General features: G+C 40.4%; 2 protein-coding genes, 1 long non-coding RNA gene and 1 pseudogene across 8 annotated transcripts; 2 read left to right on the top strand and 2 right to left on the bottom strand.

Moving 5' to 3' along the window:
• Positions 1-10,016: 10,016 nt before the first annotated feature.
• Positions 10,017-11,517, bottom strand: TMEM212 (transmembrane protein 212). The gene is given in 4 exon segments (XM_053573289.1): positions 10,017-10,186; positions 10,189-10,365; positions 11,268-11,325; positions 11,512-11,517. Coding segments are annotated over 4 exon segments (411 nt in total).
• Positions 11,518-107,764: 96,247 nt separating this feature from the next.
• PLD1 (phospholipase D1) lies at positions 107,765-462,700 on the top strand. 6 transcript variants are annotated; one of them, XM_053572730.1, is made up of 27 exons: positions 107,856-107,885; positions 159,405-159,483; positions 218,493-218,683; positions 218,917-219,044; positions 220,910-221,055; positions 221,217-221,325; positions 222,782-222,847; positions 239,747-239,805; positions 241,108-241,200; positions 259,752-259,904; positions 262,413-262,562; positions 263,178-263,261; positions 267,162-267,243; positions 283,313-283,423; positions 286,858-287,058; positions 288,054-288,258; positions 306,745-306,873; positions 307,756-307,874; positions 309,944-310,057; positions 347,338-347,448; positions 349,554-349,642; positions 381,172-381,285; positions 383,502-383,551; positions 419,879-420,013; positions 432,876-433,029; positions 446,004-446,121; positions 462,531-462,700. In XM_053572730.1, the coding sequence occupies exons 3-27, from the start codon at positions 218,524-218,526 to the stop codon at positions 462,582-462,584; spliced, it is 2,934 nt and encodes a 977-aa protein (XP_053428705.1). In that variant the 5' UTR covers positions 107,856-107,885; positions 159,405-159,483; positions 218,493-218,523; the 3' UTR covers positions 462,585-462,700. The 6 variants fall into 6 exon arrangements, with proteins under 6 accessions (XP_053428702.1, XP_053428705.1, XP_053428704.1 ...); XM_053572726.1 differs by lacking the exon at positions 462,531-462,700 and adding an exon at positions 448,558-450,925 and having other exon boundaries at positions 107,858-107,885; XM_053572727.1 differs by lacking the exons at positions 159,405-159,483; positions 462,531-462,700 and adding an exon at positions 448,558-450,925 and having other exon boundaries at positions 107,765-107,885.
• On the bottom strand, positions 216,167-261,468 carry LOC128572687 (uncharacterized). Its single transcript, XR_008376232.1, has 4 exons — positions 261,353-261,468; positions 218,556-218,698; positions 217,632-217,699; positions 216,167-216,393 (listed from the first exon to the last, which is right to left on the bottom strand). It is a non-coding gene; the product is annotated as an uncharacterized LOC128572687 (long non-coding RNA).
• A 34,250-nt stretch (positions 462,701-496,950) lies between the features above and the next one.
• LOC128573091 (olfactory receptor 7C1-like) lies at positions 496,951-500,242 on the top strand (annotated as a pseudogene).
• Positions 500,243-576,716: the final 76,474 nt, after the last annotated feature.

The raw sequence follows: 576,716 nt of genomic DNA, 5'->3' as shown, positions 1-576,716 counted from the left end.
GGTGCCCCGGGTGCATGGTGAAGGTTTGATTTTTCTTCTCCAATTGTTTGCCGGTGGGGGCGGGGTGACTTAATTGCTGATATTTCTCCCCAGCTGAGACTTCAATCCAAAGTATCTGTTTCACTAGGGTGGAACAGAAACCAGCTGAAAACAAGACAGAACCACTTAGCCCCACACACCAGACAGGGCCCCAGTTTCTCAGGCCACAACACTGTATGGGCCCTCGACAAAGCCCCAGGGGAAAAAAATCAGAGGGAGTAAAACAACCATGGGGCGGAATCAGTGGAAAAACTCTGGTAACATGAATAACCAGAATAGATCAACCCCCGCAATTAAAGATATGGCAGATGCAATTGAAGATACCATTCATAAACAACTGGCTGAGATGTCAGAAATCGAATTCAGAATTTGGATTGCAGACAAGATTAACAAAGTGGAATTAGGAATTCAAGGAGAAATTCAAACGTTGTCACAGAATTTAACGAATTTAAAGACAAAACCACCAATGACTTAGACACACTGAAGCAAGAATTTGCAGCCCTCAAAGATATGAAAAATACAGTAGAATCCCTGAGCAACAGAATGGAGCAAGCAGAAGAAAGGATTTCTGACATTGAAGATAAAAGCTTTGAATGCTCCCAAACTCTCAAAGAGGAAGAGAAATGGAGAGCAAAAACAGATCATTCTCTCAGAGAGCTCTAGGATAATTCAAAGAAGGTGAATATCCGAATCATAGGAGGTCCAGAAACAGATGAAGTGGCCTTGCTGGGCACAGAAGCCCTTCTGCATGAAATTATGAAAGAGAATTTTCCAGACATGCCTAGAGATTCTGAAATTCAGATAACGGACAGCTTCAGAACTCCAGCACGACTCAACCCCAATAAGACATCCCCCAGGCATATCATAATTAACTTCACTAAAGTTAATATGAAGAAGAAAATCCTCAAAGCTGCCAGGAGAAAGAAAACCATTACCTTCAAAGGGAAGAATATTATAATGACTGTAGTTCTCTCTGTGGAAACTTTTCAAGCCAGAAGAGGGTGGGCACCGACTTTTAATCTCCTAAAGCAAAATAACTTTCAACCCCGGATCTTGTATCCAGCTAAACTGAGTTTCATTTATGATGGAGAAATTAAATACTTTAATAACATTCATATGTTGAAGAAATTTGCCATAAAAAAACCAGCTCTTCAGGATATTCTCAGACCTATCCTCCATAATGACCAACACAATCCTATACCACAAAAGTAAACTCACTCAGAAACTTTGGATCAAACTCCAATTTCCACACTGGCGAAAGGATTAAAAATGGCCACTGGACTTTTGAAAAACTCAATATCCAAAACTTCACCACACTTATCAATATTCTCCATTAATGTGAACGGCTTAAACTGTCCTCTAAAGAGGCATAGGTTAGCTGATTGGATACAAAAACTCAGGCCAGATATTTGTTGCATACAAGAGTCACATCTTAACTTAAAAGACAAATACAGACTCAAGGTGAAAGGATGGTCATCCATATTTCAGGCAAATGGTAATCAGAAAAAAGCAGGTGTTGCAATTTTATTTGCAGATACAATAGGCTTTAAACCAACAAAAGTAAGAAAGGACAAGAATGGTCACTTCATATTTGTTAAGGGTAATACTCAATATGATGAGATCTCAGTTATTAATATCTATGCACCCAACCAGAATGCACCTTAATTTATAAGAGAAACTCTAACAGACATGAGGAACTTGATTTCCTCCAGCTCCATAACCGTCGGAGATTTCAACACTCCCCTGGCAGTCCTCTTGTTCTCCTCCTCCAACAAGAAGCTGAGCAAAGAAATCTTAGATTTAAACTTAACCATCCAACATTTGGATTTAGCAGACATCTACAGAACATTTCATCCCAACAAAACTGAATACACATACTTCTCATCAGCCCATGGAACTTACTCCAAAATCGGTCACATCTTAGGTCACAAGTCTAACCTTAGTAAATTTAAAGGAATAGAAATTATTCCATGCATCTTCTCGGACCACCATGGAATAAAGCTTGAGCTGAGTAACAACAGGAATCTGCATACTCATACAAAAACATGGAAGTTAAATAACCTTATGCTGAATGATAGCTGGCTCAGAGATGAGATTAAGAAAAGAATCGCCAATTTTTTGGAACAAAACAACAATGAAGACACGAACTATCAGAACCTATGGGACACCGCAAAGGCAGTTCTAAGAGGGAAATTTATTGCACTACAAGCCTTCCTCAAGAGAACGGAAAGAGAGGAAGTTAACAACTTAATGGGACATCTCAAACAACTGGAAAAGGAAGAACATTCCAACCCCAAACCCAGTAGAAGAAAAGAAATAACCAAAATTAGAGCAGAATTAAATGAAATTGAAAACAAAAGAATAATACAACAGATCAATAAATCAAAAAGCTGGTTTTTTGAAAAGCTCAATAAAATAGATAAACCTTTGGCCAACCTAATCAGGAAAAAAAAGAGTAAAATCTCTAATCTCATCAATCAGAAACAACAAAGATGAAATAGCAACAGACTCCTCAGAAATAAAAAAAATCCTTAATGAATATTACAAGAAACTTTATTCTCAGAAATATAAAAATCTGAAGGAAATTGACCAATACTTGGAAGCACGTCACCTTCCAAGACTTAGCCAGAATCAAGTGGAAATGTTGAACAGGCCCATATCAAGTTCGTAAATAGCATCGACCATACAAAACCTCCCTAAAAAAAAAGCCCGGGACTAGATGGTTTCACGTCTGAATTCTACCAAATCTTTAAAGAGGAATTAGTACCTATATTACTCAACCTGTTTCAAAAGGTAGCAAAAGAAGGAAGACTACCCAACATGTTCTATGAAGCAAACATCACCCTGATCCCCAAACCAGGAAAAGACCCAACAAGAAAAGAAAATTATAGACCCATATCACTAATGAATATAGATGCAAAAATATTCAACAAGATCCTAACAAACAGAATCCAGCAACACTTCAAACAAATTATACATCATGACCAAGTCGGTTTTATCCCAGGATCTCAAGGCTGGTTCAATATACATAAATCTATAAATGTAATCCAGCACATAAACAAATTAAAAAACAAAGACCATATGATTCTCTCAATATATGCAGAAAAAGTTTTTGATAATATCCAGCATCCCTTCATGATCAGAACACTTAAGAAAATCGGTATAGAAGGGACATTTCTTAAACTGATAGACGCCATCTACAGCAAACCCACAGCCAATATCATATTGAATGGAGTTAAATTGGAATCATTTCCACTCAGATCAGGAACCAGACAAGGCTGCCCATTGTCTCCATTGCTTTTTAACATTGTAATGGAAGTTTTAGCCACTGCAATTTGGGAAGAAAAGGCGATCAAGGGTATTGACCCATATAGGGTCAGAATAGATCAAACTTTCGCTCTTCGCAGATGATATGATAGTATATCTGGAAAACACTAGGGACTCTACTACAAAACTTTTAGAAGTGATCAAGGAATACAGCAGTGTCTCAGGTTACAAAATCATTCATAAATCGGTAGCCTTTATATATACCAACAACAGTCAAGTTGAAAAAACAGTTAAGGAGTCTATCCCATTCACAGTAGTGCCAAAGAAGATGAAATATTTGGGAATTTATCTAACAAAGGACGTGAAAGATCTCTATAAAGAGAACTATGAAACTCTAAGAAAAGAAATAGCTGAAAATATTAACAAATGGAAAAACATACCATGCTCATGCCTGGGAAGAATCAATATTGTTAAAATGTCTATAGTACCCAAAGCAATATATAATTTCAATGGAATCCCTATTAAAGCTCCACTGTCATACTTTAAATATCTTGAAAAAACAATACTTCGTTTTATATGGAATCAGAAGAAACCTTGAATAGCCAAGACATTACTCAGAAATAAAAACAAAGCAGGAGGAATTACGCTACCAGACCTCAGACTATACTACTAATCAATAGTGATCAAAACAGCATGGTATTGGCACAAAAACAGAGAAGTAGATGTCTGGAACAGAATAGAGAACCAAGAGATGAATCCAGCTACTTACCGGTATTTAATCTTTGACAAGCCAATTATAAACATTCAGTGGGGAAAAGATTCCCTATTTAACAAATGGAGCTGGGTAAACTGGCTGGCAACCTGTAGAAGACTGAAAGTGGACCCACACCTTTCACCATTAACTGAGATAGACTCTCACTGATCAAAGATTTGAACTTAAGACATGAAACTATAAAAATACTAGAAGAGAGTGCAGGGAAAACCCTTGAAGAAATTGGGCTGGGCGAGTATTTTATGAGGAGGACCCCCCGGGCAAATGAAGCAGCTTCAAAAATACACTACTGGGACTTGATCAAACTAAAAAGCTTCTGCACAGCCAAGAACACAGTAAGTAAAGCAAGCAAACAGCCCTCAGAATGGGAGAAGATATTTGCAGGTTATGTCTCTGACAAAGGTTTAATAACCAGAATCCACAGAGAACTCAAACGCATTAGCAAGAATAGAACAAGGGATCCCATCGCAGGCTGGGCAAGGGATTTGAAGAGAAACTTCTCTGAAGAAGACAGGTGCACGGCCTTCAGACATACGAAAAAATGCTCATCATCTTTAATCATCAGAGAAATGCAAATCAAAACTACTTTGAGATATCATCTAACTCCAGTGAGACTAGCCTATATCACAAAATCCCAAGAGCAGAGATGTTGGCGCGGATGTGGAGAAAAGGGAACACTTCTGCACTGCTGGTGGGAATGCAAATTAATACATTCCTTTTGGAAAGAGATATGGAGAACACTTAGTGATCTAAAAATAGATCTGCCATTCAATCCTGTAATCCCTCTACTGGGCATATACCCAGAAGACCAAAAAGCACATCATAACAAAGATATTTGTACCAGAATGTTTATTGCAGCTCAATTCATAATTGCTAAGTCATGGAGGAAGCCCAAGTGCCCATCGATCCATGAATGGATTAATAAATCGTGGTACATGTACACCATGGAATATTATGCAGCCTTAAAGAAAGATGGAGACTTTACCTCTTTCATGTTTACATGGATGGAGCTGGAACATATTCTTCTTAGTAAAGTATCTCAAGAATGGAAGAAAAAATACCCAATGTACTCAGCCCTACTGTGAAACTAATTTAGGGTTTGCACATGAAAGCTATAACCCAGTTACAACCTAAGAATAGGGGTAAGGGGGAAAGGGAGGGGAGGGAGAGGGGAGGTGGGTAGAGGGAAGGGGATTGGTGGGATTACACCAGTGGTGCATCTTACAAGGGTATATGTGAAACTTGGTAAACGGTTTGTAAAGCTAATGAATGATGCCCCATGATCATATCAATGTACACAACTATGATTTAATAAAAAAAATAAATAAAAGATAAAAAATAAAAAAGAGAATAAAAAAATAAAAGCATTGTCAGTACTCTGTTTATATAGAGATATGAATCAGTAGTATAAATGTAATATTATGTTTTTTAATAGAATTTTAAAAACATTGTTCATCACTCTTAACATGTGGGGAACCTAACGACATAACTGTATGTGGACGCCTGCATTAAATATAGAATCACTGTAGAATTCTGTGTCTGGACAAATGATCCACTTTTCCTTCTAGTAGAATTGTGAATTTCTTGAAATTTTGATAAATGCTACAGTCATTTCCCTGCTGGAAATTGTGGCTAATGCAGCCGAGATTTCTACATGGCAGTACAGTTGGTCAGGCTACAGTGTGCCTCCCAGGCTGGGCGCAGTGGTCTAGTGTCGTGACAGAATGCCAAACACTCACCCTGCTCACAGAACACAGCCTGCTGCCATTGTGGGTTACACAGTGTCAAGTCATCCAAAAATGCTAACCAAGGAAATGCTGCTTATTAATGTTATCTAGCGTTCTCATCCAAATTAGTTCTACATTTTATGCAGATGGGGAAACTGAGGCTCTCCTGTGGTGACATTAAGAGTGTCTTGTGCTAGGAAGAGAATTTTTTTAAAAAGTAAATTATAATTCTCGAACTTCATTAGTTACCAGAATTTCTTGGGATGTGTGCTAAAAATGCACACTGTGCATGCAACCCAGGGTTTCTGAAATAGCAGGGCACCCAGAAATTTGCTTTAACAAGTACCTTGGGTGATTCTGAAATCATCAGTTTACTTTGAGAAATGCTTTATAGTTGTGTTGGTCCTGAACACCTGGCTGAGAACTCCACACCAAAAAGCTGTGTCCTGAGCAAGATAGGAATGGCAAAATTCTGAAGTTGGAGAATGTCGCTTTTGAGCTCAGTTTGTCTTGTTTTCCTTTCATTTTCTCCCTCCCCAGGCCTCACTGCTGAGTCTCCACGGAGTTGTGTCACCCAGCTCTGCATGAGTCTGCTTCCCTCCTTCTCCCTGCCTACCCTCTCACATTAAGCCTTGGTATTCTGAGTGTAATGCCCAAAGTGATGGTTGATGTTTGATGAACTGTCCGTGGTGAGGGTTTGTCAGTACCTAACATTCAGAGTGGGGCAGTCCTAGGCACATGTTCCTTTTAACAAAGGGCTTTAAAATGTGTGGGATGTTCATCACAAGAGAGAAATCTCAACTACTAAACTTCTAGATGCCCCCAAGTCTTGGCAGGCCCCCTTGTAAAATGAACTCTTGTTCCTAAAAATGCACAGGATTTCCTTTGTGGACTTGTGTAGAAGTTGAAGAGGACAGAATGGACCACAAAAGGCGTCGAGAGTGCCAAATTCTTGTATTCCAACTTTGCTGGTTGGGTGGATAGGATCAACCTGAAAAATAACTACCTAACATTGCCCACATTCACTTGACCTTAATATGATACTAACCTAAATCATAAAGGCAGCATGAGAGTTTGCAGTGGGAAAGATCTCTTTCCCAAGGAAGGCTGTTCATCAGCCAGACGAATTTGGAATCAGCTCACTCGTGCTCTTTTCTCAGAGACCCTGTGGCAATCCTCCCAGAGGCCAGAGACATGTACCTTAAGGAACTGGTAAGAGGCAGAGGCCGCACAGCTGGTCATGGGAAGGGCCAGGAGGAATCTGGACTGATTTGGAGAAACAGCTCTGGGGCTTGACTTTGGCCCTACTACTCCTTAGCTGTGTTACGTTGTGTAAGTTATAAAAATTCTGTAGTCTCAGTCTTCTACCTGTAAAATGGGAAAGTGCCCTATTATTTGCATATCATTGGTATTATTATTAGCCCCTCATGTAAAACATTAGAAAGCTAAGCTTGATGTAGGCATACATCTGTTGGGGTAGGAACAGAAATCGTGGGGGAAATTCTTCTATGTAGTATTCAAGGCACAGAGCATCTATACCTTTCTGATTTCATGGGGTAGAAGCCAAATTAAGATGTCTGTCTTTAACTAGCATTTAAAATATTAAGGATGTTACATCATCAATTTCTGCAAGAAGTTCTTAGTGTCTGTCTTGATTAGTTAATTTTTTATTTTATAAAATTTAATTGATAAATTTAACAAACCCTCAACTTCAAACCAAAACTGCAAAGCATCACACCAAAGTTTAGTTTTGAAATTCACAGTTGATTCATCTTAACATGCTTTCCCCTGGGGAAAAAATACTATATTCTTACAACCTCTTAAACTTAGAACAAGATAAAATGATGCATAGTCACCCTTCATGAAACATCAGTGTTTCTTATCACTTTATGTAAAAAAAAAAATATTTTTTATTGAGGTATAACTCACAAATAATTTGGTATAAGTTTAAGGAACATAATGTGATGATTGGATGTATGGATATAAGGTGAAATGTCTACCACAATCAAGTCAGTTAACACCCACCACCTTGCAGATTTACCTTTGCTGTGTGTGGGGGGAGAATATTCAAGATCTACTGTATAAGCACTGTTCAAGTACAGTATTGTTAGCTACAGTCACCGTGTTGTACATTAGATCCCCAGAACTTATTTATCTTAATAACTGTAACTTTGTGCTTTGGACCAGTAACTCCATTTGCACCACCCCTGCAGCCCTCAGCAGCAACCATACTTCTCTCTGTTTCTGTGAGTTTGACCTTTTCAGGCTCCACATACAAGTGGGATCATGCAGTGTTTGTCTTTCTCTTTCTGACTTATTTCACTTAGCATGGTGCTCTCAAATTCCATCCATATTGCAAATGACATGATTTCCTTTTTGTCAAAAGTTGAGTAATATTTCCTTGTGTGTGCACACACACACTACGTTTTCTTTATCCATTTACTTGTTGATTGCCACTGTTTGCATGTCTTGTCTATTGTGGATAACAGTGCAGTGAATGTGGGGGTGCAGGTATCTTTTTTGAAATATGTTCCTATTTCCTTTGGATATATACCCAGAAACAGAATTCCTTGCATGGTAGTTCTATTTTTAAGTTTTTGAGGAACCACCATACTAGTCTCAATAATGGCTCTACCAGTTTATATTTAAAAGGTGTGAAGTGAGATTTCATAGTGATTTTGATTTGCATTTCCCTCATGATCAGTAAGGTTGAATACCTTTTTATATGCCTGTTGACCACGTGAATGTTTTCTATGGGAAATTTTCTATTCAAGTTCTTTGCCCATCTTAAATCTTTTTTTTTTTTTTTTTGCTATTAAGTTGTAGGAGTTCTGTATATATTTTAGATGTTAATTCCTTGTCAGGTATGTGATTTGCAAATATTTTCCCCATTTCTCAGGCTACCTTTTCATTTCCGATTGTTTTCTTCATTATGCAGAAGCGTTTCCATTTGATGTAAGCTTATTGTTTAATTTGCTGTTGTGGCATATGCTTTTAGTGTCATATTCCAGATATCATTGTCAACACACGCATTTAGGAATTTTCTGTTATGCTTTCTTCTGATAATTTTAATGCTTAAGATCTTCATTTTAAGTTTTTAATCCATTTTAAGTTAATTTTTTGAGTGGTGTAAAATCAGGGTCCAGGTTTATTCTTTTGCATGTAGATACTCAGTTTTCCCAACACCATTTATTGAAGAGATTATTCTTTCCCCAGTATGTATTTCTGACACCCTTGTCAAATTTATTGACCATATATATATAGGTTTATTTCTGGGTTTTCTGTTCTGTTCTTTTGGTCTATTGTCTATTTTTATGCCAGTACAATATTGTTTTTATTATGACAGCTTTGTAATATAGTTTGAAATCAGGAAATGTGATGTCTTCAGGATTGTTCTTTCTCAAGATTGCTTTGGCTTTTCCTGGTCTTTGTCAATCCATACACACATTTTGAAATTGTGTTTCCTATTTCTGTGAAAAATGCTATTGGAATTGATAGGAATTGCACTGAGACAAGAATTGCTTTGGTAGAATGGAAATTTTAATAACACTAATTCTTTGGATCTATGAATATGGGATAATTTCTATTATTTGTGTCTTCAATTTCTTTCACCAATATTTTATAGGTTTTAGTGTATAGACCTTTCACATCCTTGGTTATTTATTTTTTCTTTTTGATGCAATTGTAAATGGGATTGTTTTCTTAGTTTCTTTTTCAGATTCTTGTTAGTGTTTAGGAGCACAACTGATTTTTGTATGTAGACTATGTATCCTGCAACTTTATTCAATTTAGTTATTAGTTCTATCAATTTTGGGGAGGTGGAGTCATTACATATTTTTATTATATACATATATGATCATGTTCTCTACACAGAGAGTTGATTTTAGTCCTTGCTTTTTCATTTGAATGCACTTTCCTCTTTTTTATGTTTAATTACTTTGACTAGCACTTCAGTACTGTGTTGAATAGAAGTGGTGAGAGTGGCCACCTTATCTTGTTTCCATGAATAATTGTAAAAATTGAGATAATAATTGGCTGGTGCTACCTACAGCTGTACCTTAAGTTATAACATCAACATTTTTCCATTTATTCATTTAGAAGCAATTATTGAGCACCTATTATGTACCAGGCCCTGGATAGCATGGGCATACAGGATACAGTGGCAAATAACAGAGACAGGTTAAGTATCCACATATCATCCATTTTAGCACTCAAAATGCAATGAGGACTTTCTCCCCTCTGCTGAAACTTACGTTTATATGTCCATTCTGGATGAGTCTTGAAGAAAGCTTGACAAACACAGTTGTGGATGTACAGAGCAGGGCCCAGCCTAGGCACAGGTCAAGGGCTTGTCAGGTATACAAGTACACCAAGTGGGTCCACACATGGATGGGAATTTTGCATACAAAAAAGAAAAGGAAACTGCATATCCCAGGCAACTGGTCCTTGAAATCCCTGGAAATGAGTAAAAGCAATATGAGTCTAGGAGTGCAGATTCTAAGGCTACTGCAAAGTGAAGTGGACATCCCATAATGCTCTGAATCACAAAGGTAAAACTAGCTTACCACTAAAAATAGAACAGAAGAAAATCGTTAACTTTCTGAACAAGGTATTCAAAAGCTTTTTAGCAATATGAAGAGAAAAATAGAAATGCCAGGTATTCATTTCTCCCACTGGGAGGTGTAGGAGAGAGGGGTCATAGCTCTCTCTTTAGGCCCTTGTATGTTCATCTCCAGTACACAATGGAAGAACAACATAACAACTGGGGCAAAACTGAAATCACTTTAACAAACATCTACTATTAATTTATTTCTTATGTGTAGAAAGCCAGTCTGGGTAAGGAAAATGAAAAGCAAACAGACTCCCTACTCAAAGACAAAGACCTTGTCACTCAGGGTGTGGCCCATGATGCAATGGCACTGACATCCCTGGGGGCTGGGCAGAGCTACAGCATCTCAGGCCTCCTCAACTCTGCCATGTCAGAATCAGCACCTCAACCAAATCACACACATGCAACCTCGGCCACGAAATAAGGTCCTTTCAAAGCATGGCATAATCTGGCTCATTACTTTTGAAATACGAGATATCGTAGACTTTTTATCTTTTATTAGAGGGAGAGGTAACAGTGAGATTGGAAGGAGACCTCTGGGTGGGAATTCAAGACTTAAAAATACGTTATTAAAAGTAGAGGAGCTTGCAGGCCATTCCTTCAAAATGAAATTCAGGAGAGCTGACTCTGTCCTCCCCAAATACAGTAATAATCACAGGAACCTGTAGAAAATGTTTAGAGTAGGAATCAAATAAATATTATTAATTTAAAATATAATTAGTGCAATCCATTATAGTAAGGCATCAATTAAACTTAATTCCATTATAATGAGAAATCTTATTTTCTATGTTCTATTCTGAACTATTTGTAATTGGACTCCCAAGCCCACCCTACTTTACATCTGTGTACTTACCAGGTATATCTGGGTCCCTGTTTGTGAGCCCAGTGTAGAAGTACACCAGCAGGACAACCTGTGAAGAGAAAGTGGAAAATAAGACCCACCATAGAAGGTGCCTCTGGGAAGAGTTCAACCCTGTCTCAGGGTCTGACAGCTTTATCTGAACTAGAAGGAACAGCAAATGGCTAAATGGATTTATGACTCTGAATTCCTCCTCATCTGCAGAAGCAGCTGTGACAATAATGAGGAAAGCCATTACCGTCATAAAGACATGATTCACGCCAGCTCTCTTTTGATTCCCTGTATTGCCTTTGCCATCACAATCATAACCTCTGCTACTGTAAGGTGGCACCAGAGTAGAAGCTTGGCTTTATAACCCTTGCTATACATTTTATTTTGATGAATCGTCTATTATTCATCTTGTCACAATTGCTAAAATTGCAGATGGGAGGAACTAAAATGGAAACTTGTCATAGAACACTGAAAACCCTCCCAGTGGTAGCATTATTTTTTGCTGTTTGCTTTCTTGTGAGATTCTGCAGCCTCAGCCTGCTGGCGGAACACAGACACATGACCCTGTCTGTCAGATAACACAGATGCTTGCTAGAATGTGTGTGTGTGTGTGACATGTACTGCTCTGGGCCCAGTACTGTGTCCAGTCCTCCAGAATGGAGTTTTCCTTTATGGTCTCTGTTGAAAGAGAAAGGCCTAAATGCAGAATGAAAATAGTTAAACAGAAGAGGGAATGGTGTCACTAGAACTAAGCAATAGAGAATGAAAAGGAAAAAAAATCTCTGGGCCCGTGGACTCAGCTGCAGTTCTCACGGAGACCTGTGTGGCCACTGAAACCGGAAACTCCTTATTTCTAGCCCATATAACTCATTTGTTTTGGGTAAGGACTGTTTTGAGGTTGAAGGAACTTTGTGGAGTGATGTGCCTAAAATAAAGATATAGAAGAGGACAGGCCTAAAAATAGTACAATTCAGGTTTCTGACAGAGGGATAAACCTGGCTATATGTACCTAATCAACAAATTTAGGGGAAAGATCAGCATTTTCGCGTTCTGCGGTGTGCTTCTGTAGCTCTGGGTCTGGCATACTTACAGTTTTGAGATCTGGCTTTTCATTTCCCAGGCGTGTTTTATTGTGAATGTTGGACTTAGAGAATTTGACAGAGGGAAGCATGTGTGCACGCCCTTATTTCCACACACACGTGCACACAGATGCACACACAATGTTCCTGCGTAGCTGGGCCTAAAACTTCAGACTTGGCATCATGATACCATAAACTCCCACGGATAAAAACAGAACCATCTGTTGTCAAAAGAGGTTGTGGCTTTATTCTGCAGGTGGAGAGTTTCCCAGGGAGCCTATGAGGCCAAGCACATCCACGGCGCAGGGGGACTGGATCGTTACCCAGAGCAGCTAGGCTGAGGGCCGGGCCTGGGAGGTCAGCCTGCAGAGAGACCCTGAAGCAAGGTGGAAGTGGAGATGACACACGTCTCTTCGCTGCTTTCACTCTGAGGAGACAGTGGGCATTATCAGACTGGTAATGCCAGTTGGATTTCTGGTTTCCTTAACTACTTTGGCACGAGCTGTTTCTTTCCTTCCAAAAGTCAAAAAATGCTACAGAATTCCAGTTGCCTGTTATTTCTGTTGTAGCTGCCAGCTTAAATTTTGCTTTGTTTACACAAAACTTAAAAAAAGAACTTTCATGGGGGAGGAGCAAGATGGTGGCTAACAGTTTCTCTGCAACTGGGCACCGTGAGTCTGGGGAGATAAGACTCCAGGCATTTCTGGCTGGTGAAATCTGCCTGTAATCATCCCAGGGAGTCAGCGAGAGACTTCTGGACCCAAGAGGTCAACAAAAACAGTGGAAAACTGGCAAGTGGTTGCGTGTGTTTGATTGGTTCTAATCCCGCTGGCAGCTGTAAGTACAGCAGCAGCGAGACCGCAAACCGGAAAGACCTTACCTATGAACTGTTTTGGTGTTGTTGGACTTGGCACTCAGTTGAACTGCCGTGGGGAGAGCTTGAACAGGAGTGCAGAGAACTCTGGGCACTGTCTACAGCCGCAAACTGAGCCACTGAGCTGGACAGAGCTAACAGTGTTCAGCTGTGGGCTGCAGGGAGCTATTGTGAGAGAACTGCCCTGGCAAGCTCCGCCCTCAGGGTCACAGAGCAAGGATGGGGGGGAGCTGGTAACCTAGTGACTGAGCAACCTAAAGGCGGGGATTGAGCCGCCTTACAGCGTTAACCCTCAGGGGCAGAGTGAGACCGATTTTGGCACACTGGGTAAGTAGATAGCCACTTCAGCAGTGATCCCAGTGACAAGCACATTCCTGGGAAAGCTTCTGTTTAGCCAAGTTTACAAGTTAAAGTGCCTTTTAAAAGGACTGAGGAGAGATTTAGGGTCTCCAACCTATGAGGTTTGAGAAATCAGTGGAAGCCTCCAGTCATATCAGCATTGCAATTAATATCTCATACCTCAGAAGACCACTTGTTGCCCAGACAATATTCAATGAGATATATATACTGCTTTGTTTTTGTTTGTTTGTTTATTTATTTGTTTTTTGTTTATTTTGTTGTTGTTTTGTTTTTTAATTTCAACCTTTTCTGTACAGATTTTTTCTTTTTCTTTATTTCTCTATTTTTCTAGTTTAATTTTATTTATTTATTTATTTATTTTTATTAAATCATAGCTGTGTACATTACTATGATAATGGGGCACCATACACTTGGTTCATAGACTGTTTGACACATTTTCATCACACTAGTTAACATAGCTTTCGTGGCATTTTCCTAGTTATTTTGCTAAGACCTTTACATTCCACATTTACTAGGATTCACATATACCCTTGTAAGATGCACCACAGGTGTAATCCCATTAATCCCCCTCCCTCTACCTACCTCCCCCCTGCCTCCCCTCCCTTTCCCCCTTCTCCCTATTCTTAGGTTGTAACTGGGTTATAGCTTTCATGTGAAGGTCCTACATTAATTTCATAATAAGGGTGAGTACACTGGGTACTTTTTCTTCCATTCTTGAGACACTTTACTAAGAAGAATATATTCCAGCTCCATCCATGTAAACATGAAAGAGGTAAAGTCTCCATCTTTTTTTAAGGCTGCATAATATTCCATGGTGTACATATACCACAATTTATTAATCCATTCGTGGATCAATGGGCACTTGGGCTTCTTCCATGACTTGGCAATTATGAATTGGGCTGCAATAAACATTCTGATACAAATATCTTTGTTATGATGTGCTTTTTGGTCTTCTGGGTATATGCCCAGTAGAGGGATTACAGGATTGAATGGCAGATCTATTTTTAGATCTCTAAGTGTTCTCCATATCTCTTTCCAAAATGAATGTATTTTTTTTTTTTTTTTTTTTAGAGACAGAGTTTCACTTTATGACCCTTGGTAGAGTGCCATGGCATCATACAGCTCACAGCAACCTCCAACTCCTGGGCTCAAGCGAGTCTCCTGTCTCCGCCTCCCAAGTAGATGGGACTACAGGCGCCCACCACAATGCCCGGCTATTTTGTGGTTGCAGTTCAGCCGGGGCCGGGTTTGAACCCGCCAACCTCGGTATATGGGGTTGGGGCCTTACCATGTGAGCCACAGGCGCCGCCCCAAAAGGAATGTATTAATTTGCATTCCCACCAGCAGTGCAAAAGTGTTCCCTTTTCTCCACATCCGCGCCAACATCTCTGCTCTTGGGATTTTGTGATGTAGGCTAGTCTCACTGGAGTTAGATGGTATCTCAAAGTAGTTTTGATTTGCATTTCTCTGATGATTAAAGATGATGAGCATTTTTTCGTATGTCTGAAGGCCGTGCACCTGTCTTCTTCAGAGAAGTTTCTCTTCAAATCCCTTGCCCAGCCTGCGATGGGATCCCTTGTTCTATTCTTGCTAATGCGTTTGAGTTCTCTGTGGATTCTGGTTATTAAACCTTTGTCAGAGACATAACCTGCAAATATCTTCTCCCATTCTGAGGGCTGTTTGCTTGCTTTACTTACTGTGTTCTTGGCTGTGCAGAAGCTTTTTAGTTTGATCAAGTCCCAATAGTGTATTTTTGAAGCAGCTTTGATTGCCCATGGGGTCCTTCTCATAAAAAACTCTCCCAACCCAATTTGTTCAAGAATTTTCCCTGCACTCTCTTCTAGTATTTTTATAGTTTCATGTCTTAGGTCTAAATCTTTAATCCAGTGAGAGTCTATCTTGGTTAATGGTGAAAGGTGTGGGTCCAGTTTCAGTCTTCTACAGGTTGCCAGCCAGTTTACCCAGCTCCATTTGTTAAATAGGGAATCTTTTCTCCATTGAATGTTTTTAATTGGCTTGTCAAAGATTAAATAACGGTAAGTAGCTGGATTCATCTCTTGGTTCTCTATTCTGTTCCAGACATCTACTTCTCTGTTTTTGTGCCAGTACCACGCTGTTTTGATCACTATTGATTTGTAGTATAGTCTGAGGTCTGGTAGCGTGATTCCTCCTGTTTTGTTTTTATTTTTGAGTAATGTCTTGGCTATTCGAGGTTTTTTCTGATTCCATATAAAACAAAGTATTGTTTTTTCAAGATCTTTAAAGTATGACAGTGGAGCTTTAATGGGGATTGCATTGAAATTATATATTGCTTTGGGTAGTATGGACATTTTAACAGTGTTGATTCTTCCCAACCATGAGCATGGTATATTTTTCCATTTGTTAACATTCTCAGCTATCTCTTTTCTTAGAGTTTCATAGTTCTCTTTATAGAGATTTTTCACGTCCTTTGTTAGATAAACTCCCAAGTATTTCATCTTCTTTGGCACTACTGTGAATGGGATAGAGTCCTTAATTGTTTTTTCAACTTGACTATTGTTGGTATATATAAAGGCTACCAATTTATGAATGTTGATTTTGTAACCTGAGACACTGCTGTATTCCTTGATCACTTCTAAAAGTTTTGTAGAAGAGTCCCTTGTGTTTTCCATGTATACAATCATATCATCAGCGAAGAGCGAAAGTTTGATCTCTTCTGACCCTATGCGGATACCCTTGATGGCCTTTTCTTCCCTAATTGTGGTGGCTAAAACTTCCATTACAATGTTAAAGAGCAATGAAGACAATGGGCAGCCTTGTCTGGTTCCAGATTTGAGTGGAAATGATTCCAATTTAACTCCATTCAATATGATATTGGCTGTGGGTTTGATGTAGATGGCCTCTATCAGTTTAAGAAATGTCCTTTGTATACCAATTTTCTTAAGTGTTCTGATCATGAAGGGATGCTGGATATTATCAAAAGCTTTTTCTGCATCGATTGAGAGAATCATATGGTCTTTGTTTTTTAATTTGTTTATGTGCTGAATTACATTTATAGATTTATGTATATTGAACCAGCCTTGAGACCCTGGGATAAAACCGACTTGGTCATGATGTATGATTTGTTCGATATGTTGCTGGATTCCGTTTGTTAGAATCTTGTTGAATATTTTTGCATCTATATTCATTAGTGATATTGGTCTATAATTTTCTTTTCTTGTTGGGTCTTTTCCTGGTTTCGGGATCAGGGTGATGTTTGCTTCATAGAACGTGTTGGGTAGTCTTCCTTCTTTTTCTACCTTTTGGAACAGGTTGAGTAATATAGGTACTAATTCCTGTTTAAAGGTTTGGTGGAATTCTGTTGTAAAACCATCTGGTCCTGGGCTTTTCTTTTTGGGGAGATTTTGTATGGCTGATGTTATTTCCGAACTTGATATGGGCCTGTTCAACATTTTGACTTGACTTTGGTTAAGTCTTGGAAGGTGACGTGCTTCCAAGTAACAGTCAATTTCCTTTAGATTTTCATATTTCTGAGAGTAAAGTTTCTTGTAATATTCATTCAGGATTTTTTGGATTTCTGAGGAGTCTGTTGTTATTTCATCTTTGTTATTTCTGATTGATGAGATTAGAGATTTTACTCTTTTTTTCCTGGTTAGGTTGGCCAAAGGTTTATCTATTTTGTTGACCTTTTCAAAAAAACAGCTTTTTGATTTATTGAGTTGTTGTATTATTCTTTTGTTTTCAATTTCATTTAGTTCTACTCTGATTTTGATTATTTCTTTTCTTCTACTGGATTTGGGGTTGGTGTGTTCTTCCATTTCCAGTCTCTTGAGATGTCCCATTAAGTTTCTTACTTCCTCTCTTTCCGTTCTCCTGAGGAAGGCTTGCAGTGCTATAAATTTCCCTCTTAGAACTGCCTTTGCGGTGTCCCAGAGGTTCTCTTAGTTCGTGTCTTCATTATCGTTTTGTTCCAAAAATTTGGCAATTTCCTTCTTCATCTCATCTCTGATCCAGCTATCATTCAGCATAAGGTTATTTAACTTCCATGTTTTTGTATGAATATGCAGATTCCTCTTGTTATTCATCTCAAGTTTTATTCCATGATGGTCTGAAAAGATGCATGGAATAATTTCTATTCCTTTAAATTTACTGAGGTTAGACTTGTGACCTAAGATGTGATCTATTTTGGAGTAAGTTCTGTGGGCTGATGAGAAGTATGTATAATTAGTTTTCTTGGGATGAAATGTTCTGTAGATGTCTGTTAAATCTAAATGCTGGATGGTTAGATTTAAATCTAGAATTTCTTTACTCCGCTTTTTGTTGGAGGATCGATCCATCACTGCCAAAGAAGTGTTAAAATCTCTGACTATTATAGAGTTGGAGGAAATCAAGTTGCTCATGTCTGTTAGAGTGTCTCTTATAAATTGAGGTGCATTCTGGTTGGGTGCATAGATATTAATAATTGAAATCTCATCATATTGAGATTAACAAATATGAAGTGACCATTTTTGTCCTTCCTTACTTTTGTTGGTTTAAAACCTATTGTATCTGCAAATAAAATTGCAACACCTGCTTTTTTCTGGTTACCATTTGCCTGAAATATGCTTGACCATCCTTTCACCCTGAGTCTGTATTTGTCTTTTAAGTTAAGATGTGACTCTTGTATGCAAAGGTATGTGGCCTGAGTTTTTGTATCCAGTCAGCTAACCTATGTCTCTTTAGAGGGCAGTTTAAGCCATTCACATTAATGGAAAGTATTGATAAGTTTGGTGAAATTTTGGGTATTGAGTTTTTCGAAAGTCTAGTGGGCATTTTTAATCCTTTTGCCAGTGTGGAAGTTGGAGTTTGATCAGAAGTTTCTGAGTGAGTTTACTTTTGTAGTAGAGGATTGGGTTGGTTATTATGGAGGATAGGTCTGAGAATATCCTGAAGAGCTGGTTTGGTTATGGCAAATTTCTTTAGCATATGAATGTCATTAAAGTATTTATTTTCTCCATCATAAATGAAACTCAGTTTAGCTGGGTACAAGATCCGGGGTTGAAAGTTATTTTGCTTGAGGAGATTAAATGTTGATCACCACACTCTTCTGGCTTGAAAAGTTTCAGCAGAGAGATCTGCAGTCATTCTAATGTTCTTCCCTTTGAAGGTAATAGATTTCTTTCGCCTGGCTGCTCTGAGAATTTTCTCCTTCATATTAACTTTAGTGAAGTTAATTATGATATGCCTGGGGGATGTCTTATTGGGTTTGAGTCGTGCTGGGGTTCTGAAGCTATCCGCTATCTAAATTTCAGGTTCTCTAGCATGTCTGGAAAATTCTCTTTCATAAGTTCATGCAGAAGGGCCTCTGTGCCCAGTGAGGCCACTTCATCTGTTTCAGGAATTCCTATGAGTTGGATATTTGCCTTTTTTGAGTTATCCCAGAGTTCTCTGAGAGAATGATCCATTTTTGCTCTCCATTTCTCTTCCTCTTTGAGAGTTTGGGAGCGTTCAAAGGCTTTATCTTCAATGTCGGAAATCATTTCTTCTGCTTGGTCCATTCTGTTCTAAGGGATTCTACTGTATTTTTCATATCTTTGAGGGCTGCAAATTCTTGCTTCAGTGTGTCTAAGTCTTTGGTGGTTTTGTCTTTAAATTAATTAAATTCTTGAGACAGCTTTTGAATTTCTCCATGAATTCCTAGTTCCATTTTAGTAATCTTGTTTGCTATCCAAATTCTGAATTCGATTTTGGACATCTCTGCCAGCTATTTGTGAATGGGATCTTCGATTACATCTGCCGTATCTTTCCTTGGGGAGGGGTTGATCTATTCTGGTTATTTATGTTACCAGAGTTTTTCCACTGATTCTGCCCCATGATTGTTTTACTCCCTTTGATTTCTCCCCTGGTGTTTTGTTGAGGACCCATACAGTGGTGTGGCCTGAGAAACTGGGGCCCTGTTTGGTGTAGAGGGGCTAAGTGATTCTGTCTTGTTTTCAGCTGGTTTCTATTTGACCCTAGTGAAACAGTTACTCTGGGTTGAAGTCTCAGCTGTGGGGAAATACCAGCAATTAAGTCACCCCACCCACCACAGGCACAAAATGGAAAAGAAAAATCAAACCTTCCTACAACCACACACCCAGGGCACCATCTGGATAGTCCCTAGGTGAGTGGCTCAGTTCAAAAGGTCCAAATCAATTGTCTCAGTAAGCAGCTGCCTCGGGTGGGAGAGTTCAAGAGGTCCCTGGGAAGTGGATCACAGGGGTCTGGTGACTGCTCTAATATGGCTTGCTCCAGTGCTGCCTGGAGACAGGAGGAGCCACCCAGTAAATAGATCAGTCTGGGAAGATTGATGCCTCCTTCCCCCCCTTGCAGCTCTGTCACACCCAGTCGCTGCTAGCCCCACAGGGCTGTGACCCAGTCAGTTGTCTGCAGTAAGCAGATACTCCAGGGGTTTGCACCTCCCTAAGTCACTGGGTAGTCTGTGTCTGCTAGTCTAGTCTGCTACTCTCTGTCTTTATCCAGCAAGAGGTGGTATGGCCTGTCAACCTCTGGCACTTGATGGAGGCTGGAGGTGTTCACTCAGTTCCAGCCCCACCCTTAGTTTATGTTACTGGGTGAAGGGAACAACCCTGTGGGAGTTTGTGTCTGACCCTGCTAGATTCCTCTCCATAGGAGAGGCTGATTTGAGTTACCAGAACCTGTGCCTCAGGCCCTGTCTTTACTCCTGTGGGTTAGTATTCACAGCACGGTCAGTTGTCAGCTGTAGCCTCTTGGCCTCCTTGTGTATAGGCTGTTGATCCCCTGAGGGCCAGGTGCATCCTAGGCTCAGTAAAGTGGTCCTCTTGATCAGCCCCTCCCTGCGAATTTCCCAGCTCTGCGGGTGTGTTTTCTAGTCCCCGTGTTCCACCCAGGTCAGTGCTGCCTCAGGCAAACCCTTTACCCTCAGGACCTGTGTTTCAGTCCCAGGTCTATTCCATAGTGGTTGCCATCTGAGAAGATGCTCGGCCTCATCTGGTTGCCCAGGAAGACAGGAGGAGAGGCTATGGGATATCTGGGGGTGGGCCTTGTTATTGCTGAAGATGGCTGTTGCTCTGCACCTTGGGGCACCACTGCTCCAGTGTGATTCCCTCTTAGCCAAGTGTCATCTTCTCGCTCCTTTGCTGCAGAGTCAGCACTGGCCAGCTGCAGTCCAGGTCCTGTCTACACCTCTTGAGAGTTCACCCAAGAATCTTGACTCCTGGGGAGGCAGGTCTCCAGATCACGGAGTGAGAGTGGAGGGGAGTGCTAGGAGCTCAGAGTTGCAGGTCATAACTCCAAGCTCATTGAGACCAAATGAACAAATAAACAGATACAAAGGTTACCAGGCACACGGGCCCATAGATACAGAGACAGACGGAAACACATAGACATACAGGCAACAGCCACGACAACAGCAATATAAGAACAACTGCAATAAAAATAGTGATAATCGTCAAATAATTGAAAGAAAGGAAAAAAAAGAGAGAAAAAAGTGCTGTTAGTAGAAATGTTAAAAGAGAAGAAAGAAGAAATGAAAATTAGAAAACATAGAAATAAATAATATATCTATATTAAAAGTAATAATAAAAAATTATCGAAATCTCCTCCAGGAAAATGGTGAGGAAAAAACAGACAAAACCAAACCAAAACAAAACAAAACAAAAACAAGAAACCAAACCAAACCAAACCAAACAAAACAAAACAAAAACAAGAAACCAAATCAAACCAAACAAAACAAAACAAAAGGCACCAACTACAAAAATATTCTTGTGTGTAGAAATATACCTATATATATCTATATGTCTGCTCTAGGGATCAACTTTTGTAGGAATATATTCATACTGTAATATACTTTCTGTACACCAGGTGGCGCTGTGTGTGGTTCTGAGGCTTATACCTGATTTACAGTTTATTCTGTTACCATGGTAACCACCTTCCATGGCCAATCGCTATTTTGGAATTTCTGTAAAAGTTTGTTGCCTAAGAATTGTGTAACCTCGGCTATTCTTTTCCAGACAGCCCTTGCGACCGACATTCCCACTCAGTGCAGGTGTCCACGCTTCTTAAGTCTTTTCACTCTGTTCCCAGGTTCTTCTGCAAACTGGTGACTGTAATTGGCTGTAGGGGGAGTGGTTCTGAGTTCACGTGGTCGTTGGCAGGTTTGCGGTTTTAGCTGCTGTAGCTGGTTCCCGGGGCTGAAGCCAAGTTTGTGGCTTTAGCAGCCGAAGCTGGGTCCACGGCTTCAGTAGCTGTAGCCGGATCCCGTGGTTGGAGCGTTCGGGGAACTTATTCTGAGTTTTATGGTTTAGAGTTTCCCTTTTGGATCGGTGCCCGCCAGTTCGCCATGTATCCTGAACCGCCAGCCACCTCCAACACCTGGGGGAAAGGTACCCGCCCTTTTGGGTAGTTCAAAATGTCTGTTTCCCGGGCAGGATCCCTTTCCTTCAATTGTCCAACAGTTTGCCCAGTTCCCTGTGGTTTTGAGTGGCTCTCCTTTTGGATGCCTCCCTCAGTTCAGGAGCCCTCTTTGCTAGCAATACGGCTTACTACCGAATATTCTGAAGCCATACCCCCTAGCTCCCTGGGCAACCAGAGACTCTGAGTATAGGATTTGCCTGAGGCTACTCCAACTTGCAAACCAGGGAAACTCCCAGGGCAGGGCTGACCCAGAGGTCCGCTTTACTAAATCGAAGATGCACCTGGCCCTCAGGGGATCGTCAGCCTATAGACAATACAAGAGCAAAGACAAGCTGATTTGGAACTCAATTCAGCTTCTCTTCTGCAGGGGAACCGCAGAGTTGTTCTGTTTTGTTCTGTCAGTAACATTAATCAGGGGCGAGACTGGACCTGAGTGAAAACACCCCAACCTTCATCAAGCGCCTGAGGTTGTCAGGCCTCACCTCCTCCTCCTAGACAGGGGCAGAGTGCAGCAGCCTGGCAGACTTCCTTGTGATTCAGGCAGGTGCAAATTCCTGGAGTACCGATTCACTACAGGCAACTGGGTCAGCCAACTGCAGGGCTATCAGTGACTGGGTGCGACAGTGGTGCAAGGTGGGGAAGGAGGCAGCAACCTTCCCAGACTGATCTATTGGCTGGGTCGCTCCTCCTGACTCCACGCAGCACTGGAGCAAGCCACACCAGAGTAGTCACCAGAACCCTGTGATCCAGTTCCCAGAGACGTCTTAAACTCTCTCACCCGAGACAGGTGCAGACTGAGACAACTGATTTGGACTTTTTGAACTGAACCAATCGCCTGAGGACAAATCAGGTGGTGCCCCGGGTGCACGGTGGTAGGAAGGTTTGATTTTTCATTCCCAATTGTTTGCCAGTGGGGGGTGGGGTAGCTTAATTACTGATATTTCTCCACAGATGAGACTTCAATCCAGAGTATCTGTTTCACTAGGGTGGAACAGAAACCAGCTAAAAACAAGACAGAACCACTTAGCCCCACCACACCAGACATGACCCCAGTTTCTAAGGCCACAACACTGTACAGGCCCTCGACAAACCCGCAATGGAAAAAATCAGAGGGAACAAAACAACCATGGGCAGAATCAGTGGAAAAACTCTGGTAACATGAATAATCAGAATAGATCAACCCCCGCAATTAAAGATATGGCAGATGCAATTGAGATACCATTCATAAACAACTGGCTGAGATGTCAGAAACAGAATTCAGAATTTGGATTGCAGACAAGATTAACAAAGTGGAATTAGGAATTCGAGGAGAAATTCAAAAGCCGTCTCAAGAATTTAATGAATTTAAAGACAAAACCACCAAAGACTTAGACACACTGAAGCAAGAATTTGCAGCCCTCAAAGATATGAAAAATACAGTAGAATCCCTGAGCAACAGAATGGAGCAAGCAGAAGAAAGGATTCCTGACATCGAAGATAAAACCTTTGAATGCTCCCAAACTCTCAAAGAGGAAGAGAAATGGAGAGCAAAAACAGATCATTCTCTCAGAGAGCTCTAGGATAATTCAAAGAAGGTGAATATCCGAATCATAGGAGGTCCAGAAACAGATGAAGTGGCCTTGCTGGGCACAGAAGCCCTTCTGCATGAAATTATGAAAGAGAATTTTCCAGACATGCCTAGAGATTCTGAAATTCAGATAACGGACAGCTTCAGAACCCCAGCACGACTCAACCCCAATAAGACATCCCCCAGGCATATCATAATTAACTTCACTAAAGTTAATATGAAGAAGAAAATCCTCAAAGCTGCCAGGAGAAAGAAAACCATTACCTTCAAAGGGAAGAATATTAGAATGACTGTAGATCTCTCTGCTGAAACTTTTCAAGCCAGAAGAGGGTAGTCACTGACTTTTAATCTCCAAAAGCAAAATAACTTTCAACCCCGGATCTTGTATGCAGCTACACTGAGTATCATTTATGATGGAGAAATTAAATACTTTAAAGACATTCATATGTTGAAGAAATTTGCCATAACAAAACCAGCTCTTCAGGATATTCTCAGACCTATCCTCCATAATGACCAACCCAATCCTATACCACAAAAGTAAACTCACTCAGAAACTTTGGATCAAACTCCAATTTCCACACTGGTGAAAGGATTAAAAATGCCCACTGGACTTTTGAAAAACTCGACACCCAAAACTTCACCAGACTTATCAATATTCTCCATTAATGTGAATGGCTTAAACTGTCCTCTAAAGAGGCATAAATAGCTGACTGGATATAGAAACTCAGGGCAAATATCTGTTGCATACAAGAGTCACATCTTAACTTAAAAGACAAATACAGACTCAAGGTGAAAGGATGGTCATCCATATTTCAGGCAAATGGTAATCAGAAAAAAGCAGGTGTTGCAATTTTATTTGCAGATACGATAGGCTTTAAACCAAGAAAAGTAAGGAAGGACAAGAATGCTCACTTCATATTTGTCAAGGGTAATACTCAATATGATGAGATCTCAATTATTAATATCTATGCACCCAACCAGAATGCACCTCAATTTATAAGAGAAAGTCTAACAGACATGAGTAACTTGATTTCCTCCAGCTCCATAATAGTCGGAGATTTCAACACTCCTTTGGCAGTGTTGGATCAATCCTCCAAGAAGAAGCTGAGCAAAGAAATCTTAGATTTAAACCTAACCATCCAACATTTGGATTTAGCAGACATCTACAGAACATTTAATCCCAACAAAACTGAATATACATACTTCTCGTCAGTCCATGGAACATACTCCAAAATCGATCACATTTTAGGTCACAACTCTAACCTCAGTAAGTTTAAAGGAATAGAAATTATTCCATGCATCTTCTCGGACCACCATGGAATAAAACTTAAGCTGAGTAACAACAGGAATCTGCATACTCATACAAAAACATGGAAGTTAAATAACCTTATGCTGAATGATAGCTGGGTCAGAGATGAGATTAAGAAAGAAATCGCCAACTTTTTGGAACAAAACAACAATGAAGACACGAACTATCAGAACCTCTGGGACACCGCAAAGGCAGTTCTAAGAGGGAAATTTATTGCACTACAAGCCTTGCTCAAGAGAACGGAAAGAGAGGAAGTTAACAACTTAATGGGACATCTCAAGCAACTGGAAAAGGAAGAACATTCCAACCCCAAACCCAGTAGAAGAAAAGAAATCACCAAAATTAGAGCAGAATTAAATGAAATTGAAAACAAAAGAATAATACAACAGATCAATAAAACAAAAAGCTGGTTTTCAGAAAAGGTCAATAAAATAGATAAATCTTTGGCCAACCTAATCAGGAAAAAAAGAATAAAATCTCTAATCTCATCAATCAGAAACAACAAAGACGAAATAACAACAGACTCCTCAGAAATAAAAATATCCTTAATGAATACTACCAGAAACTGTATTCTCAGTAATATGAAAATCTGAAGGAAATTGACCGATACTTGGAAGCACGTCACCTTCCAAGACTTAGCCGAATCAAGTGGAAATGTTGAACAGGCCCATATCAAGTTCGGAAATAGCATCAACCATACAAAACCTCCCTAAAAAGAAAAGCCCAGGACCAGATGATTTCACGTCAGAATTCTACCAAACTTTTAAAGAGGAATTAGTACCTATATTACTCAACCTGTTCCAAAAGGTAGAAAAAGAAGGAAGACTACCTAACATGTTCTATGAAGAAAACATCACCCTGATAGCAAAACCAGGAAAAGACCCAACAAGAAAAGAAAATTATAGACCAATATCACTAATGAATATAGATGTAAATATATTCAACAAGATCCTAACAAACAGAATCCAGCAACACATCAAACAAATTATACATCATGACCAAGTCGGTTTTATCCCAGGGTCTCAAAGCTGGTTCAATATACATAAATCTATAAATGTAATCCAGCACAAAAACAAATTAAAAAACAAAGACCATAAGATTCTCTCAATCGATGCAGAAAAACCTTTGATAATATCCAGCGTCCCTTCATGATGAGAACACTTAAGAAAATCAGTATAGAAGGGACATTTCTTAAACTGATAGAGACCATCTACAGCAAACCCACAGCCAACATCACATTGAATGGAGTTAAATTGGAAGAATTTCCAATCAGATCAGGAATCAGAGAAGGCTGCCCATTGTCTCCATTGCTTTTTAACATTGTAATGGAAGTTTTAACCACCGCAGTTAGGGAAGAAAAGGCCATCAAGGGTATTCATATAGGGTCAGAAGAGATCAAACTTTCGCTCTTCGCTGATGATATGATTGTATACATGGAAAACACTAGGGACTCTACTACAAAACTCTTAGAAGTGATCAAGGAATACAGCAGCATCTCATGTTACAAAATCAACATTCATAAATTGGTAGCCTTTATATATACCAACAACAATCAAGTTGAAAAAACAATTAAGGACTCTATCCCATTCACAGTAGTGCCAAAGAAGATGAAATATTTGGGAGTTTATCTAACAAAAGATGTGAAAGATCTCTATAAAGAGAGCTATGAAACTCTAAGAAAAGAAATAGTTGAAAATATTAACAAATGGAAAAACATACCATGCTCATGGCTGGGAAGAAGCAACATCGTTAAAATGTCCATACTACCCAAAGCAATATATAATTTCAATGCCATCCCTATTAAAGCTCCACTGTTACACTTTAAAGATCTTGAAAAAACAATAATTCGTTTTATATGGAATCAGAAAAAACCTCAAATAGCCAAGACATTACTCAAAAATAAAAACAAAGCAGGAGGAATTATGCTACCAGACCTCAGACTATACTACAAATCGATAGTGATCAAAACAGCATTGTATTGGCACAAAAACAGAGAAGTAGTTGTCTGGAACAGAATAGAGAACCAAGAGATGAACCCAGCTACTTACCGTTATTTAATCTTTGACAAGCCAATTAAAAACATTCAGTGGGGAAAAGATTCCCTATTTAACAAATGGTGCCGGGTGAACTGGCTGGCAACCTGTAGAAGACTGAAACTGGACCAACACCTTTCACCATTAACTAAGATAGACTCTCAGTGATACAAAGATTTCAATTTAAGACATGAAACTATAAAGATACTAGAGGAGAGTGCAGGGAAAACCCTTGAAGAAATCGGTCTGGGTGAGTATTTTATGAGGAGGACCCCCCGGGCAATTGAAACAGCTTCAAAAATACACTACTGGGACTTGATCAAACTAAAAAACTTCTGCACAGCCAAGTACACAGTAAGTAAAGCAAGCAAACAGCCCTCAGAATGGGAGAAGATATTTGCAGGTTATGTCTCTGACAAAGGTTTAATAACCAGAATCCACAGAGAACTCAAATGCATTAGCAAGAATAGAACAAGGGATCCCATCGCAGGCTGGGCAAGGGATTTGAAGAGAAACTTCTCTGAAGAAAACAGGTGCGTGGCCTTCAGACATATGAAAAAATGCTCATCATCTTTAATCATCAGAGAAATGCAAATCAAAACTACTTTGAGATACCATCTAACTCCAGTGAGACTAGCCTATATCACAAAATCCCAAGACCAGAGATGTTGGTGCAGATGTGGAGAATAGGGAACACTTTTGCACTGCTGGTGGGAATGCAAATTAATACATTCCTTTTGGAAAGAGATATGGAGAACACTTAGAGATCTAAAAATAGATCAGCCATTCAATCCTGTAATCCCTCTACTGGGCATATACCCAGAAGACCAAAAATCACATCATAACAAAGATATTTGTACCAGAATGTTTATTGCAGCCCAATTCATAATTGCTAACTCATGGAAGAAGCCCAAGTGCCCATCGATCCACAAATGGATTAATAAATTGTGGTATATGTACACCATGGAATATTATGCAGCCTTAAAGAAAGATGGAGACTTTACCTCTTTCATGTTTACTTGGATGGAGCTGGAACATATTCTTCTTAGTAAAGTGTCTCAAGAATGGAAGAAAAAGTACCCAATGTACTCACCCTTATTATGAAACTAATGTAGGATCTTCACATGAAAGCTATAACCGAGTTACAACCTAAGAATAGGGTGAAGGGGGAAAGGGAGGGGAGGGAGGAGGGAGGTGGGTAGAGGGAAGGGGATTGGTGGGATTACACCAACGGTGCATCTTACACCACCCCCCTCCCTCTGTCCCTCTTTCTCCTTCCCCCACCATAACCTTAATTGTCATTAATTGTCCTCATATCAAAATTGAGTACATAGGATTCATGCTTCTCCGTTCTTGTGATGCTTTACTAAGAATAAATATGTGAAACTTGGTAAATAGTCTGTGAAGCTTTGAATGATGCCCCATGAATATATCAATGTACACAGCTATGATTTAATAAGAAAAAAAATATTCACCCAGGCCAATTCCTTCAAGAGTTTTCCCTATACTTTCTTCAAGTATTTTTATAGTTTCATGTCTTAAGTTTAAATATTTTACTCAGTGAGAGTCTATGTTAGTTAATGGTGAAAGGTGTGGGTCTAGTTTCAATCTTCCACAGGTTGCCAGCCTGTTTACCCAGCACCATTTGTTAAATAGGAAATATTTTCCCCACTGAATGTTTTTAATTGGCTTGTCAAAGATCAAATAACGATAAGTAGCTGGATTCATCTCTTGGTTCTCTATTCTGTTCCAGTCATCTACTTCTCTGTTTCTGTGCCAATACCATGCTGTTTTGATCACTATCGATTTATAGTACAGTCTCAGGTCTGGTAGCGTGATTCCTCATGCTGTGTTTTTATTGCTGAGTAATGTTTTGGCTATTTGACATTGTCCTGATTCCATATAAAATGAAGTAGTATTTTTTTCAGGATCTTTAAAATATGACAAAGGAGCTTTAATAGGAATCACATTAAAATTATGTATTGCTTTGGGTAGTATAGACATTTTAACAATGTTGATTCTTCCCATCCATATGTATGGTAAGTTTTTCCATTTGTTAACTTCTTCAGCTATTTCTTTTTCTTTTTTTTTTTCCAGCCATTTCTTTTCTCAAAGTTTCATAGTTCTCTTTGTAGAGATCTTTCACATCCTTTGTTAGGTATACTCCCAAATATTTCATTTTCTTTGGCACTACTGTGAAAGGAATAGAGTCCTTGACTGTTTTTTACAGCTTGGTTATTGTTGGTATACATAAAGGCTACAGATTTATGGGTGTTGATTTTGTAGCCTGAGACATTGCTGTATTCCTTGGTCACTTCTAAAAGTTTTGTAGTAGAATCCCTAGTGTTTTCCAAGATATGCGATCATATCATCTGCAAAGAGTGAAAGTTTGATCTCTTCTGACCCTACGTATATACCCTTGATCGCCTTTTCTTCCCTAATTGCAATGGCTAAAACTTCCATTACAATGTTAAAGAGCAATGGAGACAATGGGCAACCTTGCCTGGTTCCTGATCTAAGTGGAAATGATTTCAATTTAACTCCATTCAATAGGATATTGGCTGTGGGTTTGCTGTAGATGGCCTCTATTAGTTTAAGAAATGTCCCTACTATACCAATTTTCTTAAGTGTTCTTATCACGAAGGGATGCTGGATATTAACAGAAGCTTTTTCTGCATGAATTGAAAGAATCATATGGTCCTTATTTTGGTTTGTTTGTGTGCTGAATTACATTTCTAGATTTACATACGTTGAACCAGCCTTGACCCTGGGATAAATCCCACTTGGTCATGGTGTAGAATTTTTTTGATAAGTTGTTTGATTCTGTTTGTTAGGATCTTATTGAGTATTTTAACATCAATACTCATGAGTGATATTGGTCTATAATTTTCTTTTCGTGTTGGGTCTTCCCCTGGTTTGAGGATAAAGGTCACGTTTGTTTCATAGAATGTGTTGGGTAATATTCCTTCTTTTTCTTTTTTCTTTCTTTTTTTTTTTATTGTTGGGGATTCATTGAGAGTACAATAAGCCAGGTTACACTGATTGCAATTGTTAGGTAACGTCCCTCTTGCAATCATGTCTTGCCCCCAGAAAGTGTGACACACACCAAGGCCCCACCCCCCTCCCTCCATCCCTCTTTCTCCTTCCCCCCATAACCTTAATTGTCATTAATTGTCCTCATATCAAAATTGAGTACATAGGATTCATGCTTCTCCATTCTTGTGATGCTTTACTAAGAATAATGTCTTCCACGTCCATCCAGGTTAATACGAAGGATGTAAAGTCTCCATTTTTTTTAATGGCTGAATAGTATTCCATGGTATACATATACCACAGCTTGTTAATCCATTCCTGGGTTGGTGGGCATTTAGGCTGTTTCCACATTTTGGCGATTGTAAATTGAGCTGCAATAAACAGTCTAGTACAAGTGTCCTTATGATAAAAGGATTTTTTTCCTTCTGGGTAGATGCCCAGTAATGGGATTGCAGGATCAAATGGGAGGTCTAGCTTCAGTGCTTTGAGGTTTCTCCATACTTCCTTCCAGACAGGTTGTACTAGTTTGCAGTCCCACCAGCAGTGTAAAAGTGTTCCCTTCTCTCCATATCCACGCCAGCATCTGCAGTTTTGAGATTTTGTGATGTGGGCCATTCTCACCGGGGTTAGATGATATCTCAGGGTTGTTTTGATTTGCATTTCTCTAGTATATAGGGATGATGAACATTTTTTCATGTGTTTGTTAGCCATTCGTCTGTCATCTTTAGAGAAAGTTTTATTCATGTCTCTTGCCCATTGATATATGGGATTGTTGGCTTTTTTCATGTGCATTAATTTGAGTACTCTATAGATCCTAGTTATCAAGCTTTTGTCTGATTGAAAATATGCAAATATCCTTTCCATTGTGTAGGTTGTCTCTTTGCTTTGGTTGTTGTCTTCTTAGCTGTACAGAAGATTTTCAGTTTAATGAAGTCCCATTTGTTTATTTTTGTTGTTGTTGCAATTGCCATGGCAGTCTTCTTCATGAAGTCTTTCCCCAGGCCAATATCCTCCAGTGTTTTTCCCATGCTTTTTTAGAGGATTTCTATTGTTTCATGCCTTAAATTTAAGTCCTTTATCCATCTTGAATGAATTTTTGTAAGTGGGGAAAGATGTGGGTCCAGTTTCAGTCTTTTACATGTAGACATCCAGTTCTCTCAACACCATTTATTGAATAGGGAGTCTATCCCCCAAGGTATGTTCTTGTTTGGTTTATCGAAGATTAGGTCGTTGTAAGATGTTACATTCATTTCTTGGTTTTCAATTCGATTGCAAGTGTCTATGTCTCTGTTTTTGTGCCAGTACCATGCTGTCTTGACCACTATGGCTTTGTAGTACAGACTAAAATATTGTATGCTGATGGCGCAGCTTTATTTTTATTACTAAGAACGGCCTTAGATATACGGGTTTTTTTCCGGTTCCATACAAAATGCAGAATCATTTTTTCCAAATCTTCAAAGTACGATGTTGGTATTTTGATAGGAATGGCATTGAATAGGTAGATTGCTTTGGGAAGTATAGACATTTTAACAATGTTGATTCTTCTTGTCCATGAGCATGGAATGTTCTTCCATTTGTTAATATCCTCTGCTATTTCCTTTCTGAGGATTTCATAATTTTCTTTATAGAGGTCCTTCACCTCCTTTGTTAGGTATATTCCTAGGTATTTCATTTTCTTTGAAACTATGGTGAAGGGAGTTGTGTCCTTAATTAGCTTCTCATCTTGACTGTTATTGGTGTATACAAAGGGTACTGACTTGTGGACATTGATTTATATTTTGAAACATTACTGTATTTTTTGATGACTTCTAGGAGTCTTGTGGTTGAGTCTTTGGGGTTCTCTAAGTATAAGATCATGTCGTCAGCAAAGAGGGAGAGTTTGACCTCCTCTGCTCCCATTTGGATTCCCTTTATTTCCTTATCTTCCCTAATTGTATTGGCTAGAACTTCCAGCACTATGTTGAATAGTAAAGGTGACAGATGAGAACCTTGTCTGGTTGCAGTTTTAAAAGGAAAAGCTTTCAGTTTTACTCCATTCAGTAAAATATTGGCTGTGGGTTTGTTATAGATAGCTTCAATCAGTTTTAGAAATGTGCCACCTATGCCTATACTGTTCAGTGTTCTAATTAGAAAAGGATGCTGGATTTTATCAAATGCTTTTTCTGCAATCTATTGAGAGGATCAATAGATCCTTATTTTTGTGACTTTATTTTTGCCTCTGTTATTATGGTGGATAACATTTATGGACTTGCGTATGTAAACCAGCCTTGCATCCCTGGGATGAAGCCTACTTCATCATAATGAATGACTTTTTTGATGATAAGCTGTAATCTATTGGCTAGGATTTTGTTGAGAATTTTTGCATCTGTATTTATGAGTGAGATTGGTCTGAAATTCTCCTTTTTGTTTGGATATTTTCCTGGTTTTGGTATCAGGGTGATGTTTGCTTCATAGAATGTGTTGGGGAAGATTCCTTCTTCCTCAATTTTTTGGAATAATTTCTGCAGTACAGGAATAAGCTCTTCCTTGAAGGTTTGATAGAATTCTGGAGTGAAGCCATCTGGACCAGGGCATTTTTTGGTTGGAAGATTTTTTTTTTTTTTTTTTGAGGTAGAGCCTCAAGTTGTCGCCCTGGGTGGAGTGCTGTAGCATTACAGCTCACAGCAACCTCCAACTCCTGGGCTTAAGTGATTCTCTTGCCTCAGCCTCCCAAGTAGCTGGGACTATAAGCGTCCGCCACAACACCCAGCTACTTTTTTTTTTTTTTTTTTTTTGTAGAGACAGAGTCTCACTTTATGGCCCTCGGTAGAGTGCCATGGCATCACACAGCTCACAGCAACCTCCAACTTCTGGGCTTAAGCGATTTTCTTGCCTCAGCCTCCCAAGTAGCTGGGACTACAGGCGCCCGCCACAACGCCCAGCTATTTTTTTTTTGCAGTTCAGCTAGGGCTGGGTTTGAACCCGCTACCCTCGGTATATGGGGCCGGCGCCCTACCGACTGAGCCACAGGCGCCGCCCTAAATGAAATGTTTTTTTTTTTTTTTTTTGTAGAGACAGAGTCTCACTTTATGGCCCTCGGTAGAGTGCTGTGGCCTCACACAGCTCACAGCAACCTCCAACTCCTGGGCTTAAGCGATTCTCTTGCCTCAGCCTCCTGAGTAGCTGGGACTACAGGCGCCCGCCACAACGCCCAGCTATTTTTTGGTTTGCAGTTTGGCCGGGGCTGGGTTTGACCCGCCACCCTCGGTATATGGGGCCGGCGCCTTACTGACTGAGCCACAGGCGCCGCCTGGTTGGAAGATTTTTTATCGTTTCTTTGATCGCAGTGCTTGAAATTGGTCTGTTCAGGAGCTCTATTTCTTCCTGGCTGAGTCTAGGGAGAGGGTGTGATTCCAAATATTGATCCATTTCCTTCACATTGTCAAATATCTGGGCATAGAGTTTCTGGTAGTATTCAGAGATGATCTCTTGTATCTCTGTGGGATCAGTTGTTATTTCCCCTTTATCATTTCTGATTGAAGTTACTAGAGATTTTACTTTTCTATTTTTCGTTAGTCTGGCCAATGGTTTATCTATTTTATTAAAAAACCAACTCCTTGTTTCATTAATTTTCTGAATGATTCTTTTGTTTTCAATTTCATTGATCTCTGATTTGATTTTGGATATTTCTTTTCTTCTACTGAATTTAGGCTTAGATTGTTCTTCTTTTTCCAATTCCATAAAATCTCTTGTGAGATTGCTGACGTGCTCTCTTTCTGTTTTTTGAATGTAGGCAATAAAGCGATGAATTTTCCTCTCAAAATTGCTTTTTCAGTATCCCACAGGTTTTGGTAGCTTGTGTATTCGTTGTTGTTATGCTCAAGAAAGTTAATGATTTCCTGTTTTATTTCTTCCTTCACCCATCTGTTATTCAACAGAAGATTGTTTAATTTCCATGCCTTTGGGTGGAGTCAAGCATTTTTGTTAGAGTTGAGTTCCACCTTTAGTGCCTTATGGTCTGAGAAGATACAAGGTAAAATTTCAATTCTGTTGATTCTGTTGAGATTTGTTTTGTGTCCCAGGATATGATCAATTTTGGAGAATGTTCCATGGGGTGATGAGAAGAATGTATATTCTTTATCTTTGGGATGGAGTGTTCTATATGCGTCTATCAAGCACAGTTGTTCTAGGCTCTCATTTAAATCTCTTATATCTTTGTTTAATTTCTGTTTAGAGGATCTGTCCAGCTCTGTAAGAGGAGTGTTAAAGTCCCCTGTTATTATGGTATTACCAGATATCATATTGCTCAGACTGAGTAAGGTCTGTTTCAAGAATCTGGGAGCATTTAAATTGGGTGCATAAATATTTAGAATTGAAATGTCTTCTTGTTGTATTTTTCCCTTGACCAATATACAATGACCACCTTTGTCTTTTTTGACTTTAGTTGCTTTAAACCCACATGTATCTGAAAATAAGATTGCAACTCCTCTTTTTTTCTGAATTCCATTTGCCTGAAAAATTGTCTTCCAACCCTTGACTTGGAGCTTTAATTTGTCTTTTGAAGCCAGGTGTGTTTCTTGCAGACAGCAAATGGATGGCTTGTGTTTTTTAATCCAGTCAGCCAATCTATGTCTCTTCAGTGGGGAATTCAAGCCATTAACATTTATTGAGATAATTGATAAGTGTGGTAGTATTCTATTCGTCTTATTTGGTGAGAGTCCATTTCTTAGTTTTATCTTTTGCATCAGTGTGGAGGTTAGGGTCTGTCCTTTAATTTCTGAGTTCTTACTTTGCTGCTGATCCATTGTGGTGGTCAGTGTGCAGAACAGGTTGATGTATTTCCTGTAGAGCTGGTCTTGTTGTGGCGAATTTCCTCAAGGTTTGTATATCTGTAAATGATTTGATTTCTCCGTCAATTTTTATGCTTAGCTTAGCAGGGCACAGAATTCTGGGCTGGAAATTGTTCTGTTTAAGTAGATTAAAGGTAGATGACCATTGTCTTCTTGCTTGGAAAGTTTCATTAGAGAAGTCTGCTGTCACTCTGATGGATTTGCCCCTGTAGGTGAACTGGTGCTTACTCCTGGCAGCTTGCAGAATCGTTTCTTTTGTCTTGACTTTGGAGAAGTTCATCAGAATGTGTGGGGAGAAGCTCGGTTAGAGTTGAGGCGACCTGGGGTCTGATATCCCTCTGAAAGCAGTGTGTCAGAATTTTTGTTGATATTTGGGAAATTTTCTTTGATAATATTCTCTAGTATGGCTTCCATTCCTCTGAGGCATTTTTCTTCCCCTTTTGGAATTCCTATAACTCATATGTTGGAATGCTTGATAAAGTCCCATAATCCGGACGGTGAACGTTCTGCTTTCTCTCTCTTCTTTTCTGCCTCTTTTACTATCTGAGTTTTCTCAAGAACTTTGTCTTCTACCTCTGAAATTCTTTCTTCTGCATGGTCTAACCTGTTGCTGATACTTTCCATTGCATCTTTAAGTTCCCTAATTGACTGTTTCAGTTCCTTCAGCTCTGCTATATCCTTTTTATATTCTTCATATCGTTCATCTCTTATTTGAGTCTGTTTTTGGATTTCCTTTTGGTTATTTTCCACTTTATTAGCAGTTTCCTTCATTGTTTCCATCATTTCTTTCATTGTTTTCATCATGTGTATTCTAAATTCCCTTTCTGTCATTCCTAACATGTCTTTGTAGGTGGAATCATCTACAGTAGCTACCTCATAGTCCCTTGGTGGGGTTGTTCTGGACTGGTTCTTCATGTTGCCTGGAATTTTCTGCTGATTCTTCCTCATGAGTGATTTCTTTTATCTGTTTCCTTGCCCTAATTTTCCTTTCGCTTCCTCTTGCTCTTTAAGTTCTCGTGCCTGTGGACTAAGGGTTACAGGAACAGAAGGGTGAGAATGTTGAAGAGCAAGAAAGGGATGAAAGAAAGGAGGACCAAGTGATAAGAAAAAGAAAGAAAAACAGAGAAAGGAGAGGGGGTGGGTAAAAGGAATATTGACAAAAAGAAGAGAGGCACAGAAAGAGGGAGACTGAGTAATATATGTGTACAGTAGGGTACTTTGACACAACCTTAAATAACCCCCACCTTCTGGGGGTGCCCAGTTGGGTGGTTCCCTTGAGGTCAGCAGCTCTTTGCTAACCTGATCAGACAAAGTACCCCACCTCCACCAAGTAGAGAGGAAAGACAAAAATGCTATAAAAATAAACCAAAACAAGCAAAGAGAAAACTTTACGGGATAAAATTGGGTGAAAAACCAAATAATAGCGGTAGAAACACTTGCAAAAATGAAGTTCTAGTTATTGAAAAAGGCAGCAATGGGAAATTATCATTAAACTAGAAAAATTGAGAAAGAAAAAGGATCTGTATGGTAAAGGTTGAAATTAAAAAACAAAACAACACCAAGAACATCAAAATAAACAAACAATAAAAACAACCAAACCAAAAAGTAAAAAAAAAAACAACACAACCAAAAACAAAGCAGTATGTATATGTTATTTAATATTGTCTGGGAAACATGTGGTCTTCTGGGGTATGAGATGTTAATCACAGTTCTGATACGACTGGAGGCTTCTGATTTCTCAGACCCCAGCAGGTAAACACCCTAAATCTCTCTTCAGCCCACTTAAAAGGCACTTTGAACTTGTAAACTGCTGAGCAGAAGCTTTCCCAGGAAAGTGCTTGTCACTGGAATCACTGCTGAAGTGGCTATCCACTTACCCAGTGTGCCAAAACCGGTCTCACTCTGCCCCTGAGGGTTAGGGCTGCAAGGCGGCTCAGATCCCACCCTTAGGCTACTTGGTTGCTCAGTTACCAGCTCCCACCCGATTCTAGCTCTGCGACCCTGAGGGCGGAACTTGCCAGCGCAGATCGCTGACAATGGCTCCCTGTGACACACAGCCAAACACTATTAGCTCCGTCTGGCTCAGCGGCTCAGACTGGGGCCCTAGACAACGGCCAAATTTCTCTGCACTCCCGCTCAGGCTCTCCCCAAGGTAGTTCAACTGAGTGCCAAGTCCAAAGACACCAAAACAGTTCACAGGTAAGGCCTTTCCGGTTTGCAGTCTTGCTGCTACTGAAGTTACAGTTACGGGCGGGTTTAGACAGATTGAACACATGCGACCACTTGCTGGTTTTCCACTGTTTTAGTCCTTCTCTTGGGGTCCAGAAGTCTCTCGCTGACTCCCTGTGTCCTCACAGGAGTGATGATAGGCAGATCCCACCAGCCAGAGATGCCTGGAGTCCTATCTCCCCAGACTCACGGTGCCCAGATGCAAGGAAACTGTTACTCGGCTGCCATCTTGCTCCACCTCTCTCTATTCCTTCTTTTTCTATATTTTGGAAGAGGTTTAGAAGTATAGGTACTAGTTTTTCTTTAAAGGTTTGGTAGAATTCTGACGTAAAGCTATCTGGTCATGGGCTTTTTTTTGTAGGGAGATTTTGTTTAGTTTATGCTATTTCAGAACTTCATATAGGCTTGTTCTACATTTCCACTTCATTCTGTCTAAGTCTTGGTAGTTGGCGTACTTGCAGGTATTGGTTGATTTCTTTCAGATTTTCATATTTGTGAGAGTAGAGTTTCTTGTAGTATTCGTTAAGGATTTTTTTAATTTTTGAGGGGTCTGTTGTTATTTCATCGTTACCATTTCTGATTGATGAAATTGGAAATTATATTCTTTTTTTTCTTCCTGGTTAGGTTGGCCAAAGGTTTATTTTATTGATCTTTTCAAAAAACCAACTTTTGGATTTATTGACCTGTTGTATAATTCTTTTGTTTTCAATTTTGTTTAGTTCTGCTGTAATTTTGGTTATTTCTTTTCTTCTGCTGGGTTTGGGGTTGGAGTGTTCTTCCTTGTCCAGTTGCTTGAGATGTCCCATTAAGTTATTAACTTCCTCTCTTTCCATTTTCTTTAGGAAGGCTTGCAGTGCTATAAATTTCCCTCTTAGGACTGCCTTTGCAGTATCCCAGAAGTTCTGGTAATTTGTGTCTTGATTGTTGTTTTGTTCCAAAAATTTGGTGTTTTCCTTCTTAATCTCATCTATAATCCATCTATCCTTCAGCATAAGGTTGTTTAGCTTCCATGTTTTTGTATGGGTATGCAGGTTCCTGTTGTTATTGAGTTCAACTTCTATTCCATGATGGTCTGAGAAGATGCAAGGAATAATTTCTATTTTTTAAAATTTGCTGAGGTTAGATTTGTGGCCTAGGATGTGGTCGATTTTGGAGTATGTTCCATGGGCTGATGAGAAGAATGTGCATTCAGTTTTGTTGAGATGAAATGTTCTGTAGATGTCTTTTAAGTCCAGATGTTGAATGGCTGCCTTGAAATCTCAAATTTCTTTGCTCAGCTTCTTTTTGGAGGATCTATCCAGCACTGCTAAAGGGGTGGTAAAAATCTCCAACAACTATGGAACTAGAGGAAACCAAGTTGCTCATGTCTGTTAGAGTTTCTCTTATAAATTTAGGTGCATTCTGGTTGGGTGCATAAATATTAATAATTGAGATCTCATCATATTGAGTATTACCTTTAACAAATATAAAGTGTCCATCCTTATCCTTCCTTATTTTGGTTGGTTTAAAGCCTATTGCGTCTTTGAACAGGATTGCAACACCTGCTTTTTTCTGCTTTCCATTTGCCTGGAATATAGATGACCATCCCTTCATCTTGAGTCTATAGTTTTCTTTTAATGTAAGATGCGATTCTTGTATACAGCAAATATCTGGCTTGAGTTTTTGTATCCAGTCAGCCAACCTGTGCCTCTGTAGAGGACAGTTTAAACCATTCACATTAATTGAGAATATTGATAAGCCTTTCGAGAGTCTGGTGGACATTTTTAATCCTTTTGCGACTGTGGAAGTTGAAATTTGATTAAAAATTTCTGGGTGGGTTTACTTTTGTGGTGTAGGATTTCACTGGTCTTTGTGGAGGATAGGTCTGAGAATATAGTGGAGAGCTGGTTTAGTTATGGCAAATTTCTTCAACATGTGAACATTGAAGTATTGAAATTCTCCGTCATAAATAAAACTCAGTTTATCTGGGTACAGGATCCTGGGTTGAAAGTTATTTTGTTTTATGAGATTAAAAGTCGATGGCCATCCTCTTCTAGCTTGAAAGGTTTCATCAGAGAGATCTGCAGTTATTCTAATATTCTTCCCCTTGTAGGTGATGGTTTTCTTTTGTCTGGCAGCTTTCAGAATTTTCTCCTTCATATTAACTTCTGTGATATTGATTATGATGTGTCTGGGGGATGTCTTATTTGGGTTGAGTTGTGCTGGAGTTGTAAAACTGTCTGATATCTGAATTTCAGAATCTCTTGACATGTCTGGAAAATTCTCCTTCATAATCTCATGGAGAAGAGACTCCGTGCCTTTTGAAGCCACTTCGTCGCTTTTGGGGATCCCCATAAGACAAATATTTATTTTCTTCAAATTATCCCAGAGCTCTCTGAGAGAGTGATCTGTTTTTGCCCTCCATTTCTCTTCATGTTTGAGAGTTTGGGAGTGTTTGAAAGCTTTGTCTTCAATGTCAGAAATCCTTTCTTCTGCTTGCTCCATTCTGTTACTGAGGGATTCTACTGTGTTTCTCAGATCTTTGAGGGATGCAACTTCTTGTCTCAATGTGTCAAAATCTTTGGTCATTTGGTGTTTGAATTTGTTGAATTCTTGAGATATCTTTTGGGTTACTGCTTGGAATTCTAATCCGATCTCATTTGCTATCCAGATTCTGAATTTGATTTCTGACATCTAGCTATTTGTTTGTGCATGGGATCTTGTGCTGTGTCTGCCCCATTGATCCTTGAGGGAGTTGATCTACTCTGATTATTCATATTGCCAGAGTTTTTTTGTTGATTTCTCCTCATGATTGTTTTTCCCCATTGCCTCTGGCCATCCTCAGAGTTGGGGAGGTGTCGCTCCAATATTAGACCCCAGTGGGATCACTCTATTGTTGCTGGATCTTTGTAGGGAGTGACCCTGTGTAGTTCCTCTGGGGCTGATCCAGCTAGGGAGTTCTGATTGTGGGAGCAGCTCCGGCGTGTAACACACCCAGATCCAGCAACAGGGCAGGAGGTGGTGCCCATGATTCTGGGATTATCTGGCACTCAGTGACTTTGGCACAGAGTGCCCAAGGCTCCAGCAGTCTCTGGCCAGGAGAAAGGCTCTGCGCAGAGGCAGGCAGGGCTCCAGAGGGCACGCGGCTACCAGAATCCCTGGCCAGATGAGCGGGCCTGTGTGGAGGCAGGGAAGATACAGGAGGGAGGACATGGGGTTGTGCGGCTCCTGCAGTTTTTGGCCTGGGCCTGTGGAAGCCCGGTGGGTGCAGGTCACAGGTCATGGGTTGCGGTGCAGCTCTTATGGAGGTCCGGGCAGCGCCAAGCCCAGGAGTTTGAGGTTGCTATGAGCTGTGATGTCATGGCCCTCCACCCAGAGCAACAGCCCGAGTCTCCAGTGTGCCAAAACTAGTCTCACTCTGACCCTAAGTGTTAAGGCTGTAAGGCAGCTCAGTCCCTGCCTTAAGGCTGCTCAGTCACTAGGTTACTAGCTCCTGCCTGATCCTTGCTTTGGAACCCTGAGGGCAGAGCTTGCCGGGGCAGTTCTCTCACAATGGCTCCCTGCAACCCAGCTCAGCGGCTCAGTCTGGCACCCTAGACAATGCCCAGAGTTCTCCGCACTCCTATTCAAGCTCTCCCCAAGGCAGTTCAACTTAGTGCCAAGTCCAAAAACACCGAAACAGTTCACAGGTAAGGCCTTTCTGGTTTGCAGTCTCACTGTGGCTTGTACTTATGGTTGCCAGCAGAATTAGGTCGATCAAACACATGTAACCACTCGCCAGTTTTCCACTGTTTTTGCCCTCCTCTTGGGGTCAGAGTCCCTTGCTGACTCCCTGTATCCTGAAAGGGATGATTATAGGCAGATCCCACCAGCCAGAGATGCCTGGAGTCTTATGTCCCCAGACTCAGCATGCCCAGTTGCAGTGAAGCTGTTACTTGGCCGCCATCTTGCTCCATCCTCTCCTCTGTCACCTTTACTATTCAACATAGTGTTGGAAGTTCTAGCCAATACAATTAGGCAAGACAAGGAAATAAAGGGAATCCAAATGGGAGCACAGGAGGTCAAACTCTCACTCTTTGCTGATGACATGATCTTATACTTAGAGAATCCCAAAGACTCAACCACAAGACTCCTAGAAGTCACCAAAAAATACAGTAATGTTTCAGGGTATAAAATCAATGTCCACAAGTCAATAGCCTTTGTATATGCTAATAACAGTGAAGATGAGAAGCTAATTAAGGACACAACTCCCTTCACCATAGTTTCAAAGAAAATGAAATACCTAGGAATATACCTAACAAAGGAGGTGAAGGACCTCTATAAAGAAAATTATGAAATCCTCAGAAAGGAAATAGCAGAGGATTTTAACAAATGGAAGAACACACCATGTTCATGGATGGGAAGAATCAACATTGTTAAAATGTCTATACTTCCCAAAGCAATCTATCTATTCCATGCCATTCCTATTAAAATACCAACATTGTACTTTCAAGATTTGGAAAAAGATTTGGAAAAAATGATTCTGCATTTTGAATGGAACCAGAAAAAAACCTGTATAGCTAAGGAAGTTCTTAGTAACAAAAATAAAGCTGGGGACATCACCATACCAGATTTTGGCTGTACTACAAAGACATAGTGGTTAAGACAGCATGGTACTAGCACAAAAATAGAGACGTAACACTTGGAATTGAATAGAAAACCAGGAAATGAAAGTAACATTTTACAACCACCTAATCTTTGATAAACCAAACAAGAACATACCTTGGGGAAAGACTCCCTATTCACTAAATGGTGTTGGGAGAACTGGATATCCACATGTAAAAGACTGAAACTGGACCCACACCTTTCCCCACTCACAAAAAATTGATTCAAGATGGATAAAGGACTTAAATTTAAGGCAAGAAACAATAAAAGTCCTCAAATAAAGCATAGGAAAAACCCTGGCAGATATTAGCCTGTAGAAAGACTCCATGAAGAAGACTGCCGTGGCAACTGCAACAGCAACAGAAATAAACAAATGGGACTTCATTAAACTGAAAAGCTTCTGTACAGCTAAGGAGACAATAACCAAAGCAAACAGACAATGTACACAATGGGAAAGGATATTTGTATATTTTGAATCAGACAAAAGCTTGATAACTAGGATCTATAGAGAACTCAAATTAATCCACATGAAAAAAACCCAACAATTCCATATATCAATGGGCAAGAGACATGAATAGAACCCTCTCTAAAGAAGACAGAAGACTGGCTAACAAACATGAAAAAATGCTCATCATCCCTAATTATTAGAGAAATGAAAATCAAAACCACACTGAGATACCATTTAACCCCAGCGAGAATGGCCCACATCAATAAAATCTCAAAACTGCAGATGCTGGCATAGATGTGGAGAGAAGGGAACGCTTTTACACTGCTGGTGGGTCTGCAAACTAGTACAACCTTTTTGGAAGGAAGTATGGAGAAACCTCAAAGCACTCAAGCTAGACCTCCCATTTGATCCTGCAATCCCATTACTGGGCATCTACCCAGAAGGAAAAAAATCCTTTTATCATAAGGACACTTGTACTAGACTGTTTATTGCAGCTCAATTTACAATCACCAAAATGTGGAAACAGCCTAAATGCCCACCAACCCAGGAATGGATTAACAAGCTGTGGTATATGTATACCATGGAATACTATTCAGCTATTAAAGAAAATGGAGACTTTACATCCTTTGTATTAACCTGGATGGAAATGGAAGACATTGTTCTTAGTAAAGCATCACAAGAATGGAGAAGCATGATTCCTATGTACTCAATTTTGATAAGGACAATTAACGGCAATTAAGGTCACGGTGGGGGTGGGGGAAGGGGCGAGCAGAGAGAGAAAGAAGGAGTGAGGGGTGGGGCAAGGAAGTAGGGAAGTAGGGAGTGGGTGGGTCCTCGGTGTGTGCCACACCTTTTGGGGGCAAGACATAATTGCAAGAGGAACTTCACCTAACAAATGCAATCAGTGTAACCTGGCTTATTGTACCCTCAATGAATCCCCAACAAAAAAAAAAAAAAAAAAAAAAAAAAAGAAAAGAAAAAAAAAAAGACCTTTCATGGAGCAGACAGAGTAGGAAAGCCACCCAGAAGCCCGTACCCTGGTCCTGGAAGCTGTGGGCCCGCGGAGCTTGTGCCATCCCCCCTGCGACCCCAGCCCCATGCACCATGGGAGTGGGGGCCATTTTCCCTCAAGAGGCACAGCCTTCCCCTTTTCTTTTTTCCATTTCTTTTTTTAAATTTTATTTTCAGATAGGAGAAGATAATTTAAAAAGAGAGAGATGTGAGGGTAGGGAGAACAGGCCAAGAGGGGAAAGGAAAAGTGAGGCTGCTGAGAGGTGGACTGCCAGGCTGTGAGGGGCTGGCCCACCGCACTTGGCCCCAGCTGATTTTCTTGCAGTGCTGCTGACCTGCTGGCCAGGGACTCCTAGAGACATTACTTGGGTTTTCCAACAATTGCAGCTAATACTTTGCGTGATAATTGTGAGCTCTCCCACCCAGTCTTAAATTGCCTAAATAAAGGATGCAGTTCCCAGTTCCCAGAAGCAGATGAATTGACGGAAGCAAGGAGCCCTCCTATAGAAATAGAACCTTTCAGAGACCTCACATTAATGTGGGATAATTTATTCACTTGCATGCATGTATTATATGTACTACAAATTACATTTTATGTACTACAAATAAGGGATGTGCTAAGCACTGTGCAGACAAAATAAAACTAGCTGTTGACCTGAGCTGGGCACTTAATGTCTGCCGGACACATGCCAAACACTTTTCATGTGTTAACTCATTTAATCTTCACAGTGACCCTGTCATGTAAATATTCCCCACGTTTTAGATGAGGCAAAGAAAGGCTAAATAAGATGAGCAAGATCGCTAAATAATAATTGTATAAATAATGATTCCCACAGTCATTAGAACTTACAGCTTAGGAGTGAAAATAATGGACATGTAAGAATAGCCATGACATTAGGCAACAAGGACTTTCTACATAATGAGAGCTTGCCTAGGGTGTAATGCTGCTGCCAGCAGAAAGTTGGTTGTGAAGGCATTGTGGAAATGGGGACTGCAGTGGGCTTGAAGATGGATGTGGCCACCACCCTTGAAGAGCAGTAAGTGAGGAGCCCGCCCAGAAAGAGAAGAGCAGAAATTCAGATGGAAACCACGTGGCACAGGGTCAAGGGAGCAGGTCTTAGAGTGGGGCTGGTATAAGGCACTTTGGGGACGGTAAAGTAGCACTAACATATTTGAATAAGGAGCCAGCCTGACAGCCCAAGAAGTTTAGACAGATGAATTGGTTGCTGAGTGCAAGTTGAGCTGGAACAGAGTGAGGCCTACAAGTCTCTGAAGGACCTAAGGATTGAGACTTTTTATTTTATTTTATTTTATTTATTTATTTATTTATTTTGGCTTTTAAAATATTATTATTACTATTATTTTTAATTGTTGGGGATTCATTGAGGGTACAATAAGCCAGGTTACACTGATTGCAATTGTTAAGTAAAGTCCCTCTTGCAAATCATGTCTTGCCCCCATAAAGTGTGACACACACCAAGGCCCCACCCCCCTCCCTCCATCCCTCTTTCTGCTTTTCCTCCCCCCACATAACCTTAATTGTCATTAATTGTCCTCATATCAAAATTGAGTACATAGGATTCATGCTTCTCCATTCTTGTGATGCTTTACTAAGAATAATGTCTTCCACTTCCATCCAGGTTAATATGAAGGATGTAAAGTCTCCATTTTTTTTAATAGCTGAATAGTATTCCATGGTATACATATACCACAGCTTGTTAATCCATTCCTGGGTTGGTGGGCATTTAGGCTGTTTCCACATTTTGGCGATTGTAAATTGAGCTGCAATAAACAGTCTAGTACAAGTGTCCTTATGATAAAAGGATTTTTTTCCTTCTGGGTAGATGCCCAGTAATGGGATTGCAGGATCAAATGGGAGGTCTAGCTTGAGTGCTTTGAGGTTTCTCCATACTTCCTTCCAGACAGGTTGTACTAGTTTGCAGTCCCACCAGCAGTGTAAAAGTGTTCCCTTCTCTCCACATCCACGCCAGCATCTGCAGTTTTGAGATTTTGTGATGTGGGCCATTCTCACTGGGTTTAGATGATATCTCAGGGTTGTTTTGATTTGCATTTCTCTAATATATAGAGATGATGAACATTTTCTCATGTGTTTATTAGCCATTCGTCTGTCATCTTTAGAGAAAGTTCTATTCAAGTTCTTGCCCATTGATATATGGGATTGTTGGCTTTTTTCATGTGGATTAATTTGAGTTCTCTATAGATCCTAGTTATCAAGCTTTTGTCTGATTGAAAATATGCAAATATCCTTTCCCATTGTGTAGGTTGTCTCTTTGCTTTGGTTATTGTCTCCTTAGCTGTACAGAAGATTTTCAGTTTAATGAAGTCCCATTTGTTTATTTTTGTTGTTGTTGCAATTGCCATGGTAGTCTTCTTCATGAAGTCTTTCCCCAAGCCAATATCTTCCAGTGTTTTTCCTATGCTTTCTTGGAGTATTTTTATTGTTTCTTGCCTTAAATGTAAGTCCTTTATCCATCTTGAATCAATTTTTGTGAGTGGGGAAAGGTGTGGGTCCAGTTTCAGTCTTTTACATGTAGACATCCAGTTCTCCCAACACCATTTATTGAATAGGGAGTCTTTCCCCCAAGGTATGTTCTTGTTTGGTTTATCGAATATTAGGTGGTTGTAAGATGTTAGTTTCTTTTCATGGTTTTCAATTCGATTCCAAGTGTCTATGTCTCTGTTTTTGTGCCAGTACCTTGCTGTCTTGACCACTATGGCTTTGTAGTACAGACTAAAATCTGGTATGCTGATGCCCCCAGCTTTATTTTTATTACTAAGAACTGCCTTAGCTATACCGGGTTTTTTCCAGTTCCATACAAAACGCAGAATCAAAAAACTTTAACCACGTAAGTCCCACATTTCATATCGTGGCCTAGCTTGAATATTTTTACATTTGATCAACACAATACTTAACCCTTCCCATGTGCGATGCACTCTGATATTCTCTGTCCTGTTCCATTGTTGTATAATAAATGCTACTGGCCACCCAATCGATTGATTGTATAATCCATTAACAGATAAATTTCCACAGTTTGGCTGTTGAAGTTACCTAGGCATGAAATCTGAGCAGGGGTGCAAAGGAGAAATGGATGGGAGGGATGAAGAAAGAACGCACAGGAAAGTGTCTTGTAGACAATGACTTAGAGTGTGGCTGGTGTAGGGCACTGCTGCCTCAGGGCAGGCTGAGGGTCAGCAGCCTGGTTGTCCTCTGAGAACTTGTTAAACACAGAGACCCTCAGGACTCACCCCAGATGGCCTCAGTGAGCACCTACATCTCAGCATGCAGGCCACTGTGTGAGAAGGGCTAGCTTAGCAGAATTGAGTCAGAATTCAGTCCAGGATTTGAAATTGAGTTTCCATGACAATGACAGAGAAGTTGGAGAAGGTGGCAAGGTGATTATTCTGTTTGCAGACAAGCTGACTTTAAAGAAGCTTAGGATATCTAAGAAAATTGGCCACTGAAAAAGATTCTTTGCTCAACCATGCTTTAGTCAGGTTCCTGAGCTTGCTTCTAGGTCCATCTATGCACTTCCTTGTAAAATTCAGTTTTAGTAAAAACCTCTCCCCTTTGATGTCTAACCACCTTCACTGTCTACTTTGTTCCGTATCTGTCACCACTCCCCAGGTGATGATCACCCTGGCCTGTCTTCAGGAAGAATCCCCCTTACCCTGAAGTTTCCTCTTAGTAACTTTCCATCCACTGAACCCCATGCTCCTTAGCTGTGAACTCTTACTCGCCCATGCTGCCTTTGGACTTGAACTCAGTTCTATGCTGAGGTCTCTTTTTTTCTACTGCAACACCCCCAAATAAACCTGTTTTTATTGCTTTAACTGCTGCCTAGCTCTGGTTTTCTTTGACCAGAGGCAAAGAAAGTTGAAAGTCATGCTTGCTGACTTCCTGTAAAGGCCTCTGATGGTTGAGGCGCACGAGTCCCCTGTGGCTAAGTCTTCCCTGACCTTTTCCCAAACTCCTGTCTGCAGCAGGGCTGTGGGTATCATGCTGCCACTGGCTGCTGGCTGAGGCTCTGGGCCCTCCAAGTCTCAAGCCTGGTGTCTGCAGTCACTGTATCTCAGCCTCTTTGTCAGAGCTTGATCTACAAGCTGCGGTTCCAGGATTAAAAGAGCGTAAGGTCCTATGATCTTCTCACTGCATACTTTATTGCAGCTGATACCTTTTGATAACCTAGGTCTGAAATTCCAGTGAAACTGCTTGTTGTCAAAATGGGGCTAGCAGAGTCCGAAAACCAATACTTGTGAAGTACTAAGGAAACCTGAAATAAAATGCATCGAACAAATTACAAAAATCAATCTTCTTACAAGTCTTTAAAGAAATATGGATTCATTTGCAAAAGGAAATGTCAATATGATTGAAATGTACAAATTATCTTTACACTGGGAGAAGACATACTTTGGAGGCAAGTTAAGAAGTGATTGGCAAAGGAGATGTGGAAGGAGTCAGAGACTTTTTGAAGTTAACCCCAATCAGTTAGAACCTTGGTTCAGTACCAAACTCCCTAGGAAAAATGATGTTCCAAATTTAAACATTACTTAAAAAGTGAGTATTCTTATTGCTTTCCTTATCATGAGAATTTTTTTCTGCTTTAGTGTAAATATCAGCTTGACCTTTAGTCCTTGCAACCTAATCAGAGTTCAACTGCATAAGAAATTATCTGTCTCTAGAATAGACCTTGTGAGTTCATTCACTTGTTTAGCAATATTTTTTGAACAGTACTTATTGAATGCCTACTATGTGACTCTCTCTGTTCCAAGTTCTAAAGATGTACCAGTAAACAAAATAAAGAAAATCCCTGCCCTTGTACAAAATACATTTTGTTGGGAAGAGAGAAAGAAACAAACAATAAGTAAATTACATGACATCTTATATGGGGATAAGGACTATAGAGAAAAGTAGGGCAGGGTGTGAAATTTGGAATGCCAGTTGGGGGAATGGAAATTGCAATTTTCAATAGGGTAATAAGAGCTAACCTCAGTAAGACAGTGACATTTGGTCATGGAAAAAGCCCAAGTGCCCATCGATCCATGAATGGATTAATAAATTATAGTATATGTACACCATGGAATATTACGCAGCCTTAAAGAAAGATGGAGACTTTACCTCTTTCATGTTTACATGGATGGAGCTGGAACATATTCTTCTTAGTAAAGTATCTCAAGAATGGAAGAAAAAGTATCCAATGTACTCAGCCCTACTATGAAACTAATTTATGGCTGTCATATGAAAGCTATAACCCGGTTATAACCTAAGAATATGGGGAAGGGGGAGAGGGAAGGGAGAGATGGGGGAGGATGGGCAGAGGGGGGTGATTGGTGGGATTACACCTACGGTGCATCTTACAAGGGTACATGTGAAACTTAGTAAATGTAGAATATAAATGTCTTAACACAATAACTAAGAAAATGCCAGGAGGGCTATGTTAACCAGTGTGATGAAAATATGTCAAATGGTCTATAAAACCAGTGCCCCATGATCTCATTAATGTACACAGCTATGATTTAATAATAAAATATATTTTAAAAAAAGAATTGAAGGAGATTAAAAAGTGAGCCAAATTCAGGAAGAGACTCTAGACAGAGAGCAGGTCCTGCAAATGCCCTGGGCAGAAACATGCTATGCTGTGTTTGCAAACAGGAAGGAGCCAATGGAATGGAAGTGGGAAGAGATGAGGTCCAGGAGGAATTAGGATGGGAAACTCAGCAGGCAACAGGACAGAAGAGTGAGGTGGTTGGCAAGGGATTAAGGACAAAGGGTTTAGACAGAGAGGAGGGCACAAGTGAAAGCCATGGTATTAACTAGGGTTTGAGTAGGACTGTAAAATTGGCAAAGTTCTTTATTATACAGTTCTTTGTTTAAATTGTCTTCACTCTCACTGAGAACCACTTTTCATGGGTAAACTCCCCCATTTTACAGATTAAAGTAATGGGGAGCTGGCTGACTGAGGCTCCTGCTTTTGATAAAGTACCAAGAACACTGAGGTCAGGACTTAAACGCAGGTCCACCTCCCCAACTCCTTTACTTTGCATTCTACATCCCTGGGCTGCCATCTCTGAAATCAAATAGCCACCAACAAACTATGCCCAGATACATCATATCCTTTCTCTGGGCCTAATTCCCAAAATAGATGTTTGGCCTACAACAAGCCTATACTCTATAATCTGTAATCTTAATCAGAACCACCAATATTGGTTGAATTAGTTATGATAGACTCTCCAGGGACAGGAAAAATCAGTGAGAAAAGGATACAGGACTGGAAAGAAATTAGAATTTTAAAAATTTCAATGGAATAGTAAGCATTAGAATACATTTTACTCAGAGGATTAAACATTATTTTGTGAAACTTTTGTTTTATGTATATAAACACCTATCTATTTATCTAGAGAGAAATATGTAAACCTATTTATGGACATTCCAGGTCCTATTGTAAAATATTTTTCTTACTCTAAGTCACCAAAAAGAAGTTTGCAAACTGCTTGAGAATATGTAGCTTCCATCTCTGTATTTTAGTAGAAATCTAGTAAATATTTCTTTGAATGAATGGAGGGTTTCAGATATGTGTTAGAGAAAAGAAGGGAAGGTCTGGAACAGGCTGGCAGATGTGAAGGAACACACTACATATTAAAAAGAGGAAATGACAAGGAAGGGAGCATCGTCCACAGCCTCCTTGCCTGGTCTGCCTGGTCTTCCTGGCCCAGCCTGCATCCCCCCTCTGCACACCAGCATTGAAAACTACTTGACTGGGCCCCTTTGGGATTAAGGCTTTCTCCTCCACTGTAACCCAGACATAGTAGGGTAAATATTTATCTAATAGATTAAAAATTGTATTTCCTGGGATCTTGTTTTAGGTGATATCCAGTTAAAGTGTTAATTATTTAAAGGTTTAAAGCCAGGTTGGTGATTCACATCTGTAATACTAGCACTTTGGAAGGCCAAGGCAGCAGGACAGTTTGAGGCCAGAAGTCTAAGACCAGCCTGGGCAACATAGCAAGATCCTGTCTCTACAAAATAAATTTTTGAAAAATTAGCTGGGTGTGGTGGCACACACTTGTAGTCCTAGCTACTCAGGAGGCTGAGGGATGAGCATTACTTGAGCCCAAGACTTCAAGGATGCAGTGAGATATGATCACACCACTGCATTTCAGCCTAGGAGCAAGATCCTATCTTTAAAGAAAAAAAAGGGGGGAGGGTTTAAGGTGTTATCTCACTCAAGAGTGGCTACATTTTAGAAAAATTTCTTAAGATCAAAAGCTTCAAAACTCAATTTTGTAGTTTCCAATGGTGAGTGATAGGCATCACAGGAAACAAAGAGAGAAAGATTCCTTGGGGGAAGTAGGCCTTTGTGGCCCCTCTTAAACCACACCGCCCCAGAAGCCATGCACTCCAGGGCTAGATGTACTCATGTCTTTGGCTCATGGTCCTGAGGTATCAGACTAGTCATGCATCTGCACAAGCATTCAATGAGCACTCAGTGAGCACCTACTTGGTGCCAGACATTGTGAATTGTGAAGTGGTGAACTCCATTGCCTCACTTCTTGAATTATTTTCAGTTCAAACAGATCCATGCAAAGAAAAAAAAATAGAATAACCAAAGATTTTGGACTTACATATTCTGAGGTCACACAGACCAATGAAAGTGTTGTTTAAAAGTTATTCTGCTTTGTTCTCCACTGTTATGTTTCATGGTTAATTTTTTCAAAAAATTCAAAATTAAATGTGACTTTATATTGTTAGAAAATTTTAAAAAGTATATGCTATTCTAGTTATTCTATTTCCCCTTTCCCTATACCTTTATTTTCTCAATATATTTAACAGATTACTTTCCTACCAAAGCTCCATTCCAGATGATACAATCTGAACACTCGGTCCTGTGAATAGAAGCTTGGAAGAAACACAAACTGAAACCCCCCAAAGTGATGAGACTACAGCCAGCAACTGAGGGTAGGCTCTTCCTTTCCTTCTGTGACTTGAGTCCTTGGGCTCAAAGACGTTTTGTTACCAAAACATGAGAGTATGACAGGCCCCTCTAAACAGAAGTTTCTTAGAGACAGTAGACATGACACATGTTAACTGCTGATCTAACTGGAAATAAGATTCTATTTATTTCACCAAAGGTGGAATGTAATGAAATAATCCTTGACATAAATTTGACACAACAAATTCTAATACTAGTTTATTTCAGAGAGAGAAAGAAAAAGAAAAATCATTCCTTGTCTTAGAGTTTCTGCCTTGACCCCCTTCATTCTGCCCTGTCCTGGGGTGACCACTTCTAGGCCTAGTCAGAGTGAAGGCTTGCTGATTGAGCTGTTTCTTAACTCAACCTGCCTGATAGTCCCAGCATAGCACCAACATCCTTTGTGTACAATAGGTCCACATTCCCAGCATTATTTTCCACTAAACAAAGTAAAAATAAGTAGTCTGATTACTTTCCATTACATTTAACTTACATGATTTTAAGCAACAAGACCTTGACTTTCCTCCAAAGTTTAAATCCAATGCAATTATTCTTGATAATGATTTGGACTCATCCTTCAATAGGCATAAACTTCATGATGGAGTTCTGCATTGCTTTCACTAAAGCAGCTTCACATTAACTATTTTATTATTAATTCAATTTTCAGGTAAAATGTAAAGATGGAAATGTATGCAGTTGTAAAAAAAACTTTGACGGGTAATTTATAAGTTAAATAAAATTTCTATTTATTCTTGAGTCATAAATGTAATTAATATATTGAACTTACATATGTTTAACCAGTTACAAAAGTCATTCCTTAATGTCTGTGTGCATTTAAGAAGGAGATGTATGTTTGCTTCTGACTGAGAGGGTATGTTTTAATGTTTATTTCAAGATAATACCTTGAAAACATGGACTACTTTCTGAAGCTATCTGAATGATTATCTTATTCAATATTAATGCCTTTTTCCTTTTTCCTTAAATGAAATGATAAAAATAATTTTATAAGTGGTACTATAATGGTTTAGGACATGGATTTTGAGTCAGATGGAGCTGGGATTTGACTGTGGTTCCACTCTCTATCAGGTTTGTGTACACGGTCAAGGACAAGTTACCCACCTTTTGGTCTTTTTCTTTTTCTTTTTTCTTTTTTTTGAGGCAGAGTCTCACTATCTCACCCTTGGTAGAGTGCCATGGTAGCACAGCTCCCAGCAAACTCAAACTCTTGGGCTCAAGCAATTCTCTCGCGTTAGCCTCTCAAGTAGCTAGGACTACAGGTGCCTGCCACAACACCTGGATATTTTTTGTTGCAGTTGTCATTGCTGGTTAGCTGGCCTGGGCCCGATTCGAACCCACCAACTTCGTTGTATGTAGCTGGCCCTGTAACCACAGGATGCCAAGTATTTACCTGACTGAGTGTTTGGTTAAGAGGATTAAATGAGCTAATAATGCTTAATACTGAGCTCAGCATAGCAGAACTGTTTAGAAAGTTACCTGTTATTATGTGGGGACATTCCATCTTTGAAGTTCTTTCCAGATAAGAAAAAGTATAGTCTTTATTGCTCCTTTTGTCCGTTATTTTATAAACATTAGGCTTACCTGTTCCTAATCCATCTGGTAAAGACTAAATGACACCCCTATATATGGTGGGGACATACGTTCTTCGCTAATTCTGTGTTTTTCTCTTTCTTTCTATCTTTAAAGGTCATTCCACAGGCTGACCCCTACTATGAAACATTTGCACTCCTGGATATCCATGGTCCAGGAGCCCAGCCCAGGCTTTCTGGTATAGCTGTTATTTCCCATCTCATCTCAACTCTGTGGGCTGTAGTGTCTGATTTTTTTTCAAATGCCACTAGATAAATTTTATAAGAGCAGAGACCCTTGAAAATCTTACATGTCCCCTGAACATACAAGACATCTCCAATACCTGGAATACCTGGTATGAAGTTGAGGTACACAGTAGCAACATCTGTGTAATCAATACATTAGACTTTCCAGCTATGAGTTAGAGTCCAGGGGAACTGTACCAGCCTGGATCCACGTGCTTTAAAGCCAGTTTGTTCCCTGGGTCCAGGGGAGGAGGTCTGGAGTAAAGAAAGACTTGTTTGAGTTAGTGTTTGGTTTGACTTTTTCCTTTACTTTTTATCTCAAGCTTGCAGCGACATGGTCTGTCAATATACTGTGGGTCAGATCTCTCTCCTGTTTCCATGTTTGGAAAATAAAGACTGTTGAAATACTCATGTTAAACAGTACAAAGATAGTAAACAGGGTATTTTTCGTTTTAATTTGGGGGCTGGCTTTCAAGTGCTCCTAACACTCACAGAACACTCATAGCCTGACCCTAACACTGTCATTCTCACTTGTAAACCTGAATTTATTAGTGACGAGAAGAGTTGTTGCCACTTAAGGTAACAAAGAAAAGGGACAGAAGTAGAACACGAGCTTCTTCTCTAATTTCATTAAGGCAAAACGCTTTCAGCGAGAGCAGCTGGTCGCAGAGAAGTGTGACTGCGGGGTGCAGGCCAGGCACTCCGGCTGGTGCTCACTTCCTTCCGGTTGGTCCTTGCGCTCTCGGAGGCTGGCACAAAGTCTATCAGGCTGCTCTATAGACGGCACTTCCTCCCAGCTGAGGGGTCCTCAGCTCCAGGAAGAAAGGGGAAAGTGCCACCAAAGCCTCCATTTCAGCTTTGCCACCAAACACAAAGCACACAAAAAGCCCAAATTAACACTTTATTTGACACCCCCCCCCCCACACACACATGCACATAGACACGTGATTACCGAGCAAGCAAACTCAGAGCCCGGAAGAGGTGGAGGGTGTCAGCGAAGCTGAAGAGGGACCCTGATCTGGACACCTTCTATCCCTTTGCATTTCTCTACATGTGAGCCCTAAACATAAATGGCTCTGGGGGTCCTCTAGTCTTGGTTTTCTGTTTTTTGCTTTTTTTTTGTTTGTTTGTTTTTATTTATTTATTTTACAGCCACCAGAAGAAGAGAATGTCTTCAGTTTTTAAAAGTAAGTTCCAAAGCCACAGAAACAGTTCATTTTTGCCAAGGTAAAATAAAATGGAACTCCAAACGAGAGATGAGATTAAAATATTTTCCTGGCAGCTACAGGTGACCAGGTTCATGTGTTTAAATAGTAGGGAAATAGGTCAAGTATTTAAAAAAAGCTTTGGATTTCATACCAAAGATTCCATCTGATATATACAAAATAAACAAAAAATCATAAAAATTAGCGCTCTGTTGACACTAATTGATTCAGGACAATGGACAGTTAAACCATTGGATGAAAGGAGAGAAAGAAATTATAGTGTAAAAAGGCACCTCTGCAATGCAGAAATGTGGCAATTACCACCTTAACTAAGTGATCGAAGTTTTCATCACCAATAACAGAACAAACTGAGTTCATTGTCTCCAAATATGGTACAATGCAAAATTCCTGTGTATTTTTAGCCAAAATATTTGGCCTGAATCTCATCTTAAAGAAATAGATACATTTAGATTATAGGGACACTGTACAAAGCACTGGCTTGGAGTCTTCAGAATTGTCTAAATCATAAAACAATAAAAATGTGACTGGTACACTTGAGGAAATGTAAGTATGGAGTATACTTTAGATAATATTAGTGTGTCAACATTAAGTGCATTGGGGCACAAACGGCACTGTTGGTGAATCAGGGTGATGGCAGTGGTCTTGATGCTTTTCTCCATCTTTTCTGTAGGTTTGGAAATGTCAAGGTAAAAATTGAGAGAAGGAAAAGAAAGATTTAGATTTGTTAACCACATAAAATGAAAGGCCTAAGTTTTACTCAGGCCTGAGACCATGCAGGCTCAATAACCCTGAGGATAGTGGTGAAGATGGGTCACAGTGCAGGGAATGCCAGGCAGAGAACTGCCCTAAACCTTCAGTACCAAGCAGGGCCTGTCTTCTAGGACAGGAGAGCTGCAGCAGGTGTGTTAGGTTATACCATGAGGGTGCGCCAACCATGTAGACATGATGACAAGTATTTTTAAATATACTTTGTGTCTTTCTAAATAGTCCAGTTTCTTAACTGGATTTAAAATTGTTACCTTGTTCATCCATAATGGTTTTTGCTAGCCATCTGACTTCAACTTTGAGTGAACTCTCTCTTCTTGCAATGCCTTGAGGTTTAAAGAGAACAAAGTTCAATTTTTATCATCCCTGACTAGGAATTGTCTAATTTAAAGCTTTCCAATCTGCAAGATGTTTGGACCTAAATAGAGATTTGTGCATCAGCTTCTACTTACCTAATTCAGATTTTATCTGCATTTTGTATATCTGACCTTCAAATGTATTTTGAAAGCATCTGGAATTTATGAGAATTTTCCCATTTATTTATTTATTTATTTTTGAAACAAAACACTTAACGGTGTCACTGGCAAACTTGTGCAGCTAGCTGTCATTGTGCTTTCCCCGGCTCTGCGGCTGTAGGAAAAGCTCCTACTGACTTGTCTATGAAGGGTGGCCTTCCAGGCTACTGTGGGGATAGTCTGTCACGTGGAAAGCCGCTCCTATCTTGTTTTATCCTGGAGCCAGAGGAGCCAGAGATAGAACTGTGATTGTGACAGTGGCGTGACTGATTGGTTCTTTGGCCAGCTGGGAGGGAGGAAGAATCTAAGAAAACAGGAAGAGAGATACGGGGGGGGGGGGTGTCTGGGGAGAGAGGTGGAGAAATGATGGAAAGGAAAGAAGGGCAACGAGAGAGGAGTCAGAACACAGAGGAAAACATTCCTGAAGCCAAAAACAGCTTCTTGGCGTCACTCATAGATCCAAAGCCTGGCTCTGGACTGAGTTGATACGGGGACAGGGGACGATGAAAGCCCTGGGCTGTTCATGTACATTTTACAAAAAATGTTTGGGGTGGGGGGAGAAGGGAAATAAGTAGAAGAAAAGGGCAAAAAAGCAGAATGAGAACAGAGAACCTCTCAGTATCCTGAAACATCCCCTTCACGCTTGTTTTAAAAATTGCTTTTAGGGAGAAATTCCACTTATTTAAGTCCCTTAAGCAGGAAATGTATATTCAGTTTCTTCTCGGGGCATTTTTGAAAAAGGAAAGAACCAAATTGTGTTATTGTTGAGAAACTAAGTGCTCTTTCAGGTCCAGTTACACTCGCGTAAAAGGCAGGCAAGCAGGACGGCGAGGCCGCTGCCCAGCTCCTGGCGCCCTCAGCCCGGCTGGCCACGCTGCAGGTGAACGTGCTGTTCTGAGACTGCAGAGAAGGAAGGCCACACAGGAAGTGTCAAATCCTGGTTTCGAATCTGCGAATGGTTTGACTCTGAATTTTGTAATTAAAAAAATTTTTTTCCATTAGATCAGTATTTAGGTCTGTGTTTGTAGAAAGTGTGTGATAATACGTGAAGATTTATCACGGAGGGCGTCCCAGCACGCAGGGCGGAGCTCCGAGCCAGAGCGCAGCGGGGGTGGGGTGGGGGTGGGGGACCTTTGTTTCTATCCCCAGTTATATATGATAAAAGAACTGAATAAAGAGAGTCTCTGCTTTTTAAAATTAGAAAAAGGGAGAGAGCGAAGGCCAATGTTTTGTTTCTGTGCATTGATACAAACCCCAGAACATCTGTCCACAGCACTGCTGTGAACGGCCTCTGTCTTCTCAGGCTCGGTGCATGGCCCTGGCCCTGGTTGAGGAATGTACTAAAAGGGTTTTCGTATTCGAGACTTCTGAATAAGACCGGGAGCCGCCTGGTACAACAGGAAGAAATGAGGGCTGTAATGACCTGGAATAAATTTAAACCTCTTAGAATCTTGGTGTCCTTTTGGTAAAATGTGGAGGCTGGACTGGTTAATTTCCAAGACTCCTTCTGTCTCTATGATTTTATAACTTAATATAAATCCGAAGGAGTAAAGATACCTGTGTGTCCAGGTTGAGGTCCCTAAGAAGACTTTACTTAGTAGGAAGTGGTCGCGGCAGCTGGCGTCGCCCTCTGCCTGCCAGGCACACAATCAGCGCTGCCCTGGGATGTGGCTGGCTGACTTCTGACTTGAGAGACATCAGCCCAGGTTCCGCTAAGGAGGCCTCACTCCGACCCTAGAAGAACACAGAAAGGCAGGAACTGGGAGCCAGCATCCACCAGCTAATAAATCAGGGGTCTGTGAGGAACAGATTGGTGGTCTTGATCCAGCTCCTGTTGTCTGTGTAGTAAAATAATTAAAACTTGTCAACACAGCAGACACCAAAATGGCCAAGGGATAAAGGAACACAAGACAAAATCATTCTTCTTTTTCATCTTCTTGTAAAGGGATGAAAAGTTCAGGAGGAACTGGTAACATTTACAGGTATTGAGCTCATGGTGTAGATCAAATGGAGAGCTGTGAACCCAATAAGGACTGGGTGTGGGAGAGAGCTGAAGGCAAATCCCCACCTACTGGCCATAACTCTGAGAGTGAACCTCTCTAAAGCAGTTGCTAGTTGATCACAAAACAGAGTCCTTTCTCTGTGTTTTCCATGTAATGTTAAAGATGTCAGAAGCCCAAATTTTCTACATGTTTTGAGACATATGAGAAAGCAAAGTGAGATAAAGTGGTACAAGTAATTTGGTTCATTCCCTCAGCTTCACCTATGTCTCTGCTCAAAGGGTGCCTCCTCACAAACCTTCTCTCATTAATCTTTGTCTTTCCGTCCCATTGTCTAGCTATTCTTCTTGGCTCTTGGCTTATTATTTTGCCGTGTGTCTTCCTAATTAAAATAGCAGAAAGATGTAGACAAGGATTTTGCTTTGTTCACTGCTGCATCCCAGAGCCAAAAAGAAATCCTGGCCTATACCAGGCACAGTTGCTTATGCCTATAATCCTAGCACCATGGGAGGCTGAGGCAGGAAGATCACTTGAGGTCAGGAGTTTGTGATCAGCCTGAGCAAGACCTGTCTCTACTAAAAATAGAAAAATAGCTGCTTGTTGGGGGTGGGGCACCTCTAGTCACAGCTACTCAGAAAGCTGAAGCAGGAGGCCCAGGAATGTGAGGTTGTTGTGAGGTAGGCTGATGCCATAACACTCTACCCAAGGTGACAGGGTAAGACTCTGTCTCAAAAAAAGAAAAAGGAAAAAGAAATCCTGGCCTATAATAGATGCTTATGAAGTATTGTTGAGTGAATAAACTAATGGATGAATGAATGAATAAGTTCACAAGGCCACTGCTTATCACCACTGCTAGGTTACACAGACCATGTTGATGTTACCACGTAGCTCCTTTGGTCTTCCCTTAGACACTTGTGATAGTTTGGCACCTTAAACTTCTCCAGCCCTCCTCTCCAGGAAAATCCACACCAAAGCACAGGATGATCTCTCAGGTTCGCACACCCTGCCATAGACTGCACTGTATATGTGCATGTGTTCTCTGTGCTTCTGTGGGAGAAATGCACTGAAATGACCACAGCTAGGATTGTTCTGGCCTTGCTACATCAGCACATGCCACATGCCACATGCTTCTGCTGAACAGAGGAAGACACAAGGTCACCAGCAGACCTCCTGGGAGCCCAGCAAGAACTTCCACCTCTGAGGGAATGCTCTGATGGGCAGCTTCCTCCCCACTGATGAGGCCTACTTTTAAAGTAGTTCATGTTCATAGTGATTGATCAAATGTGATGGATCTTTCACTTGGCCTGTAGTTTCATATATCTGTACATATTGGAAGGTTTTATCTTTTTCATCTGATCTTTCCGCCTAGACAATATTTCCCATAAATTCTATAGGAAAGTAAAATGTAGATGTTAAAATTTTTACTTGGTGGGATTTGGCTATGCAAACTCATGCAAACCCATACAGATGGTATGGGAATCTTTTCTGAAATAGAAAAATAGATAACCTAAGTACACCCTTATAAGGAGCTGGGTAACATACTGTAAATCTCACCTATGGATGGCAGATTGGTATCACCAGTTTTACATGCAAAGGCCCACACTTACTCTTCTCTTTTCAACACCCCAGATGTCCTGCCCTTGTTATTATTTTTATTTTTTTAGAGAGGTACAATAGGATGTCTGGAAGAATTTGTGTCACATTGACCCAGAACATAAGCCTCTACATTTCTTTCTCACAAAACTAATTGACATAAAAGATAAAGCCAGTGCTGAGTAAGGCTCTTGGGCCAAAATAATGAAAAGCACATAGTAGGGAGCCATGGCAAGATGGCTGACTGAAGCCAGCTTTCCACAGAGGCTGCCATCCATAAGGAGAGTTAAAGGACAGAAATTTAGCAAGTAACCTGGTGGATTAGAGCTGCACCAAGAGAGAAGGTTGAAGAACGTTTATCAACCCCGCTGAGGCGAGCTGCGACCCCAAGGATACAAACAAAAGGTACAAAGTACATCACCAAGCGGACAGGAGTCCCCCCCCATGAGAATGGCTTGGAATGCCCCACAAATAAACAAGCAGAGTTCAAAGGTCCTCCCACTACACTCCATGGGAGAGACCCTCTAAAAACTGGACCTACCTCCCCTACTAGGGTGCCACGGCGTTCTCCTGCCAGGCATAAAGCAGTATAAAACTGTATATATTATCTACCTGCAGTTCTGAGCTCCCAGCACTCCCCTCCACTCTCACGCTGAGGTCTGGAGGCCTGTCCACCAGGAGTCCAGATTCTTGGGTGTTTTCTTGAGAGCTGTGGACAGGGCTTGAACTGCTGCTGGTCGGTGCTGATTCTGTGGCATGGGAGTGAGGAGGGGATGGTCAGCTGAGAGGGAACCACGCCAGAGGGGCAGTGCCCTGAGGCACAGAGCAGCAGCCATTTTTTGGCAACAATAGGGCTCACTCCTAGATATTTCAAAGCCACACCCCCTGTCTCCCTGGGCAACTAGAGGAAGCCGGGCATCTTCCCAGGTGGCAACCACCATGGAACAGATCTGGGATGGAAACGCAGGCCCTGTGAGTAAAGGGTTTACCTGAGGCAGTACGGGCCTGGGCGGAGTGCGAGGACTAGAAAACAGATGCATAGAGACGGGAAATTCCCAGGGCGGGGCTGACCCAGAGGACCGATTTATTGAGCCTGAAACACACCCGGCCCTCAGGGGATATTCAGCCTATACACAAAGGAAAGCAGGAGGCTAGAACTGAAAGCAAAACGAATACAAACCTGCAGGAGCAAAGACAGGGCCTGAGGCCCAGGCTCTGGGAACTCAAAACAGCTTCTCTTCTGCAGGGACAGAAACAAATTCCTGCAAAGTTGTTCTGTTCTGTTCTGTCAGTAACATCAATCAGGGGTGGGGCTGTAACTGAGTGAACACCCCCAGACTCCATCAAGCACCCGAGGTTGTCAGGCCTCACCTCCTCCCTGCTGGATAGAGGCAGAGCACAGTGCCTGGCTGAGCAGAAATAGATTTCCTTGTGATTCAGGCAGGGGCAAACCCCTGGAGTATCTGTTCACTAGAGGCAACTGGGTCACAGCCCTGTGGGGCTATCAGTGACTGGGTGTGACAGAGGTGCAAGATGGAGAAAAAGGCATCAACCTTCCCAGACTGATCTATTTGCTGGGGGGCTCCTCCTGATTTCACAGAGCACCAGAGCAAGTCATATCTGAGTTGTCACTAGACACCTGCGATTCAGCTGCCAGAGAACTTTTAAACTCTCCCACCTGAGACAGGTGCTGACTGAGACAATTGATTTGGACCTTTTGAACTGAGCCAATTTCCCAAGGACTATTCAGGTGGTGCCCTGGGTGTGTGGTTGTAGGAAGGTTTGATTTTCCTCTTCCAATTGTTGCCTGTGGGGGGCAGGGTGACTTAATTGCTGGTATTTCTCCACAGCTGAGACTTCAACCCAGAGTAACTGTTTCACTAGGGTCGACCAGAGACCAGCTGAAAACAAGACAGAACCACTTAGCCCCATCACACCAAACAGGTCCCCAGTTTCTCAGGCCTTAGCACTGTACGGGTCCTCGACAAAGCTCCAGGGGAAAAATTAAATGGTGTAAAACAATTGTGGGGTGGAATCAGTGGAAAAACTCTGGTAACATGAATAACCAGAATAGATCAACCCCCACCAAGGAAAGATATGGCAGATGTAACTGAAGATCCCATTTATAAACAGCTGGTCGAGATGTCAGAAATCGAATTCAGAATTTGGATTGCAAACAAGATAAATAAACAGAGGAAAATTTGGTATTAAAATTTGAGGAGCAATTCAAAGGTCAGAATTAGAAATTCGAGGAGATGGAGGCGGAGCAAGATGGCAGACAAGTAACAGCTTCCTTGCATCTGGGCAAGTCTGCGGAGATAGGACTCCAGGCATCTCTGGCTGGTGGAATCTGCCTATCATCACCCCTGCGAGGATACAGGGAGTCAGCGAGAAACTTCTGGATCCCAAGAGGAGGACTAAAACAGTGGAAAACTGGCAAGTGGTAGCATGTGTTCAATCCGTCTAAACCCGCCTGCAACTGTAAGTTCAGCAGCAGTGAGACTGCAAACCAGAAAGGCCTTACCTGTGAAATGTTTTGGTGTCTTTGGACTTGGCACTCAGTTGAACTGCCTTGGGGAGAGCCTGAGTGGGAGTGTGGAGAACTTTGGCCATTGTCTAGGGCCTCAGTCTGAGCCGCTGAGCCAATAGTGTTTGGCTGTGGGTCACAGGGAGCCATTGTGAGCGATCTGCCCCGGCAAGCTCCGCCCCTAGGGTTGCAGAGCTAGAATCGTGTGGAAGCCGGTAACCCAGCGACCGAGTAGCCTAAGGGTGGGGTCTGAGCCACCTTGCAGCCCTAACCCTCAGGGGCAGAGTGAGACCGGTTTTGGCACACTGGGTAAGTGGATAGCCACTTCAGCAGTGATTCCAGTGACAAGCACTTTCCTGGGAAAGCTTCTGCTCAGCAGTTTACAAGTTCAAAGTGCCTTTTAAGTGGGCTGCAGAGAGATTTAGGGTGTCTACCTGCTGGGGTTTGAGAAATCAGCAGCCTCCAGTCGTATCAGAACTGTGAATAACATCTCATACACCAGAGACCACGTGTTGCCCAGACAATATTCAATAACATATACATACTGCTTTGTTTTTGGTTATGTTTTTTTGTTTGTTTTTTATTTTTTGGTTCGGTTGTTTTTTTTTTTGTTTATTTTGATGTTGTTGATGTTGTTTTGTTTTTTAATTTCAACCTTTTCCATATAGATCTTTTTTCTTTCTCAATTTTTCTACTTTAATTATAATTTCCCATTGCTGCCTTTTTCAATAACTAGAACTTCATTTTTGCTAGTGTTTTTACCGCTATTATTTGGTTTTTCACCAAATTTTATCTCATAAAGTTTTCTGTTTGCTTATTTTGGTTTGATTTATAGCATTTTTCTCTTTCCTCTCTACTTGGTGGAGGTGGGGTACTGCGTCTGATCAGGTTAGCAAAAAGCTGCTGACCTCAAGGGAACCACCCAACTCAGCATCCCCAGAAGGTGGGTTTTTTTTAAGGTTGTGTCAAAGTACCCTACTGTACACCTATATTGCTCTCCCTCCCTCTTTCTGTGCCTCTCTTCTTTTTGTCAATATTCCTTTTACCCACCCTCTCTCCTTTCTCTATTTTTCTTATCACTCGGTCCTCCTTTCTTTCATCCCTTTTTTGCTCTACAACCTTCTCACCCTTCTGGTCCTGTAACCCTTAGTCCACAGGCACGAGAACTTAAAGAGCAAGAGGAAGTGAAAGGAAAATTAGGGCTAGGAAACAGATAAAAGAAATCACTCATGAAGAAGAATCACCAGAAAACTCCAGGCAACATGAAGAACCAGTCCAGAACAACCCCGCCAAGGGACCATGAGGTAGCTACTGCAGATGATTCCACCTATAAAGAAATGTTAGGAGAGACAGAAAGGGAATTTAGAATACACGTGATGAAAACAATGAAAGAAATGATGGAAACAATGAAGGAAACTGCTAATAAAGTGGAAAATAACCAAAAGGAAATCCAAAAACAGAATCAAACAAGAGAAGAACGATTTGAAGAATATAAAAAGGATATAGCAGAGCTGAAGGAACTGAAACAGTCAATTAGGGAACTTAAAGATGCAATGGAAAGTATCAGCAACAGGTTAGACCATGCAGAAGAAAGAATTTCAGAGGTAGAAGACAAAGTTCTTGAGATAACTCAGATAGTAAAAGAGGCAGAAAAGAAGAGAGAGAAAGCAGAACATTCACTGTCAGAATTATGGGACTTTATGAAGCATTCCAACATACGAGTTACAGGAATTCCAGAAGGGGAAGAAGAATGCCCCACAGGAATGGAAGCCATACTAGAGAATATTATCAAAGAAAAATTTCCAAATATCACCAAAGATTCTGACACAAGGCTTTCAGAGGGATATAGGACCACAGGTCGCCTCAACTCTAACCGAGCTTCTCCAAGACACATTGTGATGAACCTGTCCAAAGTCAAGACAAAAGAAAAGATTCTGCCAGCTGCCAGGAGTAAGTGCCACTTGACCTACAGGGGCAAATCCATCAGAGTGTCCGCAGACTTCTCTAATGAAACTTTCCAAGCAAGAAGACAATGATCATCTACCTTTAATCTACTTAAACAGAACAATTTCCAGCCCAGAATTCGGTAACCTACTAAGCTAAGCTTAAAAATTGACGGAGAAATCAAATCATTTATGCATATACAAACCTTGAGGAAATTCGACCAGCTCTACAGGAAATACTTCAACCTGTTCTGCACACTGACCACCACAATGGATCAGCAGCAAAGTAAGAACTCAGAAATTAAAGGACAGAACCTAACCTCCACACTGATGCAAAAGATAAAACTAAGCAATGGACTCTCACAAAATAAGATGAATAGAACACTACCACACTTATCAATTATCTCAATAAATGTTAATGGCTTGAATTCCCAACTGAAGAGACATAGATTGGCTGACTGGATTAAAAAACACAAGCCATCCATTTGCTGTCTGCAAGAAACACACCTGGCTTCAAAAGACAAATTAAAGCTCCGAGTCAAGGGTTGGAAGACAATTTTTCAGGCAAATGGAATTCAGAAGAAAAGAGGAGTTGCAATCTTATTTTCAGATACATGTGGATTTAAAGCAACTAAAGTCAAAAAAGACAAAGATGGTCACTTTATATTGGTCAAGGGAAAAATACAACAAGAAGACATTTCAATTCTAAATATCTATGCACCCAATTTAAATGCTCCCAGATTCTTGAAACAGACCTTACTCAGTCTGAGCAATGTGATATCTGATAATACCGTAATAACAGGGGACTTTAACACTCCTCTTACAGAGTTGGACAGATCCTCTGAACAGAAATTAAACAAAGATATAAGAGATTTAAATGAGAGCCTAGAACAACTGTGCTTGATAGACGCATATAGAATACTCCACCCCAAAGATAAAGAATATACATTCTTCTCATCAGCCCATGGAACATTCTCCAAAATTGATCATAACCTGGGACACAAAACAAATCTCAACAGAATCAAAAGAATTGAAATTTTACCTTGTATCTTCTCAGACCATAAGGCACTAAAGGTGGAACTCAACTCTTACAAAAATGCTCGACCCCACCCAAAGGCATGGAAATTAAACAATCTTCTGTTGAATAACAGATGGGTGCAGGAAGAAATAAAACAGGAAATCATTAACTTCCTTGAGCATAACAACAATGAAGACACAAGCTACCAAAACCTGTGGGATACTGCAAAAGCATTTTTGAGAGGAAAATTCATCATTTTAGATGCCTACATTCAGAAAACAGAAAGAGAGCGCATCAACAATCTCACAAGTGATCTTATGGAATTGGAAAAAGAACAATCTAAGCCTAAACTCAGTAGAAGAAAAGAAATATCCAAAATCAAATCAGAGATCAATGCAATTGAAAACAAAAGAATCATTCAGAAAATTAATGAAACGAGGAGTTGGTTTTTTGAAAAAATAAATAAAATAGATAAACCATTGGCCAGACTAATGAGGAATAGAAAAGTAAAATCTCTAGTAATCTCAATCAGAAATGATAAAAGGGAAATAACAACTGATCCCACAGAGATACAAGAGATCATCTCTGAATACTACCAGAAACTCTATGCCCAGAAATTTGACAATGTGAAGGAAATGGATCAATATTTGGAATCACACCCTCTCCCTAGACTCAGCCAGGAAGAAATAGAGCTCCTGAACAGACCAATTTCAAGCACTGAGATCAAAGAAACAATAAAAAATCTTCCAACCAAAAAATGCACTGGTCCATATGGTTACACTCCAGAATTCTATCAAACCTTCAAGGAAGATCTTACTCCTGTACTGCAGAAATTATTCCAAAAAATAGAGGAAGAAAGAATCTTCCCCAACACATTCTATGAAGCAAACATCAACCTGATACACAAACCAGGAAAAGACCCAAACAAAAAGGAGGATTTCAGACCAACCTCACTCATAAATATAGATGCAAAAATTCTCAACAAAATCCTAGCCAATAGATTACAGCTTATCATCAAAAAAGTCATTCATCATGACCAAGTAGGCTTCATCCCAGGGATGCAAGGCTGGTTTAAAATACACAAGTCCATAAACGTTACCACCATTTTAACAGAGGCAAAAATAAAGATCATATGATCCTCTCAATGGATGCAGAAAAAGCATTTGATAAAATCCAGCATCCTTTTCTAATTAGAACACTGAAGAGTATAGGCATAGGTGGCACATTTCTAAAACTGATTGAAGCTATCTATGACAAACCCACAGCCAATATTTTACTGAATGGAGTAAAATTGAAAGCTTTTTCTCTTAGAACTGGAACCAGACAAGGTTGTCCTCTGTCACCTTTACTATTCAACATAGTGCTGGAAGTTCTAGCCAATACAATTAGGCAAGACAAGGAAATAAAGGGAATCCAAATGGGAGCAGAGGAGGTCAAACTCTCCCTCTGTGCTGACGACATGATCTTATACTTAGAGAACCCCAAAGACTCAATCACAAGACTCCTAGAAGTCATCAAAAAATACAGTAATGTTTCAGGATTTAAAATCAATGTCCACAAGTCAGTAGCCTTTGTATACACCAAAAACAGTCAAGATGAGAAGCTAATTAAGGACACAACTCCCTTCACCATAGTTTCAAAGAAAATGAAATACCTAGGAATATACCTAACGAAGGAGGTGAAGGACCTCTAGAGACAAAAGCATGAAAACCTCAGAAAGGAAATAGCAGAGGATATTAACAAATGGAAGAACATACCATGCTCATGGATGGGAAGAATCAACATTGTTAAAATATCTATACTTCCCAAAGCAATCTACCTATTCAATGCCATTCCTATCAAAATACCAACATCGTACTTTGAAGATTTGGAGAAAATGATTCTGCATTTTGTATGGAACTGGAAAAAACCCCATATAGCTAAGGCAGTTCTTAGTAATAAAAATAAAGCTGGGGGCATCAGCATACCAGATTTTAGTCTGTACTACAAAGCCATAGTGGTCAAGACGGCATGGTACTGGCACAGAAACAGAGACATAGACACTTGGAATTGAATTGAAAACCAAGAAATGAAACTAACATCTTACAACCACCTAATTTTCGATAAACCAAACAAGTTCATGCCTTGGGGGAAAGACTCCCTATTCAATAAATGGTGTTGGGAGAAGTGGATGTCTACATGTAAAAGACTGAAACTGGACCCACACCTTTCCCCACTCACAAAAATTGATTCAAGATGGATAAAGGACTTAAATTTAAGACATGAAATGATAAAAATCCTCAAAGAAAGCATAGGAAAAACACTGGAAGATATTGGCTTGGGGAAAGACTTCATGAAGAAGACTGCCATGGCAATTGCAACAACAACAAAAATAAACAAATGGGACTTCATTAAACTGAAAATCTTCTGTACAGCTAAGGAGACAACAACCAAAGGAAAGAGACAACCTACGCAATGGGAAAGGATATTTGCATATTTTCAATCAGACAAAAGCCTGATAACTAGGATCTATAGAAAACTCAAATTAATCCACATGAAAAAAGCCAACAATCCCATATATCAATGGGCAAGAGACATGAATAGAACTTTCTCTAAAGATGACAGACGAATGGCTAACAAACACATGAAAAAATGTTCATCATCTCTATATATTAGAGAAATGCAAATCAAAACAACCCTGAGATATCATCTAACCCCAGTGAGAATGGCCCACATCACAAAATCTCAAAACTGCAGATGCTGGTGTGGATGTGGAGAGAAGGGAACACTTTTACACTGCGGTGGGACTGCAAACTAGTACAACCTTTCTGGAAGGAAGTATGGAGAAACCTCAAAGCACTCCAGCTAGACTTCCCATTTGGTCCTGCAATCCCATTACTAGGCATGTACCCAGAAGGAAAAAAATCCTTTTATTATAAGGACACTTGTACTAGACTGTTTATTGCAGCTCAATTTACAATCGCCAAAATGTGGAAACAGCTTAAATGCCCACCAACCCAGGAATGGTTTTACAAGCTGTGGTATATGTATACCATGGAATACTATTCAGCCATTAAAAAAAATGGAGACTTTACATCCTTCGTATTAACCTGGATGGAAGTGGAAGACATTACTCTTAGTAAAGCATCACAAGAATGGAGAAGCATGAATCCTATGTACTCAATTTTGATATTAGGACAATTAATGACAATTAAGATTATTGGGGGGAAGCAGAAAGAGGGACGGAGGGAGGGGGGTGGTGCCTTGGTGTGTGTCACACTTTATGTGGGCAAGACATGATTGCAAGAGGGACTTTACCTAACAATTGCAATGAGTGTAACCTGGCTTATTGTACCCTCAATGAATCCCCAACAATAAAAAAAGAAAAAAAAAAAAGGAAATTGGAGGAGACATTCAAAAGTTGTCTCAAAAATTTAACAAATTTAAAGACAAAACCACCAAAGATTTTGACACACTGAAGCAACAATTTGCAGCCCTCAAATATCTGAAAAATACAGTAGAATCCCTCAGTAACAGAGTGGAGCAAACGAAAGAAATGATTTCTGACATTGAAGAGAAAGCCTTTGAGCATTCTCAAACTCTCAAAGAGGAAGAGAAATGGAGAACAAAAATGGATCATTTCTCAGAAATCTCTGTGATAATTCGAAGAAGGCTAATATCCGCCTCATTGGAATCCCTGAAAGTGATGAAGTGGCCTTGCAAGGCACAGAGGCCCTTCTCCATGAAATTATGAAAGAGAATTTTCCAGACATGCCAAGAGATTCTGAACTTCGGATAGCAGACAGTTTCAGAACCCCAGCATGACTCAATCCGAATAAGACATCCCCCAGGCATATCATAATTAACTTCACTAAAGTTAATATGAAGGAGAAAACTCTGAAAGCAGCCAGACATAAGAAATCCATTACCTACAAAGGGAAGAATACTAGAATGACTGCAGATCTCTCAGCAGATCTCTCTGCTGAAACTTTTCAAGCCAGAAGAGGGTGGTCATCGACCGTTAGTCTCTTAAAGCAAAATAACTTTCAAACCCGGATCCTGTATCAAGCTAAACTGAGTTTCATTTATGATGGGGAAATTAAATACTTTAATGACATTGATATGTTGAAGAAATTTGCCATAACCAAATCAGCTCTTCAGGGTATTCTCAGACCTATCCTCCATAATGACCAGCCCAATCCTCTACCCTAAAAGTAAACTCACTCAGAAACTTTTGATCAAATTCCAACTTCCACACTGGTGAAAGGATTAAAAATGTCCACTGGACTTTCAAAAAACTCGATACCCAAAATTTTACCAGATTTATCAATATTCCCCATTAATATGAACGGTTTAAACTGTCCTCTAAAGAGGCACAGGTTAGCTGACTTGATATAAAAACTCAGGCCAGATATTTTGTGCATGCAAGAGTCACATCTTACCTTAAAAGATAAATATAGACTCAGAGTGAAAGGATGGTCATCGATATTTCAGGCAAATGGTAATCAGAAAAAAGCGGGTGTTGCAATTCTTTTTGCAGACACAATAGGCTTTAAACCAACAAAAATAAGGAAGGATAAGAATGGTCACTTCATATTTGTTAAGGGTAATACTCAATATGATGAGATTTCAATTATTAATATTTATGCACCCAACCAGAATGCACATCAATTTATAAGCGAAACTCTAACAGACATGAGCAACTTGATTTCCCCAGCTCCGTAAAGGTCAGAGATTTCAACACTCCTTTAGCAGTGTTGGAAGATCTTCCAATAAGAAGCTGAGCAAAGAAATCTTAGATTTAAACCTAACCATCCAACATTTGGATTTAGCAGACATACACAGAACATTTCATCCCAACAAAACTGAATACACATACTTCTCATCAGCCCACGGAACATACTCCAAAATTGATCACATCTTAGGTCACAAGTCTAACCTCAGTAAATTTAAAGGAATAGAAATTATTCCTTGCATCTTCTTGGACTACCATGGAATACAAGTTGAACTCAGTAACAACAGGAATCTGCATACTCATACAAAAACATGGAAGTTAAATAACCTTATGATGAATGATAGCTGGGTCACAGATGAGATTAAGAAGGAAATTGCCAAATTTTTGGAACAAAACAACAACGAAGACACGAATTATCAGAACCTCTGGAATACTGCAAAGGCAGTCCTAAGAGGGAAATTTATAGCACTGCAAGCCTTCCTCAAGAGAACAGAAAGAGAGGAAGTTAACAACTTAATGGAACATCTCAAGCAACTGGAAAAGGAAGAACATGCCAACCCCAAACCCAGTAGAAGAAAAGAAATAACCAAAATTAGAGCAGAATTAAATGAAATTGAAAACAAAAGAATTATAGAACAGATCAATAAATCAAAAAAATGGTTTTTTGGAAAGATCAATAAAATAGATAAACCTTTGGAGAACCTAACCAGGAAAACAAGAGTAAAATCTCTAATCTTGTCAATCAGAAATGACTAAGATGAAATAACAACAGACTCCTCAGAAATGCAAAAAATCCTTAATGAATATTATAAGAAACTTTATTCTCAGAAATATGAAAATCTGAAGGAAATTAACCAATACTTGGAAGCACGTCACCTTCCAAGACTTAGCCAGAATCAAGTGGAAATGTTGAACAGGCCCATATCAAGTTCTGAAATAGCATCATCCATACAAAATCTCCCAAAAAAGAAAAGCCCAGGACCAGATGATTTCACGTCAGAATTCTACCAAACCTTTAAAGAGGAACTAGTACCCATATTACTCAACCTGTTTACAAATGTAGAAAAAGAAGGAAGACTACCCAACATGTTCTATGAAGCAAATGTCACCCAGACCCCCAAACCAGGAAAAGATCCAACAAGAAAACAAAATTATAGACCAATATCACTAATGAATATAGATTCAAAAATATTCAACAAGATCCGAACAAACAGAATCCAGCAACACATCAAACAAATTATACATCATGACTAAGTCGGTTTTATCCCAGGGTCCCAAGGCTGGTTCAATATACATAAATCTGTAAGTATAATTCAGCACGTAAACCAATTAAAAAACAAAGACCATATGATTCTCTCAATTGATGCAGAAAAAGCTTTTTTTTTTTTTTTTTAACCCAAGGGCTTTATTTATTTATTTATTTTTTATGCCTAAGAATCACTTTTTTTTTTATTGTTGGGGATTCATTGAGGGTATAATAAGCCCGGTTACACTGATTGCAATTGTTAGGTAAAGTCCCTCTTGCAATCATGTCTTGCCCCCATAAAGTGTGGCACACACCAAGGCCCCACCCCCCACCCTCCATCCCTCAGAAAAAGCTTTTGATAATATCCAGCATCCCTTCATGATCAGAACAGTTAAGAAAATTGGTATAGAAGGACATTTCTTAAACTGATAGAGGCCATTTACAGCAAACCCACAGCCAATACTGTATTGAATGGAGGTAAATTGAAATCCTTTCCACTCAGATCAGGAACCAGACAAGGCTGCCCATTGTCTCCACTGATCTTTAACATTGTAATGGAAGTTTTAGCCACTGCAATTAGGGAAGAAAAGGCGATCAAGGGTATCCATATAGGGTCAGAAGAGATCAAACTTGTGCTGTTCACAGATGATACAATTATATATCTGGAAAACACAAGGGATTCTACTACAAAACTCTTAGAAGTGATGAAGGAATACAGCAGCGTCTCAGGTTACAAAATCAACATTCATAAATCGGTAGCCTTTATATATACTAACAATAGTCAAGCTGAAAAAACAGTTAAGGACTCTATTCCATTCTCACTAGTGCTAAAGAAGATGAAATATTTGGGAGTTTATCTAACAAAGGATGTGAAAGATCTCTATAAAGAGAACTATGAAACTCTAAGAAAAGAAATAGCTGAAAATGTTAACAAATGGAAAAACATACCATGCTCATGGCTGGGAAGAATCAACATTGTTAAAATGTCCATACTCCCCAAAGCAATATACAATTTTAATGCAATCCCTATTAAAGCTCCACTGTCATACTTTAAAGATATTGAAAAAATAATACTTTGTTTTATAAGGAATCAGAAAAAACCTCAAATAGCCAAGACATTACTCAGAAATAAAAACACAGCAGGAGGAATCACACTACCACACCTCAGACTATACTATAAATCGATAGTGATCAAAACCCCATGGTACTGGCACAAAAACAGAGATGTAGACGTCTGGAACAGAATAGAGAACCAAGAGATGAATCCAGCTACTTACTGATATTTGATCTTTCACAAGCCAATTAAAAACATTCAGTATGGAAAAGATTCCCTATTTAACAAATGGTCTGGGTGAACTGGCTGGCAACCTGTAGAAGACTGACACTGGACCCACACCTTTCACCATAAACTAAGATAGACTCTCACTAGATTAAAGATTTAAACTTAAGACATGAAACTATAAAAATACTAGAAGAGAGTGCAGGGAAAACCCTTGAAAAATTTGGTCTTGGCGAGTATTTCATGAAGAGGATCCCCTGGGCATATGAAGCAGCTTCAAAAATACACTACTGGGACCTGATCAAACAAGCTTCTGCACAGCCAAGAACACAGTAAGTAAAGCAAGCAAACAGCCCTCAGAATGGGAGAAGATATTTGCAGGTTATGTCTCCGACAAAGGTTTAATAACCAGAATCCACAGAGAACTCAAACGTATAAGCAAGAAAAGAACAAGTGATCCCATCGCAGGCTGGGCAAGGGACTTGAAGAGAAACTTCTCTGAAGAAGACAGGCTCACGGCCTACAGACATATGAAAACATGTTCATCATCTTTAATCATCATAGAAATGCAAATCAAAACTATTTGGAGATATCATCTAACTCCAGTAAGATTAGTCCATACTACAAAATCCCAAGACCAGAGATGTTGGCGTGGATGTGGAGAAAAGGGAACACTTCTACACTGCTGTTGGGAATGCAAATTAATACATTCCTTTTGGAAAGATGTTTGGAGAACACTTAGAGATCTAAAAATAGATCTCCCATTCAATCCTGTAATTCTTCTACTAGGTATATACCCAGAAGACCAAAAATCACATTATAACAAAGATATTTGTACCAGAATGTTTATTGCAGCCCAATTCATAATTGCTAAGTCATGAAAAAAGCCCAAGTGCCCATCGATCCATGAATGGATTAATAAATTGTGGTATATGTACACCATAGAATATTATGCAGCCTTAAAGAAAAATGGCGAGTTTACCTCTTTCATGCTTACATGGATGGAGCTGGAACATATTGTTCTTAGTAAAGTATCTCAAGAATGGAAGAAAAAGTATCAATGTACTCAGCCCTACTATGAAACTAATTTATGGCTTTCACATGAAGGGTATAACCCAGTTACAACCTAAGAATAGGGGGAAGGGGGAAAGGTAGTGGAGGGAGGGTGATTTTTGGGATTACAGCTACGGTGCATCTTACAAGGGTATATGTGAAACTTAGTAAATGTAGAATGTAAATGTCTTAACACAATAACTAAGAAAATGCCAGGAAGGCTATGTTAACCAGTATGATGAAAACCAGTGTTAACCACTCTATAAAACCAGTGTATGGTGCCCCATGATTGCATTAATGTACACAGCTATGATTTAATAATAAAAAAATGAGAATAATAAAAAAATGACAAATGATGGGAAGAGACCTTTAACAATTAAAGACATTGAATTCATCTGTCTGAGTAAGAGTTACACCCTTAGGTGCACTTTGTATTAGGAGATGGGCTGATGTTTATACGTATGTATCATTATATGAAACTTCAAAATGAAGATTAATATCATTTACTTTCTCCTGGAAAAAAAAGAAAAGATAATGTGTCAAATGGTCTCTAAAACCAGTGTATGGTGCCTCATGATTGTATTAATGTACACAGCTATGATTTAATAAAAAAAAGAAAAGAAAAGAAACTTTCTGCAGTGTAAAAAAAAAAAAAAAGAAAGAAAGAAAAGCACATAGTAATAACCCAAATGGAGAATCCCAGATGGAAAGACCAGAAATGATCTTAGAGGTGAGCTGGTCCAAGCCATGTCTTTTCATAGAATAATTCCAGTTAAAATACCAAGAAAAAGAGTCATCCCAGTGCAACATCACCCTGACATTCAGTGATGCTGCCTCCCTGCTATACCTGTGCTCAGCTCTAGGTGCCACTCTGCTGCTGTTTATAGACCAGCTTCTCTTTGCTGTGCAAGAGGAACTGAAAATGAACCTCCTAATTCGAGTTCCATTCTGCAAATGCTGAGTTTCTAAAACCATGCTCTGCTAATATATTGTAGTTACATGGAGCCAGCTTCATTTCAATGAGACAGGTGTGACCTGTCTCACCACTGACAGCCACCCTGGAAAGAAGCCATCTATACATGCATGCTAGGGAAAGGCTACTCCAAAGTTAAATTTTTTCAAATTGTCCTAATCCAAATATTTGCTTAAACTCTGTTTTTATAGTATGCACAATACAAGGGGAATGACATTGTTAACTGTGTGTTTCCTGGAACTGCCTGCCTGCTACAAGGCCATAGGAAAAGTTTTTTTAGAGAACAAAGTATGAAAAAAAAGTTTAGCACTGTCCTATTTGGTGTTTAACAGTCCCACACACACTGAGTAGGAGAAAGGACAGCCTTTGAGAACATTTCTTTCCCCAGTATAACAGAGGACAGAAATGCTTTCACCCCATCTAGTGACAGATAAGTCATTGCTTAGATTAGTTCAGTTGTTCAAAGTTTGAGTGATGATACAAAAGGGAGAAACAGGCCATGCCTGAAGAAGTTTAGAGTTTAGGAAGAGGGCAAGTTTCCAATTACTTTTAAGTCTTAAAGGATAAAAATTGAAGTATGAGTCCTCAATATCATTATTTTGTTCTTTAAATTTGGACAAATTTGGTATAAGCTAAGCATGAACATTCAAATTCTACAAATGTCGTAATTATCTAATGCTGAATTGAAAGTCTGCAGGATATATGTTAACAAAACAAAGTCTAGTGTATTCTTGCCAAACGTGTTTTCAGTTTGGGTTATTTAATAGTAGCTGTTTATAATAAGAAGAATCAGATAATGATGCTAATAACAGTTTTAGGTTTTTAGCAGAAGGACAAGGGGAAGACTGAAGCCCAGAGTGGCAGCATCTTCATCACCCTTGGAGCTTAGAGTAATGTTGCAGAGTTATCTGCTCAAATCCATAGCATGGTCCCTTCATTTCAGCGCTTAAAAGGAGGGTTTCTTCTAATTTTCATAGTTTTGACCTTGGGTTGAAAAAACAAAGTACTTGGCTGAAGTTTGACTTTCTTACAAAATGTTCTCTCGGTGCTTTCCCTGGCATGAATACAGCCCTTCTTTTCCAGAGATTTAAGCTCCTTTATATCTTTTAAAGATAAAAGTATGCTTTGTAGTTTTGATGCCATATTCACTGAAGATACACACACACACGTATATACATACACACATATATACATGCATACTCCATATACACACATACATATATAAGTATTTATATATTTTTTTAATTTTTAAATTTATTTTAGAGACAAAGTCTCATTCTGCACTCCCAGGCTAGAGTGCAGTGTGATCACAGCTCACTATAATCTCAAATTCCTGCACTCAGGTGATCCTCCTGCTTCAGCCTTCTGAGTACACACCAACACAGAAAGGCAGCTAATAAAAATTTTTTTTTTTGTTAAGATGGAATCTTGTTATGTTCCCTAGGGTGGTCTCAAACTCTTGGCCTTAAAGGATCCTCTGCCCTCTGCTCCCAAAGTGCTAGGCATGAGCCAGGTCCCAATTAGGAGATTCAAAAACAGAGGGAACTGTACTTTTCCCCCTAATTCTCTCTTTACGGAAGGTCCTTTTTCTGTCCCTCGGAGCCTCAGCAATAATGTTATTGATGTGGTCTCTGCTAGTATTTTTGTGCTTCTTTGTTATGGCTCATGTCAAAGCTGGGCAACTTTTCAAAAGTGATAGCTCAAAATCCTGTTCTTGTAGAGTTGAGGTCAGAGGCAGTTCAGTTATGTGTTAAGTGAATTGTCTATTTTTAGAGTGGAGAGGGGAATAATTTTTGTAAGTGTTCCTTTTGGGGATAGTGAAAGTCAGGAAGGAGAGAAAGATTGTAGCCAACACTGAAGGCCTTCCTGACTTCTCAGTCAAGCCCACTTCTGTGTGAGGGCGTCTGCAGCAGGTGCTGGGGAGTGAGAGAGAATAAGAGCTATGAAAATGCACTTACCCTTCACACACAGATATGCATTCATCAGCTGCCAAATACTTCCCTTTTGTTTTTCTTAATACTCAAATTACCAAAATTTTAAAACATACTTTCTAACATAACCCCCTAATCTTTTCCATTCCTTTCTATCCTCCAAGCAGGTTTAATTTCCATAAATCTAAAGAGGTGAATATAGGTTCTGCTCTTGCTTAAAGGTCACTTCCAGTGTAACTCAGCAGCTCTTACTTTTCAAGTTTGTTCCTGGAGTAAGCCAAGAATCTCTACCAAGAGCAAAATAAAAGCCAAACTCCTATCCTTTTGCCTCATTTCATGTTTTATTATTCTGTTTCTTAATAACACATTTTGTAAATACTGAAATGGGAGCATGTTCTACGTACAGAGACAAGCTATGCGTATCTTACACAGTGGCCATCCCCAGAAGACAGCCATTTCAGGCCACATACAATTCACCTTTCCAACTAGAAAACATGATAAAACCCTACTATATGTCACTTTAGGGCCAATAACAAACCTTGGGCTTTTAAGACCCACACCAGCTCAGAGCTGGGCCAGCTGAAGCCTGGTGCAATGTCCAGAGGACATGGCTTGAGAGCAGACCTTGTCACCATAGGCACTTCTACCAAGCATATGACAGTTCAGCAGTATCAAAGTTCTAGAAAATTTTTTTTTTTTTTATTCTTGGGGATTCATTGAAGGTACAATAAGCCAGGTTACACTGATTGCAATCGTTAGGTAAAGTCCCACTTGCAATCATGTCTTGCCCCCATAAAGTGTGACACACACCAAGGCCCCACCCACCTCTCTCCGTCCCTCTTTCTGCTTCCCCCCCCCATAACCTTAATTGTCATTAATTGTTCTCATATCAAAATTGAGTACACAGGATTCATGCTTCTCCATTCTTGTGATGCTTTACTAAGAATAATGTCTTCCATGTCCATCCAGGTTAACACGAAGGATGTAAAGTCTCCATTTTTTTTAATGGCTGAATAGTATTCCATGGTATACATATACCACAGCTTGTTAAACCATTCCTGGGTTGGTGGGCATTTAGGCTGTTTCCACATTTTGGCGATTGTAAATTGAGCTGCACTAAACAGTCTAGTACAAGTGTCCTTATAAAGGATAAAAGGATTTTTTTCCTTCTGGGTAGATGCCCAGTAATGGGATTGCAGGATCAAATGGGAGGTCTAGCTTGAGTGCTTTGAGGTTTCTCCATACTTCCTTCCAGACAGGTTGTACTAGTTTGCAGTCCCACCAGCAGTGTAAAAGTGTTCCCTTCTCTCCACACCCACGCCAGCATCTGCAGTTTTGAGATTTTGTGATGTGGGCCATTCTCACTGGGGTTGGATGATATCTCAGGGTTGTTTTGATTTGCATTTCTCTAATATATAGAGATGATGAACATTTTTTCATGTGTTTGTTAGCCATTCGTCTGTCATCTTTAGAGAAAGTTCTATTCATGTCTCTTGCCCATTGATATATGGGATTGTTGGCTTTTTTCATGTGGATTAATTTGAGTTCTCTATAGATCCTAGTTATCAAGCTTTTGTCTGATTGAAAATATGCAAATATCCTTTCCCATTGTGTAGGTTGTCTCTTTGCTTTGGTTATTGTCTCCTTAGCTGTACAGAAGCTTTTCAGTTTAATGAGTCCCATTTGTTTATTTTTGTTGTTGTTGCAATTGCCATGGCAGTCTTCTTCATGAAGTCTTTCCCCAGGCCAATATCTTCCAGTGTTTTTCCTATGCTTTCTTGGAGGATTTTTATTGTTTCATGCCTTAAATTTAAGTCCTTTATCCATCTTGAATCAATTTTTGTGAGTGGGGAAAGGTGTGGGTCCAGTTTCAGTCTTTTACATGTAGACATCCAGTTCTCCCAACACCATTTATTGAATAGGGAGTCTTTCTCCCAAGGTATGTTCTTGTTTGGTTTATCAAAGATTAGGTGGTTGTAAGATGTTAGTTACATTTCTTGGTTTTCAATTCGATTGCAAGTGTCTATGTCTCTGTTTTTGTGCCAGTACCATGCTGTCTTGACCACTATGGCTTTGTAGTACAGACTAAAATCTGGTATGCTGATACCCCCAGCTTTATTTTTGTTACAAAGAACTGCCTTAGCTATACGGGTTTTTTTCCGGTTCCATACAAAACGCAGAATCATTTTTTCCAAATCTTGAAAGTACGATGTTGGTGTTTTGATAGGAATGGCATTGAATAGGGAGATTGCTTTGGGAAGTATAGACATTTTAACAATGTTGATTCTTCTCTTCCATGAGCATGGTATGTTCTTCCATTTGTTAATATCCTCGGCTATTTCCTTTCTGAGGATTTCATAGTTTTCTTTATAGAGGTCCTTCACCTCCTTCGTTAGGTATATTCCTAGGTATTTCATTTTCTTTGAAACTATGGTGAAGGGAGTTGTGTCCTTAATTAGCTTCTCATCTTGACTGTTATTGGTGTATACAAAGGCTACTGACTTGTGGACATTGATTATATATCCTGAAACATGACTGTATTTTTTGATGACTTCTAGGAGTCTTGTGGTTGAGTCTTTGGGGTTCTCTAAGTATAAGATCATGTCGTCAGCACAGAGGGAGAGTTTGACTTCCTCTGTTCCCATTTGGATTCCCTTTATTTCCTTGTCTTGCCTAATTGTATTGGCTAGAACTTCCAGCACTATGTTGAATAGTAAAGGTGACAGAGGACAACCTTGTCTGGTTCCAGTTCTAAGAGAAAAAGCTTTCAATTTTACTCCATTCAGTAAAATATTGGCTGTGGGTTTGTCATAGATAGCTTCAATCAGTTTTAGAAATGTGCCACCTATGCCTATACTCTTCAGTGTTCTAATTAGAAAAGGATGCTGGATTTTATCAAATGCTTTTTCTGCATCTATTGAGAGGATCATGTAATCTTTATTTTTGCCTCTGTTAATATGGTGGATAACGTTTATGGACTTGCGTATGTTAAACCAGCCTTGCATCCCTGGGATGAAACCTACTTGATCATGATGAATGACTTTTTGATGATAAGCTGTAATCTATTGGCTAGGATTTTGTTGAGAATTTTTGCATCTATATTTATGAGTGAGATTGGTCTGAAATTCTCCTTTTTGTTTGGGTCTTTTCCTGGTTTTGGTATCAGGATGATGTTTGCTTCATAGAAGGTGTTGGGGAAGATTCCTTCTTCCTCAATTTTTTGGAATAATTTCTCAAGTACAGGAATAAGCTCTTCCTTGAAGGTTTGATAGAATTCTGGAGGGAAGCCATCTGGACCAGGGCATTTTTTGGTTCGAAGATTTTTTATCATTTCTTTGATCTGAGTGCTTGAAATTGGTCTGTTCAGGAGCTCTATTTCTTCCTGGCTGAGTCTAGGGAGAGGGTGTGATTCCAAATATTGATCCATTTCCTTCACATTGTCAAATTTCTGGGCATAGAGTTTCTGGTAGTATTCAGAGATGATCTCTTGTATCTCTGTGGGATCAGTTGTTATTTCCCTTTTATCATTTCTGATTGAGGTTACTAGAGATTTTACTTTTCTATTCCTCATTAGTCTGGCCAATGGTTTATCTATTTTATTTATTTTTTCAAAAAAACAACTCCTTGTTTCATTAATTTTTTGAATGATTCGTTTTCAATTTTATTGATCTCTGATTTGATTTTGGATATTTCTTTTCTTCTACTGAGTTTAGGCTTAGATTGTTCTTCTTTTTCCAATTCCATAAGATCTCTTGTGAGATTGTTGATGCGCTCTCTTTCTGTTTTTTGAATGTAGGCATCTAAAATGATGAATTTTCCTCTCAAAACTGCTTTTGCAGTATCCCACCAGTTTTGGTAGCTTGTGTCTTCATTGTTGTTATGCTCAAGGAAGTTAATGATTTCCTGTTTTATTTCTTCCTGCACCCATCTGTTATTCAACAGAAGATTGTTTAATTTCCATGCCTTTGGGTGGGGTCGAGCATTTTTGTTAGAGTTGAGTTCCACCTTTAGTGCCTTATGGTCTGAGAAGATACAAGGTAAAATTTCAATTCTTTTGATTCTGTTGAGATTTGTTTTGTGTCCCAGGATATGATCAATTTTGGAGAATGTTCCATGGGCTGATGAGAAGAATGTATATTCTTTATCTTTGGGGTGGAGTATTCTATATGCGTCTATCAAGCACAGTTGTTCTAGGCTCTCATTTAAATCTCTTATATCTTTGTTTAATTTCTGTTCAGAGGATCTGTCCAACTCTGTAAGAGGAGTGTTAAAGTCCCCTGTTATTACGGTATTATCAGATATCATATTGCTCAGACTGAGTAAGGTCTGTTTCAAGAATCTGGGAGCATTTAAATTGGGTGCATAAATATTTAGAATTGAAACTTCTTCTTGTATTTTTCCCTTGACCAATATAAAGTGACCATCTTTGTCTTTTTTGGCTTTAGTTGCTTTAAATCTACATGTATCTGAAAATAAGATTGCAACTCCTCTTTTCTTCTGAATTCCATTTGCCTGAAAAATTGTCTTCCAACCCTTGACTCGGAGCTTTAATTTGTCTTTTGAAGCCAGGTGTGTTTCTTGCAGACAGCAAATGGATGGCTTGTGTTTTTTAATCCAGTCAGGCAATCTATGTCTCTTCAGTGGGGAATTCAAGCCATTAACATTTATTGAGATAATTGATAAGTGTGGTAGTATTCTATTCATCTTATTTTGTGAGAGTCCATTGCTTAGTTTTGTCTTTTGCATCAGTGTGGCGGTTAGGTTCTGTCCTTTAATTTCTGAGTTCTTACTTTGCTGCTGATCCATTGTGGTGGTCAGTGTGCAGAACAGGTTGAAGTATTTCCTGTAGAGCTGGTCTTGTTGTGGCGAATTTCCTCAAGGTTTGTGTATGCGTAAATGATTTGATTTCTCCGTCAATTTTGAAGCTTAGCTTAGCAGGGTACAGAATTCTGGGCTGGAAATTGTTCTGTTTAAGTAGATTAAAGGTAGATGACCATTGTCTTCTTGCTTGGAAGTTTCATTAGAGAAGTCTGTGGTCACTCTGATGGATTTTCCCCTGTAGGTCAACTGGTGCTTACTCCTGGCAGCTTTCAGAGTCTTTTCTTTTGTCTTCACTTTGGACAGGTTCATCACAATGTGTCTTGGAGAAGCTCGGTTAGAGTTGAGGCGACCTGGGATCTGATATCCCTCTGAAACGAGTATGTCAGGATCTTTGGTGATATTTGGGAAATTTTCTTTTATAATATTCTCTAGTATGGCTTCCATTCCTCTGGGGCATTCTTCTTCCCCTTCTGGAATTCCTGTAACTCGTATGTTGGAACACTTCATAAAGTCCCATAATTCTGACGGTGAACGTTCTGCTTTCTCTCTCTTCTTTTCTGCCTCTTTTTCTATCTGAGTTTTCTCAAGAACTTTGTCTTCTACCTCTGAAATTCTTTCTTCTGCATGGTCTAACCTGTTGCTGATACTTTCCATTGCATCTTTAAGTTCCCTAATTGACTGTTTCAGTTCCTTCAGCTCTGCTATATCCTTTTTATATTCTTCATATAGTTCATCTCTTAATTGAGTCTGTTTTTGGATTTCCTTTTGGTTATTTTCCACTTTATTAGCAGTTTCCTTCATTGTTTCCATCATTTCTTTCATTGTTTTCATCATGTGTATTCTAAATTCCCTTTCTGTCATTCCTAACATGTCTTTATAGGTGGAATCATCTACAGTAGCTACCTCATAGTCCCTTGGTGGGGTTGTTCTGGACTGGTTCTTCATGTTGCCTGGAGTTTTCTGGTGATTCTTCCTCATGAGTGATTTCTTTTATCTGTTTCCTTGCCCTAATTTTCCTTTCACTTCCTCTTGCTCTTTAAGTTCTCGTGCCTGTGGACTAAGGGTGACAGGACCAGAGGTTGAGAAGGTTGAAGAGCAAAAAAGGGATGAAGGAAAGGATGACCAAGTGATAAGAAAAACAAAAAAAATATAGAGAAAGGAGAGGGGGTGGGTAAAAGGAATATTGACAAAAAGAAGAGAGGCACAGAAAGAGGGAGACAGAGGAATATAGGTGTACAGTAGAGTACTTTGACACAACCTTAAATAACCCCCACCTTCTGGGGGTGCCCAGTTGGGTGGTTCCCTTGAGGTCAGCAGCTCTTTGCTAACCTGATCAGACACAGTACCCCACCTCCACCAAGTAGAGAGGAATGACAAAAATGGTATAAATCAAACCAAAACAAGCAAACAGAAAACTTTACGGGATAAAATTGCGTGGAAAACCAAATAATAGCGGTAAAAACACTAGCAAAAATGAAGTTCTAATTATTGAAAAAGGCAGCAATGGGAAATTGTAATTAAACTAGAAAAAATTGAGAAAGTAAAAGGATCTGTATGGAAAAGGTTGAACTTAAAAAACAAAACAACATCAAAATAAACTAAAAAAACAACCAAACCAAAAAAAAAAAAAAAACACAACCAAAAACAAAGCAGTATGTATATGTTATTGAATATTGTCTGGGCAACACATGGTCTTCTGGGGTATGAGATGTTAATCACAGTTCTGATACGACTGGAGGCTGCTGATTTCTCAAACCCTAGCAGGTAGACACCCTAAATCTTTCTTCAGCCCACTTAAAACTTGTAACCTTGTAACCTTGAACTTGTAACCTTGCTGAGCAGAAGCTTTCCCGGGAAAGTGCTTGTCGCTGGAATCACTGCTGAAGTGGCTATCCACTTACCCAGTGTGCCAAAGCTGGTCTCACTCTGCCCCTGAGGGTTAGGGCTGCAAGGCGGCTCAGACCCCACCCTTAGGCTACTCGGTCACTGGGTTACCAGCTCCCACCCAATTTTAGCTCTGCGACCCTGAGGGCAGAGCTTGCCGGGGCAGATTGCTCACAATGGCTCCCTGTGACCCACAGCAAACACTATTACCTCCGTCTGGCTCAGCGGCTCAGACTGGGGCCCTAGACAATGGCCAAAGTTCTCCGCACTCCTGCTCAGGCTCTCCCCAAGGCAGTTCAACTGAGTGCCAAGTCCAAAGACACCAAAACAGTTCACAGGTAAGGCCTTTCTTGTTTGCAGTCTCGCTGCTACTGAACTTACAGTTGCAGCCGGGTTTAGATGGATTGAACACACGCGACCACTTGCCAGTTTTCCACTGTTTTAGTCCTCCTCTTGGGGTCCAGAAGTCTCTCGCTGACTCCCTGTATCCTTGCAGGGGTGATGATAGGCAGATCCCACCAGGCAGAGATGCCTGGAGTCCTATCTCCGCATACTCACGGTGCCCAGATGCAAGGAAGCTGTTACTCGGCCGCCATCTTGCTCCGCCTACCCAGTTCTAGAAATTTTTGCTAAGCCCACACACACTGTGAAGAATTAAATTTATGCATCAATAATAATGATAATGATAATAGAACATTTGCCAAAAGTCTGTTTAAGTTTTCCTTGTTGATCTCAGGCTGGAGAAGACAATAGAGTGTGTGTATTTAAGATAGTTCAGAAAGCATATACAGGTTTGTCAAATTAAAGAAGTATTTACAACAGACATTTAATCACATTTTTTGAAAAACATAATTATTTCAGTTGGGTAAATCTTGTGCTCCATTTTCTTAGAAGGAAGATTTGCAAAATTGTTTTGGTGTACTTGTAGTGAGCAAAACCTTCTTTTTTAATACCCACATTACAGTGACTTAGGAAGGAAAGCAGGGCAGTTTCTCTGTAGCTGAACACAGTGTTTGTACATAGTAGATACTCCTAAAGCACAAGGGAGGCATTCCATGAAAACTCTGGTTCTTTAAGCTATACCATTTTCTCTCACTTTATTCTGCCTGCAGGATTGCAGCCCGTATTAAGGAGAATGGCCCAGTGTCCCTTGAGTCTGCCCAGTGTCCCATTTCCTCCAGCTGTCTCTGGGCAGCCCTGTGCCCTGGTGGTGGAGGTGTTTCCTGCTAGAGCTCATTTGTGGTCACAGTGTGGTGTAGCCTGTTATCTTTGGACCAAGCCACTGGCCTTGACAGACATTTTCCCCAAGGGACCCTTAGCCTCATACAGATTCAGCTGGCTTGTCTGAATTTGTAATAGCACAGGCTGGCCGGGGGCCTTCAGTCACACAGGGTGAAGGCGTCACTCTTAGCGCCCAACCCCTGTTCAATATCACAGAAATGCAGGGAGGAGGCAGCTGGGGAAGGAGTGAAAGAGAAAAGAAAGGAAGAAAAAAGTGAGTGAGAAAAGGATTAGAAATAAAACCCCTAAAGGGCATGCTTCCTGCCAATAAGGAGTTTATTATCTACTTGATTATAATAACGCATAGCTGACTACTCTGCAAACTTCATGATGAGATGACTGAATCAGAGGGCAGGTGTGGAGGGCATCTTAACACTTCTGGCAAGCAGTCAACCCCCAGTAATCAATCCAACTGGCAAGCTCCTTATAGATGTCATTGTAAGAGATGCTTTCTCCTTCCAGGACCAAATCTAAGCTAATGGTTTAGTAAAAGGAAGTAGAAAATCTCTTCTATCCATCAACCTCAAATTTTATTGTGGCCTAGACTTCAGAAGAAAAAAAAAACTTAGCTCTAATAATATTTTAAGGTCTTTATAAAATATTTTCCCACTAATACTCTTATAAAGGAGGAAATTACAAGTTTAGGGAAATTGCACAAGGCTTCACCTTGTTAACAGATCTAAGCGTTGGATTCAGAGAAGTGCATGAGCTCCAAGTACCATCAGCCACAGTGCTGCTTCACTGGCATTGAGGGTGTCTCCAAAATTCCCTGGGATGAGAATCCCTCCCCACTTACCCACACTACATACCCAATGCATTTGGGCCAGTAAAGGCACATGTATACAGGTAATATGTCTTGCCACTTGATTAGAGACTTGGGATATTACTACTCCGTCCCAGGTGTTGATACAGGACAAGTGGCGTCCCAACCAGCTTGTGGAACTGGGGGTGGGGGGTAGGGTGGGGGGGCGTGGACCCCTTGGTGCCTCTGCCTTGGTGGTGTTGATACAGTGGCAGTGAGCAGAGGAAACAGTGGGCTGGAGGGTAGGCAGGGGGGCCCTGCAGGAGGCTCTAATAGCCAGAGGGGCCAGACAACTGCTGGGGAGACACCAGCACTTTAGGTTTCCCTCACCTTGCACTTACGGCTGAACAGAGAACCCCTGTTTTCTAGGCCTGGTCAATTTCATGCAAGTTTCCTAGGCCTGAGAACAAAGGCCTTATATGTAGCCATTCATTCACATCCCAAACATGTTCTAGACATGCTGTCCCAGACACATTGTCCCAGACACTCTAAATGTAACTACTGAGTGTCCCAGATACATCCCAGAGGGTCCCAGACACCCTAAATGTAACTACAAACATGCTAAATGTAACTACTGAGCCCCGCTAAATCTAACTCCAGAGGGCCCCATGTGACTATATATACTCCTAGACAAAGAGCCCGGGGACAGACAGATGGAGAGAGAGTACTTTTCTCTCCTGACTTGAGTTTTCCCGCTCTGCCAAGAGCTCTGGTGGTTTTGTATTCTTTTCTGTAAATAAATCCTGTCTTACCACTGATCTGTGGTCTGCGGATTCATTCTTCAAATCCCAAGACCAAGAACCTACTGAAGATGAAATTCCTGTATCAGTGTGACAGCCTTGGTGGCAGTGTCTACCCTCACAGCAGCAGGCCATGCTCTTGGACACCACTGAGCTCACAGTCACGAAGGCTCTCGGGTCTTTTATCGTAATTAATATCAAATCATGTTAAAACAGTTATCTTGCATTTTGTATGTGTGGGGCTGATTTGTCAAACTTTACACTGTTACTGCTTATGTTCTTGGTAATTTTAACCCACTCTCCAGTACAATTGAAATCACTGTAATAGATTCCCTTGCTTTTCATTTGCAAATTTAATAAACATGCATTTTTAATTTCCATCTAAGTTATTAGATGAAGGTGCATAGAGTCCCACGCCATTCACTAAAGGTTGATATTCACGCATCATTTGGACATATTTACTCAATTGATTTATGTTCCACATAATAAAATAACCAAAAATACCATGTATATGTATCATCTTGATTTTCCAGTGCAGTAGGTCTCTACAAACATTGCATCTGGTTTGTGTATGATAATTAATTACCAAGGAACTTTTTGTTGGGTCATTGTGATTCTTCATCTTAGAAAAATAATAGCATTCATGAATAGTTTTCTGTTTGTAAAAGTAACATGTCTCTTTGTAGACAAGTTTGTTAGATGTCAAAATGTAGCAAGATGGCTGAGTAGTTAATAGCAGAGATTTATTAAGAGTACCTGCAAGAAGATGGGCTGTCATCGAAAATGGAAAATACCCATAACCCCGAGTTAGGGTGAGGAGCCTCTCTTACAGCAGTGTGGCACACCTGCACTTATAGCTCAGGAGCTGGCCGTGTGTCAGTCACAGCTCAGAAATTCAGAGTAGAGTGTGAGAGAGCAACAGGTCATCTGCTGGAGGCCTTGTGAAAGGCAGGAGGGTTATTTACTAGAAATGTTCTGTACCTGAAAGGCCTGTTTTAACAGAACCAGAAAAGCAAGGAGGGTTCTAGTTGTTGCTTACACAATGTCCAGACCCACTGTAGACAGAGAAAGACTGACATAGTCCTTTAAATAAATACATAAAGAAGACAACAAAAGCCACATGATGCTCACTTCCTGCCACTGTGGACATTTTGGCTCATTTCTGCTCAGCTTCCTCCCCATCTTAGATCTCCCCTGCTCCACTCTCACCACCTTACAGAGTCCCCCAACTGTTCACTCTGTGCCTTCCCTTGCCCTAGCTCAAACACTGAGAGAATATGGATATGACAAACCAGAAAATTAGGTGACAAAATCTTGAGCTTGAATGTCAAAAGCTGTGACACTGATTTTGAAATAGAAACGTTCACACACATACTTGTATGGTGTCTGTCTTTGAACATGTCAGAGGAAGTCAAGGAAGTATGGGGTGTGTTGCTGGAAGTGTTTGGGCTGGGGTCACAGAGATAAGACCAGCAGTCAGAAAGTACAGAGAAGCAGAGGACTGCAGCTCGCTCAGGCATGCTGCAACCTCAGTTTATTTCTTATAAGCTTATATACTTTAATAACGCAAGGTTTTGCACATATACACATATATACATTCTAATAATAAACCCAGCTGGCTACAAAGGGTCTTTATGATAAAAGTACGAAGAAACCACAAAGGTTATTGAACTATTCAGCTGCAGGGAGCAAGTGTGACCTTTAACAGAGTTGCACAATAATTTATCTCGATTCACTCCTCAGGTCCCTTCCAAGAAATTCCAGAGACAGCCAGGTTCTGCTTTCGGTGCCTGTCTCCTACATGATCAGCTTTCTAATCCTTTGGAGGGTCTTCAAAGGAACATCTCTTCATATCAACTCTGAGAAAGTTTCTTCAAGCATAAATCAATGGCACTCGAAGTTACATTGAGGTTACAGGGGTGCAGACCAAGGTCAGAACACAGCCACAGCCACTTCAAGTACTGTCCATCATCTCTACCAGGAAGCCACATGGAGGTCCAGCCAGGGCCCAGGTGTCACAGCACTGTCAGTAGAGGTCACCAGACAATAATGTCAATAAATTGTCTTGTGTTATTACTCTCCTATGACTAAGGCTTTGACGCACTTGAAAGCCCTCACTTCAATATTCCCAGATACTACCATAGCAAGAGATAACTCAACTTTTGCTCAAAGTCCTACCTGCACTGAATGAATCCGAGGCCCAAGTAAAATCACTGTCATCTCCCTCCCAAACCTATGCCATGTATGTTGAGGAGTCTCTGTGTGCTTGTTGATCTGAGGCTCCAGCAACGTAAGTGCCTTTCTCTGCCAAAGTGAGGTGCTGCCACCACCTCCAGGGACTGGAGACCTCCCAAAGCCCTCTCACCCCTCTGTCAAGGTCCCATGCCCAGAGATGAACCTCTCTCACCCTCCTTTCTGATGCCCTAAGGTCTCCTGGGGCCTGATGCTCATTAGTAGACTGCTCTGTCAATTCCCAAACAGCTTTTCCTTCTCAGGCACGCACAAAACCTGGATAGATCCCCCCATGGCCTTCCTTAAACTAGACACTTGTGGTCCTGATGGCATGTAATGATGCCCCAGAGGGATGTCCTGCCCCAGGATGCATCTTTTGGATGCATAAATTTCATGTAAGGACAAGAGAAGAGGCACATTAACTTCGTATTAAAAGAACGGAGGCTGCACTGCAGACTAGAATGCAAAGTATAAATTAGAAATGAAGATGAAATATTTGGTTTAAAAGTGACTTGACTGCACCACATCCCCAAGCCACACACTCCCACCTTCCATGCCACTTTGCTATCCTTAGTGCTCCAGAGCACTTGGGATAACAGGGTGAGATCTTTCTCCTGCCAAGCCTGCAACTATTGTTGAATTCAGCCCTACTCCACTCTTCTCCTCACTTTGGGATGTTGTCTCTCACAGAGCCCCTTACGTCCCACCTACCTGGTCCCCTGTGGGTTTGCTGAGCACGTCTGTGGTGACAGAACCCCAAAGGTGGATGTGGTGCAAATATTTTTCTTCAAAGCCTATTTTTGTCCATCTAACACAGTGGACACAGAGATTATTACAAAGAAAAGTTTTGCTTAATTTTATATAACAATTCTCATCCTTAGGCCAATCAGGTGTTGTATCCTAATTTTTACTTATTTACTTATTTATTGTTTTTCTGAGACAAGGTCTCCCTCTGTCACCCAGGCTGGAATGCGGAAGCATCTTCATGGCTCACAGCAACCTCCAATGCCTGGGCTCTTGTCATCCTCCTGCCTCAGCCTTTCCAGTAGCTGGGACTACAGGTGCCCTCCACAATGCCCAGCTAGTTTTTCTTTATTTTAGTAGAGATAGGGGTTTGTCTTTTGCTCAGGGACTTGCACTACACCCTTGGCTAATTTTTAAATTTTGGGGGCAGACAATGTCTTGCTATGTTGTCCAGGCTGGTCTCAAACTCCTGTACTTAAGTGATCCTCCTCCCTCAGACTCCCAAAGTGCTGGGATTATAGATGTGAGCCACCATGCCTGGGCTGTGTCCTAGTTTTTAAATTCAGGTTAAATTTTTATTTTATTCACATTAGGTAAATATCATTCAAAACATTATTTTAATAACTTCACAGCATTTTATCATTCAGTTGTATCATAATCTATATAAAATGATTATAAGATTTTTATATGTGTGAGACCATACCTATGGAAAATATTGCAAGGGTACAAGTCAAATCTATCAAGTATAGAACACAAGTATCTTAACACTGTGATTAAGTAAATGAGGTGAAAGCTATGTTAATTAGTAGGATGTAAGCACTCCAATTTGTGCAAATAATCAACACATTGAATCCCACAAAGGCATAAATGTATTCATGATCTATGTTATGCCTTAAAAAAATGATTTTTATACGGTTTCAATTTTTTTATTATAAATATTATAATTAATTTTTATTCTTAATTTATTTATAAATTACAGTTGTTACCATCAGATAAAAAAAATCCTACAATTGGGATTTCCAGATCAAAGGGCAAGAAAATATTTGAATATATGGATGTATATTGCCAAAGTATCCTGAGGAAAGCTTAAACCCTTCTTGACAATAAACATTCTGGCCCACTCTCCCCCATCCATGCTTGCTAATATAGGTACTATCACTAAAAGCGAAAAAACATGTTTAGATTTAATACATAAAAATTTTTATTATGCTTCATTCTTTTATGTTTTTAAACTTCCAGGGAGATACTCTTTTTTTTTTTTTAGAAGTAAGTCTTTATGTCCTTGTTTTGCAGATAAAGTTGGCTGAGTTTACTCTTTTTGGTCATTAGTCAAAGAGACCAAATCCCACACCCTTGTCCAACTCCTGTGACTCTTCTTGGTTTCACCCTTGGCTGGGGCTGTGGCCGCCACAGGGGCAGCAGCCTTAGCAGTAGAGATGTACCAGCCAAGAAGGACTTGACATTTCAGCAAGCAGGAGGTGTGAGCAGTCTCCACGGACAAAGCTACTTTTGGTAGAAGGAGCTGCTGATGAAACAGCTGCGTGACCAGTCTGCAGGCAAATGCTGGCAACCTTTTGACACCCCAGGAAGTGAGAATGCAGTGTCCCTGTGACGTCCCGAGATTCAGGGTGGTAGACCCTGCCATTGTTGAAACCTATGGGAGGGCCATCCCAGAGGGGCAGTGGGAACCTCAGCACGCTCAGCATGCTCAGCCCATGTGGCTTTGCTGGCTCCCACTTTGTTGAGAGCTCAATTTGCTGCACATCACTCAGGATTTCAGTGGTGCTTCTGGAGATTTCAGGGCCTGGAAGAAGGATGTCTTCTCTGGCCCCAGACCAGTGCTCTGTGCTGGCATGGTACTTCACACGGGACAATGGCACCGGCATGGTGGAGCTGGCACCTTATTGGCCAGCATTATGTCCCTGACCTGTTGAGGTCTTCCTTGATGAACACAAAGCCCACATCCCTCTAAGTATGAGGACCAAGGCAACAGTTTCTCCAGATGCTCTCGAAAGGCCTTGCATGTCCTGCTGTTCTCTATCATCAGCATTACAGCCTTCTTTTGAAGGGATGTGAGGGTCAGCTGCCTCTGCGTGGAGCCTGCTTTTTGCTCCCACCTTGAAGCATTTTTTAAAAATTGTTGGGCATTCATTGAGGGTACAAGAAACCAGGTTAAAATAATTGCATTTGTTAGATAAAGTCCCTCTTACAATCGTGTCTTGCCACCAAAAGGTGTGGCACACACCAAGACCCCACCCTCTCTCCTTCCCTCTCTCTGCTCTTCCTTTCTCCACCTCTCCCTCCTTCTTTCTCTCTCTTCTCTACCCTTCTCCCACCCCCACTGTGTCCTTAATTGTCATTAATTGTCCTCATATCAAAATTGAGTACATAGGATTCATGCTTTTCCATTCTTGTGATGCTTTACTAAGAATAATGTCTTCCACTTCCATCCAGGTTAATGCAAAGGCTGTAAAGTCTCCATTTTTTTTAATGGCTGAATAGTATTCCATGGTGGACATATACCACAGCTTGTTAATCCATTCCTGGGTTGGTGGGCATTTAGGCTGTTTCCACATTTTGACAATTGTAAATTGAGCTGCAATAACAGTCTAGTGCAAGTGTCCTTATGATAAAAGGATATTTTTCTGAGGTGGCGCCTGTGGCTCAACAGAGTAAGGCACCGGCCCCATATGCCAGAGGTGGCGGGTTCAAACGCAGCCCAGGCCAAAAACTTAAAAAAAAAAAGGATTTTTTTCCTTCTGGGTAGATGCCCAGTAATGGGATTGCAGAATCAAATGGGAGATCTAGCTTGAGTTCTTTGAGGATTCTCCATACTTCCATCCAAAAATGTTGTATTAGTTTGCAGTTGCACCAGCAGTGTAAAAGTGTTCCCTTCTCTCCACATCCACACGAGCATCTGCAGTTTTGAGAATTTGTGATGTGGGCCATTCTTGCTGGGGTTAGATGGTATCTCAGTGTGGGTTTGATTTGCATTTCTCTAATAATTAGGGATGATGAGCTTTTTTTCATGTTTGTTAGCCATTCCTCTTGTCTTCTTTAGAGAAGGTTCTATTCATGTCTCTTGCCCATTGATATATGAAATTGTTGGCTTTTTTCATGTGGAATAATTTGAGTTCTCTATAGATTCTGGTTATTAAGCTTTTGTCTGATTCAAAATATGCAAATGTGCTTTCCCATTATGTAGGTTGTCTATTCGCCTTGGTTGTTGTCTCCTTAGCTGTACAGAAGCTTTTTAGTTTAATGAAGTCCCATTTGTTTATTTTTGTTATTGCAATTGCCATGGCAGTCTTCTTCATGAAGATTTCCCCAGGCCAATATCTTCCAGTGTTTTTCCTATGCTTTCTTTGAGGATTTTTATTGTTTCTTGCCTTAAATTTAAGTCCTTTATCCATCTTGAATCAATTTTTGTGAATAGAGAAAGGGGGTGGATATCCAATTCTCCCAATACCTTTTATTGAATAGGAAGTCTTTCCCCCAAGGTGTTTTCTGGTTTGGTTTATGAAAGATTAGGTGGTTGTAAGATGTTAGTTTCATTTCCTGGTTTTCTATTTGATTCCAAATATCTATGTCTCTATTTTTGTGCCAGTACCATGCTGTCTTGACCACTATGGCTTTGTAGTACAGACTAAAATCTGGTATGGTGATGCCCCCAGTTTTATTTTTATGATTAAGAACTGCCTTACAGAGACAGAACCTCACAAAGTTGTCTGTTCTGTTCTGTTCTGTTAGCAGCATCCATCAGGGACGAGGCCAAGCCTGAGTGAACACCTCCTTCCCATCACCTGCATCAAACACGCAAAGATGTCAGGCCCCATCTCCTCCTGCTAGATAGTGGCAGTCTGCGGGGGCCTGGCAGACTTCCTTGCGATTCAGGCAGGTGCAAACCCCTGGAGTGTCTGTTCATTGCAGGCAACTGGGTTAGCCATCTGCAGAGATACCAGTGACTGGGTCCGATGGAGGGGCAAAGTGGGGAAGGAGACGTCAACCTTCCCAGACTGCTCTGTTTGCTGGGTGGCTCCTCCTGACTCCACACTGCACTGGGGTGAGCTGTGTCAGAGGAGTCACCAGGCCCCTGTGATCCAGTTCCCAGAGACCTCTTGAACCCTTCCACCCGAGACAAGTGCCGATTGAGACAGTTGATTCGGACCTTTTGAACTGGGCTAATAGATTGAGGACTTTTCAGGCGGTGCCCTGGATGTGCGATTGTAGGAAGGCTTGATTCTCCTTTTCCAACTGGGGCCAGAGGTGGGCAGGCGGGGTGACTTCATTGCTGATTTTTCCACACAGCTGAGACTTCAAGCCAGAGTAGAAGTTGCAATAGGATCGAACAGAAACCAGCTGAAAACAAGACAGAACCACTTTGCTCCACCACACCAGACAGGGCCCCAGTTTCTCAGGCCACAACACTGTACGGGCCCCCCTCGATAAAACCTCAGGGGAAAAACCAAAGGGAGTAAACCATGGGGTGGAATCAGCGGAAAAACTCTGGTAACATGAATAACCAGAATAGATCAACCCCCCCAAGAAAAGATACGGCAGATGTGATTGAAGATCCCATTCATAAACAACTGGCTGAGATGTCAGAAGTCGAATTCAGAATTTGCTTTGCAGACAAGATTAATAAAATGGAATTAGGAATTCGAGGAGAAATTCAAAAATTGTCTCAAGAATTTAACGAATTTAAAGACAAAACCACCAAAGACTTAGACACACTGAAACAAGAACTTACAGCCCTCAAAGATATGAAAAATACAGTAGAATCCCTCAATAACAGAATGGAGCAAGCAGAAGAAAGGATTTCTGACATTGAAGATAAAGTCTTCGAACGCTCCCAATCTCTCAAAGAGGAAGAGAAATGGAGAGCAAAAACGGATCACTCACTCAGAGAACTCTCAGATAATTCGAAAAAAAACAACATAAGGTTATAGGAATTTCAGAGAATGATGAAGTAGCTGCCAAGGGCACAGAGGCCCTTCTACATGAAATTATGAAAGAAAATTTTCCAGACATGCCTAGAGAATCTGAAATTCAGGTAGCAGACAGCTTCAGAACCCCAGCACGATTCAACCCCAATAAGCCATCTCCCAGACATATCATAATTAGCTTCACTAAAGTTAACATGAAAGAGAAGATTCTCAAAGCAGCCCGGCAAAAGAAAACTATAACGTACAAAGGTAAGAATATTAGAATAACTGCAGATCTCTCTGCTGAAACTTTTCAAGCCAGAAGAGGCTGGTCATCAACTTTTAATCTCCTAAAGCAAAAAAACTTTCAACCCAGGATCTTGTATCCAGCTAAACTGAGTTTCATCTATGATGGAGAAATTAAATACTTCAATGACATTCATATGTTGAAAAAATTTGCCATAAGTAAACCAGCTCTTCAGGATGTTCTCAGACCTATCCTCCACAATGACCAACCCAATCCTATACCAAAAAAGTAAACTCACTCAGAAACTTCGGATCAAACTCCAACTTCCACACTGGCGAAAGGATTAAAAATGTCCACTGGACCTTTGAAAAACTCGATACCCAAAATTCCACCAGACTTATCAATACTCTCCATCAATGTGAATGGCTTAAACTGTCCTCTAAAGAGGCATAGGTTAGCTGACTGGATACAAAAACTCAAGCCAGATATTTGTTGCATACAAGAGTCACATCTCAACTTAAAAGACAAATACAGCCTCAGGGTGAAAGGATGGTCATCCATATTTCAGGCAAATGGTAATCAGAAAAAAGCAGGTGTTGCAATTTTATTTGCAGATACAGTAGGCTTTAAACCATCAAAAGTAAGGAAGGACAAGAATGGTCACTTCATATTTGTTAAGGGTAATACTCAATATGACGAGATCTCAATTATTAATATCTATGCACCCAACCAGAATGCACCTCAATTTATAAGAGAAACTCTAACAGACATGAGTAACTTGATTTCCTCTAGCTCCATAATCGTTGGAGATTTCAACACTCCCTTGGCAGTGTTGGATCGATCCTCCAGAAAGAAGCTGAGCAAAGAAATCTTAGATTTAAACCTAACCATCCAATATTTAGATTTAGCAGACATCTACAGAACATTTCATCCCAACAAAACTGAATACACATACTTCTCATCAGCCCACGGAACTTACTCCAAAATTGACCACATTTTAGGTCACAAGTCTAACCTCAGTAAATTTAAAGGAATAGAAATTATTCCATGCATCTTCTCGGACCATCATGGAATAAAACTTGAATTGAGTAACAACAGGAATCTGCATACCCATACAAAAACATGGAAGTTAAATAACCTTATGCTGAATGATAGCTGGGTCAGAGATGAGATTAAGAAAGAAATCGCCAATTTTTTGGAACAAAATGATAATGAAGACACAAACTATCAGAACCTCTGGGACACTGCAAAGGCAGTTCTAAGAGGGAAATTTATAGCACTGCAAGCCTTCCTCAAGAGAACGGAAAGAGAGGAAGTTAACAACTTAATGGGACATCTCACGCAACTGGAAAAGGAAGAACATTCCAACCCCAAACCCAGTAGAAGAAAAGAAATAACCAAAATTAGAGCAGAATTAAATGAAATTGAAAACAAAAGAATAATACAACAGATCAATAAATCAAAAAGCTGGTTTTTTGAAAAGGTCAATAAATAGATAAACCTCTGGCCAACCTAATCAGGAAAAAAAGAGTAAAATCTCTAATATCAATCAGAAACAACAAAGACGAAATAACCACAGACTCATCAGAAATCCAAAAAATCCTTAATGAATATTACAAGAAACTTTATTCTCAGAAATATGAAAATCTGAAGGAAATAGACCGATACTTGGAAGCACGCCACCTTCCAAGACTTAACCAGAATCAAGTGGAAATGTTGAACAGACCCATATCAAGTTCAGAAATAGCATCAACTATACAAAACCTCCCTAAAAAGAAAAGCCCAGGACCAGATGGTTTCGCGTCAGAATTCTACCAAACCTTTAAAGAGGAATTAGTACCTATATTACTCAACCTGTTCCAAAATGTAGAAAAAGAAGGAAGACTACCCAACACGTTTTATGAAGCAAACATCACCCTTATCCCCAAACCAGGAAAAGAGCCAACAAGAAAAGAAAATTATAGACCGATGTCACTAATGAATATAGATGCAAAAATATTCAACAAGATCCTAACAAACAGAATCCAGCAACACATCAAACAAATTATACATCATGACCAAGTTGGTTTTATCCCAGGGTCTCAAGGCTGGTTCAATATACGTAAATCTATAAATGTAATTCAGCACATAAACAAATTAAAAAACAAAGACCATATGATTCTCTCAATTGATGCAGAAAAAGCTTTTGATAATATCCAGCATCCCTTCATGATCAGAACACTCAAGAAAATTGGTCTAGAAGGGACTTTTCTTAAACTGATAGAGGCTATCTACAGCAAACCCACAGCCAATATCATATTGAATGGAGTTAAATTGGAATCATTTCCACTCAGATCAGGAACCAGACAAGGCTGCCCATTGTCTCCATTGCTTTTCAACATTGTAATGGAAGTTTTAGCCACCGCAATTAGGGAAGAAAAGGCGATCAAGGGTATCCGTATAGGGTCAGAAGAGATCAAACTCTCGCTCTTCGCAGATGATATGATTGTGTATCTGGAAAACACTAGGGACTCTACTACAAAACTCCTAGAAGTGATCAAGGAATACAGCAGCGTCTCAGGTTACAAAATCAACATTCATAAATCGGTAGCCTTTATATACACCAACAACAGTCAAATTGAAAAAGCAGTTAAGGACTCTATCCCATTCACAGTAGTGCCAAAGAAGATGAAATATTTGGGAATTTACCTAACAAAAGATGTGAAAGATCTCTATAAAGAGAACTATGAAACTCTAAGAAAAGAAATAGCTGAAAATGTTAACAAATGGAAAAACATACCATGCTCATGGCTAGGAAGAATCAACATTATCAAAATGTCCATACTACCCAAAGCAATATATAATTTCAACGCACTCCCTATTAAAGCTCCACTGTCATATTTTAAAGATCTTGAAAAAACATTACTTAGTTTTATATGGAATCAGAAAAAACCTCGAATAGCCAAGACATTACTCAGAAATAAAAACAAAACAGGAGGAATCACACTACCAGACCTCAGACTTTACTACAAATCGATAGTGATCAAAACAGCATGGTATTGGCACAAAAACAGAGAAGTAGATATCTGGAATAGAATAGAGAACCAAGAGATGAATCCAGCTACTTACCGCTATTTGATTTTTGACAAGCCAATTAAAAACATTCAGTGGGGAAAAGATTCCCTATTTAACAAGTGGTGCTGGGTGAACTGGCTGGCAACCTGCAGAAGACTGAAATTGGACCCACACCTTTCACCATTAACTAAGATAGACTCTCATTGGATTAAAGATTTAAACTTAAGACATGAAACTATAAAAATACTAGAGGAGAATGCAGGGAAAACCCTTGAAGAAATTGGTCTGGGTGAGTATTTCATGAGGAGAACCCCCCGGGCAATTGAAGCAGCTTCAAAAATACACTACTGGGACTTGATCAAACTAAAAAGCTTCTGCACAGCTAAGAACACAGTAAGCAGAGCAAGCAGACAGCCCTCAGAATGAGAGAAGATATTTGCAGGGTATAACTCTGACAAAGGGTTAATAACCAGAATCCACAGATAACTCAAACGCATCAGCAAGAAAAAAACAAGGGATCCCATCGCAGGCTGGGCAAGGGATTTGAAGAGAAACTTCTCTGAAGAAGTCAGGCGCAAGGCCTTCAGACATATGAAAAAATGCTCATCATCTTTAATCATCAGAGAAATGCAAATCAAAACTACTTTGAGATATCATCTAACTCCAATGAGACTAGCCTCTATCACAAAATCGCAAGACCAGAGATGTTGGCGTGGATGCGGAGAAAAGGGAACACTTCTGCACTGCTGGTGGGAATGCAAATTAATACATTCCTTTTGGAAAGATATATGCAGAACACTCAGAGATCTAAAAATAGATCTGCCATTCAATCCTGTAATTCCTCTGCTGGGCATATACCCAGAAGACCAAAAATCACAACATAACAAAGATATTTGTACCAGAATGTTTATTGCAGCCCAATTCATAATAGCTAAGTCATGGAAAAAGCCCAAGTGCCCATCGATCCATGAATGGATTAATAAATTGTGGTATATGTATACCATGGAATACTATGCAGCCTTAAAGAAAGATGGAGACTTTACCTCTTTCATGTTTACATGGATGGAGCTGGAACATATTCTTCTTAGTAAAGTATCCCAAGAATGGAAGAAAAAGTACCCAATGTACACAGCCCTACTATGAAACTAATTTGGGACTCTCACTTGAAAGCTATAACCCAGCTACAACTTAACAATAGGGGGAAGTGGGAAAGGTGGGGGGTGGGTAGAGGGAGGGGAATCGGTGGGATCACACCTGTTGTGCATATTACAGGGATATTTGCGAAACTTGGTAAATGTAGAATGTAAATGTTTTGGCACAGTAACTGAGATAACGCCGGAAAGGCTATGTTAACCACTGTGATAAAAATGTGTCAAATGGTTTATGAAGTGAGTGTATGATGCCCCATAATCATTTCATTGTATACAGTTATGATTTAATAAAAAAAAAAAAAAAAGAACTGCCTTAGCTTACCTAACAATTGCAATCAGTGTAACCTGGCTTATTGTACTCTCAATGAATCCCCAACAATAAAAAAAAAAAAAAAAAAAAAAAAAGAAGTGCCTTAGCTATACGTGTTTTTTTCTGGTTCCATACAAAATGCAGAATCATTTTTTCCAAATCTTGAAAGTATGATGTTGGTATTTTAATAGGGATGGCAGTGAATAGGTACATTGCTTTGGGAAGTATAGACATTTTAACAGTGTTGATTCTTCCCAGAGATGAGCATGGTATGTTCTTCCATTTGTTAATATCCTCAGCTATTTCCTTTCTGAGGATTTCATAATATTCTTTATAGAGGTCCTTCACCTCCTTTGTTAGGTATGTTCCTAGGTATTTCATTTTCTTTGAGACTATGGTGAAGGGAGTTGTGTCCTTAATTAGCCTCTCATCTTGACTGTTATTGGTGCATACAAAGGCAACTGACTTGTGGACATTGATTATATATTCTAGACTTCCAGACGTCTTGTGGTTGACTCTTTGGGGTTCTCTAAGTATAAGATTACATCATCAGCAAAGAGGGAGAGTTTGATCTCCTCTGCTCCCATTTGGATTCCCTTTATTTCCTTCTCTGAACCAGGGCATTTTTTTTGTTGGAAGTTTTTTTTTGTTGTTGGAAGTTTTTTTTATTGTTTTTTTTTAATCTCCATGCATGAAATTGATCTTTTCAGGACCTCTATTTCTTCCTGGCTAAGTCTAGGGAGAGGGTGTGATTCCAAACAATTATCCATTTGCTTCACATGGTCAAATTCCTGGGCACAGAGTTTCTGGTAGTATTCAGAAATTATCTCCTGTATATCTGTGGCATCAGTTATTTCCCCTTTATCATTTCTGATTGAAGTTACTAGAGATTTTACTTTTCTATTTCTAGTTAGTCTGGCCAAAGGTTCATCCATTTTATTTATTTTTTCAAAAAACCAACCCCTACTTTCATTAATTTTCTGAGTGATTCTTTTATTTTGAATTTCACTGATCTCTGCTTTAATTTGGGTATTTCTTTTCTTTTACTGGGTTTAGGCTTAGATTGTTGTTCTTTTTCCAATTCCAAAAGATGACTTATGAGTTTGTTGATGTGCTCTCTTTCTGTTTTTCAAATGTAGGCATCTAAAGCAATAAATTTTCCTCTCAAAACTGCTTTTGCAGTATCCCACAGGTTTTGGTAGCTTGTGTCTTCATTGTTGGCATTCTTAAGGAAGTTGATGATTTCCTCTTTTATTTCTTCCTGCACCCAACTATCATGCAGGGAAGGTTGTTCAGTTTTATTTCTTCTTTCCTCTTTTATTTATTCCTGCACCCAAATATCATCCAACAGAAGGTTGTTTAATTTCCATGCCTTTGTGTGGGGTTGAATGTTTTTGTTAGAGTTGAGTTCCATATTTAGTGCCTTGTGGTCTGACAAGATACAAGGTAAAATTTCAATTCTTTTGATTCCATTGAGCTTTGTTTTGTGTCCTAGAATATGATCATTTTTGGAGAATGTTCCATGGGGCAATGAGAAGAATGTATATTCTTTATCTTTGGGATGGAGTGTACTATATGCGTCTATCAAGCACAGTTGTTCTAGGGTCTCATTTAAGTCCCTTATATCTTTGTTCAATTTCTGTTTTGAGGATCTGTCCAGTTCTGTAAGAGGAGTGTTAAAGTCCCCTGTTATTATAGTATTATTAGATATCATATTGCTCAGTCTGAGTAAGGTCTGTTTCAAGAATCTGGGAACATTTAAATTGGGTGCATAATTATTTAGAATTGAAACATCTTCTTGTTGTATTTTTCCTTTGACCAATATAAAGTGACCATCTTTGTCCTTTTTGACTTTGGTTACTTTAGATCCACATGTATCTGAAAATAAGATTGCAACTCTTCTTTTCTTCTGAATTCCATTTGCCTGAAAATTTGTCTTCCAGCCCTTGACTTGGAGTTTTAATTTGTCTCTTGAAGCTAGGTGTGTTTCCTGCAGACAGCAAGTGCATGGCTTGTGTTTTTTAATCCAGTCAGCCAATCTATGCCTCTTCAATGGGGAATTCAAGCCATTAACATTTATTGAGATAATTGATAAGTGTGGTAGTGTTCTATTCATATTATTTTGTGAGAGTCCATTGCTTGCTTTTATCTTTTGCATCAGTGTGGAAGTTAGGTTCTGTCTGTTAATTGCTAAGTTCTTACTTTGCTGCTGATCCATTGTGATGGTCAGTGTGTAGAACAGGTTGAAGTATTTCCTGTAGAGCAGGTCTTGTCATGGTAAATTTCCTCAATGTTTGTATATCAGTAAATGATTTGATTTCTCCATCAATTTTGAAGCTTTGCTTAGCGGGATATAGAATTCTGGGCTGGAAATTGTTCTGTTTAAGTAGATTAAAGGTAGATGACCATTGTCTTCTTGCTTGGAAAGTTTCATTAGAGAAGTCTGCAGTCACCCTGATGGATTTGTCCCTGTAGGTCAACTGGCACTTACTCCTGGCAGCTTGAAGAATCTTTTCTTTTATCTTGACTTTGGACAGGTTTATCACAATGTGTCTTGGAGAAGCTCGGTTAGAGTTGAGGTGACCTGAGTTCCGATATCCCTCTGAAAGGAGTATGTCAGAATCTTTGGTGATATTTGGGAAAATTTTCATTTATAATGTCTTCTAGTATGGCTTCCATTACCCTGGAGCATTCTTCTTCCCCCCTCTGGGATATCTATAACTCATATGTTTCAATGCTTCATAATGTCCCACAATTCTGTCAGTGAATGTTCTGCTTTCTCTCTCTTCTTTTCTGCCTCTTTAACTACCTGAGTTATCTCAAGAGCTTTGTCCTCTACCTCTGAGATTCTTTCTTCTGCATGGTCTAATCTGTTGTTGATACTTTCTATTGCATCTTTAAATTCCCTAATTGGCTGCTTCAGTTCCTTCAGCTCTGCTATATCCTTTCTATATTCTTCATATCGTTTATATCTTATTTGATTCTATTTTTGGATTTCTTTTTGGTTATTTTTCACTTTATCAGCAGTTTCCTTCATTGTTTTCATCATGTGTATTTTAAATTCCCTTTCTGTCATTTCAAACATTTCCTTATAGGTGGAATCCTCTGCAGTAGCTACCTCATGGTGCCTTGGAAGGGTTGCTCTGGACTGATTCTTCATGTTGCCAGGAGTTTTCTGCTGATTCTTCCTCACGAGTGATTTCTTTTATCTGTTTCCTTGCCCTAATTTTCCTTTCACTTCCTTTTTCTGTTTAAATTCCTGTGCCTCTGGACTAGGGTTTCGATGAGTCCTTTTGGTACAGGACCAGAAGAATGAGAAAGTTCAAGAGCAAGAAAGGAAAAAAAAGAAAGAAAGAAAGAAAAAAGAGAAAGAAGAAGGGTTGGGTAAAAGGGAATATTGACAAAAATAAGAGAGGCACAGAAAGAGGGAGACAGAGCAATATAGGTGTATAGTAGGGTACTTTGACCCAACCTTAAAGACCCCCAACCTCTGGGGGTACTGGCTTGGGTGGTTCCCTTGAGGTCAGTAGCTCTTTGCTAGCCTGTTTGGACACAGTACTCCACCTTCACCAAGTAGAGAGGAAAGACAAAAATGCTATAAATCAAACCAAGACAAGGAAACAGAAAACTTAATGGGATAAATTTGGGGGGGAAACCAAATAATAGGGGTAGACACTAGGAAAATTGAAGTTCTAATTGTTGAAAAAGGCAACAATGGGAATTATATTCAAACTAGAAAAATGAAGAAAGAAAAAAAAGAAAAGAAAGATCTATAGGGAAAATGTTGAAATTGAGAAACAAAACAACAACAACAACAAAATAAAAACAAACAGTCCCCCCCGCCATAAAGCACTATATATATCTTGCTGAATGTTGTCTGGGCACAGGTGAACTTCTCGGGTATGAGATATTAATCACAACAGTTATACGGTTGTATGAGATGGAGACCAGAGGCCTCTGCTGATTTCTCAGACTCTGCAGGATGGGGAGCCTAAATCTCTCCTCAGCCCTCTTAAAACACACTTTAAACTGCTATACTTGGCTAAGCAGAAGCTTTCTCAGGAAAGCGCTTGTCGCTGGGATCACTCCTAAAGTGGCTATCCACTTACCCAGTGTGCCAAAATCGTCTCACCCTATGCCCCTGAGGGCTAAGGGTGTAAGGTGTCTCAGTCCCCACCTTTAGGCTGCTCAGTCACTAGATTACTCACTCCCACATAATCCTTGCTCTGCCACCCTGAGGGTGGAGTTTGCCAGGGCACTTCTCCCACAATGGCTCCTTGCAGCCCACAGTGGAACACTATTAGCTCTGATTGGCTCAGCGGCTCAGTCTGGGGCCCTAGACAATGCTTGAAATTCTCTGCACTCTTGCCCAAGTTCTCCCAAGGTAGTTCAACTGAGTGCCAAGTACAAAAAAACCAAAACAGCTCACAGGTAAGGCCTTTCCAGTTTGCAATCTCACTGCTGCTATACTTATAGCTGCCAGTGGGATTAGACCAAATGAACACAGGCAACCACTTGCCAGTTTTCCACTGCTTTTGTCCTTCTCATGGGGTCCAGAAGTCTCTCAATGACTCCCTGTGTCCTCAAAGGGATGTTTATGGGCAGATCCCACCGCCAAAGATGCCTGGAGTCCGTCTCCCCAGACTTACCATGCCCAGTTGCAAGGAAGCTGTTATTTGGCCACCATCTTGCTCCACCCCCAAGCCGTGAAGCATTTTGGATAATCATCCAAAAGTTGGATGATCTAAGGAAGCAGCTGAACTTGCAGGTCACCCTGTCTTCCCTGGGCATTATAGCAGTATGCCAGGGATTACAGCACAGGGTTTAAAGACAATGTCACTCACACCAGGACACCTGGCCAGAAAAGGCCCAGTGAGATACTTTTAAAATGTATTTACCATTTTCAAATGTGCAAATCCATGAAAATGAATACAATTCTAAAAGCTATGTAAACATTGAGAATACAGAGATACATTAAATGTCATTTTATGGGAAGAATTGAATCTCTTTGGGATTGTTGGATATGAAAAAACTTCACAGAAACTGGCCCTGGGTGCTCGAGAAGACTCATCCCTGTTGCAGCTGGGGCCGTAGGTGGCAGTGTGGGCCCTTTTAGTCACATGACAGACTGCCCACAGATGACCGTTGCTGGGAGAAATGATGAAATGTGAATTGTCCACAGGAAGTGAAAATGAAGATATGGAGACACAAGGCTTCTGTGTGCTTTAGCAATATCCACTGTTACCCTTTTTTTTTTTTTTTTTTGACATTTTGTTCTTAGCCACTAAGAACAAAATTTGTTTTTTTGTGTGTTTTAATTTTGAGCCTCACTAACTAAACTGCCCTCATCTTTCACTCTGTCACTGTTATGGTGGCTGAAGAGATTCATGCCACCAGGCAATTAAAGATAAAAAAAAAATCCTACTATATACATCATGTCTCCCGAGAAATGTGTTCAGTGGTTAATTACTCAACATTAATAAGTAGATGTTTGTGAATGGATGAATGAAACAAATAGTTACCTATAAGGGGACTGTCAGGTGGACTGAAGGACACAGGAGTCATGATGAGGGTTAGTGGGGACAAACAATGAATGCAGACTCTTGTTCCCTAAAGAAAAAGTATGCTAGGGCTAACAGAATCAAGGAGAGGTGGGGGCACAGCAGGAACCAAGGAGGTCCAAAGAGTTTTAAAAAGTCAAGAAGTAGGAAACAGTCAGGGAGAAGCTGCCTATGTCTCTGCTCACTGGCACAACCCCAAACATCATGAGCTCTGTCACTCCTAGAGATGCAGTCTGCCTGGCCCATAGTGTGAATAGGATGGTAAGGGGAACACAGAGGAAAGATATGCCCTTCACACTAAAAGCTGCTGCCCCAGATTGCCTCCTGCTAGGACTATGCCCATTTGGGGAGAGACAATGTTCTACAACAAAACACAACTGTCAGAAAAGGTGATAGATGCTGACATCCCAAATGACCTAGGTGGTCTGGAAAGCAGTATACACATAAAATGTACCATAATGGAAATCTGGTGGAGTACCATTGGTATATAAATTTTATAGAAGAGTGCTATTTCTGTTGAAAAACATTATTGCAAATTAACATGAAGAGTAATAATTCACCATAGGGGAAAAAATGGGCAATGGACATAAATATTCTCTGTAAATGATACAAATAATCAATGAAAAAATACATTACTGAGTATCAAAGAAATGCTTAATAAAATAAGATAATATCTTATTCCTTGACATTTCCAAGTTATCAGAAATATAATACTTAATATTGGAAGATATTTCTCAGCACCTCACAGAGCCTTAAAAATATTAATAAATGTTGGTGCAGTATTTCTACTTTTAGGACTCTATCCCAAGTATTTAGAGATCTCAATACAGATGATACATACACAGTGTTCATTTCAGCATGATTTGTAAACTGCAAAAAAGTCTGGAAATATCCTAAAAGCCACCAACAGATAAATTGATAGATGACTGCCATATTCTTCAACCACTAAAATTTGTATTTTATGCAAAATTTAATGACAGTAAAAGCGACTTAGTTTATAAATATTTGGTGAGGTAAGTGGGATTCTAAACTGTTCATCTAGGATGGTGTTAATTTTTCAGTGAATATTTATGCATAGAAAAAAGGAAATATACCATACTGTTAATAATGGGTATGTATGTGGTAGTTAGAGGTGATTTTACTTAGAATTTTTTGTGTGTTCTCTAAAATTTTACATTTCTGTAAGATATAAATGTAAAAATTATAAAATGAACATATACTGCTTGTATACTCAGAAGAAAATTAAAAGGATTTAGAATACCATTCTGATAAAAAGTCAAATGCATATTGAGATGAATATATATAGCAGAAATTCTTAGTTATTTTTTCCTGACATCTTTGAAGATATGAAAGAATGGAAAAATTATCACAAAATCTCTCAGGAAAATAGAAATAATTACATACAGAACCCTTGGCGGTACGTATCTTAAATTTGTCTCTTAAGAACTTAAGGCATGCCCGGCCCGGTGGCTCACGCCTGTAATCCCAGCACTGTGGGAGGCTGAGGAGGGAGAATCGCTTGAGCTCAGGAGTTCAAGAGTCGCCTGAGCGACAGTGAGACCCCGACTCATGAAAAAAATGGAAAAACCCAGCCGGGCGCCGCAGGGAGTGCCTGTAATCCCAGCGGCTTCTGGAGGCTGAGGCAGCGGGGTGCCCACTCCCCGAGTCTGAGTCTGAGGTTGCGGTGAGCTACCACGCCCACTGCACTCTGCTCAGGGGCATAGGGTGGGACCCTGTCTCAAAAAAAAAAAAAAAGTAAAGAAATAAAAAATAAGTTGTCTCTTTGCTTTGGTTATTGTCTCCTTAGCTGTACACAATGGGAAAGGATATTTGCATATTTTCAATCAGACAAAAGCTTGATAACTAGGATCTATAGAGAACTCAAATTAATCCACATGAAAAAAGCCAACAATCCCATATATCAATGGGCAAGAGACATGAATAGAACTTTCTCTAAAGATGACAGACGAATGGCTAACAAACACATGAAAAAATGTTCATCATCTCTATATATTAGAGAAATGCAAATCAAAACAACCCTGAGATATCATCTAACCCCAGTGAGAATGGCCCACATCACAAAATCTCAAAACTGCAGATGCTGGCGTGGATGTGGAGAGAAGGGAACACTTTCACACTGCTGGTGGGACTGCAAACTAGTACAACCTGTCTGGAAGGAAGTATGGAGAAACCTCAAAGCACTCAAGCTAGACCTCCCATTTGATCCTGCAATCCCATTACTGGGCATCTACCCAGAAGGAAAAAAATCCTTTTATCATAAGGACGCTTGTACTAGACTGTTTATTGTAGCTCAATTTACAATCGCCAAAATGTGGAAACAGCCTAAATGCCCACCAACCCAGGAATGGATTAACAAGCTGTGGTATATGTATACCATGGAATACTATTCAGCCATTAAAAAAAATGGAGACTTTACAGCCTTTGTATCAACCTGCATGGAAGTGGAAGACATTATTCTCAGTAAAGCATCACAAGAATGGAGAAGGATGAATCCTATGTACTCAATTTTGATATGAGGACAATTAATGATAATTAAGGTTATGGGGGGGAGCAGAAAGAGGGATGGAGGGAGGGGGGTGGGGCCTTGGTGTGTGTCACACTTTATGGGGCAAGACATGATTGCAAGAGGGACTTTACCTAACAATTGCAATCAGTGTAACCTGGCTTATTGTACCCTCAATGAATCCCCAACAATAAAAAAAAAAAAAGAAAGAAAGAAAAAATAAGCAACAAAATAAAATAAAAAAGCCAAATAAATAAATAAAAAACCAAAAAAAAAAAAAAAGAACTTGAGGCATTTTCTATTTTATTTCTTTATCTTGGAGAAGCAGAAATCAAGTTATTGTGAGGGAACTTAGGTACTTTTATTTCTAATTATAGTCAACAGAAAGATCCATTGTTGTGGGCTAGTGCCAAATATTTCAATAATGACATTCAAGAGTTAAGGATGCAATTTTATAGCCTGATGCATCTCAACCAAAAGCGTCATAATTTCTTTTTCTTTTTTTTTTTTTTGGCCGGGGCTGGGTTTGAACCCACCACCTCAGGCATATGGGACCAGCGCCCTACTCCTTGAGCCACAGGCGCCGCCCAAAAGCTTCATAATTTCTAAAGACAATCCTGTAAGAGTAGAGTTACTTGTGTGCATAATACTCATCAAATCATCTGTGACTAATGAAACTTGAGAAAGAGGGGAGGAGAGAGGGTATTCAGCCTTTCAGTAACATGCTTGTCTTAAACGTGCCAACCTCCTTTTAGGCAATACTGTGTTTGCTCAGAGGGCCATGTGTTTGTAAAAATCTGTCAGTGTGACAGCAATCTAAAGACATCAATCATTTCTGTGGACAGAGTGATGGTTGTGAGACTGTTTTGTCATTAGGAAAAGATGTGCCCAAGAGAGAAGAATGTAGTCTACGGAGGGCTGAGCAACTATAGATCACAGGAAAACTGAGTTCCAGACTACAGTTTCACTCCCTCCCTATTTTGGGCTGGAGTATTATATTTTTCATGTCCTGTAATGCCATGTTTTGCTGTAAGACATCACCTAACTCAGTCAGTCTCCGCTGTGTAATGTCCACCAAATGCTTTAGAGGGCTGACGGTACTAGCAGTTTGCTGTATGGGGGGGCCCTTGCTGCCTTTGGCTTCAGCAGGACGCGAGACTTGGTTGAAATTGGCCTGTATTCAAAATTATATTCCAGAAGGGCTGCTCTTCAAGCTGCATAACCACTAGTTCTCTTTTTCTTAAGACTTTATCCTAAGTGGAATAAAAATGGCAAGAGTGCTGTTTGGACAGTTCCATGGGTAGAACAGAAATTTTCCATGTTTTATTCTCTATTTTATGTTAAAATTTCTGATTTATACCCAATTTTAGAGAGGTCACGACACAGATTCCCGTGTCTTGCAAGTTAAGCCGGTGACCTCACTATTCTGAGCCTCAGTTTCCCCATCTATAAGTTGGTAAGAACACCATCCTAAGGGGGTGGAAGAAGGCTTATCGACGGCGTCAACAATTCTTCTCTTTCTTAATTATGTCACCTTGGGCGAGTTATTTCACCTTTCCATTTGTTGTTTCCTTCCTTGTTTATTGGCCCAGTGGTGGCTACCGTCCTGGATGAGAACTGGATGCTACAGGCAGAGTTCCCGGAATGGTGCTGGGCACTTGTGGCTCCAGAGATAATGACAAAACTCGCGAACCTCCCCTAGGTCCACGCGGCTGAATTAGGAAACTCTGGGAAAAGGGAGAGGCCGCCAGCCCGCGCCGGGACGCGCCGGCCTTGGCACTGCCTCGCCCCACCCCTGCCAGCCCGGGCGGGTCCGGGCGTCGAGTTCCGGCGGCCGCGCGGCGCAGAGTCCCCTCGGACTCCCTCTCCCTTCCTCCTCCGGAGCCGCCAGCTGCGCCCGAGCCCCGAGAGTCCGCCGGGACTGCGCAGGCGCTAGCGCCCGTCGCCCTGCAGGTAGGCGCCGCGCCCAAAGCCGGGCTCCCGGGCTCCCGGGCTCCCGCGCGGGCCGCTTTCCGCGGCTCTCCCGCGTCCCTCCTCCCGCTCCCTGAGGCTGTCCGCCCCCGCCCAGCTTGGACAGGGCTGTGGCAGCTGAGCCGGCGGCCGCTTCGCTGGCGACCCTTGAGGCGCTAGTCCGTAGGACCCTCTGCAGAGCGCGCTCCGGAACATGGCGCGACCCGACCGGCACCCGCACCAACCAGGAAGTGCGGGTTCCAGGTCGGCGCCCCGCCCGCCCGAGCGCGGCCCTGGGCGCGTGGCCACACAGCTGCCCGGCCAGGCCCCCGGGAGATGATTCCGAGACGCTGTGGTGGGGCGAGAGGGCCCGGGGGCCAGGAAGGCGGCGCGCGTCAAGGCGCTTGTTCTCCCCCCCTTCAGCGTATTGGTGACCCAGGAGCGCAGTCGCAGGACTGTGCGGTGCCCCTTGGACCGCCCTTGTAGACTGAGTTCCGAGCTACCGCCACGCCTGTATTTGCTCCTCCTAATCTCAAGGTTGTTGCGTTCTTTACTCCCTCTACGAAGCGCTGGTGCTAGGAGATTTTTAAGATAACGTCTGCTGCGTTTGGTCATCACTAGTTCTCTACTCAGGAGAGGGAGTTTTGTTAAATTTACCTGTCAGGACTGCCAATTTTGGTTAGGGTTAAGATAAGCCTTTGTGGACCTCCAAGGGCCTGGGGGAACCAGCAACTGGAGACTTGAGCGTATGTTAAGTGGGTTTGTTAATGGTAGTGCCAAGAAAACTTGAATGAAAACCCGCAGTTTGAACTGTTAGCAAATACCACTTGTACACGCTGCCTGTCCAATTAGAATCTGTTTCGGTAATAAATGTTTTGTGATACTGGTGTAAGTGAATTTGTGCACAGCTTTTAAGTATTGTTTGAGGATCTTTTAACTAATTGTATAAGCTCTTAGTCTGTTTTCTAAAGAACCGGTACAGTTAATCAACAATCCATATAAAAAGTGTGAGTACTAAGGCTTTTGAGGAAAATATGTCCTTTCCCCAGTTGGTCTCTGACTTGGAGTATTTGTGAGCCGCGGTGAGGACTGTCCAGCACTTCCTTAGGTTTGTTGTTTGATTCATAACTAGGTAGTAGAGAACCTGCTTCTTAGAAGTTGTCTGATTACTTAGTATGTGTTTCTTAGTTAATAATTATAGTTACAAAATTCAGTTGCCTTTAGCTCTTACACAATTTGATTAAAAATCCTTTTTAAAATTTTATTTATTTATTTCTTATTATTAAATCATAGATGTGTACATTAATGCGATCACGGAACACCATACACTGGTTTTATAGACCGTTTGACACATTTTCATCACACTGGTTAACATAGCCTTCCTGGCATCTTCTTAGTTATAGTGTTAAGACATTTATATTCTACATTTACTAAGTTTCACATATACCCTTGTAAGATGCACCGCAGGTGTAATCCCACCAATCACCCGCCCTCTGCCCATCCTCCCCCCTCCCTCCCCTCCCTCTCTCCCTTCCCCCTATTCTTAGGTTATAACTGGGTTATAGCTTTCATGTGAAAGCCATAAATTAGTTTCATAGTAGGGCTGAGTACATTGGATACTTTTTCTTCCATTCTTGAGATACTTTACTAAGAAGAACATGTTCCAGCTCCATCCATGTAAATATGAAAGAGGTAAAGTCTCCATCTTTCTTTAAGGCTGCATAATATTCCATGGTGTACATATACCACAATTTATTAATCCATTTGTGGATCGATGGGCACTTGGTTTTTTTCCATAACTTAGCAATTATGAATTGGGCTGCAATAAACATTCTCGTACAAATATCTTTGTTATGATGTGATTTTCGGTCTTCTGGGTATATACCTAGTAGAGGAATTATAGGATTGAGTGGCAGATCTATTTTTAGATCTCTAAGTGTTCTCCAAACATCTTTCCAAAAGGAATGTATTAATTTGCATTCCCAACAGCAGTGTAGAAGTGTTCCCTTTTCTCCACATCCACGCCAACATCTCTGGTCTTGGGATTTTGTGATATGGGCTAATCTTACTGGAGTTAGATGATATCTCCAAGTAGTTTTGATTTGCATTTTTCTGATGATTAAAGATGATGAACATTTTTTCATATGTCTGTAGGCCGTTAGCCTGTCTTCTTCAGAGAAGTTTCTCTTCAAGTCTCTTGCCCAGCCTGCGATGGGATCACTTGTTCTTTTCTTGCTTATACGTTAGAGTTCTCTGTGGATTCTGGTTATTAAACCTTTGTTGGAGACATAACCTGCAACTATCTTCTCCAATTCTGAGGGCTGTTTGCTTGCTTTACTTACTGTGTTCTTGGCTGTGCAGAAGCTTTTGAGTTTGATCAGGTCCCAGTAGTGTATTTTTGATGCTGCTTCAATTGCCCGGGGGGTCCTCCTCATAAACTATTCACCCAGGCCAATTTCTTCAAGAGTTTTCCCTGCACTTTCTTCTAGTATTTTTATAGTTTCATGTCTTAAGTTTAAATCTTTAATCCAGTGAGAGTCTATCTTAGTTTATGGTGAAAGGTGTGGGTCCAGTTTCAGTCTTCTACAGGTTGCCAGCCAGTTCACCCAGCATCATTTGTTAAATAGGGAATCTTTTCTCCTCTGAAGTTGCCAGCCAGTTCACCCAGCACCATTTGTTAAATAGGGAATCTTTTCCCCACTGAATGTTTTTAATTGGCTTGTCAAAGATCAAATAACAGTAAGTAGCTGGATTCATCTCTTGGTTCTCTATTCTGTTCCAGGTATCTACTTCTCTGTTTTTCTGCTAGTACCATGCTGTTTGGATCACTATCGATTTATAGTATAGTCTCAGGTCTGGTAGCGTGATTCCTCCAGCTTTGTTTTTATTTCTGAGTAATGCCTTGGCTATTTGAGGTTTTTTCTGATTCCATATAAAATGAAGTATTGTTTTTTCAAGATCTTTAAAGTATGACAGTGGAGATTTAATAGGGATTGCATTAAAATTGTATATTGCTTTGGGGAGTATGGACATTTTAACAATGTTGATTCTTCCCAGCCATAAGCATGGTATGTTTTTCCATTTGTTAACATTTTCAGCTATTTCTTTTCTTAGAGTTTCATAGTTCTCTTTATAGAGATCTTTCACGTTCTTTGTTAGATGAATGCCCGAATATTTCATCTTCTTTGGCATTACTGTGAATGGAATAGAGTCCTTAACTCTTTTTTCAGCTTGACTATTGTTGGTATATATAAGGCTACCGATTTATGAATGTTGATTTTGTAACCTGAGATGCTGCTGTATTCCTTGATCACTTCTAAGAGTTTTGTAGTAGAATCCCTGGTGTTTTCCAGATATACAATCATATCATCTGCGAAGAGTGAAAGTTTGATCTTTTCTGACCCTATATGGATACCCTTGATCGCCTTTTCTTCCCTAATTGCGGTGGCTAAAACTTCCATTACAATGTTAAAGAGCAGTGGAGACAATGGGCAGCCTTGTCTGGTTCCTGATCTGAGTGGAAATCATTTCAAACTAACTCCTTTCAATACTATATTGGCTGTGGGTTTGCTGTAGATGGCCTTTATCAGTTTAAGAAATGTCCCTTCTATACCAATTTTCTTAAGTGTTCTGATCATGAAGGGATGCTGGATATTATCAAAAGCTTTTTCTGCATCGATTGAGAGAATCATATGGCCTTTGTTTTTTAATTTGTTTATGTGCTGAATTATACTTACAGATTTTTATATATTGAACCAGCCTTGAGACCCTGGGATAAAACCAACTTGGTCATGATGTATAATTTGTTTGATGCGTTGCTGGATTCTGTTTGTTCGGATCTTGTTGAATATTTTTGCATCTATATTCATTAGTGATGTTGGTCTATAATTTTGTTTTCTTGTTGGGTCTTTTCCTGGTTTGGGGATCAGGGTGATGTTTGCTTCATAGAACGTGTTGGGTCTTCCTTCTTTTTCTACATTTTGGACCAGATTGAGTAATATAGGTACTAGTTTCTCTTTAAAGGTTTGGTAGAATTCTGACGTGAAGCCATCTGGTCCTGGGCTTTTGTTTTTAGGGAGATTTTGTATGGTTGATGCTATTTCAGAACTTGATATTGGCCTATTCAACATTTCTACTTGATTCTGGCTAAGTCTTGGAAGGTGACGTGCTTCCAAGTATTGGTCCATTTCCTTCAGATTTTCATATTTCTGAGAATAAAGTTTCTTATACTATTCATTAAGGATTTTTTGAATTTCTGAGGAGTCTGTTGTTATTTCGTCTTTGTCGTTTTTGATTGATGAAATTAGAGATTTTACTCTTTTTTTCCTGGTTAGGTTAGCCAAAGGTTTATCTATTTTATTGACCTCTTCAGAAAACCATGTTTTGATTTATTGATCTGTTGTATAATTCTTCTGTTTTCAATTTCATTTAATTCTGCTCTAATTTTGGTTCTTTTCTTCTACTGGGTTTGGGGTTAGAATGTTCTTCCTTTTCCAGTTGCTTGAGATGTTCCATTAAGTTGTTTACTTCCTCTCTTTCCGTTCTCTTGAGGAAGGCCTGCAGTACTATAAATTTCCCTCATAGGACTGCCTTTGCAGTATCCCAGAGGTTCTGATAATTCGTGTCTTCATTGTCGTTTTGTTAAAAAAATTTGGCAATTTCCTTCTTAATCTCATCTGTGACCCAGCTATCATTGTGCATAAGGTTATTTAACTTCCATGTTTTTATATGAGAGTGCAGATTCCTGTTGTTACTGAGTTCAACTTTCATTCCATGGTGGTCCGAGAAGATGCAAGGAATAATTTCTATTCCTTTAAATTTACTGAGGTTAGACTTGTGACCTAAGATGTGATTGATTTTGGAATATGTTTCATGGGCTGATGAGAAGTATGTATATTCAGTTTTGTTGGGATGAAATGTTCTGTAGATGTCTGCTAAATGCAATGTTGTATGGTTAGGTTGAAATCTAAAATTTCTTTGCTCAGCTTCTTATTGGAGGCTCTATCCAACACTGCCAAAGGAATGTTGAAATCTCCAACTATTATGGAGCTGGAGGAAATCAAGTTGCTCATGTCTGTTAGAAAAACCCCTTTGTTGTGATAAAATACACACAACATAAAATTTACCGTCTTAGCCATTTTTAAGTGTGAATTTAGTGGCATTAAATACATTTGCACTGTTGTACTTTCACCACCGTCCATCCACAAAATTCTTTCCTTCCTTCTTATAGGGTTTTAATAACTTTTGAATGATAATGATCTTGTAGGCTTCAGTTTTCTCAGTAAGCAAGGCATGAGTTCCTTCTCATAACTTTAGAGACACACATTGTTAAAACTGAGAGGTAAAAAAGCCATAGCTAGACTGTTCACTATATCTCATCTCATCTTTATGAAGAAAGTTGTAATACATTGCTGTCGGAGGCAGAGCTTGTGAGCCATTTAAGTCTGCACTAATATACATGGGTGCTGAGAGGAAAGGACAGGTGAGGGCCTGTGGTCTCTCATTTCCTTCTGTGAATTCCCAACAAAAAAGTGCAAGTCAGTTCCTCTCCTTTAGTGATCAAGTAAGATCTGTCCAGATCACACTTGAGCTCAAGCTGTGTGCCTTTTCAGTGACTGAAAGCAGTTTTGATCAAGCCAATTCCTAGGTGCAGCAGTTCTGTATCCTGTTAGGAGCTCTCTGGAGACTGATGCTGGAGGACCTAGCACTTAAGATGCAGCTCTTTAAACTTGCAGTGAGGCTGAGTCATCGTGTTCATGGGAAAAGCTATAGCCTACAAGGCCTGGTTTTATGTTTAGAGTCCTTTAAGCCTTTACATCATAAAATAAAATTTATTTGCTAGGGTGGGGTTAAAAGTTGTTACAGGATTAAGATGAGGAACATGTGAACCTAAATTCCCTGTAAGCCTGTGACATTTCTGATTACAAAGGGGACCAGACAGATCAAATCTCATGCTTTAGTGGGAGCACATTCCCATGTGTTGGCTTCCCTGACTCCACAGTGCATTAAAATCTGGACCCCAGGGCGGCGCCTGTGGCTCAAAGTGGTAGGGCGCCGGTCCCATATGCTGGAGGTGGCAGGTTCAAACCCAGCCCCGGCCAAAACCCACAAAATAAATAAATAAATAAATAAATTAAAAAAAAAATCTGGACCCCAGATGTGTTAGTGCTATTAAACAACAATGTGTATTATATAAGTATTTCATATTGTCACAGTATTTTTCTTTCTGTTTTAAAACTTTCTTAATATTTAGATTTATTGAACAAATATTATAGTGATGAAATAAACAAACATGAGTTTTTTTTTTGTTAAATGCTTAGACTGGTACTTACTTTGTGCCAGACATTAGTCTAAGCATTTTATAAACTTAACACATTTAACCCTCAAAGCATATAAAGTAGATGATTTTATGCCCATTTTATAGATGGATGAGGCAGTTTGAAGCACAGTGAGATCAACAACTAGTCCACGGTGAAACTGGGTCTCCACCCCAGGCAAACTGTATCCAGAGTTTGGGGATTGCTGCTTGTCCAGAAAAACATAATCTTTGACTCTACCCCCACAAACAGGTGAAATATCTCCAGGTTTTCGTATAACCATTTTGTCCTTACTCTTAGGGATAAATAATTTTACATAATTGAAAGTAGAGTGCAACTCAATCAGTTCAACTCCTTTATTGCTCAGAAGTTAAGGTGGAACATGGTCATGTCCAATGGCAGGACAGCTGGCTCAGGGTCCTGGAGACCCTCTCCTTGGCCAGTACTTAACTGATTGCAGGCGGTGGAGGAAGGGGTCCTGGGATGTTTTGGGAGGCCTAGGCTGTATTTAGGAGGGTACATAGGACGGTACAGCTGGTATTTGCCAATCAGGAGGGAAGCTCTTCAGTATTTTCATAACTGTCATTACCATACTGGAGCTAATCTGTTAAATTAGGGCCCAGGTTATGGGCAACTCAGGGCCACAGGAAGTTTTGCTTCCAACAGCTCCAGAATCCTGAATTCTTTCCCCAGTCACTGCTAATGGCTGTGACCCTGGCCTCCCCTCTAAAGGAGGGGATATTTTATTCTGTACTCATTTTTTGAGCTTTTTGGATCTGGAGTTAGGAACCTTTTGAAAGTGTCTAATACACAAAAGAAAATCACCCAAAAGCAACACAAAATAAAAATAACTTCATTTAGTTTGTTCTTTTGTTGAGAGAGAGAAGGGGGGAGAGGGAAAAGGAGGGAAGAAAGAGGATCGAGGGAGGAAGACTTCTTAGTGCATAAACTTATGAATTATATATTAAGAACAGGAAAATAAGCATTCAGAACTTAACAGTGATCATTTCCAAAGTAGCTTTTACAGACAGTACAATTTGGATAAGGGAGAATAGTGATAAATATAGGGAAAAGGAAAAGTGGTAAGAAGGGAGGGGAAGAACAGATGCAGAGGAGAGGAATTGGCAAAGGGCCAGAGCCCGGAAGACAGGTGCTACGACCTTTGTCAGTTCTTTATAAGATGACTTAGGTTTCACCGTGTCTCTGTACAATGCCTTCAAAATGTCAAAAGCAGTTGAGCATGGTCTTCCCTTTGGTTTGTGTTAAAATGATCTTACTTCTTTTTGAACTGTGGCTAATTAACAAAGCAAGTAAGATCAAGGGAACCCTTCGTCTTTACCTGGGATCATCATAACAATCTAGTTTGTTTATCCTCCTTTTATATGGGTGTATTTCATATATAGTATATTATATCACTGGATTTGTGATCATTTTATTATCAGTCTTTCCTGGGAGAGGGAAAGGACTTGAGGTCACAAAATGTGTTTTGTCATTGTTGTGCCTCTGGTGTCCACTATAGTGTACAGTAGATGTGCTCTGAAAAAGAAAGCATGCTTCGTGGACAAAGGGGGATGATGTGGTTCATTTTATTCAAAATATATAGTATTACTAGAAAAGAACTTTTCTTTTTTTTATTGTTGGGGATTCATTGAGGGTACAATAAACCAGATTACACTGATTGCATTTGTTAGGCAAAATCTCTCTTGCAATCGTGTCTTGCCCCTAAAAGGTGTGGCACACACCAAGACCCCACCCCCTCCCTCCTTCCCTCTCTCTGCTCTTCGTTTCTCCACCCCTCCCTCCTTCTTTCTCTCTCTTCTCTACCCTTCCCCCACCCCCACTGTGACCTTGTCATTAATTGTCCTCATATCAAAATTGAGTACATAGGATTCATGCTTCTCCATTCTTGTGATGCTTTATAAGAATAATGTCTTCCACTCCATCCAAGTTAATACAAAGGATGTAAAGTTTCCATTTTTTTTTTTAATGGCTGAATAGTATTCCAAGGTGTACATATACCACAGCTTGTTAATCCATTCCTGGATTGGTGGGCATTTAGGTTGTTTCCACATTTTGGTGATTGTAAATTGAGCTGCAATAAACAGTCTAGTACAAGTGTCCTTATGATAAAAGGATTTTTTTCCTTCTGGGTAGATGCCCAGTAATGGGATTGCAGGATCAAATGGAAGGTCTACCTTGAGTGCTTTGAGGTTTCTCCATACTTCCTTCCAAAAAGGTTGTACTAGTTTGCAGTCCCACCAGCAGTGTAAAAGTGTTCCCTTCTCTCCACATCCACACCAGCATCTGCAGTTTTGAGATTTTGTGATGTGGGCCATTCTCGCTGGGGTTAGATGGTATCTCGGGGTAGTTTTGATTTGCATTTCTCTAATATATAGGGATGATGAACATTTTTTCATATGTTTGTTAGCCATTCATCTGTCTTCTTTAGAGAAGGTTCTATTCATGTCTCTTGGCCTGTGATACATGGGATTGCTGGCTTTTTTCATGTGGATTAATTTGAGTTCTCTATAGATCCTAGTTATCAAGCTTTTGTCTGATTCAAAATATGCAAATATCCTTTCCCATTGTGTAGGTTGTCTCTTTGCTTTGGTTGTTGTCTCTTTAGCTGCACAGAAGCTTTGCAGTTTAATGAAGTGCCATTTGTTTATTTTTGTTGTTGTTGCAATTGCCATGGCAGTCTTCTTCATGAAGTCTTTCCCCAGGCCAATATCTTCCAGTGTTTTTCCTATGCTTTCTTTGAGGATTTTTATTGTTTCTTGCCTTAAATTTAAGTCCTTTATTCATCTTGAATCAATTTTTGTGAATGGAGAAAGGTGTGGGTCCAGTTTCAGTCTTTTACATGTGGATATCCAGTTCTCCCAATACCTTTTATTGAATAGGAAGTCTTTCCCCCAAGGTGTTTTCTGGTTTGGTTTATCAAAGATTAGGTAGTTGTAATATGTTAGTTTCATTTCCTGGTTTTCTATTTGATTCTAAATGTCTATGTCTCCATTTTTGTGCCAGTACCATGCTGTCTTGACCACTATGGCTTTGTAGTACAGACTCAAATCTGGTATGGTCATGCCCCCAGCCTTATTTTTATTACTAAGAACTGCCTTAGCAATATGGAGCTTTTTTCTGATTACATACAAAATGCAGAATCATTTTCTCCAAATCTTGAAAGTACGATGTTGGCATTTTAATAGGAATGGCATTGAATAGGTAAATTGCTTTGGGAAGTATAGACATTTTAACAATGTTGATTCTTCCCAGCCATGAGATGGTACGTTCTTCCATTTGTTAATATCTTCTGCTATGTCCTTTCTGAGGATTTCATAATTTTCTTTATAGAGGTCCTTCACCTCCTTCATTAGGTATATTCCTAGGTATTTCATTTTCTTTGAAGCTATGGTGAAGGGAGTTTTGTCCTTAATTAGCCTCTCATCTTGACAAGTCATACTGACTTGTGGACATTGATTTTGTATCCTGAGACATTATTGTATTTTTTGATGACTTCCAGGAGTCTTATGGTTGAGTCTTTGGGATTCTCTAAGTATAAGATCATGTCATCAGCAAAGAGGGAGAGTTTGACCTCCTATGCTCGCATTTGGATTCCCTTCTCTTGCCTAATTGTATTGGCTAGAACTTATAGCACTGTGTTGAATAGTAAAGGTGACAGATGGCAACCTTGTCTGGTTCCAGTTCTAAGAGGAAAAGCTTTCAGTTTTACTCCATTCAGTAAAATATTAGCTGTGGGTTTGTCATAGATAGCTTCAATCAGTTTCAGAAATGTGCCACCTTTGCCTATACTCTTCAGTGTTCTAATTAGAAAAGGATGCTGGATTTTATCGAATGCTTTTTCTGCATCTTTTGTGAGGATCATATGGTCTTTATTTTTGCCTCTGTTAATATGGTGGATAATGTTTATGGACTTGCATATGTTAAACTAGCCTTGCAACCCTGGGATGAAACCTACTTGGTCATGATGTATGCCTTTTTTGATGTTAAGCTGTAATCTATTGGCTAGGATTTTGTTGAGAATTTTTGCATCTATATTCATGAGTGAAATTGTTCTTATATTCTCCTTTTTAGTGGGGTCTTTTCCTGGTTTTGATATCAAGGTGATGTTTGCTTCATAGAATGTGTTGGGGAAGATTCCTTCCTCCTCAATTTTTTGGAATAATTTCTGCAGTATGGGAATAAGATCCTCCTTGAAGGTTTGATAGAATTCTGGTGTGAAAACATCTGGACCAGGGCATTTTTTTGTTGGAAGGTTTTTTATTGTTTCTTTAATCTCCATGTATGAAATTGATTAGTTCAGGACCTCTATTTCTTCCTGGCTAAGTCTAGGGAGAGGGTGTGATTTCAAACAGTTATCCATTTGCCTAACATTGTCAAATTCCTGGGCATAGAGTTTCTGGTAGTATTCAGAAATGATTTCTTATATATCTGTGGCATCAAGTGTTATTTCCCCTTTATCATTTCTGATTGAGGTTACTAGAGATTTTACTTTTCTATTTATAGTTAGTCTGGCTAAAGGTTTATCTATTTTATTTATTTTTTCAAAAAAACAACTCCTTGTTACATTAATTTTCTGAGTGAATCTTCTTTTTTTTCTTCAATTTCATTGATCTCTGATTTGATTTTGGATATTTCTTTTCTTCTACTGGGTTTAAGCTTAGATTGTTCTTCTTTTTCCAATTCCATAAGATGGCTTATGAGTTTGTTGATGTTCTCTCTTTCTGTTTTTTGAATGTAGGCATCTAAAGCGATAACTTTTCCTCTCAAAACTGCTTTTGCAGTATCCCACAAGTTTTGGTAGCTTGTGTCTTCATTGTTGTTATTCTCAAGGAAGTTAATGATTTCCTCTTTTATTTCTTCCTGTACCCATCTGTCATTCAACAGAAGGTTGTTTAATTTCCATGCCTTTGTGTGTGGGGTTGAACTTTTTCATTAGAGTTGAGTTCCACCTTTAATGCCTTATGATCTGAGAAGATACAAGGTAAAATTTCAATTCTTTTGATTCTGTTGAGGTTTGTTTTGTGGACTAGGATATGATCAATTTTGGAGAATGTGCCATGGGGTTATGACAAGAATGTATATTGTTTACATTATACATACATTGGGATAGAGTGTTCTATATGCGTGTATGAAGCACAGTTGTTCTAGGTTCTCATTTAAATCTCTCATATCTTTGTTTAATTTCTGTTTAGAGGAGTGTTAAAATCCCCTGTTATTATAGTATTATCAGATATCATATTGCTCAGACTGAGTAAGGTCTGTTTCAAGAATCTGGGAGCATTTAAATTGGGTGCATAAATATTTAGAATTGAATTGTCTTCTTGTTGAGGAATGTTAAAGTCCCCTGTTATTATAGTATTATCAGATATCGTATTGCTCAGACTGAGTAAGGTCTGTTTCAAGAATCTGGGAACATTTAAATTGGGCGCATAAATATTTAGAATTGAAACATCTTCTTGTTGTATTTTTCCCTTGACCAACATATAGTGACCATTTTTGTCTTTTTTGACTTTAGTTGCTTTAAATCCACATGTATCTGAAAATAAGATTGCAATTCCTCTTTTCTTCTGAATTCCATTTGCCTGAAAAATTGTCTTCCAACCTTTGACTGGGAGTTATTAATTTGTCTTTTGAAGCCAGGTGTTTTTCCTGAAGACAGCAAATGGATGGCTTGTGTTTTTTAATCCATTCAGCCAATCTATGCCTCTTCAATGGGGAATTCAAGCCAATAACATTTATTGAGATAATTGATAAGTGTGGTAGTGTTCTATTCATCTTATGTTGTGAGAGTCCATTGCTTAGTTTTATCTTTTGCATAAGTGTGGAAGTTAGGTTCTGTCCTTTAATTGCTGAGTTCTTACTTTGCTGCTGATCCATTGTGATGGTCAGTGTGTAGAACAGCTTGAAGTATTTCCTGTAGAGCAGGTCTTGTCGTGGTGAATTTCCTCAATGTTTGTATATCAGTAAATGATTTGTTTTCTCCATCAATTTTAAAGTTTTGCTTAGTGGGATATAGAATTCTGAGCTGGAAATTGATCTGTTTAAGTAGATTAAAGATAGATGACCATTGTCTTCTTGGTTGGAAAGTTTCATTAGAGAAGTCTGCAGTCACACTGATGAAATCCCTGTAGGTCAACTGGTGCTTCCTCCTGGCAGCTTGAAGAATCTTTTCTTTTATCTTGACTTTGGGCAGGTTCATCACAATGTGTCTTGGAGAAGCTCGGTTAGAGTTGAGGTGACCTGAGTTCTGATATCCCTCTGAAAGGAGTGTGTCAGAATCTTTGGTGATATTTGGGAAATTGTCATTTATAATATCCTCCAGTATGGCTTCCATTCCCCTGGAGCATTCTTCTTCCCCATCTGGGATACCTATAACTCATATTTTTGAATACTTCATAAAGCCCCATAATTCTGACAGTGAAAGTTCTGCTTTCTCTCTCTTCTTTTCTGCCTCTTTAACTATCTGAGTTATCTCAAGAGCTTTGTCCTCTACCTCTGAGATTCTTTCTTCTGCATGGTCTAATCTGTTGTTGATACTTTCAATTGCATCTTTACATTCCCTAATTGGCCGCTTCGGTTCCTTCAGCTCTGCTATATCCTGTCTATATTCTTCATATTGTTCATCTTTTATTTGTTTCTGTTTTTGGATTTCCTTTTGGTCATTTTCCACTTTATCGGCAGTTTCCTTCATTGTTTCCATCATTTACTTCACTGTTTTCATCATGTGTATTATAAATTCCCTTTCTGTCATTTCAAACATTTTTTTATAGGTGGAATCCTCTGCAGTAGCTACCTCATGGTCCCTTGGAGGGGATGCTCTGGACTGATTCTTCATGTTGCCAGGAGTTTTCTGCTGATTCTTCCTCATGAGTGATTTCTTTTATCTGTTTCCTTGTCCTAATTTTCCTTTCACTTCCTCTTTCTGTTTAAGTTGCCATGCCATGCCCAGCTGCAAGGAAGCTGTTAGTTGGCTGCCAGGTGGGGCCACATCTGTTGTGCATCTTAGAATGGGTACAGGCTATTGCACTAATGTACACAGCTATGATTTAACAATAATAAAAAAAATAAAAATAGCTATGGATCATAAACAGGAATATCCAATTCTCTGTTTTGACAGGAAAGTTAACCTTGCTGTGCGTCACTGATGATAGCTCTGACCTTTTCTGATGAAAAGGTTGCTGGTTTAACAATGTCACATGTATTTAAAATATTTACTGCACTTCCATATTTTCATGTTTTTTCTTTTTTGCCTCACGCTCTATCCAGTGCAGAATGGTTGGTTAGAAGAAAGTCATCCAATTTCTGGTTCCTCCTGCAGGACAGAAATATAAGAAGGAAACTTGTTTGCATTGCTGTACCTCATGACTATTATGTCATGACAATGCAGCAGCTCCCGAGGCCCAGAAAAGAACTTTTTATGGTCAATGTTTTACTCACTGCTTGTTCCACTGTGCAATTTTATTCTTAAAAATAAACTTTCAGCTGTACAATGGACAGTACGTGGCATTTTGGATTGGCAGCTGTGCACATTGCCCCTTTTCTGCAGCGATTCTTACCTTGCTTGGAGCACAATGGCCTTTCCAGAAGTGGAAAGATGTAAGATACAGATCTAAAAGTGGAGAATTTGATCAAAGGTGCTAATAATAGAAAAAAATAAATTGAAGAAGAATAATGTGTTCCACCTCCATCCAAATGCTGCAAAATCTCCATCTTTTTAAATGGCTGAATAGTATTCCATGGTATACATATACCACAGCTTGCCAATCCATTCCTGGGTTGAAGGACATTTAGGCTTTTCCCATATTTTAGCAATTATAAATTGAGCTGCAATAAAGTCTAGTACAAGTGTCTTTATAACAAAAGTTTTTTTTTTCCCTTCTGGATAGATGCCCAGTAATGGGATTGCAGGATCAAACGAGAGGTCTAGGTTGAGTTCTTTGAGGTTTCTTCATATTTCCTTCCAAAAAGGTTGTATTAGTTTGCAGTCCCACCAGCAGTGTAAAAGTGTTCCTTTCTTTCCACATCCATGCCAGCATCTGCAGTTTTGAGATTTTTGTGATATGAGCCATTCGTATCACAAAATGAATGATAAGTGAGTTAGATAAATGATAAGGGGTTAGATGATAAGTGAGGGTGGTTTTAATTTGCATTTCTCTAATAATTAGGGATGATGAGCATTTTTTCATGTGTTTGCTAGCCATTCATCTGTCTTCTTTAAAGAAGGTTCTGTTCATCTCTTTTTCCCATTGATGTATGGGATTGTTGTTTTTTTCCTTGTGGATTAATTGAAGTTCTCTATAGATTCTGGTTAGTAAGCTTTTGTCTAATTCAAAATATGTAAATATCCTTTCCCATTGCGTAGGTTGTCTATTTGCTTTGGTTGTTGTCTCCTTGGCTGTACAGAAGCTTTTCAGTTTAATTTAATCCAACATTTTTCTGTCTTTGAGGATTTTTATCTTTTCATGCCTTAAATTTAAGTCCTTTATCCATCTTGAATCAATTTTTGAGAATGGAGAAAGGTGCGGGTCCAGTTTCAGTCTTTTACATGTGGATATCCAGTTCTCCCAGCACCATTTATTGAATAGGGAGTCTTTCCCCCAGTGGATGTTCTTGTCTGGTTTATTGAAGATTAGGTGGTTGTTAAGTTGTTGGTTTCATTTCCTGGTTTTCTATTTGATTCCGCCCCTTTGTACTTTAAATATTCTGTTGCTTATTTATTCACCGGGGTCATAAAAAGCAAATTACTATGCAGACTTTACATTTTTCTTTCCTTTATTTCTTGCAGGAGTCAAGTTAAAATATAAATTGTTTTAGTTTTTTTTTTTTTTTTTGAGTGGCAGAGATCTAAAGGCATTTTTCTCTGATGGCACTCTAAGTCTGTAGTTGGTATTTAAAATTATTTCTGGGCTCACCTAAAGGGAGATTCATAGTTATCTCTCTTCCCCAAACATCTTACAAACTTTAATAACGTACGGGGTTTAGAAATGGTTTTTGGCCTTTTTTTTTCAGATTTTCTTTAAATAAGCAGCAACTTTGGAAATGCTACTCATAGTATGCTGCTACTCTTCTGCTGAAAGAGTGATGGACTTGTTGCAGGAATCCCTAAGTCAGCTGTCTGAGCTTTCAGTTTTGTAAAACAAAATTCTTTTGTGGAAATTTTTCCAGTAAAGAGTACAATTAAATAAACTGCATGCAAACTTTTATTTCACCTCTTTTTAGTGTGTCTGTAAATGCTTACTGACCTGGTTTAAAACGTAGAGAAAATGTCATTAAAAAATTTCATTCTTCTCTTAATACTACAGATTTTCTTTGCATTTCATTAATTTTGTTCAAAAAAGGGAAAAATACAGGAAGACTTCAGAGAGTGATTTTAGCTGCAAGTAAGTCCTTTAAAAAAAAAAAGAAAGAAAGAAAGAAAGAAAGAAAGAAAAAAATTGTGGGCACTTTTACTCAGACACCAGATGACAGAGCACTCCCACTCCGGTGTGGACTGTGGCCTGGTGCGTCCTGGGTTTCCTAAGTAGCCGTGCCTGCTCAAGACTCAGACCTCCTGGCAGAGCGTGAGGCCCGTCCCAGCATGGTCAACCACAGCCTGTCAGGGAGTGGGTCTCAGAGCTTGGCCTTGGGACCTCATTGGACAGACCTGCAGAGTTTTCTGCTATGATTCAGTAAGGGGTAACAGTGTAATTGAGAACGTTTGTCAGTCATATTGTATTGCATGGTAAGTAAGCACAAGTTAAGTATAAAGATTGAGCACTTCACATAATTGAGTGTAATTAGACTTATTTTAACACAACCAAGGCAAAGTTCACTTCTCATTCTGTCTTTTCATGTCAAACCAATGCCCATATTACAGTGTCTCCTGATTCCTTCTAGAATTTCTCAATTTATATGTTTGCTCACTAAGTCATAGGCCCATAAAATATGACTTCCATGTACCAAAGGTTGACTTATAGACTGATTCCCTAGAGCCAAGGACTCAGGGAGTCTGAAATTTGTCTGTCCAAAGAACAGGCTGACTAGGAATGACGAAAATAGTTCTGTCTTTGTTGCCACACGCCCGCCACACTGGGAGGGCCAAGATGAGAGAGTCCTGCTGCCCTGCAGCCTGGCCTTCCTTAGGCTTTGAGGTCCTCGCTGTCTGCAACCCTCAGAACTGATGTGGAGCAAGGCAGGTGCCACAGTCCCAGGTCAGAAAGGTCTCCAGACCCCATTGCTCAAGGTTGTGAGAGGGGGTTAATCTGACTTTAGCAGAGAATGTATAGGTGGCTGTAGTTCATTGCTCATCCCTCCTTTCTGAGTTCTGGGTTGCCTCCCACAGCACTGCAAGCCGCCTTCTTTGACCTCTTTCAAGCCCACTTTCCTGCTTAAGTATGAGTAGGTGTAACCTGGTTTCAGGGATCTGAGAACTTTTTCCTTCCCTTTAACTTTTCTTTAGGTTTCACAGTTTAAGGGCCAGTGATTTATCATTTTACAAACAAATCATAGAAAAATGAGTTTGACAATTTTTGTCACCTCACAGCCATCATGAAAATGGTACTTAGGGAGTAATAAGCATTGTAAAAATTACAAAGATTGAAGGAAAAAGAAAAAAAAACTCAGAGAACTTAGCCAACTTTAGTCAGTTTTAAATAGGAAGCCCAAAATAAATCAGTGATACATTTAAAAATGTTATTCACATCAGGACATGCCAGTTTTTTTCACATTAGAACGCTATTTGCTTATATTTTGGACAAAAGCTGCTACTTCATAAATGCACACTTAAAAGAAAAAAATGTTAAATTCAAGTATTTTAAATATGACAAATAACTAAAGTGAATTATATGTAAATAACACAAAGGAAATACAAAAATAATACCTGACTAAATAGAGAATATCAAAGAGACATTATGAAATAGAACCTAATAGAAATTCAAGAGTTTAAAAGTACCAGAAATGACATAATAAAAATGACTCAAAGATCATGACCGATTTGAGCTGGTATAAGAAAGAATTAGCAAACTCGAGCATTGATTAATTTAGATTATCTAGTGTGAGAAAAAGAAAGGAAAAGAATGAGGAAAAAAACAGTGTGAGAGACCTTTGGTACATTACCAAGTATACCAAATTATGAAATTCACAGAAGGAGTGGCAGAAAGAGAGTTCCAGAAAGAGATGAGGGAGGAAGAGAGAGGCACCAAGAATCTTCCAATAATGGCCCAAAACATCAAATTTTATGACCCATGATAAATATTAGTCTATACAAACAAGAAGCTTAATGGACACCAACTAGGATAATATCAGGTTAATGTCCACCAAGTAGGATGATTTCAAAGATTTAGTCATGGACATATTACAATATGTTTAAAGTAAAATACAAGGAATCATGAAAGAAACAAGAGAGAACTGATTCATTAAAGGTTATTGTCAACTATATTAACAGCTATGTTCTCACTAGAAGCCACAAACACCAAAAGGGCAGGGGAATGACATATTTAAAGTGCTGATGGGAACAAGGTGGAGGAGGAACTCTCAATCCAGACCTCTGTTCCTCAAAAATGAAGCGGAGATAAAACCATTCTCAGATAAAAACAGAGAGGTCTTTGGAAACACAGGTCTTCTCAGTTGTACACATTAAAAACAGCAGAAATTGCATAACACTACAAGAAAATAAACCATGAATTATTGTTCAAGGAATTTTTATATAAATAATTAAAATAATTCCTTTAGTAAAAAGGAAAAGACAGTAGAGAGTTAAATAAATTCATCTAATGATACATCAGAAAATGTAGCTAGTTAGATAAGTAAAAAGCCAGTATAAACACATTTTTCTTTGTAGCTATTTTTATATCTAGTATAAAAGGTAATAAAGATATCTTAAAATTATAAAACTATTTTGTAACTTATAATACATAATGAAATAATTTTTTAAGAGGACAAAAGAATGAGAGGCTGAGACAAAGATAAAAAATGGTTTGAGTGGTATCTCGAAAAAAATTAGAAAAAAACTATCTCATACAAACAATAACTAGAGTTATAGAAAGCTAGATAGCTGTATTAATATCAACTAATTAAGGAAAAAATCATTACTAGAGAGAGGTACATTTTTATATTCACAAAATATGGGATAGTGATATGTTAATTTGCTTCACCATAATTATCATTTTACTGTCTATGTGTTTTCCATAACATTATGTAAGAAACCTTATATACATACAATGAACTTTATTTTTAAAATTGTCAATCCATTGGGTGATACAACAGTGCTAAAAAGGTATGAACCTAAAAACATGAAACTCAGAATACAAAAAGAAAAAGGGAAATAGTTGAAGTTAAAATGGACAATTCAATGACAATATTTGGAAACACAATATTCCAATTTTAATAATGTATAGAAAACTGTACAGACAATAAAAAGAGATACAAAAATAAACTTCAACAATACTATAAGCCAACTATACTGAGCAAACATCTGTAGAACATGTAACAAAACAAGAGCAAGATGCGTGATAAGCACACGAAAAGCTGTTCAATATCAATAGACATCAGGAAAATGTAAATAAAAACTACAACTAAATTCAATTTCACATCTACTACAGTGGCTATAATCAAAATAACAAATGATAGCAGATATTGATGACAATACGGAGAAATTAAAACCTTCTGGGAATGCAAAACTATTCAGTCACTGTAGTAGTTTGAAATTTGCATCCACCCAAAATGTCATGATATGATGTTATTTAGAAATAGTGCTCTGCAGCTGTAATTAGCTAAGGATTTCTAGGTTCTGGATCAGGGTCTAATACAACAACATGTGTCCTTATAAGAAGGATTTAGGAAAGAGAAATGGGAAGAAGTCCTTGTGGAGTAGGAAGGTAGTGACTGGAGTTCTTCAGCTGTTGCTAAAGGTCTCTAGGAACCACCAAAAGGTGGATGAGGCAGGGAACAATTCGTCCCCACATCCTTCAATGAGAATAAGGTCCTATGTACATCTTGATTTTGACTTCTATCCTATAGAACTATGAAATAATGAATTCCCATTATTTTAAGATGTTGTGTTTATGGTAATTCATTATGGTAGTCCTAGAAAACTAAGAGAGTTTCAACATTGGGAAATAGTTTGATACTTTTTTTTTTTTTGGAGAGACAGAATCTCACTTTATGGCCCTTGGTAGAGTGCCGTGGCCTCACACAGCTCACAGCAACCTCCAACTCATGGGCTTAAGCGATTCTCTTGCCTCAGCCTCCCAGGTAGCTGAGACTACAGGCACCCACCGCAACGCCCGGCTATTTTTTTGGTTGCAGTTTGGCCGGGGCCAGGTTTGAACCCGCCACCCTCGGTATATGGGGCTGGCGCCTTACCGACTGAGCCACAGGTGCCGCCCGATACATTTTTTTTTTTTTATTGTTGTGGCTTCATTGAGGGTACAATAAGCCAGGTTACACTAATTGCATTTGTTAGGTAAAGTTCCTCTTGCAATCATGTATTGCCCCCAGAAGGTGTGGCACACACCAAGGTACCACACCCCTCCCTCCTTCCCTCTGTCTGCTTTTCCTTCACCCCCATGACCTTAGTTGTCATTAATTGTCCTCATATCAAAATTGAGTACATAGGATTCATGCTTCTCCTTCTTGTGATGCTTTAATAAGAATAATGTCTTCCACTTCCATCCGGGTTAATACGAAGGATGTAAAGTCTCCATTTTTTTTAATAGCTGAATAGTATTCCATGGTGTACATATACCACAGCTTGTTAATCCATTCCTGGGTTGGTGGGCATTTAGGCTATTTCCACATTTTGGTGATTGTAAATTGAGCTGCAATAAACAGTCTAGTACAAGTGTCCTTATAATGAAAGGATTTTTTTCCTCCTGGGTAGATGCTCAGTAATGGGATTGCAGGATCAAATGGGAGGTCTAGCTTGAGTGCTTTGAGGTTTCTCCATACTTCCTTCCAGAAAGGTTGTACTAGTTTGCAGTCCCACCAGCAATGTAAAAGTGTTCCCTTCTCTCCACATTCATGCCAGCATCTGCAGTTTTGAGATTTTGTGATGTGGGCCATTCTCACTGGGGTTAGATGGTATCTCAGGGTGGTTTTGATTTGTATTTCTCTAATATATAGGGATGATGAACATTTGTTCATATGTTTGTTAGCCATTCGTCTGTCTTCTTTAGAGAAGGTTCTATTCATGTCTCTTGCCCATTGATATATGGGATTGTTGGCTTTTTTCATGCAGATTAATTTGAGTTCTCTATAGATCCTAGTTATCAAGCTTTTGTCTGATTGAAAATATGCAAATATCCTTTCCCATTGTGTAGGTTGTCTCTTTGCTTTGGTTGTTGTCTCCTTAGCTGTACAGAAGCTTTTCAGTTTAATGAAGTCCTATTTGTTTATTTCTGTTGTTGTTGCAATTGCCATGGCAGTCTTCTTCATGAAGTCTTTCTCCAGGCCAATATCTTCCAGTATTTTCCTATGCTTTCTTGGAGGATTTTTATTGTTTCATGTCTTAAATTTAAGTCCTTTATCCATCTTGAATCAATTTTTGTGAGTGGGGAAAGGTTTGGGTCCAGTTTCAGTCTTTTTCATATGGATATCCAGTTCTCCCAACACCATTTGTTAAATAGGGAGTCTTTTCCCCAAGGTATGCTCTTGTTTGGTTTATCAAAGATTAGGTGGTTGTAAGATGTTAGTTTCATTTCTTGGTTTTCATTTTGATTCCAAGTGTCTATGTCTCTATTTTTGTGCCAGTACTATGCTGTCTTGACCACTATGGCTTTGTAGTACAGACTAAAATCTGGTATGGTGATGCCCCAAGCTTTATTTTTGTTACTAAGAACTGCCTTAGCTATACAGGTTTTTTTCTGGTTCCATACAAAATGCAGAATCATTCTTTCCAAATCTTGAAAGTACGATGTTGTTATTTTGATAGGAATGGCATTGAATAGGCAGATTGCTTTGGGAAGTATAGACATTTTAACAATGTTGATTATTCTCATCCATGAGCATGGTGTGTTCTTCCATTTGTTAATATCCTCTGCTATTTCCTTTCTGCGGATTTCATAATTTTTTTTATAGAGGTCCTTCACCTCCTTCATTAGGAATATTCCTAGGTATTTCATTTTCTTTGAAACTATGGTGAAGGGAGTTGTGTCCTTAATTAGCTTCTCATCTTCACTGTTATTGGCATATACAAAGGCTACTGACTTGTGGACATTGATTTTATATCCTGAAACATTACTGTATTTTTTGATGACTTCTAGGAGTCTTGTGGTTGAGTCTTTGGGATTCTCTAAGTATAAGATCAGCAAAGAGGGAGAGTTTGACCTCCTCTGCTCCCATTTGGATTCCCTTTATTTCCTTGTCTTGCTTAATTGTATTGGCTAGAACTTTCAGCACTACGTTGAATAGTAAAGGTGAGAGAGGACAACCTTGTCTGGTTCCAGTTTTAAGAGGAAAAGCTTTCAGTTTTACTCCATTCAGTAAAATATTAGCTGTGAGTTTGTCATAGATAGCTTCAATCAGTTTTAGAAATGTGCCACCTATGCCTATACTCTTCAATGTTCTAATTAGAAAAGGATGTTGGATTTTATCAAATGCTTTTTCTGCATCTATTGAGAGGATCATATGATCTTTATTTTTGCCTCTGTTAATATAGGGGATAACGTTTATGGACTTGCATATGTTAAACCAGCCTTGTATCCCTGGGATGAAACCTACTTGATCATGATGTATGACTTTTGATGATAAGCTGTAATATATTGACTAGGGTTTTATTGAGAATTTTTGCATCTGTATTCATGAGTGAGATTGGCCTGAAATTCTCCTTTTTAGTTGGGTCTTTTCCTGGTTTTGGTATCAGGGTGATATTTGCTTCATAGAATGTGTTGGGGGAAGATTCCTTCTTCCTCATTTTTTTGGAATAATTTGTGAAGTACAGGAATGAGATCGTCCTTGAAGGTTTGATAGAATTCTGGTGTGAACCCATCTGGACCAGGGTATTTTTTGGTTGGAAGCTCTTTTGTATTGTTTCTTTAATCTCAGTGCTTGAAATTGGTCTGTTCAGGAGCTCTATTTCTTCCTGGCGAAGTCTAGGGAGAGTGTGTGATTCCAAATATTGATCCATTTCTTTCACATTGTCAAATTTCTGGGCATAGAGTTTCTGGTAGTATTCAGAGATGATCTCTTGTATCTCTGTGAAATCAGTTGTTATTTCCCCTTTATAATTTCTGATTGAGGTTACTAGAGATTTTACTTTCATATTTCTTATTAGTCTGGCCAATGGTTTATCTATTTTATTTATTTTTTCAGAAAACCAACTCCTTGTTTCATTAATTTTCTGAATGATTCTTTTGTTTTTAATTTCATTGATCTTTGGATATTTCTTTTCTTCTACTGAGTTTAGGCTTAGATTGTTCTTTTTTTTTTCCAATTACATAAGATGGCTTGTGAGTTTGTTGATGCGCTTTCTGTTTTTCGAATGTAGGCATCTAAGTGATAAATTTTCCTCTCAAAACTGCTTTTGCAGTATCCTACAGGTTTTGGTATCTTGTGTCTTCATTGTTGTTATGCTCAAGGAAGTTAATGATTTCCTGTTTTATTTCTTCCTGCACCCATCTGTTATTCAACAGAAGATTGTTTAATTTCCATGCCTTTGGGTGGGGTCGAGCATTTTTGTTAGAGTTGAGTCCCACCTTTAGTGCCTTATGGTCTGAGAAGATACAAGGTAAAATTTCAATTCTTTTTATTCTGTTGATATTTGTTTTGTGTCCCAGGATATGATCAATTTTGGAGAATGTTCCATGGGGTGATGAGAAAAATGTATATTCTTTATCTTTGGGATGGAGTGTTCTATATGCGTCTATCAAGCACAGTTGTTCTAGGGTCTCATTTAAGTCCCTTATATCTTTGTTCAATTTCTGTTTTGAGGATCTGTCCAGCTCTGTAAGAGGAGTGTTAAAGTCCCCTGTTATTATAGATTTATTGGATATCATATTGCTCAGCCTGAGTAAGGTCTGTTTCAAGAATCTGGGAACATTTAAATTGGGTGCATAAATATTTAGAATTGAAACATCTTCTTGTATTTTTCCCTTGACCAATAAAAGTGACCATCTTTATCTTTTTGATGATGAAAACAATGAAGGAAATGATGGAAACAATAGAGGACACTTCTAATAAAGTGGAAAATAACCAAAAGGAAATCCAAAAACAGAATCAAATAAGAGATGAACAATATGAAGAATAGAGAAAGGATATAGCAGAGCTGAAGGAACTGAAGCAATCAATTAGGGAACTTAAAGATGCAATGAAAAGTATCAGCAACAGGTTAGACCATGCAGAATAAAGAATTTCAGAGGTAGAAGACAAAGTTCTTGATATAACTCAGATAGTAATAGAGGCAGAAAAGAAGAAAGAGAAAGCAGAATGTTCACTGTCAGAATTATGGGACTTTATGAAGCTTTCCAACATACGAGTTATAGGAATCCCAGAAGGGGAAGAAGAATTCCCCAGAGGAATGGAAGCCATACTAGAGAATATTATAAATGAAAAATCCCCAAAGATCACCAAAAATTCTGACACACTCCTTTCAGAGGGATATTGGACCCCACGTCGCCTCAAGTCTAACCCAGCTTTTTCAAGGCACAATGTGATGAACCTGTCCAAAGTCAAGGCAAAAGAAAAGATTCTTCAAGCTGCCAGAAGTAAGCGCCAGTTGACCTACAGGGGTAAATCCATCAGAGTGACTGCAGACTTCTCTAATGAAACTTTCCAAGCAAGAAGACAATGGTCATCTACCTTTAATCTACTTAAACAGAACAATTTCCAGCCCAGAATTCTGTGCCCTGCTAAGCTAAGCTTTAAAATTTATGGAGAAATCAAATCATTTACAGATATACAAATACTGAGGAAATTCGCCACAACAAGACCAGCTGTACAGGAAATACTTCAACCTGTTCTACACACTGACCATTACAATGGATCAGCAGCAAAGTAAGAACTCAGTAATTAAAGGACAGAACCTAACTTCCACACTGGTGCAAAAGATAAAACTAAGCAATGGACTCTCACAAAATAAGATGAATAGAACACTACCACACTTGTCAGTTATCTCAATAAATGTTAATGGCTTGAATTCACCACTGAAGAGACATAGATTGGCTGACTGGATTAAAAAACACAAGCCATCCATTTGCTGTGTGCAAGAAACACACCTGGCTTCAAAAGACAAATTAAAACTCTGAGTCAAGAGTTGGAAGACAATTTTTCAGGCAAATGGAATTCAGAAGAAAAGAGGAGTTGCAATCTTATTTTCAGATACATGTGGATTTAAAGCAACTAAAGTCAAAATAGTTTGATAGATTTTTAAAAAGTGCGGTGTTAAGTTATAATGTGATCTATCAGTTTTGTCTGTAGGAATATAAAAGGAGACATCCATGCCAAAACTCATTTACAGATGTTTTAAGCAGAATTATACAGAGTAGTCAAAAGTGGAAACAATGCAAATGTCTAGCAGTTGGTGGATGTAAAGGAAGTGGAATATCCATACAATAGAATATTTTGTACCTATAAAAAGGAATTAAATACTGCTACATGTAACATCACAGATTAACCTTGTAAACTGTATGGTAAGTAAAAGAAACTACACTCAAAAGGCCACATATTGTATGATTGCTTTATGAGAAATGTCTGGAATACACAGAGCCATAGAGACAGAAAATATATTAGTGGTTGTCAGAGGATAGGGGAAAAATGGAATGAGGTATGACCACTAATGGTTCAGAGTTTATTTCTGGGGTAATGATATTAGGTAACAGTAATGGTTGCAAAACTCTGAGAAATGTTAAAAACCACTGAATCATACCCTTTAAAATAGTGAATTTTATGGCAAACAGATTGTATTTCAATAAAAATGCTTATGTTCTAGACAAAAAAAAAACAAAAAATGAAATAAAAATATCCACAATATGGTATAGCATGTTTTAAAAAGACAACCGTCTAAGTTTGCCTCTGAAACTTTACTGGGAGCATAACTTTTTATTGAATCTCATGAGAAGTATGAACACAAATTAAGTGGCTAATTATTCTTCAGTTTCTGTAGAGGGTAGCTCTAAGTAAGCTTTTTCAGCCAACTTAACTAATTAGTTGTACAATCTGTCATTATAAGGTAATTTAAATGTATTTTCTAAACCAGAGAGGAGTTTAATGCACACATTCAAATGGTTCAAATTCACTGTTAGAAACACCAGACACGCTAAACAGAGCCACAGTCTGGTAGTAAGGTTAACCGAGGTTCCCGTTTACCTCTGTAACTAACATAGCATGACCCTGGGTGATTTATTTCAGGAAATTCTAGGGTGCTCCTGTTTGTTTCAGGGCCTGCCTCTTGAGCTGGAGATGAATTAACTGTAATCCTGGCCACTGCTCTCCAGTCTAGAGTAGATTTAGTCTAGTGCAGTTGTTCGCACATATTCCACTGTGTGCCAGGAGCCCCTGGAGGGCCTTTTGTGGGGATGGAGAGTACTAGGTTTCTCCCTAGAGCTTCTAATTTAGCAGATCTGGGCTGGGCAGATAATTTGCATTTCTAACAAGTTCCCAGATGCTGCTGATGCTGCTGATTTGGGAATTACAATTTGAGAACCTGATCTGATGGCTTAGCTGACACATCAGTAAACACAATTCGAAGATTAAATTCTGTGAAATATGTGTAGGCATCATGCTGTGGGAAACAGGATGGAGAAGTAGGGCAAAGGGTGAATGAACCACCGGAGTTTGGAGAAGGCCTAATGGAAGAGGGGGAGGTAGATGGGGTCTTGAGGAGAGGGGTGGGGCATTTGGGAGTTCAGCTTCCTGCTGGACGGGAGCTGCAGAAGGTCTGTGGGAGTAGGGTGTGGCCTAACATATGGGGCCTGTAGGGTTGGTGAGGACAAGGAACAATCAGGAACAGATATGAGAGAGCTGGAAAGTTAAATTAACATTTTATTGATTTTAGGACCTTGGTAGTAAGGGAAGAACAGGATCAGAGCTGTGCTTAAGAAGGGCAGCCGTGGCTTTGTGGTGGATGACAGGGAAGGGGAAGGGTGATTTCAGGAATTACTAGGGCCACACAGTCCAGAGCAGGGCAGGCTGCAGGGAGGTGGGAAGGTGCTGCTGTGTGATGCGTCAGCAGCAGAAGCCATGGATTTGGTTGATTGGTTACTAAGGAGGAGGGAGAGGAAGGATCAAGGGGGACTGAGGGTTTAGAGACTGAATTGTTGGGGAAGAGTAGGGTGGTGGCCAGATCCCTCAGGGGAAACAGGTTTCTTCAGAAGGAGCCTGAACCAGATGCTCTCAAAGGTTGTTTTTTTTTTTTTTTTTTGTATGATTGTAATCAGTGGTTTGAGGTTTGTTGGTTGTATGAAATAGTACAGGGTACAGTTGTACAAAAGGTAAACAGCTTATACGTAACAGGCACTCTGTTGATTGGTTAATCATGTTACTACTAGCTCTGAAATACTAACACTTGCAAATAGTCTTTTTGAACTCTTACTCAGTTTACTTATGGTTTTCTTAGAGTGCTGACTTCTCCCAATAAAGTACTAAGGTTATCAACATTTTTAGGATGTGTGTTCTGTATATATATATTACATAAGTAGAGCATATATTTTAAATATCTCTTTGGCTGTTTCTCACATCATGATAATCATAGCATATATCAAGATACTTGTGCCCAGCCCTGTCTTTCCTGCTTGGTTATAGACTCCTTCTGGGTAAGGAACATGTCTTAATCATTTTCGTCTTCCTCCACTGTACTCATCTTAAGTACTTGTAAAAAGTGGCCAGCAAATGTTGGAGGAATTGGACTGAATTATTGAGTAAAAGTAAGTTACTGTCTATGCTTTAGGGACAATAAAGAGTAAAAGTTTGTTAATCCATTCCTGGGTCAATAAACTTTTTACTCTTTATTGTCTGAGACATTTTATCTCTCCCTAATAGCTATGATCTAATTAAAAAAATAAAGCGTAAAATTTTGAAGGGAAGTGGAAATTCATGGATCCTAGGAGGTGAAAGAGGAAGCATGTTTAATTCAGTAAAATTGGGAATAGAGTGGGATGTCCATGAAGCTTTGGGGATCAGAACCAGAAGGCCACAAGATGTAGGACAGTGTTTAATTCTTCCCCAAATTAGCCATTGAAAACCTGGTCCTTAATTTCCTCTTTGTAAGATTGAAGTTGTAGTAAACTACTGATTTTTATAGCTTTCTGAATACCCTTCTTGGGAAGAATTCAAAGCAGAGGGCATAGGATGAGCAAAGCTTCAGAGATGGGTAAGAGTATGTATGTTCCTCGTGGCCAAGTGTGACAAGCTAGAGATTAAGAGGAGAGACCTTGTTTCTGAGGGTTGTCCCACCAAGATAAGGAACTTGGAGCTGATCTTATGGTGAATGGGGAGCGTCTGGTGCAGAGACTCATGCCAGGTGGTTTAATCAGGGAGCTGAGTGAAGGACCAGGGGGACTTAAAGAGGGAAAGAGGCAAAGTTGATACAAGGAGGCGTTATTGAGGGGCCTTTGCTACAGGCAACCAAGTGCTTGATTCCAAGGGTTGTTGAAGAAGTTTTATGAGATGCGTCTTAGCACAGCTCACCTGGAGAAAGAAGAGGAAGCTTTTATCCATGTTTCTTGTCCCCCATTGATTAAAGGTGGCCCTACTTCCAGGTTGCACGTGTGTAACCACCTGGTAGGTCCCACGGGTGGGCGACACAGGAGGCAGCAACAGAGGAGCTGGAGGGGAAGAGGTCTGTCAGGTGTTGCTGTATGAAGCTACCTGCGGCTGGCTGAAGCTGCCTGCAGCTGGTTGCATAACAATACAGGGAGGAGAGGTGAGTTTGGGAGGGTTTGAAGTAGTAAGTAAAAGAAGGCAGGCATAGGCAGCTAGTGAAGGGCTTTAAACAATGGCACCTCTAATCAGTTACATTGGGATGATGGTGTGCTGGTAAGTGTGTAGCAGCCAGTTCTCCAGGAAAGTGTGTGGGTGTGCGTGCGTGTGTGAGCATGAGTGTTCATGGGTGTATGCACACATGAGTACACATATATGTGCATATGTGTGTGCATGTACATATATATGCCTATTTTACTGATATAAAAATGTATAACACACAATTTACAAAGAATAATAAAATACACAATGCTGTTTAGCATAAAGTGCACATAGCTAATAGATTCTAATAGGTTTCCTGAACTCTGACATCCATGGCTGACCTATGGTTGCTTGACCATGCTGGGGCACCTTGGGACAGGTGAGAAGGTTACTGGGCACTCGGGAGAAAGAAGAGTAAGGAATGATGGGACTGGGAGTAGCAGAGTCGATGAGTGGATACGGGACATCCCTCCCCAGGGGTGAGGGTAGAATAAGACATTCAGTGGACAGGTAGACAAGGCAGAGGACAGAGCCTCAGGGGACACCAGTGTCTAAGACATGATTCTGGGAAAAGGAACCCAGAAGCAGACACAGAGAAATGTTCAGGAAGGTCTGAAAGGAAGGAAATGGCACAAACCAAGGAGCTAAGGCACAGCTTTGGACTGCAGGTTGTACTGTGAGTGTCTGACCCTCTGTGTTTGTGCTCACAGTTTCCAAGGTTATCTATTCAGGGTTATGATTATGTTAACCTCACCTCCTTCCCTCCCTCTGAAAAATGAAGTTAAAGACTTTTCGCTATCATGAATGATGAGGCTGAGAAAGACACCTGAGGCCTTTACACTTTGTCAGTCCTTTGACCCAGCCTCCTATAGTCAGTGTGCTGAAAGGGATATACTTGAAGGTGAAGGTGTGGGAAGTGTCTATTCTTTCCGGTTTTATATTTCCTGTTGTGTTTTCCCTGTGAATCACTTCTTTTTGCCTTTTTCCACACACTGTCAGCTGCCTGGTGTGTCAGGCAGTTTTTCACTGTGACGCAGAGACACAACGGGACGCAGGTGGGAGAGGTCACTGCCAGAATGTGTGCTGCTCAGGGTGGTGGCTCACAAGCCTCCAGAGAGCCCAGCGCTGCTGAGCTGAATTATAGGCTTTAAAATGACCACGCAGTTTGCATTCAGCAAAAATATACCCCAGCCATGTTCAAGGGGTGTTGATTTGTATAAAATTAGATGACTCCACCATGAAAAGACAGCCTAAGATTGGACTTTATTTTATAGCACAAATCTATCGAGTAAGTGGATTTGGATGTAACCACAGGTTTGTTGTATGAAATTCTATTCCATGGGAATTAAAGTTTGTGGCTTTCTGAAGGCATTTATTGCGGACTGTGAAAACTTTTCTCTTACTCTTTTGCCAAAGCATAGAAGGATGGGGAATCAGAGTGGGCTTTTGGGTGGGATCAGAGTGGGATCAGAGTGGGCTGTTTGTCTCCTCCAATATGTTATTTTATTATTTTTTTGAGACAGAGTCTCACTCTTTTTGCCCTGGGTAGAGTGCTGTGGCATTATTACAGCTCACAGCAACCTCAGACTCTTGGGCTCAAGTGATCCTCCTGCCTCAGCCTCCTGAGTAACTGAGACTACAGGTGCCCATCACAATGCCCAGCTGGTTTTTCTCTTTTTAGTAGAGACGGTCTTGCTCTTGCTCAAGTTGGTCTTGAACTCTTGAGCTCAAGCAATTCACCTGCTTCAGCCTCCTGTAAAAACTTTTAAAAAGTTAATGTGTTCCCACGCACAAATCAGTGAAATTAAATATAGCTATTCCAGATAATATAGCAACTTAGATGTAGAAGTCTACTCCTGAGGGAATAAGGAAATAGAACAGGTCTTCTACTTGTTAGGACTTTTGCTAAAATATGAGAGACCCCAGATAATGGGTTTATTTCTTAGGTAGCAGTTGGAAGTCAGTTGAGACCTGGCATTGTGGCCTCAGGAACTCCCAGCCTGTCTGCCATCTTCAGGGTGTGGCCCTAGCCTGGGGTGGCTGCAGGAGCTCCCATGTCATGGTCACATTGCAGGCAGGGCATGGAGGGTGGAAGAGGATGGCGGCCACCTCCTGTTGTGGGACCTGCCTCAGAAGCCCAACATTACCACTTAGATCTCACAGGCCAGAGCTTGTCACCTTGCCACAACTCACTGCAGGTATGGTTACTTCATTCAGGGAGGGAGCACACTCTCCCTTAAAGGCCTGCCAGCTGATTGCAACAGTCCTACTCAGGGTAATCACTCTGTAGACTAATTAAGGCCAACTGATGAGATACCTTAGACCTGTAGAATCCTGGCACAGTTGTGGTAGATTAGCAGTTGATTAAATAACTAGGAAATGGGGTGTGTGTGCAGCCAGCCTTCTTTGCTCCAGCTCTCAAGAGAAACAGCCCTTGTAGCTGACCCTAACTAGAAACACAGGAGCAAGGGCATTCAGGGCAGTGCAGTTCAGCCCACCCTAATGGGCACATCACATACAATTGCCGAGTTGCCATGTCGAGAGAGACGTAACGAATCAGCTGGTATTTCTTCATTCTAATCAGCAGTGTCTGGCAGGAGGTGGATGATGGTATCATTATTGGCTAAAATGTGGATCTGGTATTAATTGTGCATTTTAATTATTTTTCTGCTTTGTTCTCCTTTTTCATTTATCATAGATAGTTAAGACTATTTCTGGTGTTTTCATTGTGTAAGTGAAGAGTTTTGAGGATCAATAGCCACTGTGAACTCATCGCAGTTAACAGCACTTAGCATCTGCTTCTCAAACTAAATGGGAAGATGGCCAAGTTTTTAACAGCACAACTTCCCCTCTCATCAGTAACTGTTTTGTTTTCTGGGTACAGAAATACTAGTGGACTTTTTCTTTCTTTATAAACCAATAATAGTTTTTAATATGTTTTTACTGATGACTCTTAAATCCTTATTACTCTTTTATTGAAAGAGTTATTTGTATTCTTTTTATAAAAAAATTACAGATTATTGAAATATAATTCACATACCATAAAGTTTACCATTTTTAGAGTGTATAAGTCAGTGGTTTTTAGTGTAGCCACAAAATTGATCACCACTGTCTAATTATAGGCCTACTATATTCTTTTATATTAAGTATTTATATGGATGTTGTATAAGACAAGTGAAGAATTTGAAAAACTCAATCCTATTGTCTCAAAATTCATTTGAAAACAGAAATTGGTGACTTTTGGTAAGGGTAAAATTGAAACATTTGGCCTTAATTTTGTGAGGAGGATACATATAGGGCCTTTATTACAGGATTTTCTACCACACTGAAGTATATTCTTTCTTGAGATGTAATTCACAATTGGGGCTTTTATTCATTTGTTCAGCAAGTTTTTACTGAACCTATTGATGCCAGACACTGGCAGCCCCAAGTCATGTGAGACTTTCTCAGAAACCATGTGCTCAGGTTGGTGAGGAGGTAGGCAAAGCATTTTGGCCTCACTCGGAGGCATGAAGCCCCCAGGAGCCAGCCTACACCGCATGGAGGGAAATGTCTGCATTGGAAGTGACATTCTGAGAACATCTCTGAACACTGCATGACAGACTGGGTTCTCCAGGGGGTTGGTCTTAAAGCAAAATAACGGGAAATAGCTAAGCTCTGGAAGTAGATGAGGCGTCTATGAAGTGCAGTGAAGGGCACCTCAGCACAGTGGGCAGTGAACTGGGGGCTCTAGAGGCAGTCTGGTTTCCACCTGCAGGACCCCCATATCTCTGCTTCACCGTCACCTGTTGTAGGGGCCTTCTCTGCCCATGTATCTGAGATAGCTTCCTGTCCCACTCCATCATTTTGCTCCGCTTTCTGTTTTTTCTGAGCTCTGATATATTATATATCTGTGTGTTTTGTTATTGCAGCTTCCGTCTCCCACAAGCCCTGTTAATGAGACCCACGAGAGCAGGTGTTCTGTCTCCTCTGCTGCTCTCCCAGCTGCCGTGTTTGCTACAAGGTCTGGCATGTGCTAAGTGCTAATAAAGATTTGTGGCACGCATGAAGTATGGCTCTAAAAAAGGTGCAAATTATAGACTTCTGTTTATATGGTCCTCTTATGTAAGTAGTAATTAATTTTCCGAATTAGTACTTCAGATCTTTGGGTGTTGGAGGATATTGGATGAGTCTGGTTTTTCATCACAAAACAGCAGACAGAAGTTTGAATCCGTCTTACCTTTCCTGTTCCTAAACCTTGGTATGAGGCTGAAAATAGCAGGGAATCTCCTCATTGGCCCAATGTAAAATGGGTGCTTTTCAGCCTTCATTAGGACCTCAATTAGAATGTAAGCTTCAAGGGAGCAGAGGGACTGTCTGTTCATTTTCTTTTTTTTTTTTTTAATTTAATTTAATTTATTTATTTATTTTTATTAAACCATAGCTGCGTACATTAGTATGATCGTGGGGCACCATACACTTGGTTCATAGATCGTTTGACACATTTTCATCACATTAGTTAACATAGCTTTTGTAGCATTTTCTTAGTTATTTTGCTAAGACCTTTACATTCCACATTTACTAGGATTCACATATACCCTTGTAAGATGCACCGCAGGTGTAATCCCATTAATCCCCCTCCTTCCCCCTCTCTCCCCCCTCCCTCCCCTCCCTTTCCCCTTTTTCATATTTGCAGAGTTTAGGAAAGTATCTAGCACACAGAAAGCAGCACAGGAACTTCCACCTCTGCCCTCCCTGCCTTCATCCCTCTCTTTCAATCTTGCCTCTTTCCTCTCCAGGGAAACAAGCCACAGGAGGGAACTTGCTCAGCTTGCCTTGGACTCCAGAGGCTTCCATCTGCCCTGTCTCTCATCTGTCTCAGACTGCTGGAAGGTTCTTCTATATGTTCTTTTTTCTTTTATGGGACTTCCTGTGGGATCCTCCCACTTTTAGACATGAAGCCATTTAACCACTTTTGAATAGTTCCCGTCAGCTTGCAGAATGCCCCAGCGTGGCCCAACACCCAGCCCTCCTCTGCGGCCAGGCCAGCCTGTTTAAAAGCAGCTTGAGGTTGTGGCCCCCTGGTGTGTACTAGAGCTTTCTTCCTCCCTTCTCTCTCCTCTTGAAACTGCCCCAGGAAGATCTCTCCTGGCCTCTGAATTAGCCTCCCCTGGTCTCAGTGTTCCCCCTGGCCTCTCTGCATCCTACTCTGTCCCCTTGAGGTTGACACCGTGCCACGTACCCACCTCCCTGACAGCTGCCCAGCACCTCCTTGCTTAAGTAGGAAGTGTGACCTTTGGCCTCCCCCTCCCTCAGCTGGTTACTAAACCTTTCCTCTGTGCCTTCTTCCTGTTCCCACTGTGGCCACCACCCCAGTGGGCTCTTATCTTGGGGACGTTGCTGATTCTGTACCTCCAGGTTTGTTCTGAAACACAGATTAGGTTGCGTCAACAACAGCAGCTTAAATTCTTCTATACTTCCCATCACCTGAGAATGGATCTAAAACTACCTCCGATGGTATGAGGCCCCCCTTGTGGCTGACATGCAATTTTCCAGCCTCCCAATATGCAGACACACTTCAATCTCTGCCTCTGAATCTCTGCAGGACTTATCAGTGACAGACATGCCATGTGCTTTCCTGCTTGTGGGTCTGAGTAGGGCGCTTTCTTCCCTATCTGCTATGGCTAGAAACACCCAGCGCCTTGGTGTATCTGCCCTGACTGCTGTTACCCTGCATGCCGAACCATCTCTGTCGCCTCCATGTTTGCACAGCTCTGTGTGTGCACGGTGTCCTTTTGTGGGTTTGGCCCTGCAGACTGCCTTCTCTAGGAGTTTCCCAGTTTTTTGAGGAGAGTGTTTGCCTTGTTCACTCTTGAATCCCCAGTGCCTGTCAGGAGTTGGGGAGGTATTTAGCATATATTGGAGGAGAGGAATAAAATTCAAATAAACAGTTTCAATAAACACATTCAAACCAACCCTCTAATGCTAGCAGAGAATTCAAGCTCACACAAATCATTAGAGTTGGCATTTGAAGTGCTACATATCAACAGACTTAGTAATGCTCGTCTTTGTCTTCTTAAGCCATCCATGGCAGTGATGTGTTTTTGTAAGTGTGGGAACCACAGGCAGATGCATCTCAACTCTTTAAGTTTTGTCATCATCTTGATAGTACTTTCCTGGGTTAGTGTTCAGGAGACATGAAAAGTTTTTAGGATAATTCAATGAATGTGTAACAAAAGTTTGTTTTTTTGTGGAGGCGACAGAGTCTCACTATGTCACCCTTGAGAGAGGGCCGTGGCATCACAGCTCACAGCAACCTCAAACTCTTGGGCTAAAGCAATTCTCTTGCCTCAGCCTCCCTAGTAGCTGGAACTATAGGTGCCTGCCACAACGCCCAGCTAGTTTTTTTGTTTTAGCTGGCCTGGGCTTGTGGCCAGCACCCTAACCACTGAGCTACGCGCACCCAGCCTGTTTGTTTTGTTCTTTTTGTCATTTTATGTTTTTGTTGTTGTTGCTGCTGTGTAGTCTGTTGGTTTGGGTTTGTTCTGTGAAGATAGAGAAGTAGTCTGTTAGGAAGCCAGAGATGGACCGCTTGGTTTGTTGAGACACTGAATGATGCGAGAATCTTGAGCTCTGGGGAGTTCATCCATCCCGCCTCTGGGATGCTGTTACCTTCTGAACCTGGCCTGATTTTCTCAGCAGTTGATAAACTGAAAATCCTGTCTCTCATCATTGGTTCACAGGCCTGCACACTCATCTTTTGTGCCTTTTCTTTTGGAAAATGCAGCCACACTCATAAGCACAAAAGTCTATTTTGTTCTTTAGGATGACAATCATTATGGTTTCTTAAAATTTTTTTCTTTTATTTTTTTTGGAAGTATTATCTTAATATCGATAAATTATTAGGGAAAAAATATTTTTTTTTCCCAAATGAGAATCTAGGGATCACATACTTGTAACCCCATAAGAAGTTTCTGACCTTTAACGTACACCAGCCTCCCTGGTTTGGTCCACCTTCCGCCAAAACACACACAGACCACAGACAAACATTAACAAGGGAAATGGCCTTAATTTTATTTTCTGGGGATGGAGACATCTAAATGAGTTAAAACATATGTAAATACATTTTAGGTTCCTTTCCCGATGCACAAATAACATTTTCTCTTAGGTCAGTAATGTGGTCATGAGGTTTCTCTTGGGTGCTGTACTTTTTATAACCTGTTCAACTGGCTCTTGCTGTGTAAGAGCAGTATCAGCCACTTGGGGGCACCCAGGTATGTATTTAGTGGAAAGAACTGAAGAAATTGCCAAGGGAAAGGAATTTGATCTTGAAGAAGTGGGAAAATACTCAGGGCCTATAGTCTGGTCCAGTAACTAACCCAGAAAGCAGGCCTATGTTGAGGACAGGTGACCATGTCCTATGGATGCAGTGAACCCTCAGCCAGCTCCCTGTGAGCAGGTCCCTCTTACAGGCATGCAGCCTCAGAGATGTCAGAGCAAGCCAGAGGGGGACAAGCAGAATAGAATGGGCAGTGACTGACAAGAGACTTGGTCTATGAGCTTCTACAGGCAGGGACCGTGTGTACTTCATGCTCTGTTTTGTGCTGGTGCCTAGTATCTGCTGGAGAGATGGGCACTGGGTTACTTGGTAAAGTTTCTTTAATTGATGAGCTCAGTGAAAGAACTGAGTGAATGCACATGGAACCTAACAGGAAACGAGTGGATAGACTCTGGAAGGTTTAAAGCAATGATAACCTGTCATTGAAGGGAGTTAGTTGCACAAGGCATAACTACAAGGCATCTCATTGAAAGATGTGTGTGATAGGCCAGTATTTACATGAGATAAAAATTGGTAGAATTCTCATGTTACCTATTCAAGTTGATGTTTTGTCAGGGTGAGATATTTTGTTATATTAAAGACTTGTTGATTTGTAATTTGAGTAATTGAACCACACAGAAGCTCAAGCAACATGGGAGCTTAGATGACAAATCCTTTTTTTTTGTTTTTGGAGACAAAGTCTCAGTATGTCACCCTGGGTAGAGTGCTATGGCGTCACAGCTCACAGCAGCCTCAAACTCCTGGCCTTAAGCAAATATCTTGCCTCAGCCTGAGATGACAAATCTTATTGTGCCTTCCTGTATACATCTATGACTATAATGTTGCTTTGAGGCATAAGAAATTCTGAAATGCTGTTTTAATCCTCAAATTATATTCAGTTATGTTCAAGTATTTCTAGTGTTGCTAATTTACCCTTGCAATGCCCTGAGAATAGAATAATTCAAATCTAAGTAATTCTGATTTGGATGTGTGAGTGACTGCTTGGACGGCGTGCCTGATGCATTGATGTCCGACTCTGGACATCTATTCTAGGATTCTACAGTGCAGAACCGGTCTGTCCCGCCGTTTCCACATGGTTCCAAAAGACAGATTTTCTGGGTCTTTTCCTTGGCTTTGTAGACTCAGAAATTTACTTTTCTTTTTTTTTTTTGTGCAGACAGAGTCTCACTTTATCACTCTCGGTAGAGTGCGGTGGCGTCACACAGCTCACAGCAACCTCCAACTCCTGGGCTTAGGAGATTCCCTTGCCTCAGCCTCCCAAGTAGATGGGACTACAGGCACCCGCCATAACGCCCAGCTACTTTTTTGTTGCAGTTAGGCCAGGGCTGGATTTGAAACCCCCACCTTCAGTATATGGGGCTGGAATCCTGCCCACTGAGCCACAGGCGCTGCCCCAGAAATTTACTTTTCTTAATTCAGCCAATGATGAATGAAGCCTATTCATTTGCTTAAAATCAAATTCATGGGGGATTGTTGAAGATCAGGAAAATAGTTTATTTGTCCTGAGGAATTATTATTTCCAAATAGTCTGGGATAATTTATTGGTGGGAAAATATTCTCCTATCAGGAACATCTGCTATAAAACTACATTCAGGTCACAAGGCTGCTTGGAGCAAACAGAGCAGGATAAAGGGAGTCTGTTAGTCTTAATCCTAAAGCTCTGTTTCCAACTTAATCCCAGAAACATCCATTGAGTGCCTGCTCCATGTAAAGGAAAAGAAGCTGGCAGTTACTGAAGCCTTTCTATATGGTGAACACTGTGTTTAGTGCTTTTATACTTCTGTTTTTATATGCTAGTTGCATTTAATTTCATTTAATGGGTAAATTATCATGGATAGTGTAGTGTTAAAAAAAGAAGTAGCCTCACCCTTAAAGACTTTGTAGATCTATCTGTGCTGTCCAGTCCAGTGTCCACTACCACAGGTGGCTACTGGGGAGTTGAAATGTGGCCAGTACAAAATGAAATGTGCTTTGAGTATAAAATGCATGCTGGATTTCTAAGACATGGTACAACAGATATGTAAAATATCACATTAATAGTTTTTATATAGATCACATATTGAAATTACATAGTATTTTGGATGCATTAGGTCAAATAAAATGTCATTAAAATGTTTTTCACCTATTTCCTTTTACTTTTTCATATGGCTACCAGCAAATATTCCATCCTGTATTCTGCTGGACAGTACTGCTGTGGAAGTCAGATATGAACATAATTGCTAGGGTCTAGAAAAGCAGTTCTCAACCTGTGGGTCGCGGCCCCTTTCACAGGAGTCGCTTAAGACCATCAGAAAACACATATTTTTGAAAAACATATTTTTGCACACATGAATTAGTGACAAAAATAATTTTATGGTGGAGGGGGTCACTACAACATGAGGAACTGTATTAAAGGGTCGTGGCATTAGAAAGGTTGAGAACCGCTGGTCTAGACTGTCTTCCAACATTAGGATAAGTATTTAAATTGGAATAAGTGTTTTGAAAGATAATTTGTCAATATCCCACAATCATAAAATCTGGATTTTTACAGGAGTTAACTTAGTATTAGACACAAAACTGAGCTTAGCATAAAAGCACCTGGCATTGCATTTAACTTTTCCTTGTGAGTCACTCTAAAATACATATCTGTATTGTCAGTAGTGGTTTACTCACTATGATATGCCAGGCACTGTGTGAGTTACCCAGGAAAAGTCAAATCACATGCAGTTTTGGATTCAAATACTAGATGATTATGTCCAGGGGCAGACCTTCTGTGGGTAGGTAGTATCTGTGAAACCAGACGCAAAGTGATAGATGTCTTACATGTGACAGGTAGCCCTAGAGGTGAGTAGTCACTGGCTTGGCATCTGTGTCTGAGGTGGAGTTTGACTGAAAAGAGGACGTTGATGACACAGATTGTGGTTTCTGCTGACAGACAGGGGGAAGTGGGTGAGGGAGTAACTAGGGAGTAGCAAGAATAAAAGCTCTAGGGTGAGACAAGTGGGTCTTCTCTTTAGGAGGAGGAGGGGTACTCATGTGGGATGTGGCATGTGTGGTGGTGAACAGTGGGGGACATTGACTTTTGACGGTGGAAGGCTGGGCTAGGGAGTCCATGCTTTTCTTTGAGTATTTAAATGCCACCGAAAATACTGTACCTTAAAATCATTAACTATCTGATTAGACTTCTAAAATTCTGGATGCCTGAAAGAGTGCTGGTGTCTTTCTTTTCCTTTCTAACAGTGAGGTGACTCAGCACTTAATCTTTTAAAATAAATTCTCTTGAAATAATACTTTAAGTCTAGTTTTTCTGAGGTCCTCCAAATGTGGTATTTCTTTTGCTCCAACTAGCAACATGTTCCCTTTAGGAGGGAGAAGTATAAGATATAAAGAGATGTGCTGAGACACAGGATAAACTTTCTCTTGTGGCCAATTTGAAAAATATTTGAAAAATCACACCAGCTCTTCGTGTCTTGTATTTCCTGTTCCATGAAAAAAAAAATATCACTTCTATAGAAATTATTTTTAGGAACATGAGACAATTAATGCCCTTGGGTCTTAGAAAGACCAAATTAGTACCCAAATTGACCTAACACAGAGAATTATAACACAGAAAAGGGTAGAAGTGCTGAAAATGCTGGCTAGCATCACAGTTAAGAGGGTGGACTCGGGGTCAGACATCTGATTCAACTCCCATCTCCACCATCCACTAACTTTTCTCTTTCTTCTTCTAATATCCTTACATCAACAATTTTGCCTGCAATCCTTTGTCTCAGCCAGCTTTTTACTGTCCATCAGTGCCCCATGGAGTCTCCCTTTACTCACTTGGCCCTTGTGGTCCACTGAGGTCCCTGTGCTTGCCTCTCCTCTCTCTAGCCTACTCTCCTGCAAAACCCACCCCTGTCTAAAATCAGAACTGGGCGGGCATAACAGTTCTGATGACAGTAAGTTGGTGAGCAGCTTACCTCCCACACCGTCCACTGACGCTGGTGCTCTCTGGCAACCCTGCCGCATTCCACAGCACACTTGTCCTCCCACTCTCGCAGGTGACAATTTCATAACTTTGCCTCTTTCTTCAAACCTCCAACGTCCCTTTCCAGACTCTTTGCTACAAATCTTGCTCCTTATTTCCCTCAGAAACTAGAAGCAATCCAGAAAATGACCTCGTCTCCCCACTACTGAGTCCTCCCACGTCCACCCCTCCTCTGCCCACAACCCCCGCTCCTTGTGGCAGATGAATGGTGTGTACCCTAGTGGAGGTCCTCCCCATCCCCATCTGCACCCTGCCGGTTTAGAACTCTGCATCCTCAGGGATGTCCACTAGCTTTATTAAAGCTTCCCTTTCATTGAATTATTTCCTTTTCTCGGACATTCCATATCTTCCTTCTTTAAAAATGGGCCCCTATCTTTTATCTCCTCCTAGATTTGCCTCATACCTCTGTTCTTCTTTGAATACATCATCTGTTCTCACTGTATCCCGTTCCTTTCCACCTTCCCAGCTGTTAGGAACATTTTCAGCATACGGGGAGGTTGAAAGAATTTCAAAGTGAACGCCCACAACCACCACCTAGACTCTATAACTAATGTTTTGCTTTATTTCTTGGACACATTTTTTGTCATCTGTCCACCACTCTATCCTTTTCATCCTTCCATTTTTTGTTTTAGATTCATTTAAAGTAAGCTGCAGGCATCAGCACGCTCCTGAACATTTCAGTGAGCAGTTATTAGTTTAGTTCAGTATTCGTTTATAGTTCTCTAGTTCTCTTTTGGAGTAAAATTTATACACATAGAAAAGCACAAATCTTATCAAATTATGACAAATGCATGTCTTTTCTGCCACCCAGGCCCTAGTCAAGGTGCTGGACATGATCACCCCACCCAAAGTTCCTCAGTGGTTTCCTAGGCAATGTCCAGGCCACTCCCATGCCCTGCCAGAGGCATTTCCCCAACACATATTATTGTTGCCTTTCCAGAAGCTTTTTAAAGCTGAATCATACAGTGTGGCCTCCTTTGTGCAGGCTTCTTTTACGCAGCACAGTGTCTTTGAGACTCATTCACATCATGTGTTCTGGTGACCTGATCCTTCCCTTCCCGCAGCTGAGCACCACCCCACTGGGCAGCTGCATAGCAGTTTTCTGTTGATGGATACCTGGGTGGTTTCCAGTTTTTGGCTATTAAAAATTAACTTTCCATGAAAAGTCTTTTTGTGGATGTTTTCTTTTATCTTGGGCAGATACTTAGGAATGAAATTACTGGGTCATAGGGCATGCTTTGTTTTATAAGAAACCATTGAAGCTTTCTAAAAACCAGTTGTAGTTTTACACTCTGACCAACAGTGTAGTGTTGGGCTTGTGCTGTAGCTGTGCCAGAATTTGAGTCTGACAGTCTTTTTAGTATTTACCCGTCCTGGGGGTTATGTAGAAGTATCTCACTTTGTTTTTATTTTAATTTCCCTCATGAACAGTAACACTGAACATGTTTTCATGTGCTGTTTCCTGATCACTAGTCTGTGGGCCTTTGCGAACTGTTCAGTCAAATCTCTTGGTTGTTTTTAGTGAATTGCAGGCATTCATGACATATCCTAGATATCAGTCCTTTGTCAGGTATATAATTTGCATATATTTTCTCCCAGGCTATGACTTACCTACTCATTTTCCTAATGATGTCTTTGGGTGAGTGAATTCTTTTTTTGTTTTTGAGACAGTGTCTTGTTTGGGTTGTAGTGCAGTGGCATCATCATAGGTCACAGCAACTTCAAGCTGCTGGGCACAAGTGATCCTCCTGCCTCAGCCTCCTGAGTAACTGAGACTATAGGCACCTACCACAACACCTGGCTAGTTTTTCTATTTTTTGTAGAGGTGGGATCTTGCTCTTGCTCAGGCAGGTCTCAAACTCCTGGCATCAAGCACTCCTCCCACCTTGGCCTCCCAATGTGCTAGGATTACACATCTTAGTGTGAGATACTTTGTTCAGGTCAGCAGAAATTTTTAACATTAAGTCTAACTTTTCCTTTTATGTTTATTGCTTTCTGTAATATATCTAAAAGCTTTATAGTTTTAGATTTACATGTATGTCTATGATTCATCTCAATTTTGTGTATAAGTTCAGGGTTGAGATTTATTTATTTTTACCATGTATTTAGTTGTTTTAATATCTTTGTTAAAAGCCTTTTCATTCTCTATTTTGGGTTTCTCTGTCACCTTTGTGAAATTCCAGCAACCACGTAAGTGTGGTCTGTTCCTGAGCTCTCTGTCCTGTCTCCTTGCTCTGTTTGTTGGTCCTGCACCAGCTCACGCTGCCTTGATTCCTATAGACTAACCGTGAAGCTCCAAGTTAGTGCTGTAGGTTCTCCAACTTTGGTTATATTTTTTATGATTGCTTTGGATATTCTAAGTCCTTCTCATTTCTATACACATTTTAGGATGAGCTTCTCAATTTGTACAGAAAAGCTTGGAGAGATTATATTGGGATTATGCTAAATCTATCGCTCTAATAGCATAAAACAGACAATTAACAGTATTTAGCCTTTAATCTGTGCACATGGCACATCTACTTATCTAGGGCTTTGATTTCTTTCAGCAGTGTCATGTAGTCACATTCTCATTTGAACCTACTTTTTAGGCTTTTGTGCCTACGAGTCCCTGACCCAGCTCTGGGTCTCCCACAGTCGGCCCTCAGTCCTCTTTCTGCAGTTCCCTTCACTCCATCCTTGGAGCACTTCGTTGAACTGGCTTCTGTCTTACCTGCTCCCTGGTTTTCCTCCCACCTCATGGCAGCTTCCTTTTTACCTCCTTCACTGAATTCTCCTCCCTATAAATGTTGGACAGCCTTGGTCCTCAGACATTGCTCCCTTATCCACCATCAGTCAGTCTTGGGGTGAAAACATGTTATGTAAAGCCAACCACCATGTTTAAAGGCACTTGTCCTCCAATTTTATATCTCAGTCCTCAAACTCAGACTTACATATCCAAACCCCAGACTTACATACCCAACTTCTTACTGCTCTTTATTTGGTTTTCTGTAAGTTCTCTCAAACTTAACAACCCAAAAGGTGTTCTTGATTTGCCCTAAAACTCGCTCACTGCTGCTTTTCCCTGCTGCTGCCCACCATGTCCCCAGCTCAGTAGCCGGGTTCATCCCCCACTGCAGTCTTCCTTGACAGCTCCCTGTCTTCCATATTCAGCTTCACAACCCCCATCAGAAAATAGTGTTGTTTCTGCCTTCTCAGAGGTCTCACATCTGCCTCATCTCACTGTTGCCCTCCCCACCTGGACCAGACCATGGTGGGGTCCCCACAAGGACCACGGTGGACTGGTAGGCCACAAATCCCAAGGGGAGGAAGTATGAAGCAGTTTGAAAAATGGAGTAAACCAGTTTGGCTGGAAAGAGAGACCTTGTGAGAAAGCAGTTTGAAGAGTTTGAGAAGAAAAGAGGGTGGGAACTAAAGCCAGTGGCTAATGTGTGGCCAGAGCAATAGGAAGCCCTTCCTCACAAATACTGGGTAAGCCGGGAAGGAAATGCTTCCCAGCAATTAGGAAAGAAGGTACAGTACCAAGGGTTGTTGCTGCTGGGTGTAGTGTTTGGGTCCTGGGTGTCCCCTCAGCCTGTGGCACAGCGGGTGTATGTGCCATGTCCAGATACAGCACTCACAGGAGACCAGTGCTTCTGTTCTCAGAGCCTACAAACCAATTCTGAACTCTCTTTTTACTCATGAGAATTCCCCTCTACTTCATAGGTGACCTGCTAGTAGGCGAGTGACCATGTCCACTGTGGCTCCTTAGTAAAAAAGAAAAGGAAAAAAAAAAAGGAAACCTGGAAAATAAAGGTCAATGGACACAGTAACTTACATTGTAACATGCATATTAAGGAATATTCAGCTTGCTTTTCAATAAATATACTGTGTTGTATCGGACTAATCCTTTAAAGCTACATTCTCACTGTTGCATGAAGGAAGGCATGCCAAGGCATGGGGGGACAGTGTGTGTGAGCTGACCAGGTTGTCTAGCCAACCTTGAGATAATATTTGCTTGAAATTATAGTTTTGTGTAAAATTTTAGTAACCTAAAAGTGTTCCAGCTCATATACCTTAGGTTTTGTGACATTTGGGGGAATTAGAATATATTTCCAAAAAAATTGTAGTAATTGAGAAAATGACCCTGTAAAAATAAGAGAGGCAAAATGAAATGAAATATAGACAGGGAGCCATGAAAGATGTCCCAGAATAGGAGCTGGACGTGAAGACAAGGAGGGCCCTTGTCTTTGCCACAGCCCTGGCAGCAGCATCGCAGATTAAACTCTGAATGTTAGTGGTAGGCACTGACCAAAGAGGACAGAGAGCCCATTGTTTTATCTCGACCATCTGATTCCAAACTGATTGGTTAAATAAAGGCTTCTGTTTTGATTCTAGCCCAAATTAAAATTAACGAACTGAAATACTGTAAATCTTGTAATTCCCCCTTGGATCACCAATCAGAGCTAAATAAAAGCTCTGAGCTAAGAAATGAGTTAACTTGTTAGCTTTGCCTGGAAGTGGAGATCTGCAGGGAAGCATGGCTCAGCCCTTGGTCTGCACCCACCATGCCTCCTCTCCAGGCAGTGCCAGGCTGGTTCTGTGTGAGGTGCTTCACATCTTGAGCCTCTGCTGTTGTTGCCGGAATTTCTTCTTCGATAGGTACTTGGTCTCGGGGATTTGAAGAATGAACCCACAGACCACTGATCAGTGGTAAGATAGGATTTTTATTAGACAGAAAAGAATACAGAAGAAGTAAAAAAGCATCAGAGCTTCTTGCCAAGGGGGAGACCCAAGTTAGGAATCCCTCCTATGGGTCTTTTATTTAGGAGTATATATCACACGTTAGCCAGGACTCAGTAGGTATAAAAACACCTTTTCAAAGTCTTATCTGCATATTTTTGTCTCTCTCTCTCTTTTTTTTCTATGTGCCTATTTATGAATGAATGAATGAATGAATGAATGCAGTCTCTCCAGCCCTGGGCAAAAGGTCAGGGTGTTTCTTTTATGAAATTGCCCAGGCCCAGGAAAACTGGTGTCCCCTATCCAGCCTTGAATGGGGGAACCCTACATCAATCCTCCCTCTCTGAATAGAAACTCTAACTGCTGTTAGGGGAAAAAGGACGATGACTCAATTTAACTGCTTCCTGCTGGACCTGGCAATGATAGAAGGGGACAGTTAGGGTTTCTCTGGAAGGAGGGTGATCCAGGGGTCCGTATTAGAATTGGGCTTGGACTGGAACCATCTTTACTGTTTGTGGTCTGACGATGCCATTTCTGGAAGACACAAATCTGATTAGCACATTAAAAGGTAAGGGGAGAACAGTAAGAAGAGGGGGTAAATTACAATATCAGCAGTGTCAGGTTGGAAATAACAAAGTCAATGATATTAAAAGAAAACTACGTGAACACTTTCCTTGCTGTCATCTAAATAACAACTTCAAATTTTCTTTAGGCTCACAAGTGTAGGTGGGCTGTGGTTGATTCACGGTCTGCTTCTATAGAAGGTGGTGGGTTCCAGGATTTCACTCATGAATGATATATCCAGGAATCGATTCCCATAACTTTAACAGCTGTAGAAGAAGACAATAACAGAAAAGGGACCTTCCCAAGTTGGGGTCACGGAAGGTAAATTGGGGGAAAGAGTTTTGATTATGACTAGATCTCCAGGAGAGAAAAGCTCATTTAGTGTTGAATGTGAAGATGTATTCGGGAGGTTCTTAAGGATTTGCTGAAATTAGGTAAGAAGTAATATGTTTACTAATTCTGTAGTTTCTTGATCTTATAATAAATTGTTAGTTAAAAAGGGCCTTCCATATAATAATTCAAATGGGCTACAACCAAGTTTCTGAGGTACATTTCTTATTCTAAGGATAAGAATGGAAAGCGATTTAGTCCAAGGGAGATGAGTCTTTAGAGTTAGCTTTCGTAACTGTCCTTTGATTTTATCATTCATTTTTTCTACCTTCCCAGAGGATTGTGGCCTCCAAGAGCAGTGTAGATGATATTTTATGCCCAGGACTTTAGATAGTCCCTGTGTAACAGCTGCTTTGAAGACAGGCCCGTTATCACTTTGCAAACCTGGGGATAATCTCCTGTACTAAGCCTTTACAACTTCCTGGGCCTTTTCTGTTCTATAAAGGAATGCTTCACCCCAGTTAGTAAAAGTATCCACAAATACCAGCAAATATTGTATACCATGTACTTTAGGGAGGTGAGTGAAACCCATTTGCCAATCTTTACCAGGATATTTACATTGTTTTTGTATCCCTGTAGGAGCTACTTGGTGATTTGAAGGATTGTTTTTCTGACTTACATCACAAGTCCTTATTTTCTGTTTTATAGTTTTAAGTAAGTTTTTTCCATTAAAGAGAGCTTTAGCCATTTGATAGGTACTTTCAGTGCCCAAATGAAAAGACCGATGTAAAGTTTTAAGTATTTTCCTTATTTATTTATTTATTTATTTGCAGTTTTGGCTGGGGCTGGGCTTGAACCCGCCACCCCTGGTATATAGGGCTGGCACCCTACTCCTTGAGCCACAAAGTGCCGCCAGTTTTAAGTATTTTCCATTGGCTTGTGGCAGGTAATAACAAAAGTCCACTTCTATTTTGTAGTCAGCCTGCAGGAAGTAGTGAATAGTCTCTGGACAAAGCCCATTCCTTTTCTTTTTGGGTATATTGAGGTGCATGATTCCCAAATGAGGGGTACCACAAGGGCGATTATTCCCTTCTGTGGTGCTGCTTTAGTTTCTTTATCAGCAAGTTGGTTACCTTCAGAGATATCATCTATGGTTTTTTTGGTGTCCTTACAATGAATAACTGCTACCTCTTGTGGAGCATGAACAACTTGTAATAACCAGTCTATTTTATAGGGGAGTCATTAGAAGTTAGGTATTATATTTATATTATATTATATTAGAAGTTAGGTATTATATTTATATTTTATTTTATAGAGGAGTCATTAGAAGTTAGGTATTGTCTTTCCTTCCACATGGCAGCATGGGCATGTAACATGAGGAAAGCATATTTTGAGTCACTGAGACTCGTTTGTCTCTCCCAATTTCTAAAGCACGAGTTAAGGCTATTAGCTCAGCTAATTACACACTGGTTCCTGAAGACCCTTGTGCTATGGAAGAACATCCATCTGTATATAAAACCATGTCAGGATTAGGTAGGGGGGATTCTTATAAGTCTTCTCTAGCTGCCTAGGTTTATGCTATAATTTGTTGGCAATTGTGCCCTATTTCCTCACTGCACTCAGGAAGGAAAGTGGCAGGATTCAAAGTTGCACAGGTGCATAATTGTAGCACTGACCCTTCGAGTAATTAGGCTTGATATTTAAGAAGGTGGTTATCTGATAGCCAAAGATTGCCTTCTGAATTTAAAAGTCCAATAAGGTAATGAGAAGCACAAATAATTAGGTCTCTTCCCAAAGTTAGTTTAATTGCTTCTGGGGTTAAGAAGGCTATAGCTGCTATAACTCGCAGACAGTATGGCCATCCCATGGCCATGGTGTCAATTTCTTTACTAAGATAAGCTACAGGCTGCAAAATCGGACCCCGATGTTGGGTCATGACTCCTAGGGCAATTCCAGTCCGTGAAAGAGTGTTTTTCAGCTGTTGCAATGCCTTATCTGCCTCCGGTTCCCATTCTAGAGTTACCAGGCCTTCCTTTTGAGCAATTTAATTAAAGAATAGAGTGGTCTAGCTACTTCACTATATCCAGGAATCCAGAGTCTGCAAAAGCCTGTAATTTCTAGAAGCCTTGAAGCTGTCTGAGAGTTTGAGGTTTAGGGTGAGCCAATATTGATTCTATTCTTTCTTTGCTCAAGGCTCTCTTCCCCTGTGAAAGTTGGAGACCCAAATAGTGCACTTCAGGCACATATAGTTGGGTTTTAACATTGCAAACTTTGTACCCACAATCAGCTAGAAAGTTTAATAGAGGTTGGGTAGCTTTGTGGCATTCTTCTGCATCTGGCACTCTCAAAAGAATGTAATCTACATACTGAATAAGAGTTACTGTGGGATATGATAAATGACTCAAGTCTGGGCTAAGGCTTGTCCAAGTGAGTGAGAGCTGTCCCTAAATTCCTGGGGTAACACAATCCATGTGAGCTGGGTGTTGGAATCAGAGGGGTCTTCAAAAGCAAAAAGGTATTGGGAATTCTCATGAAGAGGAATGCAGAAAAAGGCATCTTTTAAGTCTAGGACTGGTAGCTTTTTCAGGGGTTTGAGAAAATAAAATATACAAATTGGGAACTATAGGATGGAGAGGAATGACTGCTTCATTTATAATGCAGAGGTCTTGTACTAGTCTCCAAGTTCCAACTGACTTTGGTACTCCTAGAATAAGAGTTTTACATGGACTACTGCAAGGTATTAATTTCTGTTGTTTTATAGATTTTTGTATTATGGGTATTAGCCCATTCTTAGCTTCTGCTTTTAGAGGGTATTGTTTGTTTGTTTGTTTGGAGACAGAGTCTCACTTTGTCTCTCTTGATAGAGTGCTGTAGTGTCACAGCTCATGGCAACCTTAAACTTTTAGGCTTAAACAATCCTCTTGCCTCAGCCTCCCAAGTAGCTGGGACTACAGGCACCCGGCACAACACCTGGCTATTTTTAAAGACAGGGATGTTGCTCTGGCTCAGGCTGGTCTTGAACCTGTGAGCTCAGGCAATCCACCCGCCTCAGCCTTCCAGAGTGCTAGGATTATAGGCGTGAGCCACTATACCCAGCAAAAGGGTATTGTTTCTGAGTGGGATAGATGGTGGGATTTTTAAATTTAATTTGGACTAGTTGAGCATATCTTGCTCTTCCCACCTGTCCCTTGGTAGCCCATACTTCTGGGTTAATTTTTCTCTAATAAGGGAAGGCATAGTATAGGTTCTTATCCTATATTCATATAAATGGTTGTTCCTACTTTAGTTAGTATGTCCCTCCCCAAAAGAGGAGCAGGACTTTCAGGCATTATTAGGAAGGGGTGAGAGAATAGCCAGTCACCCCAATTGCAGCTTAAAGGCTAAGAGATGAAATTGGTAGCCAGCTTTCCAAACACTCCCTGTATAGTTACAGATTTGGGGGACAGAAGACAAGGGTTAGAGAAGAATATAGAAAAGGTTGCTCCAGAAGAAGCAAAGGTTGTTCAGAAGGAATTCTGTCTCTTGACCCTCCACTATGAGGCAGACCGGGGGTCTTGATGGGAGTTGACACAAGCTGGAGCCATGAGGAATTGCCCCAGGCCAGGAAGAGGAAGAGACCAGTTTGGGGGCCAATGGGGTCACTTTCCCAAGAGGCCTTCACCTCTGGGGACAGGCTGCCCTCCAGTGGTCACTCTTGCATTCTGTACAGGGCACAGTGGCTTGTCTGACAGGTAGTGCTCCCAGGGCCAATCTCTCCTGAAGTGGCCAGTCTCACCACATTGGAAGCACTTGTCCTTAGCTCCTCTGGCTTCTCGCTGCCCTGAATGGTTCCCCTTTATCGGAATGCCATTACTAGAGCTGTTATTCTTTTCTTTTTTTTTTTTTTTAACTCCTTCTCTCTTTTTTCTCCTCTTTTTCCTGATCTCAATTATAAAAGACCACTGTGGGCATTTATTTATTTATTTATTAAATCATAGCTGTGTACATTGATATGATCATGGGGCTTCACAGATCGTTTGACACAATTTCATCACACTAGTTAACATAGCCTTCCTGGCATTCTCTCAGTTACTGTGCTAAGAGTACAGTAACCACTTACATTCCACATTTACCAAGTTTCACATATACCCTTGTAAGATGCACCGCTGGTGTAATCCCACCAATCCCCTTTCCTCTACCCACCTGCCCCCTCCCTCCCCTCCCTTTCCTCCTTCCCCCTATTCTTAGGTTGTAACTGGGTTATAGCTTTCATGTGAAAACCCTAAATTAGTTTCATAGTAGGGCTGAGTACATTGGGTACTTTTTCTTCCATTCTTGAGATACTTTACTAAGAAGAATATGTTCCAGCTCCATCCGTGTAAACATGAAAGAGGTAAAGTCTCCATCTTTCTTTAAGGCCCCTGTGGGCATTTTAAGAAGATACTCCAGGTTATGATCTGGGCCTAGAGTCAATTTTTGGAGTTTTCTTCGAATGTCTGGGGCCACCTGTATGATGAATTTATCTTTTAAAAATAATTTAAAAGAGTCGATGTCAACTGGGTGTGTTTTCTCATCGCCTCCCTAAGCTGCTAAGGAAAAGCTGAGAGATTTTCACTTTACTCCTGGTAAATAGTAGACGACTTAGAATAATTCATAGGCTTTTTCTTGATTGATTTAAACCTTCCAGGATGCATGTTAGAAAATGTTTATACCACTAGTTACCTTGTTTCTCAGGGTCCTATTCAAGATCCTCAAAGGGAACCGCCTATCTTCCCCGTGGGGAAATTGTCCCTTTCCTCAGGGGACAATTTCAGTATTGGACATGAACCACAAATCATCCCACTTTTTGGCTTTATCTTGGATTTCATTTTTCTCATTTAAAGTTAAAGTTTGATCTAGTAGTAGCATTACATCTCTCCAAGAGAGGTCAAAGCTTTGTCTTAACCCTTGGAGAACATCTGTGTACCTATTTGGGTCATCCAAAAATTTCACTAAATCAACTTTAATTTGTTTTAAATCTGCTAGAGAAAATGGAGTGAATACTTGCACATTTCCCTTCTCACCACCTACAGCCTACTAAGGGACACAAAGAAGAATATGGTTGTTTACCAGGGGTCCCAAAAGGACCAGAAGAAACCACATTCTTCTGTGGTTTCTGAAAAACACAGATTGTTTCTTGGGGTTTTCTAAAGGCATCAAGGAAGGTGCAGGAGATGAGGATGGCAGGTTTGAACTAGACAGCATCTCTGTCTGGAATCCCTGGCCATTTGGGGAAGTTACTACAGCCAGGAGAGCTAAATCTATCTGACAGGTTTTACACAGTTGGGGGTTGTCTCTGAGAAAAAAGAAAGTTTGTACATAGGACACTTTAGACCACTTCCCTTCTTGTTTACCATAATTTTAGAGTACCCTCTGGTGGTTACTATTCACCATTGTAGAGTTGATACTGAGGCCAGGCCTGGGTGCAGAAGAAAACAACACATTCTTTCTTCGGCATCTGGGGATCAGACATGCTTCAGTGCTTCAGAATACAGTCCAGGAGGGTGTTTTGGCAGTACAGGCTAAAATATCAGGTACCTGGGAGCCATAGGGGCCCCACCCGATGCCAGTTCTCTCGGCAAGAGAACATGTTACCTGGAAATTCTCTTAGATAGAGAACATTACCCATCTGTGGGAAAGAACAAATGTCCAGCATCTTAATCAATCTCACTCGCTGTGTTCTGGGTTGTCAAAGCGTCCTCTGATCAACCCAGAAAGCCTTCCAGCCAAAGAAAAGGAAGCATCTTTCCAATGCTTGGCAAAGAATCCCTGAGAAGAGTAGCCTCCTCAGCCCTTGTGCTTGTCTGGATTTAGCCACAATTACCAATATAGTGCTTTGGTACCTGCTGGTTCTCCTGTTTTTATTACTTGTTGGCAAGTAATTGAGAAATCAGGTATTGGGGAGTATGATCCCACCTGATGCAAGTTCTGCCCCTTTCTGTACCTGCCATTGAGTATATACATGTCAATCAAAGTGGGGATGAGCCCTACCCTGGAGAAAATGACTGTGAGGTACTTGCATGTGTAACCCTTTATAATTTTTACAAGCTTTTTCTAAATTCCCAGTAATAAAGGAAAATAGGTTTTTATTATGAGCAGGTCTTTAATGCTATGTTTTCCAACCTCCTTTCTTCCCCAAAGTTAGCAAAGAAACAATAATTAAACTCAGGGTTGAGAGACATTCTAAAATATTTGCATTAGAACCAGCTACAACTAGCCCAAGTCTCAGAGAAACCTGGAATGACTTTGAACCCTTCCATTTACAATAGGCCAGAAAAAAAATCAAATATCCAGGGTCATTTTCTTTGCCTTTCTTCATTTTTAAAGATTTTCTTTCTTTCCCTTTTTTCTTTTAGAGAATGAACTGTAGCTTTGGATTTAGGGCCAGTCTTACCTCGGGGGTTGCCTAGGTTCCTGATTGCCCAGAGAAGCCAGGTAGGAGAATTATTTTGCCCTCTGTTTGGAGCTAACTTCTAGGTCTCTGTTCGGTGGGTAGGGCATTGGCCACATACACCGAGGCTTGTGGGTTCGAACCCAGCCTGCGCCACCTAAACTACAATGACAACTGCAACAACAACAACAACAACAACAAAAATAGCTGGGCATTGTGGCAGGCACCTGTAGTCCCACCTACTTGGGAGGCTGAGGCAAGAGAAGATCTTATGCCCCAGAGTTTGAGGTTGCTGTGAGCTATGATGCCATAGCACTTTACCCAGGGTGACAGCTTAAGACTATGTCTCAAAAAAAAAAAAAAAAAAAAAAAAACCTCAGTTTTTTTCCTCAAACACACAAAAAGCCAGTTGAATTAAATTTTGCAGTGAAAGGCAATGAAAAGAACCTTTGTGAAGCATGCTTATGATATCTGAAAATGCCAGAAAGAGCCAGTACAAGCTTAACTAAATATATAAAGCAAACCTTTACCAACACTAAAACGAAGCATGCAAAGGAGAGAGAGAGAAAGTGGCAGGGATTTATAGAGATAAATACAAAAAGCTTGGGACCATGAAAGAGAAGAGAAGATAGTAGAAGAGCTGGGAGAGCACATTTTTCAGAAGGCCCTCCAGTGCCCGAGGGTCAGAACCATTGCTGGGGACCCCAGGACCTCTGGGCATTACTTCTGTTTTGCTCAGCTCTCAACCAGAGAAAAGGGGTAGAGACAGAACAGGCTCAGAAGCCTCCTAACATTCCCTATGGCTTCTTCTGGAGCCAAAGTGAATTAGAAAATACTCCCCAATAGCCTCTCACCCATGACCTGGAGGTCAGCAGTAGCGTTGTGATGAGCACCCAAATTATTATCTCCATTATCATGATTATAGAGAAAAACAAGATAGAGTGTAGACGTGGGTGGTCCCATTGCTTACCACAAACCTTCAATCCTGGACGACGCCCCCAAAATATGTCACCGGAATTTCTTCCTCAATAGGTCCTTGGTCTCAGGGATTTGAAGAATGAACCCGTGGACCACAGATCAGTGGTAAGATAGGATTTTATTAGACTGAAAGGAATACAGAAGGAGTAAAAAGCACCAGAACATCTGGCAAAGGGGGAGACCCAAGTCAGAAATCCCTCCAGTGGGTTTAGGAGTATATATCACACTTTAGCCAGGACTTGGTAGGTGGAAAAACACCTTTTCAAAGTCACTGAGTGTATTAATAAATGAATGAATGCAGTCTCTCCAGCCCTGGGCAAAAGGTCAGAGTGTTTCCTTCATGAAATTGGCCAGGCTTAGGAAAACTATCCAGCCTTGAATGGGGGGAACCCTGTATCACTGTGACCACAGCTCAGTGATAGATGCCACCATCCATCCGGGGCTGGCACAGTGCTGGGCCTAGGAATTGGTGTCTTCTTAGTCTGTTCTGTGCTGCCAGCGAGCTCCTGCTGGGGTCCCAGGGCTGAGCTGAGGTGCACACAAATGAAGGAGGCCGACTTCTATTATCTTAGGGCGTGGATTAGGCGGCGGAAAAACACAAAATCTGAAGTCTTGGGTTCACATTCTGGATTTGAATGCTGGCTTCATCTCCTACTAGGGTCCCTGTTCCTAAATGCCACTTTAAGTGTCTTCCCGTGGCTTTTTCCTCTCCTTTTAAGTCCGATGTTCCTTACTTTTATGTGCCACGGAGACCTCCTTGACAATCTAATGAAACTAATGATCAATCTACAGAATAATGTTTACCATGTAGGCATTATTTAACATAATTTTACTACATAAAATTAAAATGCATAAGATTATAAAGGAAACCAATTATACAAAGTTATCAATATACTAAGTAAACATGCAATACTGTAATCCATGCTGTTTATTAAACTATATTATTTACCAATATCTAGTGGCAGCTCTAACAACTATTGTAATTTTGAAGAGTGATAAATAGAATCGATACTTTGAGATATTTGCAATAACTATAATGTGATATGTAAATGTATTTTATTTCTATAAATAAGTCACAGGAATGGCTAATTTTACTATGGATTTTTTTAACCTACATTTGTAATAGAAAGAAATGCTAAATTTCAGTGAGAAGTTAGTAGAAATACAAATGAAAAATTTTCCCACCCACATCCTGATTTTGTCTGATAACCTCAGAACCTCTTGCCTTAAAACTTCACCCTTTCCTCCTATTCTGTTCTTTCATCAGGGGCCAACTCTGTGCCCCACTGGCCCCCAGCTGCTGCTGCACTTCTCATGTCAGTGACACCTACATGTCATGTCTCCAGTGAGAGGAGGACAGGCCTTCCTCTCCCACAGGGGCTCAGACCTAGCCTCCCAAAGCGAACTCCTGGACGTGGCCTTCCCATGCCCTTTACCCACCAGCCTGCTCCTGCTCCTGGCTCCTGGCTCCCGGTTCCCGGTTCCCTAGCTCCCTGAATGGCATTCACAACCATGCATGGCTCAGCCTCAAACTTGGCTGGATGAGGGAGAGAGCTAGTGGACAAGCTGCTGCCCAGGTTACCCTACCAGTTCTACCAGTAAAAGTCTGTGAAAGTGTAAACGTGCACATTTTAAAGCACTGGTCTGTCCTTCCCTTTAGGGTCTGTGATTTTTTCTTACCCAGAAAGCCCTGGTTCCTCCTACTTAACCTTTTCAACCTACACATTGGGTTACTTTCTGGTTCAAAATCCTTAGGGGATGATTCTTTGTCCCCATGATATGGCATCAGAGGACTCCCTTCCACATAGCACTTCCTCCTGCCAGTCCCGCAGCCTCTCCAAGCTCCCTGCAGGCAGACCCTCTCAGCACCCTCCAGTTTCCCCCACCTTGGGGGCTGATGCTTTTAGGTCTCAGTTCTGTGGCTGCTTCTCTGGAAAACCTTCATGAGGACTGTTCAGAGCAGTTCTTATTCATTTATTCCCCCTCTGTTGCATTTGCCCAGGACCTGCCAGGGTTTCACAAGTGGCGTGTGCTCAGGAAGATAGTTCTATAGCATACAGTGGGGTGCTGATAGGGTTCTAATCCCAGCTCCACTTCTAATGGTGAGACCTTGGCAAGGTACTTACTTATGGGATGCCTTGTCTGTAAAACTAATAATAGAATGGCTCAAATAAATTGGTACTTATAAAACACTTTAGAACCAAGCGTGGCACATAGGAAGAGCTCTAATAATAGTATGACTTGGGCTCATTTAAAAATCAACCCTACTATAATTTTTGCTGGGGTTTTATTAAAGAGTGTGGCCACTTTGTTAAAGACTATAGTGCATTACACAATATTTACTGTTCTTAACCTTCGTTGAGGTTAATATCAGCCATTGATATTAGCAGAATTAATTTATATGAATCTAAAGGAAATAATTTTTGACAGAAAGATAAGGAAAATCCTTGGGATATAGGGTTTTAACAGAACAATGGAGAATAGTCTCAGCAGTTTATCTACTGAAGTTAGAGATTTATTTGTATTTCTTCCATTTCAAAGATTGTGTTGATCTCAGAGGAATATTTCTCGAAGCTTTTGAGTAGAGGAGAGATCATATCATCATTATTAAAGGATTTACCTGGACATACAAACCAGATCCACATAAAAGGGATAGTTTTTAATATAATTACATTTTTTTCCATGAGCATTTTCATATCCTCTGAAAATACTAAGCTCTTGTGGAAAATTTTTAATAATCCTTAACCACACATTGTATATGAAATTAATGTGCTCTTATAATTCTTTCTCTCTTGTTTTTTTCTTCCAATATCAAAGTGATATTATTTCTCTCTGAGGCTCATTCAACTCTCCCAGCCTGCTTTTGGTTTCACCAGCAGGTGGGGCACTAGCTCCTTTACAGTCAAGAGGTGCTCTGTGCCCAGCTTCTCATCAGGTTGACTGTCCTGCTCCTTTGCTCCAAGGGGCCCCCAGGAGATGCTGCCTCAGGAGAGTGCGAGGGGAGTGCAGGGTGAGTGTCAGATCTGAAATAGTCTCCAGGATGTGCATGGCTGACCTCATTGAGCTGTTTCATAGGTTTTGAGTAACTTAAATTTTACCAGAAATAGATGTAAATCTATTTGGCAACAAGTCAGTCAAGCTTTTCTTGGCATATTTTGTCCAGTCTTATAGCTCAGAAGAAACAATAAACAAAGTAGAAAATCTTGCCCATTATGTTAAAATAGGTCTTATTTATAGTAGTAATCAGGGAATCAAGTCAATATTACTGAGAACCAGGGAAATTATATATATTGAATTATGTATACTGAATGTATATACAGTGTGTTAAAAGCTGAGTATAGATTCTTATTCTTTCTTGAGCAATATGCTAGAACATTATTGACTGTTTTTAACACTTAACTGCCTTAAGGAAATTATCAATTACATTTTTCTAGAATGAAAAATAAATTTAAATTTCTTAACTTGAATCTTTAAAAATAAATTAAAATTTCTTAACCTTGAACCATAGTGATATTAAGTTCCATTTTGTTTATTTATTTATTTTGCCTTTAGACATTTATTTTATTTTATATTGAGGAAAAAGAATGGGAAGCAAATGCCTACTATATGACAAGAATACACATTTAGCTGTTTTGCAACTTTTTATCTTCTTAAAGTAATAATATTTTTATCTTCTAAAAGTAATAATATTCCACAATGTACATGTACATGTAAACATTAAGATATTGTATTCTAAATGTGGGTGTTTTTAGGATATATAGACACAAAGCCAGAATCAGAAGTTAGTCTTTTTGACCAATTTTCCTCTTGAACGTGTATTAATGTTTGGACGTTGGGATTGATGAAGTTTTAGACTTATTTAATGCTATCAAAAATATGAAAATAGTGATATTATGTCAGTTTGATTCTCAGAAATAACTTTATATATCCCTCTTATACAGTGTAAAATTACAGTGTTCTATGTTCCATAAGCACCACCCAACTTGCACAGTATAAAAGTTGTTTAGTGTCCCTAATGGAGAGCAGACTGTATCCCTCTTGTTTAAAATAAATAGAGTCACTTTAATACAATGTCTGAGGACAGAAAAGGGAGCGAGAGCTCTCTGAGTCTGTGCTATAGTTTTCTTGGGCAAGCAAGTACAGAAATGAAACCTGAAGGTTGAGCTCATTCTGTACGTGGGTTTTCTTTCTCACGGCAGCCTAGTGTCTGTTTAACACACGGGGAGTGGTTTCAATTCGTTACTAAAGCTTATAGGCTAATGCTTTGTGAGCTCCACTGCAATTGAAGTTGCCAGTAGGGAGTCACTAAAACTGGGCTTGGGAACAGGGTGGTGTTCCCTGTTTCTGTGGATTCTCAGAGTAGCCAGTGTTTCCCCCTCTCAGCTATCAGCTGCTTTGGAGGGAGATTGGTTCCTTAGTAAGGGTTCCTTCTTTCAAGGGATATGGAGCGGCTACTTTCATGGGGGCACCAGGTTAGTAAATGATGTTTTGAACTTTCTGCTGCATGTGCCAGATTTTCTTTCTGTGGTTGCGGGAAGCTGACCTGGCAGACAGGGTGGCAGTGGTGCTGCTGCTGTGTTCTTTTAGCAAACAACACGAGCTTGTTGATCCTACAAAGATTTGGGGCATTTTGTTTCTCCTTATAATCTACTCACCATTTGATAGTCTTACATGCAAGTAAAAGCCGAAAGAAAATGACATACAAGTGTTGAATTTGTAGCCTAGAAATTTGTAATTGTTTGTATGCACTTCAGTTCCTTTTCTATTTTTTAATATTTACTTCCTTTGTGTACTTTCATTAAATCTTGAGGTATAACTTACTATTTTATACACAGTCTTAATTATTTGAACAGTCAGCAGTGTGTGCTGCCCCAGCAAGTGTTGCCGTCACTCACCACACTTGTGTGCACTTATCTGATGCAGGGTTTTCCCTTGGGCCTGCTCCCTGGATTTACCAGGTACCAAAACATCATTTTAATTTTCTCTGTGAAAGGTTTGGCACTTTTCTACAATGCCTCATAAAATACCAGTGATATTTTATAGCAGTTGACTTGGGCAGAGTGTACAGGTGGATTAAGACCAGCTGAATCTCTTTTTCATTTGTCACTGTTTTTATACTCAAGTGACTCTTCAGAATGCGAGATTACCCTAGGAGTAAACAAGTGTAAAAATGGGGTGTGACTTGTAAAACATACAAGTTTGTTAATATTAATTAAGAAATCAAGTGTTAGGAAAATATCTTTCTAAATCTCCTTGATTTAAAGATCCAGACAGCACGTTTAGTTTTGTTAAACTGCCCCGAAGCATTGTGGCATGAAATTGTTCCATAAGAATAGTTCAATTTCATAATGTCTTAAAGTTTGCAACACTTGTGAAAGGTAGCTTTTTTGCTCTGTTATTTTAAGTATGCTTTAGTTCAAGGTAATTATGAATGCTTTAAAATATGGTAGGTAATATGCTTCTCTTACTGACATTTTATTCTCCTCTTTTATTCCTTTCACTGGGAAATTCAGAACAGCAGAAAGGGTCTCTTCTTTCATGTTCTCTGTTCAAAAAGACATTGAGGGAGAAGGGAAGATGGAAATAGACTTTAAAAAAATCTTTGAAGTGATATGCTAAACTGTAAGCTGAAGTTGAAGCTGTAAAGTTGTCTGCATACCATTTCAGGGTCACAGATTTGACTGTCTGTTATGCCCCAGGACGTGATTGTGCAGACATATGATGGCTCTGCCTCATGGAGATTTTCTTTAATAGCACATCCATTAGGTCATTTTAGCTTTTTAAAAAGTACAAAGATTTCTATGGCTTTCCTATGTTTTACATATATGCCAGACAATACATGCTATTATGCAATTATTAATTATTAAGTGCTATTAATTTAAATTTTAAGGAAAATCTTTTGTCAACCTGCTTGAAGCTGCTTGATTTTAAGGAAAAGTGTTAAGACACGTTAACACTGGTTATTTGTTTATGTTTAGTGGGTATAGGTAAAAGTCTTTAAAAAGCATACACAGAACTAATCTGTATATTACAGATCTCTATTTTTGTTTCCACATGCTTCATCCTTTTCATCCAGAGATAATAACAAAGTAAAATATTACTGATTAGAAACAGAAACAAGCAATGCGACAAAGGATGACTGGCGAAGACAGAATCTCCCTAAAAATCAGACTTTAGGGTTTTCTCAAACACTTACACAGTGACATATATTTTCCCCAAAAGTGAGGAGAAAAAAACAATTGCAGGATGGCACCTGTGACTCAGTGGGTAGCCAGCCCTATATACCAAGGGTGGTGGATTCAAACTGGCCCCAGCCAAACTGCAACAAAAAATAGCCAGGCGTTGTGGCGGGCGCCTGTAGTCTCAGCTACTCAGGAGGCTGAGGCAAGAGAATTGCTTAAGCCCAGGAGTCAGAGGTTGCTGTGAGCTGTGACACCACGGCACTCTACCAAGGGCAATAAAGTGAGACTCTGTCTCTAAAAAAACAAAACAAACAAACAAACAATTGCAGAGCATTCAGAATATGTAAATTTGGATAAAGGATCTATGCAAATCTTAAGTTATCCTCATTTCAGGTTGGGATCACACATTGCAATTCTATTTTTTTTTTTTTTTAATAAGAGGAAGGACTTTATTCACTAGCCGGGAGCTTATGGCATTGAAGAAGAATTCCAAATGGCTGCGCTCCCCGACTGCCTTGGTCTTTCCTTTTTTATTGACAGTCAAAATGTTCTCACCTTGCTGGGCTGGTTTTGTTTTGTTTTATCTCTGCCTTTTGGCTAAAATCAAGTAGAGATGCGCACACTGGTATTTCCCATTACATGCCATGTAATTCTAAGTGGGGCTTGATGCTGATTGATTTTTATCCAACATGCATTCTTGTGATAGCCCAAGTGCGCTAGGTGTCTTCTACATCTCAGATGGTTTATGAACCTAGCCCATGACCCAGTGGTACATGGTATATAAATATTTTTTTAATGAATCTGAGTTTCAGAGTTGGTGACAAATCCTTAATAGTCAACTTGAATTGGCTCACACCCAACACATGGAAAAATTTAATGGCATTTGAAGATCAGGACTCTGAGGAAGGAAATTAATAAGTAAAAGTAGTTGCGATATTAAAGATGGGTTTTCTGATTGCTGAGCCTTGACAGATTTTTACCTGACCCTCCAGTACCACTTCCTCCCCAACTCCTGCCCATCGTCCAGGTCTTTGCCCTAAGGTTTGGGATGGTGGGTTCTTGTCTGTAGTTCACAGTCTTGTCAGACTCGCGCAGTGATGGTGATGAGTGGTGCCACCCCTGCCTTTTCTGTGCCGAACCTGCTGGTTCTTGCCTTTCACCCTGCCTCACCATGGTGCTGGTGTGCGGTGGTCTTGTGCTCATGTATGAGAAAGTGTGGGAGATTGTGATGTTCTCCACCCTGGAAATTCACTATCTGAGTAATGGCAGTAAATACTAACTTCCCAGAGAGAACAGAAGCTGAGGTCAGATGATACTTTTGGAGCTTGTCTGCTTCATTCTAAAGAACACAGAATGAAGTTAGACCTTCCAAGTTGGAAATTGGACCTAAAATTCCAAGTTAGACCTGGAATTTCTGGGGTGCTAGTAGTGGGAGTCATGGTAGAAGTGGTGGAGTAGTGGTGAAAGTCATAATAAAAAACACTCAGAAGGCTTTGTGAAGGGCAACTGCTATATCTCCTGTTTAATCCACACAATAACACTGAGAGGTAGATTGTTTTTATTATTCTCATTGTGTGGTTCAATGAAACTGCCCCAGAAAGGTTAAGTTGATCTAAGTCGGAGAAGCTAGTAAGTAGCAGTAAGAGCATTGCGCTTTGGGCACTGTGCTGGGGAAGCTGGTAAACTGTTATTTTCAGGCAATATAGTCTAATGCTTATTACTGAGAACAACCACATAATTTCTAACATCCACGATACTCTTCACATTGAACATGCCCTGTTATCTTGCTGCCAACCAGCAAGACTAGCCCCTGTGTCCTTGTTTTGCTGGGATGGGTGGGTGGTCTTCTTTTCTGCTTTCTTACCTGGTCTGCTGATAACCAGTGTCAAAACCTGGTTACTAGTGGTAGGTTATAGAGGTAGCCTCTGGTCAGTAAATAGACCAGTAGTGATCAGTCCACATGAAGAGTAAGTCTACCACTTAAGCTCATCTTGAAACTTTTGAGACATTTTAAGGCTAAAATAATAAAACCACTGAAGCTAGAAATTTGGACCTTCTAATTGTTCAGTTTTAATTTGGCCTGTATGAGTGGCCTCTTTATTCCCTGACAGTATTATCCTGCTGATAATCAAAGCTCTGGCTATTTTGTCAGTCTTGAAGTTTCTCTGATGCTTAGAAGATAGCCAACATTATGAGCCATGTATTTCCTTTAAAAACATAAATGTGCATTTCAAAAATGTTGGGCTGATAAATTACACTAGATTTGGCTAAATTATAAACGAGTGAAATAAGTTTGGAACCTTTAACAATATACAACAAGATAGCCCAGATAGATTAAGGAGCTAAGCTATATTTTAAAAAAAGGAGAATAAAAATCAAATAATAAAAATTCAGATCTTTGGGTGGGGAAGCATGTTCTCTTCTCAAAATCATTGGAGAAAAATCACAAAAGGAATAATTAGATTTGAATTTTCTAGGTAAGGATGTAAAAGCTTTAAATACAAAACAAAGTTCATTGAAGCATTATTTATTACCCTGAAAAATCATAAATAATAAAAATAAACAGTAAAAGAAGAAAATTACATGATGGGCCATTACAATTTTATTTATGAAAAATTATAACAGGAGGAAATGGTGATGATGGATCTGCAGTCACAGCTCACTGCAGCTTCGCGCTCCTGGACTCCAGCAATCCTCCTACCTCAACAGCCTAAGTAGTTGGAAGGACAGGTGCCCTCTACCACGTCTGGCTATTTTTATTTTTTTATTTTTTTGTAGAGACAGACTCTTAAACTACTGGCCTCAAGCATTGCCCCGGAGTTGGCCTTGCAAAGGTGGTATTACAGGTGTGAGCCATCACGCATGCCAGTGATGATAGCTCTTTCAGTTAAAATGCAATATGTCAAATTATTTGCACAGTACATACCTGAATGCATCGATCTATGCCTGTGCTGTTCTTAAGGGGACCAGAGAAAGATAATCACCTTAATTTAATAGGGGTTTAAGGGTTAATTGAAGGTTTATATTTTCTTTTACTTTTCTGCATATTGGTATTTTTAAGCATGATTACCTTATATTTAGAAAAAAATGAAAAATATTCATGGAGGGAAAAAAAGGAGAACAAGATAGACCAAAATTTAATAGTAGACTAATATTCACAATCTGTTTCAGGTCGTGGCTATAAGAATGGTTTTAGTTTCCTAAAATTGTTCATAGATGTAAGATTTCCTTTAATAAGAATTACTATTTTTATAATAAAGATTAAAATAGATTGGGAATTGCAGGTTAAAGTTGGAAAGAACAGGATAATTTTACTCTGGAGAACAATTGTTTTGCTGAACTTTTGCATTATGTTATGAAACTGCCCTTTTTATTTGTCTGCATCAGGCTTTAAATTTTAGGTGTTATAGATAATCAAATTATAAGATATATAATTTATTTAACAAGGGATGTGGGAGGAAGCTCACTCAAATACTTGAAACAGAGGTGCAGGAAGGATACTTTGAGAGATTTCCAATGTACCCACATGTCTGGAGGATAACTCTTCTTTGGTCAAAAACAGCTGATGTTTATAGAAGGGAACAAGTCAACATACGTGGACTATCCTTAGGAGAGGTGATTTGAATGATGAAGATGGAAGAAAACCTGGGAGTAGCTGACTACCCTGTTCCCCACTTACCTTAAAGAAGTCACTAAAGGGTACAAGGTTCTGGGAGTCTCCACTGGAGCCCTTTGGGGGCCTTTGAGTGACTCCCCCATTGCAGCTCTTTATAATATCTTACTCTGCTCCTTTGAACACATTTTAGAAAGAGTGAGTGAAATTATATTTCCGTTTATCTTAGGCTGGTAAGAATTAAAAGCTAATACCATTTACCACTTATCTAGTGATGTTTGAGGAGGAGGCAGAAGGCTGATTGCTGCTTCCAAGTAAAGCCGCCTCCTCCACCCTCATGGCTGTTATTCTTGCCATTGTTGTCTGAACATTTTGTTCTCGGGCCCACATTTACTGAACACACATCTGTTTTCCGTGTTTATTTTGGAAGGCAGAAGCTACAAGGAACCATGGAGCACACTTGACATTGAGCCTGGAGATCGTTTGTTAACAGCTTTATTGATATCATATGATTTACAGATCATAAAATTTTAACCTTTATAAAGCATACAATTCAATATTTTTAGACTATTCATAGAGTTGTGTGACCATCACTATGAAGTATAATCCAGTTTTTGAATGTCTGCATTACTCCAAAAAGAAACTTTATGCCCACTCTCCCTTCCCGTTTCTTTTCCTGCCCCACTCCCAGCAGCCCTTGTCTACTTTCTCTCTCTAGCTTTGCTTATTCTGAATATTGGGTCTGAATGGACTCATGCAGTGTGCGTGAGGCCTGGAATTTAATTTGATGCTCAAAGACCATTTAGGCAAACACGACCCAGTTACTGCGTGGCCCCTCCCCCAAGAGGTGTGAGATTAAGACCAAATGAACTCAGTCAGTTTTGCAACCTATTTTATTAGATTAAGTGACTTATTTTGTCTTCTAGAATCGTTAACGTTTCAACTATTCAAAGTTTTGTTTTAAAAAAGTGTGTACCTGTTAAGACTGGTATAGGGTTAGGTCATTGATTATTAGCTGTGACCTTGAGAAATTACTTGACTTCTGTAAGACTAAATTTCCTTATCTGTGAAATGGAGATGGTAATACTACTTACCTTAGAGGGCTCTTCTAAGAATTAAATTAAATGTATATAAAGGCCTGCCACAGCATGTAATGCATTGTGTTAAATGAATGTTAGATATCATTGTTAAATGTTGATTGTCAGAATGTTACTTTATTTCATTTTTTATGAGTTTATTTATGCTGTGCTAGATATCTGAATTGGCTTTTAAGAATATTTGCATACCATGAGACATAAACACATACATACACACACAGGAATAAAATATTAAAACCCAGGATCAGAAATGACAGTATTAGTAGAAAGATAATATTAGAGAAAGTAATAACTATAGTAATGATAGCCAGCATTTACATAGCAGGTTTTTAATGAACATTCCTTTAGTGTCTTTCCTTGTGAGTTGAGGTAATAATGACAAATCAAAAATGGGTAGAAACAACAAAATGAGAGACCCAGGCTGGAAGGAACCTTTGATGGTCACTAGTCTGTCCTCACATTGTGCGTGAGACTGCCACCGATGGCAGTGTGGGGTGGTGTTGGAACACTGAGTGAAAGGTGAATGCCTATCTCACAAGACGTATGGGTACAATTTATATGTATTATAAGCACTTACTATTAGCTAAGTTAGAATTAGAGCCCAACGTGACTCTAAAACTATATAATTAGGATATGAAATTGCCTACTTAAGGCAACCAGTTTCCTTGTTAATAGCTGTTTTATAGAATTTTCTTACACATGTTAATTTGAAATGTACACTTTCAAAGCACCTGTCCCCATCCCAAGAATCATAATAGCTTCTCCATGAAGAACCAAACACCTAATTGGATAGTCTTTAGTTATCTGGAACAAATTATTTGGCCCTCATTTTCTTGCTCAGATGTCCAGGGTCACATTTATTGTTCTTTGGATCACGTACTACAACCCACTTACCTTTTCCTTGTTTCTGGAATAGGCTTCCTGTTCAGGTGTGCTCAGTGGACCTGTAAGTGGTCTTCAAGGTTTGTTTCCGATGTGCCTCCCTGATGGCACACTTCCCAGTCCGTAGATTGAGCAGCTGCTCCTTTGGGTTCCTGCTGGTCTCCCGCTCACACTATGAGAATTTGGGGTGTCCGTCCCTGGCCTGTGAGCCCCCACTGGTGAGCTCTGTTTACCTCTGTGCTTGTAAACTCTATCCTAGAACCTGACACACAGTAACTGCTCGGTAAAGTGGAAGAGAGAATGTTGATCTTACCTCATGTGGATGTGCCTAACTATACCTGGTTTTAGGAGGTAGCAGCTAATAAGAAATGTCTTTGAATGCAAAATTTGTAGACAAACCTTGATTAAGTGAGAGCTGAAGCAGATGACCAAAGTCTATGGCTTCTCCTAGACCAAAAGTAGCACCACCTGAGGAATATGATTGTGAAAGCCGTTCACTTGGTTACTGCACCATTCATTGTGGCTTGCAAATGAAAAGGTGCCTGCCAATATCCTGATGTAATAAAGTTCTTGTCTGTTGAGGAAGGTTGATACCTACCAGCTTTGCTCAGAGAAATTTAGATAAAATGATTGTAACGTTTGACGATGTGGTTGAGTGACAAAGTCCACAGTTAATTTATTATCAGCATTCAAATAAATGCTGGTAAGATACAGTCCAAAGTTATGCTCCTATTTTAATCTGAGAACTCAGCAATTTTTCATAAAGTCTGTATGGAGACTTTTCCTGAAAGCACAGACAGAAGGTTAATTTAAGAATAAATGATTACCTGGGACAACAAAGGAGCTGGCCTGTACCTGAAGGGAAGAACATGGGCCTTACCAGGGTTTGCTGTTGTTATTCATGAAAACTGGTGGCAGCAATGATGGTGGCAACTTATTGTGTTTCCTTGATTCTAAGACACTATTAATGGCAAATACACCATTAACTTTAGTTCAAACTTTAGAGAAAAACTGAGCAAGGAAAACCCTGTCACATTAAATGTAGATGTAAAATGCCATAGTCATGCCAATTTCAGAAAAGTTAAAGTACGTATGTGCTGGGCACAGGGGGACAGAAAGCATATCTCAGAATCAAAGAAAAATGTCATCTCTGTTTTCCAGATGACGAAACCTAGACAGAAGGCATTTGTGTGACTGCCATTGTGTAGGGTTCAGAGCCAGCGCCAGCTGTAATGTGTGGTCCGCCCACTCTCTGTGTGCCCCTGAAGTAGCCCTGGTGTAAAGCTGCTGGCCCTGACCCCAGCACTTTCTCTAAGAAGAGCTGCCTGTCTAGGTAACTGCCATTCTCTCTGTGTGTGTGTGTGTGTGTGTGAACCTTACATGTAGATGAAGTATAGGTGTCCACATTTATCCTGTTGAATTTTGCCTTGTTTAGTAGTAAATGACTTTGTGTGTGACTATGTCCCTATCCCCATATTTTAAAAGTGTAATCACCAGTTCAAAAGTATAAATGTTTTTGTGGCTCTATAAACCTACTATTTACTTTTATATGAGGATGGTGAATCCATTAACAATAATACAATCCATTGCTGATCTCATTTGGACTGGGAATTTGGCCTGTTGTGGGAACTCATGCATGTGACTCCTGCCCTGGGAGTCCTCAGGCCCCTGGACATCCTTTCCTGGGCAGTGCAGCCCACTGCTCCTTTAACTCTGGGTTACAGTGGCCTCTGCTTTGAATCAGACTCCTTGGAGCCAAAATGGCTTAAACTTTGCTCTGCTTCTTACTTGCCTTCCAAGTTTGAGCACATTCACTTCCTCCTTTTTCTTTTATTCTAAGGCCTGGGTTATTTGATGCAGTTTATAGAAAATCTTTGAAACCAGAGGATGATTTGTGACAGTAACAGAATAAAAGTGTTGAGAAGTAAAAGTAATTCTTGTTATAGATCTATGGTGGTTGAAGGAGGGACATTTTGCCAACTTTTTAGGAGATTCCTGGATGATTAATTGGCAAGAAATCTACTCTAATTGTTCAAGTTCTCCCTACATGAAGACATGGAGAGTGACAGGGCGGAGGGCTCAGAATGTGCCTTTGACAGCTTTGAGGAACCGGATCTGCCGAGTAGATTTCAAATGACAAGAAGGATAAAACTCAAAGAAGAGAAACAATTTTCAACTGTGTCCTTTATTATTCTTTTAGCTCTGGGAAGTTCAGATTCAGAACCGTGATTTGTTTATTTCAGAATAAATGTGATTTATGTTTTACTTTTTAAAATGGGATTAAGAAAAAAAGTCAAATATACATTTTACTTTCTTCTAAGGCCACTTCAGGCTATGTGCATGGCTTTATAGGTGGAGTTGTTAAGGTTTATAACTCTTGTTTCACCAGGTAAGAAATATTGCACAAAGTGAACCCCATCCTTAGACTCTTACTCACAGCACAACGTAACATGTTTCCTGTGAGTCACTCTGCACTTCTCAGACAAAAATGTAGGCCACTTTCTGTATGAATAATGTGTGCCACTTAAAAAGAAAGTCATAAACCTTATTTAAAAACTCAAGTTTAAATCCACTGAAGCTCAAGTTTAAGTTCACTTTAGTTTTGTATATGTGCTCAAAAAATGTGTAAATATTCACAATAATAAAGTGTCCTTGAAAAGAAGTAATTCCTGGACTGTGAAGGAAGATGGTCATGTCATATAGATGTTGAAATTTATTTATCTGTAGGACAGCTCTGCTCTGCCTAATGAGTGAATTAGTATTTGCTTAAGACTTATTTTATTTGCTGCATGATACATGGGTCTAAGACACAGGTTAGGAAAGTTCAGAAGGGGGTGGAACTAAAGGTACATGCCTTATAAATTTGGTATTGTCTCAGTGATCTGGGGTCCTTTATAAATATTCATGTGTCCACTATCCAGGAGGAGGAAGGTCCTGATCAGCCTCAGCAGCCTGGTTTTGTTTCCACTGAGTACCACACTTCTGTCACATTTTCCATTTCAGATTTTCTTTCCTGTCATGGAAATGTATCATTTTTGGAGGTAGTCTAAACCAGAACCACACAAGCTGATGTGCCTGGCAATCACATGGCTACACTGTTAAAATGCAGATTTTGTTTCTAGAATGTGGCCATGATTCCATATTTCCAACAAGCTCCTGTGTGATATGTGGCTTCTGTGCTGCTCGTCCATCACATCTGAGCAGCAAGGCTGAGTTCTACTGTTGCTGCTTCCAGGCAGACAGATGGTAGGAAAAGGGGAGTAATAAAACAAACATGAAATGGGGGAGCCTTGAATGTCCAGTGATCACCAAGATTACATTGGCTGGTTTCCAGATCAGGTCAGACTGGCAGGTGCACACTGGTTAAGAACTTGGCCCTGCAGCCCTTTTTCTGCCTCCTAGCAGCCACGTCACATGGGCATGTTACTTATCTCTCTAAACTTCATTTTCTGAATTTGTCACATGCTAATAACATGAAAACTTGCTTGACAGTGTGTGCTTGCTTATATTAAATGATATAATGCATGTAAAATACTTAGTGCTAGCTAAATATTGGTTATCAGTAGTAATAATCTAGGAAACATTTATTAAACATCTAGTGTATGCCTGACATATTAAGGTAGGTATGCGAAGATTAAAAGCCATCTCTTTCTGTGGAGATTTCATTGGTTTATTTGGGAGTCCCCAGAGTCAAGATATTATCCAAAACTATTCACTCCAAGGCCAGTGTCCTCTCTGCCTAAATCTGTTTACAGACTGCCAAGACTCCAGGGTTAATTTGGTTAAGGTTTCTTTTAAAGTTCTATTCATTCTTTCTACCTGTCCTGAGCTCTGGGGCCTATACGCACAATGTAATTTCCAGGTTGTTCCCAGTGCTGTGGCTACCCCCTGAGTTATTTGAGATATAAAGGCTGGCCCATTGTCTGAGCCAATTATAGCCGGCAGTCCATACCTGGGAAGAATGTTCTCTAGCAGCTTTTTTGCCACAGTTTGAGTAGTTTCATGTTTTGTGGGGAAGGCTTCTACCCACCCTGAGAAGGTATCTACAAAGACCAGAGATATTTGTACCCATACTGACCAGGCTGAATTTCCATGAAGTCCACTTCCCAATACGCACCAGGCTTGGTGCCCCTTGTGTGGGTGCCTTGAGTAGTAGGTCCGGCTCGGGCATTAGTGAGCTGGTAAGCTTTACAAGCTTTTGGAAGTGTACACTTTTACATCCATTCACTTGATCTTAATCCGTGCATGTTGGATTAGATCTCGTAACTTCCTGCTACCCATATGGGTTGCTTGGTGTGTGCGCTGCAAAATGTCTAGCCCAAGCTGTGCAGAGAGGATATTTTCCCATCGGCTGTGTGCCACCAGCCGTTATACTGGGAGGGGTAATGTGCCTGAGGGATGGTGCGGATCCAGGCCAAGTCCTCAGAGGTGTATCTGGGCTCTTCTGGCAGGACTGGAGGCCCAGTGTCGGGTAGATTAACTGCCAGGGCCTGTGTGGCTCTGAGGGCTACACCTCTGGAGGCCTTGTCCATCTGATGATTGCCCTTTGCCACTGGGGTAGTGGTTTTTGATGTCCTGGGCAATGGATGATGGCTAGTTTTTTTGTTTTGTTTTGTTTTTTTGGTAGCTAGATGGCGGCTAGTAAGTCTAGTATTTCTTGTTTGTTTTTAACAGTCCTCCCCTCCGCTGTCAGCAATCCCCTCTCCCAGTAGATGGCCCCGTATATGTGAGTGGTGGCTAATGTGTATCGGCTGTCAGTATAGATATTAAGCTTTTTTCCTTGGCCTAGAACTAAAGCCTTGGTAGGGTAATTAATTCAGCCCATTGGGTGGAGATTCCGACTGGAATAGGTTCAGCCCAAAGTATACCTGTCTCGGAGACCACTGCCGCCCCCGCATACCGTTGGCCATCTTTTATGAAACTACTGCCATCTGTGAACCAGGTCTCCTCAGTGTCCCGCAGTGGTTGGTCAGTCAGGTCCTGGCGCGTGCTGTAGACTTGGGCTAGGATATCCTGGCAATTGTGGAGTGGTGTCTCCACATCTGGGTTGGTCAGGAGAGTGGCAGGGTTTAGGGCAGTGCTGGGGAAGAACCGGATTCGTGGTGGGCTAAGTAACAAGCTCTGGTAGTGTGTTAGATGCGCGTTGCTCATCCACCCATCTGGGGGTTATTTCAAGACCCCTTCGATGGCATGGGGCATGGTCAGCAACAGTTCCTGTCCCAGGGTGAGTTTGTCTGCGTTGTTTATGAGCAGCGCAGTGGCTGCCACAATGCGGAGGCATGAGGGCCATCCTGATGCCACTGGGTCTAGTTTTTTGATAAGTAGGCTACTGGGTGGGTCCAGGACCCCAAGGTCTGGGTCAACACCCCCTTGGCTATCTCTTTTTGTTCATCTACATAGAGATGAAATGGTTTTGTAATGTCAGGGAGCCCCAAAGCGGGGGAAGAAAGCAGAGCAGTCTTAAGTCTCTGAAAGGCTAATTCTCTTTCTGTTGTCCACTCGAAGGGGTGCCCCTCCCTTGTGGCTTCATAGACGGGTTTTTCAATTTCAGCAAAGCCTAGTACCCAAAGTTGACAGAACCCTGCAGACCCCGGAAACTCTCCCGCCTGCCTGGGGTTGGTTGAGGTGGGGATCTTAAGTACAGTCTGCTTCCTGGCCTCAGTGAGCCACCTTTGACCATCTTTAAGGGTGTATCCCAGGTAACTTACAGTTTGCTGACAGATCTGGGCTTTGTTCACTAATGCCCGATACCCCCGGTCCCCCAGTGTGACGAGCAGGTCTCGTGTGCCTTGTAAGCAGTCCTGTTTGCTGATGGCCGCCACTAGGATGTCATCTACATATTGGGGGAGGATCAGGTTGGGGTGCTGCCTGCGGAACTCACCCAGGTCCTCATGCAAGGCCTCATCAAAGATAGTTGGAGAGTTCTTAAACCCTTGTGGCAAGCAGGTCCACATTAGCTGTCCACTGATGCCTCTCTCTGGATCACTCCACCTGAAGGTGAACAGGGCCTAACTCTGGGGCACCAGCAACAAGCTGAAGAAGGCATCTTTTAAGGGGGGCCAGTGAGCTTAAGAGGTCGTAGGGGTTTTGGTACAATCAGGTGAATGTCCATTACCCACTTATTAACCTCTCAGAGGTCTTGAACTGGCCAGTAATCATTAGTGAGGGGCTTTTTAACTGGTAACAAGGGGATGTTCCATGGGGACTGGCAGGGGATCAGGATCCCGGAGTCCAGTAGCCGCTAAATGTGTGTCAGGATTCCGTTTCTGGCTTTGGGAGTCATGGGGTACTGCCTTACCTGCACCAGTTCAGCTTCAGGCTTGAGCTCGACTATGATCGGGGACGGTGTTTTGCCAGTCCCACTCCTCCCGTTTCACCCAGGCTGATGAGTAGGAGTTCAGCTACCCAGAGATATCCACTTGGCTCTGTGGCAGAGGTTGTTGATGGAGTCTATACTCATCCTCTAAGTGCAGGGTGAGGACATGAACAGGGTGCCCCTGCCTGTCCATAACCTGTGGCATTCGTTGTTTGAAAGAAATTTGTGCTCCGATTTTACTAAGGAGGTCTCTATCGAGTAAGGGGTAAGGGCAGTCTGGGTTGACCAGAAATGCGTGTGACACTCAGCCTGCCCCTAAGTCCACTGTTCTTAGAGTAGAGCTTTTCAATCATTTTTTTCCCCTCACAGCACACTTGAACCTATAAACTACTGCAGCATACTTAAATTATGTTGATAAAAAAAGAGTATAAAAAGAATATACTTAACTGTGCTTTGAACTTCTTTCAAAAATAGTTTAATTAATAATCTTAAAAATTTTTCGGGGCACACCTAAGATCTTCTCATAGCACACCATTTGAAAATCACTGCCCTACAACCATAATTCTTCTCTAATAATTAGTTTAGATTCCAATAATTCTGTTCATACATTAAGCAATTCAGTTTATACATACACATATACAAATATTGGGGAAACACAAAGAATGATATTTAGCTTATGCTGAAGACTTCATTTTATCATTTTCTTATCAACTATTACAAAAAGACAAAACCATTACCTGCAGTTTGAATTCATTAAACAATATCAAAGAAAACAGGAAGAAGTAGGCAAACTTATGCCCGTACTCACTCAATTAGTTTTTGGCATGAGCTAAGTGTAATTAAGTTACAGACTGTGGTCTCTGAATTCACATCCGATGCTAGTGGCCAATCTCCTTCCAGGCACTTGTGTATCCTCTAATCTGTCCTTGAAAATGGCATTTTCATGAACGCATATATATGCTAATGTTACTTATTTCATTATCAAGGTCACTATGCTTCCCCACTAGGACGTGGGCCCGGTTTCGAGGGGGATCCTCATTGTCCCATTTTTTGGACATTCTCTGGCCCGGTGGCCGGTCTCCCTGCAGTATGCACACTGATCTCTCCATAGCCGAAGTCGATCTCCCCGGGGCAACTCCCTACCTCCTCCAGCAGCTAGTTTCCGCAGCCTCCACTCCTTTTCTTCAGAGCCACTTGCTGTGGTGGCAAGCAGGATCTTAGCGAGGTCCTTGGTTTGCTTGTTGCTGACACGTGTCTGTCTTTCCTCTGGGCTCTCTTGGTTGTTGTATACTCATTCAGCCACCACCAGCAAGTCCTGCAGGGACTTCTCTGCCAACATGTCTATTCTTTGAAGTTTCCTCCTAATGTCTGGAGCTGACTGATTAACAAAAGCCATCATAATAGCCACCTTACTATTCTCCGCCTCTGGATCCATGGGTGTGTAAGTGCAGAATGCCTCCATGATCCGCTCTAGGAAGGCGGATGAAGACTCATCTTTCTCTTGCTGTACATTTCCTACCTTGGCCAAATTAGTTGGCTTCCTTGCCGCTTTCTGGAGGACCCCCCCATTAGTCTGGTGGTAAATTCGGAGCTTCTCCATATTAAAATCCCAATCTGGCCGAGTCAGTGGGAATGTGGCCTCCATTAATGCTGGGTTTGTGGTAGGCTGCCTACTGACTTCCGTGCCTCTGCCAAGATTCAGTCCGTCTCCTCGGTAGTGAAGAGGACCTGTAGCAGCTTCTGGAAGTCGTCCCAAGTGGGCTGATGGGTGAAAAAGATAGAATCTAATAGGCCAATAAGGGTGGTGGGTTTTTCTGAGAACTTAGGGTTTTGTATTTTTCAGTTGTATAGGTCACTCGTGGTGAAAGACCAGTAGTGCAGGGTTCCCTCCTCAGGCGGGCCCACCGTCCAGAGCAGTAAAGCCGTAGAATTGGCTACAGCCCGCCCAGGCTGTCCAGATGCATCCCGTAAGTCCCTCCTGTGGTTATGCGGTAGACTATGGACAGGTGGCGCTGCTGCTGCTTCAGCCTCTCCTGGGACTGGCTGGGCACTAGGGCGTGCCTGGATCAAGGAAAGGTAGGGTGGGGAAAAAGCTCTTCTGGGCTTACCTCGCTAGGCAAAACAGGATACAGGGGGCCGGAGGCAGGGGTTGGGGGGGTTTTTTGGGGGGTGGCCTAGTCTCTTTGGCTTAGGCTTTTCCCGCAGGGCAAGCACTGTGCTGGCCTCGGTTTTCTCCAACTGGGGTGGTAAGATACTTTTCAGCCAGGGAGGGGGGTCCTCAACCAGGTGCCACCGCCGTGTGTGTCACCATCGCCAGGGCCCAGAGCAGGTGGTGCCGGGCCTCAGAGGGTGGGGGGCACGGGCGCAGCTGCCTCTGCCTCCACCGCTGCCCGAGCTCTGGCTTGGCCTGGCTACCCAGAGCCCAGGCCGCCCGCAGTGGTGAGGGCTCCTCTTTCCAGCGGTGCCATGGTTGCTCCCCACCGGCACTGTGCCCCTGCACCAGCCCGCTCTGCTCCGCACCCAGAACGCTCCTGCAAAAGGTCTCAAGTTTATTTTTCTTCACCATGAAACTCAGGTTCTGGGCTCAGCCCTGATGTCCTGGAAGTGGTCAAGGATAAGTGAAAGGGGAGTTGTCTGAGTCTGTCTCATTGTCAGAGTCACCCAGGCAACACACAACACAACACACACTGTACAAAAACAAAGGCAGACACAGCCTCGGGCTGAATTGAAGCAAAACTGAAAGTGAATGGATGGCCTGGCCCCTGTCCCCAGGCATAGCCTGCTCCTACTCCAATGCCCTAAGGGGATCAATTTCATGTGATCCCCACTGTAGGAGGCTGGGGATTCCATGTCCCAGCCTTCCCCATGGGAGGTGGGAAGGTCTTCCGCTACCTCCGGTCGGTGGCCCTCCAGTATGTCCACCTAGGCCATCTTCCGACCACAACCCAAAACCTGTGCAGTACAGAAAGAATTCACAAAGACAAAGACACGTACACTTACAGGCCCTCCGGGTGGGATCTCTTTGGGTCTTGGGTATTCCCAGCCAATCCACCATATGTTATGCCTGAGAATCGGGGTCCCCAGTGACCATACGAGAGAGCCAGACACCAATACAATCACATGAGGGCGTTTATTCAAGCTCAAGCCTGGGCTGTTGGCACCTCCAGATGCAGCTGGGACCGAGAGCCCCGGGCTCATGGCGTGTGGGGCTTTCATGAGGGGGATATGGGGTGAGGGATGTGGGAAGCAAAGTGTGGCCCTTGGGTTGGTTACTTCTTGTGCCTGTACTAGAGTTTAAGGCTGATTGGGTCGGGGGTGTGTGTGTGGAGGCACTTCAGGAGATACTGACGCACTCTGGGAGATAGGGAGGGGTGTGGTTTACTAAGAAACGAAACTAGGAACTTTCAGGTTTTCTAAAAATGGAGGATGAAAGCCCAAAAAGCCCAAAATGGTGTCACGGCATCACTGGGTCCTTCAGGTGTCATGGCTGGTACCTACAGTCCCAGCTCAGGAGGCTGAGGCAAGAGGATCACTTGAGCCCAGGAGTTTAACGTTGCTGTGAGCTATGACACCTCAGCACTCTACCAAGGGTGACAGAGTAAGACTCTCTCAAAACAACAACAACAACCCCTTCCCCCCAAAACACTCCCAAAGAAAGCTGGATTCAGATCAGTTTTAAGTAAAACCCAAGCACTAAGACATACATAGTAGGTTTAACGTGTTCTAACTTTTAAAACCAAGTGACTTACATTTGGTGTTTGAGCGAGTTGTGTCAGCCAGTGGAAATTAAGGAGCAGGTTTGGTTTTGTTTGTTTTGTTTCTTTATTGGCTGAACGGTTTTGCTTGAGTAGCTGGAACTGAGTCATATCAAAGGACAGGAATAATCAATTTCTATTCTGGTTGATCAAATTCCAAACATACACTTGCCTTCTACTTTTGGTTTCTGTCTTTTAAAGTCATTTTAAAAGGACTTTGTATGAACTAATTTGTTTTTCTAATAAGAGACTAAAATATTTGCACCTTGCCTCTTTACAACAGTCACCAGGAACAAAGCTGGATATTGCTACTTTTTTTCGTGTTTTGTATCTTTCTTTGGAACCCTGTCTTCAAAAAGAAATAATCACTGGCCTAGAATTTCTCTTTCCCTTATGCCCCTATTTCCTCTAGTTATTGAGACTTGCATGCCTTTTCTGAATGCAGTAATAGCTCTCTTAGTGATATGTAGTAAGAGAAGCTCCCCCAGTGTGACTTTTATGTTTGTGAAAACATAATTATCTTACTAAACAAGGTCTACAGAGAGTAGAAAAATAGAAGTAAAGGAATGTTCAATGTAGAGATTGACAGATTGCGTTGTTTCCACATTGTCTTTTACCTTTTTCTTTTTGATTATAGATAGAAGTTTGTTTACTTTTGTTATAAGAAATGTAAAAATAATTTTTGCCTGTGGTTATTTCTCTGCAGTGTCAAGGAAAATTATCTGCTTTTACCTCAATATTGATGTATGTTAATATATTTTTGTAACTACTTTTTCTTCCTATGTCTTTGCTGAATTTTTTCTTTTTTTTTGAGCCAGGGTCTCGCCTTGGGTAGAGTGCAGTAGTGTCATCATAGCTCACAGCAACCTTTAATTCCTGGCCTCAAACAATTCTTCTGCCTCAGTGTCCCAAGAAGTTTGGACTATAGACATGGGCCACCCCTCCCAGCTAAGTTTTTGATTTTGTTGTTGTTGTTATTGTTGTTGCAGTTTTGTCTGGGGCCAGGTTTGAACCTGCCACCCTCTGTTTATGGGGCCGGTGCCCTACTCACTGAGCCACAGGTGCCACCCACAGCTAAGTTTTTTTTTTTTTTAGAGATGAGGTCTTGCTATGTTGACCAGCCTAGTGTCATGAATTCCTGTTCTTAAGCAATCCTCCTGCCTCGGTCTTCCCAAGTGCTAGGATTACAGGTGTGATCCATGGTATCTGGACTGCTTTTGGTGATTTTTTTTTTTTTTTTGTAGAGACAGAAGTCTCACTGTACCGCCCTCCGGTAGAGTGCCATGACGTCACACGGCTCACAGCAACCTCTAACTCTTGGGCTTCTGCCATTCTCCTGCCTCAGCCTCCCGAGCAGCTGGGACTACAGGCGCCTGCCACAATGCCCGGCTATTTTTTTGTTGCAGTTTGACTGGGGCTGGGTTTGAACCCACCACCCTCGGCATATGGGGCCGGCGCCCTACTCACTGAGCCACATGCTTTTGGTGATTTTTAAAAACCATCTTCATTGGGATATAAATCACTAATCATAAAATTCACCCAGTTAAAGTGAGCAAGTCAATGGTTTTTAGTATATTGACAGAAATGTCTTTGTAGATTTTTGCTAGTACACTTTTATCTTTAAACTGTGTATGCCTGAGAACTTCCATATTACCATTGCCTTAGTGAATTTCACTACTACTTATAGTTTTAGGCTGTTATAGATAACATAAAAATTTTTAAAAACTGCTAATTTGGGGCATTTTCTGATTACATTATGGCTTTTTATTAACTTTGTTTCAGTGCCATTTTAATGAGGAATTAATATCCTTTTCACACACCCACATGTTATATGAGGCCCTGTGCTCCTCGACTGTTCCCCTGTCTTTTTCTTCCCCTAAACCTCACCCCTCATACACATCCAGCTTAGCTTATTTTCCTTAAATATTGTGTTGTTTCTCAAATGTGACAGAGCTGTGCTCTGATGGTTCTGAGTTTCACATGGCTGAAACTCACTGGAAGTCACTGTTCACTGTAGCAACTGTATAAGGAGAGAAGGGCTGGTTTTCTAATTAGCAGACTATCTTTTCATATTTGTAAAAGAACACTATTGTTTAGCTGAGTAATAAAAAATATATGAGGAAGTAAAAGTGATGTCACTTATCCTACAAAATCCTATTTTGGGCAGCTTAAACTTATTTTCTCAAAAATGTTCTAGCTCGAGCTTCATCAAGCCCAGGTGGCATGAGACCTGCACATCCCTCACTCTCTGTCCAGGCACCTGCATCTTTCTTCATTTCTTTGAACCTTGGAGAAAAACTTAAGGGGTCAGATGGAAGAGAGATTTAGGATTTGTCAGGATTGGCATTGATTGGAAATACGAAGTTAGGGAAAGGGATTTGCTAAGGATGAGTTCCAAGATTCTGGTTTATGCGGCTGGGTAGATGGTATTTCCAAATTATTCAAGAGGGAGATTTATTCAAGGAAGAGGAAATGTTTTGTGGTTAGAAGATGATGAATTTTCTTTTGAATATATTAGATTGAGATTATGGGATTACTCAATGGAGAAGTTCATAAGTGATTAGACAGAGGTCTGAAACTCAGGAAAAAGAGCATGGAAACAGTTCCTGAGAGCCCACTACTCAAGGCTGGCCATACAGAGATGGCCCTATCTTCAGGGAGCACCCAGTCTTCTAGGGGAGACAGATGCCAAGTGGAAAGGAAATCACTCCGTGGCGATGTCACCTGTGAGCCACAGAAACCCCTTTAACCACTAACGTGGATGGGATCTCCCAGAGAAATGTGTACAGAAAGAAAATTCCAGGACTCAGGACTGTTGCCATTTGTGAGCACAAGGAAAACAGCATCCAATGCACTTGATTTCAGTCACCAGAGAGGGAGGAGAAAATGGGAAGAGTGTGCGAACGTGGAAGCACAGGGAAGAAGAAGAGAGTCAGGTCTGTGGAACAGAAAGAGTAATGAGATAAGCGTGAGAAAGTGTCCTTCATATGTTGAAATATGCAGGTAGTGGTGAACTTTGGTGAGGGCTGTTTGGTGGCGTGTGGAGGTGGAGGCCACTTAGCAGGTGGAAGAGTGAAGGAGGAGGGACAAGTTAGAAGAGCAGCAGATGACTTTCTTTAGAAGCTGGCCTTGAAAGGGGGGTGCAAGACTGTCACAGCCTACCCCTGCCACCGCTTGTCAGGCCCCGGGACTGGCCAGGTCTCGGGCCGGCTTATCTAATTTCCGGACTCGGACTGCTGAGCTACCTTGCTCAGGAATAGGTGCCTGAGGACTATTCACTCTAGCCAGAGAGAGAGTCTTTGAGAAAAAGAAGCACTCTCAATAGAAGAATGCGTCTTAGCCATTCGCAGAGAGACGCCGTGCAGGTGTTCTGCACATAGAAGCGCATGAATCAGAGTGAGCAGGTCCGTGATAGAACAGCATGCTCCCCGACTGCCTACTCCTGATGCTACTTATAGAGGTGATCTCATGGCTACTTGTACCACAGAGTCTGCCAATCACTGATACTCTCATCTTACAAGCTCTCCTGGTAGGTGAGCTGAATCCCTCCCCATGCCCTTATCACCAAGATGTTCCATTATTGAGCTACAGGTGTTTCTTATAACTCTCAGTCCTCCTAGCTATAGGCTATACAGGCTGCTACACAAGACATACCTGGAAAGTCCTGTAAATACCAGTCTGTACTGGGATTTACCATCAGGTGCTTTTTCAAGAAGGCAGAGAGTTGGACTAGATTGGGATTGAATTTTCTAGATGGCTGCAACAGAAAGACAATGGGACATGTATGTGAAGATTTGGGGAAGAGCAGGGAGTGTTGAGCCCTGTGCTCAGCCACAAGAGCAGGACACCAGGCTTAGGAAGGGCTAACAGGGACTTACTGGAAGTACAATGACTGCCGGCATCAGGGTGCTCTCTGAGGACAGTTGCCTGCACAGCTGTCCAACAGATGGCATGGTGATTTGCTAATTTTAAAGATGCGTGAGTTACAGGGCAGGTCTCTGGCCATTTTGTCTTGAACCCTGCATTTGACGTGTCTTGCCGGCTTGAGGGTAGTAATAACACCACTAATAGCCATACTCTCTCACTACCCAGAGGAGAATGGAACAGCATCTCTCTCATTCTGGCTGTATGATTTCCCTTTCTGGCTTTACTTCTTTTGTTAAAATTAACCAGAATTGACTTATATTCATTCTTATAAGTAACTGTTTGGTTAGGCACAAGGCAAAAAAGACTGGTTTACAAATATCAGGTTTTGATGAAGAGCGCTTACAGAGAATTGTATACATCTGAATACAAAGGCAGTGGAGAGACCAGGGCACCCCAAGTCCAGGGGCTGAATGTGGGTCTTAGACTTGCCATTCATACAGTCTGACGGTAATTATTTTGAGTCATTGCTTCTTCAGATGCAAAGAGTGTGAAAAATAGTAACTATCTGTCCTATAGGATCATTAGAGAATTAAATGGGACATGTAACAATCCAGACAGCCCTGTGAACATGTGTTCCCTATTCTGCTGAGATTGGGAGCAGTCCTGTCTTGCCCACATGCATTCATTTGGGCCACAAGCAGTGCCTGAGCACCCAAGAGCAAGAACTCCAGACAGAGGTGGCCTCCCCTGTCAGAGAACTCTGAGTCCTCCAGAGGAGACAGAGGCGTTAATACAAAAGATGTAAAGTCTCCATTTTTTTAATGGCTGAATAGTATTCCATGGTATACACATACCATAGCTTGTTAATCCATACCTGGGTTGATGGGCATTCAGGTTGTTTCCACATTTTGGCGATTATAAATCAAGCTGTGATAAACAGTCTCGTGCTGAAGTCCTTATGATAAAATGATTTTTTTTTTCTTCTTGGTAAATGCCTAGTAATGGGATCATAGGATCAAATGGGATGGTGAGTTCTTTGAGGATTCCTCATACTTCCTTTTAAAAAGGCTGCATTAGTTTGCAGTCCCCCTAACAATGTAAGAGTGTTCCCTTCTCTCCACATCCATTATGGACAATGACCATTTTTTCAAATGTTTGTTAGCCATTCATCTGTCTTCATCAGAGAAGATTCTGTTCATATCTCTTGGACAGAGGTAGATGGGATTGTTTATTCTTTTTTTGTTGATTAATTTGAGTTCTCTGTATATTCTGGTTATCAACCCTTGTGAGATTGATGCCCTGAAAATATCCTATCCCATTCTGTAGTTCGTCTTTTTCCTTTATTTGTCATGTCTTTAGCTGTGCAGAAGCCTTTCAGCTTAATTGAGTCCCATTTGTTAATTTTTGTTGTTGTTGCAATGGCTGCTAAAGTCTTTGTTATAAAATTTTTCCCCAGTACGATGACTTGAAGAGTTTTCCCCACACTTTCTTCTAAGTTTTTATTGTTTCATGTCTTAGATTTAAGTCTCTTATCCATCTTGAGTCAGTTTTTGTACATGGTAAAAGGTGCAGTTTGAGTTTCAGTCTTTTATTTATTTATTTATTTATTTTTTATTAAATTATAGCTGTGTACATTGATATAATCATGGGGCATCATTCACTAGCTTCACAGACAGTTTACCAAGTTTCACATATACCCTTGAAAGATGCACCGCTGGTGTGATCCCACCAATCCCCTTCCCTCTACCCACCTCCCCCCTCCCTCCCCTCCCTTTCCCCCTTCCCCCTATTCTTAGGTTGTAACTGGGTTATAGCTTTCATGTGAAAACCCTAAATTAGTTTCATAGTAGGGCTGGGTACATTGGGGACTGTTTCTTACATTCTTGAGATACTTTACTAAGAAGAATATGTTCCAGCTCCATCCATGTAAACATGAAAGAGGTAAAGTCTCCATCTTTCTTTAAGGCTGCATAATATTCCATGGTGTACATATACCACAATTTATTAATCCATTTGTGGATGGATGGGCACTTGGGCTTCTTCCATGATTTAGCAATTATGAATTGGGCTGCAATAAACATTCTGGTACAAATATCTTTGTTATGATGTGATATTTGGTCTTCTGGGTATATGCCCAGTAGAGGAATTACAGGATTGAATGGCAGATCTATTTTTAGATCTCTAAGTGTTCTCCATATCTCTTTCCAAAAGGAATGTATTAATTTGCATTCCCACCAGCAGTGCAAAAGTATTCCCTTTTCTCCACATCCACGCCAACATCTCTGGTCTTGGGATTTTGTGATATAGGCTAGTCTCACTGGAGTTAGATGGTATCTCAAAGTAGTTTTGATTTGCATTTCTCTGATGATTAAAGATGATGAGCATTTTTTCATATGTCTGAAGGCCGTGTGCCTGTCTTCTTCAGAGAAGTTTCTCTTCAAATCCCTTGCCCAGCCTGCGATGGGATCCCTTGTTCTATTCTTGCTAATGTGTTTGAGTTCTCTGTGGATTCTGGTTATTAAACCTTTGTCAGAGACATAACCTGCAAATATCTTCTCCCATTCTGAGGGCTGTTTGTTTGCTTTACTTACTATGTTCTTGACTGTGCAGAAGCTTTTTAGTTTGATCAAGTCCCAGCAGTGTATTTTTGAAGCTGCTTCAATTGCCCGGGGGTCCTCATAAAATACTCACCCAGACCGATTTCTTCAAGGGTTTTCCCTGCACTCTCCTCTAGTATTTTTATAGTTTCATGTCTTAAGTTTAAATCTTTAATCCAATGAGAGTCTATCTTAGTTAATGATGAAAGGTGTGGGTCCAATTTCAGTCTTCTACAGGTTGCCAGCCAGTTCACCCAGCACCATTTGTTAAATAGGGAATCTTTTCCCCACTGAATGTTTTTAATTGGCTTGTCAAAGATTAAATAATGGTAAGTAGCTGGATTCATCTCTTGGTTCTCTATTCTGTTCCAGACATCTACTTCTCTGTTTTTGTGCCAATATCATGCGGTTTTGATCACTATTGATTTGTAGTATAGTCTGAGGTCTGGTAGCGTAATTCCTCCTACTTTGTTTTTATTTCTAAGTAATATCTTGGCTATTTGAGTTTTTTTCTGATTCCATATAAAGCGAAGTATTGTTTTTTCAAGATCTTTAAAGTCTGACAGTGCAGCTTTAATAGGGATTGCATTGAAATTATATAATGCTTTGGGTAGTATGGACATTTTAACAATGATGATTCTTCCCAGCCATGAGCATGGTATATTTTTCCATTTGTTAATATTTTCAGCTATTTCTTTTCTTAGAGTTTCATAGTTCTCTTTATAGAGACCTTTCACATCCTTTGTTAGATAAATTCGCAAATATTTCATCTTCTTTGGCACTACTGTGAATGGGATAGAGTCCTTAACAGTTTTTTCAACTTGACTGTTGTTGGTATATATAAAGGCTACCGATTTATGAATGTTGATTTTGTAACCTGAGACGCTGCTGTATTCCTTGATCACTTCTAAGAGTTTTGTGGTAGAGTCCCTAGTGTTTTCCACATATATACTATCATATAATCTGTGAAGAGTGAAAGTTTGATCTATTCTGACCCTATATGGATACCCTTGATCGCCTTTTCTTCCCTAATTGCAGTGGCTAAAACTTCCATTACAATGTTAAAAAGCAATGGAGACAATGGGCAGCCTTGTCTGGTTCCTGATCTGAGTGGAAATGATTCCAATTTAGCTCCATTCAATATGATATTGGCTGTGGGTTTGCTGTAGATGGCCTCTATCAGTTTAAGAAATGTCCCTTCTGTACCGATTTTCTTAAGTGTTCTGATCATGAAGCGATGCTGGATATTATCAAAAGCTTTTTCTGCATCAATTGAGAGAATCATATGGTCTTTGTTTTTTAATTTGTTTATGTGCTGGATTACATTTAAAGGTTTATGTATATTGAACCAGCCTTGAGACCCTGGGATAAAACCGACTTGGTCATGATGTATAATTTGTTTGATGTGTTGCTGGATTCTGTTTGTTAGGATCTTGTTGAATATTTTTGCATCTATATTCATTAGTGATATTGGTCTGTAATTTTCTTTTCTTTTTGGGTCTTTTCCTGGTTTGGGGATCAGGGTGATGTTTGCTTCATAGAACATGTTGGGTAGTCTTCCTTCTTTTTCTACCTTTTGGAACAGGTTGAGTAATATAGGTACTAATTCCTCTTAAAAGTTTGGTAGAATTCTGATGTTAAACCATCTGGTCCCAGGCTTTTCTTTTTAGAGAGGTTTTGTATGGTTCATGCTATTTCTGAACTTGATATGGGCCTGTTCAGAATTTCCACTTGATTATGGCTAAGTCTTGGAAGTGACGTGCTTCCGAGTATTGGTCAATTTCCTTCAGATTTTCATATTTCTGAGAATACAGTTTCTTGTAATAGTCATTAAGGATTATTTGGATTTCTGAGGATTCTGTTGTTATTTCATCTTTGTTGTTTCTGATTGATGAGATTAGAGATTTTACTCTTTTTTCCCTGATTAGATTATCCAAAGGTTTATCTATTTTATTGACCTTTTTGAAAAACCAGCTTTTTGATTTATTGATCTGTTGCATTATTCTTTTGTTTTCAATTTCATTTAATTCTGCTCTAATTTTGGTCATTTCTTTTCTTCTACTGGGTTTGGAGTTGGAATGTTCTTCCTTTTCCAGTTGCTTGAGATGTCCCATTAAGTTAACTTCCTCTCTTTTCGTTTTCTTGAGGAAGGCTTGCAGTGCTATAAATTTCCCTCTTAGAACTGCGTTTGCAGTGTCCCAGCGGTTCTGATAGTTTGTGTCTTCATTGTTGTTTTGTTCCAAAAAGAAGGCGATTTCTCTCTTAATCTCATCTCTGACCCAGCTATCATTCATCATAAGGTTATTTAACTTCCATGTTTTTGTATGAGTATGCAGTTTCCTGTTGTTACTCAGCTCAAGTTTTATTCCATGGTGGTCCGAGAAGATGCATGGAATAATTTCTATTCCTTTAAATTTACTGAGGTTAGACTTGTGACCTCAAATGTGATCGATTTTGGAGTAAGGTCCATGGGCTGATGAGAAGTATGTGTATTCAGTTTTTTTGGGATGAAATGTTCTGTAGATGTCTGCTAAATCCAAATGTTGGATGGTTAGGTTTAAATCTAAGATTTCTTTGCTCGGCTTCTTGTTGCAGGATCGATCCAATACTGCTAAAAGAGTGTTGAAATCTCCAACTATTATGGAGCTGGAGGACATCAAGTTGCTCATGTCTGTTAGAGTTTCTCTTATAAATTGAGGTGCATTCTGGTTGGGTGCATAGATATTAATGATTGAGATCTCATCATATTGAGTATTACCCTTAACAAATATGAAGTGACCATTCTTGTCCTTCCTTACTTTTGTTGGTTTAAAGCCTATTGTATCTGCAAATAAAATTGCAACACCTGCTTTTTTCTGATTCCAATTTGCCTGAAATATGGATGACCATCCTTTCACCCTGAGTCTGTGTTTGTCTTTTAAGTTAAGATGTGACTCTTGTATGCAACAAATATCTGGCTTGAGTTTTTGTATCCAGTCAGCTAACCTAGCCTCTTTAGAGGATAGTTTAAGCCATTCACATTAATGGAGAATATTGATAAGTCTGGTGAGGTTTTGGGTATTGAGTTTTTCAAAGTCCATTGGCCATTTTTAATCCTTTTGCCAGTGTGGAAATTGGAGTTTGATCCGAAGTTTCTGAGTGAGTTTACTTTTGCGGTATAGGATTGGGTTGGTCATTTTGGAGGATAGGCCTGAGAATATCCTGAAGAGCTGGTTTGGTTATGGTAAATTTCTTCAACATATGAATGTCATTAAAGTATTTAATTTCTCCATGATAAATGAAACTCAGTTTAGCTGGATACAAGATCCGGGGTTGAAAGTTATTTTGCTTTAGGAGATTAAAAGTCGGTGACCACCCTCTTCTGGCTTGAAAAGTTTCAGCAGAGAGATCTGTAGTCATTCTAATATTCTTGCCTTTGAAGGTAATGGTTTTCTTTCTCCTGGCAGCTTTGAGGATCTTCTCCTTCATATTAACTTTAGTGAAGTTAATTATGATATGCCTTGGGGATGTCTTATTGAGGTTGAGTCGTGCTGGGGTTCTGAAGCTGTCCGCTATCTGAATTTCAGGATCTCTTTGCATGTCTGGAAAATTCTCTTTCATAATTTCATGCAGAAGGGCCTCTGTGCCCAGCGAGGCCACTTCATCTGTTTCTGGAACGCCAATGATTCGGATATTCGCTTTCTTCGAATTATCTCAGAGCTCTCGGAGAGAATGATCCATTTTTGCTCTCCATTTCTCTTCCTCTTTGAGAGTTTGGGAGCGTTCAAAGGCTTTGTCTTCGATGTCAGAAATCCTTTCTTCTGCTTGCTCCATTCTGTTGCTGAGGGATTCTACTGTATTTTTCATATCTTTGAGGGCTGTAAATTTCTGCTTCAGTGTGTCTAAGTCTTTGGTGGTTTTGTCTTTAAATTCGTTAAAGTTTTGAGACAACTTTTGAATTTCTCCTCGAATTCCTAATTCCACTTTGTTAATCTTGTCTGTAATCCAAATTCTGAATTTGATTTCTGACATCTCAGCCAGTTGTTTATGAATGGGATCTTCAATTACATCTGCCGTATCTTTCCTTGGGGGGTTTATCTATTCCGGTTGTTTATGTTACCAGAGTTTTTCCACTTATTCCACCCCATGGTTGTTTTACTCCCTTTGATTTTTTCCCCTGTGCTTTGTCGAAGGCCTATACAGTATTGTGTCCTGAGAAACTGGTGCCCTGTCTGGTGTGGTGGGGCTAATTGGTTCTGTCTTATTTTCAGCTGTTTTCTGTTCCACCCTAGTGAAACAAATACTCTGGATTGAAGTCTCAGATTTTGTTTGTATCCTTGTGTTTGCAGCTAGCCCCAGTGAGGTTGATGTGCGTTCTTCAACCTTCTCTCTTAGTGCAGCTCAAATCCAGCAGGTCACTTGCTGAATTTTTGTCCTTTATGTCTCCTACTGGACAGAAGCCTCTGTGGAAAGCTGGCTTCAGTCAGCCATCTTGTATCCTCCCCCCAAGTTTTAGTCTTTTACATGTGATTATCCAGTTCTCCCAGTATCATTTGTTGAATAGGGATTCTTTTCCATACTGTATGCTTTTGTTTGGTTTATCAAAGTTCCAGATGGCAAGTAGAGAGTGGTTTCATCTCTTGGTTTTCTATTCTGTTTCATATGTCTATGTCTCTATTTTTGTGCCAGTACCATGGTGTTTTGATTACTGTGGACTTGTAATATAGCCTGAAGTCTGGTAGGGTGATGCCTCTGACTTTGAATAGCCTTAGCTATACATGGTTTTTTCTGGTTCCATACAAAACTTCTTCCCAAAGCTAAAGAATGTATGTTCTTCTCATCAGCCCATAGAACATTCTCCAAAATAGATCATATCTTAGGACACAAATCAAACCTCAACAAAATCAGAAGAATTGGGAAAAAAAGAAAAGAATTGAAATTTTACTTTGTATCTTCTGAGACCACAAGGCAATAAAGGTGGAACTCAACGCCAGCAAAAATTTTCATCCCCACACAATGGCATGGAAAGAGATAAAAAAGGAAATCATTAACATTCTTGAGCATAACAACAATGAAGACATAAGCTACCAAAACCTGTGAGACACTGGAAAAGTGGTCCTAAGAGGGAAATTTGTCACATTAGATTCCTATATCAGAAAAACTGAAAGAGTACATCAATAACCTAAGGAATCATCTTAAAGAAATGGAAAAGGGAGAGAAATCCAATCCCAGACCTAGCAGAAGAAAAGAAATAAACAGGGGGCACAGGCAAGATGGCTGACTGAAGGCAGCTTTCCACAGAGGCTCCCATCCAGAAGGAGAGTTAAAGGACAGAAGTTTAGCAAGTAAACTGGCATATTAGAGTTGCACTGAGAGAATGTTAAAGAATGCACATCAACCCTAATGAGGTGAGCTGCAACCCCAAGGATACAAACAAAAGGTACAAAATCCATCATCAAGTGGACAGGAGTCCCCTCCTCATGAGAACGGCTTGGAGTACTCCATACGAACAAGCAAGCAGAGTTCAAAAGTCTTCCCATTATGTCTTGTGGGAGAGACCCTCTACAAACTGGACCTACTTCCCCTACTACAGTGCCATGGCACTCTCCTGCCAGGCATAAAACTGTATAAAACTATATATATTCTCTACCTGCAATTCTGAACTCCCAGCACTCCCCTCCACTGTCACTCTGAGGTCTGGAAGCCAGTCCCCCAGGAGTCCAGATTCTTGGGTATTTTCTCAAGAGGTGTGGACAGGGCATGGACTGCTGCTGGTCAGTGCTGATTCTGCTGCACAGAAGTGAGGACAGGGCAGTTAGCTGAGAGGGAACCATACAGGAGCGGTGGTGCCACGAGGCACAGAACAGCAGCCACAGTGGCAACAATAGGGCTCACCCCTGTGTATTCCAGAGTCACACCCCCTATCTCTCTGGACAACCAGAGGAGGCTGGGCATCTTCTCTGGTGGCAGCCACTGGCAGAACAGATCTGGGACAGAAACACAGGCCTTATGACTAAAGGGTTTCCCTGATGCGGTACCGCCCTGGGCGGAGCGCGGGGACTAGAATACGCACATGCAGAGCCAGCAGATTCCCAGGGCAGGGCTGACCCAGAGGACCACTTTAATGAGTCTAAGATGCACCCAGCCCCCAGGGGATCATTAGCTGAGACAAATGAGGGCAGCCAGAGGCTGGAATTGTCAGCTAACCTTACTGCTCCGTACAAACTGCAGCCGAGACTGGGCAGCAGCACAGACAGGGTCTGATTTGCAGGTTCTGTGAACTCAACCAGCATCTCTTCTGCAGGGGAATATAGCCAGGACAGAAACAAATTCTGCAAAGTTGTTCTGTTCTGTCAGTAACATCAATCAGGGGCATGACTAGAACTGAGTGAATAGCCCCACCCTCCATTAAGCACCTGAGGTTGTCTGGCCTCACCTCCCCCTGCCAGATAGTGGCAGAGAGCAGCAGCCTGGCTGAGGAGACATAGATCTCCCTGTGATTCAGGAGGAAACTGGGTCACAACCCCACAGGGTTATTAGTGACTGGGTGTGATAGAGGTGCAAGGTGGGAAGGAGGCATCAACCTTCCCAAACTAATCTATTTGCTGGGATGGTCCACCTGACGTCACGGAGCTCAGAGCAAGTCATATTTGAGTTGTCAGCAGAACCCTGCAATCTAGTTGCAAGTGACTTTTAAACTCTCCCACCTGACACAGGTCTGACTGAGACAATTGATTTGGACCTCTTGAACTGGGCCAATCACCCAAGGACTATCCAAGTGATACCCTGGGTGTGTGGTTGTGGGAAGGTTTGATTTTCCTTTTCCAATTGTTGCCTGTGGGGGATGGGGTGACTTAATTGCTGGTATTTCTCCACAGGTGAGACTTCAACCCAGAGTAACTGATTTCCTAGGGTAGGACAGAGACCAGCTGAAAACAAGACAGAGCCACTTAGCCCCAGCACACCAGGTAGGTCCCCAGTTTCTCAGGCTGTAGCACTGAATGGGTCCTCAGCAAAGCTCCAGGGGAAAAGGTACAGACACCAGTCCTAGCTTTTGGGCAAAGAGCTGGTTAACCACTACTCTTGGAGCCCCCAACCCAACTTCTGTTTATCTGCTCATCTAGTCAAATGGTGTAAAATAATCATGGGGCGGAATCAACAGAAAAACTCTGGTAACATGAATAACCAGAGTAGATCAACCCCTCCCCCAATGGAAAGATATGGCAGACACAACTGAAGGTCCCATTCATAAACAGATGGCCGAGCTGTCAGAACTTGAATTCAGAATTTGGATTGCAAACAAGATTAATAGAATGGAGGAATAGTTGGAATTAGAAATTCAAGGTTCAATTCAAAAGTTGTCTCAAGAATTCAATGTATTTAAACACAAAATCACCAAAGATTTTGACACATTGAGATGAGGATTTGCAGCCTTCAAAGATGTGAAAAATACAGTAGAACCCCTCAGTAACAGAGTGGAGCAAGCAGAAGAAAGGATTTCTGACATTGAAGACAAAACTTTTGAACGCTCCCAAACTCTCAAAGAGGAAGAGAAATGGAGAGCAAAAATGGATCATTCTCTCAGAGAGCTCTGGGGTAATTTGAAGAAAGCTAATATTCACCTCATAGGAATCCCTGAAAGTGATGAAGTGGCTTCGCAAGGCACAGAGGCTCTTCGCCATGAAATAGAATTTTCCAGACATGCAAAGAGATTCCGAAATTCAGATAGCACTTTCAAACCCCAGCACAACTCAACCCAAATAAGACATCCCCCAGGCACATCATAATTAACTTCACTAAAGTTAATATGAAGGAGAAAATTCTGAAAGCAGCCAAATGTAAGAAAACCATAATGTACAAAGGGAAGAATATTAGAATGACTGCAGATCTCTCTGCTGAAACCTTTCAAGCCAGAAGAGGGTGGTCATCAATTTTTAATCTCCTAATACAAAATAACTTTCAACCCAGGATCCTGTATCCAGCTAAACTGAGTTTCATTTATGATAGAGAAATTATATACTTTAATGACATTCACATGTTGAAGAAATTTGCCATAACTAAACCAGTTCTCCAGGATATTCTCAGACCTAGCCTTGATAAATACCAGCACAATCATCTACCCTGTTTCCCCGAAAATAAGACAGTGTCTTATTTTAAGATATGTTTTCCCGAAAATAAGACAGTATCTTATTTTAAGGTATGCTCCCAAAGATGGGCTAGGTCTTATTTTCCGGGGACGTCTTATCTTTCCTGTAAGTAGGTCTTATTTTCGGAGGATGTCTTATTTTCGGGGAAATGGGGTACCACAAAAGTAAACTCTCTGAGAAACTTTTGTTCAAATTCCAACTTCCACAGTGGTGAAAGGATTAAAAATGTCCACTGGACTTTCAAAGAACTCCATACCCAAAATTTTACCAGGCTTATCAATATTGTCCATTAATGTAATGGGTTAAATTGTCCTCTAAAGGGGCACAGGTTGGCTGACTGGATACAAAATCTCAGGCCAGATATCTGCTGCATACAAGAATTTCACCTTACCTTAAAAGGTAAATATAGACTCAGGGTGAAGGGATGGTCGTCTATATTTCAAGCAAATGGAAATCAGAAAAAAGCAGGTGTTGCAATTCTATTTGCAGATACAATAGGCTTTAAACCAACAAAAGTAAGGAAGTATAACAATGGTCACTTCATCTTTGTTAAGGGTAATTAATACTCAATATGATGAGATTTCAATTATTAATATTTATGCACCCAACCAAAATTCACCTCAATTTATAAGAGAAATTGTAACAGACATTAGCAACTTGATTTCCTCCAGCTCCATAATAGTTAGAGATTTTAACACTCCTTTGGCAGTGTTGGATAGACCCTCCAATAAGAAGCTGAGCAAAGAAATTTTAGATTTAAACTTAACCATTCAACATTTGGATTTAACAGACATCTACAGAACATTTCATCCCAACAAAACTGAATACACATTCTTCTCATCAGCCCACGGAACATACTCCAAAATCGATTACATCTTGGTCACAAGTCTAACCTCAATAAATTTAAAGGAATAGAAATTATTCCTTGTATCTTCTCAGACCACCATGGAATAAAAGTTGAAGTCACTAACAACATGAATCTGCATACTCATACATAAACATGGAAGCTAATAACCTTATGCTGACTGATGAGATTCAGAAGGAAATTACCAAATTTTTGGCACAAAACGACAGTGAGGACATGAATTATCAGAACCTCTGGGATACTGCAAAGACAATCGTAAGAGGGAAATTTATAGTACTGCAAGCCTTCCTTAAGAGAATGGAAAGAGGAAGTTAACAACTTAATGGAACATCTCAAGCAACTGGAAAATGCAGAAGATTCCAACTCCAAACCCAGTAGAAGAAAAGAAATAGTCAAAATTAGAGCAGAATTAAATGAAATTGAAAACAAAAGGATTATTCAACAGATCAATAAATCAAAAAGTTAGTTTTTTGAAAAAGTCAATAAAATGGATAAACCTTTGGCTAACCTTACCAGAAAAAAAAGAGTAAAATCTCTAGTTTTCAATCAGAAATGACAAAGACAAAATAACAACAGATTCCTCGGAAATTCAATAAATCTTTAATGAATATTACAAGAAACTTTATTCTCAGAAATATGAAAATCTGAAGGAAATCGACTGCTACTTGGAAGCATGTCACCTTCCAAGACTTAACCAGAATCAAGTGGAAATGTTGAATAGGCCTATATTAAGTTCTGAAATATCATCAACTATACAAAATCTCCCTAAAAAGAAAAGCCCAGGACCAGATGGCTTCACATCAGAATTCTCCAACCCTTTAAAGAGGAAATAGTACCTGTATTACTCAACCTTTTCCAAAATATAGAAAAAGAATGAATACTACCCAACACATTCTATGAAGCAAACATCACCCTGATCCCCAAACCAGGAAAAGACCCAACAAGAAAAAAAAAATTATAGACCAATGTCACTAATGAATATAGATTCAAAAATATTCAACAAGATCCTAACAAATAGAATCCAGCAACACATCAAACAAATTATACATCATGACCAAGTTGGTTTCATCCCAGGGTCTCAAGGCTGGTTCAATATATGTAAATCTATAAATATAATTCAGCACATAAACAATTAAAAAATAAAGACCATGTGATTCTCTCATTTGATGCAGAAAAAGCTTTTGATAATATCCAGCATTTCTTCATGATCAGAACACTTAGGAAAATTGGTATAGAAGGGACATTTTCTTAAACTGATAGAGGCCATCTTCAGCAAACCCACAGCCAATATCGTATTGAATGGAGTTAATTTGAAATCATTTCCACTCAGATAAGGAACCAGGCAAAGTTGCCCATTGTTTCCACTGCTCTTTAACATTGTATTGGAAGTTTTAGCTATCACAATTAGGGAAGAAAAGGTGATCAAGGGTATCCATATGGGGTCAGAAGAGATCAAACTTTTGCTCTTCGCAGATGATATGATTGTATATCTGGAAAATACCAGGGATTCTACTACAAAACTCTTAGAAGTGATCAAGGAATAGAGCAGCGTCTTGGGTTACAAAATCAATATTCATAAGTCAGTAGCCTTTATATATACCAACAATAGTCAAGCTGAAAAAACTATCAAGACTCTATTCTGTTCACAGTATTGACAAAGAAGATGAAATATTTTGGGAGTTTATCTAACAAAGGACATTAAAGATCTCTATAAGGAGAACTATGAAACTCTAAGAAAAGAAATAGCTGAAAATGTTAACAAATGGAAAAACATACCATGCTCATGGCTGGGAAGAATCAACATTGTTAAAATGTCCATACTACCCAAAGCAATATACAATTTTAAGGCAATCCCTATTAAAGCTCCTTTGTCATACTTTAAAGATCTCGAACAAAATAATACTTCATTTTATATGGAGTCAGAAAAAACCTCGAATAGCCAATACATTACTCAGAAATAAAAACAAAGCAGGAGGAATCATGCTACTAGATCTCAGCCTATACTATATATCAGTAGTGATCAAAACAGCATGGTACTGACACAAAAACCAAGAATTAGATGTCTGGAACAGAATAGAGAACCAAGAGATGAATCCAGGTATTTACCGTTAGTTGGTCTTTGACAAGCCAATTAAAAACATTCAGTGGGGAAAAGATGCCCTATTTAGCAAATAGTGCTGGATGAACTGGCTGGCCCCCTGTAGAAGACTGAAACTGGATCCACACCTTTCACCATTACCTAAGATAGACTCTCACAGGATTAAAGATTTAAACTTAAGACATGAAACTATAAAAATACTAGAAGAAAGTGCAGGGAGGCTCGGTGCCTGTGGCTCAAGCGTCTAAGGCACCAGCTACATACATCTGAGCTGGCGGATTCAATTCCAGCATGGGCCCACCAAACAACAATGACGGCTGCAACCAAAAAATAGCCTGGCGTTGTGGCCGGTGCCTGTAGTCCCAGCTACTTGGGAGGTAGAAGCAGGAGAATCCTTGAGCCCAGGAGTTGGAGATTGCTGTGAGCTGTGATGTTACAGCACTCTACCCAGGGCGACAGCTTGAGGCTCTGTCTCAAAAACAAACAAACAAAAAAAAAAAAAAAAGAAAGAAAGAACGTGCAGGGAAAACTCTTGAAGAAAATGGCCTGTGCGAATATTTTATGAGGAGGACTCCTGGGGCAATTGAAGCAGCATCAAAAATACACTACTGGGACCTGATCAAACTAAAAAGCTTCTGCACAGCCAAGAACAAGTAAGTAAAGCCAGCATACAGCCCTCAGAATGGGGGAAGACATTTGCAGGTTATGTCTCCGACAAAGGTTTAATAACCAGAATCCACAGAGAACTCAAACGTGGATTGAGCAGGAAAAGAACGAGTGATCCCATCTGAGGCTGGGCAAGGGACTTGAAGAGAAACTTCTCCGAAGAAGACAGGTGCTTGGCCTACAGATATATGAAACAAATGCTCATTATCCTTAATCATGAGAGAAATGCAAATCAAAACTACTTGGAGATATCATCTATCTCCAATAAAATTAGCCCATATCGCAAAATCCCAAGACCAGAGATATTGGCGTGGATGTGGAGAAAAGGGAACACTTCTACGCTACTGGTGGGAATGCAAACTAATACATTCCTTTTGGAAAGATGTTTGGAGAACACTTAGGAATCTAAAAATAGACCTGCCATTTGATCCTACAATTCTGCTAGTAGGTATATATACCCAGAAGACCAAAAATCATATTATAACGAAGATATTTGTACTGGAATATTTATTGTAGCTCAATTCATAATTGCTAAGTCATGGAAAAAGCCCAAGTGCCCATTGATCCATGAATGGATTAATAAATTGTGGTATATGTACACCGTGGAATATTATGCAGCCTGAAAGAATGATGGAGACTTTACCTCTTTCACGTTTACATGGATAGAGCTGGAACATATTCTTCTTAGTAAAGTATCTCAAGAATGGAAGAAAAAGTATCCAATGTACTCAGCCCTACTATGAAACTAATTTATAGCTTTCATATGAAAGCTGTAACCCAATTATAACCTAAGAATATGGGGAAGGGGGAGAGTGAGGGGATGGGAGCAGGGAGGGTAATTGGAGGGACCACACCTATGGTGCATGTTACAAGGGTACATGTGAAACTTAGTAAATGTAGAATATAAATGTCTTAACACAATAACTAAGAAAATGCCAGGAAGGCTATGTTAACCAGTGTGATAAAAATCTGTCAAATGACATATAAAACCAGTGTATGGTGCCCCATGATCACATTAATGTACAAAGCTATGATTTAATAATAAATTTTAAAAAAGGAATATAAAAAGAAATCATCAATATTAAATCAGAAATCAATGAAATGGAAAAAAAAGAATCATTCAGAAAATTAATGAAAGAAAAATTTGATTCTTTGAAAAGATAAATAAAATTGATAAATCATTGGCCAGATTAACCAGAAATAGAACAGTAAAATCTTTAATAACCTCAATCAGAAATTAAAAGGGGGAAATAACAGCTGATACCACAGAGGTACAAGAGATTATTTCTGACTACTACCAAAAGCTTTATGTTCAGAAATTAGACAATGTGGAGGAAACGGACCAATACTTAGAATGACACTATCTTCTTAGACTTAATCGGGAAGAAATAGATCTCTTGTAGAGACCAATATCAAGCACTGAGATTGCAGAAACAATAAAAAAGCTCCCAACAACAACAACAGAAAAGCCCAGGAGCAGATGGCTTCACATAAGAATTCTATCACACCTTCAAAGATGAGCTTATATCTGTACTGCAGAACCTTTTTCAAAACTTTGAGAAGGAAGGAACCTTTCCCAACACATTCTATGAAGCAAACATCTCCTTGATTCCAAAACTAGGAAAGGACCTAACTAAAAAGGAGAACTACAGACCAATTTTCACTAATGAATATTGATGCAAAAATACTCAACAAAATCTTAGCTAATGGATTGCAGCTACTCATTAAAAAACATTATACATCATGATCAAGCAGTCTTCATCCCAGGGATGAAAGGCTGGTTTAACATATGGGCAAATCCATAAATGTAATGCACCATATGAATAGAAGCAAAAACAAAGATCATATGATCCTTTTAGTAGATCCAGAAAAAGCATTTGACAAAATTCAGCATCTTTTTCTAACAAACACTTAAGAAAATGGTATAGATGGCACATTTCTGAAGCTGATTGAAGCCATCTGTGACAAACTCACAGCTAATGTCATACATAATGTTAAACGGAAAGCTTTTCTACTTAGAACTGGAACCAGACACTATAGACAACATAGTTCTGGAAGTTCTTAGCCAATGCAAATAGGCAAGAAGGATATAAAGGGCATCCAGATGGGGGCAGAGGAGGTCAAACTCTTCCTCTTTGTTGATGATATGATCTTATACTTAGAAAATCCCAGAGACTCAACCACAAGACTCCTGGAAGGGATCAGGAAATACAGTAATGTCTACGGTATGAAATCAATGTCCACAAATCAGTAGCCTTTCTATATGCCAATGACAACCAAGTTGAAAAGCAAATCAAGGACACAATTCCCTTCATAATAGCTTCAAAGAAAATGAAATACTTAGGAATATACCTAACAAAAGAGGTGAAATATCTTTTCAAAGAGAATTATGAAACACTAAATTGCAGAATTGCAGAAATTGCAGAAGACACTAACAAATGGAAGAACATACCATGCTCTTGGTTGGGAAGAATCAACATTGTCAAAATGTCTATTCTACCCAAAGCAATCTACAGATTCAATGCAATCCCCATTAAAATACCAACATCATATTTTGAAGAACTGGAAAAAATTATTTGCTTATTTTTATAATCTTTCTGTTACGAATTCTAAGGTCATATTGTCAAGTTCTATGAGAAATTCTTTGGATTTTGAATTAGTAGATTACCACATCTATAGAGCATTAGAATGTTGTTTCTCTGTTGTGTGGACTTCATTTATTTCTAATGAGAAGTTCATGGTCATTAGTACAGTTCTCCTAAATGTAGCCACTTATTTTTCTCTGGCTGCTTCCCTCCCCCACTTTTTTGTTCCTATGTCAGCGGCTTAGCTATAATGTACCTAGGTGTGATTATCTTTGTATGTATTCCCATTTGGGATTCACCAAACTCTTCCATCTGTAAATTTATTTCTTTCACCAAATTTGATAGGTTTTTTGGGTCATTATTTGATCAAACCTTTTATTCTGCCTCATTTTCTCTCTAGCCTGTCCATCTGTGATTCAAATTATATGTATTTTAGTTTTTTTAGAATAGTGTTAGATAGGTGAGGTATGACAATTAAGTTTGTGAACTTGCCACTGTGCACTTACATAGGCAGCATTGTGCAAACAGCTCAGTCAGGCTTCATGACCTTGGTGTATCGATGTCTCACAGCTGTGTTTGTGTCAACTCGTGGTGTTGTTTTGCCGAGTGGCGTTCATACTGTTGTAGTGTGTTTTCGTATGCTGTCATGAGAATGTTGGTGCTTAGATTACAGCAATGAACAAACATTAAATTTCTTGTTAAATTTAGCAAGAGTAGAATTGAAATCAGGGGCATGTTAGTCCAAGTTTATGAGTGTCGTGAAGAAAATGACAGTGTACAAATGGATTAAATGTTTTTCTGAGGGAAGAGAAAGCATCACAGATAAAAAGAGCTCAGGGAAGCTAATAACAAGTAGAACTGATGAAAACACTGCAAAAATTTATCAAATTTCACGTCAAAATCCTCACCTGACTGTGAGAAGCATAGCAGACCAAGTGAGCATCCATAGAGAAAACAGGAAAATCTTAACAGGAAATCTTGGCAAGAGAAAGGTGTGGCTCTTGCTCACACTGTGTCTGTGGAGGAGTTTTTAGCCAGTGAAGAAATAACTGCATTGGAACAAACACCCCCTCTACTCACCTGATCTTGCCCCCAATGACTTTTTCCTTGACTCAAAGATAAATGAAATTTTGAAATATTGAAAGGAAGACATTTTGATGACAATCAGGACATCAAGGACAAAATGACGACAGCTCTGTTGGCCATTCCAAAAAAAAGTTCCAAAATTGCTTTGAAGGGTGGACTAGGCACTTCCCAAGGGGAATACTTTAAAGGTGACCATATTCAGCAGTGAGGTAGGTAACCTTTTTCTAGGATAAGTTTATGTACTTAATTGTCAGACTTAATTGTCATTAAGGCTCTGATCTTTTTTAAAAAATCCTTTCCCCTTCTGTTTATTCTTCAGATTGGGTAATTTCTATTGGTCTGTCTTCCTGCTCACTGGCTTTCTTCTGTCATTGCCAGTCTACCCACCTAGCAATGTTTTTCTAATAAGATTTTCTTTTTTATTATTATTATTTTTTTTATTAAATCATAACTGTATACATTGATATGATCATGGGACATCATACACTCGCTTCATAAACCATTTGACACATTTTTATCACAGTGGTTAACATAGCCTTTCTGGCGTTATCTCAGTTACTGTGCCAAAACATTTACATTCTACATTTACCAAGTTTCGCAAATACCCCTGTAAGATGCACCACAGGTGTGATCCCACCGATCCCCCTCCCTCTACTCACCCCCCCCTTTCCCACTTCCCCCTATTGTTAAGTTGTAGCTGGGTTATAGCTTTCATGTGAGAGTCCCAAATAAGTTTCATAGTAGGGCTGTGTACATTGGGTACTTTTTCTTCCACTCTTGGGATACTTTACTAAGAAGAATATGTTCCAGCTCCATCCATGTAAACATGAAAGAGGTAAAGTCTCCATCTTTCTTTAAGGCTGCATAGTATTCCATGGTATACATATACCACAATTTATTAATCCATTCGTGGATCGATGGGCACTTGGGCTTTTTCCATGACTTAGCTATTATGAATTGGGCTGCAATAAACATTCTGGTACAAATATCTTTGTTATGTTGTGATTTTTGGTCTTCTGGGTATATGCCCAGCAGAGGAATTACAGGATTGAATGGCAGATCTATTTTTAGATCTCTGAGTGTTCTGCATATATCTTTCCAAAAGGAATGTATTAATTTGCATTCCCACCAGCAGTGCAGAAGTGTTCCCTTTTCTCCGCATCCACGCCAACATCTCTGGTCTTGCGATTTTGTGATAGAGGCTAGTCTCATTGGAGTTAGATGATATCTCAAAGTAGTTTTGATTTGCATTTCTCTGATGATTAAAGATGATGAGCATTTTTTCATATGTCTGAAGGCCTTGCGCCTGACTTCTTCAGAGAAGTTTCTCTTCAAATCCCTTGCCCAGCCTGCGATGGGATCCCTTGTTTTTTTCTTGCTGATGCGTTTGAGTTCTCTGTGGATTCTGGTTATTAAACCTTTGTCAGAGACATAACCTGCAAATATCTTCTCCCGTTCTGAAGGCTGTCTGCTTGCTCTGCTTACTGTGTTCTTAGCTGTGCAGAAGCTTTTTAGTTTGATCAAGTCCCAGTAGTGTATTTTTGAAGCTGCTTCAATTGCCCGGGGGGTTCTCCTCATGAAATACTCACCCAGACCAATTTCTTCAAGGGTTTTCCCTGCATTCTCCTCTAGTATTTTTATAGTTTCATGTCTTAAGTTTAAATCTTTAATCCAATGAGAGTCTATCTTAGTTAATGGTGAAAGGTGTGGGTCCAATTTCAGTCTTCTGCAGGTTGCCAGCCAGTTCACCCAGCACCATTTGTTAAATAGGGAATCTTTTCCCCACTGAATGTTTTTAATTGGCTTGTCAAAAATCAAATAGCGGTAAGTAGCTGGATTCATCTCTTGGTTCTCTATTCTGTTCCAGATATCTACTTCTCTGTTTCTGTGCCAATACCATGCTGTTTTGATCACTATCGATTTGTAGTAAAGTCTGAGGTCTGGTAGCGTGATTCCTCCTGTTTTGTTTTTATTTCTGAGTAATGTCTGGCTATTCGAGGTTTTTTCTGATTCCATATAAAACGAAGTAATGTTTTTTCAAGATCTTTAAAATATGACAGTGGAGCTTTAATAGGGAGTGCGTTGAAATTATATATTGCTTTGGGTAGTATGGACATTTTGATAATGTTGATTCTTCCCAAATGGTATGTTTTTCCATTTGTTAACATCTTCAGCTATTTCTTTTCTTAGAGTTTCATAGTTCTCTCTATAGAGATCTTTCACGTCTTTTGTTAGGTAAATTCCCAAATATTTCATTTTCTTTGGCACTACTGTGAATGGGATAGAGTCCTTAACTGCTTTTTCAATTTGACTGTTGTTGGTGTATATAAAGGCTACTGATTTATGAATGTTGATTTTGTAACCTGAGACGCTGCTGTATTCCTTGATCACTTCTAGGAGTTTTGTAGTACAGTCCCTAGTGTTTTCCAGATACACAATCATATCATCTGCGAAGAGCGAGAGTTTGATCTCTTCTGACCCTATATGGATACCCTTGATTGCCTTTTCTTCCCTAATTGCGGTGGCTAAAACTTCCATTACAATGTTGAAAAGCAATGGAGACAATGGGCAGCCTTGTCTGGTTCCCGATCTGAGTGGAAATGATTCCAATTTAACTCCATTCAATATGATATTGGCTGTGGGTTTGCTGTAGATAGCCTCTATCAGTTTAAGAAAAGTCCCTTCTAGACCAATTTTCTTGAGTGTTCTGATCATGAAGGGATGCTGGATATTATCAAAAGCTTTTTCTGCATCAATTGAGAGAATCATATGGTCTTTGTTTTTTAATTTGTTTATGTGCTGAATTACATTTATAGATTTACGTATATTGAACCAGCCTTGAGACCCTGGGATAAAACCAACTTGGTCATGATGTATAATTTGTTTGATGTGTTGCTGGATTCTGTTTGTTAGGATCTTGTTGAATATTTTTGCATCTATATTCATTAGTGATATTGGTCTATAATTTTCTTTTCTTGTTGGATCTTTTCCTGGTTTGGGGATCAGGGTGATGTTTGCTTCATAGAACGTGTTGGGTAGTCTTCCTTCTTTTTCTACCTTTCTACCTTTTTCTACCTTTTTCTACCTTTTCAACAGGTTGAGTAATATAGGTACTAATTCCTCTTTAAAGGTTTGGTAGAATTCTGACGTGAAACCATCTGGTCCCGGGCTTTTCTTTTTAGGGAGGTTTTGTATAGTTGATGCTATTTCTGAACTTGATATGGGTCTGTTCAACATTTCCACTTGATTCTGGTTAAGTCTTGGAAGGTGGCGTGCTTCCAAGTATCGGTCTATTTCCTTCAGATTTTCATATTTCTGAGAATAAAGTTTCTTGTAATATTCATTAAGGATTTTTTGGATTTCTGATGAGTCTGTGGTTATTTCGTCTTTGTTGTTTCTGATTGATGATATTAGAGATTTTACTCTTTTTTCCTGATTAGGTTGGCCAGAGGTTTATCTATTTTATTGACCTTTTCAAAAAACCAGCTTTTTGATTTATTGATCTGTTGTATTATTCTTTTGTTTTCAATTTCATTTAATTCTGCTCTAATTTTGGTTATTTCTTTTCTTCTACTGGGTTTGGGGTTGGAATGTTCTTCCTTTTGCAGTTGTGTGAAATGTCCCATTAAGTTGTTAACTTCCTCTCTTTCCGTTCTCTTGAGGAAGGCTTGCAGTGCTATAAATTTCCCTCTTAGAACTGCCTTTGCAGTGTCCCAGAGGTTCTGATAGTTTGTGTCTTCATTGTCGTTTTGTTCCAAAAAATTGGCGATTTCTTTCTTAATCTCATCTCTGACCCAGCTATCATTCAGCATAAGGTTATTTAACTTCCATGTTTTTGTATGGGTATGCAGATTCCTGTTGTTACTCAATTCAAGTTTTATTCCATGATGGTCCGAGAAGATGCATGGAATAATTTCTATTCCTTTAAGTTTACTGAGGTTAGACTTGTGACCTAAAATGTGGTCAATTTTGGAGTAAGTTCCGTGGGCTGATGAGAAGTATGTGTATTCAGTTTTGTTGGGATGAAATGTTCTGTAGATGTCTGCTAAATCTAAATATTTGGTGGTTAGGTTTAAATCTAAGATTTCTTTGCTCAACTTCTTTCTGGAGGATCGATCCAACACTGCCAAGGGAGTGTTGAAATCTCCGACGATTATGGAGCTGGAGGAAATCAAGTTACTCATGTCTGTTAGAGTTTCTCTTATAAATTGAGGTGCATTCTGGTTGGGTGCATAGATATTAATAATTGAGATCTCATCATATTGAGTATTACCCTTAACAAATATGAAGTGACCATTCTTGTCCTTCCTTACTTTTGATGGTTTAAAGCCTACTGTATCTGCAAATAAAATTGCAACACCTGCTTTTTTCTGATTACCATTTGCCTGAAATATGGATGACCATCCTTTCACCCTAAGGCTGTATTTGTCTTTTAAGTTGAGATGTGACTCTTGTATGCAACAAATATCTGGCTTGAGTTTTTGTATCCAGTCAGCTAACCTATGCCTCTTTAGAGGACAGTTTAAGCCATTCACATTGATGGAGAGTAAGGATAAGTCTGGTGGAAATTTGGGTATCGAGTTTTTCAAAGGTCCAGTGGACATTTTTAATCCTTTCGCCAGTGTGGAAGTTGGAGTTTGATCCGAAGTTTCTGAGTGAGTTTACTTTTGTGGTAATAGGATTGGGTTGGTCATTGTGGAGGATAGGTCTGAGAACATCCTGAAGAGCTGGTTTATTTATGGTAAATTTTTTCAACATATGAATGTCATTGAAGTATTTTATTTCTCCATCATAGATGAAACTCAGTTTAGCTGGATACAAGATCCTGGGTTGAAAGTTTTTTTGCTTTAGGAGATTAAAAGTTGATGACTAGCCTCTTCTGGCTTGAAAAGTTTCAGCAGAGAGATCTGCAGTTATTCTAATATTCTTACCTTTGTACGTTATAGTTTTCTTTCGCTGGGCTGCTTTGAGAATCTTCTCTTTCATGTTAACTTTAGTGAAGCTAATTATGATATGTCTGGGGGATGACTTATTGAGGTTGAATCGTGCTGGGGTTCTGAAGCTGTCTGCTATCTGAATTTCAGATTCTCTAGGCATGTCTGGAAAATTTTCTGTCATAATTTCATGCAGAAGGGCCTCTGTGCCCTCGGAGGCGACTTCATCGTTCTCAGAAATTCCTATAATCCTTATGTTGCTTTTTTCGAATTATCTGAGAGTTCTCTGAGTGAGTGATCCATTTTTGCTCTCCATTTCTCTTCCTCTTTGAGAGATTGGGAGCGTTCGAAGACTTTATCTTCAATGTCAGAAATCCTTTCTTCTGCTTGCTCCATTCTGTTACTGAGGGATTCTACTGTATTTTTCATATCTTTGAGGGCTGTGCTTCAGTGTGTCTTGCTTCAGTGTGTCTAAGTCTTTGGTGGTTTTGTCTTAAATTCGTTAAATTCTTGAGACAATTTTTTAATTTCTCCTCGAATTCCTAATTCCATTTTATTAATCTTGTCTGCAATCCAAATTCTGAATTCGATTTCTGACATCTCAGCCAGTTGTTTATTAATGGGATCTTCAATCACATCTGCCGTATCTTTTCTTGGGGGGGTTGATCTATTCTGGTTATTCATGTTGCCAGAGTTTTTCCGCTGATTCTGCCCCATGGTTATTTTACTCCCTTTGGTTTTTCCCCTGTGGTTCTATTGAGGGCCCGTACAGTGTTGTGGCCTGAGAAACTGGGGCCCTGTGTTGTGTGGTGGAGCAAAGTGGTTCTGTCTTGCTTTCAGCTGGTTTCTGTTCGATCCTATTGCAACTTCTACTCTGGCTTGAAGTCTCAGCTTTTGTTTGCGTCCTTGTGATCACAGCTTGCCTCAGCGGTGTTGATGTGCGTTCTTCAACCTTCTCTCTTGGTGAGGCTCAAGTCCACCAGGATACTTACTAAATTTAGTAACTCTCCTTCTGGACGGGAGCCTCTGTTGAAAGCTGGCTTCAGTCCGCCATCTTGTCTCCCTCTTAATAAGATTTTCTAATGTACTCATCAAAAATGTGTGTGTGTGTGTATGAATATACATACATATACACATTTTTTTTTTAGTAGGCATTTAACTTGCCTGGATTCAGAGTCTAACCTCTGCCTCTCCATGGTGTGCAGCAGCAGATGTTTTTGCTTAAGTCACTGCAGTGCTCGCTGAGTTGCTTTGTGATGTACCCCAATCCAATGCCAAGACAGAATTTAAGGCTCCCCAACTATGGCTCGCTTCTTTCTAGGATTTCTGAGCTCACTTTTCAGCTTTGATTGCTGTGAAGTCTGTTCTTTGGTTTTTCAAGCCAGCAAGACTAAAAATTGTCTATCTTAGTTTTAGTCACCCAAGTTGGCATGGTCTGGGGCCAGCCCCTTAGACAAAAACAATGCCATTTATTTCCTTTGGATAGAGATAGTTTCTGCTTGATTTTGTTTACTCTCCAGGCAGGTATTTTTTTATGTTTTGTCCATCATTTATAGTTGTTATCTATGGGATGGCTGATAGAACAGGAGGTACACCTCTATTGCTAAAAGCCAGAATTTGTAATCTTGAATAACTTACATAAAGTTTTTCGTTTTGAAGTTATCACAGTTCCGTATAGTTTCTTTCCAAAGCTTTTGGGTTTTTTTTTTTGTTGTTGTTGCTGTTGTTGTTGAGACAGAGTCCCACCCTATGCTCCTGAGCAGAGAGCAGTGGGCATGGTAGCTCACTGCAACCTCAGACTCGGTCTATGGGTATCCTGCTGCCTTAGCCTCTGGAAGCCGCTGGGATCACAGGCGCTCACTGTGGTGCCTGGCTGGGTTTTTCCATTTTTTTCATGAGTTGGGGTTTCACTCTTGTTCAGGCAAGTCTCAAACTCCTGAGCTCAAGCAATTCTCCCTCCCTACAGGAGTGAGCCACTATGCCCAACTGGGTATGGTTTTTTTAGTCTCTTTTAAATAGGTAGGGTTAGGCCAGGCACAGTGGCTCGGGCCTGTAATCCGAGCGCTTCGTGAGGCAGAGGATTACTTGAGAATGGGAGTTCAAGATCAGCCTGAGCATGAATGATATCCTGTCTCTATAAAAAATAAAAAAAATTATCTAGGCCTTTAAGACCCAACTGGTTGGGAGGCTAAGGCAGGAGGATCAATGGAGCCCAGAAATTTGAGGTTGCTGTGAACTATGACGGTGCCACTAAACTGTAGCTCAGGTGACAGAGCCAGACCCTGTCTCAAAATAAACAAAAGTAAATAAACAGCATAGCTCTAGATTTTCTACAGAAAATCAGAGCTTCATTTCTGGCCCTTGCCTTCCATAGTCCTGGGTCATACAGGGGAATAGAACTGTGATCCCAGGCCCTTTGTCCAAGATCAGAGCCCTCTAGGCCCTCCAGCTGCAGCTCCAATGTGCCCATCAGACTTTGATTTGTTTCTTCATTCTTTGATGCTGAAGATTTTCCATCATATTGTTTTTGTTTCTGCTGCCACTGCTGTTATCCTTGAGTAAACATTTTCTAAAAATGACTCCAATTCATTTAGCATTTCTATGTTGTTTTCAGTAAAAAGGGGACACATGCATTAGTGTGATCTATTCTGTTTGCAGGTGTGCCTTCTACAGTAGATAACACCAGACCAACCTGGGTCCACCTGTGCCCAGAAGGGAAGTGGTTCTGGTGTGAGTACGTGGACTTTAGGCAGAGGTCTTATTTGTGGCTTTTAGAGTAGCTAGGGGCCTAGGAACACCTAACATTATTTTAGCATCCAGTATAGCCCAAGCTTAAGCCAGTCAATTTTACTTCCATTCTACCCATTAGGAGACTGAGACTCAGAGACATGTAAATAACTTGTTTTAGCATAAAGATAATTAGATTTCAGCTAATTTCACTTAAAATCATTCCTCTACTATGTACTGCCTTAACAAATGTTTTTATAATTATATAGATGCGCAAAAAATTGAGATTGTCTATGTCTGCTAGCAGCTGTGACAAAATTTGAGAGCTAATTAACACTGGAGAATGTTTAGAGGAGGTTCTACACATATCCTGTCAGGCTCATTCCTCACATAGGTGAAATTCGTGGGTTATCACTGAAAACACTCTCTGTACTGCCAAAATTCACACCAATGGAGGCTGTTTGCTGCTTTGGAGGGAAGTAAAAGAAGGAAATGCATAAATATTGTATTCTTGGACATAGAGAAATTTAATATTCATTTAACAGTGAAAGGTATTAATTTTAGGGGTCTGATCACAGTTTGTAGCAATATTAACTACCTTTCATAAAGAAGAATTTTCCCTCTGAGAGCCTTCTGCCTCATAAACTTATTAATAGCCTTTGAAATTAGGAATAGCTGTCTGTATTTTCTCTGCAGATACAGATGTTTGTGACGAGCATGTCACCAACAGACACAGGGTAAACCTCCTTAGACACTGGCTCAGCTCCTTACCTGACTTGGCAGTCAGGCTGGGTTCTTATCTTCTGGGTGGAATCACTTAGAGATCTTTTCTCATAGAATTATAAAGTCCTAGTCATAGAAAATGGATATTTTTATTTTCAGTTTTTATTTTATTTATTTATTTATTTTTTGCAGTTTTTGGCCAGAGCTGGGTTTGAACCCACCACCTCTGGTATAGGGGGCCGGCTCCCCACTCCTTTGAGCCACAGGTGCCTTGAAGAAATTGATCACTAACGAAAGTGACCTAGGTAGGTCACAGTGAAAATCTGAGCAGTTCGACAGTTGACTCTCGTCAGATGGTTGTGAGACCACAAGCAGATCACTTAACCTGTCTGTGCCTTTGGTTTTCTTGACTACAAAAGGGGACAAGAATACCAGATACCTCTGTTATGAGGACAGATGGAATCAAGGCATGCAAAGCACCTGCATCACTGCCTGGCCAGGGTGGCCTGGGAGGAAACTTAACTCTATGTTATTCCTGTTAACTTCAACACAAAAGGGATTTCTGCAGGATCCTGCTTCCTAGGATCCTAGCTAATCCTGTCCCAACTCTGTCCTAGCCCAGTTCCCACATGGAAGCTGGGCTAAGTGTGCATGGTAGGCTTTCCTGAGAGCAGCCTAGGTGAGAGGTGGGGGAGGATGTGAGGCTGCCCACATCCTCACAGGAAAGGCATTCTGTTGCTCTGTCACATGAGGCGTCTTCCCAATGGGCTGCATGTGTGGCATCATTGTGTGTACAGAGTCATGAGGCCAAGGGGGAGGGGACACACATATGCTGGTAGCTCAACTCACCCTAGGCTCACAGGTTGTGTGACTTGGTTCCCTGTGTACCCTCCACTTTACCCCTGGCCCTTGACAGACAGCTCCCAGGGTGATGTTAGGGTGAGTGGTGCCCCTGATGGTCTGGTCAGCCCAGTGGAGCCCACCTGCCCTGGAGGCTGTGTCAAAGCCCTGCCCCTGGGTAGGAGGAGGCTGAGAGGCCACAGTGGCTGCTGGGAACAGGAGAAGAGGTGAGAGTGGTGATGATGGGGAGGCAGGTGGGACAGAGCACACCTGGAACCGTCCTGCCCTTCACCATTATGTTAGCCTCCATAAGCCCCTGTCCCCGTACATGTGACTCTAAATGAGATCACTGTGAGGATTACAAGTGATTTCGGGTACTGTGCTTTTCAGCGTAGGTATCCAAGAAGTGACAGATAGTATTTTCCTGGCCATCAATACTTGAAATAGATGTCAATTTGCCATAACACTCTTTGCCTCTTGAAATAGAGTTTGAATTCAAAAATAGGACTGAGACAGACTAAAAGAAGCTGGTGCTACAGCAAAGAGGATAAAATTTAAATTCAGGGCAGATCAAAGGAAATGACTAAGAAAGCTTGTGCCAGAAAACAGACCCCTTGGATGTTTTTAAAAGGCCATTGAGGAGGTCAAGAGTTAGGGAAAATCATGAGAACCAGGAAATGATTTTCATGTGAGAATGATGTGAGTTATATCCTAATTCAGTGTTGGGTGGTGACACAGCTATCTGGGAGGCAGTCTCCTCTGCAAACAGTGACAGCTTTGCTAAGGCATTGCTTATGTATTTGTTATCTAGAAGGGAAAACATCTACTTCTCTTTGATGTTCTACTTTCTAATCTTGTTGAAAATTAAGATCAGAAGAAAATTCTAGATTGCTCTGATTTCGTCACTGAATAACTAGAGGTCATTAAATGTTCCCTGCAAAGATTTTTAATTCAAGTATCAAAACCAGGGAGGGAAAAAACCTTATTTACTTCCTGGATACAGATGCAAACAGAAATGAAATACAGCTGTCCTTATCTCTCCACAGTACCATCTCTTCTTGGTACTGAAAGAGATAATGCTTTTGCAGTATAATTTTATAAGGAGGTAACAAAATCAGTTAAATTATCTTAAGTGAAAACACTGAAGGCATTTTCCCATTGCTGGTTAAGATAGGCTGTAACTGTGCAGCTGCTCTTCCCCTACTATAGATTATTTTATATGAAACACTTGACTAATGGATGAAGGTCTGATAACGTAGGAGTATAAACGACCTTACAGCCTGATATTCAAGAACAAAACCAGTAATACAATTGTTGTATGAAAAATTAGCACTAAACATCCATTGCTACAAGTGAGAGGTAGAGATGGATAGACCACTTTATTGTTTTCTGTTTTTAAATGGTAAAGTCTTCACAAAAGCATGAACAAATCTGTAAACACTGTGAGTCCATGAAGTTTAACATGATCTTACATAATATTATGAAAGATTAAAAAAGCTAAGAAGAAATGTGGGAAGCTACTGAGATATGTTGCTTTCATAATTGTAATGACTGTGGGATTAATATGATCCCTTTCAAGGGCCAAGGAAGGGGAAGGGAGGGGGGAGGTTTTGGTGGAGGGAGGGTAATGGGTGGGGCCACATCTACGGTGCATCTTAGAATGGGTACAGGCGAAACTTACTAAACGCAGAATACAAATGCCTACATACAGTAACTAAGAAAATGCCATGAAGGCCACGTTGAACAGTTTGATGAGAATATTTCAGATTGTATATGAAACCCGCACATTGTACCCCTTGATTGCACTAATGTACACAGCTATGATTTAACAATAAAAATAAATAAATTAAAAAATATATGATCCCTTTTGAGATAACCAAGGTGGTTAAATTTTTTGTTTCAGAACTTAAATTTTATATGTATAGAAGATTAAATCTATAAACGTAAGAGCCCATCAAAATAAAATCAATAATTATCAATAAATACAGACCTCTATAGCCAGGTGTAAGATTTTAGAGCCAGACACATCTGTTTTATAAATTCAACATTGCTGCAAGTTAAGTGATCTTGGATAAATTATTTAGCTAAATCTCTCAGAATAATCATATCTCCCAGGTAGGATCATGGTGAGTATTAAGTAACATAGTGGTACTAAAATAGTGTTTAGCACATAATGAACACTTGATAAATGATAAGAAGTTTTTTTTGTTTCCTTTCTCACTCTTCCTTAAGCTTATCACTATCTAAAATAAGATGTTTATTTAAGTTTGAAACACTGGCCCTGAACTATTCATCTTAATTTATCTTACAATATCTCAGAATTAACATGCGTTTTAAACATTAGCACTTTGTCTGAAAGGAAAGTCAGTTTGAGTAACCCTTGCCTTTCTTCACTAACCTAAGAAGGTTGGCAAGGTTAACCATAAGTCTGTTTAATCAGTAAAAAAACTTTAAAAAATTAAAAAGCAATGATATGATGTAATTTCTTACTTGTTTTTCCTTATCTCATTTCCTCTAAATTTTTCATTACCTTACATTTTAAATAAAGCGAAATCTGACTCATAGTTGGCATGTAATAAGTGTTTGTTGAATAAGAGGAAAGAAATAAATATTTTAATTGTGACAAGAGACAACACCACCTCCGTGGAGGCTGAATGGACCTTGATTAAATTACCCACTACCCATGTCAGAAAACATTCTGCTGCCTACTTCTCTTATGCAGAGCTATTGAAATTCATTTCTTGGGATAAAAGAAGAGTTAAGGTAATTAAATAACAAGGGGAAGCTGAATAATTTTAAGCATCTTTTATTTACAATTAGGATTTTAGTGTTAAAGGGACCTTAGAGATGAAGTAGCTCAACCTCCTTAATTTACAGAGGAGGAAACCAAGACCCGGGGAGTTTAAACTGGGCTGCAGGAGGAGTTCATTTCTCTGCATTAGAGTTAGCTCTTAAAGGGTCTTGTCCTAGGGTACTTCACACTTCACACTTCCCTCCATTCCAGGGCATTTATGTATCTACAAAAAATAGACAGCAAGATAAAGCCTGTGACTGAGAACATGGGTCTTTGGGTTGGAGAAACCTGACCCTACACCCCACCATAAATGTGTCACCTTCTATCAATTGTCCAAAGTACTAGTCACCTTACCTAATCTTTCTGGGCCTCAGTTTCCTTATCTATAAAGAGGGGATGACAAACACTTGTAATATTCAAGATAGAAACAACCAATCTTCATAGTTTATTATCATTATTATTATTATTATTATTATTATTATTTGGCCAGGGCTGGATTTGAACCCACCACCTCTGGTATATGAGGCCAGCGCCCTACTCCTTGAGCCATAGGCACCACCCCATAGTTTATTATTGATGGTCAGTGGGATGATATAGTTAAAGGATTACCACCAGCCAGTGCACACTAAGCTAACGGGTGCCCATTAACTATGATTATACTACAAATTAGAAGTGGGAAAAGGTGCAGGCAAAGATAGTCCTGTATTTTGCTAACAATAGGTCACAGATTTGGCACTAAGCTTCTTTTACAGCCAACACAGAGGTAAAAACATGATCGTTCACACTGTTAATAGGGAACTTTGGTGTATTGATTACATGCATCTGGCTAACCAGGACCACCTCCTTCACTCCCATCTTTGAATTTTCAAACAAAGTCTTCATTTACCAGAGAGAGCATTGTGGGTTTTAAAGACATGTTGTGATACCGTAAGGGCTGCCAGGTTTGCCTGAGACCCAACGTTTCCCTCACAGCCACACAGCCTTTTGATAGCACCTGTGGGAGAGACTCAGCTAAGTGTTTTCCCTCAGAATGTCCATTCTCAGGAAGCTCAAGGTTTTGGAAGAAAACAGGAGTGAGTTTGGGGTTATGCAGCTTATCTGTCTTTGTACTTTCATTCATTGCATCTCACATCTGGCAGATGCTCAGTAGATAGGTGTGATTCACAGTTACACATCAACAAGTGCCAGAGAGTTACTGGTAGAGAGTCCTTTGGTTTTAAGCCCTAGTTGTAATGGCGAGATTATTTCTACATCAGGCAATATAGACTTTTCATCAAACTCAAAGCTTAAATGTTGGTATTTTACATGGGAAATGGATTGACTTATGTTATTAGATGTCAGAATGAAATAAAACCAATTTCTTTAAAAAAGAATTAGAGAGTAGTATAATTCTAGCATCTCAGGTATCTTTCAGAACAGGCATATTAATCATTTCCTTTGAAGACATGTATATCATTATACCTCATGTGTAGTCATGGCTGAGCTCTCATTTTCCAAAGAGGTAACATGCACTTTGCTTGGAATACCACCTACAGAGGAAATATAGAAAGGTTATTAATATAGAAATATTAACATATTTCTAAATCTGCATATTGAGATATGTGAAATATCCTAAATTTTCTTTAGGAAATATTTAGAGTTGCTTATTTTATGTGGTATTTTGTCTTTATCTGTATTTATTATAGCTAAGAATCAATTTCCTTCTGTGAATAACCATTCCTAAACCAACCACCCTTAAATCTCTCCTCATTTACACAAGTTAATAAAATTGGATGAGAGAAATGTTGTCATTTATTTCCTATGGTATTTCTTTTCTTTCTTGTTTGCAATTAAGTGCTTTATTCTATTTTCATTTATAAGCTGGGCAGTACTATAAATGTTAAATAGGAACATCAGTTAAAAGATTTGTTTTGGCTGTGCACTGAGGCTGTAATCCCAGCACTCTTGGAGGCTAAGGCAGGAGGATCTCTTGAGCTCAAGAGATTGAGACCAGCCTGAGTAAGAGTGAGACCCCATCTCTACAAAAAGGAGAAAATCTAGCTGGGTGTTGTGGCACACTGCTGGGTGTAGTCCCTGTTACTTGGGAAGCTGAAGCAGGAAAACGCCTTGACCCCAGGAATTTGAGGTTGCTGTGAGCTGCAGCACCACTGCACTACAGCCTGGGTAACAGAGCAAGGCCCCGTCTAAGAGGTTGTTTGGGATAACTGAGGCTCACCCAGAGCTAGTTCACTTGCTTCTGTCTGCTGCTTCTAAGCCTATATTCAAATTGTGTTTTATTTGACCAAAATAAAAAGGCTTTGTAACCCTTTTCTTCTTTTCCAGCCCCTCTGCTTTTACTCTATCCGAAGCTAACATGTCACTGAGAAACGAGCCAAAGGTCAACACCTCTGCACTGCGCAGAATCGCTGCTGACATGAGTGACCTGATAGAAAGCCTGGACTCGCGGGAGCTCCACCTTGAGGGCGAAGAGGTGGAATATGATGCATCTCCTGGAGACCCCAGGACACAGGAAGGTAAAGACTGGTGATCTGAGGAGGAAGAAAACAGTTTATCAGGGCTGGCTGGCAGAGCACAAATTTGAAATAACCAGGAAATGATGGGCTTTCCTTACAGATACCATATCATAACACTGGGGTGAGGTAGTTTCATAAGAGCCCCACTTGTCCTACAGTCTCTCAAAATGCCTGTTAAAGGCAAGTTATGCTAATATTACATGTTGTAATAACTTTGCTTACTTATTTTTCAGAGTATATCCCTTTCTCTGCTGTTTATAACACCCAGGGATTTAAGGAACCTAACATACAGACGTATCTCTCCGGCTGTCCAATAAAAGCACAAGTTCTGGAAGTGGAGCGCTTCACATCCACGACAAGGGTCTGAGTCTGCGGCCTCCGCTTTTGTCAGGGTTTATGGATTGTATATTGCCGTGTTCCCTTCTCGGGTTTCATTTGTTTGTTTGTTTGTTTCTCTGTCACTTCTAAGTCCTTATCACCTCCCAGGCCTTGCTTCTTTCCCATTTAATCTTTATTCTCAGACTCCTCTTCTTCCATCCTACATAATACTCTTTCCTTTTAAAGACATTTAAGGCAATTTCAGTTTAATAAGTTGCAAAGTGCCTCTCCTAATCCTCTCTCTTGCTGATTTTCTGTTCCATGTGGACTCTTAGGCATGCTTATCCTGCCTGGAATGGTAGGTACAAGTCAAGGGACAGTTAAGCTTTCCTAACTCTTATTTAGCAAAAAAAGTTAGTGTTACCTGGCTCCTAATAGAAAAAAAAAAAAAAAAAAAAGCCAGGCTACTGTCTTGGGCGGCACCATTGCCTGAGAGAACTGCTGGCATGCTCCGCCTCTCTCACTTGTTCCTGGGGCCCCAGCCTTTAGTCCTCATCCAAATATTTTTTCCACTGAACACTGAAAGGGCTTTGGAGTAAACTCTCTAACAAGCACAGCCGTGCCCTTTGCCATGGACTGCAATAGGAGGAGCTGTTGGGTAGCTACCTTTGCTCTACCCCTGCCTGGATTTCGTACTTGTCAGGTCTGGAGGTGGGAATGTTACTGCAGGGGGGTAGCCTTTGTCCCTTTAGGTTAGGCTCCAGCCTGGCCAAATGAGGCCACTGGTGGCTGCTGCCTCAGGGGAAGTGTGGTTAATAACCTCGTGCCTTCCTTTCCTCTTTGCCACCTTGCCCTGTGGAGGGTGGCTTATGTGGCCCTGTTTTCCTGATGGCTTTGTATGGGGCTCTGTCCTGCCCTCCCCGTGCAGGCACTGACTCCTAGTCACACCCACCTTAGTGGGCACTGCTCAGAAAAAGCTTTCAGCTTTTTCTAAGAGTTGTGCTGACCATACACCACTGAGCACAACTCAGCCAGAAAGGTCTTTAAAGTGACCTCTGTCTTCTTATTTTGCCGTCCAGGTTTTAGATGGAGAGGTAGAAAGGCATGCGGTTAAATGCATGAGCTCTAGAACAGGACAGCGTGGTTTAATTCTTGTCTTTGCTTTGTGATCTTGAGCAAGTTACTTAACCCCTCTGGTTCTCAGCTTCCTTATCTGAATAATGAGTATAATAGTGCTTACCTGCTAGGTTTATTATGGAGAATTTAATAATAATAAGTAGTGGTATATTGTTTAGGCATGCACTATGAGGATTTGATTGCAACATGCAGCATTACATTACGCAAGTGTGCTCTGCACACGCACACTGCCCAGTGCCTCAGGTCAGGGGCTGGTGTAGGGCAAGACAGGACCTTGAAATGGTACGAAAGTAGAGACATGGAAGGGAGGAGGCATGGCATGCTGTTTGTGGAGGACAAAAAGGGCCAACATGGTGTTCCCAGCATCCCTTACTTCCTTCTGCTCTGTGATCCCCAACAATTGCCTGTTCACTCCTTGTGTTTGTGGACTGGACCCTGAAGGCTAATTAGGGTCTTCACTCACTGTCTCCTTGGCCTGGTTTCTAGTTTCAGGTATGTGGGTGGGTGGGGGGAGTATTTTGGAGGGATAGGCTTTGTAGTGATTTGTCTGATGTGATTCAAAGTTTGTCTTATGTAATTTATCAGGTGAGCATTTAAAAGGATATTTCTGTAATCAGGTGTTTTTGAAAAAAATTGCTTCAGTACTTACATAAAATGAGTAAGCTGGACTTAAATATACTTCTATGTTGCTGATTTAACTGTTGTTCATTGAGAGCTTTGGAATTTTTGTGGTAATCTAAAATGTCCACTGTTTTTTATTTATCACTGTAGGTACCAAGTATCAATCTTTACACCATTGAATTAACACATGGGGAATTTACATGGCAAGTTAAGAGAAAATTTAAGCACTTTCAAGAATTTCACAGAGAGCTGCTTAAGTACAAAGCCTTTATTCGAATTCCCCTTCCCACCAGAAGGTAACCATTTCAGAATTAACATAGTGTTATTGTGATAGTGTGTTTCATTCATATTATAGTCTAGTCCATTGTTGGCGAGTATTTTTAATTAAATACAAGGCATATCATGAAAGATATTACAAGAATCATATTCAAGGAATATTCTAATATGTTTGTTTTAGGCACACATTCAGAAGACAGAATGTTAAGGGGGAGGAGCCCCGGGAGATGCCCAGTTTGCCTCGTTCATCTGAAAACAGGATCAGGGAAGAACAGTTCTTTGGTAGGAGGGTAAGTGCTCTCCCTGCTCTTCTGTAAAGTGACTTTGCAGCTCTGGGAAGCCACGTCTTCTGTCAGCAGTGAAGGGGGTCCAGCTGCCACTTCTTCGTACTGCTCAGGCACCAGGCTGTTTAGCTTTCCTAGAACTTGTTAGGCATCCCTTTATTCCCCAAGCCAGTGAGAGATGGCATTTCTCTAGGAGAGGAAGAGTGTTCTTTGTGAGAACTTAGTTTATGAAGAAGCTGCTTCCTTGCTGAAAGCTTTCTGGGCTTGTTGTAGTCAAAGTCTGAACTCATGTTATGGGTGTCGAGATCTTTCTTTAAAACATGCATTTCCATATATTTGCTTGGTATTTTTAGGGTTTTGTGTTGGATATATGTAAAATCCCATTCCTAGACCGGGCACGGGCAGTCATGTGGGGGACATAGCACCAAGACAGAAGGCATGAGGGGGTGGGGGGGACAGAGGACCAGGACAGAAGGCAGGAGGGGGTGGGGGGAACACAGCACCAGGACAGAAGGCACAGGGGTGGGGTGGGTGGGGGGACATAGTACCAAGACAGAAGGCAGGATGGGGTGGGGGACACACATCTGCCTGCTCTGCTTCAGTGACAGGAGCTAGGTTGGGTGGAAAAGGTTTTTGTTTGTTTGTTTGTTTGTTTTTATGCTAGGAAATTAAGAATTTGTTAATTTCTGTCATCTCTATTTTGTAATCTGAAACTTTCATGCTCCAGAGGGCATGTTTGACATGTTCTCCGTGGCTGTCATCTTTTTTCAAAGTCTTTTCAGGGGGTTGGAAGAAATATTTTGCATAATATCTGTACATATGAAATGATACAGTTTGGGCCACTGTGTCCAGGGATCTGTGTTGTGCTGAGAATGAGTATGGCTGTTATAGCAGTGATTCAGCAAAGGGGCACTGACATGGTCGGCATGATGACTTTTGTTGCTTTGCAGCCCCAGCCCTGTATTCCTCCCCTCTTCTTTAACATATTTAATAGTCGATACATTTTACTAGAAAATTTTGTACCTTTAATCCTTCCCTTTTTTCCTGAAAAGCTGTTTATAAAATTATAGTGTACCTGCCAGTAAATTTAATGTTAGAATAGAAAAAAGTATAAGATTTTTACAAAATCAACAAATGCTTTAAAACTACCTGGTATGGGCAAATCCAGCTCTAACGGATGGAGGATTAAAAGAATATAAAGCTCCAGGCTTGTTAGCAGTTCTTAGCAGACCCAACCAGGTGCAAAGTTAAATATCAAGAAGAGATTTAAATAACTACTAGAGAACTATGGAAATCACACCTTAAGACTGTTCAGGATTCCTTTCCTAGTGACCATATCTATCGATAATTAAAAAACTTATAGAAATGAAGATGAAATGATGATCTCATTATTATTATTACTATTTAAGTTTTTTTAATACATTGACCATGTTAACCATTCTCTAAAATATTTGCATTACAGAAACAACTGGAAGATTACTTGACAAAGATCCTAAAAATGCCCATGTATAGAAACTATCACGCCACAGTAAGTACTAGGGAGGGATTTGACTGTGAAGTGATTTGTAATGTAGTGAATTGGCAGCTAATTTTGGATCATTTTATTAACATTAAGTGATTGTATCCACATCTTGAATTAAAATAAATTAAATGAATATAAAATTGATTTGCCAACAAGGAATCAGTGATGGTGGTATTATGCTATTTTAAATTTTTTGAATTTATACCATTGTCTACAATGGCAGATTTAAATGAATTTCTAATCTCCTGTAGGTTAGATTATCTAGAAATCAGCCCTCTTCTCTCTTCTGGCTTCCAGAATAATGCCAAAAAGCACTTCTAGCTTCAAAGAACAATGTTGAGCAGTAAATTATAAAAATAGTTTGGGGAGAGTTGAACGCCTAAGGGATGTGTGGCAAGTGGCTGCCATCTGACTGGCCTGTGATGCCTGTAAAAGGCTTGGGTTTTTTTTTTTTTTTCTTTGTCTTTTTTGACAGGGTCTTGCTCTGTTGCCTAGGGCAGTGGTGTCCTTATGAGGTTGCTCACTGCAACCTCAAATTCCTGGGCTCCAGGGATCCTAAGCCCTGTCTTTTCTTTCTTTCTTTCTTTTTTTTTTTGGACAGAGTCTCACTGTGTTGCCCTCGGTAGACTGCTGTGGCATCACAGCTCACAGCAACCTCCAACTCTTGGACTTAAGCCATTCTCTTGCCTCAGCCTCCCAAGTAGGTGGGACTACATGTGCCCACCACAATGCCCAGATATTTTATTGTTGCAGTTGTTTATTTGGCCTGGGCTGGGTTCGAACCCGCCACCTTTGATGTACGTGGCTGGCCCCATAACTACTGTGCTATTGGCACCGAGCCTAAGCCCTATCTTTTCATGTGAAAGTGAGAAGCATGGGAAAATGTGGGGGAAAGAAAAACTTTGAGAAATCTGAGACAAGAGAAAAGAGGTGATGGAGCTTAGAAGCAGCCACAGAGATTAAGCTTGGGAGGAAGGCAGCTGGGAAGCAGGAAGGTGTGGACTCTGCAGTGTCAGCAGTGTTCTTCCCTGTGTCCTCTGAGAGGCCTTTGAATGAAGGAGTGGTGGGTGGGGACTGTTTCAGTCATCCCGAGGGCTAGGTAACTGAGAATGCACCAGTTCAGGGGTTTCCAGCCTGTAGCCCCATGGGTGGCCTGCCAGGCTGATGTTGCCAGGATTTTTTTTTTGCTTATCTGTAGCGTCAGATATCAGGAAATGTAGCGACTTTTTTTCTTTTTCTTTTTTGCTAGTGAACGTTTGTGTTTGTGTATTTAATATGTGGCCCAAGGCAAGTCTTATTCTTCTAATGTGCAGCAGAGAAAAAGAAAGGGTGACCACACTAGGTTAGTATGTCTCGTCTGTGTCCGTGTAGCTGGTGTCCCACGTTTGCATGCAGTGTGTATGCGTAGCTCAGGAGCTGGTGCAGCTGTGACTTGGAGAGAGGGCAGCATATGAACACACAGAAGGAGAGGGAGACCTCAGGGCCCTGGTTCTGCTGGGTCTCTTGCCCTGCAGCAGGTCCAGATGTGCCTCTGGCTGGCACCCTCACACACAGCTGACCTGTGTCTGGCTGATGCCTGCCTTCTGCAGCAGCATGTGCTGAAGGTTCATTCAAGGGACTCAAAGGACCTTCAATAGCTTCATAATCTTAAAAAGAAGTTTTCTCAGGGTGGTGCCTGTGGCTTAAAGAGGTAGGGTGCTGGCCCCATATGCAGGAGGTGGTGGGTTCAAACCCAGCCCTGGCCAAAAAACTGCAAAAAAGAAAAAAAAAACGTTTTCTCAGAAAACCAGGAATTTGGGTTCAAGAGGATCTCAAGAGAAGGATGACATGAGGCGTTTCCTCCCTTCTAGGATGCAGGAACTCACTCCCTGTGGATATAACATGCTGACTAAGGATGTTACTGCTGGTAGTTTTTAAAATGCTGCCTTCTGTCAGTGGAGCTAATATTTCTGGAGGGCTTGGGTCTACGCTTGGCACACAGTGCTCCGTGATGTCTTCTCTAGTTACTGTAGTTAGTAATGCTATTACAATTCCTGAATGCATGCCTTTTTTTGTTTTGTTTTGAGACATGGTTAGAATGTAATGGCATCATCACAGCTCACAGCAACCTCAAACTCTTGGCTCAAGCAATCTTTCTGCCTCAACCTCCCAAGTATCTGGGACTACAGGTGCCTGCCACCACACCCAGCTATATTTTCTATTTTTTGAAGAGACTGAGTCTTGTTGTGTTGCTCAGACTGGTATCAAACTGCAGCCTTAAGTGATCTTCCCACCCCAACTTCCCAAAGTGCTGAGATTATAAGCATGAGCCACCATGCCTGGCCCAGACACATATTTTTACTAGAAAACATTCAATCTTTTCCTGAAAATTTTCTAATTTTTATTAATAATTAAGCATTTTAATTATAGCTGAATTTAACGTTATAGTACAAAAATCTATTAGAAAAAAATCAGCTACCTCGGCCGGGTATGGTGGCTCATGCCTGTAGTCCTAGCACTCTGGGAGGCTAAGGTAGGAGAATTGCCTGAACTCAGGAGTCAAGACCAACCTAAACAGAGTAAGACCTTGTCTCTCTACTAAAAATAGAAAAATTAGCAGGGTGTGATGGCTGGCACGTGTAGTCCCAGCTGGGTGGAAGCTGAGGCGGGATTGCTTGAATCCAGGAGTTTTAGGCAGCTTTGAGGTAGGCTGACACCAGGGCACTGCTACTAGCTGGGGGCAACACAGTGAGACTTTTGTCTCAAAAAAAGAAAAAAAACAGAAAAACAGCTACCTTATGTATTTTATTCTCAGAATATTGAGGTGGTAGCAATGGGACCATAGTAAAAGAACACTTTAAAATTAACCCCAAATACCAATGATAAAAGCAAATGACATTCCTTACTCTTGACAGCAGATAACAACAACAAAAAAATCCTTAAAAAGAAACAAAAAAAAAAAAAAACACTGCTTCCTGATGTCTTCTCTGAAATCCAACATGCTATTTTTTTAATAGAGAATGATTTAAATGTGATTTAAAATGATTTAATGTGTTCTAGTACACATATGTAATAATTCTCATTCTCTTTTATTTTTCGGCCTTCCTGTGACTTGACTTTTATTATTTCTTCTGGCTTTAGAACAATACTTGGGGAGTTAGTTCACTCTTCGCTTTCTCTGTACATTATTACATTTTGTAGTTTAATATTGACTAAAGAATGGTTACATTGTTAAAATGTTCTTTTTCGAGAACCAAGAGATGAATCCAGCTACTTACCGTTATTTGATCATTGACAAGCCAATTAAAAACATTCAGTGGGCCAAGAAATGAATCCAGCTACTTACCGTTATTTGATCTTTGACAAGCCAATTAAAAACATTCAGTGGGGAAAAGATTCCCTATGTAACAAATGGTGCTGGGTGAACTGGCTGGCAACCTGTAGAAGACTGAAACTGGACCCACACCTTTCACCATTAAACTGGACACACGCCTTTCACCATTAAGATAGACTCTCACTGGATTAAAGATTTAAACTTAAGACATGAAACTATAAAAATACTAGAAGAGAGTGCAGGGAATACCCTTGAAGAAATTGGTCTGGGTGAGTATTTTATGAGGAGGACCCCCTGGGCAATTGAAGCAGCTTCAAAAATACACTACTGGGACCTGATCAAGCTTAAAAGCTTCTGCACAGCCAAGAACACAGTAAGTAAAGCAAGCAAACAGCCCTCAGAATGGGAGAAGATATTTGCAGGTTATGTCTCTGACAAAGGTTTAATAACCAGAATCCACAGAGAACTCAAACGTATAAACAAGAAAATAACAAGTGATACCATCGCAGGCTGGGCAAGGGACTTGAAGAGAAACTTCTCTGAAGAAGACAGGTGCACAGCCTACAGACATATGAAAAAATGCTTATCGTCTTTAATCAGAGAAATGCAAATCAAAACTACTTTGAGATATCACCTAACTCCAGTAAGATTAGCCTATATCACAAAATCCCAAGACCAGAGATGTTGGCGTGGATGTGGAGAAAAGGGAACACTTCTACACTGCTGTTGGGAATGCAAATTAATACATTCCTTTTGGAAAGATGTTTGGAGAACACTTAGAGATCTGAAAATAGATCTGCCATTTAATCCTATAATTCCTCTACTAGGTATATACCCAGAAGACCAAAAATTACATTATAACAAAGATATTTGTACCAGAATGCTTATTGCAGCCCAATTCATAATTGCTAATTCATAGAAAAAGCCCAAGTGCCCATCGATCCACGAATGGATTAATAAACTGTGGTATATGTACACCATGGAATATTATGCAGCCTTAAAGAAAGAAGGAGACTTTACCTCTTTCATGTTTACATGGATCGAGCTGGAACATATTCTTAGTAAAGTATCTCAAGAATGGAAGAAAAAGTATCCAATGTACTCAGCCCTACTATGAAACTAATTTATGGCTTTCACATGAAAGCTATAACCCAGTTACAACCTAAGAATAGGGGAAGGGGAAAAGGGAGGGGAGGGAGTGGGAAGGTGGGCAGCGGGAGGGAGATTGGTGGGATTACACCTGCGGTGCATCTTACAAGGGTATATGTGAAACTTAGTAAATGTGGAATGTAAATGTCTTAGCACAATAACTAAGAAGATGCCAGGAAGGCTATGTTAACCATTGTGATGAAAATGTGTCAAACGGTCTATGAAACCAGGGTATGGTGCCCCATGTCACATTAATGTACACAGCTATGATTTGTTAAAAAAAAAAAATCCCATCTGCAAAAGGTCTATTAAGAAGTTATTTTTACATATGCACAGTTCATACGTTTGTACTTTATAATTATAAAACAACTCTATTTTAAATTCATTCAGTCCTTGAACAGGTAGAATCATTGATCACAGGTCAAGGGTCTGAATAGGATGTGACCTTAATCTCTGTGGGACCATCCAGATCTGTACTTTTACCAAACAGCTTAGGTGATTCTTACCTTCAGGAGAGTATGAGAAATGTTGTAGTCATCTTAGAGATGTCAGTAAAGCTGGACCACTTTAAAAAGTGGAGATGGATTTTATTATTGCAGTATTTGGATAATGGTGTGTTTTTCGAAGGAGTTGGGTTTAGACTTCAAAGCATGGACTGTTGTTTTTCTCAAATGGCTTTTAAAATTAGACATGATTCTCTCCTCTCACTTTTTTATTGTCTTTGGTAGGGTTTGTACTCAGACAGCTATCTTTTCTTCTAGGATTACAAAGACTTCCTCTGTTTCTAATTCCTTTTCTCTTTCTGTGGTTCTGAGAATATCCAGGTGCTTTAGTATATCTAGCATCAGACAGTTTCTTCAGTGATTATTAGTAATTGCTTCAGTTTTCTTTGCTTCTTTGTAAAATTGAGACAAATGTATTTCACCTTTTTCCTCTAAGCATAAATATGTAAAAGAAATAGCAATATCTGGCTCAGCGCCTGTGGCTGAAGCAGCTAAGGTGCCAGCCACATACCTGAACTGGCGGATTCGAATCTAACCCGGGCCCACCAAACAATAATGACAGCTGCAACCAAAAAATAGCCGGGCATTGTGGCGGGTGCCTGAAGTCCCAGCTACTTGGGAGGTGGAGGCAGGAGAATCACTTGAGTCCAGGAGTTGCTCTGAGCTGTGATGCCACAGCACTCTACCCGGGGTAACAGCTTGAGGCTCTGTCTCAAAAAAAAAGAAAGAAAGAAATAGCAATATCTGAGTTGTATAGAAATATAAATAATCTAAAACAGGAACTCTGTTTGTTTTCTGAAATTGAATTAGTTTTGGCTGTAGTAAAGAACCCACCAGTGAGGCATTTTAATTAGTAAATGGAAAATGCTTATCCTTCAGGGAATTGAAAGGAAGAGGAATGAGTAATAGTAAATATATGTTTTTTTTTACTTAGGATTAATATCTAGAATTGGAACAAAATGCAAAATGTCGAAGAGAAGGGCTGTAAGCTGATAGGATCATATCCCTGATTTGAAGTAAATAATTTAACTCCCTCTGATAACCCAGATTCATTCTTCTAGTTTGAAATAAATCTTATATACAGCATCCCACGCATCAATGATACCGAGTTTGCATCACCCTTGTTTTGTGAGATGAACAACTTTACCTTAAAGGATAAAGATGCACATGGTGTCCCCCAGCAGGCTCAGGTTGTAGAGAGTGACCCTCAGCCTTTGTCCAGCCTCCCAGCTTCCTCATAGGTCAGAAGCTGACTTTGCACCCAGCCTTTCCTGGAACCAGGGGCAGCCTTCTACACTCTTGTCTCGTCTGCTTTACTGCTGGTGATTTCTGACTCAGCCACTCGCTTGAATTTTAGCTGCCTGAGAAGTAAAAGGAGCCTCTGAAAGTCCCTCTCCCTTGCAATGTTCTACAAAGACGAGTGAAGCGCAGTGGGTATAGGACTGCCAAGTAATTCCTAGGGGCCCCGTGTTACCTCCAGAGTTTATTCCTTGTCTCTTGGTGTGGAAATATTTTTGCTTTTGTTTCTCTAACTTTTCCAGTATCCAATTGGTAAGTCACATTGTAATTTTTCACTTGTGACCACTTTCCACCTAATACCAAGAATGTTATTAAATTGCATTTTTCACAAATTCCTTTGCCAAAAAACAAAGAAAGATAATGATTAGCCTATTACTTAACAGATCAATGGAATAAGCCCTGTGAAATACTGTTAGGCTAAGCTGATCTTTAAATTCTTACTTCCGAGTCCCCTGCCCACATGGAGAAAGGAATTCTTATCACTGAGAAGTCTGGACAACATTATCTTTGTCACATTGCAAAATTCTAAGCTACATTTGCCTCTCAGTTGACTTTGACATATTTAGTTTTAATTTGATAAATCTGTATTAGAATGTTTAGTGCAGAGTTTTTTTTTCTTTATAATAGGGCTAGTTCCTTATTGAAATTTCGTTTTAGTCAAACTTTACTAAAGGCATTAGGATAAATTAAATTTCATATTACCATGTAATTTTTAATTTTCTACATTTTAATGCCTAATTATTTATTTATTTATTTATTTATTTATTATTATTTTTTATTAAATCATAACTGTATACATTGATATGATCATGGGGCATCATACATTCGCTTCATAGACCATTTGATTTCATCACAATGGTTAACATAGACTTCCTGGCATTATCTCAGTTACTGTGCCAAAACATTCACATTCTACATTTACCAAGTTTCGCAAATACCCCTGTAAGATGCACCACAGGTATGATCCCACCGATCCCCCTCCCTCTACCCCAATCCCCCTCCCTCCCCTCCCTTTCCCACTTCCCCCTATTCTTAGGTTGTAACTGGGTTATAGCTTTCATGTGAGAGCCCCAAATTAGTTTCATAGTAGGGCTGAGTACATTGGGTATTTTTTCTTCCATTCTTGAGATACTTTACTAAGAAGAATATGTTCCAGCTCCATCCATGTAAACATGAAAGAGGTAAAGTCTCCATCTTTCTTTAAGGCTGCATAATATTCCATGGTATACATATACCACGATTTATTAATATATTCGTGGATCGATGGGCACTTGTGCTTTTTCCATGACTTAGCAATTATGAATTGGGCTGCAATAAACATTCTGGTACAAATATCTTTGTTATGTTGTGATTTTTGGTCTTCTGGATATATGCCCAGTAGAGGGATTACAGGATTGAATGGCAGATCTATTTTAAGATCTCTAAGTGTTCTCCATATCTCTTTCCAAAAGGAATGTATTAATTTGCATTCCCACCAGCAGTGCAGCAGTGTTCCCTTTTCTCCACATCCACGCCAACATCTCTGGTCTTGAGATTTTGTGATATAGGCTAGTCTGACTGGAGTTAGATGATATCTCAAAGTAGTTTTGATTTGCATTTCTCTGATGATTAAAGATGATGAGCATTTTTTCATATGTCTGAAGGCCGTGTGCCTGTCTTCTTCAGAGAAGTTTCTCTTCAAATCCCTTGCCCAGCCTGCGATGGGATCCCTTGTTTGTTTCTTGCTGATGCGTTTGAGTTCTCTGTGGATTCTGGTTATTAAACCTTTGTCAGAGATATACCCTGCAAATATCTTCTCCCATTCTGAGGGCTGTTTGTTTGCTTTACTTACTGTGTTCTTGGCTGTGCACAAGCTTTTTAGTTTGATCAAGTCCCAGTAGTGTATTTTTGAAGCTGCTTCAATTGCCCAGGGGTGTTTTCCTCATAAAATACTCGCCCAGAGCAATTTCTTCAAGGGTTTTCCCTGCACTCTCCTCTAGTATTTTTATAGTTTCATGTCTTAGGTTTAAATCTTTAATCCAATGAGAGTCTATCTTAGTTACTGGTGAAAGGTGTGGGTCCAATTTCAGTCTTCTACAGGTTGCCAGCCAGTTCACCCAGCACCATTTGTTAAATAGGGAATCTTTTCCCCACTGAATGTTTTTAATTGGCTTGTCAAAGATCAAATAGCGGTAAGTAGCTGGATTCATCTCTTGGTTCTCTATTCTGTTCCAGATATCTACTTCTCTGTTTTTGTGCCAGTACCATGCTGTTTTGATCACTATCGATTTGTAGTAAAGTCTGAGGTCTGGTAGTGTGATTCCTCCTGTTTTGTTTTTATTTCTGAGTAATGTCTTGGCTATTTGAGGTTTTTTCTGATTCCGTATAAAACAAAGTATTGTTTTTTCAAGATCTTTAAAATATGACAGTAGAGCTTTAATAGGGAGTGCGTTGAAATTATATATTGCCTTGAGTAGTATGGACATTTCGATAATGTTGATTCTTCCCAGCCATGAGCATGGTATGTTTTTCCATTTGTTAACATTTTCAGCTATTTCTTTTCTTAGAGTTTCATAGTTCTCTTTATAGAGATCTTTCACGTCTTTTGTTAGGTAAATTCACAAATATTTCATCTTCTTTGGCACTACTGTGAATGGGATAGAGTCCTTGACTGCTTTTTCAACTTGACTGTTGTTGGTGTATATAAAGGCTACCGATTTATGGATGTTGATTTTGTAACCTGAGACGCTGCTGTATTCCTTGATCACTTCTAAGAGTTTTGTACTAGAGTCCCTAGTGTTTTCCAGATACACAATCATATCATCTGCGAAGAGCGAAAGTTTGATCTATTCTGACCCTATATGGATACCCTTGATCGCCTTTTCTTCCCTAATTGCAGTGGGTAAGACTTCCATTACAATGTTGAAAAGCAATGGAGACAATGGGCAGCCTTGTCTGGTTCCTGATCTGAGTGGAAATGATTCCAATTTAACTCCATTCAATATGATATTGGCTGTGGGTTTGCTGTAGATGGCCTCTATGAGTTTAAGAAAAGTCCCTTCTAGACCAATTTTCTTGAGTATTCTGATCATGAAGGGATGCTGGATATTATCAAAAGCTTTTTCTGCATCAATTGAGAGAATCATATGGTCATTGTTTTTTAATTTGTTTATGTGCTGGGTTACATTTATAGATTTACGTATATTGAACCAGCCTTGAGACCCTGGGATAAAACCAACTTGGTCATGATGTATAATTTGTTTGATGTGTTGCTGGATTCTGTTTGTTAGGATCTTGTTGAATATTTTTGTATCTATATTCATTAGTGATATTGGTCTATAATTTTCTTTTCTTGTTGGGTCTTTTCCTGGTTTGGGGATCAGGGTGATGTTTGCTTCATAGAACGTGTTGGGTAGTCTTCCGTCTTTTTCTACCTTTTGGAACAGGTTGAGTAATATAGGTACTAATTCCTCTTTAAAGGAGGTTTGGTAGAATTCTGACGTAAAACCATCTGGTCCTGGGCTTTTCTTTTTAGGGAGGTTTTGTATAGTTGATGCTATTTCTAAACTTGATATGGGTCTGTTCAAAATTTCCACTTGATTCTGGCTAAGTCTTAGAAGGTGGCGTGCTTCCAAGTATCGATCAATTTCCTTCAGATTTTCATATTTCTGAGAATAAAGTTTCTTGTAATATTCATTAAGGATTTTTTGGATTTCTGAGGAGTCTGTTCTTATTTCATCTTTGTTGTTTCTGATTGATGAGATTAGAGATTTTACTCTTTTTTTCCTGATTAGGTTATCCAAAGGTTTATCTATTTTATTGACCTTTTCAAAAAACCAGCTTTTTGATTTATTGATCTGTTGTATTATTCTTTTGTTTTCAATTTCATTTAATTCTGCTCTAATTTTGGTTATTTCTTTTCTTCTACTGGGTTTGGGGTTGGAATGTTCTTTCTTTTCCAGTTGCTTGAGATGTCCCATTAAGTTGTTAACTTCCTCTCTTTCCGTTCTCTTCAGGAAGGCTTGCAGTGCTATAAATTTCCCTCTTAGAACTGCCTTTGCGGTGTCCTGGAGGTTCTGATAGTTTGTGTCTTCATTGTTGTTTTGTTCCAAAAAATTGGCAGTTTCTTTCTTAATCTCATCTCTGACCCAGCTATCATTCAGCATAAGGTTATTTAACTTCCATGTTTTTGTATGAGTATGCAGATTCCTGTTGTTACTCAATTCATGTTTTATTCCGTGATGGTCCGAGAAGATGCAAGGAATAATTTCTATTCCTTAAAGTTACTGAGGTTAGACTTGTGACCTAAAATGTGGTCAATTTTGGAGTAAGTTCCATGGGCTGATGAGAAGTATGTGTATTCAGTTTTTTTGGGATGAAATGTTCTGTAGATTTCTGCTAAATCTAAATATTGGATGGTTAGGTTTAAATCTAAGATTTCCTTGCTCAACTTCTTGCTGGAGGATTGATCCAATACTGCCAAAGGAGTGTTGAAATCTCCGACGATTATGGAGCTGGAGGAAATCAAGTTGCTCATTTCTGTTAGAGTTTCTCTTATAAATTGAGGTGCATTCTGGTTGGGTGCATAGATATTAATAATTGAGATCTCATCATATTGAGTATTACCCTTAACAAATATGAAGTGACCATTCTTGTCCTTCCTTACTTTTGATGGTTTAAAGCCTTTTGATATATCTGCAAATAAAATTGCAACACCTGCTTTTTTCTGATTCCCATTTGCCTGAAATATGGATAACCATCCTTTCACCCTGAGTCTGTATTTGTCTTTTAAGTTAAGATGTGACTCTTGTATGCAACAAATATCTGGCTTGAGTTTTTGTATCCAGTCAGCTAACTTATGCCTCTTTAGAGGACACTTTAAGCCATTCACATTAATGGAGAGTATTGATAAGTCTGGTGGAATTTTGGGTATCGAGTTTTTCAAAGGTGCAGTGGACATTTTTAATCCTTTTGCCAGTGTGGAAGTCGGAGTTTGATACGAAGTTTCTGAGTGAGTTTACTTTTGTGGTATAGGATTGGGTTGGTCATTGTGGAGGATAGGTCTGAGAACATCCTGAAGAGCTGGTTTACTTATGGCAAATTTTTTCAACATATGAATGTCATTGAAGTATTTAATTTCTCCATCATAGATGAAACTCAGTTTAGCTGGATACAAGATCCTGGGTTGAAAGTTATTTTGCTTTAAGAGACTAACGGTCGATGACCACCCTCTTCTGGCTTGAAAAGTTTCAGCAGAGAGATCTGCAGTTATTCTAATATTCTTTCCTTTGTACGTAATAGTTTTCTTTCGCCGGGCTGCTTTGAGAATCTTCTCTTTCATGTTAACTTTAGTGAAGCTAATTGTGATATGCCTGGGGGATGACTTATTGGGGTTGAATCGTGTTGGCGTTCTGAAGCTGTCTGCTATCTGAATTTCAGATTCTCTAGGCATGTCTGGAAAATTTTCTTTCATAATTTCATGCAGAAGGGCCTCTGTGCCCTTCGAGGCCACTTCATCATTCTCAGAAATCCCAATTATTCCTATATTGCTTTTCTTCGAAATATCTGAGAGTTCTCTTGAGTGAGTGGTCTGTTTTTGCTCTCCATTTCTCTTCCTCTTTGAGAGATTGGGAGTGTTTGAAGACTTTATCTTCAATGTCAGAAATTCTTTCTTCTGCTTGCTCCATTCTGTTGCTGAGGGATTCTACTGTATTTTTCATAGCTCTGAGGGCTGCAAATTCTTGCTTCAGTGTGTCTAAGTCTTTGGTGGTTTTGTCTTTAAATTCGTTAAATTCTTGAGACAACTTTTGAATTTCTCCTCGAATTCCTAATTCCATTTTATTAATCTTGTCTCCAATCCAAATTCTGAATTCGATTTCTGACATCTCAGCCAGTTGTTTATGAATGGGATCTTCAATCACATCTGCCATATCTTTTCTTGGGGGGGGGTTTGATCTATTCTGGTTATTAATGTTACCAGAGTTTTTCCACTGATTCTGCCCCATGGTTATTTTACTCCCTTTGATTTTTCCCCTGGGGCTTTATCGAGGGCCCGTACAGTGTTGTGGCCTGAGAAACTGGGGCCCTGTCTTGTGTGGTGGGGCTAAGTGGTTCTGTCTTGTTTTCAGCTGGTTTCTGTTCGATCCTATTGTAACGTTTACTCTGGCTTGAAGTCTCAGCTATGTGGAAAAACCAGCAATTAAGTCACCCTGCCCGCCCACCTCTGGCACCAGTTGGAAAAGGAAAATCAAACCTTCCTACAACCGCATACCCAGGGCACTGCCTGAAAAGCCTCAGTCTATTAGTGCAGTTCAAAAGGTCCAAATCGATTGTCTCAATCGGCACCTGTTTCAGGTGGGAGAGTTCAAGAAGTCTCTGGGAACTGGATCCCAGGGGTCTGGTGACTCCTCTTATATGGCTTACTCCAGTGCTGCGTGGAGTCAGGAGGAGCTACCTAGCAAATAGATCAGTCTGGGAAGGTTGATGTCTCCTTCCCCACTTTGCCCTTCTGTCGGACCCAGTCACTGGTATCTCTGCAGATGGCTAACCCAGTTGCCTGTAGTGAACAGATACTCCAGGGGTTTGCACCTGCCTGAATTGCAAGGAAGTCTGCCAGGCCCCTGCAGTCTGCCGCTATCTAGCAGGAGGAGATGGGGCCTGACATCTTTGAGTGCTTGATGCAGGTGGAGGGAGGTGTTCACTCAGGCTTAGCCCCGTCCCTGATTGATGTTGCTAACAGAACAGAACAGACAACTTTGTGGGGTTCTGTCTCTGTTTCTGCTAAAATCGCCTACAGAAGATGGGCTGTTCTGAGTTCAAATGTCTTTGCTGCTGGAGGTTTGTGTCCAATTACCTCTCTGTGTCGGCCCTGCCCTGGAAGCTTTCTGGGTGTGTGAGCAGCGTCAGGCAAATCCTTTGCTCACTGGTGGCCTCCTCTGGTTGCCCAGGGAGACAGTGGGTGTGGCTTCAGAATATCCAGAAGTGAGCCGTTTTGCTGTTTAAAAAAAAACGGCTGTTGATTTGCCTCCAGGAACTGCTGCTTTGGTGTGGGTACCCAGCCGACCCTTTTCTCCTCTGTCTCGCGCCCCAGAGTCAGCACTGAGCGGCCGCAGTTTATGCTCTGTCCACACCCCTTGAGAGATCTCCCAAGAATCCGGACTCCTGGGGGGCAGGCCCCCAGACCCCCGAGTGAGAGTGAGGGGAAGCTAGAGTTTCATTCAGTTTTATGCCTGGCTGTATTGTTGCCCGGGGAGGGCTGCTGCACCGCACCACAGGGAAGTGCCGCCAAGGCATGACTCTTCCTCAGCAGAGTGCCCTCTCCTCGAGTGCCCTCTCCTCACTTGTGTGTCTCAGAGTCAGCGCTGGCCAGTTGCAGCTTGGGCACTGTGCCCGATTTCTCCCTCGAGAAATCACCCAAGGATCCAAACTTCTGAGGGACAGGCCCCCAGACCCTGAGTGAGAGTGTGGGGGAGTGCTGAGAGCTCAGCGGGGAAGCTAGAGCTTCATTCAGTTTTATGCCTGGCCGTATTAATGCATGGGGATGGCTGCTGCACCACACCACAGGGAAGTGCTGCCAAGGCATGACTCCCCCTCAGCCTGGTGCCCTCTCCACACTGCGTGCCTCAGAGTCAGTGCTGACCAGTTGCAGCTCGGGGACTGTCCACTCCCCTTGAGAAATCACCCAAGAATCCGAACTCCTGGGGGACAGGCCTCCAGACCTCAGTGAGTGGGAGGGGAGTGTTGGGGATTCAGGGTTGTTGGCAAACGATTTTTAAAGTTTTATACAGTTTTATGCCCGGCAGGAGAATGCCATGGCTCCCTAGTAGGGGAGGTAGGTCCAGTTTTTAGAAGGTCTCTCCCGTGGAGTGTAGTGGGAGGGCCTTTAATTTCTGCCTGTTTGTTTAATTGTGGGGTTCTTGAGCCAGTCTCATGGGGGAGGGGGATTCCCGTCCGCTTGGTGGTGGATTTTGTACCTTTTGTTTGCATCCTTGTGATCACAGCTTGCCTCAGTAGTGTTGATGTGCGTTCTTCAACCTTCTCTCTTGGTGCGGCTTTAGTAAGTATCCACTAGGATACTTACTAAATTCCTGTCCCTTAACTCTCCTTCTGGACGGGAGCCTCTGTTGAAAGCTGGCTTCAGTCCGCCATCTTGTCTCTCCCCCCCTCCTAATTTTTTATTTAGATGAAATTCTTTACAGTTGGCAATTTTGTTATGATATTCTAAACTTACAATTTCTGAATGATTTCAGAGACTGTTTCTGTTGTCAACTATTTGATGATAAGAGCTGTGTGAATAAGAAAAAAATCCAGATATTAGATAAGTAGTTTCCTTGATTTTTGTTTTCATTTCCTATTCTTCCCAGCTATTATGTGACTTAGTATAAATTAGTTACACCTCTGTAATAGTTTCTTCAAATGTTAACTAGGATTGATATGATTTGTCTGCTCCCTACAGATAAAATGAGGAATTGTGGTTTAGGATTTTGACACATTTTGATTCTGTGGCTGACAGTCTGAGCATCCTTCTGATAACTCGTGGCTGTTGTATTTTTCTTAAAAAGCACTTCCACAAATCAGATAAAACATGCATGGTACTAAATGAATCACTGTGTTCCATATGAGGAATGAAACAAAGACTTTCACTTTTAGAATCCTTATTTTAAAAATTACCTTATGAAGATATGTCCAATTTAGGATTTGTAAACATATTTAAGCTCTTTTGAATTTTAAAGATCTACTTTCTCTAAATAACCCTTAAAAAAATGAAAGAAATGCAATCATTTAATTCAACCTCCCAGGAACTGACAGCTCTGAGATGTTTGTAACTTTTTTATAAGGTTAGTAATTAGATAAATCCAATCAAATATAAAACTTCGAAGAAAAACTTTTGTTTTCTCTCATTTTATAAGTGTAGACAAAATGTCTGCTCTTTGGCGATGTCCTGTCAACTAGGAAGTGGTCACCTCCCGTGGTGCTGTGGCTCTGTGACCACCTCCCCCCCGTGTCTGCTGAGGTGCCTGTCTCCAGGCTCTGTCTCCCCTCTGCTTCCTGAGGGTGGGAGACATTTTTGTATCTGTTCTTCTGTCAGCACTGTTGGTGACATAGTCTAAGAACTACTGGAACATCTGAATTTACAGAGGGCTGCTTTAAAAACATCTGTATATTGGGAACAATAGACTGTTTAACTTGAGTCTAATTGTTTCAGGAATTACTTGAGGTAAAACTCCCGCACACACTTAGCTTTGCATAATGTTGATTTGCTTTCCCTCCAACCTCACTGGTTAGAATATGCAAGGAATTTAGTTCGACTAAGATAAATGCTGACTATCTTTTAAAAAATTGTTTTATTATTTATTTATTTATTTTTATTGTTTGGGATTTTTTGAGGGTGGAAAGAATTAAGTTGCCCTGATTGCATTTGTTAGGTAAAGTCCCTTTTATAATTGTATCTATCTTTTTATTTTTGCAGCTTAGAAGTGAGGTGCTGATTTGGTCTCCCTTTGTACTGAATCACTGTTTTGTTACTTAGGTCTTCCTGGATAGCTTGGCAAATAGGCAACTCTAATCCATTGGCTGCTTTTGTATGTTTTGTGAACTAAGACTAGTTTTTACAATTTTAAGTGGTTGAAAACATCAAAGTAAGAATAATATTTTGTGATAGATGAAATTAGAATATATTCACATTGTATGCCCATAAATGTGGTTTTACTGGAGTGCAGCCATACTCATTTCTGTGTGTCTGTGGCTGTTTTCATGCTGTAACAGTAGGGCTGAGTAGTTGTAACAGACACTGTCTGTTAAAAGCCTAGAATATTTATAAAAGCCTATAAAAGCCCAAAAATATTTATAGTCTGATTCTTTGCAGAGAACTTTTACCTATCCCTGCTCTAAACCTCAGGTTCCTCTTGTGTAGAATAAGTAAAACAGTGGCTGCTTCAAAGGAGTTTCAGAGAATTCATGAAAAATGCTTGGCCTGTAGCCAGGGCTGTTATAGTTTTTAATCTTCTAGTGATTTACACAGTTAAGGTCAACCTAAAATTCTCTTCCTTTTCAACTCATTAAAAATAATTGTTTCTGTTATACCTAATGTTCAAAGACCTCCTCAGTCTCTTTTCACCCTGCATTGCACTTAATTTCCATTACCCTCCTTCCTCTTACTCACTGTAGCCCAACTGAATGCCCTTTGCCTTCTTAGACTGTGTGTTCTATTCCCCTTTCATCTCCCTTCTTGAATTATTTTATTATTTCTGTGTATACTATGCCACACAACCCCCCCCTTACAACAAAAGCAGACACAAAAGAATATTGGGAGTAAACTCTCTCTGCACTCTTCTTTCTGCATCTCAGGGCTCACGTCACTCCCTTTGGTGTGCCGTGATTATTTACATGCTTCTGAAATGCCGTCTTTCAGGGCAGGGCCGTCGTTACTGATCTGTGTAGTCTGCAGGGTATACCAGTGTTGACATATAACTGTACCTAACAGATTTTTTTTTTTTTTTTGCAATTTGGCCGGGGCTGGGTTTGAACTCGCCACCCTCGGCATATGGGGCCGGCACCCTACTCACTGAGCCACAGGCGCCGCCACTAACAGATTTTTTATGCAAATGTTTTAGTTTTCTCCTTTCTAAAGTTAGATTTGATTTTTTTTTTTTCTCTTTTCAGACAGAATTCCTTGATATAAGCCAACTGTCTTTCATCCATGATTTGGGACCAAAGGGCATGTAAGTTCCAAGGAAACTTTAAAGAGAAATGTGAAAACTTGATCAGCATTAACACCTGATTTGGGAGCATGTCCTAGTGATGGGCCTACCTGGCTTTGCTTCCAGCTTCTCTTCTCCCTCATAGAGTCAGAGCAACTGAGGAGATCTGTCTGCATGAAACAGACCGTCTTCTATAATAAACAGTGTTGGTAGCTGCTTCCCGGCTCTGTCTTGTGCTCGCCGCACAGGTCCCTCTAACCCAATATCCATAGCAAGTATGGCGTGGGGCAAATGCATTAAAATCAGATATATAAGATCCCTTCTTCTTATCGCTTATGAAAGTTAACTGTTTAACATTCATTTTGATGACTATTTAAAAATAATACTGTGTGAAATATATGTTGAGGAACCAGGCAGAAATTTACTTAATTATTATTTTCCATAACAATTTTAGATGTTGATAATATGAAGAGTTTAACTTTCACATTTTTGTTCTCTTTGTTCTTTAGGGGCATTGACTAAAAAAAAAAAAAAATTTTTTTTTTTTTTTTTTTTTTGAGACAGAATCTACTGTGTTGCCCAGGCTAGAGTGATGTGGCCTCAGCCTTGCGCATAGCAACCTCAAACACTTGGGCTCAAGTGATCCTCCTGCCTCAGCCTCCCTATCAGTTAGGACTACAGGTGCCTGCCATGATGCCTGGCTAGTTCTTTCTACTTTCAGTAGAGATGGGGGGGTCTCGCTTTTGCTCAGGCTGGTCTTGAATTCCTGAGTTCAAAGGATCTACCAGCCTCGGCATTCCAGAGTGCTGGGATTAAGGCATGAGCCACTGCACCTGGCCTTTTCTTTAACAGCATTGATAGTACTTGTTTCAAAAAGATTTTCTTTTGTTATGCCATTGTTATTGCTTCTTCTTGTCCCATCTTTCAAAATCAAGATGTTACCATCTTCAAGGCCAGTGGCTTTGTTCTGGTTGCCAGAATGTCTGTAAAGGCTATAGCAGTGCCCATAGCATCTCAATAGCAGCTGAGCTATGCCCCTGCAGATATGTGGAAACACATGGGGTCTTTTTCAGGTTGCCATAGTGACTGGAGGGAACACAGCAATTAGAGCTGGACCCAGGATGCCCACAGTCCTGTACTGTTCATAACAGACTTATGCTGCTTCAGATGCCAAGATGTTTTAAGATGAGTTGCTGGAGTAGGTGAGGGTGTAGGAGAGACTGTGGGAATGACAGGGTTTATTAGTTACAAGTTGTGAAACTGTACAAGCAAAGTGAAAGTTGGAAATTTGAGGATGATGGGTTAATTTGATGTCTCTTTCAGAGAAGGTATGATAATGAAAAGATCCGGGGGACATAGAATACCAGGCTTAAATTGTTGTGGTCAGGGAAGAGCCTGCTACAGATGGTCAAAAAGGTAGGACTTAATGAGTTTGTGTGTTTGTTTGTTTTGATAAACTGGGTATTTGGGAGAGTTTTACATACCAGTTTTCCAAAATTATAAATCTTTGAAATCCATGACAGAGAAAATTTTTATTTTAAAATCCAACTTCTGGTATCCATTTATATACAGTATCTATCTAAGATTGGACTTGCAGACAGCATGTACAAATTATATACATAAAAACCCCGTGGACATATAACTCAAAGATTGGTTAGGCAAAAAAAGATGGACAAATGGCCAACTGGCATATGAAAAGATGCTTAACCTCCCTAGTCATTAGGGAAATGCAAATCAAATCCACTTAGGATACAATTTTATACTACAAGGATGGCTATAATAAAAAAGATGGACATTAATAAATGTTGGAAATTGGAGCCTCAGATATTACTGGTGAAATGTAAAATGGTGTGGCTGCTTTGGAAAATACCCTAGCAGTTCTTCATAATGTTAAACATGGAGTTACCATATGCTCCAGCAATCCTACACTAGGTACCCAGCCAGGAGAACTGAAAAAATACGTCCACACCACAGCTTGTCCATAGCAGCTTTGTCATAATAGACAAAGAAAGGAAACAACTGAAATGCTCACTGAGTTATGAACAGATAAACAAAATCTATTGTATCCATACAGTCAAATATTATTCAGGCATAAAAGGGAGAAGAATACTGATGGGTGTGGGGTTTCTTTCTGGGGTCATGAAAATGTTCTGAAATTAGATTGCAGTGATGGTTGCACAACTCTGTGAATATCCTAGAAACCATTGAATTGTATACTTTAAAATGTAAGTTTTAAGATATGTAAATTGTATTTGAATAAAGTTTTAAAATTTAAGTTAAAAAGGGGATGAAGTACTAATACATGCTATAACATGGATAAACTTTGCAAACATAAATTTAAAGAAAGTCAGGAACAAAAGGCTATATAATATATGGCTCTATTTATATTAAATGTCCAGAATAGACAAATCTGTAGAGACAGAATAGATAAGGGGTTCCCAGGGGCTAGAGTTTGTCCCCTGCTTTCTAGTCATTAACTACTCGTGGTGGCTGTGACACGCTGACCATGTGTTTCAGTCTTTAAGTACCTGTGGTTTTCTTGACCTATGGTTTTTGTTAATTTAATTCTGTTAGTGGGCATGGTATTGCTTTTTTGAGTATTGAAAATATTCTTGAACTATTAAGGATGGTTGTAATGGTTATACAACTTCATTATGAGTATAATAAAAACCAGTGAACTATACACTTCAAAAAACTAAAAGACAAGTAAAATTAGGCATATTTCAGGGATGATTTTAGAGTTGCATTTGTGACAAATGTATGTCATGGCAAGTGTGTGTAGACAGCAAACTTTATATCTTACATCTCACCCAACTAAAGGCTCCTGAAGGAGCCGTGTTCTCGTCTGATCCTTACCTATGTCCTCCAAGTCTTGTGTATGGTAAACAGTAACTGTTGTAGTAATAAGGTGCTGGGATTTGGAAAAACCATTAAAATATGAATAAGAAATCTACATATAATATTTCCCCAACTTGAAAATAAGCGAGTTTATATGTAAAAATGAAATTGAGCTATGTGTATATTCAAAAATACATAAAATTAATACACATGGTGGGATCTATGCCACCATTCCATGTCTAGAGAGCTTGGAAGAAAAAAATAAGCTGCCAACAAACTGAGAAGAGAATAATAAGCTGCCAACAAACTAAGAAGAGAAATAATATACCAGAAGAATTGTGAGCTTTCATGTAAGCTTCTCTCATTTGTACTCATGCTGGATATAAGTGACAAGGCAGGAAATCCAGAGACTTCCCCCAAAAGCATCTTCTCACCACAGATTAAACTGATCCCTGGGGGATACCTGGACCAGATGTCATGCAGCCTGCTCCTGCCACTGGCTCCTGCCCCACCTGTGCTCTTGGATGCTGGCTGTTCCAGCCCACAGGGGCCCTGGTGCAGACACTTTCTGTCCCCTGCTTTCTAGTCATTCACTGCTTGTAGTGGCTGTGATATGCTGACCATGTGTTTCGGTCTTTAAGTACCTGTGATTCTTTGACCAAAGACTCTCTAGGCTGTCAGAGCCCTCACATGTGTGCAGAGCCAGGACAGCAGCCCTCAGTGAGGAGGGCTAAGGGTGGTTCTGTAGCACATTCTCCCCATCTCCCAGACCTCCCCAGCTGTCTATGGCCCGGTTGCCTGTAATAAAATGCATGAAAACACAGCATTTGTGGCTACCTTTCTTGCTTTTTATTCCTGTCTTTCTTCTGTTCCCTACTGGTGCTTCTTGGCACCATCTCCCTAATAAGCTCTTCCGTGAACTACTTGATATACATCCTTCCTTATCTCAGAGTTCAGTCTGGGACAAGCCACCTTAAGGCCCCTACTGCACGGATGGGAGCCTTGGTCTGGCTCAGTTAGGCATTCACTGAGTATCTAGAAGATGCCAGGTTGTTTTCTAGGTTCTGTGAAAGCAGTCCTTGCCCTCATAAAATCCTAGCAGAGGGGGCACACAGGCACTATGTCAATAAGCCACGCAAGTTGCTAAATTCAGGTGATGATAAGGGCTTTGAAGGGAAAAAATGGAGCCACGAGGGATATGGGACTAGAGAGGGTGACTTTAACTCCAGACATCAAGGGAGGGCCCTGAGGAGCTGATTTTTGAGTTCAACCTCCATAAAAAGCAGCAGCCAGGAAAGACTGGTGGGACTCTGTTCCATAAAAGAAACACATCTCCTCTTTATAAACTTTGGATTAAATCATGCTTCTACAGGATAGTCTAAAAAGATAAGATCCTCCCTAGAATGAAATGTATCATCATTTTAAATTGTGTAAATCTTTAAAGATTAAAGTCTTGATTCTAAGTTAACAAGTATTTCCTGAATCACATTTGTGAGATTTAAAATATCCGAGATTGTATATAGATGATAAAGTATCCCTGACGAAGTAAGTGTAGAATGTTTCTCACTCTAGACAACTATTGTATTAATGTCCAAGTAGAAGTCACTTTTAAAGGTAACATTTGCTTATAACCCCCCTTTTCTCTTTTGTTCTATGTTGACAAATTGAAGAAACAGGGTGATTAAACTTTAAATCAAGTTTCATAATGACCTTATCTCAGAGATGAGTAAAAAGAAGAAATAAAAAAAAAAAACCAAACACAGGAACCATTTCATTTTAAGGGTAAAACAGGTGCTCAGACAGCAGCACATTCATTAAGTAACTTCTCTGTTACCTGGTAGCAGGCTGGATGTTAAGTTTCTTATCTCAAATAATGTTGTAAGAGAAAAAGGTGCTTTACTTCACTGAACTCTGAGCAATGCCAAGAATTAAAAGTTCTAGACAGTAACAACATTTTCCTGGTTTCATTTACCCTCTGAGGGCCATTCATACAACCGTTACTTAGCTGAGATGATGACTTTGCCTGATGACTGGCTCTGGGCTGCTAGATTATTCTAGGCACTGGGCAGATAGCAGTGGACATGGCAGCCACTTTTCCTGTTACCTCTAGTGCAGGAGACAACAAACACGCAGACAGATAAATACTTGCAGATGTGCTGCAAAGAAGCTAAAGCAGGCCAACATGAAGGAGCAGGGTTGGGGTGAGGAATGGTGGAGGACAACTTTTTTGGCTGGAGTGCCCTCCCTGTAGAGAGATGTGTAAGCAGAAGGGACTGTCCATGGGAGGACCTGAAAGAAAGAGTTTCTAGGCTGAGGATCAGCAAAGAATGAGCTTGGCAAGTCTGAAGAACATACTGATGTGGTGGGAGAACAGGAGGGATGAGTCTGTGGAGGTGAGGGCTGGTTCAACTGGGCCTGTCTGCAATTTTATGCTATGGCAAGCAGCAACACAGGAGGACACAGCTCCTTGGAGCAGACGATCATGTCACATGATTTACAGCAGACTAGTCACAATAGCTCACACTGTGTGAGTCATCTTAGTTAATGCTTTATAGATAGGCATGGATAGGATATTGCTGCCATGTCCTCAGGTTCCATGTTCCATGTTATTCTCATGGTATAGATTTAGACATCAGGCTTAATTGCCCAAATACACACAAGCATGAGAGTGGCAGAGCTGGAACTGGAGCCCAGGGAGGCTGCTTGGAGGGCAGGTGCTTGACTGCTTGACTCTGCAGCTGACTCCAGAACACTGCTCATGGATTCCTTACTGGATACTTATCTTTCTGTTAAAGGGGAAAAAAAAAAATCTTTGACAAAAGAGACAAAGGAAAGAAATCAGAGGAGTTTTCATGAACAGCATAATTAGGAAGGGCTTTAAATAAAGACCAGGAATCACTTTATCTAATAGCTAATGACTATTAAAAAGAACAGCTCCAAAACACTAGAGAAGTTGAAGAGAACACAAATAGAAAGACATGACATCTTATGGATTGGAAGAATTAATGTTGTTGAGTGACCATACTGCCTAAGTGATCTACATATTCAATGCAATCCCTATCAAAATGCCAATGATGGTTTTCACAGAAATAGAGAAAACAATCTAAAATTTGTTTGGAACCACAAAAGACATTGAATAGACAAAGCAATCCTGAGCAAAATGAACAAAACTGGAGGCATCACACTACCTGACTTCAAAATAAGCTACAAAGGGGGCAGAGACAAGATGGCTGACTGAAGCCAGCTTTCCACAGAGGCTCCCGTCCAGAAGGAGAGTTAAAGAACAGAAATTTAGCAAGTAACCTGGTGGATTTGAGCTTCACCAAGAGAGAAGGTTGAAGAATGCACATCAACCCTGCTGAGGCCAGCTGCGACCCCAAGGATACAAACAAAAGGTACAAAATCCATCACCAAGTGGATGGGAGTCCCCTCCCCTCCCCCATGAGAAAGGCTCAGAATGCCCCACAAACAAACCAGCAGAGTTCAAAGGTCCTCCCACTACACTTCACAGGAGAGACCCTCTAAAAACTGGACCTACCTCCCCTACTAGGGTGCCATGGCATTCTCCTGCCAGGCATAAAACTGTATAAAACTGTAATATATTCTCTACCTGCAAGTCTGAGCTCCCAGCACTCCCCTCCACTCTCACTCTGAGGTCTGGAGGCCTGTCCCCCAGGAGTCCAGATTCTAGGGTGATTTCTTGAGGGATATGGAAAGTGCCTAAATTGGCAGCTGGTCAGTGCTGACTCTGGGGCACAGGAGTGAGGAGAGGATGGTCGGCTGAGAGGGAACCAGACTGGAACAGCAGTGCCCTGAAGCACAGAGCAGCAGCCGTCTTTTAGCAATAATAGGGCTCACTCCTGTATATTCTGAAGCCACACCCCCTGTCTCCCTGGGCAACCAGAGGAGGCCTGGCATCTACTCAGGTGACAACCACCATGCAACAGATCTGGGACAGAAACGCAGGCCCCGTGAGTAAAGGGTTTGCCTGAGGTGGTACCGACCTGGGTAGAGCGCAGTGACTATAAACGCACTCGCAGTCCCAGGAAGTTCCCAGGGCGGGGCTGACCCAGAGGACTGCTTTACTGAGCCTAAGACACACCTGGCCCTCAGGGGATCGTCAGACAAAGGAAGACAGGAGGCTAGAACTGACGGGTAACCGAATACAAACCTGAAGAAGCAAAGACAGGGCCTGAGGCGCGGGCTCTGGGAACTCAAAACACCTTCTCTTCTGCAGGGGAATTTAGCAGGGACAGAAACAAATTCCCGCAAATTTGTTCTGTTCTGTCAGTAACATCAATCTGGTGGGGCTGGAACTAAGTGAACATCCCCCAGCCTACATCAAGCGCCCAAGGTTGTCAGGCCTCACCTGCCCTGCTAGATAGAGGCAGAGTGCAGCAGCCTGGCTGAGCAAAAATAGATTTCCTTGTGATTCAGGCAGGTGCAAACACCTGGAGTATCTGTTCACTACAGGCAACTGGGTCAGCCAACTGCGGGGCTATCAGTGACCGGGTGTGACAGAGGTTCAAGGTGGGGAAGGAGGTATCAAACTTCCCAGACTGATCTATTTGCTGGGTGGCTCCTCCTGAATCCATGCAGCACTGGAGCAAGCCATATCAGAGTAGTTACCAGACCCCTGTGATCTACTTCCCAAAGAACTTTTAAACTCTCCCACCTGAGACAGGTGCTAACTGAGACAATTAATTTGGACCTTTTGAACTGACCCAATCACCTGAGGACTATTCAGGTGGTGCCCTGAATGTGGTTGTAAGAAGGTTTGATTTTTCTTTTCCAATTGTTGCCTGGGGGGGGGCGGGGTGACTTAATTGCTGATATTTCCTCACAGCTGAGACCTCAACCCAGCGTAACTATTTCACTAGGGTCGAACAGAAACAAGCTGAAAACAAGACAGAACCACTTGCCCCACCACACCAAACAGGTCCCCAGTTTCTCAGGTCATAGCACTGTACAGGTCCTCGACAAAGCTCCAGGGGAAAAATCAAATGCTGTAAAACAACCATGGGGTGGAATCGGAGGGAAAACTCTGGTAACATGAATAACCAGAATAGATCAAACCCCCCCCCCAAAGGAAAGATATGGCAGATGTAACTGAAGATCCCATTCATAAACAGCTGGCCGAGATGTCAGAAATTGAATTTAGAATTTGGATTGCAAACAAAATTAATAAAATGGAGGAAAATTTGGAATTAGAAATTCAAGCAGCAATTCAAAAGTTGGAATTAGAAATTTGAGGAGAAATTCAAAAGTTGTCTCAAGTTTTAACAAATTTAAAGACAAAACCACCAAAGATTTTGATGCACTGAAGCAAGAATTTACAGCCCTCAAAGGTCTTAAAAATGCAGTAGGATCCCTCAGTAACAGAGTGAAGCAAGCAGAAGAAAGGATTTCTGACATTGAAGACAAAGCCTTTGAACACTCCCAAACTCTCAAAGAGGAAGAGAAATGGAGAGCAAAAATGGATCATTCTCTCAGAGAGCTCTGGGATAATTCAAAGAAGGCTAATATCTGCCACATTGGAATCCCTGAAAGTGATGAAGTGGCTTTGCTGGGCACAGCGGCCCTTCGCCATGAAATTATGAAAGAGAATTCTCCAGACATGCCAAGAAATTCTGAAATTCAGATAGCAGACAGTTTCAGAACCCCAGCACGACTCAATCCCAGTAAGACATCCCCCAGGCATATCATAATTAACTTCACTAAAGTTAATATGAAGGAGAAAATTCTGAAAGCAGCCAGACGTAAGAAATCCATTACCTACAAAGGGAAGAATATTAGAATGACTGTAGATCTCTCTGCTGAAACTTTTCAAGCCAGAAGAGGGTGGTCATCGACTTTTAATCTCCTAAAACAAAATAACTTTCAACCCAAGATCCTGTATCCAGCTAAACTGAGTTTCATTTACGATGGAGAAATTAAATGCTTTAATGACATTAATATGTTGAAGAAATTTGCCATAACCAAACCAGTTCTTCGGGATATTCTCAGACCTATCCTCCATAATGACCAGCCCAATCCTCTACCACAAAAGTAAACTCATTCAGAAATTTTTGATCAAACTCCAACTTCCACAGTGGTGAAAGGATTAAAAATCCACTGGACTTTCGAAAAACTCAATACCCAAAATTTTACCAGACTTCTCAATATTCTCCATTAGTGTGAATGGCTTAAACTGTCCTCTAATGAGGCACAGGTTAGCTGACTGGATACAAAAACTCAGGCCAGATATTTGTTGCATACAAGAGTCACATCTTTTTTTTTTTTTTCATGTCTACATTAAGGCATTTATGGGGTACAATGTGCTGATTTAGAATGCTTACATGATATCGCACTTTTTTTTTTAATTTTTTATTAAATCATAACTGTATACAATGATATGATTATGGGGCATCATACACTCACTTCATAAACCATTTGACACATTTTTATCACAGTGGTTAACATAGCCTTTCCGGCGTTATCTCAGTTACTGTGCCAAAACATTTACATTCTACATTTACCAAGTTTCGCAAATACCCCTGTAAGATGCACCACAGGTGTGATCCCACCGATTCCCCTCCCTCTACCCACCCCCCCCTTTCCCACTTCCCCCCGTATTGTTAAGTTGATATCGCACTTTTATTTTTATTTTTTTTTATTAAACCATAGCTGTGTTCATTAGTATGATCATGGGGCACCATACACTTGGTTCATATATCGTTTGACACATTTTCATCACATTAGTTAACATAGCTTTTGTAGCATTTTCTTAGTTATTTTGCTAAGACCTTTACATTCCACATTTACTAGGATTCACACATACCCTTGTAAGATACACTGCAGGTGTAATCCCATTAATCCCCCTTCTTCCCCCTCCCTCCTCCCTCCCTCCCCCCTCCCTCCCCCCTCCCTCCTCCCTCCCTCCTCTCACTTTCCCCTTTCTCCCTAGTCTTAGGTTATAACTGGGATATAGCTTTCATGTGAAGGTCCTACATTAGTTTCATAATAAGGGTGAGTACATTGGGTACTTTTTCTTCCATTCTTGGGACACTTTACTAAGAAGAATGTGTTCCAGCTCCATCCATGTAAACATGAAAGAGGTAAAGTCTCCATCTTTCTTTAAGGCTGCATAATATTCCATGGTGTACATATACCACAATTTATTGATCCATTCGTGGATCGATGGGCACTTGGGCTTTTTCCATGACTTAGCAATTATGAATAGGGCTGCAATAAATATTCTGATACAGATATCTTTGTTATGGTGTGATTTTTGGTCTTCTGGGTATATGCCCAGTAGGGGGATTACAGGATTGAATGGCAGATCTATTTTTAGATCTTTAAGTGTTCTCCATATCTCTTTCCAAAAGGAATGTATTAATTTGCATTCCCACCAGCAGTGCAGAAGTGTTCCCTTTTCTCCACATCCACGCCAACATCTCTGGTCTTGGGATTTTGTGATATAGGCTAGTCTCACTGGAGTCAGATGATATCTCAAAGTAGTTTTGATTTGCATTTCTCTGATGATTAAAGATGATGAGCATTTTTTCATATGTCTGAAGGCCGTGCGCCTGTCTTCTTCGGAGAAGTTTCTCTTCAAGTCCCTTGCCCAGCTTGCAATGGGATCCCTTGTTCTTTTCTTGCTAATGCGTTTGAGTTCTCTGTGGATTATGGTTATTAAACCTTTGACGAGAACATAACCTGCAAATATCTTCTCCCATTCTGAAGGCTGTTTGCTTGCTTTGCTTACTGTGTTCTTGACTGTGCAGAAGCTTTTTAGTTTGATCAAGTCCCAATAGTGTATTTTTGAAGCAGCTTCAATTGTCTGGGGGGTCTTTCTCATAAAAAACTCACCCAACCCAATTTCTTCAAGGGTTTTCCCTACACTCTCTTCTAGTATTTTTATAGTTTCATGTCTTAGGTTTAAATCTTTAATCCAGTGAGAGTCTATCTTGGTTAATGGTGAGAGGTGTGGGTCCAGTTTCAGTCTTCTAAAGGTTGCCAGCCAGTTCACCCAGCACCATTTGTTAAATAGGGAATCTTTTCCCCACTGAATGTTTTTAATTGGCTTGTCAAAGATTAAGTAACGGTAAGAAGTGATTAAGGAATACAGCAGTGTCCCAGGTTACAAAATCAACATTCATAAATCGGTAGCCTTTATATATACCAACAATAGTCAAGTTGAAAAAACAATTAAGGACTCTATCCCATTCACAGTAGTGCCAAAGAAGATGAAATACTTGGGAGTTTATATAACAAAGGACGTGAAAGATCTATATAAAGAGAACTATGAAACTCTAAGAAAGGAGATAGCTGAGAATGTTAACAAAGGGAAAAATATACCATGCTCATGGTTGGGAAGAATCAACATTGTTAAAATGTCCATACTACCCAAAGCAATATATAATTTCAATGCAATCCCCATTAAAGCTCCACTGTCATACTTTAAAGATCATGAAAAAATAATTCTTTGTTTTATATGGAATCAGAAAAAACCTCGAATAGCCAAGACATTACTCAAAAATAAAAAAAAAGCAGGAGGAATCACGCTACCAGACCTCAGACTATACTACAAATCGATAGTGATCAAAACAGTATGGTACTGGCACAAAAACAGAGAAGTAGATGTCTGGAACAGAATAGAGAACCAAGAGATGAAAGAGTCACATCTTAACTTAAAAGACAAATACAGACTCAGGGTGAAAGGATGGTCATCCATATTTCAGGCAAATGGTAATCAGAAAAAAGCAGGTGTTGCAATTTTATTTGCAGATACAATAGGCTTTAAACCAACAAAAGTAAGGAAGGACAAGAATGGTCACTTCATATTTGTTAAGGGTAATACTCACTATGATGAGATCTCAATTATTAATATCTATGCACCCAACCAGAATGCACCTCAATATATAAGAGAAACTCTAACAGACATGAGCAACTTGATTTCCTCCAGCTCCATAATAGTTGGAGATTTCAACACTCCTTTGAAAGTGTTGGATTGATCCTCCAATAAGGAGCTGAGCAAAGAAATTTTAGATTTCAACCTAACCATCCAACATTTGGATTTAGCAGACATCTACAGAACATTTCATCCAAAAAAAACTGAATACACATACTTCTCATAAGCCCATGGAAAATACTCCAATATCAGTCACATCTTAGGTCACAAGTCTAACCTCTGTAAATTCAAAGGAATAGAAATTATTCCTTGCATCTTCTGAGACCACCATGGAATAAAAGTTGAGCTCAGTAACAGCAGGAATCTGCATAGTCATACAAAAACATGGAAGTTAAATAACCATATGCTGAATGATAGCTGGGTCAGAGATGAGATTAAGATGGAAATTGCCAAATTTTTGGAACAAAACGACAATGAAGACATGAATTATCAGAACCTCTGGGTACCACAAAGGCAGTCCTAAGAGAAAAATTTATAGCACTGCAAGCCTTCCTCAAGAGAACGGAAAGAGAGGAAGTTAACAACTTAATGAGACATCTCAAGCAACTGGAAAAGGAAGGACATTCCAACCCCAAACCCAGTAGAAGAAAAGAAATAACCAAAATAAGAGCAATTAAATCAAATTGAAAACAAAAGAATTATACAACAGATCAAAAAATCAAAAAGTTGGTTTTTTGAAAAGGTCAATAAAATAGATAAACCTTTCGCTAACCTAACCAGGAAAAAAAAGAGTAAACTCTCTAATCTCATCAACCAGAAATGGCAAAGATGAAATAACAACAGACTCCTCAGAAATTCAAAAAATCCTTAATGAATATTACAAGAAACTTTATTCTCAGAAATATGAAAATCTGAAGAAAATTGACCAATACTTGGAAGCACGTAACCTTCCAAGACTTAGCCAGAATGAAGTGGAAATGTTAAACAGGCCTATATCAAGTTCTGAAATAGCATCAACCGTACAAAACCTCCCTAAAAAGAAAAGCCCGGGACCAGATGGCTTCACGTCAGTATTCTACCAAACCTTTAAAGAGGAATTAGTACCTGTATTACTCAACCTGTTCCAAAATGTAGAAAAAGAAGGAAGACTACCCAACACGTTCTATGAAGCAAACATCACCCTGATCCCCAAACCAGAAATAGACCCAACAAAAAAAGAAAATTATAGACCAATATCACTAATGAATATACATGCAAAAACATTCAACAAGATCCTAACAAACAGAATCTAGCAACACATCAAACAAATTATACATCATGACCAAGTCGGTTTTATCCCAGGGTCTCAAGGCTGGTTCAATATCCATAAATCTATAAGTATAATTCAGCACATAAACAAATTAAAAAACAAAGACCATATGATTCTCTCAATTGATGCCGAAAAAGCTTTTAATAATATCCAGCATCCCTTCCTGATCAGAACACTTAAGAAAATTGGTGAGGGGCAAACTGCAACTCAATTTCTGCTGCAACCCTATCACCAGGAAAGCTAGGTTTATTCCTTCACTTTGCTGATATAGTCAGTGAATTTGCTGATGCTTTCACCCTGCTGTTCTAGGGCATCCAGAACAATGCCCATTGGTGTCTTCTTCAATCAAAATAGGAGGTGCACGTACCACCCAACTCTCTATGGCAGCATGTATGTATAGGCCTAACTGTTAACATCTCTGATGTTACAGAGAGAAGGCCTCAGAAAAATCAAAAGGGAACCATTCTCCTATTGTGTCTGAAGTTTCAAGTGTGTTTATGAAATCTAATGGGAAATAGATCATTTCTTTAGGGAAATAAAAGAATTATAGGTTCTACAGCAACAATAGTATTATCCTATAGGAAAAAAAATCATTGTAAAGTATCAAGGCAATATGAGTAAATGAACAGATTGTTACAGTAGATGATGTTAAGTTTAGCCTGTCTCTAATTCCCTCCAGCATTCTCCTCCCAAAATATCCCTTAGGATCATAATATGTGGGTATAAATTAGTTTAGTTTTTATTATTACTCTTTTAAAATCAAAGGTGATTTCTCTCACTTTTCAGCCTGTTTGATGTGCAGTGGAAACTGGATAAGCCAGTTATTAATACTTTGTTTACACATGTGAAGATTGCTGTTTAGAATATTTTGTTAAATTTGTAAATTTTTGAAATGCTAGTAATGTGTTTTCACCAGCAAGTATTTGTTGCTAACTTAATGGTCCTTTTCCTTAAGAAGGTTACAGCTGTGTAACCGGTATTACTCTTAACAGACTTGTTAAAAAAAAAAAAAGACAAAAAATAAAACAAAACTTGAGTTCTGTTTATATTGCAAAAAAGAAAAAAAAAAGAAAGAAAGAAAATTGGTATAGAAGGGACATTTCTTAAACTGATAGAGGCCATCTACAGCAAACCCACAGCCAATATCGTATTGAATGGAGTTAAATTGGAATCATTTCCACTCAGATCAGGAACCAGACAAGGTTGCTCATTGTCTCCATTGCTTTTTAACATTGTAATGGAAGTTTTAGCCACTGCAATTAGGGAAGAAAAGGCAATCAAGGGTATACATATAGGATCAGAATAGATCAAACTTTCGCTCTTCGCAGATGATATGATTGTATATCTGGAAAACATCAGGGATTCTACTACAAAACTCTTAGAAGTGATCAAGGAATACAGCAGCATCTCAGGTTAGAAAATCAACATTCATAAATCGGTAGCCTTTATATATACCAACAATAGTCAAGCTGAAAAAACAATTAAGGACTCTATTCCATTCTTAGTAGTGCCAAAGAAGATGAAATATTTGGGAGTTTATCTAACAAAGGACGTGAAAGATCTCTATAAAGAGAACTATGAAACTCTAAGAAAAGAAATAGCTGAAAATGTTAACAAATGGAAAAACATACCATGCTCATGTCTGGGAAGAATCAACATTGTTAAAATGTTCATACTCCCCAAAGCAATATACAATTTTAATGCAATCCCTATTAAAGCTCTACTGTCATACTTTAAAGATCTTGAAAAAACAATACTTCAATATATGGAACCAGAAAAAACCTCAAATAGCCAAGACATTTCTCAGAAATAAAAACAAAGCTGGAGGAATCATGCTACCAGACCTCAGACTATACCACAAATCGATAGTGATCAAAACAGCATGGTATTGGCACAAAAACAGGGAAGTAGATGTCTGGAACAGAATAGAGAACCAAGAGATGAATCCAGCTACTTATTGTTACTTGATCTTTGACAAGCCAATTAAAAACATTCAGTGGGGAAAATACTAACAAATGGTGCAGGGTGAACTGGCTCGCAACCTGGAGAACACTGAAAGTGGACCCACACCTTTCACCATTAACTAAGATAGACTCTCACTGGATGAAAGATTTAAACTTAAGACATGAAACTATAAAAATACTATAAGAGAGCGCAGGGACAACCCTTGAAGAAATCGGTCTGGGTGAGTATTTTATGAGGAGGACTCCCCTGGGCAACTGGGACCTGATCAAACTAAAAAGCTTCTTTATGCTCAGCTAATAACACAGTAAGTACAGCTAGCAAACAGCCCTCAGAATGGGATAAGATATTTGCAGGTTATGTCTCTGACAAAGGTTTAATAACCAGAATCCCCAGAGAACTCAAACCTATAAGCAAAAAAAGAACAAGTGATCCCATCGCAGGTTGGGCAAGGGACTTGAAGAGAAACTTCTCTGAAGAAGACAGGTGCACGGCCTACAGACATATGAAAAAATGCTCATTGTCTTTAATCATCAGAGAAATGCAAATCAAAACTACTTGGAGATATTATCTAACTCCAGTAAGATTAGCCTATATCACAAAATCCCAAGACCAGGGATGTTGGCATGGATGTGGAAAAAAGGGAACACTTCTACACTGCTGGTGGGAATGCAAATTAATACATTCCTTTTGGAAAGATGTTTGGAGAACACTTAGAGATCTAAAAATAGACCTGCTATTCAATCCTATAATTCCTCTACTAGGCATATACCCAGAAGACCAAAAGTCACATCATAACAAAGATATTTGTACCAGAATGTTTATTGCAGCCCAGTTCATAATTGCTAAGTCATGGAAAAAGCCCAAGTGCCCATCGATCCATGAATGGATTAACATATTGTGGTATACGTACATCATGGAATATTATGCAGCCTTAAAGGAAGATGGAGACTTTACCTCTTTTATGTTTACATGGATAGAGCTGGAACATATTCTTCTTAGTAAAGTATCTCAAGAATGGAAGAAAAAGTATCCAATGTACTCAGCCCTACTATGAAACTAATTTATGGCTTTCACATGAAAGCTATAACCCAGTTATAACCCAAGAATAGGGGGAATGGGGAAAGGGAGTGGGGAGGGAGGTGGATGGAGGGAGCTAGATTGGTGAGATTACACCTGCGGTGCATCTTACAAGGGTATATGTGAAACTAAGTAAATGTAGAATGTAAATGTCTTAACAAAATAACTAAGAAAATGCCAGGAAGGCTATGTTAACCAGTGTGATGAAAATGTGTCACATGGTCTATAAAACCAGTGTATGGTGCCCCATGATCGCATTAATGTACACAGCTGTGATTTAATAAAAAAAAATAAGCTACAAAGCTATAAGTATCCAAAAGAGTATAATGTGGCATAAAAATAAACACGCAGAGCATTAATAAACAGTGTTTTTCAACTTTTTTTTATCTAATGGCACACTTATACCTATAGTTAAACTTCTGCGGCACACTTAAATTATGTCAATCAAAAAAAAAAAAGTAAAAAAGCGAATATATAGGAAGGCGCCTGTGGCTCAAAGGGGTAGGGCTCTGGCCCTGTATATAGGAGGTATCAGGTTCAGACCTGCCCCCAGCCAAAAACTGCAAAAAAAGAGAGAGAGAGAGAGAGAATATACAGTAAGTATATTCTCCCTCCATCTACCTCCCCCGTCCCTCCCCTCCCTTTTCCCATTCCCCCTATTCTTGGGTTATAAGTGGGTTATAGCTTTCATGTGAAAGCCATAAATTAGTTTCATAGTAGGGCTGAGTACATTGGATACATTGAATTTAATTTATGATCTTTACAAATTTTCACAGCATGCCTGAGATCCTGTCATGGCACACCAGTGTGCTGTGGTATTCTGGTAGAAAATTACTGACATCAACTAATGTAAAAGTACAGAGAACCCAGAAGTAAATCCACACACTTACAGCCAACTCACTTTCAACAAAAGAGCCAAGAACATACATTGTAGAAAAGACATTCTCTTTAATATCTAGTTGAGAAAACTAGACATCCATCTGTGGAAGAATGAAACTAGACCCCTGTCTCTCACCATATATGTAATTCAACTTAAATGGATTAAAGACTTAATAATAAGGCCACAAACTATGAAACTGCTAGAAAAAACATGGAAATGCTTCAGGACATTGGTCTAGGCAAGGATTTTACGCCTAAGACTGCAAAAGCACAGGCAACAAAAACAAAAATAGAAAAATGAGACTATCTTAAACTAAACAGCTTCTGAAAAGCAAAGAAAACAATAGAGTGAGGACACAACCTGTAGAATGGGGGAAAATATTTGCAAATTATTCACCCAACAAGGGACTCAAATGACTTAACAGCAAAAACAAATCTCATTAAAAAGTGGGCAAAGTATCTGAATAGACATTTCTGAAAAGAAGACACACAAATGGTCAACAGATATATTTAAAAATGTCCAACAGCACTATAATCATCAGGGAAATGCAAATCAAAACCACCTCACCCCAAGTGGAAAAGCCGTGATCAAAAGACAAAAAATTACAAATGCTGGAGGAAAAGGGAAGTCTTACCCACTGCCAGTGAGAGTGTAAACTAGTGTCTCCATTATAGGAAACAGTATGGAAGTTTATCAAAAAAGAAAAATAGAACTACCATATTATCCAGCAGTCCCATTGCTGGGCATTTATTAAATGGAAAGGAAGTTGGTATATCAAAGCGTCACCTACTCCCCATGTTTCCTGCACCATTATTCAAAACAGCCAAGATGTGGAATCATCCTAAGTGTCCACTGACAGAAGAATAGATGAAGAAAGTGTGGTGTATCTAGAATGGAATATTATTCAGCCATGCAAAGAAGGAAATTCTGACCTTTGCAGCCACGTAGGTGGAATTGGAATGTATTGTGTTAAGAGAAATAAGCCAAGCACAAAAGGACAAATGGCACGCGGCCTCACTCATTTTTTAGGGTTATCGCAGATTTATTTTACATGCTGAATTCCCATGAATTTATTTTACATGCTGAATTCTCATGCTGAATTAAGTATTTCTGTATTACTTAATTTATATTCAGGTGTTCCAGCCTTACTATTCCATGATGTGGAAGTGCCTAGAATGCTCTACTTTGTCTGATATGTGTTATTGTGCCCATTGTTATTCTATTTCGCTATCGATTGATTCACTTGACCACTATACAACTGCAAGTAAATATGAATACATGGTGTTGAGTGCAGCATGATAGAGTCACCATCTGCATTGACCTTAAGTGGGTCCTATCTCTGCTGTCACTCTTCACATTGTCAATGCCTTCCTGTCACCTGAGTCTTAACTGATCAAAGTGTGGTCCTCACACAGCCGTCACCTATTAGCTTGTAAGAAATGCAGACTCAACTCTACCCCTACTGGATCAGAATTTGCATTTTAGTAGGACCCCAATTAGTAGGATGTGTGTGACTGCAGCAAAGGGTTGACCTGCCATACTCTGTCCCCACTTTCTTGTCTGTACCTTTTTTTCTGAAACAGTTCAAGTGCCATTATTATCCTATTGCCTAGCCAGGAGCATAAGTAGTTCCTTATTTAATGTGCAACTCTGTAGTTTTTGTATTAAAGGCCTTTTCAAAGGATCTAGGTTGGAGCTTGGGAATCTGTTTTGTTTTTTTTTTTAGAAACATCTCAGGAGATTCTTGTTTTTAGGCAAGCTTAGGAGACACTGGTTGCATGATATAAAGTCAGCCTCCTTTTCATGGCTTCCAGACCCCAGGGTGTGGTCTTTGCTCATTTCCCTCTCCTTTTTTCTGTACTCCCTGAGACCCTGGGTGCGCCCACCTGCTCTCTGGACACATGTAGCATTGCCCCATCTGAGCCCCTGTGGTAGCACTCCCTACTGAGTGGGACAACACCTTAGCCCTCCCCACTTGGAGCTCTAAGTGCTGGGCTCCTTCCTGGCCTCATTCAGACACCAGAGAACGCTGCCAGCTTTTCCCCTCAGAACAAAAGATCCCCTCTCCCTGCATCTAGCCCGTTTTGGTTTCTCTTTCAGTGTCTGTCCCTTCAGCATAGATTTATTTTTCATGCCCTCACTACCCTTATAACCTCCTTTAAATACATAATTCCATGTCTGATGAAATTATGTGCTGGTCTCTGTGCTGTTCCCTAACTCTCAGCTTATCACAGTATGTGTTTCCATTATGAAGTTCTTGGGTATGTATTAGAATGAATGGAAAATACATATTTTTTTCGAGTCTATCTTCCTGGCTAGGGCAACCTCAAACTCCTGGGCTCAAGTGATCCTCTGCCTCAGCTTCCTGAATAGCTGGGACTACAGGTGCCCATCAGAACACCTGGCTATTTTTTTTTTCTATTTTTAGTAGAGATGGGGTCTTGCTCTTGCTCAGGCTGGTCTCCAACTCCTGGCCTCAGGCAGTTCTCCCACCTTGACCTCCCAGAGTGCTGGCATTACAGGTGTGAGGGAGAATACTTTTGAGAGATGTTCATGTCCAATTAAATAAGACCACAAAAAATTTGAAATGTAAAAACAGAACATGTGGAATATTGGATGCTTACTGGGTTTTTTTAAGGAGTTTTGCTTATCAGTAGACTTATTTACCTCTTTCATCATACTTTATGTTGGCAAACCTAGCCACTCTTCCAGCAGCTGGGACTCCTTCTACACTTTCTTCAAGCCCCACATGCCAGTATCAGGGACATTCTTCCAAGCTTTACCATTAGTGTTTAAAGAGCTAATGAATTATTTTGAATTGCTCGGTGCCATACTTCTTAGAAAAAGTTATTCATTTCATAGTGATTTTTAAAAAATAAATCCCCCATGTAAAAAGTGAAATTATGTCTATAGTCTGCTAGAGAGATTACTTAAGACTTATTATATAATTAGGTCTTTTTGTTTTATTCAATACAGCCTTAAAAGTACTCATTGATTTCTTACAGATGGTTAATAGTGAAAGATTCCTTTTTACTGTATATGAAACCAGACAGTGGTGCCATTGCTTTCGTCCTGCTAGTAGACAAAGAATTCAGAATTAAGGTGGGGAAGAAGGAGACAGAAACAAAATACGGACTCCGAATTGATAATCTTTCAAGGTAGAAATTTCAAATACTTAAAAAAGATATCTAAAATGTTATAAAATTGTAATTTAGATCTCATCCTCAATCAAAAGTAATGACACTACTATTTTTTCCCTGTATAAATTTAGAATAGAGTATCCATGTGCAAAAGTTATAATTAGCAATCCCATGCGTAGATAGATGCCTACCTGAACAAAATTGCTACTCAATTTGCTGATTTACCAGTTATTGTGTTTTTAAAAAATAAAATAAAATTTTACTTTATAAATCAGTATCTTTTAATTAACAAAACACCTAAAAAAGTGATTTTTCTGCACCTACCTATTTGAAGAAAGATATCTTAAAAGGATACTTATGTACATTTATGATGGATATTTTTAATCTGTAATTTTTTAGTGAGTAACGTGTATGTTTTGATATATATATGTTCGGAAGATGATATGTGTGTGCATATTTATGCACCTGTCTCTATATAGTTTACCCTGTGTACATGAATATATCTGTTTCTCTCCTTACACATAGTTACTGTCATACACACACATAACCACACAAATATGGCCCTCCTAATACACATGTGCGTGTGTGTGGTAGAAAGATGCTGAATTTTCTCACACTCTCAGAGAGCAGACCGTTCAGGATTGTTACTGGAAATGTGACAGCACAGCCATTGCACCCTCCTCCTGGCACTGCATTCTTGTTCTCCAGGGAGCCACAGAAGTCAGGTCACACTTCTCACTGGTCCCCATCACAGTTCCCTTATTGGCCCTCTTCTCTGCGTCCCCTACCCTCTCTCGCTTGTGAGCCAAATGGACTTGTACAAATCCAGTTTTCACCATTGTCCTTCCTGGTCTCAGTGCTCCATGTCATTTTATCAGATAAGCCCAAGTTCCTCCAAGTACAGTTTAAGATCATTTATTTCTTCACCTTTATTTTCAAACTCTCCCTGCTGCAGCTTTCCTGGTTCCATAGAGGCCGTTCTTACCTTCCCTCCTCACATGTTTCTTGCCTCTTCCCCTTTGCTCCTCCTGCCTGAGTTTGGCATTGTTCTTTGTTTCCCCTGGACTCTGATGCACAATCTGTGTCCAGGCCTCTCCTTGTCATTTAGCTCCTCTACAATGTCGGTTTCTTCTCACTGGTGTCCATGGGTGTCCCACTCAGCTGGACAGGTGTCTACACCAGCACTCAAGCCCAGCCCAAACACCTGCGTCCTTCCTCATACCTTCTAGTCCATAGCTCCAGGCTCAGCCCCACACCTCCCACCTGCCCTGGCTTCCCACTCCAGCAGCATCAGCTGTGAACAAAGGCCAGCATCAGTCTCCAATATGGAGGAAAGGAGTTTGGACATCCCTAACCTTTATAAGTGTCTGTTTTAGAATCTGTGGGCACAGCCCCTGCCCTGCTTCTCACTGGGGCCTTGTAGTTCCTTGCAAACTCTCCCTCCTTACCCTCAGTCCTCTTCTTACCTTGGTGTGGTGCAAATTTCTGCACCGTGGTGTAAATACAGCCAGCTTCAACACCACGTTTTCCTTTGAACTTCAACTGTGGATAACTTATTCTCACCTCTTCATGTCAATTCTGATGTCTGGCATCAAGAAAACTTTCTATAACCTACTCTGAGTTTTATTCCCCAATGTTTGTAAATCTTTAACAGTGTAGGGTAGTTTGGTCATTAGTAACAGAAAAATCCAGTGCAAACTGGCTTATGCCAAAGCAAGTGAATCAGCCACGTTAGGCATGACTGAGTCTGATGCTCAAACCAGTGGCTGAGACATGTTCCCTGCCATTGTCAGCTCTGTCTGCTATGAATCTGCTCTGTCCTCACCTTGGTCTCCCGTGGCAGCAAGGTGGCTGCCTCCCACACTCACACCAAATTCAGCAGAGAGAGTGTCTTCCTTTCACTCCTGAGCAAGTCCTTGGATTCACTCTGACCTGGCAGGGGGTGGCCCTGGCTCATGCCCTCATATGGGAACCACTTTCTGTGGTCTGGAGGACGGAGCATGCCATTTTGCTTAGTTTTGGTGGACTCAGAGAAGGGAAGGGTGACTCTCTTAAAGCACAATCGGCGATATTTCCAGAAGTCACAGGAATTACAAGGAAGTGTCCCCTGGAGGGGCAGCAACTCTCTGACACTCAGAAGCAGGACCTCCTTTAGACCTGTCACCTCTGTGACACTCAGAAGCAGGACCTCTTTTACACCTGTCACCTCTCTGACACTCAGAAGCAGGACCTCCTTTACACCTGTCACCGTCTTCCTCATGCTGGCAGCTCTAGCATTGTTGTAAGTAGCTTTATGCATGTTTATGTCAGTAAGTGAATAAGTAACCTGAATATTTCTTTTCTTATATTGAATTTTATAAATTCTACTGGAAATTTTTAGAAGCCTGCTTTTTTGATGTTCTTTGCATACAATTTTCAATTTATGTTTGTTACACTACCAAATAGGGAATGTTCAATCCTTTAATTTCTTTTAAGAGACAGAACACAGAGTAACCATTCTTTCCCACATTTTGCTTTTCTTTAAAGGACGCTTATTTTAAAATGCAACAGCTATAGACATGCTCGGTGGTGGGCAGGAGCTATAGAAGAATTCATCCAGAAACACGGCACCAATTTTCTCAAAGATCATAGATTTGGTTCGTATGCTGCTGTCCAAGAGAACACATTAGCTAAATGGTGAGATACTCTAAATCTGTCAAGTTAGTGGTCTAAATTCACCTGAAATCAATTTTCCAAACTATGAAAAGATGCTGTACATTACACTTAACAAGGGCCTCTTGTTATGAGGCAGTTAGGCTACTACGTGGTCATAGATTTGTTTTTCAAGTTTATTTTTATATCTACAGTGAGCTTGGCTAGATTCAGATTTTGAAATTTGAGTTTTAAAGCTAACTTCATTTTCTTAATGATGAAGATTATTAGCCATAATTTAGGAAAAAGCATTTACTGACTAGACATTTCTTTTAAATGCAATTATGTTTTGCAAGTTTTTTTACCCATGGATCAGAAACTTATGTGTTTTCATTCTCAGAAGAAAAATTGTGTTTGAGTTCAACAGGATAGGGGAATTCTTCCAGCCATTATGATGATGGACTCATTAGTTCCTGTTCTCTAAGCAGAGAAGAATCAGTGCATCTGTCTAGTTACTGCCCTTCCTCAGTACCAGAAAGAGTTGTTATTTTCCATCCTGCGGAGACTCTGGGCAGCAGCTTCCCTGTGTTGCTTTGTATAGGATATGTTTCTTTTCCTTTTCTTTGTGCAAATAAATGGAACAACAAATTTGTCTTTCAGGTATGTTAATGCCAAAGGATATTTTGAAGATGTGGCAAATGCAATGGAAGAGGCAAAAGAAGAGATTTTTATCACAGATTGGTGGTTAGTATTTGCCATGGGCTTCTGTCTGGAGATCTCTATGTTTAGAATGCACAATGATGTTGTGCTGTTCCAGAATCATTAATGAATAGCCTTTAATGAATGGCCTTTTCAAAAACTTTGACCTCCAAATATCTTCTTAAAATATTTAGCTTGAGCAGTTTTGTTTTTGCCTTTGCATTTGGAAGCAGACATCCAAATCTTCATTGTAGTAGAGGTTATGCTGTAATGCAAATATAGTTGTACAGGTAATGGAAACAATCTTCCTTGGGTGTCTCTTTCTCATTTTGCTATATCTGTAAACAGGCCTAGTAAATATATTTCTTTTGAATTACCCCTTTGGGGTTGAACTAGTTCCATTTGCCTTTTACTTTTAAAATGTCTTCTGTAAGGACTAGGCCTGCACCATCTCTGCCTTTACCTGTTAAGAAACTGCCAATGTGTTTTCCAAAGCTGTTGTACCATTTTACACTTCACCAGCAATGTGTGAGAGTTATGATTCTGTCATAGGATTGCTTGTTCTTGGCACAGTCAGCCTTTATTCTGCAGGGTGCACAGTCATATACTTCATTGTGATTTTAATTTGTATCAGCAACATCTTTCCCTGTTGAGCAAATTTTCATGTGATGTTTGGACATTTGTTTAATTTGGGGACACATATGCTCAAATCTTTTCCTTCTTTTCTTTATTGGGCTGTTTGTCCTCTTACTCACTTGTGAGAGATCTTTATGATTCACTTGGTCATCCATGATTTCTGTGAAGAAATTCTCAGTCACTTGAACAATTGCTCCCACATAAGTAATGTGCCATTTTTCTTCTTTGTGCTTTCTGTATTATCCTTCCATCTCTTTGCTTATGATGTTTCGGTTTATACTATTTGGGGTCTCTAAGTTTTCTGAATCTGTAGTTTTATGTCTTTCGCCAAGTTTGAGAAATTCTCAGACATTATTTCTTCAGACACTGTTTTCTGAGCTCCCCTCTTTCTGCTTTCACTCAGAGTGTCTGTGACACAGATCCTCGTGTTGTCTCAGAGTCTTTGAGGATTTTTTTTAAACTTTTTTTCTCTTTGTTGTTGAGATTAGCTAATTTCTATATATCTTCCTTCAAATTCACTCTCCTCTGTCATTCCCACTCTGGTATTGAAGCTATACAGTGAGTTTTGGGTTTTTCTTTCTGTATTTTTCTGGTATTTTTGGTATTTGTTTTTTTTTTTACTTTGAAAATTTCAATTTCATTCTTCTTCATTTCTTTTATTTCTTTCTTGAGACTTTGTCTTTATTTAAAGACATTTATTTCAAGGGTGTTTACCCCTATTTGTTGGGAGCATTTTTATAATATCTATTAATTAATTAAAGTCGGTAATTCTAAATATCCATGTCATCTTGGCAATGGCATCACTTGATTCACTTTTGTAGGCCAAATGAGATTTTTCTGGTTACTTGTGTACCAAGTACTTTTTTATTGCATTCTAGAAAATTTTAATATTATGCTATAACACTTTTCAGTCTTGCTTAAAGTCTATGCAAAATATTGAAATTTGTATTTTAGCAGGTAGTTTACCCAATTGATTTCAGACAGAAAGTTCCAACCAGCCACTCATGGGTGTTGTTTCAAAGCCGTTCCTGTGCTGTTAGGATCTGTCCTACAGCTCTGCCACCCAGTGGCCAATTTGGGACATAGTGGTGGTCTATGAGCACTTAAAGTCATAAAATCGTCTAAGTAGTACATTTATTTAGAGGTACATTTCAACATCTCTGAAATCAAGATGCATCTTACACTCAATAACATCTTACAGTTATAATTTTCATTATTTTTCTTTCTTAGTTGTACATACAGTAATGATGCATCTTACAATCATTAGTGTCCTAGACTCAATGAAATGTTCTTTTGAACTTTCTCTAAATAATTGCTTAGAAAAGATTGTGATATAATCATGCTTGGTGAGTAATAGCTGCCTTCTCCTTGCCGTGTGGCCATTGTTTACACTTTTTTTTTTTTGAGACAGTCTCACTTTGTGCCCCTCGGTAGAGTGCTGTGCATCATAGCTCACAGCAACCTCAAACTCTTGGGCTCGAGTGATTCTCTTGCCTCATCCTCCAGAGTACCTGGGACTACAGGCACCTGTCACTACACCTGGCTATTTTTAGAGATGGGGTCTCACTCCTACTCAGGCTGGTCTCAAACTCATGAGCTTAGGCAATCCACTTGCATCGGCCCCCAGAGTGCTAGGATTATGGGCATGAACCACTGCACCTGGCCTGTTTACACTTTGTTTATAGCATCAATACCTGTTTTTCAATCAGTCATTTTCTCAAAATTGAGGGCTCCTTGAGAAGCTATCTTGCAATCCTACAAAGTATCTACTAGAATGCCGTGCATACATGGCATATAACACTTGTAAAAAAGACAATAAATGAAGAAAGAGCCCTAATTGCAGAGTATAGTACTAACAGTGGCCCCAGACCTGAGGCTTCCTGGGTTTATAGTTAATGGGTGCACCAAGGCTGCCAGGTGTTGGTGTGCTGCTGGAGGCCCCCTCAGCGGGTCAGCATTTTTCTACAGAACAAACCTCATTGTAAGTGTTCTTTGAACTTTTTCTGTCAATTACTGTATTTTGTTTGTTTACCTGTAGATTACCTTTGAATTTGCAAGTACTTAACTGTACACACCCCTCCATTTCTGTTCCCTTATTTATCTTACCCAGTGTTTCCTTTAGAAACCTAATTTCTGAATTTTAATTTTCTTTAACTGAATGAAATAGAGCATAGAAATGATCTCTTTTAATCTCTCTAGCTCCTTAAACCCTTTTGTTTTCACATGCTAGAGGGCTCCCTGGCAAGGTGATGCACTGGTCTAGAGTCCTGTGTGCAGCTTTAATCCTCACACAATCTGCTCCTGCTGCTCCAGGTCTCCCAGGGCAACAGAAGAAGGTTGTTTGCTTTTTGTTTTTCTTCATTACAAGGGAGTCACATCATGTACAGATTTAACCCAGACACTCACTTTAGAACCTAACCCTAGTGGAAAGAGTGACTTCACTGTGCTCTTAGCTTCCTTGTGGCACTACTGAGCAGAGAAGAGCCCAGGAGTCTGTTCTTACACTGGGAGCATTTTTATTAATGTACGTCAGTACATCTTCCTTATTCCCTGCTCAGAAAGCCCCAAGTTCCCTGGACATGGAACTTTGGTATAGGAAGTCAGTGGAAGGCTTTCAGTTTGGAGCAACAGAAAGCTTGAGTAAAGAGAGCTGAAACACTGAGGATTTATTTATCTGATTTAGTCAGAAATACAAAGTTAGGCAATCATAAGGTTGGTAGAGTGGTTTAGTGATTCTGGGGTTTTGGTCTTCCCCTTAGAATTTCAATATTGCTGCCCTCTCTAAGCCTCATGCTCCGATACAATGTTCATTCTAAAGCGGGAAGTATGGCAGGGCTTTCTGTGTGTGTGCGTGTGCGTGTGTGTGTGAAATAGAGATCAAGAAGGAATAACTTTCCCATTGACCCCACATGTACCTCCTCATATATCTCATTGTCCAGGATTGTGTCACATCCTACTCTGGTTGCACAGGAGAAAGCAATGTGTAGAGTATTCAGACCCCGTAATGGGAAATGGGGTCTGTTAACGAGGATGAGAATGGCTGTTGGGTGGGCAGTCCACAGTATCTGTATGTGTGTATGTGTGCATGTGAAGGAGAAGAGAAATTGAGATTGGCCTTCTGTATGGATGAAGGCTCTATTTCCCAGATGCAGTTGTGTCTGGACCCACAGCAAACTTTGAATGGCCTACTACAATGGAGAGTAGAGAGTGGTAATGGCATTTGGGCAGAAATTGCCTTTGCTTCCTATGACACAATCAGAACTTTATATTTTGTTTTAGTTACTCGAAATCTTGGTTTCATGATTTCAGGCTGAGTCCAGAAATCTTCCTGAAACGCCCAGTGGTTGAAGGAAATCGTTGGAGGTTGGACTGCATTCTTAAACGAAAAGCAGTATGTACTTTCCCAACAAATGCTAATATACTTTTTAAGTCTTTATTGCCTCTGAAATACCTTTTCTTTTTAAAGCATTTTAAAAAGAAACTTTTTATCTTAGAATTAGACAAAAGTAGGATAAGTAATGTTTTCCAGTTCATTTGGTTCTATTTTTTCCTATTACTTTTGAGTGTATAAATATTTTATCTTAATTCACAGCAAGGATTATGTTAGCTTGTCTAATTTTTATTTTTTTAATCAGTTATGGACAGTTAATTTTAGGCAAAAGGTTGTAATAAAATTTTGTCATTGAATAATGAATGATAAAATTAAAGTTAGCATTTCATTTGATTCATTATTTTGTCATTAAATCAAAAGATAAAGTTATTTGGAGAATGGTTTCAGTCCTATGGGGCCAAGCTGGGGTAGAAGAATATCTAAGAGGGGTGGATGGTAATAGTTGGTGGAAAGTTAACTTTTTTGGAAATTTTCCAAAACTGTTAACTTTTTGGAAAGTTAATGGTAATAATGTGAAACTTTTTTCCTGTGCACTTGACTCTGGACATTATGGGTGAGCACTGAGTGTGTTCTTTTTTTTTTTTCATTATGGAAAGTAAATAACTGAAACAGTATAGGGTCACCAATGACAACCTTTATATTCCTAGTGATTTTTTTCAAAAGTAATGGACCCTCAACCAAATTAGGTTAAATTAGAAATAGAGCTGTATTTATTGCTTAGCATGCCCAAATTAGGTAGTACTAACCTTTTTAACTATTATTTGAGGCTATGTTATCCTGTTTTTATATCCTATCATTAAACATGCTAGCAGACTTTTAATCCTGGAGATCTAGAGGAGTAGCGTTTTCCTGTTCTCACGCCCTTCACGCATTTCTTCTCTCCTGTCCTCTGTGTTCCCTACCCACGGCCCCCTTTTCCTTCACTGTCTTTGTCCCATGCCTTTTACTTAGGGATTTCTGGGCATGGCTATAGATACAGTCAGACCCCACTGCTAATATTGAGGGCAAAACAAAGTCATAATCTTTATTTTAGACATGTGGTCTGTAGAATAGCATCATTTTGATGAATAGTCTAATTTGTGGTATCAACAGAATTCCAGTTACAGCACTGGAAATTATGAGTTTGAAAACATTATTTATTCATTAAATAGTTCAGTACACATCTCTTATGTGCCAAGTGCTACATTAATCCTAAAGATGCCATGGTGAAGAGGACTCCAACCCAGCCCATAGAGAGATTTCTGAAAGACTCACACCCTGGGCTCAGTCCTACCCTTACCCCCTTCTTTCTACCTGTTGAGTGGGCTGTGACTTTCTCCATGTTTCTCTCTATGAGGTGGCACCTTTCCTATTATCCCTTAAGTTTCCATTTTAGTAAGTTTTCCCAGTCTTGCCTAACAATCTTCACTCTTAATAGTAAACTCTTTCCTTATAGTATTTACCTAATACTTCACTGTTTTAGGTTTTAATCAAAATATATTTATTGAATGCTTACTACATGCAGGACATTTGGCTAATTATATGTGGATATACAAAAACGTATAAAAGCCATGATTTCTAATCAGAAGGAGCTTCAGAGTCTACAGTCTCAACTGTCAACTGTTGCCCCAATTCAAAGGCAGGAGGGAGAGCCTTGGGTAGGTTTAGTCAAGAACCCCCTCATAACATGGGTGGTGAAGGGCGTTTAGGATGGTAAAACAGTTTTAAAAGGAAAGGAAGAAATTTCTAGGTGCAGTAAATGTGAGGAAACAGGAAGGTGACAGGGCTAATTACACTTGAGCGTTAACATGGGAAGGCTGGGGGTTAGCTGGCACAGTTGGTTGCAGCTAGAATGTGGGGCTTTGTGAGGCAAGCCAGTGGTTTGAATATTAGGGCAGATAGTGGGGAGATACGATGTGGCATCTGAGCAAAGTGGTGTGTTGGGAAGTTGAAGAAAAAGTTGGAAGAACTCAGATTTGGAAAGCTTAATTTTGGATCCCTTGAGTGTGAGGTGTCTGTGGGATATCCCAGTAAATTTGAGGAAGCTAGTCAGTGCCCAAGCAGGGCTCCCAAGGGAGAGGTTGCAGGCCTGCCCTCCAGCTGCAGTGGGCTGCCACATGTTTGTCTGCTGTCCTTGGCATACCTGTCTGGTTTGTCCTGTTCTATCCATCACTAACATGGCTTCTCTTCGCTTTTATGGCCCATGACTGCTGCTGAGGTCCCTGACGCACACCATGGCCCAATGGGCGTCACTGCCCGCCTGTGGCTTCACCGCCTGCTCACCACGCTTCGTTTCCATTTCATCCACTTCCTGAACTTTGTAATTTTTAAGCTACGGCTCATGATTTTAAAGATTTTCTAAAGAAAAGTAACACTATTGGGTGGTGCCTGTGGCTCAAGGAGTAGGGTGCCGGTCCCATATGCCAGAGGTGGCGGGTTCAAACCCAGCCCTGGCCAATAAACATAAAAAAAAAAAAAGAGAGACAGAGAAGAAAAGTAATACTATTAAATTGTTGACCAGCAATTTTGAATAGAAGCTATCCTAGGTCACCAGTTATTACTTTGTAATTGAATATGAAAGTGAAATAATCAAAATAAACTTCAATCATTATCAAAAAGTAAATCCGTCACTTCAGTGGTCCTCCATGGATCACTAAGTTCAACAGTTACACCCAAAATATCTCTATAATCCTCCATGGTTGATGTATTTTCAGTTCCACTCTTTTTCAAAATCACTTTTACTATCAGATTCTATGACATTTCCTTTTTGCCATTTTTTGTGCTCTAATATCAGATTCACAACTGTCTTCTGATAAACTGTCATTTTCCAGGTCACTACGAAATATTTCAAAATCACTTGAACAGTCAGATAAAGCATCCGCATATAATTTACTGAAAAATTCTTCACCATTACAATCCATCATAGTTGAAATTTTTGCAATACTAGAATTATGATAAAAATCAGAATATCTAGAAATAACCTTTTTATAATAAAGTGAACACAACTGAAAATGATCAAGAAAGCTCTTACAATATTCTACATTGCCCTGTGTTTTAAAAATTGTAATAGCTAACACAAGTGCAAACATGACTTAACTCTAGTTAGTCAATAACTTTTGGACATGAAAACACAAGTTAACTCATGACTGATTAACAGTGTGTTAAAGATGAATTTCTCAGTGGTACATTTAGAGGAACTGGTCTTCCTTGATCCCACTACACCATATTATTACTTTTGTCAGAAACTTCTTAACACTCAGATCATTCTAAACTGATGTTTCATATACATAATCAGTGTGTCACATAAATAATGTAGGGATTTTTTTGTTTTTTTTTTTTTTTTGCAGTTTTTGGCTGGGGCTGGATTTGAACCCACCACCTCTGGCATATGGGGCTGGTGCCCTACTCCTTTGAGCCACAGGTACCACCCATAAATAAAGTAGTTTTCTGAAAGCCACACACTAGCTTTGGAAGTATGTGGTTGAAACATAATACTTACTTTTTTTTTTCATTGGCAGGTCCCAGGGGTTCACAAGATTGATTAAAATAAATGTTTTTCTTTTTCTTCTGATTGAACAGGTTTTTAAAGAGGACTCTAGGAAGCATTTTGCCGTATTGCCAAAATAAAGGCATACATAATGTCTATTTCTTTCTTTTTTTTTTTTTTCATTGTTGGGGATTCATTGAGGGTACAATAAGCCAGGTTACACTGATTGCATTTGTTAGGTAAAGTCCCTCTTGCAATCATGTCTTGCCCCCGAAAGGTGTGGCACACACCAAGACCCACCCCCCTCCCTCCTTCCCTCTCTCTCCTTTTCCTTTCTCCACTCCTCACTCCTTCTTTCTCTCTCTGCTCTCCCCTTCTCCCCCACCCACCGTGACCTTAATTGTCATTAATTGTCCTCATATTGAAATTGAGTTCATAGGATTCATGCTTCTCCATTCTTGTGATGCTTTACTAAGAATAATGTCTTCCACTTCCATCCAGGTTAATACGAAGGATGTAAAGTCTCCAGTTTTTTTAATGGCTGAATAGTATTCCATGGTGTACATATACCACAGCTTGTTAATCCATTCCTGGGTTGGTGGGCATTTAGGCTGTTTCCACATTTTGGCAATTGTAAATTGAGGTGCAATAAACAGTCTTTTGCAAGTGTCCTTATGATAAAAGGATTTTTTTCCTTCTGGGTAGATGCCCAGTAATGGGATTGCAGGATCAAATGGGAGGTCTAGCTTGAGGTTTCTCCATACTTCCTTCCAGAAAAGGTGGTAATAGTTTGCAGTCCCACCAGCAATGTAAAAGTGTTCCCTTCTCTCCAAATCCACACCAGCACCTGCAGTTTTGAGATTTTGTGTGTGGGCCATTCTCGCTGGCATTAGATGGTATCTCAGGGTGGTTTTGATTTGCATTTCTCTAATAGATGGGGATGATGAAAATTTTTTCATATGTTTGCTAGCCCTTCATCTGTCTTCTTTAGAAAAGGTTCTATTCATGTCTCTTGCCCATTAATATATGGGATTGTTGGCTTTTTTCATGTGGATTAATTTGAGTTCTCTATAGATCCTAGTTATCAAGCTCTTGTCTGATTCAAAATATGCAAATATCCTTTCCAATTGTGTAGGTTGTCTATTTTCTTTGGTTATTGTCTCCTTAGCTGTACAGAAGCTTTTCAGTTTAATGAAATCCCATTTGTTTATTTTTGTTGTTGCAATTGCCATGGCAGTCTTCTTCCTGAAGTCTTTCCCAGGCCAATATCTTCCAGTGATTTTCCTCTGCTTTCTTTGAGGATTTTTATTGTTTCATGCCTTAAATTTAAGTCCTTTATCCATCTTGAATCAATTTTTGTGAGTGGGGAAAGGTGTGGGTCCAGTTTCAGTCTTTTACATGTAGACATCCAGTTCTCCCAACACCATTTATTGAATAGGGAGTCTTTCCCCTAACGTATGTTTTTGTTTGGTTTATCAAAGATTAGGTGGTTGTAAGATGTTGGTTTCATTTCCTGGTTTTTTATTCGATTCCAAATGTCTATGTCTCTATTTTTGTGCCAGTACCATGCTATCTTGACCATTATGGCTTTGTAGTATAGCCTAAAATCTGGTATGGTGATGCCCCAGCTTTATTTTAATTACTAAGAACTGCCTTAGCTATACGGGGTTTTTTCTGGTTCCATACAAAGTGTAGAATCATTTTCTCCAAATCTTGAAAATACGATGTTGGTATTTTAATAGGAATGGCATTGAATAGGTAGATTGCTTGGGAAGTATAGACATTTTAACAATGTTGATTCTTCCCAGCCATGAGCATGTATGTTCTTCCATTTTTTAATATCCTCTGCTATTTCCTTTCTGCGGATTTCATAATATTCTTTATAGAGGTCCTTCACCTCCTTCGTTAGGTATATTCCTAGGTATTGCATTTTCTTTGAAACTATGGTGAAGGGAGTCGTGTCCTTAATTAGCTTCTCATCTTCACTGTTATTGGCGTATACAAAGGCTATTGACTGTGGACATTGATTTTATATCCTGAAACATGACTGTATTTTTTGATGACTTCTAGGAGTCTTGTGGTTGAGTCTTTGGGGTTCTCTAAGTATAAGATCATGTCGTCAGCAAAGAGGGAGAGTTTGACCTCCTCTGCTCCCATTTGGATTCCCTTTATTTCCTTCTCTTACCTAATTGTATTGGCTAGAACTTCCAGCACTATGTTGAATAGTAAAGGTGACAGAGGACAACCTTGTCTGTTACCAGTTCTAAGAGGAAAACCTTTCAGTTTTACTCCATTCAGTAAAATAATAACTGTGAATTTGTCAAAGGTAGCTTCAATCAGTTTCAGAAATGTGCTACCTGTGCCTATACTCTTCAGTGTTCTAGTTAGAAAAGGATGCTGGATTTTATCGAATGCTTTTTCTGCATCTATTGAGAGGATCATATGGTCTTTATTTTTGCCTCTGTTAATATGGTGGATATGTTTATGGACTTGCATATGTTAAACCAGCCTTGCATGACCGGGATGAAACCTATTTCTTCATGACGTATTACTTTTTTGATGATAAGCTATAATCTATTGGCTAGGATTTTGTTAAGAATTTTTGCATCTATATTCATGAGTAAAATTGGTCTGAAATTCTCCTTTTTAGTTGGGTCTTTTCCTGGTTTTGGTATCAGGGTGATGTTTGCTTCATAGAACGTGTTGGGGAAGATTCCTTCCTCCTCAATTTTTTGGAATAATTTCTACAGTATGGGAATAAGCTCCTTGAAGGTTTGATAGAATTCTGGTGTAAAGCCATCTGGACCAGGGCATTTTTTTGTTGGAAGGTTTTTTATTGTTTCTTTAATCTCCGTACATGAAATTGATCTGTTCAGGACTTCTATTTCTTCCTGGCTAAGTCTAGGGAGAGGGTGTGATTCTCAACAATTACCATTTATTTCACATTATCAAATTCCTGGGCATAGAGTTTCTGGTAGTATTCAGAAATGATCTCTTGTATCTCTGTGGGATCAGTTGTTATTTCCTCTTTATCATTTCTGATTGAGGTTACTAGAGATTTTACTTTTCTATTTCTAGTTAGTCTGGCCAAAGGTTTATCTATTTTATTTATTTTTCACAAAACCAACTCCTTGTTTCATTAATTTTGAGTGAATCTTTTTTTATTTTTCATTAATTGAGTGAATCTTTTCTTTTTTCAATTTCATTGATCTCTGATTTGATTTTGGATATTTCTTTTCTTCTACTGGGTTTAGGCTTAGATTATTCTTCTTTTTCCAATTCCATAAGATGGTTTGTGAGGTTGCTGATGTGCTCTCTTTCTGTTTTTTGCATGTAGGCATCTAAAGCGATAAATTTTCCTCTTTAAACTGCTTTTGCAGTATCCCACAGGTTTTGGTAGCTTGTGTCTTCATTGTTGTTATGCTCAAGGAAGTTAATGATTTCCTCTTTTATTTCTTCCTGCACCCATCTGTCATTCAACAGAAGGTTGTTTAATTTCCATGCCTTTATGTGGGGTTGAACATTTTTGTTATAGTTGAGTTCCACCTTTAGTGCCTTATGGTCTGAGAAGATACAAGGTAAAATTTCAATTCTTTTGATTCCATTGAGGTTTGTTTTGTGTCCTAGGATATGATCAATTTTGGAGAATGTTCCATGGGGTAATGAAAAGAATGTATATTCTTTATCTTCGGGATCGAGTGTTCTACATGTGTCTATCAAGCACAGTTGTTCTAGGGTCTCATTTAAATCTCTTATCTTTGTTTAATTTCTGTTTAGAGGATCTGTCCAGCTCTGTAAGAGGAGTGTTAAAGTCCCTGTTATTATAGTAGTATCGGATATCATATTGCTCAGACTGAGTAAGGTCTGTTTCAAGAATCTGGGAGCATTTAAATTGGGTGCATAAATATTTAGAATTGAAACGTCTTCTTGTTGTATTTTTCCCTTAACCAATATAAAGTGACCATGTTTGTCTTTTTTGACTTTAGTTGCTTTAAATTTACATGTATCTGAAAATAAGATTACAACTCCTCTTTTCTTCTGAATTCCATTTGCCTGAAAAATTGTCTTCCAACCCTTGACTTGGAGTTTTAATTTGTCTCTTAAAGCTAGGTGTGTTTCCTGCAGAGAGCAAATCGATGGCTTGTGTTTTTTAATCCAGTCAGCCAATCTAAGATTCTTCAGTGGGGAACTCAAGCCATTAACTTTATTGAGATAATTGGTAAGTGTGGTAGTGTTCTATTCATCTTATGTTGTGAGAGTCCATTGCTTAGTTTTATCTTTTGCATCAGTGTGGAAGTTAGGTTCTATCCTTTAATTTCTGAGTGCTTACTTTGCTGCTGATCCATTGTGGTGGTCAGTGTGCAGAACAGTTTGAAGTATTTCCTGTAGACCTGGTCTTGTGGCGAATTTCCTCAATGTTTGTATATCAGTAAATGATGTGATTTCTCCATCAATTTTAAAGCTTAGCTTAGCAGGATATAGAATTCTGGGCTGGAAATTGTTCTGTTTTAGTAGATAAAATGTAGATAGATGACCATTGTATTCTTGCTTGGAAAGTTTCATTAGAGAAGTCTGCTGTCACTCTGAAGGATTTGCCCCTGTAGGTCAACTGGCACTTACTCCTGGCAGCTTGCAGAATCTTTTCTTTTGTCTTGACTTTGGACAGGTTCATCACAATGTGTCTTGAAGAAGCTCAGTTAGAGTTCAGGCAAACTGGGGTCCGATATCTCTCTGAAAGGAATGTGTCAGAATCTTTGGTGATATTTGGGAAATTTTCTTTTATAATATTCTCTAGTATGGCTTCCATTCCCCTGGGGCATTCTTCTTCCCCTTCTGGGATTCCTATAACTCATATGTTGGAACGCTTCATACAGTCCCATAATTCTGACAGTGAACGTTCTGCTTTCTCTTCTTTTCTGCCTCTTTAACTATCTGAATTGTCTTAAGAACTTTGTCCTCTACCTCTGAAATCCTTTTTCTGCATGGTCTAACCTGTTCCTGATACTTTCTATTGCATCTTTAAATTCCCTCATTGACTGTTTCAGTTCCTTCAGCTCTGCTATATCCTTTCTATACTCTTCATATTGTTCATCTCTTATTGGATTCTGTTTTTGGATTTCCTTTTGGTTATTTTCCACTTTATTAGCAGTTTCCTTTATTGCTTCAATCATTTCCTTCATTGTTTTCTTTCTTTTTTTTTTTTTTGTGGTTTTTGGCCAGCGCTAGGTTTGAACCCGCCACCTCCGGCATATGGGACCAGCACCCTACTCTTTGAGCCACAGGCAGCGCCATCCTTCATGGTTTTCATGATGTGTATTCTAAATTCTCTTTCTGTCATTCCTAACATTTCTTTGTAGGTAGAATCCTCTGCAGTAGCTACCTCATGGTCCCTTGGAGGGGTTGCTCTGGACTGGTTCTTCATGTTGCCAGTAGTTTTCTGCTGATTCTTCATCATGAATGATTTCTTTTATCTGTTTCCTTGCCCTAATTTTCCTTTCACTTCCTCTTGCTCTTTAAGTTGCCATGCCTGTGGACTAGGGTTTCCATGAGTTCTTTTGGTACAGGACCAGAAGCATGAGGAAGTTGAAGAGCAAGAAGGGAAAAAAAGAAAGAAAGGAAGGAAGGAAGGGGAAAGAGAGAGAAAGGAGAGGGGGTGTGTAAAAGGGAATATTGACAAAAAGAAGAGAGGCACAGAAAGCGGAAGACAGAGCAATATAGGTGTACAGAGCAATATAGGTGTACGGTAGGGTACTTTGACCCAACCTCTGGGGGTACCAGGTTGGGTCATTTCCTTGAGGTCAGCATCTCTTTGCTAACCTGATCGGACACAGTACCCCACCTCCACCAAGTAGAGAGGAAAGACAAAAATGCTATAAATCATACCAAAACAAGCAAACAGAAAACTTTACAGGATAAAATTGGGTGAAAAACCAATAATAGTGGTAGAAACACTAGCAAATATGAAGTTCTAATTGTTGAAAAAGGCAATAATAAGAAATTATATTTAAACTAGAAAAATGGAGAAAGAAAAGAAAAAAGAAAAAGAAAAGAAAAATCTATAGGGAAAAGGTTGAAATTAAAAAACAAAACAATAACAACCACAAAATAACAAAAAAATGAACAAAAAAAAAGCAGTATATATATCTTATTGAATATTGTCTGGACAACAGGTGATCTTCTGGGGTATGAGATGTTAATCACAATGCTCATACAACTCGAGGCCTCTAATGATTTCTCAAACCCCGCAGGGTGGAGACCCTAAATCTCTCTTCAGCTCTCTTAAAAGACATTTTAAACTTCTAAACTTGGCTAAGCAGAAGCTTTCCCAGGAAAGTGCTTGTTGCTGGGATCACTGCTGAAGTGGCTATCCACTTACCCAGTGTGCCAAAACCGATCTCACTCTGCCCCTGAGGGTTAAGGCTATAAGGTGGTTCAGTCCCCACCTTTAGGCTGCTTAGTCACTAGATTACTAGCTCCTGCCCAATCCTTGCTCTATGACCCTGAGGGTGGAGCTTGCCGGGGCAGTTCTCTCACAATGGCTCCTTCCGGCCTACAGCCGAACACTATTAGCTCTATCCGGCTCAGCAGCTCAGTCTGGGGCCCTAAACAACACCCAAAGTTCTCCACACTCCTGCCCAAGCTCTCCCAAGGTAGTTCAACTGAGTGCCAAGTCCAAAAACACCAAAACAGTTCACAGGTAAGGCCTTTCCAGTTTGCAGTCTCACTGCTGCTAAACTTACAGCTGCCAGCAGGATTAGACTGAACAAACACATGGAACCACTTGCCAGTTTTCCACTGCTTTTGTCTTCCTCTTGGGGTCCAGAAGTCTCTTGATGACTCCCTGTGGCCTCAAAGGGATGATTATAGGCAGATCCCACCAGCCAGAGATGCTTGGAGTCTTGTCTCCCCAGACTCACGGGGCCCAGTTGCAAGGAAACTGTTACTTGGTCACCATCTTGCTCCACCCTGCACATAATGTCTATTTCTTAAGAAAAAAATACAATATTTTGTTTCTCTGGTAATAACCATGTTGATACTTCCTATTTTGGGGAGGCTTCTATAGGATATATTACCATTTAAAATAGTATAAAGCCAGTTTTGAGTGGCAGATTGTTTACAACTCCATGAAATCAGCATCTCAGGAATTTCCACAGTCTGCACTTATCCACTATGAGGTGAGATAAGTGCATCATAGTTATGGTAACCATGTCTGTCCTTGAACCCCAGTCCTGTAGATTTCAACCCTAGATATACATGGTATTTCTTTTTTTTTTTTTCAAACCCAACCCGGGGCTGGGTTTGAACCCACCATCTCCAGCATATGGGGCTGGCGCCCTACTCCTTTGAGCCACAGGCACCACCCTACATGGTATTTCTTATGCAACTTACACTAAAGGGATCCTCAGGTGCAGTAACCTGGAGACTAATAGGAAAACTTTTAAGTCCTCGGGGGAACTTGTCTTCATGTTGATTTCTTCCTTTGCTAGACCACAGGTGTGCTCTAGAGTTGCAGTGACCAATAAGAGGGAAAGATGTCCAGGTTTGAGAAACAAGATAGTAACCACATCTCTGCACAGAAAACCAAACAGTCGTATCAATGTGGTGGCACAGAATGGCTTTCTGGGAAAGGAGATGGTATCATCCACATTTCAGGAATGTACTTAGGCAAAATTGATTTTTTTTTTTTTGCAGTTTTTGGCTGGGGTTGGGTTTGAACCCGCCACCTCCGGCATATGGGGTCGGTGCCCTACTCCTTTGAGCCACAGGCACCACCCCAAAATTGATATTTTTTTTAAAAAGGCACATTGGCTTGGCGCCCATAGCTCAGTGGTTAGGGCGTTGGCCACGTACACTGAGGCTGGTGGGTTCAAACCTGGCTGGAGCCTGCTAAACACCAATGAAAATTACAACAAAAAAAAATAGCTGGGCGTTGTGACCAGCGCCTGTAGTCCCACCTACTTGGGAGGCTGAGGCAAGAGAATTGTTTAAGCCCAATTGTCTTCAGGTTGATTTCTTCCTCTCCTAGACCACAGGCATGCTCTAGAGTTGCAATGAGTGACCAGTAAGAGGGGGAGGTTTGAGAAACAGAGGTTGAGGTTGCTGTGAGCTGTGATGCCATGGCATTCTACTGAGGGCGACATAGTGAGACTGTCTCAAAAAAAAAAAGGCACGTGAGTGTGTGTGTTTATGTGTATGTATAAGAGGGCACACGCACACTTGAGACAGGTCTTGCTCTGTCTTCTGGGCTGGTGTGCTGTGGCTTCCTCACAGCTCACAGCAACCTCAGACTCCAGGCATTAAGTAATCCTCCTGCCTCAGCCTCCCAAATGGCTGGGACTACAGGCACCAACCAAAACGTCCTAGTTTGTTTATTTTTCATAGAGACAGGGTCTCATCCTCAGGGTGGTATCAAGCTCCCGGCCCCAACTGATCCTTGGCTTCCCAAAGTGTAAGGATTTCAGATGTGAGCCACTGTGCCCTGTACAAACAAGCTTTAGAGCTCTTATGTGCTACCTGAGTTTATATTTTTAATTTTATTTTTTGATTTTTTGGTGCCTGATGTTAAATGGTGAGGATACTATTTCCTTTATCCTTTACTTTTAATTTCCCTAATACAAGACACCCTCTGGGGAAGTTTTTGGCAAGGGATAAAAATCACTGATTATCAGGGTGGCTCCTGTGGCTCAAAGGAGTAGGGTGCCGGCCCCATATGCCGGAGGTGGCGGGTTCAAACCCAGCCCTGGCAAAAAAACTGCAAAAAAAATTATTGATTATCCTGGGGATTGGAGGGTGAGCTACCTTCAGGCAGGAGACAAATGTGGCTGCATTTAGAAAATATTTTGACCACACTACTTGAAACAATCAGAGAAAAAACTGGCTAAGAAACACAGTCTCTTTTATTTCCACTATAAAAAATTTTATTTTTTATTATCTTCCCATGTATTTTGTATATCTAAAGGCACCTAAAATTCATACTGTTGATAGTGTTAGGTCTGCTGTACTTGGTGAGAAACTAATTAGGAAAGAGGACTGAACTTTTGTGAATCTTCTGAAATTCATGTTTCATCAAGTTTATTCTCTGGAAACTGTGAGTCAGTTGAGTTCAACAGAGATAAGAATCCTGGCATTGCACAGTGAACTCCTGGCCATCTGTTTTGCTACTTCTATTGATACTTTTACTTCCCTTTGCTACCAAAAGGCAATTTCCCCAGAGGCACTAAAAGGCATTAGTAAACAATGAGATGTTTCAAAAGGTATATTTTTAAAATAACAGTATTAACATCAGTTCTTTTTTTAAAGTTGGCTTTCACTTTGCAGAAATATTTCCCACATTATATATAAAACTCTGCTTTTACAACCCAGCAAATGTCTTCATTCCCAAGGAATGATTTTCCTTTGTTTTATAGTTAGTTAATGATAGTGTTACAATGCCTTGACTAAAAGAAGAGAAACTTACTGTTTTGTAAGGATGTATCAGGTATTAATAAATGGAGAGTGGTAATTTAACCCTTAATTAGTGTTACCATCTCTATTATTTCAAAAACCTGTCAGTTATGGAGGTAAATGGAAACCTGCAGGATTCAGGCCAAGTTCCTAACTTGCAACCAACACCCTTCATGAGTAAAACAGATGAATCATGATGAAAGATGTCAGGTATGATGTTCTATAACTTAAGTTAAAATTTTAGGTTTTACATTTTGTATCAAATCTGTTAATTGGACACTATGTTTTGTAACCATTATTCGGCACTGAATCTTAAAATAGCAAATAGCAAAACAGATCAGAACCATAGAAGCAAAAATAAATGGTCTTCTATTAAATTGTTTTCCTTTGGAGCCCTCCATCTGTCAGTGGCTCATTTTAGACCATCAAAATTAATCTGTTCACTCCCTGCCTACTTTCCCTTTCTTATTTCATTACTCAAAACTGTACTTACATACTTGATTGTGATAGTCATTGCATAATTATAATAAATAATACTTCTCAAAGGCTATGTGTTAACTAGAGAAATAGTATGACATATAAATTCTTTTTGAGCCTATATTAACTCAGAGCAAAGGTGGGTTTTCTCCAAGTACTCAAATCTAACTGCACAGCCGAATGTAAAAGCTAGTGTGTCCCTCTACAAATGTGCACACTTTTCAGATATTACTAATACCAATAAAGAGAATATTTCAAAGTGATGTGTTCTTATAAGAATTTTAAAAGCCAAAAAATGCTTCTGAGTATTAGTAGAACAATATTAGAGAATTGTACATGTGTTTGGTTTGCTCCAAAATCTTATATCCTGTGATCTAGAACCTAAAAATATTAACTCTTAGGTTATTTCACATTGTATAGCATTGCAGCATTTTTCAGTTCAACCCAGTAAGATTTCTTAAATTTGATTCAGATTTCCATTATAAACAATGAGTAATCACCATAGATTATTAATTTACATTATAACTAAATTAATCCTTGTCATTTTAGTTTATTATATACAGCTGATCTGTGATAGCTAGAAAGTATTATGGAAAAATTCTTGCCCTTAATTGCTGGGATATTTAATGTCAAGTTATAATTTAGACACATAATCCTACATGCATGCTACACATTTCACAGCTGCTGGGTAAAATGAATCCAAATTCAGATGGTACAAACTGCACAGAAATACAGAGGATTCAAACCTAAAAAGTAAAAAAAAAAAAAGAAAGAAAAGAAAAACATTCACAAAGTGGGAGTCAATTGGACAGTCTACTGGAGGAAATATGTGGTGAAGTGTGTATTGGTATGTTGGAGGGGACCCATGCACATGAGTATGGAGGGGGAGGAGCCTTTTGATGTGGGTTTGGGGGGGGTCCATGCACATGAGTAAGGAGGGGGAGGAGCCTTGTGGTGTGGGTTGGGGGGGTCCATGCAGATGAGTATGGAGGGGGAGGAGCCTTGTGGTGTGGGTTGGAGGGGGTCCATGCACATGAGCAGGGAGAGGAAGGAGCCTTGTGGTGCGGGTTGGGGGGGTCCATGCACATTAGCAGGGAGGGGGAGGAGCCTTGTGGTGTGAGTTAGGGGAGTCCAGCAGAAGAGCAGGGAGGGAGAGGAGCTTTGGAGTGTGAGTTGGAGGGGGTCCATGCAGAAGAACAGGGAGAGGGAGGAGCCTTGTGATGTGAGTTGGAGGGGGGTCCATGCACATAAGCAGGAGGGGGATCAATACTGAAGAGCAGAGAGCGGGAGGAGCCTTGTGGTGTGGGTTGAAGGGGGGTGCATGCACATGAGCAGGGAGGGGGAGGAGCCTTGTGGTGTGGAAAAGGTTACCCTGGGCGAGAAATCTGTCACCAGCCAGAGCTAGGATGGAAATTACTAGTGCTTTTCTGTACTGCCTGCTACTGACAATGCCTTTTCGATGATTAATGGCAATAAGGGTTTTGATACAGCATGTTAGAGTCTCCCAGGCACTTTTGATTTAATTTGGCCACATGTAATGGTTCATATTAGCCTTATAGATTTTCTTTTTGATCAAAGGTTTATGGATGGATCAATGTTAATTTGTATGTCTGTTTTATACTAAGTCTCTGCTAAAACTCGGGCAGAATTTTTGAATACTAGACAAGCTTACTTTTAAAGAAGTCTTTTCACTAGTGAAATAAGTATTAATGATCTAATTTTGAATTATGAGGATGAACCAACACATTCATCTTTGAAAATTAAGAAATTTTTCTCCACTTAAATATTAGCTTTTGTCAATGAAGAGAAATTTTATGACTACCTCGATCGCCCTGTGCATCTCTTCATGTGTATCTTTTGTAATGTCTTTTATAATAAACTAGCAAAATATGTTAAAATAAAAAAAAAAACAATGCCCCTTAAACATTTAAGGGATATTTAGCCTAATTTGCTGCATCAAAGTTTCTTATCACTGTTATTTCAGCTAATTGAGGTACAATGTTAAGTAAACACACAGAAAACTCTAATCTTGTAACCTTGCAGGCCAGTTGGGCCAATCAGGTCAAAACTCAAAAATCAGATCAATGACAAGTGTTTGGGAATGTTAAAAGCTGTACAACTATCCAACACTTTTGTTCTGGATCTATAATTAGTCAAATGTTGACACTCTTTCTTGGGATAAGTTGTAAAAATGAAAGGGAGATAAATTTTTTGTTTTTGACATTTGTGTTTCAGTGCACACTTATGTGTCACCTCTTTGTATGGCTTTTTTCTTTTTCTTTTTTTTTTTTGGAGACAGAGTCTCACTCTATCACCCTGGGGACAGTGCCATGGCGTCACAGCTCACAGCAGCCCCAACATTCTAAGCTCAAGCCATTCTCCTGCCTCAGCTTATTGAGGGACTACAGGTGCCTGCCACAATGCCCAGCTAGTTTTTCTATTTTTAGTAGAGACAGGGTCTCACTCTTGCTCAGGCTGGTCTTGAACTCCTGAGCTCAAGCAACCTACCTACCTCAGCCTCCCAGAGTGCTCAGATTACAGGTGTGCCCAGCCATCTTTTTTCATTATTTTATTGTACTTGTTTATAAAAAAAGTCAGAAAGTGCAATGCACAGAAGGGAGAAAAAAAAAACGGACATCACAGTTTCCTTCCAAGATGCTCCCTGTGCTTTCTTTGTGACAGCAACAAGGGGTGAGGATCTTCATCATGCTGTACAAAGAGGTGGAACTTGCTCTTGGAATCAACAGCGAGTACAGCAAGAGGACGTTAATGCGTCTGCACCCCAACATAAAGGTACTCAGGTCAATCCTAGTGGCCAGTGTTTTTTCCATATTATTCTGCAGGAGGTTTTCATATATGTTTTGCTGTGGACAATGATAATCTGTAGAATTCCCTCGTGTATTTGCTCAGAAATAAAATAAAATATTATACAGGATATCCCAAAGTTCAGCCCACATAGGAAAAATTAATAAACTCATATTTTATATTACATTATATTTTTATATGTTTTATATTTATATATCAACACATGGAGAAATATTTTGTAAATATTTCATAATATTTTGTAAAGAATGTTTTGTAGGGCGGCGCCTGTGGGCTCAGTGAGTAGGGCGCTGGCCCTATATGCTGAGGGTGGTGGGTTCAAACCCAGCCCCGGCCAAACTGTAACAAAAAAATAGCCGGGCGTTGTGGTGGGCGCCTGTAGTCCCAGCTGCTCGGGAGGCTGAGGCAAGAGAATCGTGTAAGCCCAAGAGTTAGAGGTTGCTGTGAGCCGTGTGATGCCACAGCACTCTACCCAAGGGCGGTACAGTGAGACTCTGTCTCTACAAAAAAAAAAAAAAAAAAGAATGTTTTGTAAATAAAGGTACAGTTAGTTAGCTACTCCCATTTTCCCAATGCATGTATGGCGACCTTTGGAACCTTCCTGTATGTTCTGATTAGACTCCCTACATTGAGGGGAATTGGCAGTCACATTCTTGTTTCTCTGACCCTGATAATTGAAGGTGACAATTTACCAAGAAAACTTTTTGTAGCTGTTTTAATATTCAAGAGCCCTATCAAGTGCTCACACTTCTCATTAGGGCCACCCTAGAACTTCTTAGATGTGATCCTTCTATGACATCTCCCATTACTGATAGCAGCAGAGAGATCTCCTGTGGGATTTAAAGTGCTTTTTATTTTCCTTGGAAATCAAAAGAACTTAGCATAAAACCTAAAACTTATCAGTAAATATTACCCAATCATTGCAGTAAAAAAATTAATGCATTTACTAAATCTTCAGCAAACTTAAAATATATAACAATTGAGTGTTTCACTTGGTTAAAAAAAATGAAAATGATCTTCTCCCAGAGAATGAGTTATTGAGTTTCATAATTAATAAACATTCATTCACCAAATTTCTATTACATATCTTCTGAGGATATAATTTTGTAACATCCACAACTGAAAGGGGAGAGGAGGGAGCAGTGGAAAGAGTGGGGTTTGCATGCTATTGCAGTTAAGCTGGAATAAATTCAAATTGCAGTCATACAACTGTGGGATGTTAAATGTAATCCCCATCACACTCACAAAAAGAAATAGCTATAGAATATACACAAAAAGAAATGAGAAAAGAATTTAAACATTTCACTATAAAAACATCAACTAAACACAAAAGAAGACAGAAGTACAGGAAATGAGGGACTAAAAAAGCTGTAAGGCTTATAGAAAAAAATACCAAAATGATAGTAATAAGTCCCAGCCTATCGATAATTACTTTAAATGTAAATGGATTGAATTCTCTAATCAAAAGACAGAGATTGGTAGAATGGATTTATTCTTATAAAAACATGACCTCTCTGTGTGGTATCTACAAGGGACTTGCCCTAGATGCAAAGACACAAAGTAGGAAGGGAAAGATGGAAGGGGTATTCCATATAAGTAGTAACCAGAAGAGAGTAGGGGTGGCTAAATTAATACCAGGCAAAGGAGATTTTAAGGGAAAAAAGATTATAAGACACAAAGAAGGACATTATGTATTAATAAAAGGTTATATTCCTTAGGAGGATATAGAATTATAAACATTGATGTGCCTAATAACAGACCATCAAAATACATGAAATAAAAACTGACAGGATTGAAGGGATAAGAAGATAGTTTCACAGAAACAGTTGGAGACTCCACACCCCACACTCAATAATGGATAGAACAACCAGACAGAAGATAAATAAGGAAATAAAGAGTCTGAACATCAGAACAAACTAACTAGACCCAATGGACATGTGCAGGACATCCTACCCAGTAACAACAGGACACATTGCCTTCTCACATGCATGTGGGGCATTTTCCAAAAGACCATCTGTTAGCCTGTAAAATAAGTTCTAATAGATTTTAAAAGGTAGATATCATACAAATATCTGTCTCAGTATAAGAGGATGAAGTTAAAGACCAATAACAGAACAAAAACTAGATAATTCACAGATTTGTGGGAATTAAATAACACACTGTTAAACCATGGATCAAAGATAAATCACAAGGAAAATATCAAATACCTACATCTAAATGAAATAATACACCAAAATTTGGCACATCCCAAAAGCAATCCAAAGGGGGGCATTTATAGATGTAAATAACTTTGCAACTTTAGAAACTAGAAAAAGAAGAACAAACTAAGCCTAAGGCTAGCAGAAGAAAGGAAACCAAGGGTAACTAGAATATCAAGGAAACCAAAGGTTGGTTCTTTGAAAAGATCAACAATTGACAAAAGACTCCAACTTACTAAAATCAGGAATGAAAGTGGGGGCAATTACTACCAATTCTACAGAAATAAAAAGTATCCTAAGAGATTAAACAGTTGTACAACAAAAAATAGACAATCTAAACAGCCCTACGACTAGTAAAGAAACTGATAAGCAATTAAAAATGTCCAATAAAAGAAAAGTCCAGTCTCTGAGAACTTCACCAGTTAATTCTGCCACACACGTGAAGGACAGCTGACATCAATCATTCTTAAACTTCTTCAAAAACTGAAGAGGAGGAAAGATTCTCTAACTCATTAAGTGTATTCTTGAAAATAGTTAAGGTAGTAAATTTATGTTATGTGTATCTTACCACAATTTAAAAATGTGTTATTTTAAAAAGTAGTCGCTGAAGTTTTTGTTATTGTTCTACTAAAAGGCATATGAAAATAGAATAGGTCAGCCTAGGGTCATTTGGAGAATTCTATTTGAAAGCAGAAAGTTACTAGCTTCTCAAAGTAACTTTTAAATAAAGAGCTGACAAAAGATCCATATGTCTATATTTGTATGCTTCCTGTTTCAACCCAAAAGCTGTCAAGATATCAACATATAATAATTATTTTAAAATTCCCAGAGATAAATATTGGTTAAATACTTTTATAGTTTATTTTTAATACCAAATACAGCACATTCTTTATCGGAGGAAGAGGAACCAGCTATGAGATGAAGCTGACTTCCATCTAATGTGTCACCAGACTTCAAGCTAAATGGCACTATCTCCCAAATGCAGTATCTGGTCCTGAGTCGTGGTCCTGAGAAGTAAATAAGGGTCTTCCTGTACTCAGCACTGAGAATAAAGTGAGAAGTTGGGAGATTTTCATTGGTGTACACATTGCACTTTTTGTTATTTGAACTGTAGGAAATGCATTCAGGAGGAAAGCAGACCTTTTTTATTCTGTGAGGAAGGACATTTTAAAAGCATGTGTCACAGTGGGCATTTTCTGTCTCAAGGTGATGAGGCATCCAGACCATGTGTCCTCTAGCGTCTATCTGTGGGCTCATCACGAGAAGCTTGTCATCATCGACCAGTCAGTGGCCTTTGTGGGAGGGATCGACCTGGCGTACGGGAGGTGGGACGACCATGAGCACAGGCTCACGGACGTGGGCAGCGTGAAACGGGTCACTTCAGGAGCCCCTCTGGGCTCTCTCCTGGTAAGTAAACTTCCCTCCATGGGACTTCATGAAATGATCGTAATCTGTGTATGCAGGAGGTATTAGTAGCATGACCAACTGACTGATTGAACAAGAGTTGGTGCCTCCCTGGAGGGGAAGAGCATTGAGTCAAAGGTGAGACAGATCTGGGTCAAATGCCAGCTTCTCTGCCCAGATCTGGGGCTCAACCCCGCTTAGTCTGTTTCTTCTATTGCAAGAAGAGAAAACAGATCCCATAGGCTATCTGCTCATACTCAGCACCTCTGTTTTCCATTAAAATTAAAGATTTTCTATTTGGAAAAAAGCTCATAAACAAAACTGTCATGTGGCAATCAAGATTTAGATTAAATAATGGTAAAAAGCCTTATTGGAAGTAGCTGCCAGGGTTTCAGAGGCTTTTGACTTAAGGACATAGAAAAACAGCATCCTTCAGTGTGGGGTCATTTAGAGGGAATTCTATTTAAGCAAAAAGTGAATAACTTCTCAAAGTACCTTTTAAATCAAGAACTTGTCAGAATGTCTGTGTATCAGTCTACTTGTTATTTTAATTCAGTGGCTGACAAAATATGAATATAATTAATAAAGACTGTAGACTTTAGTTTCATTTACTGCTGGACATGTTGGTGACTTTTCTGGGAAAATAGCAATTGAGTGAGTAGATAACAGGGAAAATGATTAGAGAAGAAACACCGTTCACTTAATGTTTATCAGGGGAAAACTTTCCAGAGCTCCACAGTGACTGTAACTCATATAATTGTATTTGAGATTTGTGTGAAAAGGTTAATTGAAATTAAATGTGAAGAAGGGGCCCATGGCACCATTCATGGTGTTCCTTTGGTAGTGTTTAGGTAGCTCACAGGATCCTCAGACATTCCTGCATGTCTGTCCCAGGGACATCATTTGTAAACATTGATTGTCCCTCTGCTCTGCTTGAATGACAGAAGCACATTGCAGCATATCTTACACACTTTTTAAAAACATGATAATTTTCTCAGGCTGCGACATCAGAGTCTATGGAATCCTTACACCCCAATGAACCTAATAAAAATCTGACCATCCTGAAGAGTGCTGATGACATGGATTCCAGACTGAAAGCTGCGGGAAAGCCCAGGAAGCTCTCCAGATTCAGCCTCTACAGGCAGCTCTACCAGCGCCACCTGCAGGACACAGACAGCGTCACCAGCATGGACAGCACCTCCAGTAAGTCATGACTTCGCTGGAACTTGTCTCAGCCATACTCTGCTCCCCCAGAGCCAGACACTGTATGCCTGGTTTGAACCTCTCTCTATAGTGGAGTAGCAGGAGCAGGGTTGAAAGGTTGCTGTATCACCCTCTTCAAGATCATGCCATGACATGGCTTTGTTTGCCTGGCTTAGAACAGGTTTTATTTTATTTACATAAAACAATCATAACAACCACAATTCATGCTTCCAAGGGCAGCAGAATGATTTGGGGGTTTCTAAAATATGCCAAGCTGTAAAGGAAAATGAAAAGTATTAGATGTGCTTTATAAAATCTTTTTAGAAGAAATTTCATGTCTCTTTCCATCAAGCTTATGTCATCAAATGTAAGATTTTCTACATCTTATAAATTTGCTAGTCTTTTAAAATCTGTCTCTAAAGGCCTTCAACTTTCTGTTATACAGAATACTATGAGTGATTTTATAGTCCTGTCTGGCTGTAAAAATGATCAACTTTGTTTTTCAGTTTAGAAAAGTTGATATATGTGTGTGTGTATATATATGTATATATGTATGTATATATATATATGTGTATTTATTGGTTAAAAAAAGAACATCTCAATTTCTCCAGGTTATTTTAATCACTATAGAAGTCATCAGAATTTAATCCATGGTCTAAAACCCCACTTCAGACTCTTTCGCCCTTGCAGTGAGTCTGAGCAGGGGCTTTCTGGACCCAGCACTGGTAAGTGCTGTGTGAGGTGCAGAGCCTCCGTGCGCTGTAGCTTCCGTCGTGTCTGCCATGTGGGTGGAGTATGTCCAGGCTGTTTTTTGTGTTGTGCAGTTTTCATGCCATGTGTGTTCTGAGAGCGTGCTCTGTGCTAAGTACTGGGTGGTATATCCGACCCCCGCTTCCCGAGAACCTACCCTCTAGCAGTAAAGGTGAAACACACCTGTCACTGAAGAGCACCCAGAACATGCAGCTGCACAGGGCTGCGCGGGAGCTGCCGGGTGGCGGGGGAAGGGGACTTCCTCTGAGACCAACCCAGCACTTGCAACTGCTCAGTGCTGCAGGGGAGCTGTGGGGGAGGACTTCCTCTGAGACCATCCCAGCACATGCTGCTGCTCAGTGCTGCATGGGAGCTGCAGGGGGGAGGGCTTTGTCTGAGACCATCCTGGCACATGCAGCTGAGCAGCACTGCATGAGAGCTGCTGGAGGAGGGCTTCCTCTGAGACCATCCCTGTAACTGAGCAGTGCTGCGCAAGAACTGGGAGGGTGGAGGGAGAGGGGCTTCCTCTGAGACCATCCCAGCACATGCAGCTGAGCAGTGCTGCGTGGGAGCTGTGGAAGGAGGGCTTCCTCTGAGACCATTCAGAGACACTTTCTGAGGAAGGCCATTGAGTTAGGCCTGGAAGTAACTTGACTGGGACAGGAAGACGTTGCAGGTGAAGGAGGTGTGTTGAGCAGAGGTGCTGTGATGGGAAGGCTCCAGCTGCTTCGACAGGTTGGAAAACACATCATTCAGCTAAAACACGGTTTTTGACGTGAGACTAGAAAGATACACGACAGTCATGTTGGGAGTTCAAAATCTGGAAGGCTCTTTAATGGGTAGTATTACACATGCTCTGTGAATCTTCAGTGATTATAATCTAGTAAACTTTTGTAAGAAGATACTTGAATTAATCAGAGTCCAGATTACGGTGAATTAATCAGAGCCCAAAGCCTTATGAAGAAGTATTGGCAACTGATGAGGACTAGGACAGCATAATCTTCATAATAAATAATGACTATAGGAAAATTATTCAGTGATGTTTACTGTGTGAAGACTCTGTTGCTGCCCAAGTGCATGCAGTACTTAGAATAACACCATCTTCTTACACGTGAGGAGCGTGAGAAACTCAGAGTTAGAGATGAGGAAACTCAGAGATTGTGAGTGACTTGCCAAGTGAAGTTCTACCTCTTCAGGCTCCAATGCTCAGGATTCAGATATGCGATTCAGGAGGAATACAGGTCACTGCATCATGATCTTTTTGGCTAGAACCCAAGGCCAAGCTTCTCATGTACTGTTGAGGAGATGAGGGAGTTAGGGTCCAGCTAACATGCCTGGATGTGAGCCACTTGTGGCTAACAGGTGCTAGTAAACCTGTAAGTTAAGCTGGTTAGTGCTTCCCAGCATTCTTTAGTCTAGGGACCCTGTATTTTACGAAATGCATGAGTTAACTACAGGCCATGAATTAAAGCTCTAATGTAACTGTTGCACAAATCTGCATTTTGCACATCATTATGACATTGTTACACATTTTAAGATGGAGAACACATCTGAGGAGACATTGTATTTGTTGGGCAAGTGCTTGACGCATGTGTGGATTCCAGTGAAATGGAATGGTCCCAGTGATTCCTGTACTCAGCAGCACCATCCTGGGAGCCAGGAAGCCTCTGGGAAGTGCAGGGAGCCAGGTGAGGGTGCACATAGTTGCAGATGTCAGAGGTAAAGGGTTATAAACAGGTGCAGAGAATGCCTTGTAATTCTGGTGTGTGCCCTTGCTGCTTTAGAATTGAAATTAGAAATGAAATGGGGAGTGAGGGTGCCACTTAATGGAGTTTGGGGGTCCAAATTATGACCGAGCACTGCTAACAGTAGGACTGGGAACAAGCAGGAAAGATGTGATTTGGGTGCTGAGTATACTGAGTGACTGTGCCAGGCTCAGACTCACAGGAAGATACCCAGTTGCTGGAGGATGCTGACGGGCATGGTCTTCTGCGTTGACCAAAAGCATCCTTGACATCTGCTCACAGCCCCTAACTAATGAACTGCAGCACTGTTGACAGGCAGAGACAGAGAAATCCTAAATGTCGGTGAGTGAGGGATGGTGAGGGATATAGTGAAGGGTTAATCCCTTTGATGGAATTGGGCAACTATTAAAATCTGTAATTAGGGATATAAAAATAAATGTAGAAGATTTGTTTATTTAATAAGATATTCATAGAGCTCCTATGACACTCTGGTCACTCTTTTGGGTACTAGAGATGTAGCCAGCAAAACAGATGAAATGCAGTTCTCTTAGTGTGGGACAAAGGAGGAACTGGGATACAAACAGAAGGTCAGACGTGTGGTATGAATTTTCCCAGAGAGCAGCAGCAGGATGCAGAAAGGCAGAGAGGAGGGGTCGCTGTCTTCCAAAGGGCTGTCAGAGGACACGTCTTTAATGGGGTCAGTTTCTAACAGAGATCAAAGGAAAAGAGGATAAGAAACTGGCAGGGAGAGGACACCCCAGACAGGACAGTGACTGTGCAGGGTATGAGGTGGGAGGGCTGAGTGTGCCCAGGGCTGTGGCTGCAGTGAGGGGGTAGGGCCAGATAATAGGAGCAAATCCTGGAGGTGGGCCTGGGCTTGTGTGTGGCGTTGTGGACATTGCTAAGAATTTTGTCTTTGTGTTAGTAGGAAGGCATCAGATGGTCCTGTGAAAAGGGCAGACCAAAGTCTGACTTATAGTTCAATAGGATCATCCTTCAGAACAGACCAGGGTGGCAAATGGTGACCCTGCCAGTACGGAATATACTTTGAGGGTCAGGCTGACAGCATGTGCTGATGCCCTGGATGTGGGGGTGAGAGATGGGGAAGACTCCAAGTCTTTGGCTCCACTGGAAAGGTGGGATTTCTATGAACTGAAATGCGAAGACTGTGGGAGGAACAGGGAAGAGGAGTTTGAGGATGATTGTCATTATCAAAATATGCATCCAAGAGGCTAACAAGAATGATAAATGATGCTAATTTGTTAGGAAAAGTAGAACTTGAGGTGACTTTTTTCCATATTATTGGTACTGCTTTCATATTGCTTTTATAATCAAACATAAATACAAATTTAATTTTTTATTATGAAAAACATTAATTTACTTTTAAAAAGCCAAATGATGATATAGTCCTCCTAGAGCAGTACTCCCCAGACTCTCTTTCCCAGCCCTGAAGTTTCTAGAAGTTTCTGAGGACACTGAAGTAGATGGCAACAAGGCCCTCCTGCTGCTTCAGTGCCCACTTCAACCATAACCTGTATCATGACATAAACTCACATTGCCTTATAAAACTTGAAACCCAAATTAAGCATGGAGTAGCTCTTCACTGGGAATCTAAGCTGAATATTATCTTGAGCTAATAATTTCTTTTTCCTGTAGACATGAACAGAGCAGTTTGTCTGTGGTGTCAGTGTCACCTGACTGCAGATGGTCATGCTGTCGAGGCTCCTGTAAACCTTCTTGATGATATACCAACACCAGTGCAGAGTGTGCACATGAGATTTCTGTGGTTTCTAAACAAAACTACAATAAAAATGTGGCTAGCAACCATGGTAGACTCTTGTAATATATATTTTAACTCAAAATCACTCAGCCATCATCAAAACTTTTTTTCTTTTTGAAATTGTGTAGGAAGAGAGAGAATGTTGGAATGACATTATTTTGCTTATATTATCTATTTTTTTCCACAATTATACTCATTTCTTAATAGTTTTGAAATGTACCATTGCATCATGTACATTAGGTGACGTCCCCCCAAATATTCTCCCTCCTCCCATATCCCCCCCCCACCTCCCCTCTCTCTTCTCTTCCCTTCTACTTTCTGGACTATAGTTATGTTTTGCCATTCGTATGAGTGTGTAGGTGGTTATATATTGATTTCATAGTAGTATTGAGTATATTGAATACTTTTCCCCCCATTCTTGAGATACTTTACATGAATATGTTCCAGCTCCATCCAGGTAAACATAAAAGATGTGAAGTCTCCATCCTTTTTTGGCTGCATAGTATTCCATGTTGTACATATACCACAATTTGTTAATCCATTCATAGGTTGATGGGCACTTGGACTGTTTCCATATCTTGGCTATTATGAATTGGGCTGCAATAAACATTCTGGTGCCAATGTGTTTGTTGTGAAATAATTTTTGATCATCTGGGTATATATCTAGTAGAGGAATTGCAGGATCGAATGGTAGGTCTACTTTTAGTTCCTTAAGTGATCTCCAAACTTCTTTTCAAAAAGATCTTATTAGCTTGCATTCCCACCAGCAGTGTAGAAGTGTTCTCTTCTCTCCGCATCTGTAGTTTTGGGATTTTGTGATGTGAGCTAATCTTACTGGAGTTAGATGATATCTCAAAGTGGTTTTGATTTGCATTTCTCTGATGATTAAGGATAATGTGCATTTTTTCATATGTTTGTAGGCCATGCACCTGTCTTCATCAGAGAACTTTCTGTTCAAGTCTCTTGCCCACATAGAAATGGGGTTATTTATTCTTTTCTTATTGATTAGTTTGAGTTCCCTGTAGATTCTAGTTATCAGACCTTTGTCAGAAGCATAACCTGCAAAAATCTTCTCCCATTCTGAAGGTTGTCTATTTGCTTTACTTACTAGGCTCTTGGCTGTGCAAAAGCTTCTTAGTTTGATCAGATCCCAGTAATGGATTTTTGGCGTTGCTTCAATTTCCTGGGGGGTCCTCCTCATAAAATATTCTCCCAGGCCAATTTCTTCAAGTGTTTTCCCTGCACTCTCTTCTAGTATTTTCATAGTTTCATGTCTTAAGTTTAAATCTTTTATCCAGGGACAATCAATATTTGTTAATGGTGAAAGGTGGAAGTCGAGTTTCAGTCTTCTACAGGTCGCCAGCCAGTTCACCCAGCACCACTTGTTAAATAGGTGAATATTGAATATTCACCCCACTGAATATTTTTGATAGGCTTGTAGAAGATCAAATGACAGTAAGCAACTGAGTTCATCTCTTGGTTTTCTATTCTGTTCCATAAATCTCTATTTTTGTGCCAGTACCATGCTGTTTTGATCACTAAAGATTTATAGTATAGCCTGAAGTCTGGTAATGTGATACCTCCTGATTTGCTCTTATTTCTGAGTAATGTATTTCCTTTGAGGTTAAAACGAAGTACTATTTTTTCAAGTTCTGTAAAGTATGTCATTGGTGCTTTAATAGAGATTGCATTAAATCTGTAGATTGCTTTGGGTAGTATGGACATTTTAACAACGTTGATTTTATCCAGCCATGAGCATGGTATGGTTTTTTGTTTTTTGTTTTTTTTCTGCAGTTTCTGGCTGGGGCTGGGTTTGAACTCACCACCTCCGACATATGGGGCCAGCACCCTACTCCTTTGAGCCTCACACACCACCCTGTTTTGTTTTGTTTTGTTTTGTTTTATGTAGTTTTTGGCCAGGGATGGGTCTGAACCCACCACCTCTAGCGTATGGGGCTGGCACCCTACTCGCCGTCCAGCATGGTATGTTTTTCCATTTGTTAATATCTTCAGCTGTTTCTTTTCTCAGAGTTTCATAGTTCTCTTTATAGAGATCTTTCATGTCCTTTGTTAGGTAAATTCCCAGATATTTCATCTTCTTTGGCACTATTATAAAAGGAATAGAGTCCTTGATTGTTTTTTCAGCTTGACTATTGTTGGCATATATAAAAGCTACTGACTTGTAAGTATTGATTTTGTATCTTGAGATGCTGCTGTATTTCTTCATCACTTCTAAGAGTTTTAAAGTTGACTCCCTGGGATTTTCCAGGTATAGGATCATGTCATCAGTGAAGACTGAGAGTTTGATCTCTGACCCTATTTGGATACCCTTGATCACCTTCTCTTGCCTGATTGCAATGGCTAAGACTTCCATTGCTATGTTAAATAGCAATGGAGACAGTGGGCATCCTTACCTCATTCCTGATCTGAGTGGAAATGTTTTCAGTTTTATACCATTCAATATGATATTGGCTGTGGGTTTGCTGTAAATAGCCTCTATCAGTTTAAGAAATGTCCCTTCTATGCCTATTTTCTTAAGAATTCTGATCATGAAAGGATGCTGGATATTATCAAAGGCTTTTTCTGTGTCAATTGAGAGAATCCTATGGTCTTTGTTTTTTATTTTATTGATGTGATGTATTATATTTATAGATTTGTGTATGTTGAACCAATCCTGTAACCCTGGAATAAAACCAATTTGATCATGGTGTATAATTTTTTTGATGTGTTATAGAATCCTGTTTGCTAAGATCTTATTGAATATCGATATTCATTAATGATATTGATCTATAATTTTCTTTCTTTGTTGGATCCTTTCCTGGTTTGGGTATCAGGGTGATATTTGCTTCATAGAATGTGTTGGGAAGTATTCCTTCTTTTTCTATGCTTTGGAAAACATTGTATAATATAAGTACTAGTTCCTCTTGAAAGATTTGATAGAATTCGGATGTGAAGCCATCTGGTCCTGGACTTTTATTTTTAGGGAGATTTCGTATTGATGATGCTATTGCAGTGGTTGATATAGGTCTATTTAAGATTTCTAATTCTTTCTGGTTGGGTCTAGGAAGATGGCATGCTTCCAGGTATTGGTCCATTTCCTTCAGATTTTCATATTTCTGGGAATAGACATGTTTGTAGTAATCATTGAGGATTTTTTTAATTTCTGAAGTATCTGTTGTTATTTCTCCTTTATCATTTCTGATAGATGATATTAGAGATTTTACTTTTCTATTTCTGGTTAGGTTGGCCAAAGGTTTATCAATTTTGTTAATTTTTTCAAAGAAACCCAACCTTTTGTTTCATTGATCTTCTGAATGATTCTTTTGTTTAGCAATTTCATTTAATTCTGCCTTAATTTGGGTTATTTCTTTTCTTCTACTGGGTTTGGGGTTAGAATGTTCTTCCTTTTCCAGTTGCTTGAGATGATCCATTAAGTTGTTGGCTTCCTCTCTTTCTGTTTTCTTGATGAAGGCTTCCAATGCTATAAATTTCCCTCTTAGGACTGCCTTTACAGTATCCCACAGTTTTTGATAATTTGTGTCTTCGTTATCATTTAGTTCCAAAAGTTTGGTGATTTCCTTCTTAATCTCGTCTTTGACCCAGATATCAGTGAGCCTATGGTTATTTAGCTTCCATGACTTTGTTTGAGTATGGAGATTCCCATTTCTTTTGAGTTCAATTTTTATTCCATGGTGGTCCAAGAAGAAACAAGGAATAATTTCTATACTTTTAAATTTGCTAAGGTTAGACTTGTGTCCTAGGATATGATCTATTTTGGAGGATGACCCGTAGGCTGATGAGAAGAATGTATACTCAGTTTTATTATAGTTAAATGTTCTGTAGATGTCTGTAAAGTCCATTTGTTCTAGGGTCAGTTTTAAGTCTAATATTTCTTTGTTTAGTTTCTTCTTGGAGGATCTATCCAAAACTGTCAAAGGAGTGTTAAAATTCCCAACTATTATAGTGCATGAAGATATCAAGTTGTTCGTATCCATTAGGCTCTGCTTTATGAATTGAGGAGCATTCTGGTAGGGTGCATAAATGTTAATTATCAAAATCTCTTAATGTTGGGCATTTCCCTTGAGAAGTATGTAGTGACCTTCCTTATCTTTCTTTATCTTTGTTGCTTTAAAGACAATTATATCTGCTACTAGAACTGCAACCCCTGCTTTTTTCTGGTTTCTTTTTTTTTTTTTAATTTAATTTTAATTTAATTTTATTTTTTTAATTTATTTATTTTTATTGTTAAATCATAGCTGTGTACATTAGTGCAATCAAGGGGTACAATGTGCTGGTTTCATATACAATCTGAAATATTCTCATCAAACTGTTCAACGTAGCCTTCATGGCATTTTCTTAGTTATTGTATGTAGACGTTTGTATTCTGCCTTTAGTAAGTTTCGCCTGTACCCATTCTAAGATGCACCGTAGATGTGGCTCCACCCATTACCCTCCCTCCACCAAAACCTCCCCCCTCCCTCCCCCTTCCTTGGCCCTTTCCCCATAGTCTTGTGCTATAGTTGGGTTATAGCCTTCATGTGAAAGCTATAATTTAGCTTCATAGTAGAGCTGAGTATATTGGATACTTTTTCTTCCATCCCTGAGATACTTTGCTAAGACGAATATGTTCCAGCTCCATCCATGTAAACATGAAAGAGGTAAAGTCTCCATCTCTCTTTAAGGCTGCATAATATTCCATGGTATACATGTACCACAATTTGCTAGTCCATTCGTGGGTCGATGGGCACTTGGGCTTCTTCCATGAGTTAGCAATTATGAATTGGGCTGCAATATACATTCTGGTACAGATGTCTTTGTTATATTGTGACTTTTGGTCTTCTGGATATAAACCTAGTAAAGGAATTACAGGATTGAATGGCAGGTTTCTATTTGCCTGTATTATATGTCCATCCCTTCACCCTGAGTCTATTTTTATCCTTTAAGGTAAGGTGAGATTCTTATATACAGCAGATAGCCAGTCTGACTTTATGTATCCAGACAGCCAGCCTGTGCCTCTTTAGAGAACAATTTAAACCGTTCACATTAATTGAGAGAATTGATAAGCCTGGTTGTATTTTGGGTATCTTGATTTTTGGATGTCCTGTGGACAATTTTAATCCTTTCACCACTGTGGAAGTTGGGTTTTGTTCAAAAACTTTCTGGGTGAGTTTACTTTGGAGGCAGAGCATTGTGCTGGTAATTCTGGAGAATGGGTCTGAGAATATCCTGGAGAGCTGGTTTAGTTGTGGCAAATTTCTTCAACATGTCTATGTCATTAAAGTATTTGATTTCTCCATCGCAAATGAAACTCAGTTTAGCTGGATAGAGGATCCTGGGCTGGAAGTTGTTTTGTTTTAAGAGATTGAAGGTTGATGACTGTCTTCTTCTGCCTTGAAATGTTTTGGCCGAGAGATCTGCAGTTATTCTGATATTTCTCCCTTTGTAGGTGATGGTTTTCTTACATCTGGCTGCTTGCAGAATTTTCTCCTTCATCTTAACTTTGGCAAAGTTAATCACAATGTGTCTAGGAGATGCTTTATTTGGATTGAGTCTTGCTGGGGTTCTGAAACTGTCTGCTATCTGAAGTTCTGTATCTCTTGCAATGTTTGTGAAATTCTCCAAAACCTCTTGGAGTAGAGCATCTGTACCTTTAGGACTGTCCTGTTCTACTTCAGGAATTCCTGTAAGACGAATGTCTGATCTTTTGGAGTGCTACTACAACTCTCTCAGGGAATGATCAGGTTTTGTTCTCCATTGTCTGCCTCTTTGAGTGTTTGGGAACGTTCAAAAGCTTTGTCCTCAGTTTCAGAGATCCTTTCTTCTGCCTGGTCAACTCTGTTACTAAGGGAGTCTACTGTATTTTGGAGCTCCTCAACTAATGTTTTCATTTCCTTGAGCTCTGCCACAATGATATGTCTATATCATTGGTGACTTGGGCTTTGAATTCATTAATTCCTTGAGACAACTTCAGATCTACTCTCTGGAATTCAATTTCCATCTTTTCTTCCATTCTATTTATCTTATTTGTGATCCATATTCTGAATTCAATTTCTGACATTGCTGCCATTTGTCTATGCATGGCATCTTCAGTTGTATCTCCTTTGTCATTTCTTGTGGGGTGGAAGGTTGATCTACTCTGGTCATTCATGTTGCCAGAGTTCTTCTGTTGGGTCTGCACCATGTTTATTTTCAACTCTTTGGTTATTAGAACTGATAGATTGAATTGGGGTTCCCAGGTAGTAGAGATAGCCCCTTGCCAAAGCTCTAGGCTTTGTAATTGTGGCTTATCTCCTACAACCTTACAAAGGCCCCTTTCAGAGTTTTGGCCGGATACTCTGAGGACCTACTTGGTGAGATAGTGCAGGCTAGCTCTGTTTTGATATCAGCCAACCTCTACCCTATCCTAAGAAACCACACTCTTTGATTTAAATCTTGACTATGAAGAGATACAAACAGATGTGGCACCCAGCCCCCACCCTTCAGCTCTTTTCCACTACAGAACTTCAAAGTCAACCTCAGACTTTAACATTGTAATGGAAGTTTTAGCTATCGTAATTAGGGAATAAAAGGCGATCAAGGGTATCCATATAGGGTCAGAAGAGATAAAACTTTCACTTTTCGCAGATGATATGATTGTATATCTGGAAAACATCAGGGATTCTACTACAAAACTCTTAGAAGCGATCAAGGAATACAGCAGCATCTCAGGTTACAAAATCAACATTCATAAATCGGTAGCCTTTATATATACCAACAATAGTCAAGCTGAAGAAACAGTTAAGGACTCTATTCCACTCACAGTAGTGCCAAAGAAGATGAAATATTTGGGAGTTTATCTAACAAAGGACGTGAAAGATCTCTATAAAGAGAACTATGAAACTCTAAGAAAAGAAATAGCTGAAAATGTTAACAAATGGAAAAACATACCATGCTCATGGCTGGGAAGTATCAACCATGTTAAAATGTCCATACTACCCAAAGCAATATACAATGTTAATGCAATCCCTATTAAAGCGCCACTGTCATACTTTAAAGATATTGAAAAAATAATACTTCGTTTTATATGGAATCAGAAAAAACCTCGAATAGCCAAGACAATAGCCAATAGCCAATAGCTATTCAGAAATAAAAACAAAGCAGGAGGAATCACACTACCAGACCTCAGACTATACTATAAATCGATAGTGATCAAAACAGCATGGTACTGGCAGAAAAACAGAGAAGTAGATGTCTGGAACAGAATAGAGAACCAAGAGATGAATCCAGCTACTTATTGTTATTTGATCTTTGACAAGCCAATTAAAAACATTCAGTGGCAGGCGGCGCCTGTGGCTCAAGGAGTAGGGCGCCGGTCCCATATGCCGGAGGTGGTGGGTTCAAACCCAGCTCTGGCCAAAAACCACAAAAAAAAAAAAAAAAAAAAAACATTCAGTGGGGAAAAGATTCCCTATTTAAGAAATGGTGCTGGGTGAACTGGCTGGCAACCTGTAGACTGAAAGTGGATCCACACCTTTCACCATTAACTAAGATAGACTCTCACTGTATTAAATATTTAAACTTAAGACATGAAACTATAAAAATACTAGAAGAGAGTGCAGGGCAAACCCTTGAAGAAATCGGTCTGGGTGAACCCCCAGGGTAATTGAAGCAGCTTCAAAAATACACTACTGGGACCTGATCAAACTAAAAAGCTTCTGCACAGCCAAGAACACAGTAAGTAAAGCAAGCAAACAGCCCTCAGAATGGGAGAAGATATTTGCAGGTTATGTCTCTGACAAAGGTTTAATAACCAGAATCCACAGAGAACTCAAATGTATAAGAAAGAAAAGAACAAGTGATCCCATCGCAGGTTGGGCAAGGGACTTGAAGAGAAACTTCTCTGAAGAAGACAGACATATGGCCTACAGACATATGAAAAAAATGCTCATCATCTTTACTCATCAGAGAAATGCAAATCAAAACTACTTGGCGATATCATCTAACTCCAGCAAGATTAGCCCATATCACAAAATCCCAAGACCAGAGATGTTGGCATGGATGTGGAGAAAAGAGAACACTTCTACACTGCTGGTGGGAATGCAAATTAATACATTCCTTTTGGAAAGATGTTTGGAGAACACTTAGAGATCTAAAAATAGCTCTGCCATTCAATCCTATAATTCCTCTACTAGGTATATACCCAGAAGACCAAAAGTCACATCATAACAAAGATATTTGTACCAGAATGTTTATTACAGCTCAATTCATAATTGCTAACTCATGGAGAAAGCCCAAGTGCCCATCGATCCACGAATGGATTAATAAATTGTGGTATATGTACACCATGGGATATTATGCAGCTTTAAAGAGATGGAGACTTTACCTCTTTCATGTTTACATGGATGGAGCTGGAACATGTTCTTCTTAGTAAAGTATCTCAAGAATGGAAGAAAAAGTATCCAATGTACTCAGCCCTACTATGAAACTAATTTATGGCTATTACTTGAAAGCTATAACCCAGTTATATGGGGGGGGGGAGGAGAGAGGAGAGACGGAGGGAGGGTGATTGGTGGGATTACATCTGTGGTGCATCTTACAAGGGTACATGTGAAACTTAGTAAATGTAGAATATAAATGTCTTAACACAATGACTAAGAAAATGCCAGGAAGGCTATGTTAACCAGTGTGATGAAAATGTGTCAAACGGTCTATAAAACCAGTGTATGGTGCCCCATGACCACATTAATGTACACAGCTATGATTTAATAATAATAAGAAAAAGGTCAACCTCAGAATTTTCCAGAGTGGACAGCCCCAAACATTGGTTCTAACCAAATTGTCTCATGCAAACCCTGCCCAACAGAGAGGGATTCAAGGCCAATTCAAAGCAAAGGGATTTAAACCACAATTGGAGGCGGGGATCCACACTCCCCACCGCCAGACTCAGTCCACACTATTGTCTGCTTGTGCTCACAGGCCCAGCTGGAGCCAGGGGCAACACCCCTGCCCAGTGGTCTCAGTCCATACACAGCCTCTGGAGTAAGGTCTGGAGTAGTGCTTGCCAGACCAGTTGGAGTCAGGGGACCATGCCCTCCCTTGCCAGTGTCAGTCCACTGCCAGTCTGTTTGCAGACTCTGTTGGAGTCAGGGCACCAGGCCTGCCCTCTGGTCTCAGTCCACACACAGCTAGCCTCTGCTTGCCAGACCAGTTGGAGTCGGGGGATCACGCCTCACCTGCCAGTCTCAGTCCACTGCTTGGTAAGACTCTGCTCACCAGACTTGCTGGAGGCAGTGGAGCATGCCCTAGTCCTCAGGGCTTGGTTCACACCCAGTAAGCCAGGGTTCTGTTGGAATCAGGAGATCACGCCCTTGCTCTCAGGTCACAGTCCACACCTATCAAGCCTCTGATTGCAGGCCCAGCAGGGACTAGCCCTGTCTGCGAAACTCAGTCCACATGGGGCAACCACTCTCCTGCTGTGGGTGCCATCAGAGCTGGGGGTTGTGCACCCTGTCCTGCCAGACACAGCCCGAACTGAGGGTCAACACTACCACCGGCTGGGCATCGTCATAACCAGGGGACTGCCCCTCCTCCCACTGAGTGTCCCTTTCTTCCCACACCCTCTTTCTTCCCTGTTAGTCACAGATTCTGTCCTGATGGTTGGAAGTCCATCCTATGCCCAGGTCTCTCAGGACAAGACCAAATACTCTATGCTCTGCAGGAGGTAGAACTTCAGACCACCATGTGAAGGGGAAAGGGTGGACTGGGAGTTTGGACTTGTGGGGGAAAAATATCTGTTCAATTATATGCATGGTAGGGTAGTGTCTAGGTTCATAAGTGGGACCACCCTAGAGAAAGAGACCTGGAGTTTAGAGGCTCTCTCCAGCGAGGTAAAATGAGAGGTCTTCTGTTTCCTGCTCGTTCGCAGATAGCCTGCAGCAGGCCTCTTGCTTGGGGGAGGGGTCTCCTGTCCTCTAGTCAATAGGCTTTGTACCTTTAATTTGTTTTCTTGAATGCTCTTCCTTGGAGTTATAGCTTGCTGAACTTCTTTCTTGGTTCAGCTCCCCGTCTTTGGCTTCATAGAGTCTGATTCCGTCCAGTTTTTCTTCCTCTGCTCAGGAGCCTCTGACGAGGGTTGCTACCATTCAGCCATCTTTATAGTATCTATTTTTAAAAGGTTGAATTTAATTCTTCTCATATGCAGCAATTGTTTGCTGATCTTTTACTTTTAAGCAATTTAAATAGATAAGTGAGGGGATAATTATTTTTGCAATTTTAGTTGAGACAAGCTTTTTAAATTTGAATATCTAATCATAAGGGATGAGGAATAGTACATTAAGCCACTTATAAATTCAGTTGTCAGGGATACAATGGGATGTATGAGACTCACTTTGCGTTGTCAAAAATCTTATATCTAATGGATGAGCATTAGATTTAAATATTTGACAAGCCAGGTACCTTAGTAAGTCATCAAGGGAAAATACTGCTGCTGCCAAGAGTCATCATTGGAGCCATTTCCACAGATGGGATACAGGTCCATAGATCCTTATCCACAATTCCAAAATCCAAACAGTGTTGAAAACCAAAAGATCTTTTAAATATAACTCATTGGGGACTTGTATTGGGACTGGCCTTGAACATCGGTGGTAATTTAGTAGGTAGAGACTAAGAAGGGAGAAAAACAGACAGTTCAGGCAGATATTACATCTGAAGGTAGGAATATAGGAAATGCCAAAAGTGTTTATTTCTGCACCTTATTTCTGCATTTCTGGCCTGAGTGTGGAATGCGGTGAGTACACAGAGGTCTACAGTCTCTTGTACAAAACCCTTGGGATCAGAAGCACTTCAGAAACCAGAAGGTTCTGGATTTTGGAGAGGTAATGGAGGACTCATGCCCTGTTATAATCATCACATTATGCTCCTAGAAGGGTTCAGGAGACACCTGGAATGCAAGCAAACCACTTATATTTGTGCAGTACCAAGTGAGATCAATAAAGATAACAAATCCATTCTTGTCTGTTCAGATCAGGTTTTGCTAATTCATAAGCTATAAAGAAACATTTGGGTTTTCAGAGCTTTTGGAGTTTGAAATTATGTTTGTTAGTTGTGTAGAATGAGGTGGGAGGATGTATTTGAACCAGCTTAGGGAGGGCCTTAATGTTAGCCCGAGACATCACATCTCATCCATGGAGTGCTGGAGAGTCCCCTGGGCTTGGAGCTTAAGGGTGAGATTTTGCAAAGGTTACTCTAGAGACACAGGGGATCTGACCACCTTGGGCCAGTGGGTCCAAGAGTGATGTGAATGGGAGAAACTTTTTCCAAAAGAAGAATCAGCAGAACTTCAATATGATTTAGGTGGGTGGAGAAGTCAGTGAAGCAGAGAGACCAAAGCTGATGTAGTCTTGAGTGGCTATGAGTGGGAAACAGAAACCTCAGGGAAGGACTTAATTCTGTGGGGATGATAAGTTTGTTAGCTTTAGATGTCGTTTTAATGTTCCCATGGGGCAACTATGTAGACAGTGTCAATTCAGGCACTGGAGGTGACCATAGATCTGGAGCCCTAAACAGGCCAGGCCTAGAGGCACACTCTGAGGAGGATACAGAAAAAAAAACCAGGAGAAAGAAAGTCTTGCTGATGAGGAGGAGCAAGGGAGGCAGGACAGGAAGGGCAGTTTGGAGCAGCAGTAGGAGAATGGAGCCTCGGAACCCAAGAGAGGAGAAAAGGGGGCAGCGAGGCCGGAAGCGCCCAGTGAGTGCAGGCCCTGAAGGAGGAGGGTACAGAATGGGGGACCCTGAAAGAGAAGGGTGCAACAGACCTGTGTGGAAAGGCAAGGCAGGTACAACTGTGCAGCTGTCGGGGAGCCTGATACAGCCCCACGAGAGACTCGGCCTGTGGATCCGAATTGCTGAGGCCCAAAGTCCTCCCCACCTGCTCATAGGTGGGCACTCATCACAGGAGCTGGTGTTTGGCGCCATTGCTTTAATAGAATAGTTCATTCGTTCTGAAGAGGACCCTGATTTATTTGAAATAGTTTTTAACACATGGTTAAAAACAAAAACAAATTTGAGTTATGAACAGTTTAAATTTAATTAGTACCAATATAATTTTCTGACACTAAGAATTCGTGTTGTTCTCTTTTCCTTATCATAACTAGTTGTTACTTGAAAATTAATATTTAACTGGTGTAGGTGTGTTTATGTAAAGCCTTAGCTTAGAGTTCCTCAGTCGATGAAAACAAATTATATATATTTTTCTTAATTTGAAATTTGACCCATCATTTATCTCATTTTTTCATCTCTTTTTTTTCTTTTTCTTTTTTATTTTAACAAATGTCCTGCTTGCTATAAAGAGCCTATAGGTGAACAAGCAGAACTACTATTACTTGGACCTGTCAGTCTTACCCTCAGTAAAATAAATCCCTGGGAGAAGTCAATAGAAGTCTATTTTTAATATTATTTAAATTTGCTAATCTTTGGTGCTTTAAGCCATTTTTCTTATATAGAAAATTTCTGTCGCCTTTAGAGTATAATTAATCAGTTTGAGGTAGAATATTGTCACTGTGTGTGATGACTGCATAAAGCATTTATTTTGCAAATATTTATTGACTGACTGGATGCCAAGAGCTACACAAAGTACCCTGTTTCCCCAGGAAACAAGTGTCTTAAAATAAGACAGCGTCTTATTTTAAGGTGTGCTCCCAAAGATGCGCTAGGTCTTATTTTCAGGTGACATCTTATCTTTCCTGTAAGTAGGTCTTATTTTCGGGGAAACAGGGTAGTGAGGGGATGTGGTCCCCACTCCTGAAGACTTTATAGACTAATGGGGGTGGTGGAACCTCCTTACAAAATTGCATCCCAGAGTCCCAGGCATTGGGCTGTGCAATTGTTAATGGGTTGATAGCAGTGCTAGTGACTGGCTCTCCCTACAGGGGTCTGAGAGGTCTCTCCAGGGCAGGTGACAGCTAATGAGGCCCTGGAAGAGGATCAGGCCAAGAGAGAGGGAAGAGCATTCCAGGCAGAAGGAAAAACGTATCAGTTGCGTGGAGGCAGTACAGACTGGACCTGTCAAAATACAGTGAAAATGTACAGTGTATGGGGCCTGGGGCTGAGTAGGGAAACAAAAACCAGAATGATAGAGAGTTGCCTGTTTGGGAAGCGCCTTCTCTGCACACTAAGCCCTTAGGACATGAACTACCTGTGGGCAATAGGTGATCCTAGAAGGCTTCTAGGTGATGAGTTTGCATCTTACAAAGACAGTTCTGGGACAGTGTGGTGGTGGGAGAGGATCAATCCAGTCCTCTTCTTGGCAACTGCAGGCAGCAACCTTTATTCATTCCACAAGTGTTTTGCATCCAGTGTGTCTTTGTAATGCTCCTCTCTGTGCCATGCTGGTCTGTGGTCGGTAGTTCCACTGGTCTTCCCACTTCATTGATTTTGTGGTCAATGTATTTCCTAGTATACAAATTATTTTACTCAAAGTATTTGCCCTTAAGTAAAGTGGTCCTGGCAAGTTCTTTGTGAAATGCTACTTTAGATTGCTGCTTTTGTGCCTGTATCATTAGCTTCTGTCTGTCATTGTTATAATTTTTATGAATACCATTTATGAGGATGGGAATATAGGATGTTAGAGCCCAAAAGAGCTTAGCTGTTGTCTGGGTCAAATTCTTCCTTTTACACATGAATTTCTGACCCAGAAAGTTGAATCTCACTGTCACTTAGCTAGTTAATTCCAGGGCCAGAACATGGGCTGTCCTCAATTGAGGTCCTTTTTTTATGAGACATAAAAGACAAGAATTATGCATCAGGTGTGCGTTGCACTGGCTGAGGAAAGAGGAGTGGCATGAGAACTCTGTTGCCTCTGCACAGCAGGCTTCTCCCCTCCCCTGGCTTTCCTGCTCCCTCACAGACCTGCCTCGTGAGTTCTGTATTCACATTATCCTGTGCTGGTCTCCAATGATCTGGTAGGTGGGAGAATAAGCTGCTCAACTGCCTTTGAAGGTCAAATTTTGTTGTCTAATGATGAACCTTGTGATAGCCCCAAGCACTCACTAAGAATAAACCTGTGTGAGTCGTAAACCCTTGCTAGCCCACAGCCTCTGTCAGAATGGATGGATGCTGCTTTAGGAGTCTGAAGAAGGGGAGAAGTTTTTAGATGTTTAATAAATGAGAGCTAAGCCTTGCTGTCTGGGGCTCGCCTGATCCACAGCCTCTGAGAGGGATCTGCTGTGTTCGCAGATACCGGCTCCATCCGTAGTTTACAGACAGACATGGGAGAGCTGCATGGGGAGACCAGATTCTGGCACGGGAAGGACTACTGCAATTTTGTCTTCAAAGACTGGGTTCAGCTTGATAAGCCTTTTGCTGGTGAGTAAGATGCTGGTGGCATTTTTCTTTTTCTTTGGTGCATCTCAGCAAGTATGCGTGTGTATGATCTAAATGCCTTTTGTTTTACTTTTGAAAATTTGGTAAAATTTTGGAGACACAATTTAATCATTAGTCTTAAACTTATAGTTACCGTAGGAAAAGAACAAAACAGAGCTGAGCTGATGAAAGCTCCAGGTTTCTTATAGGCCAGTGATTTTTCAGTGGGTATGCTGTGGTACACTGGTGTGGCATGAGAGGATCTTAGGTGTGCTATGAAAATTTTTAAAGATCATTAATGAAATTATTTTTGAAAGAAGTTCAAAGCACAGTAAATATATTCTTTTTTTCACTCTTTTTTTTTTTTGATCAACATAATTTAGGTGTGCTGTGAAAGTTTAACTATAGGTTCAATGTGCCATGAGATAAAAAAGATTAAAAGATACTGCTTTAGGCATATTTGGAGGGGTAATAATGTATAATTCTCCAGTATGGAGCCTTTCTTTGATCACCTTAGTTTCTTTTTATCATCTCCATTTTCCAGCATTGGAAGGGCGTATTTTCAGATTATCATTGTGCTTAAAATGCCTAAAGAAGATACAGATGGCACTCCTGCCACTGTTACAACAAGAGGAGAAATAAGTTTATAGTGTCAAGTACAAAGCCTTCAGTAATTTGTACCACTCTTGTCTTGCTTTGTCCAGTGATCCTCTAATCTAATTGCAGCAGAAATAGATTTGCTGCTTGTTGCTCTATCCAAGCCAAGAAATGCACATGGAATAGACAGTGACATGTTTCCTTTTACGAATCATAGCTGGAGCCAGAAGGGGCTTCTGTCCCCAGAACAAAGTTAATGACTGATCTTTTCCTGGTGCCCCTGGACAGATTTCATTGACAGGTACTCCACACCCCGAATGCCATGGCATGACATTGCCTCTGTAGTCCACGGGAAGGCTGCACGTGACGTGGCGCGCCACTTCATCCAGCGCTGGAACTTCACGAAGGTACTTGAATGTGGCTCCGATGACTCAGCCCACAGGAGGAGAGGCAGGGCTAGTCAGAGGAGGAGTCCTGAGGGGGCAGAAGGGACTTGCAGCTACAGCAATGCCACCTGTCTTCTGTTGGTGGGCATCATCGTCATTGTTGCTGGCTGGGCCTCTAGACAAAAAAAAGCAACGTTCCTAAACTTCCACATCACAGACAATTCAGAATGTGGAGAGGTAGACCTCAGGGCCTGTCAGTTTAGTTCTTTTAACATCTCTTAGTACTGGTTAAGCATTTACTGGCCTGGGTTCAATAGTCACATGGAGGCTGTGACAGGGCCTGGGAGCCTGGTTTAGTGGACAGGGCTCAAGCCTCAAAGGCCCTCCCAGTCCTGCAACTGCTCTGGGGTCATGCTGGTGCAGGATTCTGAGAGCTTATTCTGAGCAAAGCAAGCAGCACAGAAGATGCAGATGTTTTTCTTTTCTCCAGACTGTGTCCCCATCACCAGTCAGAACTTAGTCTCAGTGAACTAACATCACAAATTAAGCACTTATCATCCAGGTGTTGTTAAAGTTCCACTTTATTCATTTGAAATGAGGACAGGGCATATTTCCCTCTGATAACTTGGAAAATGGTTTAGTTTTATCAACACTTTGGAGTCTCACTTACTTTTCATTCACATAGACATTGTGAAAATTGAGCAGAAGTTCTAATGGAAACATTTTAAAGAAAAATTTAGGGGATATGGATGAATAGAGGAGATGTCTGTCACTTTTACTGTTCTGGCAAAGATCAAAAAAACAACTTCTAATATTTATAATTGGGTTTGGGGATTTTTGTGTTTTGTTACCCTTCTCGTAGGATGGTAAATTGGTAGGACACAGATAAGTTTTTTTTAAAGTATGCAACTTTGAGGTGGCACCTGTGGCTCAAAGGAGTAGTGCACCGGCCCCATGTGCCGGAGGTGGTGGGTTCAAACCCAGCCCCGGCCAGAAACTGCAAATAAAGTATGCAACTTTGGTCCAAAAAACCTATTTCCACATATTCAAGCTAGAGAAGTAATCTAATAAGGTAATTTACTTTCTATTGTGTCTAATAATTCAAGTAAAATTAGAACTGAAGTGTTCATTAACAGGAATTTATTAAACAAATGATTCTTTTATACCATTTTACTATGAATTTATTAAAACAACAATGTAGTGCTGTATTGATGTGCCAAGATATCTGTAACACGGCAAAATTAGTTTATAAAACAGTAATCTCATATTTGCAATTATATAATTATATGCCGCTATAGTGATAGATTACCTTTAATCCTTCTTTACAAATACAGAAAAATGCACACTTGCTACAAAAGGTAAAAGAGGAATATAAGGGAAATAGAAAACAGATACAAGTAATCTATAGCCTTTCACTTAGAAGCATTCACTGTTAAAATTTTTCTTACCCTTTTTTAAATGAATCTAAGTTTATCTTATTTTATTTATTTACTTTTTGAGACAGAGTCTTAAGCTGTCACCCTGGGTAAAGTGCCGGGGCGTCACAGCTTACAATAACCTCAAACTCCTGGGCCCAAGTGATTCTCTTGCCTCAGCCTCCCAAGTAGCTGGGACTACAGACACCCGCCACAATGCTATTGGCCCGGGCTGGATTCAAACCTGCCAGCTCTGGTGTATGTGGCTGGCACCCTAGCCACCTAAGCTACAGGCACAGAGCCAAATATCTTTTCTTTTCTTTTTTTTTTTTTGAAACAGAGTCTCAAGCTGTCACCCTGGGTAGAATGCGGTGGCGTTATAGTTCACAGCAACCTCCAACTCTTGGGCTTAAGTGATTCTCTTGCCTCAGCTTCCCAAGTAGCTGGGACCACAGGTGCTCAGGACAATGCCTGCCTATTTTTTGGTTGTAGTTGTCATTGTTGTTTGGCAGGCCTGGGCTGGATTCAAACCCACGAGCTCCAGTGTATGTGGCTGGCACCCTAGCTGCTTGAGCTACAGGCACTGAGCCCTAAATTTCTTTTATAATCAGAAAATAGGGAAAAATGGACCTCTGTTCTCATTTGAATGTTTTTATCTCTTTTTCTTTATTTTAGATTATGAAGTCAAAGTATCGGTCCCTTTCTTATCCTTTTCTACTTCCGAAGTCTCAAACAACAGCCCTTGAGTTGAGATACCAGGTACCTGGGTCTGTCCATGCTGATGTGCAGGTACGTCTGGCTTTTCTCTGTGACAAAGTGCCACCCAGTGAAATTGCTCTCTGGCACTAAATCCCTCTGCCCTTGGCTTCAAGGTTTTCAATGACAGCTATTCCAAAGCAAATCTAAATGGGCCTTTTCAAATTCAGTATTATATTTTCTGTGTTAATTGTATTCAATTCACTCTGTTTAAAAACTCTTTTATAAATGTAATAAATTCAAGTCCTCAGAAAGGGCCATGGTCAAGGAAAGGCTATTTCTGTAAGTCCCTCCGAAGTGACCCTGGCCACGTGACCCATAGCAAACCTCAACTGCTTAAGCACCAGGACAGGGGCTGACACTCAGCAGCTGAGAGGCCGGTTATGGTTCAATCCAATTTTAGTTCCTAACTAACCAAATGTCTTTTAGTTGCTCTTTTAATGGATTAGGGAATTTACTTAATAGAGTTACAAAATTTTACCACATACTATTCAACTATCTCAAACTACAAAAAAGAATACTCAAACCCAGCTAGCTATCGATACAGGTGGAACTTGAAATTCTAGTCTGGTGTTACCCAGTTTGCTCCCTTTATCAACCACAGCGCAGATATCCCAAGATCTTGTGGGACCAGACTGGGAGGGGCCACCTTTGGCATTGCCTTTAGTTCAGAGTCACCAGTGTTAGCATCAAAGGCACTGTGTAAATGAAGAGCCACCTGTCTGCTATGCCGCATGTCACCAATATGGACTCACGTACTACAGACAAGAATATCAGTGGATGCATTCTGTAAATGAAGTGTTTAAATGAAGTCCCCATTAGCCCATGTCACAAAATCCAAAACTATAGATGTTTGCATGGATGTGGAGAAAAGGGAACAGTTCTGCACTGCTGGTGGGAATGCACACTAATACTAATACTAATACTTTCACCTTTTGGAAAGAAGTTTGGAGATCACTTAGGGATCTAAAAATAGATCTGCCATTTGATCATGCAATTCTTCTATTAGGTATATATCCAGAAGACCAAAAATCACTTTATAACAAAGATATTTGCACCAGAATGTTTATTGCATCCTAGTTCATAATTGCTAAGTCATGGAAGAAGCCCAAGTGCCCATCAACCCACGAATGGATTAATAAATTGTGGTATATGTACATTATGGAATATTATGCACCCTTTAAAAATAGAGACTTTACCACTTTTATGTTTATGTGGATGGTGCTGGAACATATTCTTAGCAAAGTATCTCAAGAATGGAAGAAAAAGTATCCAATGTACTTAACTCTACTATCAAACCAATATATAAGCACCCACACTTTCATATGAAAACTAGAACCCAACTACAACCCAAGATGAAAGGGAAAGAGGAGAAGGAGGTGAGGGGAGGAGGGAGGATGGGTACAGGGAGGGTAATTGGTGGGACCACACCTATGGTGCATTTTACAAGGGTACATGTCAAATCTACTAAGTGTATAAATGTCTTTTTTTTTATTTTATTGTTAAATCATAGCTGTGCAATCGCCTGTACCCATTCTAAGATGCACCATAGATGTGGCCCCACCCATTACCCTCCCTCCACCAAAACCTCCCCCCTCCCTTCCCCTTCCTTGGCCCTTTCCCCATAGTCTTGTGCTATAGTTGGGTTATAGCCTTCATGTGAAAGCTATAATTTAGCTTCATAGTAGGGCTGAGTACATTGGATACTTTTTCTTCCATTCCTGAGATACTTTGCTAAGAAGAATATGTTCCAGCTCCATCCATGTAAACATGAAAGAGGTAAAGTCTCCATCTTTCTTTAAGACTGCATAATATTCCATGGTATACATGTACCACAATTTGCTAGTCCATTTGTGGGTCGATGGGCACTTGGGCTTCTTCCATGAGTTAGCAATTATGAATTGGGCTGCAATAAACATTCTGGTACAGATGTCTTTGTTATATTGTGACTTTTGGTCTTCTGGGTATAAACCTGGTAAAGGTTATAGGATCGAATGGCAGGTCTATTTTTAGGTCTCTAAGTATTCTCCAAACATCCTTCCAGAAGGAATGTATTAGTGGGCATTTCCACCAGCAGTGTAGAAGTGTGCCCTTTCCTCCACATCCACGCCAACATTTCTGGTTTTGGGATTTTGTTATGTGGGCTACTCTTACTGGGTTAGGTGATATCTCAGAGCAGTTTTGATTTGCATTTCTCTGATGATTAAGGATGATGAGCTTTTTATCATGTGTTTGAAGATTTTGCGTCAGTCTTCTTTAGAGAAGTTTCTCTTCAAGTCCCTCGCCCACCCTGAGATGGGGTCACATGTTCTTTTCTTGCTAATACGTTTGAGTTCTCTGTGGATTCTGGTTATTAGACCTTTATCGGAGTTATAACCTGCAAATATTTTCTCCCATTCTGAGGGCTGTCTGCTTGCTTTACTTACTATATTCTTGGCTGTGCAGAAGCTTTTTAGTTTGATCAGGTCCCAGTAGTGTATTTTTGATACTGCTTCAATTGCCTGGGGAGTCCTCCTCATAAAATATTCACCCAGGCTGATTCCTTCAAGAGTTTTCCCTGCACTTTCTTCAAGTATTTTTATAGTTTCATGTCTTAAGTTTAATCTTTTATCCAGTGAGAGTCTATCTTAGTTAATGGTGAAAGGTGTGGGTCCAGTTTCAGTCTTCTACAGGTTGCCAGCCAGTTTACCCAGCACCATTTGTTAACTAGGGAATTTTTCCCCACTGAATGTTTTTAATTGGCTTGTCAAAGATCAAATAATGGTAAGTAGCTGGATTCATCTCTTGGTTCTCTATTCTGTTCCAGACATCTACTTCTCTGCTTTTGTGCCAGTACCATGCTGTTTTAATCACTATGGATTTATAGTACAGTCTCAGGTCTGGTAGCATGATTCCTCCTGCTTTGTTTTTATTGCTCAGTAATGTTTTGGCTATTCTAGGGTTTTTCTGATTGCATATAAAACAAAGTATTATTTTTTCAAGATCTTTAAAGTATGACAATGGAGCTTTAATAGGAATTGCATTAAAGTTATATATTGCTTTGGGCAGTATGGACATTTTAACAATGTTGATTCTTCCCAGCCATGAGCATGGTATGTTTTTCCATCTGTTAACATCTTCAGCTATTTCTTTTCTTAGAGTTTCATAGTTCTCTTTGTAGAGATCTTTCACGTCCTTTGTTAGGTATACTCCCAAATATTTCATCTTCTTTGGCACTACTGTGAAAGGAATAGAGTCCTTGACTGTTTGTTTGGCTTGATTATTGTTGGTATATATAAAGGCTACAGATTTATGGGTGTTGATTTTGTAGCCTGAGACATTGCTGTATTCCTTGATCACTTCTAAAAGTTTTGTAGTAGAATCCCTAGTGTTTTCCAGATATATGATCATATCATCTGTGAAGAGTGAAAGTTTGATCTCTTCTGACCCTATGTGGATACCCTTGATTGCTTTTTCTTCCCTAATTGCAATGGCTAAAAATTCCATTACAATGTTAAAGAGCGATGGAGACAATGGGCAACCTTGCCTGGTTCCCGATCTAAGTGGAAATGATTTCAATTTCAATACGTTATTGACTGTGGGTTTGCTGTAGATGGCCTCTATTAGTTTAAGAAATGTGCCTTCTATACCAATTTTCTTAAGTGCTCTGATCATGAAGGGATGCTGGATATTATCAAAAGCTTTTTCTGCATCAATTGAATCATATGGTCTTTATTTTTAAGTTTGTTTATGTGTTGAATTACATTTATAGATTTACATATATTGAACCAGCCTTGAGACCCTGGGATAAATCCCACTTGGTCATGGTGTATAATTTTTTTGATGTATTGTTGGATTCTGTTTGTTAGGATCTTATTGAGTATTTTAGCATCAATATTCATGAGTGATATTGGTCTATAATTTTCTTTTCTTGTTGGGTCTTTCCCAGGTTTGGGGATCAAGGTGATGTTTGCTTCGTAGAATGTGCTGGGTAATATTCCTTCTTTTTCTATATTTTGGAAGAGGTTTAGTAGTATAGGTACTAGTTCTTCTTTAAATGTTTGGTAGAATTCTGATGTAAAGCCATCTGGTCCTGGGCTTTTCTTTTTAGGGAGATTTTGTATAGTTGATGCTATTTCAGAATTTGATATAGGCCTGTTCAACATTTCCACTTCGTTCTGGCTAAGTCTTGGTAGGTGGCGTGCTTCCAGGTATTGGTCGATTTCTTTCAGATTTTCATATTTGTGAGAGTAGAGTTTCTTGTAGTATTCATTAAGGATTTTTTTGAATTACTGAGGGGTCTGTTGTTATTTCATCATTACCATTTCTGATTGATGAAATTAGAGATTTTACTCTTTTTTTTCCTGGTTAGGTTGGCCAAAGGTTTATCTATTTTATTGATCTTTTCAAAAAACCAGCTTTTGGATTTATTGATCTGTTGTATAATTCTTTTGTTTTCAATTTCATTTAATTCTGCTCTGATTTGGTTATTTCTTTTCTTCTGCTGCGTTTGGGGTTGAAGTGTTCTTCTTTCTCCAGTTACTTTAGATGTTCCATTAAGTTGTTGACTTCCTCTCTTTCCATTTTCTTGAGGAAGGCTTGCAGTGCTATAAATTTCCCTCTTAGGACTGCCTTTGCAGTATCCCAGAGGTTCTGATAATTCGTGTCTTGATGTTTTGTTCCAAATATATGGTGATTTCCTTCTTAATCTCATCTATAACCCATGTATCCTTCAGCATAAGGTTGTTTAGCTTCCATGTTTTTGTATGGGTATGCAGGTTCCTGTTGTTATTTAGTTCAACTTTTATTCCATGATAGTCTGAGAAGATGCAAGGAATAATTTCTATTTTTTTAAATTTGCTGAGGTTAGATTTGTGGCCTAGGATATGGTCGATTTTGGAGTATGTTCCGTGGGCTGATGAGAAGAATGTGTATTTAGTTTTGTTGGGATGAAATGTTCTGTTGATGTCTGTTAAGTCCAGATGTTGAATGGTTGAGTTTAAATCTAAAATTTCTTTGCTTAACTTATTTTTGGAGGATCTATCCAGGACTGCTAAAGGGGTGTTAAAATCTCCAACTACTATGGAAGTGGAGGAATTCGAGTTGCTCATGTCTGTTAGAGTTTCTCTTATAAATTGAGGTGCATCATGGTTGGGTGCATAAATATTAATAATTGAGATCTCATCATATTGAGTATTATCTTTAACAAATATGAAGTGTCCATCCTTATCCTTAATTATTTTGGTTGGTTTAAAGCCTATTGCGTCTGCGAACAGGATTGCAATGCCTGCTTTCTTCTGCTTTCCATTTGCCTGGAATATAGATGACCATCCCTTCACCTTGAGTCTATATCTGTCTTTTAATATAAGATGCGATTCTTGGATGCAGCAGATATCTGACTTGAGTTTTTGTATCTAGTCCGCCAACCTATGCCTCTTTAGAGGACAATTTAAACCATTCACATTAATTGAGAGTATTGATAAGCCTTTCGAGAGACCGGTGGACATTTTTAATCCTTTTGTGACTGTGGAAGTTGGAATTTGATCAAAAATTTTTTGGGTTGGTTTACTTTTGTGGTGGAGAATTATGCTGTTCTTTATGGAGGATAGGTCTAAGAATGTCCTGGAGAGCTGGTTTAGTTGTGGCAAATTTCTTCAACATGTGAATGTCGTTGAAGTATTTAATTTCTCCATCATAAATGAAGTTCAGTTTAGCTGGGTACAGGATCCTGGGTTGAAAGTTATTTTGTTTCAGGAGATTAAAAGTCGATGACCATCCTCTTCTAGCTTGAACTGTTTCAGCAGAGAGATCTGCAGTTATTCTGATATTCTTCCCCTTGTAGGTAATGGTTTTCTTTCATCTGGCAGCTTTCAGAATTTTCTCCTTCATATTAACTTTAGTGAAATTGATTATGATGTGTCTGGGGGATGTCTTATTTGCGTTGAGTCGTGCTGGAGTTCTGAAACTGCTATCTGAATTGCGGAATCTCTTGGCATGTCTGGAAAGTTCTCCTTCATAATCTCATGGAGAAGAGACTTGCGCCTTGTGAAGCCACTTTGTCACTTTCGGGGATCCCTATAAGACGAATATTGGTTTTCTTCAAATTATCCGAGAGCTCTCTGAGAGAATGGTCTGTTTTTGTTTTTTTTTTTTTCTTTGGCCGGGGCTGGGCCTGAACCCACCACCTCCGGCATATGGGACCAGTGCCCTACTCCTTGAGCCACAGGCGCCGCCCAAGAGTGGTCTGTTTTTGCTCTCCATTTCTCTTCTTTTTTGAGGGTTTGGGAACATTCGAAAGCTTTGTCTTCAATGTCAGAAATCCTTTCTTCTGCTTGCTCCATTCTGTTACTGAGGGATTCTACTGTGTTTCTCAGATCTTTGAGGGATGCAACTTCTTGTCTCAATGTGTCAAAATTTTTGGTCATTTGGTCTTTGAATCCATTGAATTCTTGAGATAACTTTTGGAATTCTAATTCGATCTTATTTGCTATCCAGATCCTGAATTAAATTTCTGACATCTCAGCTATTTATTTGTGCATGGGGTCTTGTGCTGTTTCTGCCCCATTGATCCTTGGGGGAATTGATCTACTCTGATTATTCATATTGCCAGAGTTTTTCTGTTGATTTCGCCTCATGATTGTTTTTCACCGTTGCCTCTGGCTGTCCTCAGAGTTGGGGAGGTGTGTCTCCAAGATTAGACCCCAGCGGGATCACTCTATTATTGCTGGATCTTTGTAGGGAGTGACTCTGTGTAGTTCCTCTGGGGCTGCTCTAGCTAGGGAGTTCTGGTTGTGGAAGTAGCTCCGGTTTGTGACACACCTGGATCCAGCAACAGGGCTGGGGGTGGTGCGCAGGGTTCTGGGAGTGCCAGGCGCCCAGTGACTTTGGCACAGAGAGCCCAAGGCTCCAGCAGTCTCTGGCCAGGAGAAGAGCTCTGCACAGAGGCAGGGAGGGCTCCAAAGGGCACGCAGCTACCAGAGTCCCTGTCCAGATGAACAGGCTATTGTGGAAGCTGGGAGGACACAAGAGGGAGGACGCAGGGTTGCGTGGCTCCCGCAGTTACTGGTCAGGGAATGTGGAGGCCCGGTGGGTGCGGGTCACCATCGGGGGTCGCTGCACAGCTCTTATGGAGGTCTGGGCAGCGCCAAGCCCAGGAGTTTGAGGTTGCTATGAGCTGTGACATCACGGCACTCTACCCAGGGTAACAGCCCAAGGCTCCAGTGTGCCAAAACCGTCTCACTCTGCCCCTAAGGATTAAGGCTATAAGACAGCTCAGTCCCCGCCTTTAGGCTGCTCAATCAGTAGGTTACTTTGACCTGCCCAATCCTTGCTCTGAGACCCTGAGGGCGGAGCTTGCTGGGGCAGTTCTTTCACAATGGCTTCCTGCGCCCAGCTCAGTGGCTCAGTCTGGGGCCCCAGATAATGCCCAAAGTTCTCCACACTCCTGCTCAAGCTCTCCCCAAGGCAGTTCAACTGAGTGCCAAGTCCAAGAACACCAAAACAGTTCACAGGTAAGGCCTTTCCGGTTTGCAGTCTCACTGCTGACTGCTGCTTGTACTTACGGTTGCCGGCGTGATTAGGTCGATTGAACACACGCAACCACTTGCCAGTTTTCCACCGTTTTTGTCCTCCTCTTGGGGTCCAGAAGTCCCTTACTGGCTCCCTGTATCCTCAAAGGGATGATTATAGGCAGATCCCCCCGGCCAGAGATGCCTGGAGTCTTGTCTCCCCAGACTTGCTGTTCCCAGTTGCAGGGAAGCTGTTACTCAGCCTCCATCTTTAATCTCCTCTGAGTATAAATGTCTTAACACAATAATTAAGAAAGTGCAGTCGGGTGGCCCCTGTGGCTCAAGGAGTAGGGCGCCAGTCCCATATGCCAGAGGTGGTGGGTTCAAACCCAGCCCTGGCCAAAAACCAAAAAAAAAAAGAAAGTGCAGTGAAAGCTATGTTAACCAGTTTGATAAAAGTATTTCAAATTGTATATAAAACCAGCACATTATACCCCATAAATGCATTAATGTACACAGCTATGATTTAATTAAAAAAAAAAAATTTAAATGAATTCCCCAACTGTCTGCTATGCTGCACATCACCAATATGTGTAATTCAAAAAATTACATTTTTGTAATTCAGACGCAGACCTTGGTGGATGTATTCTATAAATGAAGTGTTTAAATGAATTCCCCAGGTGTCTGCTATGCTGCACATCACCCATATGGATTCATGTAATACAGACACGAACCTCAATGATGTGTTCTATAAATGAAATACTTATATCAGTTACTTTGCACTGTGTGCAAGGAGAGGTGTGTGTGCAAATATGAGAAATGAAGTCATTTCAGGCCATAGATCAAATAACAGAACGTTAAAAAAGAGTGACAAAATGGAGAAATACCCATAGAAAATATTTAGTCATCCCAGACTAAGAAGAAAACTAATTTAAACTCAGAGGCACAGACAGCTATGATTTATGTGTAAGCTAATGAATGCTTTATGAGCCTGTTTAATTTTATTCTACATGAAGGAGGAAAAATAACCCAACCTAGAAGAAAAAATAAGAACATTGGTATCAGGAAAGTAAGAGAATTTAAGATTTTAACTTGTATTAAAGTTGACATGGTATTGAAGTTAACTGGTGTTAATTAAGCATTTGTTGAAAGAGCATTGCTGGGAATCGTGTATTCTCATGATCAATGGAAGACATTTTACTCAGTGTGGCCTATGTGCGCATTTGCCAGTGTGCTGCTGTGGAAACCAGGACTCACATATGTCCTCTTCCTGCTGCCCTGGCCGGGTGGACAGATACTCTGTCAAATGTTTCTCTGCCTTCCTCTTCTCCATGTCACAGGATGTCCTGTCAGAGGTGGGACTAGATCAGATGGTCTCTTGTGATAAACTCAGGTGTTCATCCCTGATGTGCTCAGTTATTGTGCATATTGTCAGGTCTTACCAGACACGAAGGAGGAGTCAGCGATTCTGCGTATGGTCAGGTCTCACCAGAAATGAAGGTGGGGGCAGTGATTGTGCATATGGTCAGGTCTCACCAGAAATGAAGAAGGGTACAGTGAGTCTACATATGATTGGGACTCAACAGAAATGAAGGAGGGGCCGTGATTCTGTGTATGGTCAGTCTTATGAGAAATGAAGGTGGGGAGAGTGATTGTGCATATGGTCAGATGTCCTAGAAATGAAGGAATGCATAGTGATTCTGCATATGGTCAGGTGTCACCAGAAAAGAAGGAGGGGACAGTGATTCTGCATATGGTCAGGTCTCATCAGAAATGAAGGAGGGGGCCGTGATTCTACGTATGGTCAGTTCTCACCAGAAATAAAGGAGGGGACAGTGAATCTGCATATGGTCAGGTCTCACCAGAATGAAGGAGGGGACAGTGATTCTGCACATGGTCACGTCTTACCAGAAATTAAGGAGGGGACAGTGATTGTGCATATGGGCAGGTCTCACCAGAAATGAATGAGGGGACAGTGATTCTGCATATGGGCAGGTGTCACTAGAAATAAAGGTGGGACAGTGATTCCAAGTATGATCAGGTCTCACCAGAAATGAAGGAGGGGGCAGTTATTGTGCATATTGTCAGGTCTCACCAGAAATGAAGGAGGGGCCGTGATTCTGCATATGGTCAGGTCTCACCAGAAATGATGAGGGGACAGTGATTCTGCATATGAGCGGATCTCCCCGAAATGAAGATATAGAGAGGGATTCTGCATATGGTCACGTCTCCCAGAAATGAAGTAGGAGGCAGTGATTCTGCATATGGTCCGGTCTCCCAGAAATGAAGGAGGGGACAGTGATTCTGTATATGGGCAGGACTCACCAGTAACGAAGGAGGGGCCTTTAGTCTGCTTATGGTCAGGTCTCCCAGAAATGAAGGTGGGTAGAGTGATTCTGCGTATGGTCAGGTCTCACCAGAAACGAAGGTGGGGGCAGTGATTCTGCATATGGTCAGGTCTCCTAGAAATGAAGGAGGGGGCAGTGATTCTTCATATGGGCAGGTCTCCCCGAAATGAAGGTGTGGAGAGTGATTCTGCATATGGTCAGGTCTCCCAGAAATGAAGGAGGGGGCAGTGATTCTGCATATGGTCAGGTCTCACCAGAAATGAAGGTGGGGACAGTGATTCTGCATATGGTCAGGTCTCCCAGAAATGAAGGAGGCGGCACTGATTCTGTATATGGGCAGGTCTCACCAGAAACGAAGGAGGGGGCATTAGTCTGCTTATGGTCAGGTCTCCCAGAAATGAAGGTGGGTAGAGTGATTCTGCATATGGTGAGGTCTCACCAAAAATGAAGGAGGGGACAGTGATTCTGCGTATGGTCAGGTCTCCCAGAAGTGAAGGAGTGGGCATTGATTCTGCATATGGTCAGGACTCACCAGAAACAAAGGAGGGGACAGTGATTCTGCATATGGTCATGTCTCCCAGGAATGAAGGAGGGGGCAGTGATTCTGTATATCGTCAGTTCTCACCAGAAATGACGGAGGGGGCAGTGATTCTGCCTATGGTAGCATCTCATAGAAATGAAGGAGGGGACAGTAATTCTGCGTATGGTCAAGTCTCACCAGAAATGAAGGAGGGGACAGTGATTCTGCATATGGTAACATCTCATAGAAATGAAGGAGGGGACAGTAATTCTGCGTATGGTCAGGTCTCACCAGAAATCAAAGAGGGACCAGTGATTCTGCATATCGTCAGCTCTCACCAGAAATGAAGGTTGGGGGCAGTGATTCTGCATATGGTCAGGTCTCACCAGAAATGAAGGAGGGGACAGTGATTCTGCGTATGGTAACATCTCATAGAAATGAAGGAGGCGACATTAATTCTGTGTATGGTCAGGTCTCACCAGAAATCAAAGAGGGACCAGTGATTCTGCATATCGGCAGGTCTCACCAGAAATGAAGGAGGCAACAGTGATTCTGCCTATAGTCAGGTCTCACCAGAAATGGAGGGGACAGAGATTCTGCATATTGTCATTTCTCACTAGAAATCAAGGAGGGAACAGACAGGAGTGGTTCGATGGAAGAGACAAAACAGCTCAGTGATTGTACCCTGATGGAAATGTGGGGAGGGGAGAGTTATGGAAGGTTAGTGCAGCATCACTGCTGGAGTGCAGAGAGTGACTGGACACTGACAACCATGTGGTGGTAGGGACAGTTAAGGACAGTTAGTGCAATGTTGCTGCTAGAGGACAGAGAAGCTAAGGGCCTGTGTCTTGGCCACCATGCCAGGAGACCACAGAGGGAGTTGGTGCTCCTGCCGCCCATCTCGTTCTGTGCAACACAAATTCTGCAGCATGATAATTTGTATTATGAAGAATCTGAAAGTATCTCCAGGCAGAGCTTCTGGAAATACAGGAAAATGGTCCAGCTAACATAATGAAATATAAGATTCTGTAGCAACCTGTGGCCTCAGCAAGTCATTTTGACTCACTGAGCTTCATTCTCTCATCTGAAAGCTTTATGTTGGTGAGAATCAGATCAGCGGTCCCTTCAGATATTTAAAGGGAAGTGTTGCACCCAGCATCTTTAATAAGAAAGGTGTCATTAACTCTGTCTTAATTTCCTTTCTGTTAGTCCTCCCAATACAGTTACCATCCCTCAAACAATAAAATTCACCAGTCCAACAATGATCAAACTCTTGATTTTTTAAGTAGTCATAAGGATGTTTTTACTAAATGAAACTAGAAGCCATTGCTCAGAATTTGCATCTTGATAATTAAACTTGTTTCTGTGACTCTTTAAGACAGTGATTTTCAACCTTCCTAATTGCTGCATTGTTACAAATGGAAAAATGGAGTTGCGACCCACAGGTTGAGAACCGCTGCTTTAAGAAAAAAAAAATCTAAGTAAATTAAAGTATAACATATTGGGGCAAGGCACAATTGTAAGAGGGACTTTACCTAACAAATACAGTCAGTGTAACCTGGTTCTTGCACCCTCAATGAATCCCCCAACAATAAAAAAACCCAAAAAACTAAAAAACATTTAGTTACATGGCAGTGATAGGACAAAAAGTGGAGGCAGGGTAAGAGTTAAGAATTTCATTGATGAAATTCCAATAGTATAAGATTATAATTTCTTTTATCCTAATAGTACTCTAAACCTCATATATCTATTGTTAATTTTGTATCATCACAGTTCATAAAGTAAAATCTCCCTCCAGACTGACCAAGATTAAAGCTTCAAGGTAGGGAGTGAACTGCCCACTCCAGCATCCGACATAGGTGCCCAGATCAGGCCATGTCCAGGCCCCTTCAAGACCTTTGCCTAATTCTGTATGTGTAAATTTATGTTCTTTTTCTTTAAAAAGCTGCCCTAAATTTTGAAAGTGTTACTCTTAGCAAACCCTGGGGCCCTGCAGGTTTTCAGTAAGTGTTTTTCAGAAATTGCTGGAATTGCTCCAGTTGTGAGGATAGTGGACATAGCTGCAATGTGTATCTTTTTGAGGACAGGAAAGTCTGAGATGGCTAGAAGGTTAAAAAAAAAAAAAAAAGAAGAAGAAATTAGCCCACTATGTTTCTTCTCTGTAAAGTCTTGACCACGGTATCATTTTACTTTCTTTGTCTTATTTCTTCGTCTTATGGCTATAATATTATATATGTTGTTCTAGACATTATTGTTCAAGTCATGACTGTATGGTGTTGTGAGGGTTAGAACAGAAATCTAGTCCAATCTCTGGTTTTCCAAACCTCCAAAAGTGGGTAGAATGAGAAGGACCTGGCTCTGCAGTAAGCTACATGATCCTTAACATCGTTCATTGTTGCATTTTCACTTTTACACTTAGATGTCGTGGGGCAATAACCAAATGATTGTTATACTCTCAGTTGAGAAATGTAATACTTTTTAAGAAAGTTCTTCCTTAGGTTTATTGTTCTCTGACATTAATTTTAACGTGTTTTTTTTTTAGCACTTCTAAAAAGGAAGTTTGCTTTTTTAATTTATCATGAACTGATAAATGATTATTTGTACATATTTATGGAGTACATGAGATATTTTTGTACATGCATAGACTGTAACAATCCACTCAGGGTATTTGGGTGTCCATTACTTTGGGAATTTATCATTTCTGTGTGTTGGGAGCATTGCAGGTCCTCTTTTCTAGCTAATGTGAAATACACAATACACTATCGTTAACTATGTCACCCTCCTCTGGTAACAAACATTGGAACTTATTCTTTATATTTACCTGGATGTTTATGCACATTATCCTCTTTTTATCCCCTGCACACACCTGCATACTCTTTCCAGCCTCTCATATCCGTTACTGTACCTCCGTTATCCGTACTCTGTACCTCCTTGAGATTGAGTTTTTTAGCTCCCACACATGAGAGAGAACAAGATTTTAACATAGTTCTTAATATAGCTTATTATTCATCAAATGACTTTGATGCCATAAACTTATTTAATGGTAAAGGAGTAACGTAATATAGCAATTAAGAGATAGATTCTAGAGCTGCATGTTGTTAAAATCCCAGCTTTGCCACCTAGTAGCTGTGAACCTTGAGAAAATTACTTCTTAGTATGTGTTTCCTTCACCTGTACAACAAGGATAATAATAATATCTGCCTCACAGCACTGTGGTTGTGGTAAAATAAATTGGTACATGTGAAGCTTTTAGGAGAGTACACTAGTTTGTGTTCTACCAAAATGGCTTTCTAGTTTTCCCTAGTGTCAAAAGTTTGCACAAAGAAGTTGATATTTCTCTAGGCAGGTCACCAGCCTAGTTCTAAATAGAAATGTTTATACCATATATTTGTTGAAATAGAGAAAAAAGGCATTTGATATAAAGTACATAATAGATGATTCTTTATTTCATCTATGGAATTCTTTAATATGAAATCATGGGGTACACACTGCTGATAAATCCGCTCCCAGCGGGGACAGGTTGATGGATCAGGAAGAATGGGTGCCTGGTCTCACAGCACGAATTTCTGCTGCTGAAAAAGTCATCCAGACCTGAAAGCAGCTTCAGCAGCTTCAGCTGTACTTTTAAAATGATGTTGGGTGTTCCCCTCAGTGCTAGGCATTCTCAGAATGCCTGCTAGGAGCACAGCAGAGCAGACACGGCAGGGAAAGGCATGAGAAGGAGGAAGTGGGAGAGGCTGTTCTGAAACTGCAGAGTGTTTAAAGTAAGTTGTTTTCTCTCTAATAAAAATAAACCAGGGTTCTGAATGCTCTCATTGCCATTTACAGTGCATCACCGTGACAGGAGATTTGACGTGTTCATTAAGTGAAAGAAATGCCTGATGTCACGTCAGTATCAACATGGAATCAACACGTGGGAATTGGGTAGCTCATGGTAGAAACCACCAACTTAGTAAACATGCTGAGAATTCCTACATATACTCAGAAAAATATCATCACTGGAATCATGTCTTCAATCTGGCTTATGCAAAAGAAAGGGAAGGATGGAAAGAGAGAAGAAAGAAAAGAAAACAGAAGAAGAGAAAATATTATAGGCAAACTTAAATGGAATCAAATTGTACTACTGGAAAAATTTGTTCTGACATTTGAGATTAATGTCCAAATGGTCTTCCAAAGGGTTCACTAGATCTCAAAGGAGAACAAAAATATTTTGATTACTGAATGGTGTGAGAGAAAAGTGAGCAGGTGGGGTTAAAAGGAATCCACTTTGCTCACCTCCAGGGAAGCCACTTACCATGGAGGAGTTTTCCACAGGAGCAGGAGCACCATGTGTGTGTGACTGTGGGGCTTGGCTGGCAGTGAACTGATGTGAACAGTTTACTCTGCACCCAGCACTGCCCAAGCTGTTTGGGATTATCTCGTTACATTCACCAGTTTGTGAGCTGTGCCCCTGTTTATCCCAAATGTTTTAGAAATGAGTAAACTCAAGACTTTGAGAGGGAAAAATAATGGCAAGTGGTGGGGATGTGACTAGATTCCGGCTTCAGGAGTCAGGCTTCAGAGCCTGAGTAGGTCACTGTTAACTATTAGCTGTCAAGTTGGAGGCAGTTTCCAATTAGGCCATGGTTGTCCCTGCCCAGGCTCTCAAAGCAGAGCTGCACATCTGCTTGCTTTTTTGTATCATCTTCTGTTGTCACAGCCCCAAATCTATCCCCAACTTTCCTCTCCTTCTTTCTGCCTTCCAGGAGCACCAAGCATTCTATTTTTTATAAGAAAAAATTTTTTCTCCTGAAATCCTAGTCCTCAAAAATTATCTTTTCCTCCTTTACCTTCAGCCTTAAGCTCTTTTCCCTTTTGTTCAGGTGAAAGGATCATCCTCTGTAATTGTGGCATGAATGGCCAACACAAAACTGTAGAAAAGTGGCTAGTAAAGAAAGAGCTTGATAGGATGAGTCATGAAATAGGTTGATCTGGTAGTGCCCGTTGCCTGCCATTCTCTTCAATACATTCTGGAAGAATAAGGTCCAACAATCTGAGTACTCCTTTCTCCCCAATCTGCCTGTGAGCATCTATACAGACTGCACACACCAGTCTCTGCTTGAGGGGCACATTAAAAAGGACTTTTGTCCTAAACAGTATTTGTTCCATGATTGTTTTAGAATCTTAGAGAAATAAAAATGAATTAATATAGGTGCTGAATTGATAGGGAATAAAAGCACTACTGTAAAAGGAAAGGAACTTGGACAAACATTAAGCAAGTTCTGAAAGTTTTCCTTGAGAAGATTTCTGTTATTTAGTCCTTAAGTTTAACTTTGGCCTGAAGTATGGAAGGGAATTAGGATTTGTGGTTAAAGAGAAGGATATATTTTAAGTTAAAGAAATAGGACACAGTGCAAAAGAAAATGTCTGGTCCAAATTGCAATTTTGAAGCTAAACCATAAAATCAGAAGTATGCCACTTTTCTATACTTTAAAATTATGTGTTCAGACTTGAGGTTTGAAAAGTATGGGTTAGATTTGATCCCCAGTATCTTTAGGAAAGTAAGACCAGCCACATTTTAACATGTGAAGGGCAAGTTTGAGATTTATCTTGGTCATACTGGCTTAAAACAGAAATGCGAGATTACTTGGTTAGGTCAGTGAAGAAAAAGGAAGACAGTAAATCTTAACTTTTAAAACTACAAAAAAGTCAAAGTGTGTTTAACTCATTTGATTGTTAGTAAAACTTTATGAACTATCAAGCATTAAAAGCAGTTGAATTATTTTTACATAACCTCAGGAATGCATGGCTCAAGAGTACAGGCAGATTAAGAAGAAAATTCAATTCCTTGCATCTTCTCAGACCATCATGGAATAAAAGTTGAACTCAATAACAACAGGAACCTGCATACCCATACAAAAACATGGAAGCTAAACAACCTTATGCTGAAGGATAGATGGGTTATAGACGAGATTAAGAAGGAAATCACCAAATTTTTGGAACAAAACAACAATCAAGACACGAATTACCAGAACCTCTGGGATACTGCAAAGGGAAATTTATAGCACTGCAAGCCTTCCTCAAGAAAATGGAAAGAGAGGAAGTTAACAACTTAATGGGACATCTCAAGCAACTGGAGAAGGAAGAACACTCCAACCCAAACCCAGCAGAAGAAAAGAAATAACCAAAATCAGAGCAGAATTAAATGAAATTGAAAACAAAAGAATTATACAACAGATCAATGAATCCAAAAGTTGGTTTTGTGAAAAGATCAATAAAATAGATAAACTTTTGGCCAACCTAACCAGGAAAAAAAAGAGTAAAATTTCTAATTTCATCAATCAGAAATGGTAATGATGAAATAACAACAGACCCCTCATAAATCCAAAAAATCCTTAATGAATACTACAAGAAACTCTACTGTCAGAAATATGAAAATCTGAAAGAAGTCAACCAATACCTGGAAGTATGCCACCTACGAAGACTTAGCCAGAATGAAGTGGAAATGTTTTTTTGGGTTTTTTTTTGTTGTTGTTGTTGTTGCAGTTTGGCCGGGGCTGGGTTTGAACCCATCACCCTCAGTATATGGGGCTGTTGAACAGGCCTATGTCAAGTTCTGAAATAGCATCAACTATACAAAATCTCCCTAAAAAGAAAAGCCCAGGACCAGATGGCTTTACAACAGAATTCTACCAAAGTTTTAAAGAAGAACTAGTACCTATATTACTAAACCTCTTCCAAAATATAGAAAAAGAAGGAATATTACCCAATACATTCTATGAAGCAAACATCACTTTGATCCCCAAACCAGGGAAAGACCCAATAAGAAAAGAAAATTATAGACCAATATCACTCATGAATATTGATGCTAAAATACTCAATAAGATCCTAACAAACAGAATCCAATAACACATCAAAAAAATTATGCACCACGACAAAGTGGGATTTATCCCAGGGTCTCAAGGCTGGTTCAATATACGTAAATCTATAAATGTAATTCAGCACATAAACAAACTAAAAAGTAAGGACATGATTCTTTCAATTGATGCAGAAAAAGCTTTTTATAATATCCAGCACCCCTTCATGATCAGAACACTTAAGAAATATGGTATAGTAGGGATATTTCTTAAACTAATAGAGGCCATCTACAGCAAACCCACAGTCAATATCGTATTGAATGGAGTTAAATTGAAATCATTTCCACTTAGATCAGGAACCAGGCAAGGTTGGTTGGTTCCCCATTGTCTCCATTGCTCTTTAACATTGTAATGGAAGTTCTAGCCATTGCAATTAGGGAAGAAAAGGCGATCAAGGGTATCCACATAAGGTCAGAAGAGATCAAACTTTCACTCTTTGCAGATGATATGATCGTATATCTGGAAAACACTAGGGATTCTACTACAAAACTTTTAGAAGTGATCAAGGAATACAGCAATGTCTCAGGCTACAAAATCAACACCCATAAATCTGTAGCTTTTATATATACTAACAATAACCAAGCTGAACAAACAGTCAAGGACTCTATTCCTTTCACAGTAGTGCCAAAGAAGATGAAATATTTGGGAGTATACCTAACAAAGGACATGAAAGATCTCTACAAAGAGAACTATGAAACTTTAAGAAAAGAAATAGCTGAAGATGTTAACAAATGGAAAAACTTACCATGCTCATGGCTGGGAAGAATCAACATTGTTAAAATGTCTATGCTACCCAAAGCAATATATAATTTTAATGCAATTCCTATTAAAGCTCCATTGTCATATTTTAAAGATCTTGAAAAAATAATACTTCATTTTATATGGAATCAGATAAAACCTTGAATAGCCAAAACATTGCTCAGAAATAAAAAGAAAGCAGGAGGAATCACGCTACCAGACTTGAGACTGTACTATAAATCGATAGTGATCAAAACAGCATGGTACTGGCACAAAAACAGAGAAGTAGATGTCTGGAACAGAATAGAGAACCAAGAGATGAATCCAGCTTCTTTCCATTATTTGATCTTTGACAAACCAATTAAAAACATTCAGTGGGGAAAAGATTCCGTATTTAACAAATGGTGCTGGGTGAACTGGCTGGTAACCTGTAGAAGATTGAAACTGGACCCACACCTTTCATCATTAACTGAGATAGACTCTCACTGGATAAAAGATTTAAACTTAAGACATGAAACTATAAAAATACTTGAAGAAAGTATTTTTTATGAGGAGGAATATTTTATGAGGAGGACTCCCCAGGCAATTGAAGCAGTATCAAAAATACACTACTGGGACCTGATCAAACTAAAAAGCTTCTGCACAGCCAAGAATATAGTAAGTAAAGCAAGCAGACAGCCCTCAGAATGGGAGAAAATATTTGCGGGTTATACCTCTGATAAAGGTCTAATAACCCAGAATCCACAGAGAACTCAAACGTATTAGCAAGAAAAGAACACATGATCCCATCTCAGGGTGGGCAAGGGACTTGAAGAGAAACTTCTCTAAAGAAGATAGATGCACAATCTACAAACACATGAAAAAAAGCTCATCATCCTTAATCATCAGAGAAATGCAAATCAAAACTACTTTGAGATCACCTAACCCCAGTGAGAGTAGCCCACATAACAAAATCCCAAAACCAGAGATGTTGGTGTGGATGTGGAGAAAATGGCACTCTTCTACACTGCTGTTGGGAATGCACACTAATACGTTCCTTCTGGAAGGATGTTTGGAGAATACTTAGAGACCTAAAAATAGACCTGCCATTCGATCCTATAATTACTTTACTAGGTTTATACCCAGAAGACCAAAAGTCACAATATAACAAAGACATCTGTACCAGAATGTTTATTGCAGCCCAATTCATAATTGCTAAGTCATGGAAGAAGCCCAAGTGCCCATCAACCCACGAATGGACTAGCAAATTGTGGTACATGTATACCATGGAATATTATGCAGCCTTAAAGAAAGATGGAGACTTTACCTCTTTCATGTTTACATGGATGGAGCTGGAACATATTCTTCTTAGCAAAGTATCTCAAGAATGGAAGAAAAAGTATCCAATGTACTCAGCCCTACTATGAAGCTAAATTATAGCTTTCACATGAAGGCTATAACCCAACTATAGCACAAGACTATGAGGAAAGGGCCAAGGAAGGGGAAGGGAGAGGTTAATGGGTGGGGCCACACCTGCGGTGCATCTTAGAATGGGTACAGGCGAAACTTACTAAAGGCAGAATACAAATGTCTACATACAATAACTAAGAAAACGCCAAGAAGGCTACGTTGAACAGTTTGATGAGAATATTTCAGATTGTATATGAAACCAGCACATTGTACCCCTTGATTGCACTAATGTACACAGCTATGATTTAACAATAAAAAAGAAGGAAATTCATATTTTCAATTATTTTCTGGTGCTATTTTATTGAATAACATTCTGAAGTGATTTTTTTCAGTGTTGCTTTTTAACAATAATGACTTTTAAAAATTAAGTGAGTTTTTACATGCCCCCGGGGTAAGGGGCTCTTTACAACTGGAACTTTACTCTGGAAGTGAGAACAATGTAACCTAAAAATTTGTACCCTCATATTAATTTGAAATTTAAAAAGGGAAAAACTTAAGTGAGCTTTCATTGTGAGTAAAGGATATGGGTTCAGACAGTGGGGTAAAGGATGCCCAACCCTCCCCATGCCGAGATCGCTCTCACAGACGGCTGCACGGGGAGCAGGAGACCCTTCCACTTGTCCTTAATGCACGGGCTGTTACATATTATAAAGTGGTCTTCTTTTGGCTTACTGCTTTGCTTGTTTTAAACATTTAAGAGCCTCCAAAAAGGGAAACATTTACCATTATCTTTCTCAGGGAAAATGGCAAATCTGTGACCCTTGCACCTCCCCATCCCCATTGCTATTAGTAATCATCCTCAGGCTCCTTCCCCATCTCCCTAGCTCCCCTGAATCCATTGAGTGTGACATGTGACTGGTCACCTGATGGACACTCTGAATTTATATCTTATGTGATTGTGTTTATTGAATCTTTGAATCACAGCATAGTTTGAGAGTGAGAAAAGAAAGGAAGCATAAGGTTTTGAGATTTAAGGGAAAGACCCAGGCGTTATGGCCAATGGCGGTTTATAAACTTTTTACAGAGGTAGTAGAGTACCTAGTCTCGAGGGCTGCATGCTACTGGCAGCACTTTGCATCTGTTATGCCATTTTTCTTCCCAGCAGCTTTGGGGGAGAGAGAGACAGAAGTTTCACTTATACAACACAGGAAACTGACTTTTCTAAGGTGAAAGAGCTAGTTTAGTAAATGCAGAGCTATGACACAAATCTGCGGGTGTCTGTCTTTCCACTATCCTCTACAATTTTATACATTGTTTTTAGAGTTACACAGACTCCAATCAGGGTGTGTGACATAAAAATCTCACCTTGTCTCCTCCATGAGAGGAACCCACTTCCAACCCTCTTTGGGAGTACTCTAAACTTTCTCTTGTTCTTCCTAAAGAAAATCTCTCTTTGTTACCCTGAAAAAAAAAAGAAATCTTCTCCAGGTGGCCTGCATTTTCAGAGCAGGCTCCTTAGCAACAAAACTCAACATCAATTTGAATGGACTAAGAATTCAAAATTCTATTTGTGCAACCTTTGTTATTTCTGTTAATGAATGACAATGCAGATCCTTGGAGATGATGTAAAGTCAAGATATTTTTACAGTATGAATCATATTTATTTAAATTTTCCTTATTTGTATTCTTCTATAATATTTAACTATTCATGTTCATGGTTAAATTTTGAAATTTTGCAAATATTTATCTGATAATATTAAATGAAATGCTTCTATAATATTTAACTATTCATGTTCACAGTTAAATTTTGAAATTTTGCACATACTTATCTGATAAAATTAAATGAAATAATTTGAGGGGAGATATTTTGTAATAAATACCATATGCTGAATAAAGAAACAACATAATTGAGGATGGAATGATGAATGATTTTTAGTACGTACTGTGTTAAAATTTCATTAGCCTTACTGATGCAATTTTAAATTTGGTGATTATAGCAAGAATTTTCTCAGCATTTTTATATAGCACACATAGATCTGATTTTGTACTGGGTTACCCTATGTATTCATAACAAGTGTGAGATGATTCTCTTTGCTTTCAAGTTCAGTTAACCATTTTAAGGACAGTTTCCACATTCATTTCAAATTATGACTAGCAAATCTGTTCCTACAGTGATTCTTGTGTGATTAGACGTTATTGTTTAAGGACCTGCTATATGCCAACATCATACATAGATTGCAGGAAGAAAACGACATCCAGTGGTGGCTTAGTGCTGGGAAAGCCGTCCTTACACGTCTTCTGTCCTTGCTTCGTGCTCAGCCGGGGTCTGCTCTGCAGTCTCTGACGTGATCTGCCATGCTGCAAACACACCCTCCAATGCTCTCCTTAATATGACACGTACACCCCACTTATAGGTGCCAGCCTCCTGCCACACATTCATAAAATGCATTTAGCTGTCTCTACAGCCCTATAAAGCAGAGCTCTACTTCATAGCCCTAAACTCTGAGGCACAGGGCACACCTGTGGCTCAAAGGAGTAGGGCGCCAGCCTCATATACCGGAGGTGGTGGGTTCAAACCTGGCCCCAGCCAAAAACTGCAAAAAAAAAAACAAAAAAACTCTGAGGCACACACAGGTTAAGAAACATGACGCACACTCTTCTTAGTAAAGTATCTCAAGAATGGGAAAAAGTATCCAGTGTACTCAATACTAATATGAAACCAATATATAAACAACTATATACCCACACAAATATAATTTAGCAAGGGGGAGGGGAGAGGAGGAAAGGGGGAGGGGCAGAGGGAAGGCAGTAGGCATGATCTCACCTACTGTGCACAATGTGAGGGTGTTCAGCACGCCCTCTGGGTGAAGCTTTCAGCTACAACTTGAACATTACCTTAGAATTGAAAACAATGTAACTTAAACATGTGTACCCTCATATTAATTTGAAGCTAAAAGAAAAAAGAAGAAACTTGACCAAGATCAACAGCTGTAGGTGGCTGAGCACAGCTTTGAACTCAGGCAGCCCTGCTGTGTGTCAGTGCTGTTAACAATACAGATGTCAGACAGAGCTAGAAACCCCGGTAACCCAGGTGCAGAGAGTGAAGGTAGGAGGGCTACAGTGCAAGTATGAGAAAAGGGCAAAACTTACAAGTCTTCTATGGAATAAATGGAATCAGGTGTGAGATGGGATGCAGACGCTGAGAAGAGACAAACAAAAGAGCCCCAAAGGCCACTTACTAAGAACTAATAGGACGGTGGTGTACCCCAGCCCATTGGGTGTTTGCGATGGAAAACCACTTAGAGAAAAGAGTCATGAATTCAACTTTGATCTGTTTAGTGAGGTGATGGGTCCAATCCAGACTGATTGGTATGACACACAAATGTGGTGAAATGGCAAAACAATGTGGTCATATGGGGACAGACATCAGATATGGAATGAGAAGAAATGAGTTCCAGCTCTGATGCCAATGACAGTGCCCCTGTAACACCATGCAAGTCACTTCACTGCTCTGAGCCTCAGACTTCTTTCTTGAAATGGTTTCCTACTGTTATCAACATGAGAGAGTTTAGGTTAAAACGACACAATGAACAGTTAGTTAGAAGCAGAATCAAGATTATGTGCCTAAATGAGCTACCTTTTAAAATGTATTAATCTGAACAACATTTTGGGGGGGAAAAAAGAATAATCATTACTTTTTTTTCTCTTTTTTTTATTGTTGGGGATTCATCGAGGGTACATTAAGCCAGGTTACACTGATTGCATTTGTTAGGTAAAGTCCCTCTTGCAATCATGTCTTGCTCCCAGAAGGTGTGGCACACACCAAGGCCCCACCCACTCCCTCCTTCCCTCTCTCTGCTTTTCCTTCCCCCCCATGATCTTAACTGTCATTAATTGTCCTCATACCAAAATTGAGTACATAGGATTAATGCTTCTCCATTCTTGTGATGCTTTACTAAGAATAATGTCTTCCACTTCCATCCAGGTTAATACGAAGGATGTAAAGTCTCTGTTTTTTTAATAGCTGAATAGTAGTCCATGGTATACATATACCACAGCTTGTTAATCCATTCCTGGGTTGGTGGGCATTTAGGCTGTTTCCACATTTTGGCAATTGTAAATTGAGCTGCAATAAACAGTCTAGTACAAAAAAATAAAAAAATAAACAGTCTAGTACAAGTGTCCTTATGATAAAAGGATTTTTTTCCTTCTGGGTAGATGCCTAGTAATGGGATTGCAGGATCAAATGGGAGGTCTAGCTTGAGTGCTTTGAGGTTTCTCCATACTTCCTTCCAGAAAGGTTGTACTAGTTTGCAGTCCCACCAGCAGTATAAAAGTGTTCCCTTCTGGGCAGCGCCTGTGGCTCAAGGAGTAGGGTGCCGGTCCCATATGCCGGAGGTGGCGGGTTCAAACCTAGCCCCGGCCAAAAAACCAAAAAAAAAAAAAAAAAAGGAAAGTGTTCCCTTCTCTCCACATCCACGCCAGCATCTGCAGTTTTGAGATTTTGTGATGTGGGCCATTCTCACTGGGGTTGGATGGTATCTCAGGGTGGTTTTGATCTGCATTTCTCTAATATATAGGGATGATGAACATTTTTTCATATGTTTGTTAGCCATTCGTCTGTCTTCTTTAGAGAAGGTTCTATTCATGTCTCTTGCCCATTGGTATATGGGATTGTTGGCTTTTTTCATGTGGATTAATTTGAGTTCTCTATAGATCCTAGTTATCAAGCTTTTGTCTGATTGAAAATATGCAAATATCCTTTCCCATTGTGTAGGTTGTCTCTTTGCTTTGGTTGTTGTCTCCTTGGCTGTACAGAAGCTTTTCAGTTTAATGAAGTCCCATTTGTTTATTTTTGTTGTTGTTGCAATTGCCATGGCAGTCTTCTTCATGAAGTCTTCCCCCAGGCCAATATCTTCCAGTGTTTTTCCTATGCTTTCTTTGAGGATTTTTATTATTTCATGTCTTAAATTTAAGTCCTTTATCCATCTTGAATCAGTTTTTGTGAGTGGGGAAAGGTGTGGGTCCAGTTTCAGTCTTTTACATGTGGATATCCAGTTCTCCTAACACCATTTATTGAATAGGGAGTCTTTCCCCCAAGGTATGATCTTATTTGGTTTATCGAAGATTAGGTGGTTGTAAGATGTTTAGTTTCATTTTTTGGTTTTCTATTCGTTTCCAAGTGTCTATGTCTCTATTTTTGTGCCAGTACCATGCTGTCTTGATCACTATGGCTTTGTAGTACAGTCTAAAATCTGGTATGCTCATGTCCCCAGCTTTATTTTTATTACTAAGAACTGCCTTAGCTATACGGGTTTTTTTCCGGTTCCATACAAAACACAGAATCATTTTTTCCAAATCTTGAAAGTACGATGTTGGTATTTTGATAGGAATGGCATTGAATAGGTAGATTGCTTTGGGAAGTATAGACATTTTAACAATGTTGATTCTGCCCATCCATGAGCATGGTGTGTTCTTCCATTTGTTAAAATCCTCTGCTATTTCCTTTCTGAGGATTTCATAATTTTCTTTATAGAGGACTTTAACCTCCTTCATTAGGTATATTCCTAGGTATTTCATTTTCTTTGAAACTATGGTGAAGGGAGTTGTGTCCTTAATTAGCTCCTTGTCTTCACTGTTATTGGCATATACAAAGGCTACTGACTTGTGGACATTGATTTTATAACCTGAAACATTACTGTATTTTTTGATGACTTCTAGGAGTCTTGTGGTTGAGTCTTTGGGATTCTCTAAGTATAAGATCATGTCATCAGCAAAGAGGGAGAACTCGACCTCCTCTGCTCCCATTTGGATTCCCTTTATTTCCTTGTCTTGCCTAATTGTATTGGCTAGAACTTCCAGCACTACGTTGAATAGTAAAGGTGACAGAGGACAACCTTGTCTGGTTCCAGTTCTAAGAGGAAAAGCTTTCAGTTTTACTCCATTCAGTAAAATATTAGCTGGGGGTTTGTCATAGATAGCCTCAATCAGTTTTGGAAATGTGCCACCTATGCCTATACTCTTCAGTGTTCTAATTAGAAAAGGATGCTGGATTTTATCAAATGCTTTTTCTGCAACTATTGAGAGGATCATATGATCTTTATTTTTGCCTCTGTTAACATGGTAGATAACGTTTATGGACTTGCGTATGTTAAACCAGCCTTGCATCCCTGGTTCAAAACCTACTTGATCATGATGTATGACTTTTTTTATGATATGCTGTAATCTATTGGCTAGGATTTTGTTCAGAATTTTTGCATCTGTATTCACAAGTGAGATTGGTCTGAAATTCTCCTTTTTGGTTGGGTCTTTTCCTGGTTTTGTTATCAGGGTGATGTTTGCTTCATAGAACGTGTTGGGGAAGATTCCTTCTTCCTCAATTTTTTGGAATACTTTCTGCAGTATAGGAGTAAGGTCTTCCTTGAAGGTTTGATAGAATTCTGGTGTGAAGAATTCTGGTGTGAAGCCATCAGGGCATTTTTTGGTTGGAAGATTTTTTATTGTTTCTTTAATCTCAGTGCTTGAAATTGGTCCGTTCAGGAGCTCTATTTCTTCCTGGCTAAGTCTAGAGAGAGGGTGTGATTCCAAATATTGATCCATTTTCTTCACATTGTCAAATTTCTGGTCATAGAGTTTCTGGTAGTATTCAGAGATGATCTCTTATATCTCTGTGGGATCAGTTGTTATTTCCCCTTTATCATTTCTGATTGAGGTTACTAGAGATTTTACTTTTCTATTTTTCGTTAGTCTGGCCAATGGTTTATCTATTTTATTAATTTTTTCAAAAAAATCAACTCCTTGTTTCATTAATTTTCTGAATGATTCTTTTGTTTTCAATTTCATTGATCTCTGATTTGATTTTGGAAATTTCTTTTCTTCTACTGACATTAGGCTTAGATAGTTCTTCTTTTTCCAACTCCATAAGATGGCTTGTGAGTTTGTTGATGCGCTCTCTTTCTGTTTTTTGAATGTAGGCATCTAAAGCGATAAATTTTCCTCTCAGAACCGCTTTTGCAGTATCCCATAGCTTCATTAGGTATATTCATTAGGTATATACCTAATGAAGGAGGTTTTGGTAGCTTGTGTCTTCATTGTTATTATGCTCAAGGAAGTTAATGATTTCCTCTTTTATTTCTTCCTGCACCCATCTGTTATTCAACAGAAGATTGTTTAATTTCCATGTCTTTGTGTGGGGCTGAATGTTTTTGTTAGAGTTGAGTTCCACCCTTAGTGCCTTATGGTCTGAGAAGATACAAGGTAAAATTTCAATTCTTTTGATTCTGTTGATATTTGTTTTGTGTCCCAGGATATGATCAATTTTGGAGAATGTTCCATGGGGTGATGAGAAGAATGTGTATTCTTTATCTTTGAGATAGAGTGTTCTATATGCGTCTATCAAGCACAGTTGTTCTAGGGTCTCATTTAAATCTCTTATATCTTTGTTTAATTTCTGTTTAGAGGATCTGTCCAGCTCTGTAAGAGGAGTGTTAAAGTCCCCTGTTATGATGGTATTATCAGATATCATATTGGTCAGACTGAGTAAGGTCTGTTTCAAGAATCTGGGAGCATTTAAATTGGGTGCATAAATATTTAGACTTGAAACATCTTCTTGTTGTATTTTTCCCTTGACCAATATAAAGTGACCATCTTTGTCTTTTTTGACTTTAGTTGCTTTAAATTTACATGTATCTGAAAATAAGATTGCAACTCCTCTTTTCTTCTGAATTCCATTTGCCTGAAAAATTGTCTTCCAACCCTTGACTCAGAGCTTTAATTTGTCTTTTGAAGCCAGGTGTGTTTCTTGCAGACAGCAAATGGATGGCTTGTGTTTTTTAATCCAGTCAGCCAATCTATATCTCTTCAGTGGGGAATTCAAGCCATTAACATTTATTGAGATAATTGATAAGTGTGGTAGTGTTCTATTTGTCTTATTTTGTGAGAGTCCATTGCTTAGTTTTATCTTTTGCATCAGTGTGGAGGTTAGGTTCTGTACTTTAATTTCTGAGTTCATACTTTGCTGCTGATCCATTGTGATGGTCAGTGTGTAGAACAGGTTGAAGTATTTCCTGTAGAGCTGGTCTTGTTGTGGCGAATTTCCTCAATGTTTATATATCCGTAAATGATTTGATTTCTCCATCAATTTTAAAGCTTAGCTTAGCAGGGTACAAAATTCTGGGTTGGAAATTGTTCTGCTTAAGTAGATTAAAGGTAGATAACCATTGTCTTCTTGCTTGGAAAGTTTCATTAGAGAAGTCTGCAGTCACTCTGATGGATTTGCCCCTGTAGGTCAACCGGTGCTTACTTCTAGCAGCTTGCAGAATCTTTTCTTTTGTCTTGACTTTGGACAGGTTCATCACAATGTGTCTTGGAGAAGCTCGGTTAGAGTTGAGGCAACCTGGGGTTCGATATCCCTCTGAAAGCAGAGTGTCAGAATCTTTGGTGATATTTGGGAAATTTTCTTTTATAATATTCTCTAGTATGGCTTCCATTCCTCTGGGGCATTCTTCCCCTTCTGGGATTCCTATAACTCGTATGTTGGAACACTTCATAAGGTCCCATAATTCTGACAGTGAACTTTCTGCTTTCTCTCTCTTCTTTTCTGCCTCTTTTACTATCTGAGTTATCTCCAGAACTTTGTCTTCTACCTCTGAAATTCTCTCTTCTGCATGGTCTAACCTGTTGCTGATACTTGCCATTGCCTCTTTAAGTTCCCTAATTGACTGCTTCAGTTCCTTCAGCTCTGCTATATCCTTTCTATATTCTTCATATCGTTCATCTCTTATTTGATTCTGTTTTTGTATTTCCTTTTGCTTATTTTCCAGTTTATTAGCAGTTTCCTTCATTGTTTCCATCATTTCCTTCATTGTTTTCATCATGTGTATTCTAAATTCCCTTTCTATCATTCCTAACATTTCTTTATTGGTGGAATCCTCTGCAGCAGGTACCTCATGGTCCCTTGGAGGGGTTGTTCTGGACTGGTTCTCCATGTTGCCTGGAGTTTTCTGCTGAGTCTTCCTCATGAGTGATTTCTTTTATCTGTTTCCTTGCCCTAATTTTCCTTTCACTTCCTCTTGCTCTTTAAGTTCCTGTGCCAGTTTTCCACTGTTTTTGTCCTCCTCTTGGGGTCCAGAAGTCTCTTGCTGACTCCCTGTATCCTCAAAGGGATGATTATAGGCAGATCTCACCAGCCAGAGATGCCTGGAGTCTTATCTCCCCGGACTCACGATGCCCAGATGCAAAGAAGCTGTTACTCGGCCGCCATCTTGCTCTCCCTCTCAAATGATCTTTTTTTTTTTTTTTCAAATTATTATTATTTTTTATTATTTATTTATTTTTTTATTAAATCATAGCTGTGTACATTAGTATGATCATGGGGCACCATATACTTGGTTCATAAACTGTTTGACACATTTTCTTTTTTTTTTTTCTATTTCTTTTTTTTCTTTTATTAAATCATGACTATATACAATGATATGATTATGGGGCATCATACACTCACTTCATAAACCATTTGACACATTTTTATCACAGTGGTTAACATAGCCTTTCCGGCGTTATCTCAGTTACAGTGCCAAAACATTTACATTCTACATTTACCAAGTTTCGCAAATACCCCTATAATATGCACCACAGGTGTGATCCCACCGATTCCCCTCCCTCTACCCACCCCCCCCTTTCCCACTTCTCCCTATTGTTAAGTTGTAGCTGGGTTATAGCTTTCATGTGAGAGTCCCAAATTAGTTTCATAGTAGGGCTGTGTACATTGGGTATTTTTTCTTCCATTCTTGGGATACATTACCAAGAAGAATATGTTCCAGCTCCATCCATGTAAACATGAAAGAGGTAAAGTCTCCATCTTTCTTTAAGGCTGCATAGTATTCCATGGTATACATATACCACAATTTATTAATCCATTCGTGGATCGATGGGCACTTGGGCTTTTTCCATGACTTAGCTATTATGAATTGGGCTGCAATAAACATTCTGGTACAAATATCTTTGTTATGTTGTGATTTTTGGTCTTCTGGGTATATGCCCAGCAGAGGAATTACAGGATTGAATGGCAGATCTATTTTTAGATCTCTGAGTGTTCTCCATATATCTTTCCAAAAGGAATGAATTAATTTGCATTCCCACCAGCAGTGCAGAAGTGTTCCCTTTTCTCCGCATCCACGCCAACATCTCTGGTCTTGAGATTTTGTGATATAGGCTAGTCTCATTGGAGTTAGATGATATCTCAAAGTAGTTTTGATTTGCATTTCTCTGATGATTAAAGATGATGAGCATTTTTTCATATGTCTGAAGGCCGTGCGCCTGTCTTCTTCAGAGAAGTTTCTCTTCAAATCCCTTGCCCAGCCTGCGATGGGATCCCTTGTTTTTTTCTTGCTGATGCGTTTGAGTTCTCTGTGGATTCTGGTTATTAAACCTTTGTCAGAGATATACCCTGCAAATATCTTCTCCCATTCTGAGGGCTGTCTGCTTGCTCTGCTTACTGTGTTCTTAGCTGTGCAGAAGCTTTTTAGTTTGATCAAGTCCCAGTAGTGTATTTTTGAAGCTGCTTCAATTGCCCGGGGGGTTCTCCTCATGAAATACTCACCCAGACCAATTTCTTCAAGGGTTTTCCCTGCATTCTCCTCTAGTATTTTTATAGTTTCATGTCTTAAGTTTAAATCTTTAATCCAATGAGAGTCTATCTTAGTTAATGGTGAAAGGTGTGGGTCCAATTTCAGTCTTCTGCAGGTTGCCAGCCAGTTCACCCAGCACCATTTGTTAAATAGGGAATCTTTTCCCCACTGAATGTTTTTAATTGGCTTGTCAAAAATCAAATAGCGGTAAGTAGCTGGATTCATCTCTTGGTTCTCTATTCTGTTCCAGATATCTACTTCTCTGTTTCTGTGCCAATACCATGCTGTTTTGATCACTGTCGATTTGTAGTAAAGTCTGAGGTCTGGTAGCGTGATTCCTCCTGTTTTGTTTTTATTTCTGAGTAATGTCTGGCTATTCGAGGTTTTTTCTGATTCCATATAAAACGAAGTAATGTTTTTTCAAGATCTTTAAAGTATGACAGTGGAGCTTTAATAGGGAGTGCGTTGAAATTATATATTGCTTTGGGTAGTATGGACATTTTGATAATGTTGATTCTTCCTAGCCATGAGCATGGTATGTTTTTCCATTTGTTAACATTTTCAGGTATTTCTTTTCTTAGAGTTTCATAGTTCTCTTTATAGAGATCTTTCACGTCTTTTGTTAGGTAAATTCCCAAATATTTCATCTTCTTTGACGCTACTGTGAATGGGATAGAGTCCTTAACTGCTTTTTCAATTTGACTGTTGTTGGTGTATATAAAGGCTACCGATTTATGAATGTTGATTTTGTAACCTGAGACACTGCTGTATTCCTTGATCACTTCTAGGAGTTTTGTAGTAGAGTCTCTAGTGTTTTCCAGATACACAATCATATCATCTGCGAAGAGCGAGAGTTTGATCTCTTCTGACCCTATATGGATACCCTTGATCGCCTTTTCTTCCCTAATTGCGGTGGCTAAAACTTCCATTACAATGTTGAAAAGCAATGGAGACAATGGGCAGCCTTGTCTGGTTCCTGATCTGAGTGGAAATGATTCCAATTTAACTCCATTCAATATGATATTGGCTGTGGGTTTGCTGTAGATAGCCTCTATCAGTTTAAGAAAAGTCCCTTCTAGACCAATTTTCTTGAGTGTTCTGATCATGAAGGGATGCTGGATATTATCAAAAGCTTTTTCTGCATCAATTGAGAGAATCATATGGTCTTTGTTTTTTAATTTGTTTATGTGCTGAATTACATTTATAGATTTACGTATATTGAACCAGCCTTGAGACCCTGGGATAAAACCAACTTGGTCATGATGTATAATTTGTTTGATGTGTTGCTGGATTCTGTTTGTTAGGATCTTGTTGAATATTTTTGCATCTATATTCATTAGTGATATTGGTCTATAATTTTCTTTTCTTGTTGGGTCTTTTCCTGGTTTGGGGATCAGGGTCATGTTTGCTTCATAGAACATGTTGGGTAGTCTACCTTCTTTTTCTACCTTTTGGAACAGGTTGAGTAATATAGGTACTAATTCCTCTTTAAAGGTTTGGTAGAATTCTGACGTGAAACCATCTGGTCCCGGGCTTTTCTTTTTAGGGAGGTTTTGTATAGTTGATGCTATTTCTGAACTTGATATGGGTCTGTTCAACATTTCCACTTGATTCTGGTTAAGTCTTGGAAGGTGGCATGCTTCCAAGTATCGGTCTATTTCCTTCAGATTTTCATATTTCTGAGAATAAAGTTTCTTGTAATATTCATTAAGGATTTTTTGGATTTCTGATGAGTCTGTGGTTATTTCGTCTTTGTTGTTTCTGATTGATGATATTAGGGATTTTACTCTTTTTTTCCTGATTAGGTTGGCCAGAGGTTTATCTATTTTATTGACCTTTTCAAAAAACCAGCTTTTTGATTTATTGATCTGTTGTATTATTCTTTTGTTTTCAATTTCATTTAATTCTGCTCTAATTTTGGTTATTTCTTTTCTTCTACTGGGTTTGGGGTTGGAATGTTCTTCCTTTTCCAGTTGCGTGAGATGTCCCATTAAGTTGTTAACTTCCTCTCTTTCCGTTCTCTTGAGGAAGGCTTGCAGTGCTATAAATTTCCCTCTTAGAACTGCCTTTGCAGTGTCCCAGAGGTTCTGATAGTTTGTGTCTTCATTGTCATTTTGTTCCAAAAAATTGGTGATTTCTTTCTTAATCTCATCTCTGACCCAGCTATCATTCAGCATAAGGTTATTTAACTTCCATGTTTTTGTATGGGTATGCAGATTCCTGTTGTTACTGAATTCAAGTTTTATTCCATGATGTTCTGAAAAGATGCATGGAATAATTTCTATTCCTTTAAATTTACTGAGGTTAGACTTGTGACCTAAAATGTGATCAATTTTGGAGTAAGTTCCGTGGGCTGATGAGAAGTATGTGTATTCAGTTTTGTTGGGATGAAACGTTCTGTACATGTCTGCTAAATCTAAATATTGGATGGTTAGGTTTAAATCTAAGATTTCTTTGCTCAGCTTCTTTCTGGAGGATCGATCCAACACTGCCAAGGGAGTGTTGAAATCTCCAATGATTATGGAGCTGGAGGAAATCAAGTTACTCATGTCTGTTAGAGTTTCTCTTATAAATTGAGGTGCATTCTGGTTGGGTGCATAGATATTAATAATTGAGATCTCGTCATATTGAGTATTACCCTTAACAAATATGAAGTCACCATTCTTGTCCTTCCTTACTTTTGATGGTTTAAAGCCTACTGTATCTGCAAATAAAATTGCAACACCTGCTTTTTTCTGATTACCATTTGCCTGAAATATGGATGACCATCCTTTCACCCTAATTCTGTATTTGTCTTCTAAGTTGAGATGTGACTCTTGTATGCAACAAATATCTGGCTTGAGTTTTTGTATCCAGTCAGCTAACCTATGCCTCTTTAGAGGACAGTTTAAGCCATTCACATTGATGGAGAGTATTGATAAGTCTGGTGGAATTTTGGGTGTCAAGTTTTTCAAAGGTCCAGTGGACATTTTTAATCCTTTCGCCAGTGTGGAAGTTGGAGTTTGATCCGAAGTTTCTGGGTGATTTTACTTTTGTGGTATAGGATTGGGTTGTTCATTGTGGAGGATAGGTCTGAGAACATCCTGAAGAGCTGGTTTACTTATGGCAAATTTTTTCAACATATGAATGTCATCGAAGTATTTAATTTCTCCATCATAGATGAAACTCAATTTAGCTGGATACAAGATCCTGGGTTGAAAGTTTTTTTGCTTTAGGAGATTAAAAGTTGATGACCAGCCTCTTCTTGCTTGAAAAGTTTCAGCAGAGAGATCTGCAGTTATACTAATATTCTTACCTTTGTACGTTATAGTTTTCTTTCGCCGGGTTGCTTTGAGAATCTTCTCTTTCATGTTAACTTTAGTGAAGCTAATTATGATATGTCTGGGAGATGGCTTATTGGGGTTGAATCGTGCTGGGGTTCTGAAGCTGTCTGCTATCTGAATTTCAGATTCTCTAGGCATGTCTGGAAAATTTTCTTTCATAATTTCATGTAGAAGGGCCTCTGTGCCCTTGGCAGCCACTTCATCGTTCTCCAGAATTCCTATAATGCTTACGTTGTTTTTTTTCGAATTATCTGAGAGTTCTCTGAGTGAGTGATCCGTTTTTGCTCTCCATTTCTCTTCCTCTTTGAGAGATTGGGAGCGTTCGAAGACTTTATCTTCAATGTCAGAAATCCTTTCTTCTGCTTGCTCCATTCTGTTACTGAGGGATTCTACTGTATTTTTCATATCTTTGAGGGCTGTAAGTTCTTGTTTCAGTGTGTCTAAGTCTTTGGTGGTTTTGTCTTTAAATTCGTTAAATTCTTGAGACAATTTTTGAATTTCTCCTCGAATTCTTAATTCCATTTTATTGATCTTGTCTGCAAACCAAATTCTGAATTCGACTTCTGACATCTCAGCCAGTTGTTTATGAATGGGATCTTCAATCACATCTGCCGTATCTTTTCTTGGGGGGGTTGATCTATTCTGGTTATTCATGTTACCAGAGTTTTTCCGCTGATTCCGCCCCATGGTTTACTCCCTTTGGTTTTTCCCCTGGGGTTTTATCGAGGGCCCGTACAGTGTTGTGGCCTGAGAAACTGGGGCCCTGTCTGGTGTGGTGGAGCAAAGTAGTTCTGTCTTGTTTTCAGCTGGTTTCTGTTCGGTCCTATTGCAACTTCTACTCTGGCTTGAAGTCTCAGCTGTGTGGAAAAATCAGCAATTAAGTCACCCCGCCTGCCCACCTCTGGCCCCAGTTGGAAAAGGAGAATCAAACCTTCCTACAATCGCACACCCAGGGCACCGCCTGAAAAGTCCTCAGTCTATTAGCCCAGTTCAAAAGGTCCGAATCAACTGTCTCAATCGGCACTTGTCTCGGGTGGAAGGGTTCAAGAGGTCTCTGGGAACTGGATCACAGGGGCCTGGTGACTCCTCTGACACAGTTCACCCCAGTGCAGCGTGGAGTCAGGAGGAGCCACCCAGCAAACAGAGCAGTCTAGGAAGGTTGACGTCTCCTTCCCCACTTTGCCCCTCCGTCGGACCCAGTCACTGGTATCTCTGCAGATGGCTAACCCAGTTGCCTGCAGTGAACAGACACTCCAGGGATTTGCACCTGCCTGAATCGCAAGGAAGTCTGCCAGGCCCCCGCAGACTGCCGCTATCTAGCAGGAGGAGATGGGGCCTGACATCTTTGAGTGTTTGATGCAGATGATGGGAAGGAGGTGTTCACTCAGGCTTAGCCCCGTCCCTGATGGATGCTGCTAACAGAACAGAACAGAACAGACAACTTTGTGAGGTTCTGTCTCTGTTCCTGTCGTCGCCTACAGAAGACGGGCTGTTTTGAGTTCAAACGTCTTTGCTGCTGGAGAATTGCATCTGAACACCTCTCTGGGTCGGCCCCGCCCTGGAGGCTTCCCGGGTTTGTGAGCCGCGTCACCCGGTGGCCTCCTCTGGTTGCCCAGGGAGACAGGGGGTGTGGCCTCAGAATATCCAGAAGTGAGCGTTCTGCCGTTAAAGAAAAAACGGCTGTTGATCTACCTCCAGGGAACTGCTGCTCTGGTGTGGGCACTCAGGCGACCCTTTTCTCCTCTGTCCCGCGCCCCAGAGTCAGCACTGAGCGGCCGCAGTTTGTGCTGGGTTGACACCCCTTAAGAGATCCCCCAAGAATCAGAACTCTTGGGGGATGGGCCCCCAGACCCCGATTGGGAGTGAGGGGGGGGAAGCTAGAGTTTCCTTCAGTTTTACGCAATACTACGGTCCGGGGAGGGCTCCTGCACTGCACCGCAGGGAAGTGCCGCCAAGGCTTGATTTCCCCTCAGCAGAGTGCCCTCTCCTTGCTCACATATCCCAGAGTCAGCGCTGACCTGACGCAGCTCAGGCACTGTGCTCTCCCCTCGAGAAATCACCCAAGGAGCCGAACTCCTGGGGGATAGGCCCTCAGACCCCGAGTGAGAGTAGGGGTTCTCAGCTCTCAGCGGGGAGGCCAGTCTTATTCAGTCTTGGGCCCGTATGCCCGGGGAGGGTTGGTGCACTGCACCGCAGGGAAGTGCCGCGAGGCGTGACTCCCCCTCAGCCGGGTGCCCTCTCCTCACTCGCGCGCCTCGGAGTCAATGCTGACCAGTCGCAACTCGGGGACTGTCCACTCCCCTTGAGAAATCACCCAAGGATTCGAACTCCTGGGGGATAGTCCCTCAGACCCCGAGTGACAGTAGGGGCTCTCAGCTCTCAGCGGGGAGGCTAGAGTCTTATTCAGTCTTGTGCCCCGGGAGGGTTGGTGCACTGCACCGCAGGGAAGTGCCGCGAGGCGTGACTCCCCCTCAGCCCGGTGCCCTCACCTCACTCACGCGCCTCAGGGTCAATGCTGACCAGTCGCAACTCGGGGACTGTCCACTCCCCTTGAGAAATCACCCAAGGATCCGAAGTCCTAGGGCACAGGCCTCCAGACCTCAGTGGGCGGGAGGGGTGCGCCTGGGATTCAGGGTTGCCGGCAAAGGATTCCCAAAGTTTTATTCAGCCCTATGTCCGGCAGGAGAACGCCACGGCACCCCAGTAGGGGAGGTAGGTCCAGTTTTTAGAAGGTCTCTCCCGTGGAGTGTAGTGGGAGGGCCTTTAATTTCTGCCCGCTTGTTCAATTTTGGGGCTCTTGAGCCGGTCTCATGGGAGAGGGGGACTCCCGTCCGCTTGGTGGTGGATTTTGTACCTTTTGTTTGCATCCTTGTGATCACAGCTTGCCTCAGCGGTGTTGATGTGCGTTCTTCAGCCTTCTCTCTTGGTGAGGCTCAAGTCCACCAGGATACTTACTAAATTCCTGTCCCTTAACTCTCCTTCTGGACGGGAGCCTTTGTTGAAAGCTGGCTTCAGTCCGCCATCTTGTCTCCCCCCCTGATCATTTTTAATTGCACTGTAATCCCAGCACTCTGGGAGGTTGAGATGGGAGGATCCCTTGAGTTCAGGCAAGAATAATCATATTATTGAGAGCTAGGATGACAATACTGCCTGGTCTGAACTGGGACCCTTTTGAGAGTGAAACATTGTGAGTGAACACACACACCAGCACACAGGCTGGGAGTGAACACACATACCCGCATGCAGGCTGGGAGTGAATACACGCACCAGCACACAGGCTGTGAGTGAACACGTGAACCCACACACAGGCTGGGAGTGAACACATGCACCAACACACAGGCTGGAAGTAAGCACACGCACCAGCGCACAGGCTGGGAATGAACACAGGCACCAGCACACAGGCTGTGAGTGAACACACGAACCCACACAGGGGCTGTGAGTGAACACGTGCACACCAGCACACAGGCTTGGAGTGAACACATGCACACCAGCACACAGGCTGTGAGTGAACACATGCACACCAGCGCACAGGCTGGGAGTGAATACACGCACCAGCACACAGGCTGGGAGTGAGCACACGCACCAGCACACAGGCATTCTGTGCAGTTGTGGGACCATCACAGGAAAGGACTATAAATGGTGCCCTACTCATAGCCATAGAAGTAGTACTTCTGAAATATTCTTTATACATACCACACCTCCTGGTTTCCAATTGTGAATGAAAATAATCCTTGTGGAAGAGGGTACGTTCAGGGTGTGATTTCCAGCTGAGCCACTTCCTCATGGACTATGCTGGGGACAAGCTCCTTTCCCACCTCTTCCTCACAGTGTTCTCCATACCCCCACTCTCCCTTGGCTCACACGTCACATTTAAGTCACTGTAATCATTCAGTTATTTCTAGAAAAAGGAGTGACTTTATCACATTAACATGTCTGGTGTCCTCTCCGTTGTCCCGGGTCTGCTCATCTCTGACCACTGCCTTATAGCTGCTGCGCTCTGCTGCAGACTGGTCTGCTGGCATAAAGTACCACGAGGAGTCCATCCACACTGCCTACGTTTACGTGATAGAGAACAGCAAGCACTACATCTACATTGAAGTAAGTCTGCTCTTATACGTTCTCATGACAAACTGTCTTCCCATAAATAGCACACAGAGACTGCAGGGTCCCAAGTTCAGGACCTGCTGTATTCACGAGCACATCCTGTGATATAGAGAGTGCTGTGGGAAGGCTGGTTCATTCGTACCACCCAGCACACACTTGACTTGTTCTGCACTGTTGTTAATTCAAGACTGCCATGGAAGTCTCCCAAATCCTAGCTATTAAATTGCAACTCTTTATAATATCATTAGCCCAATATGTATGCATGAGTTTTGGTCTGGCTTGGGTCAGAGGGTTTCAATGTGGGGTGTATTTCAGGGCAGCACACGTAGGATAAATTGCTTAAATAGAGACCCCTGGATGCCTCTGATTTGGGGATGGTGGAGTCAGGAGAGCACAGTGAAAAAACATGGAAAAGGAGCCCAGCACAGTGCACACACACCTGCAGTCACAACTGCTTGGGAGTGCAGCAGCTCAAGGCTGCAGTATGCTACAGTCGTATCACTGGACTCCAGCCTGTGCGACAGAGTGAGACCTCTCTTTCTTTCTCTTTCTTTCTTTCTTTCTTTCTTTCTTTCTTTCTTTCTTTCTTTCTTTCTTTCTTTCTTTCTTTCTTTCTTTCTTTCTTTCTTTCTTTCTTTCTTTCTTTCTTTCTTTCTTTCTTTCTTTCTTTCTTTCTTTCTTTCTTTCTTTCTTTTCTTTCTTTCTTTCTTTCTTTTCTTTCTTTCTTGCAATTTTTGTTCTGGGCTGGGTTTGAACCCACCACCTCTGGCATATGGGGCTGGCGACCTATTCCTTTGAGCCACAGGCACCACCCGAGACCTCTTTTTCTAAGTTAATCAATAAGTAAGTAGTAAATGAAGAACCTGGAACAGGAAGAATGTGAGAACATTAAAGGCAGATACCACCTTCTTTAATCCTGTGTGAACTAGTGTTCATTATAAAGCTTTTTCAGAGTTCATGTTCAGAGTACATAAGAAAATCTGGAGACACTGAGTTTAGTTTTGAAACTTAAATTACACTTCAAAGTAAAATAAAAATAGTTCAGAGCACTTGGAAAACCCTGAGAAAATAAAAGTCACAATAATGGAAATAATAAATCAGAGCACTTATCCTTTCTTTAGTCTTTTCTTTCCCATTGAATTTTTTAAAAATGTATGGGAGAGAAGGGCTAGCTAGGGAAGACCATTCTAGCCCTATGTCCCTTCCCCCAAGTCCTGGCCTTCTCCCGCTCTGTGCAGTGACAAGTCATTACAGGCAAGCAGAGAAGAATTGGAGCCCTATTTATTTCATGGGCCTGGAGAGAGAAGGCTAATTAAAAATGTTAGCAGGCCCAATGCAATTGTGGTACACCAGATTGGAGCATGCAATAGACACCAGACACTGGTAAAAAAATTAGTGAACTCTGCACGAAGTCAGGAGTTTAGTAATACCATTAGTATTATTTGACAGTTATACCATAGTAATTTAAGATATTAAGGCAGCTCCTGCATTACCAGAATCATTTTGCTTCATAACTTTCTGGAGGCATTAAGATCAACTTCTTAATGTGACGATAATATTAAGTGAGGTCAGTCATGCCACGTAAGTACATGTGCTTGTGGTCGGGGAGTTGTCAGACATTCCTGTAGCTGGTGTAAGTGGGCATCATTCAAGCATTCCGTCTATTCTTCCAGAAAAGGAGGGTGGAGAAAATTAGACCAGGCTTCTGCCATCAACCCTGTTGAAAAAGAGAACTTCACTTGAGATGGAATATTTGCAGTTACAGAAATTTCAATCACAGGATTTATACAATGTGTGAATCTGAACAAACCTAATTTCCCTGTTGAATATGCTAAAAATGTCATCGCACAAGGAATTCCCATGGTGAGATAACAGTGTAGCCTTCCACTCTACTAAGATGTTGTAAGTGATACGATCTAGAAATGTGTGAGACCCAGAGTGAGATATAACTGCTTTCATTCTGGCATTTATTTTCCTGATGTGATTTCAGTAATCAGAACATTTGCTGTGTGAAACATTTTTTTTAAAAAACTGAATATTATTTTTTGCATGTAATACTTAGATAAGACTTACATGATCATACTGTCTATTTCTCATAGAACCAGTTTTTTATAAGCTGTGCTGATGACAAAACTGTGTTCAACAAGGTTGGCGATGCCATTGCCCAGAGGATCCTGAAGGCTCACAGGTAGGAGGCCCTTGGTCAGGAGCTGCTACTGGGTGCTCCTGTACTACGAGGACTTCTGAAAGCCCACTTTATTTTTCTTTCTTTTTTTTAATCAGGTCATAGCTGTGTACATTAATGCAACCATGGGTACAATGTGCTGGTTTTATATACAATTTGAAATATTTTCATCAAACTGGTTAACATAGTCTTCATGGCACTTTCTTGGTTATTCTACACCTAGTAAGTTTCACATGTACCCTTGTAAGATGCACCATATGTGTGGTCCCACCAATTACACTCCCTCCACCCATCCTCACCCCCCCTCCCCTCCCTCTCCCCTTTACCCTTCTTCTTGGGTGAAAGCCCACTTTTAAAGTGCTGCTATTTCCCAGCAGACTTGAACTTGGTTCAGTGAGCAGTATGTTACTGATTACTTTTTTTTTTTTTCCTTTTGTGGTTTTCGGCCAGGGCTGGGTTTGAACCTACCACCTCCGGCATATGGGACCGGCGCCCTACTCCTTGAGCCACAGGTGCCGCCCCACTGATTACTTTAATCTGAGTCAGCTGATAAAAACTTTTGAGTCCCTTTTTGAGGGCATTTGAATTCTTCCAGGGCACAATTATTTTTTCCTGGCCAGTTGCTTTCTCATGCATGAGGTTTATGATTTGATTTATTTAATGGCAGACAGTGAACTGTGTTTACTTAAAATTCAAAGCAAACTGACATAATATTTTTTCTATTGGTTATATTTATTTTTTATTTTTTTTCCTTTTATTAAGTCATATACACATAGATCATGAATATATTTATGCATATGTAGGGTACAATGTGTTGATTTTTTTAATACAATTTGGAGTGCTTACGTAGAACTAATTAATATAGCTTTTGCCTCATTTACTTGATTATTGTGTTAAGACATTTATGTTATATACTTGATAGATTTGACTTGTACCCTTGCAATATGCTCCATAGGTGTGGTCCCACCATTTACCCTCCCTCTATCAACCCTCTACCTCACCCCTCCCTTCCCACTCCATTTTTCTCCTTCATCCTGGGCTATAGTTGTGCTCTATTTTACATAAAAAAATGTGAGTAAATATAAATTGGTTTCATAAAAGTACTGAGTACATTGCATACTTTTTCCTCCATTCTTGAGATACTTTACTAAGAAGAATATGTTCCAGTTCCATCCATGTAAACATAAAAGAGGTAAAGTCTCCATCTTTTTTAAGGCTGCATAGTATTCCATGGTATACATATACCACAATTTATTAATCCATTCATGGGTCAAATTTAAATTCTTGTCACCATCTGTCTTATTTCTTCAGCTTTTGGGATTATTTCTTTAACAAGAGTTTTATTGAGGTAAAATTCACATACTATAAATCCCCTCATTTAAACTATGCAATTCAATGTTTTTTTGTTGTTTTTTTTTTTTTAGTATATTCATAGAGTTGCACAACTATCACCTAAATAATTTTCTATTTATTTCCATCACCCTAGAAGGAAACCCAGTTAGCTTTCATTACCCATTCTCTCCTTTCTTTGGCCCCAGGAAACCACTACTCTACTTCCTTTTTCTATAGATTCTCCTAGTGTGGCTGTTTCACATGAATGAAATCATGCCGTGGTCTTCAGGACCAACTTCTTTCACTCAACTCAGCATAACTCTCTCAAGGCTCATTTGTGTTATGGTGTGTGTCAATATTTCTTTTCTTTTTATTACAGCTGCCTTTTCATTACTCCAGCATTATGAAGATTTATGCCATTTGCTTCAAAGAATTTTATAGTTTTAGTTCTCATACTTAGGCCTTTGATACATTTTGTTACTTTTGCAAATGGTTTGAGTTAGGGGTCTGACTCCATTCTTTTGCATATGGATATAGAGTTGTCCCAATGCCTTTTATCTAAAAGACTATAATTTCCCCCAATGAATTGCTTGAGACTATTTCTTTTTAAGACTATAAAAGTAGCAAGATACACAAAGAAACAAAACCATTATATTTTATTATTTTAAGTCATTAAACATATGGATTAATGCACATAAGTATTTGTGAATTAAAACATTTTTTGACCTCCATTGTCTTGTGGTATTTTTGTATCTTACTTTCACATGTGGGGATTTTTAGACTTTAAGCATTTTATGACAGCAATTATCAGCATTTTATATGATTCATAGTTTATATCTATATTATCTTACTAAATCTTCAGAACTACTCTTGATATAGGTCAAGTAGTTGTTTTTATTGTTGTTGCGGTCCTCATTTTTAGAATTTCAAACTGAGATTTAAGAGGTCATGTGACTTGTTTAAGCCAGTAACAGAAACAGGCAAAAATAGCTTTGAGCCCAGGTCTTTGGATCTTCAACCCAATGTCTCCCCTCACACCATGTAATTCCAGTTAACTGATGGTTAGAATTAGAGATTCATTCTAACTATTCCCAGACTGAGGTTGGTGTGTCAGGGATGTGCAGCTCCCTTCCTCCACCAGCCAGGCATTGTGTGTACAAGCTGACCCCAAGGGAGTGGGCAGTGAGTGGTGGGCAGCCACATGGTCTGCAGCTGAGGGATGGCTGTCCTACCCTGTGGGGAGGGGCGCTAGCCACACACCATACCACCCATCATACTCTGCAGTGTGGACAGTGGATCTCACACCCTTCACTACATGCCAAAATCACTGCCAGACCTTTACAAAATCACAGAAACCTTGACTCAGCTCCCGGCTTACTGGCTTATAATTTCCTGGGTGGGGCCCAGGAACCTGTATTTTATATTGTTCCAAAAGTGACTCTAGGACATAGCTAAGATTGCTTAGGCCTCACCTAGAATGGCCTAGATGGCCATAAATATTAATGGCTGTCTGTGATTTTACAAGTGACCAATATCTTTTGTCTTCTATCTTTTTTTATTTCAAAATACATGTACTGAGGGTGAACACATTTCTGTTACCTTGTATAATGCTGAAGTTAGGGCACCCTGGGTGCTCATTACAAGAATAGTGTTCATTGAACCCAATACTCAGTTTTTACCCCTGAATTCTCTCCTATCATACCCCTTTCTTGGTTTCCAATGCCCTTTACATCTCTTTGTGCCCATATGTGCCAGTCCTTTAGCTTCCATTTATTCATGAGAACATATGCTATTTTCCCATTTCTGAGATATAGTTCACTTAGAATAAGTGAAGTTCCATCCAAGTTTCTGCCAAAGACATCATTCTATTCCTTTTTATTGGCTGAGTATAATCCATGTTATATATACCCCACACTTTATCCACTCATGAATCCAGCACTTATGTTGATCCCACATCTTTGCAATTGTGACTTGTGTTGCAATAAACATTCAAGAGCAGGTGTCCTTTTTATAAAATGACTTCTTTACCATTGAGTAGATACTCAGTAGTAGGCTTGCTGGATCAAATGGTAAGTCTACATACATTTATTTCTTTGAGGAGTCTCCATACTCTTTTTCATAGGGGTCGTACTAATTTGCTTTCCCAACAACAGTGTATAAACAAGCCACTTTATCTGCATCTATGCCAGCATCTACTTTTATTTTTTTTGACTTTTTAATAATGGTCATTCTGGTAGGGGTAAGTTGGTAGGTTTCTCACTGTGGTTTTAATATTGCCTTTCCCCGATGATTAGTGATATTGAGCTTTTTTTTTTTTTTTTTGTCATTTGTTTGCTAGCCATTCCTCTATCTCCTTTTGAAAAAATTCTGTTTCTGTCCTTTGCCCACTTTTTAATGGGGTTATTTGTCTTTCCTTGATAGTTTGTTTGAGTTCTTTGTGGATTCTGGATAGTAGCCCTTTATTGGATATATAGTTTACAAGTATTTTCTCCCATTTTGTGGATTGTCTGTTTACTCTGTTGATTATTTCCTTAACTGTGAGGAAGCTTTTTGATTTAATTAAGTCCCATTTATGTATTTTTGTTATTGCTGTAATTGCCTTTGGGACCTTAGTCATAAATTCTTTGCCTAGGCCAATGTCTAGAAGAATTTTCCTGTGTTTTCTTCTAGAATTCTTATGGTTTCTTGCCTTACATTTAAGTCTTGTCCATCTTGAATTCATTTTCATGTATGACAAGAGATAGGAGTCCTGTTTCATTCTTCTACACATGGCTACCCAATTTTCCCAGGCTTATTTATTGCAGAATATGTTCTTTCTCCAGTGTATGTGGTTGTCAGCTCTGTCAAAGATCAGTTGGTTACAGGGAGATGGCTTTATTTCTGGGTTCTCTGCTTTGTCCCAGTGGTCTGTATCTGATTCTATACCAGTACCATGCTGTTTTGATTACTACAGTCTTATAGTATAATTTGAAGTCCAATAATGTGACACCTTCAGATTTATTCTTTCTGTTTGAGATTGCTTTGGCTGTTTGCGTTATTTGGGGTTCCAAATGAAGCTTAGAATTCTTTTGCAAGATACATGAAGTGTGACATTGGTATTTTGATGAGGATTGAATTCAATCTACAGAATGGCCATTTTAATGATTTGATTCTATTGACCCGTGAGCATGGAATGTTTTTCCATTTGTTTGTGTCAGATATGATTTCTTTAATCAGTGTTTTGTAGCTGTTCTTCCAGAGATCTTTCACCTCCTTGTTTAAGTATGTTCCTAGGTATTTTATTTTCTTTCTAGCTCTTATAAATGTTCTTGGGGATTGGAGCAAGATGGCCGACTAGAAGCAGCCTCCAACAGAAGGTCCTGTCCAGAGAGAAGGATAATGTCCAGAATGTATCCAATTAAGCTGAAGAAATGGAGCCCAGCTGAGAGAGAAGTGAGAAACTGTAGGTCATCCCTGCTGAGGCAAGCTGCGATTCCAAGACAACAATCTTCAGCTAAGACTTCACCAGAGTCACTGATCCACCAGGATCGGACAAGAACCAGTTGGATACAAGACTGAGCCACCTAACCCCACCACAACAAGCAGGTTTCCCCAGCCTCAGACTGTAATACTGTACAAGTCCTTTGCAAAGCTAAAGGGGAAAAAGCTGTAGTCATCAGTCCCAGATCCTTAACAAAGGGCTGGTTAACCACAACTCCAGGAACCCCAATCCAATCTCACCTTACCTGACAACCTAGCCAACAGTGAAAAACAATCATGAGGAAAAACTCTGGCAACATGAACAATCAGAGTAGATCAATTTCCCCAAGAAATGATAAAGCAGACACAGTACAGCCCATTCACAAACAAATGGCAGAGATGTCAGAAATCGAGTTCACAGTTTGGATAGCAAATAAGATCAACACAAAGGAGGAAATGATGAAATTAGAATTCAAAGCAGAAATTCAAAAGATGTCTCAAGAATTCAGCAAATTTAAAGACAAAATGACCAAAGATTTTGACACACTACAGCAAGAATGTGCAGCCCTCAAAGATCTAAAAAATACAGTAGAATCCCTCAGTAACAGAATGGAGTAGGCAGAAGAAAGGATCTCCGATATTGAAGGCAAAGATTTTGAACACTCCAAAACACTCAAACAGGAAAAAAAAGTGGAGAACAAAAACAGATCATTCTCTCAGAGAGCTCTGGGATAATTCGAAGAGGTCTAATATTCACCTTATAGGTATACCTGAAAATGATGAGGTTGCTGCAAAGGATACAGATGCTTTGCTTCATGAAATAATTAAAGAGAATTTTCCAGACATGCCCAGAGATTCTGAAATTCAGATAGCAGACAGTTTTAGAACACCGGCATGACACCACCCAAATAAAAATTCTCATAGACACATTATAATTAACTTGGCTAAAGTTAATATGAAGGAGAAAATTCCGAAAGGTGTAAGACATAAGAAAACCATAACATACAAGGGGAAGAACATTAGAATGACTACATATCCCTCTGCTGAAACCTTTCAAGCTAGAAGAGGGTGGTCATCAACCTTTAATCTCCTTAAAATAACTTTCAACCCAGGATCCTGTATCCAGCTAAACTGAGTTTCATCTATGATGGAGAAATTAAATACTTTAATGACATTCACATGTTGAAGAAATTTGCCATAACTAAACCAGCTGTTCAGGATATTCTCAGACCTATCCTCCATAATGAGCAACACAATCCTCCACCACCAAAGTAAACTCACTCAGAAACTTTTGATCAAATCCTAACTTCTGTAGTGGCAAAAGGTTTAAAAACATCCACTGGACTTTCGAAAAACTCGATACCAAAAACTCTGTTGGGTTTATCATTACTCTTAATTAATGAGAATGGCTTAAATTGCCCTCTAAACAGGCACAGGTTGACTGACTGGATACAAAAACTTAGGCCAGATATCTGCTGCATTCAAGAATCTCAACTTACCTTAAAATATAAACATAGACTCAGGGTGAAGGGATGGTCATCCTTAATTCAGGCAAATGGAAATCAGAAAAAAACAGGTGTTGCAATTTTTTTCACAGATACAATAGGCTTTAAACCAATAAAAGTAAGAAAAGACAATGATGGTCACTTCTTATTTGTTACAGGCAATAGTCAACATGATGAGATTTCAATTATCAACATTTATGCCCCCAACCAGAATGCGCCTCAATTTATAAGAGAAATTCTAACTGACATGAGCAATCACCTAGCACCATAATTGTTGGAGACTTTAACACTCCTCTGGCAGTGTTGGATAGATCCTCAAAAAAGAAGCTAAGCAAAGAAATTTTAGAATTAAACTTAACCATTCATTCAGTAGGGAAAAGATTCCCTAATTAACAAGTGCTGGGTGAACTGGCTGGCGACTTGCAGAAGACTGAAACTGGACCCACTCATTTCACCATTAACTAAGATAGACTCTCACTGGATAAAAGATTTAAACTTAAGACATGAAACTATAAAAAATACTAGAAGAAAGTGCAAGAAAAACTCTTGAAGGTATCTGCCTGGGTGAATATTTTATGAGGACTCCCCAGGCAATTGAAGCAGTATCAAAAATACATTACTGGGACCTGATCAAAGTAAAAACCTTCTGCATATCCAAGAACATAGTAAGTAAAGCAAGCAGACAGCCCTCAGAATGGGAGAAAATATTTGCAGGTTATACCTCTGATAAAGGTCTAATAACCAGAATCCACAGAGAACTCAAATGTATTAGCAAGAAAAGAATAAGTGATCCCATCTCAGGCTGGGCAAAGGACTTGAAGAGAAACTTCACTGAAGAAGACAGGCGCATGGCCTACAGACACATGAAAAAATGCTCATTATCCTTAATCATCAGAGAAATGCAAATCAAAACTACTTTGAGATATCATCTAACCCCAGTAAGAGTAGCCCACATAACAAAATCCCAAAACCAGAGATGTTGGCATGGATGTGGAGAAAAGGGAACACTTCTACACTGCTGGTGGGTATGCACACTAATACGTTCCTTTTGGAAGGATGTTTGGAGAACACTTAGAGATCTAAAATAGACCTGCCATTCGATCCTTTACTAGGTATATACCCAGAAGACCAAAAATCACAATATAACAAAGACATTTGTACTAGAATGTTTATTGCAGACCAATTCATAATTGCTAAATCATGGAAGAAGCCCAAGTGCCCATCAACCCACAAATGGATCAATAAATTGTGGTACATGTATACCATGGAATATTATGCAGCCTTAAAGAAGGATGGATACTTTACCTCTTTCATGTTTACATGGATAGAACTGGAACATATTCTTGTTAGCAAAGTATCTCAAGAATGGAAGAAAAAGTATCCAGTGTACTCAGCCCTACTATGAAGCTAATTTATACCTTTCATATGAAGGCTATAACCCAACTATAGCACAAGATAATGGGGAAAGGACCAAGCGAGGGGAATGGAGGGGGGTTAGAGTGGAGGGAGGATAAATGGGTGGGGCCACACCTATGGTGCATCTTAGAATGGGTACAGGCAAAACTTCCTAAATGCAGAATACAAATGTCTTCATAAAATAGCTAAGAAAATGCCATGAAGGCTATATTAAACAGTTTGATGAAAATAAAATAAATAAATAAACTTAACCATTCAACATTTGCATCTCATAGACATCTATAGAACATTTCATCCTAACAAAACTGAATACACATTCTTCTCATCAGCCCATGGATAGTCCTCCAAAATTGATCACATCTTAGGTCACAAGTCTAACCTCAGCAAATTTAAAAGAATAGAAATCATTCCTTGTATTTTCTCGGACCATCACAGAATAAAAGTTGAACTCAGTAACAACAGGAATCTCCACACACATACAAAAACAGGTAAACTGAATAACCTCATACTGAACGATAGCTGGGTCATAGATGAGATTAAGAAGGAAATTACCAAATTTTTGGAACAAAACAATAATAAACAAACTATCAGAACCTCTGGGACACAGCAAAGGCAGTCCTATGAGGAAAATTTATAGCCTTGCAAGCCTTCCTTAAGAGAACTGAAAGAGAGGAAGTCAATAACTTAATGGGACATCTCAAGCAACTGGAAAAAGAAGAACTTTCCAACCCTAAACCCAGCAGAAGAAAGTAAATAACTAAAATTAGAACAGAACTAAATGAAATTGAAAACAAAAGAATCATACAACAGATCAACCAATCAAAGAGTTGGTTTTTTGAAAAGGTCAATAAAATAGATAAACCATTGGCTAACCTAACCAGAAGTAGAAGAGTAAAATCCCTAATGTTATCAATCAGAAGTGATAAAGGCCAAATAACAAAAGACTCCTCAGAAATTCAACAAATCCTTAATGAATACTACATAAAACTCTATTCTCAGAAATATGAAAATCTGAAGAAAATAGATCAATACTTGGAAACATGCCACCCTCCTAGACCTAGCCAGAAAGAAGTAGAAATGTTGTGCAAGCCTATAACAAGCTCTGAAATAGCATCAACTATAAGAAATCTCCCCCAAAAGAAAAGCCCAGGACAAGATGGCTTCACATCAGAATTCTACCAAACCTTTAAAGAGGAACTAGTACCTATATTACTTAATCTTTTCCAAAACATAGAAAAAGAAGGAATACTTCCCAACTCATTCTGTGAAGCAAATATCACCCTGATTCCAAAACCAGGAAAAGACCCAACAAGAAAAGAAAATTATAGACCAATATCTGTAATGAATATTGATGCAAAAAATATTCAATAAGATCCTAGCAAACCACAATCCAACAACACAAATTATACACCACGACCAGGTGGGTTTTATCCCACTGTCCCAAGAATGGTTCAATATATGTAAATCCATAAATATATCACATAAACAAATTAAAAAACAAAGACCATATGATTCTCTCAACTGATGCAGAAAAAGCTTTTGACAATATCCCACATCCTTTCTTGATCAGAACACTTAAGAAAATAGGTATAGAAGGAACATTTCTTAAACTGATAGAAGCCATCTGCAGCAAACCCACAGCCAATATCATAGTGAATGGAGTAAAATTGAAATCATTCCGCTCACTGTCTCCACTGCTTTTTAACATTGTAATGGAAGTCTTAGCCACCACAATCAGGCAAGAGAAGGCAATCAAGGGAATCCAAATAGGACCAGAGGAGATCAAATTTTCACTCTTCACAGATGATATGATTATATATCTGGAAAACCCCAGGGAATCAACTAAAACTCCTAGAAATGATCAAGGAATATAGTAATGTCTCAGGATACAAAATTAGCACTCATAAATCTGTAGCCTTTATATACACCAACAATAGTCAAGGGGGAAAAAACAATCAAGGCCTCTATTCCCTTTACAATAGTGCCAAAGAAGATGAAATATCTGGGAGTGTATCTAACTAAGGACGTGAAAGATCTCTATAAATATAGAGAACTATGAAACTCTGAGAACAGAAATAGCTGAAGATGTTAACAAATAGAAAAATATACCATGCTCATGGCTGGGAAGAATAAACATTGTTAAAATGTCTATACTACCTAAAGCAATTTACAGATTTAACGTGATCCCTATTAAAGCACCTCTCTCATATTTTAAAGACCTAGAAAAATTAGTACTTCGTTTTATGTGGACACAGAAAAAAACCTCGAATAGCCAAGACATTACTCTGAAATAAAAACAAATTGGGAGGAATCATGCTTCCAGACTTCAGACTATATTATAAATCGGTAGTGATCAAAACAGTATGGTACTGGCACAAAAATAGAGAGGTAGATGTATGGAACAGAATTGAAGACCAAGAGGTGAACCCAGACACTTATCGTTATTTGATTTTTTATAAGCCTATTAAAAATATAAATTGGGGGAAAGATTCCCTATTCAAACAAATGGTTCTGGATGAATTGGCTGGCAACTTGTAGAAAATTGAAATTGGGCCCACACCTTTCTCCTCTAACAAAAATTGACTCTCACTGGTTAAAGGACTTAAGACATGAAACTATAGGGCGGCGCCTGTGGCTCAGTGGGCAGGGTGCCAGCCCCATATACCAAGGGTGGTGGTTCAAACCCGGCCCTGGCCAAACTGCAACAAAAAAATAGCCAAGCGTTTGGGGCAGGCACCTGTAGTCCCAGCTACTTGGGAGGCTGAGGCAAGAGAATCGCCTAAGCCCAGGAGTTGGAGGTTGCTGTGAGCCATGTGACACCCCGGCACCTACCCAGGGTGATAAAGTGAGACTCTGTCTCTACAAAAAAAAGAAAAAGACATGAAATCGTAAATATTCTTAGAGAGAGTGCAGGGGAAATGCTTGAGAAAATTGTCCTGGGAGAATACTTAATGAGGAAGACACCCCAGGCAATTGAAGCAACATCAAAAATATATTACTGGGATCTGATAAAATTAAAAAGCTTCTGCACTGCTAAGAACACACTAAGTAAAGCAAATAGACAGCCCTCAGAATGGGAGAGGATTTTTGCAAGTTATACTACCGACAAAGGTCTAGTAACCAGAATCCACAGAGAACTCAAACTTATTATTAAGCAAAAAGCAAGTGATCCCATTTCATTGTGGGCAAGAGACATGAACAGAAGCTTCTCTGAAGAAACAGGCACATGGCCTACACACACATGAAAAAATGCTCATCATCTTTAATCATCAGAGAAATGCAAACCAAAACTACTCTGAGATACCATCTAACTCCAGTAAGAGTAGCCCACATCACAAAATTCCAAAACAACAGATGTTGGCGTGGATGTGGAGAAAAGGGAACACTTCTGCACTGCTGGTGGGAATGCAAGCTTGTACATTCCTTTTGGAAGGAAGTTTGGAGACCACTCAGGGATCTAAATGTAGACCTGCCGTTTGATCCTGCAATTCCTCTTCTACGTATATATCCAAAGGACCAAAAATCATTTGGCAATAAAGATATTTGCACCAGATTGTTCATTGCAGCTCAATCCATAATTGCCAAGTCATGGGAGAAGCCCAAGTGCCCATCAACCCATGAATGGATTAATAAATTGTGGTATATGTATACCATGGAATACTATGCAGCAGTAAAAAAAAATGGAGACTTTATCTCTTTTATGTTTACATGGATGGAGCTGGAAAATATTATTTTTAGTAAAGTATCTCAAGAATGGGGAGAAAAGTATCCAATGTACTCAGTACTACTGAGAAACCAATTTATAATAACTCGCACTTGCATATGAAAAATGAAACAAAAGTTTAGCCTAAAATGAAGGAGGGAAGGGGAGGGAGAGAGAAGGGGAGGGAGATGGGAGGGATAGTAGGGGGAACACAACTATGGGGCACATTGCAAGTACAAGTTGGATCTATCATGTGTAGAACACAATTATCCTAATACTATAATTGGGTAAATGAGGTGAAAGCTATGTTGATTAGTATGATGTAAGCACTCCAATTTGTACAAATAATCAACACACTGAAATTGGCATAAATGTATTTATGATCTATGTAAAAAAGACTTAATTAAAAAATAAAATTGTACTAAAAAAATAAAAAATAAATGTTCTTGAGTTCTTGATTTGATTTTCAGCTTAACTGTTAATTTATATACATTGAGTAAGACTTCTGAATTTATAAATTCTAGGAGTCTTTTGGAGGAGTTTTTGGGATTTTATAGATATAGGAAACAGGAATAGTTTGGCTGCCTCCTTCCCAATTTGGATAATCTTTATTTCTTTCTCTTGCCTGATGGCTCTGGCTAGGAATTCTAGAATTATTCTGAATAGAAATGGGGATAGTGGGCAACTTTGCCTTGTTCCGGTTCTTAGGGGGAATACTTTCAGCTTTTCTCCACTCAGTATTATGTTGCCTGTGAATTTGTCATACATGCTCTTATTATTTTGAGGTTATTTCGAGGTATATTCCTCATATGTCTAGTTTGTTAAAGGTTTTATTATCAAAGGATGCTGGTTATCAAATACCTTGATATGATTGTGTGACCTTTATTTTTGCTGTTTACATGGTAATCATGTTTATTGATTTGCCTATGTTGAACCATCCTTGCATTCTTTCAGTGAAGCCCACTTAATTATGATGAATTATCTTTTGGATGTGCTGTTGAATTTGGTTTGCTAATATTTTGTTGAGGACTTTTATACCTACGATCATAAAGGATTTGGGTTTGTAGTTTTCTTTTCTTGCTGTGTCCTTTCCTGTCCTTGGTGTCATGGAATGAGGTAGGTAAGGTTCCCCCTTCTCAATGTTGTAGAATAGTTCTGTGGGGCAGGTAGCAGTTCTTTTTGTGTTGGCATGGTAGGATTTTGCTGTGAATTCATCTGAATTGGGCCTTTTATTGGATTATTTTTTGTTACTGCTCCAATCTTACTGCTCATTATGGGTCTGTTCAGGATTTTTACTTCTTTCTGATTTCATGTCTTTTTGAAGAAAGTTACCATAGGATCTGTTTCTGAGATGATTTAAAAACAGCCTTGTTTACAGTTAAACATACATGTACACATAGAGATTTCATGAATGCTTTCTAGTCTCCCAATTCTATGGGGGTAATTTCTAATTTACAAAGTTGTGTCTAATTGACAAAATTAAATTATCTTCCTGTCAAATCCTCCATTTCATTTATGCAGGTGCATCTACTTTAGCTATACAGCTCAATTGGCAAACAGGAAAGTAATATTTTATGAAATTTAAGTCAGTCACAGACATACATTAATACAGACTTGACAAATGAGCTCCAAATCATGAGTTCTGGAGCTGTGATCAGCTGATATGTGGAGTAGGGTGAACCCCAACTTCACGCACCCAGCTGTCAGTTCCCTAAAGCACATGGCTTAACAAGTGTCTATAAGATTTGTTCTGTGTTTGATAGAACATTTTTCCTTACCATATTAATTCTTCTTTTAAAATATGGACTTATAAAAATCAAAAAACCATAACACTTTAAGGCTGGAATGAAGCTCAAGATATTTTCTGATTGCACATTTCCCAGTGACCCTGCTTCTGGAAGGAGAAGGTCTCTGAGTGATAGGGCATGATGAGCAGTGCCTGCTGCAGAGCACACCCTATGCCTGCAGGCTCACGTGGCTGAAGGCTCTGGTACAGGGCATGTGGCAGGTGCCTATAGTCCCAGCTTCTTGGGAGGCTGGAGCAGGAGGATCACTTGAGCCCAGGAGATTCAGGTTGCTGTGGGCTAAGCTGAAGCCATGGCACTCTACCCAGGGTGACAGAGTGAGATTCTGTCACAAAAAAAAAAAAAAAAAAAAAAGAAAGAAAAGAAAAGAAACAAACCTCTGGCAATTTCAAGCTTACTTTGTAGAAAAAGGGAACCGAGGCCACCAAATTTCAAGTGAACTGCCTATCCTTTAGCTCTGCTCTGTCAGTAGTCTCACTTCTCTAAGTGAGACACATGTCACATGTCCAGACTTTCAGTGGACACACATTCATCCTAGAAACATATTTTATGTTTTCCCCCTTGTTCATCTCCTATGTTAATTGCAGATGTAATTTCAAGTCTGTGAGCTTGTATTCCCACACAAGATACAGGCTGAATTAAAAATCTCATCTGGTTGGATGCCTGCAGCAGCACATCCTTTTCACCCATTAGGGGTCATGACCTATCAACCCCAAGCTAACCCCTGTTTTCCCTCATAGATTTCTCTGTTCTCTTTTGAGACTCAGAATTTCCCTCCCAAAGTCACATTCTTAGCAACCAGTACATTTTGGATGTTGGGAGAAGAAAAACTAGTAGAACAGAGCACAAAAAAGAATGGAATGACAGCAGTTGGCAGGACTGACCCCAGAATGCAGGCTCTTCCACGCCTCGCCCACCCTAGAGGCATGTGACTCTACATGGCGAACTCCCTCAATTGGGCTGTCTTTACTTTCCTGCCAGCCCTGGAGTCCAGCCACACACCAGTTACATTGAGTGACTTCTCTGCTCCCCTCACTTCCCCTGGTTCCTTCTTAGCACTAGAACAGGTTTTTACAGGTCCTCTATGTTTCGAACCATGACTGAGAGTCCAGGCTGGTGTTCACCTTGTGCAGGACTCACAGCAAGCTGGGAATCATTGCAGAAAGCAGAGTCTCTGCTCTCAGAGGTGACACTGTCTCAGAGCTGAGGCCAGTTCCTGACCCACTTGAAACTTGTCTTTGACAACTGGAATGTGACAGAGATCAGAGAGGAAAAAATCCCAATCCACAGCCTGAAACTGGCTGTTTTATACCATGTTGGAATAAGCTAAAAGATAGATTAGAACCAACTGATTCCAGTAGAAATATTTCAGCACTGTGTGCCATGAATGAATGGCTTCTAAGGGTGAGCTCTGGTCTGCGCTCATGGACACTTCACATACATAACTTTTCTGCCTGGTAGGAAATCAGGAAGTCAGGAAGTCCATCTTATACACTGTTATTGCCAAAAAGTTGAGACATATAATGAAAATAAGGAGTTGACGTAATGTCTGTGTGTGTTAATATTAATATACTGTTAAATTGCAGTTTTGCAAATTGCTCATATAATTGCTTCATATAAGTAGAAGAGCTACAGGTTCGCCTTAAGTGGGCTTTAAGTGGGAAATCTGAAACCTGTGGAGGACCGATGTATGGATATGTGGGTCTCTCTAGCTGCTACCCACGTACATATGGCCTTCAGAGTGTATCAGTTTGCTTTTCTGACACTGTTTATTTACCATTGGACAGAATAATAATATCTTCCCTACCTAGCTCAGTTGTAAAGCACCAGTTCATGTAAGAAGTTATCAGAGCACTTCTAGGATATTCCCCACCTGGAAACATGCTGCTTGCTGTAAATGTAACCAAAGTATTTTATTAAGCACAATATTCAAATTGTTGTTTCAGAATTAATATTTAAGCTGCAAATGTAAATTTTTTAATTAAAAATATATTTATATATTTCTCATTTTTAATTATAAAATGGCTTCTACTGGGTAAGAAAAACTTGCTTTGGTTTCCTACCACTGGCTCTGGTCTATCCTGTGGTGGGAACAGGTATGTGAGTAAAACACTTCTGTCTGGAGATGTCCTGCCAGAAACCTACAGCTGGCCCCTCCTAGAAGTCCATCATTAGGTTCCCATTATTGGTCAGATAACACTCTGTCAAAAAAGTAGAAAACAAAACAAAAGGAATTCTGAGATCGATGTTGTTTTGTGTGAATTTTAGGAACTATTTCGTTTGCTGTTTTTTGAAGGCATACAGATTTTCTAATGGAAATTGCTGGTTGTTAATTGAATAAAAATGTTCCCACCATCACAATACTGATACAGCTGTACGACATGGAGACTGGAAGCCTCTGCTAATTTCTCAAACCCCGCAGGGTTGAGAGCATAACTCTCTCCTCAGCCCACTTAAAAGACACATTAAACCAGGGGTCCTCAATCTGTGGCCCACGGGCCACATGAGGCAGTGCGAATTGCATTTGTTCCCATTTTGTTTTTTACATCAAAATAAGATATGTGCAGTGTGCACAGAAATTTGTGCATAGTTTTTTTTTTTTAAACTATAGTCCGGCCCTGCAACAATCTGAGGGACAGTGAATTGGCCCCCTATTTAAAAAGTTTGAGGACGCCTGCTTTAAACCATTAACCTTGCTAAGGAGCTTTCCCTTAGCGCTTAGGAAAGCATTTGTCGCTCTGATCTCTCCTCAAGTGGCTGCCGGCTTATCCAGTGTGCCAAAACCGTTCTCACTCTGTGTCCCTGAGGGCCAAGGCTACAAGGCAGCCCTGCTACTGCCAAACACCAAAATCTCCGACACTCTTCCCCAGCTTCTCATTTCTGGCTTTTGGTGCTGCTCAGTCACTAAATCACTTGCCCAAGTTCTCCTAGCCCACAGCCTAGCTCTGCAACCCTGAGGACAGAGCCTGCAGGGGCAGTTCTCCCACAATGGCTGCGCACAACCCACAACCAAACAATATTAGCTCCGTTCCAGCTCAGCGGCTCAGTCCAGGGCCCTAGACAATGCTTAAAGTCCTCTGCACTCTTGCCCAAGTTCTCCCAAGGTAGTTCAACTGAGTGCCCAAGTCCATAAAAAACAAAACAGCCCACAGAGAAGGCCTTCCCTATTTGCAGTCTCCCTGGTATTTTTAATATTGCTGTAGCAGTCATGGGCTCCAACCGAATGAAAGCAACCACTTGCCAGTTCTCCACTGCTTTTGTCCTCCTCCTGGGGTCCAGTAGTCTCTCACTATCTCCCTGTGTCCCCAAAGGGATGTTTCTGGGCAGAGCTCACAACCCAGAGATGCCTGGAGTTTTCTCTCCCCAATCTCCCCTCGCCCAGTTGCAAAGAAGCTGTTACTCAGCCGCCATCTTGCTCCCTCCAAAAGCTAGCTATTTTCAAAGGATAACCAGTGAAGTCATTATGTGTATGTTCCACACCACATATAATATTTCATAATCTGTAAAGTCACACAAATAACTCAGTGCTAAATAGAGCCAGCATTTCTAGGGAACTAGCAATACAGATAAGGAAGCTGAAGCCTGGTAAGATCATCTGCATTTTAAAAGATTTGCCAAATACACAATAAAAAGAGTTATGTAACAAGCCACCAAGAAACTACAGATCCAGTTCCAACAGAATTGATAACCCCACAGTATAATGTTCTCTGTACACATATAAGAAATCCCACTAAGCTGAAACCATTTATTCCTGATAGTATTCATGGCTGCATAATCTACAGCCAGGTTAGGAGGTATAGCAGCTCTTGAAGTTTATGGCAATGAAATCCGAACTATAAATCTCAAATTTTCAATAGATGAAGTGTCTTGTCACTAGAGAAGCATGTTGAGCTTCTTCTTTATGGCCTTCTCACAGATCCTAAGACCCAGTTGTGAGTGGACTGTGCTTTTCCTAACCTCTCTCCATGCTGGGGAGAAACCAAGAAATAAGCAGTAGGGCTTTGCAGGAGAGAAGAACAAGAAAGAGGGGTGGAGAGGCGTGTCACCACTGTGACCTGCGTATGTGGTGAGTTAGTACTCTGCTTTTAAAGGAACAAGCAGCATCATTTGCACTCAAATGTTTGTAGCAGCACAGTTTACATTTGCAAAGATGTGAAAACAACCAGTGCCCATGAATACATGAGTGGATTAATAAACTGTGGTGTTTGTATTTGTGTACCATGGAGTACTACTCAGCCATAAAAATGGTGATCTAGTTCTCTTTTGTAACAACCTGGATGGAACTGAAGACCATTCTTCTAAGTGAAATATTGCAAGGATGGAAAAACAGGTACTCAAGACTAAATTGGAGTTAGTCAATCAACATTTCTATGTATACATTTGGAAGTAAAACTCAGTGGAAATCAAATAGGTGGAGGAGTGTTTTTAAATTTATACCTAATTAGTACAAAGCACATATTCTGGGTGAAGGGCACACTTATAACTTTGACTTTAGAATTACAGAAGCAAATTATGTAACCAAAATGTGTGTACCTGGCTCAGAGCCCATAGCTCAGTGGTTAGGTCACTGGCCTCATACGCCTGGGCTGGAGGGTTCAAAACTCGGCCCAGGCCTGCTAAACAACAAGACAACTACAACAAAAAAATAGCTGGGTGTTGTGGTGGACACCTGTAGTCCCAGCTACTTGGGAGGCTGAGGCAAGAGAATTGCTTAACCCCAAGAGTTGGAGGTTGCTGTAACCTGTGAGCCATGACACCACAGCACTCCATCCAGGGCAACATAGTGAGATTCTGTCTCAAAAAAAAAAAAAGTGTACCCCTGTAACATTCTGAAATATAAAAAAGAAAAACATTAATCTTGTAGTACCTACAAACTCAGCACCCCCCAAAATTCACTCTTTTTTATTTTTCTATTTCCTTTTTGTCCATGTTAAGGTTCACACTTCTTTTTTCTCTTGAATTGTAACTTATTTACTTTTCCTGCAACTCACCTGAATTTCTGGTTCAATCCTAGTTTCTACCACAATGGGAGGAAATTTAGTTTAGGCACTTAGATGAATGCGACTGGACTCAGCAACTTCTTGTTTTCTCTGCTTGGGGTTCAGGGTTCCAGTGCTGCCTCTGCCTTCCTTCCTTATCCCTCCTCGGACTACTGCTATGGGGCTCCATGTCTCTGCAGAGAGGCTTCCAGGTCTTAGCATTGCTTTCCTCAGCCTACTCAGCCATCTGCTTTCTGTGCAGTAACTCGGGGATGTGTGACTTCCCCTTCAGACCCATAACTCTGCCCTGTCTCCTTGCTCCTGCCACCATTGCATGCCGCTGGACATACCCTCAGTGTTCTCTGGGGTTTTCTGGGAGACAGGCTCAGTGCTCCAGGCTCTCTGAGCCTCATGTTTAACCAGAAGTGGGGTCTACCTGTTTTCCTGCAATTCTGCTTAAGGCCGAAGGACAGCGTCCCTACCCTGAGTCTTGCTCCCACTTCTTTACACTCCTGCCTCAGCTTAGAGACTCTCTCTTCAGTTCCCAGATCTGAGCAGCTGATATCCTTGTGCCCCAGGTCCCCTTGTGAGTGGTATGTGAGCAGTGCCACCTGCTCCATATGTCCAGGGGCTGTGTGGGTGGAATTAACACATTTATAGGGAAATGATTTAATATTTCATAGTATGTTTCTGTCCACTGGCCTAATCAGAGACAGAGGCAGACACTGCAGAAGAAATGAATGATTTATTAAGGGATGGCTGGTGCTCGCTCGGGCACAGCAGCAATTGGCTGTCTTTACTCACTTTCTTATATACCCAAACTCATCAGATAAAAATAATCCAAGAACAAGGGAGACAAAAGGTAAAGATGCTTCATCAGAGTTAACACAGCAGAGGAGGTACACACCTTTCTAAACCAAGAATATCTTGTTTAGAGATAAACAACAATGGAGATGAACCACAAAGGGCTGGGTTGTCTGTTCTGTTTGCCTACTTCTCTATTTGATCAACTGAAAGTTTTTGTGTAAATGGAACATTGCCCCTGTCAAATGATCTGTCTCCAGCACATTCTTTCCTTTAAGGCATGACTGCAGCCCAAGTACTGGAAATGTTCCTTCTCAGAGCCTTGTGACTTCAGAGCACAAATGAGACTGATTCACCTTACAAGGGTGCAGTGGACTGTGCCCCTTCAATAGTATCAGCCTATTACAGCTCTGTTGTCTTGTAATTGTGAGCTTGCACTGGGGCCTTTGTAACATGATACCAGAAGTACTTTGTGACTGCTATCATAATGGTCCTCCTTCTCACTGGCTATAAAATATGAATGGTATTAAGGTAGGTTAACACCTTCCCTCTGTTACCACACATTTATTTCTAATTTTTAGCTACTGTATGTAGCACTGTATGAGAGTTAGTGAATTTTTAAAGAAAAATGTAGTATAATTAGAAGCCTGAAAATACAATTTTATAAAATTTCTCTCAGCCAATGTGGACAAAGCAATTGCCCCAGGATGGGCAGCTACCTGTGCTTAGAGCCCATGAGCTCTCATCCTGCTCCTAAGATCATAGACAGTTTTGCACGTAGGGACCAGCCTCTTGCCCTTAGCTGCTAGCTGCCATTGTACACCCCCAAACATGCAGAAGATGCAGCATTTCTGAGGATTAGAATTCCTGGCATCTGGGAGTGTTGTCCTGTCTGGGTAGGATCAAGGAGGCAGATTGGACATACTATCCCATGGCATTTTCTCTTTATTGGCTTACATTCAGCAATAATTTTATGGTTTGGAATTCCAGGGCTTTTTTTTTTGTACAGCAGTGAAAAATCTAAGTAGTTTCTAATAGTTTGCTGAACACAGTTTACAATTTTTGTTGTTCAAAAAATTTATGAACTATTGCATTGTAAAATAGCAAAGGCCTTGATGTGGATCTGAAAGTCCTAAGAACAAGAAAATGTGAATATTTGGATTCTTATAAGCTAAAATGTGCAAAAATATTTTAAAAGAGTTTTATAGAACCTTTCTCAATATCCTACTAAAGAGATATCCATTTTGAAGTCATTTTGGATTCAAAAAACCACAGAGATAAATGGAACCATCTCTACAAACACATCACAAAGATTTGGTATTCAAGGCCAGCAATGCTATTTCTAAGGTTTTTTCCAATAAATGTAAAAAATGACATGTCAGTCAGCATGAATATCAAAATAGTTAAATCCAAAAAGCAAAAAAGTGGAAACTATTTAAATCCCTATCAATGGAGAACTGGTTTAAATAATTAGGGTACAGATTTATGGCAAAATACTACATCCCTATTGTTAAATGTGGCTCAAAGGGGTTGGGCGCCGGCCCCATATGCTGGAGGTGGCAGGTTCAAACCCAGCCCTGGCCAAAAACTGCATTAAAAAAAAAAAAAAAAGAAAGAAAGAAAGAAAAAAAATGAGTAAGTTTTTATGTTTTGATGTGAAAGAATTTCCAGTGTACCCTGTTAAATGATAAAAATAATGTTCAGGAAAATATTTATAGTATTCTAATATTTGTGCAAAAGGCAAGAATATTTATATGTTCTTGTTCGTTCATAGATGGTTTCTAAAAGAGCCCTGAGGAAACTGGTAGCAGGACTTGCCCTCAAGGAAGGGAAACAGGACCTAGGGAAAAAGGGAATTATTTCTTTTTTTTTTATTAAATCGTAGCTGTGTACATTGATATGATCATCGGGCATCACACACTAGCTTCATAAACCGTTTGACACATTTTCATCACACTGGTTGACATAGCCTTCCTGGTATTTTTCAGTTATTGGGCTCAGATACTTACATTCTACATTTACTAAGTTTCACATATATCCTTATGAGATGCACCACAGGTGTGATCCCACCAGTCCCCCTCACTCCCCTCCCTTTCCCCATTCCCCCTATTCTTAGGTTGTAACTGGGTAATAGCTTTCATGTGAGAGCCCTAAATTAGTTTCATAGTAGGGGTGAGTACATTGGGTAATTTTTTTCCCATTCTTGAGATACTTTACTAAGAAGAATATTTTCCAGTTCCATCCATGTAAACATAAAAGACTTAAAGTCTCCATCTTTCTTTAAGGCTGCATAATATTCCATGGTGTACATATACCACAATTTATTAATCCATTCATGGATCGATGGGCACTTGGGCTATTTCTATGAATTAGCAATTATGAATTGGGCTGCAATAAACATTCTGGTACAAATATCTTTGTTATGATGTGATTTTTGGTCTTCTGGGTATATGCCCAGTAGAGGAATTACAGGATTGAATGGCAGTTCTATTTTTAAACCTCTAAGTGTTCTCCAAACATCTTTCCAAAATGAATGTAATAATTTGCATTCCCACCAGCAGTGCAAAAGTGTTCCCTTTTCTCCACATCCATGGCAACATCTCTGGTCCTGGGATTTTGTGATATAGGCTAGTCTCACTGGAGTTAGATGATACCTCAAAGTAGTTTTGATTTGCATTTCTCTGATAATTAAAAATGATGAGCATTTCTTCATATGTCTGAAGGCCGTGCACCTGTCTTCTTCAGAGAAGTTTCTTTTCAAGTCCTTTGCCCAGCCTGCGATGGGATCCCTTGTTCTTTTCTTGCTAATGCGTTTGAGTTCTCTATGGATTCTGGTTATTAAACCTTTGTCAGAGACATAACCTGCAAATATCTTCTCCCATTCCGAGGGCTGTTTGCTTGCTTTACTTACTGTGTTCTTGGCTGTGCAGAAGATTTTTAGTTTGATCAAGTCCCAGTAGTGTATTTTTGAAGCTGCTTCAATTGCCCGGGGGGTCCTCCTCATAAAATACTCGTCCAGAACGATTTCTTCAAGGGTTTCCCCTGCACTCTCCTTTAGTATTTTTATAGTTTCATGTCTTAAGTTTAAATCTTTAATCCAGTGAGAGTCTATCTTAGTTAATGGTGAAAGGTGTGGGTCCAGTTTTAGTCTTCTGCAGGTTGCCAGCCAGTTCACCCAGCACCATTTGTTAAATAGGGAATCTTTTCCCCACTGAAGGTTTTTAATTGGCGTCTCAAAAATTAAATAATGGTAAGTAGCTGGATTCATCTTTTGATTCTCTATTCTGTTCCAGATATCTACTTCTCTGTTTTTGTGCCAATACCATGCTGTTTTGATCACTATCAATTTGTAGTATAGTCTGAGGTTTGGTAGCGTGATTCCTCCTGCTTTGTTTTTATTTCTGAGTAATGTCTTGGCTATCAGAGGTTTTTTCTGATTCCATATAAAATGAAATATTGTTTTCTCGAGATCATTAAAGTATGACAGTGGAGCTTTAATGGGGATTACGTTGAAATTATATATTGCTTTGGGTAGTATGGACATTTTAACAATGTTAATTCTTCCCAGCCATGAGCATGGTATGTTTTTCCACTTTTTAACATTTTCAGCTATTTCTTTTCTTAGAGTTTCATAGTTCTCTTTATAGAGATCTTTCACGTCCTTTGTTAGATAAATTCCCAAATATTTCATCTTCTTTGGCACTACTGTGAATGGGGTAGAGTCCTTAACTATTTTTTCAACTTGACTATTGTTGGTATATATAAAGGCTACCGATTTATGAATGTTGATTTTGTAACCTGAGACGCTGCTGTATTCCTTGATCACTTCTAAGAGTTTTGTAGTAGAGTCCCTAGTGTTTTCCAGATATACAATCATATCATCTGCGAAGAGCGAAAGTTTGATCTATTCTGACCATATTCTATATGGATACCCTTGATCGCCTTTTCTTCCCTAATTGCGGTGGCTAAAACTTCCATTACAATGTTCAAAAGCAATGGAGACAATGGGCAGCCTTGTCTGGTTCCTGAGCTGAGTGGAAATGATTCCAATTTAACTCCATTCAATATGATATTGGCTGTGGGTTTGCTTTAGATGGCATCTATCAGATTGAGAAATGTCCCTTCTAGACCAATTTTCTTGAGTGTTCTGATCATGAAGGGATGCTGGATATTATCAAAAGCTTTTTCTGCATCAATTGAGAGAATCATATGGTCATTGTTTTTTAATTTGTTTATGTGCTGGATTACATTTATAGATTTATGTATATTGAACCAGCCTTGAGACCCTAGGATAAAACCGACTTGGTCATGATGTATAATTTGTTTGATGTGTTGCTGGATTCTGTTTGTTAGGATCTTGTTGAATATTTTTGCATCTATATTCATTAGTGATATTGGTCTATAGTTTTCTTTTCTTGTTGGGTCTTTTCCTGGTTTGGGGATCAGGGTGATGTTTGCTTCATAGAACAGGTTGAGTAACATAGGTACTAATTCCTCTTTAAAGGTTTGGTAGAATTCTGACGTGAAACCATCTGGTCCTGGGCTTTTCTTTTTAGGGAGGTTTTGTATGGTTGATGCTATTTCCGAACTTGATATGGGCCTGTTCAACATTTCCACTTAATTCTGGCTATGTCTTGGAGGTGACATGCTTCTAAGTATTGGTCAATTCCCTTCAGATTTTCATATTTCTGAGAATAAAGTTTCTTGTAATAGTCATTAAGGATTTTTTGGATTTCTGAGGTGTCTGTTGTTATTTCACCTTTGTTGTTTCTGATTGATGAGATTACAGATTTTACTCTTTTTTTCTGATTAGGTTGGCCAAAGGTTTATCTATTTTATTGACCTTTTCAAAAAACCAGCTTTTTGATTTATTGATCTGTTGTATTATTCTTTTGTTTTCAATTTCATTTAATTCTGCTCTAATTTTGGTTATTTCTTTTCTTCTACTGGGATTGGGGTTGGAATGTTCTTCTTTTTCTAGTTGCTTGAGATGTCCCATTAAATTGTTAACTTCCTCTCTTTCCGTTCTCTTGAGGAAGGCTTGCAGTGCTATAAATTTCCCTCTTAGAACTGCCTTTGCAGTGTCCCATAGGTTCTGATAGTTCATGTCTTCATTGTCATTGTGTTCCAGAAAATTGGCAATTTCTTTCTTAATCTCATCTCTGACCCAGCTATCATTCAACGTAAGGTTATTTAACTTCCATGTTTTTGTATGAGTTTGCAGATTCCTGTTGTTAATCAGCTCAAGTTTTATTCCATGGTGTTCCAAGAAGATGCATGCAATAATTTCTATTCCTTTAAATTTACTGAGGTTAGACTTGTGACCTAAGATGTGATCGATTTTGGAGTAAGTTCCGTGGGCTGATGAGAAGTATGTGTATTCAGTTTTGTTGGGATGAAATGTTCTGTGGATATCTGCTAAATCCAAAAGTTGGATGGTTAGGTTTAAATCTCAGATTTCTTTGCTCAGCTTCTTGTTGGAGGATCGATCAGACACTGTGAAAGCAGTGTTGAAATCTCTGACTATTATGGAGCTAGAGGAAATCAAGTTGCTCATGTCTGTTAGAGTTTCTCTTATAAATTGAGGTGCATTCTGGTTGGGTGCATAGATATTAATAATTGAGATCTCATCATAGTGAGTATTACCCTTAACAAATATGAAGTGACCATTCTTGTCCTTCCTTACTTTTGATGGTTTAAAGCCTATTGTATCTGCAAATAAAATTGCAACACCTGCTTTTTTCTGATTACCATTTGCCTGAAATATGGATGACCATCCTTTCACCCTGAGTCTGTATTTGTCTTTTAAGTTAAGATGTGACTCTTGTATGCAGCAAATATCTGGCCTGAGTTTTTGTATCCAGTCAGCTAGCCTATGCCTCTTTAGAGGACAGTTTAAGCCGTTCACATGAATGGAGAATATTGATAAATCTGGTGAAGTTTTGGGTATCGAGTTTTTCAAAAGTCTAGTGGGCATTTTGAATCCATTCACCAGTGTGGAAGTTGGAGTTTGATCAGAAGTTTCTGAGTGAGTTTACTTTTGTGGTAGAGGATTGGGTTGGTCTTTATGGAGGATAGGTCTGAGAATATCCTGAAGAGCTGGTTTGGTTATGGCAAATTTCTTCAACATATGAATGTCATTAAAGTATTGAATTTCTCCATCATAGATGAAACTCAGTTTAGCTGGATACAAGATCCGGGGTTGGAAGTTATTTTGCTTTAGGAGATTAAAAGTCAGTGACCACCCTCTTCTGGCTTGAAAAGTTTCAGCAGAGAGGTCTGCAGTCATTCTAATATTCTTGCCTTTGTATGTAATAACTTTCTTTCGCCTGGTAGCTTTGAGAACTTTCTCCTTCATATTAACTTTAGTGAAGCTAATTATGATATGCCTGGGGGATATCTTATTCGGATTGAGTTGTGCTGGGGTTCTGAAGCTGTCTGCTATCTGTATTTCAGAATCTCTAGGCATGTCTGGAAAGTTCTCTTTCATAATTTCATGTAGAAGGGACTTTGTGCCCAGCGAGGCCACTTCATCGGTTTCAGGAATTCCAATGATTTGGATATTGACCTTCTTTGAATTATCCCAGAGCTCTCTGAGAGAATGATCTGTTTTTGCTCTCCATTTCTCTTCCTCTTTGAGAATTTGAGAGCGTTCATAGGCTTTATCTTCAGTGTCGGAAATCCTTTCTTCTGCTTGCTCCATTCTGTTGCTGAGGGATTCTACTGTATTTTTCAGATCTTTGAGGGCTGCAAATTCTTGCTTCAGTGTGTCTAAGTCTTTGGTAGTTTTGTCTTTAAATTCATTAAATTATTGAGACAGCTTTTGAATTTCTCCTTGAATTCCTAGTTCCATTTTTTTAATGTTGTTTGCCATCCAAATTCTGAATTCGACTTCTGACATCTCAGCCAGTTGTTTATGAATGGGATCTTCAATTTCATCTGCCATATCTTTCCTTGTGGGGGTTGATGTATTCTGGTTATTAATGTTACCAGAGTTTTTCCACTGATTCCGCCCCCTGATTGTTTTACTCCCTTTGATTTCTCCCCTGGTGCTTTGTCAAGGACCCGTACAATGCTTTGGCCTGAGAAACTGGGGCCCTGTTTGGTGTAGAGGGGCTAAGTGAGTCTGTCTTGTTTTCAGCTGGTTTCTATTTGACCCAAATGAAACAGTTACTCTGGTTTGAAGTCTCAGCTGTGGAGAAATACCAGCAATTATGTCACCCCACCCACCACAGGCAATGAATGGAAAAGGAAAATCAAACCTTCCTACATTCACACACCCAGGGCACCACCTGGATAGTCCCCAGGTCATTGGCTCAGTTCAAAAGGTCCAAATCAGCTGCCTCTTGTGGGAGAGTTCAAGAGGTCCCTGGGAACTGGATCACAGGGGTTTGGTGACTGCTCTACTATGGCTTGCTCCAGTGCTGCGTGGGGTCAGGAGGAGCCCCCCAGTAAATAGCCCAGTCTGGGAAGGTTGATGCCTCCTTCCCCACCTTGCAGCTCTGTCACACCCAGTCACTGGTAGCCCCACAGGGCTGTTACCTAGTCAGTTGTCTGCAGTAAGCAGATACTCCAGAGGTTTGCACCTGCCTATGTCACAGGGTGGTCTGTGTCTGCTCATCTAGGCCACTGCTCTCTGTCTTTATCCAGCAGAGGGTGGTGTGGCCTGTCAACCTCAGGCACTTGATGGAGGCTGGAGGTGTTCACTCAGTTCCAGTCCCACCCTTAGTTTATGTTACTGGGTGAACAGAACAACGCTTTGGGGTTGTTTCTGACCTTGCTAGATTTCTCAGCAGAGGAGAGGCTGATTTGAGTTCCCAGAACCTGTGCCTCAGGCCCTGTCTTTACTCCTGCAGGTTTGTATTTGCAGCACGATTAGTTGTCAGCTGTAGCCTCTTGGCCTCCTTTGTCTGTAGGCTGGTGATCCCCTGAGGGCCAGGTGTGTCTTAGGCTCAGTAGAGTGGTCCTCTGGATCAGCCCCACCCTGGGAGTTTCCTGGCTCTGTGGGTGTGTTTTCTAGTCCCCATGTTACACCCAGGTCAGTAGCGCCTCAGGCAAACCCTTTACTCACGGGGCCTGTGTTTCAGTCCCAGGTCTGTTCCGTGGTGGTTGCCATCTGAGAAGATGCTCGGCCTCATCTGGTTGCCCAGGGAGACAGGAGGAGAGGCTATGGGATATCTGGGATATCTGGGAGTGGGCCTTGTTATTGCTGCAGGCGGCTGTTGCTCTGCACCTTGGGGCACCACCGCTCCAGTGTGATTCCCTCTTAGCCGACCGTCGTCTTCTCACTCCTGAGCTGCAGAATCAGCACTGGCCAGCTGCAGTCCAGGTCCTGTCTACACCTCTTGAGAGTTCACCCAAGAATCTGGACTCCTGGGGGGGGGCAGGTCTTCAGATCACAGAGTGAGAGTGGAGGGGAGTGCTGGGAGCTTAGAGTTGCAGGTCGTAACACCAAGCTCATTAAGACCAAATGAACAAATAAACAGATACAAAGGTTATCAGGCACATAGGCCCATAGATACAGAAACAGATGGAAACACATAGACATATAGACAACACCCACGACAACAGCAATATAAAAACAACTGCAATAAAAATAGTGATAATTGTAAAATAATTGAAAGAAAGAAAAAAAAGAGGGAAAAAAGTGGTGTTAGTAGAAATGTTACAAGAGAAGAAAGAAGAAATTAAAATTAGAAAACATAGAAATAAAAAATATATCTATATAAAAAGTAATAATAAAAAATTATTGAGGGGTGGCACCTGTGGCTCAGTCGGTAAGGTGCTGGCCCCATGTACCGAGGGTGGCGGGTTCAAACCCGGCCCCGGCAGAACTACAAAAAAAAAAAAAAAAAATAGCCGGGTGTTGTGGCAGGTGCCTGTAGTCCCAGCTACTTGGGAGGCTGAGGCAAAAGAATCGCTTAAGCCCAGTAGTTGGAGGTTGCTGTGAGCTATGCGATGCCATGGCACTCTACCTAGGGCCATAAAGTGAAACTCTGTCTCTACAAAAAAAAAAAAAAATTATCAAAAGCTCCTCCAAGAAAATGGTGAAGAAAAAACAGGACAAAACAAAACAAACCCCAAAAAACAACAACAACAAAAAAGAAAAAGAAAAGGTACCAACTACAAAAATATTTTTGCGCGTAGAAATATACCTATATACATCTATATGTCTGCTATAGGAATCAACTTTCGTAGGAATATATTCATACTGCAATATACTTTCTGGACACCAGATGGCACTGTGAATGGTTTCGAGGCTTATACCTGATTTTCAGTTTATGTTGTTACCATGGTAACCACCTTCCATGGCCAATCGCCATTTTGGAATTTCTGTAAAAGTTTGTCGCCCAAGAATTGTGTAACTTCAGCTGTTCCCTTCCAGACAGCACTTGCGACCAACCTTCCCACTCAGTGCAGGTGATCACGCCTCTTAAGTCTTTCTACTCTGCTGCCAGGTTCTCCTGCAAACTGGCGACTTCAATCAGCTGTGGGGAGAGTGGCACTGGGTTTACGCGGTCGCTGGCAGGCTTGTGGCTCCAGCTGGCTGTAGCTGGCTCCCGCGGCTCTCTCTGCGGCTTTAGCAGGCTTCAGTGGCGGTAGCCAGGACGGCGCCTGGTCCGCGGATTCAGCTGGTTCCCGTGGTTGGAGCGCTCGGGGACCTTATTCTGAGTTTTATGGTTGAGAGTTTTTCGTTTGGATCCGCACCCGCCAGATCACCCCTCAGCCTGAACCGCCAACCCCCTCCAACACCTGGGGGAAAGGTGCCCACCCTTTTGGGTAGTTCAAAATGTCTGTTTCCCCAGCAGGATCCCTTCCCTTCAATTGTCTAATTGCAGGTTGCCCAGCTCCCCGTGGTTTTGAGTGGCTCAGCTTTCGGATGTCTCCCTCAGTTCAGGAATAAATATTTGTCAATTGGGTTTTGTCAGCATTTACAAGCTGCTGACCTCCATAGGGGAGGGGCCTGCTGGCCAGCACAGCCGTCTCTACGACAGAGTCTGTGGTTTTAAATTACCGCTCATATATGGCAATCCGCCAGTTCGCTGAGCATCTCCAGCTGTCTGTCCGCTGCAACAATCCACACACGGGGAAGGTCCAGACCCCCTTTCCTCTCACCTGATGGCTTGGGAGAGGTGGGCTACACGTCCGTCCTGTCCGCCATCATGCTCTGCCCCCCTGAAATTATTTCACCATACAATCTTCTGACTAAATTTTGTGCTTCAAGGATATGTTACCCATTAGAAAATAATTTATTTGACAGTTCCTTAAAATGCTAAGCATAAAATAACCATATGACCCAGCAATTCCATTCTTAAGTACGTGCTGTGAGAACTGAAAACAGAGACTGCTGCAGGTGCAGTTCACTGACATTGAGAGCAGCATTATTCACAAAGCCAAGAGGTGGACACAAACTGCCTGTCTGCCAGCAGGTGGATGGAGCATACACATACCCTGGGATGTTATTAGGTCAGGAAAATGAGGGAATTCTGACACACACAACTGCATTAATGAACCTTGAGGATGTTATGCAAAGTGAAGTAAGTCAGACACAAAAGGACAGGCATTGTATGATCTACTTACACACAAAATCTAGGGTAGGCAGATGCATGGAGACAGAAAGCAGAGGAAAGGTCCCCAGGGGCTGTGGAGGGGAGATGGGCTACTGTCACTTGAAAGTCACAGACTTTCTGTTTATAATGAGGAAAAAGTGTCAGGAATAGATAGTTGTGATGGTTGCACAGCACAGTGAATGCAGTGAATGCCACTGAACTTAAAAAATGAGTAAAATGGCAAATTTTAAAATGTGACTTAAAAGTCCTGTGTAGCTTACCCTCTTCTGTACCACAGACCTCCCTGGAAACATTCTTGCCAACTCCCCGACCTCCCCAAAAAACTGTACCAAGTGCATATTGTGCCATGGTACACTGGACACTGCCCAGGGAGGAAGGTGTGTGCACACCTGGCCTGTATTTCTAAGTCCCCCACCTAGACTGGGCAGCAGGCATGTGAAAGGGACACTCTACCCATGTGCTGACCACAGAGTGGTGGGTCAGCACCTATGACTGGGAGGTCCAGGGAGGCTTCACAGGCCAAGTGGTTTTGTAGGGGACCTGGGAGACAGGGGGTTCTTTTCAGGCTAGGAGAGCCAATGAACTGAGTTGCACTGATCTGGACATGAATTTATGAACACAGGGCTGTGGTGGTCTCCTGCTGTGACAGGAGCTTAATATGAGGATTGTTCTGAAGATGATCTGCAATCTGTCAATTTTTAGGTGTTAGAACTTTTAAATACTGGGTATGAGGAAATAGCTTAGGTATTCTTTATTTGCCATTACCCACTGTCTTATTTACCATTTAGGGATGTGAGCCATTTGCTCTTAACTAGCAGCAACCTTTAAAAGTTTACATTTTTTAAATGTTTTCTTTCCAATTACAGTGGCCACTTAAAATTCCTTGTTTCATCGCTCTGCTGCCAGGGGACTGTCACCTCTGCCCTGAGCTTCATTCTCCACATGCTGTGATATATATGTTGGCACTGAGTGACATTAGTAACAAAAATCTGATCCCTCAAAGAGTAGTGATAATATTCACATGCAAAAGATTTAGCTGTTCAGGAGAAAAAAAATCTTTAAAAACAAAGTATTATAAAAAGTTTAAGTAGGGTGCTTGCTTCAGCAGCACATATACTAAAAAAAAAAAAGTTTAAGTAGGGTCAGACTTAAATATTAACCAAAAGCAACACGTGTGCTTGAGCACCCACCTCTCAGATACACTGGCAGGATTCCTGAACCACAGTGGATACCACATTCATTTCCAGGCTTTTTCTTCTTTCTGTATGTCTCATACATGGACATAAATGACTTGTTATGTCATTAGGTGGAATTCCTTTTCTTTTGAAAATTGTCATTAATCATTTGGGAAAGTGGGCCATGAAATGTTTTGTTATATGTACAAATGCACAGAGCATTTAAAAACAAACATTAGTCACTCAGAAGACTTAAAGAGCTGAAGGTAAAATTTTGCAGCTGAGACCTCAGAATTTCAAGATACATGATGATAACATCATTACTGGGAAATACACTGGATCCAGTATGCCTTTGCCTGTAAGATGTAAGCTATGGAAATTTACTCAACAGTTACTGAGTACACATTGTCTTCCAGGCTCAAGTTTGGTGCTGCAGATACAACTCTTTCAAAACGTTTTTATAATTTCCCTCCCCTTTTCCTGAAAGCCAGGCAAGGCTTTCTTAACACTGAATTTTGTCCTACAGAGGATTTTGCTGTAAATGGGTAAAGTTCCCACTGTGCTGTCAAGCCCAGCTTCCTGTCCAGGCTGGCACCTGAGAGCCCAGGTAACATCTGGCTCCACCCAGCAGCACTCTCCCCCACCCTCCAGCCTTGAAAAGTGACAGAATGTATTGTAGCAAACCATTCACTCAATCCCTAAAACCATGGAAACTGCTTGGCTGTCATTTTAAACTAATGCTTTATCTTTATTTGATAAATTTCTCTGTATATAATGTTTCAGGGAAAACAAGAGATATCGGGTATATGTGGTGATACCACTTCTCCCAGGGTTTGAAGGAGACATCTCTACCGGAGGAGGAAATGCTCTCCAGGCAATAATGCACTTCAACTACAGGTGCTGAGTTCTAAATTGTCTATCTCAAGTTTACAAGCAATCATGAACATATGCAGGTGAAGGGGATGATAATATTTCTCCATATCTATTTAATGGAGCATTCAACAAATGAACACTTTTTATTTTACTCTCAAATCTTGGTCTGTTTCCTAGTTGGTAAAATTCAAATAAAGCCTAAAATTATAAAACAGTGAGACTAGGACCCATGGCAAATATAAAAGAACTAAAATAATAGTCTATCTTTATATTCATTGTCTACTTATGTATATGTATAATGTTGACTTTAAATTATCTTTTAGGCAGTTAAGTAGTTATTGAGCTTTGCATATTCATTGCAGTAAGTAAAGAAAAAAATGAAATGCCTAGAATGGTATGATTTGCATCTGTTTGGTTATGATTCCTTAGATAGTGTGTCCTCCAGCAAGGTAGTAAAGCCTCTGTGAGGAAATGGAGTGTGAAGGGCTTTTCCTATTTCTGAGAATTTACATTCTGTCTTTACTGCCACATCTGTGTTAAGATTTTAGGGAATGTCCTGCCCCTGGTATTTTAAAATGCTGAGTTTTCATAGTCACTAAGGCACAGTTGGGTCTCCCCGGGGTGTCGGAGGTGGCCAGTGAGCACTATGGAGAGAGGGTCAGAGGGACTGGCAGACTGTGGGGGCAGAGCAATAGCGTGGAGGGCACAGAAAGGCACAGAAACGGGACAGAGCAAAGATCAGCCCAGCTCTAAGCTCTGTGACCTCACTCAGTGACACACTTTCAGTGAGTCACGGTAAAGGCCAGACCTGGGTGTTTTCTTCTAATATTTCTTGGATTTTTTTTTGTTTGTTTGTTTGGTTGGTTGGTTGGTTTTGGGTTTTTTTGCAGTTTTTGGCCGGGACTGGGTTTGAACCCACCACCTCCAGTATATGGGGCTGGCACCCTACTCCTTTGAGCCACAGGCGCCACCCTAATATCTCTTGTTTTTCTGCATGACCTGTAGCTTCTCACCTTTCTAATCAAATACTTTTAAAGGGTAGGAAAAGAAAAATGAAACCTTACACAAAACCCATGATGTGCAAAGTAGATAATGGTTCAGGGTTCTGGTCAAATGAGGGTGGGGTTTAGATGCCATCCTGCTTGGGACTGCTTGCCAAAAGCCCCACTGCAGAATCGGGTATGGCTGGAGTGCATCATCGTGGTGGAGTTTTTATTTTAATCCTCTGTTTCCCACCAGCTTTTCAAGTTTGTATCTGTTTATCTGCCAATGCTTAAAGATTTTTTTTGTTTCCTCTAGAATAATTTTGTCTAGTTTTATAATGAGAGAACTTTAACTGTGCTTTGTTCTTTATTCTAAGGTTGAAGATTTGCCCATTTCTAATGTTATCTGATCAAACAAAGATTTCCAAGTATTTAAGGCACTGACATAATGTTTAATTATATCCACTTCATTTGCCAATTAATTCCAACATTAATTTTGGAATATTATCAATTGAAATTATTTTCTATAACTATTTTCTTAAGCTTCAATTAGCTAAATGAAATGGCATGTTTGGCTTGTGTTTAGTAATCCAAATTATAATCTTTTATTATGCAAAAACAGCATCACCTTTGATATCAGCATTTCCCAGGCATAACTATATTTTTTATTATTTGTATAGAGAAGCAGATAGAGAATAGAATTTTTGGTTTTGTCAGTCTTTATAATTCACTAATTATTATCAAAGTCAAAAAAAATGAAATAATTAGCAGTTAGTTGAGACTGCATTTTTCACTTTTAAGGGGTTTTGCTGACTTTACAAAAATAGCCCGTTATAATAGTTTGTTTAATTCCTAAATTAAAATTATTCTGCTAAGTGTTTGCCCTTCCACCTCTGAAAGTAATGTGCATTCTTATCTGTCTGATGCATTCTAAATGTATCTTTACTGTCATCAAATTTTATAAGAGGTAAAGTTTATTGATAACCCATCCTTTTTTCCAATAGTTTCTCTTTCTGAAATGTAACATCAATTTTATAACTTTTCCATTTATCAATCTCAAAACAACTGTCTTCCCCCATTAGTAACATTGAAAAAGTGATGTGCATGTAATTTTTTAGCTTTAGAAATGTATGCAACATCTAAAAGATTATGCTTGTTCTGTTTTTACTTGTGTCAAGATTAAATTTACAAAGATTGCAATTGTAATTAATTGTTTCGAAGCCTCAATAATTATTTCTTTCCTTTACATATTTTCAGAACCATGTGCAGAGGAGAAAATTCCATCCTTGGGCAGTTAAAAGCAGAGCGTAAGTAGCTGCTTTTCTTTTCCCCACATGGATGTTTTTCAGTGTGAGGTGAGCTATCAGTAATAATTAATGTTGTCAGGGTTTTCATAGAATTCTGCTTATAAAAGGTACTCCACAAAATAATCAATTGAGATAAAGTATTTATTCTCATTAAGCTGCCCAAACTAATGTTCAAATGAAGACATCAAGACTTGAGATACACACACAGGTAATAAGAAATGAGTATTGAGTGTCTTCATAATTGCCGGGGTCCTGACCTGGTCTATTAAGACCTATGGATCTGGTGGTCATCAACTGAAGAAATACAAAGTTAGGAATGATGAGAAAGAAAGAGACGAGACACACAGAATAGAATTTTCAAAGGTGGGAACTCAGGGGACCATCGCTGCTTGTGGGGTTCTGATGGTGGCCCTGAGTGTCAGTTCTACTCAGCTTTTAGCTCATTAGCACAGAGGGTAAGCTGAGGAAAGAAACAAAGATTCCAGCAGTTTCTCTGAGCATATCAGTTCCTATTGTTTCTATAATTATTAACTTTAAGGGTCTAAACAGTCTTGAGAAATCCAGAACCTGAGCCTTGTGTGGGGGCAGCCTCCTGTCTAAGGTCACACACACAGATTCCTAGGGAGGTGTTAAACTCTGATAGTTCACTGTGGAATAAAATGCCACTGGCATCAATCTCCTCTGAAGAATTGGTGGGAGAGAGGAATTTTCCTCTCATCACCACCACAGACAGTCTTCCTCTGCAATAAGAGATATAAGCCCTCCTCCCCATATTTCAGGGCTCAAGCTGTTCCCTTGATCTCTTCCCCAGCCAAATACAAATCTCTACAATGGGTATTTGCTTTGACTGTTTACTGGGCAGGAAATAGCCTAGTTAATGTATCTTTCCAGGACTTGCCACAGCATCTTCTGTGACCATTATTTCTTTATATTGTTCACAGACCCAGCAGGAATCAGTGATGCAACATCTTATAGCTTATACTTCTTCTGTAAGCTGTATCCCCAATAGGTCAGAGTTCTAGGAAAAGCAGAAAACTTGCTCAGATAAGAAATTTAGAAGGTGGAGCATGATGGGCGGATGGGACAGATGTGTAGCCCATCTCTCCCAAGTCATCAGGTGAGAGGGAAGGGGCTCTGGATCTTTTCCCCGTGTGGATTATTGGTGTGGATAGACAGCTGGAGAAGCACAGCAAATTGGCGGATTGCTGTATATGAGCTGTAATTCAAAATCACGGACTCTGCTGTAGAGATTTCCCCTGCCTGGCTGTGCTGGCCAGCAGCCGGTCCCTCCCTCACGGAGGACAGCAGTTCGCAGTTTGTATATAACCCAATTGATGAAAATTTATTCCTGAGCTGAGCTTGGTGACCAGAAAGGAGTGCTGCTCAGAGCCACAGAGGGTGCCATTGGGCAGCCCGATGGAAAATTGAGGGGAAGCAATTCCGCCCGAGAAACAGACATTTTGAATTGTCCAAAATGGCGGACGCCTTTTCCCAGAACAACAGGAGTGATTAAATAGATCGGACCACTCCTGGCGGGGAATATTGGTGTGGACTGGCAGTTCAGGCTGTGCGGGGAACTGGCAGGTGGCCAGACTAAAAGCGAGACTCTGAGCCGTGGAAACTGAGGAAAAAGGTCTCTGTGCACTGCAGCAGTGGGAGCCAGCAGCAGCCAGCCCCTCCCCCACAGCTGAGTGCAGTTGCCAGTTTGTGGGAGAACAGAGCAAAGTGGAAAGATTTGTGAAACGTGGACTCCTGCCCCAAGTTGGGAGGTCAGATAGGAGTGCCGTCTGGAACAGGGCAGCTGAGGTTGGACAACAATTAGGAAATAAACTTTTATAGAAACTCCAAAAATGGCAATTGGCCAGGTAGGGAGGTTACAGTGTTAACAATGTAAACTGTGAGTCAGGTATACACATGGAAACCACTCACAGTGGCACCTGGTATCCAGAAAGTATATTGTCTTATAAATATATTCCCACTAAAGTTGACCCCTATGTCATACGTATAGATATATATTTCTATATATATACAAGAATAATATTTTTGTGGTTGGTGCCTTTTTTTTTTTTCATCCTTTTCTTGGGGGAGCTATTGTTAATTTTTTTTCTATTTTTAATTTTTTCTTTCTTCTCTTTTAACTTTTTATGAACACTACTTTTTTTATTTTCTCTTTCTCTCTTCCTCTTCTTCCCTTCTTATGTTTTCTGAGAGTGCTTACATCAGATTTTTAGAGGTTTTTTTTTTTAATTATTTTATGATTATCATTATTTTATTGTAGTTGTTTTGTTTTTTGTCTGTATGTCTATGTGTTTCTGATTGTTTGTGCATCTGTGGGCTTGTGTGTCTGGTAGCCTTTTTATCTGTTTATTTGCTTATTTGGTCTCAATGTGTTTGGTGTTTTGCTAAATCCTTGGGTTGGCTATTTTCCCTAATTCCAATTTTCACATTCAACAAGAACAAGGGCGGATGGGGGATGACAGCTGATTGGAACCAGCTCTCAACAGAAGCTCCAGTCTGGAGGGAGAGATAATGGCTAGGAAGAACCCAACAAAGAAGAAGGAGGAGAGCCGAGCTAAGAAATGAGATAGATAATTGCTCGTCTTCCTTGCTGAGGCAAGCTTCGACTCCAAAGAAACTATTTTCAGGTACAGATCTCATTCCAAAGAGGTTGTCTGGCTGTTCACTCCAATGAGAGTTGCTTGCTTACAGTGTGATTTCTACTGGTGAGTGATAAACTGAGGTTCTCCTTCCTCACCCCACCAGAGGGAATTGTTGGAAATTGAGACTCCTTCTCAAGAGAGCCCCTGCTGTGAGTCTTGGAATTCCCTTGTCTGGCAAAAAATCTGAACAAATATTTTCCTTGCCACCTTGATCCTTCAGTCTACCCCCACCCCCCGGCCTGGCAGTCTAGAAGTCCAACTCCTCCAGAATCCAGAATGTCTGCATTTCTTGGCTAGGACCAGGCATTGCATAGATGGTGGCAGTACAGCTGTGCTGTACCTGTGAGTGCAATAACTGTACAGAAAGACATAAAGGGAAAGGTGACTCACCTGGTCCAAAAAAAAGAGTATCCAGGACCAGACAGAGGCTTGGGTTCCTACAGTGCGGTTGGAGGCTCGGAAACTGCTGTGGTGCATGAACCCAAGAGGAGGCACCTCCCACACAACTTCAGCATTAGTAGAGTCATTCTTCTGTGGTCTAACTCTGGAGAGTCATCTCCCCAACTCTGTGGCCTGCCAGAGGGAACCAGACCTCACCCTATAGGGATTCCAGAGCTACAGAACAGTGGCAACAAAGGCGCAGTGGGTGAGGGAAAAAATTTTGCTGTCTGGATATCCTCAGGTTTGGACTGAGCTCAGGTGGAACTTTCTTCAGCTGCCATTGAGCACCTGAGGCAGGTAGACCTGTGGTAAACATGAGGAAGAGGCAATGACCTCACTTTTATTTTGGCAGGCACATAGCCCCGGCACATTTGCTTATTGGACAGAACAGGGCCACAGAGACTGGGTTAACAGACTGCCGGTGGGACTACCAGAGACTTGGGTGACCAAAGTCCAATGGTGAAGGACGACCAAGGTGGGGTAAGAGGCATCAACCCCCTGGCTCCAAACCTCCTACTGGATGGGCCTCTCTGACCCCTCAGAGCACCAGAGGTGCTCAAACCACACTTGAGCTGCCAAGAGACCCCTAACATCTAGTTGCTGGAGTCCTCTTGAACTCTCCAGCTAGAGAGTGGGGGCTGTCTGGGACAATAAGTCTGGAACTCTTGAACTGGACAAATTACCCGAGGACCCTCCAAGGTGGGATCCAGGTTTTACTGTAGTGGGAAGGTTTGATTGTCCTCGTCCAGATATTACCGGTGGGGGAAGGGATGTCATAGTTGCATGTATTTCACCAAAGCTGAGACTGCAACCTAGAGTTCTGATTCACTAGGATTGGACAGAGATTAGCTGAATACAAGACAGAGCCACCTACAACTACTACACCAAGCAGGCCTCTAGAGTCACAGACTGTATAGTACTGTATAGGTCCTTTGCAAAATTGTAGAGGAAAAGCTGCAGTCACCAGTCCCAGTTCCTAGGTGAAGGGCTGGTCAACCACACCATAGAAGTTTCCAGTCCAATTTCACCTTACCTGCTCACCTAGCTAAACACTCAAAAACAATCATGGGGTAGAATCAGTGGAGAAACTCTGGCAACATGAATAAACAGAACAGTTAAACTCCCCCAAGGAATGACAAACCAGCCAATCCAGAGGACCCCATTCACAAACAGATAACTGAGATGTCTGAAATCAAATTTAGAATTTGGATTGCAAACAAGATCAACAGAATGGAAGTAAAGATGGAGGTAGAAATTGTAGGATTAATTCAGAAGATGTCTCAAGAATTCAATGAATTCAAAGACAAAATCATCAAAGATTTAGACACATTGATAAAAGAAGTTGCAGCCTTACATGATATGAGAAATACAGTAGAATCCCTCAGTAACAGAATGGAACAGGCAGAAGAAAGGATTTCTGACATCGAAGACAAAGCTTTTGAACGATCCCAAAAGTTCAAAGAGGAAGAGAAATGGAGAGCAAAAATAGATCATTCTCTCAGAGAACTCTGGGATAATTTGAAGAAAACCAATATTCACCTTATAGGTATCCCTGAAGGTGATGAAGTAGCTTCACAAGGCACAGAGGCCCTTCTTCATGAGATTATGAAAGAGAACTTTCCACACATGCTAAGAGATCCTGAAATCCAGATAGCAGATAGTTTCAGAACCCCAGCACGACTCAACCAAAATAAGACATTCCAGGCACATCATAATTAACTTTACTAAAGTTAATACGAAGGAGAAAATCCTGAAAGCAGCCAGACATAAAAAACCATTACCTACAAGGGGAAGAATATTAGAATGATTGCTGATCTCTCTGCTGAAAACTTTCAAGCCAGAAGAGGGTGGTCATCAATAATTAGTCTTCAAAAACAAAATAACTTTCAACCCAAGATACTATACCCAGCTAAACTGAGTTTCATTTATGATGGAGAAATTAAATACTTTAATGACATTCATATGTTGAAGAAATTTGCCATAACTAAACCAGCTCTCCATGATATCCTCAGACCTGTTCTCCCAATGGCCAGAGCAACTCTCCACCACAAAAGTAAACTCACTGTGAAACTTTTGATCAAATTCCAACTTCCACAGTGGCTAAAGGATTAAAAATGTCCACTGGACTTTTGACCAACTCAATACCCAAAATTATACCAAGCCTATCAATATTCTCAATTAATGTGAATGGATTAAATTGTCCTCTAAAGAGGCACAGGCTGGCTGACTGGATACAAAAACTCAGGCCAGATATCTGCTACATACAAGAATCTCATCTTACCTTAAAAGATAAATATAGATTCAGGGTGAAAGGATAGTCATCTATATTACAGGAAAATGGAAAACAGAAAAAAGCAGGTGTTGCAATTTTATTTGCAGACACAATAGGCTTTAAACCAACCAAGTAAGGAAAGATAAGGAGGGTCACTACATATTTGTTAAGGGCAAGACTCAATATGATGAGATTTCAATTATTAATATTTATGCACCCAATCAAAATGCACCTCACTTTATAAAAGAAACTATAACGGACATGAGCAACTTGATTTCCTCCAGGTCCATAGTCAGAGATTTTAACACCCCTTTAGAGATGTTGGATAGATCCTCCAAGAACAAGCTAAGCAAAGAAATTTTAGATTTAAACTTAACAATCCAACAATTGGATTTAACAGACATTTACAGAACATTTTATCCTAAAAAAACTGAATACACTTCTTATCATCAGCTCATGGAACACACTCCAAAATCGATGACGTCTTAGGTCACAAATCTAACCTCAGCAAATTGGAAAGAATAGAAATTATTCCTTGCATCTTCTCAGACCATCATGGAACAAAAGTGGAACTCAGTAACAACAAGAAACTGCATGCTCATAAAAAAACATGGAAACTGAATAACCTCATGGTGAATGATAGCTGGGTCATAGAGATTAAGAAGGAAATAAACAAATTTTTGGAACAAAACAACAATGAAGACATGAATTATCAGAACCTCTGGGATACCACAAAGGCAGTCCTAAGAGGGAAATTAATAGCACTGCAAGCCTTCCTCAACAGAAAACAAAGAGAGGAAGTTAACAACTTAATGGAACATCTCAAGCAATTGGAAAAGGAAGAACACTCCAATCCCAAACCCAGCAGAAGAAAAGAAATAACCAAAATTAGAGCAGAATTAAATGAAATTGAAAAAAAAAGAATTGTACAACAGATCAATAAATCAAAAAGTTGGTTATTTGAAAAGGTCAATAAAATAGATAAACCTTTAGCTAACCTAACCAGGAAAAAAAGAGTAAAATCTCTAATTTCATCAATGAGAAATGGTAAAGATGAAATAACAACAGACTCCTCAGAAATTCAAAAAAATTCTTAATGAATACTGCAAGAAACTTTATTCTCAGAAATACAAAAACCTGAAGGAAATCAACGAATACTTGGAAGCATGCCACCTCCCAAGACTTAGCCAGAATGAGGTTGAACAGGCATATATCAAGTTCTGAAATAGCATCAACTCTACAAAATCTCCCTAAAAAGAAGAGCCCAGGACCAGATTGCTTCACATCAGAATTCTACCAAACTTTTAAAGAGGAACTAGTACCTATATTACTCAAACTTTTCCAAAATATAGAAAAAGAAGGAATACTACCCAACACATTTATGAAGCAAACATCACCTTGATCCCCAAACCAGGAAAAGACCCAACAAGAAAAGAATATTATACACCAATATCACTAATGAATATTGATGCAAAAATACTCAACAAGATCCTAGCAAACAGAATCCAGCAACACATCAAACAAATTATTCATCACTACCAAGTGGGTTTTATCCCAGGGTCTCAAGGCTGATTCAATATACGTAAGTCTATAAATATAATTCAACACATAAATAAATTAAAAAACAAAGACCATATGATTCTCTCAATTGGTGCAGAAAAAGCTTTTGATAATATCCAGCATCCCTTCATGATCAGAACACTTAAGAAAATGGGTATAGGGGCGGCACCTGTGGCTCAGTCAGTAGGGCGCCGGCCCCGTATACCGAGGGTGGCGGGTTCAAACCCGGCCCCGGCTGAACTGCAACAACAACAAAAAAAAATAGCTGGGCGTTGTGGCGGACGCCTGTAGTCCCAGCTGCTCGGGAGGCTGAGGCAGGAGAATCGCTTAAGCCCAGGAGTTGGAGGTTGCTGTGAGCTGTGTGAGGCCACGGCACTCTACCGAGGGCCATAAAGTGAGACTCTGTCTCTACAAAAAAAAAAAAAAAAAAGAAAGAAAATGGGTATAGAAGGGACATTTATTAAACTAATAGAAACCATCTACAACAAACCTATAGCCAATATCGTATTGAATGGAGTTAAATCGAAACCATTTCCACCCAGATCAGGAACCAGGGAAGGTTGCCCATTGTCTTCATTGCTCTTTAACATTGTAATGGAAGTTTTAGCCATCACAATTAGGGAAGAAAAGGTGATCAAGGGTATCCACATAGGGTCAGAAGAGATCAAACTTTTACTCTTCACAGATGATATGATTGTATATCTGGAAAACACCAGGGATTCTACTACAAAACTCTTAGAAGTGATCAAGGAATACAGCAATGTCTCAGGATACAAAATCAACACCAATAAATCTGCTGCCTGTATATATACCAACAATAGCCAAGCTGAAAAAACAATTAAGGATTCTATTCCATTTACAGTAGTGCCAAAGAAGATGAAATATTTGGGAGTTTATCTGACAAAGAACGTGAAAGATCCCTATAAAGAGAACTATGAAACTCTAAGAAAAGTAATAGCTGAAGATGTTAACAAATGGAAAACCATACCATGCACTTGGCTGGGAAAAATCAGCATTGTCAAAATGTCTATACTACGCAAAGCAATATACAATTTTAATGCAATCCCTATCAAAGCTTCATTGTCATATTTTAAAGATCTCGAAAAAATAATACATCGTTTTATATATAGTCAGAAAAAACCTCGAATAGCCAAGACATTACTCAGAAATAAAAGCAAAGCAGGAGGAATCACACTACCAGACCTCAGACTATACTGTAAATCAATAGTGATCAAAACAGCATGGTACTGGCACAAAAACAGAGAGGTAGATATATGAAACGGAATAGAGAATCAAGAAATGAACCCAGCTACTTACCATTATTTGATATTTGACAAGCCAATTAAAAACATTCAGTGGGGAAAAGATTCCCTATTTAACAAATGGTGCTAGGTGAACTGGCTGGCGACCTGTAGAAGACTGAAACTGGCCCCACACCTTTCACCATTAACTAAGATAGACTGTCACTGGATAAAAGATTTAAACTTAAGACATGAAACTATAAAAATACTAGAAGAAAGCGCAGGAAAAACTCTTGAAGGAATCGGCCTGGGTGAATATTTTTTTGAGGAGGACCCCCATCCCCACCCCGGGCAATTGAAGCTGCATCAAAAATACACTACTGGGACCTGATCAAACTAAAAAGCTTCTGCACAGCCAAGAACACAGTAAGTAGAACAAGCAGACAGCCCTCAGAATGGGAGAAGATATTTGCAGGATATGTCTCCAACAAAGGTTTAATAATCAGAATCCACAGTGAACTCAAACACATTAGCAAGAAAAGAACAAGTGATTCCATCTCAGGGTGGGCAAGGGACTTGAAGAGAAATTTCTCTGAAGAAGACAGATGCATGGCCTACAGACACATGAAAAAATGCTCATCCTTAATCATCAGAGAAATGCAAATCAAAACTACTTGGAGATATCACCTAACTCCACTAAGATTAGCCCACATCACAAAATCCAAACACCAGAGATGTTGATGTGGATGTGGAGAAAAGGGAACACTTCTACACTGCTGGTGGGAATGCAAACTAATACGTTCCTTTTGGAAAGATGTTTGGAGAATACTTAGAGATCTAAAAATAGATCTGCCTTTCGATCCTATAATTCCTCTACTAGATATATACCCAGAAGACCAATAATCACATTATAACAAAGATATTTGTACCAGAATGTTTATTGCAGCCCAATTCATAATTGCTAAGTCATGGAAAATACCCAATTGCCCATCGACTCATGAATGGATTAATAAATTGTGGTATTTGAATACCATGGAATATTATGCAGCCATAAAGAAAGATGGAGACTTTACCTCTTTCATGTTTACATGGATGGAGCTGGAAAATATTCTTCTTAGCAAGGTATCCCAAGAATGGTAGAAAAAGTACCCAATGTACTCAGCCCTAATGTGAAACTAATTTATAGCTTTCATACAAAGGCTATAACCCAATCTCAGTACAAGAATATGGGGAAGGGGGCAAGGGAGGGGAAGGAAGGCTAGAGGGAGGGTGATTGGTGGGTCCACACCTAGGGTGCATCTTGGAAGGGTGCAGGTGAAGTTTACTAAGTGTAGAGTATAAGGGTTTGAACACAATAATTAAGAAAATGCCATGAAGGCTATGTTAACCAGTTTGGTGAAAATATTTCAGACTGTATATGGAACCAGACTATATATTGTACCTCATGATTGCATTATTGTACACAGCTATGATTTAATAAAAAAAAATTAAAAAAAAAAGAAATTTAGTACCAGTTGGTTTAAAGTTAAACTAGCTGACCTTTTTTTTTTGAGACAGAGTCTCACTGTGTTGCCCTTGGTAGGGTGCTGTGGCATCACAGCTCACAGAAACCTCCAACTCTTATGCTTAAACGATTCTCTTGCCTCAGCCTCCCAAGTAGCTGGGACTACAGGTGCCTCCACAATGCCTGGTCATTTATTTGTTGCAGTTATTTAGCTGGACCGGGCTAGGTTTGAACCCGCCACCTTCAGTGTATGTGGCTGGCACCATAACCACTGTGCTACAGGCGCCCAGCCTAAACTAGCTGACTTTTCTTTGTTCTGCCTCACTCAGCTTACTTTTTTATTTTCCCCTTTTTTCTGGGGACATTTTCCCTTGCCAAGAATGGGGTCTTCGGTCCCCATTCTGCCTGCACATATTTTTTTTATTTTTTATTCATAATAACTCTGTTGTTAATGACTGAAATTTCAAAGCATTAAATTAATGGAGCCCCTGCATGTGTATTCTCTGCTGTTCCTGCACCACAGTCCTGGAGCACAGGCTTTACATGCAGAAACAAATGCTACCTGTCAGCAGGTGTGCATGTGGCTCACCATGTATGCAGAAATCCCAGCGTTCTTATACTTTTTTATATTTAGAGATGAAAGCCTAACATATAACCATTTTTCTGCCACTCACAATGACTAACCTTTGAGAGTATTGTTGAAAATAGAGAAGAAAAAGACAATAGAAATATGTTTCACTTCTGCAGTTCTTCATACTTTTCAATTGGAAATTTCTCAGGTACCTTCTTAACTGATTCTTCTACCTTAGTCTTGGCTATAACATATTGTAACTACATGTTTACTTATCTATATCTCCCCCACATTAACTGAGTGCAGCAAATAGTAGACGTTCAATAATGGCCTATAATTCTGTGCAATAAGTACAAACTGAGCTGAAGTCAGAACACAAGTTGTATGAATTCTGCTTCAAGTTGGGTCCCAACTGTGAATCTTGGACAGCTGCACTAAAAAGATGAGATTTTGTCCAGAAGAGGGGGCTGGTAGAAGTCTTTGGGCCCCTGGAGGGAACTCATTGCAGTGGTGTTTATATGAAGGTTTACTGCCCTCTTTGAGAGAGTGGAGAGGAGCTTGTGGCAGCCAAGACATAGGGGTATGTTGGTGAAGGAAAAGGAGGTTCAGAGTTAGGTAAGCCTATGAGGGATAACTCTGAGGGGAGTGGAAACAGGAGAGTGAGGGGAGTGCCAGGGAACCCCTCAAAGAGTTCTGATCCCACAGACCAGAGAACAGAGCAGCCCTAAGGAAGCCCGGAGATACCAGAAGGAGCCATCACAGTCACACAAGGCTGTGTGTGGTGCCTTCAGATACAATGTAAACCTCAACTGAGTGCTTGGAAGGGAGATTTTGTTTTATGCTGGTCACCCACTAAATAGGGTATTGTGTATTACAATTGTATTACAATGTGGGGAGAAAATACTGTGTATTAGACCTTTCAAGTATGTGTGTTTTTAGCTTAAAGATAAGGAATTGGCAAAAATCACTCCTCCAAAAAAGCAACAAAAACACTGACACAAATCACCAGCATCAACATTTTGGGTTTTCAATTTTCAGTTGATTCTGGAAGTTAACCAAAGATTTGTAACAATCCAAGGAATTACTTCATGAAAAGCAACTTAATCTCAGTAAGAACAGCAGCTTTGTGGCATTTTAACCTGCCATAGACCCAGACCTCCTTCCCTTCAGCTCCGTAAGGGTCTTGAAAACCAGGAACTCCTCTGTCTGTATGTGCTTGCTGTGCCCACAGCCACCAGAAAGAGCCAAAGAGGCTCAAAGCTCCACCCCAGCAATTCTCAGAGGGCTGTCACTATTTGACCTGTTTGCCAGTTTCCTTCCAACCACCATTCAAAGGACTAGTATTTATTTCACCTAATTCAGAACTTGTTTGGAAAAATAGCCTTTTACCTGGGTATTATCAATACCCATTGGCAAGACTTATTTAATATCACAGCTGCCTGAGGCAGTGATAATAATTGAAAAAAGAAGCTGACTAAAAAAACTTAAAAGGAAAAGCTAGGGGAAGGGGATCCCTGGGGGCATTACAAAGAGCCAACCTGTCCTGAGAATGCATTAATAAAGGCTGTGGTAGGGGTAGGACGGTGAGTGTGCCCAGGGCTATTTGGTGAGTGTGCCCAGGGCTATTTGCGGAGAAGGCTCTAAGCTCACACCTCTGGCTGACCGTGAGGTATTATGGGAGCAGAAAGGGAAGTCTAAATTGAATTATAAACTGCACATGGAAGCCCTCCCAACAAGCAGAGACCCTCAGTTAAAGTGTAGGAGACTCACTTGTTCCAGGCATTTAGGAAATCATATGTAGTAGATTCTCTGACCAAATGGAATGAACTTATAAAAAACAAAAAGAAATTTTTTTTTTTTGGAAATTTACAAATAGGTGGAAATTAAACAACATGCTTCTAAACAACCATCAGATCAAAGATACTGTCAAGGATCTTATTGGAATGTTTTCAGGAGGATGAAATTGAAAACAACATATCAAAACTTATGAGAGACAGCTAAAATAATGCTTAGAGGGAAGTTCATAGCCAAAGACATTTGTATGAAAAAAGATTTCAAATCAATACCCTGACCTTACCTCTTAAGAGAGTAGAAAAAGAAGAGCAAACTAAACCCAAAGCAAGCATGAAAGAAATAATGGAGATTGGATGGGGAAATATAAATGAGAAAAACAGTAGGGAAAATCAGATGAACCAAAAGATGGATCTTTGAAAAGATCAACAAAATTAACAAACCTTTGACTAGGCTGACTAAGTAAACAAAGGAAAAGATTCCAATTACCAAAATTATGAAATAAGAGGAGACATTACTATTGACCTTACAAAAATAAAAATTAGTATAAAAGAATACTATAAACAGTTGTATGCCAACAGATTATTTACGCTAGACTGATGGACATATTCCTGTAAAAAAGCCTTCCTGGTCAGAGTTCTTGAGAGAAACAGAATCAATATATATGAAAAGAGATGTAAGGAATTGTCTCACATGATTGTGGAAGCTGATAAGTCCCACAATTGCTGCCTGCAAGCTGGAGACCGAGGAAAGCCAGTGGAGTGATTAAGTCCAAGTCTGAAGGCCTGAGGGTCGGGGGAGCCAGTGTGCAAATCCCAGTGAGAGGCCAGAGAAGGCCAGTGTTGAAGCTCTAGAAGAGAAGGAAGCAGAAAGAAGACAGGAAGGGCAACAGAGAGGTGAATGCCTCCCTCATCTGCCTTTCGCTCTCTCTGGCTTTACAGGTTGGGTGAGGCCCATACACACCGGGGAGGGCCCCTTCCTGAGAGTTCACCAGATCAAAGGCTAATCTCGCCCAGAAATGCCCTCATTGACTCATGCAGAAATGTGTAATATGGGCACTCCTTGGCCCAGTCCAATTGATACAATTAACCACCACAAATACAAAGTACCCAAAGTACCAAAATCACAACTGTGACTAGACCACTAACAAGCAAAGAGATTAAATTAACACTAAAAAATCTTCTTACAAAGAAAAGCCCAGGTCTAGATGGTTGTCTGGTTACTTCTTCCAGCCAAACACAAGTAACTCCAATCCTTCACAAACTTTTCCAGAAAGACTATAGGAGGAAGGAATATAGTTGTGTGCCATATAATGATGTTTAAATCAGCCACAGATTGTGCTGTGACAGCAGTACCCTAAGATTACAGTGAAGCTGAAGAGTCCTGTGACCTGGTCCGCAGTGTCTGAGGCCTTCACATGCACTCAGCACTCACCCAGGACAACTTCCAGTCCTACAAGCTTCATTATGGGAAGTGCCTATACAGGTTCACCATTTTTTATATTTTATATTGTATTTTTACTCTGCCTTTTCTATGTTTAGGTGTGGTTAGATGCACAGGTACTTATCTGCCATACTTTGTACAGTAACATGCTGTATAGATTTGTAGCCTGGGAGCAACAGGCTATCGCATACATCCTAGGGCTGTATGGGCTGTACCATCTTGGTTTATGTAAAAGGTACCCTTTATGATGTTCCCACAACCACATTTCTCGTGACACATTTCTCAGAACATGTCCCTGTCATTAAATCATATATGACTGAATTTCCCAACTCATTCTAAGTCCAGTATTATTCTGATACTAAAACTAAAGTCATTATAAGAAAAGAAATATCCTTATAAACATAGACACAAAATTCCTCGGTAAAATGCTACTAAACTGAATCCAACAGTATAAAAAGAATTATGCATTATGACCCAAATGAGATTTTATCTAGGAATGCATGATTGGTTTAACATCTGAAAGTAAATTGATATAATGCATCCTTTTAATGGAATAAAGGACAAAAACCACATGTGATCATCTCAGTAGCCACAGAAAAGGCACTTGACAAAATCCAAAACCTTTCATGATAAAATAAAAAACCTCAACAAACTAGGGATAGTTTATGAAGTTCTTAACCTAATAAAGACACCTACAAATACCCAAATCTTTTTTTTTCTTTTTTTTTTTGAGACAGAGTCTTGCTCTGTCACTCTGGTGGTGTCTTATGGCTGTACAGCTCATAACAACCTCAAACTCTTGGGTGCAAGCGATCCTCCTGCCTCAGCCTCCTGAGTAACTGGGGCTACAGGTGTCCACTACCATGCCTGGCTAGTTTGTTTGTTTTTTTTTTTTTTTAGAGACAGAGTCTCAATTTGTCACCTCAGTAGAGTGCCATGGCATCACAGCTCATAGCAACCTCCAGCTCTTGGGCTTAGGGGATTCTCTTGCGTCAGCCTCCCGAGTAGCCTGTAGGTGTCCGCCACACCGCCTGGCTATTTTGTGTTGCAGTTTGGCTGGGGCCGGGTTTGAACCTGCCACCCTCAGTATATGGGGCCAACCCCCCACCCACAGGTGCCATTCGTTATTTTCTATTTTTAGTAGAGTCAGGGTCTCACTCTTGCTCAGGCTGCTCTTGAACTCCTGAGTTCAAGGGATCCTCCCTCCTTTCCTCTCAGAGTGTTAGGATTACAGGTGTGATCCAACGCACCTGGCCCATCATCTTAGTAATGAAAGACTGAAACCTTTCTGTCCTATGATCATTGATGACATGACAATGTCCACTCTCATCAACGCTTTAGCCAGGGGAATTTGAATTTTTTTGAAAGGGGGAGGTGGAAAGGATGGAGTTAAACTTCTCTTTACTGTTGACATGATCTTGTACATAGAAAATTATAAGGAATTCATGTATACACTATTAGAGATAATAAATAAGTCTAGCAGTGTTACAGAATAGAAAATCATGCAAAAATCGATTCATTTTTATACCCTATGAATGAATAAGCTGAAAATGAAATTAATAAAACAATTCAATTTACAATAGCATCAGAAGTAATAAAATACTTAGCAATAAGTGTAATAAAAATAATACAAGACTCATACAACAAAAATTACAAAGTATCATTGAAAGAAATTAAGGAAGAGCTAAAGAAATGGTAAGTTATTCTGTGTTTAGGGGATTGGAAGACTTAACATTGTCAAGACAGCAATATTCTCCAAATTGATCCCTGTCAAAATCTCAACTGCCTTTTTGCAGAAATTGACAAGCTAATCCTAAAATTCATGTGGGCTTTCAAGGCATTTAGCATTGCCAAAACAATCTTGAATAAGAACAAATTGGAGGACTCACATTCCTGATTTCTGAACTTGCAACAAACCTACAATAGCAAATCAACAGAGAATCCATGACAATTCAAAGGACAAAGAAGGCTTTGCAACATGTGCTGCTGGATCAACTAGAAATCCACATGCAGAACAAAATTGAAGCTGAACCCCTTCATACCATATACCAAAATTAGCACAGCATAGATCAAAGGATAAATGTAAGAGCTAAAACTGTATGTCTTATAGAATAAAACATAGGATTGCATCATTGTGACCTTGGAGGATTAAGCAGCAGGTTAATGGTTTTCATATCAAAGGCACATACAAACATAAAAATAGACAAATTGGATTACGTTGAATATGAAAGATTTTATATTCCAATGAACATAATCCAGGAAGTGAACGAAAACACAAAATAGGAGAAAAAAATGTTTGAAAATCATTTATGTAGTATGGGACTAGAGTCCAGAATATATAAATAATTCTTATAATTTGATAATAGAAAAATAACCTAATTAAAAAATGGACAAAAGTTCTAAATAGTTATTTTCCTAAAGATACACAAATGGCCAATAAGCACATGAAAAAATGTTCAACATCACCAGTCATTGGGAAAATTCAAACCAAAATCTTAGTTACTAAAGCTTAGTAAGATGCAACTTCACACCTTCATGTTCACTAGGATGGCTATGATAACAATCATGATAATAATAATATGAAGTATCAGCAAGGATGTGGAAATAGTGGAACTGCAGAAGTCACTGCTGGGAATGCAAAATGGTGCAGTTTCCTTGGAAAAACAATTTGGTAGCTCCTCAGAGGTTACCCATAATTACCCTGAAACCCAACAATTCTACTCCCTACCCTGTTTCCCCGAAAATAAGACAGTGTCTTATTTTAAGGTGTGCTCCCAAAGATGCACTAGGTCTTATTTTCAGGGGACGTCTTGTCTTTCCTGTAAGTAGGTCTTATTTTCAGGGAAACAGGGTAGTATACATTCAAGAGAATTAAAGATATGTGCCCCCACAAAAACATGAGTCTTCATAGTAGCCTTCCTCAGAATAGCCAAAAAATAGGAACAACCCAGTGTTATTAATGGATGAATATATAAACAAAATGGGGCATGTCCATGAAGTGGAATATTATTGTATTTATTTATTTATTTTATTGTTGGTATTCATTGGGGGTACAAAGAACCAGGTTACAATGATTGCTTTTGTTAGATAAGGACCCTCTTATAATTGTGTCCCACCCCCAAAAGGTGTACCACACCCCTCGTCCCCCCCATCCCATCCCTCCTTCCTTTTCTCAGCTCTTCTCATTCCCCATCCCCCATCATTTACTAGGACCTTACTTGTCTTCATATCAGAATTGAGTACATAGGATTCTTATTTAGATATTAAGAGGGTACTAATACATGGTACAACATGGATGGACCCTGAAAACATTACACTAAGTTAAAGAAGCCAAGTACAAAAGGCTACAAATTGTCTGATACCATTTTTGTGAAATGCCTTTAATAGGCAAATCTGTAGATATAGTAGGGATTAGTGGTTGCTGGGGTCTGGGAGAGCAATAGGGTGACTGTTAATGATAAAATGCTTTAAAATTAGACAGTAGCATTGGTTAAATACCTTTTTTTTATTAAATCATAACTGTATACATTGATATGATCATGGGGCATCATACACTCGCTTCATAAACCATTTGACACATTTTTATCACAGTGGTTAACATAGCCTTTCCGGTGTTATCTCAGTTACTATGCCAAAACATTTACATTCTACATTTACCAAGTTTTGCAAATACCCCTGTAAGATGCACCACAGGTGTGATCCCACCGATCCCCCTCCCTCTACCCACCCCCCCCTTTCCCACTTCCCCCTATTGTTAAGTTGTAGCTGGGTTATAGCTTTCATGTGAGAGTCCCAAATTAGTTTCATAGTAGGGCTGTGCACATTGGGTACTTTTTCTTCCATTCTTGGGATACTTTACTAAGAAGAATATGTTCCAGCTCCATCCATGTAAACATGAAAGAGGTAAAGTCTCCATCTTTCTTTAAGGCTGCATAGTATTCCATGGTATACATATACCACAATTTATTAATCCATTCGTGGATTGATGGGCACTTGGGCTTTTTCCATGACTTAGCTATTATGAATTGGGCTGCAATAAACATTCTGGTACAAATATCTTTGTTATGTTGTGATTTTTGGTCTTCTGGGTATATGCCCAGCAGAGGAATTACAGGATTGAATGGCAGATCTATTTTTAGATCTCTGAGTGTTCTGCATATATCTTTCTAAAAGGAATGTATTAATTTGCATTCCCACCAGCAGTGCAGAAGTGTTCCCTTTTCTCCGCATCCACGCCAACATCTCTGGTCTTGAGATTTTGTGATATAGGCTAGTCTCATTGGAGTTAGATGACATCTCAAAGTAGTTTTGATTTGCATTTCTCTGATGATTAAAGATGATGAGCATTTTATCATATGTCTGAAGGCCTTGCGCCTGACTTCTTCAGAGAAGTTTCTCTTCAAATCCCTTGCCCAGCCTGCAATGGGATCCCTTGTTTTTTTCTTGCTGATGCGTTTGAGTTCTCTGTGGATTCTGGTTATTAAACCTTTGTCAGAGATATACCCTGCAAATATCTTCTCCCATTCTGAGGGCTGTCTGCTTGCTCTGCTTACTGTGTTCTTAGCTGTGCAGAAGCTTTTTAGTTTGATCAAGTCCCAGTAGTGTATTTTTGAAGCTGCTTCAATTGCCCTGGGGGTTCTCCTCATGAAATACTCACCCAGACCAATTTCTTCAAGGGTTTTCCCTGCATTCTCCTCTAGTATTTTTATAGTTTCATGTCTTAAGTTTAAATATTTAATCCAATAAGAGCCTATCATAGTTAATGGTGAAAGGTGTGGGTCCAATTTCAGTCTTCTGCAGGCTGCCAGCCAGTTCACCCAGCACCATTTGTTAAATAGGGAATCTTTTCCCCACTGAATGTTTTTAATTGGCTTATTAAAAATCAAATAGCGGTAAGTAGCTGGATTCATCTCTTGGTTCTCTATTCTGTTCCAGATATCTACTTCTCTCTTTTTGTGCCAATACCATGCTGTTTTGATCACTATCGATTTGTAGTAAAGTCTGAGGTCTGGTAGTGTGATTCCTCCTGTTTTGTTTTTATTTCTGAGTAATGTCTTGGCTATTCGAAGTTTTTTCTGATTCCATATAAAATGAAGTAATGTTTTTTCAAGATCTTTAAAATATGACAGTGGAGCTTTATTTTTTTTTTAAATTTTTTTATTAAATCATAACTGTATACAATGATATGATTATGGGGCATCATACACTCACTTCATAAACCATTTGACACATTTTTATCACAGTGGTTAACATAGCCTTTCCGGCGTTATCTCAGTTACTGTGCCAAAACATTTATATTCTACATTTACCAAGTTTCGCAAATACCCCTGTAATATGCACCACAGGTGTGGTCCCACCGATTCCCCTCCCTCTACCCACCCCCCCCTTTCCCACTTCCCCCTATTGTTAAGTTGTAGCTGGGTTATAGCTTTCATGTGAGAGTGCCAAATTAGTTTCATAGTAGGGCTGTGTACATTGGGTATTTTTTCTTCCATTCTTGGGATACTTTACTAAGAAGAATATGTTCCAGCTCCATCCATGTAAACATGAAAGAGGTAAAGTCTCCATCTTTCTTTAAGGCTGCATAGTATTCCATGGTATACATATACCACAATTTATTAATCCATTCGTGGATCGATGGGCACTTCGGCTTTTTCCATGACTTAGCAATTATGAATTGGGCTGCAATAAACATTCTGGTACAAATATCTTTGTTATGTTGTGATTTTTGGTCTTCTGGGTATATGCCCAGCAGAGGAATTACAGGATTGAATGGCAGATCTATTTTTAGATCTCTGAGTGTTCTCCATATATCTTTCCAAAAGGAATGTATTAATTTGCATTCCCACCAGCAGTGCAGAAGTGTTCCCTTTTCTCCGCATCCACGCCAACATCTCTGGTCTTGAGATTTTGTGATATAGGCTAGTCTCACTGGAGTTAGATGATATCTCAAAGTAGTTTTGATTTGCATTTCTCTGATGATTAAAGATGATGAGCATTTTTTCATATGTCTGAAGGCTGTGCGCCTGTCTTCTTCAGAGAAGTTTCTCTTCAAATCCCTTGCCCAGCCTGCGATGGGATCCCTTGTTTTTTTCTTGCTGATGCGTTTGAGTTCTCTGTGGATTCTGGTTATTAAACCTTTGTCAGAGTTATACCCTGCAAATATCTTCTCCCATTCTGAGGGCTGTCTGCTTGCTCTGCTTACTGTGTTCTTAGCTGTGCAGAAGCTTTTTAGTTTGATCAAGTCCCAGTAGTGTATTTTTGAAGCTGCTTCAATTGCCCGGGGGGTTCTCCTCATGAAATACTCACCCAGACCAATTTCTTCAAGGGTTTTCCCTGCATTCTCCTCTAGTATTTTTATAGTTTCATGTCTTAAGTTTAAATCTTTAATCCAATGAGAGTCTATCTTAGTTAATGGTGAAAGGTGTGGGTCCAATTTCAGTCTTCTGCAGGTTGCCAGCCAGTTCACCCAGCACCATTTGTTAAATAGGGAATCTTTTCCCCACTGAATGTTTTTAATTGGCTTGTCAAAAATCAAATAGCGGTAAGTAGCTGGATTCATCTCTTGGTTCTCTATTCTGTTCCAGATATCTACTTCTCTGTTTCTGTGCCAATACCATGCTGTTTTGATCACTATCGATTTGTAGTAAAGTCTGAGGTCTGGTAGCGTGATTCCTCCTGTTTTGTTTTTATTTCTGAGTAATGTCTGGCTATTCGAGGTTTTTTCTGATTCCATATAAAATGAAGTAATGTTTTTTCAAGATCTTTAAAATATGACAGTGGAGCTTTAATAGGGAGTGCGTTGAAATTATATATTGCTTTGGGTAGTATGGACATTTTGATAATGTTGATTCTTCCTAGCCATGAGCATGGTATGTTTTTCCATTTGTTAACATTTTCAGCTATTTCTTTTCTTAGAGTTTCATAGTTCTCTTTATAGAGATCTTTCACGTCTTTTGTTAGGTAAATTCCCAAATATTTCATCTTCTTTGGCACTACTGTGAATGGGATAGAGTCCTTAACTGCTTTTTCAATTTGACTGTTGTTGGTGTATATAAAGGCTACCGATTTATGAATGTTGATTTTGTAACCTGAGACACTCCTTGATCACTTCTAGGAGTTTTGTAGTACAGTCCCTAGTGTTTTCCAGGTACACAATCATATCATCTGCGAAGAGCGAGAGTTTGATCTCTTCTGACCCTATATGGATACCCTTGATCGCCTTCTCTTCCCTAATTGCAGTGGCTAAAACTTCCATTACAATGTTGAAAAGCAATGGAGACAATGGGCAGCCTTGTCTGGTTCCTGATCTGAGTGGAAATGATTCCAATTTAACTCCATTCAATATGATATTGGCTGTGGGTTTGCTGTAGATAGCCTCTATCAGTTTAAGAAAAGTCCCTTCTAGACCAATTTTCTTGAGTGTTCTGATCATGAAGGGATGCTGGATATTATCAAAAGCTTTTTCTGCATCAATTGAGAGAATCATATGGTCTTTGTTGTTTAATTTGTTTATGTGCTGAATTACATTTATAGATTTACGTATATTGAACCAGCCTTGAGACCCTGGGATAAAACCAACCTGGTCATCATGTATAATTTGTTTGATGTGTTGCTGGATTCTGTTTGTTAGGATCTTGTTGAATATTTTTGCATCTATATTCATTAGTGATATTGGTCTATAATTTTCTTTTCTTGTTGGGTCTTTTCCTGGTTTGGGGATCAGGGTGATGTTTGCTTCATAGAACGTGTTGGGTAGTCTTCCTTCTTTTTCTACATTTTGGAACAGGTTGAGTAATATAGGTACTAATTCCTCTTTAAAGGTTTGGTAGAATTCTGACGTGAAACCATCTGGTCCCGGGCTTTTCTTTTTAGGGAGGTTTTGTACGGTTGATGCTATTTCTGAACTAGATATGGGTCTGTTCAACATTTCCACTTGATTCTGGTTAAGTCTTGGAAGGTGGCGTGCTTCCAAGTATCGGTCTATTTACTTCAGATTTTCATATTTCTGAGAATAAAGTTTCTTGTAATATTCATTAAGGATTTTTTGGATTTCTGAGGAGTCTGTGGTTATTTCGTCTTTGTTGTTTCTGATTGATGATATTAGAGATTTTACTCTTTTTTTCCTGATTAGGTTGGCCAGAGGTTTATCTATTTTATTGACCTTTTCAAAAAACCAGCTTTTTGATTTATTGATCTGTTGTATTATTCTTTTGTTTTCAATTTCATTTAATTCTGCTCTAATTTTGGTTATTTCTTTTCTTCTACTGGGTTTGGGGTTGGAATGTTCTTCCTTTTCCAGTTGCGTGAGATGTCCCATTAAGTTGTTAACTTCCTCTCTTTCCGTTCTCTTGAGGAAGGCTTGCAGTGCTATAAATTTCCCTCTTAGAACTGCCTTTGCAGTGTCCCAGAGGTTCTGATAGTTTGTGTCTTCATTGTCATTTTGTTCCAAAAAATTGGCGATTTCTTTCTTAATCTCATCTCTGACCCAGCTATCATTCAGCATAAAGTTATTTAACTTCCATGTTTTTGTATGGGTATGCAGATTCCTGTTGTTACTCAATTCAAGTTTTATTCCGTGATGGTCCGAGAAGATGCATGGAATAATTTCTATTCCTTTAAATTTACTGAGGTTAGACTTGTGACCTAAAATGTGGTCAATTTTGGAGTAAGTTCCGTGGGCTGATGAGAAGTATGTGTATTCAGTTTTGTTGGGATGAAATGTTCTGTAGATGTCTGCTAAATCTAAATATTGGATGGTTAGGTTTAAATCTAAGATTTCTTTGCTCAGCTTCTTTCTGGAGGATCGATCCAACACTGCCAAGGGAGTGTTGAAATCTCCAACGATTATGGAGCTGGAGGAAGTCAAGTTACTCATGTCTGTTAGAGTTTCTCTTATAAATTGAGGTGCATTCTGGTTGGGTGCATAGATATTAATAATTGAGATCTCATCATATTGAGTATTACCCTTAACAAATAGGAAGTGACCATTCTTGTCCTTCCTTACTTTTGATGGTTTAAAGCCTACTGTATCTGCAAATAAAATTGCAACACCTACTTTTTTCTGATTACCATTTGCCTGAAATATGGATGACCATCCTTTCACCCTGAGGCTGTATTTGTCTTTTAAGTTGAGATGTGACTCTTGAATGCAACAAATATCTGGCTTGAGTTTTTGTATCCAGTCAGCTAACCTATGCCTCTTTAGAGGACAGTTGAAGCCATTCACATTGATGGAGAGTATTGATAAGTCTGGTGGAATTTTGGGTATCGAGTTTTTCAAAGGTCCAGTGGACATTTTTAATTCTTTTGCCAGTGTGGAAGTTGGAGTTTGATCCGAAGTTTCTGAGTGAGTTTACTTTTTTGGTATAGGATTGGGTTGGTCATTGTGGAGGATAGGTCTGAGAACATCCTGAAGAGCTGGTTTACTTATGGCAAATTTTTTCAACATATGAATGTCATTGAAGTATTTAATTTCTCCATCATAGATGAAACTCAGTTTAGCTGGATACAAGATCCTGGGTTGAACGTTTTTTTGCTTTAGGAGATTAAAAGTTGATGACCAGCCTCTTCTGGCTTGAAAAGTTTCAGCAGAGAGATCTGCAGTTATTCTAATATTCTTACCTTTGTACGTTATAGTTTTCTTTCACCGGGCTGTTTTGAGAATCTTCTCTTTCATGTTAACTTTAGTGAAGCTAATTATGATATGTCTGGGGGATGACTTATTGGGGTTGAATCGTGCTGGGGTTCTGAAGCTGTCTGCTATCTGAATTTCAGATTCTCTAGGCATGTCTGGAAAATTTTCTTTCATAATTTCATGCAGAAGGGCCTCTGTGCCCTTGGAAGCCACTTCATCGTTCTCAGAAATCCCTATAATCCTTATGTTGCTTTTTTTCGAATTATCTGAGAGTTCTCTGAGTGAGTGATCCGTTTTTGCTCTCCATTTCTCTTCCTCTTTGAGAGATTCGGAGCGTTCGAAGACTTTATCTTCAATGTCAGAAATCCTTTCTTCTGCTTGCTCCATTCTGTTACTGAGGGATTCTACTGTATTTTTCATATCTTTGAGGGCTATAAGTTCTTGCTTCAGTGTGTCTAAGTCTTTGGTGGTTTTGTCTTTAAATTCGTTAAATTCTTGAGACAATTTTTGAATTTCTCCTCGAATTCCTAATTCCATTTTATTAATCTTGTCTGCAATCCAAATTCTGAATTCGATTTCTGACATCTCAGCCAGTTGTTTATGAATGGGATCTTCAATCACATCTGCCGTATCTTTTCTTGGGGGGGTTGATCTATTCTGGTTATTCATGTTACCAGAGTTTTTCTGCTGATTCTGCCCCATGGTTATTTTACTCCCTTTGGTTTTTCCCCTGGGGTTTTATCGAGGGCCCGTATAGTGTTGTGGCCTGAGAAACTGGGGCCCTGTCTGGTGTGGTGGAGCAAAGTGGTCTGTCTTGTTTTCAGCTGGTTTCTGTTCGATCCTATTGCAACTTCTACTCTGGCTTGAAGTCTCAGCTGTGTGGAAAAATCAGCAATTAAGTCACCCCACCCGCCCACCTCTGGCCCCATTTGGAAAAGGAGAATCAAACCTTCCTACAATTGCACACCCAGGGCACCGCCTGAAAAGTCCCCAGTCTATTAGCCCAGTTCAAAAGGTCCAAATCAACTGTCTCAATCGGCACTTGTCTCGGGTGGGAGAGTTCAAGAGGTCTCTGGGAACTGGATCACAGGGGCCTGGTGATTCCTCTGACACGGCTCATCCCAGTGCACCGTGGAGTCAGGAGGAGCCACCCAGCAAACAGAGCAGTCTAGGAAGGTTGACGTCTCCTTCCCCACTTTGCCCCTCCATCGGACCCAGTCACTGGTATCTCTGCAGATGGCTAACCCAGTTGCCTGCAGTGAATAGACACTCCAGGGGTTTGCACCTGCCTGAATCGCAAGGAAGTCTGCCAAGCCCCCGCAGACTGCCGCTATCTAGCAGGAGGAGATGGGGCCTGACATCTTTGAGTGTTTGATGCAGGTGATGGGAAGGAGGTGTTCACTCAGGCTTAGCCCCATCCCTGATGGATGCTGCTAACAGAACAGAACAGAACAGACAACTTTGCGGGGTTCTGTCTCTGTTCCTGTCGAAATCGCCTACAGAAGATGGGCTGTTTTGAGTTCAAACGTCTTTGCTGCTGGAGATTTGTGTCCGAACACCTCTCTGGGTCGGCCCGCCCTGGAAGCTTCCCGGGTTTGTGAGCCGTGTCAGGAAATCCCCCGCTCACCGGTGGCCTCCTCTGGTTGCCCAGGGAGACAGGGGGTGTGGCCTCAGAATATCCAGAAGTGAGCGTTCTGCCGTTAAAGAAAAAACGGCTGTTGATCTACCTCCAGGGAACTGCTGCTCTGGTGTGGGCACTCAGGCGACCCTTTTCTCCTGTGTCCCGTGCACCCGAGTCAGCACTGAGTGGCCGCAGTTTGTGCTGGGTCCACACCCCTCAAGAGATCCCCCAAGAATCAGAACTCTTGGGGGATGGGCCCCCAGACCCCGATTGGGAGTGGCGGGGTGGGGGGGAAGCTATAGTTTCATTCAGTTTTACGCAACACTACGGCCCGGGGAGGGCTCCTGCACTGCACTGCAGGGAAGTGCCGCCAAGGCTTGATTTCCCCTCAGCAGAGTGCCCTCTCCTCGCTCACGTGTCCCAGAGTCAGCGCTGACCTGGTGCAGCTCAGGCACTGTGCTCTCCCCTCGAGAAATCACCCAAGGATCCGAATTCCTGGGGGATAGGCCCTCAGACCCCGAGTGAGAGTAGGGGCTCTCAGCTCTCAGCGGGGAAGCTAGAGTCTTATTCAGTCTTGTGCCTGCCCCGTAATTTTGCCCGGGGAGGGTTGCTGCACTGCACCGCAGGGAAGTGCCGCGAGGCGTGACTCCCCCTCAGCCCGGTGCCCTCTTCTCACTCGCGCGCCTCAGAGTCAATGCTGACCAGTCGCAACTCGGGGACTGTCCACTCCCCTTGAGAAATCACCCAAGGATCCAAAGTCCTGGGGGACAGGCTTCCAGACCTCAGTGTGCAGGAGGGGAGCACCGGGAGGATTCCCAAGTTTTATTCAGTTTTATGCCTGGCAGGAGAACACCACGACACCCCAGTAGGGGAGGTAGGTCCAGTTTTTAGAAGGTCTCTCCCGTGGAGTGTAGTGGGAGGGCCTTTAATTTCTGCCCGCTTGTTTAATTGTGGGGCTCTTGAGCCGGTCTCATGGGGGAGGGGGACTCCCATCCGCTTGGTGGTGGATTTTGTACCTTTTGTTTGCGTCCTTGTGATCACAACTTGCCTCAGCGGTGTTCATGTGCATTCTTCAACCTTCTCTCTTGGTGAGGCTCAAGTCCATCAGGATACTTACTAAATTCCTGTCCCTTAACTCTCCTTCTTGACGGGAGCCTCTGTTGAAAGCTGGCTTCAGTCCGCCATCTTGTCTCCCCTCCAGTTAAATAGCTTTGTGAATATACTTTTTTAAAAAACCTGTTAAATAGTACACTTTAAAGGAAACAATTTTATAGTATATGTTGTCTAGCAAAATTTATAAATTTTTAAGAATTTGTAAATTATTTGGAATCTTTAAAATTAATGACAAGCTTTTAGCACATGTATATAGTTTAGAGACATACACATATATTCACACATATTGGTGTTGTGTGTTTCATATTTTTCACTAATGGTCTGTGCAATCTATAAAACTTCAGAAAACCATGTTAAGCATAAGATATGTATATTACCAATAACAAATATTTCCAAAAGTGGTATCTAATTGTATCCAAGACAGAGAAGACTTACCAGAGTATTCTGTCCGCATTTCCTAATAGCTTAACATGAAGGCGGCAGCGCCTGAGCAAGTCTGTAAAAGATACATTGACAAAACAAAATTGGGACAGTCACCCAGTGCCGGTCACAGCTTGTAAAAATGTGACATTGAGGTTATAGGAGAATAAAGAATCAAAACAAGTCTATTATTTAGTTTCTTAATGATGTAAAGGTGCTGAGTTTATTATGAAGCATTTCCTTTGGCTTTGGACTCTTTCCCTGCCTTTGTATATTTAGAGAAAATAATTGGATTTTAACACAAGAAGTAAATTGAATGTTAAACCCATTTATGAAAAGATTTCCAAGTACCCTGAGAACAAGGCAAAATAAAGCATCTCAGTGGGAAAAGTGTTCATATTCTAAGTATGGAGAGAACAGATTAATTACATAATGCCCTTTCTCAAAGCACAGGGTTAAATATACATAGTGGGGGGTTATTTGCATCGAAATATTAAGCAATAATAATAATGCAAAGAAAGTAACATTTACATTGTCAAATAAGAGTATGTCTATTATAGAATGCTTTGACTCTGAGGTTCAGTATGGAGTCATCAGTTAACTTCTTCTTATTTTTTTTTCCAAAGTCTCAAAAAATAGACAACTAATATTTATAAATAAAAGTAAAAGATAATTTCAAAAAACAGATCATGCCAAATCTTATAGACAATAGAAAAAGAAGAGATACTTCATAATCATTATTCTTAATCTGTATATACCTGATATTAAAATTGGAGAAAATATACTGTTATAAAGGGGAAATTACAACCATATTTTACTTATAAATGAGGATGCAATATCCTAAACAACATATTAACAAGTTGAATTAAAAATTAATGTTTAGGTAATGGACTTTGGTCAAAATTAAATCCAATTTATGTGAGAATTAGTCACTATTTTCTTTTCTTTTCTTTTTCTTTTCATTTCCCTCACTCACTCCCTCCTTCTCTGTCTGGTTTCCCCTTCCTCCATTCCCCACCATGTCATTAATTGTCATTAATTGTCCTCATATCAAAGTTGAATACATAGGATTCATACTTCTCCGTTCCTGTGATGCTTCACTAAAAATAATGTGTTCCACCTCCATGTAGGTTAGGACAAATGCTGCAAAATCTCTATTTTTTTAATGGCTAAATAATATTCCATGGTATACATATACCACAGCTTACCAATCCATTCCTGGTTTTAGCGATTGTAAATTGGGCTGAGATAAACAGCCTAGTACAAGTGTCTTGATAATAAAAGTTTTTTTTTTTTCTTCTGGATAGATACCAGTAATGGGATTGCAGGATCAAACAGGAGGTCTAGGTTGAGTTCTTTGAGGTTTCTCCATACTTCCTTCCAAAATGTTGTATTAGTTTGCAGTTCCACCAGTAGTGTAAAAGTGTTCCTTTCTCTCCACATCTGCACCAGCATCTGCAGTTTTGAGATTTTGTGATATAGGCCATTCTTGTTGTGGTTAGATGATATCTCAGGGAGGTTTTAATTTGCATTTCTCTAATAATTAAGGATGATGAGTATTTTTTCATGTGTTTGCTAGCCATTCGCCTATCGTCTTTAGAGAACATACTATTCATCTCTCTTCCCCATTGACATATGGGATTTTTGTTTTTTTTTTTCTTGTGGATTAATTGAAGTTCTCTATAGCTTTTGTCTGATTCAAATATGCAAATATCCTTTCCCATTGGGTAGGTTGTCTATTTGCTTTGGTTGTTGTCTCCTTGGTTGTACAGAAGCTTTTCAGTTTAATTAAATCCCATTTGTTTATTGTTGTTGTTGCTATTGCCATGGCAGTCTTCTTCATAAAGTCTTTCCCCAGGCCGATATCTTCCAGTGTTTTTCCTATTCTTTCTTTGAGGATTTTTATCATTTCATGCCTTAAATTTAAGTCCTTTATCCATCTTGAATCAATGTTTGTGAGTGGAGAAAGGTGCGGGTCCAGTTTCAGTCTTTTACATGTGGATATCCAGTTTTCTCAACACCATTTATTGAATAGGGAGTCTTACCCCCAGTGAACACTCTTGTTTGGTTTATCAAAGATTAGGTGACTTTAAGTTGTTGGTTTCATTTCCTGGTTTTCTATTCGATTCCAAATGTCTATGTCTCTATTATCTCTTATTTTTTGCCAGTACCATGCTGTCTTGACCACTATGGCCTTGTAATCTAGTACGGTGATATCCCCGGCTTTGTTTTTATTACTAAGAACTGCCTTAGCTATACAGGGTTTTTTCTGGTTGCATACAAAATGCAGAATCATTTGAAAGTAGGATGTTGGTGTTTTAATAGGGATGGTGTTGAATCGGTAAATTGCTCTGGGAAATATAGACATTTTAACAATGTTGATGCTTCCCATCCATGAGCATGGTGTGTTCTTCCATTTGTTAATATCCTCTGCTATTTCCTTTCTTAGGGTTTCATAATTTTCTTTATAGAAGTCCTTCACCTCTTTTGTTAAGTATATTCCTAAGTATTTCATTTTCTTTGGGGCTATGGTGAAGGGACTTGTGTCCTTAATTAACGGCTCATCTTGGCTATTGTTGGCATATACAAAGGCCACTGACTTGTGGACATTGATTTTATATCCCGAGACATTACTGTATTTTTTGATGACTTGCAAGAGTCTTGTGGTTGAGTCTTTGGGATTCTCGAAGTATAAGATCATGTTATCAGCAAAGAGGGAGATTTTGACCTCCTCTGCTCCCATTTGGATTCTCTTTATTTTCTTATCTTGTCTAATTATATTGGCTAGAACTTCCAGCCCTATGTTGAATAGTAATGGTGACAGAGGACAACCTTGTCTGATTCCAATTCTAAGAGGAAAAGTTTTCAGTTTTACTCCATTCAGTGAAATATTAGCTATGGATTTGTCATAGATAGCTTTGATCAGTTTCAGAAATGTGCCACCTATGCCTATAGTCTTCAGTTTTCTAATTAGAAAAGGATGCTGGATTTTATCGAATGCTTTTTCTGCATCTGTTGAGAGGATCATATAGTCTTTGGTTTTGCTTCTGTTGATACAGGGAATAACGTTTATGGACTAGCATATATTAAACCAGCCTGGCATCCCTGGGATGAAACCTACTTGATCATGATGTATGACTTTTTTGATGATAAGCTGTAATCTATTGGCTAGGATTTTGTTGAGAATTTTTGCATTTATATTCATTAGTGAAATTGGTCTGAAATTCTCCTTTTTAGTTGGATCTTTTCCTGTTTGGGGTATCAGGGTGATGTTTGCTTCATGGAACATGTTGGGGAAGATTCCTTCTTCCTCAATTTTTTGGAATAATTTCTGCAGTATAGGAATAAGCTCTTCTTTGAAGGTTTGATAGAATTCTGGTATGAAGCCATCCGGACCAGGGCATTTTTTGGTCGGGAGATTTTCTATTGTTTCTTTGATCTCAGTGCTTGAAATTGGTCTGTTCAGGACATCTGTTTTATTTGGGCTAAGTCTAGGGAAAGGGTATGATTCCAAATATTGATCCATTTCCTTCACATTGTCAAATTTCTGGGCATAAAGTTTCTGGTAGTAGGTTTTATGTAGTTTCTATGTAGTGTGTTTTAAATGCATAAAATAACAGATCTCCACTTGGATAGAAAGTTATTCTGTTATTCTGTTTTATGTAGTTTCTATGTAGTGTGTTTTAAATGCATAAAATAACAGATCTCCACTTGGATAGAAAGTTATTCTGTTATTCTCTACTGTTTTAATTATATTTTCATTCTTTCTTTTTCTTTTTTTTTTTTTCCCGTAGTTTTTGGCCGGGGTCAGGTTTGAACTCGCTACCTCTGGTATATGAGGCTGGCTCCCTACTCCTTTGAGCCACAGGCGCTGCCCTCTCTACTATTTTAATTTTTAGAATAACAAAACTGCTGCTAAGAATGTGTTAAATTTCCTGAGAAAAGAAACAGCAGGTATTAATATATAATTATCTGATACTCCAGTCTTCAGAGATTTAATGTTTAATTTAAAGCATTTCTTTATCACCTTCATAATTTTTGTGAATTACTATAGCCAATTTAAGATAATGTCTAGAGATCTTCAATCAGGATTAGAAATGTACATATGCCAAGTGCTACAAGTTTTTAAGTAAAACTACAAAAACTCTTGGTGCTCTTTAACAAAATTTCCTTATCAGCATTAAGTCTATTGAACTACTCTTCTTCCAAAGTACACATGCACCAGTGTTCACAACAGATATGTCCCATGCAAACCTGCAGATTCTCAAAATACTTCCGTGGCACACAATTGGAAGTCTCTCTGCTACTTGCCTGCCTATTGTTTGATATTAATGCTTATATATGCTCCTGGCTTTCTTATATTGTCTTTAAAAGGTACTTTCCCCCCAGTATATCCTCAACATTAATTAATATCATCAACCTTGTACCTGTTATATGTTGAGGTAGTATTCTTCAAAGACTAAAGTCTGTGAAGTACAGGCTGGAATATTTTCTCAGTCAGCTTTTTCTTTCTGTGTGAGTGTGTGGGCATTCTTCTGTGTTGTAAACAAGCCCCACTGCATTTGGGGCAGCATCCAGCCTGCCCACTTGCTGGCTCAGAACCATTGTCTTTCTTGCAGATATGTTAGTGGTTCTAACTTTTAGTTTTCTTTCCAAGGACATTTTCACAAAGAAATAAAGATTATATCACTTTATGAGAGCTGCCACATAGCCAGGAATGAGTGGGAAGTAGGGAGGGGCTGAGAGGCCCTCTGACTAGTATCTCAGTTTGACATGCCCATTGTTCTATAGAATAACCAAGTAGATTTAAGGTGTGCATTTTGGGCAGGAATATCAGAGAAGTGATGTTGTATTATTCTTAGTGTAATGTATCAGAGTATAACATATGCTGATTTGTTAATATTACTGGTTATATTAACTTCGATCACTTAGCCATGGCAGGCCTGCTAGAGTTTCTGTTTTCCCTTTGTAATTAATAAGCATTTTGTTGTAAAATACTTTGAGTAGATATTAATATTCTGCTCTTCATTAAGGAAGTGATGGTATATATTTAGAATAAATACATAAAATTGGATTGCTGAATTAAGAGATGAACACATAGGGAGCTTTGTTAGATTTTTCCAAGTGACCACACCATTGTATGAGGGAGCCTGATTCAACCCATTCTCACTGACTGTTTTATATTTTGTCAGTCTCATAGGTAAGAAGTAGTTTCTCAGTATAGTTTTAATTTTCATTTTTATTATTATAAGAATGAATATCTTTTAATCCATTCCTGGGTTGGTGGGCATTTAGGCTGTTTCCACATTTTGGCGATTGTAAATTGAGCTGCAATAAACAGTCTAGTACAAGTGTCCTTATGATAAAAGGATTTTTTTCCTTCTGGGTAGATGCCCAGTAATGGGATTGCAGGATCAAATGGGAGGTCTAGCTTGAGTGCTTTGAGGTTTCTCCATACTTCCTTCCAGAAAGGTTGTACTAGTTTGCAGTCCCACCAGCAGTGTAAAAGTGTTCCCTTCTCTCCACATCCACGCCAGCATCTGTAGTTTTGAGATTTTGTGATGTGGGCCATTCTCACTGGGGTTAGATGATATCTCAGGGTTGTTTTGATTTGCATTTCTCTAATATACAGAGATGATGTATATGTATACCATGGAATACTATTCAGCCATTAAAAAAAATGGAGACTTTACATCCTTCGTATTAACCTGGATGGAAGTGGAAGACATTATTCTTAGTAAAGCATCACAAGAATGGAGAAGCATGAATCCTATGTACTCAATTTTGATATGAGGACAATGAATGACAATTATGGTTATGGGGGGGGAAGCAGAAAGAGGGAAGGAGGGAGGGGGGTGGGGCCTTGGTCTGTGTCACACTTTATGGGGGCAAGACATGATTGCAAGAGGGACTTTACCTAACAATTGCAATCAGTGTAACCTGGCTTATTGTACCCTCAATGAATCCCCAACAATAAAAAAAAAAAACAGAAATAAGGATCTGGCATAAAGAGATAAAAAAAAAAAGAGAATGAATATCTTTTCAAAATGTCTTTTGTCTATTCATGTCTTTTGCCCATTTTTCTATCAACCTATTGATGTCTGTTTGATTATTGAATTCTCTTCCCCTACCTTTTGGCCTGTGAGATATATATATATATATATATATTAGAAATATGTTCTCCCAGTTGTTCTTTTGCCTTTTGCTTTTGTTTACAGTGTTTTGTGTCATTCAAACATACTGTTTTTGTTTTAATCTAGTCAACATCACCAATCTTTTTCTATTATTACTTCTGGATAGTTACAGAGTCTTCCCTACATTAGGGATATACAGAAATTCACTTTTTGGATGGCGCCTGTGGCTCAAAGGAGTAGGGCACTGGCCCCATATGCTGGAGGTGGTGGGTTCAAACCCAGCCCCAGCCAAAAACTGCAAAAAAAAAAAAAAAGAAAGAAATTCACTTTTATTGCCTTCCAACATATGTCTGTGTCTCATGCATACATTTCTATCTCTGATCCATTTGGATTTTTTTTTCTTTTTTTTTTTATTAAATCATAACTGTATACAATGATATGATTATGGGGCATCATACACTCACTTCATAAGCCATTTGACACATTTTTATCACAGTGGTTAACATAGCCTTTCCGGCGTTATCTCAGTTACTGTGCCAAAACATTTTATTCTTAATAAAATCTAGGAATTTTGTCTTTTTCAAGTGTTGATTCAGTTGTACCAGCACCTTTCATTTAAAAGTCCTTGACCTTGTCATTTCAGATGCTGTCTTTATAACATATGAAATGTCTACATGGACGTGGGTCTATTATTGGGGTTTCTATTCCATTTTCTGGCTTCTGTGTATATTTATGTGCCATATCTTCTCTGAATTTTATACTGACCTTAGTATATATTAATATCTGATAGGGCTAATATCCTCTCATAGATTTTCTTTTCTATTTTTTTCCTAGCTATTCTTGCTTGTTTATTTTTACACTTGAAATATAATATCACTATGGAGTATAACTCTAAAAAAATTGTTGGTATTTTTACTGAGATCACATCAAATTTACAAATTAACCTGGGGAGAGTTGACATATTTTTAATTGAATAAAATTAAATTGAATTGTTCTGTCCCAGAACAATGGATTTCTATTTGTTCAAGTTTATTCTTGTATCTTGATAGGGTTTTTAATGTTTCTTTATATAAATTTTGCACATACACTATTAAGTTTAAGCATTTCATCTTCTTAGTTGTCATTATAAATGGGGATTTGTCTGTGATTATATTCTGTAAGTGATTACAGTTATGAAGGCTCTTGATTTCTCTGTGTCAATTTACATCCAGTGCTACACTTTCATTGGTACAGTTTGATCACTGATTCTCCAGGTTTGCCATCCTAGCATTTGCATATGGAGGTGGTTTACTTACATGATTTCTCCTGTTTTACTGTGTTGGCTGATCCTGCAGAGCAATAGTAACTACCATTGAAGATATTATGCTTACACACATGCATATATCTTACACATATATAATACATGTGTTATCCATCAGGAATTGATTGCGAATTGTGTCCAAACATTTCCAGCATCTGTTGGGATAATCATATGATTTCTTTCCCTAGATTTATCAGTATGATATCTTATAATGGATCTCCTCATACGGAGTAGACTTGTATCCCTAGAATGCATGTCACTGAATTATGATCTTTTTTTTTTTTTTTTTTGAGACAGAATCTCAAGCTGTCACCCTCGTAGAGTGCCATGGTGTTACAGCTCACAGCAACCTCAAACCTCAAACTCTTGGGCTTAAGCGATTCTCATGCCTCAGCCTCCCAAGTAGCTGGGATTACAGGCACCTGCCACACCAGCTGGCAATTTTGTTGTTGTTGTTGCAGTTGTCATTGTTGTCTTTTGCAGGCCCAGACCAGGTTTGAACCTGCTAACCTTGGTGTCTGTGGCCGGCGCCCTACCCCACTGAGCTACGGGCACCACCAATCTTTTATTTTCTTAATGTATTATTACTAACCTCAAAGCAGTAAGTACCAAAGGTCTTTAGCAATGTCATTAAGGACAATATCCCTAGGGCACCTAGCAAATTGGTGCTAAATCAGAATTCTGGGAAAGGTCTCAGGAATCTGCTTTTTTTTGTTTGTTTGTTTGTTTTGAGACAGAGCCTCAAGCTTTTTGCCTGGGTAGAGTGCTGTGGCATCACAGCTAACAGCAACCTTTAACTTCTGGCCTCAAGCAATTCTCCTGCCTCTACCTCCCAAGTAGCAGGGACTACAGGCACCCACCACAATGCCCAGCTATTTTTTAATTGAAGCCATCATTGTTGTTTGCTGGGCCCACACTGGATTCGAACCTGCCAGCTCAGCTGTATGTGGCTGGCACCTTAGCCGCTTGAGTCACGGGCGCCGAGCCAGAATCTGCCTTTAATAAGCCTTGCAGAAGTAGTCCTCGTGCAGAAGTAGTCCGGCACGCTGAGAGCCACTGGTGTGCTGTGTTATTCCGTGTGAATGTTTAATGGGAAATCACTGCAGGATATGTTTACTTTAGCACAGGGCTTACTCCATGATTCCTTTAAAAGGCTTCTTCATGTCTTAAAATTATAGATTCTATATCTAGAGCCATCTGTAGGAAAGTAAATGATATGAAGAAACTAAAACCTAAGATAGTATCTGCCACTTGAATATTTATCCACTGATCTAGTCACTCACTTATTCAACTATTTCTAGCACTATGTAAGGATGAAGATACTTGTATGTGTAAGATATAGCTTCTGTACAAGAGTAGGAGAAGTTGAAGATTATACAAATATTTGTAAAATATTAGGCATTATGTTAGAAATATTTTACAGAAATTTTATGCTCTTGAGGGAAGAAATGGGTCAGAAAATATTTTAAAAAGGAAGTAATACTTCCAATGAAGTATCTTTGTAGTGGGGGAGGAAATTGATTGCAAAAATCTCATTTACACAAAATATTTTAGAAGTGCATTTCTTACACGTGATGCATTAATACACGGTCTACCAACTCCTGTTAAACACCATTATATAAGATCACTCATCTACATAAGGGAAGTGTTTAAAAGGAGGAATCTCTATATCCAACCTATTACTAAATTTATTTCCAAGATGCCCATACTTAGTAGAAACATTTAATAGCATTGATAGCAAAAGAGAAAACATCAGGAATAAATGGAAACTTCAATAAATGGACTATGAACTACCATTTTGCTTGAAATTCTCTTAAAGAAAACAGATAAAGAGAATTCCCATGATGAAGAGTATAAGAGAATTCTCTTATACTCTTTTTCCATTAGAATCCATGATGGTTCTGCTCCATTTATTCTTAGTGTCAGACTTTGCTTTTCCAGTACAACTGCTGTGTGAAAGCAGGACTGTAAAATGCTGCAACTCTCATACCAGGCCAGTGAATTGGGAGTGGCTTGGGATGGATGCATTCTTTCTTACCACATGATGAGAGAAGAGGGCATTTTAAAGTACAAACCTGGAGCCACTTGCTCTGAAGAAAATTCTCCTAAGTAAGGATTCTTTTATTTCCTAATTTTAATTGCAAACATTTTTATTTACCCAAAGTCTATAAAATTTCCTGCTGCTTTGGATTGAATGTGCTACAAATGATGTGTGCATCTGCTGGCATTGGGGCACGCCTGGCATCTGATGTAAACTCCTGCAGGTGTCAACTAAGATGGAAGCAAATGTCACACTGAGGCTGTGGCTAATCTACTCCATCACTCTGTAGTTACTCATTAAATCATTAAGATTAAGTGTTCATATTTGAATACCTTTGGGGATTGCCTTGCCAAAGGGAAAACAGAAGGCACTTCAATATGACTTTTAACAAATATATAGCCCTCCAGATTAACAATGTATCTCCTGCATGCATCCTGAAATAGAAAAATGCCTATATATAATATACAGTTTATTCTGAACAGCTGTTTAAGTAGTATATTTGCTTTGAAAAACAATAAAATTTAATTTGCCTTTATTGACCTTGGCTATATTAATTTTAGCAATTTATTAATTTACAGTTGGAAATCAGTGGATAAATTACATATCATTCTGTGGTCTCAGAACACATGCAGAGCTTGAAGGGAATCTTGTCACCGAGCTTATCTACGTCCACAGCAAGTTGTTAATTGCTGATGACAGCACAGTTATTATTGGTAAGTATGGTGCATGGTCTGTGATTGTTCCCAGCCAGTCAACTCACCCCAGGCAAAACTTCTGTTGCTCTTCCTCTCAAGCTTCCTCTGTAGCTGAGACAGTAACACAACATCTAAACCTCTTCTGAAGCAATCACTTTCTCTCATATCCTTTCTAACACATTTTTTACCTATGCAGAAGCTGAGAGACAGAGAAATTCTATGGACTTTATATGAATTACAGTATCCAGAAGCAGTGAGTTAACCCAGCAGTCCACTGGGTGATCAAGATCACTGCTTGATCTCTTAATTCTTTCTTAGTTCCTTATGTTTATTTTGAATCCAAGTGACTGGGTTTCAGGGATTGGAGAGTGGGGGAGAAATAAGAAGGAAAAGTGTGTTATAAGCAAGTACCTTGTGGTAATCTGAATATGTTTACACCACATCTACCTTAACCACCTAACCATTACCACAAATCTGAAGTTGTGTAAAAGTCAAATCAGAAGAATAGTAAGGTACACTGCTTCTGTGCTCACCCTGGCTTTTCCTAACATTGCATCTGGGTACCATGAGTCAGATGTAGAGCAGTCCAGCTTTGCTAATGGGTATGGGTGAGGAGAGAATTGTGTGATAAATGACAGAACACAGCTCTGTGCTAAGGTTTGCAGTCCTTCTGGTCAAGGATCAAGGATTTTTCCCAAGCTTCTCCCCATTGACAGATTGAGGAGAGGATTACGGTTGTACATTTTACTCCGATTAGATTTTCATTCTTTCATATGCATGGAAAGTTTTGTATTTTCCATCATTGACTTGTTTTGCCTTCTAATATTATGTAAAATGAATACTGGAAAACCAGGATGAACAACAGAGTATTAATTAGCAGCTAGATACGTGTATATGAAGAAACCAGGGTGGGGCGTGTCACTTAGAGATAGGTGTGTCCTACTTTTGGGAATTTTCTTCATCTGTTTTAAGTAAAATGTAGATTCTCATCTATAATAAGATCCTTTCTTATTATTTAAGAAACTAAATGTTATGGAGTATTTTCAAAGTTTTTGACAATAAATATGATCTTTAATCTCTGCTGAGAAAAGAAAAAAGTATCTCACACCTAGGAGTGATGAGGCTGCCTTGTGTGGCATTGATTTAAAAAGGAAAGGTAGGGGGGACGAGACAAGATGGCGGACTGAAGCCAGCTTTCAACAAAGGCTCCCGTCCAGAAGGAGAGTTAAGGGACAGGAATTTAGTAAGTATCCTGGTGGACTTGAGCCTCACCAAGAGAGAAGGCTGAAGAACGCACATCAACACCGCTGAGGCAAGTTGTGATCACAAGGACGCAAACAAAAGGTACAAAATCCACCACCAAGCGGACGGGAGTCCCCCTCCCCCATGAGACCGGCTCTGGAGCCCCACAATTGAACAAGCGGGCAGAAATTAAAGCCCCTCCCACTACACTCCACGGGAGAGACCTTCTAAAAACTGGACCTACCTCCCCTACTGGGGTGCCGTGGCGTTCTCCTGCCGGACATAGGGCTGAATAAAACTTTGGGAATCCTTTGCCGGCAACCCTGAATCCCTGGCGCTCCCCTCCCGCCCACTGAGGTCTGGAGGCCTGTCCCCCAGGACTTCGGATCCTTGGGTGATTTCTCAAGGGGAGTGGACAGTCCCCGAGTTGCGACTGGTCAGCATTGACTCTGAGGCGCGCGAGTGAGGAGAGGGCACCGGGCTGAGGGGGAGTCACGCCTCGCGGCACTTCCCTGCGGTGCAGTGCACCAACCCTCCCCGGGCATACGGGGCCCAAGACTGAATCAGACTCTGGCCTCCCCGCTGAGAGCTGAGAACCCCTACTCTCACTCGGGGTCTGAGGGCCTATCCCCCAGGAGTTCAGCTCCTTGGGTGATTTCTCCAGGGGAGTGCACAGTGCCTGAGCTGCGTCAGGTCAGCGCTGACTCTGGGATACGTGAGCGAGGAGAGGGCACTCTGCTGAGGGGAAATCAAGCCTTGGCGGCACTTCCCTGCGGTGCAGTGCAGCAACCCTCCCCGGGCATACGGGGCCCAAGACTGAATCAGACTCTGGCCTCCCCGCTGAGAGCTGAGAGCCCCTACTCTCACTCGGGGTCTGAGGGCCTATCCCCCAGGAGTTCGGCTCCTTGGGTGATTTCTCGAGGGGAGTGCACAGTGCCTGAGCTGCGTCAGGTCAGCGCTGACTCTGGGACACGTGAGCGAGGAGAGGGCACTCTGCTGAGGGGAAATCAAGCCTTGGCGGCACTTCCCTGCGGTGCAGTGCAGGAGCCCTCCCCGGACTGTAGTATTGCATGAAACTGAATGAAACTCTAGCTTCCCCCCACCCCACTCCCAATCCGGGTCTGGGGGCCCATCCCCCAAGAGTTCTGATTCTTGGGGGATCTCTTAAGGGGTGTGGACCCAGCACAAACTGCGGCCGCTCAATGCTGACTCTGGGGCGCGGGACAGAGGAGAAAAGGGTCGCCTGAGTGCCCACACCAGAGCAGCAGTTCCCTGGAGGTAGATCAACAGCCGTTTTTTCTTTAACGGCAGAACGCTCACTTCTGGATATTCTGAGGCCACACCCCTGTCTCCCTGGGCAACCAGAGGAGGCCACTGGTGACACGGCTCACAAACCCGGAAGCCTCCAGGGCGGGGCCAACCCAGAGAGGTGTTCAGACGCAATTCTCCAGCAGCAAAGACGTTTGAACTCAAAACAGCCCGTCTCCTGTAGGCGACGACAGGAACAGAGACAGAACCTCACAAAGTTGTCTGTTCTGTTCTGTTCTGTTAGCAGCATCCATCAGGGACGGGGCTAAGCCTGAGTGAACACCTCCTTCCCATCACCTGCATCAAACACTCAAAGATGTCAGGCCCCATCTCCTCCTGCTAGATAGCGGCAGTCTGCGGAGGCCTGGCAGACTTCCTCGCGATTCAGGCAGGTGCAAACCCCTGGAGTGTCTGTTCACTGCAGGCAACTGGGTTAGCCATCTGCAGAGATACCAGTGACTGGGTCCGACGGAGGGGCAAAGTGGGGAAGGAGACGTCAACCTTCCCAGACTGCTCTGTTTGCAGGGTGGCTCCTCCTGACTCCACGCTGCATTGGGGTGAGCTGTCTCAGAGGAGTCACCAGGCCCCTATGATCCAGTTCCCAGAGACCTCTTGAACCCTTCCACCCGAGACAAGTGCCGATTGAGACAGTTGATTCGGACCTTTTGAACTGGGCTAATAGACTGAGGACTTTTCAGGTGGTGCCCTGGGTGTGCGATTGTAGGAAGGTTTGATTCTCCTTTTCCAACTGGGGCCAGAGGTGGGCAGGCGGGGTGACTTAATTGCTGATTTTTCCACACAGCTGAGACTTCAAGCCAGAGTAGAAGTTGCAATAGGATCGAACAGAAACCAGCTGAAAACAAGACAGAACCACTTTGCTCCACCACACCAGACAGGGCCCCAGTTTCTCAGGCCACAACACTGTACGGGCCCTCGATAAAACCCCAGGGGAAAAACCAAAGGGAGTAAACCATGGGGCGGAATCAGCGGAAAAACTCTGGTAACATGAATAACCAGAATAGATCAACCCCCCCAAGAAAAGATACGGCAGATGTGATTGAAGATCCCATTCATAAACAACTGGCTGAGATGTCAGAAGTCGAATTCAGAATTTGGTTTGCAGACAAGATTAATAAAATGGAATTAGGAATTCGAGGAGAAATTCAAAAACTGTCTCAAGAATTTAACGAATTTAAAGACAAAACCACCAAAGACTTAGACACACTGAAACAAGAACTTACAGCCCTCAAAGATATGAAAAATACAGTAGAATCCCTCAGTAACAGAATGGAGCAAGCAGAAGAAAGGATTTCTGACATTGAAGATAAAGTCTTCGAACGCTCCCAATCTCTCAAAGAGGAAGAGAAATGGAGAGCAAAAACGGATCACTCACTCAGAGAGCTCTCAGATAATTCGAAAAAAAATAACATAAGAGTTATAGGAATTTCGGAGACTGATGACGTGGCAGCCAAGGGCACAGAGGCCCTTCTACATGAAATTATGAAAGAAAATTTTCCAGACATGCCTAGAGAATCTGAAATTCAGATAGCAGACAGCTTCAGAACCCCAGCACGATTCAACCCCAATAAGCCATCTCCCAGACATATCATAATTAGCTTCACTAAAGTTAACATGAAAGAGAAGATTCTCAAAGCAGCCCGGCGAAAGAAAACTATAACGTACAAAGGTAAGAATATTAGAATAACTGCAGATCTCTCTGCTGAAACTTTTCAAGCAAGAAGAGGCTGGTCATCAACTTTTAATCTCCTAAAGCAAAAAAACTTTCAACCCAGGATCTTGTATCCAGCTGAACTGAGTTTCATCTATGATGGAGAAATTAAATACTTCAATGACATTCATATGTTGAAAAAATTTGCCATAAGTAAACCAGCTCTTCAGGATGTTCTCAGACCTATCCTCCACAATGACCAACCCAATCCTATACCACAAAAGTAAACTCAATCAGAAACTTCGGATCAAACTCCAACTTCCACACTGGCGAAAGGATTAAAAATGTCCACTGGACCTTTGAAAAACTCGATACCCAAAATTCCACCAGACTTATCCTTACTCTCCATCAATGTGAATGGCTTAAACTGTCCTCTAAAGAGGCATAGGTTAGCTGACTGGATACAAAAACTTAAGCCAGATATTTGTTGCATACAAGAGTCACATCTCAACTTAAAAGACAAATACAGACTCAGGGTGAAAGGATGGTCATCCATATTTCAGGCAAATGGTAATCAGAAAAAAGCAGGTGTTGCAATTTTATTTGCAGATACAGTAGGCTTTAAACCATCAAAAGTAAGGAAGGACAAGAATGGTCACTTCATATTTGTTAAGGGTAATACTCAATATGACGAGATCTCAATTATTAATATCTATGCACCCAACCAGAATGCACCTCAATTTATAAGAGAAACTCTAACAGACATGAGTAACTTGATTTCCTCCAGCTCCATAATCGTTGGAGATTTCAACACTCCCTTGGCAGTGTTGGATCGATCCTCCAGAAAGAAGCTGAGCAAAGAAATCTTAGATTTAAACCTAACCATCCAATATTTAGATTTAGCAGACATCTACAGAACATTTCATCCCAACAAAACTGAATACACATACTTCTCATCAGCCCACGGAACTTACTCCAAAATTGATCACATTTTAGGTCACAAGTCTAACCTCAGTAAATTTAAAGGAATAGAAATTATTCCATGCATCTTCTCGGACCATCATGGAATAAAACTTGAATTGAGTAACAACAGGAATCTGCATACCCATACAAAAACATGGAAGTTAAATAACCTTATGCTGAATGATAGCTGGGTCAGAGATGAGATTAAGAAAGAAATCACCAATTTTTTGGAACAAAATGACAATGAAGACACAAGCTATCAGAACCTCTGGGACACTGCAAAGGCAGTTCTAAGAGGGAAATTTATAGCACGGCAAGCCTTCCTCAAGAGAACGGAAAGAGAGGAAGTTAACAACTTAATGGGACATCTCACGCAACTGGAAAAGGAAGAACATTCCAACCCCAAACCCAGTAGAAGAAAAGAAATAACCAAAATTAGAGCAGAATTAAATGAAATTGAAAACAAAAGAATAATACAACAGATCAATAAATCAAAAAGCTGGTTTTTTGAAAAGGTCAATAAAATAGATAAACCTCTGGCCAACCTAATCAGGAAAAAAAGAGTAAAATCTCTAATATCATCAATCAGAAACAACAAAGACAAAATAACCACAGACTCATCAGAAATCCAAAAAATCCTTAATGAATATTACAAGAAACTTTATTCTCAGAAATATGAAAATCTGAAGGAAATAGACCGATACTTGGAAGCACGCCACCTTCCAAGACTTAACCAGAATCAAGTGGAAATGTTGAACAGACCCATATCAAGTTCAGAAATAGCATCAACTATACAAAACCTCCCTAAAAAGAAAAGCCCGGGACCAGATGGTTTCACGTCAGAATTCTACCAAACCTTTAAAGAGGAATTAGTACCTATATTACTCAACCTGTTCCAAAATGTAGAAAAAGAAGGAAGACTACCCAACACGTTCTATGAAGCAAATATCACCCTGATCCCCAAACCAGGAAAAGACCCAACAAGAAAAGAAAATTATAGACCAATATCACTAATGAATATAGATGCAAAAATATTCAACAAGATCCTAACAAACAGAATCCAGCAACACATCAAACAAATTATACATCATGACCAAGTTGGTTTTATCCCAGGGTGTCAAGGCTGGTTCAATATACGTAAATCTATAAATGTAATTCAGCACATAAACAAATTAAACAACAAAGACCATATGATTCTCTCAATTGATGCAGAAAAAGCTTTTCATAATATCCAGCATCCCTTCATGATCAGAACACTCAAGAAAATTGGTCTAGAAGGGACTTTTCTTAAACTGATAGAGGCTATCTACAGCAAACCCACAGCCAATATCATATTGAATGGAGTTAAATTGGAATCATTTCCACTCAGATCAGGAACCAGACAAGGCTGCCCATTGTCTCCACTGCTTTTCAACATTGTAATGGAAGTTTTAGCCACCGCAATTAGGGAAGAAAAGGCGATCAAGGGTATCCATATAGGGTCAGAAGAGATCAAACTCTCGCTCTTCGCAGATGATATGATTGTGTATCTGGAAAACACTAGGGACTCTACTACAAAACTCCTAGAAGTGATCAAGGAATACAGCAGCGTCTCAGGTTACAAAATCAACATTCATAAATCTGTAGCCTTTATATACACCAACAACAGTCAAACTGAAAAAGCAGTTAAGGACTCTATCCCATTCACAGTAGTGCCAAAGAAGATGAAATATTTGGGAATTTACCTAACAAAAGACGTGAAAGATCTCTATAAAGAGAACTATGAAACTCTAAGAAAAGAAATAGCTGAAAATGTTAACAAATGGAAAAACATACCATGCTCATGGCTAGGAAGAATCAACATTATCAAAATGTCCATACTACCCAAAGCAATATATAATTTCAACGCACTCCCTATTAAAGCTCCACTGTCATATTTTAAAGATCTTGAAAAAACATTACTTCGTTTTATATGGAATCAGAAAAAACCTCGAATAGCCAAGTCATTACTCAGAAATAAAAACAAAACAGGAGGAATCACACTACCAGACCTCAGACTTTACTACAAATCGATAGTGATCAAAACAGCATGGTATTGGCACAAAAACAGAGAAGTAGATATCTGGAATAGAATAGAGAACCAAGAGATGAATCCAGCTACTTACCACTATTTGATTTTTGACAAGCCAATTAAAAACTTTCAGTGGGGAAAAGATTCCCTATTTAACAAATGGTGCTGGGTGAACTGGCTGGCAACCTGCAGAAGACTGAAATTGGACCCACACCTTTCACCATTAACTAAGATAGACTCTCATTGGATTAAAGATTTAAACTTAAGACATGAAACTATAAAAATACTAGAGGAGAATGCAGGGAAAACCCTTGAAGAAATTGGTCTGGGTGAGTATTTCATGAGGAGAACCCCCCGGGCAATTGAAGCAGCTTCAAAAATACACTACTGGGACTTGATCAAACTAAAAAGCTTCTGCACAGCTAAGAACACAGTAAGCAGAGCAAGCAGACAGCCCTCAGAATGGGAGAAGATATTTGCAGGGTATAACTCTGACAAAGGTTTAATAACCAGAATCCACAGAGAACTCAAACGCATCAGCAAGAAAAAAACAAGGGATCCCATCGCAGGCTGGGCAAGGGATTTGAAGAGAAACTTCTCTGAAGAAGACAGGCGCACAGCCTTCAGACATATGAAAAAATGCTCATCATCTTTAATCATCAGAGAAATGCAAATCAAAACTACTTTGAGATATCATCTAACTCCAGTGAGACTAGCCTATATCACAAAATCTCAAGACCAGAGATGTTGGCGTGGATGCGGAGAAAAGGGAACACTTCTGCACTGCTGGTGGGAATGCAAATTAATACATTCCTTTTGGAAAGATATATGGAGAACACTCAGAGATCTAAAAATAGATCTGCCATTCAATCCTGTAATTCCTCTGCTGGGCATATACCCAGAAGACCAAAAATCACAACATAACAAAGATATTTGTACCAGAATGTTTATTGCAGCCCAATTCATAATTGCTAAGTCATGGAAAAAGCCGAAGTGCCCATCGATCCACGAATGGATTAATAAATTGTGGTATATGTATACCATGGAATACTATGCAGCCTTAAAGAAAGATGGAGACTTTACCTCTTTCATGTTTACATGGATGGAGCTGGAACATATTCTTCTTAGTAAAGTATCCCAAGAATGGAAGAAAAAATACCCAATGTACACAGCCCTACTATGAAACTAATTTGGGACTCTCACATGAAAGCTATAACCCAGCTACAACTTAACAACAGGGGGAAGTGGGAAAGGGGGGGGTGGGTAGAGGGAGGGGAATCGGTGGGATCACACCTGTGGTGCATATTACAGGGGTATTTGCGAAACTTGGTAAATGTAGAATGTAAATGTTTTGGCACAGTAACTGAGATAACGCCGGAAAGGCTATGTTAACCACTGTGATAAAAATGTGTCAAATGGTTTATGAAGTGAGTGTATGATGCCCCATAATCATATCATTGTATACAGTTATGATTTAATAAAAAAATTAAAAAAAATAAATAAATAAAAAATAAAAGGAAAGGTAATACTGAAGTCAGAAGATGTTTACACTACAGTATGCTGCATTGTGGGGAGACACACACACATTCTTTTAATACTTGAATAGTGTGTTTAAGAAAAATATCTTGTTCTTTGATATCTTTTTCGATAGGGATCAAACCTCTCTAGGGGTCTAGTCTTCCTCCACTTCTCCAACATACAAGGTGTCTCTTATTTCCCCCAGGCTTCTCTGGCCTTGCTCTTCAAAAAGCAACTTCAGAATATTTTTATATTAAATTTGGCAATGACAGAAGGAAAGAAAAAAATATTGTTGTTTCCTGAAATGGAAAAATAAATAAATAAAGCCAAGTAAAATTCAATTGGTCTCTTGAATAAGATTTCAGAACTCTAAGTGAAAATTGACAGATGTAAATATTTTCCTTTGACAGGTCATTTTGGCATTCAGCCTGCCTTGCTTTACATAAAGTATAAATACAAAGTAATTTTCTGTGTCAGAGCTAACAGTTAAATAGATTTGTTCTGTTTTTTAATTGACTTATTTTCTCTGAGCCTGCAAAGGCGACAGTTGATTTAGGCTAGCAATAGTTGATCAACTTGGAATATAGTTCACATCCACTCTCTTCAGGTGTAGTCCTTGGGAGTATGAAGAGGTCTTCTTCATTCAGGGAAAATAAATGCATTACAATTATGCACAAATAAATCACAAAGACACAATATTGAATGAAAGAAGCATATGTCAGAAGATTATATGTTATTCTACTTACATAAAAAGTCAGAGGTGAACTATTTTTTGTTTAGGAAAACACGCAGAGCATGTGAAGCCAGAATTCAACATCAAGTCTCGTGCTAGGTTAGGAAATGATTGGCATGGGAAGTGCTACAGCCTCTGGGATGTGGTAATACTGTTTTCAGCCTAGGTAATGAGTTCAGTGATGTTTATTTTATTATTGATAAAGTTGTCCATGTATGGTTTTATATGCTCTTTTGTATTTTATTATATTTCAAAACTTTTAAAAAGTTTTCTAACAGCAGACTCAGAATAGGTCACTGTCTAGAAACTAAGTGGTCTTAAATGATCAAACCACTTTTTGAAAACTGTATTTTGCAACTACCATAAACAGTAATATGTGAACACTGTGAATATTCACTATAAACAATTCAAACTCTAAGAGTGTGTATAGAGCGATAGTCAAAATGCCCTGTGTTCCTCCGGCTCTTCACTGGAAAGCACTCAATACTGCTAACAGTGCAGTGTGTGTGTCTCTAGATCTCTCATTCACTTTTCTTCCTCATGTGTTATATAAAAATAGGGTAACACCATGTCTGCCACTCTGAATTTTATTTTCAGAATACAGGAACATTTAATAAGAATGGAGGTAGTAGCATTTATATCCATCTATAACTCATTGTCAGTATCTCATTTATTCAATTCATTTAGAATTTTCTCATCCCTTTCTTCACACACAAGGTCCTTCTGCTCCATGTCATTTATGCAATGTGGCTGAAGGTCAGTGCTCTGGGCAATGCCAGACTGGCCTGTAAAGCCCAGTCTCTGAGAATTCCAGCTCAGAATGCAAGATGTTCCTCCCCTCTAGAGTGTGGGGGCCTCTGTAGTGAGAGGGCCTGGGGGCCTTATAGGAGAGTGTGTGGGAGGCTTCTGTCTCCAGGAGGGCTCCGCCCTAGCTCTCTTGACAGTGATCAGAGCAGGGGGAGTGTCCACCTGGTCCAGCCCCCTCCTGCAAGCAGCCTCTGCTAGGTCTGGGGGAAAGTGGTATCCTAAAGCAGCATGATGAGGACTTCATGGTGCACACATGGGGTGACTTAGCCAGAGAGGAGACTTCTTTAATACAAATGCTGTATTTAAGCAAATTGGTCCTTCCTGTAGCAATGTTCTCTGGTGCTAATATTACAGAGTTAGTAAGTGTCTGATAATAAAGCCAATAATTAACCTTTGTAGAGTAGGTGTTTTTACATGCTCTTACTTATCACAACAACCCTACAAGGTCTAGATTTTTTTTTTTTTTGCAGTTTTTGACCTGGGCTGGGTTTGAACCCACCACCTCCAGCATATGGGGCTGGTGCCCTACACCTTTGAGCCACAGGTGCCACCCAAGGTCTAGATTATTATCTCATTTTATGAAAGGTTCTATTAAAGCTGAGAAAGACTAAGTAAATTGCCCAAAGTAATTCTTGGCCCAAAGATACAGCTACAAATTTTATATCTTAGCCAAAACATCAATATATACATAAAGGATGATTTGCTAACAACAAAACAAAACGTTTCAAAGGTTCCCACCTTAGTGCTCTCACATTTCTGAAGGGTGCTCCATCCTATCTCTGTCACCCATGGCCACCACGAGGCACCACTTTCCCCCAGTCATCATAGATTTGTGTATCATCTATATGGTTAGACCCTGACAAATGAATTGAAATCTCTTCAAGAAAGGGCATATTTTTCTCATGCAGAATTCTCGACACTTGGGCTCATGCAAGGCTACCATCACCATAGACTCTGGCTGCCCCAGTCACCTATCTGGCCTGGCCCTTCTGCTCCATGTCAGCAGAAGCAGCCAGTGTTGTAACTAGGGCAAGAGAAACAAGAAGGAAAGAGTCTGTTGGGTCTATTCTGTAGTGTGTAGGCGCCTGAAGAGTATCATTAAGCCTCCTGCTCAACACCGAAAGTGAGTAGGGCTTCTGAACATCCAGGGGTCCTCAAACTGCAGCCCGTGGGCCACATGAGGTGGTGTGACTGTATTTGTTCCCATTTTGTTTTTTTACTTCAAAATAAGATATGATTTAATAAAAAATAAAATAAAATAAGTTTTTATAAGTACTTTAATATCAATAATAACAGTGTAATAACCAAAAAAAAAAAATAAGATATGTGCAGTGTGCACAGGAATTTGTTCATAGTTTTTTTTTTTTAGCTATAGTCCAGCCCTCCAACGATCTGAGGGACAGTGAATTGGCCCCCTGTTTAAAAAGTTTGACGATGCCTGGCCCTAGACTGATGACAGCAAATATTTGCCCTTCACATGTGAAAGCTACATCCTCAGCTTATTTGGACTTAGAATGGAGGGAAGATGACACAGAAGCTGCTGGCACACCGCACAGTGAGGCAAGAGAGTGAGAAGTCTAGGCCACAGACGACGCCCTGTACTTGAGAAGTCTAGGCCACAGACGATGCCCTGTACTTGAGATTATACTCTATTGATCATGAAGGTGCTCTTGGGCTTTGTTGTTCAAAATTATATGGCCATGACTCAAAATCTACAGATAATCTGTCTTAATCCTGAAGGCAGAGCCAACCTCTGCTGAGCTGGTAGACACTCTGACCCTCCTTCAGTGCTCATGAGTCTATCAGAACCCTTTGCACCAGAAAATTCAACTAGAAGTATATAAAACAATAACGAAAATAAATTATTTCACATCCTGTGGCTCAGTCGGTAAGGCGCCGGCCCCATATAGCGAGGGTGGTGGGTTCAAACCCGGCCCCGGCCGAACTGCAACCAAAAAAATAGCCGGGTGTTGTGGCGGGCGCCTGTAGTCCCAGCTACTCGGGAGGCTGAGGCAAGAGAATCACCTAAGCCCAGGAGTTGGAGGTTGCTGTGAGCTGTGTGAGGCCACCGAGGGCCATAAAGTGAGACTCTGTCTCTACAAAAAAAAAAAAAAAAAAGTCAGAAAGTTCAAGAGCTGAAAACCTTTCTTTCTGCTCTGCTGTCTTCAGCTTGTTTGTCCCCTAGTTACAAAGTGGCTGCAAAAGCCCCTGAAATCCCATCTTCATCAATCTCTTCAAGCCAAAATATTCAAAGGCTGGAAGAGACAGCTATTTCTTGTGTTCTTTTGTGCAAAGGAAAAACTTTTTCAGGAGCCCTTACAAAACTTTACTTCATGTTCCACTGACGAGAACCACATCAAGTGCACATTCTTATGTGTCACAGGAAAAATGATGAAATTACCATGGCTGGCTTAAACTGATCAAGACCCTCCCTTGGGTTAGGGAAGGGCCCACCTCCCTAAATTACATCTTCCCTAAATAACATGAACAAAAGTAAGGTTTTGTTAGCCAGGAAGACCTGAGTGAGGAGGGCAGGCAGCAGGGTCTGCCACAGTAGAATGTGTTCAATCTCATCACTTTCTCCTTACAGGCTCTGCCAACATAAATGACCGAAGCATGCTGGGAAAACGTGACAGTGAAATGGCCGTCATTGTGCAGGACGCAGAGACAGTCCCTTCAGTAATGGATGGAGAAGAATACCAAGCTGGCCGGTTCGCCCAAGGACTTCGGCTACAGTGCTTTAGGTCAGCCCTCCATCCAGAGTGGTGTCTCTCTGATGTAGTTATTTCTACAGCAAAAGGTCCTGGGACCCAGCCCTGCCCTCTGGCCTTTAGCACACACGTCATCCCAAGTTCTTTGTCTAAAGCAGTATCTCCCAAAGTATAGGGTGTGTACACCCAGCAGTGTGTCAAACAACTTTGCACGTACATGAATACTTTGAATAGCTTTTCATTATTTTTATATGCACTAGAAATAACATTTTAAATATATTTTTTTATCTTTTTTATTACTTGGGATTCATTGAGGGTACAAAGAATTAGGTTACACTGATTACATTTGTTAAAGTCCCTCTTATAATTCTGTCCCACATCCAAGAGGTATGCCATACACCAAAACTCCCAAACCCCTCCCTCTTCTCTTCTCCCCACTTGCTCATTCCCCTACCCGCCCTTGTATTAGCTCATCTACTGCCTTCATATTAGAGTAGATTACACGGAATCCTTGCTTCTCCATTCTTGTGATGCTTTACTAAGAAGAATGTGTTCTACCTCCATCCAGGTTAATACAAAAGATGTTAAAGTCTCCATCTTTTTTAGTGGCTGAATGGTATTCCATGGTATACATATACCACAGCTTGTTAATCCATTCCTGGGTTGGTGGGCATTTAGGTTGTTTCCACATTTTAGTGATCATAATTTGAGCAGCAATTAATAGTCTAGTGAAATGTCTTTTTTTTTTTCCCTTTGGGTAGATGCCTAGTAATGGGATTGCAGGATCAAATGGGAGGTCTAATTTGAGTTCTTTGAGGATTCTCCATAATTCCTTCCAAAAAGATTGTATTAGTTTGCATCCCACCAGCAGTGTAAAAGTGTTCCCTTCTCTCCCCATCCATCTGCAGCCTGCTTCTGCAGCTTTGAGAATTTTGTGTGGGCTAGGTGATATCTCAGGGTAGTTTTGATTTGCATTTCTCTGATTAAGGATAATGAGCATTTTTTCTGTTCTGTCTTCTTTAGAGAAGGTTCTATTCATGTTTCTTTCCCAGTGATATATGGGATTGTTGGGTCTGTTTTGTTGATTAATTTGAGTTCTCTGTAGATCCTAGTTATCAAGCTTTAGTCAGATTGATAATATGCAAATATCTATTCCCATTCTGAAGGTTGTCTATTTGCTTGGGTTGTTGTTTCCTTAGCTGTACAGAAGCTTTGCAGTTTAATTAAGTACCATTTGTTTATTTTTATTGTTGTCACAATTGCCATGAAAGTCCTCTTTATAAAATATTTCCCCAGGCCAATATCTTCAAGTGTTTTCTTCACACTTTCTTGGAGAATTTTTATTGTTTTGTGCCTTAGATTTAATCTTTTATCCATCTTGAATCAATTTTTGTAAATGGTCAGAGGTTCACTTTGAGTATTTTACATGTGATTATCCAGTTCTCCCAACATCATTTGTTGAATAGGGATTCTTTCCCCCAGTGTATGTTCTTGTTTGGTTTATCAAAGATCAGGTGGCTGTAAGGTGTTAGTTTCACCATATAGTTTTCTATTCAGTTCCAAATGTCAGTGTCTCTATCTTTGTGCCAGTACCAGGCTGTTTTGATCCCTATGACTTTGTAGTATAACCTAAAGTCTGGTAGGACGATAGCCCCAGCTTTGCTTTTTTTTTTTTTTCTTTTCTTTTTTTTTATTGTTGGGGATTCATTGAGGGTACAATAAGCCAGTTACACTGATTGCAATTGTTAGGTAAAGTCCCTCTTGCAATCATGTCTTGCCCCCATAAAGTGTGACACACACTAAGGCCCCACCCCTCTCCCTCCCTCCCTCTTTCTGCTTCCCCCCCCATAACCTTAATTGTCATTAATTGTCCTCATATCAAGATTGAGTACATAGGATTCATGCTTCTCCATTCTTGTGATGCTTTACTAAGAATAATGTCTTCCACTTCCATCCAGGTTAATACGAAGGATGTAAAGTCTCCATTTTTTTTAATGGCTGAATAGTATTCCATGGTATACATATACCACAGCTTGTTAATCCATTCCTGGGTTGGTGGGCATTTAGGCTGTTTCCACATTTTGGCGATTGTAAATTGAGCTGCAATAAACAGTCTAGTACAAGTGTCCTTATGATAAAAGGATTTTTTTCCTTCTGGGTAGATGCCCAGTAATGGGATTGCAGGATCAAATGGGAGGTCTAGCTTGAGTGCTTTGAGGTTTCTCCATACTTCCTTCCAGAAAGGTTGTACTAGTTTGCAGTCCCACCAGCAGTGTAAAAGTGTTCCCTTCTCTCCACATCCACGCCAGCATCTGCAGTCCTGAGATTTTGTGATGTGGGCCATTCTCTCTGGGGTTAGATGATATCTCAGGGATGTTTTGATTTGCATTTCTCTAATATATAGAGATGATGAACATTTTTTCATGTGTTTGTTAGCCATTCGTCTGTCGTCTTTAGAGAAAGTTCTATTCATGTCTCTTGCCCATTGATATAAGGGATTGTTGGCTTTTTTCATGTGGATTAATTTGAGTTCTCTACAGATCCTGGTTATCAAGCTTTTGTCTGATTGAAAATATGCAAATATCCTTTCCCATCGTGTGGGTTGTCTCTTTGCTTTGGTTATCGTCACCTTAGCTGTACAGAAGCTTTTCAGTTTAATGAAGTCCCATTTGTTTATTTTTGTTGTTGTTGCAATTGCCATGGCAGTCTTCTTCATGAAGTCTTTCCCCAGGCCAATATCTTCCAGTGTTTTTCCTATGCTTTCTTTGAGGATTTTTATTGTTTCATGCCTTAAATTTAAGTCTTTTATCCATCTTGAATCAATTTTTGTGAGTGGGGAAAGGTGTGGGTCCAGTTTCAGTCTTTTACATGCAGACATCCAATTCTCCCAACAGCATTTATTGAATAGGGAGTCTTTCCCCCAAGGTAACTTCCTGTTTGGTTTATCAAAGATTAGGTGGTCGTAAGATGTTAGTTTCATTTCTTGGTGTTCAATTCGATTCCAAGTGTCTATGTCTCTGTTTTTGTGCCAGTACCATGCTGTCTTGACCACTATGGCTTTGTAGTACAGACTAAAATCTGGTATGCTGATGCCCCCAGCTTTATTTTTGTTACTAAGAACTGCCTTAGCTATACGGGGTTTTTTCCGGTTCCATACAAAACGCAGAATCATTTTTTCCAAATCTTGAAAGTACGATGTAGGTACTTTGATAGGAATGGCATTGAATAGGTAGATTGCTTTGGGAAGTATAGACATTTTAACAATGTTGATTCTTCCAAGCCATGAGCATGGTATGTTCTTCCATTTGTTAATATCCTCTGCTATTTCCTTTCTGAGGAGTTCATAGTTTTCTTTATAGAGGTCCTTCACCTCCTTCGTTAGGTATATTCCTAGGTATTTCATTTTCTTTGAAACTATGGTGAAGGGAGTTGTGTCCTTAATTAGCTTCTCATCTTGACTGTTATTGGTGTATACAAAGGCTACTGACTTGTGGACATTGATTTTATATCCTGAAACATTACTGTATTTTTTGATGACTTCTAGGAGTCTTGTGGTTGAGTCTTTGGGGTTCTCAAAGTATAAGATCATGTCATCAGCAAAGAGGGAGAGTTTGACCTCCTCTGTTCCCATTTGGATTCCCTTTATTTCCTTGTCTTGCCTAATTGTATTGGCTAGAACTTCCAGCACTATGTTGAATAGTAAAGGTGACAGAGGACAACCTTGTCTGGTTCCAGTTCTAAGAGGAAAAGCTTTCAGTTTTACTCCATTCAGTAAAATATTGGCTGTGGGTTTGTCATAGATAGCTTCAATCAGTTTTAGAAATGTGCCATCTATGCCTATACTCTTCAGTGTTCTAATTAGAAAAGGATGCTGGATTTTATCAAATGCTTTTTCTGCATCCATTGAGAGGATCATGTGATCTTTATTTTTGCCTCTGTTAATATGGTGGATAACGTTTATGGACTTGCGTATGTTAAACCAGCCTTGCATCCCTGGGATGAAGCCTACTTGATCATGATGAATGACTTTTTTGATGATAAGCTGTAATCTATTGGCTAGGATTTTGTTGAGAATTTTTCCATCTATATTCATGAGTGAGATTGGTCTGAAATTCTCCTTTTTGTTTGGGTCTTTTCCTGGTTTTGGTATCAGGGTGATGTTTGCTTCATAGAATGTGTTGGGGAAGATTCCTTCTTCCTCAGTTTTTTGGAATAATTTCTGCAGTACAGGAATAAGCTCTTCCTTGAAGGTTTGATAGAATTCTGGAGTGAAGCCATCTGGACCGGGGCATTTTTTAGTTGGAAGCTTTTTTATTGTTTCTTTGATCTCAGTGCTTGAAATTGGTCTGTTCAGGAGGTCTATTTCTTCCTGGCTAAGTCTAGGGAGAGGGTGTGATTCCAAATATTGATCCATTTCCTTCACATTGTCAAATTTCTGGGCAAACAGTTTCTGGTAGTATTCAGAGATGATCTCTTGTATCTCTGTGGGATCAGTTGTTATTTCCCCTTTATCGTTTCTGATTGAGGTTACTAGAGATTTTACTTTTCTATTTCTAGTTAGTCTGGCCAATGGTTTATCTATTTTATTTATTTTTTCAAAAAACCAACTCCTTGTTTCATTAATTTTCTGAATGATTCTTTTGTTTTCAATTTCATTGATCTCTGATTTGATTTTGGAGATTTCTTTTCTTCTACTGAGTTTAGGCTTAGATTGTTCTTCTTTTTCCAATTCCATAAGGTCTCTTGTGAGATTGTTGATGTGCTCTCTGTCTGTTTTTCAAATGTAGGCATCTAAAGCAATGAATTTTCCTCTCAAAACTGCTTTTGCAGTATCCCACAGGTTTTGGTAGCTTGTGGCTTCATTGTTGTTATGCTCAAGGAAGTTAGTGATTTCCTGTTTTATTTCTTCCTGCACCCATCTGTTATTGAACAGAAGATTGTTTAATTTCCATGCCTTGGGGTGGGGCGAGCATTTTTGTAAGAGTTGAGTTCCACCTTTAGTGCCTTATGGTCTGAAAAGATACAAGGTAAAATTTCAATTCTTTTGATTCTGTTGATATTTGTTTTGTGTCCCAGGATATGATCAATTTTGGAGAATGTTCCATGGGGTGATGAGAAGAATGTATATTCTTTATCTTTGGTGTGGAGTGTTCTATATGCGTCTATCAAGCATAGTTGTTCTAGGGTCTCATTTAAATCTCTTATATCTTTGTTTAATTTCTGTTTAGAGGATCTGTCCCGCTCTGTAAGAGGTGTGTTAAAGTCCCCTGTTATGATGGTATTATCAGATATCATATTGCTCAGACTGAGTAAGGTCTGTTTCAAGAATCTGGGAGCATTTAAATTGGGTGCATAGATATTTAGAATTGAAATGTCTTCTTGTTGTAGTTTTCCCTTGACCAATATAAAGTGACCGTCTTTGTCTTTTTTGACTTTAGTTGCTTTAAATCCACATGTATCTGAAAATAAGATTGCAACTCCTCTTTTCTTCTGAATTCCATTTGCCTGAAAAATTGTCTTCCAACCCTTGACTCGGAGCTTTAATTTGTATTTTGAAGCCAGGTGTGTTTCTTGCAGACAGCAAATGGATGGCTTGTGTTTTTTAATCCAGTCAGCCAATCTATGTCTCTTCAGTGGGGAATTCAAGCCATTAACATTTATTGAGATAATTGATAAGTGTGGTAGTATTCTATTCGTCTTATTTGGTGAGAGTCCATTGCTTAGTTTTATCTTTTGCATCAGTGTGGAGGTTAGGTTCTGTCCTTTGATTTCTGAGTTCTTACTTTGCTGCTGATCCATTTTGGTGGTCAGTGTGCAGAACAGGTTGAAGTATTTCCTGTAGAGCTGGTCTTGTTGTGGCGAATTTCCTCAATGTTTGTATATCCGTATATGATTTGATTTCTCCGTCAATTTTTAAGCTTAGCTTAGCAGGGTACAGAATTCTGGGCTGAAAATTGTTCTGTTTAAGTAGATTAAAGGTAGATGACCATTGTCTTCTTGCTTGGAAAGTTTCATTAGAGAAGTCTGCGGTCACTCTGATGGATTTGCCCCTGTAGGTCAACTGGTGCTTACTCCTGGCAGCTTGCAGAATCTTTTCTTTTGTCTTGACTTTGGACAGGTTCATCACAATGTGTCTTGGAGAAGCTCGGTTAGAGTTGAGGCGACCTGGGGTCCGATAGCCCTCTGAAAGCAGTGTGTCAGAATCTTTGGTGATGTTTGGGAAATTTTCTTTTATAATATTCTCTAGTATGGCTTCCATTCCTCTGGGGCATTCTTCTTCCCCTTCTGGAATTCCTATAACTCGTATGTTGGAACGCTTCATAAAGTCCCATAATTCTGACAGTGAACGTTCTGCTTTCTCTCTCTTCTTTTCTGCCTCTTTTACTATCTGAGTTATCTCAAAAACTTTGTCTTCTACCTCTGAAATTCTTTCTTCTGCATGGTCTAACCTGTTGCTGATACTTTCCATTGCATCTTTAAGTTCCCTGATTGACTGTTTCATTTCCTTCAGCTCTGCTATATCCTTTTTATATTCTTCATATCGTTCATCTCTGATTTGATTCTGTTTTTGGATTTCCTTTTGGTTATTTTCCACTTTATTAGCAGTTTCCTTCATTGTTTCCATCATTTCTTTCATTGTTTTCAACATGTGTATTCTAAATTCCCTTTCTGTCATTCCTAACATTTCTGTATAGGTGGAATCCTCTGCAGTAGCTACCTCATGGTCCCTTGGCAGGGTTGTTCTGGACTGGTTCTTCATGTTGCCTGGAGTTTTCTGCTGATTCTTTCTCATGAGTGATTTCTTTTATCTGTTTCCTTGCCCTAATTTTCCTTTCACTTCCTCTTGCTCTTTAAGTTCTTGTGCCTGTGGACTAAGGGTTACAGGACCAGAAAGGTGAGAAGGTTGAAGAGCAAAAAAGGGATGAAAGAAAGGAGGACCGAGTGATAAGAAAAAAAAGAAAGATAGAGAAAGGAGAGGGGGTGGGGATAAGGAATATTGACAAAAAGAAGAAAGGCACAGAAAGAGGGAGACAGGGCAATATAGGTGTACAGTAGGGTACTTTGACACAACCTTAAAAAACCCCACCTTCTGGGGGTTGGGTGCCCAGTTGGGTGGTTCCCTTGAGGGGAGCAGCTCTTTGCTAACCTGGTCAGACACAGTACCCCACCTCCACCAAGTAGAGAGGAAAGACAAAAATGCTATAAATCAAACCAAAACAAGCAAACAGAAAACTTTATGGAGATAAAATTGGGTGAAAAACCAAGTCATAGTGGTAGAAACACTAGCAAAAATGAAGTTGTAGTTATTAAAAAAGGCAGCAATGGGAAATTATAATTAAACTAGAAAAATTGAGAAAGAAAAAGGGATCTGTATGGAAAATATTGAAATTAAGAAACAAAAGAACATCAACAACGTCAAAATAAACAAACAAAAAAACCCAACCAAACAAAAAAAAAAGAAAAAAAAATACACAACCAAAACCAAAGCAGTTTGTATATGTTATTGAATATTGTCTGGGCAACACGTGGTCTTTTGGGGTATGAGATGTTAGTCACAGTTCTGATACGACTGGAGGCTGCTGATTTCTCAAACCCCAGCAGGTAGACACCCTAAATCTCTCTTCAGCCCACTTAAAAGGCACTTTGAACTTGTAAACTTGCTGAGCAGAAGCTTTCCCAGCTTTCTCGCTGGAATCACTGCTGAAGTGGCTATCCACTTACCCAGTGTGCCAAAACCAGTCTCACTCTGCCCCTGAGGGTTAGGGCCGCAAGGCGGCTCAGACCCCACCCTTAGGCTACTTGGTTGCTGGGTTACCAGCTCCCACCCGTTTCTAGCTCTGCGACCCTGAGGGCGGAGCTTGCCGGGGCAGATCACTGACAATGGTTCCGTGTGACCCACCGCCAAACACTATTAGCTCCGTCTGGCTCAGCGGCTCAGACTGGGGCCCTAGACAACGGCCAAAGCTCTCCGCACTCCCGCTCAGGCCTTCCCCAAGGCAGTTCAACTCAGTGCCAAGTCCAAGGACATCAAAACAGTTCACAGGTAAGGCCTTTGTGGTTTGCAGTCTCGCTGCTACTGAACTTACAGTTGTGGGCGGGTTTAAACGGATTGAACACACGCGACCACTTGCCGGTTTTCCACTGTTTTAGTCCTCCTCTTGGGGTCCAGAAGTCTCTCCCTGACTCCCTGTATCCTCATAGGAGTGATGATAGGCAGTTCCCACCAGCCAGAGATGCCTGGAGTCCAATCTCCCCAGACTCACGGTGCCCAGATGCAAGGAAGCTGTTACTCGGCTGCCATCTTGCTCCGCCCCCTCCCAGCTTTGCTTTTATTACTAAGAATTGCTTTGGCTATATAGGATTTCTTCTGATTCCATACAAAATGAAGAATTATTTTTTCCAAATCTCGAAAGAATGATGATGGTATTTTAATGGGATTGCTTTAGGTAGTAAAGACATTTTGACAAAGTTGATTCTTCCCAGCCATGAGCATGGTATGTTCTTTCATTTATTAATATCTTTTGCTATTTCTTTTCTTAGGATTTTGTAATTTTCTTTGTGGAGGTCCTTCACCTCTTTTGTTATGTATATTCCTAGGTATTTCATTTTGTTTGAAGCTATCATGAAGGGAATTATGTCCTTGATTAGCTTCTCATCTTGGCTGTTATTGGCATATACAAATTTGTGGACATTGATTTTATATACAGAGATATTGCTGTATTTTTTTTATCACTTCCAGAAGTCTTGTGGTTGAGTCTTTAGGGTTCTCTAAGATTGTATCATCAGCAACGAGCAGGAATTTGACCTCCTCTGAACCCATTTGTATGTCCTTTGTCTCCTTCTGTTGTATTGGCTAGAACTTCAGCACTATGTTGAATAGTAGTGGCAATAGAGGACAACCTTGTCTGGTTCCAGTTCTAAGTGGAAAGGCTTTCAGTTTTACTCCATTTAGCATAATACTAGCTGTGGGTTTGTTGTAGATGGCTTTGATCAGATTAAGAAATGTGTCACCTATGCTTAAATTCTTAACTGTTCTAACTAGAAAAGGAGGGTGAATTTTATCCAGTGCTTTTTCTGCATCTATTGAGGGAATCATATGGTTTTGGTTTTTGCTTCTGTTGATATGGTGAATTGTGTTTATGGACTTGTGTATGTTAAACCAGCCTCGCATCCCTGGGATGAAACCAGGATAAGCTCCAGTTTCTAGAGACATTTGTTTTAGACATTGTCTCTGCCACAGAGCTCAGCATATCCATCCCTCAAAATCTGTCAATACTTTCTACAACTTTTATTGCTTTATTTACTGCCCTTGTTACTAATCGTTTTGCTAGTAAGAATATATTCAAACCATTGATATTTCAGTAAGCTTCTAATGTTAATGTGCCTCATTTAGCAGCAGAGAATTTAAAATTTGTGCTGTCTTAATGAGTCTGTTGATTTCCTACTGCAGTATATATAAGGAAACAAATATTTTCTTTTGTAAGCTGGAAATATGCCATATCTTTTCAGTTTTCTAAGAACTGAAGTTTTCTCTTTAAAGTAGTGGGCTTCTTTATACCTTTTTAAAATTTCAGAATATTACAAATGTTTTGTTTATATAAATTGATTTTATTCAGTTTGAGTCAAAGTTATAAGTGTGCCCATCACCCAGAATTTATAACTTTGTAAATGTTTAATAATGAATAGAGGTAGAGGGTTCTGATTCAAACACATTTTTGTTATCAAAATTTGGCAAATACAGAAAACCAGTAAGAAGATTATATTAGTCTGTAATAATACCAGCCACAGCTAACAATTTTAACAATTGAAATATATCACTCCACTTTCTTCTATACATATACATTAGTATACTGTATTTCTTTTAAAAAAAAAACATTAGAATCTTGCAGGTCTACAGTGTTTTTTCTTATTTAAATAATGTCACACACTTTTCCTGTGTTATTAAATATTCTTCTGTGTGTTAATGGCTACACCATATTCATTGTATGTATACGCCAGAATTCCTTTAGCTAATACCTGGTATTAAAATTGGGTATGACCAGCCAAAGGAAGAACAAGACCCTTTCTCTACTGAAAGTAGCCAGATGTTGTGGCAGGTGCTTGTAATCCCAACTACTCAGGAGGCTGAGGCAAGAAGATGGCTTGAACCCAGGAGTTTGAGGTTGCTGTGAGCTATAATGCCACAGCACTCTACCTAGAGTGACAAAGACTGTCTCAAAAAAAAAATGGGTATTTTTATAAATATCACCTTGTTCATCTTCTTAAGGAAGCCTCCTTTGCTCTCTTACTTCTTATCACATCACTAACAATGTTTTGGAGTTTGCTTCTTCTTTCTTTACTGAGGTCTACTATTTTATTTAATCTTTGCATATTTGTTGGATTTCAAGTGGCATTTCATAATTTTAATATACAGTTTTGGGAATTTTCTTGAAGAATGTGTTTATTCGCCATGGGTAATTCATTTGTAGATTACCTAGCCAATTCCCATTCTTCACCCAGTGTATTGGAATGTTTAACTTTCTTCTAATGATGTATAGGTACTTTAAATATATAGAATGCACATCCCTTTTTCACATGTGTTGCAAATTTGTTTTGTCATTTTCCTTTGAATAATATTTGGAGTATTTGGAAGAAATATTTCTTTCTTTTTTTTTTTTTTGCTACAAGAATAATCAAGGGGTACAATGTGCTGGTTTCATGTACAATCTGAAATAGTCTCATTAAACTGTTCAATGTTTGCTATGAGAATAAGCAAGTGGACTGTGATCTCCAGGAATGGTGGCGTCTCACGCTTCTTGTGCACTTTCCTTTGGGGCCTCCAAGAGCTGGGGCAAGAAATATTTCAATTCTTATTAATCAAATCTGTTTATTCTTTGTTTCCCCCTTTTCTTGTATGTTAAGAACAACTTCCCCAGTACACAATCATCATTTATTTACATTTTCTTCCATTAAATTTGCTTAATATATCCCTCCCCTCATTTACTTAATTATTATGTTAAGACATTTATACTCTAGATTTCACTTTTTAAATTTAATATCTCCAGTTTATTTTAATGTAATAAATGGAGTAGGGGCTGTCTTCTTTTCCCAGCTGACTGGCTGACTCAGGCCTGTGTGGTGTTCAGTAGGGTCCCCACCTTTCCGGTCTCAGCATCGTGCCTCACAACGCTCTGACCCACTGCACTCTGATGTGCCTTTGGTCTTTATTATGTCACACTGAGGGTCTGTGCACATCACACCAGTGTGACAGCATTTCCGTCACAGTGGCTTCACTGTGCAGAGTGAAGTGCTCATCATGAGCATTTCACCACTTCTTTTTGCCACACTGCTTCCGTATCACATCTCACCAGGGCTACTGCAGTAGCTGCTAACTGATCTTACTGTTTCAGTTCACCTCCCATCCGGTCTGTTGTCAACATAGCAACAGTTATTTTTGTTTCTGACTTAGATCCTGACATTCCTCTGCCCTGGTGTCTGCAATGAGTCTCCATCTCACTCAGCCTAAAAGCCAAAGCCCTTGTGAGGCCTGTCATCCTGCTGCTCTTTCCAGAATGCCCTACCCTTTTTGCTATTCTTTGAACCTACTAGGCATGTGGACTCTGGATGGTTTCTAGCTCAGTTACTGGTGTGTCTCCAAACTTTAGGTTCTCGTCTGCACAAGAGGAACCACCTGTCTTGTTTATCTCACAGGATTAGGGTGGAAATGCTTTTTAGCTAAAGTCTTCTACATATTTCTATGTATAAGGCTTATTATAATTTTCAAATATCATCTTAAAATATGTCTTTTTTTGCTTTAGAAAGTTATTGTATCTATTCCCCTGTTCACAAACGATTGATTCAGACCTGTCTAGCAGATGGCTTCCTCTGAGGAAGTGAGAGTAGCCAAGTCAGGGTCTCTCAAAGAATTTATGGTCTAAAAGTGGGGGATCGATTTTTGAAAACAAAAAGTACATAAAATATTGCAGTGCTTCAAGGAAAACAAAGCATATATAAAGTATAGAAGGAACAAAGAAAGAATGTTCAGATCTCCCCAAATTAACACCAGAAGAGAGAAGAAGGAGCCAGGAAAAGTGTTATAGAGCTGACCTTGTTCTGAATCCTAAAACACAGTAGGTGGGGTTAGGTAAACAGGTGGGTGAAGGAGCAGTCTCCACACCCATCCCATTTTCTTAAAGTGTACCCTGTGAATTATTTATCACAACTACAATTAATTCCATTTGTAGGTGATGACTTACTTATTTTTAGTTGCACCTATCAAATTTAAGTCTACCCAGAGAGGCTCCATGTGTGTCTTATTCATTTCTATACACTAAGGTTCAGCATAGTGATTAGCTCAAGGGAAGAGAAGGGGAAAGGTGGGAGGGGAACACAGGAGGGCAGGAATGTGAGAAGGAAGGAACAGAAGAGCATGTCCGGTGGACACAGGATCTAAACTTAGCTATGTGACCTTGAACACGTTATTCAATCTCTTTGTGCCTTAGTCTTCTTAAGACTAAGGAGTTTTTGAGCATTTAAGGACACACTTCTTGGAAAGGGCTTACTTAGCACATTGTCAAATGTTTTGAGTGCTAGTCCTGTCTGCCAAGGTTGTGACCACCTTAGTTCAAACTACAACCAGGCTCTTAGGACAAAAAGTCCAAAAGTAAGGTCTTTCTTTCTGTCTAACAGTTTCAAGCATCAAAGCAACTTAGGTTGTTTTGTGTTGCAACTTAGAAGTTACACAGAGGGTGCCAAAAATGTATATATATTTTCAGAAAGGAAAAAAAAAGGTATGAAAATTATAATACCCAAGTCATGTTTGACATCTTTGAGTACAAGAGGTGCTCAAATGTGACTTGTATTCACCTTTTGTTATCAGTATGTATTGATTACTACAATTTTAATACAGTCTTTTCCTTTATTAAAATGAGTATATATTCTTTGGCACCCTGTGTGTATGTGAATATATATAGCCTGCAACAAAATTTTATCTTGGCCACTCAATCAGGAGGACATTTGTGTTCCAGGGTTGTCCTTGGCTATCTTGATGACTCAAGTGAGGACATCCAGGATCCAGTGAGTGACAAATTCTTCAAGGAGGTGTGGGTTTCAACAGCAGCTCGAAATGCTACAATTTATGATAAGGTGAGGCTCACATATTCTGCCCCTTTTTTCACTGAATTTCACCACAAAAGCCAAGAAATTAGGGTGACGCCTGTGGCTCAAAGGAGTAGGGCACCGGCCCCATATGCCAGAGGTGGCAGGTTCAAACCCAGCCCTGGCCAAAAACTGCAAAAAAAAAAAAAAAAAAGCCAAGAAATTATTATTTCTGCCTAGTATTGGTATAAATTATTCTTAGTGAATGTCAAAAGTCAACATATTTCCAGATCGTAGTTAAACCCCTATTTGTGGACACTGAGAAACAAAGTCTAAGCCCATCACAGACTTTGGTGGAAGAGAGGCTTTAGTGGCACACTGGACCCAATCTGACAAGGAATCCCTTGAAAGCACCCTCAGTGTGTAGTCACCTGGCATTTGGACATATCTAATGACAGAGAAGAGAAGACTCATGGGATCAAAAAATGAATTGGAGCTGGGTCCAATTCAGCTCGTCCAGTTGCCAGTGTTGTAACCTGTGCACAGTGACTCAACTTTCTGAGTCTTCCTTTCCTTGCCTATAAAGTGGAAAGGATCTCTCTAGTGTGGTTATGAGGCTGAAGAATGGCCTATTGAATGTATTTAGCACATAGAACAGAGTGAACAGCAAGCAGCCATTCTCATGATGAAGCTTGTTAATAATGAGACATGTCCTTTGTTGGATGGCTCTAATTTTAGAAAGATGTTTTAAAATGTTTGATGCATAGCAAAAGCATGTCTTGTGAAATCTGTCCATGGGTCATGATGAAGAATGTGTAAGAGTTAAGAGTTGTCTAACAGTTGAGCAGGTTACCTCAGGAAGTAGCAAGTTCCCCATCATGGAAAATATTTAAGCTGTGATCCATTGACCACCTTTGAGAAATTGGCAAATTTGTTTTTCTCCATGACTTCCATAGTTTCTCCTGGTGGAAAGACATTATTGTTAACAAAGCATAATGCTGTCCACATGGCCTTATTTCTTACTGAAGACTCAAGGCTATGGGTAAATAGGTCTTTTGTATAGTCTTAAAATGTTATTTTGCAAACACAGTGCACAATCAGATTGTTTGGGTCCTGGTTTGGGGAGAAACATCTATAAAAGACATTTGGGGACAGTAGGATAAATCTGAATATGGACATTATGGAATTAATTTTCTTCAATGTGAAAATGGTGATTATATAGACACATATTCTTATTTTTAAGAAATAAATGATAAAGTATTAAGGGATACTACACCTGCAGTGCATCTTACAAGGGTATATGTGAAACTTGGTAAATGTGGAATGTAAGTGTCTTGGCACAGTAACTGAGAGAATGCCAGGAAGGCTATGTTAACCAGCATGATGAAAGTGTGTCAAACGGTCTGTGAAGCTAGTGTATGATGCCCCATGATCATATCAATGTACACAGCTATGATTTAATAAAAAAAAAAAATCACAAAAAACAAAACAAAAAAGCCCTGATCTGTGCAATCTGGGGGTGCCCCAGGAATGCAGCACTGATTAGGTTACTGTGTTACCTTAATGGAATGCATTTAGGGCACAAGGGTTACTTTGACTCTAATCAACTGCAGCACAGCCAGAGTGCATTTCAATTCCTGAGTGGAAGACAGTAATATATCCTCACTCTGTCTGCCACAGAGAATGATCATCCTCTCTGGGTAAAACATCAACTTTAGTCTCTTCCCTATTTTAGACAACATCTAACCATTGAATAAAATGTATTATCTGCACAAAGTAGCAGGGAATGTAGTATAAAAATAAAGAAAACACAAGACAATAAAAACCCATGTTTTAAATTAAAAAAAAAAGTATTCAGGGCGGCGCCTGTGGCTCAAGGAGTAGGGCGCTGGTCCCATATGCCGGAGGTGGCAGGTTCAAACCCAGCCCCGGCCAAAAAACCACAAAAAAAAAAAATTTAAAAATTATTCAAGGATGATGTATTATGGTGTCTAAAACTCATTTTCAATTAGGAAATTGTTATATATTAATAATTGATAACTCTAAGTACAGCTATAGACAGGAGTATTTTCCTAAAAACAAGGAAAATATAATGTGCAATTTTCTTCTTAGACTCAAATCTCAAATTCAGAGGTGATTATTACCCCCCAAAGTAGTTTTAGTGTGGGCTAACATCAGTGTATCCTGCTGTTAATGACTTGTGTAGAGCAGATATTAGGATCTAGCTGTGATTTTTTTAATAGAAGCACATCTACCTATTTGTAGCATATAAGATAACCAATTCTTAAATCAGGTCTGTGCTGTAACATAAAACTAACAATTTGTTTCATAAAACACAAGCCTTGTCTGTTGGAATAATTGTTTTCCATAAAGGGTTTTGGAAGTTTCTTTCAAACTTACCACTCATTTTTCTTTCTTTCTTTTTTTTTTTTTTTATTGTTGGGGATTCCTTACCACTCATTTTTCTATTTACATTCTTATCAGGTGTTCCGGTGCCTTCCAAATGATGAAGTACACACTTTAATTCAGCTGAGAGAGTTTAGAAATAAGCCCAGATTAGCTGAGGAAGATCCCATTAGAGCTGAGGAGGAATTGAAAAAAATCCGTGGGTTCTTGGTACAATTTCCCTTCTATTTCTTGTCTGAAGAAAGCCTGCTACCTTCTGTTGGAACCAAAGAAGCCATAGTGCCTGTGGAGGTTTGGACTTAGGAGTTATGCTCATTTGCATAATAGATGTCCACCCTGAAGACCACACTACAGTGACTTTGAGGGTGACACAGCTGAAGCCAGGCCTGATGCAGTCTCAGGGGCCACCCACAGCCCTGTGGAGTGACTGGGAGGGGCTGCAGCCACACTGGGGACACTGGACATCAGCCAGGCTTTGTAAATCCTTTATAAATCATCTTGTAGTCCATACAGGCATTGTTCAAGACACTACTTATTACAGGAGCTGCTGTGATTCTTCAAGGTTGCATGGAATGCCCCCGCATCTGATCGTATAGTGGTGTTCACCCAGGTAAAGACTTGGTCATCATTCATTTTCAGTCACTGTTCCAACAGGCAGACTTTAGTCTACACAGCAGCCTGCATGAGGTACTTCTGATAAGGTTGACACTACATCTTGACACCACAAAGCAACAGGAAGGAATTAAATCCCAAAATTGAGGCAGAGATTTATTTCACTTGGCTCCCAAAGGCACTGACAAGATGTGTCCGTGTGATCAGACCCAGTGATCAAATGTGAAAGCAGATGTAGAATGTCTGAATACATGGCAACCAGATAAAACTCAAAACATTCAACCTCAGACACCTCCAAGATGTTAGTGGAGATCTCATCCAGATAAGACAAGAAGATTCTTTCTAGTCCTATACAATTTCCTATTATCTTGAGCTTCTGGATTGATTGAAGCTTGAGTTTCTACATTTCAAAACCAAACCAGTGAATATAATTTGTCTTTCAAGAGAATTGGAAGCTTCATAACTCCTACGGAATTAATTGGTATGTCTAACCTCATTTGATATTCAACCCTCCTGCTACATTATCTTCTTTAAGAAAAATTAATTGGTTGTAAAATGTGCCACACTTTGCTTGCATTATGAAATACACATTAACATTCCACCAAAGTATCCGAAGAAGTTAGGATACTTACTAAGTCACATTGTCCTAGTCTATGAATTGTTCTGAAAACATGTTTTTCTTCTGCTATTAGTGTACCCTTTGATGGACAAAAATTCTAATATAGAATAGAAGTACACTCACAGCCTGAAGAACTAATGTGGTTTCTAAAATGCCTATGCCCATAAAATATGGTGTAGGTGCAATAATTAGACATGTCTGTGGATCACCTGGACAGACTCTCATCTGGGTTGTTCTCCAAAGAAGTAAGCACCCAATTCCTGCTTTCACGGAATGGCCAAGAAAAGCACACAGTCAGTGATATAGATTAGTAGAAGAGAGAAACAGTGTCACATTTAGGAGAGGATCTCATATCCAGGGAACATTTCACAAATTTGCTAGGATTTGGGAAACAGCAATGGAAATGAATATTTTGGTGAGTAAATAACTTCTCATATGGCTAAAGATGGTAAAATGACTTCATTCTGTAACAACTGTAAATAAGACATTTGATACTTATAGAAAGAAGCTTATATTGGCCTATGAAGTATTGAGTGGATGTGAAATACCAAAGGATACCTTATTTCTTATTTAAAAATACTTTTTAAACTTTAGAACCGTCAACAAACTGGCACTGATTTTGTGCAAGATGTTCCCATGAAGCCATGAAGAATAAAAGCCTGAAAGGACCCTTTCTCTCTATCTTTTTTTTTTATTATTAAATCATAGCTGTATACATTAATGCAGTCCAGAGGTACAATGAGCTGGTTTCATATACAATCTGAAATATTTTCATCAAACTGTTTAACATAGCCTTCATGGCATTTTCTTAGTTATTGTATGAAGACATTTGAATTCTCCATTTAGTAAGTTTCACCTGTACCCATTCTAAGATGTACCGTAGGTGTGGCCCCACCAATTACCCTCCCACCACCCCAACCTCCCTCCTCCCCTCCCTTGGCTATTTCCCCATATTCTTGTGCTATAGTTGGATTATAGCCTTCATATGAAAGCTATAAATTAGCTTCATAGTAGGGTTGAATACATTGGATACTTTTTCTTTCATTCTTGAGATACTATGCTAAGAACAATATGTTCCAGCTCCATTTATGTAAACACGAAAGAGGTAAAGTCTCCATCTTTCTTTAAGGCTCCATAATAGTCCATGGTACACATGTACCACAATTTACTAATCCATTCGTGGGTCGATGGGCACCTAGGCTTCTTCCATGACTTAGCAATTATGAATTGGGCTGCAATAAACATTCTGGTACAGATGTCTTTCTTATATTGTGATTTTGGGTCTTCTGGGTATATATCTAGTAAAGGGGATTATAGGATCAAATGGCATGTCTATTTTTAGATCTCTGAGTATTCTCCAAACATTCTTCCAAAAGGAACGTATTAGTGTGCATTCCCACCAGCAGGGTAGAAGTGTGCCCTTTTCTCCACATCCACACCAACATCTCTGGTTTGGGGATTTTGTTATGTGGGCTAATCTTACTGGAGTTAGGTGATATCTCAAAGTAGTTTTGATTTGCATTTCTCTGATGATTAAGGATGATGAGCTTTTTTTCACGTGTCTGTAGATCGCACATCTGTCTTCTTTAGAGAAGTTTCTCTTCAAGTCCTTTGCCCATCCTGAGATGGGATCACTTGTTCTTTTCTTGCTAATACTTTTGAGTTCTCTGTGGATTCTGGTTATTAAACTTTTGTTGGAGGAATAACCTGCAAATATTTTCTCCCTTTCTGAGGGCTGTCTGCTTCCTATTCTTATTATGTTCTTGGCTGTGCAGAAGCTTTTTAGTTTTATCAGATCCCAGTAGTGTATTTTTGATACTGCTTCAATTGCCTTCAATTCACCCAAGCCGATTCCTTCAAGAGTTTTCCCTGCACTTTCTTCAAGTATTTTTATAGTTTCATGTCTTAAGTTTAAATCTTTTATCCAGTGAGAGTCTATCTTAGTTAATGGTGAAAGGTGTGGGTCTAGTTTCAGTCTTTTACAGATCGCCAGCCAGTTCACCCAGCACCATTTGTTAAATACGGAATCTTTTCCCCACTGAATGTTTTTAATTGGCTTTTCAAAGATCAAATAATGGTAAGTAGCTGTATTTATCTCTTGGTTCTCTGTTCTGTTCCAGACATCTACCTGTCTGTTTTTGTGCCAGTACCATGCTGTTTTGATCACTATCAATTTATAGTACTGTCTCAGGTCTGGTAGCGTGATTCCTCCTGCTTTGTTTTTATTTCTGAGTAATGTCTTGGCTATTCAAGGTTTTTTCTGATTCCATATAAAATGAAGTATTATTTTTTGAGATCTTTAAAATATGACAATGGAGCATTAATATGAATTGCATTAAAATTATATATTTTTTTGGGTAGTATGGCCATTTTAACAATGTTGATTCTTCCCAGCCATGAGCATGGTATGTTTTTCCATTTGTTAACATCTTCAGCTATTTCTTTTCTTAAAGTTTCATAGTTCTCTTTATAGAGATCTTTCACATCTTTTTTTTAGGTAAACTCCCAAATATTTCATCTTCTTTGGCACTACCGTGAAAGGAATAGAGTCCTTGACTGTTTTTTCGGCTTGGCTATTGCTGGTATATATAAAGGCTACAGATTTATGGGTGTTGATTTTGTAGCCTGAGACATTGCTGTATTCCTTGTCACTTCTAAAAGTTTTGTAGTAGAATCCCTGGTGTTTTCCAGATATACGATCATATCATCTGCAAAGAGTGAAAGTTTGATCTCTTCTGACCCTATGTGAATACCCTTGATCACCTTTTCTTCCCTAATTGTGATGGCTAAAACTTCCATTACAATGTTAAAGAGCAGTGGAGACAATGGGCAGCCTTACCTGGTTCCTGATCTAAGTGGAAATGATTTCAATTTAACTCCATTCAATACGATATTGGCTGTGGGTTTGCTGTAGATGGCCTCTATTAGTTTAAGAAATGTCCCTTCTATACCCATTTTCTTAAGTGTTCTGATCATGAAGGGATGCTGGATATTATCAAAAGCTTTTTCTGCATCAATTGAGGGAATCATATGGTCTTTATTTTTTAGTTTGTTTATGTGCTGAATTACATTTATAGATTTATAAATGTTCTCCCAGCCTTGAGAACCTGGGATAAAACCCACTGGTCACGGTGTATAATTTTTTTGATGTGTTGTTGGATTCTGTTTGTTAGGATCTTATTGAATATTTTTGCATCAATATTCATTAGTAATATTGGTCTATAATTTTCTTTTCTTGTTGGGTCTTTCCCTGGTTTAGGGATCAAGGTGATGTTTCCTTCATAGAATGTGTTGGGTAGTATTCCTTCTTTTTCTATATTGTGGAAGAGGTTTAGTAATATGGGCACTAGTTCTTCTTTAAAGGTTTGGTAGAATTCTGACATGAAGCCATCTGGTCCTGGGATTTTCTTTTTAGGGAGATTTTGTATGGTTGATGCTATTTCAGAACTTGATATAGGCCTGTTCAACATTTCAACTTTGTTCTGGCTAAGTCTTGGTAGGTGGCATGCTTCCAAGTATTGGTCAATTTCCTTCAGATTTTCGTATTTCTGAGAGTAAAATATTTTGTAATATTCATTAAGGATTTTTTTAATTTCTGAGGGGTCTGTTGTTATTTCGTCTTTATCATTTCTGATTGATGGAATTACAGATTTTACTCTTTTTTTTCCTGGTTAGCTTAGCCAATGGCTTATCTATTTTATTGACCTTTTCAAAAAACCAACATTTGGATTTATTGATCTGTTGTATAAGTCTTTTGTTTTCAATTTCATTTAATTCAGCTCTAATTTTGGTTATTTCTTTTCTTCTACTGGCTTTGGTGTTGGAATGCTCTTCCTTCTCCAGTTGCTTGAGATGTCCCATTAAGTTGTTAACTTCCTCTCTTTCCGTTTTCTTGAGGAAGGCTTGCAGTGCTATATATTTCCCTCTTAGGAGTGCCTTTGCAGTATCCCAGAGGTTCTGATAATTTGTGTCTTCATTGTTATTTTATTTCAAAAATTTGGTAATTTCCTTCTTAATCTCATCTATGAGCCATCTATCCTTTAGCATAAGGTTATTTACCTTCCATGTTTTGTATGATATGCAGATTCCTGTTTTTATTGAGTTCACAATAGTCTGAGAAGATGCAAGGAATAATTTCTATTTTTTTTAATTTTCTGAGGTTAGACTTGTGACTTAGGATGTGATTGATTTTGGAGTATGTTCCGTGGGCTGATGAGAAGAATTGTGTATTCAGTTTTGTTGGGATGAAATGTTCTGTAGATGTCTGTTAAATCCAGATGTTGAATGGTTAAGTTTAAATCTAAGATTTCTTTGCTTAGCTTCTTTTTGGAGGATCTATCCATACACTGTAAAGGGGTGTTAAAATCTCTGACTACTATGGGACTGGAGGAAATCAAGTTGCTCATGTCTGTTAGAGTTTCTCTTATAAATTTAGGTACATTCTGGTTTGGTGCATAAATATTAATAATTGAAATATCATCATATTGAGTATTACCTTTAACAAATATGAAGTGTTTATCCTTCTGCTTCTTATTTTGGTTGGTTTAAAGCCTATTGTATCTGCAAATAGGATTGCAACACCTGCTTTTTTCTGCTTTCCATTTGTCTGGAATATAGATAACCATCCCTTCACCTTGAGTCTTTATTGATTTTTTAAGGTAAGATGAGATTCTTGTATGCAGCAGATATCTGGCCTGAGTTTTTGTATTCAGTCAGCCAACCTGTGCCTCTTTAGAGGACAATTTAAACCATTCACATTAATTAAGAATATTTATAAGCCTTTTGAATGTCTGGTGGACATTTTTAATCCTTTTGTGACTGTGAAAGTTGGAATTTGATCAAAAGTTTCTGGGTGAGTTTACTTTTATGGTGGAGGATTACTCTGGTCATTATGGAAGATAGGTCTGAGAATATCCTGGAGAGCTGGTTTAGTTATGGCAAATTTCTTCAACATGTGAATGTCATTAAAGTATTTAATTTCTCCATCATAAACTCAGTTTAGCTGGATACAGAATCCTGGGTAGAAAGTTATTTTGTTTTCGGAGATTAAAAGTCGATGACCACCCTCTTCTGGCTTGAAAGCTTTCAGCAGAGAGATCAGCAGTCATTCTAATATTCTTCCCCTTGTAGGTTATGGTTTTTTACGTCTGGCTGCTTTCAGAATTTTCTCCTTCATATTAACTTTAGTGAAATTGATTATGATGTTTCTGGGGGATGTTTTATTTGGGTTGAGTCGTGCTGGAGTTCTGAAACTGTCTGCTATCTGAATTTCAGAATCTCTTAGCATGTCTCAAAAGTTCTCTTTCATAATCTCATGAAGAAGAGACTCTGGACCTTGTGAAGCCACTTCACTGCTTTCAGGGATCCCTGTAAGGCGAATATTGATTTTCTTCAAATTATCCCAGAGCTCTCTGAGAGAGTGATCAGTTTTTGCCCTCCATTTCTCTTCCTCTTTGAAAGTTTGGGAGCATTCTAAAGCTTTGTCTTCAATGTCAGAAATCCTTTTTTCTGCTTGCTCCATTCTGTTACTGAGGGATTCTACTGTATTTCTCAGATCTTTGAGGGCTGCAACTTCTTATCTCAATGTGTCAAAATCTTTGGTCATTTGGTCTTTGAATTCATTGAATTCTTGAGATATCTTTTGGATTGCTGCTTGAAGTTCTAATTCGATCTTGTTTGCTATCCAGATTCTGAATTTGATTTCTGACATCTCAGCCATTTGTTTATGCATGGGATCTTCTGCTGTGTCTGCTTTGTTGTTCCTTGGGGGAGTTTATCTACTCTGATTATTCATATTGCCAGAGTTTTTCCATTGATTCTGCTCCATTATTGTTTTTCACTGTTGGCTCTGGCCATCCTTAGAGTTGGGGAGGTGTCTCTCCAAGATTAGACCCCAGTGGGATCACTCTATTGTTGCTGGATCTTTGTAGGGAGTGACCCTCTGGGACTGTCCCAGCCAGGAAGTTCTGGCTTTGGGAGCAGCTCCGGAGTGTGGCACACCTGGATCCAGCAATTGGGCGGGGGATGGTGCACATGGTTCTGGGAGTACCTGGTGCCTGGTGACTTTGGCACAAGGAGCCCAGGGCTCCAGCCATCTTTGGCCAGGAGGAGGGCTCTGCACAGAGGCAAGGAGGACTCTGGAGGGAGGTGCAGGTCATGCAGCATACAGAGTTCCTGGCCAGACACATGGGGCTGGTGTGGAGGTAGGGAGGGTATAGGAGGGAGGACGCAGTTTGCGTGGCTCCCAGAGTTCCTGGCCAGGGTGGGCAGAGGCCTGGTGGGCACAGGGCGTGGGGCCACATGGTTGCCAGTGGAGTCCCTGGCCAAGGCATGCATGCAGAGGCCCTGTGTGCGCAGGGCACTGGGCCACAGCAGAGTCCCTGGTGGGGGGAGGGAGGCCAGGCAGGCATAGGGCGCGGGGCCACGCAGTTGCCAGCGGAGTCCCTGGCCGGGGTGGGTATATGGAGGCCCAGCGGGTGTGGGGCGCGGGGCCACGCGGTTGCAGGCGGAGTCCCTGGCTGGGCAGGTGTGGGTTGCTGGACTGCGCTGTTGCCCACGGAGTCTCTGGCAGGGCTTGGGGGGAGGCTCAGTGTGGTCCCCACAGTCTCTTGTGGGGGACTGCTTGGTCTGTCAGACAGGGCAGGTGGCACTGCTCAAGGACCTCCTCCCTCAGTCTCAGCAGGGGTTAGGCTTCTGGTTCATCAGGTAAGGGGGAAAGTGTGTGCTGGGAGTTCAGAATGGCAGGGAAGATTCAGTTTTTCTGCCTAGCAAGAGAGTGTTCAGAGTCACAGGAGGGTCCCTCTGAGGAAGTAGTCCCCACTTCCCACAGCACTCATCCATAGGGTGAGACAAGAGGTCTATAGTTCACTGCTTATCTGTAGAAAACCCGCAGGAGCAAACAAAGAACGAAAAAGAAAGGAGACAAAAAAGCAAAAAACCCACAGCTTTCGTGGGGGTGGGGATGGACAGTTTTCCTTTCAGATGGATTTTGTACCTGAAGGTTGGTTTCTTGGAGTCACATCTTGTCTCAGCAGATGTGACCTGCAGTTATCATTTCTCTCTCAGCTGGGCTCCCAGTCTTCAGCATAATTGGGCTGTTTCTGGACATTATCTTTCCTTTTGGATAGGAGCCTCTTTCAGAAGCTGTTTCCAGTCAGCCATCTTGCCCTTCCCCCCAGGACCCTTTCTCTTAATACATCATTTGATCCAACCCCTCCCCATATTATAGATGAGGAAAGCAAGGCTCAGACTGGGTGAAGGGCTCCAGTGATTTTAGTACAGATAGTAGAACTGGGACCGGCAAACTAACTGCAGTCTGTTGTTGGCCTCTCTCCTTGTCCCTGTCCAAAAATGAGGACATGCAGAAGTAGACTGTGGACAGGATATTGCTAAGCCATTTTGAGCCATGGGATATTGTGTATTTATGTATTTGTCTGTCTCCCCTCTACTAGAATATAAGTGTCAGGGGGCAGGGACTTTACTGTATTTTGTTAATCATGTATCCCCAGAGACTGAAACAGTGCCTGGCACATAGGAGATATCAATAAGTGTTTGTGAAATGAATGAACAAGGTAGAGGAGAGAGCTAATGAAATGAAAAACTTGTCTCAGACAAGAAATCTTACTTCTGGTTTCTATGGCAGGTTTGTTTTCTGTTGCACTTTCTAAAAGCTAATATGCTCATCTGCAAAGAGGCAATGAGATTTACTTGAAAGATGTTCTCAAAAAGTCAGTGCACTAACTGCCTCTTTTGTAGCAGCAGTTAACATGGTGCAGCATTCTGCAAAAAGCACATGGAAGGTGGGCACTGTGACCTGGCATCTGTCATTCTCTGATGGCATTACTGCCTCCTACAAGTTCAAATAATTTATCTTTGGCATTGAATGTTGATAAAAATTTTCAAATGTAAATATCTCAAAGCCTTGAAAACCTATAATGAATCTGTTCAACATTTCAAATTGACTGTAATGTTTTGAAATGTCTGTAAAATCTATACCTGACACCTTGCTAATGACTGTAATAATTTTTGTTTTCAGGAAGGCAAAATTATAAGAAATGAAAGACAGAACGTGGTTATGGTCTTTCAAAGCTAGTCAGACTGGCAAGGCTTAGTTGTTAGAGAACTCCCTCAGCACAGCCAGCCTGGCACAGACATTTGTTCTGAATTATAAATCTGGCCCATGACTCCCAATTCAGTGGGTGTTTCTAGTACTCAGTGCAATGCTTCACAGAGAGGCACAGAGGGCTGCTCCTCAGATAACTGTGTGGCACACTGTAAAACAAAATACTGACTTTCAAAGCACCTTTGAAAGAAAATTTCATCTGTAGGTACTTAAAATATGGACAGTTAACTTCTTATGTAAGAACTGTGGAAATTAAAATATATTATGAATTAATAGTCTTTCCAATGAAAACAAGTTGAGAAGTCATTTTACAAATATGAGACTAGGCAAAATAGATTTTATGTATACATAGTGCAAACCTGCACTTATTTCTGCATCTCTTCATTCTTCATTCTTTCTACTTCTATCCCCAACAAAATCACCTCCTTATTATGTATTTTAGATGACAAGAAAAAGCACCCTGGAAAAATCAAAATGAGGCTTTGTGCTAGTCTGCCCAGGCTGCTATACAGGTGCCACAGACTGGTGGCTTAAACACCAGGAGTTTACTTTCTCTCAGTTTTGGAGGCAAGAAGCCTGGGATCATGGAACCGGTGTGGTTGGTTTCTGGTGAGGGCTCTCCCTGGCTTCACTGTGTGCCCACATCGTCTTCTCTCTGTGTGAGCACAGGAAACAGAGAATAAGCTTCTTGGTGTTTCTTCTTATGAGGACACTAATCCCATCATGGGCACCCCACCTTTGTGACCTTTTTTAACCCTAATTGCCTCTCAAAGGCCCTGTCTACAAACACCATCATGTTGGGGGCATGAGCTTCAATATGAATTTGGGGGGACTCAAACATTCACTGTATAACAAACTGCTGCAACAAATCTTCATTTAACCCATACTTGTTGTCAGTGTCTGACAAAGTAATTATTTCTTTCACAGACCTCATTTTTCTCTCTCACATGATCTGATGTGGCACTTGAGCATTTTCAGGTGGCTATCACCCTGTATATAAGAGGGTGAAGAGAACCGTCATGTCTCCTGCTTTCTCTGCTCTCTCTTATATAAAATGAGCAAATGCTAAAGGATTTCTAAGTGTGCTTAGGAGTATATTGTCATTTCCTTAGAACATTTTCTGAGGTCAATTATTACTGGCAGCTTGGAGATATGAAATGAGCTTACCCATAGTTAGGCCTTGAGAAATTCTTTTTTTTTTTTTTTTTTAGACAAAGTCTCATTATGTCACCCTCAGTAGAGTACTGTGGCATCACAGCTCACAGCAACCTCAAATCTTGGGCATAAGCGATTCTCTTGCCTCAGCCTCCCAAGTGGCTGGGACTACAGGCACCTGCCACAATGCCCAGTTATTTTTTGGTTGTAGTTGTTGTTGTTTAGCAGGCCTGGGCTGTGTTCCAAGCCATCGGTTCCGGTGTATGTGGCTGGTGCCCTAGCCGCTGAGCTACAGACACCAAGCCAGAGAAAATCTTGAATATAGAAATTCATTAGAAAAGAAATTCATCAGTTTCTCTCAATGAGATGCAGTAGAGGAATCAACAGATTTGCATTATTTTTAAGAGTGGCAAGAATATGACCCCTGATGTAATTCATGTGTCTGATATTCCTGACTTTCACTTGAGATTAGAAGGATTCATTAAAAGAATCCAAAATTTTATGGCTTCATTTTACAAGTTATTTTATATCATTTATGAATTTTAACTTAAAAATAAGTTAAAAAAACAAACTTGGATAAATGAAAATTTGTCACACCAATCCCCAACCAAAATATGGGCTCAATTACTCTTCCCTATTTCCAAGCAACTATAATTCTTTACTTTATTCTAAATAGATGTATTTAAGTAAACGTCATCCAAGCTCTGCATAACTCCAGGGAATACAACATCATGCCTTAATCATGTATATTCCACTTAGCTTGTTCAATAAAATGGACTCCACCAAAGGTTCTGATATTCTCCATTTAAAAATTTCACATCTGGGCGGCACTTATGGCTCAAAGGAGTAGGGTGCCAGCCCCATATGCTGGAGGTGGCAGGTTCAAACCCAGCCCTGGCCAAAAACTGCAAAAAAAAAAAAAAAAAAAATCACATTTGTGTATTGTAGTGGAGCACACACTCAGACAAACATTGGATAATGAGCATTCATTCAGAATACCTAGCTAATCTGGGGAACACTGGGGCACCTAGCTTCCCCTTTAGGATAGGATTTGGCAAATTAAGGCTAGGTTTCCTGTTTTTGTAAATAAAATTTCATTGGAACACAGCCATACCCATTTACTGATGTGCCTTCATGATTGGGTTATCCATGTACCCTAAAATATTTACTATATTTTAGAAAAGCCTGCTTCTAAAGAGAGCAGAGAATATCCAGATAACATACCTTGACCAAACAGATTTGGGAAGTTTTAATTTCTTCCATCAACGGGGTTTTCAAGTCTCCTTACTCTAGGGCCCAACATTTTCCAAGGTGTTTATTCTAAGAACATAGTCAAGTTCTTTCAGGAATGAAAATCACATGGTTTTTTGGTTTTGGAAAGAGAAGAAGTAATCAGCTTAAGTAGGCTTCTTCCAGGCAAGCACTCACAGACAAGCGTAATTAAAAACATGTGTAATTAAAGTGTTACATAAATGAGGCTGCATATGCCAATGTGTTTGTATTCAGAATAATTGTGAAATCAAGAAGCTCAGTTTCCCCAGATTTTTCTTCTATGAAGCATTGGAAATGGTATATAGGTGCTTTCTTAGCTTCGCAATCAATGCTGGTCCTTTCAAGTCTTTGTCTTTAAATGTAAATATTCCTTAATTGAGCAATTAAAAGTGTAAAGTCAGCAGTGCCCCTCAGTTTGGAAATCAGACTCATTCCACACATAGGGTTTAGAGCCAGAGTGCAGCGTGTGGGATGACACAACCACGCGCCTCTGAGGCCTCCCTGCGTACCCACATCATGGTGTTCCCTCCCAGCCAGGCCTCTTTCATGTGTGAGGTGCAACCATGTGCAGGGGTCCTCAAACTGTGGCCCACGGGCCACATGAGGCGGTGTGATTGTATTTGTTGCCATTTTGTTTTTTTACTTCAAAATAAGATATGTGCAGTGTGCCTAGGAATTTGTTCATAGTTTTTTTGTTTGTTTTTTTTTAACTATAGTCTGGCTCTCCAAAGGTCTGAGGAACAATGAATTGGCCCCCTGTTTAAAAAGTTTGAGGACGCCTGGTGTAGAGTGATGAGAATTCCTTATAAAAGACCAGTCAGGCCCTCAATAATCACATAGCTAGCAGGGCCTGGGCGGGGTGCTGGGAACAGCTGCCTGAGGCTGCCCAGGATCTACACCTCAGCGGTATTCCCATTTGAGCAAATGGAGAGTGCAAAACCATTTCCATTCTCAAAAAAGAAAATGCCTGAAATAAGAGGAAATTGGACAGAATAGTGGGAATTTCACCATGGTGGGCAGAACAGCAAAGACTGGAGTGTGATAAGCTCTGTTGTCTCAGGACATTAGACTCAGAATCAGGATGCACCAGTAGTGGTAATGGACGATGCCAAGAGCCTTGATGCCCACAGCCACTTCTGAGCACTTCTCGTTTCCATCCAGTCAATAGTTCTACAGCTGGTGCTTGGCAGCTCAGAGTTCCAAACAAACTCCAGTGCCCTCTGGACATGGTCATTGCCCTAAGCCTATCCTTTGCCCCCTTTATAACCACCTGGAAGGCTTTCATACAGCCCCCGGCCCACGAGGTGTTAGTTTGGAATTAATCACAGGTGCCAGTGTAAGGTGTGGGCCTCACCATCACTGAGCCCTCCAAACAGCTTAGCCAAACAGCTGCCAACTGGGAGAACCCTGGAGCAGACAGACCTTTCTGAGATCTTCAGACTCACAGTCACAGACTGTGAGACTGAAGTGAAAGCACTGTGCCTGGTGCATGTCAGGGACTTCCTATCATACCAGTGCTGGCACACTGGCCTTTAATCCACTCTCTATTAATTGGGACACCTAGCAGGGAGAACACACACTTTTGTGCATGCCCACACCCAGGTCTGGACATCTCTGCAATTCTGGGGGTGATCACATGATGGTAATTTCTAGGTAGAGGGAAGGAGGGCAGAAAGAGGTGTTTCAAGACCGAGATGATGAGGTGTGTCTGTCTACATCCCTATTATGCTTCCATGATCTGTTTCCTATTCCAGAGAGTACACCAAACAAAAGTCGTGCATGAACTAATGCCCCATAGACCAAAGAGAGAGATTTCTGAAATTCCTTTCCACTTTTATTTGGAAATGGGAGTTTCTATTATTGTAAATTTTGGTATCTGGGGCACAGTTTACAAGTGCGAGGCCCACAGGCTGCATTTAGCCCATATACAGGTTTATATGGACGGTTCAGTGTTTAACATTGTGAATTAGTTGCCAAATATAAAAATAGATACCATGTAAAATTTTGGTTTTATGACTTTTATGAAAAATGAGATGTGCAGGAGCAATGGACCACATGGCATCAATTCCTATTAGGGATGAGTGGCTCTCCCCTTTAAATGAACATATGCTATCTAGGTCACCACTGGCCCCACTATTCCATACTATTAAATGAGGACTGGGTTTCTGACTTGCTCTGACCAGTAGAATGTGGCAGCTGTGATGTTGTGTAACTTTCAAACCTGGGCCCCAGAGGTCTTCAGCCTCCACCCATAACATCTTACATTTGCAGGGCCATGAAAGGTTATATGGAGAGAGGGGACTAGATGAAAGCCAGCACAACTGAGAGATATGGCCTTGAGGCTGTACTAGGTCATCCAGACCCAGCCAAGCTGCCAGAGAAATTCACAGAAGAGCCACTCAGCTGAGCCAAGCCAAACCTGCTGATCCACAGAATTACGAGCAAATAAAATTACCCTTGGCTCAAACCACTAAGTTTCAGAATGGCTTGTGACACACCAACAGGTCATCGAGAGTCAAGCTTCTTCAGGGTACTGTGTGCTCCTTTTTCACACTGTAACTGCTCTGTGACTGACTTCTGGCCTCTAGATTCTCCACCTAAACTGACCTACCTATGTATTTTACACTTTTTATTAATGTATAACACAGAAAGTGCATATGTTATGAATATGCAGGTTGATGAATTTTCACAGGCTTAATGAATGCATGTAAGCAGCATCCAAATCAAGAAAGCTTCTTTCCCCACCCCTTCCAGCAGGGGCAACTCCTCTCCTGCCTGCTCACAGCACAGATTCCCTATGGTGTTCTTGTGCCTCAGTGGCTTTTCAACAGGCACATCCAGTATTTACATCACTAGACTTCTCTGAAGCCTCCTTGCCATCTAGGGCACTGGCAACCTCTGGAGTCACTGTGGGCTCCCTGCCTCTAGTCATCTTCCTACCCAGCACTAGGTAACCCTCAAGGCATCACTGCAGTCTGTGTGCTCACCAACAGTCCAGATCTCTCTCCCAACATCCACACACACCCAAGTATCAGGTGTCTCCACTGGCTTCCTACGTGCACCTTGGACATCAGCATGGCCTGTTTGAGTGGCAGCATTGTGACTGTCTCTCCAGACCCCAGTAAGTGCTCCCACAGGGCCTCCACCAACTGCTAAACTGGAAAATAATTATTCTCTCAATCCCTGTCTTTCTTTTCCACATCTATCGATTCTGCCCCCACATGTCACCCAGCTACTTTCACTTGTCTTCCCTCCCAGCTGCTTCCTACCTCACCTGTTCTCTGTTGCCTCATTGGAACTAACTAGTCTGTCAAGGTCAGCCTCTCCCAAATCCATTCACTGCAAATCTGGTCATGTCTCCTCCACTTAAATGGGTTAAAGCTCTGATAAGGTTTTACCAGACACCTTATAGACTGGACCTTCCTGAACTCTTTAGCTGAGTCACTCCCCAGTTACTTCTTGGAACAATACTCAGCCTGGCTCCTCCATATCCCTGGCCCCTGGCTTTCACAGGAGCTAATTTCTCTGCTAAGAAGCTCTCTCTGACCTCTGCAGGTCTGGCTTAGTGCCATGGCCCCTGGGTGCTCCCATGGTTTCAATGCCAGAGAAATGCCCTGAGCTTGGAGCACTGGGAAGGCAGGAAGGATAACAGTTCTGTGCATGGGCACCCCAGGCTCTGATACACCCCAAACACACCAGATTCAGGACAGATAGTTGGTGGAGAAAATGAATAAATTTGAAGGAAAAAAAAGACAAAAAAAGATAAGATAGGAGATTTCTGGACACCTGCCAAGATCTGTGAAGGAAAGAAATGTTTAGATGGTGTCATTGCCTGACCTGGACAGGCCAAAATCAAACTGACAGTGACAAGGAGAAGGTGCACAAATGATGTCTACCAAGGCAACTTCACCCTCACACAGCTTTTCACATAATCACAGGCAACAGGCAGGAGGCTGGCCAGGGGGTAACCATGTGTCTCTCCATCACATTAGGAGTGAGGTGTAACCAACAACTAGTGGGCAGTGAGACATACACAACAACAACATGTGGGGAGTAAGGCATACCCCCCAACAACCTGTGGGGGAGTGAGGCATACCCACCCACAAACCCTGGGGAGTGAAGCATACCCAACCTGTGGAGAGTAAGGCATACCCCCCAACAACCCACGAGGAGTGAGGTGTACCCCCCAACAACCCGTGGGGAGTGAAGCATACCCAACAACAACCCGTGGGGAGTGACATGTACCCCCAACAAACTGTGCAGAGTGAGGCATACCCACCAAAAACCCATGGGGAGTGAGACATACCCACCAACAACCAAAGTGGACTGAGGCGTACCCCCCAACAACCCATAAGGAGGGAGGCATACCAACCAACAACCTGTGGGGAGTGAGGTATACCCTTCAACAACTGGTGTGAAGTGAGATGTACCCACCAACAACCCATGGGGAGTGAGGTGTATCCACCAACAACCTGTGGGGAGTGAGGCATACCCACCAACAACCCATGGAGAGGGAGACATAACCGACAACAACCTGTGGGAAATGAGGTGTACCCACCAACAACCCATGGGGAGTGAGGTATAGCCCCCAACAGCCCATGGGGAGTGAGGCGTACCCACCAACAACCCATGGGAAGTGAGGCGTACTCACCAAAAACCAGTGGGAGTGAGGCAACCTGTGGAGTTTGAGGCATTCCCACAAACAACCCATGGGGAGTGTGGCATACCCACTAATAACTGGTGGGGAGTGAAGTGTACCACCCACTAACCCATGGGGAATGAGGTATACCCAACAACAACCTGCGGGAGTGAGGCATACCCACCAACAACCCATGGGAGTAGGGCATACGCAACAACAACCTGTGAGGAGTGAGGCTTACCCCCAAAAAACGTGGGGAGTGAGGTGTACTCACCAAAAACCTGTCAGAGTGAGGCATACCTTCCAACACCTGTGGGCAGTGAGGTGTACCCACCAACAACCCGTGGGGAGTGACGCATACCCCTGAATATTCCATGGGGAGTGAGGCATACCCAACAACAATCTGTGGGGAGTGAGGCACACCCACCAAAAACCTGTGGGGAGTGAGGTGAGGTGTACCCACCCATAACCCAGGGAGAGTGAGGTGTACCGACCAACAACCCATGGAGAGTGAAGCTTACCCACAACAACCTGTGGGGAGTGAGACGTACCCACCAAAATCCTGTGGGGAGTGAGGTGTACCCACCAACAACCCATGGAGAGTGAGGCATACCCCCTAATAACCCATGAGGAGTGAGGCATAGCCACTAACAAACTGTGGGAGTGAGGCTTACCCACCAACAACCTGTGGGGAGTGAGTTGTACCCACCAACAAAACATGGGAAGTGAGGCATACCCACCAACAGTCTGTGGGGAGTGAGGCATCCCCCCCAACAATCCTGTGATAGTGAGGCATATCAAAAAGCTGTGAGGAGTGAGGTGTACCCACCAACAACCCATGGGGAGTGAGGCGTACTCACCAAAAACCTGTGGGAGTGAGGCGTATGGTACGAGAACCCATGGGGAGTGAGGTGTAAATCCAATAACCCATGGGGAATGAGGCATACCCTAAATAACCCATTGAGTGTGAGGCATACCCCCAAACAACCCATGGGGTGTGAGGCGTACCCACCAACAGCCCATGGGGAATGAGGTGTACCCTTCAACAACCTGAAGGCATGCCCATCAACAACCCATGGGGAGTGAGACAAACCCTGCCAAAAAAACCTGTGGAGAGTGAGGTGTACCACCCAAAACCCCGTGGAAAGTGAGGCATACCCACCAACAACTCATGGAGATTGAGACATACCACCAACAACCCATGCTGATTGAGGTGTACCCCTCAACAACCCATTGGGAGTGAGCTGAACCCACCAACAACCCGTGGGAGTGAGACATACAGGACAACAACCTGTGGGTGTGGCTTACACACCAATAACCTGTTAGGGTTAGGGTTAGGGTAAGGAGTAGGATTAGGGCTTAGGGTTTTGGGTTAGTGTTAGCATTAGGGTTAGGCCCCAATAACCTACTGGGACTGAGGCATAGCCCCCTACAACCTCTGGAGAGTGAGGCATATTCCACAACAACTGGTGGGTAGTGAAGCATACCCACCAACAACCTATGAGAAGTGAGGCATGCCCCCCAGGAACACACGGGGAGTGAGGTTTACAGGACAACAGCCTGTGGGGAGTGAGACGTACTCACCAAGAACCTGTGCAGAGTGAGGCGTACCCCTGGAGATTGAGGGGTTTTATGGTTAGGGTTAGGGTTAAGGGTTTAGGGTTAGGGTTAGGGGAATTACCCCCCCCCGCCAAAACCCATGGAGAGTGTGGCGTACCCACCAATAACCTGTAGGGAGTGAATTGTACCCACAAATAACCTGGGGGGAATGAGATGTACCCAACAAAAACCTATCGCGTTTGGGGGATACCCCTCAACAACCTGTGAGAGTGAGGCATACCCACCAACAACCCACTGGGAGTGAGGTGATCCTCCCAACGACCAGTGGGGAGTGAGAAGTACCCCCCAACAGTCCATGGAAAGTGTGTCGTACCCACCAACCACCCATGGGGACACCCCTAACGACCATTAGGGACTGAGATGTACCCACCAACAACCCATGGGGATTAAGGAGTACCCACCAACAACCTGTGCTAGTTGAAGTGTACTCCTCAACAAACCGTGGGGAGTGTGGTGTATCCACCAAAACCCATGGGAGTGTGGCATAGCTGACAAAACCCGTGGGGAGTGAGGCATACCTGACAACAACCCGTGGGGTATGAGGTGAACCCACCAACAACCTGTTAGGGGTTAGAGCTAGTGTTAGGGTTTATGGGTTAGGGCTTAGTGTTGTTCTAAACACTAACAGCCTAACAACACTTAGTGTTGTTCTAAACACTAACAACCCATGGGGAGTGCTAGCCAGCAACCTGTTAGTGTTAGAGTTATAGTTATGGTTAGGGTTTGGGTTAGTGTTAGCATTAGGATTAGGTTTAGGGGTTAGTGTTAGGGCTATGGGTTAGGGTTACGGGCGTACCACCCCCCCAACAACAACCCGTGGAGAGTGAGGCATAGAAACCATCAACCTGTGGGGAGTGAGGTGTACAAACCAGCAACCCATGAGTAGTGTGACTTACCCCTACAACCCGTGGCGATTGAGGTGTCCCCCCCCCCTTGAACCCGTGGAGTGTGAGGCATACCCACAGACAACCGTTTAGACTTAAGGTTAAGGTTAGGGTTAGGGTTATGGGTTAAGGTTACAGGTGTATCCCCAACCACCCATGGGGAGTGAGGCATACCCTTCTACAACCAGTGGGGACTGAGGCATACCCCCCAACAACTGGTGGGGAGTGAGGCATACCCACCAACAACCCCTGGGGATTGAGGCATACCCACCAACAATCTGTGCTGATTGAGGTGTACCCCTCAAGAATCCATGGGAGTAAGGCGTACCTGACAGCAACCTGTAGGGAGTGAGATGTATCTGCCAACAACACATAGGGAGTGAGGCGTATCCACCAACAACCCGTGGGCTGTGAGGCATACCCAGCAACAACCTGTTGGGCTTAGGGTTAGGAGTTTATGGGTTAGGGTTAGGCGTACCCACCAGGAGCCCATTGGAAATTGGGCATACTGGACAACAACCCATGGGGAGTGAGGCATTTCCTCTAACAACCTGTTCCGTTTTATGGTTAGGGTTAGTGTTTAAGGTTTATGGTTAGGGTTAGAGTTAGGGTTAGGAGTTTGAGTTAGCATTACGGGTTAGGTTTAGGGATGTACACCCCCCCCCAACAACCCATTTAGAGTGTGGTGTACCCCCAAATAATCCATTGGGAGTGAAGCATACTCCCTAACAACCCCTGGTGAGTGAGTGAGGCATACCTCCCAACGACCCCTGGTAGTGAGGTGTATCCACCAACATCTTGTGGGGATTGAAGTGTGCCCCCCAATAACACATGGAGATTTAGAGTTACTCCCGAACAACCCTTAGGGAGCGAGGCATACCCTCCAACAGCCCATGGCGTGTGAGGAGTACCCACCAGCAATTTGTTAGTGTTAGTGTTATGGTTAGGGTTAGGGTTTATGGGTTTAGCTTTTAGGGTTTAGTGTTAAGATTAGGTTTATGGATAGGGCTTTGGGTTCAGTGTCAGGTTAGGGTTATGGGTTGGGGTTGGGAACATACCCCCTAATGATCAGCTGGGAATAAGGCATACACCCCAACAACCCATGGGGATGTAAGGCATAAAAAAAAACCACCTGTTAGGGTCAGGATTATGGTTAGACATTAGGGTTGGGGTTAGGGTTAGGGGTTATGGTTAGGGTTATATTTTAGGGGTGAGAGTTAGGGATAGGGATATAGTTAGGGTTAGGGGTTAGGGTTTAGTGTTTGAGGTTTATGGGTTAGGGTTAGGGTTCAGATGAGGGTTATGGTTATGGTTAGGTGTTAAGGTTAGGAGGGTACACCCCATCAACCTGTGGTGAGTGAGGTGCACCCAATAAAAATCTGAGGGGCATGAGACCCATGAACAAGGCATGGGTTGTTAGGTGTACATGCAGAGTGATGCATATCCCCCATCCACTCGTGGGTAGTGGTGCATACCCACCAACAACCTGTTAGGGTGAAGCATATCACATGACAACCTGTGGGGTGTGAGTCTTACCCATATAGAGTGAGGCTTACTCCCCAAAAACCTATAGGAAGTGAGGCGTCCCCACCAACAACTTGTTAGGGCTGAGGTTATGGTTAGGGTTAGGGTTAGGTTTAGGGGTCAGGGTTAGGGTTTAGGAGTTAGAGGCTATGGTATGGGGTGTATCCGCCAACAAACTGTGGGGATTACTCGCTGGATGTACACAGGAAGAAAGGCAAGGTGAGGACTTGGATCACTCTGGCGAGGATTACTTGCTGGATGTACACTAGCAGAAAGGCAAAGTGACAAATCCGGTCACTTTGGAGGGAGATTACTCACTGGTTGTATAAAATCAGAAAGATGAGGTGAGGACTGGGATAACCCTGGAGAGGATTACTCACTGGATGTACACTAGCAGAAAGGAGAGGTGAGGACTAGGATCACAATGGAGAGGATTACTTGCTGGATGTACTAGCAGAAAGGCAAAGTGAGGACTCAGATCACCCTAGAGAGGATTACTCATTGGGTATACAGATGCAGAAAGATGAGGTGATGACTTACTGGATGTACACAAGATGAAAGAAAGGCAAGGTGAGGACTAGAATCACCATGGAGAGGATTACTGACTGAATGGGAACTAGCAGAAAGGTAAGATGAGGACTCGGATAACCCTGGAGAGGATTACTCGCTCGATATACGCTAGCAGAAAGGTGAGGTGGAGAATCGGATCACCCTAGAGAGGAGTGCTCGCTGGATGTTCAATTACGGAAATGTGAACTGAGGACTCGGATCACCGTGGAACAGATTACTAGCTGGATGTACACTAGCACAAAGGCGAGGCGAGGATTTGGATCACCCCTGGAAAAGATTACTCGCTGGATGGAAACTAGCACAAAGGTGAGGGGAGGACTCAGATCACCCAGGAGAGAATGACTTGCAGGTGTACACACGCAGAAATACGAGGTGAGGACTCGGATCACTATGTAGAGGAATCCTCGCTGGATGTACACTAGCAGAAAGGCAAAGTGAGGACTCGGATAACCCTAGAGAAGATTACTCTCTTGATGTACACCACCAAAAATGTGAAGTGAGAACTCAGATCACACTTGAGAGGATGACTCACTCGATGTACACTAGCAAAAAGGAGAGGTGAGGACATGGAACACCCTGGAGAGGATTACTAGCTGGATGAACACTAGCAGAAAAGTGAGGTGAGGACTCGGATCACCCTAGAGAGTATTACTTGCTGCATCTAGCCTACAGAAACGCGAGGTGAGAACTTGAACACTAAGGAGAGGAATTCTAGCTGGATATAAAATAGCAGAAAGGCAAGGTGAGGACTCGGATCACCCGGGGGAGGGTTTTTCCCTGGACATACACTAGCACAAAGGTGAGGTGAGGGCTCGGATCAACCAGGAGAGGATTATTCCCTGGATTTACACTACCAGAAAGGTGAGGTGAGGACTCGGATCACCCTGGCAGGATTACTCGCTGGCTGTACCCTAGCAGAAAGACACAGTGAGGACTCAGATTGTCCTAAAGAGAATTACTCACTGGATGTACAGTAACACTAAGACGAGGTGACGACTGTAGCAGTAAGACGAGGAGAAGAGTGCTGGCTGGATTCCCCCTCTCGAAAGCAATGTTGAGAACGCAGATGCTCTGGGAAAAGAGTCCAGTAAGGATGCACACAGTCGGAAATAGGATGTTAGGAGTAGCTTGCAAAGCATATTGCCGGTTGTATCCTTGACTACGGGAGCAAAATTCTATTGTCACTGAAGGCGTGCACTTGGAAGCAATGCAGTTGCGACACCGACTTTGGAGTACATGTGCATTGATGTTTTCTCAGCATCAGTGTTGAGTTACATGTACGATCTATTCAAGTAATCTCTGGTAGAGTTTGACTGTGGAAACCCTGTTCTGTGATGCAAGGTGCTGTGGAAGTTGGGAAAGTTTTTCCTGGGTACCTCCATGAGCGTCCTTGAGTACAATAAACTTTTTCCCTCCAAGAAGCATGCTGCAGCTTATATGCTGGAGCGGGGCTAAACCCCTGTTGTCACCGACATCAGGCATGTAGTTCCATGGCTCTTGGCACATTATCCTAAATAGGTCAGGGATGCACACATATTAATGTTGCCTCAGCAGGAATTGTCAGAGAGTAATATGTGTAATCAGTACAAGTATTGTGTGGAATAGATTGCACTTTGAAACACGCTGACCTGTTTATAAGGAAAGTGCCTATAAACCATCTGGGAAAAAAGGTATTGTGAAATTTTTAAAACGGCATTCATGGGTAGCTCTAAATAGCATGACTTAAAAGAAGAAACTGCTTCTCTCTGCCAGTAGGATACTGCCGGATATATAAGCTGGAGTAGTGGCAATCTCCTTATCCCACGGACACCATGCACACGGTTGAATGGCCATTGGCTAACGTTGTCCTCACTTCTCCCTTCACCTAGTATGCAACACAGGACTCCTGTCTTCGACTTCCTGAGTCCTCAACTCTCCTTCAACCTAATGAGCACGAGACTCCTCACCTAAGTTTTCAAGTAGTGCCCTTATAGACCAAATTCCTCTCCGAACACACCCGAGTCTACATTTCTCCTTTCTCCCAGCTTGAAGGAGACTACACCCCTTCCACACAGAACCTGAGGTCTAACCTGTCCTGTAAAAGGAGTGCTGTCTGGATGCACATAGCACAAAGGCAGGAAGTGGACTGTGATCACACTGCAGAGGATTACTCGCTGGATGTACACTAGCAGAAAGGGGAGGTGAGGACTCAGATCACCATGGCATGATTTCTTCCTGGATTTACAAAATGACAAAGCGAAGTGAGGACTTGAATCACCCTAGAGATTACTTTCTGGATATACCAAGCAGAAAGCGAGGTGAGGACTAGGATAAACCTGGCAGGATTACTCCCTAGATTTACAGAAGCAGAAAGCGAAGCTAGGACTGGGATCAACCTGCAGAGGATTACTCCCTGCATTTACACTAGCAGAAAGGTGAGGTGAGGACTCCGTTCACTCTGGCAGGATTACTCCCTGGATAGACAAAAACAGAAAGCGAAGTGAGGACTTAGATCACCCTGGCAGGATTTCTCCCTAAATTGACAAAAGCAGAAAGCGAAGTGAGGACTCGGATCACCCTGGCAGGATTTCTCCCTAAATTGACAAAAGCAGAAAGCGAAGTGAGGACTCGGATCACCCTGGCAGGATTTCTCCCTAAATTGACAAAAGCAGAAAGCGAAGTGAGGACTCGGATCACCCTGGCAGGATTTCTCCCTAAATTGACAAAAGCAAAAAGCGAAGTGAGGACTCGGATCAACATAGAGAGGATTATTCCCTGGATTTACACTACCAGAGAGTTGAGATGAGGACTCGGATCACCCGGCAGGATTACTTGCTTGCTGTACCCTAGCAGAAACACACACTGTGGACTCGGATCGTCCTAAAGAGGGTTACTCACTGGATGTACAGGAACACTAAGACCAGGTGATGACTATAGCAGTAAAACGAGGAGAAGCCTGCTGGCTGGATTCCCCCTCTCCGAAAGGAATGTTGAAGAAGCAGGTGCTCTGGGAAAAGAGTCCAGTATGGATGCACATAGTCGGAAGTAGGATGTTAGGACTCAATGCAAAGCATACTGCCGGTGATATGCTTGAGTAGGGGCTAGCAAAATTCTACTGTCACTGAAGGCGTGCACTTGGAGGCAATGCTGTTGCGACATCGGCTTCGGAGCACATGTGCATTGACGTTCCCTCAGCAGCAGTGTTGAGTTACAAGTACGACCTAGTCAAGTATTCTCTGGTAGAGTTTGCACTATGGAAACCCTGTTCTGTGATGCAAGGTGCTGTAGAAGTTGGGAAACGTCTTTCCAAGGTACCTCCGTAAGCATTCTTGAGTAGAAGAAATTTTTCCCTCCAAGAAACATGCTGCAGCTTATATGCTGGAGCGGGGCTAAACCCCTGTTCTCACCGACATCAGGCACATAGTGCCATGGCTGTTGGCACATTAACCTAAATTGGTCAGGGATGCACACATATTAATGTTGCCTCAGCAGGAATTGTCAGAGAATAATATGTGCGATCAGTACAAGTATTGTGCGGAATAGATTGCACGTTGAAACATACTGACGTGTTTATAAAGAAAGTGCCTATGAACCGTCTGGGAAGAAAGGTATTGTGAAATTTTTAAAACAACATTCATGCGTAGCTCTAAATAGCATGACTTAAGAGGAGAACCTGCTTTTCTCTGCCAATAGGATACTGCCGGATATGTAAGCTGGAGTAGCGGCAATCTGCTTATCTCAATGAAACCGTGTCTTCACCTCTCCCTTCGCCTAGTATGCAACACAAGGCTCCTGTCTTCGACTCCCTGAGTCCACAATTCTCGTTCAACTTAATGTGCAACCAGACAACACTTTTTCACCTCTCACCCGGGTCCCTGTGACTCCTTTCCGCTAGTGTGCACGCAGACAGCAATCCCTTTGCAGAGCACCCGAGTTCTCCCCTTGCTTTCGTGCAGTGTTCAATCACATGACATGCCTCAATGACAGCACGCGACTCCTCACCTAAGCTTTCAAGTAGTGCCCTTATAGACCAAACTCCTCTCCCAGCACACCCGAGTCTACATTTCTCCTTTCTGCCAGCTTGAAGGAGATACACTCCTTCCACACAGCACCTGAGGTCTAACCTGTCCTGTAAAAGGAGTGCCCTCTGGATGCACATAGCACAAAAGTGGGGAGTGGACTGTGATCACACTGAAGAGGATTACACGCTGGATGTACACTACCAGAAAGTGGAGGCGAGGACTCCGATCACCCTGGCACAATTTCTTCCTGGATTTACAAAAGGAGAAAGCGAGGTGAGGACTTGAATCACCCTAGAGAAGATTACTTTCTGCATATACCAAGCAGAAAGGAAGCGAGGACTAGGATAAAGCTGGGAGGATTACCCCCTGGATTTACAGAAGCAGAAAGCGAAGCTAAGACAGGGATCAACCTGCAGAGGATTACTCCCTGCATTTACACTAGCAGAAAGGTGAGGTGAGGACTCGGTTCACCCTGGCAGGATTTCTCCCTAAATTGACAAAAGCAGAAAGCGATGTGAGGACTCGGATCACCCTGGCAGGATTTCTCCCTAAATTGACAAAAGCAGAAAGCGAAGTGAGGATTCATCACCCTGGCAGGATTTCTCCCTAATTTGAAAAGCAGAAAGCAAAGAGAGGACTCGGATCACCCTGACAGGATTTCTCCCTAAATTGACAAAAGCAGAAAGCGAAGTGAGGACTCGGATGACTCTGGCAGGATTTCTCCCTAAATTGACAAAAGCAGAAAGCGAAGTGAGGACTCGGATCACCCTGGCAGGATTTCTCCCTAAATTGACAAAAGCAGAAAGCGAAGTGAGGACTCGGATCACCCTGTCTGGATTTCTACCTAAATTGACAAAAGCAGAAAGCGAAGAGAGGACTCGGATCACCCTGGCAGGATTTCTCCCTACATTGACAAAAGCAGAAAGCGAAGAGAGGACTCGGATCACCCTGGCAGGATTTCTCCCTACATTGACAAAAGCAGAAAGCGAAGAGAGGACTCGGATCACCCTGGCAGGATTTCTCCCTACATTGACAAAAGCAGAAAGCGAAGAGAGGACTCGGATCACCCTGTCTGGATTTCTACCTAAATTGACAAAAGCAGAAAGCGAAGTGAGGACTCGGATCACCCTGTCTGGATTTCTACCTAAATTGACAAAAGCAGAAAGCGAAGAGAGGACTCGGATCACCCTGGCAGGATTTCTCCCTACATTGACAAAAGCAGAAAGCGAAGAGAGGACTCGGATCACCCTGGCAGGATTTCTCCCTACATTGACAAAAGCAGAAAGCGAAGAGAGGACTCGGATCACCCTGGCAGGATTTCTCCCTACATTGACAAAAGCAAAAAGCGAAGTGAGGACTCGGATCAACCTGGAGAGGATTAGTCCCTGGATTTACACTACCAGAGAGTTGAGGTGAGGACTCGGATCACCTGGCAGGATTACTTGCTTGCTGTACTCTAGCAGAAAGACACACTGAGGACTCGTATCGTCCTAAAGAGGGTTATTCACTGGATGTACAGGAGCAGTAAGACGAGGTGATGACTATAGCAGTAAGACGAGGAGAAGCCTGCTGGCTGGGTTCCCCCTCTCCGAAAGGAATGTTGAAGACGCAGGTGCTCTGGGAAAAGAGTCCAGTATGGATGCACACAGTAGGAAATAGGATGTTAGGACTCGCTTGCAAAGCATACTGCCCGTGATATGCTTGAGTAGGGGCTAGCAAAATTCTACTGTCACTGAAGGCGGGCACTTGGAGGCAATATTGTTGCGACACCGACTTCGGAGCACATGTGCATTGACGTTCCCTCAGCAGCAGTGTTGAGTTACATGTATGAACTAGTCAAGTATTCTCTGGTAGAGTTTGCAGTGTGCAAACCCTGTTCTGTGATGCAAGGTGCTGTGGAAGTTGGGAAACGTCTTTCCCGGGTACCTCCGTAAGCGTTGTTAACTAGAAGAAATTTTTCCCTCCAAGAAACATGCTGCAGCTCATATGCTGGAGCGGGGCTAAACCCCTGTTCTCACCGACATCAGGCACGTAGTGCCATGGCTGTTGGCACATTAACCTAAATTGGTCAGGGATGCACACATATTAATGTTGCCTCAGCAGGAATTGTCAGAGAGTAATATGTGCGATCAGTACAAGTATTGTCTCTAATAGATTGCACTTTCAAACATACTACGTGTTTATAAAGAAAGTGCCTATGAACCATCTGGGAAGAAAGGTATTGTGAAATTTTTAAAACGGCATTCATGGGTAGCTCTAAATAGCATGACTTAAGAGAAGAAACTGCTTTTCTCTGCCAATAGGATACTGCCAGATATGTAAGCTGGAGTAGTGGCAATCTGCTTATCTCACTGACACCGTGCAGACGGTTGAATGGCCATTGGCTAACTTTGTCCTCACCTCTCCCTTTGCCTAGTATGCAACACAAGCCTCCTGTCTTCGACTTCCTGAGTCCTCAATTCTCTTTCAACTTAATGTGCAACCAGACAACACTTTTTCACCTCTCACCCGGATCCCCGTGATTCCTTTCCGCTAGTGTGCACGCAGACAGCAATCCCTTTGCAGAACACCCGAGTTCTCCCCTTGCTTTTGTGCAGTGTTCAATCACATGACATGCCTCAATGACAGAACGCGACTCCTCACCTAAGCTTTCAAGTAGTGTCCTTATAGACCAAACTCCTCTCCCAGCAAACCCTAGTCTACATTTCTCCTTTCTGCCAGCTTGAAGGAGACTACACTCCTTCCACACAGAACCCGAGGTCTAACCTGTCCTGTAAAAAGGTGCCGTCTGGATGCACATAGCACAAGGGTGGGGAGTGGGCTGTGATCACACTGCAGAGGATTACTCGCTGGATGTACACTAGCAGAAAGGGGAGGTGAGGACTCGGATCACCCTGGCACGATTCCTTCCTGGATTTACAAAAGGTGAAAGCAAACCGAGGACTTGAATCACCCTAGAGAAGATTACTTTCTGCACATACCAAGCAGAAAGGAAGCGAGGACTAGGATAAACCTGGGAGGATTACTCCCTGGATTTACAGAAGCAGAAAGCGAAGTTAGGACTGGGATCAACCTGCAGAGGATTACTCCCTGCATTTACACTAGCAGAAAGGTGAGGTGAGGACTCAGTTCACCCTGGCAGGATTACTTCCTGGTTTTACAAAAGCAGAAAGCGAAGTGAGGACTCGGATCACCCTGGCAGGATTTCTCCCTAAATTGACAAAAGCAGAAAGCGAAGTGAGGACTCGGATCACCCTGGCAGGATTTCTCCCTACATTGACAAAAGCAGAAAGCGAGGAGAGGACTCGGATCACCCTGGCAGGATTTCTCCCTAAATTGACAAAAGCAGAAAGCGAAGTGAGGACTCGGATCAACCTGAAGAGGATTAGTCCCTGATTTACACTACCAGAGAGTTGAGGTGAGGACTCAGATCACCCGGCAGGATTACTTGCTTGCTGTACCCTAGCAGAAAGACACACTGAGGACTCGGATCGTCCTAAAGAGGGTTACTCACTGGATGTACAGGAGCAGTAAGACGAGGAGAAGCCTGCTGGCTGGATTCCCCCTCTCCGAAAGGAATGTTGAAGACGCAGGTGCTCTGGGAAAAGAGTCCAGTATGGATGCACACAGTAGGAAATAGGATGTTAGGACTCGCTTGCAAAGCATACTGCCCGTGATATGCTTGAGTAGGGGCTAGCAAAATTCTACTGTCACTGAAGGCGTGCACTCTGAGGCAATGCTGTTGCGACACCGCCTTCGGAGCACATGTGCATTGAAGTTCCCTCAGCAGCAGTGTTGAGTTACATGTACGACCTAGTCAAGTATTCTCTGGTAGGACTTTTAAATAAATAAGTCCGTGAACGCTGTTTCAAAAATGGTCTCTACAGGTGTGGTCATATGTCTCACTTTAATCCTTTTGACATCAGGTTGAGGTTATCAGTCCTAATTTACAAATTAGAGAAGTGAGTTTGTGAGAAGGTAAAGACTGGTAGTTGTCATTTTGGTAGTGTAAGCACCCAAGGTTCAAATAGTCGTTAAGTGAATCACACGTTCAAGATCAATCAGGGGTGCCATGGTAGCTTTTTATCCTTGTCAGCTGCTTTTTTTGACAACCACATGCTACTTCAACTACTGGATAGTAATAATCAAAAACTTTACCCCATCTCTTCCCTATTTTCCAGGAGAGAAAACTAGATTTGAAAGACACCATTTGTCTGTGAAGCTCAATTTTTTTTTTTTTTTTTTTTTTTTTTGTTCGTTTGTTTGCAGATTTTTGGCCAGGGCTGGGTTTGAACTGGCCACCTCTGGCATATGGGGCCGGCGCCCCACTCCTCTGAGCCACAGGCTCAGTTTTTATGACCTCATAATTGGTACTCAGCCCAAATAAACGAATGTTTACGAATGATAGTATGGGCTGAATAAAGCACAAAGTTTTAAAATCCGGGTGTAGTTAATACCTGACACAGATGAGGGGAAGCTGCATGGGGGTGTCATACAACCATCTAGTTACTGTTTGTGCGTGCATAGCCTCATGTCAAACAAAATCTTTAAATCTTACCATAAAGTTTTATTCCAAAACGTTTTGTGGTGAAAGCAAATGCCCATTCTCTCTCGCTGCTCCAGCCCTGCCAATGGATTACTGAACGAACAAAAACCCTTTGCACTTGGAAGAGTAACCCTTTGCTTTGGTTAGATGTCATTTAACAGTCACAAATCAAAGTGTTTTTCAATTTCAGTTTTGGTTTTCCCTTTACCTCTTGTCCCCCTCTGAAGGGAGTGTGGCAGCTGGGATAAAAACCCTGGAATCTCTTGGGGGTGGCGCCTGTGGCTCAGTCGGTAAGGCGCCGGCCCCATGTACCGAGGGTGGCGGGTTCAAACCTGGCCCCAGCTAAACTGCAACCAAAAAATAGCTGGGCGTTGTGGCGGGCGCCTGTAGTCCCAGCTACTTGGGAGGCTGAGGCAAGAGACTCGCTTAAGCCCAGGAGTTGGAGGTTGCTGTGAGCTGTATGATGCCACAGCACTCTACCAAGGGCCATAAAGTGAAACTCTGTCTCTACAAAAAAAAAAAAAAACCTGAAATCTCGAGAGTATACCAAATTGTAGAGTTTGTTAAATCTTATTTTAAAATAGACTTAGGGGTATTTAATCATCATTTTTCCAACTTTTTGACACACTCGTAGAATAGCTCAGTACTTTGCTGATTTGAAAAGTGTTGTTATCTTCCTAGTAAAGGAGCCAGAGATCCTCTACTAGGAGTAGGAATTGCAATTTAATTGCACTAGGATCGCACCTTAAATAGCCCCTTCGCTCTCACCAGGGCAATATAACAGAGACCCCCATCTCCAAGTATGTATATGTATTATAATAGTATTTTTTAAAGGCATGCAGGTTTGTTACATACTGGAGACAAAAGTATAAACAGCAAAAGAAAAGTTTACCACAACCCCACAACCCTGAGCTAATCTTTGTCTTTCTGTTGTTTTATACCCATATAGACACATACATTTTCTTGCAAAATTAGAACATTATTATCGATGTTGTTTTGTAACAGGTTTTTTCCCCCCAAATAGTATAGTAGGAACATTTGTTAATGCTGTTAAAATGTTACTGGCACTTTAGGCTCAGAGCCTGTAGCTCAGTAATTAGGGTGCCAGTCACATACACTGAGGCTGGTGGGTTCCAGCCTGGCCCCGGCCAGCTAAACAACAATGACAACTGCAACCAAAAAATAGCCCGGGCATTGTGGTGGGAGCCTGTAGTCCCAGCTACTTGGGAGGCTGAGGCAAGAGAATCACTTAAGCCCAAGAGCTTGAGGTTGCTGTGAGCTGTGATGCCACCATACTCTACCCAGGGCAACATAGTGAGACTGTTTAAAAAAAATGTTAATGGCACTTTAGAATCACTATAAGTGACTATACAGTTAAATAATAGACATTTAAGTTGTTTCCCTCTTTTTTCTTTTTAGACATGGGGGTCTCACTATTTTGTGCAGGCTCATCTTGAACTCCTTCCTTCCACTCAAAATGCTGGGAATTACAGGTATGAGTCACTGTACCCAGCCGGTTTCTATCTTTTAAAATGCTTTGCCAATTTGGTAAATAAAATATTATATTACATTTTAACATGTATTTTTTTAATGAAATTAAATATTTTCTGATGTGTTTATGGGCCATTTGTATTCTTTTGTATAAATTTTCAGTTTATGTACTTTGCCCATTTTTAACAGTCTGTTTATCTTTTTTAAATTAAATTCTTTAGTCTTTTATCTGTGAGATCTGTTGCACAGTACAAGAGCAGGCTGGAAAGTTTTCCAACAGCCCTTGTATTTTATTTCAGTTTGTTGTTCGCTTTTTAATTTTGTTGGTTGTACAAACATTTTAAATTGTTGTGAAATCAGGTCTACTAACCTTTCCCTTTACAGATTCTGTTAGTAGCCTTATGCTAAGGTAATCTTTTCTTCTACTCAGGATCTGGTCTCATTTTTGCTTTAACCTTTTAGTTTATCTATAATTTATTTTGTAGTATGAGATGAGAAGAACACTCTTTCTCTGTCATAATCCATTAAAATTTTTTTCTCCCCATTTTGTACAGCAGCCTGAAGTTAAATTTGTAAAACTGAAGTATCTTCACCTAATGTTTAAGTAATCTCCCAAGCCTAAGGCAATTAGTTTTATTTTTCCTTTTCCTTTTTTTTTTTTTTTTTTTGAGACAGAGTCTCACTCTGTCACTCTGGATAGAGTGGCATGAAGTCATAGCTCAAAGTAGCCTCAGACTCCTGGGTAGCTGGGACTATGGGTGCCCACAACAACACCTGGCTAGTTTTTTCTATTTTTGGTAGGGACAAGGTCTCTTTTTTGCTCAGGCTGGTCTCAAACTCCTGAGCTCAAGCAATTCACCTGTCTCAGCTTCCCAAAGTGCTAAAGTGCTAGGGTTAGAAGTGTGACCCACCGCTTCCTAAGGCATTCGTTTTCAAGCTTTAATTGCATCAGAATCACAGGGAGATCTTGTTAAAATACAGATTTCTGTGCTTTATTCCAGAGTTCCTGGTTGGGTAACTCTGACAGTTGCAGTTCTGATAAGTTTCCTGGTGATGCCGATGCTGCTGGCCCAGGATCACATTTTCAGAACCACTGTCCTGAGGCATTCTTCACTCAGCCCCACACTAGCCATGCAGTATTTCTCACTGCTCTGAAGATGAGCTCTGTTGCTTTCACAGAGGTGCAATTTAGTACATTTTCCCCACCTTCAATCCCTTTCCTTTGTTTTTGTCTAAAAGAATAAGCTTACAGTTTACCTCTTCCATGAAATCTTTGATTTTTCCCTTGCCAAGATTTCTAATCAATTCTCTGAGATTTCACAGTAGTTAGTATATTTGTCCATTTATCACCAGAGATACATTTACGTAAAGGTGACAAAGCTTAGGTTTCAAGTCCCTTCAACTCCAGGAACATCCTCCAAAACAAGGTACTTAATTTTGTACTTATAATTTTATATTCTTTTCCTTTAGTTGACCTCCCCTGTTTACATAAGCTTCTGTCCTCACAAAATTTGGCTCCACCAGTTTATCATGTTGTTTTTTTTTCACAGATTATAAATTCCAGTTTTATCTTGTTTAAAAAAATTTTTTTAAATATATATTTTAGTGTTAGAGCCTCACTCTGTCCCACAAGTTGGAGTACAGTAATGATGTCATAGCTCACCACAACCTCGAACTCCTGGGCTCCGGTGATCCTCCTGCCTTAGCCTCTTGAGTAGCTGGGAATCCAGGTGTGCACCACCATGCCCGGCCACCAGTTTTATTATTTTCAAATCTGCACCACCTATCTGCTCAGCAAAGGGGTTTGCATACAGTCTCATTCATTTTTTAATAGAATATTGATTGCATACCTACCTACGTCCAGCATTGTACTAGACACTGGGAATACAATGTAAGCAAGGTAGACATGACCTTTGCCCTACTGGCTATTTGTGTAGTTAAGTAAGGAAGACAGGAGTTACACACACTGGGATGTAGTGAGTAAACATACAGTGCAAGTAAACAGTGTTATGGGAGCACATGCTATGTGTCCTAGCTTGGTGTTAGCTTGTTGAATGAATTGATAAACTCTCTCATGGTCACCTAGTCCACAGCACTGGTGTACCCCTGACAAGGAGATATACTCCTAAGTCAGGCATGAGGCAGCTGACTGCCAAAGTCCTAAGTCAGTGACTGCCGCACCCTCGGCATCAAGCCGCAGCGAGGTGGCGCTGTCCGCGTTGTAAAACGCATGGGTAGGTGGTCTGTGCTCCCCGGAGCGAAGCCCCCAGCACCCCTAGTATGCGACAGCAGCGCAGAAGTTGCCTAGCATACTTTTTGTTGAACGTAATGACTCACGAGGTGCGGCATAAAAGCCTAAGAAACCTTTGCTCTGAAACCTGTTTGTTGAGTTGAATGCCTGCTTGTCTTGAGAAACTAAGAATAAACATAATGACTTACTGATCCATAATTAAACAGAGAAAGAATGCCTGAAGAGACTCAATGTCTCCAGGGGAACGGTGCAATAGCACGTTCCTATCATCAAATGTCAGTGAATTGAGACAGTGCATTGAGACAATACAGGCACAGCAAACAAGATGTTCCAACATAACATACACTATCACCACCTGCAGTAAAACTTTACTTAGAAAAACATCTTGCTTCACTAATTTTCATATGTAATACAAATCAATAGAGTAGTTTAATGTTTAACAAACAATTAATTATAAATCAAAGTATAGTTACTAATAAGAATAAAAATATATAGAAAATATATATAGAAGTAGTCAAGCATTATACGTAAAAGAATATGTTCAGCTATTTTTAAAAGAAATTATAAGAAACTGAGAACAATTACAGAGCTAAGAGAAGTCACAAGCCTTGACATTCCTAGATAAGAGGAAGTAACCAGGTGTTAAAAATAAACCACCTCCCTAGAGCAAAAACCTTGAAAAGATAAACCACCTCCCCAAAACAAAAACCTTGAAAACATGTAATGCATGATAAACCGCATATGCAGACACAAAGATAATTTACAAGCATAAGCAAAATAACGATTGCATTGTTTGAACCTTGGAAAGAAAATGTATAAATACCAACTTCTGAACTCAATAAAATTTACAGCTGCATGCTTCACCAAGTGCTGTGTGCAGTCTGTCATTTTTTCCTGCGTCGACCTCTCAACCAACCTGTACCGTTCACCCTGAGCACCCTCGGACTGAGGCCCATCGACCGGCGGTCCGCGGCAAGTGACCTCAGGTACTCAACAGAGCTACCTTTAGATAGTTACACATTGTCTAAATGTGTAATAGATGTGTAAATTAATACATTTCTACTTTGAAAGCCCAATGCTGGCCAGATCTGGCCAACCAATCATCCTACTCAGACAATTTGCTTTCCTAAAATGGGACAGAGACAGATGTAAAGGTTTGTAAAGTCCTCTCCATTTCTCCTTTCTCCTTTCCTGAACCTCATCCCTGAGAACATGCCTCAACCTTGCACTGGACTAGGTCTCTGTCTGTCTGTAAAACTTTTTCACTCAGTGCTCAGTTTTCAGTCTCAGCCTTTATTTGTTTTCTTTAGCTGGATGAATGGCTGAACAAATGAAGGAATAAAATCCAACTAGTCTTCCATGAGAATATTAACAATGATATCTTACACAATGTTTCTGTGGCACTTTTCGTTTTTTTAGGGCACTGCATTTATGGGACCTGGGAATGCAGGTCATGTTGTATCCAGTTTGATAGATTTGAACTCAGACACACCTAGCCACAGAGATCCAAAGACTGAAGCCACATCAATTGAAATTAAGATTAAATAGATAATGAAAAGGAAGTGTGTCCCCACTAAATGGATATATTTGTTCTATGAAGAAGACTTATTGCTTCTGGTAGACATTCCTATCTTCAACAATATCATTTTTGGCAATCTCTACTTTCAGGTACACAAGAGATTGTACTGCCTGGTCCACTTGATGTTAGGTATGGTCATATGACTTTGGCCATTAAAATGTCAGTAAAAGTATGTGTCATTTTTAGGTGAAAGTGTTTCATTTCCAGTACTCAACTCTCTAGCCCTCCCTTCCTCTGAGTGGAGTCATCAGGAACCATAGGAGACACTGCACATGAACAAGAAACAAACTTTGTGTTACATTGTTAATATTTTGTGATTATTTGTTGTTGCAGAATTACTAAGTCTATCCTGACAGTTTATAAGGGTTAAATTTATGTTTCTTCAGTCAGTATCTAAGACTAAAGAAAAGAATTAATTAAAATCTATGCTTCAAAATTTGCCTTTGTAATTCATTTGGATTCATTTAGCAAGCATTTATTAAAGCCTACTATTTTCAAGATAACTATAGTAGCTATTGTAGAGAGAGCAACACAAAAATATGTTTTTAGTTACTTTTATGATGGTCTTATAAGGCTGCATTGGAAATCTTTGAGGCTGTAAATGCCCACCAACCCAGGAATGGGTTAACAAGCTGTGGTATATGTACACCATGGAATACTATTCAGCTATTAAAAAAAATGAGACTTTACATCGTTCGTATTAACCTGGATGGAAGTGGAAGACATTATTCTTAGTAAAGCATCACAAGAATGGAGAAGCATGAATCCTATGTACTCAATTTTGATATGAGGACAATTAATAACAATTAAGGTTATGGGGGGGCGAAGGAAAAGCAGAGAGAGGAAAGGAGGGAGGGGGCGGGGCCTTGGTGCATGCCACACCTTCTGGGGGCAAGACATGATTGCAAGAGGGACTTTACCTAACAATTGCAATCAGTGTAACCTGGCTTATTGTACCCTCAATGAATCCCCAACAATAAAAAAAAAAGAAAAAAAGAAAAGAAAATCTTTGAGGCTGGGTGGAGGTAACTCATGTCTGTTATCCTAGCACTTTGGGAGGCTGAGGCAGGTGGACTGCCTGAGCTCAGGAGTTTGAGACCAGCCTGAGCAAGAGTGAGACTCCCAAATAGAAAAAACTAGCTGGGTGTGGTGGCACATACCTGTAGTCCCAGCTACTCGTGAGGCTTAAGCAAGGGGATTGCTTGAGCCCGAGAATTTGAGGTTGCGGTGAACCATGATGATGCCACAGCACTCTACCCAGGACTAAAGAGTGAGACTCTGTCTCTAAAAAGGAAGGAAGGAAAGAAGGAAGGAAGGAAGGAAGGAAGAAAGGAAGGAAATATTTGTGAATCAGAATCATATTTTTCTTGGAGTATTTGAAAATGTTTGACTATATATATATATATATATATTTGCAGTTTTGGCTGCTATTTTTTGTAGAGATGAGGTCTTGCTTGTTTGTTCATGCTCAGGCTCAATTTTTAATAAATCTCAAGATTTTGCCATACTTCTATGGTTTATCTCTTTGTTTTTTTCTTCCCTTCTCCCTTCTTCTTTTTTCTTATTTTTTCCCCTGAGGCATTTTTAAAAACTCAGGTCACTTTACTCCTACACATGTCTCTGTAAAACATGGCATTTTCTTACTTGAACACAATGTCATTTTCACACCTAACAATAATAGCATTAATTTCTAATCCTCAGATTTTTCTGTTTCATAAATGTCTTTTTTCAGTTGGGTTATTCAAAACTAAGATTCAAACAAAGTCCATGTATCAAACCTAGTTTTCATATCTATTTCTGGAGAAATTTCACTTTTTCTTTTCTTTCTTTTCTACTACTTCTTCTGGTTTTGATTTTTTTTGCTTTTGATTTGTGAAAAATAAACTTAATTTTTTCATTTCCAATATTTTCAAATTTGCTATAAGAGTTTCAAATGTTTTGAACTGTGCTACAAACAGAACTCCAAAGATTAACATTTTGAAGAATCTTGAATCTCTGAGTCTTTGCCAGTTCTCAAAAAGCAGACAAAGCTTCAAAATAGAGTAAATGTTTCTCATTTTCCAAGGAGAAACAAAGTATTATTGAGTACAGCATAGGTAATTCAGTCACATTTTTAAAGCTTTTCATTATTGGGCGGCGCCTGTGGCTCAGTCGGTAGGGCGCTGGCCCCATATACCGAGGGTGATGAGTTCAAACCCGCCCGGCCAAACTGCAACCAAAAAATAGCCGGTTGTTGTGGCGGGCACCTGTAGTCCCAGCTACTCAGGAGGCTGAGGCAAGAGAATCGCTTAAGCCCAGGAGTTGGAGGTTGCTGTGAGCTGTGTGAGGCCACAGCACTCTACCAAGGGCCATAAAGTGAGACTCTGTCTCTACAAAAAAAAAAAAAGCTTTTCATTATTAATACTTGTTTCTTTGGCTGCTTAATTCCTGCCTCTCCTCCCACCCTCCAATAAGGACCTAATAAAATTAAAGGTTAAACCAAGATCAAGAGTGCCCTGTTCAGGACACATCTGATATTCCTTGTGAGCTACATCCCATTTGATTTAGGACTGCAATGTATCCAATTTAAAAATTATGTTTCCCAGCTTCTCTTACACTTAGGTGTAATAGTAACCTGCAGGGCTGGCCAATGAGATACAGGCAAAAATGGAGAAAAATCAGTTTATACAGAAAGAAAGAAATAGAGGTAGTTCTTAAATATATTTTATAAATGGTTAAGTTAATTCATAGTAATACACACATATATACAGATTTTTTAAAAATTAAAAAAAATATATATATATAGATTAAAAACTGCCCTGAGCTATTCTTTCTTACTGTCACACATTGGCATGTTTAAAAATTCAGCAACAGGTATCGGAGCAAGATGGCAGCCGAGTAACAGCTTCCTTGCATCTGGGCACCGTGAGTCTGGGGAGATAGGACTCCAGGCATCTCTGGCTGGTGGGAACTGCCTATCATCACTCCTATGAGGATACAGGGAGTCAGCGAGAGACTTCTGGACCCCAAGAGGAGGACTAAAACAGTGGAAAACCGGCAAGTGGTCGCGTGTGTTCAACCCGTCTAAACCCGCCCACAACTGTAAGTTCAGTAGCAGCGAGACTGCAAACCAGAAAGGCCTTACCTGTGAACTCTTTTGATGTCCTTGGACTTGGCACTGAGTTGAACTGCCTTGGGGAAGGCCTGAGTGGGAGTGCAGAGAACTTTGGCCGTTGTCTAGGGCCCCAGTCTGAGCTGCTGAGCCAGACGGAGCTAATAGTGTTTGGCGGTGGGTCACACGGATCCATTGTCAGTGATCTGCCCCGGCAAGCTCCGCCCTCAGGGTCGCAGAGCTAGAAACGGGTGGGAGCTGGTAACCCAGCAACCAAGTAGCCTAAGGGTGGGGTCTGAGCCGCCTTGCAGCCCTAACCCTCAGGGGCAGAGTGAGACCGGTTTTGGCACACTGAGTAAGTGGATAGCCACTTCAGCAGTGATTCCAGCAAGAAAGCTGGGAAAGCTTCTGCTCAGCAAGTTTACAAGTTCAAAGTGCCTTTTAAGTGGGCTGAAGAGAGATTTAGGGTGTCTACCTGCTGGGGTTTGAGAAATCAGCAGCCTCCAGTCGTATCAGAACTGTGACTAACATCTCATACCCCAAAAGACCACGTGTTGCCCAGACAATATTCAACAACATATACAAACTGCTTTGTTTTTGGTTGTGTATTTTTTTTTCTTTTTTTTTTGTTTGGTTGGGTTTTTTTGTTTGTTTATTTTGACGTTGTTGATGTTCTTTTGTTTCTTAATTTCAATCTTTTCCATACAGATCCCTTTTCCTTTCTCAATTTTTCTAGTTTAATTATAATTTCCCATTGCTGCCTTTTTTAATAACTACAACTTCATTTTTGCTAGTGTTTCTACCGCTATCACTTGGTTTTTCACCCAATTTTATCGCCATAAAGTTTTCTGTTTGCTTGTTTTGGTTTGATTTATAGCATTTTTGTCTTTCCTCTCTACTTGGTGGAGGTGGGGTACTGTGTCTGACCAGGTTAGCAAAGAGCTGCTGGCCTCAAGGGAACCACCCAACTGGGCACCCAACCCCCAGAAGGTGGGGTTTTTTAAGGTTGTGTCAAAGTACCCTACTGTACACCTATATTGCCCTGTCTCCCTCTTTCTGTGCCTCTCTTCTTTTTGTCAATATTCCTTATCCCTACCCCCTCTCCTTTCTCTATCTTTCTTTTTTTTCTTATCACTCGGTCCTCCTTTCTTTCATCCCTTTTTTGCTCTTTAACCTTCTCACCTTTCTGGTCCTGTAACCCTTAGTCCACAGGCACAAGAACTTAAAGAGCAAGAGGAAGTGAAAGGAAAATTAGGGCAAGGAAACAGATAAAAGAAATCACTCATGAGGAAGAATCAGCAGAAAACTCCAGGCAACATGAAGAACCAGTCCAGAACAACCCCGCCAAGGGACCATGAGGTAGCTACTGCAGAGGATTCCACCTATACAGAAATGTTAGGAATGACAGAAAGGGAATTTAGAATACACATGTTGAAAACAATGAAAGAAATGATGGAAACAATGAAGGAAACTGCTAATAAAGTGGAAAATAACCAAAAGGAAATCCAAAAACAGAATCAAATCAGAGATGAACGATATGAAGAATATAAAAAGGATATAGCAGAGCTGAAGGAAATGAAACAGTCAATCAGGGAACTTAAAGATGCAATGGAAAGTATCAGCAACAGGTTAGACCATGCAGAAGAAAGAATTTCAGAGGTAGAAGACAAAGTTTTTGAGATAACTCAGATAGTAAAAGAGGCAGAAAAGAAGAGAGAGAAAGCAGAACGTTCACTGTCAGAATTATGGGACTTTATGAAGCGTTCCAACATACGAGTTATAGGAATTCCAGAAGGGGAAGAAGAATGCCCCAGAGGAATGGAAGCCATACTAGAGAATATTATAAAAGAAAATTTCCCAAATATCACCAAAGATTCTGACACGCTGCTTTCAGAGGGATATCGGACCCCGGGTCGCCTCAACTCTAACCGAGCTTCTCCAAGACACATTGTGATGAACCTGTCCAAAGTCAAGACAAAAGAAAAGATTCTGCAAGCTGCCAGGAGTAAGCGCCAGTTGACCTACAGGGGCAAATCCATCAGAGTGACCGCAGACTTCTCTAATGAAACTTTCCAAGCAAGAAGACAATGGTCATCTACCTTTAATCTACTTAAACAGAACAATTTTCAGCCCAGAATTCTGTACCCTGCTAAGCTAAGCTTCAAAATTGACGGAGAAATCAAATCATTTACGGATATACAAACATTGAGGAAATTTGCCACAACAAGACCAGCTCTACAGGGAATACTTCAACCTGTTCTGCACACTGACCACCACAATGGATCAGCAGCAAAGTAAGAACTCAGAAATCAAAGGACAGAACCTAACCTCCACACTGATGCAAAAGGTAAAACTAAGCAATGGACTCTCACCAAATAAGACGAATAGAATACTACCACACTTATCAATTATCTCCATAAATGTTAATGGCTTGAATTCCCCACTGAAGAGACATAGATTGGCTGACTGGATTAAAAAACACAAGCCATCCATTTGCTGTCTGCAAGAAACACACCTGGCTTCAAAAGACAAATTAAAGCTCCGAGTCAAGGGTTGGAAGACAATTTTTCAGGCAAATGGAATTCAGAAGAAAAGAGGAGTTGCAATCTTATTTTCAGATACATGTGGATTTAAAGCAACTAAAGTCAAAAAAGACAAAGATGGTCACTTTATATTGGTCAAGGGAAAACTACAACAAGAAGACATTTCAATTCTAAATATCTATGCACCCAATTTAAATGCTCCCAGATTCTTGAAACAGACCTTACTCAGTCTGAGCAATATGATATCTGATAATACCATCATAACAGGGGACTTTAACACACCTCTTACAGAGCTGGACAGATCCTCTAAATAGAAATTAAACAAAGATATAAGAGATTTAAATGAGACCCTAGAACAATTATGCTTGATAGACGCATATAGAACACTCCACCCCAAAGATAAAGAATATACATTCTTCTCATCACCCCATGGAACATTCTCCAAAATTGATCATATCCTGGGACACAAAACAAATATCAACAGAATCAAAAGAATTGAAATTTTACCTTGTATCTTTTCAGACCATAAGGCACTAAAGGTGGAACTCAACTCTAACAAAAATGCTCGACCCCATCCAAAGGCATGGAAATTAAACAATCTTCTGTTGAATAACAGATGGGTGCAGGAAGAAATCAAACAGGAAATCACTAACTTCCTTAAGCATAACAACAATGAAGACACAAGCTACCAAAACCTGTGGGATACTGCAAAAGCAGTTTTGAGAGGAAAATTCATCGCTTTAGATGCCTACATTCGAAAAACAGACAGAGAGCACATCAACAATCTCACAAGAGACCTTATGGAATTGGAAAAAGAAGAACAATCTAAGCCTAAACTCAGTAGAAGAAAAGAAATCTCCAAAATCAAATCAGAGATCAATGAAATTGAAAACAAAAGAATCATTCAGAATATTAATGAAACAAGGAGTTGGTTTTTTGAAAAAATAAATAAAATAGATAAACCATTGGCCAGACTAACTAGAAATAGAAAAGTAAAATCTCTAGTAACCTCAATCAGAAATGATAAAGGGGAAATAACAACTGATCCCACAGAGATACAAGAGATCATCTATGAATACTACCAGAAACTGTATGCCCAGAAATTTGACAATGTGAAGGAAATGGATCAATATTTGGAATCACACCCTCTCCCTAGACTTGGCCAGGAAGAAACAGACCTCCTCAACAGACCAATTTCAAGCACTGAGATCAAAGAAACAATAAAAAAGCTTCCAACTAAAAAATGCCCTGGTCCAGATGGCTTCACTCCAGAATTCTATCAAACCTTCAAGGAAGAGCTTATTCCTGTACTGCAGAAATTATTCCAAAAAATTGAGGAAGAAGGAATCTTCCCCAAAACATTCTATGAAGCAAACATCACCCTGATACCAAAACCAGGAAAAGACCCAAACAAAAAGGAGAATTTCAGACCAATCTCACTCATGAATATAGATGGAAAAATTCTCAACAAAATCCTAGCCAATAGATTACAGCTTATCATCAAAAAAGTCATTCATCATGATCAAGCAGGCTTCATCCCAGGGATGCAAGGCTGGTTCAACATACGCAAGTCCATAAACGTTATCCACCATATTAACAGAGGCAAAAATAAAGATCACATGATCCTCTCAATAGATGCAGAAAAAGCATTTGATAAAATCCAGCATCCTTTTCTAATTAGAACACTGAAGAGTATAGGCATAGGTGGCACATTTCTAAAACTGATTGAAGCTATCTATGACAAACCCACAGCCAATATTTTACTGAATGGAGTAAAACTCAAAGCTTTTCCTCTTAGAACTGGAACCAGACAAGGTTGTCCTCTGTCACCTTTACTATTCAACATAGTGCTGGAAGTTCTAGCCAATACAATTAGGCAAGACAAGGAAATAAAGGGAATCCAAATGGGAGCAGAGGAGGTCAAACTCTCCCTCTTTGCTGACGACATGATCTTATACTTAGAGAACCCCAAAGACTCAACCACAAGACTCCTAGAAGTCATCAAAAAATACAGTAATGTTTCAGGATATAAAATCAATGTCCACAAGTCAGTAGCCTTTGTATACACCAATAACAGTCAAGAGGAGAAGCTAATTAAGGACACAACTCCCTTCACCATAGTTTCAAAGAAAATGAAATACCTAGGAATATACCTAACGAAGGAGGTGAAGGACCTCTATAAAGAAAACTATGAACTCCTCAGAAAGGAAATAGCAGAGGATATTAACAAATGGAAGAACATACCATGCTCATGGATGGGAAAAATCAACATTGTTAAAATGTCTATACTTCCCAAAGCAATCTACCTATTCAATGCCATTCCTATCAAAGTACCTACATCGTACTTTCAAGATTTGGAAAAAATGATTCTGCGTTTTGTATGGAACCGGAAAAAACCCCGTATAGCTAAGGCAGTTCTCAGTAACAAAAATAAAGCTGGGGGCATCAGCATACCAGATTTTAGTCTGTACTACAAAGCCATAGTGCTCAAGACAGCATGGTACTGGCACAAAAACAGAGACATAGACACTTGGAATCGAATTGAACACCAAGAAATGAAACTAACATCTTACAACCACCTAATCTTCGATAAACCAAACAAGAACTTACCTTGGGGGAAAGACTCCCTATTCAATAAATGGTGTTGGGAGAATTGGATGTCTGCGTGTAAAAGACTGAAACTGGACCCACACCTTTCCCCACTCACAAAAATTGACTCAAGATGGATAAAGGACTTAAATTTAAGGCACGAAACAATAAAAATCCTCAAAGAAAGCATAGGAAAAACACTGGAAGATATTGGCCTGGGGGAAGACTTCATGAAGAAGACTGCCATGGCAATTGCAACAACAACAAAAATAAACAAATGGGACTTCATTAAACTGAAAAGCTTCTGTACAGCTAAGGTGACGATAACCAATGCAAAGAGACAACCCACACAATGGGAAAGGATATTTGCATATTTTCAATCAGACAAAAGCTTGATAACCAGGATCTATAGAGAACTCAAATTAATCCACATGAAAAAAGCCAACAATCCCTTATATCAATGGGCAAGTGACATGAATAGAACTTTCTCTAAAGACGACAGACGAATGGCTAACAAACACATGAAAAAATGTTCATCATCTCTATATACTAGAGAAATGCAGATCAAAACATCCCTGAGATATCATCTAACCCCAGAGAGAATGGCCCACATCACAAAATCTCAGGACTGCAGATGCTGGCGTGGATGTGGAGAGAAGGGAACACTTTTACACTGCTGGTGGGACTGCAAACTAGTACAACCTTTCTGGAAGGAAGTATGGAGAAACCTCAAAGCACTCAACCTAGACCTCCCATTTGATCCTGCAATCCCATTACTGGGCATCTACCCAGAAGGAAAAAAATCCTTTTATCATAGGGACACTTGTACTAGACTGTTTATTGCAGCTCAATTTACAATCGCCAAAATGTGGAAACAGCCTAAATGCCCACCAACCCAGGAATGGATTAACAAGCTGTGGTATATGTATACCATGGAATACTATTCAGCCATTAAAAAAAATGGAGACTTTACATCCTTCGTATTAACCTGGATGGAAGTGGAAGACATTATTCTTAGTAAAGCATCACAAGAATGGAGAAGCATGAATCCTATGTACTCAATCTTGATATGAGGACAATTAATGACAATTAAGGTTATGGGGGGGGGAAGCAGAAAGAGAGAGGGAGGGAGGGGGGTGGGGCCTTAGTGTGTGTCACACTTTATGGGGGCAAGACATGATTGCAAGAGGGACTTTACCTAACAATTGCAATCAGTGTAACTGGCTTATTGTACCCTCAATGAATCCCCAACAATAAAAAAAAAGAAAAAATAAAAATAAAAATTCAGCAACAAACTCTTTTAGAGAGATTGAGGGGAAATAGTCAATTTCATAAATGCAAAATGATACAACCTCCTGGTCAAAGATTTGGACAATACCAGCAAAATGTTGGATAAATTTTCCATTTGATTGATAAATCCCACTTCTAAAAATTTATCCATAAAACACAGCAGCACTAATGCGAAATCACATATGCACAAGTTGTACTGGTGTTTTAAAGCAAAAATTATTACAGTATTTAATGTGGTGCTCATGATATGAAGAGGAAGTATATAAAGTAATTGTATTTTTTAAATGGAGAGGGTAAAGGGAACTAAATGAAATCTGGTTCTGTATTTCACCCAAACTAATAGAATCATTTGTCTGAATAGGTAATGGGAAACTCCTTCTGCACATCGTAATACCTGGAGCATGTACTAAGAAAACTATACAAAATGATATACTAAGAACACCATAAACAGACCAGGTATTAAGGCTCATGCCTTAATCTCAGTGCATTAGGAGGCTGAGGTCTTAAGCCCAGAAGTTTGAGACCAGCCTGGGCACTATAGTGAGACCCTGTGTCTGCACAAATATAGTCTATTGTCCAGGCTGGAGTGCAGTGGGTTGACCATACATAACTCAATGTAACCTTGAATTCCTGAGCTCAAGCACTCTTCCTGTCTCAGCCTCCAGAATGTGTAGCTAGGACTGCACACACCTTGCTGATTTTTTTCCTTATGTGTAGATGTAAGGTCGCACTATATGTCCCAGGCTTATCTTGAACTCCTGTACCTGTACTCAAGTGTTTCTCTTGCCATAGTCTCCCAAAGTGCTGGAATTATGTGTATGAGCCACAGCACTCAGCCAGAAGCATTATTATTCACTAAAAAAATATTTACACATTTATGAAAATAGGCATCTTATGTGTGTGTGTAGGTGTGTGAGAGAGAAGTGACAATAATTCCTATCTCATGGGGTATTCATGTTAGAAAATATCAACATTATTTATAGCATGTATATTATATATTATAGACTAGTGTTTATGCAACTCACTGAGGAATACAAAGTTGAATTAAACAAAATCCCTACCCATCACAGCTTTGTAGTCTTCCAGGTTGGACAAAGGATGTTATTAGGTCTGTCTGGGCGTTCTCTGGTCTCCCACTTACCATTGTCAATAATGAGTACTGGTATGGAGGGAACCTGATGATGGAGTCATCACAGATACAAAGAAATCGCACATGTAACATTTATCAAAGTGCAAGTATGTTTCAGAGAGAGAAAAATAGGTCATTCTCCACAGGGAGGAAAACTCCAAACTCTGAGCACATGTTGTTTTCTAAATGCTCATTAGTCATACCTTACTTCTGGCAGGATTGGTTGCCATTTCCCACTTTGGGGGTAAGTGACAGGTTGGGTTATATACAACAGATACGTAACAGGCTGCAATCTGTAACAGTTTCCTAACCACTGCAAGCATCCTCCTGGAATCCTTCATGAAAACTCCACCCATGCTATGCTAATTAGATGCTAATGAGCCCCAGGTCAGTTAAAGGTCACTAGGAGCTCCTTATTGTGTATATTGCCACCAGGGAGCAATTCCCAGCCCTGGTTTGGTTCCCAGTTACATTTGGTTCCTGCTCTCCACCCTAGGCACTTCCTTGCCATCCATTTACCCTCTGCCAGACCTAAAAAGTTTACCTGGGTTGTGGGTTATGGAGTAGGGAGGGCTTCTTGGAGGACTGTAGGAATCAGCCAAGTGACAAGGCCAGAAGGAAGGCATAAACAGAGGCAATGAGAAATAAGCATGTGTTGGCATTTCTGGAAGAAAGGGTTAAGTTTTAAGTTGGAGGAACTGGCAAAATGAGCAGTGCCAAGGGTTTTGTATGTCTTACTAAGAATCTTGGACTTTATCCTGTGGCCAATAGGAAGCCATTGATAAGTGGGGGAATAACCATTGGATTTGCACTTTAATGGTGATTTCTTGCAACAACGGCATGGAATAAGGGTTGTTTCCTTGGAAATAGAAGACTCAGAAATTATTGCATTGTTCTAGGTGACAGATGATAAAGACTTTGAAATAGGGCAATAGAATTCAAGAAATATTTAGAAGGTAAAAGAGTCAGAATTGGTGGATAATAGGATGTTTGGAGTGTAAGAGGAGGAAACAGCCTAGAATGGATTCCCAGAGAGTGGCTAGTGTGGCTGATTCAGCAATGGCTTAACTGCCACAGGGAATCCAGGAAGAGGGTGGGGAAGTTGGCTGGGGGAAAGAGGATGGGTTAGTCTTGTTGAATTTGATATACTTGGGGTTTGGTAGGCCAGATCTGGGGACAGACATATACCATAAAGATCCATTCTCAGTTTATATGCTTAGCATAGGATGTCAGATTTAGTCATTCACAAGTCCTGTTCCAGTGTATTTTCTGCTGCTAACACTGTCAGGTACCTGTCATAAGTAATAGAATCCAGAATGAACAACCTTGGGCAACAGAGTATTGGTTCACGTGCAAGCGGGGAAGGAAGGACAGAGAGAATATGACTTGTGGCAACGTTATAGGGAGAGAGGTCAAGAATATTTTAGAACCTGAAAAGTAGATTGTACCAGAGTTAGCAGACTACAGAAAGCTGTGAAATTTCACCAGCCAGCCGTCACCAGGACACACCTGGAATTAAACAAAGTTATGTTTATTTGGTTTGCTGCATCGAGGGAGAACATGCCTCAGAGGAACCTTGGAAACGTCTCAGTAAGGGGAGTAGGAGGGGCTCATAACAGGGTTGCCTGCGTGCTGCAGAGTCTCTTGAGGGATCAGGGGAGTGGGCTGCCACCTCTGCATGGGATGTAGTCAAGAAGTAGGGGAATTTCAGCAATTGGATAGCTCAATTTGAGGAGGGGTGGGGTTGGGGGGAGGGAGGTGGGTGGTGGTGGTTGTGGGGGTGGTGGTGGTTGTGGGGGCTTAGACAATAGCAGGCTAAGAAACAAAACCAGACTGGAAATTGGTAACAAAGATTGTTGGCAGTTTTTGCAACTGTGCTATGGTCTCATATGGAAACATTGTTTGAATGACCTCCCCCTTGTCCCTTGGAAACATTGTTTATTTTCCGTTGAGAGTACCACAGACTGATACCAGCAGGGCTGGTAATCATTTTCATTTTCTTTAACGCCTGCAAGAAGGTAACTCCAGAAGCAAGCTGACGTTCACAGACAGCATGGCTGGGTATGAGTGGTACTGCAAACTTGGGAAAGCCTGTATGAGGGTGAAAGCAGAGAGGCCCCTAGAGCTCTTTTTCTGCACAGCCAGGATACAATTTCTTACCCCAAGAGAAGAGGGAAGATTTGTTCTCTAGAGAGGTTGAATCAGATTCTGGATTTGGAAATATGAGAATAAGCAAATGAAGGTGTGGAGGCCCGCCTAAGAATGGGAACAGAGGGAAAGTTTGCATATTCGTACTTAGATTTCAGTTTTCTTCCCCAACTCAGCTGTCAGAGGACTGACTTTCAGACTTAGATGTAAGATGATTCCTCCAATTCTGAGGACAGTACCAGCGCCTTCATGGTACACCACTTGGGGAGGGGCAGCAGGCCTGCTTTCCGTGGTCATGCCCCAGCAGGGGGGAATCCTAGCTCAGTGCGTATGCAGTGACTGTTAAGATTATTGTTTCCTCATCTTCAAGACAGGTAGGGGTAGCCAGAGGGGAAGACACCAATGTGCACAGTTTCATCCCAGAGGACTAAAGATTATGGTCTTGGTTGTGGTCAGGGTCTCAGAAATCTCATTCAAAGCTCTGCTTTTCTCATACTTTGATTCTACTTTCTAGAGACATCTCACTCACTGTGGCATAAAAAGGTCTCTCTAAACTATTTCTTAAGCACTCCAAAATGTTTATGATGTGAAGGTTAAGATGAGATTGAAAGTGACAGTTATTGGAACATCTTGTATTGTTCCTGAGGGCTTCCTAAATGCCAGGCTTGACGCTTGGTCCTGTGTAAGTTGTTCCCCTTAATCTGCATAGTCTTCCCCAGGTTGTAAGTGCATACATTATTATTATTTCACAGAAGAGGAAAAGGCCAATGCATTTTCAAATAATTATTACCAGATCATGAGGGATATAAAGGTGAATCCAGGTATGAATTAGGCAGTGTATCTACAGACACGTAGCTCCACACTTGCATCTCCTTCCAGAGGTGTCTTCACCAGGAAGCTCACATCTCATGTCAGACATGGGGTCCTCTCAATGCATGTGAACTGCCCTTTCATATCCCTGTCAATCCAGGCCAATACTAACTGTCCTCTTCCCCGGGGAGATTCCTGATAGACAACAGCAGAGACCAGGGAGTGCCATGCTCGCTGTATCAAATGTAGAAAGAGCAGTTGAGATCACATTAAAATCACAGAAAGAATTGGCACAGGAGCCTCTAGGGCATCTCCCTACCCCCTTTTCCCTACTTTTCTGTGCTGCTACCACTTCCACAAAGAAGACATAAAATCAGGGTTTTGAATTCATTCTTATTCAGGAAGCTGCAAACAGTTTTAGAGTGTACCCAGAGATACCTGTTGTTAAGACTTCTGACCTCTGCTTAACACATTCTGAGAGCTGGAAATTGTTGAAGTACTTTAGTGCCTGGGACCCAGAGACTGACCATTTGATTTTGAATCTTGCCCATTTCACTTATCCGTGTGACAAGGGGCAATTTGTTCCTGTCTCAGAATTAGCATTGTCATGTGAGTTGATTTCTGGTTGATACAATTGCATTGTAGATGCTCCCTCTGTGATTTGTCTGTGAAGGATACATAAAGTAAAAGCAAAATATTTTAGATATTAGTATTTATATCTAAAGTTAGCCTCCATACCATTCACCTGAACTATCCCAGGGAGACCTGAATTTACCTTTTTGCTAGAGGTATTACTGGATGTTTTATTTTTGCCCTCACATAAGTAAGCACTGAGTATTGTGAGAGGAATGACTGTGTCTCTTTTCTTTCTGATTCCCCAGAATTTATATCTTGCTTGGCACAGAGGAGGCAACAAAAATGGTAATCTCTGGCTGTGCCTGGTGACTCATACCTGTATTCCAAATGCTTTGGGAGCATGAGAAAAGGGCATAAGTGAAGCCAAAGAGTTTGAGAACAGCCTAACAGCACAGTGAGACCCCATCTCTACAAAAATTAAGAAATTAGCCAAGTATAGTGGTAGGTATCTTGTAATACTACCTACCTGGGAATCTGGGGCAGGAGGATCACTTGAGCCCAGGAGTCTGAGGTTGCAGTAGCTATGATGAGGCCACTGCACTCCAGCCTGGGTGACAGAACAAGATCCTGTCTCAGAAAAGAAAAATTATCTGATAAGTGTTATCTGAAGTCTTGCTTGGATCACAAGAATTGGGTATAATCAGAGTGCTTTAAACAATTGGTACTTTCCTCTCCGTTCTTTGTCCCATTCAGGGAAGGTGCTGCAGAACTAGAGACAAGGTACAATAGCTCCCCTTTGAGTCTATGCCATGAACACCTGAGGCCTATAAGTGCACTTAATGGTATTTAAACCTTTTAATTATTAAAAAAAAAATCCATGGCAGAAATAGTTATGTAATAAAAAAGAAGCAGAGAGGATAGGTAAACCTTGTTACTTGGACTGAGACACACTTTGGAATTCCACATCATTCCTATTTCAAAGAGAATAATGCAAAAGTCTTCTTAACATCACATCATTGTTTAAACATGGATAGGTTCATTGTAACCTATGACGTATTTGTGTCAGGGATGGCCTACAATCATGTGCATTTAACTAAACCTTATTTATCAAAACTCAAAGTCAAACTAAGTCATGGATGGGAGTTACATACTAAATGAAATTATAAAACCCCCACATATTTGAGTTAGTATGTCCATGAGGAAAGAACGTCAGAAAACATAATAATGAGGAAATCTCTAGAATGTAACTTCTATGTAAAAACGTTTTCTGATTATGAACTATCAACTTTAATTTAGTTTCCAGACAAAATGATTCTTCCTCACATAAAGTGTCTATAAATATTCTGAAACAAGACAATGTTTAGTACTGTATTAGAATAAAACATGGTATATTTGACTGCTTCTTAGTTTTGTTTAATTAGAATAAACAAAACCTCTTAAAGAGGAAAGAACTTTCTTCTTTCCTATTTTGTCTAAAACAATACTGTTATATTTCACCACGATGGTAAATTTATCTCTAAAGTCTAGGTAAGCTAATATTGATCAGTGAGTATCTCTAAAGTAGGTGCAGATGGAAAAAGACAAATAACAAAAAGAACCATGACAGAATTCAAAGACAATAGGACTTGCTGAGGGTGTCTGGTCTTCAAATGTGAAAACTTTACTTGTGAATTGTTTGTATGTCAAATACACAGTGCTAGGTGTTGGTTTCTTTCTTTCTTTTTCTTTCAATACTCTTTTTTTCCCCTCTCTCTCTCTCTCTCTCTCTCTCTAAAGGTATCAAAGCTACACAGAACCATAAAATCTAACAGATGCCTCAGAATTCTACCTCCTGGGACTCCCTGAGGATTCAGAGAGGCAGCCCATCCTCTTTGGGCTGTTTCTGCCCATGTACCTGGTCACAGTGCTCGGGAACCTGCTCATCATCCTGGTGGTCTGTTGTGACTCCCGCCTGCACACCCCCATGTATTTCTTCCTTTCTTTAGCTGACATCTGTTTCACCTGCACCACCATCCCCAAGATGCTGTTGAACATCCAGACACAGAGGAAATCCATCACCTATGCAGGCTGTCTCACTCAGATGTATTTTTGCTTGGTTTTTGGAGTCATGAACACACTTCTGCTCACTGTGATAGCCTATGACCAGTATGTGGCCATATGCCAACCCCTACACTACACTGTTATCATGAACCCCCGCCTCTGTGGCCTGCTGGTTCTTGTGTCCTGGTTCATCAGCTTGTCATCCTCCCTGATCTAGAATCTGTGAATGCTGCAGCTGTCCTGCACCAACTGGGTGATTCAGCACTTTTACTATGAACTTGCACAGGCCCTGTTGCTCACCTGCTCAGACACTGGTCAATCACATTTTGCTGTTTATAGTGACTGGCCTTCTCAGCTTTGCTCTCTTTTCAGGGATCCTTTTTTTCTATAACCACATTGTCTCTTCCATTATGTGAGTCCCATCAGCTGGTGGGAAATCTAAACCTTTTTCTACCTGTGGGTCTCATCTGTCTGTGGTTTCTTTATTCTATGGGACAGGCCTTGGTGTGTATCTCAGTTCCAACATATCATCCTCTTCCCAGAAATTTATGGTGGCCTCAGTGATGTGCACTGTGGTCACTCCCATGCTGAATCCCTTCATCTACAGCTTGCAGAACAGGGACTTCGGGACGACCCTACAGAGACTTCTCTATGCTCAGTGATGGGAACATTGATCCTGGGTTTTTAAGCTGGCAGAAGTCACACAACTGTGCTAAAGAAATTCTGCCTCTTGATCATATAGAAGAATATTTCTTCTGATCCACTCTGTGTCTCTGTTTTTGGTCAAAATGATCCAGTAAGCACTGTGAAAACTTTTTCTGAGGGTCTTATAGTGAATCCTCTGTCATCCTCAGCTCCTTCCCCAACCTCCTGCTTTTTGTTCTCTATTTCTGCACCTTGGCTTAGCTTAGCATTTGCATTACTGCAGGTCCATGCAACCAGTTCAAGAGCTCAACTCAGATACTGTTGGATGAAACTGATTAGTTAGTTCACTTTACCAATAACTATTGCTTATTCTTATGAAGTTAATTCATTTGACAATATTTTTTGAGACAGGTTTTCACTATGTTACTGAGATTGGAATATAATCATAGCTGTATCATAGCTCACTCATGTATCACAGCTCACTGCAGCCTCAAAATCCTGGACTCAACCAATCCTCTGGCTTGGGCTTCCCAAGTAGTTGGGACTACAAACCTGTGCAACCATGCCCAGATATATATATATATATATATATTTTTTTTTTGAGACACCATCTTTCTTTGTCATCCAGGCTATAGGTGCAGTGGTGGTGTTACCATAGCTCACTGCAGCCTCAAAATCCTGGACTCAATTGATCCTCCTACCTCAGCCTCAGTTGAAATACAGGTGGGCACTGCCACAGCTGGCTGATTTTTCTGGTTTTTTTTTTTTTTTCGTATGGAAAGAGTCTCACTGTTGCTCAGGCTGGTCTTGAACTCCTGGTCTCAAGCAAACCTCCTTCCTCAGTCTTCCAAACTGTTAGCATTACAGGTGTGAGCCACCACACCCAGCCTTGACAATATTTTTAAAAACTTTTCTCATTGATCACTTGACAATATTTGTAGGATATCTATAGTGTACCATGCAGTTCTAGCTACCTGGGATACAGTAGTGAGAAAAGAATTCTTGCCTTTATAGAGCTCAAATTTATAATCTCAGAATTTATCAGATCATTCTGTATGTCAAACAGGAAATAGATTGATAGATAAATACTTTGTTTATTAGTGAGGTCAGCCCTTTCTCCATATATTTATCTGTTACATTTCTAGAATAAACTTTGAAAATGTGTTACTAGAAATAGATGAGCCACCTGGCCCAGAATTTGAGATCTCATCACACTAAGTTATTTGGTCTGGTTGTCTCATTTTTCAAGTGAATACAGAGAGGCCCTAACACAGGAGTCTAAACAGTAACAAATCCTGGCTGAAAGTGGACACTTCACCCACGTGAAGAGTTAGCACTGGCTTAAGATGGCTTAAGATGGTTCAGTTCAGAGTAAGAACTGAATTAAAGATTTGCCACAGTTTGGGTATTTGATGCTGAGCAGCTTCAGATGCTGCAGAATATATTAGGAGGACTGTATCTCTTGATAAATATTCATTTATCACATCTCCTCCATCATAAAACAAATACTTTGGTATAAAGAAAATACTACATGGGGGTGCTCTGACAAGGAATCAAATCATATGTGAGTCTTTGTGATTTTTTTTGTTGCTGTTTGGTTGGTATTTTTATCTTTTTCTGAGGCAGAGTATCACTCTATTGCCCAGACTAGTATGCTATGGCATCAGTCTATCTCACAGCAATCTCAAACTCCTAAGCTCAAGTAATCCTCTTGATTCAGCCTCTTGAGTAGCTGAAGCTAAAGACACCTGCCACAACATCCAGATAATTTTTCCAGTTTTACTAGAGACCAGGGTCTTGCTCTTGCTCAGACTGGTCTTGAATTCCTGAGCTCAAGCAATCCTCCCACTTCATGTTACAATTACAGGCATAAACAATGATGCCCAGCCTTAATGTAAGTCTTTGGATGAGTGTGTTTACCAAGGCATTTCAAGCAAGGAAGGCAAACATAGGTATATAAATATTCATGTCAGTAAAGATGAATTGCTGCCCACTCAAGGATGTCTGATGTAATCAATTTGCTAGCAAGGAATGCCTTGGAGGAATGTTACCATTTGCAGACCACATAGTTGACTTCCTAAAGTGAGCTAAGCCTCCCTTTCCAACTCTAGGCTGTTCAAATCAGAGAACAGGCTTGTGTCTAGAAACTGAGAGAAGAAAGGTTCATGAATGAATTTTTTTTTGGCAGTTTTTGGCCAGGGTGGGGTTTGAACTCGTCACCTCCAGCATATGGGCTGGCGCCCTACCCCTTGAGCCACAGGCACTGCCCCACGAATGAATTTTTAATGGTGGCAGCTGATATCAGACCTCTCCTAAGTTGATCTTGAGGGTTTTGGTTATCTAAGTCAAATAAGACTCTCGATGTCTGCTCATCTATGATCTGTTGCCATAAGCCACAAATGTCTGTTGTCTATAGACCGACTCTGTTTGCCATTTCAGAATTGACACCTGACAGTGTACTTACATCTGTCTCGTTTTTAACATTTAATGTTGTCATTTGAGTATGGAACTCAAGATACTAGTAAAAATAATGTTGAGACCCCTCTGTTTTACTATGAGAGTTAACTAATAGGGTTTGTTCAAATACCCAAGAATTGCAGAGTTGAAGCTACAGTGAAAATTTTGATTTACTTTTTTTTTTAAGTTTTTATTATTGTTAGGTATTCATTGAGGGTAGGAAAAAACCATGTTACATTGATTGCATTTGTTAAATAAAGACACTCTTCTAATTGTGTCTTGCCCCCAAAAGGTGTACCACACACCATGACCCCCACCCCTTCCCTCTCTTTACCCTCTCCATCCCCACCCCTCACTGTGTACTAGGTCATTAATTGTCCTCATATCAGAATTGAGTACATAGGATTCTTGCTTCTCCGATGCTTTATTAAGAATAACACGTTACACTTCCATCTAGGTTAATACAAAATATGTAAAGTCTCCATCTTTTTTAGTGGCTGAATAGTATTCCATGGTATACATATACCACTGCTTGTTAATCCATTCTTGGGTTGGTGGGCATTTAGGCTGTTGCTACACTTTGGCAATGGTGAATTGAGCTGCAATAAATAGTCTAGCTCAAGTGTCCTTAGGGTAAAAGGATTTTTTTTCCTTTGGGGTAGATTGCCCAGTAATAATGGGATTGCAGGATCAAATGGGCAGTGTAGTTTGAGTTGTTTGAGGGCTCTCCCTACATCTTTCCAAAAAGGTTGCATTACTTTGCAGTCACACTAGTAGTATAAAAGTGTTCCCTCCTTTCCACATCCATGCCAGTATATGCAGTTTTGAGATTTTTGTGATGTGGGCCATGCTTTTTTTTTTTTTTTTAATTTTTTTATTAAATCATAACTGTATACAATGATATGATTATGGGGCATCATACACTCACTTCATAAACCATTTGACACATTTTTATCACAGTGGTTAACATAGCCTTTCCGGCGTTATCTCAGTTACTGTGCCAAAACATTTACATTCTACATTTACCAAGTTTCGCAAATACCCCTGTAATATGCACCACAGGTGTGATCCCACCGATTCCCCTCCCTCTACCCACCCCCCACCTTTCCCACTTCCCCCTATTGTTAAATTGTAGCTGGGTTATAGCTTTCATGTGAGAGTCCCAAATTAGTTTCATAGTAGGGCTGTGTACATTGGGTACTTTTTCTTCCATTCTTGGGATACTTTACTAAGAAGAATATGTTCCAGCTCCATCCATGTAAACATGAAAGAGGTAAAGTCTCCATCTTTCTTTAAGGCTGCATAGTATTCCATGGTATACATATACCACAATTTATTAATCCATTCGTGGATCGATGGGCACTTCGGCTTTTTCCATGACTTAGCTATTATGAATTGGGCTGCAATGAACATTCTGGTACAAATATCTTTGTTATGTTGTGATTTTTGGTCTTCGGGGTATATGCCCAGCAGAGGAATTACAGGATTGAATGGCAGATCTATTTTTAGATCTCTGAGTGTTCTCCATATATCTTTCCAAAAGGAATGTATTAATTTGCATTCCCACCAGCAGTGCAGAAGTGTTCCCTTTTCTCCGCATCCACGCCAACATCTCTGGTCTTGAGATTTTGTGATATAGGCTAGTCTCACTGGAGTTAGATGATATCTCAAAGTAGTTTTGATTTGCATTTCTCTGATGATTAAAGATGATGAGCATTTTTTCATATGTCTGAAGGCCGTGCGCCTGTCTTCTTCAGAGAAGTTTCTCTTCAAATCCCTTGCCCAGCCTGCGATGGGATCCCTTGTTTTTTTCTTGCTGATGCATTTGAGTTCTCTGTGGATTCTGGTTATTAAACCTTTGTCAGAGTTATACCCTGCAAATATCTTCTCCCATTCTGAGGGCTGTCTGCTTGCTCTGCTTACTGTGTTCTTAGCTGTGCAGAAGCTTTTTAGTTTGATCAAGTCCCAGTAGTGTATTTTTGAAGCTGCTTCAATTGCCCGGGGGGTTCTCCTCATGAAATACTCACCCAGACCAATTTCTTCAAGGGTTTTCCCTGCATTCTCCTCTAGTATTTTTATAGTTTCATGTCTTAAGTTTAAATCTTTAATCCAATGAGAGTCTATCTTAGTTAATGGTGAAAGGTGTGGGTCCAATTTCAGTCTTCTGCAGGTTGCCAGCCAGTTCACCCAGCACCATTTGTTAAATAGGGAATCTTTTCCCCACTGAAAGTTTTTAATTGGCTTGTCAAAAATCAAATAGCCGTAAGTAGCTGGATTCATCTCTTGGTTCTCTATTCTATTCCAGATATCTACTTCTCTGTTTTTGTGCCAATACCATGCTGTTTTGATCACTATCGATTTGTAGTAAAGTCTGAGGTCTGGTAGTGTGATTCCTCCTGTTTTGTTTTTATTTCTGAGTAATGTCTTGGCTATTCGAGGTTTTTTCTGATTCCATATAAAACGAAGTAATGTTTTTTCAAGATCTTTAAAATATGACAGTGGAGCTTTAATAGGGAGTGCGTTGAAATTATATATTACTTTGGGTAGTATGGACATTTTGATAATGTTGATTCTTCCCAGCCATGAGCATGGTATGTTTTTCCATTTGTGAACATTTTCAGCTATTTCTTTTCTTAGAGTTTCATAGTTCTCTTTATAGAGATCTTTCACGTCTTCTGTTAGGTAAATTCCCAAATATTTCATCTTCTTTGGCACTACTGTGAATGGGATAGAGTCCTTAACTGCTTTTTCAATTTGACTGTTGTTGGTGTATATAAAGGCTACCGATTTATGAATGTTGATTTTGTAACCTGAGATGCTGCTGTATTCCTTGATCACTTCTAGGAGTTTTGTAGTAGAGTCCCTAGTGTTTTCCAGATACACAATCATATCATCTGCGAAGAGCGAGAGTTTGATCTCTTCTGACCCTATACGGATACCCTTGATCGCCTTTTCTTCCCTAATTGCGGTGGCTAAAACTTCCATTACAATGTTGAAAAGCAATGGAGACAATGGGCAGCCTTGTCTGGTTCCTGATCTGAGTGGAAATGATTCCAATTTAACTCCATTCAATATGATATTGGCTGTGGGTTTGCTGTAGATAGCCTCTATCAGTTTAAGAAAAGTCCCTTCTAGACCAATTTTCTTGAGTGTTCTGATCATGAAGGGATGCTGGATATTATCAAAAGCTTTTTCTGCATCAATTGAGAGAATCATATGGTCTTTGTTTTTTAATTTGTTTATGTGCTGAATTACATTTATAGATTTACGTATATTGAACCAGCCTTGAGACCCTGGGATAAAACCAACTTGGTCATGATGTATAATTTGTTTGATGTGTTGCTGGATTCTGTTTGTTAGGATCTTGTTGAATATTTTTGCATCTATATTCATTAGTGATATTGGTCTATAATTTTCTTTTCTTGTTGGGTCTTTTCCTGGTTTGGGGATCAGGGTGATGTTTGCTTCATAGAACGTGTTGGGTAGTCTTCCTTCTTTTTCTACATTTTGGAACAGGTTGAGTAATATAGGTACTAATTCCTCTTTAAAGGTTTGGTAGAATTCTGACGTGAAACCATCTGGTCCCGGGCTTTTCTTTTTAGGGAGGTTTTGTATAGTTGATGCTATTTCTGAACTTGCTATGGGTCTGTTCAACATTTCCACTTGATTCTGGTTAAGTCTTGGAAGGTGGCGTGCTTCCAAGTATCGGTCTATTTCCTTCAGATTTTCATATTTCTGAGAATAAAGTTTCTTGTAATATTCATTAAGGATTTTTTGGATTTCTGAGGAGTCTGTGGTTATTTCGTCTTTGTTGTTTCTGATTGATGATATTAGAGATTTTACTCTTTTTTTCCTGATTAGGTTGGCCAGAGGTTTATCTATTTTATTGACCTTTTCAAAAAACCAGCTTTTTGATTTATTGATCTGTTGTATTATTCTTTTGTTTTCAATTTCATTTAATTCTGCTCTAATTTTGGTTATTTCTTTTCTTCTACTGGGTTTGGGGTTGGAATGTTCTTCCTTTTCCAGTTGCGTGAGATGTCCCATTAAGTTGTTAACTTCCTCTCTTTCCGTTCTCTTGAGGAAGGCTTGCAGTGCTATAAATTTCCCTCTTAGAACTGCCTTTGCAGTGTCCCAGAGGTTCTGACAGTTTGTGTCTTCATTGTCGTTTTGTTCCAAAAAATTGGTGATTTCTTTCTTAATCTCATCTCTGACCCAGCTATCATTCAGCATAAGGTTATTTAACTTCCATGTTTTTGTATGGGTATGCAGATTCCTGTTGTTACTCAATTCAAGTTTTATTCCGTGATGGTCCGAGAAGATGCATGGAATAATTTCTATTCCTTTAAATTTACTGAGGTTAGACTTGTGACCTAAAATGTGATCAATTTTGGAGTAAGTTCCGTGGGCTGATGAGAAGTATGTGTATTCAGTTTTGTTGGGATGAAATGTTCTGTAGATGTCTGCTAAATCTAAATATTGGATGGTTAGGTTTAAATCTAAGATTTCTTTGCTCAGCTTCTTTCTGGAGGATCGATCCAACACTGCCAAGGGAGTGTTGAAATCTCTGACGATTATGGAGCTTGAGGAAATCAAGTTACTCATGTCTGTTAGAGTTTCTCTTATAAATTGAGGTGCATTCTGGTTGGGTGCATAGATATTAATAATTGAGATCTCGTCATATTGAGTATTACCCTTAACAAATATGAAGTGACCATTCTTGTCCTTCCTTACTTTTGATGGTTTAAAGCCTACTGTATCTGCAAATAAAATTGCAACACCTGCTTTTTTCTGATTACCATTTGCCTGAAATATGGATGACCATCCTTTCGCCCTGAGTCTGTATTTGTCTTTTAAGTTGAGATGTGACTCTTGTATGCAACAAATATCTGGCTTGAGTTTTTGTATCCAGTCAGCTAACCTATGCCTCTTTAGAGGACAGTTTAAGCCATTCACATTGATGGAGAGTATTGATAAGTCTGGTGGAATTTTGGGTATCGAGTTTTTCAAAGGTCCAGTGGACATTTTTAATCCTTTCGCCAGTGTGGAAGTTGGAGTTTGATCCGAAGTTTCTGAGTGAGTTTACTTTTGTGGTATAGGATTGGGTTGGTCATTGTGGAGGATAGGTCTGAGAACATCCTGAAGAGCTGGTTTACTTATGGCAAATTTTTTCAACATATGAATGTCATTGAAGTATTTAATTTCTCCATCATAGATGAAACTCAGTTTAGCTGGATACAAGATCCTGGGTTGAAAGTTTTTTTGCTTTAGGAGATTAGAAGTTGATGACCAGCCTCTTCTTGCTTGAAAAGTTTCAGCAGAGAGATCTGCAGTTATTCTAATATTCTTACCTTTGTACGTTATAGTTTTCTTTCGCCGGGCTGCTTTGAGAATCTTCTCTTTCATGTTAACTTTAGTGAAGCTAATTATGATATGTCTGGGAGATGGCTTATTGGGGTTGAATCGTGCTGGGGTTCTGAAGCTGTCTGCTATCTGAATTGCAGATTCTCTAGGCATGTCTGGAAAATTTTCTTTCATAATTTCATGTAGAAGGGCCTCTGTGTCCTTGGCAGCCACTTCATCATTCTCCGAAATTCCTATAACCCTTATGTTGTTTTTTTTTCGAATTATCTGAGAGCTCTCTGAGTGAGTGATCCGTTTTTGCTCTCCATTTCTCTTCCTCTTTGAGAGATTGGGAGCGTTCAAAGACTTTATCTTCAATGTCAGAAATCCTTTCTTCTGCTTGCTCCATTCTGTTACTGAGGGATTCTACTGTATTTTTCATATCTTTGAGGGCTGTAAGTTCTTGTTTCAGTGTGTCTAAGTCTTTGGTGGTTTTGTCTTTAAATTCGTTAAATTCTTGAGACAATTTTTGAATTTCTCCTCGAATTCCTAATTCCATTTTATTAATCTTGTCTGCAAAGCAAATTCTGAATTCGACTTCTGACATCTCAGCCAGTTGTTTATGAATGGGATCTTCAATCACATCTGCCGTATCTTTTCTTGGGGGGGTTGATCTATTCTGGTTATTCATGTTACCAGAGTTTTTCCGCTGATTCCGCCCCATGGTTTACTCCCTTTGGTTTTTCCCCTGGGGTTTTATCGAGGGCCCGTATAGTGTTGTGGCCTGAGAAACTGGGGCCCTGTCTGGTGTGGTGGAGCAAAGTGGTTCTGTCTTGTTTCCAGCTGGTTTCTGTTCGATCCTATTGCAACTTCTACTCTGGCTTGAAGTCTCAGCTGTGTGGAAAAATCAGCAATTAAGTCACCCCGCCTGCCCACCTCTGGCCCCAGTTGGAAAAGGAGAATCAAACCTTCCTACAATCGCACACCCAGGGCACCACCTGAAGAGTCCTCAGTCTATTAGCCCAGTTCAAAATGTCCGAATCAACTGTCTCAATCGGCACTTGTCTCAGGTGGAAGGGTTCAAGAGGTCTCTGGGAACTGGATCACAGGGGCCTGGTGACTCCTCTGACACAGCTCACCCCAGTGCAGCGTGGAGTCAGGAGGAGCCACCCAGCAAACAGAGCAGTCTGGGAAGGTTGACGTCTCCTTCCCCACTTTGCCCCTCCATCGGACCCAGTCACTGGTATCTCTGCAGATGGCTAACCCAGTTGCCTGCAGTGAACAGACACTCCGGGGGTTTGCACCTGCCTGAATCGCAAGGAAGTCTGCCAGGCCCCCGCAGACTGCCACTATCTAGCAGGAGGAGATGGGGCCTGACATCTTTGAGTGTTTGATGCAGGTGATGGGAAGGAGGTGTTCACTCAGGCTTAGCCCCGTCCCTGATGGATGCTGGGTACAGAACAGAACAGAACAGACAACTTTGTGAGGTTCTGTCTCTGTTCCTGTCGTCGCCTACAGGAGATGGGCTGTTTTGAGTTCAAACGTCTTTGCTGCTGGAGAATTGCGTCTGAACACCTCTCTGGGTCGGCCCCGCCCTGGAAGCTTCCCGGGTTTGTGAGCCGTGTCGCCGGTGGCCTCCTCTGGTTGCCCAGGGAGACAGGGGGTGTGGCCTCAGAATATCCAGAAGTGAGTGTTCTGCCGTTAAAGAAAAAACGGCTGTTGATCTACCTCCAGGGAACTGCTGCTCTGGTGTGGGCACTCAGGCGACCCTTTTCTCCTCTGTCCCACGCCCCAGAGTCAGCACTGAGCGGCCACAGTTTGTGCTGGGTCCACACCCCTTAAGAGATCCCCCAAGAATCAGAACTCTTGGGGGATGGGCCCCCAGATCCCGATTGGGAGTGGGGCAGGGGGAAGCTAGAGTTTCATTCAGTTTCACGCAGTACTATGGTCCGGGGAGGGCTCCTGCACTGCACCGCAGGGAAGTGCCGCCAAGGCTTGATTTCCCCTCAGCAGAGTGCCCTCTCCTCGCTCACGTGTCCCAGAGTCAGCGCTGACCTGACGCAGCTCAGGCACTGTGCACTCCCCTCGAGAAATCACCCAAGGAGCCGAACTCCTGGGGGATAGGCCCTCAGACCCCGAGTGAGAGTAGGCGTTCTCAGCTCTCAGCGGGGAGGCCAGAGTCTTATTCAGTCTTGGGCCCGTATGCCCGGGGAGGGTTGGTGCACTGCACCGCAGGGAAGTGCCGCGAGGCGTGACTCCCCCTCAGCCCGGTGCCCTCTCCTCACTCGCGCTCCTCAGAGTCAATGCTGACCAGTCGCAACTCGGGGACTGTCCACTCCCCTTGAGAAATCACCCAAGGATCCGAAGTCCTAGGGGACAGGCCTCCAGACCTCAGTGGGCGGGAGGGGAGCGCCGGGTATTCAGGGTTGCTGGCAAAGGATTCCCAAAGTTTTATTCATCCCTATGTCCGGCAGGAGAACGCCACGGCACCCCAGTAGGGGAGGTAGGTCCAGTTTTTAGAAGGTCTCTCCCGTGGAGTGTAGTGGGAGGGCCTTTAATTTCTGCCCGCTTGTTCAATTGTGGGGCTCTAGAGCCGGTCTCATGGGGGAGGGGGACTCCCGTCCGCTTGGTGGTGGATTTTGTACCTTTTGTTTGCGTCCTTGTGATCACAACTTGCCTCAGCGGTGTTGATGTGCGTTCTTCAGCCTTCTCTCTTGGTGAGGCTCAAGTCCACCAGGATACTTACTAAATTCCTGTCCCTTAACTCTCCTTCTGGACAGGAGCCTTTGTTGAAAGCTGGCTTCAGTCCGCCATCTTGTCTCCCACCCCCCTGCTTATCGATGTGGGCCATTCTTACTGGAGTTAGATGATATCTAAGGGTAGTTTTGATTTGCATTTCTTCAATAATTGGGGGCGGTAAGCATTTTTGCATATGTTTGTTAGCCGTTCATCTGTCTTCTTTAGAGAAGGTTCTATTCATCTCTTTTGCCCAGTGACATAAGGGATTGTTGGCTCTTTCTACACTGATTAATTTGAATTCTCTGTAGATACCAGTTAACAAGTTTACAAATTTTTGTCTGATTCAAAATATGCAAATATCCTTTCCCATTATGTAGATTGTCTATTTGCTTTGGTTGTTGTCTCCTTATCTGTACAGATGCTTTTCAGTTAGTCCCATTTGTTTATTTTATTTTTGTTGTTGCAATTGCCATAGAAGTCTTCCTCATAAAGTCTTACCCCAGGCTGAGAGCTTCAAGTGTTTTCCCCACTCTTTCTTTGAGGATGGATTTTTATTGCTTCATGCCTTAGATTATCCATCTTGAATCAAATTTTTTGAGTGGAGAAAGGTGCAGGTCCAGTTTCAGTCTTTTACATGTAGTTATCCAGTTCTCTCAGCACCATTTACTGAATAGGGATTCTTTCCCCCAGTGTATGTTCTTGTTTGGTCTATCAAAGATTAGGTGGCTGTAAAATGTTAGTTTCATTGCCTGGATATCTATGTCTCTATTTTTGTGCCAATACCATGCTGTTTTGATCATTATGGCCTTGTAGTATAGCCTAATGTATGGTAGGCTCATTCCCCCAGCTTTGTTTTTATTACTTAGAATTGCCTTAGCTAGATAGGGTATTTCCTGGTTCCATTAAAAAAAAAGAATTATTGTTTCCAAGTCTTGAAAGCATGATGTTGGTATTTTAATAGGGATGGCATTAAATCTATAGATTGCTTTAGGAAGTACAGACATTTTAACAATGTTGCTTCTTCCCATCCATGAGCATGGTAGGTTCTTCCATTTGTTAATATCTTCTGTTATTTCTTTTCTTAGGGGTTCATAGTTTTCTTTATAGAGGTTCTTCACCTCTTTTGTGAGGTATATTCCTAGGTATTTCATTTTCTTTGAAGCTACTGAGAAGGCAACTGTGCCCTTGATTACCTTCTCATTTTGGCTGTTATTGGCATAAACAAAGGGTACCGATTTTATTTCCTGAGATATTACTGTATTTTTGATCACTTCCAGGAGTCTTGTGGTTGACTTTTTGGGGTTCTCTAAGTATAATATCATATCATCAGCAAAGAGGGAGAGTTTGACCTCCTCTGCCCCCATTTGGATGCCCTTTATTTCCTTCTCTTGCCTGACCGAATTGGCTAGAACTTCCAGCACTATTTTGAATAGTGGTATTGATAGAGGACAACCTTGTCTACTTCTAGTTCTAAGTGAAAAAGTTTTTGGTTTTACTCCATTGAGTATAATATTAGCTGTGGGTTTGTCATAGATGGCTTCAATCAGTTTAAGGAATGTGCCCCCTATGCCTACGTTCTTCAGCGTTCTAATTAGAAAAGGATGCTGAATTTTATCAAATGCTTTTTCTGCATTTGAGAGGATCATATGATCTTTGTTTTTGTGTCTGTTTATATGGTGTATTGTGTTTATGGACTTGTGTATATTAAAACAGCCTTGTATCCCTGGGTTGAAACCTACTTGATCATGATGTATGACATATTTAATGGGAAGCTGTAATCTATTGGCTAGGATTTTATTAAGAATTTTCGCATCTATACTCAATAGTGAAATTGGTGTGAAGCTGTCCTTTTTATTTGGGTCTTTTCCTGGTTTCAGTATCAGGGTGATGTTTGCTTCATAGAACACGTTTAGGACGATTCCTTCCTCCTCAATTTTTGGAATAGATTCTGTAGTATAGGTATAAGCTCTTCTTTGAAGGTTTATAGAATTCTGGTGTGAAGCTATCTGGATGAGGACATTTTTTTGGTAGGGGGATTTTTTTTATAGTTTTTTTAGCTTAGTACTTGAAATTGGTCTGTTCAAGAGATCTATTTCTTCCTGGCTAAGTCTAAGGAGAGGGCGTCATTCCAAGTATTGATCTATTTCCTCCACATTGTCAAATTTCTGAGCATAGAGTTCCTTGTAGTATTCAAAGATGATCTCTGTGGCATCTGTTGTTATTTTCCTTTTATCATTTCCAATTGAAGTTAGTAGAGATTTTTTCTTTGTATTTATTTATTTTTTATTATTAAATCATAGCTGTGTATATTAATGCGATCATGGGGCATCATACACTGGTTTTATAGACCGTATGACACATTTTCATCACACTGGTTAACATAGCGTTCCTTGCATTTATTTATTATTTATTTTTTTATTAATAAATCATAGCTGTGTAGATTAATGTGATCATAGGGCACCATACACTGGTTTTATAGACTGTTTGACACATTTTCATCACACTGTTTAACATAGCCTTCCTGGCATTTTCTTAGTTATTGTGTTAAGACATTTACATTCTACGTTTACTAAGTTTCACATATAACCTTGTAAGATGCACTGCAGGTGTAATCCCACCAATCACCCTCCCTCCACTCACCTCCCCCCTCCCTCCCATCCCTTTCCCCCTTCCCCCTATTCTTAGGTTATAACTGGGTTATAGCTTTCATGTGAAAGCCATAAACTAGTTTCATAGTAGGGCTGAGTACATTGGATACTTTTTCTTCCATTCTTGAGATACTTTACCAAGAAGAATATGTTCCAGCTCCATCCATGTAAACATGAAAGAGGTAAAGTCTCCATCTTTCTTTAAGGCTGCATAATATTCCATGTACCACATGTACCACAATTTATTAATCCATTCGTGGATTGATGGGCACTTGGGCTTTTTCCATGACTTAGCAATTATGAATTGGGCTGCAATAAACACTCTGGTACAAATATCTTTGTTATAATGTGATTTTTGGTCTTCTGGGTATATGCCTAGTAGAAGAATTATAGGATTGAATGGCAGATCTACTTTTAGATCTCTAAGTGTTCTCCAAACATCTTTCCAAAAGGAATGTATTAATTTGCATTCCCACCAGCAGTGTAGAAGTGTTCCCTTTTCTCCACATCCATGCCAACATCTCTGGTCTTGGGATTTTGTGATATGGAGTTAGATGATATCTCAAAGTAGTTTTGATTTGCATTTCTCTGATGATTAAATATGATGAGCATTTTTTCATATGTCTGTAGGCCGTGCACCTGTCTTCTTCAGAGAAGTTTCTCTTCAAGTCCCTTGCCCAGCCTACGATGGGATCACTTGTTCTTTTCTTGCTTATACATTTGAGTTCTTTGTGGATTCTGGTTATTAAACCTTTGTCAGAGATATAAACTGCAAATATCTTCTCCCATTCTGAGGGCTGTTTGCTTGCTTTACTTACTGTGTTCTTGGCTGGGCAGAAGCTTTTTAGTTTGATCAGATCCCAGTAGTGTATTTTTGAAGCTGCTTCAATTGCCTGGGGGGTCCGCCTCATAAAATACTTGCCAAGACCGATTTCTTCAAGGGTTTTCCCTGTGCTGTCTTCTAGTATTTTTATAGTTTCACGTCTTAAGTTTAAATCTTTAATTCAGTGAGAGTCTTAGTTAATGGTGAAAAGTGTGGGTCCAGTTTCAGTCTTCTACAGGTTGCCAGCCAGTTCACCCAGCACCATTTGTTAAATAGGAAATCTTTTTATGTTTTTACTTGGCTTGTCAAAAATCAAATAATGGTAAGTAGTTGAATTCATCTCTTGGTTCTCTATTCTGTTCCAGACATCTACCTCTCGGTTTTTGTGCCAGTACCATGCTGTTTTGATCACTATCAATTTATAGTATAGTCTCAGGTCTGGTAGCGTGATTCCTCCTGCATTGTTTTTATTTCTGAATAATGTCTTGGCTATTCGAGGTTTTTTCTGATTCCATATAAAACAAAGTATTATTTTTTCAAGATCTTTAAAGTATGACAGTGGAGCTTTAATAGGGATTGCATTAAAATTGTATATTGCTTTGGGGAGTATGGACATTTTAACAATGTTGATTCTTCCCAGCCATGAGCATGGTATGTTTTTCCATTTGTTAACATTTTCTGCTTTTTCTTTTCTTAGAGTTTCATAGTTTTCTTTATAGAGATCTTTCACCTCCTTTGTTAGAGAAACTCCCAAATATTTCATCTTCTTTGGCACTACTGTGAATGGAATAGAGTCCTTAACCTTTTTTTTCAGCTTGACTCTTGTTGGTATATATAAAGGCTACCGATTTATGAATGTTGATTTTGTAACCTGAGACGCTTCTGTATTCCTTGATCACTTCTAAGAGTTTTATAGTTGAATCCCTGGTGTTTTCCAGATATACAATCATATCATCTGCGAAGAGCGAAAGTTTGATCTCTTCTGACCCTATATGGATACCCTTGATCGCCTTTTCTTCTCTAATTGAGATGGCTAAAACTTCCATTACAATGTTAATGATCAGTGGAGACAATGGGCAGCCTTGCCTGGTTCCTGATCTGAGTGGAAATGGTTCCAATTTAACTACATTCAATATGATATTGGCTATGGGTTTGCTGTAGATGGCCTCTATCAGTTTAAGAAATGTCCCTTCTATACCAATTTTCTTAAGTGTTCTGATCATGAAGGCATGCTGTATATTATCAAAAGCTTTGTTTGCATCAATTGAGAGAATCATATGGTCTTTGTTTTTTAATTTGTTTATATGCTGAATTATATTTATAGATTTACGTATATTGAACCAGCCTTGAGACCCTGGGATAAAACCAACTTGGTCATTATGTATAATTTGTTTGATGTACTGCTGGATTCTGTTTGTTAGGATCTTGTTGAATGTTTTTGCATGTATACTAATTAGTGATATTGGTCTATAATTTTCTTTTTTTGTTGGGTCTATTCCTGGTTTGGGCATCAGGGTGATGTTTGCTTCATAGAACATGTTGGGTAGTCTTCCTTCTTTTTCTACATTTTGGAACAGGTTGAGTAATATAGGTACTAGTTCCTCTTTAAAGGTTTGGTAGAATTCTGATGTGAAGCCTTCTGGTCCCGGGCTTTTCTTTTTAGGGAGATTTTGTATGGTTGATGCTATTTCAGAACTTGAGGAAGGCTTGCAGTGCTATAAATTTCCCTCTTAGGACTCCCTTTGCAGTAATCCAGAGGTTCTTATAATTCATGTCTTCATTGTCATTTTGTTCCAAAAATTTGGCAATTTCCTTCTTAATCTCATCTCTGACCCAGCTATCATTCAGCACAAGGTTATTTAACTTTCATGTTTTTGTATGAGTATACAGATTCCTTTTGTTACTGAGCTCAACTTTTATTCCATGGTGGTCCAAGAAGATGCAAGGAATAATTTCTATTCCTTTAAATTTACTGATGTTAGACTTGTGACCTAGGATGTGATCAATTTTGGAGTATGTTCCGTGGGCTGATGAGAAGTATGTGTATTCAGTTTTGTTGGGATGAAATGTTCTGTAGATGTCTGCTAAATCCAAATGTTGGATGGTTAGGTTTAAATCTAAAATTTCTTTGCTCAGCTTCTTATTGGAGGATCGATCCAGCACTGCCAAAGGAGTGTTGAAATCTCCGACTATTATGGAGCTGGAGGAAATCAAGTTGCTCACGTCTGTTAGAGTTTTTCTTATAAACTGAGGTTCATTCTGGTTGGGCGCATAGATATTAATAATTGAAATCTCATCATATTAAGTATTACCCTTAACAAATACCCTTCCTTACTTTTGTTGGTTTAAAGCCTATTGTATCTGCAAATAATATATAATATATACATAATAAATATCTCAGCAACTAATAAATGAAGGAAAGAAAAGGGAAAAAATTAACGACAATTAAAAGAAAGAAAAAACAACAAAAATATTTATATATATACATATATGACGTAGGGATTTGACTTTAGAGGAATATATTTATGTTGCAGTATAGGTGGCGCTGTGAATTTAAGGGGATGTACAACACAACTGTTAACCTCTCTCTGATTCCCAGGCTTATACCTGTTCCCCAGCTTAATTGTTCATGATGATAGCCCAATTACCTGCTCAGTACTCACATCCTGCCGATCTGGAGTGTGGGAGTCCCTGGGCCTGTCACAAGTGGAGGTCCGCTTCCAGCAGGTGGGACTCAGACCTCCATGCCTTAGGCCCCCAGCACCTTCTGGTGACCTTTAAGGCCATGGCAACCCCCCTGTCCACAGGAACCTTCTCAGTCATGTTATGTCTCACCCACAGCTGAACCAGAGCAGATCCACTCCAGACAGCACTCCAATCTGGCCACCAAATACCACTCAGGAGTGCCCACTCCTCCAACCTTTCCACTCAATGCTTTGCTTCCCCCAAGAAATGAAAACTGTGATAACCTTCTTCTGGTACCTTCACAGGGGTGGGGGTGGTGGGGGCTGGCCACCATTGCTGCCTCAGCCACTGCCACAGCCAGGGCATATTCTCAGAAACTTGCCTTTAGTATGCCCTAGTATGCCAGGTCTCTGCAGCTCTGGCTTGCAAATTGAATCTAGCAGTCCACTGCCTCACTGCGCACCCCAACCCACAACTTAATGCAGATTCACCATGCCAGATATGATTTGGCCCTCTTCCTCTCCCCAACTGCTCCAGGACAGCTCTACTAAACATCCTTCCCATCAGCCATCATGCTCGACCTCCTCAAGTATTATATTTTATAATGGTAAAACTGGATAGAAAAAAGAAGTGCAAAATATGCACAAGCTTCCTACTGAGTAAAGAAAGATCCCAAAAGGTACTCTGGTCATTCATTTTCTCTTCTTCTTTCTGCCTTAACAGGAGGAAGTCCTCAGAGACTGGGGTCACATGGACCAATTTGGCTAATGAGGAGCTCTGTGGAGCCCCCCAGGCCACACAGTAGTAGATAACCAGCCTGTGCCCGCAGCTCTCAGCCCGTGGTTCAGTCATCTCAGTCACCTGAGTCTCCTCCTTCCAGGGTCATCTGCATCAGGCGGCTCATATCTGAGCCTTCATGCACTATGGAGAGAGGGATAGTAGATCTGCTCTCCATGGCCATGCCCCAGCAGAGGGGAAGTGCAGCTCAGCAAATACTCAGTGGCTGTTGGAGGGCTTGTTCCCTCATCCTAAGAATACCAAGACAGGTGGGGTATACAGGTGGGAGGACATTAGTGTGCACAATTTCAGTCCAGAGGACTGTGAAGTTCATGGTCTTAGTTGTGGTCAGGGGCTCAAAAATCTCATTCAAAACTTTGCTTGTCTGATTCCACTGTCCCCAAACATCTCACCCCCCATGGCAGAAAATACGTCCCTCTTAACTTTCCTAAGCACTCTAAAATGATGATGAGGAGGAGAATTAGAATGAAGGTGAAAATGACAGTAACTGTAACATCATGGATCATTCATGAAGGTGTCCTAAATGCCAGGCTCAGTGCTCTGCCTATGAAGCTTGCTTCATTTCATCAGCATAGTCCTCTCCAGGTTATAAGTGTACGCATTAGTATTATTTCACAAGGAAAGGAACAAATAATTTTCATGTAATTGTTACCAGATCAGGAGAGAGAAAGAGCTAAAGCTCTTAAATTAGACACTCTATCTGCAGACTGGGCATTTGCCCAGTCCTCTCACTGCATTCTAATCACCCTTTCACATCCCCACCACTCCTGGAAGATGTTCCTGCCAACTGTTCTCTTCCCGTTGGGGGTTCCTGGTAGACAACAGCAGGGACCAAGGAGTACCATGTTCACTGTATCAAATACAGAAAGGGCAGCTGAGATCACAGTGATCACAAAAAGAATTGGCAGAGCCCAGGGGACATCTTTCCTATGCCCCTGTTCCTGTTCAAATGGTCAGTCTCTGGGTCCCAGGCACTAAAGTACTTCAACAATTTCCAGCTCTCAGAATGTGTTAAGCAGAGGTCAGAGGTCTTAACAACAGGTACTTCAGGGTACACTATAAAACTGTTTGAAGCTTCCTGAATAGGAATGAACAGAAGACCCTGATTTCATGTCTCCTTTGAGGAAGTGGGTAGCCACAAAGGAAAACAGGAACAGGGGCATAGGAGATATGTCCCATGGGACACTATCAACTCTAATTTAGTTTCCAGATAATATAATTCTTGTATTTATGAATACTTTAAATCAAAAAATTTGCACAACTCTAGAATAAAGTATATTTAATTGCATCCCTCCACCCCCACTTTTTTGATGCAGAGTCTGGGGTTGAGTGCCCTGGCTCACAGCAACCTCAACTCTTGGATCAAGCAATCCTCTTTGCCTTAGCCTCCCAAATAGCTGGGACTACAGGTACTCCCCCCCACCCCACCCCCACCCTGGTACTTGGCTAATTTTTCCACTTTTAGTATATAGGTCACTAAGAAAGTTTTAAGGCAGATTGTGGTAAGGTCCATAATTTTACTTCCAAGAAACACAATTGACAGCCTTCTTTCAGATTCATCTGTACAAATTTTGAAATGCTCAGGCTTATCAGTATCATTGGGAGGGTTTCATTTGTTTCTGCCTGTGAAGATCATATATTTCCTGATTTTTGTGTATCTCAAAATTTTCATAATGACCTAAGGAGATACAGACTCTCACTCTTGCTCAGGATGATTTTGAACTCCTAAGCTAAAAGAATGTTCCATCTTGGCATCCCAGAGTTGTAGGATTACAGGTTTTAGCCACCATGCCTGTCCAGGGAAGGATTTTTTTTTTTTTTTTTTTTTTTGTAGAGACAGAGTCTCACTTTATCACCCTTGGTAGAGTGCCATGGAGTCACACAGCTCACAGCAACCTCCAACTCCTGGGCTTAGGCAATTCTCTTGCCTCAGCCTCCTGAGTAGCTGGGACTACAGGCACCTGCCACAATGCTCAGCTATTTTTTGTTGTTGCAATTTGGCCAGGGCTGGGTGAGCCCGCCACCCTTGGTATATGGGGCCGGCACCTTACCCACTGGCCACAGGTGCCACCTGGAAGGATATTTTTTTAACCTATATTTTTGTGAAAAAGTGTGATCTTGGATTTTTTAATTTATAATAATGCTGCTCTTACAACATTTTGCAGTCAAATTTCTCCAAAGTTGCTATATACATAAAGCAATAGGAAATACAAAAATCAGTCACTAATGAATCCTAGGTAGATTGGGTATATCAGACCTAAGAAATAGCATTGAGAGTGTGTGGTCTTCATGTATGAAAACTGTACTTGTGAATTGCTGGTTATCCCAAATATAGACTTGGTGCTGGATGCTAGTTTACTTGTTTCCTTTTTTTCAACCTTATTTCCTTGTCAGCTGTTCATGCTACACAGACTCACAGAATCTAACAGATGTCTTAGAATTCCTTCTCCTGAGACTCTCTGAGGATCCTGAACTGCAGCCCCTTCTCTCTGGGATGTTCCTGTCAATGTACCTGGTCACAGTGCTCAGGAACCTGCTCATCATCCTGGCTGTCTGCTCTCACTCCCACCTGCACACCCCCATGTACTTCTTCCTCTCCAACTTGTCCCTGGCTGACATCTGTGTAATCACCACCATGATCCCCAAGATGATTGCAGAAATCTAAACTCATAGCAAAGTCATCTCTTTGGGGGCTTCATCATCTGAATCATTGCTAGTACTTTAAAAAACCCTTACATCCAACAGATCCAAGAAATCAGAATCTTTTGCAATGAAAACCAATCTTCAAGACTTGTAAGCTTCACATGGGGTGTCATAAAAGCCAAGGTTCAAGACCAGTGATGTGGGAGACTGCTCAGACAGATAGTGTAATTTCATTTTCTTTTTCATTCTATTTATAGTGTGGATTCAAAAAGACTTGACATTCAAATATGTATATCAATAAACCTGCCTATTTGTTCACTTTTTTTTTTTTTGCTTGATGGATTTCATTCCTCTCCAGGTTTCATATATGGATATTGCTTCCTTCCTTCCATTGTATTTGAAATGAATGAGAATTCTGATATCATTTATCATAAACCTTAAGACTTAAATCCAAAATTTCCAGACAGTCCTTTAGATTCTGAGCAATGATCCCTGCATTCAGGTAAAATAACAACTCTACTTTTATAGATTCAGTCCTCACTTAGCATTGATAGGCTCTTAGAAACTGTGAATTTAAGGAAATACTGTACAGAAGGATTCAACTATGTTTTCTCTCAATTATGTTTAATTATGACATTTATGAGGAAAAGTTTGGTTTCCTTATACACCATTTTGCTTAAAGTGGTAGTTTCCAATAACCAATTGAGGGGGTTAAATGAGGACTTACATTATTCAAAATTTATATTCCTTTTCATGACTTTTCTGTAATTTCTTTCTGCCTCTTCCTCTTCCTCCTTCATCTCCTCCTTTTTCTCCTTCTGTTAATGAATCCACAAAGGGGAGGGAAGTTCATATCTCTTGCTGCATAGAAAGCCAATTACTGAGACAATGAGGATTGTCAAAGAGGAAAGCATTATTTCAGAGATGCATCAATAGGGAGGGGGGAGGCACAGATTGCCTCAAATCTGTCTCTCCAACCAACAGTGTTGGGGGTGGTTAATGGAAGTGAAAATGAATAATGCATGAGGGGAGTTAACATCATTATGTCTTTGGGGTGAAGCGCAGGCACCCAGGTGCAGTGAGAAATCATGCTATATATACATACATCCCATGAACAAAAAATGGTGTGTAAGTCTCTCCCAGGGAAGGGATTGTAGTATTATAATGATTTAATGGTTAATATTGTTCATTATTTCAGGCTTGTAGGGTCCTTGGGCACAATCTGCAGTGGAGTATTAGTTATCTTGTCTTTCACCAAACATGTGGTGTAATGCTCTGCAGTTATGTCATGTCTGCAAGGATATTCCACTGTTCCTGGGAAAGAAATTAAAAAGAAAATACATCAGAGCGGCGCCTGTGGCTCAGTCGGTAGGGCGCCGGCCCCATATGCTGAGGGTGACGGGTTCAAACCCGGCCCCAGCCAAACTGCAACCAAAAATAGCCGGGCGTTGTGGCAGGCGCCTGTAGTCCCAGCTACTCGGGAGGCTGAGGCAAGAGAATCGCTTAAGCCCAGGAGTTGGAGGTTGCTGTGAGCTGTGTGAGGCCATGGCACTCTACTGAGGGCCATAAAGTGAGACTCTGTCTCTACAAAAAAAAAAAAGAAAAGAAAAGAAAATACATCAGTGCAACAAAAAGTTACAAAGTTCTGGTCAGCAAATCTGACTGGCCTGGGAAATTGAAACATAAGAGAACCACAAAAAAAAAAAAAAAAAAAAAAATGTTTTCTTGCTTGTATAGGAGCCAGTTAAACTTCTCCTCTTCCTCCTATTTTCTTCTTCCTTCTTTCTTTCTCCTCATCCCCCTCTTTCTCCCCTTCCCCTCCTCTTTCTTCTACTTCCTCCTTTTCTATTTCTCCTATTTCCTCTTTTCTTCTTCCTTCTCCTCTTCCTCCTGGTCTTGCTCTGTTGCCCAGGCTTGAGTGCAGTGGTATCGTCATAGCTCACTATATATTCTAATTCCTGGGCTTAAGCAATCTTCCTCCATCAGTCTCCCATGAAGCTGGTACCTGGCTAACTTTAAAGTTTTCTTGTAGAGATATAATCTCATTATTGTCTAGGCTGGTCTCAAACTCCTGCCCTCAAGCAATCTTCCCATCTTGGCCTCCTAAAGGGTTATCCACTGTGCCCAGCTTTGTGTGTGATTTCTTTATAATATATTGCATCTATAAAGTCTATCAAAGCTGTTACATGTGAGAATCCACATCACTGCTCTTAAACCATGGCTTTAAACGTGCTCTTTAAACCGTACCACCTGGGAAGTTTACAAATCTTGATGATTGGGTCTTATTGCAAGAGATTCTGATTTCTTTGACCTGTTTGTATATAAGGGTTTTTAAAAGCAGTAGCAATGATTCAGATGATGAAATTCCTAAAGGGATCTGGTTTAACTGAGCCAGTTACACAACGCTAGGCAATGTGATATTCTTCAAATATCTTCCATAAATGCCTTTCATCATACAAAATGTTATTCTGATGCCTTTTCTTTTTCTTTTTTCTTTCCTTTTTTTTTTTTTTTTTTTTGTAGAGACAGAGTCTCACTTTATGGCCCTCGGTAGAGTGCCATGGCATCACACAGCTCACAGCAACCTCCAACTCCTGGGCTTAAGCTATTCTCTTACCTCAGCCTCCCAAGTAGCTGGGACTACAGGCGCCCGCCACAACGCCTGGCTATTTTTTGGTTGCAGTTCAGCCGGGGCCGGGTTTGAACCCACCACCCTGGGTATATGGGGCCAGCGCCCTACCCACTGAGCAACAGGCGCTGCCCAATAATGAAAAGCTTTAAAAACGTGACTGAATTACCTATGGTGTACTCAATAATACTTTTTCTTTACCAATAGAATTATCATTTTACATTTATTCAAAGTATGTAAGTATTCACATATAGATTTTTGTCATGTTTTAGAAAACAAGAAACAGTATCTTTTAAACTTCACATTCACCCATGATCATATCAATGTACACAGCTATGATTTAATAAAAAACAAAAAAACTTCACATTAAGAGACTGAGAATGTTTTTTCTTAAATATTTTAATGAAGAAAATATGGTATATATATACACAAAGGAATAGTATTCAGTCATAAAAGTGAAATTCTGTCTACTGCAGCAAGGAACTGGAAGTCATGTTAATGGAAATTATTAACATGGCACAGAAAGACAAATATCTCATATTCTCACTCATATCAATTACCTTAGAAAGTGAATCTAATAGAGGTAGAGGGTAAAATAGTAGTTGTGAAAGTCTAGGAAATGAAGGGATTGACAATGAAGAGAAGTTGGTAAGGGTGGTCGAGGGTCAAGGTAGCCAACTGGAAGCAACCTCTGACAGGAGATCCTGTCCAGAGAGAAGGATAACATCCAGAAAGTATCCAATTGAGCTGAAGACAGGGAGCCCAGCCAAGAGAGACGAGAGATAACTGCAGGTCACCCCTGCTGAGGCAAGCTGCGATTCCAAGACAACAATCTTCAGGTACAAAACTCAACTGAAAGGAAAAGAGCCCAAACCCTCCCCCAAGAAAGCTGTGGGTTCTTTTTTCCTTTTCCTTTTGCTCTTTGTTTGCTCCTGTGGGTTTTCTACAGGCAAGTAGTGAACTGAGGATCTCTTGTCTCAACCCACAGGTGAGAGCAGTAGGAAATAAGGACTACTTCCTCCAGAGGGACCCTGCAGTGACTCTGAACATTCTCTCTCTTTTTTCTTTTTTTGTAGAGACAGAGTTTCACTCTATTGCCCTCCACAGAGTGCCGTGGCATCACACAGCTCACAGCAACCTCCAACTCCCGGGCCCAGGTGATTCTCCTGCCTCAGCCTCCTGAGTAGCTGGGACTACAGGCACCCGCCACAACGCCCGGCTATTTTTTTGTTGCAGTTTGGCCGGGGCTGAGTTTGAACCCACCACCCTCAGTATATGGGGCCGTCACCCTGCTCACTGAGCCACAGGCGCCACCCTGAACATTCTCTCAACAGGCAGAAAAATTTAACTAACATTTTCCCTGCCATTCTGAACTTCTAGTCCACCCTTCACCCCTAACTGGATAAACCAGATCCCTAACCCCTGCAGAGACTGAGGGAGGAGGCTCATGAGCAGCATCCCCCCTCCCAGCCTGCCTGATAGAATGCCCTGCCCCCTGCCCAGCCAGTCCCATGTGCCCTCCCTGTCTTCCACTGCGCAGTGGGTCCTGAGCCCTACCCCAGTTGCCTTCCCTGCCTCTGTGCCACATCTGCCTGACCAGAGACCACTGAGGCCAAGTGCCACACCCCACCTGTCCGGAGACCACTGAGGTCCCACGCCACAATGGCCCTGCCTCCACACCAGGTCCCCGCCCAACCAGAATCTCCAGTGGAGTGGTGTTCTCCTTGCTGAAGTCACTGGGTGCTGGACACTGCCAGAATCATATGCAGCGTACCCCGCCCTGCTGCCAGATCCCTGTGCAGCATGCTCCTGGAGCTGCTCCTACAGACAGAATTCTCTGGCTTTGGCAGTGGCAGAGGAGCTGTGCAGGGGCACTGTCCACAAAGATCCAGCCACAATAGAGTGATCATGCTGTGGTCTAATCTTGAAGAAATACCCTCCCCACCTCTATGCACTGCCAGAGGAAACTAGAACTCACTCCATAGGGATACTGGTGCTGCACAGTGGCAGGAGCAAAGGCACGGTGGCTTAGAGATATAAGCATTTGCTGGCCTGGTAACCCCAGGATTAGACTGAGCCCAAGTGGAACACTCACCAGTGGCTATTGAACACTGAGGCAGGCAGGCCTCAGCTCCCCCAGCTGGCTGGTAGCCGAGGGCACTGTCCAGGCCTTGGAGGCATTGACCTTCCTTTGACTCTGACAGGCACTAAGCCCTGGCACTTTGCATTATTGGAAGGAGCAGGACTATAGCCCTGAGGGGTCACCAGTGATTGGCTGTGAAAAAGGAACAAAGTGGAGAAAGACACTCAGCTCCCTGGTCTTACTGTGCTACTGGGAAGGCCTTTCTGACTCCGTAAAGCACCAGAGACAGCCAAATCTGAGCAGCCAGTAGACCTCTGCTATCTAGCTGCTGGAGACCATTCAAACTCTCCCACCTGAGAGTTCGTACTGACTGAGTCAATTGGTTCGGAACCCCTAACTTGGGACAATTACCCAAGGACCCTCTAGGGTGATACCCTGGTTGTGTAGTAACAGGAAGGGTCGATTTTCCCATTCCAGTTGTCTGGGGAGGTGGGGTTTCTTAATTGCTTGTATTTCTTCACAGTTAAGACTTCACCAGAGTCACTGGTCCACCAGGATCAGACAAGAACCAGTTGCATACAAGACTGAGCCACCTAACCCCACCACACCAAGCAGGTTTCACAGCCTCAGACTGTAATACTGTATAGGTCCTTTGCAAAGCTAAAGGGGAAAAAGCTGCAGTCATCAGTCCCAGATCCAAACAAAGGGCTTGTTAACCATGACTCTAGGAAACCCCAATCCAATCACACCTTACCTGACCACCTAGCCAACAGTGAAAAACAATCATGAGGAAAAACTCTGGCAACATGAACAATCAGAGTAGATCAACTTCCCCAAGAAACGATAAAGCAGACACAGCACAAGATCTTATTCACAAACAAATGGCTGAGATGTCAGAAATTGAGTTCAGAGTTTAGCTAGCAAATAAGATCAACAACACGGAGGAAATGATGAAATTAGAATTTAAAGCTGAAATTCAAAAGATGTGTCAAGAATTCAATGAATTTAAAGACACAATGACCAAAGATTTTGACACATTAAAGCAAGAATTTGCCACCCTCAAAGATCTAAAAAATACGCAGAATCCCTCAGTAATAAAATGAAGCAGGCAGAAGAAAGGGTCTCTGATATTGAAGACAAAGATTTTGAACGCTCCCAAACACTCAAGGAGGAAAAAAAGTGAAGAACAAAAATGGATCATTCTCTCAGACAGCTCTGGGATAATTCGAAGAGGTCTAATATTTGCCTCATAGGGATACCTGAAAATGATGAGGTTGCTGGAAAGGATACAGATGCTTTGCTTCATGAAATAAAGAGAATTTTCCAGACATGCCCAGAGATTCTGAAATTCAGATAGCAGACAGTTTTAGAACACCGGCACAACTCAACCCAAATAAAAATTCTCATAGACACATTATAATTAATTTCACTAAAGCTAATATGAAGGAGAAAATTCTGAAAGCTGTAAGACATACAAGGGGAAGAACATTAGAATGACTGCAGATCTCTCCATTGAAACCTTTCAATCTAGAAGAGGGTGGTCATTGACCTTTAATCTCCTTAAACAAAGTAACTTTCAACCCAGGATCCTGTATCCAGCTAAACTGAGTTTCATCTATGATGGAGAAATTAAATACTTTAATGACATTGACATGTTGAAGAAATTTGCCATAACTAAACCAGCTCTTCAGGATATTCTCAGACCTATCCTCCATAATGAACAACACAATCCTCCACCACCAAAGTAAAATCACTCAGAAACTTTTGATCAAATTTTAACTTACATAGTGGTGAGAGGATTAAAAATGTCCACTGGGGGCGGCGCCTGTGGCTCAGTGAGCAGGGCGCCAGCCCCATAGACCGAGGATGGTGGGTTCAAACCCAGCCCTGGCCAAACTGCAACAACAACAAAAAAATAGCCAGGCATTGTGGCAGGCGCCTGTAGTCCCAGCTACTCAGGAGGCTGAGGCAGTAGAATTGCCTAAGCCCAGGAGTTGGAGGTTGCTGTGAGCTGTGTGATGCCACGGCACTCTACTGAGGGCAATAAAGTGAAACTCTCTCTCTACAAAAAAAAAAAAAATATATATATATATATATAATGAAAAATGTCCACTGGACTTCTGAAAAACTCAATACCCAAAACTCTGTTGGGTTTATCATTGCTCTCAATTAATGTGAATGGCTTAAATTGCCCTCTAAAGAGACACAGCATGGCTGACTGGATACAAAAACTCAGGCCGGACATCTGCTGCATACAAGAATCTCACATTACCTTAAAAGATAAACAGAGATTCAGGGTGAAGTGATGGTCATCTATAATTCAGGCAAATGGAAATCAGAAAAAAGCAAATGTTGCTATTTTATTCACAGATACAATAGGCTTTACACCAAAGTAAGAAAAGACAATGATGGTCACTTCTTATTTGTTAAGGGCAACACTTGACATGATGAGATTTCAATTATCAACATTTATGCACCCAACCAGAATGCACCTCAATTTATAAGAGAAACTCTAACTGACATGAGCAACTTGATTTCCCCCAGCAACATAATTGATGGAGACTTTAACACTCCTCTGGCAGTGTTGGATAGATCCTCAAAAAAGAAGCTAAGGAAAGAAATTTTAGAATTAAACTTAACTATTCAACATTTGCATCTAATAGACCTCTATAGAACATTTCATCCTAACAAAACCAAATACACATTCTTCTCATCAGCCCATAGATCTCATCCTTTCAGGCTCATATGTAAATATCCTGGTGCAATTTCTCTCTTATGCCAGTATTTACTGAGCACCCTAGAAGATATTAGTCAAAATTCTCTTTGTGACCTACATAGTGCCTTATGTCATGGTATTGAAATGGTTTAAATCTTGACATCTTTTCTTTCCTTGAACTATTTAACTAATCTGTTAATTTCACAGGGGAAGGGCATTTTATAATATGGCAAATGTCCAGTAAGCACCTGTTTTTGCAGAACGTGGATGGTTCCTGATACACTGTGCATTAAACATTTGTTGAAGTGGTTTGTTATTTGGCAAAAACGTTGCTTTTTTCCTCCCTCTCTCCCTCCCTCTCTCCCTCCCTCTCTCCCTCCCTCTTTTCCTCCCTTTCTCCTTCCTCCTTTCATTCCTTTCATGGGGAAGTAAACCTAAATTTCTTTATCCTATAATACTTTTTCTAGATATAATCTCTGCTCTCAAATTTTCATATTGCTCAAAATTTATCTAACCTCTTCTGAGCCCCAGTTGTGCCTTAGACAAGGAAGATAATGGGACATTTACTTATGTTCACTGGATGTCGTGTACATTAGATTGGTTGTGGACCATTTTATCTCTAAGGTGTTAAGTTTTCTTAACTTCATAGATTTGATGAGTATAAGCCAGAGATGAAGGAATGGATAAATCATCCAGAGACCAGCAAAGTATCTCAAGAATGGGGGAAAAAAGTATACAATGTACTCAGCTCTACTATGAAACAAACATATAAGCACCTACACTTCTTTATGAAAACTATAACCCAACTACAGCCCAAGATGAAGGGGTAGGGGAGGGCAGGGGAGGGCAGGGGAGGAGTGATGATAGGTGGAGCGAGGGTAATTGGTCAGACCACACCTATGGTGCATTTTACAAAGGTACATGTCAAACCTACTAAGTGTCAAGTATAAATGTGTTAACACAATAATTATGAAAGTGTGGTGAAGGTTATGTTAACCAGTTTGATGTATTTCAAATTGTATATAAAACCAGCACATTGTACCCCAAAAATAAATTAACCTACACAGCTATGAATTAATAATAAAAAAAAAGACATGAAACTATAAAGATACGGGAGAAAGTGCAGGGGATACACTCAAAGAAATTGACCTGTGAGAATACTTTATGAGGAGGAGCCCTCTCCCAGGCAATAGAAGCAACATCAAAAATACATTACTGGGACCTGAATAAACTAAAAATCTGTGCACAGTCAAGAACACCATAAGTAAAGCAAGCAGACAGCCATCAGAATGGGAGAAGATAGTTGCAGGTTATGTTTCTGACAAAGGTTTGGTAACCAGGATCCACAGAGAACTCAAACTTATTAACAAGAAAAGAACAAGTGATCCCATCTCATTGTGGGCAAGAGATTTGAACAGAAGCTTCTCTGAAGACAGGTGCATGGCTTACAGATACATGAACAAATACTCATCATCTTTAATGATCAGAGAAATGCAAATCAAAACCACTTTGAGATATCATCTAACTCCAGTAAGAGTAGCCCACATCACAAAATCCCAAAACTATAGATGCTGGTGTGAATGTGGAGAAAGGGAACACTTCTGCACTGCTGGTGGGAATGCAAGCTAATATGTTCCATTATGAAAGAGGTTCAAAGAACACTTAGGGAACTAAAAGTAGACTTGCCATTTGATCCTGCAATTCCTCTACTAGGTATATATCCAGAAGAACAAAAATCACTTTACAACAAAGATATTTGCACCAGATTGTTTATTGAAGCCAATTCATAATTGCTAAGTTATGGAAGAAGTCCAAGTGCCTATCAACCCATGAATGGATTAATAAATTGTGGTATATGCATACCATGGAGTATTATGCAGTCTTTAAAAAGATGGAGATGTTGCCTCTTTTATATTTACATGGATGGAGCTGGAAGATATTCTTCTTAGCAAAGTATCACGAGAATGGAAGAAAAAGTATCCAATGTACTCAGTCATATTATGAAACCAACATATAATCTCCCACACTTTCATATGAAAGATAAAACACAACAATAGCCCAGGTTGAAGGAGGGAAGAGGAGGAGCAGGGGATGATAGGTGAGGGGTTGAACAGAGGGAAAGTAATTGGTGGGACCTATGGTGCATTTTGCAAGGGTATATATCAAATCTATTAAGTGGACGGTATAAATGTCTGAACACAATAATTAAGAAATAGTGCAGTGAAGTCTATCTTAACCACTTAGATGTAATCATTCCAAATTGTATTTAAAATCAGCATATTGTACCCCATAAGTGCATTAATGTATCCAGCTATGATTTAAGAAAAAAGAAAAAGAAAGAAAGAAACAGAATTTGGACCAACTAACACTGCATGACTTTGAGTAAGTTACACAAACTCGTAGCTGCGGAAACCTCATCTCTGCATTAGCAGTAAAATTCAGTGAGTTGATGCAGGTCATTTTTTCTACTTGTGCTTTCTAAACATACAATAACATTTTTAAAATGTGAGCTTCTGTTATTAAATAATGCAGTGAATCAGTCTTGCATGCCTTCATTTTTCATATCTCTCTTAAATGGGGCAATCACTAGGACATAATTCTGATCTTTATAAATAACAATGGATCAATTACCTCTTTTGGACTCCATACAGGTCTTCTAAATTAGTGAAGTTCTTTGTGTCTCCTTTTGTCAGAGCATACCCACCAGTGAATTTTTCCAAGAAGAGGAAAAAGTGAGTGGATTACATATATGAAAGGAGAAAATATAATAACACAGATAGTAAAATAAAATGCAAGTTGTGTGGCAAGTGGTGAGCTCATGTGGATATGCTCTCAGTCGGAGATGTATTAAAATCAGCATAATTAAACACTAACATAAATAGATTTGATAGAAAAGATCTAAAACTTAATATCTGTGTAAATCTAATCATCCTTGATAAATTAAAAGGAAAATTTTAGATTTTAAAATAACTGTTCATATTCTATACAATATAGGAAGAAATCATGTTACTAATGCATAAAGAGACCTCTTAAATTAAAGACAGAAAACCTGTGTTTAGCAGGCGGGGCAGAGAATCTCCTCACATACACGAAAAAACAAAGATGACTTCTTAACACAGTAGAGAATGATGGTTTGAAAATCACAGACTCCAGGATATTCTACATTAATGTACTAGAATATCAGTATAAAAATTACATTAGGACAAGGCAGACTACTATAATGTATAAATAAATTATTCAATATTATTTTTAACATTTAAGGAGATTGGTAAAATGGAAAAAGGAAATTAGTCCAAATACCAAATGCCAGAAATAAGTATATCATCTGCATTATACTGTGCATGCTGTAATAAAAAAATGATGATGACAATTACTTAGAGCTTATTTGTGATTTCAATAATTCAGAACCACTAGCAACAATAGTTGAGTAGATTAGAAAATTCAATCAAATTAAAAACAAAACACTCAATACCTGGTACATAATAGATCTTCTATGAGTAGGTAATGAATGAATGATTGAATACAGACAATCTAACAGGGAACTACAGTGTTTGAGAGACAGTAGAGAAGCTGGAAAGACTATCTAGAAAATAATGCATTGAAGAAACAGCCATTTCTAGCTCTTAGTGGATTTCTAGTGGTCTAGTGGTTAGGTCTAGTGGTCTAGTAGTTGGGATTCAGTGTTCTCTCTCTTACTGGGAAGAGATTCTAAATTCAAAAAAGAAAGAAAAGGAAACTGAATGAGAGCTGGAAAAGATCAGTCTCAGCAGAAACGAAATTACCTTCAAAGTACAGGGATTTTACCCTCACGAACTAAATAAATACAGTACTGGCCCCATCTCATTGATCAAAAGGCAAAGACCAGCACCCACTTTCCTTTCCTCCTTCTCACCTCACCAGCCCCCTGTTCACACTGACACTCTCAAATGCTGTCACTGAAGCTCTCCCTTCTCCAAGGTCTGTCCCTGGGAAGGTCAATTGGGTTTTCTCTTAGGCTGGAAGGCTGGAATCAGAGAATTACAGGTTGAGGCATGTTTAACATTTCTAGTATCTCAAGAGTTGAACGCCCAGAGTGCCTTATTAAATGACTTGTTCTATTGTCTTTCCACAGTGCAAATAGTTCAGCTCCCTTGGGATACAAGGCAGACAGCAGAATGGTAAGTTTCCAGCCTATTTTGTGTCAACAAAGATAGCATACAGTAAGTTGGAATTATCTCTCCCGAGGACAAAATCTTCTTCCTTTGGTTTAATTTAAAATCGCAAGTTTTCCCCTCAGGAAATTTTAATTTCCCTATGCAAAAATCTCAGGTATCATCTTTCTGTGATGTGCCAATGCGGAGGAAAGTTTGATAATTTTAAAAAGTTGTTTGTGTCCACAATGTAATAGAAGAAAAGAAGTCATTTCTTTATAAAATGTTTTCTTAATATTTAAACTACTTTATGAAGGCATGATTGAAATGTAAAAAGCTGTACATATTTACTGTAGGCAACTTAATGAGTTTCATGAAACTATCAGCATCATAAGGACAAAGACATGTCAATCATCCCCCCAAATTTCCTCCCACTCCTTTCATTGTTTTTTTTTTTTTTGCTTTTGTTATTTGAAATTTATTACTTTTTATATATTGATTTTATAGTAGTACTCACTACTATCATACTTTTGGATACTTTTTAATTTGTGATAATCACATTTAACATAAAATCACCAATTTAGCAAAATTTCAATATACACTATAACATTATTAGAAAACAGCACAAAGCTGTATAGTATATCTTCAGGACTTAATTCTCTTGCATCTCTAAAATTCCGTATAGAATGACCATTATCTTCCCATTTCCTGCTCCCTCCAATTCCGGGCAACCACTGTTCTCCTCTAAAGCATTCCAAATTGTATATAAAATCAGCACATTGTACCCCATAAATGCATTAATGTACACCGTTATAATTTAATTTAAAAAATTAAGAGAAAAAAAGAACTCAGTCTTCCCCCCCCCCATTTAATTTTGTTTTAATGGGTCTCAAAATTGTGTTACAGATTTTTGGTCCAGTTTTTTTTCATTAAAACATACTGAAGAACACTGAGGGAACTAAAAGTAAACTTGCCCTCGATCCTGCAATTCCTCTACTAGGTATATATCCAGTGACCAAAAATCATTTTACAGCAAAGATATTCTCACCAGAATGCTTCAAGTAGCATGGTTCCACTAGTATTGTCATCTTTCCAGGGACTTTCCATCCCTTGCACCAAGGCATGTGAGCACTGGACATGAACATGTCACCAATTCCAACCAGAAATTGGCACGAATACTATTGTGTCAGGGTTCTAGCCAATTTTCTTAATATAAATGCTGACTTCTTTAATGATGTCCTCATATCTATTCTGGGTATAGGGTGGAATACATTTTGTTAATAACAATTAGTTTCACACTCAGTGTGTAAGCCAGAAGAATATTCTCACAGATCTACCCATTACTTGAGATACCAGCTTTACATTCATGAAATACTAGCAGCTACAATGAACACAGTATATTCAGCCTGAGATGTGCCTGTAATCATGTTTTTTATAAGGTCTCTGTGTCCTGGGGCATCCATGATAGTCACATAATATTTTCTGGTCTCAGATTTTCACAGGGAGATATCAATGGTAACAGCAAGCTTACATTCATTCTCAGCTTTCAGTTTATCCAAGACCCAAGCATCCTTAAAAGAGTACTTTCCCATCTCAGCAGTCTCCTGAAATTTTTCAATGAGTTTCTTGTCAATGCCACTATGTTTGTAGATCAAATGGCCAATAGTGATGGACTTGCTCAAATCTACGTGTCCGGTGATGATGATGTTATGATGATGTTAATACAACTCTTTCCTTTCCCATTTGAGATTGTATGGATGGTTTTCACAGCATGTGTTCTGTGTTATGGCAGAAAACCCATTGCAAAAAAAGGAAATAAATCATTATTGAAGAAGGAAAATTGGTAAACATTTTTTCTTCTGTTGAAGTGACTAACGCAATTGGAATGGAGAAATCTCTTTTGACATGACTTCAGACATGGAAATCTTTGTAGATATTAGGGATTTATTTACCACTTCTCTCTATTTAGAGATAAAACAATAATAATACAGCTATACTGGGTTGAAAAGTGGGAGTACTTAGGAAATATAGACAACACATATAATCAAGGTATAAAGTGTGTCAGTGAAGGGAAGAGTATAGATGAAGTATAGCCTAAAAAGATTATAGAGTGTTGGACAGTTTTACAGAAAAGTTTTAAATGAAATATATGAGAACGTGTTTAATTCCCAAGAGAATAAACATAATTAATATGAGCATTTGAACACAAAGAAAATACTGGCTACATATTTTGCAGTATGTAATATAGACTGTAAATCAAAGAAATGTCATAATGTATGACATGCATGCAGAATACAAGGGTCCAGATAACAAGGGTTGAAAGTAGGAATATTCTTACATAATGTGAGTTTTAAAGACCCACTTGGGAACTTTGGGCTTCTGGTCTCTGCAAGTCTGGATTTTTCAGTTACAGAGGTTTTGACTCTTAAAAGACGGTTCTTCTTGAGACAGGCAAAAGTCTTAAGGCCTTTCAAGCTATGGGCTGCCTGGACATTCAGTACTTTCATGACCAGAAGAGGAGTTACCACCAGAAGTAATTGAACTGGATCATCATTGTCTATATGGTGCCCAGGAAGCAGCATGCACAAGTGGTCTTCAGTGCTCCCTTCAGTGGCTGGGAGCAGCCCAGGAGCAATCTCATTAACAGCACAGTGGTGGGTGTAGGTTCTGTTGGTCAGTGACACAGACAGACCTCTGAGTATTGTGACATTGGGTGAAGCAGCCTCCTTTAGTTGAGGGCTGTGAGATGGCCATCTTGAAAGAAAAAGGTTCTAAATTTTGAGATGCATAGTGGGAGATGCAGCACAGTTTTCACTCCATTACGCCCCTTTATCCATTTGGATTGTGCATGTAGGTATGGGAGGTGGTACCTTCATGGTTTCCTCTGCCTTTCTTTAGGGAGAGAGGTCAATGGGCTGAACAACTTCTTAGAGAAGGGGCAGTGGGTCATAGTACAGAGCCTAGTCTCCTGAAGGTCATCTCAAGTTCACACTGATGTGCAACATGTGCCCCCTTTCCTGTTCTCAATTCTCTGCACCCCTAGATAACACCTCTGTTAGTCAGAATGATTGACATTGTAGGGTGAGATTGTTCCTCATCACTGAGTTTCTGAGCCTGTCATCATTTCCATCTCATGTGCTGACTACTCCATTTCACCATTTATGGTCAAAATTGAGAAAGGGAGTATCAAGAAGTACCTAGGTCAATCACCTGCATGCCAACACCATCTCACCATCTCCTGTTATACATTCCTATTACTTGGGGTGAGAACATTAGGATATATGGTATTAAATGGTGGTGGGGGCATTCCATATGGACTTTTGGAATGCCTTTGGAGAAGAATCATCATAACACCCTGGGGATTCTAAAACAATGTTGTGCCCCTACCGAGAATTTTTATATATCATGGAGAAATAGTTGCTGGTTACGGAGTCATGTAGATATGGGATGACTGAACATAGGGCACCAAGTAATCCCATATCCAAAACTTCTCAATACAAGACTGGTTTTATGGGAACCCTAAGGCTTAAAATCTTATAGGTTCAGAACTTATTCTTGGTAGAAATGGTAAGTTTCAGTTCAAAGCTGAATAGGGCCAGAGGTGTGAGTAAGCCACACAAGTAGGCAGTCCAGACCTAAGTAGGAAGTGCAGATCCCAGTCACGTTCACTTTTATTGCACCAAGACTACTCCTTTAGCATAATCTGTAGTCTTTGGGAAGCAGGAGGTGTCCTATACTACCAACAGACAAAGGAGAAAAATATATGATTTTGTTGTTTTGTTTTTTGGGGTTTTTTTATTGTTGGGGATTCATTGAGGGTACAAAGAACCAGGTTACATTGATGCATTTGTCAGGTAAAGTCCCTCTTATAATTCTGTCCTGCACACAAAGTTGTGTCACACGCCACCACTCGTCCCCCACTCCCTCCCTCCTTCCCTCTCTCTACTCTTCTGTGCCCCATTCCTTCCCTCCTTCCCTCTCTCTGCTCTCCCCTTCTCCCACCCCCCCAGCCTGTACTAGGTCATCAACTGTCCTCGTATGAGAATTGAGAACATGGAATTATTGTCTCTATTTCTGTGATGCTTTACTAAGAATAATGTGTTCCACTTCCATCAGGTTACTAAAGCATGCAAAGACTCTTATCTTTTTTAATGGCAGAAATAGTATTCCCTGGTTATACATATACTACAGTTTGTTAATTTATTCCCGGGCTGGTGAGCATTTCATCTGTTTCTACATCTTGGCGATGGTGAATTGACCTGTGATAAACAGTCTAGTGCAAGTGTCTTTATGGTACAAGGATTTTTTTCCCTCCGAGTAGATGCCCAGTAATAGGATTGCAGGATCAAATGAGAGGTCCAACTTGAGTTCTTTGAGGGTTCTTCATACTTCCTTTCAAAAAGGGTGTATTAGTTTGCAGTTCTACCGTCAGTGTAAAAGTGTTCCCTTCTCTCCACATCCACACCAGCATCAGTAGGTTTGAGATTTTGTGATTTGGGCTATTCTTGCTGGGGTTAGATGATATCTCAGAGTGGTTTTGATTTGCATTTCACTAATAATTAGGGATGATGAGTATTTTTTCATGTTTTTTGGCCACTCGTCTGTCTTCTTCACAGAAGGTTCCATTCATCTCTTTTGCCCAGTGATCCAAGGGATTATAGGCTCTTTTATGTTTATTCATTTGAGTTTTCTGCAAATCCTCATTATCAAGCTTTTTTCTGAATCAAAATATGCAAATATGCTTTCCCATTGTGTAGGTTGTATATTAGCTTTGGTCGTTGTCTCCTTAGCTGTACAGAAGCTTTTCATTTTCATTATGTCCCATTCATTTATTTTTGTTGTTGTTACAATTGCCATGGAGGTCTTCTGCATAATGTCTTTCTCCAGGCTGCTCCAAGCATTTTTCCTACACTTTCTTTGGGGAATTTTATCATTTAATGCCAAATTTTAGGTATTTTATCCATCTTGAATTAATTTTTGAGTGGAGAAAGGAATGGGTGCAGTTTCAATCTTTTACATGTGGATATCCAGTTCACCCAGCACCATTTATTGAATAGGGATTCTTTCCCCTAGTATATGTTCTTGTTTGGTTGATCAAAGATTAGGTGGCAGTAGATATTATTTTCATTTCCTGGTTTTCTATTCGATTCCAAATGTCTATGTCTCTATTTTTGTGCCATACCATGCTGTTTTGACCACTATGGCCTTGCAGTACAGCCTAAGTTCTGGTATGCTGATGCCCCCAGATTTTTTTTTTCTTTTTTACTAAGAACTGCCTTAACTATACAGGTTTTTTTTTCTGGTTCCATACAAAATGCAGAATTATTTTTTCCACGTCTTGCAAGTACGATGTTGGTAGTTTAATAGGGATGGCATTGAATCTGTAGATTCCTTTGGGAAGTATAGACATTTTAACACTGTTGATCCTTGCTAGCCATGAGCATGGTATGTTCGTTCATTTGTTAATATCCTCTGCTATTTCTTTTCTTAGGGTTTCATAATTTTCTTTCAAGAGGTCCTTCATGTCTTTTGTTAAGTATATGCCTGTTCTCAAAAGTGTACATCATTTTCTGACTAGAAAAGGATGATGGATTTTATCAAATGCTTTTTCTGCATCCATTGAGAGGATCATATGGTCTTTGTGTTTGCTTCTGTTGATATGGTGAATAACGTTTATGGATTTGCGATGTTAAACCAGCCTTGCATCCATGGGATGAAACCTACTTGATCATGATGATGACTTTTTTAATGATTCCTGTAATCTATTGACTAGGATTTTGTTGAGAATTTTTACATCTATATTCATTAGTGAAATTGGTCTGAAGTTCTTTTTAGTTGGTTCTTTTCCTGGTTTTGGTATCAGGGTGAAGTTTGCTTTGTAGAATGTGTTGGGGGAAGATTCCTTCCTCCTCAGTTTTTTGGAATAAATTTTTAGAATGGGAACAAGCTCTTTTTTGAAGATTTCATGGAATTCTGGTGTGATGACATCCAGACCGGGGCATTTTTTTTTGTGAAAGGTATTTTATTGTTTCTTTGATCTCAGTGCTTGAATTTGGTCTGTTCAGGAGATCTATTTCTTCCTGGCTAAGTCCAGGGACAGGGTGTGATTCCAAATATTTATCCATTTCCTTCACATTGTCAAATTGCTGGGCATAGAGTATCTTGTATTCAGAGATAATCCCTTGTATCTCTGTGGTGTCAGTTGTTATTTCCCCTTTATCATTTCTGATTGAGGTTACTAGAGATTTTACTTTTATATTTCTAGTTAGGGCAAAGTTTTATCTATTTTATTTATTTATTCAAAAAACCAATACCTTGTTTTATTAATTTTCTGAAAAAAAAATTTTTTTGCTTTCAATTTCATTAATCTCTGATTTAATTTTGTATATTTCTTTTCATCAGCTGGGTTTAGACTTAGATTGTTTTTCTTTTTCCAATTCCATAAAATGGCTTGTGAGTTTGTTGATGTGCTCTCTTTCTGTTTTTCGGATGTAGGCATCTAAAGTGATAAATTTTCCTCTCAGGAGTGTTTTTGCTGTATCCCACAGGTTTTGTTAGCTTGTGTCTTCATTGCTGTTATGCTCAATGAAATTAATGATTTCCTCTTTTATTTCTTCCTGCACCCAACTGTCATTCATCATAAACTTGTTTAATTTCTATCCCTTTGTGTGGAGTTGAACATTTTTGTTGGTTTGAGCTCCACCTTTTGTGCCTTGTGGTTTGAGAAGATAGAAGGTTAAATTTCAATTATTTTGATTCTGTTGAGGTTTGTTTCATGTCTTAGGATATGATCACTTTTGGAGAATGTTCCATGGGCCAAGGAAAAGAATTTATATTCTTTAGCTTTGAGATGGAGTGATATACATATATATATATTTCTAGGGTCTCATTTAAGTCCTTTATATCTTTTGTTTAATTTCGGTTTAGAGCAGTGCTTCTCAAAATTCCTAATGCCTCAACTCTTTAATACAGTCCAAAGTGGTCGTGACCCACAAGTTGAGAACTGGTGGTTTGAGGATCTGTCCAGCTCTGTAAGAAGAATGTTAAAGTCCCCTGTTATTATGGTGTTATATGATATCATATTGCTCAGACTAATTAAGGTCTGTTTCATGAATCTGGGAGCATTAACTTGGGGGCATAAATGTTTAGAATTGAAATACTCTCTTGTTGTGTTTTTTTCCTTGACAAATATGAAGTGCCCATCTTTGTCTTTTTTGACTTTAGTTGCTTTTTTTTAAAATTAAGTCATTTGTACATAGATCATAAATACATGTTTGCCATTATGGGATTTGATGTGTTGATTATTTGTACAAATCAGAGTGCTTATATCTTACTAATCAACATAGCTTTAACCTCATTTACCCGATTACAGCATTAAGACATTTGTGTTCTACACCTGATAGATCCAATTGCACTTACAATGTGCTCCATAGGTGTGGCCCCCCTACTAACCCTCCCTCTATCAACCCACCCCCTATGCTTCCCTCTTCCTCCCCTTCCCTCCTTCATCCTAGGCTATAGTTGTGTTTCCTTTTTCATATGCAAGTGTGAGTGATTATAAATTGCTTTCACAGTAGTACTGAACATATTGGATTTTTTTTCCATTTCTGAGATACCTTACTAAGAAGAATATTTTCCAGCTCCATCCATGTAAACATAAAAGAGGTAAAGTCTCCATTTTTTTGAATGCTAAATAGTATTCCATGGTACACATATACCACAATTTATTAATCCATTCATGGGTCAATGGGCACTTGGGCTTCTTCCATGACTTGGCAATTATGAATTGAGCCAATTCATAATTGTAATGAACAATCTGGTGAAAATATCTTTATTGCCAAATGATTTTTGTTCCTTTGGATATACACCTAGAAGAGGAATTTCAGGATCAAATGTCAGGTCTACATTTAGATCCCTGAGTGTTCTCCAAACTTCCTTCCAAAAGGAAGGAGAATACTTTATGAGGAGGGCACCCCAGGCAATTGAAGCAACATCAAAAATACATTACTGGGATCTGATCAAATTAAAAAGCTTCTGCAATGCCAAGAACACACTAAATAAAGCAAATAGACAACCCTCAGAATGGGAGAGGATTTTTGCAAGTTATATTTCCAACAAAAGTCGAATAACCAAAGTCCACAGAGAACTCAAACTTATGACTAAGAAAAAAACCAAGTAATCCCATTTCATTGTGGGCAAGAGACATGAACAGAAGCTTTTCTGAAGAAGATAGGTGCATGGTCTACACATACATGAAAAAATGCTCATCATCTTTAATCATCAGAGAAATGACTTTAGTTGCTTTAAATCCACTTGTATCTGAAACTAAGATTGCAACCTCTCTTTTCTGAATTTCATTGGCCTGAAAAATTGTCTTCCAACCCTTAACTCTTAGTTTTAATTTGTCTTTTGAGGCTAGGTGTGTTTCTTGCAGCAGCAAATGGATGGCTTGTACTTTTTAATTCAATTAGCCAGTCTATGCCTTTTCAGTGTTTATTAAGATAATTGATAAGTGTTGTAGAATTCTATTCATCTTATTTTGTGAAAGTGCATTAGTTTTGTCGTTTGCATCATTGTGGAAGCTAGGTTCTGTTCTTTAATTTCTGGGTGCTTACTTTTCTGGTGGTCCATTGTGATGGTCACTGTGTAGAATAGGTTGAAGTCCTTCCTGTAGATCTGGTCTTGTTGTGGCAAATTTTCTCAATGTTTGCATATCAGTAAAAGATTTGATTTCTTCATCAATTTTAAAGCTTAGCTTAGCAGGATATAGAATTCTGGGCTGGAAATGGTTACGTTGAAGTAGATTAAAGGCAGATGACCATTATCTTCTGGCTTGAAAAGTTTCATTAGAGAAGTCTGAAGTCACCCTGATGGATTTGCCCATGTATGTTAATTGGTACTTACTCCTGGAAGCTCGTAGAATCTTTTATTTTGTCTTGACTTTGGAAACATTCATCACAATGTGTCTCGGAGAAGCTCTATTTGAGTTGAGGTGACCCGGGGTCTAATATCCCTCTGAAAGGAGTCTGTCAAAATGTTTGCTGATATTTGAAAAATTTTCATTTATAATATTCTCCAGTATGGCTTCCATTCCTTTAGAGTATTCTTCTTCTCCTTATGGGATGCTTATAACTTGCATGTTTGAATGCTTTATCAAGTCCCATAATTCTGTCAGTTAGCATTCTGTGCTTACTCTCTCTTTTTCTGCCTTTTTAACTGTCTGAGTTATCTCAAGAGCTTTATCCTCTACCTCTGAGATCCTTCTACATGGTCTAATCTGTTACTGATATTTTCTACTGCATCTTTAAGTTCCCTAATTGACTGCTTCAATTCCTTCGGCTCCGCTATATCCTTTCTGTATTCTTCATATCCTTCACCTCTTATTTAATTCCGATTTTTATAATTTCCTTTTGGTTATTTTTCACTTTCTCACAAATTTACTTCATTGTTTTCATCATCTCATATTTTAAATTTCCCTTCTTCATTTTTCTGTCATTTATGACCTTAACAATCCCATTTATCACTGGGCAAGAAACATGACCAGAACCTTCTCTAAGGAAGACAGATGAATGGCTAACAAACATATGAAAAAATGCTCATTGTCCCTAATTATTAGATAAATGCAAATCAAAACAACCCTGAGGTATAATCTTACCCTAGTAAGATTAGCCCACATCACAAAGTCCCAAAGCTGCAAATGCTGGTGTTGATGTGGAGAGAAGGGAATACTTTTACTCTGTTGATGGGTCTGCAAACTAATACAGTCTATTTGGAAAGAAGTCTAGAGAATCCTCCATGAGTTCAATGTAAGCACTCCAATTTGTACAAATAATCAACACATTAAATCCCATGATGGCATAAACGCATTCATGATCTATGTAGAAATGACTTAATAAAAAAATTTAAAAAAATAATTCAAATTCAATCTCCATGTGACCCCACAATGCTAGTAATAGGCATCTACCCAACAGAAAAAATAATAATCATTTATTATAAAGAAATTTGCACTAGATTATTTGTCACAGCTCAATTTACAATTGCAAAGATATGGAAACAACTAAAATGCCCATCAACTAAGGAATGGATTAATGAATTGTGGCATATGTATACCATGGAATACTTATAGATTATTTGTATATGGCATATGTATACCATGGAATACAAATAGATTATTTGTCACAGCTCAATTTACAATTGCAAAGATATGGAAACAACTAAAATGCCCATCAACTAAGGAATGGATTAATGAATTGTGGCATATGTATACCATGGAATACTATTCAGCCATAAAACAGATGGATACTTCCTTTGTATTATCCTAGATGAAGTTGAAACATATTCTTCTTAGTAATGCATTTAATTCACAAGAATGAAAAATCAATTATCCACTGTACTCAATACTAATATGAAGCCAGTAGATGATATAACACAAACCCACATAGGAGAAAAACTCATTTCAATTCAAGTTTGGGGTAGGGCAATGATGGACAGACAAGGAGATGCAAGGAGGGTGGGGTGCATCCTCTGAATGGGCATGGTGTGGGGCTATGTGGGAAACCTTTTGAGTGTGGGACATAACAAGAGGGACTCTACTTAACAAAATCAAACATATTTTTTAAATAAAGATACTTGTTTCTGCAGCTTATTGCACTCCATTACAATGCAAATGTCCTGGACTGCTTTGGTTCTCTCCATTGTTGCTGTCCAAACAAGCTGTCTTAGCCTCCACCTAGTTCAGTCTGACACTCCCCTGACAAGATTCAACATCCAGTTGCATTTTATTCCCTAAGATCTTTTGCCAAGGCCAAAGGCTGATGTCACCCCAACAGTTCCTAATCTTTTTTTTTTTTAGACCATAACTGTACATTACTGCATTTGTGGGGTACAATGTGCTGACTCTATGTACAATCTAGAATGTTCACGTTAAATTGGTCAACATGCCATTCACCTCATTTATTCAATAGTTTTGTTTAGACATTTATACTCTACTGTTAATATATTTGACATATATACTTGCCATACCTCACCTACTGTGTATGTTGCAAGTGTACATGTCAAATATATTAACAGTAGAGTATAAGTGCCTAAAATCAAATATTTTGACCTGGGTATTTGTACTCTCACATTAATGTGAAATTAAAAAATATATATATGTTGGGCGGTGCCTGTGGCTGAAACTAGGAGAGTGCTAGCCCCATATACTGGACGTGGCGGGTTCAAACCTGGTCCCAGCCAAAAACTGCAAAAAAGATTTTGACTGAAGATTTGTCATATATAACCTTTATAATTTTGAGACATATCTCACCTATGCTGATCTCTTTGATCATTCTTACAATGAAATGGTGCCCAATTTTGCCAAATTCTTTTTCTGCATTGATTGAAAGGATGATATGGTCTTTGCTATTGCATCTATTTATGTAGTGGATTACTATCTATAAATCTGTGTTTGTTGAACCATTTTTGCATCTCTGGGATGATATTCACTTGATCGTGGTGAATTATTATTTTTTTTTGATGTGCAGCTGGATTTGCTTTCCTAAGATTTTAGTGAGAATTTTTCATTGAATTTCATAAGGAATATTGGTCTGTAGTTTCTTTTTTAGTTGTGCCATTTCCTGGATTTGGTATCAAGGTAATACTGACCTCATTAAGCAAGTTGGGGAGAATTCCTTTATTCTCAATGCTATAGAATAATTTTCTACCAAACAAGTTCTTCTTTGTAGCTTCGTTAAAATGTAGGTTTAAAACTATCTGATCTAGGAATTTTTTGTGGTTGGAAAATTTTCATTGCTGCTTCAGTTTTGGTGCTTGATATTGGTCTGTTCAGGCAATCTATTTCTTCTTGATTGAACTTAAGGAGATTGTGGGTTTCCAAGAATTTGTCATATCCTCCACATTTTAAATTTGGTAGGCATAGAGATCTTGATGGTATTCTAAGATGTTGTTCTCTCCTTCTGTGATATTGGTTATAACTTCTTTTTCATCTTTAATTGATCTTATTAGAGTCCTCTCTTTTGTTTCTACTTATGTGACAAGGGACTTGTCAATTTTGTTTATCTTTTTGAATAATCTATTTTTGTTTCATTAATCTTCTGGATAGCTATTTTGTTCTTGATTTCATTTATGTTGGTCTGATATTCGTTATTTATTTTCTTCCGCTGGGTTTGTAATTGGCTTCCTCTTTCTTTTCCAGTTGCCTTAGATTAGTCATTAGATTGTCAAGTTGTGAACTTTCTGTCTTTTGATGTCAGCATGTCAGTCTATGAGTTTGCCTTTCAGGACAACTATTTATGCACCCCACAGGTTTTGGTAACTTGTGCCCCCCTTGCCATTTGTTTGAAGGATCTTTTAATTTCCATATTTATCTCCTCCTTGACCCAATTATCATTTAGCATTAGGTATTTAGATTTCATGATTTTGCATAGAGATGAGTGTTTCTCTTGGAATTTATTTCTAGTTTTAGTGCACTGTAATCTGAGAAGAACATAGATAATTTCTATTTTTTAAATTTGTTGAGGCAGTTTTGTGACCTAGGGTGTAGTCAATCTTATAGAATGTTTCATGAGCTAATGAGAAGAATTTAGTATTTAGGGGGTCAAATATTCTATACATGTCTGTTAGGTCCATTTGCTCTAGAGTTCTGTTTAGGACCATTATTTCTTTGTTTGTTTTCAGTTTTGAAGATCTGTTCAGTTTTGTCAGTGGGGTGTGGAAGTCCCTGGCAATTATAATGCTGTTGTTTATTATTTTATTTACTTTGAATAAAGTTTGCTTTAAGAATCTGGGTGTTCCTCTGTTGGGTGCTAAAAATATTTATGATATTGAAGTCTTCTTGTTGTCTTGGTCCCTTTGTATCATCCAGTTACCATCTTTGTCTTCCTTACTTTTGTTGATTAAAGTCTATTTTATCTGCTATGAGGCTAACTACATCAGCCTTCTTTTGGCTTCCATTTGCATGTAATATTGTTTTTCATGCTTTCACCTTAAGTCTAAGTGAGTCCTTTTGAATTAGATGCATTTCTTGGAGACAGCATATACTTAGTTTCCTTTATCCTCCCCCTCCATTCAGCCAGCCTGTCTCTTCAGTGGAGAATTCAAGCCACTCACATTTATTGAAAGTATCAATATGTGTGGTGGATTTCTTTTCATCATGTTTAATATACCCTTACTGTTTTGTTTTACCTCTAGAGCCATTGTGATATCTGGATGCTGAACTTTAGCTTTTAGGTGATTTTACATAGGTGGGTATCTGTTATGTTGACCCAGGTGTAAAGCAGGTTTGAATACTTCCTGCAGGGCAGGTTTGTTCTTCACAAATTCCCACAGCAATTGTTTCTCTATGAAGGTCTTTATATCTCACTCGTAGAGAAAACTTAATTTTGCAGGATATTAGATTCCAAGTGGGCCATTATTCTATCTTACAAGGCTGAGGATAGCTGTTAAATAACTTCTGCCTTGTAGGATTTTAATTGAGAAGTCTCAAGTTAGTCCGATCAGTTATCTTTTGTAAGTTACCTACTGTTAAAGCCTAGTTCTGCTCATAAAATGGTCCCTTTCTTGTTTATTGTGACCAACCTAATGATTCTGTGTTACCATGATTACCTGATTACAATGAATGTCTCATTGTGTTTCTTGTATCTGGATATTCAGATTTCTAGCAAGGGCAGGGAAATTTTCCTCAAATAAATTATCCAACCCTTGAGCATTTTCTTCTGCACCATCAGGGATACCTATAATTCTCATGTTTGGTCTCTTTACATAGTTTTACATTTTGTGTAGTCTTTTCTTTTTCATTTTTCTGTTCTTTCTCTTTAACTGATTTGTTTAGCACAAAGGTATCTTCAAGTTCTGAGATTCTTTCTTCTATCTAATTGAACCTGCTCTTAAGGCTTTCCACTGTGTTTTGTAATTTCTTGAATGCTTTTCTTTTCATTTCTAGAAGTTCCTTTTCGTTTTCAGTACTTTCATTTCTTTGGAGAATTTATCACTCATTATTGCATGGTCTTTGTGGCTTCTTTGTGTGGGTTTCAATTTTCTCTTGTATTTCTTGTAACTTTTTTACAACACATGTTCAAAATTCTTCATCTGTCATTTTTTACTAAGTCATAACCACTTAGTTCATGTATACATTATGCATTTATGGTGTACAATGTGCTGATTTGGAATGCTTACATTGAAATAGTTAATATATCTTTCACCTCATTTACTTAATACATGTGTTAAGACATATGTACTCTATACTGAATTGATTAGATATGTACCCTTGCAATATGCACCATAGGTATAGTCCCACCAATTACCTGCCCTCCATCAAATCTCCGCCCTCCCCTCCCACTCCCCTCCTCTTCCCTTTTTCATCCTTGGTTATAGTTATGATTTATCTTTCATATGAAAGTGTATGAAAGCTATAACCCAGTTATAACCTAAGAATACGGGGAAGGGGTAGAGGAGGTAGGGGGGAGGAGGGGCGGAGGGAGGGTGATTGGTGGGATTACACCTGTGGTGCATCTTACAAGAGTACATGTGAAACTTAGTAAATGTAGAACATAATTGTCTTAACACAATAACTAAGAAAATGCCGGGAAGGCTATGTTAACCAGTGTGATGAAAATGTGTCAAACTGTTTATAAAACCAGTGTATGGTGCCCCATGATTGCATTAATGTACACAGCTATGATTTAATATTAATATTAAAAAGATGAACACACACAAAACAAAGTGTGAGTAATAGTAAATTGGTTTCATAATAGTACTGAGTACATTGGATACTTTTTCTTACATTCATCTGTCATTTTGATTCTTTTGTTTAGGTCGATATCCATTAGTAAGGAGTTATTATTTCTCTAAACATTGACCTTATACTTAGTGTTTTGTTGATTCCTTCTCACGTAATTTCTTAATAAAGAACCACACGTGAAAAAAAATAAATAAAAAAAAGAAAGAACCACATGTGATAGGGCTGGCTTATTGGCCTATCTCTAAGACCCTGAATATCAGTCCCTGCCTGATTGATATTGTGTCAGAGAGAGTAGTCTTGGGCCTGAGTATCCATTGAGTTTCCCTAACAAATTTATTATACCTATCCAGTTTCTTAGAGGCCTACTATCTTCACTTCCTCCTGACAATGTATAGTGATTCAGCTTACTCACTGTAATGGTGGGTGAAGCTTATGCGTGTGGATCTTCTATACCCTATTTTCTTCAGTTGGATGACCCTTTGAAGGGATATATCATTGTTTCCCCTCTCTTTAATCGATGTTTGTGTGAGCAAGTCCACTGCTGAGATGTTCTTTTGTGTCTGTGGTAGACTCTTGGCTCCAAGATGGAGTACTTGAGTGCTCCAAACTTTAGAAGGGATTCTGCAACTCTCGGGGGTTTCTTGAATTCCATTGCCACTGGGGTGAGGATAGGAGTAAGGCATTTCATAGCTAGGTTGTTTGATTCTGAAAGTCTTTGCAAAGCTTCAGCAAGGATCGGTTGTTGCTTTTTAGGCCACTAGGGATAGCCACTGGTAGGAAGGTCAAGTCAACCTCTGCAGACTGACAGAGCTCTTAACAGGGGAGAAGGCTAAATGCTTGTATGCTAAGGAACTTGGCTGAGTTCTTTCTGTCCTTATTCAGTAGTGCGCTTTTTCAGAGGGAAAGTGTAGGTAATTCTCCAAATGACCAGTTCTTGGACTCCCCACACACACAACCTGTAAGAGTGTGTCAGTAAATGGTAAAGGGGTATATAAACTAACCTCACTATTTACAGATGGTGGTGCCAGAAGGAACAAGGTGCAGTGTTGTTTTGGGGTCCTGTGACTGATTCTAATCCCTCAAGAGAAGCACTTGAATGCCCCACATAGTCGGTGGGGTCCTTCTAAATGAGCTTCAAAATGAGTCCTTAATCTCTGCTGGGCAGAGGTGGCAGGGAGGGCAGCTGGGTAAGCCTGGGTTGGGTTGGCTTGCCCTCAGATTCCACAGAACCTGAAAAGTTAGCTCCCAGCTTCTAGGCAGCACACTTTTAGGGAGAGTCTGAAGAGGCCCTATGCAAACAGGAAGTCAGTTTGTGAAGGCAGTTTCATCTGGGATTCACCAGCTAGTAGAAGGGTGGTTACCAGAGGCTGGTGAAGGAAGTGGGGAGAGGGGTATTAGGAGAATCTTCTACTCTGCCTCCATTGGAATCACTTTTTAGCATTTTTATGTGTGAAACATGCCACATTTCTGAAAGTTATTGAGTTATTTCTGAAATAAACTCAGGTTTATTTCACTTAACACCATGACGTCCATTCCCAATCACACTGCTACAAATGACAAGATTTCATTTTTAATTGGCTGAATTGTATGTGTGTGAGTTTGAAAAAGTATATATACAGATGCACCACATTTGGGATTTCATCTAATGTACACAATGTGAGGGTGTTCAGCCAACCCCTGGTTGAAGGGGTCAACTAAAACTTGAACTTTACCTTGGAAGTGAGAACAATGTAACCTAAAAATTTGTACCTTCATATTATTTTAAAATTAAAAAAATAAAAAATATTTAAAAACTACTTTAAAAAAAATCAGTTTTTGTAAATAAAATTTTAGAAATATTCTTACCATGCCAGTCTTTTCTATTTACAGTCTATAAATGAAGTGAGTCAAAGCTCTATATGTTCATATATTTGAAAATTCAAATTTTCAATCAATTTCAAATGAAAATTTTCATTGGTTAAAAAAAAATCTCAGCTTACCATCCTTCTGTATGGCACTAAAGCACAATGTATTTGAAGAAAACCACATTCCCTGGTAGATATTGCAGTAAGCTCTTTTGTAAATTACTCATTTCAGCTTGATCCTTTTTAACTTAATTAAACCATTTCTGCTGCTTTTATTTATTTATTTATGTATTGTTTTTTATTGTTGGGGATTCATTGAGGGTACAATAAGCCAGGTTACACTGATTTCATTTGTTAGGTAAAGTCCCTCTTGCAATCATGTTTTGCCCCCAGAAAGTGTGGCACACCCCAAGGCATCACCACCCTCCCTCCTAACCTCTCTCTGCTTTTCCTCCCCCCTATGACCTTAATTGTAGTTAATTGCCTTCATATCAAAATTGGGTACATAGGATTCATGCTTCTCCATTCTTGTGATGCTTTACTAAGAATAATGTCTTCCACTTCCATCCAGGTTAATACGAAGGATGTAAAGTCTCCATTTTTTTTAAATAGCTGAATAGTATTCCATGGTATACATATACCACAGCTTGTTAATCCATTCCTGGGTTGGTGGGTATTTAGGCTTTTTCCACATTTTGGCCATTGTAAATTGAGCTGCAATAAACAGTCTAGTACAAGTGTCCATATGATAAAAGGATATTTTTCCTTCTGGGTAGATGCCCAATAATGGGATTGCAGGATCAAATGGGAGGTCTAGCTTGAGTGCTTTGAGGTTTCTCCATACTTCCTTCCAGAAAGGTTGTACTAGTTTGCAGTCCCACCAGCAGTGTAAAAGAGTTCCCTTCTCTCCACATCCATGCCAGCATCTGCAGTTTTGAGATTTTGTGATGAGGGCCATTCTCACTGGGGTTAGATGATATCTCAGGGTGGTTTTGCATTTCTCTAATATATAGGGATGATGAACATTTTTTCATATGTTTGTTAGCCATTTGTCTGTCTTCTTTAGAGAAGGTTCTATTCATGTCTCTTGCCCATTGATTGTTGGCTTTTTTCATGTGGATTAATTTGAGTTCTTGTGGATTAATTTGAGTTCCCTATAGATCCCAGTTATCAAGCTTTTGTCTGATTCAAAATATGAAATATCCTTTCCCATTGTGTAGGTTGTCTATTCGCTTTGCTTGTTGTCTACTTAGCTGTACAGAAGCTTTTCAGTTTAATAAAGTCCCATTTGTTTATTTTTGTTGTTGTTGCAGTTGCCATGGCAGTCTTCTTCATGAAGTCTTTCCCCAGGCCAATATCTTCCAGTGTTCTTTCTATGCTTTCTTTGAGGATTTTTATTGTTTCATGCCTTAAATTTAAGTCCTTTATCCATCTTGAATCATTTTTTGTGAGTGGGGAAAGGTGTGGGTCCAGTTTCAGTCTTTTACATGTGGATATCCAGTTCTCCCAGCACCATTTGTTGAATAGGGAGTCTTTCCACCAAGGTATGTTCTTGTTTGGTTTATCGAAGTTTAGGTGGTTGTAAGATGTTAGTTTCATTTCTTGATTTTCAATTCGATTCCAAGTGTCTGTGTGTCCATTTTTGTGCCAGTACCATGCTGTCTTGACCACTATGGCTTTGTAGTACAGCCTAAAATCTGGTATGCTGATGCCCCAGCTTTATTTTTATTACTAAGCACTGCCTTAGCTATACAGGTTTTTTTTCTGGTTCCATACAAAACGCAGAATCATTTTTTCCAAATCTAGAAAGTACGATGTTGGTATTTTAATAGGAATGGAATTGAATAGGTAGATTGCTCCTTTTACACTCCTGAATGATGTTTGAATGGAGTGCTCAGGTCCTCTCTGACCTCGGTCTTGTCCCCCTGGTGCCGTAATTGTGGGCCCAGAACCCTCTCGCTTGTTAAGGTCACACACAGAGGCCAGCCTCTCTTCTTTCTAAAGTCATATATGGAGAGTTTGGGTAATCTCCTGATGCCAGCCTCGTCAGTCCATTGCCCTACTGTGGAGCTGGACTGTTTTTGGTCATTCAGTAAAACAGGTTCACTCATCTAGAATCTTTCCAGAGGTCTAGAACATCTTTTGTCGGACAGCCACACACAGATGCAGATTCCTTTCTGGCTGCAGTTTCAGTTATTTTTGTTCCTCTTTTTCCTCCTTGAAAATTCTCTTTATATCTTAGGTTTAATCTCTTTTACTTTCTACCTCCAATTTTTGCTATGGGCACGAATGAGTCATGATTCCCCCTTCTTCACCTCTAAGCTGCCTTCTAACTAACCTCAAGCCTCTACATCTCCAGCCTGACCTCAAACCAAAACATCTCTTTTTTTTTTTTTCGGTAATACTGCTTGTCCTATGTACAAACTTGACAGTGGCTTGCATTGCACTGCACCTTTAATCTCTCAATTCTCAGTGATATCAATAATTACTGTCAAAAACTGGGTAAATGGTCAGGGATTCCCTAAATCCAGGCATTTCTCTTACTCTGAAATATTCCTTCTCTGCTTTCATCTTGAGAACCCTCTCAGATTATCCTCATGTGTGTAACACTGGCTTCCCCAGACCCATCAGAATTTCCATTGTCTATTCCTACCCGGTAAACAGCTCTTCCCCTTCTGCCCTTCCACAGCCCTTCCTACTCTTCTGAAACCCACCTCCTACAATCCCTCTATTTTCTCAACCAGAACACCTGGAAAATTCCTCTGTGTAGGATACCTCTCCTCCATCTATAATCTCCCATCATTCACCCATTCACATTGCCCTCCAACCCCCACATCCTTCCCTTAAATAATACCACATTCTACCTCTCTCCACTGTGCCTCACCTGCCCTCCACCATATGTGGTAGAAAAACTGGCAGAATTCCCCCAGTGCTCTCAGAATCCCTAGAGAGATCTTTGGTCTTCAAGGTGTGGGAGAACCTCTCAATGCTCTGGTTATTAATTTCCACCGTTAGGTAAAACCTGGCTACTTCTTGAAACTCTAAGGGCTATTTCAAAACAAATCCCCAAATCTTCCTCAGGATTGTTCTTTAGTGTAGCAGACCAGGCTGACTGGCAAAGCAGTCAGCCCATGAAAGTCTTCACTGGAAGTCTGACTGCCTAGGATTTTTCTGAAGATATAGTTCTGCAGTAACTCCCCAGGCCTAATACCTGGCCTGAGCCCAGCTGCAAAAGACTGACAAGCCCCAGAAAATCAGGATGCCTTCTGGATGCTGTCCCAGACAACTAAACTCTGGGTATTTTCCCTAATGGAAGTTAAGCCAATTCCTTTTCTGATAACCGTGGGAGCAATTTCTTCCACACTATCACCTTATAAAAGGTCTCTAAAAACAAGCAGAGGTCTCAGTAATGGGTATTGTGACATTCCCCTACTAGGTGGAAATCCTCTCAGGATTACTAATGGCTATGACAACTCCTGGTTATTGTATGTAATAGAGCCACTAATTAATTATGTTATGATTTTTCTCATTCTCAGTTTTGGACCAGTAACAATTCACATCATCTCTCCATTTATTAACTAGTCACCCCAAAACAACTCTTCATATCTTCACCCTACTGGATACCAACCCCCTCTGACTGAAAAAGCCTCAGACTATAAACACCACTCCCTTCCCCATTACCCTCACCCTCCTATTCTCTTTACAGGCAGCCCATAGAGTCCTTCACCTCTATTATTTGTGGACCTACCTCTTGTTCTATGATCCTTTATCTTGTAATTTTTATTTAAGAAATCTAGATCCCAATAGATGGTCATGACACAAAATTAAATAATCCATACATTCCCCCCACAAAGAGTTCATAGAAAGCTAAATTGAAGGTATAGAGTTCTAGTAAGAAAATAAAATACTGCATGTATACAAGTCAAATTGCCTTCCCTCTGTCTTCTAAGGCAGTGAATAATTACTTCAATGTTATACAGACTAGAGATGTGGTCACTTTGCCAAATTTTAAGTATATTTACAAATGATATTCATTCTCTGCTCTTGATGTGGTCAATGACTCATTGTATAAACATAAAAAAGTGATGGTCCACGTTATCACTTATGACTGGTAGCTAAATAATGTGTAAACGTGGACAAAGGGCAGGGGTGATGAGGAGCAAGATGTCAGCTGAGTTACAGCTTCTGTGCAACTGGGTGCACTGAGAGTGGGGAGAGAAGACTCCAGGCATCTCTCTTGCTGGTGGGTTCTGCTCAGAAACTTCCCTTTGGTGACACAGGAAGTCAGTGAGCAACTTATAGACCCCACAAGGAGGACAAAAGCGCTGGAAAACTAGCAAGTGGTAGGTGTATTTGTTCAGTCAGAGGCTTCCAGCAGCTGTAACCATAGCAACAGGGAGACTGCAAGCAGGAAATGCCTTACCTGTGGGCTCTTTTGGATTTTTGGACTTGGGCACTCAATGGACTGCGTTGGGAGATCTTGGGCAGGTGTGCAGATGACTTTGGGTGTTATCTGGGACCCCGAACTGAGCTGCTGAGTGAGAAAGGAGCTAATATTGTTCAGCTGTGGGCTGTCTGTATAGCTACTGTGGGGGAGGTGCCCCTGCACATTTCAGCGCAGGGATCATGGAGAAGATTTAGGGTGTGTAGTCTAGTGACTGAAATGACCAAAGGTGGGCACTGAGATACTGGGGAAGAGCAGAGATCTAAGAGTTTGACAGATTAAAAGCCTTGACCCTCAGGGGCTTAGAGTGAGACTAGTTTTGGTGCACTGGATAAGTGGGAAACCAGGCCAGGAGAGATCCCAGAGATAAGTGCTTTTCTTGGAAAGCTTCTGCTTAGCTGAGGCTCACAGTTAGAAGTGTCTTTTAAGCGGGCTGAGGAGACATTTGGGATCCCAAGCTTGTGGGGTATAAGAAATCAGCAGAGGCATCCAGTCTCCATCTCATACTGCTGCAGGAAGACAAGGCCCAACAGAGAAAGAGCACCCAAATACCATGTTTATAAAAGGATGGGTTTTATTCACCAGCCAGGAGCTTACGGCATAGAAGAATTCCAAATGGCCATGCTCCCTTACTGCCTTAGCTTTCCCTTTTTATTCCCACAGGTACCCTTCTCATTGGCAAGTTTGAATCAAGCGGGAGATGTCATTCCCACCCCTACAGAACTACAGGATTTCACAGAACTTGGAAATTTCAAAGTTTCAGGAAGTTAACTTTACAAATTCCCAAGAGCTGAGTCAGCATGGAGAGGACCCTACATGTGTATCCTTGTGGTCTCCTTCAGAAGACCTGTTCTTCTAGACCTCACCCTTCTCAGGTATCCTCTCTCATTTACCCCTTTTGAGACTCTAATATATTTTAATTTGGGGTCTCAATATCAACTTGTTTCTGCAGATGCCAATATTAATTACTTTTCAGCACTGAGGTTTTATTGACTGTGACTCTTGTTGGGTTCTCTACTCAGGCCTTAATAGTATCATGGTGGGGGGCTAATATGCATACGAGTTTTTACATTTCCCTGTGACATTTCCCCCCTTTGCCCAAAGTTCAAAGTCCAATTAAGACAAGTCCCTCGAGGAGTTTCCTCAGGCTTCATCTGTGCGTTGACCAGCTAGCTCCCAGTATGTGGCTGGAGCAGGGCATGTTGATTGTCTTAAAAGTTACCTTTACTTTTCAAGGGTCATTGAAGCCCTATTCAGCCAGCTGTGATGACGCTAGATGAGGATTCTTTCCATCTTCACTGCTGTGCATGTGGTCAGAATGATGGTGTGAAGTTCTTTCTACCTTGGTTTCAGGGGGACCAGGTTCTGATTCCAGACCTATACTTGGTCCCCTTGATCTTCCAGAGAGAAAAGATGTACAGACCCAAAAGACTAAACAGAACACAGTTAATTATCCCAGTAGAGATTTTCCTTGTTACTGTTTCTAGGGTTTTGTCTATTCAGTTCAGTCTTTTCCAGTTCTTTTAGGAATTAGTGCTAAATTGCAGAGAATTGACAGAGGTCTCTTTGAGCAACATCAAAGGCAAGGCCTGCATCCAGTTAAGCTTTGCTTCCTGACAGAGTTTACCAGTTTCTGCTTTTATGGTCCTGTTTATGCACTTTACCCTGTCTAAGTTTTGAGGCCTATAAATTATTGAAAGATTTAGTTTATTATTTGCACTAGTTCTGTTATGAAGGCTAGCCCATTGTCAAATTTAAAACAGAGTGGCAAACTAAACCATGGGACATTTTCTCTGGGCAATATTTTTACTAATTAAGGAGTCCTTTTTTATCCCAGTGGGAAGGGCTTTTACCTATTCCAAGTCTGATAGACCATCACCAGCCGGTACTTGTTCCCTCTAAACCTGGGCAGTTTAGTAAAGTCTACCTGGAAGTCCTTGAAGGGCGTTGCTTCATACAACTGGATTCCCGTGGGTACCGCTGGTTCTTGGCATGCGTTAAACTAGCTGCTGGTGACACATTGTAGACTGACAGTTTTGGCCAGGGCTACCAGGTGGGAGATGTAGAAGTACTGGCCCAGCAACTTCATCAAATACTACTGTCACCATAATGGCTCCTAGAATCTGGTGGACTGCTACTCATCCATCTGACATCTTTATTCATCCTCCCTCCATTCAATCCTGGCTCCCTTCCACTGCCAACCATTTCTTCTCCTCCCTGGAGTAGATAGAGGTGAGCTCCGGGACACATGGGATGAGGGGAGCCACTCGCCATACCTGGTATGGCTGGGAGGTAGCCCTCTTTGCCTCAGTGTCAGCTCTGGTGTTCCCCTTAGTGATGGTGGAAGCATTTCTTTCATGTCCATGACAGTGCATAACTACCACTTTCTGGGGATTTCATACTGCCTGTAGCAATTGGAGTATTTCTTGCTGATACTTAATGTCCTTTCTCCCAGAGTTTAAAAATGCCTCCTTCTTGTATAATGCCCTGTGCACTTGGAGAGTCAGAAAATCATACTTAGAGTCAGTGTAAATATTTACACTTTTTCCTTGGCTTAATTCTAAGGCTTGGGTCAAGGCAATTAATTCAGCCTTCTGAGCAGATGTCCCTTGAGGTAGGTGCATAGCCTCCACAGTCTCTGTTAAGGTGACCACTGCACCCCAGCTCACCATTCACCTTGCTCCATCACGTAACTGTTTTCATCTACATACAAGTCCCAGTCTGCATCTGTCCAGGGCTGGTCATGCAAGTCAGGTCTGCTAGAGTACACATTATCTATGACTTCCACACAGTCATGCTCAGTTTCTCTTCCACTGACTGAAAGGAGTGTGGCTCAGTTCAGGGTGTTACATACTTCTATTGTTTTGCGTGGATCACCACATATTAAGCTTTGATACTTAGTTAATATTGCATTAGAGAGCCATAAATGTCCCTTTGCATTCATCAAAGTGACCACAGAGTGAGGTACTTTCACTCTGAGATCCTGCCCTAGAGGCAGCTTATCAGCTTCTTGCACAAGGAGAGCAGTAGCGGATAGAGCCCATAAGCAGGGTGGCCATCCTCTTGCCACTCCATCCAACTGCTTAGAGAGGTAGGCTACAGGCCTCGGCCAGGACTCAACCAGCTGAGTTAACACACCCACAACCATTTTATCTCTCTCTGAGACATACACAGTAAAGGGCTTGGCCAAGTCTGGCAGTCCCAATGCAGGTGCAGCCATCAGCCTCATTGTTAGCTGGGAGAAGGCACATTCCTGTTCTCCTAACCGCTCTAAGGGCTCTCTCTCCTCTCCTTTAGTTGCCTCATACAAGGGCTTAGCTAAGACAGCAAAGTTGGGGATCCAAAGATGACAGAATCCGACCAGCCCTAAGAATTTTCAAACCTGCTTTTGACTCTTGGGGGTGAGGAGGCAATTAATGACCTGCCTCTATTTCATGCCTAGATACCTCTACCCCTGCTGGATAGTAAATCTTAGATGATGTACTTACTGCTAGCAAATCTGGGCCTTCAGTTTGAATACTTTATAGCCACATACCTCTAGATGTCATAAAAGACAGTCCATGCCTGGGGCACAGCCCTCCTGGCTAGGGTGTCCTGAAAGGAGGTTATCGACATATTGGAAAAGCATACATTCTAATTCCTCATCTTGGAGTTTCTGGAGGTCACAAGCCAGCCTTTCTCCAAAAATCATGGGTGTTTTGAACCCCTGTGGTAATCTGGTCCATATGTATTGTTTCCAATCTGGTCTCTTCCACTGGAAAGCAAACAGCCTCTGGTTTCCCAAAGCCAGACTTATACCGAAAAAGGCATCTTTTAAGTCCAGAAAAGTGGGCCACTTGGCTTCTGCTGGCAGCAGATTCAGCAGACTAGGATGCAGTGTTACAGTTTCACCATTTACTGGGAAATTCTAGATAACATTTAATACTGCACAAGTTTTTCAGTGTAGCCAACAGGCAACCTTTGTGGAGTCTTAAGGCTTCAGAGTAAATATAACTACTGCATATAATTCCATACTCTTTGGCCAATCTCTTAGTCCCAATTAACAGATCAATTTAGTAAAACAGTTATGCTTCATTTTATGAGTCAACAATACACACAAGGCTGAGATCTAAATACAGGTAGACCACAGCCTCTTTTTCCTCCTTTTAAACTATTTTTCTCTCTCCAATTTCTCTCTTTACAAAAGACAAATTATAGTAGAACTAACTTATTTGCCAAAATAAATGTACCTTCAATATATGGGGGTCTGATTATTTGCATAAATTGCAGTAAGAATAATTATTAGCCATCTAGGCTCTTCTTTCCTTTAAAATTGGCTTTGCTAGAACCTTTTATAAGGAATCTCAGGCTGGAATTTTTGAAAGCCTTTCAGAGCCCAGGTTTCATCTGTGCCATTAGATACCTGTATGCATTGGGTAAATCCCTCTTCTCTTGAGGTCCCCAAGCACATTTTGATTCCCAGACCCATTAGCAAGCATCCTTCATTACCACAGATCAGGAAATGTTACTGATGGGTATCTGGCCAGTTTTCCAAAGGGCCTTTTTTACTGACCTTATAAAGTCAACCTTGATTCCTTAACACAATCTGGACACCTCTGGAAATGCTATTCCAGCCAAAGCCTTGGTAAAATAACCAGTGCCTTCATCATGTTCTGTCTGTTAGAGCAGAACAGATTCCTATTGAACTTATGCAAATAACTGTATTGTCAGAAATTAAGAATACTGACAAATGGCTTTCAAATTCTGGAGAAATCAAAGAGAGAAAAATACATGTTTCAAACTCTGCTCGTAAGTACATACATTGCTTTAAAAGCTACAAATAGCTCAAAAGACAGAAAATTATTTTCTTGACTTCTGGAAAAAGGAACACAAAAAGAATCAACAATATTTCAAACCAAAAGCCATTACAAACTAGCCCAGTTCCATGTAACTGATTTCTGTTCTGTTAAAGTTAGGTTAGCAATACTCATAGACATGTTAACTTTCCAATGAAAGTTCTAAAAATCTGCCTTGAAGTCCAGAGGTATTCAATTTAGAAAGACATCAAGAATTTGAATTCGAGAGAATTTGTCAGCCTCTCTTAATATTTCATTTTCTTTTTAGGATAAACTTTGAACTCAGCCAGTTACATAAAAAGTTCTTTCTTTTTTAGATGAATTAAAATTATTACTGACAATATATGTTAGGACAGACCAATCTCTTATACATTAGGACAGACCAATGCTTTATACATTAGGACAGACAAATGCTTTATAATATTGGAACATATGTATAACCATAATCCACACAAAATTAATCACCATTTAATATTTGACAATGTTTCCTATATATTTTGAATAAATCAAATAAGTTTAATTTGTTTTCCCATGACTTTCAGTGGTCTTAAAGTCTAGTAGTCTTTTAGTGGTCAGTTCAAGAAGACCAAATTTAGAGTTGTGTGTTGTTGTTGTTGTTGTTTTTGGCCTGGGCCAAGTTTGAACCTGCCAGTCTTAGTGCATGTGGACGGCATTGAAACCACTGCCCTACGGGGTCCAAGCCCCAGATTTAGAGTTTTTATTTTGGAAGGTTTGTCAAATATCAAAAGCCTAAAACATTTTTTTAAAGAAAATTACAAGCCAGAATATTTTAAAGAAAATACATAGTCAACTGGATCACGTGTAAATTCTTTCACAAATTCTCTTTTTTGAACTTCCTTTAACCTGCACAGACCATCTACAAACATTCTAAACTTTCTTTAAATTTTGCCCTGCCTTCCACTTTCTTACACAACCATTCTGTTTCAGGACAAAATTTACCATGCAAGATTCTTTATTTACACAATTCTCCTTTCTGTCTAATTTCTATTACTCTCAAAAACCCAATTCCCACAAAACAGGATCCCAGTTTACCATGAAGTCACCCATTCACTCAGCCAAACTCATAACTAGAAGGTTTAAAAGGCAAGACTCTTATCCTTTGACAAAGATTAGTTTCCCCAACACCATAAGCAACCAAATTATTACATTTTACAAATGAGAGACATTTTATGAGATGGAACATTGATACAAGCTTTTCCCACTGAGGGCTGGATAGGGAATCCCCATTTTTCAGGATCAGGTGAGCTTAAACATTAGACTCACATCTCCAGGCATAAAAACTCTGAGCCCTAGCAAGGTCATGGACAAAGCAGCCAAAACCATTTCGAGGGCTCCACCTTGACTAAGGAGCACACACCCTAATCTCCTCCCCAGACAAAAACTGCAGCAAAGACCTAATAACCTTGTCCAAGGTGAGGCGCTGCATTCATGTTTCCATCTTTGGAGACATTTCTCAAAATAAGATGGGCAAATAACTGCCATATACATGAAAAAATTCTCAACAAAACTAATTATTGAGAAAAATGCAAATAAAAAAACACAATGAGATGTTTTATTTCACGCAAATTAGAATAACCACTGAAAAAAACACAAAGAAATAATAATTATTGGAATACATGAGGTGGAGGAACATTTTATACCTTTTGGCTCAGTTGGTGAGCCGCCGGCCCCATATACTGAGGGTGACGGGTTCAAACCCGGCCCCGGCAGAACTGCAACAGAAAATAGCTGGGCATTGTGGGGGGCGCCGGTAGTCCCAGCTACTCGGGAGGCTAAGGCAAGAGAATCGCTTAAGCCCAGGAATTGGAGGTTGCTGTGAGCTGTGTGATGCCATGGCACTCTACCCGAGGGGCATAAATTGACACTCTGTCTCTACAAAAAAAAAAAAAACTTAACTGAGGACTGAAGTTTTTTTCTGGACTGGAAAGCGGGGGTGGGAGGAGAGGAAGGGTTTCTGTTCCAGGAACTGTGCTACGTGACTATTTACTTCTTTATTTGATTGGTTTTAATATTTATTTTTTTTCGTTCATTTGATTTTTTTTTTCTTTTTTTGGTGAGGCAGACTCTCACTGAGTCACCCTCTGTAGATTGCCGTGGTGTGGTGTCACAGCTCACAAGAACCTCCAACTCTTGGGCGTTAACGATTCTCTGGCCTCAGCCTCCCAAGTACCTGGGACTGCATGAGCCCGCCACAACGCCGGGGTATTTTTGCTTTGTTGCAGTTGTCATTGTTGTTTAGCTTGTCAGACAGGGCTGGAATCCGCCACCCTCCTCGGTGGATGTGGTTGGTGCCTTAACCACTGTGCTATGCACCACCCCCCACCCCACCCCAGCCTATTTATTTATCTATTTATTAAATATTTTCCTTCTTCTGCGGTGTTTGACTGGGGCCCGGTTTCAACCCGCCACCTCCGCTACATGGGGCCGGTGCCCTACTCCTCTGAGCCACAGGCACTGAACTACTTTTACTCTTTGATTTTCCTTCCTTCCTTCCTTCCTTCCTTCCTTCCTTCCTTCCTTCCTTCCTTCCTTCCTTCCTTCCTTCCTTCCTTCCTTCCTTCCTTCCTTCCTTCCATCCTTCCTTCGTTCTGTCCCATCGTTTGTCCCTCCCTTTCTCCCTCTCTTCCTTCCATCCTTCTTTCTCGTTCATTTCCTTTCCAGTTTTTGGCCGGGGCTTGGTTTGAACCCGCCACCTCCCGCATATGCGGGAGGGTTGGGCGGGGGTGCCCGCTAGCGAACTCTTTCAACTAAATGATTTTGAGGAGGGGGCAGTTTTTCTCGCCAGCCACCACCTCTGTATATGGGGCCGGCACACTACTGCTTTCACCCACAGGCGCCACCCGTCAACTTCTATTCTTTTTCTTTTCTGTAGAGACAGAGTTTCACTCTATTGCCCTCGGTAGAGTGCCGCGGCGTCACACAGCTCACAGCAACCTCCAACTCCTGGACTTAGGCGATTCGCCAGCCTCAGCCTGCCGAGTAGCTGGGACTACAGGTGCCTGCCACAACGCCCAGCTATTTTTTTGTTGCAGTTCGGCCGGGGCTGGGTTTGAACCCACCACCCTCGGTATATGGGGCCGGCGCCCTGTTCACTTTGCCACAGGACCCGCCCCCGTTCTCGTCCATTCTTAACAAAAGCTTCCCCCCGCCACACATACAACTCTCCAGATACAGTGAAACCAGGTGTGGGAGAAGGATATTTAACTAAATAGAATTAGGCTGGGCAACGTAAGGTGGCTCAGGCCTGTAATCTTAGCACTTTGGGAGGTCTAGGTGGGTGGATCGCTTCAGCTCACTTAGTTGAGCTCCCGAAAATTTGTTCGTTTGTTTGTTTTCCAGTTCTGGCGGAGTCCGGGCTTGAACCAACACCCACGGTATAATATGGGGCCAGCGCCCTACTCCTTGAGCCAGGGGCTGCGCCCACTCACACGCACACGCGTTTCTGAACTGAGCGACCCTCCCCACCCCCAGTGAGGCCCCATCCCCTGCCCTCTTGTGGGCCTCCAATTGGCTGCGGAGAGTGCCGGTTCTCTGTGTCTGCAGGTTGCTGACTTGTTCTGACTGCGTGGCCCAAGGCACCACTTTCGCGGTTTCTTTTTTCTTCTTTTATCCCTTGTTTCTCTCTTTCCACATCTCACACGTGACGCTTATGAACTACTAAAGGAGATGATGCGACACGCGTCCCTCCCTCCTTCCCTCCCTCTCCCCTTTCTTTCTCTCCTTCCCTTGTAACATCCCCCCCCAGGCCCCCGCACCTGCATATGAAACACCGGAGCTAGCCATGAATGAGCACCCCGGGTTCTCCTGCCAGGCAGGCAGGCATGCATGACACCCACGTGGAGACGGTTAGGTAACTTCCGTCTCCATAGTGCCCCGCCGCTGACCAGACGTCCGTGGCCGACCTTAGACCGGCGATCTTATCACCTTAACGCCTGTCAGTCGACCAGATGTCTCTTCTGCGTGCTTTGGTGTAGTTATTCCAGCAGGTGGCGGCCCTGTATAAGTTCTGGTCCCCCTGAGGCTCGGAGCCTCGCCTCGCCCCTCCAAACCCGGTGTTCCTTCTTTCCTGTTCATCATCTCTCTCTCTCTCCCTCTCTCTCTCTCTCTCCCTCTCTCCAACCCTTTCTCCCCCTCTCCCTCTCTCTCCCCCCTCATTCTCTCTCTCCCTTTATTCTGAAACGGTTGTTCTGACAATATGCACTGCTTCCCTCCTGTGTAACTACTAGAGCTAAGGAGCGAACTCCGCAGCGTGTGAGCCTAGGGGGTGTGTCATTTCTATCTAAAAACAAAAAATCAACTCTTCTTCATTCACGACTACACAACCAGCTAGGACCGTATATGTGTGTGGGATTATATATTTATTTATTATATATTTTTTTGGCGATACACCCTCAGTCCACCTTCACTGGGAAGAGCAGCGTGGCGCCATTCACAAGTCACAGCACGCTCTAATTCTTGAGCTCCAGGGATGCTTTTGCTTCAGACTCCCGAACAGGTGGGACTATGCTGGGGTGGGGGGCGGTCGTCTCCTGTCTCCACCGGCCTCTGCCTCCCAGAATGCTAGCATTAGAGTGGAGATCTACCGCCCCCGGCCCGGTAACTTCTTTGGGTGTGTATGGAGCTGTTCCGCGGGGACAGATCCGTCCTCTCAAAGCCCAGTGGGGAGGCGGTGCAGAGAAGGTGGGGACAGATCCTAGGAGTTCTTCCCTTCAACCTCGGCTCGGGTCAGGTCAGGTCAGCGCCTCAGTGTTTGGCTGCTTAGCTCTCCTGTAAAACGGAACAGATCAGAAATAAAGGTGGAAAACGTAACTGAGGGGCAGCGCCTGTGGCTCAGTCGGTAAGGCGCCGGCCCCATATACCGAGAGTGGCGGGTTCAAACCCGGCCCTGGCTGAACTGCAACCAAAAAATAGCTGGGCATGGTGGCAGGCGCCTGTAGTCCCAGCTACTCGGGAGGCTAAGGCAAGAGAATCGCTTAAGCCCAGGAGTTGGAGGTTGCTGTGAGCTGTGTGATGCCATGGCACTCTACCCGAAGGGCATAAAGTGACACTCTGTCTCTACAAAAAAAAAAAAACTTAACTGAGGACTGAAGTTTTTTTCTGGACTGGAAAGCGGGGGTGGGGGAGAGGAAGGGTTTCTGTTCCAGGAACTGTGCTACGTGACTATTTACTTCTTTATTTGATTGGTTTTAATATTTATTTATTTTTTTTTCGTTCATTTGATTTTTTTTTTCTTTTTTTGGTGAGGCAGACTCTCACTGAGTCACCCTCCGTAGATTGCCGTGGCGTGGTGTCACAGCTCACAAGAACCTCCAACTCTTGGGCATTAATGATTCTCTGGCCTCAGCCTCCCAAGTACCTGGGACTGCATGAGCCCGCCACAGCGCCGGGGTATTTTTGCTTTGTTGCAGTTGTCATTGTTGTTTAGCTTGTCAGACAGGGCTGGAATCCGCCAGCCTCTTGGGTGGATGTGGTTGGTGCCTTAACCACTGTGCTATGCACCACCCCTCCACCCCACGCCAGCCTATTTATTTATTAAATCTTTTCCTTCTGCGGTGTTTGACTGGGGTTGGATTTCAACCCGCGGCCTCCGGTACATGGGGCCGGTGCCCTACTCCTCTGAGCCACAGGCACTGAACTACTTTTACTCTTTGATTTTTCTTCCTTCTTTCCTTCCTTCCTTCCTTTCTTCCTTCCTTCCTTTCTTCCTTCCATTGTTCCGTCCCATCCTTTCTCCCGCCCTCCATTCCTCCCTCCCTCCCTCCATTCCTCCCTCCCTTCCTTCCTTCCTTCCTTCCTTCCTTCCTTCCTTCCTTCCTTCCTTCCTTCCTTCCTTCCTTCCTTCCTTCCTTCCGTCCTTCCTTCCTTCCTTCTTCCTTCCATCGTTCTGTCCCATCCTTTCTCCAGCCCTCCATTCCTCCCTTCCTTCATTCCTTCCTTCTTTCTTGTTTTTTGGTTTCCAGTTTTTGGCCGGGGCTTTGTTTCAACCCAAGACTTTCCGCATATGTGGGGGGGGGTGGCGGTGGTACCCACAGGCGAAATCTTTCAACTAAATGATTTTGACGAGGGGGCAGTTTTTCTCGCCACACACCACCTCTGTATATGGGGCCGGCACCCTACTCCTTTCACCCTCAGGCGCCACCCGTTAACTTGTATTCTTTTTCTTTTTTGGAGAGACAGAGTTTCACTTTATTGCCCTCGGTAGAGTGCCGTGGCGTCACACAGCTCACAGCAACCTACAACTCCTGGGCTTAGGCAATTCTCCTGCCTCAGCCTCCCGAGTAGCTGGGACTACAGGCGACCACCACAACGCCTGGCTACTTTTTTGTTGCAGTTCGGCCGGGCCTGGGTTTGAACCCACCACCCTCGGTATATGGGGCCGGCGCCTTGCTCACTGAGCCACAGGTCCTGCCCCCGTTATCTTCTATTCTTAACCATAGCTTCTCCCCGCCACACATACATCTCTCCAGATACAGTGAAACCAGGTGTGGGAGAAGGATATTTAACTAAATAGAATTAGGCTGGGCAACGTGAGGTGGCTCAGGCCTGTAATCTTAGCACTTTGGGAGGTCTAGGTGGGTGGATCGCTTCAGCTCACCGAATTGAGCTCGCAAAAATTTGTTCGTTTGTTTGTTTTCCAGTTCTGGCGGAGTCCGGGCTTGAACCAACACCCACGGTATAATATGGGGCCAGCGCCCTACTCCTTGAGCCAGGGGCTGAGCCCACTCACACGCACAAGCGTTTCTGAACTGAGCGACCCCCGCTGAGGCCCCAGCCCCTGACCTCTTGTGGGCCTCTAATTGGCTGCGGAGAGTGCTGGTCCTCTGTGTCTGCAGGTTGCTGACTTGTTCTGCCTGCGTGGCCAAAGGCACCACTCGGGGTTTCTTTTTTCTTCCTTTTTCCCTTCTTTCTCTCTTTCCACATCTCACACGTTTGCTTGAATACATGATCATGACGCTTATGAACTACTAAAGGAAATGCAGTGACACACTACCCTCCCTCCTTCCCTCCTTCTCCCCTTTCTTTCTCTCCTTCCCTCATAACCACCCCCCTCCTCTCGCACCTCCATATGAAACACAGGATCTAGCTAGGAATGAGCACCCTGGGTTCTCCTGCCAGGCAGGCAGGCAGGCAGGCATGCATGACACCCATGTGGTGCACATGTGGGTTTTATGTAACTTCGGTCTCCACAGTGCCCTGCGGATGACCAGACGTACGTGACCGACTTTAGACCGGGGATCTTGTCACCTTAGTGCCTGTTGGTCGACCAGATGTCTCCTCTACGTGCTTTGGAGTAATCTGTCAAGCAGGTGGTGGTTGTGTATAAGTTCTAGTCCCCCTTAGGCTCGGAGCCTGCCAGGCTCCTCCCCACCCCGAGTTCCATCTTTCGTGTTCTCTCTCTCTCTCTCTCCCCTTCTCTCTCTCCATGTCTCCCTCCCTCCCCCCTTTTCTCTCCCCCCCACCCCCGCTCTTTCTCTCTCTCCTTTTCTTCTGAAATGTTTTTGTGACAATATGCACTGCTTGCCTCCTGTGTAACAACTAGATCTAAGGAGCGAAATCTGCAGTGTTTGATCCTAGGTGGTGTGTCATTTCTATCTAAAAAAAAAAAAAAGAACTCTTCTTCATTCACGTGTACACAACCATCTAGGACAGTATATGTACATGGGATTATATATTTATTTTATTTTATTTTGGCGATACACTCTCACTCCACCTTCACTGGGAAGAGCGGCGTGGCGCCATCACAAGTCACAGCAAACTCGAATTCTTGAGCTCTAGAGATGATTTTGCTTCAGACTCCCGAACAGCTGGGACTATGGTGGGGAGGGGGGCGGTCGTCTCCTGTCTCCACCGGCCTCGGCCTCCCAGAATGCTAGCATTACAGTGGAGATCAACCGCTCCAGGCCCGGTAACTTCTCTGTGTGTGTATGGAGCTGTTCCACATAGGACAGATGCGTCCTCTCAAAGCCCAGTGGGGAGGCGGTGCATGGAAGGGCGGATCGCTTCAGCTCACTGATTGAGTTCCTGAAAATGTTTTTGTTTGTTTGTTTGTTTGTTTTCCAGTTCTGGCGGGGGCTGGGCTTGAAACAAGGTGTAGACGTGAATGAAGAAGAGATTTTTTTTTTTTGTAGAGACAGAGTTTCACTTTATTGCCCTTGGTAGAGTGCTGTGGCATCAAACAGCTCACAGCAACCTCCAACTCCTGGGCTTAGGCGATTCTCCTGCCTCACCCTCCCGAGTAGCTGGGACTACAGGCGCCCGCCACAACGTCCAGCTATTTTTTTTTGTTCCAGTTTGGCCGGTACTGGGTTTGAACCTGCCACCCTCGGCATACGGGGCCGGCGCACTGCTCACTGAGCCACAGACGCCGCCCTAAAGAAGAGATTTGTGTTGTGCTTTGTATTAATGTAACCTTGACAGACTGATAAGTATATTAATTAATAATTCTAGAATTAAATTTAATGATTGATTTAATTTTTAGTTTACCATTACTTCATATTTGTTAAAGGTTAAGGGTTGAATATTTCACAAGGAGATCAAGAAGGATATGGGCTAAGAAGATGAATTCTGCATAAAACAAAAACCATACATGGTTGTAAATACTATTCATTTTCATCTTCATTAAAAATTTTATGTTCCAAAGTTAGTTCTATAAATGCAACATATACTACTACCTTTCCCATCAATTACAACATCAATTAGAGAACATCAGGTACACCAAGTGTGATTTTCAAAATCTGAAAATTCCTGTTGTGTATAATAAATAAAAAATGAGTCTTATATTATCTTTCACATTAAAAATATGTGCTTAATATCCATTAGAGATTATTATGTGAGACTGTAACTATTAGAAATGATAAAGTTATTACTTTTATAACTCAATTCTTATGCCATGATACGTTTAAATTTCTTATTTAAACATCAAAGAAAACTGAGACAAATTAAATCACTTCAGAGATTGTGTTGTTGTTGCAGTTTTTTGGCCAGGGCTGGGTTCAAACACACCACCCTTGGTATATGGTACTGGTGCCCTACTCCCTGAGCCACAGACACTGCCCACTTCAGAGATTTTATAAAGCCTTTGTTATTTCTAAAACAATAGTTTTACCTAATGTAATGAAACTGGGCAGAGATTTTCACAAGAATATGAATTTATTCAGTCAAAGAAGAATCAGTGTGCCACTCCATAGTAGCTAAAGTCCCACTTCTATCTAAAAATGAGCAGTCACTGGTGTTCCTTGGAGAATGGCAATAAAGAAACTAAAGACATATTAACAACCAAATCCAAGCTCCTTAGCAAAATAAATAATTCACAAATATTCTGCTCTTCTAGAGTTCTGTTTTGAATTTAATATGAAGTATTCCTTTTAAGAAACTACATTTGGAAGATCAATTCTATTTCAACAAAATAGAATTTTGTCTAATCCAGTTACTTTTCTGTTACATCAAATGTTGTAAAATACCACCCCAGTTTGATGTATTTCTGATAAATATTTTTCAACAAACCTTTTTCTACCACACAGTATTCTCCCACTCTTGGCTTATAGTTTGATGTAGGGAAAGATTAGGAGAGAAGGTAGAGCCCACCTGACACTGAGTTATTCCACAGACTTACTTTTCTGGAGCTCAGTATCCCAAATACCATCCCAGTAACAAATAAACTTCTAAAGCAGACAGAAAATAAACCATAGGTTAGCAGATAGCAGGAAATTTCCCACTGTAATAAGGAAAGATTTTTCACTTACCTCTGTATCTACCAAGGAGATACAAAAACTGTGCTGTTCAATGATTCTAACTAGATAAAGCTGTTAAAGAGCCATGAACTCAGCCTCTGTTTCACCCCAGATTCTTGGTGGATCTTTTCGGACCAATGAATAGTGGGACTCGTTTCAATTAATTTTGAAGATCCGGGCCCAGATCCCTGTAGATCCGGGCCTCCCTATCTAAAGAGCCGGTTGCCATACAAATTGAGCATCCCTAATCTAAAAGCCCAAATCTGAAATCTTTCAAAATCGAAAACTTTTTGAGTGCTACTATGGTGCCACAAGGGACAATTCCACACCTGACCTCATGTGACGAGTTGCAGTCAAAATACAGGTGCACACCACACGTTTTCTTCAGCACATCTTCTGCTCTGATGTATCTGTTTCATATGTGCCCAGATTTCTCCATGCAAGCATGCCCATAAAGGGTCAGAAAATGGCACATGTGTAGACCACGATCCCCACAATGCCCCACATGGGGTCAAGACCTACTTGCATCACTCGCTGTTTTTTTTTTTTTTTTTTTGCTTATTCCTTGCTTTGTAATATAAAGACATGGTTGAAAATGTCAAAAAGGGCTGCAGATACCCTTATGGGTAACTAACTGGAAGAGCAAGCATTTATGCTTACCATTGCATAGAAAATGAAGCTGTTGGAGAAGCTGGACGATGACGTAAGACACCTTAAAGAGTATGGTGTTGGAATGCCCACCAAAAGTGATGAACAGAAATTAATGAAATATAGAAAAACACCACACAAAGGCCACAATGAAGATCTCCTTCTGTATTGAAAAAGTGCATCTATCAGTATCAGACCTGGCACTGATTGGGCTGTGGATCTGAAATAAGCAAAGATCTATCACGACAAACTGAAAATCAGAGGGAACTGTGACTATTTGATGGGCTGATTGCAGATGAGCAGCCTGAACTTAAGAAAAAGCAAAGCATTACATTTGTAAAGATTGTGGTAACAAAGGACTTGCTGATCTTTGTGAAGTGGCAGAAAAATTTACTGATGAGGTTGCCATAGTCATTGCTGTTGAAAATCTGATGCCAGAATAAGTCTGCAATGCTGATGAAACACCATCTTCATTATTGCTCCAGAAAGAGCCAGACTACAACTGATGACACAACCCCTCTAAGAATTAAGGATGCCACGGACAGATTCTCTGTGCTGGGGTGTGCTGATGCAGCAAGGATGTGTAAGTGCAAAATTGCTGTGAAAGGCGAAAGTTCACATTGCCACTGTTTTCAAGGAATGAATTTCTTACCAGTCTGTTATTATGTTAACAAAAAGGCATGGATCACCGGGGACACCTCTTCTGATCGATTTTACAAACACTTTGTACCAGTGCTCATGGTCACTACAGGGAAGCTGGACTAGATGACCACCACAAGATGTTGTTATTTCTTTACAAGTGTTCTGGTTATCCTACAGCTGAAATTCTCAACAAAAATAATGTTTATGTCATATTCTCTCCCCCAGGAGTGACTTTATTAATTCAGTCATGTGAGCAGGTTATGCTTAGGTCTAGGAAGAGAAAATATATAAACACTTTCTTGAGCAGCATGCTAGCAGCAGTGAACATAGGCCTGGGTGTGGAGGGTTTTCAAAAGGCGTTTACCATGGATGCTTTATATGCTGTTGCCAACACGTGGTCTGTGACTAAAGACGCAGTTGTGCAAGCCTGCAACTATGTCCCGTAATAATGATGAACATGGTGGTGACTTTGAAGGATTGTATATGTCAAGTAAGAAAAAAAAAGATGTCTGCCCTCACCACAGATGCAAAAATACATACCTTTGGAGTCCATTAGTAAAGCCAGAAGAAGTGGGTATCAAAGTTTTTAACATCCATCTTTAGGATCTAGTTGTTCATTCACTGACCAATGATGAAATAGCCGAAATGATTCTAAATCAAGGTGATCATTGTAAAAATGACAATGAATTTGACAATTCCGGAAAAAATACCTATCCACAATATATATGTATGATGGTCTGATTGAAGGACTAAAGCAGTGTGCATTTGTAACAGGAAAAGAAATCATGTGGTTATAAAATTAAAAAAAAAACAAAAACTTTTTAAGACAGAAAAACAAAACACAGTGTTATTGAGGCAGATGACTTTGGAGGAAACATTTTAAAAAGCCACCCAGTGGCTGCAGACCATGCCTCATTCCTAGAATCCCAAAGCTCTGGAAGGCCAAAGCAGGAGGATCGCTGGAGCCCAGGAGTTTGAGGTTGCTGTGACCTATGAGAATGCCACTGCACTCGAGTGTGGGCAAGAGAGTGAGACTCTGTCCCTAATTTAATTAATAAATAAAAGCCACCCAGGAGAATACTTCCTCATCCCCAGAAGACCCACTGCCTAGTGCCTCACATTCTGCTGATATTTCTTCTCACCTAAAAAAATAATAATAATACAATGTGCACACAGCATCACAGGAGAAGACTGAAAGCCTCATGTTTCCTGCCACTGTGTGTCAGCTGATACAGGTATTCTAGTGATGTTAAGTGTGCTGCTTAGTTACCTCAAACACATTGTTTTTTCACTGTCTTAATGGCATGCCTCTTTTTTGTTGTTGTTATGTACTTATGTGTGTATTAAGTATAAGGAAATGACACTTACCAGTAGCATATAAATAAATTCAGGGCCAGAAATGATGGTGATGCCAGATAACCACAGATTGTCCTCATGGGTGCCTGAGATGATGACAGCTTTGCTTTCTGATGGTTCATGTACACAAACTTTGTCTCATGTGCAAAATTATTTAAAATAGTGTACAGGGCGGCGCTTGTGGCTCAGTGAGTAGAGCGAAGGTCCCATATGCCGGAGGTGGCGGGGTCAAACCCAGCCCCGGCCAAAAACCACAAAAAAAAAAAAAAATAGTGTACAAAATTCCCTTTAGACTATGCGCATAAGATGTATATGAAACATTGGTGAATTTTGGATTTCAGCCCAGCCCCTAAGTATCTTCTTTTGTATATAAAAATATGAAAGCTATAACCCAATTATAACCTAAAAATATGGGGAAAGGGAGGATACGGGAGGGTAAAGAATGAGTAGAGGGAGGGTAATTGGTGGGACCACACCTATGGTGCATCTTACAAGGGTACACATGAAACTTACTAAATGTAGACTATAAATGTCTTAACACAATAACTAAGAAAATGCCAGGAAGGCTATGTTAACCAGTTTGATGAAAATATTTCAAATTGTATATAAAACCAGTGCATGGTGCCCCATGACTGCATTAATGTACACAGATATGATTTAATTAAAAAAAAAGTTAGTTGAAGCCAGGAGGCCATAGACTAGAACACTGAAACTGCTAATACATGTCTATACAATATAGAATTCATTTTGTTTTTTGCATAATGTATAGATTTTAACGTAGACATTCAATTCAGAAATTTTAAGAAATAGGCATTGCTACATCTCAATATGAATAAAATGCCACAAAACTGATTTCAAAAAAAATGTACAAAAAAACAAAAATATTCCAAAATCTGAACAATCTGAAATATGAAAACATTTCTGGGCTTGAGATTTTTGCATAAGGGATATTAGACCTGAAAAATACATTGACTCTTCCTTCCTGTAACCTGATGAGTAAATTTCTTCACTGTTGTGGGTTCTCTTGACCAGGAATATGCAGGGTGTCCATAAAGTTCGTGTGCAGTTTAAAATGTGATAGAATCTGTAAAAAGAATTAGAAAGGAAAAACACTTACAGTTTTTATTGCTGTTGTTATTTTTCAACATGTCAACCATAATTACTAATACAAAGAATATGATTCTGTAGTTCTGAGAAAACATTTTCAAGCTGATTTTCAGTAATACCAGTTATCCTAGCTCGCAAATCATCTAAAGATCAAGATTTGCTTGAACAAACATTAGTTTTCACATGTCCCCATAAAAAGAAATCCAGTGGAGTCAAATCACAGATATTTATAAAGTTACAACTATTTTAAATAGCTGACAGACCTTATGGACACCCTTTAATTAACTTCCATTTGGTTTTTGTTTTGAGTTGTTATTGCTGTTGTTTTTAACTTTATTGGCCTTTGTTTGACACCTGCCTTATTCCCAATAATCAGTGTGATTTTTACACACTCTATTACTCTGAGTTATAACCACACTTTAAAATTTCAAATGCTCTTGACCTTTCCAACTATTAATGATACTAACAATGAAATAAATTTTTAGCTCTTTTTCTGTGACATATACAGCATTTACAGTTTTGTTATATATATTTCCTTATTTCATCATCACAAAATATCCACAGGTTGGTAGAATAAATCACTGTGTTTTTTTCTGAGGGTACTTCACAGCCCTTTTCTAGGATGGGAGCACTAGCATTTCCTTTCACGTGACTCATCATGAACCCTGACATTTTCTCCCACTATGAAAACCAAAAAGTAGAGGTCACATTCTTTCATTCAGCTGGTGCAGGTGCAGGTGCATGGCCACTGTCTGAGGCTCCTGTTTGGAACTTTTACTCATGAGAAATTTGAAGACATATATACCGTCAGATGAGATTTCTGGTGGCTGAGTCCTCAAAGGGCTGCAGTATGTGGCTGTGGTTGTGGTATACAGCACAGACAGAATGGCTAGATGGTTGTTGGGCATAAAGCTAGATTTTTTAGCTCATCTACTTTTTTTTAAACCTCTCTTTTTTGTTTCTAGTCCTTATCTTAAACATTGTTATTGTTATTAAATTTTAAGCCTTTTTAATTTTGTGAAGGCAAAAAAATGGAAACCTAATAAACATATGTATGTGTAAAAATTTAAAAACTTAGAAAAAAAAACTCAGTTCTTCAATTTTACCATCAACTTTGTGAGCTACAGATAGATTTCCAATAAATTTATTTGCATATCAGATATCTAAAGTCATTTTCTGTTGTTTGCAATTAAGGAGTTAAGAGACACAAAAAGTGTGACTAATGCCTGGGTTGTGGGCAACAGCACAAGGGGAATTTGGGTTTCATTATCTAGTTACTTGGAGGTTAACGGTAGTAAAAACCAGGCATGAGACTCTGCTGGTTCACAGAGCCTAAGGTGGCAAAACAACTAATTAAATTATAGCTGTTTGTTAACTGAAATAACATGATCTCTAAGGGCAATGCCTTAGGGTACCATGGTGAACATTCCACAGAACAGGCAGAAGGGTAAGAAGTCAAAACCAGAGTTTTGTCTAAATATAACAGAACTAGAAAGATTATACCAAGGGAATAACAATCTCGAATCCTTAAATTATCCCTTAAGACAGACAAAAATCGGGCAATTTCCGGGCGACACCTGTGGCTCAGTGAGTAGGGCACCGGCCCCATATGCCAAGGGTGGCGGGTTCAAACCCAGCCCTGGCCAAACTGCAACAACAAAAAAAAAATAGCCGGGCGTTGTGGCGGGCGCCTGTAGTCCCAGCTGGTCGGGAGGCTGAGGCAAGAGAATCGCGTAAGCCCAAGAGTTAGAGGTTGCTGTGAGCCGTGTGACGCCACGGCACTCTACCCGAGGGCAGTACAGTGAGACTCTATCTCTACAAAAAAAAAAAAAAAAAAAAAAAATCTGGCAATTTCCTATGATTGCCTTAATAGTATTTCCTGTACTCCAGGGTACTTAAAAAACTAAACTGAAATTTAGAACTAGATGTCCCTAATTATGTAAGTGAATTTATAGGTCCTCTTTCAGCTAAACTTAAGATCTGGAAAAGGAAAGAGAATAATTCCAATAATACATAATATAAATTTATTGAAATATATAAAAGATTCCAAGAACTTCAATATCCCAACCCCTCCCCACACAAACTTCTTTCTTTATTCAAACAAGACTTTAACAGATACCTAATGAAATTATTTATCTTTTATTGAAGCCATTATTCTTTCTTCACATAACTCAAATAAGAGCCATATTAGCGTTCTCATTTCATTGTCAATAATAGGAGATTAACACTTGAAAGGCAAGCAGGAACAAGTACTTTCAATTCTGTTGTAGGATCATATATGCCAGAGGAAGATAAAGGCCATGAAAACACAGGGAACACTTCAGAACATTTTCTGGGGATCCAGTGGTCTGGTTCATGTTGGGATATCAAATCTATTTCTTCTATTGCAAATGAGTCCCTTCAATTTTTGGAGGCAATATTTACTACGCTTGAGTTTGCTGCCTGGAATCATTTACCCATATCTCTGAAAGTCCTACAGCTTTAAGCCAGACCTAGCACAAGAAAATCTTATCCAGCTGGGTCAGGAAATAGTAACAGCAAATTTGCTTCTTGATCTGCTAGATCCAATGATGGTCAAAGAATCTGTAATGGGTCAGAAGAGATGGAGCTTATGGCAAAATTACAGGGAAAGCACAATAGTGTAAAGCAAAAATATGCCTCTTGCTGATATTATCCTTTTACTGAATATCTCGGCTTCCTGCTAGACGTTGGAAGATAATAAACATGTAACCACAAAATAATTGCTAATCCAACTCAAGGAGTACGTTATAAACTAGCACTATCTTACCACATGGCTTTGAAAGCAAATTGTATTTGTCAAACCAGGTTTCAGGAAGTCTATTGAACAAGTGGTTCACAACCCATTACACCTGCCCCTGAAACTGCCTTCATGCTGTCATACACTGCAACCTATTAAAAAATACCAAGGAGGTGGGTGGTGCCAGTGCCTCAAGGAGTGGGGCGCTGGCCCCATATACCAGAGATGGCAGGTTCAGGCCTGGCCCTGGCCAAAAACTGCAACAAACAAACAAACAAAAATACCAAGGAGGAAAGATTTCCATGTGACTCTGCAAGATACACATGCTACAGTCTGAGTTTCTGTGCATAGAGTAGTAAGTCAGTAAACATCTGTTGACTTGAATGAAAAAGATCCCAATGGCATTATTGCTTTGTAGACTCTATTCTCTCTGATGGAACATTGTCTCAGTCTGTTTTGTACTGCTATAATAGAATACCTGAGGCTGTGTAATTAACAAAGGAAAGGAATTTATGCACTCACAGTTCTGGAGTCTTGGAAGTCCAAGATCAAGGTACCAGCAGATTAGGTCTCTGGTTCCAAGATTGTGTCTCCTTGTTATGTCCTCCAGAGGCAGGAGAGTAGAAGACAGGGAACTTACTCCCATAACCCCCTTCTATAGTGGCATTAATTTATCCATGAAGGTGGAGCCTTCATGATCTAAACACCTTCCATTAGGCCCCACCTCGCAACACTGTTGTATTGGGATCAAATTTCAGTGTGAGCTTTGGAGGGGACAAGAGCATTCAAACCATAGCAAACGTAGAAGAGACATTCCCGCAGATGACAAAGGTTTGAAAGCATCTCACATCCAAATAGTCTGAATCTAAATAGATTTATGGAGAGTATTTAATGGTTTGGCTGGAAGGAGGAAAATTGGAGGACTGATGATCTTTGAAGAAAAGATATTTGAAAGGATTCTCAGAATACAAAGATATCAATTACCTGGTAGGAGGCTCATTATATGGGCTCCTTCCATAATGCAAGAGAAAAATTATTTATTCTTACCAAACATCCTTACTCTGGAACTGATTATCCTTGTTTACTGTCTCCCTGTGTTATGATGGATTTACTAATAATTTAGATAATCTAAGTTTTCCAGAAACACTGATTACTATCAACAAAAACGGGGTAATGAAAACTCAAGAGACTGACTGGAACTGTATACATCACATCATTATATTGTGAAAAGTTGGAGCAGTTATTTGAAAACTCAGGTACCTGTCAATTAACAGACAATACCTTGCAAGGTTAGATGTCCCACATGACGCTGCATGTATCTTAAATAGATAACAAGCATATGAGATTATTTCATAGGAGTCTAATACTAAGAGGTATCGCTTGGTCAGAATACATGGGTCCAAAACCTGTCTGATTTTGGCTTTAGAGTTATTGCAAATCTGGAGTCCTGACAGGTGAGGAAATACAGGACCAATGTGTGAGTAGACACAGGGGCACATCACCCCCGGGAGGAGATGCTGCCGCCGTCCAATACAGGAATAGGCTCTAATTTACCTAAATAAGCCTCAGTTTTTGGATGTTTGTGTTATTCCCAACATCTCCCTACTCTATCTTTGATAGCTATCACTGCACAACATCTAGGAACAATTCTCTGATTAGGGGGTGATAAATTCCTAGAAATGAATTTTAGAAATAATATGTACACGTCTTCAGATTTTGATACATGCTACTCTGTTTTCTTCAAGGTGACTAAAACAAAAGCTCTAAAATCTTGTTTTGGCCTGGTTAGGGCAAAGGCCACACCTGGCCCAGGCCTACTAAACAAAAATAAGAAGTAGATGGGTGTGGTGGCAGATGCCTGTAGTCCCAGCTACTAGGGAGCCCGAGGCAAGAGAATTGCTTGAGCCTAAGAGTTTGAGGTTGCTGTGAGCTATGACATCATGGCATTCTACTGGGGGCAACATAGTGAGACTCTGTCTCAATAAAATACAATCAAATAGAATAAAATAAAATAAAATAAATCTTCCGTTTCAATTTCTAAAAATGTTAACAGCAGATTTTGAAAATGATGCATATCTACTCTTCTAGCTAAAACATACTCAGATTCAAATTAAGGAAGGTAGGCGGTGCCTGTGGCTCAAGGAGTAGGGTGCCAGTCCCATATGCCGGAGTTGGCAGGTTCAAACCCAGCCCCGGCCAAAAACCACAAAAAAAAAAAAAAAAAAAAGGGAAGGTAAAAATTTTAAACAGTAGCAGGCCCGGGTATAATATGTGGCATTAAAGAACTTCTTTCTTCTCCTAAAAATAAAATTCTGATGAATCATTTTCTGCTAAAATTTCATACTGTATCTCACCAGCCAATTTGAAATTTCTCAAACACCAGACTATTGGTTTCTGCGCCCTTTTTTGTTTTTTGTTTTTGTTTTGTCGGGGGTGGGGGCCGGGGGGGCATTGCAGAGTTCTTCTATGGCTTGGCATTGTGTGATTACTCCAAGTCCCAAGAGAGAAAAACATGGTAAGGACGTTTTGAGGGTGTGTGGGAAGGTAGGCAGTTGTGAAATTTCTGGTGAAACATGACAGCCAGGAAGAAAGCTGCTCTCTGGAGGGTCATGCATCTCTTCCAGTAGAGACCGTGGAGAATTTTGTGTAAAGCCCAGCCAAGACACCAGGAAGC

Source organism: Nycticebus coucang, chromosome 20 (genome assembly GCF_027406575.1).
Source record: "Nycticebus coucang isolate mNycCou1 chromosome 20, mNycCou1.pri, whole genome shotgun sequence".
Taxonomy (NCBI): Eukaryota; Metazoa; Chordata; class Mammalia; order Primates; family Lorisidae; genus Nycticebus; species Nycticebus coucang.
This window is presented reverse-complemented; position numbering and strand designations above follow the sequence as displayed.

Excerpts from the sequence above, each read along its gene's own strand:
- PLD1 (XM_053572727.1), top strand. The coding sequence starts at position 218,524 with ATGTCACTGAGAAACGAGCCAAAGGTCAACACCTCTGCACTGCGCAGA. Across the intron at positions 221,056-221,216 it reads ATTCCCCTTCCCACCAGAAG|GCACACATTCAGAAGACAGA; the intron begins GTAACCATTTCA and ends TGTTTGTTTTAG. Across the intron at positions 222,848-239,746 it reads ATAGAAACTATCACGCCACA|ACAGAATTCCTTGATATAAG; the intron begins GTAAGTACTAGG and ends TTCTCTTTTCAG.